General features: G+C 37.4%; 2 protein-coding genes, 3 long non-coding RNA genes, 1 other non-coding gene and 1 pseudogene across 26 annotated transcripts; 3 read left to right on the top strand and 4 right to left on the bottom strand.

Moving 5' to 3' along the window:
- Positions 1–38445: 38445 nt before the first annotated feature.
- LOC131827155 (uncharacterized) lies at positions 38446–54459 on the bottom strand. 2 transcript variants are annotated; one of them, XR_009351916.1, is made up of 3 exons: positions 54369–54454; positions 52695–52785; positions 38446–39250 (listed from the first exon to the last, which is right to left on the bottom strand). It is a non-coding gene; the product is annotated as an uncharacterized LOC131827155 (long non-coding RNA). The 2 variants fall into 2 exon arrangements; XR_009351917.1 differs by lacking the exon at positions 52695–52785 and having other exon boundaries at positions 54369–54459.
- LOC131827152 (complement component 1 Q subcomponent-binding protein, mitochondrial-like) lies at positions 41599–43212 on the bottom strand (annotated as a pseudogene).
- On the top strand, positions 53069–224473 carry COBLL1 (cordon-bleu WH2 repeat protein like 1). Of its 10 annotated transcripts, none has more exons than XM_059167151.1 (16): positions 53069–53163; positions 54184–54301; positions 161004–161192; positions 176522–176723; positions 178607–178835; positions 179683–179721; positions 184703–184800; positions 184912–185148; positions 201758–201911; positions 202375–202449; positions 204047–204184; positions 208798–209032; positions 210136–210230; positions 213372–214945; positions 216837–217013; positions 223176–224473. In XM_059167151.1, exons 2-16 carry the CDS (start codon positions 54234–54236, stop codon positions 223260–223262), a joined length of 3597 nt encoding a protein of 1198 aa, XP_059023134.1. In that variant the 5' UTR covers positions 53069–53163; positions 54184–54233; the 3' UTR covers positions 223263–224473. The 10 variants fall into 10 exon arrangements, with proteins under 10 accessions (XP_059023134.1, XP_059023136.1, XP_059023129.1 ...); XM_059167146.1 differs by lacking the exon at positions 53069–53163 and adding an exon at positions 53233–53475; XM_059167147.1 differs by lacking the exon at positions 53069–53163 and adding an exon at positions 53233–53475 and having other exon boundaries at positions 204065–204184.
- Positions 213709–279201, bottom strand: LOC131827154 (uncharacterized). Of its 6 annotated transcripts, XR_009351912.1 has the most exons (10): positions 278817–278959; positions 278032–278131; positions 252928–253726; positions 251986–252147; positions 228520–228681; positions 225562–225680; positions 222476–222675; positions 221735–221892; positions 215236–215327; positions 213709–214423 (listed from the first exon to the last, which is right to left on the bottom strand). It is a non-coding gene; the product is annotated as an uncharacterized LOC131827154 (long non-coding RNA). The 6 variants fall into 6 exon arrangements; XR_009351913.1 differs by lacking the exon at positions 252928–253726; XR_009351915.1 differs by lacking the exons at positions 251986–252147; positions 252928–253726; positions 278817–278959 and adding an exon at positions 279117–279201.
- Positions 279048–392994, top strand: GRB14 (growth factor receptor bound protein 14). 5 transcript variants are annotated; one of them, XM_059167156.1, is made up of 14 exons: positions 279048–279418; positions 280698–280830; positions 351856–352012; positions 367296–367417; positions 369160–369234; positions 372038–372175; positions 376870–376980; positions 377173–377268; positions 383418–383498; positions 388354–388470; positions 388561–388633; positions 388773–388860; positions 391228–391321; positions 392586–392994. In XM_059167156.1, the coding sequence occupies exons 1-14, from the start codon at positions 279228–279230 to the stop codon at positions 392730–392732; spliced, it is 1623 nt and encodes a 540-aa protein (XP_059023139.1). In that variant the 5' UTR covers positions 279048–279227; the 3' UTR covers positions 392733–392994. The 5 variants fall into 5 exon arrangements, with proteins under 5 accessions (XP_059023139.1, XP_059023142.1, XP_059023140.1 ...); XM_059167159.1 differs by lacking the exon at positions 391228–391321; XM_059167157.1 differs by lacking the exon at positions 383418–383498.
- A 48244-nt stretch (positions 392995–441238) lies between these two features.
- LOC131828439 (small nucleolar RNA SNORA25) lies at positions 441239–441367 on the bottom strand. Its single transcript, XR_009352445.1, has one exon. It is a non-coding gene; the product is annotated as a small nucleolar RNA SNORA25 (small nucleolar RNA).
- Positions 441368–459671: 18304 nt separating this feature from the next.
- On the top strand, positions 459672–515627 carry LOC131827157 (uncharacterized). 2 transcript variants are annotated; one of them, XR_009351919.1, is made up of 3 exons: positions 459672–459749; positions 510652–510689; positions 514523–515627. It is a non-coding gene; the product is annotated as an uncharacterized LOC131827157 (long non-coding RNA). The 2 variants fall into 2 exon arrangements; XR_009351918.1 differs by lacking the exon at positions 459672–459749 and adding an exon at positions 504708–504815.
- The last annotated feature ends 61089 nt before the right edge of the window (positions 515628–576716 follow it).

The following is a 576716-nucleotide window of genomic DNA, read 5'->3' on the forward strand; positions in this document are numbered from 1 at the left end:
ACACTGCTTAAAGCTGTTCCCCCTGGGAGCACCTGGGTGGCTCAGTGGGTTAAAGCCTCTGCTTTCAGCTCAGGTCATGATCCCAGGGTCCTGGGATAGAGCCCCGCATTGGGCTCTCTGCTCAGCAGGGAGCCTGCTTCCTCCTCTCTCTCTGTCTGCCTCTCTGCCTAGTTGTGATCTCTGTCTGTCAAATAAATAAATCTTTAAAAAAACAAAACAAAACAAAACAAAAGCTGTTCCCCCTGAAGGCCTCTACTTTGTGTCTTCAGCCATTGTAATTTTTCACTTCAACACCAGTACTATTCTCCAAACAACAGCTGTGTGTCTGCCCACTTCCTTTGCACTCTGGATAAAACCGGCCTCTCAGAATTCCATTAGAGCAGGCCTAGCAGTAGTGGGTGGATAATTCTCTGCTTAATAAGTAAGGAAAATCTGAAAAGTTTCTCTGCTCATTTTCTCAAGTATCTTCTATGGAATGATACCAAGGTATCTGACATATTGTTTATTGCCTTTCAGTACATAGAGCACAGACATCCCTTAACACTGGGACATAAATCAGAGGATCCAGATTAACAATTAGGAAGAGTAGCTCTAAATTCTAAGCTCAAGCAGTGGCTCATGAGAATGCTGCCCTCCCCGCTCCTCTCCACCTCCCTAAATTCCAGCAGAACTTCGAATTTTGCCCAAATTCCTCCTCCTCTGAAACGTCTTCCCAGCCTTCTCCAGCAGATCGTAGCTTTCCTTCTTCTGCAAGACTGGGTATAATCTGATGGTTAATAGAAGGAACAACCCAGTGTAAATAAAAACTGTCTAACAATTAGAGTTCCCTAATACTGGCATGGGCTACCCTGGGAATCAGTGAGCCTTCTGTGTCTGAAACAACTTAGAAGTCGGAAAGACGATTGTCCACAATGTGGCAGAAGCAGTTTATTGCTGAATAAAAACTGAACTTGATGATCTTCAAGGTCTCCCCTGATGCTGAGTTTCTAGTTGCTGCCTTGTGTCCTCTGATGAAATAAAATATAGCACTGTTCTGCAACTGCTTCATTATTTTTGCATGTCTTTTAATTTTTTTTCTAAATAAATATGAAACAGCTCAGAACCAGCAATCTCTTCATTCCCTTTCAGTGCTCTGACCACCTGGTACAAAAAAAATTTATGAAATGAATCACAAGAACTGGTTTTGAAGGGAGGTGAAGAAATGGAAGGGAGGACAGCCTGGAGACCGTACAGCAGATTTGGGGCAGCACCACAACATGACCATTCTAGGGATCAGGTCCTACTGAAGGATGCGAGCTCACAGGGCAATCCTTCAACAGCTTCAATTATTCTACTGCTAGGTCCATGCAGAAATTATTGCTGCCACTCCTAACCAGCATGCAAAAGCAGTTCTCATTCTCTTCCTCCTTGTCATCATTCCTGATTTTCTACATATGCAAAAGATGCTCGCAAGAAACACTAAACGAAGTGTTTAATAATTATGGCAAATATATCCATAAATTCTTTAATTGTCCCCATTTGATTGGAGGAAATTCCATAAAAGCAGACTAGAACCCAATCACAGACAAGATAAAGACAAGTGCATCAAGTCCTTAGTTGGGTTCACAGATGTGCAGCATCTACTGGTGATTAAAAGCTTGGAGGTGATTATACTGCCTTGTGCTGAAAAGAATGGTTTGTGGATCACCAGCATTGGCAGTGCCTGGGAGCTCTTTAGAATTGACAAAATTTCAGACTCGACTTCAAACGGACTGAACCAGAATCTGCACTGTAACAGCCCAAGGTGGTTCCTGTTCAAAATGGAAAAGCACTAGCGTACAGGGCCTTCCCTTTCGGTAGGGAACTTATCAGAATCAGCTAGGAAAATTGGTTAAAGAAAAAGCACCTCCTGGAGAGTCTAGTATGCCCACATTAGTGCTTCTGTTACTGATAAGAATTGTGATAACATATTTCTGAGGATTTGAGGGGGGAAATGATTGTAAATCATTGACCTGTGGCTATAACACTGAAGCCCATTTCTGTTTATTGTGTTTTTTTCCAGTATAATCATGCAATCGAAAATGAGGTATTTTTCCCAACATTGTCTAAAATTGAAACAAACCAGTCATACCTTTTCTTTAGATCAAAATGGCAATTTCTTTTTAACAATGCTACAAAGGAATAATTTTAAGACATCCTGTTGACTTCTAGTTTGTATGCAAAAAGCCCTACTGAATAAGTCAGAAAGTTTTTAGCATGGAAATATGCTTTGAATTTATGACCATATCTGGGGAGTGGAGAGTGGCGTGGATTACCACTGCATTAAATATTTAAAGCCTGAACATATCATTTATATTTGCTATAATGCATGGAGAAGATAACTTAATATGTAAATGTATGAAAGTCACCAAAAATATTCTTTATGTTGTTTCTAGATTAAGCAGTTGATTAAAGCAAATACTATCATAAGATATGTTCTCCAATTGAAGAACAGCTTAAAATACATTTTTTTAAATAAAGATGAACATGTAATCATTTTGTTAACATTAAAAGTTTAATGGAAAAAATGCTTTATTTTGAAGCAAAAAATAACTGAATAATATAATGTAATTTAAATTTAGTTAGGGTCTGGTATTCAGAAAATGGAGAACTTCCCTCATTCTAACTTCAAGAACTATTGACTATGAGGGGGAGCCACAAAAAATTCCTATCTAGATGATAGCCACTCAGATTTCCTCAGTCATCAGTGTGAGAGGTCATGAGGTCTGAGTCCAAAGTTAGAAGAGTGAATCTCAACTTTGTCCTTATTCATGTAAGCAAGTGATTTAACCTTTTTGATCTTTATTTCTTTCATCCATAAAATGAAGAAATTATTATATACTAGGTATCTATGAGAGTTTTTTCATGTTTATTGATAACATGAATTACTGTATATATATTACATTTATTTATTTTCTCTCATTGTGGTTTTTGCTTTTTTTGGATGAAATGATATCATGTCTTTATGAATAACACATAAAATAATTTTTTTAATTTAATATTTACCTTTAATTTTGTTAATCATCATTTTACCTAACAAGTTTCTAATTTTACATAGCCAAATGTATTATTTTTTTAAAAGATTTTATTTATTTATTTGACAGAGAGAGAGATCACAAGTAGACAGGCAGGCAGAGAAAGAGAGGGAAACAGGCTCCCGGCCAAGCAGAAAGCCCAATGTGGGGCTTGATCCCAGGACCCTGAGATCATGACCCAAGCCAAGGGCAGAGGCTTTACCCACTGAGCCACCCAGGCACCCCAGCCAAATAAATTATTTTTAAGATTTTTCAATTATATTCATAAAAGTCATCCTTCAGCTCAAGGGAAGATAATACTTTACACAAATAATCTAGATTTGAATTAATTATAATTTATTCATGTCTTTTAAAGTACTTTTATTATAAAATTATAAACTGCACATTGTAAATAAAATATTTTGGTTTTGCTAATATTTTGCCATATTATGGTTAATATTTTGATTTATTTCCTTTTAGTCATTTTTCTATGTAGATTTTGTCCAAAATTAGGATAATACTATTACGCGATAATGAGAAATACGTATTTGGTCTCTGTTTCCAATTTCTGACACAGAGTCCCTAAAACCCTCATAATATTTTTTTAAGTGATAGAGATGCTAAGAGCATCTTCTCTTCTAATATTTGGTCTTTGACCCAGATTCCTGACATAGGAGTGTTTAGACCCTTGGAATTTCTGGGGTCATAAGAGTGTCTTCTTGTATGCTAATAAGATGACTGGTGGCTAGGGGCTCCTAGATAGCTTCACGTTGGGGATTGTTCACCAAAAAGACATGAGTAGAAGGTTGAACTATCATCCTTACTTTCAACCTCTGGGGAGGGGAAACAGGGTGAACTTAATCACCAATGGCTAATGATTTAATCAATTATTCCTAAGTTATAGAACTTCCAGGAGCACCTTGGTGGCTCAGTGGGTTAAGGCCTCTGCCTTCGGCTCAGGTCATGATTCCAGGATCCTGGAATCGAGCCCCGCATCGGGCTCTCTGCTCCGTGGGGAGCCTGCTTCTGCCTCTCTCTTTCTGCCTGCCTCTCTGCCTACTTGTGATCTCTGTCTGTCAAATAAATAAAATTAAAAAAAAAAAAAAAAGAACTTCCATAAAACTCCAAACAACAGGATTCGAAGTGCTTCCTGGTTGGTTAACACTGAGAAGTTGGTATGCCTGGAGAGGGTATGAAAGCTCTATATCGTCCACCACCCCCAATACTTTGCCTATGCATCGCTTTCATTCAGCTGTTCCTAAGTTGTACCCTTCATTATAAGCCAGTCAGAACAAGCAAAATTTCTTGATATCTGTGAGTTGTTCTAGTAAGTTATATAATCTGAAGAGGGTATTATATATATTAAGTTGAGGTGTGTATATTAATATATGCTTCAGTTTGAAAGTATTTTATCTTAAAAGAATTAAAAACTTATTTCCTGGCTTTGTCCATGGCAAAGGCCTAGAAGTAAGTACCCATACTTAATAACATATTTAGCACAGCAATGTCTAACTGTGGTCTCCAAAAACCTTTCCCACTAAAACGAACAAGGCCTCCTTGGAAAAATGCCTCAATGCAGAAGTGGAACAGGAATGTGCAAGGTAAGAATAGAGCATCATTTGACAACAGAAAACAAGCAAGCAAAGCCATCAAAAGAACTTGGAAGTCAACTTGAAGGGCTTTTTCCATTGGTCAAAGATGAGACAGCATGAGTACCAACTAGGATAATAGCAGTGGGTTAAACTAAATCCTGTATGTGTTTATAAAAACAACAATTACAACAACAAATAACTCATTTATCATCTTTGGAGGACTGGAAAGAATGAGTGTATTATCTGAAACTAATAAGCAAGGAAGAAATCAAGTATTTGGGTAGTCTTTCCTTTACAAGCTATATCACTGGGTAACCAAAGAATCAGTGGGAGAAAATTTCTCTTTATTAAAGTATTCCTAATAATAAATGAAAAAGAGGATAATATAATTAAAATTTCACCATTTATGACCTCTAATGAATGAATAAATGTAATTTATTTTCCATAGTACCCATGGAATCAGTCTGAGGCTGCGAAATAACTTGAAATTTCTCTTTTGCTCATTTCCTTCCCCCTTTTCAGACCGGCTTCCTCTACTCCCTTACTTGGTTCTCCAGGGAGCACTTCCATAATAAATCCAACATTTATATATGAATTCTTATCTCAGGGTCACCTTTGGGAGAATTCAACCTAAGAGATCACTCAACCATGTCATAAAAACATTGTTTTAAAGATATATTTATTTTATTTGGGGAAGAGAAAGAGAATGCATGAGGAGAGGCAGGGGCCAAGGGAGAGGGAGAAGCAGACTCCCTGCTGAGCAGGGAACCTAATGCCAAACTTATCCGAGGACTTTGGAATCATGACCTGAGCTGTAGGCAGACACTTAATCAACAGAGCCACCCAGGTGTCCTTAAAATAAATTTTAAATATAATGCAGATAATATAATATAACATATAATATATTATATATATTATTTATATTATATATACATATGTAAATATTATATATTATATATAAATATGAAAGCTCACATAAGTTTTATTGATTTCCCAAAACATCTACTATAGCCTATAAAGAAAATTTTAGAGGATGGTTGTTTATATTGAAAATCACAAGCGATGCTTCCTCCACCTAGTAGATGGCCTGATACTGGAACACAGTTCATATTTGATAAATAAATGATGCCTTATGGTTAAAAGTAACTTTTATTCAACCTTGTGTTCATCAACTGATTAGGCAAGATATTTCACAATGAGTAACAACAGGCTTACATTATGTATTGAAATCCAAAATTCATATTCACATGTAAAAACCCCTAATTAAAAAAGGAACATCTACTCACATGAGCATATTGAACGTGAAACAGAAATACAGTATAAGAGTTTCATATTTGATCCCCTAAATGCAAACATTAATGTGGAAATAATTTGAGGTTTACATTTATTGTCATAATCTTGCTATCATTTCACATAGTCACTGCTTTTAATATCACAGTTCTAAAGAAAGCCTTTAGTTTAGAAAATGTTTTATTGACTATTGAGCACATTTGACCTCAGTTTCAGGATCCTCGTACTTCAAATGTGAACTTGCCTTAATCCACTGGAAACAACGTAGAGCCTTATGGAGCTAATTTAAGAAATTGAGTACTTTTACTGGAAAAGAGTTGTGTTCTCATATCAACACTAGATTAAAAAATGGGTTAGTGTTGATGTAAGAATCTCAGTCATTTTCAGGAGAGGTTTCACAATTATTCTTCCCTTACATTTTTTTCAAATAGATTAAATATGTGACATCTTTATATTAACATTCAAAAAGCACTAAAACATCTGTAATAGCAAAATATCACTGAAGCTCCCCTTGAATTTTCACTCAGTAATAGCATATTTTTGGTCCAGCTTGTCTGTCTTCCAAGAGTAAAACCAAAGCAAGAATGGGTTAATTCTTAGCAACAAAAATGAGGCATCACAGTAAAAGCAATTCTAAAAGGGAAGTCTATAGCAATACAGGCCTATCTCAAGAAGCAAGAAAAATCTCAAATAAGCAACCTAATCTTGCACTTAAAGGAATTAGAAAAGAACAACGACCACAACCTAAAACTAGCAGAAGGAAGGAAACAATAAAGATTAGAGCAGAAATAAATGATATAAAAACTAAAAAACCTTGGGGTGCCTGGGTGGATCAGTCAGTTAAGTGTCTGCCTTCAGCTCAGGTCATGATCCCAGGGTACTGGGATGGAGCCCTACACTGTGTTTCTTGCTCAGCAGAGAGCCTGCTTCTCCCTCTCTCTCTGCCTATCGCTCCCCCTGCTTATTGCTCTCTCTCTGTCAAATAAAGAAATAAAATCTTAAAAAAAAAATGGAAACTAAAAAAAATAAACAAAGAAAACAACAGAACAGATCAATGGAACCAGAAACGGGTTCTTTGAAAAAAATCAATAAAACTGATAAACTTCTAGCCAGATTTATCAAGAAAAAAAGAGAAAAGACTCAAAATAACAAATAAGAGGAGAAATGACAACCAACACCACAGAATACAAACAGTCGGAAGAGACTACTATGAAAAACTATAGGCCAACAAATTGGACAACCTAGAAGAAATGGGTAAATTCCTAGAAAGGTAAACTACCAAAACTGAAACAGGAAGAAATAGAAAATTTGAATAGACTGATAACCAGCAAAGAAATGGAGCCAGTAAATTCCAACCAACAAAAGTCCAGAACCAGAGGGATTCACAGGCAAATTCTACCAAACATTTAAAGAAGAGTTAATACTTATTCTTCTTAAACTACTCCAAAAAATAGAAAAGGAAGGAAAGCTTCCAAATTTATTCTATGAGGACAGCATTGCCCAGATACCAAAGCCAGATAAAGACACCCCAAAAAAGGAGAACTATAGGCCAATATCCCTGATAAACACAGATGCCAAAAAAAATCTCAACAACTAGGAAACCAAATTCAACAATACATTTTAAAAAATCATTCACCACAATCAAGTGGAATTTATTCTTGGGTTGCAAATGTGGTTTAATATTCACAAATCAATCAATATGATAACATCACATCAATAGGAGAAAGGATAAGAACCATATGATCCTTTCAATAGATGCAGAAAAAGCATTTCACAAAGTATACAACATCCATTAATAATAAAAACACCCAACAAAATAGATTAGAGGGAACGTACCTCAACATAATAAAGGCCATCTATGAAAAACCCACAGCTAACATCATGTTTAATGGGAAAAAACTGAGAGCTTTTCCCGTAAGGTCAGGAACAAGACAAGGATGTCCACTCTTACCACTTTTATTCAACATAGTACCAGAACTCCTAGCCACAGCAGTCAGATAACAAAAAGAAATAAAAGGAATCCAAATAGGTAAGAAAGAAGGAAATTTTCACTATTTGCAGGTGACATGGTACTGTATGTAGAAAACCCTAAAGACTCTGCCAAAAACAAAAAACAAATGAGCAAACAAAAAACCCTGCTAGAACTGATAAGCAAATTCAGTAAAGCCACAGGATACAAAATCAATGTATAGAAATCTGCTGCATTTGTATACACCAATAATGAAACAGCAGAAAGAAAAATTACAAAAACAATCCCATGTACAACTTCACCCCAAATAATAAGATATATAAGAACAAACCTAGCCAAAGTAGCAAAAGACCTATACTCTAAAAGCTATAGAACACTAATAAAAGAAATTCAAGATGACACAAAGAAACTGAGAGACATTCCATGCTCATGGATTGGAAGAACAAATATTGTTAAAATGTCTATACTACCTAAAGCAGTCTACATATTTAGTACAATCCCTATCATATACCAACATCATTTTTCACAGAACTAAAACAAACAATACTAAAATTTATATGGAACCACAAAGGACCCCAAATAGCCAAAGATACATTAAAAAAGAAAAGCAAAGCTGGAAGTATCACAATTCCAGACTTCAAATTTTATTACAAAGCTGTAATTATCAAAACAGTATGGTACTGGCACAAAAATAGACACAGAGATCGATGGAACAGAATAGAAAATTCAGAAATAAACTCAAAATTATATAGTCAATTAGTCTTCAACATAACAGGAAGGAACATCCAACAGAATACAAACAGTCGGAAGAGACTACTATGAAAAACTATAGGCCAACAAATTGGACAACCTAGAAGAAATGGGTAAATTCCTAGAAAGGTAAACTACCAAAACTGAAACAGGAAGAAATAGAAAATTTGAGTAGACTGATAACCAGCAAAGAAAAACTGTTGAAAAACTGGACAGCAACACGTACAAGAGTGAAACTGGACCACTTTCTTACATCATACATGAAAAAAAAAATTCAAACAGATTAAAGACATAAAGGTGAGACCAGAAACCATAATTATTCTAGAGGAGAACATAGGGAGTAACTTCTTTGACATCAGCCATAGCAACGTCTTTTAAGATATGTCTCTCAAGGCAAGGGAAACAAAAGCAAAAATAAACTATTGAGTCTATATCAAAATAAAAAAGCTTCTACACAGTGAATGAAACAGTCAACAAAACTAAAAGACAACCTATGGAATGGGAGAAGATGTTTGTGAATGACATATCTGATAAAGGGGTAGTATCCAAAATATATAAAGAACTTATCAAACCTAACATCCCAAAAAATTCCAATATTCCAATTAAGAAATGGGCAGAAGACTTGGACAGACGTTTCTCCAAAGAAGATGTCCAGAAGATCAACAGACACATGAAAAAAATGCTCACCGTCACTTAACATCACAGAAATGCAAGTCAAAACTACAATGAGCTCTCACCTCTCAGAATGGCTAAAATCAACAACACAAGAAACAACAGGTGTTGGTAAGGATGAAGAGAAAGGGAAACCCTCTTGCACTGTTAGTGGGAATGCAAACTGGTGCAGCCAATGTGGAAAATAGTATGGAGGGTCCTCAAAAAGTTACAAATAGAACTACCTTATGATCCAACAATCACACTACTGAGTATTACCCAAAGGATACAACACCACCAATTCAAAGGGATACCTGCACCCCAGTGTTTATAGAAGCATATTTACAATAGCTAAGATATGGAAGCAGTCCAACTCTCCGTCAACTGATGAATGGATACAGAATGTAGTGTGTGTGTGTGTGTGTGTGTGTGTGTGTATACTATTCAGTCATAAAAGAGAATGAAATCTTACCATTTGCAATGACATGGATACAGCTAGAGAGTATAATGCTAAGCAAAATAAGCCAGAGTAAGATAAACACTGTATGATTTCACTCATGTGTGGGATTTAAGAAACAAAACAAACACACACACACATACACACGAGAGAGAGAGAGAGAAAGAGAAAGACAAAGCAAGAAACAGATTCTTAATTATGGAAACAATCTGGTGGTTACCAGAGGGGACGGGTGGAAGGATGGGTTAAACAGGTGATAGGGATAGAGGAGCACTTGTCGTGATGACACTAAGTGATATATGGAACTGAAATTAATACATATACTAACATATTGTACACTTGAAAGTAATATAACACTGTAGGTTAATTAACTGGAATGAAAAACCAAAAAATTCAGCATTAAATAAAGTTTCCTAGAACAAAAAACAATGCAGAAGATGATTTAATATGATACAGGCTACCATAGCAAGAAGGTCTAGATATTCTGGCTCAGGGCATCTGAATAATAGAATGACTGTCACTATGTAGGGGACACATCTGGCTTCATGCAGAACTGTGTCATTTCTTGAAGACCTTTCCAATTGCATGAGCTTGTGATTATTCATGGAGGAAACTCTTTTGTATTACTTACAAAAAGTTTGACCTCTACAACTTTAGCTTTATGGAAAGAGTGAGACAGACTTATTTTCCAAGTGATGATTTAAAAGGGAAAAATATTTATGAGGTACTAGATTGTGATGTCTTGCAATGCAAGATGCAATAAAACAAATGAGGTTTTTCTTCACCCAAGGTACTTTTCTCTGATTCAGGTTTAAAAATATATAGTTATGGGGCACCTGGGTGGCTCAGCTGTGGAGCGTCTGCCTTTGGCTTATGTCACAATCCCAGGGTCCTGGAATCCCTGCTCCGAGGGAAGCCTGCTTCTCCCTCTGTCACTCCCTCTGCTTGTGTTCCCTCTCTCACTGTGTCTCTCTCTCTGTCAAATAAATAAAATCTTTAAAAATAAATAAATAAATATATAGTTAAGTACACATGTATGTATATTAATGAAGAATTTGAAGGGAGAGTTAACATTTTAATAGTACATGTGATTAATGATGTCTTGCATGAAGTCAGAGCAAGAAAAGTCAGTGCAAATGACCTCTGAATTGCAAAAAAATGCAGGCTGAAATGTCTTCAGTAATTATTTTGGCTGTGTAAAGTCTGAAACAATGAGTGAGGTTTCAAACTTCTTTTATAGAACCCATAGGATTTAACACATCAAGTTTTGGGAAGTACTCTGGCTACTTATTTAAATTAAAATATGACAACTAGTAATAACATTATTCTAGTTGTAGTCAACATGCACAGCCCGCCTTTGCCAGCTTCATGAAGCAATGAAAAACAAAAACAAAAACATTTTTTTGAGTTATTCTAGTAATTTTGAACAGCTGCAACTAGTTTACGAGAGCGTAATTTTTGCCAAAGATATTTTATCATGCTCTTTCTTTATCATCCAGTTAAATATTCCTTATATTTCAATACCAGTTAAATTTCTTTCTTATTTCTCAGAAATACGAATACAACTAGACAGGCCAAAGATGGTGTCAAGCTTTTCATACTGTCTCTTATTCATTAATCATACATATGAAACACCTAAGTTATTTTGCTAGTTAAGAGCAGCACTTGGGCTGAAATCCTGGCATGGTTCACTGCCAAAAGGATGAAATGTAGGGCACCCCAGGGACTAAGCATTTCTCCCACTGTGTGAAGGCCCGTTGTAGCATTCTTTTGGCTTTTGCTGTTTGTTCAAATATAAGCAAGTAAGTTGTGAATTTTAGCTCATCTGGGTCCTTAGCCAGTTTCCTTTACCCTACATCCCTCTCTTCTACTTAGAGATTCACCCCAGCTGCCTTTTCCAACTCTATTCTGAGGAGTGCCCTTTGTTGCCCTGGCTGGGCACCAAATTTATCCAGGAAAGGCCAAAACAAATAGCACCATTGAGAGACATTACAAAATGACTGTTACTTTGCCAGAAGCTGCAGCAGACTCACAAGCCCTCAGGGGGTCTCTAGGGATGAGTTGAGACTCACATTCAAGTCTCCAGACTTTCTGAAACTCTGCTGCCCAGGGATCAATTCTCTTTTCATAGGTAGAAGGTGAGGATAATTTCAGGATGACTTTACTGACTCATTTACAGAGCCTGTCTATGGCTTCTGAGTATAAAAAAAGGTAAAGACAATGTCCTTTCAAGTGGAGATGGGTAGGTAAATGTCTGTCTAGTCATGTCAGGAAAGCAACAGACTTCAGACTCACTGGGTTATGCCTGCCCAATAAAACCCATTGTATAGTATTTTTAAGCAATGTTACTAACAAAAAACAACGGACAGCCACTGGAGAGCTTTGAGAAGAGGAACCACATTTTTAAAAGGTTATTCTGGCTGCCCTGCTGAATATAGACTGAGGAGGACAAGAATGGGAGGGACAAGATGATTTCAGAATCCACTGTAGTGGCATGGGTAAGAGAGGATGGTGGCTTGGTTTAAGGTGTTGGTATGTGGGCAATGTCTACAAGGAAAAAAAACAACAGTGTTCCATTTCAGAATTAATCAGAGGATCTTTTTTTTGTGGAAGTAATCGCATAGCAAAGTTGATTACAAAGGCCACTTCTAGTACCCTAAAATAAAACTATGTCATTATATGTAGTAGTGTGCCCTTAGCTAACCTGTCTTTCAACTTCCTCTCCATAAAATGGGTTAATCTACTTACCTCATGAGATTGATTTGAAAATTAAGAGCATTAATATATGTAAATCTCTTAGAACAGAGTTTTGCACTAGAAAGTATAAATAAATACAGCTATTAGTAACTTTCTATTCTCTGTATTACGGAGTGGCAAGTGGAAGGGCATAAAAAAAGTCTTTCAAAATTTGCACAAAATCATTACATTTTACATTTTAATGTAAAAAAGGATAAAAAGACAACCTTGCTTTACCACATGGACAAATATTATCTGATCTCTCTTATGAACCAATCTTTCTATTTATTGACTCTGACCTTGCCAACTGTCACTATTGAACAAAATTCAGTTTAGCTAATGGCTAATTCCTGTCCTCAGTATCAATACCCAGAAGAAGTCTTTGAAAGACACAAGCAAGATTCTGTTATCCTAAGATTTTCTTGCAAGGAGAAGTGAGGGTATTTCTTCTCTTCTGGTGTCCAAAGGAATGACCGTATGTATGTCTCCTCAATGGCTCTAACTCTTGCTGGTAGCATCCCCAGCCCTTGTCACCAGCAATCACTGCTTATCATGGTCCTAGCTCTACTCTCAGTCCAGCTTCTGGTTTCTGTTGACCACATATTCATCTGTTGTCCTTTCAGACTAAGAGTGATTAGAGTGATCAATTCCGTGTATTAATTCCCTCCATTTGAAAGATTGAGGGTGGCTTCTCTTTTCCTGGCTACATGTTGAATGATAGAATATACATGCAGGTGATTAAGTAGAACACATTGGGAAAGATTAGATCCCACTATGCACAGAATCGCATAAACTTTTGGAGGCAGGAAATCTGGGTGGTGGGGGAAGCAGTATTTACATTTAACCAACAAAATTTCAGCTTACTACATCTGAGGTGGTATATAAGATAGCATAGATACCAATTTAACATCAATTCTATGATACTAAAACTTGAAAGAGGTAGGAAGGAGAGGAATGAGAATTTATTAATAAAGAATCATTTGACCCCCCTCTTCTACTAAAAGACTGGCAGGAGGCAGTGACAGTTACAACAGAGGAACAAGTAGGCTTCGTAATCAGAGGCTTTCTTCTAGCAAGGAACAAAAAAACATAGAAGGAGGCTTCCAACTTCATATTCCACCTTAATTGCTAAATAATTTCTCTTCAAAGACATACTCTTGAGCTTTCTTTTTTTATTCATGAACACTGTACATCACATACAATACCAGGAGGTTGCTCACATGACTTCAGATAATCTTACGAGTCAGTTATATTCTTCATGGTAATTGATATATTTCAAAGACCTCAAAAAATATAAATTAAATGTTCAAGAATCACTCAAGTTGAAAGAATTACCTCCAAAAAATAAAATATTCTAGAATTTGAGAGAATGTAATGAATTTATCACATTGATCATTTAGTCAACCAAGAAAGTCTATATGCTAACCAAAAATCATTATGAATTTATCTATAAAAATCATCATTAAAATGCATTCCTTAATTTCTCTTCATTACTTGCTTTCTTGTCAGTGGTTATTCTATCATGTTAGGATTTCAGCAAGAGATCAATAGCAAATGGCGGGGGGAGTCTTGTTCTCAAAGGGAAGAACTTCCTTAATTTTACAAAGGCTACAGACAGCCTGCCTTCTGTGCTGGAGGTTAGAGAAGAACGAAGCAAACTCATCTCTTGTTGGTAAGGCAGAGCTGAGTTGGCAACTCTCTCTTCCTGAATGAATTCCAAGGCCAAATAGCTCAACAACTTCTTGTTGCATTAGCCTCAGTCCCATGGAGCACCATTTGGAGTATTACATTTTTTTAAAGATTTAAAATAATAATATGTTTTGCAATTTTGTACTACAGTAGTTTAATATCAGTATATGTTATCAAAGTGAGGATGTGGAGAAAGGGGAATATTTTTACACTGTTGGTGGGAATGCAAGCTGGTATAGCTACTCTGGAAAAAAGTATGGAGGTTCCTCAAGAAATTAAAAATAGAGCTACCCTACAACCCAGCAATGGAACTACTGGGTATTTACCCCAAAGAAACAAATGTAGTGAAAAGAAGGGACACATGCTCCCCGATGTTCATAGCAGGAATGTCCACAATTGCTAAACTGTGGAAAGAGCTGAACTGTCCATCAACAGGAGAACGGAAAAGAAGATATGGTCCATATATACAACGGAGTATTACTCATCCATCAGGAAGGATGAATACTTACCATTTACATTGATATGGATGGAACTTGAGGGTATTATGCTGAGCAAAGCAAGTCAATCAGAAAAAGACAATTATCATGCAGTTTCAGCTTCACGTGGAACATAAGAAACAGGGCAGAGGACAATAAGGGAAGGGAGGGAAAACAAAATGGGAAGTCATCAGAGAGAGAAAAACAATGACACATTTAACTGTAGGAAACAAACTAAGGGTTGCTGGAGGGGAGCTAGAGGGGATGAGATATCTGGGTGATGGGCATTAAGGAGCGCTTGTGAAGTGATGAGCACTGGGTGTTATATGAAAATGATAAATTATTAAACACTATATCTGAAACTAATGATCTACTAAAGGTCGGCTAAGTGTATTTAAATTTTAAAGGAGGGGTATGTGGGTGGCTCAGTCAGTTAAGTGTCTGTCTTTGGGTCAGATCATGATCTCAGGGTCCTGGGATCTAGCCCCACATTGGGCTCCCTGCTCAGTGGAGAGCCTGCTTCTCCCTCTTCTTCTGCCTTCCTGCCCATCTGGTGCTCTCTCCCGCTCAAATAAGCAAATAAAATCTTTTTAAAAATTAAAATTTAAATTTAAAAATAAATAAAAGAATATGTTATCAAAGGTTATCTCAGCTTAATGTTGATAATAACTGATCAAAAAATATTACAAAATTATGAACGAACCAGCATAATAAATCATATTTTCTACTAGAAGTTCTTTCTCTTTTTATCTCTTGCTTCTTCTTTCCTTCTCTTTCTCCTCTTCTCCTTTCTCCCCTTCATTTCACTTGTCCTTCTTTCTGCCCTCCTCTTCCTTCCTATTTCTTTATTTTGCATAAACTTGGTCCCTAAAACTCCCTCAGGTTCCAACCCCTTTTCTGACACCCACTTATTTCCTTCTCCACAAAATGTCTCAAAATTTTATCTATACTTACTTCCTAGCTCTTTAAATCAAGACTTCAACCCCACATTTAAAAATTTAAAATGTTACTTGTGAAAGTCATTGACACTATCCCTTTGTCACCATCAATTGACAAAATCAACAATGACAATGTTAGAGTATCATTGAAAAAATTTGTCAGCTGTTGGAAACCAATTATGATGTGCCATACCCCAAATGTAATTTATACACTATACTTAGAATATAATCAGGCTTTGTATCACATAACAAAGTTTCTGCAGATATCAGAGTAACTCAAATCAAACCAGCTTTGAGTGATAGACTAGTCAGCATTACAGGCTTACTAGAGGTGAGACCTGAGGGTCCCTTAAAAGAAATTAATATTGCTGTTACCAGTCATGGCAAGTGAGGAAATGTAGCCTAGGGAAAGGATGCCTTACAATAAGGCGAGGAAACAAATATTTAGTCTTGCTCTAGGGCTGGTGGTCAATGTGGACTCTCAGCCATAGAGAGCTGTGGAAATTCTGGTTGTGGGGTGAACTGCCTGGGTCATGGGGCAGCCAAGAAAACAAAGCTGGAAGCCAGTGATCCTGGGCCTAGAATAGTTGTAAATATTCTCTGTGTTTTCCTTCCATTGCATCATTCCCTCCTCTTTTGCTGCCTTTTTTTTTTTTTTTTTTTTTTCTTTAAAGGCATACCCTGATCTTAGTTGTGCAAGGAGTAATTAGAAAAAGATCTGTGTCTCAGTCTGGACTGAAAAGGTATGAATGCAGTATTTCCTCCCCCAAGTCTGGAATGGGCAAAGTGGCGCTATAAGCAATATCAGAGGCAGCAGCTCAGGGGGAAATGAGGAAGCCCAGCAAAGCCATATGGAGGTGGCCTTGTTTCCACAGACCCCTGAGGCCATAAACAGAAACTGAGGAAGAGCTGAGGGTGCTGGTTCCTGACAGAATCAATGGGAGTCAAAACCATGCAGTGTAGACTGCATCTGTGTCTATATCAAATTTAAAGAGGATTAAAACTAATTCATAGGAAACTCAGACAACAGAAAACTGTACAGTGAGTTTTAAGGATTTCAGTCCAGCACAGTAAACATTCACTCGGTGCTTTCTACGTGTAAGGAAGTTATACAGACTGTGCTTTTGAGAAATTTACAATCTACAATAAAAATTCCAAATAAAAAGAGGAAATAATAAAGTCCTCAAAAGTAACTCAGAATTTAATAGGCATACAGAGGAAGAAAATTTTATTTCTGAGCTGGGGATTCAGGTAAGGTTTAATGTGTGTCATGACAGGGTCAGTGATAACATAACCCGAAGAAGAATCCAGGAGACACAATGTAGGCGTGAAACACATTTCCCTCATGCACCAGTTGGAAATTGTGCTCAGGTATAAACAACCAAAAACCTAATGTGTAAGCTAACTGAATTAATCATCTCTTTACCCAACAAGAATTTCTGGACACGTGTCAGTGCAGTGGCTCTCAGAGCCATCAACATCCCAGGCTCTTTCATCTTTCTGTTCTACGTTCCTTAGTGTTCCAACTCTCATCCTGGTAGTTTCAAGATGATTCTGGTTTCCCAGCCATCTCTTGCTAAAGGATAAGGAGAAAGAACGAGTCATGGAAGAGACAAGAAAATGTTGCCAATCCCCCCAGCAGACTACCAGTTAGGTCCCTTTGGCTAGAAGTATGTGGGAAGACTTCAGTCCTTGGAGCGCCTGGGTAGTTCATTCAGTTAAGCATCCAACTCTTGATTTCAGCTCAAGTCATGATTTCAGGGTCATGAGACTGAGCTCTACATTGGGCTCCGCACAGCGGGCAGAGCCTGCTTAAGACTGTCTCTCTCCTATGCCTCTGCCCCTTCCTACCCCGCTGTCACGTATCTGCTCTGTCTCTCTCTCTCTCACACACACACACTCTATCTCTCTAAAAAAAAAAAAAGAGAGAGAGAGAGAGAGAGAAAGGAAGAAGAAACAGAAAAAAAAAAGCTCTCTCCTTGTTATCAGGAAGATTGAAATATGTACTTTTTGTTTTCTTCTTGTTTTAGGTGATCACACTGTTAATACGCCTTCTGGAAAAATAAAAGTTAGGGTTCTGCTACAGAAACAAAGGAAGAAAGAATATTAAGTTGTTAACTACCCGGATGTGCCAAACCCCCACTCATTAACTATGCAGCCGAGGATAAAAATCACTAACATTTCTGTATGGCAGTTTCCTGTACCTGTGAAATGGTTATAATAATACTTTCCTAGCATGCGTTTGGGTGGGGATCAGGGACTATGTATTCAGGATATTCAATATAGTCTTGACAAGTTAGAGGAGTATGATAAAGTGTAGGTGCTGTTATTATTTGGTTAATTGGTTTGTTTGTTGGTTGATTAGGAATTGAAGGAGAAGTCAGTTTACAAAAGGTAGATACTGAAAGAATAAAATTTTAGATGAAGGAAACAAGAGTGCAAAAACATGCAACTAGAATACATTAAGAAAGTTTAAAGAGGGGCACCTGGGTGGCTCAGTGGGGTAAAGCTTCTGCCTTCAGCTCAGATCATGATCCCAGGGTCCTAGGATTGAGCCCCACATTGGGCTCTCTGCTCAGCAGGGAGCCTGCTTCCTCCTCTCTCTCTGCCTGCCTCTCTGCCTACTTGTGATCTCTTTCTGTGTCAAATAAATGAATAAAATATTTTAAAAAAAAAGAAAGTTTGAAGAGTGTTCAGGAAATTTTACATAGTTCAGGAAGGCGGTCACCAAGTGAAAGGGAAAAAGAGAATGGTAATGCTTGAAAGTTAGGCTGGAAGTGGGTCATAAGCGGAGTGTTGGCAGTGGGGTTGGGGAACAAGGGCATAAGAGCCAGGTCGAAGGGTTTGGACGCCTTGGCAGATAAAGTGGAAGCAGCGAAGGTTTCAATGCAGGATCAAGGGCACGCTGTGCTTCATGCTGGCCACTTTGACAGCAGTGCATAAGACATACTTGGGAGCTGGAGAGAAACCAAAGCAAGGAGAAGAGTAAGGAAATTAATTTATATCCAAGCCAAACATAATAAGAGCCTGAAGTGAGATAGCAACAACCGAATGGAAAAGAAGGACTGATGTGGGAGTCATTTTTAAAGCATTAATTACAGAATTTGGCATCCAACAGAATAGAAAAGGTCAGGGAAAAGATGGTGCCAAGGTAATGAGCTAAAATTTCAAGCTTAGTGGCGTCGTTACTCACGGTGGAGTGTAGAGAGGAGGCCAGGGAGAAAGAGGGCCGCATTAAAAAAAGGTGGAAGGAAAGAATGGAGAGGGAAGTTGAAGGGAGGGGACAGATGGAAAAATACTGAGAGTAGAGAGATTTAGTCATGTAAAATAAGTTGTATAAAAATGGTTATATTGCAAAGGGTTCTTTAATCCATAAAAGGAATTTTCTCAGGCAAATTAATGAATCTGTAACAGCTAGATGCCTAAGCCGAGTCATGTGCTAATCTGGCAGTGTGGGGAGGCACCTCCAACTGTACACTTTAGAACATTTACTTGCTGTTGCAATGGCATTAGCATAGAAATAGTCCAAAAGTACGCAGACAAGTTTCTGAAGGAAATTCTCACTACTTAGTCTTTCACTCTCATTAGGATGCAAAATTATTCCTCTGGAAGTATTTGGGCACAGTTTTCCCTTCCTAGAGGCAGAGGGATAAGTTAATTTACCTCTCTAGGATCCCTTGCAGTGTTCAGATCTTGTGATCAAGGGCTCTGGGCTCAGTTTCAGCACTTAATTTTCACAATGGAAACCCAAGGCGAAAGCAGACTGGGGAATCGCTGCTGGAATCAAAGCACTTTGTCACTTTGAGAAGAACAGAGTAAGGAACATAAGTGGCCTATTGACAGAATTGTTTGCTTATCATTTTTGGCACCTGTCATTTAAAACTGGGCAGGAAACACCTTTGAAAAATGATCATCCCAAACAGTTAAGCCTAAATACAGTACTTTCATCTCCGCTTCTGGGATTTGGGGTCATTTAGATTTTGACATTGTAGCCTTAAATCATCTAAATACATTCTTAAGTTTGCGGAAAGGGATAATTAGAGTCTAAGATCCTATTTTTGAAGAATTATTCTGAAAATGCTTTTAGTGAAAGCTTTTGTACAGACACAAATCTTTAGATTCAGTATTATTTTAAGTAAAATGAAGTTTGTTTCAAACTTCAGAACGGTCTTTGAAAAATGTTATGTGTTTTCTTACAGTATTTTGGTTTACTTTAGAGATAATCATTTCTCCCTAAATGAAGTTACTGGAATTTACTACAGCATTTAATTTCGTACCTGCTTGGTCTCAGGCACTTAATCAGCACAGATATAAAAAGGTACAATTTGATTATGCTAAATTATCTCACTTGTGATTGGGACTAGCTAGTTTTAGGAGCCAACGTGATTGTAAATAAATTCATATTAGAGGGCTGAATGATTGGAAGTCATGTTTTTCTTATTTTCTTGAATTTTATTACATATGAGGTTACAGATCCCATGAGTTTGTGGCACTTAATCTAAAAGCAGTAAAAGTGCTAAGCTGGGTATATAATGATATTCATAAATCAACTTATCATAGAAAAAGATTGTGTTTGTAGCACTTTTTCAAGTTGGCAGCTGTCTGCAGTGAAACTAAGGAGTCCTCTTTCCTCCTTCATATTTATGGAAGTACTCTGCTAGTTTGACTCTCACTGGAGGTTCCCAACTCCTAAGTAATAATGTCTTATATGTAAGACATTCCTTGTAGAGTTTTTTTGGCTAATAATGTCTTGTATGTAAGACCTTCCTTGTAGAGCTTTTTGGGCAAAACGCCAGTCAAGAAAATAGAAGATGTCTATAATAATCTCCTTTTCCATCCCCATAACCACATATTTTATAGACTTCAAAAGTAAAGATTAAGTCAAGGTCATCCAGTTAGAGATTAATTTTTTAACACAAAGTCTAGTGTTCCATTCATTACCTTATCTTTATTACCTTAAAAATCACATTCAGCATGTATTATGCTTAAGCTTTGTAAATCATAGGTTAGTATCTGAATCAGGGATCATGCCTTACAAGCAGCTTTCTTAATAAATCTATTTGCTCAGTGTATAATGCCAAGTTAAAAGAATTTAAAGAACTCAGATTAGGTTGCTTTTTAGTAATTCTAATTGTGACTTACTAAATTACATTACAAATTGAAATGCAGTTGAAATAACTCTGTAACTGGTGCTGTTATGGTTAATGAAAAGGTTTCCCCTATCTCTGGAACATTTATTTTCATGAAAGTGAGTTCTATTCAGCAAGTACTAATGAGACATTTGTCAGGCTAAAACCTTGTGTTTGAATCTTCTTAAGAAAATCACAGCAACAAGCTCAGAAAAGTATGAGGTATGGGTGGGATTTTAATTAGTGCTATTCCAATTAGCATTGATTTCAGTTAGAGCTATTGATCTTCCACTATATGCCAGACCCTTTGTTTGGCACCTTCATGAACATTACGACATTTAATTCTCTCTCAAACATGATGGGGGAGGCATGGTGATCTCTACTTCACAAATGAAAAAATTTCAGGATTCTGAGATTTAGTTTGATGTTCTGTCCATAAGCTTCACTAATGGCAAAATAAGCTGTCTGAACCTTGCAATGGAGCTCAAGATAGATTAGTATATAATATATATCATAATGATAATATTTATCATGAATTGGTTGATTCATTTATAAATTGGGCTGATATTATTAGCAAACATGAAGCTATACTTGAATAAAATGAAACCAGTAGGGCTGTGGCAGTGGAACATACTGTAGAACTTTATATATTTCTATATTGCTTAAATGTTTGTTAGAGTAAATACTAATTGTAACTTCAAACAAGCAAAATATAAGAAAATGAGAAATTTTGGTTAGATTTACTTTAAGTCTGGGAATGTCCACCTATTTTCATTTGATGCTGGATCTCCATATTATGTATGGTAGAAAACAGTAACAACAATGACAACAATAATAATTGTAAACATTCATGTTGTATATATTCAAACACATTACTGTATGACATATATGTTATATATTTATTTATTTATATTTTATTTATATTTATATTTTATTTATTTATTTATATTTTATTTTATTTATTTATATTATATTTATTTTAAGATCTACTATTTATTTTAGAAAGAAAGTGTGCAAGTGGGGGGAAGAGAAGAGAGTAGGGGAGAGAGAATCCTTAAGCAGACTCCCTGTGAAGCACAGATCCCAAAGTGGGGCTCAATTCCAGGACCCCAAGATCATGACCTGAACTGAAACTGAAATCAAGATTCAACTGCTAAACCAACTAAGCCACCCAGGCACCCCTCTTCTCTATATTAACTCATTTAATCTTCACAATCTTTTGAACTTGAGATAATTATTATCTGCATTTTAGAGATGAGGCAATTACAGCACAGAGAGGTTAAAGAATTTTTCAAATTTACATGTACCCCTAGCAATATGCCTCCTAAATACAGGTCCTTTAACACCCAGTCTCTTTTGCCATACCTACTTGAACTCTCCTATGGTCTAGTTCAATGACTATTAGGTAATATATCATTTTGATAGTTTTGTTTTGGCATTAAATCACAAATTCCTGGGATGCCTGGTGGCTCAGTCAGTTGGGTGTCTGCCTTTGGCTCAAGTCATGATCCTGGGGTCCTGGGATCGAGTCCTGTGTCTGGCTCCTTTCTCTGTGGGGAGCCTGCTTCTCCCTCCGCCTGCTGCTTGTGTTCTCTCTTTCTCTCTGATAAACGGATAAATAAAAATCTTTTTTAAAAAAATCACAAATTCCTAATCCTCACCTGAATTAGTATTTAGAAAACCAAATTACTTTCAATTCAGTTTGGTACATATCTGTTGAGAGCCTGTCAGATGCCAGATGATCTTCTGGATGCTTAGGATATATCAGCTACCTTTGGGGAGCTGAAGTGGTAGAAGGAAAAAATAAATTATGTGCCTGAATTCTCCATAAAGTAGAGCCTGTATCCAAGACTGATGTAAGTATAAGTAGCTAATTTAGAAGTATGATCTCAGTGGATAAAAGTTAGGGACAGGGGGAATAAAAGAAGGATGGTGGAAGAATCAATTATTGGACACAGTAAGTTGGCAGCCAGTGTCTTGTTTTATAATCTATGGGATACTTTGTAAAATGTATCCAGGAGTATCTGCCTGAGGGAATAAAATACCCACCTCCCTTGGCCGCGAATAGCCATGCAGGATCAAGTCCCCTCACCTTCGGGTTACAATTTTGTACCCAGCAATCTCTCAAAGGCAGTCTGCACTGCCAGAGAAGCTCTAAGACAGGAATTTAAGATGTGAGTCTGAAGTAAGGTACCGCGTGCCTGAGTCAGGCTGCAACCGCATGAAGCTGGTCGACCCTCAGGGAACCAGTGACCTCTGCCAAAGCCAGAATCATAAGTGAGGCCAGCAGGATTGAAAGCTAAATACAAGCTAAACAATGCAACAATGAACAAACACAAGTAAATCACATAATATTAAGAAAGTGACAAATGATATTGCCAAACAAAAACAAAAAAAAAAAAAAAAGAAAAGAAAAGAAAAACAAAATAAAGCAGTTTAAGGAGATTTGGAATAAGGATGGTAAAGGAATTAGGCTGAAATCTAAATACAGTGGTCAGCCTTGCCTCATTAAGAGGGAAATAATTGAGCAATGACTTGAAGAAACTGAAGGAACAAATCATGCAGGTAATTGAAACTTAAAAATAATTTGACTACTGTCAATTATTAAGAACTGTTGAATAAGTTCCTTCTCTTTTTATTTCAACATCTCTAGTTGGAGAAGGCTATTTAAAGTGTTTGTTAAAACCAACGATTAGGGGGCGCCTGGGTGGCTCAGTGGGTTGAAGCCTCTGCTTTCGGCTCAGGTCATGATCCCAGGGTCCTGGGATAGAGACCCTCATCGGGCTCTCTGCTCAGCAGGGAGCCTGCTTCCTCCTCTCTCTCTCTCTCTCTCTCTGCCTGCTCTCTCTCTCTCTCTCTCTCTCTCTCTCTCTCTGCCTGCTTGTGATCTCTATCTGTCAAATAAATAAATAAAATCTTAAGAAAAAAATCAATGATTAGTTAGAACTTTTGGTTTGGTTTTCAGGCATTCCATTAATTTCTTTCAATTTACTGCCTTTGTTTCTCTCCTCTCAAGTAAGGCAAGCTTTTATCACTTTTAGGTACAAAAGACTATATGGTAATGAAGGAAAGAATGTATGTATCCAAACCAACTTCTCCCTTGGATGCCTGACCTATAGATCTACCGCTGATGACTAACATCTTCACATGGAGTCCAATAGACATTTCAAATACATCAAGTCCAAAATTAAGCTCCGGATATCCCCTGCCTTACTTCAAAGGTGCTCATTTTACTTTTAGTTGACTACAAATTCCATTTTTCAAGTTTTCAGTGCCAAATAGTGCCATTCTTGATTCATTTCTTTCTCTTACTTTCTATATCTGGTTTGTAATCCAATTCTGATGTCTCTAATTTTGAAATATAGCCGGAATTTAGCCACTTCTTCACAGCCAGAGGCTTGGTTTAAAATACCGTCATCCCTCATCTGCATTACTGCAATAACTTCCGATGGTCTCCTCCTTTTCTTGCTTCCTCTCCTACAGACTGTTAAAAACTTGCTTTAGATCTTGTCATTCCTCACTTAAAAGCCTCCAATGGCTTCCTGACCCACCCTGAGTAGAAATCAAAGTCCAACTCTGACCGCAAGGCCTTGTATGTTCTAACTGCCCATTACCTCTCTGACCTCATCTCCTAACACTTTCTTGGTCCAAGCAGATACACGAGCTGCTCTTAAGCCTTTGAACTTGCTTTTTTCCCCCAGATATCAGATGACTAACTCCTTCAATTCCTTCAGATTTTTCTCAGGAATCACTTTCTCAATGAGACCACCACCCCCACACCCCTACTATGGAGAATAACACAACTTTCCCCCTCCTCCAATGCTTCTACTTGTCCTCTGCTTCATTCTTCTCCATAGCATTTATCACTTTCTAATACCTTCCTTCTCTCTCATTTATTCCTCACCTCTGCCACTAACATACAAGCACCCAAAACTGTGCTGAGCACATAACTTAGGCTTAATAACTTTTTTGCTGTATGAAAGAGTAAACAAACGATTTTGGAGGCATCCATCCACCTCCAGAATAGTTATGAGGATTATAGCAGGAACCCAAAAACAAGAAAACGTTCAGCTTTTGAAAACCAAAGTGTAGTTTTTCAGCTAGTCAATAGGCTGGAGTATCAGAATTTGTTAAGAAACAAAATATTTTCCAAATTTCTTTAGCTCCCATTAATATATTAAGAACAAGTTTGTGTAAACTTGTTGGCAAGATTTTATTATAGACCACAGGAAAGAGGAATCCTATGATCTGGCATCAACAAATTTCTTTCAGAAAGGAAGGAGCAGAAAAGCTTTCTCCATTCAGGAAAGGTAATATTGGGGAGGAAAAGAGAAAACAACTCCTTGGATGTGTGTTATCTGCCTACACTTCTCTGGGTTAACATCACAGGAGGTGGAATATTAATTAGATTGAAAGGAAAGCCAGAAGCAGGAGCTTTTGCCCATTTCCCACTGGGTACCCTGAGACCATATTCACACTGATACTGGGGCAGAGAGAGGAGAATTGTAACAGTGCTCAGACACTGGAGGGAAGTGGTTTAAAAAGTCATTACAATGAGGAAATCAAAGCACTCCTAGAATAAAAAACTTCAGTGCAGGCAGACCAGACCAACCAGAAAGCATGTGGGAGACTCTCACGTGGGTATGGGAGACACACCCAGAATAAACGGGGGATCTGTAGTGCCATCTAGGATCAAGACAGTACATAACTGAGGGGAAACAATCAGGTTCTTAGTCAAGATAAACCATAATTTCTTAGCCATAGATTTCAATGAGGAACACTAGCAAGACATTCATGGGCTGGACCCAATTGAGCACAGGTTAATGAATATCAGTACCAGCCATTGTAAATTCAAGAGTCAGACCAACACAAAAAACCATCATGAGGCATGCACCCCTCCAGTGAGGATCTAGATTCCCCCTTAAGAATCTAGATGAGGGAAAGTTAATTCCCCTCATCTAGATTCCCCCTTAAGAAATAGGCAGGCATAGGACAGTCCTGATAAAAAGTGTTTTTATCAGTCCTGATAAAAAGTGTTGTTTTTTTTTTTAAAGATTTTATTTTATTTATTTGACAGATAGAGATCACAAGTAGGCAGAGAGGCAGGCAGAGAATGAGGAAGGGAAGCAGGCTCCCCACTGAGCAGAGAGCCCGATGCGGGGCTCAATCCCAGGACCCTGGGATCATGACCTGAGCTGAAGGCAGAGGCTTTAATCCACTGAGCCACCCAGGTGCCTCAAAAGTGGTTTGTTTTTTTTTAATTGACTAAATGTTTACCACATCAAATTGTTTTTAACTAGAAATGAATTGTGTAAACTGAAAGAAAATGATATACACTGAATTGGCAAACTGACAATTTGATCTGTACCAGTTACTTCCGAGAGTGAACTGAGGGCTCAGGACAATTTTATCAGTTACGGATAAATAAAAAGCCCCACACATTTTTTTGCATGTCTATATGATAACGAATTTTTTTACCTTACAGCCACAGCAAATACATCATCCCTCACCTCCCTAACCAGTCCTAAATTAAAATACTATGGCCAATCTGAAAAAAAACCTAATCAATTTTTCACTTGTGACTTCACACTGACCATTATAGTACAGGATAGAATTTCAACCCTGTACAGGCTTTTTGAGAAAACTTATGTAGACATGAAAAATAAGCTTTTACAACAATGGAAATGTTGGCTCTCAACATAATTAGGAGTGCATCAAATACAAAAATATGTAAGTAGAAAAAAGATATCTATATAGTTTAGTCAACAATTTTCTCCCAGGATTCCAAGGAAATTCAGGACATACTTTCTTCCATATTCATCATACAGTCAACCAACATCCAAAGTAGGAACTGTTTCCAAATGGAATACCAACCAAATATATCATGTGACTTCATGTAAAAAGTTTAAATCAGGATATCCCTTAATAAATATAATACTTCTGAATGAAAATATTTTCTTTGAAATGATGTAAAATACCTTTTTTATTTATTGTAAATTTTTTATTTACTGTAAATGTTTATCTGGGAAATACTAGTTCAATATTATCTGTAATAGGGTCTCAGCTTTTGCATTGATCACGTGACAAAAGAATTTAACCTGTCATTTGCTGAATTTAATTGCTACTTTTGAAATAAAAAATAAGGAGTTATATCCTGTTGTTGTTTTTGTTTGTTAGTAACTAACTAAAGGAGTTTCTTGGCTAAGCAATTAAATTAATGCCATAGTCATTTCTTAAATTATAGATTGGTGTCTAAGACTTACTGGGGAAAATTGATGGTCACGAAGACTTAACTGACTAATCAAGACCAACTATTCTTTTTTTTTTTTTTTTTTTTTTTTTTTTTTTTTTTTTTTTTTTTTTTTTTAAAGATTTTATTTATTTATTTGACAGAGAGAGATCACAAGTAGACAGAGAGGCAGGCAGAGAGAGAGAGAGAGGAGGAAGCAGGCTCCCTGCTGAGCAAAGAGCCCGATGTGGGGCTCGATCCCAGGACCCTGAGATCACAACCTGAGCCGAAGGCAGCGGCTTAACCCACTGAGCCACCCAGGCGCCCCAAGACCAACTATTCTATTCATCTTATAAAATCTCTCTCCAGGATAAGACAGATAAGAACAATTGACATTATCATTTGAAAGAATACTATTTAACCTAGTTATACAAGTCATTTAAAATATCCTTACTGGTTTTAATGTGTACGTTAAAATGAAAGACATTCTGTAAGAAAATTAAAAATAAAGCAAGAAATAGACACATTTTTCCATGTGAAAATTACTAAAAATAGTGTGAAACATTAAAAGAAAAAATTTTAACGTTAATATCACTATCTAGTTCTTCTAATGATCACATTCTATACTCGACCACTGACATCTACTCCCTTTTCTCTAGTGCCAGCTCTTATTTACCCAACTACATTTGCTCTTAAATAGCAGTACATCAAGCTTCATAAAAGCATGATCTCTCAGGTTTCTTTAATGTAAAAATGACTATCAGTGAATGTAAGTATCAAAGTTATCAGTGAATTTACTGGTTAGAAAATACTATTGCAAACTTAAGACAAGCAAGGAATAAATTGCCAAGAATCTGATATGATGATTTTTAGGTTCAAATAGAGTGCTAATCTAAAATAACCAGTTTATTTAGAGAAATATAATCTTTTACTCTGATTTAACATCACAGAAATTTCCAGAATCGAGAGCAAGGTAATTATTAAGTTACAACAGTGGTTCCTTTAAGATTTTAAAAATTAATGGTTTAAAAAGAAAAGTTAAGCAATCTTTATGTCAAGGTGAAATTCCAAAGTCATAAATTATCAATCACAATAAAATTATGAAAAGTTAGGTATGAAACTTAAAGTGGATTTAATTTTATTTTTGATAGTGTGTCATTTTGAAAAGCTGAAAACATTACTCTAATATAAATGTAGAGTCAACATGTGCCAAAACTTTAGTTTATTAATTAGGGAAACAGGATGTTAAATCTGGTTCCAGTGGCAAGAATACCCAAAATTACTAGTACTGGTCAAAAAAAAGTGTTCTCTCCAGCAGACATAAAATATTTTCCAGTTGACTTGGACTCACAAATATACAAACAAATACCAAACAAATAATCCCCAAAGATTATTCTTGAAGACAAGAGAAGACTGGTCTCATTTTATCTTGATAGGTAGGTGTAGCAGGAGGTGTTAATTAACCACAAAAACCTCCTTGCTGAGGTGAGCTGAGGCAGAGCCATGTAGAATTGAAAAACTACCCACACCAGGAAATTAACTTCTGTGTAAATTTCATAAAGAATCTCTATTATTACAGATATAGTTTATGAATTGTTCATATTAGCTGTTTTATTCTGAGACCTAAATCTCAGAAACTAAATCTCAGAAATTCATCTCAACAAAGTTTACCAGTAGAATCCATAAATTTGAGTAGATTCTTCTCTCCTCAAGGTCCCAAAAATACAATGAGATTTCTGGGCTGCCATGGAGTGACGTTATTTACAGCCGGTAAGCTCTGGAACACATATCAGACCAATTTTCTGGGACTGTTTTATGGGCATTGGTTTCACCTATAAAGTACAACCTTTATTCCTTCATGGTGAGCTTGTCAGAACTGATGAAATGAGATTTAGTCTCCTACAGAATGATACTTCCAGGTATGGTCTTGGTTGCATAAGCAATTTATCTAATTCTGTCCTGGTAAATAGGAGGACAGATTCTGGTCTGAACTGGTACAGCTAATTATCATCACCATAAAAAAAGCTAAAGGCTCAGGAAAGTATTTGTTCCCAAATTCTGAAGCTTCAGGGAGAACAAATTGCCATTTAGAAAATGTTTTATTTCAAAAAAGATAAAAGAATGTTTTATTTCGATTTACAAAAGCAGAGTCTACTAAATTGAGGGCTAGGTAGAGATCAAGAAAAAAGAAAAAAAGTTTCCTTATCTACTTAATCAGAAAAAAAGAGCACTAAAAACATTATCAAAATTAGATTTTTCTCCTATTTGAGTATTAGAAATTAGTTCAGCAGTCCTGCTTTCTTGAGATGTCCTCTTCAGGACTAAAAAGAGTGTTGTTAATCCTGACTCAATTTTTAGTATCTGACAGTTGTCTAAGTAGTGACGTTTTAAAATTCATATCTTATATCCGTAAGTGTGTATATTGAAATATCAAGGGGCGCCTGGGTGGCTCAGTGGGTTAAAGCCTCTGCCTTCAGCTCAGGTCATGATCCCAGGGTCCTGGGATCGAGCCCCACATCGGGCTCTCTGCTCAGCAGGGAGCCTGCTTCCCCCTCTCTCTCTGCCTGCCTACTTGTAATCCCTGCCTGTCAAATAAATAAATAAAATCTTTAAAAAAAAAGAAAAAGAAAAAAAGAAATACCAATAGTTAAGGGGCACCTAGGTAGCTCAATGGCTTGAGCCTCTGCCTTTGGGTCAGGTAATGATCCCAGGGTCTTGGGATCAAGGCCCACATCGGGCTCTCTGTGAAGCAGGGAGCCTGCTTCTCCCTCTCTCTCTCTCTCTCTGCCTGTCTTTCTGCCTGTTTGTAATCTCTGTCTATCAAATAAATGAATAAAATCTTTAAAAAAAAGAAATCTTTTTCACAGTTAAGTGGGAACCAGGTCTTTGAGAATCTTCTCTTGAGACAGCCCTCTTTGGTTTCACAACTCTTCCATCTACCTTGTGTGGCCTTGCATTCATGGCTACCTCCGCCTTCACAGTGGCATAAGGAACAAACCCAAAGCCCTGGAGCACTTGGGTTTGGCTCTCTCATTACCACATAGTCTGTAAGCGTTCTCCCATTGTTCAAAATGGCTCCTCAGACTCTTATCAGTTGTTTTAAAGCTCAAACCTCTGCTGAAGAGCTTCCACAGCTGTTCAGGCTTTTTGGGAGACTCTAACTTATACATGGCAGTGTTGGGAGAGAAGACTTTAACGATGCTTACTTGGCAGAGTTCATGGGTGGAAAGGAGTAATCTAACGAACATTATCTCTGTCTGAGCTCTTCTTGTTGGCTGTCACCCAGTGCCCACTGTCTGCTCCTAGAGGATGCCTGTATTCCTTCTCACCTAGCCCCCTCCATCTTGAAACAGTAACCATGAATTGAATCCTTCTCATACTTTATCCCTGGCTTTCCCTTCCAGTACCAGCTAGAAAAAATTTTTTGCTTTTAAAGAGCACCTGTGATTCCATTAAGTCCAACTAGATAGTCTATTTTATAGGTTAACTGATTAGTAACCTTAATTACCTCTGCAAAATCCCATTTGTGGTGTAATATAACATAATCACATGGCTCATCACGTTCACAGTCCTGAGGATTAAGAGCAAAACCTCAAAAGTTAGGGATGTAGCAGCATTTTAGAATTCTGTCTGCCATGTAATCCTTTTTATAAGGCTCTTAGACTTTTGTTCTTTCTAGCCTATAGTTTAGAGCAGAGTCTGCAAAGAAGGAAGAGGAAAGGAGAGGGTGCATGTTGATGATATGACTGAATATTTAAAGTTAATTCATTATAATAACTAACAATATCAGAATAGAAAAGATCCTCTATTGGGGTGTCACTTATAACTATTTTATATGGATTTGACCAATGTTTCTCTTATGAAAAAGAACATATGGACAATGTGTGAATTGACAATTCCACACAGAAATATTCTGAGTGTTATAAATAAATTACTACTTCATGATTTCAGATGCAATATTTAGTATCTACAAATGACTTTTTCAGATTACTTGGAGTCATTAAAAAATGTTAATATGGGAGGGATGCCTGGGTGGCTCAGTGGTTAAGTGTCTGCCTTCAGCTCAGGTCATGATCCCAGAGTCCTGGGATCGAGTCCCACGTCGGGCTCTCTGTTCAGCGGGGAGCCTGCTTTTCCCTCTCCCTCTGCCTGCCTCTCTGTCTACTTGTGATCTCTTTCTGTCAAATAAAATCTTTTTTTAAAAATGCTAATATGGGAGATATTTACATGTTTCATATTATTCTTAAACTTCTCTCAAACATACAGAAGATGCTGGTTTGAACTCCAGCCTCTTCTGCAACCCCCACTAAAGATGTTAAAAGAGAAAAAGCAGTTAAAGGCTACACTTCGTTCTCTTTTTCTTTGAGTTCTTATTATTCTGTCACACCAAATCATTATTTCCTTTTGAAAAACCATCCAGGTAATAATAACATCTGTTCTGGAAGAGCTTCTTTGTTCAAAGAAAGAACTGATGCCCCTCAGAACTCCTATTTGGTAGTCCTTTGTTCTCTTCTTTTCCTTTTTGTGTCTCTCGTTTTAAATTCACAATTGTATTACCCCTCCACGTCATCCACAGAGCACAACATGCCCTACATTCGAATAGAACAAATACTGCTGTATTATTTTTTAGGCCTCTTAAAATGTTCAAAACGCCCATATTTATTGAGAGCCCACAAGATAAGAGGTTCCGCAAAAAAGGTGTCATCTTTGTTTTCAAACATGATGCTACTCATTCTTCTCAGTAGGACAGTCATTAGTAAATTATTACTCAAACAATGCTGAGAAAATTCTACAAATCCACCTCCAGATTTTTACCCCATATTTTTATGACTGTTCTCAAGAATTCACTGTGAAGTTAGAGATTAGAGATCATGAAGCAAAGTGGTCCATGTGATGTAGAATTTGTAGCCTAGTAAAAGCAAGCGTGGCATTGGATTTGATCACTGTGTCTCCCAGAAAAGTATATTCTAAACCATTGTACCTATGAGATTTTTTTCCAGATTTACACAATATAAACATTAAAAGAGAAAATTTGATATTTCATATTGATGTGATAATTCACTATATCAGGGATTGGCCAACTTTTCTGTAAAGGGACAGATATTGGACATTTTTTAGGCTTTCAAGTCATACAGTTTCTATCATAGCAGCTATTTGATTCTGTTGTCCCATGAACACAGCCACAGAAAATATGCAAACAAATGAGTGTCGCTGTGTTCCAAAAAAACATTTTTATCAACACTAAATTTTTAATTTTACATAATTTTCACATCTCATGTTACTTTTGCTAGTTTTCAATCTTGATAAAATGTACAAACCATTCTTAGCTTGCAATTGTTAAGCCCTGCATTAGGCAAACTCTAGCACTTCTCAAGCTAGTATCTAGGGGTCTGGGGGCAGCTGCTCTAATGGAACACTACAGCCACAAAACTCAACCTTTCCTTAGGGTTGATAAGAATAAACTGTAGAAAGTCTGTCATCTCCATTTCTTGGGTCCTTTTCTTATGAGACAAATTGGTATATGCTAGTAATTGATAGGATTATATTTGTCACTCGCTCCCAACTATTGTTAACACCTACTATGTAGAAATTACTCCGATAGGTGTGTTGGGTGCCTGATATTGAGGAGATATATATATATATATATATATATATATATATATATATATATATATAAAATTATATATCAAAAAAGAATAATGGAAGAACAAATAAAGACAAAATCAGACATAATAAACTAAGAGATCATGCAGCTAACAAGAAGGCAAGAGCTCATATATTTGGGGAGGGTGAGTGTATTTTTTAAGGAAGGCTATCAGATGGAGGTACAATTTTGATCTGGCTTATAGGAGGGGTATAATATCAATATTAAATATTGAAAAAGGACATTCTAATTGTAATTTAGCTAATGAAGTTACATTAAAAGCTCTGTGCACAAGTCCAATTCACCTCTTTCTTAAAAAGTGATACTTATCCACTAATAATCTATGAACTCAAATACTAGAAGTCACAAAGGAAAATACTTTAGACACCCTAAAAGCCCTGAAAGTTTTGTATATTTATAAAAATCACTGGTATTTACTAATTATTAAACCCAGAAAAATCTATCTACCTCTCCATTTAATTCAATATAGGGTCTAAACCAATGAATTTCCATTTTGTGTCTCTCTGTATAATAGTGCAAAATACAGTGTTTTGAGTTGTGCTGTGAACTTAGTGTGTAAAGAGTACTAGCTATATGAAGATGTATTTACCAAACAACAACAATAAGCTAGGTGCTGTGTAAATAGATAAGATTTTCTCTTTTGTGTGCTGTATGTTTGCTGTTGTTTTATGCGTTAGATGTTATTCTGTTAAATGCTCACAAAAAACAAACCATGGAGTATGATATCACATTTTTTTTAAACTGATTTACAGGAAAATTTCAGAGATACTTAAAAACTGAAGAGAATTGGGGCGCCTGGGTGGCTCAGTGGTTGGGCCGTTGCCTTTGGCTCATGTCATGATCTCAGGGTCCTGGGATTGAGCCCCACATCAGGCTCTCTGCTCAGCAGGGAGCCTGCTTCCTTCTCTCTCTCTGCCTGCCTCTCTGCCTGTTTGTGATCTCTCTCTGTCAAATAAATAAATAAAATCTTAAAAAAATAAAACTGAAGAGAATTTATCTTAAATTATTGTTACAACACATTTACTTTAAAATCCTAGCATTTACTTTAAAAATCCCTCCTTACACACATATTTTCAAGATTTACTTACATTTCTACCTGCATTTTCTCTAAATTAGAGAAGCCAGCTAACCTTTGAATCAAAACAAGTCACCCTCAGTTATCCAGCTGTTAGTAACAATGTTAATTTCCTGTGAGCACTGCATTAGCTGCAAATAATTTCTCATATGATGTACTTTCATTAACATAAAGGTCTGAAATATTTCCTAATTGCCCTTGTGATTCCTCTTTTCACCCATGAACTATTTAGAAATGTGTTAATTTTAAAGTATTTAAGATTTTCTCTAAATATCTTGTTACTAATTTCTAGTTTCATTCCATTTCAGTTGGAGAATATACCCTATATAATTTTAGTTCTCTCTCTCTCTTTTTTTTTTTTTTAAGATTTTATCCATTTATTTGACAGACAGAGATCACAGATAGGCAGAGAGGCAGGCAGAGAGGTGGGGGGGGGGGGGCAGGCTCCCTGCTAAGCAGAGAGCCTGATGTAGGGCTCAATCCCAGGACTCTGGGATCATGACCTAAGCCAAAGGCAGAGGCTTTAACCCACTGAGCCACCCAGGCACCCCTGATTTTAGTTCTCTTAAATATACTGAGTTTTTTTACATAGCTCTATGTATAGTCTATACTGGTGAACATATCATGCAGTTTTAGGATATATTTGGCTATAAATGTTAATTAGGTTTTAATGGTTTACTGTGTTGTACAGATCATCTATTTCTTTACTTATTTTTTTACCTAGTTAATTAGAATTATACATATATATTTTGTATATACAAATATATATATAATGCATCTCCCCCACCCCCACCCCCCTTTTTTTGGCTCCAGTCAAGTTCTTATAGGTACCATGTTAAAAATAAATAAATAAATAAATAAATGGAAGAAAGGCAATACAAGAGAACAATAACTAACTTTAGAACTAGTTTATTTCTTATTTTTTTTTTTTAAGAAGGAGTTTAGAATAAAAAGGAAAAAATGATTCATACACTTGATGAAAAGTGGCATTTTGGTTTTGTGGTTTGGTTTTTTGGTAAAGAGCAGGCAGCTGCTGGAGTGTTTCTTAGCTAAAAAAAACTTCTATGATCAAAGACATCAAAGATAACCATCTCTGTTCTCAGCTACAACACTCCCCATCCACAGTCAGCCAAACTGTCCAGTTGAAAGAGGACACTTAGAAAAAGAGGGTGAGGGTGGAAACAGTTGCGCAGAATCAGAGGATATGGTACCAGCTTCCTCACTCTCTTTTCCCTCTCAAGACTCAGTCAAGCCATGGTTGATCATCCCTCTCTCTGCTCTGTCAAAAATAAGCACGTTAACGTTTGATGCCTCTGTGTGCTTAATTGAAGTTTTGGCCGAATCATCCTTATCCTCATGAGCTACTCCTGTGAGTGATATGGTAGGGGGTTGACGAAGTAATCTTACTGCTCCCTGTATCACTTTTAAATGATTCAGTCTCCTTCATGTACATGTTCAGTTCTTCAGATTCCTATCTCTATAATGTGGCCTCTGGGCATACAGGGGACTTAATGTGAATTCATGGAGGAAAGGGATAGTGGCACCAGAGATCCACATGTGCTATCTTCTGGATCTTGCTGGGCCTGGAGGATCCCTGGACTTGTTACCACTATGATGCCACTGATGCTTACTACAGTTGAGTCATCCTCATACACTAATGCTTTTTGTCCTGACCCCGAGTCAGCCTATATTTGCTCCTAGCTTCCTTAACATCTTCTAAAAGCTTCTGGCTAAGGAATATGCATGAGGGCAGGAGCACTGTATTGAGCTCACTCATCTCTCCATGCTTTTCACCATTGTACCATGTTGGTATGTCACCAAGCTGGCTCTTACTAGAGGCCTCAGGATATAGGCCACATCTTTACTGTTCTCAGGTTATCTTGTACTTATCTGAGTGTTTCTAATACATTCTACTTCTGGAATATCCACCTTTGAAGTGGGAAGATGAGGACACACAGATCTGACCTTCGTCCTCGGCTGCTATTAGTTTTCCTTACTCACTCCCCTAGGCTAAAAAACTGGTTTCTACTTCCCTTTCCTCTGCTAGCACTTCAATTTAGTCATAGCCTTTTTCTTCAAGGAACACTTACCTGTTGATTTAGCATTAATGGCAGGTGCTGTGTTTTTCTACTCAGTGGAAGAAACTGTAAGATCTGGGCCTATCAGGCATGTGTTCAAAACACAAGCTCTGCATCACGAGGATCTGAGGATAACTAACTGTAAAAATGCATTGGTGCATTATGTCAAATGCAGTATCTTTATTACAGATGTCTAAAATTTTCCAGCATCTGGGAACTTACTTGTTTTTAGAGCAGTGTGAAAATATTTATGGGGAGACCATATAGTTGATTCTTTTTTTCCTCCTAAATCACGAATGAGGTTACAGATTATTATGAGAAGGAGAACTTTTTCGTATATAATCAAGTGTCAATACATTCAAAAAGACAAATCATATAGATATCTATCTATCTATACACTGTGTGTGTGTGTATATATCTTCCTTTGTATATATAAATCTTTTGTGTATATATACATGTCCCTCAAAGAATCAAATTGTACAGGAATACTTGTATCAGACCAAATAGACTTACTTTTTTAAAAAATATTTTATTTTATTTGTTTATCTGTCTGAGAGAGAGAAAGAGAGCACAAGCAGGGGGAGCGGCAGGCAGAGGAGAAGCAGGCTCCCTATTGAGCAAGGAGTCCAAGGACCCTGGGATCATGACTTGTGTTGAAGACAGACGCTTAACCAACTGAGCCATCCAGGCATCCCCAATACAGACTTTAAAGTAAAAACTGTAACAAGAGACAAAGAAGGATACAACATAATCATAAAGGGAATAAATCAATAAGAAGATACAACAATTATAAATATTTATGTACCCAACCTGGGAGCACCTAAATACATAAAGCAATTATCAACAAGCATAAAGGGAGAAATTGGCAGTAGTACAATAATAGTAGAGGACTTTAATACCCTGCTTACATCAATGGATAGATCATCCAGACAGAAGATCAAAGAGAAAACAGTGGCTTTGAATGACACATTGGACCAGATGGATCTAACAAATATATTCAGAATATCCCATTCAAAAAAAAGGAACATCTGTGTGGCTCAGTTGGTTAAGCAGCTGCCTTTGGCTCAGGTCATGATCCCAGGGTCCTGGAATCAAGTCCCACCCACATCAGGCTCCTTGCTCAGCAGGAAGCCTGCTTCTCCCTCTGCCTGTTGAGTCCCATGCTTGTACTTTCTCTATCTCTCTATCTCTGACAAATAAATAAAATCTTAAAAAAAAATAGCAAAATACATATTCTTTTTGAGGGCCCATGGAACATTCTCCCAAAGAGATCACATGTTAGGGCACAAATCAAGTGTCAATACATTCAAAAAGACAAATCATATCATACCTCTTTCTGATCACAATGGTATGAAATTAGAAATGAAGCATAAGAAAATATGGAAAGAACATAAATACATGGAGGTTAAATAACATGCTATTAAACAATAGATGGACCAACCAAGAAATAAGAAAGGAAATTAAAAAATACATGGAAACAAATGAAAATGAAAATAGAATGGTTCAAAATCCTTAGAATGCAGCAAAAGTAAGAGGGAAAATTATGGCAATATAGTCCTATCTCAAGAAGCAAAAAACAAAAACAAAAACAGACCCAAAACTGCAAACAATCTAACTTTACACCTAAAGGTACCAGAAAAAGAAAAACAAACAAAGCTGAAAGCCCGCAGAAAGAAGGAAATAAGAGATTAGAGCAGATAAATGAAATAAAGACAAAAACAAAACAAACAAACATAAAAACAAAACAATAATACAGCAATGAAACAAGAGCTGGTTCTTTGTAAAGATCAATAAAATTGACAAACCTATAACCAGACTCACAAAGAAAAAAGAGAGAGGACTCAAATAAATAAAATCAGAAATGAAGAAGGGGAAATAACAACCAACATTACAGAAACACAAATAATCATAAGAGAATATTATGAAAAAGTATATGTCAACAAGTTAGACAATCTAGAAGAATGGGTAAATTCGCAGAAGCATATAACCTCCTAAAACTGAATCAGGAAAAATAGAAAAATTGAACAGACTGATTTCTAGCAGTTAAATTGAATCAGTAATCAAGAAATTCACTGGGTGGCTTAGTGGGTTAAAGCCTCAGCCTTGGGCTCCGGTCATGATCCCAGGGTTCTGGGATCCAGCCCCACCTCAGGCTCTGCTCAGTGGGGAGCCTGCTTCCTTCTCTCTCTGCCTGCCTCTCTGCTTACTTGTGATCTATGTTAGTCAAATAAATAAATAAAATCTTTAAAAAAAAATTTTTTTCACAACAAACAGAAGCTGAGGACCAAATCGCTTCACAGGGGAATTCTATCAAACAATTAAAGAAGAGTTAAGGGCACCTGGGTGGCTCAGTGGTTTAAGCTTCTGCCTTTGGCTCAGGTCATGATCTCAGGGTCCTGTTATTGAACCCTAGGCATCAGGCTCTCTGCTCAGCAGGGAGCCTGCTTCCTGCTCTCTCTCTGCCTGCCTTTCTGCCTACTGTGATCTCTGTCAAATGAAACATAAAATCTTAAAAAAAAAAAAAGAAAGAAAGAAATTCAGTATTTGAGGTCGGCATCCTCATACCAAAACCAGGTAAGGATACTATGAAAAAAGAAAATTGTAGGCCAATATTGCTGATGAAGACAGATGCAAAAACCCTCAACAAAATATTAGCAAACTGAATCCAACAATACATTAAAAAAAATCATTCAACACAAGCAAGTGGAATTTATTACAAATCAATCAACGTGATATATTACTTTAACAAGAGAAAGGAAAAAATATGATAATCTCAATAGACACAGAAAAAGCAGTTGACAAAGTACAATATCCATTCATGGGATAAAATTCATTGATATAAAATTCTCAACAAAGTAGTTTTAGAGGGAATATACCTTAATATAATAAAAGCCGTATATGAAAAACGCATAGCTAATGCCATACTCAAAGGTAAAAAAAAACTGAGAGTTTTTCCTCTAAAACCAGGAACAAGACAAAAATGTCCACTCTCACCACCTTTACTCAACATAGTACTGGGAATCCCAGCCATAGTAATTAGACAAGAAAAGGAAATAAAAGGTATCTAAATTTTTAAGGAAGAAGTAAATTTTATACTATTTGCACTTGACACAATACTATATACAGAAAACCCTAAAATCATTATATACCATAGAAAATCACACTCATTCCCATTTATTCATTCATTTAACAAATACTCAAAACCTATGGTCTGCAAGAAAATTTACATTTAAAAATTTTTTTTACCTGGAAGGAAACCTATTACCATTATTAGTGGGTTACCCCTGTACCATCTCCTACTTAGTAGTTGGAGGAGAATACATGGGACTTAAGCAACGAAAGAAACTTAGAGGAGAGTCCAGCTTGGTTTGCTTCGAGCAATGGTGTTCTGTAGCTTCTTTCTGCTTGGGCTCTTTCTGCTATAGAAGACAGTGGTTCCTCAGTGTGAGCCAGGGGACAGGCCCACTGGTTCTCTCCAGGTACTGTTCAAAGTGCTGGAGAGAGAGCAGTGTAAAAAACAATTAGTGCCTTCGCCCCTATGGAGGTCTCCTATAAGCCAAGGAAATATATACTATTAAGCATATAGGGGTAAAAATGATACCTTCAGGACTTCATTACAATTGGAACCACGTAGAGATGATTTCCAAGGCAATACTACTATATTTCCTTAGAGGCAACACTGTGGGCCTTATAGTGGAGTTAAATTGCTATTAAAAAACTATTTGTTGATCTTTTATCTTTTATCTTAGTGAAGATGCTATAATGTCTTTCCTGACCACTGTAATGAAATAAAGTAATTTCCTGCTTCCAGGTGAAAAGGCTGGCACACGTTTTCCTCAGTGTTTTTATTAGTTTTTAAAAAAAGATTTTAGGGGCACCTGGGTGGCTCAGTGGGTTAAGCCACTGCCTTCGGCTCAGGTCATGATCTCAGGGTCCTGGGATCGAGCCCCGCATTGTGCTCTCTGCTCAGCAGGGAGCCTGCTTCCTTCTCTCTCTCTCTGCCTGCCTCTCTGCCTGCTTGTGATCTCTCTCTGTCAAATGAATAAATAAAATCTTTAATAAAAAAAAAAGATTTTATTTATTTATTTGAGAGAGATAGAGATAGAGCATGAGTGGGGTTGGAGTGGGAGAGGCAGGCTCCCTGTGAGCAGGGGGCCCGACATGGGGCTGGATCTCAGGACCCTGAGATCATGACCTGAGCCTAAGGCAGATGCTTAACCACTGAGCCACCCAGGCGCCCCTGAAATTACATTTTAAATATTGGGTCTGCCCTCCACTGTCCTTTGAGTCTTCTTTAGCAGAAAAAATCCTTTTTGGAACTTCCCTTATCTTTTTTACTTTTTCCCTTATCTTTTTACTTCCCCAGACCCCAAAGTATGTAATTGGTTGCTCCTCACCATCCTTGGATAAGAGCTCTTTCTGCCCATAGGTCCTGTCCCTGTGCTTTAATAGAATTCTTTCCCAGCATCAGTTCCAGACCTCACAAACATTCCAAACGCATCAATAATTACAACTTTTTTATTTTATAGATTGAACAAATAGGGTATTATCAACTTTATGTCGACAATTTTGAAAACTTATATAAAATAATTAAATTAGGAATTTGTATGAAAAGGATAAATTTTCTCAAGGAGAAATGAAGACGCTCAAGATCTTTGGGCCACAGGGACCTCACAAAACAAGGCCAACTCAAGACCCCCTGGCCTCAGTTTCGAGGAAGCCCCCTAAGTTATGTACCCTGTCTTTAACTGAATGTGTTAGTGCTGAAGTCTTGGATTTAAGTTACTGACAAAAATGAATAGAGGTAACCTGTGGTAATAAAAATATATTATAAAATAAGTTATAATCCAAAACACCGAGTTTAGGTCTGAATTGGGCCGTGAGATGATACTAAATCTAATTTTTACTTTTTCTTAGCTAAGATTCTACTTAAAAATGACTTGAGTTACTGACTAGAAGTATCCAGAAACATGTTAACCAGAGCTGAACAGGGGTGACCAATTGAGTTTCTTACGTTTTAGCAAAAATTTAAAAAGAAACTCTGATTTGTAAATGTAAGCCCTTTTTTTAAATTCTGAGAAAAAAAAACTCAGAGTTTGGTAACTAGAATCAATAGATCCAAAGCTTTCCTTTTTAAACAGTTACATTGTTTCCAGTTTCTTATGAAATTATGGTTATGAAATATAGTTATTTTCTTTTCTAAAACATGCTACTATAGGGGTGCCTGGGTGACTGTTAGTTAAGCATCTGTTTGGCAACTGTTGTGGTCCCTGAGGGACCAGGGATTGAGCCTAGCATGGAGCTCCTCGCTCAGCAGGAAGCCTACTTCTTCCTTTCCTTCTAGCACTCCCCTTGCTTGTGCTCTCTTGCTCTCTGTCAAAAAAAAAAAAAAAAAAAAAATTAAAAAATAAAATAATAAAATAAAATAAAATAAGCTACTACATAACAATCCTTTGTAGGAGTGTCTGTAACTCCTTAATTGTTCAGATTCTGTTCCTGCCTCAGCATTTAGTTAACTATATGTGTTTTGAAAAGAATTATGATACCTTTAGGGTAAGATTGCCAGATAAAATACAGGGTGCCAGTTCAAGTTGATTTTCAGATAAACAATAAATAACTATTTTGCATAATTAAATATTGCATGGGATATACTTAGGCCAAAAATTATTCACTGAAATAATTATTCACTGAAACTCAAATTTAACTTGGCATCCTGATTTTTGTTTGTTTGTTTGGTTGGTTGGTTTTTTTGAGGACATAAAACAAGTTTATTGTCCATCATTACGTTATACAAACATCTAGGAATAACAGATTTGTAGAGAAGAAATAAATGAAGCGTAAGTAAGAGGACAATGCAAATTGTTTAAGCTTGGATTATTTCCCAGGATGTTAGGCTGAAAACCATCTCAAAGCATGGTTGGGACTGGCTTCAGACGGTTCCCTGGGCAAGGTCTGCCTTGAATTTAAGATGTTCAGTGTCTTTGTCTGCTGTTCTGACTCTTGACAAAACTTTTGAGATCTATGAGAAAAGTAATGTATTCCTGGTGCTCCAGGGCTGTGCAGAGATCCACTAATTCAACTACAAAAGTGTTATCCGCTCCTCGATCTGCCAAGAAATCCACCAGGTGGTCATATAAGGCCCAGGTCATGGAATTGGTGTTCAATGTCCTTTCACAAAGACTTGCCAATGGACTGAAAGCTCATTTCGCCGAGGGAGAAAATGTCACTCTTGTCCTCCTCTTTTTGCCCAACCTCATCTTCTGGGCTCCTCCTCCCCATCAAATGTTGGCAGGATGCTATTATGAATGTTGAAAGTGGCAGTGATCTTTTCTCTAGCAACTTTCCTCAATCATTTGGCTTCTGTTCCATTCATTTCCAGCTACCAACCTCCAGACATCTTGGGAAGGGACTTAATGTTCTGTATCTTCTTTTCCTCTTTAATTTCATCATTCAGGGATTCAACCAAAGTTTTATCCTCCTGGGCTGTGCAGAGCATCGCAACTGCACCAGGCCCACGTGTACCTGGAGTGGTCCAGAGGTCTGCACGCATGGTTGGGGTGGCGGGATGCATCTGGCACCCAGTCCAGCCTCAGCCAAACCCAGCCTGCAGGACACAGGGCACCACAGAGGCAGCATCCCTGCAGGGGACAAGTGCAGGCATGGAGCACGACCCAGGCTGAAGATCCCGAACCCCTTCCCCGGGGGGAGTTCTGCCCCTGGACATCCTGTATTTTTGTTTACTAAATCTGACAACCCTATTTTTTAAAAGATTTTATTTATTTATTTGAGAGTGAGAGATAGAGAGAGAAAGCACGAATGGGTTGGGAAGGGTATAGGGAGAGGGAAAAGCAGGCTTCCCACTGAGCGGGGGGTGAATGTGGACTTGATCCCTGGGATCATCACCTGAGCCAAAGGCAGGTGGCTAATGACCTGGTCACCCAGGTCACCCACCCAGGTCACTCACCCAGGTGGCCACCCAGGCCCACTGACAATTGTATTTAGAAGTCTCTGTTTTCCAATAAATGTAAGAGATGGTTCTTTCTCAGATTTAACATTTTACAGTTCCCATCTGTGACAGACTTTTTTGTACGTATAATTGTTACTTATTCGTAATTCAAACCTTCCAACTCTATAGACTATCATATCAATTTATCACTGTCTTATTGATGAAGAAACTAAAAGTTATGAAATTATTTTCCAAATTTTCCTTTAGATATGGGGATTATGAATTCCCACTAATAAAACTGTAAGTGTAAAGTTGACGAGCCTCACTGGATTGCCTTGATGTTCAAGTTTAAAGACACACTAATGCTGAAATAACTAGGTATATTTATTGTTTTTTTTGTTAGACTTCTACAGCCAATGTCATTTGAAGCACAGAACTCATAAATGGAAGGATAGTATTCTGAAACTACCGTTAGTATGTTCTACCAACTCACTTTTTAAAATTCCTCAATTTCCTCTATCATCATAAAAAAAAGAAAAGGTGAGATCTTTCAGAAAGCATTGGAAGGAAGCTCTTGGGTGTTGAAATAGTGCTAGCAATACCTCAGCTTGTTGTATAGCATTGACAGGTAGGAAAATTTATAACATGCACAAGAATCGTGCCTGGGGCTATGAGGCAATTCTTAATCCAAACCAAAATATATAGAAAGTAGTCTCATATATGCCTGACGTAAAACTGTGTTTTAGTAACATTCCACACAAAGGTCACTGACTGTCATAAATAGTTCCCATGCAGCCAGGAAATACAGAGGTTAAAAATGGTTGTAATATCATTCCTTTCACATCCTCAGAAAGAACATCTTTATTCTTTTTTTTTTTAATTTTATTTTTAAAAGAGATCACAGTAGGCAGAGAGAGAGAGAGGCAAGCAGGTTCCCCGCTGAGCAGAGAACCCGACAAGGGCCTCGATCCCAGGACCCTGAGATCATGATCTGAGCTGAAGGCAGAGGCTTTCACCCACTGAGCCACCTAGGCGCCCCAGAAAGAACATCTTAATTCCATTTTTATTTTATTTATTTATTTTTTTAAGATTTATTTATTTATTTATTTGACAGAGAGAAATCACAAGTAGATGGAGAGGCAGGCAGCGAGAGAGAGAGAGGGAAGCAGGCTCCCTGCTGAGCAGAGAGCCCAATGCGGGACTCGATCCCAGGACCCTGAGATCATGACCTGAGCCGAAGGCAGCGGCTCAACCCACTGAGCCACCCAGGCGCCCCTCCATTTTTATTTTTTTATTCCAAAGATAATTATATATTTACTTAGTACATTCCCAGATCTCTGTATGAGAATATTTGTTCTTGTTGACCAAAGTTATCCACCTTATATATTACAATAGAAAACTGTAAAGAGCTAGAAAATATATACTAACTTAATTTATACAGTAGCTCCTATAAATAATCATACAAAAACCACCAAAGAAAATTACCTTATGCAAATAATCTTCTACCTAAGTATCTTGTGACGCCTGATAAATGTAATATACCCAGAAGAAAATACATTAGTCAACAGTGATCTGCATAGCAACTTCTCCTACCATTTCTTTTTTTGAGTATTTTTTTTTTTTTTTTTTTAATTCGACAGAATGAGATAGCAGGAGAGCAGAAGCACTGGGAGCAGCAGAAGCAGGTCCCCCTCCAAGCAGGAAGCCTGATAAGGGGCTCAGTCCCAGGACCCTGGAATCATAACCCAAGCCAAAAGCAGTGCCTTAACCAATTGAACTAGCCAGGCACCCCCTGAATAGATTTTTAATTCAGACTTAGACTTGTATGGTCAAAGCTGCTTGAGTACCTTCAATGTGCTGGACATTCTGTTCAGCCTGTTAATAAATAGGTATTATTAGGGCACCTGGGTGGCTCAGTGAGTTGAGCCTCTGCCTTCGGCTCAGGTCATGATCCCAGTGTCCTGGGATCAAGCCCCTCATCAGGCTCTCTGCTCGGTGGGGAGCCTGCTTCCCCCCTCTCTCTGCCTGCCTCTCTGCTACTTGTGATCTCTGTCAAATAAATAAAATCTTTAAAAGAAAAATGAATAGGTATTATTCTCCCCCATTTACATATGAAAAAGACTCAAGTTGATACACTCACATATATACAATTTATAATTCCACCCGTTTCTGCTTTCCTATCACATTTTCCCAGGTCTACCGTGTTCACCAGGGCAAAATAGTTTTAAATAGCCAGTAATTAAAGATTGAAATTAGAAAAAAAAAAACAAACTCTATACCTAATATGTGCTAGATACATTAACTTCTATTACTTTACCTGGACTTTTAGTACTGTACTCTTTCCATCATACTATCCATATTCCAAATATATAGTTTGTGAGTTATTTTTCTTGACTGGCTGCCTTTGATATTCTCAGGAGAATTTTTTTTTTTTTCTTGTTGGTAGAGAGAAATATACAGTGTAATTAATTTACGTCAAGGGTGGCTCACTCCAGAATGCATCTGAGTTTCTGATCATCTTTAAGTTTCTGTGTTTTGTTTTTCTGACCTTCATATTTCTTGGATGAAACTGGAAACATCCATAGTCTCAAAGTCTCCCCAAGCTAAAGTAGATCCTTTGGGACAAGCAGGTTTAGGCAGCCAGTATGTTTTTTTTCTTTTAAAGATTTTATTTATTTATTTGACAGAGTGAGTGAGAGAGCACACAAGCAGGGGGAGCAGTAGAAGGAGAGGGAGAAGCTACTCTCCTCCTTCTACTGCTCCCCCTGCTTGTGCTCTCTCTGCTTGGCAGGGAGCCAGATTCAGGGCTCTAGATCCCAAACCCTGGGGTCATGACCTGAGCCAAAGGCAGATGCTTGACCAACTGAGCCACGCAGGTGCCCCTAGCTGGTACTTTTGACTTAGAATTCAGAGATGGGAAATGGTATTCAGCATGATATTTATATAATAATATTAATTTTCTATGGACTAACCTCTTATCCTAGCAGCAAGGTAATTGTAATGTTACTTTAAAAAAAAATAAAAAAAATAACTTTTACTTCTCATTTTGCCATTTCCCTAGTTTTGAGTCCTCAGGCAAGTCATTTGTTTCAATTTATAGAACTGTAATATAGGGATATGAGTGTTTATCTCTGCAAACTCTTAAAGGACTCAAACTATACTCAGTGAATGAAAGTACTTTGCAAGGTGTTACAATGTGAAGTTTTGTTATTAATAGTCGTTATACATAAGTTCAATAGCTTTTAATGCAATGAGCTTGATTACTCAACACAGATGGAGGGAAAAAGAACTGAACTCATGGGGCGCCTGGGTGGCTCAGTGGGTTAAGCCTCTGCCTTTGTCTCAGGTCATGATTTCAGGGTCATGGGATTGAGCCCCACGTCGGACTCAGTGGGGAGCCTGCTTCCTCCCTCTCTCTCTGCCTACTTGTGATCTGTCATAAATAAATTTTAAAAAAGAACTGAAACTCATTATAGAGATAAGGAGATTGAAGATTCAATAGCTTAATGACTTGACCAAGGTAATCATAAGCACAGAAAGGCAGACTCTCCCAACATGAAGCAGAACATTCCGCTTTACAGACTAGGCCTGAACCAAGACATAGGTGGCTCCCATTCTTTAAGAAAAGGATTTCTGTCACCCTTATCGGATGCTTATATCGCCTTCACTGAATGCTTATTCTTTCCCAGGAGCAGTAACTCTCCTGACGTTACCGAGATAGTGAGTAGCCAAGACAGGGATGTGAACCCAAATCTGTCTGGCTCCAAAGTCTGAGCTCTTAACTGCTGTGGTACTTAGTTAACCACACACGTGCTCAACCTCCCAAGAGAAAAAGCAGTTGTTGGATGAGGAGCCCTGGCATAATGCAATATGCTGAGACTTGTTACATTTTATGTTTGGAATGCCAGAGTCAGTGACTGCCTCAGTCAAAGTTGCACATTTTGAGATATAAGGACACTGGCAAGTAGTTAAGGGCTTACAAATCTCCTTAAGGGAGAAAAGTAGCGCCCATCTACAGTTACAATTCAATAGGCATTAAGATATAATTTAAGGGGCGCCTGGGTGGCTCAGTGGGTTAATCCTCTGCCTTTGGCTCAGGTCATGATCTCAGGGTCCTGGGATCGAGCCCCATATTGGGCTGTCTGCTTGGCAGGGGGCCTACTTCCTCCTCTCTGCCTGTGTCTCTGCCTACTTGTGATCTCTTTCTGTCAAATAAATAAGTTAAAAAAAAAAAGATATAATTTAAGTTCACTTTTTGGTCATTAGCCTGTTTTTGTTTTTGTTTTTTAAGAAAAGAGAGAAAACACCCATATGAGAATGGTGTTTAAATTGTAAATCACAAGGTTAATTTTAACAGAGCTGATACTTTTTTGGAAGTTTTTCTTTTTCCATTTAAAAAATTTAAATTCAATTAATTAACATATAATGTATTATTGGTTTCTGAGGTAGGGGTCAGTGATTTATCATCAGTCTTATATGATATACCCAGTGCTCATTACCTTACGTGCCCCTTTAATGTCCACCACCCAGCTACCCAACCCCCTACCACCCTCCCCCACAGCAGTCCTCAGCCTGCTTTCTATGATTAAAAGTCTCAGGTCTTGTCTCCATCTCTGATTTCTTCTTGTTTTATTTTTTCCTCTTTTCCCCTATGATCCTGTTTTGTTTCTTAAATTCCACATATGAGTGAGATTATATGATAATTGTCTTTCAAACAGTGCTGATACTTCAATGACATAAAAGGGCTCACTGTTTTCCAATGACTTAGAAAATTACTTCTAACCAATAACAGATTTATAGAATCTAGGTACGGAAATTCATTGTGACAAAAAGACATCTTAAAGTGGGAGTAAGAAAATGGACTTTAGACAATTTGGTGTTGATATATCAGAATCTATAGCTTGGAATTTGGATGGGCACTGAAAACTCAGCCCTCCTGCATGCCTATAGTACTTAATATTTTAAACGTCTGCATGCCCATGCATGTTTCCAGAGGCCTCACCTCTATCCTGGAATGTATGCATGTTAATAATACATGCATTATACACAATATATACATTCTAATTGCTTAGAAATGTATGTGATAATATAGAAATACAGTGCCATTTATAAGAGCCATTGCATACTAAACTCAGACATTTCTTCTTTTGATAATTAGGGTTGAAAAAAATGTTTGATTTTATCAATTGGAAGAGAGGTAGGGATCCTTCAAACAACTAATGACCAATTTTCTTTAGATTTTCACTTGATTGAGTCTCACAAAAATATTATTGATAAACCCAGTGGTCTATCAGCCCCTCCAGGGCAGAGGCAGTATCTTTGCCATCTTTGTTTCTCAAATCCAGTGTTAGGTATTATAGATATTCAGTAAATGCTCCCTTTATTCAAAATTTAATTCATAAATATATAATCTACTTGGAGATTCTATGCAAAGAAAATAGACAGGGATTTTCTAAGTTTTGAAATATAAAAAATAAGTTAAAAGCTCCTTGAAATGGACAAGAAATCATATTTATTTTGGTACTTCAATTTCCTTTACATTTTTCTTGTTTTTTTATTTTGGTACTTTTAATCTCTAGAATGTTTACATAGAGTATGTAAACATACTCTAGAATGTTTAATCTCTAGAATGACATAGAATGTCATTTCTATGTAAACATTTTCCCAAAAGAGAAATGGAGGACGCCTGGGTGGCTTAGTGGGTTAAGCCTCTGCCTTCGGCTCAGGTCATGATCTCAGGGTGCTGGGATCGAGCCCCACATCGGGCTCTCTGCTCAGCAGGGAGCCTGCTTCCCCCGCCCCTCTCTCTGCCTGCTTCCTCTCTGCCTACTTGTGATTTCTCTTTCTGTCAAATAAATAAAATCTTTACAAAATTGTAAATGCTATAATGTGATAATAAAATTGTAATTCCAAACATAAGGTTATGAAAAGCACAATTTATATTTTATTCTATAAATAGTATTGTTCCTATTTTCTTCAAACTCTGATACAAATGTTAAACTTCATAGAAGAAAAGTGGATTTACTGATATTTTATAAATATTATAACCAAATATGACTTCTTCTAGTAGTATTTAAAAAACCATAAAAAATATAACATCCTCCACACTCAAGTACCCTCATACATGTGATCTATAAAAATTAAAGAAGAAATATTAAACACTTAAAAATATAATCATACTACCATTTTATTTGAGTATGTTACTTATTTCACATAGTATACATTTTATGAACATTGTTTACATAGAAAAATGGCTATAATTACCATGGTTATTAAAATACAATAAATACAATAAAATAATACAACCTTTAGTTGTTGCATTTGCTTTTCATTTTTTTCTAAGTAAGTCCTACACCCAGTGTGGGGTTTGAACTCATGGCCCACAGATGAAGAGTTGCATGCTCCAGAGATTGAGCCAGGCAGGGGTCCCTGTTTTGCTTTTAAATAAATGTAATTAACATTTGGTTTGGAAGTAATTTCAATGGACAAAACTAATCTGTAAGTTTTACCATAATTATATACATTAGACATTAGACAAACACACATTTAAAAATTTAATCATTTTTCACAAATTCCTTCAAATGTATTTCTGTCTTTGGTGTGAAGAGCATCCCTTCCCCACCTTACCCCATAATCTCTCTCTTTCAATTAAATAAACAAAATCTTAAAAAAAAAAAAAAAATATATATATATATATATATATAAAATTTATTTTCACCTATGAAACAATTACTGGGCAATTTGAAAGTGAAAGGCATTAAAATAAGATGAGAAATAAGAGAGGAAGGAAAAACAGTTATGTCAATGATAAAGATAGGGACAGTAGTGACTAAGTAGAAAACCTGTCTAAGAATCCTGGCTTCCAGAGGACAAAAAGGATTTGGGTACTTTAGGATAAAGGATAAAGCTCTTTCATGGAGTATTTATATTGAAGACAATGACTTCTAACAACACTTTCTATGTTTTAAATCATGTGGGAGTATTCTGTAAATTATAAGAATACCATAAGAAGACAAAATGATAATAAACTATTATGTATATATTCCAGACTTGGGAATAAAGCCATAAGCCTGACTTTTAGATTCCTGTTGTCATCAATAAACTCTAATAAAGATCTTAATAATAATAATAAAGACATATTTGATTGAGATTAAGGGGCTTCTATGAAATACAAGGTCTGAAGAGATTCATTAAAATTGAATACTACCTTGCAACATCTCTGATCTTGCTATATAAAACCTCTCACACACATACACATACACACTCTAGGAAGACATAAGCACTTTCTTTAGGCTATACTATGCTAAAGTGAAATACAGATGAAGATAGATCACCTCTTAAGTATGAATTTTTTTTTTAAGATTTTAAAAATTTATTTGAGAGTCAGTGAGGGAGAGCATGTGAGGGGAGAGGGTCAGAGGGAGAAGCAGACTCCCCATGGAGCTGGGAACCCTATGTGGGACTCAAGGCAGGACTTGATACCGGGTCTCTGGGATCATGACCTGAGTCAAAAAGGCAGTCGCTCAACCAACTGAGCCACCCAGGCACCCTGATTTTTTCTGTTTTAAATAAATCTATTCTGTGACATTTATACTCGAATAAAAACATAAATATTAAAAAGTTTTTCATTGTCCCAAATAATTTACAAAATATGTAGATAAACTCCAATTCTATTTCTCCAATAACTTTTGCATTGCGCACTTCATACAGTGTCTGCTTTTTATATAAGCACATACATATTTATTAAGTATGTAAACATTTTTCTCTTTTAATATTCTCCAAGCAGAAATCGAGATCGTAAACTATCATTTGAAGAGATATATAGCTAAATGGATCTTCTTTCTACCTGGTGATTTTGAAACTAACTCCATCAGGTAGATGTAGAATAAGTCTCTCCCAAAAGGAACAAATTCAGTATCTTCTCCATTTTAAATGGTCTACCAGTTTTTTTTTTTTTTAAAGGTTGTTTTTTATTTATTTGACAGAGAGGGAGGGAATCAAAAAGGGGGAGTGGAGGAGGGAGAAGCAGGCTTCATGCTGAGCAGTCATGAACTGAGCTGAAGACAGATGCTTAAGGACTGAGCCACCCAGGGACCCCTACCTGTTCTTTTAAATTGAAAAGGCCAGTCCTGAGGTAAATTCCCACTTGCCTCTAAAAATCCCCCCCCCCCCCCCCCCCCGAGGAATGGAGTCTTAAAGTGTTTCTTCTCTCCTTCATCCATTCCGCAGACATTTGCAAATAGCATTCAGTGTTCTGGGCAATTCTTTCAGGACACAAAGGATGAGACATGGATCCTTAAGTTCACTCCACCACACACCCCGTTACTATGTAACTGAAAACTGAAAATACCATGGGGCCCTGGACCCACTCAACAGAATTTGCTGGGGCTAAGAAAGGGAAGGGCTAATACTACCTATGTAGTCAGGAAGGTCTTTCAGAAGAGAAAATACCCAAGTACATGCATTAAAAATGGTTGGATGGACTGAAGGAAGGGAGATTTCCAAAGAGAAATTGACCAAAATCTTGTAAATTGGGTAATTTTGCAATAGTTCAGCATAACCAGAGGGAAGGATTGAGAGCAGGTACTTTATAGCAACTGTGATTACTATTTTGCTAATGAACTATGTATGTAACTAGCAGACTCTAGGAGATATAGGTTAGTACCATATGAGAAGATCTAGGCTATTAGTGATTTGGAAAGTTGTCAGTCATGATTATACCTAAGGAAGGCTAAGTAATAATTGGCCTACAGGATACTTCAGTCCTGTGCCCTCCCATTTTAATACTCACTTTACGACTGCAGCAGCTAGAAAAGAGAACATAGAGTCAAGCACTGGCCCTTCAGTGATTCCACCAGGAAATGAAACGTTTCATGTCTGTTCACGTTTACTTACTAAAACAACGCTATATCTATTTTCAATGAGGATGAGAGTATAATCCTCCCCTATACCTAAAACTAGGACAGGAAAAATTGGTGATCATTGAAAATGCTTTCAGCAGTTATGAAATGTTATGAAAATGTTTGATGTTTCAGTTTAGACTAATGTAGTCAATATTTATTAGCATGTCATAAATTAAGATTGAAACTAATTAAAATGTAATCTTGATTTTGTGATTGAAAGTCAATAGACTTTAGTTTCACCGTTACTCAATACTTGTATTACTGTCTGTGCAAGCAACTGTAAGTCATTTAGAGGCAAGATTAACTCATAAAATTGTTTAATCTTAGTTATTTAGAGACTAAAAGCCAGATACATTTAATTGATTTGATTAATATTTAAATCAGGTAAGATATTAAAACACAACTTTTCTGATATGGTTTCAATATCGAAATAAGGCACTTTTCCCCCTTTTCATATGTAAAGATACATTGAAAAGAATGTATCATGCACAGAAAGGAGTACATAGTGATGACTGCCCATAACAGACAGATGGCATATTGCTAGGTATTCAATATGTTAGTTTCATCTAACATTTAGTATGCTAGTTGATTGCTACAGTGCTTAAATATTAAGGAGCATTAAGTCAAGACTTGGTTTTATATATCAGTTTTACTACCTGTCAAACGTGATCTTCTCACTAGGGTGAAGTGGTTAACACAGATTGGTTACCTGATGCTAACATGACAGCAGAGGCCTCCTTTACCATGCTTTCACCTAGTCTCTGCAAACGTTTATTGAAATATTTTTATTCTTAAACTGTAGTTTAGGGTTAATTTATTAATTTCACGTTATTTTTCTGAAAGTGTTTTTATTTAAGAACATTATAAGATAAAATGATAGCAGACTATTATGTATGTATTCCAGGCTTCGGAATAAAGCCATAAGCCTGACTTTTTAAGCTCTCTGTTGTCATCAATAAACTCTAATAGACCATATAATAATAATAATAATAATAAAGACATGCTGGACTGAGACAAGCTTTTGGGCCTGTCAAAAATGGCTTGCACCTTTCAGCTGGCATTTATGATATACGAGATATGCAAATATACCTGTTTGTCAGGTGTAAAGAACCATCTACAGAGCATGTGCTTGGGAACCAAAATGGACGAACAAGCACCCAGCTGTGTGATTCTTTTGTTCCTGTAAAATTTCCAAGAGGTGAATAAAATCTACCATTTGTTCTTAGTTAATAGGTTATCACCAGACATGATCTTCCAGTCCTCATGTCACAGCTGTTATATGCTTAAAAAGAACGAAAGAAATATGCCTCTGAAGACAAGGCAAGCTTAAACCTGACACCGATTAGAAAAATCAGTGTCACAGGTGCGCTTTTAATCGAATAGCAGCCACCTTAGAGGTCAAGTTGGGGGGTGGGGGGGGTGTGGAAAAACAAAACAAACCGCCCAGTATGTGGAAGGTCGAAACACGTGGAGAGCAAGCTGCAGGCCCCGCTCGGCGAGTTTTCCCTCCGCACTTCCGCGGCAGCCCGGGTGCTCCCGGCTGGTTCTCGCAGGGCAGGTACCCTTCCCTTCCTCCCCACCTGTTGGGCTCCCGCGCGCCCGGCTTCCCGAAGCGACGCCCTAGCGATGGGAATGGGAACTCTCTGAGTGGGAGTTTCCTTTCCGTTCGGCTCCCCCAGCCGGACCCCAAAGACCCGAAATCGGGTGGGAGGGAAATTCCTACTCGGTCCTCGCCCACCCCCGCCCGTTTCTGTCTCTGGCTCACTGCCTCGCTCGCTCCGATGCCGCCGAGGCTCGTCGGCACTTCTGGGTGGCCGGCCGGAGAAGGTGGCGGCGAGCTCCGGGGCTCTGGGCTGGGAAATGGGGCAGGGTGAGTAAGCCGCCTTGGGAAAGGCCCTGCGGCGCCCCGAGAGGGCCAGCCACCCCGCCCGCAGGGCAGGGGGAGGCGCTGCGTGCGCCGGGCCCGCGCGGGGCTGAGCCTGGGAGCGGCTGCCGCGCTTTCCTCCTTCAAGTCCCGGCTTGAGAGACCAACTCGGAGCGCGCGGTCCGGGGGAGGGAAGAGTGGGAGAGGAAGCCGCGGGAAAGAACAGGGGAGCCACTGTCTCCTGAAAAGAAAGTGGGAGCCCTGGGTGGGAAAAGAGGAACTAGCCCTCCTAACTTTTCTTCGCGAAAAGTTTTCCCAGGGCGTTCTGTTTGTGCAAACTCGGCCGGGGGAGCCCGGAGACGCGCTGCCGGCGTGGCGGCGGTGCCTCGGATCCCAGCTTCTCGCCCCGCTCCTCCTCCTTCCAGCCTGGGGAGCTCCTCTCCCGCCCCGAGAGGCGCCAAATGGCTACCCAGTAAGCCCCACGGGGCGGAGGCTGCAGCGCCGCCTTCCGCCCCCGAAGCTGCCGGCGGCCGCTAGGACCTGAGGCGGCGGCGCCCGCGGGCTGGGAGCCTCGGCCCGCAGGTGGAAGCGCACCCGGAGGTGGACGGGCCCGGGGCTGGGGGGCTCGGGCGGGCTCCTGACGCGCGTCCCGCCCCGCTCAGGCCTTGGGTAGGCGCGCGGCCCGCCCTGACCAGCCGGCCTCTCCCACTCTAGTAGTGACACGCCGCCTCGGAGCTGGAGCCCGCGCCGCGCCCCGCAGGGCGATGGACAGCCGAACCCCGCGCGCGCCGAACGCCCTGGCGGCGCCCACGCTTCCCGCCGCCCCCACAGGGTAAGTCCGGAGCGCCGCGCCGAAGTTCTCGGGGAGGGCGAGGGCAGCAAGGCCCCAGCGCGTTTACCTGGCTGGCAGCTCGCTGCCTGACTCACTGGCTGCGGGAGAGGCGGCGGAGGAGCCTGCTTGCTCCCGGCCTCCTTGGAGGCCGCCCGGGCGCGGGGGCGGAGGGCTATGGTAGTTTTGATTGCTTTTCTACCGGGGCTGCTCGGAGTTGCTGAAGGGCAGCTGAATGCCAGGAATTGGGTGAGGAGTCCTGGAGCAGAAACTGTAACAAAGAGCCCCTTGTTTGGTGCCCTGGAAGCGCGGCGGACGATACCTGTAAGTGAGCTCTGGGGAAGGGGGAAGAAAGTTTCTTTGGCCGAGGGCTGAGGCCCGGGCAGGTGAGCAGTGTCAAAGTGACTGCGAGCGGTGGAGGGCCCCGGGAGGGTGTACCAGCTGTCAGCCCGCATGACAGTTCCGGGCCCCGGCAGGGTGAGCGCCTCCGACGGGGGGTGTGTGTGCCTGTGGCCAATTGCTGGTGCCAAAGCGTAGCGCAAAGTCAGACTGCAAACAACGATACTTTTCTTTGTGTCCTCACGTGTTTGAAGAGAGATTGGAGGGGAAGGGGCTGTCACATGGTGAGTTAATATTAAATGAAGCATGTCTTCCTGCCAGATATGCTAATCATCACCTTGCTAAGCGTTTGGGTAAACAGTAATGAGAACAGGTAGTTCTGCAAGAGATGGGGAGAACCTGAAAATAACCTTCGTCTTGGTAAACAGTGAAGGCTGAACATGGGCACTCTTTGAGATTCTGAAGTGGGAACCCCTTTGATGTAATATAACTTTTCCTACATATATTCCCCCAACTCAGTTTCTTTTGTGATAGTTAATCTGAAGTCTCTAATGCTCTAAAGAGCATTTTCTGGAATGATTTCCAGAAAAGAAACGTTAAGGAAAAATGGACTTTGTAACTAATGAATGAGTGTTGTGCAGTTTCCCTGATTTAAGAGTAGAGAAGTAATTTTTCCCTGGAACATGACAGGCGTTTCCTTAGAAGCAAGTCACAGCATGTTTATTCATCAGAGACCATGCGAACATTGGCAGTTGTCTAGAGGAAACATGGAAAAGTCTCAAAGCAACATGACTAATATAAAAGATATTTTGTATAACGCTTACGTAGAGGAAACATGTAGAGTATGAATTAATTCTTTCATTTGTTAGAATTGTCTTCTCCCCTCTGCAAATAGCCCAGTTACTGCTGACTTCCGTTCCTATTATTTTTCCAGTGTTTTCATTGTTCAGTAATATACATACTTCCATTTATTCTCACATCAGGATGTGTAAAGAAATACATTGGTTGAAAGATCTTAATCATAAAAGCATGAGCCTCTAAATGAAACTGCAGAGATACGTGAATTGAAGATGAAACAATTTTCCGGAATACGGAAATGTATTTGAGGGGCACAAAGTAAGATAGTATTAAACCGGTGGATTTGGGGCGTCTGGGTGGCTCAGTGGGTTAAGCTTCTGCCTTCAGCCCGCGTCCTGATCTCAGGGTCCTGGGATCCAGCCCTGCATTGGGCTCTCTGCTCAGCAGGGAGCCTGCTTCCCTGCCTAGTTGTGATCTCTCTCTTTCAAATAAATAAAATCTTTAAGAAAACAACAACAACGGTGGATTTGAAAATGGATTAAGTTAAGGAACAATTAAAAAAGACAGCATATGCTTGTACAGGAAATACACTTACTGGTGTTCAGAAATCAATACTTCTTTAGTAAAATAGGTGAGATGAGATGGCTTTGGAATTTAGTGGAAAGAGCTATCTAATGATAAACAGGACGACAGTTAAGATATTTCAGATTTCACTTTTGAGAATTTAAAGGTTAAACTGATACATTCTTGAAAATAATGTACAAAACTGCTTTATCTAATTCTTCAACTATGAAGAAAATACTTTTAAGGAATTTGACCCTCTCCAAATTTGAGGAGGGACATCTGCAAAAATGCTTCAACATCTTATCTAGACTGTATCATTTTATCTTGCATTCTATTTAGAGAAGTGATCAATATCTGCAAAGTATAAACATTAAAAAAAATTGTGTCATCTTTCACTTTTCTATCTTGTTCCTTCACATATCCCAAGTTCCTATTATGTTTGTTGAATATTCAGTGCAGTATTGCTTTTGTTTCTTTTATCAAAAACCCTCAAAACATTAAAAATGATTTAATTGTGGGGTAAAAAAAGTATCCTAGATAGGGGCTTATGGGAGGTGGCAGGGAGCAATCTCAATGTTACAATAAATTATTGGGTTTGGGAAGTAAATTCCTTACTACAAAACTAATTAAACCATGACTCATGACTCTAATAACCCATGAGGCCTAGTTTAGTTCTCCTTGGATATCCCTGCTCTAAAGAATCCCTCCAAGTTTTACATTGTTTTAACAGGTCATTTTAAAGAAATCTAGTGCAATTCTATGTTATGCAAATGCTGAAGTCCCAGAACAATTGAGTGGCAAAATCTGAAGGAAAACCCAGGACTTTGGTTGCCTGGTTCGTTGCCTTTATAAAAATTTTTTTAAAATCTATTCCTGACCACTGTAAGATACATTTAAATTTCACAGAGTCAGTTTGGGTACATTATCTTTAGAACTGCTACTGCTTGTGTTTGTAACTTCCCCTACGGATACCCCCCTTCCTTTTTTAATTCATTGAATTTTAATGTCAAAAGTGTAGTTAGCCTTACTTTGAGTGATGCTAATGTTTTGATTTCGGAACAGATTTTTAGGCATAGACCAGGGTAAAAAACCTGCTTTATAATTTTGCAGCTTTGGAGCTATGGAGTTCATTGAAGATGTAGAAAAAATTAATTGATTTAGTGGCGACTTTTTAAGGCTGTTATTTGGGTGCATTACAGGCTCTAAAATTTTACTGATTGTATAAACTGAATTCTTGTAAGCTAACATTTGTTGACTATTTAGAAGTTGAGTATCTTAGCTGAGGTTTCAACAAGAGAATTACCTAGGGATCTTTAACACCATGCTGTCACACCTGATACCTGTTCTGGTTTTATTTGGCCTATGCTGGGACAAGCTGTGGAGAGGTTTTAAATGCTGCTCCAGTGAATGTAAGGTGCTATCAGTTCTGAGAGCCAATGATTAAGTAGGTGTTAACATCTGAGATGGAGGTGATGGAATGAGCATTGCTATTAATCATTTTCAGGCAACTCCCGATCCTCACTTTCAGCTTTAGTTTGCTTCTGTAAAGATTCCATTTAGTTGCTTTATAGTAATATTTTTAAAAAAATTTGCTACTCCTTTCAGAGGAAGTATATTAACTCCACTTTGCAGTTGTGGAAACCCAGGCTCTAAGAGCTGAACTAACAAACTCAAAGGCACTCAACTTTAAGTGGTGAAAGAGTAACAGAAACAAGATCTGATCCCCATACCTGTGCTCTTCCTCAGGAGGCAAGTTGGCACCCGGAGTTTGCCCCTATTAATTACTCTGAATGGCCAGAGTATTTTTTATCTAGAGTGGCTTTGTAAGTGTCTTGCCTGGACTCTTCTAAAATCATTTTTATATTTTTAAAGACTCCTACAAATTCTAATGCATATGAAAAACCCCAATGCCTAGGATTTAAAAAGAACTTAAAAGTTTGGTTTATGTCTTCAAAATATTGAACATTTTCACGTGTTTGGGATGATTTAATTTATAGTTAACTGATAGCCTTCTTTTGTCATATGGCAAGCTGCTTATTTTTGCTATTAGATGGCTATTAAATTTATAGTGCACTTTTAAAAGTAGGAATATTCAATTACCAAATAAGACAAATGAAGTTAAGGTAATGTTAGACTTTTAGTCCAAAGTCTAATTTCCTCTCAGTGTGTTAGAGGATATTCAATAACGTTATGATCTTATTACAATATTGAAATGCCAGGTGTATTTATAAATGCCACGCTTATGTTATTAAGACAGCTGCTTTCATTTAATTAATTAGTGAAAACTTGCAAGCCCTTACTTTATGTAAAACACGTTTTTTAATCACTAGGAGATTGGTTCCTGATGTTAAGAGCTTTACCAAAGAAATTATGTAGGAAAAGAACATGATGTTAGCATAGAAATTGTACTTTCATGTTAGCTTTAAAACATTGTTTATGCTTCAAGCTTAATATACAGTAGTTTGTCTCTGATCAGCAAATTAAGGCCCAGCAAAGTAAGTCCAGAAGGCTGAAATGGGCCCTTCACCTACTTTTATTTGTGTTTTTTTTTTTGAGATTTTTAAGGCTCCCTACTAAGCAGGGAGCCTGATGTGGGGCTCGATCCCAGAACTCTGGGATCATGACCTGAGCTGAAGGCAGTCACTTAACCAACTGAGCCACCCAGGCACCCCACCTATTTGATTTTAACCCTAATTTTGTTGTCGTTGATGGTAAAATGCATATAACAAGATTTATTTTAAACATTATAAAATGTACAGTTCATTGGTTCATTCATATTGTTGTGCATCCAGCACCACCATCCGTTTCCAGAACTCTCTTCATCTTACAGAACTGAAACTTCATACCCATTGAACATCACTCCTCTCTGTCATGTCCTCTGGTGGCCACCATTCTCTGTGATTTTGACCGCTCTAAGTAGCTTGTATAAGTGGAAGCAAAAAGTATATATATTTTTGTGACTGGCCTATTTCACTTAGTATAATGATTTCAGAGTTCATCCATATTGTATCATATATCAAAATTTCCTTTTTTAGGGCTGAATAATAGCCTACATGTTGCTTAGCCATTTCTCTGTGGATGGACACTGGGTTGCTTCCTTATTTTAGCTATTGTGAATATTGCTGCTAGGAACATAGTATACAAATATCTATTTTAAAAAATTTTATTTATTTATTTTTTTCATAATTTTATTTTTTATAAACATATAATGTATTATTAGCCCCAGGGGTGCAGGTCTGTGTATCGCCAGGTTTACATACTTCACAGCACTCACCATAGTACAAATATCTTTTTAAGAGCCTGTTTTCAATTCTTTTGAAGTAGAATTGCTGGATCAAATGGTAATTCTATTTTTAATTTTTTGAGGGCGATCGTAGTCTTTCTCATATTGGTGATGCTATTCCCAACAACTGTGGGCAAGAGTCCTTGTTGGTTTCTGTTTCTTTTCTTTTCCTTTCTTTCTTTCTTTTTAATAGTAGCCATTCTAATGAGTGTGAGGTGGCATCTCATCGTAGTTTTGATTTGCATTTTCCTAATGACTACTGATGCTGAGTGTCATTTCATGTCCTTATTGTTTATTTGTATATCTTCTTTTGAGAAATGTCTATGTAAGTTCTTTGCCTATTTTTAGTTGGGTTTGCTTTTTTGGTTGTTGAATGTTGTTGAATGTTAGGTTGTTGAATGTTTTGTACATATTCTGGATATTAATCTCTTATCCTCTGTTTCTGTAGAGTTTTATTGGCACACAGCAATACCCACTCATTTACATATTATGTGACTGCTTTCCAGTCGTAGCAGAATGGTCCAGACAGAGATCATATGGCCTGCAAAGCTAAAAATATTTACCTTGTAGTCTTAGTAAAGTTTGCAGACCCTCTTGGCCTAACTTATGAAATTGATAAATGAAATAGTGATTATTCAAATTTATTTACTGGCAGGAGGACCTTTTTTTTTTTTTTAAGATTTTATTTATTTGACAGAGAGAGAGAGAGATAGACAGACAGCACAAGCAGGGGGAGAGGGTGAGGGAACAGCATGCTCCCTGCTGAGGAGAGAGCCCAATGTAGGACTCGACACAGGGTCACAACTCAGCCAGAGGCAGACACTTAACAACCGAGCCACTCACGTCCCCCTGGCAGGAGGACTTTAAGTATTAAACTTAAATTGGAAGAAAATGATTAATGTTCTGTTTGCATGTAACAAAATATATCTTACAGTAAGAAATTTTGCAGCATGGTGATTAGTGATTGATTTTTTTTAAAGTGAAGACAGGCATGGTCCTTTGGCAAGCACTATAGAATTTTAACATATGATATTGGAATATATTTTAAAGAGAAGTCCTAAACTTCTCTTTCATGTGCTGAAGACACTTTCATGAAAAATGACTGATACATAGTTAGATGTTTAGGAGCAAAGTTGAAGGAGTTGCTTTCTAGGTCTTTGAGTCTATACCTACATTATGAGTTAAGTCAAACTGCCTTTATAACTTCCAGCAAGTGTTTTTGTTGTTGTTAAAGATATTTCATATCTGTAAGTTTTCAGTGTTCTAACATTAGTATGATAGTTGTTGTAAGGCTCTTTTTTTTTTTTTTTTTTAAGACTGCTTTCCTAAATTTTTCCCCCATCTGTTACAGTAAAAATAAACTAAAAGTATGGGAGAAAGAAGTTTCCCAGGACTATTTATAAAGGGCCAAATGTCTTCAGTTTTGCATATAAACTTCATATCTGAGGAATGAATCCCTTGGAAAAGCTTCTCAAAGACTGACTAGTCTTTAGAGAAATGTTAGAGTGAGCTTGGGGTAATGTATTATTATTTTCATATAGCTTAGGTTCACAGTGTTCATAAATGTAAATAAGTTAAAACTATTTAAATGGGTTTAGACTTAAGAAAAAAGCTGAAGAGTGAAAATGTGGAGTAATTTGACAGAGTAAGTACTTTAATTGGGATGGTCATGTCAGTATTAAGACAGCAAAGAATGCCATGGCAGGAGAAAAAGTCTATTCAGCTCAGCTCCTAGACAGCTAAAAACTTGGTACTATCTGTAAGTTTTAATACATTTTACATCATGATAAATCCTTACTAAGGTCAGAATTTCCAGGTTTCATTGGCAATAAATTAAGGTATTTGGGTTTCGAATATGTGTTGTGCCCTGTGTTGGGCAATATCCTGATTACATTTGGGTTTTTCATGCTATATAGCTGAGGGAAATTGCTCAGAAACAAGCCTTCAGAAATTTGGTGGGAAGAGAACACATGTACTACCGAATCAGGTCGGTTTCTTAACTGCCTACTCTTCAGAGAAAAAACAGAGCCCCCTTAAGGCTTTCAGGGTTGTGGTTATGAGGCGGAGAGAATGGAGGTGCTAGAGAAATGGGGGGGGGGGGGAGAACTGCCTCAGAATCCCTCATTTTAATTCTCCCTAGTTACTCTCGTTCTCGCCCTATTAGAAACACTTTGCCCACTGAAATGAGAGCTTCAGAGATAATGCACACAATTAGAAAGTACCGTAATCTTCCTCCCCCACCCCTTTATGGGGGGTGGGGCATGTGCCATATGTGCCAGCCTGCAGTGGATGCCTGAAACTGGGGATAGTACTGAACCTTCTATACATACCATTTTCCCCCATGCATACACACCTGTGATAAAGTTTCATTTATAAGGTAGGCACAGTAAGAGATTAACCACATAACTGATCATAAAACAGAATAGCCATAACAATTTAAAGTTACATGTAGAGGTCACTTTGGGGCAACAGGTTGGAGCAATGGAATGTACAGAGGGTCCACAGAGACCGCTTGGATAAATACAGGCCCATCAGGTGACACCCCCTGCCCCCTAAATGTCCATAGGCCCTAACTAACCAGTGGGCTACTTATAAACTGGCATAGTTACCCAAAAGGGAAAGTTCCATACATCCCCAGACTTCCTCACTTTCCCTCTTTAAAAGTAGGCCCCACCCATTGCCTCCTTGCAGTCTCTCCTCTGCGGTCCTGGGGCCAACCCTATTCCATAAAACTTGCTCCCTCCTTTGTTCTGCTAAAGGTGAATTCTTCCACCACCCTCCTGCCACTGGCTTCGCTTGGTCCTCCCCTGACATTTGGGGATCCCCATCCGATGGAGAAAGACTCCAAATTATATGTAATAAAAGTTATGTGGATGTGGTTGGTCTCTCTCACCCCCGGGTGTGTTCACGCATGCACTCACTATTCCCCGCCCCACCCTCCCCCAGTACAGGACTGTACTCACCCTTCCTGTGATTATGAGACTGATGCGCTACCTACTGCGCTAACGAGGCACCTATCCCTTCCGGTGATGACGTGAAATGACAGAGTGCCCTCCTGAGGAGGTGAAGCGAGGTGCTTGATGCAGGCCGTGTGATGCTGGCTGTGTGGCTACACCTGGCCCTATGACGATCCCTCGGAAGGGGAATCGTCTGCTGACTGCGGGCAACCCAAAATGCCCAAAGCGAAACCGTGGGAAACGGGGACTACAGCTGTCTGGTTAATAGGAGAGAGGTTTATTTTTTATTTTTTTATTTTTTTGTAATTGCCTCAGACTTGCAGAAAATTACTTTGAACGGAATTAAGAGTGAAATGCCATGGGGGGGGTGGCTGACTTTTGAAAATAACCAAAGTGGTTCAGGGGCAACCCTTTGAAGTGGGGTTGAAAAAGCACCTGAATTATAACAGTTAGGGTCATGATGTGCCCATAATGATTCTGATTTTCTCTTTAGTGTGTAGGCTGACTTTAAACACGGTTGAACGCCAGTGACATCAGAATATATTTTTTAAATGGTAGTGTCATTGGGAAAAGTGCATTGTTTTTCAATGTGATTAATTTGGAGGATTAACATGAAAGCATGCATTCCACCGTACTTTTAAAAATTTAATATACCATTTCATTTTGTAGCCTAGGTTACAGTTTCAGCACCTATACCAAGATATACTTATAAGGAAGTAGAGTTAAGATGCTGAAACCTAAATGGGACCTTTATCACCAGGCCTTGAGGGTTTTCATCTCTCTTACATACGTGCACACATGCTATTATTTCTGGAGAAATGGAAGTGAGGAAGTATGAGATGACCCCAAGGGGAGTAGTGGTGATAGGAGCCAGAATTTTAACAGCTGCTACAGTTGTGTATCAGATCTGCTGGAAAAACAGGAAATTGAGTTGCTAAATTGGAACATGGCTACCACCCTACCATTCCCATGTTTAATGGACCTGCTGTAATTTCTAGGCCAAATTAAGTCAACAGTGGTCAAGATAATTATAAGAGCTGCTGAATTAATTATTTCCTTTGTGCTAAAGTGGAAGTGTCAGAGAGAGGAGCAACCCTTTGTTTCTTGTTCTTTTGTGCCTGCCAGTCAAGTATCATTGCTTTAATAGAATTAGGAAAGAGACATGGTGAATGTCTTAAAGGACCTCATGATCTTAGGCAGCCCCCATATTCTTGGATATCCATGACTGGATCTTTTGCTGACAGCAAAACTCCCGAGTTAAGTGCCTACTAGATTACGGGCATGGATTCTTCCAGTCTTTAACTTTTATTTAAGATATCCATTCCCAGAAAGCAGCTAAATGCTTTAATTTCAAATGAAAATCTTTTTGCTCTCCTTTAGGAGAGCAAAGCTGGAGGTAGCAGAAAAAAGAATTTTAGCATATGAAAATAAACTAATTTTTAAATTTTCTGTTATGATCCCATGCTACCAGCCTTCTGCAGTTTTCTCTTTCTCTGAAAGAGGGCAGGTTTTACCATGATAGTTTTATTATCTGTGAACATTTCCCCCTGCAGGAAAGTTAGATAGGACTTCTTTTGAAAGACAAACATGAATGGTCTGAAAGGAGAAATAGACTGATTTTCCTGTCATATATTTTTTAAAAGATTTTATTTATTTATTTGACAAAGAGAGACACTGGGAGAGAGGGTAAACAAGTGGGGGGGGCGTGGGAGGGGAGAGGAAGAAGCAGTCTTCCTGTTGAGCAAAGAACCCAATGCAGGGCTCCATCCCAGGACCTGGGATTGTGACCTGAGTGGAAGGCAAATGCTTAATGACTGAGCTACTCAGGCGCCCCTTCACCTCACATTTTAATTGGGACAAATTTTTATCTAGAACTTATTCCAACCTGTAATTTACTCCAGTTTACCATATATCATTTTTGAAATGCAACCTTGTCTGAAAGGAGCAATGTCTACCTTATGTCTAATTGTCTGTGATCCTGTGTGTATGTAGAAAGGAACATAGGAAATTCATTCTTAGATGATGCTAAGAAAATTTAGTTCTGAACTTTGTGTTGGTATGCTTGTGAAGCCTAGGAACATGTTTTCAATTAACTTGGTAGCTGTAAGTGGTATAGACTTGAATTTACTAATTGCGTTTTTAGGGTTTTTCTTTCTCTTTTCTCTTTCTTTCTTTCTTCTTTTGTTTTTATTTGTTTTTTTTAGATTTTGTTTTTTTATTTGACACAACAAAGCAGGGGGAGCCACAGCGGGAGAGGGAGAAGCAGGCTCCCTGCTGATCAGGGAGCCCAATGTCGGGCTCCATCCCAGGACCCTGGGACCTTGACCTAAGCCACAGGCAGCTGAGTTAGCCACTCAGGCATCCTTAGAGTTTTTCTAATCATATTCAGGATTTCATATATATGTTGGGGATGCACCACATTCAATTTTCATGTTTTTGTGAATCATAGGGATTTAGGACACTAAGCAGATTATATAAGTTCAAATTAATGGCAGTTCTAAAAGTTATCTGAAGGTGTTCAAGGGATATTTGCTATAATTTTTGGTAAACCAAATCCATTTTTTTTTTATTCTTCCAGATATTAAACACATCATGTTGGTGGTGATGAATATTTGAATATCATGGATTTGGATTAGAAAAATTTAAGAGACAAGGTGTCTGAACCCTACAGATAATTAGAGTGGTTTGAACACAAAAACACTGTTGGTATCAGCATTGGGAAACTAAGAAATGATTGTTTGTGCTAAAGGTATACACAGCCTGGGAGGCAGGGGAGCAGTACCGTGATGGCTATTTAATTCCATCTTTTACCGTCTGTTGATCTTCACAGGGAATTTCATATGATTTCCAGTCAAGAAGCAGTTTTTAAAAATTATGGCATTTGGCCATTTTGTTTTAATAGTTAAAAGCTATCCAGAATGCCTTGCTCTCTGAATCAAACTTAGTCAAAACCTCTACTTATTGTGCTGATGAGTCATTCTGGTGTGTGATATGTGTGACTGGTGAGGAACCTGTCTTTCTTGGGCTGAGTTGTGGATGCTCTTGCACACATTCTCTTAGGAGAATTTCCTCAAAATGAATGAAGCCCTATGTCAGACATACTTGAGGTGTGAGAAAAGAAGAGTTGTGCTTTGTAATTGAGAATGGTGTGACTTTCTCCCTTAAACTTAACACTGATAATTAAAACCAGTTTTCATTCAAAGAGTAAAAAAAAAAGACAAAAACAAAAACAAACAAACAAACAAAAACAACCCCCCAAAACGCAGTTTTCATTGATATATGCATTTTAAGCTCTAAAGTGAGCTCGGCAGGGTGGCTCAGTAGGTTAAGCATCATTGAACCCACATCAGGCTCCCAGCACAGTGGGGAGTCTGCTTCTCCCTTTGCCCCTCACCCTGCTCTTGTGTGCTCTCTCTCTCTCAAATAAATAAATAAAATCTTAAAAAATCAGCTATGTCAAAGCAGAAAAAATTTCTCAAGTATTGGGTTTTAAAATAAGATGGGGAAATTTGAAAGAACTAATACCCTGTATATATGCAATCTCATTTTTCATTTTATATTTAAATATATTAAGTGTAACTCAGTTGTATATAGTACTCATTTACTTGAGCCCTTTGTGATCTGCTTATGTTTTTACCTTACTGCTTCATGGAAAAAAATTAAAATTTTTGGGTTGTAAAGGGGACTATTTCCTAGTTTTTACCCCCTTCTTTGATTAGCCAAGTAGATACACTCAGTGCTAAATGGAAATGTAGAGATAATTAAGTTTTTATTTGGGGATATAGATGAAGAAGGGAACAAGAAAATGGATAATATGTTTGATGAGTGGAAAAATGAAGAATAGAACAGTCTCTGGTGGTGAAAGAAAAGGCAGTGGTTTTGTTAGTTTAAGCAGTTTGAGGCTTGAAGTCTTTAATCTCTTGGGCTCATTTGGTAACTCCGGTTCTGTTAGTTTGTGAAACAGTTCTGTGATCTTAGATTACCAAAGAGCATTTTCTGCCAAAGACCATGTATAACCTCTTCAAACCATATATGCTTTTGGGGGGAGAGATTCCATGCAAAATATCATTGATAATTATTCTGATGACAGTCATTCTTTACACTGGTGTTTGTAGGTCACAGCACTTACTTATTATTTTTTTAATAGGCAGTATATCCAAATGGCACAAAATTCAAGAGAAAAATGACCAAGCAGTGAGAGATCTCTGTCTAGTGACTTGGTTCCTGGCATCTAGGTTTCTAAGGCAATCCGTGTCCCTAGTTCTTTTGAATCCTGGTAGGATACTGTTTACCAGTGCTGTCCAATGGAAATATAATGGGAACCACAAATACAGTTTAAAATTTTTTAAACACTACATTAAAAAATTCAGTTTAAATGGTATATTACACGAGACAAAGTTAACATGATTCTGGTTCTATAAAACACACATGTTGTCTTTAACAAAATATTTTGCACTGAGTCAGTTTTGAAATTTAGTTATATAAAATTGAAATTTAAATTCTTAATCACACTAGCCACATATCCAGTGCTGAAAAGCCTTATATAATTATTGGCTACCATACGGGAGAGGGCATCTCCTTACACTCAGGAGCAAATGAATGCATGTGTGCATATTGTTTCTTATACACCATACTGCTCTGTACCTTGCTTTTTTTACTTAATCATATAACTTGGTAATTATTCCATTTAACTACATAAATAGCTCTATTTTTTCTCCCTGGTGTGTACTGTGTCTTTGTAGGGATGAAATATGACTTACATAACTAGTCCACTGTTGATGGATTTATTCCTCCTACCACTACTCTTTGCTAGTACTACGTGGTCATTTTAGCATTCTTTACACAGTTTACAGTTTACTCAGCTAATACACTTTCCTGGTATGTTTAATTAAGCTAACTAGATTGTGAAAACCTAGAAGGCAGAGCCATGTTCTTGGCTTCTTTTGTGTATACTGCTGGTTTTTAATTTAATTTCCTACATGTACCTAGACACCTAATGATGAATTATCGGATAGGTATTATTTAAATTTGTGTGAACCTGAGCAAGAGGTCAGTGTTGGGGATGAAGACCAGTGGATTACTTGTTCACTAGAGAGGTAAAAGCTTAATTACAGAAAGCGTCAAACTGAGTATTTAACGTTAGTTTTTGCAGCTGTTAGTCAAAATGAATTGTTAAACCACCATCAAATGCTACACAATTTAAAGAGCTTTTGTAAACCTCTTAGGATTCTATCACAAAATTCCATTGTTAGTCTGATAGTATCTTTTAGCATTATGCCCTGCAGTGGTGTTTATAAGAGAAATATACATTCCATTAGCAGTATAAGTGAAAATTCTGAGTAATGTTTCCATCTCAAACTTAGACAAAACCAAGTATTTTGCCATCATGGGGAAGATTGTTTAACAGGACATAAGTACTCAATGTTTATTTACAGCCTAAATATCCCTATTTAAATAATGATAGAGTAACATTTGATTTACAGAATATAGGTTTTGAGAATGAAGCAATTAGTCATTAATTACATGATTAATCAGTGCATAAGAATTCCACTAATTTGTGTCAAGATTCTAAAATCTTGACAATCGAAAGTCTAGAGTGTCAAGAGCCTTGTTATTTTGATTCACTTATTTTACTGGTGTAAGCAATCAGACTTTTGATGTGAACAATAGTAGCTAAAGAATAAGAACAAATAATAAAGGGTGTTTCCTGCCAGCTCAGGAAAGAAGGGCTTGAGCATTTAAACATATCATGAGTGGAAGAAATTAAATTGTTGAAAAATCAGTATGAGTGCTGTTTCTCCCCAGTGTTTTTGAAAGTTATATTTCAAGATGTGTACAAAACTGCAAATATTACAGTAGAAAACAAGTTTGCTCTTTTTATTTTTCTAAGAACGTTTTTGAAAGCAAGTCGACATTTTACATGGTCTTCAAATGAAGTTCTAAGCCAGAGCTCATCAGAAAAAAAACCAAACCAAAACCTTGAAAAAGTAAAAGTTTAATGTATGTCCAGATGTACGGCCTTGCATAAAGCATTTTAAGCGAGGCTTCTTCTCTCCATTTAACTCTGCAGTCTACTTTATAGTTGTCCACTGTGGTGAACCGGTGCGCCTGGCTCTCAGGAATTTACCAGCATTATTTTTGGTTTCAAATAAAACTGGTCCATCCAGAAGCCAGAATAACACTCTGAAGCCAGAATAACACTGTTGCAGAATGAACTTGGTGATGGAAGGTTTAGAGCCTGATCTCTGTTCTGCCACTTGTTGTCTGGGTACTTTCTTTCCCTCATTGGCTCTCCATTTCCTCTGTGGTGGAAGAAGATAATTACAGAGCATGAAAGTGTGGAATTAACACCAGCACAAATCAGGCTTTCAGTTTTTGCTTGTTAAATTATAAACATTACCTGTTTTTAGGAAACAGCTTCTTGTTGTGCTGACATTGTTACTGTACTAAATGGAAACCAAGGAGCGAGAGAACATGTCTGTTCTCATTTTTCTCTCCCAGGAAATGGAAGATGGGGTTGGTTTTCTTCATCAGTCCCCCATGAAAGTCTCTGTGCCAGGTGCAGGAAAGTTATTCTTGGAACACTGAATACAAAATGGGTACGAATCTTAATGAAAATCAAAATTTTTAGAGGAGAAAATTGTTCCCTCTGAGGTTAGGAATATGTTACCAAGGTGATTGCAATTCTGATTGTTTCTTCTCTTTGCCATTGTGGGAATTGCCTCATATTTTAGTATTTTACTTTTCTTTTCTGTAAGATGAGAGTAACTCAAACTGTATTTCTTTGATTTTGTTAGGAATGATATGTAGTGACTGAAATTTTTCTGTTGTAATGTTATATACAAGAACATCATTCAAAAGAGGGAATGGGAATTTGAGATGCTATTCTAAACATAGGCTCTCACATATTGAAGAATTTTTTTTCTTTTAACATAGTGACGACAATGACTGTATCATTTAGGGTGGTAGGCTAATGGGCAACATTTGTTCTAGATTGTATAAAGCTGTAACTCTTCAGGTTCTGGTGGCAGCATATTAGCATGTTATGCTAATATGTTAACCCTGCATGCTCTTGTCTAAAACCCTTTATTAGAACAAATACAATTAAGTAATCTTATTAATGTTTTTCTGGGTTTGCTTTTTTTTGGTAATACAAGAGTATTTTTCATATTCTTGCAGGTAAGTTTGGATGTCAAAAAAGACTATTCAGAATTTCTTTTTTTTTTTTTAAAGATTTTATTTGTTTATTAGACAGAGAGAGAGAGAGAGAGAGATCATAAGCAGGCAGAGCAGCAGTCAGAGAGGGGGAAGCAAGCTCCCCACTGAGAGAGAGCCCAATGCAGGGCTCAAGATCATGAGCTGAGCCCGAGGCAGAGGCTCAACCCACTGAGCCACCCAGGCACCCCAAGACTATTCAGAATTTCTTAACATAATTAAGATCTTTTCTTAGTAAGTATAATGAAAAATTTTAGGCAGAATGAATTATACTTATGTATAGATTCTGCACTTGGAAAGTTTCTTGAGCATTAAGGTATTCCCAGTAATTTTTCTTTTAAATAATGTGTTTTATAAGACAGTATGTAAAATAATATGGAACCTTAGTTACTTAAGGGTTTGAACAAATATTTTAAAAATCAGATTTTCACTAATTAAAAGGATCAGGATTATAGTAGTTTAGGAACAATGGGCAGTGGCTTATAGGACTGGTTATACAAGCATGAGCACTTACTGAATACTGACTGTTCACCAGGTACTATGTCAAGTGCATGACAGGTGCTAGTGCATTTAATAGTCATTAATCACTCTGTAAAGTAGATGTAGTTGTTGTCCAGATTGTGCAGAAAAGGAACTGAGGCTTCCAGTGTAATTTGTCCAGGGTCACACAGCCAGGCAGTGGCAGATCTGAGTGGAATCCAAATGTCATTTAAAATCCATTTGGTTAGACCACTTTGCATCTGTTCTCCTGTTCCCCACCCTTTCCCCCTAGAATGGCCAGTGGTGGCAAAGGCAATAAAATAAATAATAGTAGGAGTGACAGTAAATGGGGACTAAACACTTTTTTGCTGATTTTTTTTTCTGATTGCAAAATTGATATGCTTATTATAGAATATTTAACAGCAATAGGAATATGTAAAGAAAAATCATCATTATCGAGGCTACCTGGAGAGATAACAATTGTTAACATGATTTGAATTTTAGCATTTCCCAAGGTGTTGCCACTGTCACCGTCTTCTTTTCTTTTTCTTTCTTTCTTTTTTTTTTTTTTTAAAGAGAGGGAGGGCATGATTGCACACAGGGAGGGGCAGAGGGAGAGAGAGAATCTCAAGTAGGTTCCACTTCCATCATCTGGAGCCTGCTGGGAGGCTTGAGGTCATGACCTTAGTTGAAATTATGAATCCAAGGCTTAACCTACTGTGCCACCCGGGTGCCCTTCCAAGCTGCCTTCTGAATAAGATACAAGTCAACTTGTTTCCTGTAAGAACAGCTTCCATGGTCAAATAATTTTGTGATTGTATGAGTGAAACACAGTCTGTCTTCTTCTTTTAAAGTCTTTTCAGGGATTTTAATAGAATATACAGAATGGACTTCCAACATGAAAACATTGAAAGTAACATTTTCCAAATCTGTTTTTCAGAAGAACAGTGACTTACCTCTTAAAACCAGTGTTCTTTCAGATAAAGTTTAGGTAATGCTATGGATAGAATGCATCCTTCTAGACTTCTCAATGTTTAGATTTTTAACCGTGTGTATTAGTTTCATATTTTTCTTCAGGATTATAAGTTATTTCAGTTATTTGAAACACATTTAAAAATGCTTTTTTGTGGGGCACGTGGGTGGCTCAGTTGGTGAAGAATCTGACTCTTGGTTTTGTTGTCACTGGGCTTTGTCCTCAGCAGGGAGTCTGCTTGAGATTTCTCTCTCCTCTCCCTGCACCCTTCCCCCAACTCATGCTTGCTAATGTTCTCTCTCTAAAATAAATTCATCTTTCTAAAAATTGCTTTTTGAGGAGTGCCTGGGTACCTCAGAGGGTTAAGCCTCTGCCTTTGGCTCAGGTCATGATCTCAGGGCCCTGGGATCCAAGCCCTACATCAGGCTCTCTGCTCTGCGGGGAGCCTGCTCTCCTCTGTCCCCTACCCCAACCCTGCCTGCCCCTTTGCCTACTTGTGATCTCTTTGTCAAATCAATAAATAAAATCTTTTAAAAAATTGCTTTTTGAAATAGTTGTGCAACAAAACTTTTGTTTGCCTGTGTGTGTATTTACATTTTTTAAAATAAATTTTACCTGTTAGTGTTAGACATTTGGGTTATTTCCAGTGAAATCATTAACTGTGCATGAGAGGGTGTAAGTTTTAGATTTGGGTGAATATAATCCCAAAACGGAAAGACTATCAATTCTGCAGCAGTGAGGAAACCAGCTGTAGAGTTTTTTATAGTTAGAAACTGAAAGCTTTTCCAAGTTTCGGAGAAATCTGTGTGGAAGGTCCTGTGACTTGCCATCAGGGGAAGACATGCCAAAGAAAGGACATTCTTAGAGGGAGATAGAAATACAGATTTTTTTAGACTTAGGATGGGGTTATGTCCCAATAAACCCACCATAAATTGAAAATCTAGGACGTCAAAAATGCATTTAATACAGCTGAGTTATTGAATATCATAGCTTAGTCTAGCTTACCTCAAAGGTGCTCAGAACACTTATATTAGCCTACAGTTGGGCAAAATCATCTAATACAAAGCCAATTTTATAACAAAGCATTGAATATCTCATGTAACATATTTTTTAAAGGTTGTACTTATTTATTTGACAGAGGAGAGCAAGCACAGACAAGGGTCACAGCACAGGGAAAGGGAGAAGCAAGCCCCCCACTTAGCAGGGAGCCTGATGCCGGCTTGATCCCAGGACCCTGAGATCATGACCTGAGCTGAAGGCAGACGCTCAACCGAGGCCCCCTCTCATGTAACATATTGAATTATGTACTGAAAGTGAGCAACACGATGGTTGTTAAGTGTATCAGTTGTTTACAGTGGTGATCATGTGGCCACTGGGACCTGTGTCGTCCCTGCCTCACGTCTCTAGAGAGTATCTCTATACCTGCATACTGTTATCGCTTCTTGGGCTTTTGGCTAAGATCAAGTGTAGTCTATACTTGAACCTGTAGCCTGGGAGAAGATCCAAATTCAGAATTCAAAATATGGTTTCTAAGTGTATATTGCTTCTGTACCGTCATAAAATTGAAAAATTGTAAATCAAACCACTGTAAGTCAGGGACCATTTGTAGTCAGTTATTAGAGTAAGCTGGGAGGTTGGGTGTTTGTGTGTGTAATTACCTTTTTGGTTTGGAAGTACTGTACACGTTTTTTCAAATACCGTCTGTGTGGTCCCTGGGCTAGGCTTGGTCTTTTGCCAACAGTACTGGGGAAGTTTGGATACAAGGAGAGTTCTGGTTATTAATTTTTGCTGTGGTCAGGGAGGATGAGGCCTGGAAATCTTGGGCTCCACTGAAGGATGAAGAGGCTGAGCTTTAGGACGGATATGGATTTTGAGAGGGGGTGTTTGAATTAGTCATGGAGGATTGGGTTTGAAACTACTAAATATGTAACTAAGTATAACAAGAATAAAGCATCATCCAGAAAGTATCAACAGCTCATTAATTTTGTTTTGTTTTCATTCAGCAGATATTTATTGAAAGCTTACTATGTGTCAGGTGCCCACTAGGCTGGGCACTGGCAGCTAATTGTATTGAAAATATTACTATATGGTACATGGAAAATGTATTCATGGAATAAAATCACTTTGTCTGGATTGAAAACATGATTCAATCTTATTAAAAATACACATCTTTGAACAACTTCCAAGGCAGTGTAAACAATACTCTCTCTGTTTTAAAATAAGGAAAGTCCAAATCTCTGAAATGCCAATTACTATGCAGTTTCGAGGTTTTTTTTTTTTTTTCCTTTTTCTTTCCCCCCTTGGTTAACATCATGTTTGGTTTTTCAAATGCCTTAATGAACCTTTTCAGAATCTTTATGCAAATATAGAAGTTGTAAATATGATTGCGCCCTTTCTCCACCCCCTCAACACTTTCCCCTAAGATTAATTCTTCTCATTGGACTTTGGGAAGTTGTTAGCACTGACTTTACTTAGCCAGAACCAAGTGTCAAAACTGTCTTTCTCAGCCTGGGATGATTATTGTGAGACTGAAGAATGCTGCCCTCACTAGGGCAGTAGATTGCAAGGTCCAGTGAGATGCCAAAAGGAAAATTCCTAAAGGGAGTATCCAACAACCCAGGAGGCCTGAAGATCATTGCTATGGCAGCGAGAGGTAGTTCTGGCCTACTCCTTTCGTGGCTGGGGCTCCCAGGCCCCTGGCTCAGCAGGCATGGGACAGAGCTGCCAGTTTGATGTCAGGGGACCATGGAGCTTGCTCTTGTTCTGACCAGACTCCGGCAGTCACCTTTGTTGCCTTAAGTAGTAAGTTGTCTGTGTGAAGTAACAAATCAGAGGCATTCCGAGAGTGTTTTGGGGTTATAAGCTTGGCATTTCAGGGAGACCTGGTGTTCAATCCTGGCTCACCCACTGAATAGTTAGGAAAATTTGGACAAATTAACTTCTGTATATCTGCTTGCTTGCCCATCCATCCATCCATTCATTCATTCGTCTGAAAATGAGTATACCTATCATAGACTAGTGCCTGGGATTAATTGGATGTATTTATATGTAAAACCATGAAATACTAATACAACTCCTTACCTATGATATTAATTTCACAATTAAATGTCTATAGCTCAATTATTAATGTTTTTGAACATCAGCATATGAAAGTTTCTAAGTTTGGTTTAAGCTGCCCACTCTCAGTTTTTATTCAGTAAAGTAGTGGTTAATATTTGATTAAGGATCATTGCTTCCCAAATATACATAATGCTGTTTTGTAACTCATCAGTTCTTAGAATGTGATTCTTTCTAAGCAGACTTTCTGGCCCTTTACAGTCACTAGAAAAGGCTCTACCTGGTAGATGTGGAGATAATGAGCACACAGTGTATTTATTGTAAACCTTCATCATCCCTTTCTCCTCCAGGAAAAAAAAAAAAAAAAAGAAAAAATAACCAACTAAGTCTATCATGGGCAGTGGTTCCTAATGAAAAGACTTTATCTTTGAGCCTACAAGCCAGTCCCCTCATGTATAAGAAGACAAGGTTTTTATTTTGTAGTTTCCCTATCCACAGCTCAGACTCCATTCCTTTTTCAGGAAACTGAAGCAGCAGATCTGTATACTTCCCAGATCTGTAAACCATAATCAGCCCTTTATATTAAAAATGGTATCTAAGATGAGACCGGCTTATGCCTTGTCTGTTGATAATACATGTCTTAAAACAAAGTGAGTCCGTTTGAATACGTTAGCATTTCCTGTCTAAATTCTTGATGAGGTTAGTTCTTTTGACCGCACACATTCTCTTGGTTCTGGAGTGTGAAGCGACATCAGCATGAAGGTGTTCTTTCTCAGGGAGCTTGTTGGTGCCATATTCTTGTCATGCCAGATTCATTTCCACATGGATACGCATTCAATTAAAAATTGTTAATGCCATTTCCAAAGAAACACAGATTATTACTTTGGTCATAAAGAAGTAAACAGCTGCATTTTTCCTATTTAAGGTATTCTAATCAGGTTATCACTGGTCATAAACTATTGAAAATTGGTGAGAACTGTCAAGGTCATAGAGAAGGAATCTGTGATCAAAGAAGAGGGTAGCCCACTATAATCACATTTTGAACTGGTGTGCATTTTCCAATAAATACAAGCATTCTTACTGAGACTGGCTGCTATTTGAACAGTATGAAGACTTGTCACACATTACCATTTTGTGATTTCAGAGATGCAGACAATTTTAAAGATTTGTCAAGCATCGTTGAGTTCCCAGACATTACTTGTATATTTAATGAAAATAACAGTATCTTGTTCTTTGCACTAGACTGTTCCAAATAGGGAGAGAGTTCATAGTTAAAAAAAAAAAAAAAAAATCTAAGGGCAAAACTAGCAGTTCCTACCCACTCCCACCCCTCCATACCTACCTATCTCTGAAATAACTAAACAAAAACCTTTCTAAAAATTCCATTTTTGAAAGTGAAGGACACTTTAAATGAGAGTCAATAAAAACCTGTCCTCAGGATTATACACAATAGAAATATATCAAGTGTCTGAACAATTTGTTTCCTTCTCTACTTAAAATGCACTTTGTGTTTGACATTTTGGCACATTTCCTGACACTGCTGAGCATTCATTGCATTTTTCCAGTTTGATTAAAAAGAATTTCTATGTTGTCAACCTTGATGGTTTCCAGTCTGATATAGGAAAATGATTAGGATTATTTTAAATTTTTATTTTTCTAGATCATTACTGAGTTTGAGAAACTTTTCAAATGTTTACTTTTCATTTGCTTTTCTTTTAAAAATTCAATTCATGCTTTTGTGTTTCTATTTTCCTCTTACTTATTTTGTAAAAGCTCTTAATATGTATTTTACACTAAGTATGTAAAATCTTTTGTGTCTTGCATTCTAAATATTCCCCAGTTTTATCATTTGTCATGCAGCTTTGTTTATGGAAGCATTTTTAGCGTTCTAGTTTTATATTAGAGACAATTCTATGTGTTTTCCTTTGCTTTGTTTAGAAATGCATGTATGTTAAGTCTTTTAAATATTCTCTTACTTTAGGGGTGCCTGGGTGACTCAGTCAGTTAAGCATCTGCCTTCAGTTTAGGTCATGATCCCAGGGTTCTGGGATCAAGTCCCTCATTGGGTTTCCTGCTCAGCAAGAAGCCTGCTTCTCCCTCTCCTACTTCCCTGCTTTCATGCTCTCTCTCTGTCAAATAAATAAATAAAATCTTAAAAAAAAGTCTCATCTTAAATTTATGATAGATTAAATATTTGACAGAAACAAACTGAAGTTTATTCTTTTGTGATAAGAGGTAGAGTCTAAATTTTAAAAAATTTTTCCTCAACATAATCTATTGAACAGTTTGTCTTTTCCCCACTGATTTGAGATGGCATCCTTATGTATTAAACCTATTTTTATTCATGTGCTAGTGAGCATTGCATTCCATTCCATTGATTTTTCTGCTTTTCTATCAAAATGTTTTGCTTGTGGTGTTTCTTTTTTTTTTTTTTAAAGATTTTATTTATTTATTTGTCAGAGAGAGAGTGAGCGAGAGCGAGCACAGGCAGACAGAATGGCAGGCAGAGTCAGAGGGAGAAGCAGGCTCCGTGCAGAGGGCAAGGAGCCCGATGTGGGACTCGATCCCAGGACCCTGGGATCATGACCTGAGCCGAAGGCAGCTGCTTAACCAACTGAGCCACCCAGGCGTCCCGCTTGTGGTGTTTCTATAATATGTTTTAATGATCTGGTAGAGTAAGTCATAATGGCCAATGTTCTTTTTAGAAATTCTCCTGGCTGCTGTCTGACATTTGTTTCACGTTGAAGTTAGAATTGGAAATGAGAATTGACTACTTGCATTCAGCTTCCACATAAATTTCTAGGGAATTGCTATTGTAACTACCCTTTTTTGAATCTTCTCATTCAAGAACATGTCCCCAGTACTAATTTCTTCCCTTTCTGTCTCACCTCTCTCACAGAACACAAGATTTTACTGTTAGGAAGACATCTACTATTAGGAAGGAAGATTTTTCTATTTGAAGCCTATGAAGGCATATCCTTTGTCAAGAGCAAATCATCTTGAGGGCTACTGAATTATCCAGATGTCTTCAATAAAGTGATTTACATTGTTATGGTAATATAGTCAGTGGGTCCCTGATCAATATCAATTGAGAACGTGTTAGAAATGCAGATTTTCAGACCCCCCCCCTCCTGACCTGCTTAATATGAAAGTGGGAGGATGGAGCCCAGCAATCTGTTTTAATATGCCCTCTAAGTAATTCTGATGCATGGGAAAGATTGAGGACCACTGGAGTAGTCACAGAGAACAGCTTTGTAGTCGCATAGTCTGCAATCTCACTTTAGGTCTTTATGCAGGTGTAGTGTTTTTTTTTTTTAAAGATTTTATTTATTTATTTGTCAGAGACAGAGGGAGAGCGAGCGAGCGAGCACAGGCAGACAGGCAGAGGCAGAGGGAGAAGCAGGCTCCCTGCCCAGCAAGGAGCCTGATGTGGGTGGGACTCGATCCCAGGACCCTGGGATCATGACCTGAGCCGAAGGCAGCCGCTTAACCAACTGAGCCACCCAGGCATCCCAATCCAGGTATAGTTTTGAGTAAGTGACTTGTATATTTAAGTCTGGATATCCTCAGCTGTAATATGGACTATTGTGAGAATTATCTGTATCATAAACAGAAGGTATAGACCATGAGTAGCTATTGTTATCAGATTGCTTCCTATTGAGGGCTGCAGTAGTGTACAACATGAGTTTTAGGTAATAGGGCTAGTATGTAGGGGAAGAAGGGAAAGCCTGGAAAACAAGGGGTATTGCTGGTTTTGCCGGGTTCTAGATAATGGGTGGATGCCCAGGAGGGCATAAAAATGCCTGCTCTGGGGTGATGAGGATAAACACTCTGTCTTGTTCAAGACTGGCACTTTCTAAGTGGGCAGACACAGTAGGCCACTGTTAACTGAAATCCCTGAATTTCATTTTAGCGATATGTGTGGGATTAAATTATTATAGTCCTGCTGTTACATTGAATAAAATAAAATTCTGACCTATTTCTCTAGTTTTAAAATCTCTGTCATAGCAAGTTTCTAAGAAATTGGAGGAGGGATAACTAGAATACACAAGTGAAATAAGGATAAATATTTTCATTCAGATGGTAACGATTAATACACAAAAGTAAATACATAGACCCTTATCAGTCACTGGGAAATTGGAAGAATGTTAATTTACTCAACATCAGTAAATTACTTTATTCCAGAGCGTGGGCTAAGTAGAGGCCGTAAAATGCTGAATATAAGTTTTAGCTATGGCTCTTGAGCTGTATAAACCATTGGGTGGTAGAAATAGCCAAGTGATGTGATAGAGTTTATGGCAAGGCTAGGAATAAAGGCAGACATGGATGTCTGCAAGAGCCCCAAAGCTTCTTGGAAGAGGGAACTCTTGAGCTGATTTTGAAGATCTACCACAGAAGAGGTATGTAGAAAATGCTGTAAGAACTTACTTGGTGATGAGTTCTGCTTAAAGGCACTAAGGGTTCTTACGGTATAGGTGACTTGAAAGATGAATGGACATTACCAAGCCAGAAAAGGAAGATGGATATTGTATATGAAGACATAAACAGACCAGAGTACCCTGAGTGTTAGAGAATGTGGAATAGTCCCGTGTAAGTACAGCATAAGGCTGAGCAGAGATGGGTGAGGCTACAGGTGAATCTGGGCCTGATTGTTCAAGTTCTCCTAAGATTATGGTGGACTGAAAGACTTTTTGTTTAATATTTTGTCTTGTTTTTGGATAAGGTAAAAGTATTATATCTTAGTTGGTGCTAGGTCTTTTTTTTTTTTAAATAATGTTTGCTGTTACACTTACATTAGATAAGGGATTTAGATGAGTTTAGAAAACATTGTGATACAAATTTATGCTCATATAACACAATTTTACTTACTTATTTTAAAGTTTTATTTATTTGTCAGAGAGAGCTCACAAGCAGGGGGAGCGGCAGGCAGAGGGAGAGGGAGAAGCAGGCTCCCCACTGAGTGAGCAACCTGATATGGGACTCCATCCCAGGACCCTGGCATCATGACCTGAGCTGAAGGCTGATGCTTAACTCATTGAGCCATCCAGGCACCCCTATAACACAATTTTAGTTTAGGTCTTATTCAGCCTTTTCTCAGTATTGAAGACTTTCAAGCTATGGATTCAAAAATTGGTTGAATTAAACAAAGCCTCTTCTACCGGTGTCAGGGCCTGGAGTTATTCTTGTTACCTGAATCTCCACCGTTAAGTGTACTTTCAGCGTCCAGAGACCAGGTCTTCCTCACGGAGCACATAGAGGTTTTGGGTCACTGGAGCCCTGCCCTGAACTTGAGGCAATTTGGCTGGGTCCTGACTCCCTGGCGAGCTCATTTTTTCCTTATGGAGCCTGGATTTCTGTGGCCTCCGTAACCAGCTGTGAGCCTGCTATGAATAAGACCAGTGTTCCCCCTGCCCTGCCCCCCCAAACATTGACCGCATCCCCAGCCTAACTTCTACACATAGCACAAGTGCCTCGAGACCTTGGCTCTTGTGTTTCATTTACCAGGTGGTATCCCTTTATTATAATACGGATGCTCAAACCTGTATTTAGCAGATCTGGGGGAGTTCTCTTGACTTGAGGCCGCACATCCTAGTCAGCCCTTTTTATCCCTAAATCCTAACTCTGCATATGATTCACTTTTACCCTGAGTAGAAGAAACGTATTTGTATATTATAAGGATTATAGATTGCTTAATCCTGTGTGCTCTTACAATCTAGTGTTGTTTTTAATTTCCATTTCCTGATGTTCTAGTTTCGTCTTGGGCTATTTTGATAGTTCCTTCTTGCTCCTAATTTTTATTTTCTTAAGATTTAATATGCTACAGTATTTTCAAACTATGGGTCAGTTCCTATCAGGTGCCCCTCGTTTCTCCATAAAGTTCTTTTTGCCTGTGTAGTAAAGGCCAGACTCTGGAGTAGGCGTGGTTGCCTCATTCTAACTTTCTTTTCTGGCCTCATCTCCCACTGTCTCTCTCCACCTAACTCTTTTCAGACTTGGGAGGTGGACTGTGACTCTTCTGCATACTGGAGCGTTTCAGCCTCCTTGTTTCTGGTTAGAGTTTCTTCAGTGTGGAATTCTACTGGCCCAACTCACTGCCCAAAGGAATCCACACATTTTTCAAGGCCCAATTCCAAATTCCACCTTTTCCTTGAAGCTTTTACAGATCCTCAAGCCAGATTTATTTCCTCTTCCCTTTTGCTTTCATAGTACTTTACCTCTAAGTCTGTCAGAGCAAGTAGTACCTTTCTGTCTTCTATTTGTTTTGTTTATAAGCTTGTTTTCCTCACTAAGTTGTAAGATTCTGTTTTCTTTTTTTAAAGATTTTATTTATTTATTTGACAGAAAGAGAGAGAGATCACAAGTAGGCAGAGAGGCAGGCAGAGAGAGGGGGAAGCAGGCTTCCCGCTGAGCAGAGAGCCCAATGTGGGGCTTCATTCCAGGACCCTGAGATTATGACCTGAGCCAAAGGCAGAGGCTTAACCCACTGAGCCACCCAGACACCCCTAAGTTGTAAGATTCTTAGAGCAAGATACATTCATCTTTTTGTCCATGGTAGCATTTGCTACTTTATTGAGTTCTTTTATCATTTGTTCATGTTATTTTGTCCTGTGTAATGGGTTTTTCGTAATTGTTTTGTCCATATTAGGATTTTGGTGGTCTAAGAAACCTAGTTTAGGCATAGAGGGATTGCAGTGGAGAAAACCACCGTTTCTTTTTCCTCTTCTCCTTCAGGTATATATGTTAGATAGATGAATCTGGAAGAATGCTAGGGGCTGTGTGAAGAGGTATGATTTGGGAAAGAATACTCCCCATGGACATTTAACTAGGGTAATTGTAATGCTTTGTTTCAAAATTGTTTGAAAATCATAATCCTTATCACTAACTCAGCCTCTCTAACACCACCATGGGGTTCATGTTTTATCTCTTTATATAGGAGGAAACTCTGAGGCTCAGGCAGTTTTCTTAACTGAGATTAATCAGGGAATAGAGGTTTTCCTGGGAGGTCTGCCTGATTCCAAAGCCAACATTCTTCATCACTGTATTCTCCTGCTTTACAGGAGCATGGGAAAGTATGCATTTCTGACCCCACCTTCCTGTACAGAGGTCAAATCAAGGTTAGCTTCAAGATCAGCTCATAGTAGAAAAAGTCGTTTCAATGTGTACCTTTCTTCAAATTATCAGCCTGTAGATGCTTAAGATGTCAACAAAGTATATTAATTTATCAAGTTGAACTATAAATAAGAGAAGTTAAAAATGTAAATATTGACTATATATTATATAGTCAATATATTATATATATATATATTATATATATTGACTATATATTATATATATATATAATTATATATATATATATAGACTATATATTATATATATATATATATAGTCAATATATATAATATATATATATAAAATATATTGACTATATATATATTATATAGTCAGCAATGGACAAACACAAAGAATTAATTCATTTAGGTATTTCTTTCTTCACTGTATGACTGAATTGGTAATTAAGAGGCCTATTGAAGAGTGGTGGATTTCCGAGAACAGTGAGAATTTATCCGTTTTTCTAGAGTTGGGAGTGGATTTACTTTCAATTGGAGAAGTTGAGGTATATGAATTGAGGTATATTTTGTACGCAAGTCTGCCTAGTTTTCCTTTCTGTGATACGTGTAAGTTCTGGATTCCACTGCCTTTATTTCTTTCTGTTTAACCACGTAGGCCTTCCTGTGAAGGATCTTTTGTCTTCTGAAAACTTTTGATTCAAGGCATTGTTGTGGGAAAAAGAAAGATCAGCAAAAGGGATACTGTGTATCATTACTTAGACATTGAGATAAAAATGAATGGAAAATTGTTAGACGATTTATTTCAGTATTTGTTGAGCACTTACTATATTTCAGAGTCTCTTTTAGGACAGGGGATAAGACAGACCCAATAACTTCTTCAGAGAATGCTCAGTTGATGACCCAGCAGGCGCTAAAGACTCTTTAATTTTACATATGATAGCGAGAGTAATAATATAAATTTGACCAATATTTATTAAGTTCTTATTTAGATGCTGGGTTTTATGTTAAGTATGTTAGAGCATTTTGTCTTTATAAGAGCTCTGTGTAAGAAATAGTACTTTCTTTGTCCTTATCAGATATAAAAAACAAAAACCGAGAGTGAGAGATGAAACAACTTCTCCAAGATTATTCTTGGTATCTTGCTACTGTAATTCATCCATTCAAATACATATGATTTTAGCATGTTCCATGTGGAAGACTTTCTTTAGAGATTAGTTTTCCAGAAAATTTTAAAATATAACATTCTGCCTGTACTGACTTTGTCATATAGACTCGGGTCTGTATCAAAGATGTGCCATTTTCTTATTGGGTAACCTTTGGCAAGCTAGTTAACCTCTCAGAGCCTCGGTTCCTTTGCCAATAAAATGGGGATTAAAATACATTTTGGATGTGTTGAAAGACACATGGTAGTAGGGCTCTAAAATTTTAGTTTGCATTCATTTTCCTCCTTTTTCATAAAATCACTCAAAACAATCATGTGATCCTATAAAAAGTTTAGTGAGTTTTTTAGCTTGACCACAACAGTTTTCTTGTAAACAGCTTGAGGAGTTCCAGCAGACCAATAACGTCAGTTGTAATGTTGGAGAGTACACACTGGACTCGAAGCTGTGTTTAGTTTGCGACTTTATTGTCCATTTCTTATTTTAAGAGGGAGGGAAATGCTTTCATTCAATGAAAGCTCATGACTTGTTATTACGTGTTGGTGCTTGAAAAGACTACCAATCCTGTAGACAGAGAAATAATCAGTACCTTTCATGTGCTATTTGGGAGATGGAAGTCTGTTACAGAATGGGAATAATGCTGTTTCCATTTCTTTAGCTGAACTAGACAACTGTGATTCTAGATAAAAATATTTTCTCACTGATAAGCTTTTTTTTTTTTAAATTTTATTTATTTATTTGAGAGAGAGAGAGAGACAGAGTGAGAGAGCATGAGAGGAGAGGTCAGAGGGAGAAGCAGACTTCCCATTGAGCTGGGAGTCCGGTGTGGGACTTGATCCCAGGACTCCGGGATCATGACCTGAGCTGACCGCAGAGACTTAACCAACTGAGCCACCCAGGGGCCCTCTCACTGATAAGCTTCTTGAATGCCTAATTTGACTTTATAATTTTGTAACGTTTGGTTACCCCGGTGAGGTCTTTTGAAGGTACATGGTTGTTTATCCAGTGGTTGAAGTAAATGAATTACTATGAAATCTTTGTTGTTGATTAAACAAAAATATCATAGAACAGTGTGGATTTTCATTAGGGTATTGTTCTGTTTAGCTGTGCAGATAAACTATATTTAAAGTAGCAATTGACAACAGTGAAGATGTGTAATATTTAACATCTCCATGTACATCAATCCATTTGCTGATATACCCGTATAAATCATAATTAGAAGTAAAAGTCACTTTCTAAAATATAATTCTGGAAAAGTCATTTAAAAATCAGGGTTTTTAAAAGAATTTTTTTTTTTAAGATTTTATTTTTAAGTAATCTCTATACCCAACATAGGGCTTGAACTTAGAACCCTAAGATCAAGAGTCATATATTTTACAGACTGAGCCATCCAGGTGCCCCTAAACATAAATTTTTTAAAAATTTGGAAATCTGATGTTTGGTCTTATGTACTGAAAGATATTATTTAAAGGAACCAATTTTGAAATTGTTGAGGTGAATAGCCAAGCTCAAATTTACACAAATGATATAAAAATTTGCATTGAAAATACTTTCTATCTCAGGATACAATGGATTGTAACCACATAATAAACAGTAATTTTTTTAAAAATATTATATTTATTTGTCAGAGAAATAGAGAGAGTACAAGCAGGGGGAATGGCAGGCAGAGGGAGAAGCAGGCTCCCCACTGAGCAGGGAGCCCAGTGTGGGACTTGATCCCAGGATCCTGGGATCCTGACCTGAGCTGAAGGCAGATGCTTAACTGACTGAGCCGCCCGGGCATCCTAGTAATTTTCTTTTTGTAAGATACAGTCTGTGTTAAAGTAAATCTTGGCCCTACTTATTTTTTTTAAATTTTTTATTTATTTTTCTTTTTTATAAACATATAATGTATTTTTATCCCCAGGGGTACAGGTTGTGAATAGCCAGGTTTACACACTTCACAGTACTCACCACAGCACACACATTCCCCAATGTCCATAACTCCAACTCCTCTCCCTCAACCCTCCCCCCAGCAACCCTCAGTTTGTTTTGTGAGATTAAGAGTCTTTTATGGTTTGTCTCCCTCCCAATCCCATCTTGTTTCATTCATTTTTCTCCTACCCCCTTGTTGCGTCTCTACTTCCTCATATCAGGGAGATCATATGACAGTTGTCTTTCTCCGATTGACTTATTTTGCTAAGCATCCATGTCGTCATTGGCCTCTACTTTTTAACATGAAAATCAGCTAACAATGATCAAGTGTTTATTATAAGCCAGGCATTGTACCAAGAACTTAATATAAATTTTATTTTTGTGGCAATTTCGAGATGGGTGCTGAGGTGCTTCTTTTTACAACTCGAGAAATTCAGGTAAAGAAAGGTGAGCTCTTTCCAAAGTTAGAGATTTGGAAGGTGGTGGGAATAGCAGTGTGGACCCTTTTACATTCATTAACCACTAATCTCTTCTCTAGAACTACAAAAATGTTCACCTTTTTATGAAGTTTTTTTCCTGTGTAAATAAAATTTATCTTTATTGTAGAATATAAATAACAGATGTGAACTAAGTTGATTATAAAACTGGAGGAAGACCAGGATAATGTATACCTTACCAAATCCCTGTATAAATCATAAATGCCTAGCACACAGTAGGCTAGTTGATTCATTTATAAAAAAATGAATCAATTAAATATTTTTGTAGAAGAGTGATATGAAAAAAATCCTATATATAAAATTTAGAGTTTGTCTTTTGGTCACAGTTGAAAGGCTTTCAAGTGTTCTTTTTAAAAAAGATTTTATTGGGCGCCTGGGTGGCTCAGTGGGTTAAGCTGCTGCCTTCGGCTCAGGTCATGATCTCAGGGTCCTGGGATCGAGTCCCACATCGGGCTCTCTGCTCAGCAGGGAGCCTGCTTCCTTCTCTCTCTCTCTCTCTCTCTCTCTCTCTCTGCCTGCCTCTCAGTGTACTTGTAATTTCTCTCTGTCAAATAAATAAAATCTTTAAAAAAAAATAAAAAAGATTTTGTTTATTTATTTGAGAGTGAGAGTAAGAGAGTATGAGAGATGGGAGAAGGTCAGAGGGAGAAGCAGACTCCCCATGGAGTTGGGAGCCCAATGCAGGACTTGATACCAGAACTTCAGGATCATGACCTGAACCGAAGGCAGTTGCCCAACCAACTGAGCCACCCAGGTGCTGCATTCAAATATTCTTGACTGATGATCTAGTGATATGAGTATCAGAAATTAAGACGGCTTTGTCCTCTCTGGTACTGAGTATTGGTAAAAGGAAGTCTCAAAATATTTCCAGGTAATTGCAATGTCTTGTAAAAATACTACCAGAGAGAATTATACATTTAGATTATTAGTTGTGAGTAGAGTAATTTAGAATTTGACATGGAGAATATAAATGAAACATTTTTTTCCCCCTTGAACTTTTGTGGAACATTGGCCAGGTTCTTGATTTATTTATTGTTAACTTGGTGACAGAAACCTGGATGTACTTTTTGGGTGTGCCATTTTCTAAACTTCTCTTATTAATTCCATCTTTTAGATAGGGTTTTTCTTTTTTCTTTTTTTTAATGTAACTTAATTTTTTTTTTTTCTGGAAGTCAGAATACCTTTTAAAAATCAGTTGTGGGGGCTCCTGGGTGGCTCAGTTGGTTAAGTGTCGGACTCTTGGTTTTGGCTCAGGTCATGATCTCAGGGTCATGAGATCGAGTTCTGTGTCAGACTCCGTGCTCAGTGTGGAGCTGGCTTGTTCCTCTCCTCCCTCTCTGTTCCTCCTCTCACCAAAAATGAATCAGTAAATCTTTAAAAAAGTAATACAAATAAAGATCAGTTGTGTTAGAGCCAAGAAAATTGAGAAACTGGTGCGCATATTTGCATTTGAGTATGGAAGGTCTCACTCACTATAGAACACTGGTCATACGTGGATTTAACCCTCTACCAGAGTCAATGTTTAGACATCTTGTATTTCTCTGAATCTAAGATGCAAACAAATTTTCGACTTACCATTATTTTATATATTGCTAAAACAAGAAAACTGCCAATTAAATTTGTATGGTATTCTTAACAGTTTTTATTAAGTGATAATTTATGGTAATATTTACCTGGTTTCATGTGTAGTTCTGCAAGTTTTGACAAAGCTCTGTAGGTTGTGACATGTAGCCATAACACTCCCTCACAACCGCCAGCAAAATTGAGATATAGAACAATTCTATTATCACTTAGTTTTTAAATTACATTTAATGAAATTGAAAAGGATTTTAAAGTAATTTGACTCATTTTTATTGTATCATTCTTGCATAGTCATAAATAGGAACATATAAACAAAAGATTTTTTTTGTAAACTTCTTATTCAGCATCTGATTCTTCTTTTTAACTCAAGGTTGTCAGTGATTGACTTCATTCAGTCTTGTCCTCTGCAGTCAAAAGCATGGAAGGTGATATAGCACTTCTAGGAATATGTTCTACTGTTGCTTCTGGGATTTTCTTTCAAGTTGTTTATGTCCATTACACAAGTTTGGACTACCATTTTCTTATTTGGCTAATTCTAGTTTAAAAAAATTTTTTAAAGATATTATTTATTTATTTGACAGACAGAGATCACAGGCAGGCAGAGAGGCAGGCAGAGAGAGAGAGGAAGGGAAGCAGGCTCCCTGCTGAGCAGAGAGCCCGACACAGGGCTCGATTCCCAGGACCCTGAGACCATGACCCGAGCCGAAGGCAGAGACTTAACCCACTGAGCCACGCAGGCGCCCCTAAAAATTTTTTTTTTAAGATTTTATTTATTAGAGAGAGCATGCATAAGCAGGGGGAGCAACAGGCAGAGGGAGAAGCAGCTCCCTGCTGAGCAGGGAACCCCATGTGAGACTCAATCCCAGGAACCTCGATCAGGCATGAGCTGAAGGCAGTTGCTTAACTGACTGAGCCAGCCAGACATCCCTTTAGTTTTTCCTCAGTGGAGTAACGTGCCACTGGAAGTTAAGCAGCTTCTATTTAAAGTCAGTAGAAACTTTCCAACCAATTCACACTTGAGGGCTTAATGTTAGTTTTGCTGTAGGTAGTGTGGATTAGAATTGATAAAATAGGGTATTAGGTCCACCACTGCACCTATCTATATGTAAGGAGATTGGGGGTATCATTAGGGTCATAGAACTCTTTGGGAGCAAAGCTGGGGCTAGACACTGGCTTTGTCTGCTAGCTTTTTAAAAAAAGATTTTAAAATTCATTTATTTGACAGAGACACAGTGACAGAGGGAACATGAGAAGGGGAGTAGGAGAAGGAGAAGCAGGCTTCCCGCTGAGCAGGGAGCCTGATGTGGGGCTTGATCCCTGGAGCCTGGGATTATGACCTGGGCCAAAGGCAGACACCCAACTGACTGAGCACCCAGGCACCCATCTGTCTGCTAGCTTTAAGTTGTTTTCATAATACTCGTGGGAGAGATGTTCTGATCTCACTATTGGCTTGGTGGTCAGACAGACTAGTTGATTACATTCTGGTTTTTGCTTACAAACTTGTGGCTCTGGGAGTTATTTATGTTCTCTTATCTCATCTTGACTTTAGGGTGTTTCCTTTAACTTTCTAAATATTTTTTATTCATTTGTTAGGGGTGAAGGGAGGGCATAAGTAGGGGCAGCAGCAGAGACCGAGGGAGAAGCAGGCTTCCGATAGAGCAGGAAGTCCGATGTAAGACTTGATCCCAGCACCCTGGGATCCTGACCTGACCCAGAGGTAAATGCTTAACCAGCGGAGCCACCCTGGTGTCCCTCCTTGAACTACTTAAAAATTTTAACCCCTGAATTTTTATTTTAGTAGACAATTGTAAATATTTTTGTATTGCTGCAATCTTCATTAAATTTTTAATATCGATATTGTGTTCAATTGGATTGATGTGTCATTTATTTAATAATTATGGTACATACTTCATTATATAATTACTTTTATGTAGTAACTTCATTATATAGTTACATTTTATAGTAAACTTCATTACTTCATTATATAGTTACATTTTATAATAACTTGGATTTTCATTTATTTACGTTTTCTAATAACTTGGAATTTTATAAATGAAGCTTTTAAAAACCAGTTTCCCGATAAATATTTATTCTGAAAATATGGTATGTCAGGCATATATATATTTTTTAAAGATTTTATTTATTTATTTGACAGAGAGAAATCACAAGTAGATGGAGAGGCAGGCAGAGAGAGAGAGAGGGAAGCAGGCTCTCTGCTGAGCAGAGAGCCCGATGCGGAACTCGATCCCAGGACTCTGAGATCATGACCTGAGCTGAAGGCAGCGGCTTAACCCACTGAGCCACCCAGGCGCCCCAGGCATATTTTTTTTAAAGACATAATACCCCACCCCAAATCCATTTTTCAGATCTCTCAAGAAAAAAATTTTTGAATCTGTAAGATATAGCTCAAATACCAGAGAAAGAAACTATTCCATAGGCAAGCAGCCAAAGATAGGTTTATTTTCATTAGAAAATGTTAGGATTTTAGATGATATAGATTCAGGCTAAGATCTATAAAAAGTAAATCATATTTTCTTATTTTATCCTTATATTTTCTTTCTTTGAAAATATATCTAATGATATGAATTTGATAGTCTACTTTTTTCTGAGATGAATACAATTTTCTGAAAATTTGGCATTTATTTAAAAGACTCGACTTTTTGTTAAAATTGTTTACTGGAAAATATCAGTGAATATTAATTACTAGAATTCTGTGACTTTAAATACAAAAATTCCAGTTATACGATGTAAATGTCATGTAAATGTATTTATGACCCCAAATTTTGAGCTGGAGGATGTAAAGTTACTTATGTTTGAAAGATTATATGCCATGCTTGGAATAACCCAGTACTAGAAGATGGTAACTCTGAGCATTTCAAAAGTAATAAATTTGTAACCTATTTAATGAAAATAACTGAGGATGATAGTGTGTAAATGGATAATTTGTTTAGATATTTACAACATGGTATTTGCTTATAACATTGAAGTTCAATTAAAAAACAGTTCAAGAGTATGCTGTATCCTGTTATCAGTACATTTTAGTCTAGAATTGATAGGTGACCAATCTCTGAACATAAGAGTTACAGGTTTGTGTTGTCACCATTTATGTTCTTTAGAGAAAAAAAAAATTTACTGTGATAAAGTTAGTTACTTAGAGGATAAATTTTTGTATTCTCATTGTCGTCTGTGGATATCTTACTATTCAGACTTGTTAATCAGTTTTTGAAAGACCAGTTCTGTAATTTTGATCTATTTTATATTTACCTTATGCAACTAATCCTGTAGAATTTAAGACCATGAAATGATGTTTTTATTAATCTTCTAATCTTGTAGATGAAAAATTGAGACCCCCAGCATGACTTCTTTAAAAACAAGGATTTTGCTCTCTAGGGAAATATTATTATATAATGTAGAAGTAAATCCTCAGATTTGTTATCTAATAATGAATATTTAATTCCTTATAGTCAGTCATTTTACCAAAATGATTTCTATGAATGTTGTTCAACATACCGACCAGAATACTAAAATGTATAATAGCATATATCTTTCAGCATCATGGTTTCTACAGAAATGTGGCAATAGATTCTTGCTGAAGGCTAATTCTTTTCTTAAAATTCATCGAGTGTAGATTTTATTTATATCCAATTGAAATGGTATTATTTATCCTTTAAGTCAACAAAATACTGTTTTAGATTAGCCTGAACATATTCAAACTACTTAATGTATTGGTATTTTCTGTGTATAACATAGTCTGATGATTAAATAATTACAAGTGATGATATTGTAATTGGATGGTTGGCTCAGTTGGTTAATCCTTCGCCTTTGGCTCAGGTCATGATTCCAGGGTCCTGGGATCGAGCCCACATTGGGTTCCCTGCCCTCTCTCTCTGTCAAATAAATAAACAAAATCTTTAAAAAAAAATGACAAATATGGTCTAATGCTGTTGACTAAGTGCATTGAGACTATTTAGGAAACGTTGTAGAAGGTACCGCATTATTTAGCTATAAAAAGAAACATTGTTCTTACACTGTAACACAATGTGAGTAGAGCAACAAACTGGCTAAGTCTGGTTGAAACAATTTCATTTAGTCTCTTTCAAATGCAGTGATATAGAAAACACTATATTTTAAAATAGTGTGAACTTCTGTGCACTATACTTAAGACAACATTTTAAACTTAAAGAAATATGGTTTTATTTTTTCAAGTTACTAAAATACTTTACAAATCTTTTAAAATGGGGCTCCTGGGTGGCTCAGTCGATTAAGCATCTGCCTTTGGCTCAGGTCATGATCTCAGCATCCTGGGATCAAGCCCCATGTCACGTTCCTCACTCAGTGGGGAGCCTGCTTCTCCCTCTCTCTCCCCCTCCCTACCCCTACCCGCTCATGCGCTCTTCCTCTCAAATAAAATTAAAAAAAAAAATCTTTTAAAATACTTAAGTACTTAATTTTTTTAATATTAAATACGGAAGTTACACTCTACCTTGGAAAACTGAACTAAAAGCAAGGAAATAGATAAACTGGGTAAGAGTACCTAAAGCAGATGTCATAAAGTTCAGTCATTTTTCTCAAAGATCACTAACAGATTTCCTTACCCAAACCTTTTCAGAGTTTATTTAATGTTTAACCTGACAGATATGACTGATTTCAGAAAGCAACACTAATCTCTTGCAAATTTGATGAAAAAGAGAATGAAAATGTTATAATGGATTCCAAAAGTTTTTATAAGAATAATAATGATTTATGTTAATAGGTTAGAAATCCCATCCAGAAGGATCAACCATCTAGAAACTATATAAATTAAAATTTTGAGTCAAGTATTAGAGCTGTTTGATCAATAAATTGTAGAAAAAAATGAAAAGTTATCAGAGGGCTATCTTCTGGAAGGTTCTGGGGTTAGTTATGGAGGCAAGATTATTTGATTTTCTAAGGGATAGATAATACATTCTTTATGGATTTATAGAGCACAGGAAAATCTAGGAAGTTTATTTTATAAAATTAGCACACTGCTATTGCCATTTTATAAAGAAATTGCACAAAGTGAAAGAAGTTATCGTATGAGTATGGCTCTAAAACACAAAACTTAAAATGCAAAATAAAATTATGTTCATCAGTATATTACTCTGTCACTGAGTAGGATTAATGCAGGAATTTTTAAAAAATGGCTTAAGGGTAGGAAACTATTCATATATCACCTTAATTAGTCAAAGGAAAAAAATCCTGCTCAAAGTTACAGAGTTTTTAACTGGCAGAACTATGTGTCAGACTCAGTGTTATATTATACAAGTTAGCCAGTCATTACCCAGTCCTAGGAAGTCATTCTTCTTTCTCTTTACAAATTAAAATACTTATCCTAGACTTCTCTGAGGTCACAGACCCTATCTCCCAGCTTTAGCAAATGACCATCTCACCCATGCTGAAATAACTCCCAAGGCTAGGGGCTAACAACCTTCTCAGTAAATCTAGGTCCCTGACTTCATGGCTGTCCATTCGTTCTGAGAGTGTTTACGGAGTGCCTGCTCGGAACCAGCCACTGCGTCAGAGCGTGGGGAGACAAATGTCAGTAAGAGGTGGTTCCACCCTGGAAAAACCCCTGGTCTACCAGTACTTTTCAACATTGTAAGAAACCATTTTTTTTTTTTTAAAGATTTTATTTATTTATTTGTCAGAGAGAGAGGAGCGAGAGTGAGCACAAGCAGACAGAGTGGTAAGCAGAGGCAGAGGGAGAAGCAGGCTCCCGGCTGAGCAAGGCCCGATGCGGGACTTGATCCCAGGACGCTGGGATCATGACCTGAGCTGAAGGCAGCCGCTTAACCAGCTGAGCCACCCAGGCGTCCCTGTAAGAAACCATTTTTGAGAGGATATAATTTTTTGCTTTTAGTGATCATTTTTATTCTACCCCATCAGAAAACAATATAAATTCATGGACTTGATGTTACTGCTTAGAACAAAGGTTGATTAAAATGTATGTATAAAACATTAATAATACCCTAATATGACAATTTGGTGGGTGAGGGGAATATGAAATGACTCACTGGTCCAGAAAAGAAAATATTAGAACTTCTATTATATGTAATGTAAAAGAGGGAGAGGGAGAAGCAGACTCCCTGCTGAGTTGGGAGCCCATCTCAGGACTCAATACCATGACTCTGAGGTCAATGACCTGAGCCAAAGGCAGCCACTCAACCACTCAATCGACTGAGCCACCCAGGCTTCATCAGTATTTAACACAGTGTGGGCACTGAGGACATTCCTTATGTTGTGGGTCAAAGAGGCTACGTGTGATGTTGGAGAGACCTTGAGCATGCTGTGCTGGGCCACGTTGCTAGTTGCTGGTGGTGATTACCTTTTGGTATATTGCAGTTCACCCATGCCTGCCAAGTGTTCTACACCTCATATTATTTATAAAGTAATCTTCATGATGGTCAGGTATGCATGCCTGCTAAGAAATCACACAGTGTACTCTAAGGAAGTAGCAAACTTGACAGATAGGGTTTTAGTATAAGCTTTCTGTCAGACATAAGAAACACCAAATCTGATAATAAGTGTAGCCCATCAGCTTTTTCCTTTCATTGATGTTGGAGATTGCTGGTCTGGATTTTCTACCTGGTTTTGCAGCTTCTGGTCTAGCTTTCCTCTAGTCCATTCTCTGTTTCAGCCAGGCAATGCACCTACAATGCAACTCTGATGTAATGCTTTTGCTTAAAACACTTTTTTTTTTTTTTTTAATTGCTAAGGGCTAATTCCAGTTTTTGTTAGATACACTGGTAGGGGTCCTACCTTCTTCTCCAGCCTTACCTCCTCCTAACTCTGTTTCTAAAGGACTTTCTCTTACCTGTGCCTAAAGGACTTGCATCTTTCCCTTCACTGGGCTGTATCCTTCTCATCATTCGCATATGCTGAGCTATCACGTCTCCCAAAAGATCTTTTCTACCTCTAAGTCAGGTGAGGTGTGCCCTGATGCAGCCCATTGCCCAGTCAGCTTGGCGTAAGCTTGCTATATGGCTTATGTCCATTGTGACCAACTTTAGCAAATATCTCTAGGCCTTACCTCCACGATCACCCATATCATACATACCATACATACACACATACATACATACCAAATCATGCATGTTTATGATTAAATTGATTAAAACCATGTTTTGGAAGGAAAGTGAGATGGGAAAAGGAGCCTGTATAGTTTTACTTGATACAAGATATTATAAACTTTTTAATCCCAAAATATAATAGACGAAGGATTATAAACAATGGTAATTTTGTTTGGCAAGCTTTGTTTTTTTAACTTTTCTGACTGTTTTATCACTTTTTAAGAACATCATTGCATATTGTTACTAATAATATGTTTATCGAAAGGCAAGGAAGTATGCAGCTACTTAATGTAAGATAGTTAAAATAGAAATTAATTTCTTCAAAACCTTCAGAGGTTTTGTTTCTTTTTCTATGACCGGGCTTACGGTCTATGACAAGATCACTGTGGATTTAGATAAAGGGAATTTTTTTCTTATATTTAAAGAAATATTTATGTCATTTAAACTGAATTAAAATCCTGTACTGTAACCTCTAATCTTTTATTAAAGTGGCACTTCCTGTTCTTTAGAAAGAAGAGTACTTACCACTGCTCTGTTGCCTAATTATTGTTTGATTTTGGACACCTTCTAGTCATGTCTTCCCTTAATTATTTTCTCCTTTTGCCTCTCTCCTTCCCTCCTTTTCCTTCCTTCCTCCTTTTTTTGAGCTTGATTTTTAAGTGTTATTCCCAACTTCTTGGTAGAAGATGTAATTGGATGTTTCTCATATCACTGTATAAAATTTAAAAAATTGTTATCTGCCAGAATACTGGTATTTCAAAGAATAAAACCTCTTTGTATTAAAATAAACTATCTCAGAATTCTACTTTTTTGCAAAATTCCTTTAGTTTATGTCCCAGAACATAATTGTTTTGACGTCCTCACGTCATCCAGCGGACCTTTCTTGGAAAGTCAACACTGCCTGATGAATAGTGCAGTGGAGGTTGGGCATACAACCTTACTTTGACTTTGGTAACACCCAGCCCTTGCTTTTTCCTGCTGTACTAGGGCAAGTACACCTTGTTTTTCACACTTAGGTCATTCCCTATTTATTATATCTATTAGGTCTATTAAATCTAATTCCATAGAATTATCAGTAGATCTAATTATTATTATTAGATATATTCCATATTTATTACTGGCAGGTGCACAAATGTTTGCATGTGTGAGTTGTTAAACCTTTGGTATAGAGGTGAATGTTTGATCTATAAGCCTTATGGTGGATATTCCTGTTTGATGCTATTAGATGATACCATGTGGAATTATGATGAGTTCCTCCTGTATGCCAAGAATTCTGCTGTGAGCTTTACAAAAATACAGATCTTTTACACACACACACACACACTATATGTATATGTATATGTATATACATGTATATACATGTATTTCAGATTCTTTTCTTTTCGTTACTAGCATTCATTTGTGAATGTTAATCTGTTGTCTACATAATTGTGAGTTGACTGTAAATAACAAACATAAAAGATGTTAAATATTTTTTTTTCAAAGATTTTATTTATTTAACAGAGATCACAGGTAGGCAGAGAGGCAGGCAGAGAGAGAGGAGGAAGCAGGCTCCCTGTGGAGCAGAGAGCCTGATGTGGGGCTTGATCCCAGGACCCTGGGATCACGACCTGAGCCGAAGGCAGAGGCTTTAACCCACTGAGCCACCCAGGTACCCCAAAAGATGTTAAATATTTTATGTCTTTTTTTGGCATACGTTTTGATTTAGTTGCTAAACAGTATTTCTAGGTTCTAAGCTAAAATGAACTTCTGCATTTATGTCAAGTATAAGTACAAAGAATCAGAAAGGAGTTATGCTTATTTTTCCATTTGAATGCTCAAGAAATATGAGATTCAAATAACTAGCAGAGTTTGTAGGAATTTGCACTATTCCGTCTCCTTTCAGCCCATTATTCTGCTAGAAATATGCAGCATGTTCATAGATAATGGAAGTAAATATGTTATTTATTTGTGCAATTCCTTTCTCCTGTCATAGATATTTTCACTTTATTTTTTTTTTTTTTATTTTTATTTTTTTTTAAGATTTTATTTATTTATTTATTTGACAGAGAGAGAGATCACAAGTAGGCAGAGAGGCAAGCAGAGAGAGAGGAGGAAGCAGGCTCCCTGCTGAGCAGAGAGCCCGATGTGGGACTCGATCCCAGGATCCTGAGATCATGACCTGAGCCGAAGGCAGCGGCTTAACCCACTGAGCCACCCAGGCGCCCGATATTTTCACTTTAAAGTGAAGTGGTGGCTGAACAAAAAGAAAATTATGTGTCAAATCCCCCCCCGCCCTTTTTTTTTTTTTTTTAAGTAGGCTCCATACCCAGGCGTGAAGCCCAATGCAGGACTTGAACTCATTACCCTGAGATCAAGACCTGAGCTGAGATCAAGAGTTTGCTGTTTTAACTGATTGAGCCACCCAGGAGCTCCTTAAACATTTTTGATCAACATAGGTAAAACTGACTTTTATTGGATGTACAGTTCTAGGAATTTAGACCCATTTAGAGTTTCATGAAAACTCCACCACAGTCAGGGGCTTTTTGGCCATCTGTAAACCTTCTTTAGCCAACTAAGTCTTTTACTAATTTTAAATTGGACTGGTTGTTTTCTTTTTGAATATTTAGTTATTTATTTATTTTGGATATAAGTTCTTTGTCTAATGTGATTTGTAAATATTTCCTCCAGACTGTGACCTGTTGTTTCATTCTCTTGACAGCATATTTTATAGAGCAGAAGTTTTTAATTTTGATAAAGTCTAATTTATCAAATTTTCCTTTTATGAATTTGTGTGTCTTATCTAAGAATTTACTAGATAATACTAGATCATAAAATATTCTGATTTTTCTAGTTTATAGATTTTCATTTTTATATAGATCTGTTATTCATTTTGAGTTAAAAATTTTTAAGGTATAAAGTTTAGGACTAGGTTCCTAGTTTCCTTTTTTTGGTTAACATTCAGATGTCCAATTACTCCAAAATCATTTGTTGAAAAGACTCTCCTTTCTTTATTGAATTTGAACACCTTTGTCAAAAATAAGTTCTTCACATTTGCAAAGTTCTGTTTCTGGAATCTCTTGTGTTGCATTGATCAGTGTGTCGATATTATACTGTCTTGATTACTGTAGCTTAATAGTCTTGGAATCTAGTAGTGTGAGTTCTCCAGCTTGATCTTCTTTATCAAAATTGTTTTCTAATTCCTTTTCTTTACTGTATATTTTAGAATCAGCTTGTCTATATCTACAAAAGTCCTCCTAGGGTTTTGACTGGAATTGTGTTGAATGTATAGAACAATTTGGGAAGAATTGACCTCTTAATACTGTGTGGAGTCTTCTAATCTATGAACATTGTATGTCTCTCTATTCAGTCCTCTTTGATTTCTTTTATCAGTGTCATGTAGGTTTCAGAATACAGATCCTGTATTCATTTTGATGGAGTTTCACTCAAGTTGTTCATTTTTGTGGTATTTTAAAATTGTTCATTGCTGTTATACAGAAATACTTTTGGTTTTTGCAAAAGGAAATAAAAAAGGCACTTTTCATCTTTCTGTGTATTGAAACCCCTTCGCTGCTCCTTGACTCTGAACCACAGGGCTTTTCCTTGACTCTGTCTTTGCATTCATTGTCTGCTTCTGAATTTGGGCTGCCTTGAGTCCTGGCTAGGGTATAGTGGAGGGGAAAAAAAAAATTGTTAACTCACTGCCAATTCAGTTGTACTTTGAATTCTGATTTTTTTTAATCCACCTATCCCAATTTAATTTCAGGGACCTCAAATCATTTCTTCATGAATTCCGAGTTTCATAGCTGTATTGTCTTGGAGAGTCAAGGTAGTGTGTGCTTATCTTTCTGAAACAAGAACCAAGACCATGCTCTCTCTTGCAGAGACTTAAATTAAGTCTTTATAATCACATCTCAAATTTTGTTTACTTGTAGCAGGCAATCCATTTATCTGTTGAGATCTGATAACATTTCTTTCTTGTCTACTCCCTGTTAGGAAATTTATAGTATAACTCTTTTCCCAGTTCTGAATACTCAGCTTTTATTTATAGTCTTAAAATATTAAGGAAAAATAGAAAGATTTTGGCTTGACTAAGTTATAATTGAAGATGAAATGTCAGAGTAACATATTTGTGATGATTTTCCTTAAAGAGGAGAAGCCATGGTTATATCTGAGAAATTGTTTGAATTCAGACTGCTTCTGCTGGCAGCCTTGGCAAATTTTAAAAAGGATTGGAGGATTGATATTTTAAAAACAAATTTGTGTGTGTGAAACAAATTGTGTAAAATTTGATATTACACATTTTAAAAATTTTAAGTGATAAGGCATAGAGGCAGATATTTTAAAGAAGGTATACATTCCCCAAATTTGCATGAGCCTCAGGTTTTATTTCTTTTTTATTCACTGCTTTTAAAAAATGCTGATTTATTTAGCCAGAAATTCTGCAGTGAAAGTATTGACAATTTCCATATTAAAATTATGACAAATACAATTTCTTTTCAATTTGTTGGCCACTTTAACCTTAAGATTTGTTTTAGGTATGCCAGGCACAAGTCAGTAAAACCATGCATTTCTGACCTCATCTTCAGGAATAACTGATGCTTTCAATGTAAATTGTAATAATTCTGTATTCCAGCATAATTTAGTGTTAGAATTGCATAGCTTCAGTTTCAATCTTCTTGTGCCTGAAACTAAACATATTTAGTAACATTAGTAGCTCTTATGGCATGTTCTTGCATGAGGGAAAAGGAAGCAATCTAAAGGTCAATTCTGTGGTAGAGGAAGAAGAACTCACCTGCTTTTAGAAAGTGGGTTAAGAGTGCTCTATATTTCCTCTTGCTTTTCTTGGAAAAAAAAAAAAATGTAACCAAAGTCCAAAAAAATACTATCAAAGTCTGAAAAGACTAGCTGGAAATGTATTTCTGTTGTGCCTTCTCCTGAAGGACAGGAATCAGAGGGGACAAATGGGTATGTGGTCATGATGAAATGAAAGAGCGTAGACTTGGGGATATTTGGGTTTTAGGGGTCCCTGGGTGGCTCAGCTAAGCAGCCGACTCATGGTTTTGGTTCAGGTCATGATCTCAGGGTCCTGGGATTGAGCCCTGTGTTGGGCTCCATGCTCAGGGGGATCTGCTTGAGGATATTCTCTCTCTCTCTGCTATTCCCCCTGCTCTCTGTCTCTTGCACTCACTCTCTCTAAAATTAAATCTTAAAAAAAAAAAAAAAATCAGCGTTTTAATCTAAGTTTTGTTACTAAAATGGTGGATCTATTGCTTAATGCCTCTGAGTTTCTTCTCTTGATTACAGTTGCTTTATCTCCTTAATTTGTAGACCTGTTTGATGAATTCAACAGGAATAGTTGTATAGGGACCCCAAATGGTGCTTGGTGATAGTGGTATACTCATATAGTCATAAATAGAGTCTTGAGTGCCTCGGTGGCTCAGTTGGTTAAGTGTTTGCCTTTGGCTCAGCCCCGTGGAGTCCCATTTCAGGCTCCCTGCTCAGCAGGGAGTCTGCTTCTCCCTCTGCCCCTCCTCCCACTCATTCTCTCAATCTCTCTCTCTTTCTGTCTCTCTCTTTCTCTCAAAAAAAGAGCCTTTATTATACAATAGCTAGAGCAGACCAAGAAATAGCTTCATAGCTGAGAGCTTTCTGAAAGAGCATGTGCTAATGTTCAGCCTTGATGAATAGCATGGAAAATGATTAGCTTATTTAATAGGGTGCCTAGTTTTTGGCCTGAGTACCCAAGTTTGCTTATATTCCTTAAGACTGAGACATAAGATAGTAATGGGTTTCAAGTAAGGTTTGGGCAGGATGGTAGCCTTGCATCTGTGGGATAGCAGGCTCTTTTCTCTTTTTTCTTTTCATCTTCCTTTAACTTCTCTTTTGAGTACATAAACACATACGTTCTCGCAAGTACATCTCGTAAGCACAAATTTCTTAACCCGATCTCATCTATCTCACATGATAGTATAACTTGAGGCCTACAGAGGATTTGTGTAGACATTTCAGTCTTTAAGGTGAGCTTGTGATGATGTTAGACTGTTAAGAGAAGCTGTGACAGAGTAAAAAGTAATGGACTTACTGGCGATGATAGGAATTTCTCACTGCATGTGCCTGAGAAAACTGACCATGTTATTTGGCACCTGGAATCTATAGCCATGTGAGTCCAATAAGGAATTAGAAGCCACACGGTAGGACTGATGAAAAACTCAATATAAATATCACTATGAGAAAAGAGTACCTATAATATATAAAGAAACGCTATATAGTACCAGCTGAGGAAGAATAACCAAGGAAGGACAAACCCTTAGAGGGTACAAGACTTCTGTATAGAAATATGATTCAGCACCCCCAAAACAGAGAATTTTGCTAGTTCAGCCATAATGGAGCTGCTCGGGAATTATTAGGCAAATAGGCCACCCTTTGCAGTGCAGATGGGGAGCAGGTATGGACGTGCAGTGGAAGTCCGAGTGGTGGTGGGAGGTGGGGGAGCAGAAGTTTTTCCCATTGCATGAGTTGGTGGCATGGGTAGGGTTGGGATGGTGAAGGTTGGAGAGAGGTTGTAGAAGGAGCCACTCATCAGGGTTTGACCTTCTAGGCCATAAGTGACTATGTGCTGGCTGCGAGGGGCCCTGCCAACAGGCTCTGCAAAGGTAGGAGACATTTAGAACCTTCAGTCTGTGTAGGGGCTCTTGTTTCTTTGTTGAGAGGAGCTCAGGTTATTTCCAGGAGGCGAGGCTTCAAGATCACAGAGGGATGGTGTTCCATGCCCATGTCTTGGGAAGGCTTTACCAAATATCTCTTTCCACACACACATTCCCAAACTCCAGCCCAGGCAGGGAATTCCAGGAAGCCCATCTAGAGTGTCTCTCAGTGCTTTTTATACAAAAGCTTAACATCATCTACTTTAAAGGAGAAATGCTTAACGGAATTCCATTGCTTATCACAGAGCCTGCATTGAAGGGTCTGTTTTATTCAAGGGAATTGAGATGAAGTAAACTGATAACTCATACAGTATCTTTTATTTTGAAGAAGGGAGGGTTTATGCCAGTATATCGAATCAATAAACTATGTAAATATTAATTTGATACTTATTTTGCCTTGCATACTTCTTCCTGTCTTCTGAAAGATTGATTTTTTTTTTTTTAAATTTTAAAAGATTTTGTTTATTTGTTTGAGAGACAGAGAGTGAGTGACAGAGAGAGAGTACAAGCTGGAGGAGGTGCATAGGGAGGGCAAGAAGCAGGCTCCCTGCTGAGCAGGATCCCAGGACCCTGGGACCATGACCTCAGCTGAAGGTAGACATACTCACTGAGCCACCCAGGCATCCCTGAAGGACTGATTTATAAAACTAATGAGAACTAAAATCACACCAGTGGTACATGAAAGACTTGCTGAACTTTGATCATAACATTCCTTAAATCTGCTGGGAGATGTTAATGTTGGCAGCCACTGGTCTCAAGTTATTGATAGTCATTTGGTGGCAGATGGTGTTTGGGGTTATAGTTTAAGAGGAGAAACCACAGGCCTGATTTTCCATCTCTGCTGCCCCATCACCTCCTCCTATCTTGCTTGGCAAATGCCAGCCAGCAGGGACCCAATATTGCCTAGCTTGGCGATGCTCGTCCATGAAAGGATTTTCCATTACATTGATTATTTTACCTGTAACTGATGACATCAGCAGGATTCCTAGAAATAATGCCTCATTTTCTTTCTAGTCACATGAATAGCATTGGCTTTTAGAATCTTTACAGGCAATACTAGATGTGAAAGAATTTGTTAATTTTTTCCTTCAGGCAATTAAAAAAATTATTTACTTAACAGAGACACAGTGAGAGAGGGAGTACTAGGAAGGGGAGAGGAAGAGGGAGAAGCAGGCCCCCCACCGAGCAGGCAGCCCGCTGCGGGGCCAGATCCCAGGACCCTGGGACCAAGACGAAGGTAGACGCCCAACGACTGAGCCACCCAGGCGTCTCCCTTCTGACAACTTAATTAACTAGACTCCTTTCCCTTCTTTTTGGGAGGCCAGCAGCTCCCATCTATCATTATGCATATAAAATAAGGAATTGGTTGCCTGGAAAGAAACCCAGCCTCTTTTTGAGGCTTTTATTAATTACAACCAGTTTATGTTAATGTGGCTTTTCTACCCATTGTAGAAAGTTAAAGACATTGATAAGCAGAAGTAAGATAAAGTAACATTCCCTTGCCTAGAGATTATTCCTATTTACACTTCAATATGTAGAATTCAGGGCCTGTTTATTTCCCCATGTATCTCTTTTTACCCAAATGACATGCTGTTTTGGTCATGCTGGTGTATTAACAGCCTTTTTCTTTTAATGCTTGTCGCCTTTCCATGTTTATAATCTTACATAATAATTATGTAATAATCTTAGTGCATTGTTACAGTGGCTCAGTTGCCTCAAAAACATTTGCAGGTACTTGTTCTAATTAGGAGCTAACAGGGACTTTGCTTGGCCTCTGATTATGTCCTGCAAACTTCTTCAGGTGATGGCCCTGACTTTGAAGAGAACAGGCAGATTACTTTTTCTGAAAGAGTCTGATCTAAGCACATGGATTAAAATTAAATGGTGTTTGACTAGAACATATTGTAGATAATGCCCTATATTTCATACCATGTCACATCAGGACCACTGTTCCTGTGCCGTCCGTATTCTTCAGACCACCGTGTCTGTGCTGCTTCCTGGACCTAGCTTCTGGTTCTGTATTTGGTATTACTATAAATCGAAAATCCTAATTTTTCAGACTGATAAAAACCTTATACAGTTACTTTGAAAGTGTTTTAAAATGTCTGAGTGAAACTTTGAAATAATTTTTAAAGAAAATGTACACTTTAATGTTTTCAGGGGTTGCTTTTCAAAGCTTTCTCTAAGATGAAGCATATATTATTTCAGTGACTTTTTAATGTGGGATCCTTGGTCTCAAGAAAATAGGAAGGCGTCTTACATATCTTCGATGCATATTCTGTATGATTTTCTAAAAAGGCCTACCAAGGCAATGTATAAACGCTATAAGAGGCTGTGATGAAGATATTGAATACGGTCCTGCGGGGAGTGAATGTAATTGGGGGATAGCCATCAGCCAGCCTGTTTATTCTCGAAGCAAGGAAGGTTTAAGGAGATAATTGCAATGGTAACTTTAGTATCAGGAATAAATGGAAATGAATAGTAGTAATACCGTGAAAAATATTTTAAGTGGCAGTTAGTTTTTTAAACCTTGAGGAACTGCAAGTTTTTATCAAAAGTAAAAGGTACCATATTCCCATTACAAATTCTGTTTCTTTCCCTCTGTCTCTCTCTCTCTACACACACACACACACACACACACACGCATCATATTCCTGTTTAGTTTCTGTATCCTTTTAGTCTTGTTAGTGCTTCAAAATACTGCGTTGCTTTAAAAAAAATTTTTTTTTAAAAGCTTCTCCTTTTAGAAATGCTGTTATAAAGGAATAACTTTAAAAGAAACATCTAGGGTAGTTTCCCTTTCAAAATAAATATATTTGATTACTTGATATGTGGAAGCAACTTTTCCCCAGAGATGAAGATGAGAAGAGTCCTAGAAGGAAGTGGGCTTAGTGAAGACTGGTAACTGTGATAAGTATTTCTCACAATTCACTTTTGTTTTTATTGGCTCTTGCTGTTGGCATTGATTTAGAAGACTTAAAAATTCATATTCTCCACTTTTCTTAAGAATACTAGATCTTAAAGACTTGTACTTGTTGGGCAGGGAAAGGATTTGTGAGTTTAACAATGTCCTTTGATCTTATATGTAAATGGTGTTGACTTAAGAAAACACTAGAGCAACCCAGAGCAGGGAGGGTAGGGAATGGGGTATGGTGGAAAGGGGAGGTGTCTCTGTCTTTAAACCATTAAGCTTGGTGTTGGGGGATGAAATTTCTTTGCGATTCCTGCTGAGTTCATGTACTTGTGCTGAACAGGTACTAAGTCCCTGTTCTTTCTCTTCTTCTCTGCTATCATTGTCCGGGGGTGAGCACCTGACTGAACAGCGGAATTTACCAGGTGGAATAAAATTCGCTGGGCCATCACTGTGCCTAGTAAAGGGTCACTGAAATGTCAGAATCCTAAATATGACATTTATGAGCCTTTAGTGTGTGTCTGCATTTTCCCTCGCCTGATTTTTGTCTTTGTTAACTGCCCCGCCCCACCTCCTCTCACAAAACACCTGAAATGAACTTTTATTTGTATATTTTTGAAAGTTCTAATCAAGACGTCCCCCAGGTATAAGATCTGTCCCAAACTCAAGGACATTTAGGTAACATTTATTTTTATTATGATATGTTAGTCACCATACAGTACATCATTAGTTTCTGATGCAGTGTTCCATGATTCATCATTTGCGTATAACACCCAGTGTTCCATGCAATACATGCCCTCCTTAATACCCATCACTGGGCAAGCCCATTACCCCACGCCCTTCTCTCTAAAACCCTCAGTTTGTTTCTCGGAGTCCACTGTCTCTGATGGTTTATCCCCCCGTCTGCTTCCCCCTCACCCCTTCATTTTTCCCTTCTTTCTCCTCATGTTCTCCATGCTACTCCTTATGTTCCACAAATAAGTGAAACCATATAATTGACCTTCTCTTGTAAAGTAGCATTTAAACAAGTACAGTTTCCTTTTATCTTCTATCTGTGGAATGCTTCATGGTATGCATAAATTAAGCCTTATAATGCTGTGAGAACAGGGACTGCTATCACCAGGATACAGATGAGAAATCTCTGGCTCAGCCTCCACCCCTTCAGTTTTGAGTTTTGGATTTTTCAAAGAGATTAGCACATTAAAAAGGCAGACAGTTTTTTAGCTTAACACCGAGCTCTGCTGTTGATGTCCTCAAATTCATTCTTCCTCCTTTAAGTATAGAGGACCTGGTGCTTATAAAGCAAAGAAAGTCAAATGATTTGGGGTGGAAGAGTCCAAATTTTGTTTAAATAATTGACCTCTATAAAAATGAATTTTGTCTTCTGGCAAAACTTTTTATAATATGAATTTTAGGACACCTGCAGACAAAAAATTTTTATAATTGAAAAGTGCTTTTCTAATACCCTAGTGATTTTCAGACTTCAAAACAGTTTACAAAGGAAAATACTTCTGGTCTTATTAGTATTCCAGATATGCAAAATGATACTAACCTGAGCCTGCTATAAAATAGGTACTTATGTTTGGTTTTGAATTGTTGAATGGGTCTTCCTACAAATATCTGTCTTACTATATAACATACTAGGATATTTTTATTTATTTATTTTTTAAAAATTTTATTCTTTGCTATATGCAGGTCCATTAAAATTGGAAAGGAATTTCACATAGAACTTAACATGGAAGCTATAAAAATAAAAGTCTCTCAAAGTACAACATGCTTCCACGTCACTAGTGATTTCAGTTATAAGAATCTTTGCAAAAACATAGATAAATTATGGCAGAACATTTTAATAGTCTCCAATTTGTTTTCCTCTAGTGTTTTCCAGCAAAACAAATGTCAAAATTACATGTTAAAAATACTTGAAATTAAGTTTTGTTTGCTAAAGTATATAACATTTTTTTTTTAAAATTTATTTATCAGAGAGCGAGAGAGAGAGAGCGAGCACAGGCAGACAGAATGGCAGGCAGAGGCTGAGGGAGAAGCAGGCTCCCAGACCAGCAAGGAGCCCGATGTGGGACTCGATCCCAGGATGCTGGGATCATGACCTGAGGCGAAGGCAGCTGCTTAACCAACTGAGCCACCCAGGCGTCCCAAAGTATATAACATTTATAAAACGTTGATTTTTGGTAGGCTGGAAAACTAAGATGGTATGAAATCTCTTCTTTTTTATTTTTAAAGGAAAAGCTACAACCTTTCTTTAATGGGTTTATAAACCACTATCACATAGCGGAGGTTTCTTCCATCTGGAAAAGATGTCCCACTTATTTCTACAATTTAAGTGGTGTAGAAGTGACTGAAGAAGAAATAAAAGTATTTCAAAGATCTGAATCATTCTACTACGGGTTGGGTCTGGCCTGTAAGGGTAAATTTAAGAGTTTCTGCTCCTTGATGGGGGGACTGCTTTTTGGAAGTAAGAAGCAGAAGATGAACCTCGTAATTCTTTTTTTCTCCCAAGCTGAGTAGTCATCCCTGTTTGGAAATTTAGTAGAGTTTTGTGGTACGAATGTTTCTGGGTGGGAACTGTAGGGTGTATCTTCCAATGGAATGTTCACTTCAAGGAGAGATTTCAGGATATGGTCGGCCTTGGAAGAGAATTAATCTGGGTTTAGAGCAGCAGCAGGTCACTTAATCTTCCTAAATATTGGTTTTTAGGGCAGGAGTGTTTGAGAGGCAAGATCCTCACAGAGAAAGAGTATATGCTCAAAAGTGTTCTCTCTCTATACAAAGCATTAGTAAAAAATTGATATTTCAAACATTTAGGTATTAGAAGTCTCTGAGTTAAAAAATTTTTAAGCAATTTAAGGTAAAGAAACTTTTTTCCTCGTAATATCTAATATTTGTGTAGGTACTTTACATATGCAGTTTTAATACAAATGTTATAGTGATTGGTACTACTCAATTTGAAAGTTGAAATTGAGGCTTACAGAGGTTAAATAATTTGCTCAAGGTCACACAGTACATAATGGAGTTGGAATTTGGTCTTAGATTTTTTTGAACTTGGGTTATACGTTTCATGATCATGATCCTATGTGAAAAGTTGACCATTTCCAATTATGAGATAACTAAAGCACTAATTGTTCTTTTTGGAGCCATGGCAATTAGCTCAGGAAGTGTATCTACTTAAAATAGCATCTGTTCTGTGTTTATCAAAGGTTGAATTTGGGTTAAAAAAATCTGATCCTTTTTGATATCTTAATATAAATATATATTCTCAGTTTTTAGTTTTATAACAGGAAAACTAGCTGTTTGAAACAAACAAACAAACAAACAGAAGATACTTATAAAAATGTTGGCAGTTTGGACAGGTAATTCAAAATGGCAGTATAGGAAGATCATGATCTCACCTTTTCCCATGGGCACAACAGATGTACAACTACATATGGAAAAATTCCCTCTGAAAAGAACCTGAGAACTAGCAGAACAGTTTCACAACAAAGGATAAAAATTCCACACTGAGATAGGTAGTAGAGGCAGAGACATACTCATCAAAACCTCACCCCTGGAGAGGCAGCCTTCAGTAGGGTAGGGGGAAGGCATCTTAAGAAAAAAAGAAGCAACCAAACAAAATATAAAGGGAGCTTCTTCCTAAGCAGCAAGGGTTTATACCCCCATATTATGCATCTCACTTGGGTCCTGCACTGGAGAGACAAAACCCAAAATGTCTGGCTTTCAAAACCAACAGTGATTATGTTCAGAGGAAATCTGAATTTAAGTGGTGTGTATTTAAGGGCTATAGTCAGTGAAGATTCTGTTCTTAAAGGGCTTGTACACAGACCCAGTTGTCCCTGGACCCATTGCAAAACCCAGCAGTTTGAAAACAGCCTAGACTTTAGGTGAAGAAGATTCACTTGCTAAACTTAGTGTCTGCAAGAAGAGCAGAAGTCTGTGGGGACTCTGGGAACTAAATGCCAACAGATACCATTTTTATAGGCTCCCTCTACCTTGCTGGCCTTGGTGCTGGTGGTGGATTTTGTACTGTCACTCTAACCACTTAGCAGCAAGTAAATGGCCCCATCTCTACGAGCCACTGGAGCAGCATTGCCAGACACAGTCTTCTGAACTGCTTGTGCACCACCACTAGCTTTAGTAGGTAAGCAGCCCTGCCCACGACCTCTGTGCTATTTGCATAGCTCAGTCAGACAATGGGCAAGCAGTCCTGACCCTCTGTGCCACTGATGCATGCCCCCAGATCCAATAGGTCTGTGTAGGCCCCACAGGGGATGCCCCTTAAGAATCAACCTAAGGTCACGAGAGGGGATTGTGTTTCTGGACCCAAGGGGTCTGAAACAATCGAGAGAGAGCTCTGATAGATAACCAAGAACTAGGGTAAGGTTAAATGAAAGGGTTCATGTCCTACACAGAGGTGCTTTTTCAAAACAGGTAGATCAGGGTTTCATAATATACAGAAACAAACACAGAGTCAAGCAAAATGAGGAAACAGGAGTATGTTCAAGTGAAGGAAGAGGATAAAACCTTAGGGGAAAAAAGGCTTAGTGAAATGGATATAAGCAATTTATCTGATAAAGAGTTCAAAATAATGGTCATAAAGATGGTCATTGAACTCCGGAGAAGAATGGATGAATGCACCAAGAACTTCAACAAAGAGATAGAAAATATAAGAAAGTGCCAAACAGAACTAACAGAGCTTAAGAATAGAATAATTAAACTGAAAAATATATAGGGAATCAACAGCAGACTAGATGATACAGAAGATAGATCAGTGACTTGGAAGGCAGGGTAGGGAAAATCACCCAAACAACAGCAAAAAGAAAAAAAAATAATAAAATGTGGATAGCTAAAGGGATCTGTGGAATAGCCTCAAGTATACTCATATTTGCATTTATAGAGATCTCAGAAGGAAAAGAGAAAAAGGGCCAGAAAACTTCCCTAACATTGGGAAAGAAGTAGACATCCAGGTCCAGAAAGTACAGAGAAGTCTAAAGAAGATGAATGTGAAGAGATGTAAATGAGACACATTATAATTAAAATGTCAGAAGTTGATAAAAAGAAAACCTTAAAGGAAACAGGAGAAAAACAGCTAGTTCCATGCAAGGGAAACCCCATAAGACTCTAGGGGCACCTGGGTGGCTCTGTTAATTAATCATCTGCCTTTGGCTAGGTCATGATCTCACAGTCCTGGATCGAGTCCTGCGTCAGGCTCCCTGCTCAACAGAGAGTCTGTTTCTCCCTCTCCCTCCTGCTTGTGCTCTCTCTCTCAAATATAGAAATAAAGTCTTAAAAAGAAAGAAAGAAGGAAAGAAATCCCATAAGACTCTAAAGTTGATTGTTTCTTGGGCAGAAACTATAGGTTAGAAGGAAATGGCATGATGTATTCAAAGGATAAAACTTCCAAGAATACTTTACCCAGCAAAGTTGTCATTCAGAATTGAGTGAGAGAGTTTTTCAGAGAAGCAAAAGCTAAAGGAGTTCATCACTACTTAACTGGCCTTATAAGAATTGTTAAATGGACATGTTTATGCTAAAAAGAAAAGGCCTTGGGGCACCTGGCTGGCTCAGTGGGTTAAAGCTTCTGCCTTTGGCTCAGGTCACGATCCGAGGGTCCTGGGATCAAGCCCCGCATCAGGCTCTCGGCTCAGTAGGGAGTCTGCTTCCCTTCCTCTCTCTCTCTGCCTGCCTCTCTGCATACTTGAGATTCTGGCTGTCAAATACATAAATAAAACCTTAAAGAAAAAAAAAAGTCATAACTAGAAATAAGAAAACATATGGAAGAAAAAAATCTCACTGGTAAAGGCAAATATTATAGTAAAGGTAGTGGATCGACCACTTATAAAGTGAGTATAAAAGTTAAAATACAAAAGTAGTAAAATTAACATTCAGGAAGTAATACACAAAATATAAAGATGTAAAACATGTCAAAAACATTAAATGTCAAGGGAGAGTAAAAATACAGTATTTAAAAATATATGGCATTTTTGTTTTTTATATTTTTTAAAGATTTATTTATTCTAGAAAGAGCGTGAGCAGGGTGAGGGACAAAAGGAGAGAATTCAAAGCAAACTCCCTGATGAGCATGGAGCCAGATGTGGTACTCAGTCCCAGAACCCCAAGATCATGACCCGAGCAGAAATCAAGAGTCAGGTGCCCAACTGACTGAGCCACCCAGACATCCCAAAATGTAGTGTTTTTAGAATGCAGTCAAACTTGTGACTATCAACTTAAAATAGACTGCCGTATACATAGGTTATTATATATGAACTTTATAATAACCAAAAGCCTATAGTAGATACACACACACAGAAGAAAGAGAAATTAAGGAGTCAATCCCATTTACAACTGCACCCAAAACTATAAGATAGCTAGGAATAAACCTAACCAAAGAGGCTAAGGATATATACTCAGAGAACTATAAAGTACTCATGAAAGAAATTGAGGAAGACACAAAGAAATGGAAAAATTATCCATGCTCCTGGACTGGGAGAATAAATATTGTGAAAATGTCTATGCTACCTAAAGCAATCTACACATTTAATGCAATTCCTATCAAAATACCATCCATTTTTTTTAAAGAAATGGAACAAATAATCCTAAAATTTATATGGAACCAGAAATGACCTCGAATAGCCAAAGGAATATTGAAAAAGAAAGCCAAAGTTGGTGCCATCACAATTCCAGACTTCAAGCTATTACAAAGCTATCATCATTAAGACAGCATGGTAATGGTACTGGCACAAAAACAGACACATAGATCAATGGAACAGAATAGAGAACCCAGAAATAGACCCTCAACTCCATGGTCAACTAATCTTCGACAAAGCAGGAAAGAATGTCCAATGGAAAAAAGACAGCCTCTTCAATAAATGGTGTTGGGAAAATTGGACAGCCACATGCAAAAAAATGAAATTGGACCATTTCCTTACACCACACATGAAAATAGACTCAAAATAGATGAAGGACTTCAATGTGAGAAAGGAATCCATCAAAATCCTTGTGGCGAACACAGGCAGCAACCTCTTTGACCTCAGCCTCAGCAACATCTTCCTAGGAACATCGCCAAAGGCAAGGGAAGCAAGGACAAAAATGAACTATTGGGATTTCATCAAGATCAAAAGCTTTTGCACAGCAAAGGAAACAGTTAACAAAACCAAAAGACAACTGACAGAATGGGAGAAGATATTTGCAAACGGCATATCAGATAAAGGGCTAGTGTCCAAAATCTATAAAGAATTTAGCAAACTCAACAACCAAAGAACAAATAATCCAATCAAGAAATGGGCAGAGGACATGAACAGACATTTTTGCAAAGAAGACATCCAGATGGTCAAAGACACATGAAAAAGTGCTCCATATCACTCAGCATCAGGGAAATACAAATCAAAATCACAATGAGATACCACCTCACACCAGTCAGAATGGCTAAAATTAACAAGTCAGGAAATGACAGATGCTGGCGAGGATGCGGAGACAGGGGAACCCTCCTACACTGTTGGTGGGAATGCAAGCTGTGCAACCACTCTGGAAAACAGCATGGAGGTTCCTCAAAATGTTGAAAATAGAACTACCCTATGACCCAGCAATTGCACTACTGGGTATTTACCCTAAAGATACAAACGTAGTGATCCGAAGGGGCACGTGCACCCGAATGTTTATAACAGCAGTGTCCCCAATAGCCAAACTATGGAAAGAATCTAGGTGTCCATCAATAGATGAATGGATAAAGAAGATGTGGTATATATACACAATGGAATACTATGCAGCCATCAAAAGAAATGAAATCTTGCCATTTGCGACAACGTGGATGGAACTAGAGCGTATCATGCTTAGCGAAATAAGTCAAGCAGAGAAAGACAATTATCATATGATCTCCCTGATATGAGGAAGTGGAGATGCAACATGGGGGGTTAAGGGGGTAGGAGAAGAATAAATGAAACAAAATGGGAGTGGGAGGTAGACAAACCATAAGTGACTCTTAATCTCACAAAACAAACTGAGGGTTGCTGGGGGAAGGGGAGTTGGGGAGGTGGGGTTATGGACATTGGGGAGGGTATGTGCTATGGTGAGTGCTGTGAAGTGTGTAAACCTGGCAATTCACAGACCTGTACCCCTGGGGATAAAAATATCTTATATGTTCATAAAAATAAATAAATAAATAAATAAAAGTGCTGTAAAAAAACAAGCAAACAAACAAACAAAAAACCACACACACACACACACACAAATACTGAGAAATGAATCTGAACATACCACTAAAGAAAGCTGTCAAACCTCAAAGGAAGAGAACAAGAGATGAAGAAAGGAACCAACCAACCAAACAAAAAAAACAAAAACAGTTAACAAAATATCAGTAAGCACATACTATCAAAAAATGCTTTAAATGGACTAAATTTTCAAATAAAAAAATACAAGGTTAGTGAATGAATTAAAACAAACAAACACCAACAAAAAAACCCAAGATCCATCTATATGCTTCCTACAGGAGACTCACTTCAAATCTAAAAAGCACACACAGACTGAAAAGACAGGAATGACAGAAGAAATTCCATGCAAATGGAAAAGATAAGAAAGCTGGGGCAGCAAGACTTATATGAAGCAAAATAGACTTTAGATCAAAGACTGTAGCAAAAGACGAAGGGCATTACATAATGATAAAAAGATCAATCCAACAACAAAATGTAACATTTGTAAACATTTATGTACCCAACATAGAAGTAACTAAATATATGAAATAAATATTAACAGACATAAAGGGAGAGAAGTTGACAGCAATATAATAGTAGGAGACTTTAATACCCCCACTTACATCAATGGTTAAATCTGACAGAAAATAAACAAAAAATATTGGTTTTAAATGACATATTAAACCAGATGGATTTTGTAGATATCTACAGAATGTTGTATCCAAAAACAGCAGAGTACACATTCTTTTCAAGTACAAACAGAACATTCTCCAGGATAGATTACATGTTAGGCCACAAAACAAATCTCAATAAACTTAAGAAGATTAAAATCCTACCGAGCATCTTTTCCAACCATAGTGGTATGAAACTAGAAATGAGTTACAAGAAAAAAAAACTGGAAAAAAAAAATAAACACATGGAGCCTAAACAATGTGCTGCTGAATACCTAATAGGTTGATGAAAAAAAAAGTCAAAAGTGAAATAAAGCATCCCGAGACAAATGAATATAGAAACAGAATATTCCAAAATTTATGGGATGCAACAAAGGGAGTTCATATTGATACAGCCCTACTTCAAGAAATAAGAAAAATCTCAAATGAACAATCCAACTTTACATCTAAAGGAACTAGAAAAAGAAATCATGAAGCCCAAAAGTAGTAGAAGAAAGGAAATAATAAAGATCAGAGTTAAATAAATGGAATAGATGCAAAAAAAGAAAATGGAGATCAGTCATAATAAGAGCTGTTTCTTTGAAAAGATGATTGTAATTGGCAAACTTTTAGCCAGACACATCAAGAAAAAAGGAGAGGGCCTTGGGGCGCCTGGGTGGCTCAGTGGGTTAAGCCGCTGCCTTCGGCTCAGGTCATGATCTCAGGGTCCTGGGATCGAGTCCCACATTGGGCTCTCTGCTCAGCAGGGAGCCTGCTTCCCTCTCTCTCTCTCTGCCTGCCTCTCAGTGTACTTGTGATTTCTCTCTGTCAAATAAATAAAAATCTTTAAAAAAAAAAAAAAAAAAAAAAAAAGGAGAGGGCCTAAATAAATAAAATCAGAAATGAAAGAGAAGTCACAACTGGTATCACAGAAATACAAAGGATCATAAGAAAACTTCTGTTAATGATTATATACCAACAAATTGGACAATCAAGAAGAAATGGATTCATTCCTAGAAACACAGTTTTCTAAGACTGAATTGTGAAGAAAAAAATAATTTTTGAATAGATCAAGATTACTCAGGAGATTGAATCAGGAATCAAAACAAATTTAAACAGGCAAAAGTCCAGGACCAGATGACTTCACTGGTGAGTTCTATCAAACACTCAAAGACTTACTCCCAGTCTTTCTCAAACTATTCCAGAAAATTAAAGAGAAGGGAATGCTTCCAAACATTTTACGAGGCCAACTTTACCCTAATGCTAAAACTAGACAGATGTGCAATAAAAGAGAATTACAGGCCAATATCCATGACAAACAAAAATCCTTATCAAGATATTAGCAAACAAAATTCAACTATATTAAAAGGACCATACACCATGATTACATAGGGTTTATTCCAGGGATGCAAGGATAGTTCAAAATCTGCAAATCAATCAACATGATACACCAACCACATTGATCATCTCAGTAGATGCAGAAAAAGCATTTGACAAATTTTAACACATGATAAAAACTCTCAACAAAGTATACATAAAGGGAATGTTCCTCAATGTAATAAAGGTCATTTGTGACAAACTTACACCTGAGATACTCAGCATTGAAAAGCTGAAAGCTTTCCTCTAAGATCAGGAACAAGACAAGGATGTCCATTCTCACTGCCTTTTTTCAACATAGTTTTGGAAGTATTAGACAAGCAATTAGGCAAGAAAAAGAAATAAAGGCATCCAAATTAGAAAAGAAGAAGTAGAACTGCCACTATTTGCAGATTACTATCACATACAGATAACCTTAAAGATTCTACCAAAAATGGTTAGAATTAATAAACAGTAATTGCAGGATACAAAATTAATATATAGAAATCTGTTGAGTTTCTATATACTTATAATGAACTAGCTTAAAGAAAAATTAAGAAAACAATCCCATTTATAATTACATTAAAAAATAATAAAGTATCTAGTTATAAATTTAACCAAGGAGCTGAAAGACTTGTTTACTCAGAAAACTATAAGACATTGATGAAAATAATTGAAGACACAAATAAATGGAAAGATATATTGTGCTCATGGGTTAGAATAATTTTTTCTGTTAAAATACCCATACCATGGGTACCTGGGTGGCTCAGTGGGTTAAGCCTCTGCCTTCAGTTCAGGTCATGGTCTCAGGGTCCTGGGATCGAGGCCTGCATGGAGCTCTCTGCTCAGCAGGAAGCCTGCTTTCCCCTGTTTCTCTGCCTGCCCTTCTACCTGTTTGTGATCTTTCTCTCTCTCTCTCTCTGTCAAATAAATAAATAAAATATTAAAAAAAAAAAAGATTAAATGCCCATACCATGCAAAACAATCTACAGATTCAGTGGATTCCTCATAAAAATATCAACAGTGTTTTTCACAGAACTATAACAAGTAATCCTCAAATTTGTATAGGGCTGCAAAATGTCTCTAATAGCCAAAGTAATCTTGAGAAAGAAGAACAAAGCTGCAGTTATCATGCTCCCTGATTTCAAGTTGTTCTACAAAGCTATTGTAATTAAAAAGTATGGTCCTGGGAGAAAAAAAAAACATAGATCAATGGAGTAGAATTAGAGCACCCAGAAATAATTCACACATATATTATTAATTAATCTATGACAAAGGCAGGAATATACAATGGGGAAACAAAACAGCTATAAAAAAAAAAAAGAAAGAAAGAAAGAAACTGGATCACTATTTTATAACATATGCAAAAATTAATCCAAAATGGACTAAGAACTTGGATGTATGAAACTGAAACCATAAAATTCCTAAAAGAAAACACAGGCAGTAAGCTCCTTAACATTGACCTTAGTGATGGATGAGACCCTACTTTGTTTTACATGGCCACATTTCCTGACTTTCATTACCCCCAGCCCTCATTAAAATAGCACCTTTGGTTCTTTCTGGGGTGATGAAAATGTTCTAAAATTGATTATGTTGATAGTTGCACAACTCTGTGAATATACTAAAAAAAACTGTATACTTCAGATGGATAAATTTTACCATATGTGAATTATATCACAATAAAGCTGTTATATTTTTAACATCTTAGAAGAATATCACCTTTGGCCTTTCTGCTCATGTGTCCTGTGAAAGATTTTTTTTTTTTTTAATTTTGAGAAATTAGATACTATAGCAAGTGCAACGGGGGATGCTAGAAGTACTCTCTAGTTTTCAATTCCTAAATACCAGAAAATAGCAGCTATAACTCTGGGAGAGTGTTCTAAATCTATTATATTTTTGGAAGAATATTTCTCAGAGGACTGTTTCAGAGATAAGCTGCAGAGAATCAAGTGTTTACAATATAAACCTACATACATTTTTTTCTTGAATTGAAGTAATTTCGATATGCATTTTCCTGGGGATTTCTGAAGAGAGTTATCGTGTGGAGAGTACATTAGAAGGTAATAGTTCAAATTTTGCAGAGTGTGGAAAGAAAGTAATTTCTAGGCTAGTGTTCTGTCTTTTAGCATTTTTGCTTCAGATGCTTAAACCTGTCAAAAGTTTAACTGGTTTCTAGAGAGAAGTAGAGAGTTCTCCAAAGCACTTTCCCCTCATTGATGGAGGCTATATTATGTAGACCATTTTTTTTCTTGAGTTCCTTGTGTAGTCTCCATTTTTTTTTTTTTAAGATTTTATGTATTTATTTGACAGAGAGAAATCACAAGTAGATGGAGAGGCAGGCAGAGAGAGAGAGAGGGAAGCAGGCTCCCCGCTGAGCAGAGAGCCTGATGCGGGACTCGATCCCAGGACCCTGAGATCATGACCCAAGCCAAAGGCATCGGCCCAACCCACTGAACCACCCAGGCGCCCCTGTAGTCTCCATTTTTAAAAAAGTTTTTATATTTAGTAAGCAAATATAATACCAGTTATTGAAGGTTAAGGGAACAAATGGAAGGAGTCTCTTTGTTCATATTTAGTTACAAAGAATATTTTATTTGATATTTCTATCTTGCTATTTATATTTTTGTCTTCATCTGTTTCCTCTCAAAGCGTTTGAGTATAAGGAGGAAAAAAAAAACTGGTAAGCTTAAAAGAAAACACACACACACACACACACACACACACACACACACACTCTCTCCAGCAGGCTGTTTTGGAAGTGTTCATAGTTATGTAATCAGCCCAGTATGTGTAAAACATCCATCAACTTAAGAATAAGAAAGTAAGTAATAATCTTAGCAGAGAATTATCCATTTGTACTCAGTGATTACTCATTTTTGAAAGCATCCTATAAAAGGGATAATTGCAGAGAGAATATCTGCAATTACAATCTAGATTTTGATATGAGAGGTAGGCTTGCTGATTATAGGTTTTCAGGTAGATATTTAAGTAGTAATTAAATTAATCTTATATTTTCACCTGTTCTCAAATGTGAATAGAAATAATACAAGGCTAAAAATAGAGTTTAGAGAATTAGTGGGTTAGCCACCACCACTAATGGATCGGCCACAAGATACGTAGCTGTTATCTTCTGAGCCTGTGCTCTGTGACAGACACGGCCTCAACTTCCCATCTCCCATTACTTCGTCACATTATTCTTGTTCTTAATAAGATTGCATTTCCTTTGGAAGATAATTATTCTCCTGGCATAGAGATAATATTAATATTGGTTTTTCCTAATGCCCTCTTTTTTGCTTTGTATTATCCTGTATTCTTGGAAGCGAGGGCACAATCCATCAAGAATCTCACTGCCTTGGAGATTCATACCATCGGCCAAATACTCTCGACCACATTCATAGCTGCCCATCTCCTACAGTTTTTTCCTCTGTCCCCTCTAACCTGTCATCATGATCTTTTATTAAGATAGGGTATTTGACTCATCTGCCACCTGTCTTAATGTTTTTGTTTTTAATTAGAACTCCTGTACTCCTATAAACCATCTCTCTTGTTACTAACTGGAATGAGCATATCCCTGATACGACAAATTCAGAAACTCCACTCTACAAATTCTTATTCTCTTTTCTTTCCTATTCCACCTATTCTGCTTTTTATATTTCTTTAACATATTTTATTTTTCTGGTCATCTGGCTTCTCATGCATTCGTTTCTCTCTTCTGTCTAAATTCTAGCGTCAGTCATTTTAAATTTCTTCAATTAACTGGCTCAGTTTCAAGCTTTCTCTTTTCCCTAGATAGACTTCTGTTCAGCATGCCACCAACCATAAAACCAATCAGCCTAAATTGTAGTTGCTCCCGTTTCAGTTCTCCAGCTGATGGGTGCTACTGGAGGAAGAAAGTGGGCCCAGATAACCCGGTGGTAGAGTGTTTGCATATATCTTTGGCATTTTCATAACTTCCGTGAAAGCTATCATTATCACCTTTTTCTAGATTAAAAGAAGGGAGGAGAAGGGAGAGGAGGAAGAAGAGGAAAGTTGGGTGTGAACGCAGGCCTTCTGATGCACGACAGCACAAAGGATCAGCAGTTCTAGATGTCATATCGCACATCAGTCTTTCTTCATGAAGTCTCTTACTCTGATTGTCAGACTCCTGGGCTGCACTCTGGAGTGGCTTGAAGTCTGTCTCCATAGCTATGCCCATGGCTAGAGTAATGCCAGCCTCTATTTGATTTGGTCCTGAGTTATTGTCAATCTCAGTAGTAAGGTTGTGAGATTTTGCTATTTGTTTTAGGGTAATTAGGGCCCACTTATATGGCTAGTTAATGGGAATCAATCCCAGCTAGTCACCAGGACTGCCAGACTGTGCAAGAAGTATGAAATTGATGCTGGGGAAGCCACTGATAAGCGTTTATTATGGTGGCTGATACTTTTATCCGATATAAAAAACATTTTCAAATGCTGATAGTTTATTTCCAGTTTGCTTATGGAAATTTAGAAGACTAAATCATAAAAGAAAACAATCTGAAGTCAATGAAATAATTTTATAGGGTTTACTTTCTGGGGACAATTCGTATGGGAGTAGGAAAGGTATTATTATTTTAGTAATTCCAATTTGGGGTTTTATGAGCCATATAAGTTGGAGGATAAAGAATGCAAAATAATTGAGATTATAGTTGAAAGTGTAACTCAGGTGATTAACCAAGTAGTATATGGTGGATGGCAAGTAAGTGAAGCTAGGGTATTTACTTTTGAGGAGTAGATACAGGATTTGAAAGGTGTAAGAAGTTTTAATCAGAATAGGATATTAAAGTTTGACCTATATGATGTGGTAACATTTCAACTAATTACAAGGCCCTGTGGTGGTGGAGTGCAAGTGTGAAGAAGTCCGTGAACTTAGGGTGTTGATAGACCATCAATGTGAGCTCTGAAATTTTAAGTAAGAGCAAAAGGAAGGGTAAGTTTACTATGAGGCAGACGTCAAGTTCCTCAGTGTTTGTAGAAGGTGACCTGGCGTTAAGTGATTAGCATGGATAAAGTGGCAATATACCTAGATGGCCATACCTTTGGAGGAAGAAGAGTGTTGCTATTGAGCTAGAGTAACACATTCCTGTGGAAGGTGCAGAAGGGATTTAGGAAGATGCTGACTCCACTCTCTTTTCCTGATCTGCCATTTGAGGTCTGTGTTGGAGATGGCATAACTGAGGAAAAGGCAGTCTACGTAAGCTTCTTGGGAATCAGAAAGCAATTCTAGAATTCCTGTTGAAAGGGTTATGGGTGGGGATTGGTGAGAAAGAACCTGGAAAAGTGACATTAAGCCACTTGGTGACAGGTATTAGGGATCTGAGGCTGAGAGGTATGGATTTACAAAATAGACCATTGAGGCTCCTTGTGGAGTGATTTAAGACATTTTTTGTTGTCTGTTAGTGTTATCACCGGCTATTTGAGCCACTCCTGCTAGTCTACCCGTAAACTGAGCTACTTGCTCTTTTCTGAGTCCCATTTATGCCTGCGTCTGCTCACATAAGCAGTTTTCCAAATGTCCCTTCCACTCTGTCTCAACGTCTGTAATCAACCTCCTGTAAAACCATGTCCGCCCTCACCTCCTCTGAGATGTTTTCTTCATACTTCTACCCAGATATATATTCTATTTTTTTTTTTTTAAGATTTTATTTATTCATTTGACAGACAGAGATCACAAGTAGGCAGAGAGGCAGGCACAGAGAGAGGAAGGGAAGTGGGCTCCTGGCTGAGCAGAGATCCTGATGTGGGGCTCGATCCCAGGACCTTGAGATTGTAACCTGAGCCAAAGGCAGAGGCTTTAACCCATGAGCCACCCAGGTGCCCCATATATTCTGTTTTATTTGTCATGACTCTTGAGATGCTTTGTGTGTATTTATTGCAGGACTGCATATTTTAGTTCATTTCTTGTACTACCTAGCCTGAGTCTTTTCCCTTTGTGCATGTAAAATACCTTGCTGAACATGGCAGTCAAAAGGGACTCCCAAACGTAGAAGAAGCCCTCCAGGTTCCTAGAGTTTTAGTCCATGTGTTGGAATATTACCAATTCATTTCTCCATGTAGTATGGTCAACTTTGTTAACAAAAATTATTTGTATACTTAGAAAAACTCTCAATTGAACTTAAGACATATATTCATCTGAAAAGCTAGACTTATTTTTTTAATGTCACTGCTTCATTTCAGTCTCTATCTTCAGCTGCCTGTTATATACCTGTCTGGTGAAAAAAAAAAAAAAAAAAAAAAAAAAAAACCAAACCCTTTCTTGGGGGTGGGGTGGGGATTTTCTCTAGCTATTTATTAATCAAAGAAGACTTCAGCTGTAATTCATGTATCAGCTTCCTATTTTCTTCCTGGAGAATAAGCCACAGATTCCCCCTCCTCCCCATCTTGGGCTCAAAGAATGCTGAAAACCCCTAGCAAATAGAAAACATAGTTAAAGGATGACTGGAATATCTATACAAGGTTTATTTTTGCTACCATAGCAACTACCAGCAGTTACATTGTCTCTCACTTTTGGAGCTCCTAGCTCACATGAAAAATGTTAACTGGTGTGACTTTCGGTATTAACCCCTGCTGGAAGTTGAGGCTTTGTCCCCTGTTAATCATGAGGAGCTTTGTCTTTAAAAACAACAAAACAAACAAAAACCAAACCAAACAAACAAAAGCCCCAACTCTTTAAATCTTTGACTACTTCAGTTTTTCGTGGGATCCTCTAGAAATACTCTCATGTATATCTGACTACTTTTCCTTAGATATCAATTTAGTCTTTATATTCATTATTAAAAAAAATAACTTATTGACTCTTCTCGTACTGATAGAATAAAAAAATATAAGTAACTCATATTTTGCCTTAAATGATCTATAACATAGGATGGGAATTAGATGATGTGTAATAAGTGAGTGTCCTTTTCTAAGTGTTCAGTGAATATAGGACAGGGAACTAGGGTGTTCAATGGGAGGAAGGGGGAGAGAAATAAGGGTGTCTTCTCAGAGGAATTAACATCAGAACTGGCCTTTTTTGGAGAACCAGTGTTTTGGACAACAGATATGCACTTATCACTAAGGGTTTCACAGAAGGAGCTGTGCAAAATATGTGTATTGAGAACTGTGTATATGCTTTAGCAATGTGTAGGGAGCTTGTGGGACTGAAGAACTATCTGTGAATTCTTTAAAGAAAGGAACTAAAATTTAATTAGAGATTCAAAATACAGACACAAAAATAGATCAGTAAGACAATCTAGGGTTATATGCGTAGTGTTTGAGTAGCTTCCATGTGCGGTGCCTATGGTGATAGTGCCCCCTTCTTCAAGATCTTATTTGCGAATATAAAACATGCATAAATGAAAACTTGGCATTTTAGTCAGTCTATAAAATTAATATGAATGAAGTTAAGAGTTAAGTGCTGTGTATGCTGTGAAATGAGAGAGAACACCAGGAGCTGAGGAGAGAAAGGAAGCCATAGAAGGTTAGGGTGGCCCACTTGGACCTGCTGCTTCTCTTGCCTAGATCTTAGGCTTGCCCTGGATCTTAGTCTTGCTACTGCCATCCCCGCTTCCGGCTGCCTCAGCACCTGTGGAGTGTATGACAACATCCACTCCCATGATTGGTGTCCCCCTCCCTGCAACCATCCCCCCGGTTCTATTTATTTGAGAGAGAACGCACAAGGTGGGGGGAGGACAGGGGGGAAGGGAGGGGCAGAGGGAGAGGGAGAAGCAGGTCCTCACTGAGCAGGGAATCTGACATGGGGCTCGATCCCAGGACCCTGGGATCATGACACGAGCCAAAGACAGACGCTGAACCTACTGAGCCATCCAGGCACCCCTGGTATTTGACGGTTTTAACTTTGTATCTCTCGAATTAAAATGCTGATCTAAATCTTGGGTGTGTTTGAAATGTCTGGGAAGGAAGAAGAGATTTTAGTGTCTGGATTTTTAGTATCTGGATCTACCCAGGCAGCCAGAACACGTGCTCCTGACACTGCTGCTGAAGGCCACAGTCCACAACCCAAGAGGCGTTTGTCCTGTCTCTCTGGAAGACCTGTGGCATGTTGACACACGTTGGATTATTGCGTGGCAGTCCCCACACATGGTCATTGTAATCATGTGCTGAAGGCTTAATCTTCCCTTTGCATAATTTAGGAAAAAAATCTTGAAAAGCTAGACAATCTACTGAATTATTGATAACATTTAAACATAACCATACTAATACTGAGAAATTATTCATACTTTTGGGGTGCCTGGGTGTCTCAGTCAGTTGAGCATCTGCCTTTGGCTCAGGTCATGATTCCAGGGTTCTGGGATGGAGCCCCACATCAGGCTCCCTGCTCAGCTTCTCACTCTCCCTATGCTTCTCCCCCCACACATGTTCTCTCTCTCTCAAATAAATAAGTAAAATCTTAAAAAAAAAAAAAAAAGGAGTATTCCTACTTCTGTAATCTATGGAAATCTTAAATTATAAAACATAAAAGGCAATACAAAGTAACAAGGGAATTAGAAAGTATTGTTAAAATGAAAAATTATAAGGATAAAAATTCCTTTTTTTCTACTGGATAGTTTCTCTGAGGTTAAAGAGAAAACACTATTAAGAAAATAATGCATGGCTTTGTTCAGTTTAAAAAATATACACACTGATAATGTCAATTGTTTAGGAAATGATTTTTACATTTTTTCTGAAAAAGCAACAGTGGGATTTGAATACCTTCTTATGGTCTTGATGTCTGTTGAAAATAAGTCAGTTTTATTGTTTTTCTCTCTGGGCATGTAGTTACTTCATGCTTTTTTTTTTTTAATATTTTGAGTACAGAGCACCTATAGATAAGTCATTTCATAGTTCAAGCTTTTAAAATAAAATCAGGGTGGAAAATTTAATTTGGAACACATTTGAAATTAAATTAGACTCTAAGTTTAATGGATAGAGTATAGCTTCTAGATTCAAATACTGCCTCCTAGGTACCTCATTAACTCTAAATTGTTCCTATTCTTAAGTATCTCAGCAGAATGCCTGCTTGGCTTATTATGAGAAAGGATGAAGGAATTCTTGAGAAGCACTTTACAAAAACCTGGTCTGCAGAAAGTGCACAGTATGTGGGCTCATGATGATGCCAAAGCATTCTTTTATCTAAAAATTAAAATGTTAGGGGCTTCTAGTTGCTCAATAGGTTAAGTATCCAACTCTTGATTTCACCTCAGGTCATGATCTCAGGGTTATGAGATCAAGCCCATGTTCAGCTCATGGAGTCTGCTTAAGATTCTCTGTCTCTTGCTCTGCCCCTACCCACTCTGCAAAACTTTAGCTCAATACAGCTACAGTTTGTTGATAATAATTTTATTTTTAGTGACTTTTTACAGAACTGTTCCAGCCTTATCCATTAGTATTCATGTACTTTTTTGGGGGACATAGACCATTATTGTGCTTTTCTTTTCTTTTTTCCTGTGGATATAGGGCACCTAAAAAATAAAAGCCTTTATGATTAAAAAAAAAAAAAGTTTAATCACTGCAAAGAAGATAAATGTCTGTTTTTCTCTATGTGTTATTCATTATGATCTACATGTAAGGTGCTGAATCTTATTTTTGTGCTTTTGATTTTAAAGTAGTGAAAGTTACTTTCACAATTAAAATGCAGCATTATGAAATTCAGAATATTATGGAAGGAAACAGATTGCTCACTGCTGGTAGAATTCTGAAGGGGGCACGTATCTATTTAAAATTCTCCCAAGACGAAGGAAACGCCCAGAGGAAAATATGCACATCACAGGCAAGGTATTCTTAAAGGGTGTCTATTCTGGAGCTTGACTAAGTGGAAGAGCAAATTATTGACTGAGAATCATATTTACTTCTTTCCCAGAGACCTCACAAGGCGACAGCGTGTCTTCATGAAAACATAGCTTCTCCACTGTGTCTGTTGCTTACTCTGCCGTTTGGATTTCCACTTCACCCGGCAGAGACATGGGCAGGGCCGCCCAGGGCAAACATCATTTGGCTTCTAAATAAGGCACTAAGATGGAAATACACAGAAGTAGAGTGGTTCCTGAATGAATAGGAGAACTGCAGCTTCTGTCCGTACTAGGCAGTGGTCATAATACCTGTGTCTTTGTAGAGCTTGTAACCCAATATCCTAGGAACCAAGGAAAATAATCATATTTAGCTTTAGAATTAATGTTGAATTATTAATTATTTTCCAAGAGGAAGCCACGCTAAGAAAGTTGATCTAGAAAAAGCCCTCATAACTAATCTTAAAAATTTTCCATGTGATTCACCCAGAGGCCTTTAAAAAAAAAAAAGTATGCATCTGTGTTTATGTTTGTATCTTTAAGTGTAAATTGACTAATAAATTATAGATTTACATTTTTTAAACTGATATACTTTTTTTTTTAAAAAAGGGATAGCGTAGAATTAATTTCACTGTCAAAAATGTTTATTGCAAAGGCCTGCTTATGTTCTCTTTTGGGACATTAGAATACTCAGTAAGTTTTAGCTATTTCTATGCTGCAGACTGTTGTGCTGAGAACTTTCTTTATAGTAGTATATAAAACTCCTGAGTAGGTGTTATTACCCCATTTTACAGATGAGGATCTAAGATAGAGTGAGGATAAGTCACTTGCTCTATACTTGACCTAGGAATCAGCCCAGGTAGTCAGCACTATCTTGCTAGACTGCTTCCGCCTTTAAGCAAAAGTAGCACTTTGCTGGAATTATAGGATAGTGGGGTGATGTTGCAACTACTTATCTGAACTACAGAATAAGAATAATTGTATTTCTACCTTTTAATTAAAATATAAGAAGTGCATGAAGCAAACCGTTGTCAATAGGTCAAAGTGCAGCTTGAAGAACCTTCCCACAGATGGGGGCCTAACCCATATTTCCTTTTAACATTACTCTTCTTTTAATTTCACATCTTAGCTCTTCTTTCCTTCTAGACTGATTTATTGGAACGGGGGCTGGTGGAGGAATCCTAGTCCATGTGGTCTCTGCTGCAGGAGCTAAAGGGCGTTGTTGCTAGATTTGCTCCCAGGGACCCTCCTGTTCTGACAAGATAGTCCTGCCTGGGCCTGAGTGCCTGTAGGAAGCTGGGAGATATCCTGCCTCGGAAAGACTAGCGAGGTATCTTCTTCCCAGAATTTTGATTCTAGGGAGTGGAGGAGGGGTAGGGTGGAAGCCGGGTTTTGTGAGAACAGCCAGAAAAGATAAATAAAAGAAAAATAACAGTGATAAATGCTTTGAGGAGAATTAAAATAGGGTGATGTCATAGCAACTGGTTTGCTGCTTTAGACAATATCCATGAAAGTCTTTATGAGAAGTTAACATTTAAATTGATATGAGTGATGAGGAAAGAGGAAAGCACAGGGGGAAAAGAATTCTAGGTCTGGGGAACAGCAAAGGCAAAGCCCCTAAGGTTGGGAGGCTTATGAATAACAGACCTACAAGAAAGTCAGTGTTGCTAGCGTACAGAAGGCTTATGAAAGGAGTCTGAGACTGAGATAGGGCCAGTCTGGTTGGATTTTTTATGCACTGATGAAACTTTTGAGATTTACTCTTAAAACCGTAGGAAGCCTTTGGAGGATTTACAACAGAGAATGAGTTGATTGAGTTTATATTTAAAACTGATCACTGTAGGGGTGCCCGGGTGGCTTAATCGTTAAGCGTCTGCCTTCAGCTGGCTCAGGTCATGATCCCAGGGTTCTGAGATGGAACCCTGCATTAGACTCCCTGCTCCTCAGGAAGCCTGCCTCTCCTTTTCCCACTCCCCTTGCTTGTGTTCCTGCTCTTGCTATCTCTCTGTCAAGTAAATAAATAAAATCTTAAAAAAACATAAAAATAAAAACCATCCCTGTTGAAGTGTTTAACAGAGATTGGAGTGTTTAACAGAGATTGGATTGCAGCATGGTGGCAGAGAGGCAGGGAGACTGTACTGGTGGTGTATGTGGAAGGGATAGGTTGACCTGAAGTTGTAATGGAGATTGAGTATATGGATTCAGCATTGATTTTAGATTACATTTGAACAGTGAAGGAAAGAGAATCAAAGTTAACCCTCAGATTTTTGGCTTTCCTGTGGCTGTTTATTGAGAAGACTAAGGGAGGAGAAGTGAAGATTTTGTTTTTGGCATTCCCAAATTTGACATGCCTAATTAGCTAGCCAAGAGATATAAAGAAAATGGCTTGGGGCACTTGAGTGGCTCAGTTGGTTAAGCTTCTGTCTTTGGTTTAAGTCACGATCTTGGAGTCCTGGGATTGAGCTCCAAGTTAGGCTCCCAGCTCAGCAGGGAGACTTCTGCTCCCTCTCCCTCTGCTCTTTCCCACCAATCATGGTCCATCGTTCTCTCTCTCAAATAAATAAAATCTAAAAAGAGAAAAAAGAAGAAGAAAGAAAGAAAATGGGCATTAATATCCCAGTGGGGTGACCATGTGATTGATTATGCCACGTGGGACACCTTGGAGAAGGAAGCAGGGGTGTGGTGGGATTTGGGTTTTACTAAAACTCAACTACTATACTAAAGCAAGGACAACAGAGGTAAATTGTGGCTCCCTTGGCAAACCAGAAGGTATGATATGTAGGAATCTAGTTCCAGGAAAATATTTCAGGATTGGTAATATCAGATGTTTAGAGTAGTGCTAAGAAGTCAAGTGAGATAAGAACAGAGACAAGGTCTCTTCTTATCCAGAGCAACATAAAGGTATTTGGGGATATGAAACTGTAGGACAGTATCAGTAAGGTGAAGAGTGCCAGCCAAAGGGTGCTTGGGTGGCTCAGGGGGTTAAGCCTCTGCCTTCACCTCAGGTCATGATCTCAGGGTCCTGGGATCCAGTCCTGCATCAGGCTTTCTGCTCAGCACAGAGTCTGCCCTCCCCACCCCCCACCTGACTGCCTCTCTGCCTGCTTGTGATCTCTCTGTGTCAAATAAATAAAAAGAAAAAAAAGAGTGCCAGCCAAATGGGAGTGGACTGATGAGCCGATATGAGGTAAGGAAATAGACAAAAAAAGTATAGACATCCTTTTAAAGAGGTTTTGTAGTGGAGAGAGATGTAGGTGAAAAACAGAGCTCTTTTGGAGACTGTTGGTTCCCATCAACACTGGAAGGAAATCCCAGTGGAAGCTCTCGGTTTATTTGAGGCTATAGCTTGCATCAAAGGCAATATGCACAAGTAGAAAAAGAAATAATGCTTTTGTGAGTGAAAATAATGGGACACGTAATTTTGGACCGCAGTTTCTGTTGCTATTATTTGAATAATCTATATTTGATTTTGAGCATCCTTAAAAACTCTGAATTGTTACAAAGATAACCTTTGATTTATAAAAGAACTATAAAATCTAACCTTTCAGTTGCTACTCCATTCACTTCAGGGCCATAGTCTTCTGGTCTGGTAGGGGTAGAGCCATTTAACTCAACTATCAGCTTCCATTGGCTGTATTAGGGTTTTTATGACGGGAAATGGTGTTTGCCTTGAACAAATGGAAGTCTTAGGACTTCTGCAGGAAATGTGCCTGTTTCCTTTTCCTTTTTACAAAATCAGATACCTGAACTTTTCTCTGATTTTTTTTTAAATCTACCCAACTTTTTTCAATTATCATCCTACAGATAATTTTACGATTTTTCTTAAATATCCTACAGATGTATTTCTGATCACTAGCATCTATTGATTAATTAAATTGTCTAGTGAGGTGTTCCTTAAAACTTTAAAAGAATCATGTATGTAGAGAATCTGCAAGAGTTTATAATTTTATAAAAACAGATAAAAACAGTGAATCTCTGGTTTTTAAGCTGCTAAATAAGAAGCAACTTTTTAAAACTTCTATATGAAACACATTTCCTTCAGAAAAAGCTGTGAAAATGTTACATGATCATTCCTGGAATGATTTTGAAAGACCAGTAAATTCCTTCTTTTGCATATTTGCCAGAGGTAAGAAGTGCCTGGCACTGACAACACATGATAAACAGAAGAGTCAGTAACAGAACAGGACAGTTGGTGTAGCATTCTCTACGAGTAAATAGCCAAAGGAAAGGTACCATTTCATGGAGGTTTTATGAAAGAATTGTAAGTACCTATGATTTGTAAACTTATGATAACTTTAAAATTCCTCAGCCTCTGCTTTTAAAAATGGTCTAATGTTTTTCTTTGAGCTCTTATTACTTTTAATATATCTAAGGACTCTGTCAGAATTTTTATAGAAAAAGCTGAAGAACTTAATGGTTTTAGGAATTGACATTTTAATTTATATCATTTATTCTCCTTGACACATTAGATGTATATGCGATGATGTAATTTTTGCTTTTTGGCGAAGAAGAAAAATTTAAATATAATACTTAATCCATTAAATTTTGTGTGTTCATATAATACTGTTGTTTATTATGTTTTATTGTCTAAATTTTATTTTTTAAAATTTTGTTTTATTTAAAATTTTATTTATTACTATTGTTCATTATATATTATTATGTTTGATATACTTTTCAGGCTTTAAGCCATGGTGATTTTCCTTTCAAATTATCATGAACATTTCAATAAATACTATGATAATTATACTTATATAGAGCTTTAAATTTTACCAAGTACTAATCACTATCTCTTATAGTACAAGAACCCTATAAAGTGTACTTTGAATATTTTCTTCATTCAGTGTCAGTAAATAAATAAATAAGTAATAGCAAATAAGTAAGTTGAGATTCAGTTTACGTTACTTAACAAGAAATTCAAACTATAATTAGCATTTTGAACCCCAGATTGGTATTCTTTTTTTTAATACTGTACTGGCACTGGTTCTTTCTATATTAACACCTGTTTAGGGAGTAAAAATAGCATAGCATTCAAATTTGCCTAAATTAAACAAACACAAAGAACCAATCCTTAGTACATTACTCTTCGACCCTGAGTGTAATATTAATTCTTGCAGCATAATCCATGAATAAGAACGCTGTGAGTCGAAATTACGACTTGGCTGGTACTTGATTGTATGATTTTGCTTACTTAACTAACCAAAGAACACAACATGACTCAACACTTTGCTTATAAATAATACTGTATTTCCTTTGTAAAATGTGTGTGCCAAAACTTCATCCTCTTTTTAGAGACCCCACTAACCTCATCCTTTAAATAGATGCCTGGTGTTATGTAATCTTAGATGAATGTGAAGACAAGTCTTTTTGTGTATACTAAAATTTTGGGTTAGAATATCTGTGGTAATCAAAATGCTTCCTTTAAATGTATTCCAAATGGCTCCCACTGTCTGGGGAGTTAAAAGAAATAAGGTCAAGAAAGTGAACAAACATTGTCTTGTGGTACAAAGTATTTTTTCCCAGCTTTATTAAGATATAATTGGCATAAAACATTGTATAAGTTTAAGATGTACAGTGTGTTGTTTTGACACACTTATATTTATATTGTGAAATGATTACCACCAGAACTTCAGCTTAGCTCACATCCCATAATTACTTTTTAAAAAATTAATTTATTTGAGAGAGAGATTGAGAGACAGAATGGAGCAGAGGAGAGCGAGGGAGAATCCTGATTCTTCACTGAGTTTGGAGCCCGATTCTGGGCTCGATCCCATGACCCTGAGATCATGACCTGAGTTGAAACCAAGAGCTGGATGCTCAACTTCTCGTGCCACCCAGGTGCCCCCCCCTTTTATGGTTAAAATCTCTCTGAGCAACTTTCAAATATATAATACAGTATAAATAACTGTAATTATCTGCTGTACTTATAGCCCAGAAGTTATTTGTCTTATAATTGGAAGTTTATACCCTTTGTCTAGCAACTCCCCGTTTCCCCTACCCCTTGGCCTTAGAAACCCCCATTCTAGTCTGTTTCTGAGTTCAGCACTTTTAGATTCCATGTATCCATGTATACTGATATGATACAGTATTTGTCTTTCTCTGTGTGACTTATTTCACTTAGCATAAAACCCTGAAGGTTCATCCATGTTCTCATAAATAGCAGGATTTCTTTCCCTTTTAAATGGCTGAATAAGATTTCATTGCATTTATATGCCAAATTTGCTTCATTCATTCATCCATTGATGGGCAATTAAGTTGTTTCCATGTCCTGGCTATTATGAAATAGCGCTATAATGGACAGGGGAGTGAAATTATCTCTTTGAGATCCTCTTTTCATTTCATTTGGTCAGGTACTCAGACGTGGGATTTGTGGATGATATGGTGTTTCTATTTTTAATTTTTTGAGACAGCTCTATACTCTTTTCCATAGTGACTATACCAGTTTACCTTTGCACTAACAGTGTGCAAATGTATTTCTTATAGCTGCTCGGTATTTAAAGAAGCCTTCCCAAAGGTTATGAAATTACAAAAACCTTAGAGAATGGAGAAGTAACAATTGTTTGTACCTAGGCAAGATTCTAAGTGTTGAAATTATAAATGAACTTGCTATTATAAAAAGTATCTAAAACCTGGAAAATAGTAAGTTCACTAGAATCAGAGTGGTTAATTTTTTAAACAGGGGCTATGTTTCTGAATACTTTGTAGAAATCTGACTTGCATAATTCAAATTTAGTTTTCCTATAGAAATAAATACATGAGATTTATGTTTTTCAGGTTTTTTTTAATTTTTAATTTTTTATAAACTTATAAAAAGGGGTACAGGTCTGTGAATCGCCAGGTTTACACACTTCACAGCACTCACCAAAGCACATACCCTCCCCAATGTCCATAACCCCACCCCCTTTCTCCCAACCCCCCCTCCCCCCAATGTTTTTCAGTTTTAATCATGAAGAAACATTAAAGACTCACACACATAAAAATAACAGAAAATGCAATCTCACCATATTTTGCTTTAAAGATCAAAAAAATGGGTCGTTATTATCTGTCTGGTTAATTGCTGTTAATCACACAGTGAGGATTATAAACTAAACAAATCCATTTATCCATGTAGGCCATGAGGTCAGATAGTTGAGACTATAAACAGGCAGATTTAATGATGTCATTAATAAGAGGAGAATCTATCTCTGTGGTGTCTTATTTACTCCCACTAAGCATATGTTCTTTAGAAAGCAAATTACTGAACAGATGGAATAGGGAAAAAAAACTAAGGTGAGTAACAGAACTATTTAATACAAACTCATTATACATTCAACATTAAGTGTATAATTATATTGCATTTTCATGTTTGGAATGATTATGCATCACTCTTTAAGGTTAAATTTGTTTTCTACATAAACTTGAAGTTATATAGTCATAACTCCAAGTGGAGTGTTTAGATGCCTTCTTAGTGCTGTTTAACTTTGTCAAAGGAAAGGGGATATTTATTCATACAAAGAAAAAATGCTGTGGTTAGTCCAAAAGCTGTATATACGGAGATACACAACTAGAAACTCATTCTTTCTAAAACCCAACTGTTTTTAACCTTTCCACAATGCTGTGCTTAGTACTGACTCCCTTTCTTTTAAACTTTAGCCTATTGTCAGTTATGTCATAGAACTCTCAAGTCGTCTGAATAATCCACTGGTGATTCTGTTTGTGGGGTAACTTGTTTGTTAAAAGTTTTGACTTTTTGTAACAATGTAGCTAAGTCCCCCCCCCCCCAAAGAGAAATGCTAGAAAACAATGTAAAACTGTTGTTTATTTTTTATTTTTTAAAAAGACTTATTTATTTATTATTTGACAGAGAGAGAGAGAGAGAGATCATAAGTAGGCAGAGAGGCAGGCAGAGGGGGAGGGGGAAGTAGGCTTCCAGCGGAGCAGAGAGCCCTGTGGCTCTCAATACCAGGACCTTGAGATCATGACCTAAGCCAAAGGCAGAGGCTTAACCCACTGAGCCACCCAGGCAGCCCTAAAACTATTGATTAAATAATTAAAAAATAATTTGAAGATTAATTGATGAGTGATTATATTTGGCTGGGGGTTTTGTTTGTTTTTTTAATTACTCATGTGCAATCACAGAATGATGATTTTCATAGTTGGGAGAAAGGTTGGTCAAAGTTAGCTATCATTTCTTGAAGTGCAGACATAAAATATCTCATCAATTTCATGAAAATAAGCCACAGTCCACCAAAAAGAAATAAAAGATTAGTTTTGCTTTTGTGATAAAATGTAAGTAACATTCTTTATATTTTTTAATTTTTACTTTTTACTTTTGAACTTTTCCTTAAGGAGTAGAAAGAGATTAAGACACTAGAGTAAGAATAACATGTGAATGATGCTTATGAAATTTTCGGGATGAAGAATAGCATGTAATCTTTTTGTGAGAGCATTGCAATATATCTGATTGGTTTTTATTTTAAGATCAAAAAGTGAATGTCCATTATTATTTTAGCTCCTTTATCTTGGCATTCATAATACAGGACACACCTATTATACCAGAATTCTTGTGCTAAAGTTGTTTTAATGGCTTTGATATTCTGAGGACTATTTTTGAACAGAATCTTTGCTAAGATTTTGTGCTGTACTGACCGCCAGTACTTGGCATGTTATATATGCCTTTGTTTCTAGATCCGCCTGTTTCCTCAGGGAAAGTTTGTATAAATGAATGAGGTTACTGTATGTTTCTTTGTCATTTCCTTCTGTTGTTTCTTGGGAGGAAAAATTGCAATAGATTTTACAGTATTTCTACCCTAAATTAGCTACCTTTCTGTGAAGCTGAACTGTAGGGTAGTTAGGAGGGCTGGAAATAGTATTTCAGGTTGCTTAGATCAGGCAGATGACACGTAATTTACTTTTCAGAATGTGGGTTATTTCCTTTGCTTGAAGAGACCAGCTGTAGTTTTATAGATCGTGATGAGCATGAGTTAGTCTTTAGCATGCACGTCCATGGTTTTCTTCTGGTGAGCCAGGGCTTCTTTTAGATATTGTTCCATAGAAAATAATAATGAATTATCTTTATTGAATAGGTCATACAGTTTTTTTCCCCCTGTCATTCCAAATAGAATTTTAAGCCTCAGATTGTTGTTTTATCAGTCCCGGCCACACATAGTAGGAGATTCAGCAGCGGAATGGCAGGGAGAAAGGAAATGGGTGTGGAGATCAGCTACTCTGCAGTTGACTAACTGTGACTGAGGACAAATTAATTTTCCTCTTAGGAATTCATTCCTTATGCTAGAACATACAGAAAACAGCAACTCTGCAAGGTGGTTGTAAGAGTTCACTATAACACATACATAGTTTCCCACCTATTGTAGCTTCATGAGTTCACGACTGATGTTATTATGGGTGCTTCACCAGTGCTCATTGATTGATTAAACTGAAGACACCTAAAGAGAAAGGGAGAACAAGGTAACATTTGGGACTTCTCATGCATAATTGAGTAAAATAGTAAGCTATTAATTTTTTGAGTGCAGAAAATGCCATTTTTCCTTTTCTACCCAAAGTTGATGATGGTAGCTTATAAATGCTGTCATGTGGTAGTCTGTGTGGGGAAACTCATGTTGCTTTACCTCCTGGTTCAGAGTTCTTTCCTAAGTATCATTACCTGTTTTTTTTTTTTTTTTTTAAAGATTTTATTTATTTCTTTCAGACAGAGAGCAAGAGGAGAGAGAGAGAGAGAGAGAGAGCGAGCGTAGGCAGTAGGGAGGGGCAGAGAGAGAAGCAGAGAGCCTGCATGGGGCTCGATCCTAGCACCCCGGGATCATGACCTGAGCCAAAGGCAGATGCTTAACCAGTTGAGCCATTCAGAGGACCCCCCTAAGTATCATTACCTTTAACTTTATGTTTACTCTATCAAGTGAGCTCATTTTAATTAATCTATAATTTGACCTTTTTCACACAAAAGAACATAATATATATGGCTGATATTGAGGATATATATAAAATAATTTCTTTGGGGGAGTTGTCACACTAACAATGTGAGATGTTAGGAATCCTAGTGGTTGGTTGGTTCTCTGCATTGCTTAAAGACAACCGGATTTTTATATGATTGAGAATAATGTATTTTTGTGCAAGTTCTCCTTTCTTTCTGAGAATCAGGGTCTGATGGTGAAACTTTTTTTTTTTTTTTTTTTAATTTATTTTTTTTTTTTAAAGATTTTATTTATTTGTCAGAGAGAGGGAAAGAGAGCGAGCACAGGCAGACAGAATGGCAGGCAGAGGCAGAGGGAGAAGCAGGCTCCCTGCCGAGCAAGGAGCCCGATGTGGGACTCGATCCCAGGACGCTGGGATCATGACCTGAGCCGAAGGCAGCTGCTTAACCAACTGAGCCACCCAGGCGTCCCTGATGGTGAAACTTTAATTTCATACCAAAGATAGCAACTTGTCTTGTTTCAGCATGTTGTTAAGAAATCAGGATTTATTTATTTATTTATTTATTTATTTTTGACTGGGAAAATATTTGAGCACCTGACTTTGTATGTATCCGAAGACAACATTCATTTATTTAACAATATTTTAGGGGCGCTTGAGTGACTCAGTCCATTAAGTGGCCACCTTCAGCTCAGGTCATGATCCCAGGGCCATGGAATCTAGCCTTGAGTTGGGCTCCTTGCTCAGCAGGGAGTCTACTTCTCCCGCTCCCTCTGCCTGCTGTTCTGCCTGCTTATGCTCGCACGCTCTCTCTCTCTCTCTCTCAAATAAATAAAATATTTAAAAAACCCCCAAATTTTATTAACCATCTTCTTTGTGCCAAAAAATATTCTATCTCCTTCAGGATATAGCATTTATCTAGAGCATTTAAGTAGCTGGACTCAGCAAGCTTCCAGTCACTAATCAGGTTTCACTAATCTGAACTAATGCCTAGTCAGAATTGTGAACATTTACAGTAAGCCCTTTGAACATTGTTGCTGTGAGAAAAGCATATAATATGTAAACAGAGACTTCCTTGCTTAATGTGCCATTTTGTGCTTGCAATAAAGAGACACCAAAAAATGAGATAGGATGGCAAACTCTTTCTTAGAGACCTTTTCTTTGTTGGTTTTCAATTTCATTGTGATTTTTCAGTTCTGATAATGCTTATTGACATTTTGTTTCTAGTTTTTACTTTTTATTAAATTATTTACTTTGGATTTGAGAAAAGTTATGAAAGCAGTTAATAAAAATAGGGTAGTTCCAGATTATTCCTTCCCCATATTGAAGGGATTATATCTATAGAAGGATAAAAATGATGGTTTCTGGAGAGTTACATTTTATGTATTTATTTTTATTTTTTAATTTTTTTTTTACATGTTATATATTTGTATCTTAATACTGCTTGGAATACTATCCTATTGAAAGAATTATTAGTATAATTACTGACCTGTGATATGATCCAGTGTTCTCATTTTTACTACCTTTCTTACAAGAGGAAGAGGTAGCTGATGTGTTTTTTGCTTAGCCTGCAAGTGTTTAGATGAACTATAAAAATGAGTTTTGGGCCATGATTTCTTAAAGATTTCTCGGCGTATGGATCAAAGTTCTCTAGCAGTCCTGTATCTAGTAATACTGTAGAGACTCTTAAATTTCAGTGAGCTCTCTCACAGGGTCAAATAAGACTTCTACCTCCTTGGTAGAACATCCTGAAATGGCTGTGCTTGGCACAGAAGAACCCCTGGAGCCCTAGATTGTCTGCGTTACCTCTTACTATGTTTTACCAAAAATGTACTGTTAAATTTTATATGAGTGAGACCATGAAAAGAATAAAATAAAATGATAAAAATCCTTGAAAAAATAAAATAAAATGATTAAAAAACCCTGAAAAAATGTACTGTTGAATTTTATATGAATGAGACCATAAAAAGAATAAAATAAAAATGATAAAAATCCAAAAAAAAGATAAAAAATAAAATGATTAAAAAAATTACATTGCTTGCCCATGTCTTGAAATCTTTAGAGCTCACTTCAAAGACAACATGGAAAGTAAGTCATTGCATGCTACTTACACAAGACCAACAGAGTGAAAATCCAATCAGTGTGTGCATTTGCAAAGATAAGCTTTCACTCTACTTCAGAGATCAATGAATGAGTTACATCTGTGTATTTTAAGTCCAAATAAAATGTTTAAGATTTACTTGAACTTTTGATTTCATATTTTAAGTGGTGGTTTAAATGAATTTCTGATTAGATGGGTTTTTTTATATTTGTGTTCCTTCTTGATCATTTTCCAAAATCATTATTCCCAAAGTGTTTTCTTTGTCAATACCTGTATATGTATATTAAATATATATAATATTTATCAATACCTATTATATATATTAAACATAATATATATAATAACTATATATAATTAAAACTAGAGAAATCTTTTCCCCAAAAGAATTCATTAAATATGTAGGAAAAATATAAAAATATTTCTACAGTTCTATGTCTGAGTTTAAAAGTACAATTTTGAATTGCACATTATTGGGTAAGCAGCACTTATGGGGGGAGTCCTATCTTTTCTGGGTTTAGGTAGTGAAATCAGTATGGAAATGCAATTATGCTGTGTTTTCATTATGCCAGCTACCTCTTTTTTTGTTAGATGTGTTAGCCTATTCATGGATTGCTGCTTTGTGTCTTGCTTTAAAACAAATTAGTTTAATTATATTTATTTTATATATATATATAGTACATTTAGTTTTTTTTTTTAAATTTTAATTTTAATTTTTTTTATTTTTTATAAACATATATTTTTATCCCCAGGGGTACAGGTCTGTGAATCACCAGGTTTACACACTTCACAGCACTCACCAAAACACATACCCTCCCCAATGTCCATAATACCATCCCCTTCTCCCAAACCCCCTCCCCCCAACAACCCTCAGTTTGTTTTCTGAGATTAAGAGTCACTTATGGTTTGTCTCCCTCCCAATCCCATCTTCTTTCATTTATTCTTCTCGTACCCACTTAAGCCCCCATGTTGCATCACCACTTCCTCATATCAGGGAGATCATATGATAGTTGTTTTTCTCCGCTTGACTTATTTCGCTAAGCATGATACGCTCTAGTTCCATCCATGTTGTCGCAAATGGCAAGATTTCATTTCTTTTGATGGCTGCATAGTATTCCATTGTGTATATATACCACATCTTCTTGATCCATTCATCTGTTGATGGACATCTAGGTTCTTTCCATAGTTTGGCTATTGTGGACATTGCTGCTATAAACATTTGAGTACACGTGCCCCTTTGGATCACTACGTTTGTATCTTTAGGGTAAATGCCCAATAGTGCAATTGCTGGGTCATAGGGCAGTTCTATTTTCAACATTTTGAGAAACCTCCATGCTGTTTTCCAGAGAGGTTGCACCAGCTTGCATTCCCACCAACAGTGTAGGAGGGTTCCCCTTTCTCCACATCCTCGCCAGCATCTGTCATTTCCTGACTTGTTGATTTTAGCCATTCTGACTGGTGTGAGGTGATATCGCATTGTGGTTTTGATTTGTATTTCTCTGATGCCGAGTGATATGGAGCACTTTTTCATGTGTCTGTTGGCCATCTGGATGTCTTCTTTGCAGAAATGTCTGCTCATGTCCTCTGCCCATTTCTTGATTGGATTATTTGTTCTTTGGGAGTACATTTAGTTTTTATACTAACTCGTTGATCTGTAGTTGAAAGAAGACTGTCTTACTGGAAAAGCAGTTCTTGAACTATTTGAATCATAATAAAAGTGTTTCTTGGATAATCAATTTGTGTCTGAGGTGGTGTTTTGTATAATCTATGTGGCTTATAATTCTTTAATATCTGCCGGTCTTTAATGAATTTGTTATACTTTTAAATGCCAGGGATGTCAAGTAGTTGGGGAATCATGGCTTTAAATTATTTCCGTGTGCGTGGAGGGATCTGGGAGGAATTACATTGCGTACTAAGAACATGCTATATTAGTTTTGTTGTGAAGTCTTGACAAGAATAATATACCAAAAAGGGTTATATACAAAGACTTGCCTGCTGTTTATAGCAGCATAATTTACAGTAGCCAAAAAGCAGAAACAACTCAAATGCCCATCAATTCATGAACAGATAAATAAAATGTAGTATAGTCATATAATAGAATAATACTGGGTGATAAAAAGTAGTAAAATACAGTTACAAGCTACAACATGGATAAACTTCAAAATTCTTGTGGTCCAATGGAAGAAGCTGGAGAAAAGCCAAAAGAAAAAAAAGAGAAAATCATATTTTATGATTCCATTTATATGAACTATCCAAAAAGGCAAGTATATAGAGACAGGAAGTAGATTAGTGGCAGTCTAGGGCTAGGATACAGATATAAAAAGAAAATGATGATCTTCGCTTGTTTAAAGCACTTACTGAGAACATTAGAGTTGAAGAAACTTCACAAAGTTTTAAGCATAGCTCTTCATTTTGCATACAAAAAGAAGTGACCTTCATTTAGGAGATCAGTATATATTTGATCTATATATATTCTAAATATGCATTTTTGATTAGCCTTAGTAATTTCTTTTTTTCCCCTCAATTATTTCTAATTGTTTTGTTCATCTGTACCATCGGACATAAGATTTTGAGGGGAGGGATTCTATATTAGTAATTCACAAACACAAAAGCAGAGTATTTTTTTTTTTAAAGATTTTATTTATTTGACAGAGATCACATGTAGGCAGAGAGGCAGGCAGAGAGAGAGGAGGAAGCAGGCTCCCTGTGGAGCAGAGAGCCCGATGTGCGGCTCAATCCCAGGATCCTGGGATCATGACCTGAGCCGAAGGCAGAGGCTTTAACCCGCTGAGCCACCCAGGCGCCCCAAAAAGCGGAGTATTCATTACACATCACCCAGCTTCAGAAATCACTTTTGATCTTGCTTTAGCTATCTCCTTCCCTGCCTCTGTTTTCTTCGCCTTTTATCTTCTGAAGAAAATTCCACCCATAGCCATTTTACTCATGAGTATTGTATTATATATGTATGAGTGATAAGGGCTCTTGTTTTTAGACATACCTTCTGTGGTATTATTGTATATAGCAAAATTAAAATGTCATCTAATACCCCATTTTCATTCGGATTTCTCTAGCAGTCAGTTTGTCCATGCTAGATTAAATTTCCCACATTCCTTTGGTGGTTATGGCATTTAAAATCTCCCATTCTATGTCAGTTCTTGCCCAATCCCATTTCCCCACATTTCCTCTCCACATTGTCAATGTGTAGGAGAAACTGAGCTGTAGGCTATCCACATCTAGATTTTGCTTATTATTATATTTGCTAATTACTATTATATTGAACTATTTGAGTATAAGTCAGAAAATGGCTTAATTTTTTTTTCATCCCAAACAATTTTTCCCCAGAGTTGAGAGCAATTGAAGTGGCATTTAAGAATTGGTAGTAACTCTTAAAGATCGAGATCAGTAGGCTTTCAGAAATGGTATTCCAAGACTTGACTTATTCTGTTTCATTGCTGCAGTTTTGTTTTGTTTTGTTTTGTTTTTCCAAAACTAAATCATTGCTGCATTTCTTTTGGTAAAAAGATGAAAGGTGTGACATTGGGAAACTGAATCATTCCTGATTCAGTTGATCCCAGGACCCATTCCTCCCTAAGGTAAGCTGCTTAGGACAGAAACACCCAATGCAAATGCCGAAGTCATGGGTTTAGGGTATGAAATGTGCTGCTCTTACCAATCCCTGTGAATGGCGTTGAATGATGTCTTAACAGATTGGGTTTTAATTTTTATTATGTTGCGTATAGAATAATGTCTGGGTTGGTCTTTTCATTTCTTTTTTTTTTCCCTTACAAAAGCAGCTTTTAAATCAAATGTCTTGATGCTTATTACGTGTGTGTGTATGATTTGCCAACAATGTTTTTTTTTTGTTTGTTTTGTTTTGTTTTTACATAGAAGCACAGGTAATGGACATTTAAAAATGTGGCCCTTGTTTCTTATTGTGGTTATGTTTTCCCTACATCCCTTTGTTTTAATAGCATGTATTTTTTTTCTTTTAATAGCATTTTCACTTCTGTATGGATATATCAGATTTTTGTTATGAATAATAGTATTTGTGCTTTTAAAATAGTTCAAGAATTAATTTCATTTGCATGTCTTACTGTGTCTGTAAGTGAGGGCCTCTTAGTTCAGTTAAGTAGTCTAACGAATGAGGGTCTGTGCAAGTACAGCTAGTTTAGTAATTGGCTATTAAATAGAATAATACGTATTGATGGGGATAGTCATTTTTCCAATACCTTTGCCTTTATTTTAGTCCAGTGGTTCTCAAACTGTAATATGCTGGATTACCAGTATGTATCACTTGGGCCCGATATACAGATCCTATTAAATAGGTACAGTGTGGATCCACTCAAGCAAATCAAATTGAAGCAAGTTCCGTAGGTGATTCTAATGCCTTTCAAAAGTTTGAAAATCAGTCTTAGAAAAATCTAGTTTTATTGTAACTTTTTGTTTTTAAATAGTTTGATTTTCCAGAAGTTGCAGAAATAATGCAGTTTCCTTATGACTTCTTCTAAGCTTCTCCCAATAATAATATCATACATAATTATAATACATTATTAAACCTAGGGAAGTGACACTGGTGCAATACTATCAAGTCAGGTACAGACCTTGTTTGGATTTCACCAACTTTTACATGCATTTTTTTTTTAAGATCTTATTTATTTATTTGACAGGGATCACAAGTAGGCAGAGAGGCAGGCAGAGAGAGAGAGAGAGAGGAGGAAGCAGGCTCCCCGCTGAGCAGAAAGCCTGATGCAGGGCTTGATCCCAGGACCCAGGAATGATGACCTGAGGCAAAGGCAGAGGCTTAACAAGATGAGCCACCTAGGTGCCCTACATGCATTTTTATCATTATCATCTACTGTTTATTTGTTTTGATTTATAATTCTATGACATTTTACTACATGATGTAGATTTGTGTGACATTCCACAGTCACAATTCAGAACTGTTCGGTCACTGCACAGGAACCCCTTTGTATCAGCCCTTAACAGTCACACCCTGCCTCCAGCCCAGGCAGCTGGTGATCTGTATCGTATGACCTTAAGTTTGTCATGTTCGGACTCTTACATAAATAGAACCTTATAGTACATAACCCTGTGAGACTGTTGTTTTTTCCCACTCTACATGATGCCCTTGAGATCATCTGAGATGTTGAGTGTATCAAGGCTTTGTTGCTTTTTATTGTGGAGTTCATTATATGGGTGTCCACAGTTTGTTTTATTTATTCTCACACCAGAGCACATCTGGGTTGTTTCCAGTTTGGGGTTGTCACAAAGTCAGCTGCCATAAACACTGTTGTGCAGGTTTTAGACGAACCTAAGTTTTCATTCTCTCTGCAGATACTAAGAGTAGATTGCAGGGTCATATGATGTGTGTGTTTGGCCTCATATTATACTCCCAATCTTTCCCAAAGTGCCTGTACCATTCTGAGTTCTACAAGTCACATGTGAGAGATCCAGTTTCTGCCCACTCTTGACTGCACTTAATGTTGTCAGTAGTTTTCAATTTAGGTGTGTTGTGGTTTCTCATCATAGTGTCCATTTGCATTTCCCTGATGGAGAATAATGTTAAACATCTTTTCATGGGCCTATATGCCATTCATATCCTCTTCGGTAGTGTTCAGAACTTTTGCCCATTTTATAATTGGGTTGTTTTCTTTCTGTTGAGTTTAATTTTAGTTTAGTTTTTTTTTTTTTTTAAGATTTTAAAAATTTATTTGACAGAGAGATCACAAGCAGGCAGAGAGGCAAGCCAAGAGAGAGGAAGGGAATCAGGCTTCCTGCTGAGCAGAGAGACCGATGCGAGGCTTGATTCTAGCATTCCGGGATCATGACCCAAGGCAAAGGCAAAGGCTTTAACCCACTGAGTCACCCAGACACCCCTATTTTTTAGTTTTTTAATTTTAAAGATTTTATTTAATTATTTGTTAGGGAGTGTGCATGCACGAGAGTACACATGGGAAGCATCAGGCAGAGAGAGAGGGAGAAGGAGGCTTCCCACTGAACAAGGAGCCTGATGCAGGGATCGATCTCAGCATTCTGGGATCATGACCTGAGCTGAAGGCAGACCCTTAACCGGCTGAGCCACCCAGGCGCCCCTCTTCCTGTTGAGTTCTCTATATTTTCTGGATAGAAGTCACTTGGGCATATAACTTGCAGATGTTTCTCCCATTCTGCCTTTTCATCCTTCTAACAAAGTCTTCGACAGAGCAAAATTTAATTTTTAATAAAGTCCAGTTTATCAATATTTAAAAAAAAACTTTTATGGGTTGTGTCGTTGGTGTCACGTCTAAGAACCTTTTGTCTAAGTGTTGGTCCCAAGTATTTTCTCTGGTTTTTCTCTTGTATTTTATCTTGTCATTTTCTCTTGTATTTTAAACACTTTGTAAGTTTATATTTTATATTTAGATCAGCATTAGGCCAATTTTTTAATAAGGTGCTACTTTAGATTTTAGTATTTCCAAAGTCTTAGACACTATTTCCAAGTAGTTTTACCAGCCAGTATTTGATAAAACGTCTAGCTGGGAAAATTCCTTCCAAGGACTTTTCCTTGTCAAGTTAAGGTTTTGTTTGAATGTGGTTTACTCTAACACACCACTCCCCAACAAAGATTTAAAACTTCAACAGAGACTGACTGCTGTTTAATATTTACCAAAGTACATGCATACATACCTTGTTCTATTGTGCTTTGCTTTATTGTGCTTAACAGATACTGCTTTTTTTTTTTCTTTTTAAACAAATTGTAGGTTTGTAGCAACCTTGTATTGACCAAGTCATTGCCATCATTCTTCTAACAGCAATTGCTCATTTTGTGTCTGTGTCACATTTTGGTACTTCTGGCATTATTTCAGACTTTTAAATTATTATTTGTTACAGTGATTTGTAATAAGTAATTACAACTCACTGAAAGCTCAGATGATGGCTTAGCATTTTTTAGCAATATAGTATCTTTTTAAAACTTAATTTTCTTTAAATTCAATTAATTAACATACAGTATATTATTGGTGTCAGAGGTAGAGTTCAGTGACTTATCAGTCTTATATAATACGCAGTGCTCATTACATCATGTGCCTTCCTTCAAGCCCATCAACCAGTTATCCCATCTCCCCATTCCCCTCCCCTCCAGCAACTCAGTTTGTTTCCTATGGTTAAGAGTCTCTTACAGTTTATCTCCCTCTCTGATTTTGTCTTGTTTTATTTTTCCTTCCCTTCCCCTATGCTCTTCTGTTTTGTTGCTTAAATTCTACATATGAGTGAGATTATATGGTAATTGTCTTTCTTTGATTGACTTAATTCACTTAGCATAATACCTACCCTCTAGTTCTATCCATATGCAAATGGAAAGATTTCATTTTTTTGATGGTTGATAAATAGTCCATTGTACATATATATACCACATCTTTATCCATTCATCTGTCAATGGACATCTGGGCTCTTTCCATAGTTTGGCTTTTATAGACATTGCTGGTATAAACATTGGGGTATAGGTGCCCCTTCAGAACACTACATTTGTATCTGTGGGGTATGCTGAGGCTAGGAATTTTAGTACTATGTTGAACAGTTGTGAGACAGGACATCTCTGTCATGTTCCTGACCTTAAGGGAAAGCTCTCAGTTTTTCCCCATTGAGAATGATATTTGCTATGGGCTTTCATGTATAACTTTTATGATACTGAGTTATATTCCCTCTATCCTTACACTGTGGAGAGGTTTTTGTTTTTTTTTTTTTAATTTTTGTTTTTTTTTTTCAGTGTTCCAAGATTCACCCTTTATGCATCACATCCAGTGCTCCATGCAATACGTGCCCTCCTCTGTACCATCACCAGGCTCACCCAACCCCACACTCATCTCCTTTCCGAAACCCTCAGTTTGTTTCTCAGACTCCACAGTCTTCTCATGGTTTGTCTCCCCTTCTGATTTCCCCCAGTTCACTTCTCATCTCCATCTCTTAAAATCCTCCATGTTATTCCTTATGATCCACAAATAAGTGAAACCATATGATAATTGACTCTCTCTTTGACTTATTTCACAAATGTTGGAGAGGATGTGGAGAAAGGGGAACTCTCTTACACTCTTGGTGGGAGTGCAAGTTGGTGCAGCCACTTGGGAAAACAGTGTGGATATTCCTTATGAAATTAAAAATAGAGCTACCCTATGACCCTGCAATTGCACTACTGGGTATTTACCACAAAGATACAGATGTAGTGAAAAGAAGGGCCATCTCTACCCCAATGTTCATAGCAGCAGTGGCCACAAAATCGCCAAACTGTGGAAAGAGCCAAGATGCCCTTCAACAGATGAATAGATAAAGAAGATATGGTCCATATATACAATGGAGTATTATGCCTCCATCAGAAAGGATGAATACCCAACTTTTGTATCAACATGATTGGGACTGTGGGGAGTTTTAATCAAGAAGAGATGCCGTACTTTTTCAAATGCTTTTTCTGCATCTTTTGAGAGGATCATATGGTTCTTGTCCTTCCTTTTATTAACATGGTATATCACCTGGATTGATTTATGGATGTTGAACCACTCTTGCAGCTGAGGAATAAATCCTACTTGGTCGTGGTGAGTAATATTTTTAATGTACTGTTGGGTCTTATTGGCTAGTATCTTGATAAGAATTTTTGCATCCATGTTAATCAGGGATATTGGTACGTAATTCTCCTTTTTGGTGGGGTCTTTGGTTTTGAGATCAGGTAATGCTGGCCTCATAGAAAGAGTTTGGAACTTTTCCTTCCATTTCTACTTTTCAAAGCAGCTTTAGAAGAATAGGTGTTAATTCTGCTTTAAATGTTTGGTGGAATTCCTCTGGAAAGCCATCTGGCCCTGGACTCTGTTGGGAGATTTTTGATTACTGCTTCAATTTCCTTGTTGGTTATAGATCTGTTCAGGTTTTCTATTTCTCCCTGTTTAGTTTTGGCAGTTTATAGATCTCTAGAAATACATCCATTTCTTCTAGGTTGCCTAATTTGTTGGCATATAATGGCTTATAATATGTTCTTATAATTTTTTCAGTGTTGGTTGTGATCTCTCCTCTCTCATTCATGATTTTTTTTTGTGTTTTAAATTTGGATCCTTTCTGTTTTCTTTTTGTTTAGTTCAGCTAGGGGTTTATTCCTGGTTTTATTGATCTGCTCTACTATTCTTTTGGTTTCTATTTGCTTAATTTCTGCTCTAATTTTTATTATTTCTCTTCTTCTGCTAGGTTTAGGCTTTATTTACTGTTCTTTCTCCAACTCCTTTAGGTATAAGGTTAGATTATGTGTCTGAGACTTTTCTTGTTTCTTGAGAAAGGCTTGCAATATGGTATTTTTAAATTAAGTGCATACATTGTTTTTTAGACATAGTGCTATTTATTGCACACTTAGTTGATTACTGTATAGTTTAAGTATAACTTTATATGCCCTGATAAATAAAAAAATTGGTTTGCTTTATTGTGATATTTGCTTTATTGTGGTCTAGCGCCAAACCCACAATATCTCTGAGTTATGCCTGTATTTGGGAGATTATTGAAATTGTGACTTGAAAGTAACTTTGCTTTCATTTCATGATTGGTTAATTTATTATTATATGTGTATTAGGTACAAATATATGTATACATATGTATACGTATACATATATACATAGGTACACACATATACACAAATACATATATACATATATATACATACATATACATGTATCTTGGAATCTTGGAACACTGAAAAATTGTATATATGTATACATATATACCTGCAATTACAGGTATATATGTATTATGTGTATAATATGTATTAAAATACATATATGTATGTATTTTAATAATTATAATATCCACATTTAATGTTTCTTAGTTCTTTACTAGCATGCTTTTGAAAACCGGAAAATTATTCCATCCAAGAACTTTCTTTTAAAGACTTAATTTTTTTAAATAGCAGTTTTAGTTTCACAGCAAAATTGAGCAGAAGGTACATAGGGTTTCCATATGTACCCTGTCCCCACACATGCACAGCCTCTTCTACTATCACCATCCACCACCAGAGAGGTGCATATGTTACACCTGATGAACCTACACTGAGACCTCATAATCACCCTAAATCCACAGTTTATATTGGGAATCACTCTTGATTTTGTACATTCTATAGGTTTGGACAAATATATAATGACATGTATTCATCATTATAGCATCATATAGAGAATTTCCAGTGCTCTAAACATCTTCTGTGCTTCACCCCCAACTTCATCTCCCCCAACTTCACCCCATAACTCCTGACAACCACTAATCTTTTTATTATCTTCGTATTTGTGCCAGAATGTCGTATAGTTGGAAACATACAAGCTAGCCTTTTCAGACTGGTTTCTTGCACTTAGAATACCCATTTAAGGGTCTTCCAAAGTTTTTCATGCCTTGATCCTTCATTTCTTTTTAGTGACAAATAATATTTCAGATGTACCATATTTTGTCTGTTCATCTATTGAAGGACATCTTGGTTGCAACTATGAGCTTTTGAACTTCCTTTTAGGGATGAAAATTACTCTCTTATATTGTTTCAGAGACATAATAAGATGAAACAATCTGTCGGTAAGTTTTTACCTTAAATTTAATCAGTAACTCTTAGTTTGAGTTTTTGTAAGTATTTAACCTCTTTTGAGAAAGTGGAAATATATAGGGTTTTTTATACTTAATTTTTATGTGGCTAAGAAAAAGGAGGTCCAAGAGGTATTGCATAATTCTCTGTCCCCATGTGTTTGTTAATCATTTTTGAATTTTTAGATTGTAGCATCAGTATCATTTTTATTACCTTTTCAGACTAATTTTCATAAAGTGCATTGACTGTCTCTTGTACGTTGCCTTCAAGGGAATAATAATGAAGTTCAGAGGCAGCTTTCAGTAGATGATGCTGAGCTCCATTGCTCCTGACATTTATTACTTACTAGGCAGAGGGCTATCTATGCACAGAGTAAATGGAGCAGCAAGTGAGCACTGGGGCATGGTTTTAGAGTTTCAGTTTGTTTTTTTGAGGGAAATTATTTGCTAAATAAATTTAGTTCCTGGAGCTAGATGGGCATTCAGTTAATTTAGTTTTTCTTTTGTAGGATCCTTTTAGGTTATTTTTGGAATTGTTCAGTTGGACTCATTTTAAGTTACTGGTATCTGAGGACCTCCTGGTATTTCTTTATCCAGTTTCTTTCTGTAGCACTGAGCACACAGTGGGTGCCCAATTAATGTTGTTGACTCTCTTGTTACTCATTGTTTATATTGCTTTCAGGTCTGTTTTTCAACTTTGTTCATTTGTTTTGATGAATTTTTTATCTTCTCCTTTGATAATATGCATTTCTACCAGAGGCTTTCCTTATCCTACTACTTGTTGATGTTTGAGTTTCTTAACTTTGCATAAAACAAACATCCCCATTAGATATTTAGAAAAGCCCAGAGACAAACTGAAATTGCAGCAACTATTATGGAACAGATGAGAAATTAAATATTTAATATTTAATTTATAGATACATTTTTCTAATCTATGTCTTTGGTAGTTCCTCGATTGTGTTTATATGAATAAGAATGTATCCACTTATGGGCACCTGGGTGGCTCAGTGGATTAAGCCTCTGCCTTCAGTTTAGGTCATGATTCCGGGGTCCTGGGCTCAAGATTCCCACATTGGACTCTTTGCTCAGCAGAGAGCCTGCTTCCTCCTCTCTCTCTCTGCCTGCCTCTCTGCCTACTTGTGATCTCTGTCTGTCAAATAAATAAATAAAATCTTAAAAAAAAAAAAAAGAAATGTATTCACTTATATCTGTACATTTTTCTGTATTATATCTCAGTGAAAATATCCAGCAAGATTTAGGCTTCCTTTGATTCATAAGGAGTTTCCTTATTTGGTGAAAGGAAGCAAATGGAGATTTAGATTTGGAAAAGTTATTACAAAACTTTTAGACTGCTTTTTTTTTTTTAAGATTTTATTTATTTATTTGACAGATGAGATAACAAGCAGGCAGAGAGGCAGGCTGAGAGAGAGGAGGAAGCAGGCTCCATGCTGAGCAGAGAGCCTGATGCGGGGCTCAATCCAAGGACCCTGGGATCATGACCTGAGCTGAAGGCAGAGGCTTTAACCCACTGAGTCAGCCACACGCCCCTAGACTGCATTTAAGATTTGTTATATTCTGTGATTCTGAGACCTTCTTAAATTTATACACAGTGAATTGACCTAAGTAGCAATCTTCAGGCAGTGTTTTAGTATTTCCAAAGTTCTTATGAAGGTATATTGTTAACTCTAATTGAATACCTATTATATGCCAGGCATTATGCTAGACTAGTGGTTCTCAAATGTGGCTGCACTATAGAATCAGTTGGGGAGATTTTAAAAGTCCCCCAAGCCAATTAAGTCAATTTCTGGGAGGGAGACCTAGGCCTCAGTGTTTTCTAAAACTTCTTAGGTGGATTTATCATGTAGCCAAGTTTGAGAACCACTGGCTAGACAATACGCATTACCCATTTAACCCTCTCAGCCACTCTGTGAGATGGGATATATTGTCCAGTTTCGTGACTGAAGAAATTGTTTCAGAGAGATTAATGACCAACTAATAAGTGCAGCCCCACCCACAAACCAAGATCTCCAACATACTTCAAAATCTTGAACTCTATCATTAGTACCTCTGGATGATTCATATATTGGTTCTTTTTCCTTTATAATTGCAAATGAATACCTTTTTCTATCCCCTTGTGCTTTTCTACATGTCATATCTTCATGTTGTCACAGGAAGATTATACTGTATGTTGATCTAGTGAGCTATTTTTGTTTTCCCCCGCCACACCACTGATACCCACCTCTCCAACCAAAGAAGTTGAAAACCAATTTATGTACTTACGATCTCAAGCATTGCAAGTGTGTGTGTATGTGTGTGTGTGTGTTTGAATAAGAGTTTGGCTTAGAGGTGTGCTTGGGTGGCTCAGTTGTTAAGCGTCTACCTTCAGCTCAGGTCAGGATCACAGGGTCCTGGAATCGAGCCCTGCATTGGGCTCCCTGCACAGCGGGGAGCCTGCTTCTCCCTGTCCCACTTCCCCCAGCTTATGTTCCCTCTCTTGCTGTGTCTATCTGTCAAATAGACAAATTAAAAACAACAACAACAACAACAACAACTTAAAAACAAAAAGAATTTGGCTTAGAAACAGGAGTAAATTTTTGTCCTACTGACTTTGATAAAATGTGATATATTGTGTGGTTTTTAGCTATTTTATATACATAAACAAAATGCCGTCTAAAATCAGGCTTTTGGTATTGAGAATGTTATTGGATATTACTAAATGTTGAAGAAATTTCTCAAATCACCTGGTGATAACTAGACTGGGAGTGAGGAGTGTGAATTATGTTATTTAGCATTTCATTAGCTGGCTACTGTAGTGAATATTAAATGTTTCCTCACTAGAAATAACTTTTGGAAGTTGTATTTCTGCTCTTGGAATGGATATCTGATTAAAATAGGAGAAGGGGGGCACCTGGGTGGCTCAGTGGGTTAAGCCACTGCCTTCGGCTCAGGTCATGATCTCAGGGTCCTGGGATCGAGTCCCGCATCGGGCTCTCTGCTCAGCAGGGAGCCTGCTTCCCTCTCTCTCTCTCTGCCTGCCTCTCCGACTACTTGTGATTTCTCTCTGTCAAATAAATAAATAAAATCTTTAAAAAAAAAAATAAAAATAAAATAGGAGAAGGGAGCCCCTTCTGTCTCTCTGCGTATATGACAACTAAGCCACAAAAGCTTCATTTATTCATGCTGATTCAGTCTGAAAGAGCTGGTGTTACAAAGAGATTCTGTTATGTCCCTGTACCTCACTTGACACAATTGCTAATTTCCTAAAAGTAGTAAAAAAGGAAGACTTGAGAGGGATATAATAAAAAATGAATAAACCAAATGAAAACTATAGTTGAATTGTTCATTCTTTAAGAAATAATTGAGCATATTCTGATGAAGGGGATGTATTAATCAAAAATACAAAAAATTGTATTTTTTTAAAGTTGTTGTTGTTGTTGTTTTTTTAATTTGTCTATTTGACAGACAGACACAGCAAGAGAGGGAACATAAGCTGGGGGAAGTTGGAGAGGGAGAAGCAGGCTCCCCACTGTGCAGGGAGCCCAATGCAGGGCTCGATTCCAGGACCCTGTGATCCTGACCTGAGCTGAAGGTAGACGCTTAACAACTGAGCCACCCAAGCGCACCTCTGCTTCAAAAATTTTTTCTGGCAGATAAGGTGGGGTGCACAGCAAAGTGTGCTGTAAGACACAGGGCAGTCTGGGGTATTGTATTCCTCTACTGTAATTAGTTATTTGGCTTTCTCTTTATTCTTTCTACCATACTGTCAGTGCTAGAAGGGAAAGCTTATTTGGATATAATTGGATATAATCTTTTTTTTTTTTTTAAGATTTTGTTTATTTATTTAACAGAGAGAGAGAGAGATAGAAAGGCAGAAAGGCAGGCAGAGGGGGAGGGGGAAGCAGGCTCCCTGCTGAGCAGAGGTTCCCCATGCTAGGCTCCATCCCAGGACCCTGAGTTCATGACCTGAGCCCAAGGCAGAGGTTTAACCCACTGAGCCACCCAGGCGCCTTCTTTGGATATAATCTTAATCTACGTAGTGTGTTGGGTGTGATAGCGCATCATAGCTACTTATTGAACAAAAGGATCTATCTATCCAAATGTCCTATTATAAATATAAATAAGATACTAAAAGATTTTAAAGCAGAAAGACTTCCATATATAGAACAAGAAAGGTTCTTGGAAGACAAGGCATCCAGCGAGAGGATATTCACTGACTGATTGCAGAGAGAAAGTCCTCTTTGTGCCTGGCCTGAACAGTGGGTGCTTTTGAGCATAGCGGGTCTGCTAGGTCACCTGATGCTGGAACTGAGGTGGAGGGTTTATGTAGAATCTTACTTCTCTAGATTGTTGGTTAGGGAGGTGAGGCTGTAATCAGGATGTCAGCTGGGGCTCAAGTCTCAGCTGAGGTGGGATCCGCTTTCAAGCTCACAGTCTTGGCTGGTGGCAGGCTGCAAGTCCTCGTTAGCTGTCCGCCAGAGACAAAGGGAAGCTGAGAACATGGTAGCGGGCTTCCCTTAGAGCGAGTGAGAGTGTCTAGAACTGACACCACAGTCTTTGGTAACCTAATCTCAGAAGTGACATTCTTTGCAGCATTCTGTTCACTGAACATGAGTCACTAAATCTAACCCACTTTCAGTGAGAGGGGATTTCACAAGGAGCCAGGGTTACTGGGGGCCATCTTAGAGGCTCTCCATCACAATAATAGATTTCATTGAACAGTATGTAAAAAATTATTTAATATGTAATCGATATAAAAGTAATACTAATAGGTATTTAATATTTTGGTACTTAGCCTATAAAATGCAGTGTGTATTTTATACTTATAGTACATCTCCATTCAGATGGTGTATTTTCTTTTCTATTTTTTTTTAAAGATTTTATTGAGAGAGAGAGCACGTGTGCACGTGTGTGTGCATGTGAGCAGCGGGGAGGGGTAGAAGGAGAAGCAGGCTTCCCACTGAACAAGGACCATGAGACTCAACCCCAGGACCCTGAGATCATGACCTGAAGGTAGACGCCCAGACCCCCAACCACCCAGGTGCCCCAGATGGTATATTTTCATTCAAAGGACTTGATCTATATTTAGTTGTATAAAATTTATAGTAAAAAAATAGATCCACACATCTGAGCTGTTCCAAATATACTTAAATATTTTCCAACAACTGAATCAAGTATCGGTTTTAAAATAGAAATTAAATTGAACTAAAAGTGTAATCCCTCAATCACACTAGTCATGTTTCAAGAGCTCAATAGGCAGATGGCTACCATATTAGGTAGCAGAGTTCTGGAAGTTTGGCTGCAAAAGGAAGGCGGGAAATAAAATGATACTTGGAAGGAACAGGAAAGTGGAAATTAAGATAATAGAAATCGATGCCCTTTGTTTGTGTGTGTTCTGGGGAGAAGGAAAGAAATCTAGGTGATGGAAACCCAGAATACAGTTAACATATTGGGATTATTGATCAGATTTGAGTGGAGGTGCAGTGGGTACAAAAACCCTGAAGTGATGAAGGGCTTGTGGTAGGTACCTTGTATTCTGAGTGTTGAAATGTGAAACCATTGAGTGTGGGAGACTGAAACCAGAGGCTTTTCAGACTGTTTTTTGAGTTTGTCACTCTGTTCATCATTTTTTCCTAGTGTGTATGCCAAGACAGAGAAAAGCACTTGGAAATGGAACCATTTCCTGTGAGCTCAGAGAAGAGAGACCCTTTCCTGACCAGAACCAGAGTATTCTCAGGATAGGAAGAGCTCCCCGGGCATGGGGTTTCTGTCCATGCCACTCTTTCAATGAAATGTTGTTTGTAAATTATCACAGAAAATTTCCTTTCCTTCTCCATTTTGGTGACCAGTAATAGTACTGTGGTGTGCAGGGTAGATGGCACACCAAAATATTATTGTGCCCTGCCCTCAGGTGGAAAATATCTGAGACACTATTTTCGGCTTCTAAACATTATTATGCACAAATCTCTGCATGTTAGATGAGGAAAGGGACCTGAGATTTTCTAGTTCAATACCTTTATTTTGTAAATAAATGAATGGAGGACCAGAGAAATGATTAGCTTACGGTGAGGTAAGTAGCCATTTAGGACCTTCCCCTGCTTTTTGATTCCCGGTACTTGAGTCCACTACTCCAACTGGGGAAGTAGCAGTCTCTGTCGGCATGAGTGGGCACTTGCACATCTAGCATCTGCATTCCTATTTAAATACCAGGGATTTATTTAGATGGCCCTTGTTAAGGTTATCGCGAGGGTTTGGTACCATGCTCCATGAGCTTTGGAGCAAGTTTCTTAACCTCTGTAGACCCCAGTTAAATGGCAATGACAACTGCCTCATGAGATTAAATGTACCCAAAGGCTCCTGCCCAGTGTTTAGCAGTAGTTCTTCAGTAACGGCTCTTTTTTTTTTTTTTCCTCTACCACTTGGCTTTTGTCCATTCATCTTTGTTGTTGTTTTGTATGGAAGTTTCAGCTCCCAAAGGGATGATACAGTATAATAGTTAAGAGCACTGGCTTTAGCATCCAATAACTTGGGCTTAGACCTCCATCCCAGCCCTGATAGCTAAGTTCTTTAAACAAGTGGCCCATCAGTTTTCTCATCTGGAACATGATGCTGGGCTCACTTACCATATACAGGGTTGTGAGAATGAGTTAGTAGATGTAAGTCACTTTGGGCAGTTTCCACCAGCGAGTCATTGCTCAAGCATTTTCTGTTTTGATGACGTGGTCATAAAATAGGATGAAGTTATTTTATTTTTCTGTTGTGTCCATTGGGAGGCATTTTAGGGACATACAGGCAACTAGCATTTAGGAAGTGCTGACTTTGATGTGAAGAATATCTTTGCCTCTTTATCTGGTACATTATGCCAAATGTATCTGAGAAAAGCATTCCATTAAGTCATTCTTTCTTCCTATTAATCACAGTCCTCATTGGTCATGTTAAGCTATAGATGGAACATCTGAATTCCGACCCACAGCAACTTACTGAACATCTGGGCAAAATGGAGGTGGTTTATTTCCAAGATAGAATTTAGTCTGGTCCTATTTAATTTTAATCCTGTCCCCCACACCCCTCGACACGCCCTCCAATAGGCAGAAGATTTAAAATCTTCCTGAGGATTGAATACTTTTACCATTTTTGGTCTCTTTGAATTTCTTCTAGTTCTGACTGGTCAGAAATATTTGATTCTCAGCAACTCACCAAGCTCTTATCGTCCCGTGAACTCAGGGAACTGAGAGAACCCTCCCTCTTCTCTTTTCTTCCCTCAATTAAACCAGCAAACACTTACCGACCACGCTTGTGGCACCTGACGTTCTAGGTGCTAGTGGAGAATGAGAAAGGCCAAGTCCCGGCTGTTATGGAATTTTCATTTTAGAGGCTGACCTCAAATAATAAACAAGTGAATACAAGAATGAAGACGATGATAGCAGATAGTGGTAAATGTGATGAGTACAAAACAGGTACGTGCAGAATAGGGAGAGATGGGTGGAGTTCGGTATTGGCAACTCTTTTGTGCGGTCAGAGAATACCTCTATGGGGGAAACATTTGATCTGCAGTCTGGATGAGGTTGGAGGCAGGCAGTTGGAGGCAGGTTAAATGCACTTTGGCTAGAGGGAGCAGCTGTGTTAAGTCCTCAGGGATGAAGGATTTGGTCTATTTGAGGAAGGAAAAGGATGCCAGTGTGAATTACAGAGGAAGTTGAAACAGAGTAACCTGAGGGGAGCTCAGAGGTTTGCAGAGGCTAGGTCAGTGCATTTGGAAACTCCCAGGCTTCAGAATCACTTGGGAGTTGTGAAATGCAAGTCGCTAGGACTCCACCCACAGTGTTTCTGTTAGTATAGGTCTGCAGTAGAGCCTGACAACCTGCGTTTCTAACAGGTGCCCCTGCTGCTGCTCCTCCTCTGAAATCACACCTTGACAGCCACCAGGATGGCTCATCTAGGGCCTTGTACACCAAGGGTAGGAATTTGGGTTTTATTCTCAGTGCACTTGGAGGCCAATGAAGGATCATAGGGGCGAGGTGTCAGATTTACATATTTAGAAGAGCACTCCTGGGGCCCCTGGGTGGCTCAGTTGGTTAAGCCTCTGCGTTCCGCTCGGGTCCTGGTCTTGGGGTTCTGGAATCGAGCTCCACATCAGGCTCTCTGCTCAGCAGGGAGCCTGCTTCCCCCTCTCTCTTTGCCTGCCTTTCTGCCTACTTGTGATCTCTTTCTCTATGTCGAATAAATGAATAAAATCTTAAAAAAAAAAAAAAAAAAAAGAGAGAGCACTCCTGACTACTGCAAAGAATAGGTTTTAAGGCACAAGAGGAAAAACAGGAGAGACCAGTCAGGAGGCTACTGCAGCAGTCCTAACAAGAGACAATGCTTTAATTGCCAGGGTGGTAACAGAGAAGCTGGTGGCATTTACACAGATTCAGGATGTGTTTTGGATTGAAGAGCTCACAGGACTTGATAGTGGATTGGAAATAGAAGGTAGTGACAGAGAGGAATAAAAATATACCTAGGACTTTTATTTGAGTTAATGGGATGTTTAGTGTGGTGCCATTTACAGGCATGGGGAGTAGCGGGGGAAGAGTGGGTAAGAATGGGGATCAGGAGTAGAAAGGAGAATCCAGAGCATGGGTTATGAGATACGTATTGGACATCCAAAAGGAGATGACCATGAGATTATTGGGCATATAAATCAGAGTTCAATAAACAAGTCAGGGTTGGAGAAGTGAATTTGAGAGTCATCAACTTACAGATGATGGTTAAAGCCTTGGAGTTTGATTAAATCACCTGCAGGTGAGAGTTGTAGAAAGAGAAAAGGGCAGGGAAAGAGCCTGGGCAGGGAGATGAGGGCATTGTGATTGAGGAGTGGCAGTGAAGGAGGAAGAACATAAGAGATTGTGTTGTCACACAAAGAAACTGAGGGAAAAGAATTCTAAGCGCAGTTACTGCATAGCTATGAAATGTGTCCTTGCTGGAATTTAGGAACTTACTCAAGTGTAACTGAGATGACTTAGGTGATTGTCTATTAGATTTGGACACACATAGGCGATTGGTGACCTTGACAAGAGAAATGTCTGTTAAGAGTCATATAATATTTGGGACCTCCCTTTGTTGCCTTTCATCCACTGTTTATCTTCTAAAGCCACTTTGCTGTGTTCACTGTACTTCAAATAAGCTCATCAAGACAAGGGACCTTTTGTTGTTTTTAATTGTTTTCCCTCAAGCATGTAGCATAATGTTATGCCCACCATTGGAAAAGATTTTTATTGACTACAATTTTCTCTTATTTCATTAAACGCAGAGAAAGACACTAAGAAATTGCTTTGGGGAAATGGTCTGTAATTTATAGCTGAAATGCATGGCTTAGGGGCTACCAAACATGGCCAGTTATTTTGAAGGGCTGCCTAACCAACACTTACCAACATCATACATCATATATTTGGGTGCCCTCTATACCAAAGGTCTATATACTATTATAATACTATATAGTATAATACTATAATATTGGAAGGGTGGCTGTTCAATTTCTTTTTGGTCATTAGAATGTAAGATGTAAAAAACCTATTGTTTTAAGACTCGTTATTCCACTTTTATATTTTTGTCTTTAATATTGAAGCTGTATTTTGTAAAGTACTTCCCTGAGTGAATACATGAATACTATATAAATAGAGCAAACACATGAGATCCCGTTGGACTTGAGTAGCTGCTTACAGATGTACATATTATCTCATATATAATTTAAAGCTTTTTTTTCTTTCAAACTAAGAGGTATTTGAGTAGATTTCTGTTGTTTTGCCAAGCTTCTCATTTATTGCACCTTTTCACTTATTTTAAGGATTTAATATTGACAGAGATGGAATAATGTGTACAATGCACACATGAGGGATGCCTGGGTGACCCAGTTGGTTGAGCAGCTGACTCTCGATTTAGGCTCAGGTCATGATCTCAGGATCAGAGACTGATGCGGGGCTCCACACTGGGGCTGGAGCCTGCTTAAGATTCTCTTTCTCCCTCTCCCTTTGCAGCTCCCCCACTCATTGTGTGTGTGTCAAATAAATAAATCTTTAGGAAAATGGGCACATGATTTTGAAGTACTTTGGAAATAGAGTTATATAAAAAAAAAAACCCAATCAGTACAAATAGGATACTGATTGAATTCTGTGTTAAAATTATGTTTTGGTATTTTAAAAAATGTTATGGTATACTGTAAAATTATACCTTAATTTTCATTATGAAAATTGAATATAATATTGAGATAATTTTAATGAATAAATCAATATTTTTGAGGGGATGATATATAGGTTTATTACCTTGATTGTGGTGATGGGAACACGTGTGTATGCATATGTACAAGCTTATCAAATTGTATACGTTAATAATGTGCAGTATTTCTTTATACCAATTATACCTCTAGCTGACGGGGAAAAACAATTGTGTGCTTTAAACAGAAACATGCATTCATATGTAAATCAATTGTAAATAGGAGTATAGATGTAAATAATGCTACTCAATTCACCATATTCATTTGTGATATTATGTCTTCTTATTTTTAAGCCTTGATTAGTGCATTTTTGTCCAGACCTAGAGGAGTTTTCTGTATCTTTTCAGTATAACTTCCCCTCCATACCCTTGTGTGAAATTTGCTCTTGTTTTCTGTTAGGGGTAACACCTCTATAGAGTGAAAACTGATAGTCAAACTAGGTCACTGGTGAAGAGCTTATGTGAAAACCCCTGGGTAGGAAAACTGGCTCAAATATTCTATTTAAAAGGAAGGAGATGGGTGGCCCCATCTGTAAGCATCTGCCTTGGGCTCAGTCATGATTTCAGGCTCAGGGTCCATGGATTGAGCCCAGTGTCAATCCATTTCTTGCAGGAAGTCTGCTTCTTCTCCATGGGCACTGCCCCCCGCCCCTCCCTGCCCTGCTCCTGCTGTCTCTTAAGTAAATAATGTTTTTTAAAAATAAAGGGAATGGGGAGACTTCAATGCCATTTACTGTGATTTTAAACTATTAATGAAAACTAGTATTCTTAAGCAGTAAATTATAATTGTTATTGCATGTTGATGTGGTGTGGATTGTTTGTTTTTCTGTATTATCAGAATTTCCAACACCTGGATTATGCTATAAATTTTGATTATTTTCACTCTATCTTTGGCTTTGGGTGACATTTAACTTTGTTACTGCTTCAGAGCATCTCAATCAAAAAATTAAGAATGTTGGAAAAAATGTGAGGAGGTAAAAGGTATTTTAAGAATTTTGCTGGTAGGGGGCGCTTGGGTGGCTCAGTGGGTGTAAGCCTCTACCTTCAGCTCAGGTCATGCATGGTCTCAGGGACCTGGGATTCAGCCCCGCATTGGACTCTCTGCTCAGCGGAGAGCCTGCTTCCCCTTCTCTCTCTGCCTGCCTTTGCCAGCTTGTGATTTCTTTATGTCAAATAAATAAATAAAATCTTAAAAAAAATTTATTTTTCTGCTGGTGAGTAAAAAGCTGTTAACAAAATCTGAAAGCTTCTCAGGATTCAGACCAAATCCAGACCTCTACCCAGTAGTCTTCTGGATAGACTATATTGTGTGGTAAGCAAACTTTAATTTGCAGACACATTGCCAAATTTAATGCAAATGGATCACAATAGAGAACCAACACATAAGTGATCCTACAGGTTCTGCCTGCATAAAGTTTACTTTTCTTTCAAGAACTGAGTCAATATCATATCTCTTCTCTTTGAAGTATACCTTCCCACTCCCCCAAACTAGCTTTGAGATGCTCTCATTGCTCTGAATTTTTAAGTTACTCATCTGTTTTATGACACTTAATTTTTCCTTTGTATTCATTATTTAATTACTTAGACATTGTATCTATCCTGGTTAGATTTCTAGTTCACCATAGAAAGATCTTGGTCTGATGACCAATATGCTTTCCAATTATCACCACCAAAGGTGACAAATACTTTGTTATTTGAATAATAGGGAACATTAGGATGTTCTTAATAGAAGTTCCATGTAAAATAATATTTCAATTAGTGCTTTGTTCTGCTCTCCATTTTTCTTTTTAAGAAGCCTTATCTTTAGTAATTTGAGTTTTCATCACAGACTCCAAGTACTTTAAGAAATAAGAGTCACACATACATAGAACATTAAAACTGTTCATCGGAGTTTGCTGTGGTGTGCTGTGGTGTGCAGTGAAGAGGAAAGATGTCCCAAGGAATGGTGACTCAGTCTGGACCTTGAAGGATAAAGAATATGGTAAAGGTAGAGAGGATGGGGAGGGCTTTCAAATGGAGACCAGGATGGGCCACATTTGGAGATGACAGAGTGCCTGGCGTGATGAAAGCCGGGGCTGGGAGGAGAATGGCGGCAGCAGAAGGTGCCGGTCAGACCTCAGTCCTGCCACTCAGTTCCTGCTGCTTTCTCTCCCTGCCTGTGGCAATTGGGCTTCTCTTCATCCTTCCTGATGAAACTCTCGACACCTTAAGTTTCCCAATTATATCTTGCTAATGAATCCAGTGTATATTTTTCAGTACACATTATCTTTAAAATAAAATATAATCAGTGTCTCAAAGTCCAACAGGTAATTCTGATGTAAAAATTCATTCTCTTCCTTGGTGGGGTGAACTTTTTCTTCCCAGTTATATGTATAGGTACCTCTTGTTTTGTGGGAAATACTCACTGGTGTAAAAAATGAATTTTTTACTGAATGAATGCATTCAGTAAATATGAATGTCTCTTATGAGGCAGACATTGTTCCAGAAGTTTTATTCATTTGCAAATTTGTGTAACACAGGGCAGTCCCTACTGTCATGTAATTAATTACTCTTTAATGGAAGGAGACATGATAAACAAGTATGTTAGTTGCTGATAAGCCCTAAGGCAAAAAAAAAAAAAAGTAAAACAAATAAAGGTACTGTCTTAAAGTTAGGAACAGATCCTATGAGGATCTTCTGTCGGGAATGTTGTAGGAGTAGAAAAAAGGGGGAGGGTGGATTATTCTAGGTGTGTTCAAGGGAAAGGCAAGAGTCACAGTAGTGGAGGGTCATGAACGTAGGTAGAAAGGAAATTGGAGAGACCAGAGCTAAGAGGACAAAACTCTAGGTCTTACTCTCCATGAAGTCAGAAGTCAGCGGAGGCTATGAGAGGAAGTGTGGTGATCTGACTTAACAATTTCAGAGGCTCATTCCAGCCGCTGTGTTGAGAAGAGGATGTAAAGTGGCAATGCTGGGAGCTGGGAGACTGCTTAGCAGCTTGAACAGAGAGGTGTTCGGTGAACGGGGCTGTCGGTGGAAGCCAGGTCTATCATGTAGAGCTGGCAGAAGTTGTCGATGGATTGGATGGCAACTGTGTGTGTGAGGGGACTTTTTTGGCTTAAGCAACTGGAAGAATTGTGATTTACAGAGATGGGAAGACTTGGAGAGAAAGGGGTATGGTTTGGAGGAGCTGGGGAGAGGAATCGGAAGTTAAATTAAGCTGGAGATTGCAGTTAATCATCTGACTCCAGATGTCAAGCAGGCATTGGATTTACAAATCTGGATTTGAAGGGAGAGATCCCAGCTGACTATTTAGCGTTTAAAATTTTCTTCATACAGATCTTTCAATTTTTTTTTATACATATTAAAACAATTTTTAAGGTTCATTTTTGTTGCTATTGTAAAGTAAGTTTTTTTTTTTTTCCATTATACTTTCTGACTAATTTTGCTTTTGTTTATATAGGCCATTCACTTTAGTGTGTTTATATACCGAGCTGCTTTAATGAATTCTCTTATTTATCAATGTTTTTAAAAAACTGATTTACTGATTTCTTATCTCCTTTAAATTTTCTGTGCATTTTTACCAAATTGTTCAATTCTGTAAAGTAGCAGTTTCTTTCATGTCTCCATATGATGTCCTGTGCCTGAAATATCAATTATTTCTTGTTTTTTCCTGTTAGTTTCTATTTATTCCCTTAAACTCCACTCATATTTCTCATCTGTAATACGTTTCTGGGTTCCTAAGAAAGTTTCTCTTTCCATGAGCTTTAGCTGTATCAACTGTGTACCTACATTAGGGCAATCATCAAACTTTATCATCATTTTGTATGTATCTATCAGTTTGTTGGAGGTTCGAACTCTTTTGGGGTGGGAACTGGGTCTTACCATTTTTACGTCCCCAGTGTTTAGGTGAATCTGCCACATAATTGTCTGTTAGGTAATTGTATGTTGAATACATGAGTAGTTAATTTCTATATATTAAAAACGTTTTGAAACTGGATAAGATTTTCTTTGTATACATATTTTATAAGTGTATTAATAGTAACACTTTTAAAAATTCACTTTTGTCACTAGTGTAAAAGAAATATTTTCTCAAGTGCATTATATTTGTGCGATTATATCTTAAAAATGAAAGGCCTATTATTTTAGAAAATTAATGTACAGTGAAGGAAGCTTGTTTCTGCTTTCCGTGCCATCAGATGCATAGAGGTACTTGGATTTATGAAACCTTAAATTTTGCAAATGACAAATGGGTGGATGTTACATATTTACTTACAAAGAAGTTCTTTAATCTTGTTTGGTTTTTTACTTTGTGTAGGAAATGGGGAGAGGGAGAATTTAAAGTTTATATTTTTCTGGAAAGCAGTAGTAGTTGTTCTTCGAAAAGCAATTAGCTTTTCCTAAAGGCAACATTTTCCAAAGCTTAGGTATATGTCATTACTAGTAGTTACTTTATATTTATTTTTGTTTTACTTTTTCAACCCATCAAGTCAGTGAATTGGCCCATGTGAAATTTTTCAGGGTGTCTACTACCTATTTCTGTTATAAACAGGTTAAGAGTTTGCCCTTGTGACACTGAAACATTTATTAGAGTAATTATTTATAGATTTTTTTTCACTGAAGCAGAAATATATTCCATCAAATAACCAATCACAGTTCATTGTTCATTGCTGAGTGCAACGGGACATATGGCATGCTTCTCTTTTGTAGGGAGTTATAAATGTAGGCACAGAGATAAAACTGGCACCCAGGAAAAAAACTGTAGAAACGTTAAATTTATGGAATCTGTTGTATATGCTATATAGGGAGAGACTCTGAATGTTGAGGGGTTAGGGGAGGGTGGTTTCAGCAAGACCTCAAAGAGTAGGTAGGGGTTGTCTGGATAGAGAGGCAGAACACACTAGATTGGAAACAGAGTGAAAGGAACATAGGTAAGAGCTGTTATGAGGTGTGGAAATGAGATGCTGACCTCCATCCTGATGTAGTAAGGATTTTTATGCTTTATCTCATCAAAAAAAGTACTACACTTTTTCTTCACTATATTTAAAACACATTAGTTGAACTTCATGGAGGTGAGTATCAACGTTATTTGTTATCATGTTTTTATTACCAGATAATGTAGTCATATTGTTGAATGCAAAAGAAAATGCCAATTAAAGAGGGCAAAAACAAACAAGCAAACAAAAATCCCTTAATTCCAACATCTCTAATAAGCAGTAAACATTTTGGTGCATTTTTTAATTAGATGTGAAAAACACACACACATTGTATTTTTATTAAGTTAGATCATATTAGAAAGTTACTTTAAAAATAGAAATATTTTATTTTCTGTATTTTGTTTTATTTAAGGAGAAAACCAAAAGCCAAGGCACCACTTCCTCCAGCTGAGACCAGATATCTCGATGCCTCTCCAGTTGATGATACTGTAGAATCCTCTGCTTGCATCATGGAACAGAAAGAAAACACAATAGATAAAGACATTGAACTCTCAGTGGTGCTACCTGGGGATATTATCAAATCGACTACTGTTCACGGCAGGTACGACACAGCAAATGAAAGAGCAGGAGTTCCTTTTCTTCTTGGGTCATTGATACTCTCTGTTGCATATATACTTCTTGATTTTTTTCTTTGACAAAATACTTCATTCGTCACTCAGTTATCAATTAAATATGCCAAAGGTGATAAATTCTATCTAATAATATTTTAGTATCAATGCTATGAATTCCACAATCCCAGTCAACTGACTCTTGAAATTTAGAGTGATTTTTTTTCTGTTGCTACTTATTTAATAAGTTTTCTTAAAAAAAAAAAAAAAAAGCCTTTCCCAGAGGAACAGTTGTTGGTTATATTAATTTTGTTTAGTCCAACTTACAAAGCAAACCAGTGGTCTATAAGAAAATTCTTGCCCTTCCTCTTCAAATTATTCCTTCCTTTTTAAAGCTGCTTCTCTGAATTTGCTTTTGCAAAAGTTACTAAGTACTCTTAAAATGTCATACTCTCTTATGTATCTATAAAACTAGTAGGATTTTTTAGTTCTTTGAATAATTTCATTAATGTATTAAAAATGTGGATAAGTTTAATAGAAATGTAAAATTAAACTTTAACCTAGCAAGAAGTGAAAATGTGATTTAGGAGAGTGATATTTTTAATATCTGCATAAAAATTGGAAAAATGGAATAAAGCCAAGTGTAATTTTCCATTTCATTTTGAAGTGGAAAGTTACATGAGTTGTATGCTTGGTCTTGTTCTACCTTTCACCTTCAACTGCCCGTTCGTTATCAGGAGTCCTGTTTTAGAAATCTAAGCTGATTTGACCTTTGGGGGGAGAGAGAGAAAGAGAGTGTGTGTAGAACAAAAGAATAAGCAACGTATTGGGTAATGCATTCTTACAGGGTGGTTTTATCTAGAAGAAACTCATTCAAGATAACCTTAATCTTAAGACTTCCCATCAAGCATAGGTGTCACTTCACAAATTATTGAAAATATGTGAACATAGAAAGGTTTAGCATTAACAAACAATACATAATATTGGGTATTAAATTCTCATTAAATTTAAATAAGTTGCATTTTGCCATTGATTTTGTATGGGGAGTGGTTTTGGAGATCACATGTTGAGTTGTATTGAGGAGGTTGAGAAACGTGTGTCTGTCCTTGGTGGGCTTCCAGCTCAGATGCAGGTAATCACCTGGGTTGTGCTTCTGGTAGGTAAGGAAGGCATCTTGGGAGTTAGAAACTCTGGCTATCATCTTCAATCATTGAAATAATCCTATTACCCTGGTTTAAAAATAATAATGGCAATGGATGTGTTGAGGGGTAATGAAGGCAGTTCCTCTTATTCTCTCTGAAGTCGAAGTCATTTTTTTTTTTTAAAAAGTCAGTATTTTTCCTAGGTCTTTACTGATGCTGAGAGGTAACAATAGTTTCCTCACCAGTACTTCTCAGACTTTCTTCTTAGGTAGGGTTTTCCTTCCCTCCTCGCCTTTGAATATCGCAGGCTTTAGCCACGTGACTCTTTGGTTCTAGAGAGTCTACTTTTCCACTTCCACACCTTTTTGAAAGTTAGTAGCTCAAGTGACACTTTTATTTATAAAAGTTCTCTAATCTTCCTAGCATGAACTTTACCCCCAACTTCCAAACTCTCTGACATTTTATACCATTGAGTTACCATATATTATACTATGCTCTAATTAATGCATGTCTTGTCTTTTTGATTAAACCACAAGATCCATGCAGACTTCATTATTTTATTGTGCTAAGCACAGTTTCTTGGAATGTGGCAGGCATTTAATAGATACATTAAAATGAATATTGTCTCCCTAATCTCTTAGATGTAGATGGAGGTAACGACTTAAATGGTATGTTTTAGAGACGTTTGCTTGGATAGTCCCTGGTTCTTTTCCTAGGATCTTTTAAATAAAGACAGTTTCTCCACGTAGAGACCAGAGAAGTTATGTCCCAAATTCTGATTGCTTTTGTCGGTTTGTTTGTTTTGTTTGTTTATTTTTAATTAACATATATATTATTTGTTTCAGGGGTAGAGACCTATGAATCATGAGTCTTACACACCTCACAGCACTTACCATAGCACATACCCTCCCCAATATCCATCATCCAGCCACGCCATCCCTCCCTCCCACCCCCCAGCAATCCTGTTTATTTCCTGAGATGAAGAGTCTCTTATGGTTTGTCTCCCTTCCCAGTCCCATCTTGTTTCATTTTTTCCTTCCCTACGTGCCACAACCCCTCACCTTGCCTCTCAAATTCCTCGTATTGGAGAGATTATATGATAAAATTTGTTTAGGGCTGAAAAATTTTCCCGGGAGCAGAATTTGTTTCCTATCAGTGTTTTCACTAGGGGGTTTGGTTCAGGGACTTGTTCTTAATAGTTTTATCATTCAGGAATGATATATATGTATCATTTGTAGATGCACTGACTCATTTTTTAATATTAAGTGTTTATGATTAAAAGTGGTTGTTAGGAGTAGTTATAGATATTTTAGGCTGCAATTTGGGATATATTAAGAGTTTAATTTGGAGTGGAGGTCCTGGGTGGCTCAGTCAGTTAAGCATCTGCCTTTGGCTCGGATCATGATCCCAGTGTCCTGGGATTGACCCCTGTTTCCTACTCCCAGTGGGGAGACTGATTCTCCCTCTCCCTCTGCCCATCCTCCTGCTCATGCTCTCTCTCTCTTTCTCTCTTGCTCTCTCTGTCTCTCTCAAATAAGTAAGTAAAACCTTTAAAAAAAAAATAAGTATAATTTGGAGTATCTTGAATGTTGGAGCTACCATTGGCCCATGGTTAAAAAATGAAACACTGTTTAGCTGTAACAACAAACTACGCAAAATACAAATTTTAGCTACCTAAAGTGAAGACCCATGACATGGATAACTTAAACTTGTTACTATGAATGGAATAGGGAAAGTTTCAGCAAAGTAGTAGAAGAATTGGGTGGGAGATTAAGGAAGAGTAATTTTAAATAAGTTTCTATATAATGTTCTTTTAGATATTTCAGAGTTCCATATTGCCACTATGAATAGTCCTTAATAGAATTTTTTGGGGCCATCTTTTCTTAATTTGTCTAAATATTCCTTGTGTATGATATTTATTTTGATAGTATTATTTATATGCATTTCCTTTGAAAAATAATATTAGTATTAGACTAGAATATTAAGAAAACTTAAATGCTTCATTTAAGTTCAGATATGTATCTCTATATAAATATATATAAAATATATAAATATATATATATTCCCCCAAAAAATGTCTTTTTTTTTTTTAAAGATTATTCATTTATTTATTTGACAGAGAGAGAGAGAGAGGGAGAGATAGCACAAGTAGGCAGAGAGGCAGGCGGAGAGAAAGGGGGAGGCAGGCTCCCCGCTGAGCAGAGAGCCCGATGCAAGGCTTGATCCCAGGACCCTGAGATCATGACCTGAGCGGAAGGCAGAGGCTGAACCCACTGGGCCACCCAGGAGCGCCCCCCACCCAAATGTCTTCTTGGGGAATATTTTTCAAGTTTCTCTCTGTCTTCTTATACAACTTACGCAGAGATATGCTTAGAATGTTCCGTTTGCAGGAATGTGAACACATAGCATTATCTACAGAAGAATGCCCTTATTTGTACATTGATTTTCACCAAAGAGCTTATTCAGATTAGGGAACACAATAAGGTCAGAAGTGGTTATAGACTTTATGCTCAGGGGGCAAGTAAAAACTTCTGATTTAGGTCAATAACCTTACTCTTTTTACCAGTCTTTTGGTACTAGAGTTTAATGATAATGCATTTTTAAGGACCAGAAGTCCCTTTAGTCTGCCATCTTGCCTTTTTGTAATCCTGGCTTACTGTTGAGGGTAGCTACGGTGCCAGCCCGCAAACCCTTGGGCATTTCTGTATTCTTGTCATGGATGATTGGATTGAAGGGAGATGGAATTAAAATATTTACCATAGTGCGTGTCTGTGTGTCTGTATGTATGTAGTGTGTGTGTGTATAAATATGTATATTATGTGTGTATATGTATATATTTGTATGTGTACATATATGCATATATACACACATAAACATATATCTCTGTGTGTGTGTGCGTGGGCCAACCTTTTTCACCAGGCAGAGCTGCTCTGTGCCTTACTTAAAGTAAGCATTAAAGGACACTGCTGTTAGAGATAAGGTGCCAAGGGGCTGCCTTCCTCAGAAGGTGCTGCAGTATGCAACGGTGTAAGTAGTGGTGTCTCAAAGTACTTGGGAAAGTTAATTTTTAATGATAATGAGCTTATGAGCCGAACACTACAGAGAATAAGGAAGTATGTGGGTATGTTTGCCTATCACTCTAGATCCTTACCTTATCATGAGGTGTCTGCCCAGTATGTAATTATTCCTCATGAAATAAGTGTTCCTTTTTCCTCTGTTTTCTTTGGGATACTGTATGTATGTATGTATGTATGTATGTATGTATTTATTTATTTATTTTGAAAGGATTCTTTTTTTTTTTTAAGATTTATTTATTTGACAGAGAGAGAGACAGCTAGACAGAGAACACAAGCAGGGGGAGGGGGAGAGGGAGAGGAAGAAGCAAGCTTCCTGCCAAGCAGGGAACCTGATGCAGGGCTTGATCCTGGGACCCTGGGATCATGACCTGAGCCGAAGATAGATGCCCAATGACTGAGCCACCCAGGCACCTCTCTTTGGGATACTTTAAAAGTAGTTCTCATTTGGGAGATTTGGCAAAAGATTGACATTAATCCCCCTTTTTTTAGCCTGTGGAAAGAGCATTGTATGGCTATACTAGTATTCTCCCACAAAAGGGAGGAATGGAATCAACACCATTTATAAAAAACAAAGATAGATTTTTCTTTTATGCTCCTACCCTAAGTAGAAATTTGTTTTGATTTGAGCAAATCTGAGAATGAAATGAATGAAAATACAAATAAAGAAAGCATAGAACTTGAAGTTAGACATCCTGGGCCCTGTGGTTGATTCTGTAACTTGCTGTGTGACCTGAGGCAAGTCATCTCACCTTTCTGGCCTTTGCCTGTAAAATTACCCAGAGACTCATTACATATGATTTGTGACCTGGATTTACCTGTCTAACAGCACCGGTTTATAGCAGAATTGAGAGTAAGCCCAGTTTTGACTGGCACTGGGTGGGTCAGAGAACTAGCTCAGAAATGGTTTACATGGATTACAGTGCCACCTGTTGGAAAAAGTAGACTATGAAAAATGACAGTATTGGATCAGTGTGGGTCAGTTTCGTTTAAAAAAAAAATCTGTAATAGAACCGTATGGGTCCCAGAGGAGTTTCACAATTTCATAACATACTTACATTTATTGAAAAGTGTCAAATAATGACACATGTGTAGTAAGTACATTATATAATAGATGAATAGAGTTGAAGAACACACTGTTAAAAATCCATTCCATGGCACAAATCATGTTGAACTTCCTAAGAATTCTTAAATTTTGCTTTAGGTACTGAGTCAGTTGTAACTGCTCAAAATAACAGTTGGAATTGTAACTGCTAAAGTATTTCAGTATACCAGAGCTGCTTGAGTTTTTATTGGAGAGACTGAAGAATCCTGTTAACTGGGCTCCAGTACTGCCTTCCACACCCCTGAGCCAGGGAGCACATAAGCCTCTGCAGGCTGATTGCACTCCTTGTTGGTGGGAAAATGTGACAGAATACTCACAGATGTCCTCTGAGTGTCATTTTTAGGTGGACTACCCTTTTCTCCTTTCCTGGCCTCCCTGCCTTATAACAATGATCCTTGTTAATTTTCTTTTTAATTTTTTATAATTACAAATGCAACACTTGGACACTATGTAAGTAGGAAAATGCGGATAAGCTAAAAAATAATTAAAATACGATGTCATTTTTAAACAGGCAGATTACAACTATTAACTTTATGGTATATAATCTTTCATTCATACACACATGCGCAGACACACACAAATGTATGTGTACACATATACCTATATAGGCACTTTTCTTTTTAACCGCTATCATGTTGCACATGCCATCTTGTTAACCTGTCCCCTTTTCAGTTAATGATTTCTAACTTTAGTGTCAGTACAATTTATCTTATCCTTTGTCTATATTTGAATTGTCCCAATTGCTGCGAGATATATTTATAGTACTCTTTTTTTTAATAAGGGATGTGTATGTGTGTTTAATAGGTATGTTATTAAATCACAGTTCTTGCGAAGGTAATTATTTATGACTAGCTGTGAATGTAACATCCTAGATACATGACCAAGTAGATTTAGCCTAAAGTGGTGAACTTCAATTTTTTTTTTTTTTACTTTTAGAAATATGTATTTTGTCTGTTTAGTACGGATGTATATTATTGTCTTCAAATCTTAAAACTGTTACTTTCTTCAAAGTGTTTCCTATAGCATCATTCAGTAAGCATTCTCAATTTTGAGATTAGGTTTATTTGTTTTATTTACCTGATCCCCTTCATTTCATGCACATAAGAATAGTTAGAGAACATTAGTTCATTCGTGAACTCACTACTGAACTAGGTTGGTTAGCGTAGGATAAATGTCAGCCCTGCAGGCAGTGTTCTAAAACTTCCCACACTATCATTGGTAAGTCTGATTGGGTTGTTGGTATACATTTGGAAGGGGCAGTGAGAACTAATTCAACTCAACTCAGTTTTGAGGATCCAGTGAAAATGGTATAATGCTTTACTGGATACTAAGACAGATTTAAAGAGTCATAATAAGGAAGAATCTTATTCATAGAATTCAGCCCCTATCGGATACTTGAAATCTATCTATTCATAATAAGTCCTTATCATCATGCATCCTCATTTTCCTGTGACAGTCCTTGTTTATGCCTGTTTTCCCAGATTATTTACTGATAGTGCCCTTCTTTCACTCTCAGATGTCCCAGATTGGATGATAAATTACATAGCCACCCTATTGGTAAGTGGCTTTGTTTAAACACTTCCAAGGGTTGGAAATTCAATGAGACAGTTATTGGACTTCTTGTTGATCTGTGAGCTCTTTAGTGAACCATGACCTTCATTTTTGATACCGAGTTGGATCTTTAGAAATACAAAAATGGAGGTCTTATCTAGCAGGTAACACATCTAGGACAAGTTTACCCCTAATAGTTGTCATGAATGCAGAAAGAGTCACCCTAGGAGTTAGGGGGTTACTTAGTGATGTCATCATTCTTTGAAGGAAAACTGCAGATAGCAGTTAGCCTCTTACAAACCATGTATCCCATCCTGAATCCTGACTTAGGGTATTACTGGGCTAAAATGTAACTCTGTCAGGACTCAGGAAATTCTAATTGTGACTGCACCTTAATTGTGTATATGTTCTTCATTATCTGGTCATGTAACTTCTCTAAGCTCAGTTTTTTAAAATTCATGAAGTGGGAGTAGCTTTTGTGGTGGTTGTGAGCTCAAATGAGGTAATAGATACGAAATTCATATGAGGGATTGTCATTTACTTCCAAAGGGAGTAGGAAATTTCATAGGGATTTCTCCATTTCAAAGAAGAGAAAAGAGATTTTAGAGGGTCTTAAAAAAATATCTGCCCTCCAGGAAATTATTTCGCAAGAGAAATCTGAAAATAGTAATGCACAGTAGTCTCTTAAATAACTATAAACTATAGTTTATAGTTCAAAGTGAGGGGGTTATATGGAGGAGGAGAATATTATTTCTTATTTGATGAAGTGATGACCAAATTCAGCCAATCCTTTCCTACTTTTAATAATTTGGCTCAAGTTTTGGGTGGCCTGTTAGCATGTGCTTCCACTTTAGCAAGCAGGAACATAAGCATCCTTCCTGGGGTGATCCTGGGGTAGAACCTGTTAGCTAGTTGCTGTTTAGTACATCAAATTGGGATATTTCTTCTCACAACAGAATTGTTGTTTTTGCTGGAAGTAATTTGGCTTCCAGGGGGGAAAATTCTCAACTATATGCAAGAGAAGATTTTGTTTTCTGTTGTGCAGTTTGTGACTTGCAAATCCCCAAAGCAGCCCCATTGCATGCGGAGACTGCTTAAAGGTTATGTCCTACTTTTATAGTGCTAAGGCTCCTTCATGAGAGAGTTAAGACAGTAATTCCCACTCTCAAAATCAGCTAGGTCAGGATCCTCTCTTCTGTGCTTCTAGTGCCAAATTCTGAGGCTGCAATGAACTATTTGAAGTATTTGAACTGGTCTGAGGTTATTTTTGGAAAAGGTCTAACCCAACTTAATGCTTATATCTCACCTCTGTAAAGATGTCTTGACTTTAGATACAAGGCTACTAGTTCAGTTTGTAAATTAAGAAAAAACAGCTTTCATGCCTATGTGTGTTTTTTAAAGCATATGAATCTCTTTTCAGTGACTTTGCTTTTTCATACATCCAATACCATGCAGATAACTCCTATATATTGAGTTATGTGTGTGTGTGTGTGTGTGTGTGTGTGTGTGTGTGTGTATACATACATACACTGTTATATATTGTCTGCTGTGTGTTTGAGATACCAGATTAAGAGAGAAATAATCACTGGTTTCTATAATATCCTCATTCAGTGATACTGACCTCACTAGTACAGACATTGTATCAGGTCCTGGGAATAAACACTGCTAAGAGCTGGTCCTGCAAGAAGAGAGTTCATATCCAGGTATAAATGGAACTCAGGTAACATCTTGTGGCCACTCTGTTCCCTCAGGTCTAGATAAGATTGGCCTTAACCCCTGTTCTAGATCTTGTGGAAAGTTCTCTCCCCTTTATTAAATTATTATTGAAAATTCCTGAAGGTTAATGTTCTTAGAACCTCCTCTGGCTCTGACTTTTTGTTGTTGTGTTTTGTTTTGTTTTGTTTTTAAAGATTTTATTTATTTATTTGACAGCACAAGCAGGGGGAGCAGCAGGCAGAGAGAGAGGGACTCCCCTTGAGCAAAGAGCCCAATGAGGGGCTCTGTCCCAGGATCCTGGGATCATGACATGAACCGAAGGCAGGCATTTAACTGAGCCAAACTGAAGTCCGGGCTCTGACTTTATGTCTTATTTTTGGATTCTTACTTTTTAGACTCTTCCTTTTGAAATTTCCTTTTAAAAAAAAAAAAAAAAAAAAGACTATTTATTTATTTATTTGATAGAAACCACAAGCAGGCAGAGAGGCAGGCAGGAGGGGGGTGGGGGAGTGGAAGCAGGCGCCCCACTGAGCAGAGGGCCCGATGCGGGGCTCGATCCCAGGACCATGACCTGAGCTGAAAGCAGAGGCTTAACCCACTGAGCCACCCAGGAACCCCTGAAATTTCCTTTCTTTTCTTGATTTAACACCTCGCCCTGAAGCTAAGACCAGACCTTAGTGATGGTCTGTGGGTCACCAGGAAAAGGTAAGTAAGTGCATCACATAGCAAATCATTTAATTCAGCACTTTACGCCTCCTGTTGGGTCCATTCAACAGCCCTCCCACACTCTGGTGTAAAGCCATCCTGGCCTCTTCCTACTGCTTAGCTCCTCTTTCTGTTTCTAATGTCTTCTCACTCTTTTCTTCTGGCATTGGCTTTAATTGTATCAGCACTTAATGAAATAATCTGAAATCTGACTAAGTCCTTATCTCCCTCTAAATTTTTGCAATACCTTTGTAACTTTTCCCCCAAACTGTTCTGGATACAATAACAGCAACAAAAGAAAATTACCTTTTAAGACACACACACACACACACACACACACAAAATAAATGAATGAATGAATGAATAAATAACACAGTGGCTTTTAAAAAAATAAACATGTATTATTGGTTTCAGAGGTACAGGTCTGTGATTCCTCTCTTACATAACACGCACTGCTTACTACATTACATGCTCTCCTTAATGTCCATCACCAGTGACCCCATCCCTTTATTTCCTCCACTCCAGCAATCCTGTTTGTTTTCTGTGATTGAGAGTTCTTATGATTTGTCTCCCTCTCCAATTGCATCTTGTCTTATTTTTTCCTATCTTACCCTCTGATCCTCTGTTTTGTTTTTTAAATTCCACATATGAGTGAGATCATATGATAATTGTCTTTCTCTGATTGACTTTTTAGGCTTAGCCTAATACCCTCTAGTTCCATTTGTGTTGTTGCAAATGGCATGATTTTATTTTAGGAGGGCTGTGTATTATTCCCTTGTGTATATTTTTACCACATCTTTATCCATTCATCTGTTGATGGACGTCTGGGCTCTTTCCATAGTTTGGCTATTGTGGACATTGCTGCTATAAACATTCGGGTGCACATGCCCCTTCGGATCACTACATTTGTATCTTTAGGGTAAAAACCCAGTAGTGTGATTGCTGGGTCAAAGGGCAGCTCTATTTTCAACTTTTTGAGGAACCTTCACACTTTTTTCCACAGTGACTGCACCACCTTGCATTCCCACCAACAGTATCCAAGGCTTCCCCTTTCTCCGCATCCTCTGCATCCTTGCCAATATCTGTCATTTTCTGACTTGGTAATTCGAACTGGTGTGACGTGATATCTCACTGTGGTTGTGATTTATATTTCCCTGATGCCGAGTCATGTTGAGCATTTTTTCATGTAGGATAGTGGCTTCTTAAATCATGTATCACCCCTATTATTTACATTTGCTTTTTAGTTTTATTTTAAAAATAAAACATGACTTTTTTTTTTCAAGTCAAAGTAAAAAATGAAAACAATCAGCATATAATCCTTTTAGATATACAGTAGACCCCATCATTCCTCAGAACTCCACCGGTTTTCTCTCTCACTTGGTAAAATCCCAAGCCGTTTTGGTTTCAGTCTACCACTTTCCCCCAGCAGTCTGCTTTCCGTTTTTTTCTTGAACATGTAGAGCCCACGACTGCCTCAGGTCCTTTGTAACTTGTAAGTCCTTGTAACTGCCTCAGGTCCTTTGAAACTCATTCCATTCAGGTCTCTTGTTCTAGTGTCTAACCCCCCCCCCCCCCCCACCTTAGAACAGTTCCTAACCTCCCTTGTTATCTTATTTTTCATCACAACATTTATCATATCTGATGTACTATATATTTTACTTGTTTCTTTATCCTCTTTTGATCGCAGGTTGGAAAGCTGTAGCATGTGTGTAAGAATTGGCTGGAGTGCTGGTCAAAGCACATATTGCTGGGCCCCACTCCCAGAGTTTCTGAATCAGTGATCTGAACTGGGGCTTGAGAATTTGTATTTCAAGAAGGTCCTAGAGATTCCGATGTTGCTGTCCATGAGTCACACTTTAAGAACCAATGTACCAGGGCGCCTGGGTGGCTCAGTGGGTTAAGCCACTGCCTTCGGCTCAGGTCATGATCTCAGAGTCCTGGGATCGAGTCCCACATTGGGCTCTCTGCTCAGTGGAGAGCCTGCTTCCCTCTCTCTCTCTGCCTGCCTCTCCATCTACTTGTGATTTCTCTCTGTCAAATAAATAAATAAAATCTTTAAAAAAAAAAAAAAAAAAAAAAGAACCAATGTACCAGAATTCCTCTGGCCAATACAGTGTCCAATACTCACTACCTCTGGTTATTTAAATTGAGTTTACATGAAATGTTTAGTTTGTTAGTCCACTATGTTAGTATTTTTCAAGTGCCTAATAGCCACATGTGGTAAGTGGCCACTGTATCAAATATGGAAAATTTCCAGTTGGACAATACTGCTCTAGAACATAATAAACTACATAGAGATGGATTTCTATTCTGCTCCCCCCACCCCGAGTCATATCCCCATATTTATATATGTGGTCTACTTGGCATTTACTTTAGTGTAAGGCTTAAGATGGAGATATAAGTTTTATTTGTCAGATGCCGAGTCAGTCTTCCATACCATTTGCTGAAGACTCAGATCTTTCCCCAGAAATGTGGAATACCATTATCATATGCAGTATTAAATTCTCATCTGCATTTGTGTCTGTTATAGAACTTTCTGGTCTGTTGCATTTGTCTGTCTGGAAATAGGAATATTTTCTTTTTTTTTTTTTTTTAAAGATTTTTTTATTTTATTCATTTGACAGACAGAAATCACAAGTAGGCAGAGAGGCAGGCAGAGAGAGAGGAGGAAGCAGGCTCCCTGCCGAGCAGAGAGCCCGATGCGGGGGCGGATCCCAAGACCCTGGGATCATGACCTGAGCCACAGGCAGAGGCTTTAACCCACTGAGCCACCCAGGCGCCCCAATAGGAATATTTTCAAGACAAAATTGGCTTCTGGAATTATTGAACAAAGAATTAAGCAGAATTATAGAATGAAAGAATAAAGTCATAAGGAAGTTCTATGATTTTTATTTTTTAAAGATATTTATTTGTTTTGAGAGAGAGAAAGAGCACACATGAGCAGGAGGAGAGACAGGGGGAGAAGGAGAAGCAGACTTTATGCTGAGCAGGGAGTGCCATGTGGGGCTCGGTGCCAGGACCCCAGGATCATGACCTGAGCCTTAAGCAGACACTTAACTGACTGAGCCACCCAGGTGCCCCTTTAGTTGCCTTTTAAAGAGATGTTTTTATAAGAAAATATTTAGGCAGTGTTGAATTCAAAAGGCATGATATAGGTCCAGTCAGCCTGCAACCTTTTTGCCATGAAGTCTGATTCCTTGTGCAAAGATTATAGATGACCAAATTGACTGAGGGAATAGGCCATTATTGTAATATTTTTGGCCCATTATGCACTTTTATTAAATTAGAAAACAAGGGGTGCCTGGGTAGCTCAGTGTGTTAAAGCCTCTGCCTTTGGCTCAGGTCATGATCTCAGGGTCCTGGGATCAAGCCCCGCATCGGGCTCTCTGCTCAGTAGGGAGCCTGCTTCTTCTTCTCTCTCTGCCTGCTTCTCTGCCTACTTGTGATCTCTGTCAAATAAATAAATAAAATATTTTTTTAAAAAATTAGAAAACTAATGTCACAGATAAAAAACAATACTCATTAAGGCATATCAAAAAGGCTAAATAAGTGTGTATAGAGTGTTAAATGCTTACCTTTTAAAAATGGAAAATATCTTTTTCCTTAAATGTTTATATTTTTGTACATAGGGGGATAAAAATGGTAGCATTAGTAACTTTCTATTTTGTTAATTTTTGTGTATTTCTGACAGAGATTCTACAGAATGCACATTTAAGAGGTAAAATGTTTAAAGTATAAGCTTTAGTGTTTTTACATTTATTACTTGGCACATTTATATGTGGAGAGAGAAATCCAATCTGAACATAACACCGTTTATTCATAGACAGTAGTAGACAGCTCTCCATTTTGGTTGTCAGTGAAAGTTCTCTCCTCTTCCAGCTTTAGTGTATTTATAATTACATTGTATTTACCTAGACATTACCTAATCCCTTTACACTTTATTTACTATCAGAGGAAGGAGGTACCATGTTCAAGTCAAGAATTTTTATGTAGCATCAAATTGCTCTCATAGAGTATTATGTTACCAAAAAACTAACTTGAATAAGACCGTTATGCTAATCTTCCTGTGGATGAAATTTAATATCTACTACTCAGTGTCAACATTTGGGTGATCATAAACAAATTTATGTATAAGCGTACCAAGTGGCTCCAGAAGATATAAAACTCCTAAGTTATTATTTTGGGAACATCTAATAAAGGCATAGGAAACTTATTTTGAGGACTGAAACATATATATATATATATATATATATATTTTACTGAGGGGCTTAGGTTTTTATTATTTTTCTTGATATATGTATAATGGGGTGCTACTTGTAGGTGGGAGAGGAGAAGAGATGTGAAGGGATGGGCAATAGTCGCAGAAGGTGAGGGTGAGGTAGGTGGGTGAACACAGGGCATGGTGTGAGAATCCATATAAGTTGTTGTTTAATCCCAAGACCACACAATGTCAGACAGCTAACCCTCTTCCAGGAGGAGACTGCTTCTTTAGAAAAGCTGAACCAAACAGGCTACAGATGAGGGAACTCCCCTTAAGAGAGCCAGGATGAGGTGCATATGAAAACAAATGGACTAAATTAAAAATGTCAGATTCAGTGATGATTCCTAGCCTCATTTCCCTGTCAAGTTCCTGAAAGCCAGGAGCTAGGTTCATATTATGTAGTCAAGAAACTGGAGAATTTTTTTACCAACATTTATATTTCCCCATGGAAAAATACTTGATTGCCATCAAATGAAGCCCATCAACTTATACCTTCATTCATGAAAGTAGGACTTTTACAGAGTGTTTTAGTGCCTCACTCTTAAATATGAACTAACAGCTTAGGATCACCAGACATTTGAGGAAAGCACAGACTACAAAAGATTTTTTAGTGTTCTTTACTTAAGGGCTGACAATTAAGAAGGACTCGGAGACCATATTGTTCTTTTGTGGATGTGAATGAAATTTAACACTTAATCATGAGCTGAGATTATACATTTACTTGGTTACTTTTTAGTTGTTACAGCACAAGCGCCCATAATGTTTTACTGTCAAGAACCAGACAGTAAATAAGTTAGGCTTTGTGGACCATTCAGTTTCCATCACATCTACTCAAATCTGCCATTTTAACACAGAAGCAATCCTAGATATTATGGAAACAAATGAGCATGGTTGTATTCCAATAAAACTTTATTTATAAAAAATAGGCCATGGGCCCACTTTGACCTGCAAATTGTAGTTTGATGACACTTGGCCTAGTCCATCTACTTGTGTAGATCTATGAGGGCATATCACTTATATTGTGTCTCCTGGGCTGTAGAAAATATTAAATGTCATTCGAATGAATTAAGAAATCTATACTATACTTTTGTGGGCTTCCTCCTATAGATATTCACTGTACTTTCTAAAGCTCAAAGAATGGTGGTAGTTTGTTCATTCATTCGTTCCCCCTCCCCCCGACCCAAAGCAGTGCTTGATCTCATGACACAGATCAAGAGTCACATGCTCTACCAACTGAGGCAGCCAGGTGCCCCAAGGGGGTGCCGGTTGTTAATGCTTCATTTTTATGCGATCTTTGAAATATAACCAGTTTATAAGCCAAAGACTGCTGGTATTCAAAATATTATAAAGGAGAGCATTTGCTGAACTAATTGCTCTTCAGTAAGGGAAGGACTTCTCTTAAAATTTATAATAATAAGATGATAACTTGGCAGATAAAAAATATAATTATTAAACTAACATTAAGATCCAAGTTGTCTTGAGTACCAATCAGGACTTTTTATGTATTACAATTTGTCCACTTAAAAATCTTGTAGTTAGGGAGACACTTGTAGTCCAGGGCCCAGGCTACCATATATATCTCCTTTTGCAGTGGGGGGAAAAAAAAAATGATCTTGTAGCTAGATTTTTAAGTTGCTTTCACACATACTATTTTATAGTCTTGTTTTATCTGCTGAAAACAAAAAGGCCTTAAGAAAAATGCTAGGAACAGTAACTTTAACTCTTAATGAAATTGTTTTATGGACTTTATATTACTTTTGTTTTACAGCAAACCTATGATGGACTTGTTGATATTCCTCTGTGCACAGTATCACTTAAATCCATCCAGTTACACAATTGATCTGCAGTCAGCTGAAAATAACCCCATTAAATTTAAGCCAAACACACCAATAGGAATGTTGGAGGTGGAGAAAGTCATTTTAAAGCCAAAAATTTTGGATAAGAAAAAACCTACGCCTATAATACCAGAGGTATGAATGTCACTAGCATTTTGATTCTTCTGGCAAAAATACTGAATTGATTTTTCAGTTATAACCTGCAGCTCATATTTATTTCAAATGAAATAAAAATGGACTTTCCTGGTTAAATTTGTTGTGAACATGGCTGTCTTGTTTGCCTTGGTCGCATTGTTTAGGATTCATTTAGTTATTAATTTTTGGGTTAACTAGAATTTTGGGAATACTTTTGGTTTTAGACACTCCAAAGTGATCTATAGGACCATATCAGAATCTGACAATTATAATTTTTTTTTTAAACCAAGATTTATTTATTTATTAGGGAGAGATAGAGCATGAGTGCACAAGTTGGGGCAGGGGAAGAGGTAGAAGGAAAGAAGCAGACCTTCTACTAACACAGAGCCCTGTGTGGTGCTCGCTCGATCTTACCCTCCTGAGTTATGACCTAGCCAGAATCAAGAATCATACACTTAACCGACTGAGCCACTTAGGCACTTCAAAAAGTATTTTATATTTACAGGAAAGTTTTATAATCTTTCAATGAAAATTTATTTAAGAATTTATTAAAATATTTTTTGGCTTCTCTGTACTCAGTAAAGTGGTGGTTTTATTCCAAGTTGTTAATTCAAGCTATATAATGACTCAGTTTTCTGTAAATATATGAATTTTAAGCAAATATTTTTTTTCTCAAAAATTTTTAACCATTGTTGTTCTAATAGCAATTTTTTATTTATAAAATGGTTCTGTTTCTATAAGCTATAGAGGTAGAATTTTGTGGGTTTCAAGAAATATTTTTTCATTAGGAATGTCAACTTTTTTAACTTCAGGAAATATAGGAAGGCCAATAAATTAAATTAATCATTTATTTACATATGACTTGAGAATATATATATTCTCATATTTTCTTCATATTGTTATGTAACTTTTTATAAAAAAGTTAAGAATTTTTAATTTGTGTTCTACAAAATACTGATATTAAGAATTAATTAGGATATTGAGCTATTACCAATCTAGATACATATGTTATGTATCTAGGTGGAAATAGTATTTATTTTACAGCATGGAATTATACTTGGTGTTTTAATTTAATACATGTTAAACTTTAAAGATCTGCAAACTGTAGTTTTCACTTGGCTTGGTAACATGTTTCTAAGTTCCACTTTGTATATGAGTTAATTTAATTACATTAAATGATATGTTTAAAATTTTCTTAATAATTCTAATTAGTACTAGGTATCTGAATCAGGAATATCTTAATAGTCTTTACTAATATATTAAAATGAGCCAAAGAATTCTCTATTATCAAATATATGTCTCTATTGTCAAATAATAGAGACCATAGGTAATCACAATAGCTAATGTTTATTTGTTAATAGTTTACTATGTGCCAGATACTATGCTAAGTTTTTTATGTGGGATATATCATTTATCTTCCATTTAATAGAGAGAAGCACAAAAATTTTATATTTTAACCAAAATACTCCTTTTTTCATTGAGACAACAGACAAACCATTAGATAAATATTCCTCAACTAAAATATAAAATAGAACATGTATATCTCTGTATTATTATGGACACTGCTCATTTTATAATAATCTTTTGTAATAAATATTTTAAGGAACAAATAAAAATATTCATAGTATCAGATATGAGGCTTTTTTGTTTCCTTTTAGATTTCAGATCTAATGCTTTACAGGGATTATGGATTTAATCTAGATTACTTAAATTATTTCTAAGAATATGCTTTAGGAAAGAAAAATAATAATTTTATACCAAAATAGAAAAATACTGTTTATTGTATGACTGTATTTTGTAGATCATCTCTTACTGTAAATGTCATTGTAGAAGTTTTGGTAAATAAATTATGGTAATAACTATGGCTTTAATCTGTGTTTCAGAAAACTGTGAGAGTAGTGATCAATTTTAAGAAAACACAGAAGACAATAGTGAGAGTTAGCCCTCATGCACCACTGCAAGAACTTGTCCCCATTATTTGCAGCAAATGTGAGTTTGATCCACTGCATACGCTATTGTTGAAAGATTATCAATCTCAGGAGCCCCTTGATTTGACACAATCTCTTAATGACCTGGGACTAAGGGAATTATATGCCATGGATGTCAGCAGAGGTAAGTAAGACTTTTTGTTTTATTCATTTCACAGGATGTGCAAATAAGTGCATGTATCGTGTTTATGTATAGGGTTTCTGAAGTTCATAATGGCGAGTGAATGGATCCTATCAATAGAAGTTAATATGTATCATTGAGAATAAGAGAAAATGAAATTAATAAAATTCAACTTGATTTCAGTTTTTGAAATTAGAATAAAAACTTGTCTTTCTTAGTTGTCATTCATATTTTATACTTTTCCATCAATCTACGAATATTTTTGGGGGTAGGATTTAACTTAATTCTTTGTGGCTGTAAGATTTAAACAGAAAATAAAGACTTCCATTTAAATTCATTGTTGTTTTAATCAAATGTGAATTACTGTAGACTGACCATGGTTTTGTCTGAGTCTTAATTATCATTCAGAGTTATAAGTTTCTTGACACATATTTGTCTAGGTTCACCCAAAATCAACTAGCTTGTAAAATAAATCTGATTCCAAAATTTAAAAAAGAAAAAACAGCTTGCGGTATTAATCTATAGAATGACTAGAATGTATTTGAATTTGGAGATCTTAGATAGTGTTTGTTTCTATGCTAGTAGACAACTGCAAGCTTGTTTGTTCAGCTCGGCTTCTCTGTACTTGCTAAAGTGATGGGTTTTTTGGTTTGTTTGTTTTATTAGAAATAAAAGTTTAGTGAAGGATTAATTCTCCCTATATCCTCTGTGCACTGAGCACTTCAAACTTTATCCTGAAATTGTGGATTTATATAATCCATAGACTGCTATTTCAACTCAGTGATGTTTTATACTTGAACAAACATCATCTTTACAGTCAATTTACCTCTTTTACCCCCTCCTTCTGTAGCCACTTCTGTTACTGCCTTCAATAAATCATCTTTACAAGGTAAGACATGAATCAGTAGAAAAAATTATAACATGAAATCTCTACTTTATTGGATACATTGAAAATAAACTTCTAACTTTACCTGTTTCTTAATATTACTAATGTGTACATTCTGTAAGAAAACCATTGGCTTTTATTTCCTGAAAAATAATTTATAAGCCCTCCCCCTTGATTTCTGAAATTAATACAATAATAATATTTCAATAATTGTTTAAAAATTAATATCATCCTAAGAATGTGAAGAACATTTTTTTAAGGATTTATTTATTTGTGGAAGAGAGAGCAAGAGCAAAGGAAGAGCGCAGGGAGAGGGAGAAGCACGCTCCCTGCAGAACAGGGACCCTGGTGTGGGGCTTGATCCCAGACCCTGGGATCATGACTTGAACCAAGGTAGATGCTTAACCAACTGAGCCACTCAGGCATCCAAGAAACATATTTTTGATGCAGACAAGAGAAAATTATTTTTCTGGGTTCTTTAAGTATAGTTGCTGATAGTCTGGTGGTACCATAGAAAGATCTCAGGTTATGTACTATGAACAGTTATTCAGAGTAATCAGGGTATATTCATCAAGGAATTTTTTACAGCATTAAATTGTGAATATTTTATAATAACATGGAAAATGCTTAGACTAAAATTAGCTTTTAAACCACTTAAGTGTGCTTAATATAGTATGTAAAAAAATTTTTATGTAAAATTTCTGAAAGGAAGTACATAAAAAATTTTAATACTGGTTACCTTTGGGTGGGAGGGCTATGGATGATTTTTTTCATCCTGTTTTTCTTTACATCACAGAACTTTATAATAAGAATGCATTACTTTCATAGAAGAAAACTTTATTAAAAATTAGCCGATAATAATAAAGTCTGGAAGCCTTTTTTCTCCATTAAGAAAGGATAGGCTTATATAATACTAAATGCCACAATAGGCTTAGATAATACTAAATAATACTATAATAAATGCCACTCTACAAAAAAAAAAAAAAGAAAGAAACAAGAAACTATACGCATTATGTGTTACTAGAATCTTTCTTTACCACTTCCAGTTTTCTGAGGCACAGGAAACCTCTCAATTCCAAGGATTAAGACAACATAAGTAATAGTGTGATTATTATTAGTGTCTTGATTCATGACGACTAGATTAATCAAAGGAGCTGAAAATTGTTATGTTTGTAAAGTGTATACTGGCTAATAATCCGAAGAAGACGTTTTAATTCTGAAACTGCATTAGCTGTCAAAATCATTTAACAAGCTGATAGGGCAAATAGCTTTTTATCTGTCTGGATCTCACTTTCCACTTCTATAATAATAGATTGTGAAAAGTGGTCTCTGTGCTTTTTTTCTAGTAGTAACATCCGGGTACTTGTACTTGGCTTTTGTTCCTACCTTTGCCATTCATAACTCAAAGCAAATTCCCTAATCTTATTGGGCTCATTTTGAAGGTGTTGAATGTGTTGGTTTGTAATAATCCTTCCAGCTTAGAAAGTAGGTCTTTATTCAGAGTACTAATAGTTGTGACTAGACCCTCAAGAGATTGGAATAAGAAAATTAAGCAAGCTCCTTTTCCAGTGTCAGAGTCTACAAGATCAATCCAAATGCTATAAAAGCCTCTGCCTCCTTATTTTGTCTAATATTATCAGAAGTCTTGGAGCTTTTGTATGTAGCTACTTATAGCCTCTCTTCTGGAAACAGGAAACTATAAATTTGAGTTGTTTTTCTAAGTAAGCTCAAGCCCTGGTGTTTCTTAGTTTTAAGCTCTGACTTGTGGGGATCTCTGCCATAGATCTTTAAGTGAAGACTTAGGTTAACTAACTAGTGTGGAGCATGACAGAGTACCTGGAAATTGCTTTACCAAAATTAGCTATATGAAACACTTTGGTTATATTTATTGCCCCCTACCACCATATGAAATATCTGCATTCAGTTAGTGGAGGAGTCTATCTTAAAAGGAAATAACACTTCTAGAAAAAGAAAAAAAAGTCAAGGGTATTACACATTCTCAATGAGTAGGTATTATATTGAATTCTACCATTTAATGCCTGTGTGTCTTGGTGCAAGTTATTTAAACTCTGTGGTCACCAGAGCTTCAGATGTGTAATGAGACAATACTATCTGCTAACATTTCTTTACACTCCCTAACTTAGAAAAAGGACACAGAATGATAACTTGTGATAATTTCTGATAATCCTCTTTGGACTGTTCCAGGAAAGAAATTAGGCATGTGAAAAAATTCTGTAACCATAAAGTGCTATCCACATGTTCATTAGTTAGTATTTTCAGTAAACTCATTGCATAGGATGAGTACTGCTTATTCAAATATTTAAATTTAATAATAATAATTTAAATATTTAAAGCATCAGATTTATGAAGTTTTAATTTGTGCAATATAATTCTCCTTTAACTTGTTATTAGGCATTTTGCATTAATAAATTTATTGGCATTGACTATCTTTGCTTTCCTGGAGTAGTGCCTATTTTGTCATAATTCATTTTTTAAACTTTTTTAAACAAAAAGACTGTACATGTAGTCCTAAGAAAGGTGTATATACTTAAGCCTGAAATGTATTTAAGGCCATACCTTTACCTCTAAGTGCTGTACTTTGTTTCCAATATCACTGAAATTATATTGTGAGTTATCACAAAATATATATATGTGCTCTTTAGTAGAAATGTCTTCAAAGTTGACATATTCCCCACTCCTCGTCTCTCTTTCTCTGTCTCTTAAATTTTGCAATTCATTTGTTGAAGAAACTGGGTCCTTTGTTTTACTGAATTTCCCCCATTCGGAGTGTGGATTGCATCCTGTGGTGCCACTTAACATGTTTCTTAATTGTCTCTGTTTCCTATAAATTGATGGTTAAATCTAGAGACTTGATCAGATTTGGTGAGATATTTTCAGCAAGAATACTTCATAGGTAGTATGAATATAGCAGTCATGTATAGCATAGCATATGCTAGTATAGCAGTCATGTAATGATAAGTTACATTTATGTATGTATGTACATAATCCCTGTACCCAGTGTGGGGCTCAGATTTATGACTACAGGATCTAGAGGGGCATACCCTACCAACTGAGCCAGCCATGCGCCCCACAAGTTATCTTTTTTCATGTTAGCTGTCAATAATCATTGCTTAAATCTTTTTTTTTTTTTTTTTGAAGATTTTATTTATTTATTTGACAGAGAGAGAGAGATCAAAAGTAGGCAGAGAGGCAGGCAGAAAGAGAGGGGAAGTAGGCTCCCTGCTGAGCCAAGAGCCTGTTGCGGGGCTCAGTCCCAGGACCCTGAGATCTTGACCTGAGCCAAAGACAAAGGCTTAACCCACTGAGCCACCCAGGTGCCCCGTCATTGCTTAAATCTTGATTAGGAGTTTGAAAATAATGATAATCTGTAAATATTCCTTTAATTTTAATTGAGATATTTCTGAAACAGCAAATTTCCCCAGTCAGCTACTTGTCTACCTAGGTAGAATTCATTCAGAAGAGACAGGAAAAAGGTGTGATTCTTTTCCTTCATCAGTATTTATTTATTTATAATCTTTTTTTTTTTTTTTTAGATTTTATTTATGTATTTTGGAGTGAATATTGATGGGGTGAGGGAGGTATAGACAGGGGAGGGAGATCATATGAAGCGGACTCCCTGCTGAGTATGGAGCCTGATTTGGGGCTTGATCTCAGGACCCTGAGATCATGACCTGAGCCAAAACCACGAGTCAGATGCTTAACGGATTGAGCCTCCCAGGCGTCCCTTTTTGTCAGTTCTTAAAAGTACGTAGCAGTACGTAGAGGTAAACAGTAAGGATCAGCTATTGTTTCAGCATCACTACAAATCATGGAATTAAACATATGCAAAATGCTTCAATTTATTGAGTAGTTCCATGATACCCATATTATCCTGATTTTGGCCAGTAAAAACCGTATCAGATTGATTCCTGTGCCCTTTTAAAATGATCCAGTGAACTCTGATTCCTTTCTCTCTGCTCTAATTAGATATTCCAGACTCCTTGTAAAGACAGCCCTTGATATGACAGAGAATCAACCATTCTTACCTGATTGTGGTCCCTTTTTAGTGGTCAAAGGTATTGAGAGACCATCTGGGCCAGGGTTCTACTGGAAATGTCATTGTTTGTATAGGCCTTTTCAGTGGACACTAGGAAATACTTTTCGGAAAATGGAATGTTAATATATACTTGTGAGGTTTGACATTTGCCATTCTGATTAAAATGTGGTTTCTTAATTTTCACACAATTGACATTTGGACTTGGATGATCCCTTGTTGTTGGGGGGCTGTCTCGTACATTGCATTGTGTTTGGTATCATCACTGGTCTCTACCCAGTCAGTGCTGGTAGCACATTCTCCTGTCCAACCCTTAGTTGTGGTAACCAAAATTGTCCCCAGACATTATTCATAGTCCCCAGACATTGTTAATAGTTCTCCAGGATGGGGATGGGGCAAGATTGCCCCTTAGTTGCGAACCATCATATTAAAGAAATAATGTTTTGGAAACACTTAATAAGTAAGTGAATCATGTTTGGAGAATAAGATATTTCATAATTGTTTAGCTCTGAGAAAAAAATTCAAAATAATGGAACAAACTGTTGAGAGCTTCATTATCTCATTTAATTCAAAATGCCCATTTTACTTCTGAAATGTTGGTAATTATGGGTAGAACAGACTCTGAGTCACAAAGAATCGAGTTTATGTCCTGTCTCTGTCATTGTTTGATGGTTGGCCTCAAGTAGGTATCTTTGTTTCTTTAACCTTCAGATTGCTGTGCTGTGAAATAGGAAAAATAATACTAAATTTCTTTGTTGCTTTGAGAATTAAATAAGATATAAGATGCCTAGAAGAATGCATGGTTCATTGTAGACCATGATTAGTAGCTTTCGTCATTGTACATTTTTCAAGGGAAAGTAACTGAGGGAAAACTTGGAGGTAAATCTACAATCTCATGTACAAAACTAAAAGGCTTTTCTTCTATTTTAGAGTCCTGCCAAATATCACAAAACCTAGACATTATGAAGGAGAAAGAAAATAAAAGGTTTTTCAGCTTTTTTCAGCGCAGTAGGAAAAAGCGGGAACAGGTAAATATTTTCTTATGTAGTATTTTGTAAGATTCTTCTTGTCTCTTTTTAATTGCTTGTGCTTTTTATCTTGAAATGACCTACAGGTTTTGCCTTTTCATCCTTTACTAGACGGCAAGTGCCCCTGCAACTCCTCTAGTAAGTAAGCATCGCCCAACTTTTACAAGGTCCAATACCATATCCAAGCCGTATATTTCAAGCACACTGCCTTCGGATGCCCCCAAGAAGAGGCGGGCTCCGCTGCCTCCAATGTCAGGATCTCAGAGCGCCCCCCAGGACCTTGCTCACATCCAGGAGAGGCCAGCTTCTTGTGTAGTGAAGTCCTTGAGCATGGACGAAACAGAGAAGGTATGTGTATTGCATTTTGTGTTTTTAGGATGGGGCAGGAGACCATTCTATTTTTCCTCTTGTCCTTTTTCACATAGACTGCTAATAAGATTATTAATAGACTCTAATATGTGATAAGATGAATGACTTGTGGCTGATAACACTGGCACTGGGAAGAGATTGCATATGTGTAGTTCTGTGATGCAATAAAGAATCAATGTGTCAATTATAAGTAGCTTTTATCTTCAAGCAAATAAATCACCCATAAACCTTAAAGACTTGGCTTATTAAGGCCCAACCAGAGGTCTTGGTTAATGCACATATCGGGAATGCAAATACTCAATTTTAAACTTTTTTTTTCATAGCACCAAAGTTGTTATGTTGCATTCATGGGTTTCTAACTAGATGTATCTTCTTGATCTGACTCTGAGATGCTCACAGGGAAATCTGTGTGTCTTGTTGGTAGATAGACACTCCATAGTTTTAAAAAAAAAAAAGCCTTTTTATGTAGATTATATTGCAGTTACTTTTATCTACTCTTATGCCCAAAGCAGTGTTCTGGGTTCATCTTTCGCCCATACCGACTTACTATTGCTTCTTTGTACTCCCACCTTTTCCGGAGTGTGATGTTTTGTGGAAATTCATTTGCCAACTACTTTTTATGCCTATAGTGTGTACATTCTTTGCTTTATTCATGTGGACTATAAATAAAGTTTTAAGTAAATGCGATTAAACATGAGACACTATATTTTGTTGCTTATTATCAGACAAATGATTCAAGTAACTTTGAGAGCAAATTTTATTTTGAGATATTTGAGACACTGAGAAGTTTTCTTATATCTACTTAAGGGTTTTATTTACCCTTGGAAGTTTAGTAAACTAAATGTGTAAGTAAACTAACTCCTCCCAACCAACAGTAAACATTTCTGTGTTTTCTTAACTTCAAAAGTTTTTAATATAGTTTTTAGTTGTAATTTATAAACTATCATATATGCCTTTATTTTTATTTTTATTTTTTTTTCAAAGATTTATTTATTTATTTATCAGAGAGAGAGGGAGAGAGAGTGAGCATAGGCAGACAGAATGGCAGGCAGAGGCAGAGGGAGAAGCAGGCTCCCTGCTGAGCAAGGAGCCCGATGTGGGACTCGATCCCAGGACGCTGGGATCATGACCTGAGCCTAAGGCAGCCGCTTAACCAACTGAGCCACCCAGGCGTCCCTCATATATGCCTTTAAAAAGTAAATAGCAAGGCAGCTGGGTGGCTCAGCTCAGGTCATGATCCTGGAGTCTCAGGATTGAGCCCTGTGTCAGGCTCCCTGCTCAGCAGAGTCCACTCCCTCTGCCTGCTCCATACCCCTCCAGACCCCCATCCCCTGCATGCATTGCTGTCTCTCTCGTTTGAACACAACAACAACAAAAAAGCTTAAACTCAGTAGTTATTTGGAAAATAACTAATCATCTGCTAAGCTGTCTTCTTCTTTTTTTTAAGATTGTGTTTATTTTTTTTTGACAGACAGAGATCACAAGTAGGCAGAGAGGCAGGCAGAGAGAGAGGGAGGAAGCAGGCTCCCTGCTGAGCAGAGAGCCTGATGTGGGATTTGATCCCAGGACCCTGAGATCATGACCTGAGCCTAAGGCAGAGACTTAACCCACTGAGCCACCCAGGCACCCAGTCTTCTTATTTCTATTAAGATTTTCTTGTCTGACGTCCCTGGTATAAAATCTCATCTTAAAAATCAGGAGGATTTGTTATTTTTTCAAATGATAGAATCATTTGCTACAAAGTTTTTCAAAGTAACTGCTTGGTAGTTGGGTGAAGTGTTACAGAAGAGGTGATTCTTGGGTTCAGTATTAACATCTATGCGGAAGTACCTGAGGCAACAGGAAGCATCTTCAAAGAGGTGGGAATGTGAAGACTATGGCATGTCTGGGCATGAATGAGAAGGAGAGATTGAAATTGAGTGAGATAAGCAGAGGCCAAGTCAGGGTCCCCAAAGACTTCATTTTGTGGCTGTAACTCCTTTACATTTCGTCCTAGTAAGTCATTTAAAAGGCAGCACTTTCAGGGTTGTTTTAAGTTTTTAATTAGCAGGGCACCTGGGTGGCTCAGTCGTTAATCATCTGCCTTCAGCTCAGGTCATGATCCCAGGGTCCTGGGATCGAGTCTCCTGCATCAGGCTCCCTGCTCAGCGGGGAGCCTGCTTCCCCCTCTCCCTCTCACCCTGCTTATATTCCCTCTCTCTCTGTCTCTCTGTTAAAGAAATAAATAAAATCTTAACTTATTTTTTAATTACCAAAGTCTTTTTTTTTTTTTAAGATTTTTATTTATTTATTTGACAGATAGAGATCACTAGACAGAGAGGCAGGCAGAGAGGGGAGAAGCAGGCTTCCCGCTATGCGGAGAGCCTGATGTGGGGCTGGATCCCAGGACCCTGGGATCATGACCTGAGCTGAAGGCAGAGGCTTTAACCCACTGAGCCACCCAGGCCCCCCATGTCTTTTCTTTATGTAGAAATAAATCTTTGCTCCTGGTCACAAATCTTTATTCCAGATGACCTCATGCATTTAGTTTTGGTAAACTTCCTCTGTGTTTAGAACTGAAGAGGACGACATTGTCTGAGAAATAGTCTGCTTCTTAAAACTCTAGCCCGTGCTTCCAGTGGCCTCACCAAAAACCATTTCTTTTGATTCTCACCCTGTGCTCTATGACCAGTGGATGCTCCCATGTTAAGTAATCTTATTATTTTTTTATATGTTGCCTTTGGCAAACTGGACATCTTTATACAATTTTCTAATTATTTTTTCTTTTGATCTGGACATCTGGGTAGTTCTTTGATGTATTGTTAAGTAGGACCCAGAATAACTGGTTCCTCCCTAGAGAAGCTGAAAAACCATTTTTTAATTTATTCATTATAAAAATTCTTAACAATTAAGCCATGGTTTGGGGTGTGTGCATGCTCATGTGAACTCATGCCCCCCTAGGCATCCTTCAACACTTATTTCCTTAAGTTCCTCACTATATTTGATGTGCAAAATCACCCCCTCGGTCTTGATTTTTCTTGGTTTTTCTCTCTTTCTTGGTCCTGATTCTCTTTATATTTCAGCTCTCTCTCTCTCTCTCTCTCTCTTTTTTTCCCTTGCCTCCATTTCCTTTACTTGTCTCCTAAATCTGGAGGTACTGAATCCATGGTCCTAGCCTATAAGCACTCTACTCTTTCAGAGAAGACATGTTCTTTGTTGAGTTTTCAACTGTCGTGGTTTGAATAGTGTCCCTCCAGAAGGTATGTCCAAGTCAAGGATCTTGAGGTAAGATCACTGCAGACTTTAGGCTGGGCCCAGACCCAAAGACTGGTGTTCTTGTAAGTGGGGAGACACATGCACAACGACAGAAAGGAGAAGGTCATGTGATGATACAGGCAGAGATTGCAGTCATGCCTCCATAGCCAAGGGATTCGAGGAGCCACCAGATGCTGGAAGAGGCAAGGCAGGATTTTCCCCTCGTATTTTCAGAGAGCTATGGCCTTGCCAAAAGCTTGATTTCAGATTTCTGGCTTCCAGAACTGTGAAAGAATAAATTTCTGTTGTTTTGAGCCACTCGGTCATGCTAAGTTGTTACGACAGCCCTAGGAAACCGATGTCAGTTTTGTAATTCCAATCCCAGTGTTTTATTCCAGCCGCAGACTGAAGTCGGGGTTGCTTATTCCCTCATCACTACCTGGAAATTAGCATACTGAAAATCAGGCTCAGTTTTGTTCTCCCAGATTTCAAAGCTCGGGATCGCTTTGGTTGTGCTTTCTTTTTATTTTTGTATCCCGTTGGCGGGTCCTCCCTTCAGTCTCCCTTATCTTTCCTTGTCCGTTTCTTTCCTTCTGCTGAAGTCATGCCTTAGAGAAATCCAGGGTGCAGAGTAAGGATAAGACCAGTACTTAACTTGTCTTCCCAATGCAGAAACTTTGATAACTGGCAGGTATGTTTGATGCATTGAAGGCCCTCTACAAACCGATCAAAATGGGGGAGTGGTTATACCTTTGTTTCTTTCTTTGCAGCTTTGTCGTGGTATAATTGAAAGAAAACTGTAAAATATTTAAAGTGTACATTGTGGTGATTTGAAATATGTATATATTGTGAAAGAATTTCTGCCATCTGGTTAATTAACACATCCATCACCTCACATATTTATCTTTTTTTTTTTTTTTTGGAGAGAGAAAGAGAGCACACCCAAGCGTGTGCACGCAAGCCTGAAGGGGCCAGGGGACAGAGGGAGCGGGAGAGAGAGATCTTAAGCAGGCTCCACGCCCACCTTGGAGCCTGATGTGAGGCTGGATCTCATGATCTGGAGATCATGACCTGAGCTGAAGTCAAGTGTTGGTTGAATGAGCCACCCAAGAGCCCCTTTATTGCTTGTTTTATGTTTAAAATTTAAAAATGTCATTATTACTATAGACATTTTATGTTAAACAACTTAGTTTTGAATTTGACGCTTTAAAAAGGCTATGATTCTGATGATCGAAAGTAATAGCAGGCTGGGGGAAAAAGTATCTGGAAAAAAAATTATTTTCAAATCCCTGAGGAATTTTGGATAGATTATCCTGGAGATTTTTATTGTTCAGGAGTCAGAATAAACCACAAGGGTGCGCTGTTTAACAGACCTACAACAGTCTGATTTTCTACTTTTTTTTCCCCCTCCAAAGCATCCTTTAATGAAGCAGAAAGAAAATACTGGAAATAGTTACATTATATTAGAAATAGCAAATGCTTATCTCTTGTGTGTGAAGTTTCAGAAAATAGAGCTAGATAAATAACAGTAATGTACGACAAAGTGATACCTAATTTATGCAGTTTTTTTCATTTTGCACTGTCCCTTCATGTTAGTATTCTCTTAAATAGTCATTGATATTCTGTTTGCCTTACACAGGCTTATGGTCAGTCTACCGGTAGCTTTCAAAAATTTTGTTCTCCACACCTATTTTATGCTTTTTGGCTGTAAGTATTCAATGATTTGCCTCATTTCATAAGGCATTTCTCCATTCTGGTAAATTAAAGTATTGGATAGTGATTTTGAAGCTTAGCCTGAAACTCTTCACATAAAAGGCTGTTGGTTTTCTGAGCTAATTCTGGCAACTGATTGTGCAGTTTCTAAAGAGGAGTCCATAAAGATACCAGTCAGTAAACTGATTTATCCTAACCTGCTTTTTGGTACAGTTTTGCAACTGTGGATCAAAATTTTTTGATACATTTTGAAGAACATGTAGTTTACTGTCACTGCTACTGTATTGTTTTTTCATGTCTCTAACTTTCTACATTTTTCTACTCTTTTACATGTTAAGCCTTGTATTGTGCTCCTTATACTCCTTTACGTTTCAAGCCTTGTATCCTGTTCCTTATACGGGTGAATATGCTGTCCTCTATGGAAATCTTTATTTGCAGAAGACAGCTATCCAGTTAGAAATTTTCTGGCAGTTTTCCTCCCATCTTTTTGAGCTTTTTGTGAATATGATTCTGCCTAAAGATTTGAAATGCCATTTATGCAACAACATATGTAATGGCTGGCTCCTACTGTTGTTTACCTAAACCATATTCCCTGTATTACTGTATAAATGCATACAGTTATTTACAATAAGACTATGTGTATATAGTTATTTATGTAGATTATCATTTATATCACACATGACAAAAGTCAGAAATGCAATGACATTGGCTTACATCAAAAATCACTTAGCATTCGGAGATTGACACTAAGTTCAGAAATCCAGTATCTGTACCATGTTCACTGACCAAGTTTCCACGAAGAGCACATTTAATAAAATCTGTGGCCAAAGGATGTCCTAGGATTATTGACAAATGAACCTTTCTTTTTTAAAAAATTTTATTTATTTGTTACAGACAGAGATCATAAGTAGGCAGAGAGGCAGGCAGAGAGAGAAGAGGAAGCAGGCTCCCCGCTGAGCAGAGAGCTTGATGCAGGGCTTGATCTCCAGGACCCTGAAATCATAACCTGAGCTGAAGGCAGAGGCTTAACCCACTGAGCCACTGAGCCACCCAACATGAAGGCTGATTTTACATTTGAAGAAGAGGAGAAAGAGTTGGACACAAGTTGGGGATAATTTTGACCCACAGAATCTACAGAAGCTTTTGGAGAATTCTTTATTTTTGCACATTTGGTATGGTTTGGCTCTTGGAGTTATGTGTGTATGCAGCAGTAAAGCAGCTTTTCCTGGGCTACTAGAATGGAATCCCATTTTCTTTAGGATATTGGCTTCTGGCTGGAAACACAATAAGGAATTATCTTGAATATATATATATTTTTAAAGATTATTTATTTATTTATATGACAGACAGAGATTACAATTAGGCAGAGAGACAGGCAGAGAGAGAGGAAGGGAAGGAGGCTCCCTGTGGAGCAGAGAGCCCGATGCGAGGCTCAATCCCAGGATTCTGGGATCACGACCTGAGCCAAAGGCAGAGGCTTTAACCTACTGAGCCACCCAGGCCTGCCATATCTTGAACTTTTTATTTGGTCTCATTTTGCATCCTGGTGCAGACAAACACTCAGATGGCGAGAAATGGAAATACTTTGCCATCCAGTATTATGCAAATGAAATTTAATACTTAGAGTGTGTTCATTTTTAACAGCTGATTTAATTGTTCTTAAGAAATATTTGACATTATTCATTTTTTACTCAGTGTTACCTTTTAATATTTATCATGGTTTATAAGCAGGTAAGATGATAGATTGTCATATGTTTATAAAATGTGCAAGAATCTATTTGGTCTTTGTTTCACTTAATGAGTTTTAATCCTAGATGTTTTATGCAGAGTCATTAAGGTGGTTGTAAAAAGAGCATGTATTTGTAATCTTTAAGAAATCTCTCTTTTTGGTTTTTTCCTCCAGGTTATCACACAACATTTGATTTTCCCCGCCACTTACATTTATCATATAGAAAGAAAACCACACACATAATTCTACAATTGCCTAGGAACAGTAGTTGCCATGGCATTTTTTGTTTGATATACGGGATACAGCTGTCTGTATTTCCAAAAATATGACTTGTTTCATTCAGTAGGGAAATGCACCAGTGCAGCATAACAGAATATTATCTGCTTTCCCCTTTTAAGGCTTTCCCATATATATATAAATATATTTAGTGTTAGTAGTTTTAATCACATTTTCAAAGAGTCTTAATCACAAGAGCAAAATTAATGACCAATGTTTACGGAGCACTTACTAATATTTTGAGACCAGGGTACTAAGCACATTACTCATTTAGTGCTCTTGAAAATTCCTCTGAGCCATTACTTTTTAGGTTTCTGCCAGCTTCACCTCCGACCCAAACATAAGGAACTATGCTCATTATAAAGCTGTTAGACTTTAAAGAATAATACACTTCAAAGAATAATAGGCCATTAATGGAGTTAGTGTGGATTTTTCTCCCTTATCTACCAGTACACAAAAGTTGTGTCTTTCTGAAGTACATACTGAATTAATAAAATATTTAAGATAATCAGTTTTAGGAATCTTCCTCTACAAGTTCCTATAGAATGAAGCTTACTTAGGCTTTCTACCACTATGACATTTAGGACCTCATGGGCGAGAACATGCCTTTCTTTGGTAACCAGCATATACCAGAGACCAGGGCAGAGAAAAGCAGGCCTCTTTCCTGAAGCCATGGGGATAAAACTATGGGGTCACTTGGGTAACACCTGCCATACAGCCTTGGCCCCCTTTCCAAGATTAACTGAGTTGATCACTGTTTGTTCCCTTGGTTGCTGCTTTACTCTGGTGGGGGCCATAAGTCAGTTAATATATAGATGTTCCCTACTCTCCTACCCTACCCCTGGACATTTTTTTGTTCTGATCACTGACCATGGAGAACCTTAATTACCACCGTAGTCTGTCTTTTTAACTTGATCCTGACCTCTGATTTCTCCTGATTTATCTTCTCTTTTTTCATCTGAGATGTATTACTGAGTTAGGCCCTTATCTTTGGACATTTAAAAAATGTCATTAGTAAGGGATTATCACTAATAAGACTTGGTTTTATGATATCTCAAAGTATTATAGTGTTGATGAAATGAAAGCACAGGTTGCCTTAGGGAGAGAAATTTAAAAACCTTGCAAGAGTATATAACCCAGGTTGAACAATATGTGGGTTTTTTGTTTGTTTGCCTGTCTCTGACCTACATGAAGAAGGGCTGGAAAGGAAGTATACTATGGTAGAAGCAACCCTACTCTGGCTTGAGAGAGAGTCTTGAGTCTACCAATAGGTCTCTTATCATAATTCTTCTCATTGCCTTCTTTGTCTTCTACCTTGAAGAACAAGCCATTGAACTTCTTTGTGGCTTAGGTTTCCCTCTGTACAATAAGATTTTGTAACTAAATTTCCAAAGGTCTCTTCCAACTCTAGTGTGGCCAAATTATTTTATCTTTCGTTATCTTTTATAATTGGCCTTTAACAGATAAAAGTGCTTTGTTACGTGGATCTTTGGTTTGATCAGTATTAATCAGATATTGATGCCTAGTCCTAGTATTACTTCTCTGAGGATTTTTGAAACTCTAAAGTACAATAACGAAGTAAAACATGGATTAACTGGGGCGCCTGGGTGGCTCAGTGGGTTAAGCCTCTGCATTTGGCTCAGGTCATGATCTCAGGGTCCTGGGATCAAGCCCCGCATTAGGCTCTCTTCTCAGCAGGGAGCCTGCTGCCTCCTTTCTCTCTCTGCCTGCCTCTCTGCCTACTTGCTATCTCTGTCTGTCAAATAAATAAATAAAATCTTTAAAAAACAACAACAACATGGATTAACTGACATCTTTCTCCCTGAACCTCTGACTATAACACAAAAGTGAACCCTGGTGCTTTGGACATCAATAAAATGAGGTAGAGGATACAGAGTTTGAGGAAGATATGCTCAAGTTAATGAATTTGTTAATTGGAGGATGCAGGTGATATCATTGACTAATAAGGAATTTGAATCTAGACCATTTTGAGAAATCTAGTAACAAGCTTGGCCACCAAGAATCCTCTGAAGGGATTATAATTTTAGTAACCAAAAAAGATACAAGTGGTGGTGGTATTTAGACACCTCTAAGTGAACCCAGCTCTAATCTCATTGCTTGCTGTCATAGAATTTATTTCAGCAAGTTGATAGGAACACCCTTAAAACTGGCAGAATAGATGACTGCTTCCATAGTGTGGCTTTAAGAGCTCCAGGCCCTGATACTACTACCCTGTTTCTCTTTCCCTTATATACAGTAGTCTGGGACGGGACACATCACCTCTAGTTCCTGATAGGGGTTTTCTTCATCTACGTTGACCTAGACAGGCAAAGACTTTCAGTTCTGTCAATGAAGGATCTTTAAACAGGTTTATTGAAAGAACATGAAAGTAGGATAGAGAAGTTCTAGATTTTAGGAGCACGTGCCATTTAAGGGAGGGGATGGGTGTGGAAGGAGATTCAGGGCAGCAATACAAACATCCCTAGCCTCACCAAAATAGCATTTTATTTTAAAGGCTTCATGAAGAGAGAAACTGGCATATATGCCTTCATTCAAGTAAAAAAATGCATGTATGTGTATAACCAAGTATAGTGGATATGTATAAAAGGCTGGACACCAAAACTTCTGTGAGGTAACCTGTACTGGTTAGAGTTTACAAGGATTTTTTTCTTTTTTCCCCTCATCATTGTATGTATTGTTTGTATCTTATAGGAGATTTTTGCCAATTTTATGATCAAATCAATAGTAAAACTGAATTCATTGTGATTAAAAAAAACTTGCCGGTACAACTTTGCTTATTTTGCAAATTCATTATAATACTTCATACTTCTATATTACATTTACTTTATTATAATTATATGTTTTGAAGTTTAAGAAAACTGACCTGTTGTTCAACTTGTAAACTTATTTTAGAAAGAATTCTTCCATCAGGAATTAAGAATTCAGACCTGGGGTGTCTGGGTGGCTTAGTTGGTTAAGTGTCTGCCATTGGCACAAGTCATGGTCCCGGGGTCAAGCCCTGCTTCCGGTTCCCTGCTTCTCTCTCTCCCCCTCTGGTGCCCCCTGTGCTTGTGTTCTCTTGTGCTCTCTCTCTCTCAAATAAATAAATAAAATCTTAAAAAAAAAAAAAAAGAGAGTTAAGAGTTCAGACTTGACCTTTAGTTAGTTAGGTAACAGGTCATGCATAAGGATATGATTCATAGTAAATTAAATAGTATGTTGTAATATTTATAGAGAATATTCAGGTTGGAGAAGGATAATGTGATTCTGGCATTTAAGGAAAAAAGGTGAGTTTTAAGAGTTTCAAGGGGTGGCCTAGGTTTTCTTCTCTATCCCATTCCTCTCCACGTGTAGAAATCATAAATGGAAATAAAACCCCAAAGCTTCTAACAGAAACATTTAACAATGTCCTTGAAGCTGGGCTACCGTATTTCTGTCCTTTGATTCAAATTTTTTTCTTATTTTTCTATTTGTAGTTTTTCCTTTACTCTTTTCTACAGAATCTATTGATTTCAGTGACCCACTTCGTATAATTCAACAGTGATTAATAAGTGATCTAATAACTTGTACAGAGCTAGGACTCAGTAAATCTACTGAATGCCATTCAATTCCATTTTCTTCAGCTAAATTTAGTTCCATTTTGAACCAGTAAATCCTGATCTGGGTGTGAATTCTGAGGGATTAAGTATCTGGCATGGTTTTCAACTTGACCTTGCCACTTTCGCTAGTGTTCTCTTCTCTGTGCAGTATTTTCCTTTTCACAGACTGTAAAGCTCAGTGATGTGCATTTCTGTTAAGGGTGCAGTTTTTGCTAATGGCAGGCAGACTTAGTGACTCTAACTAAAGTAAATAATTGAACATCTCTAATCATTAACCAAAATGTTTTACCCTAGTAAGTAGAAACTTCCCTGTGTTCTTATTTTGTAAACGCTTTGGACTTAAATATAGTTTAATCTCAACTTCTTTTTAAAAATTTATTTTGGTGCTGGAAGCTAAAAACCACTCTAAATAGTTTTTCAACTTTAATTCTTTACATTAAATTTATGAAATATTCAAATTTACATATTATACAAAAATTCATATACCCATCCCCAAGATTTAGCAAATTAGTGTGAAGTATTGTGCTTTTATTAAATTCCCTTGGGGAGGATAGAGCTGCCTGAGGTAACCAAGGAGGAGTTTTTACACACAGTGAATTACACACAATGAATCTGGCTTCCGCAGTGGACTAAACACCAGTTCCTGAACACTGGGCGCTATGTTGGGGTCTTAAGGTTGATTATTATGGAGATGGACTCTAACAGGACTCTTAACCACCATCACTGAGGACAAAGTATAGTCTTCGAATAAGTACCTCCTTTTATCCATACTTTTCAATCTATGTAGGAACTATCATTTGCTTATTTTATTTACAGATCATGTTCACGTACTTAAAAGTAGATGAGCTGCATGTAACATCAGCTAATGTTTACGAAGCAGGTTCTATATACTAAGCACTGTGCTGAGTTTTCACACATGCCATTTCCCATAAGCATCCGGACCCTTCTGAGGTGTAGGTGCTCTTACTTTCCTCACCTTATAGATGAGGAGCTGAACGCTACAGAGACACTAGATGGCCATGCTCCCAAGTTCAAGCCCTGGCAAAGCCCAAACAAAGCTCATTTGTTTGGTAAGCATTACACTAGGCCGCCTTCCAACTTGCAAACCCTCTAGAAGCCTCTCTCCAGTTAGACACAAACTCACCTTCAAAAATACCCAGTAGCTCAAGCCTGACTAATGCAGGGGTAGGGCGGTTAGGAGACTATTAGGCGCACACTCCTGAAGGGCACAGCAAAACTAGGACTTAAGCATGCAGCTTGGTTAGACACTGATGGCCTTGCTCGCCTATTTTCTTTCTTTTATTAAAATTTTTTTTTAGCCTTTCATTTGTTTTTAATGTTTCAAGTTTTTATTTAAATTCTAATTCACATATAATGTAGTATTAGTTTCAGGAGCAGAATTTAGTGATTCACCACCTACATATAACACCCAGTGCTCAACACAGCAAATGCCTTCCTTAATCCCTATCCCCCATTTAGCCCATCCCCCACCCACCTCCCTCCAGCAACCCTCAGTTTGTTCTCTGTAGTCTCTCAGGGAGCCTGGCTGGCTCAGTCACTTAAGTGTCTGCCTTTGGCTCAGGTCATGATCCCAGGATTGGCTCAGGCATGATCTCGGGGTCTTGGGATCAAGCACTGTGTCAGGCTCTCTGTTTCTCCCTCTCCCTCTGCCCCTACCTACCCCACTCCCTGCTTGTGCTCTATCAAATAAATAACATCTTTTTTTAAAAAAGTCTTTTTTGCCTCCCTCTCTTTTTTCTTTCCCCTGTGTTCATCTATTCTTTTTCTTCACTTCTACATATGAGTGAGATCATATGGTATTTGTCTTTCTCTGACTGACTTATTTTGCTTAGCTGAATACCCTCTAGCTCCATCCACATCCACATCATTGCAAATGGCAAAATTCCATTCTTTTTTATGGCTGAGTAATTTAATTCCATTATACACACACACACACACATATACACACACACACACACGTGTGTGTGTATATATATACATATGTATGTGTATATATATACACACACACACATACATATGCGCACACACACACACACGGACACACACCACATCTTCTTTATCCATCTCTCAGTTGATGGACACTTGGGCTTTTAACATGATTTGGCTTTGTTGACAATGCTATTGACATCAGGGTGCATGTGCCCCTCTGAGTTGGTATTTTTGTATCCTTTGGGTATATATCTAGTAGTGCAATTCCTGGGTCGTAGGGTAGCTCTGTTTGTAACTTTTTGAGGACCATCCATACTGTTTCCCAGAGTGGCTGCACCAGCTTGCATTCCCACCAACAGCGTAAGAACATTCCCCTTCCTCTGCATCCTTGCCAACGTCAGTTTCCCGTGTTGTTGACTTTAGCCATTCTGACCCATCTCATTGTAGTTTTCGTTTGCATTTCCTTGTTGATGAGTGATGCTGAGCATCTTTTCATGTGTCTGTTGGCCATCTGTATGCCTTCTTTGGAAAAATGTCTATTCATATCTTCTTCCCATTTCTTTTTTCAAAGATTTTGTTTAATTATTTGTCAGAGAGATATATATATATATATAGAGAGAGAGAGAGAGAAAGCATGAGCAGGGAGAGGGGCAGAGGGAGAAGCAGGCTCCCCACTGAACATGGAGACTGTTGCAGGGCTCAATCCCAGAACCCTGGATTCATGACCCGAACCAAAGGCAGACACTTAACTGATCCACCCAGGCGTTCCTTTGCCCATTTCTTAACTGCATTATTTGTTTTTTTGGGTGTTGAGCTTGATAAGTTCTACATAGATTTTGGATACTAACCCTTTATCAGATATGTCATTTGTAAATATCTTCTCCCATTCTGTAGGTTACCTTTTGGTTTTGTTGTTTGTTTCCTTTGCTGTGCAGAAGGCTTTTATCTTGATGAAGTCCATATAGTTCATTTTTGCTTTTCTTTCCATAGCATTTTGTATGGGATCTCATGATGTGTTTACTTAAGCAGCTGTGGTGGTTTAGTGAATCTGCTTTCTAGAAGTTGTCCTTCTTGGGTTAGAAGTGCTCTATTCTTGTATGCTGGCTGCATATACTGCACCCACATTCCTCAGTATACACCACTTTTCTTGGTTACAGTCTATTTAGGAACACCTAGAACTTCTAACTCGAATGCTTCTTTTCCTCTTGGCTTTTACTCAAGAAAAGACTGTTTGCAGTAGATATGGAACATCCCTTTCTCTCTCCCTCCTTTTTTTTTTTTTTTTTAAAGATCTTATTTATTGGACACAGAGGAGGAGAGAGAAAGGAGAGGGAGCACAAAAAGTAGAGGGAGAAGCAAAGGGAGGGGGAGAAGCAGGCTCCTTACTGAGCAGGGAGCCCGATGAGGGGTTTGATTCCCAGGACCCTGGGATCATGACCTGAGCCGAAGGCCGAGGCTTAACCGACTGAGCCACCCAGGCGCCCTAGGACATCCCTTTCTCATGGTCCAGGGTCTCCTCTACTTTGGTCTTAATAGTGATGTTTTATTTTAATACAAAATAACTCCCAAGTCTGATTTATATTTACCTTACCTTTCCTTCTTAGCTGATTATCTAAACTGATCATTCGTATTCCCTGAAAACTTCTGCCCTTTGCCTATCCTACATAAGTTGTTAAATTTACATTTTTGTCATAAACGTAGTAAGTCTTAACCATTAATTATAGCATGGAGTCTAGTTATGACAGGTCACTTGCATCTTTCTGGTACCACTCAGTGACAGTCATGCTGTCTTAACATTTTCCTTCCTGGTCTCTGTGGTTCCATTGCAGCTCTATAGTGTATGTCCATTTGTTTTCATGTTATACCTGCACAACAGGGTCAAGGGAATTAAATTCTGTAGGATAAAGTTATAAAAGATGTCCTCCTTCAAAAAGTTCATGTCTTTGCTCTGCTTTTCCCTCAGCTGCCTTCATAAATGCTATTGAAAATGTTTTAGTAAAACTAAAGTCTGTATATTTTGACAAATTTTAAATTCCTTATCCATAGAAATATAAATATCCTGTACAAAAATAAAAGTTTGCTTATTTTAAGACCTCTGGGGACATAAGTGAAATATGTGAGTCTATTTTTATTTTGCCTTTGAGTTATGGATAGGTTCATATAAACTTTGGAGTCTGCCATATAAATTCTACCCTTTAGTTTCTATACAGTATGTTTTATTATGACCAAAATTTAAGAGCTCTAACTCGTAGAAAGATTCTGTCATTTGAAAAATTCATGACTAATTCAAGTCATGACTGCTTTTATCAGGTAATAGAAAAGGCCAATAAATGACGGTGATTGGGAATCTGGCACAAAGAGCAACACAGGTTTGCATCCTAAACCTCATGAAAGCAATCAGTCTAAGCACAGGAAACAAGTTTTCAGCGTGGACATAGGAGGAAAATCAAATGCTGCCCCAAATTTGTGCATTCAGCAGTTACTTATTGATCACTAACTATGTTCTTACCAGTAAAGTAGGTCTGTGAGAGAAAGGAGTTGTGCCTTGATAGGGCTTTATAGAGTAAATTCACCTGAGAAATAAAATGACATATTCTACAGCTTTTGATAGTTACATCATCATTTTGAAAAGTGAAGTGTTGCATTATTTAAGAAGAATTTTTCACCTTTTTCCTAATGACTTCTCAACTTGTTAATTTTATAAGATAGCAAATGAAAGTTTCCAAGCACAGGGATATATCATTAATCAATAAGAAGAAAACTTTATATTCTACTCAAAAGGATATTTAAATACTACTCATCCAGCTGTATGTTATAGTGCATTTCTTCTCAGCCCTTTATTGCCAAGAGTCCTTCTTCTGATTGTTTCAAAAGTCCAAATGGCAATTAAGGATCTGTGTCCACATCCACTCTGGAGGGGGACAGGGGTAGAGGGAGGGCCCTTAGGTTTAATCAGAATTGGCTGTAGGGACTGAATCAATCTGGGTTTGGGTGGCAGGTTTTAAGTCTTTCCTTGCTGGATTAGGTCTGGGTATATTAAGTGGAGATCAGATAAGGGTCCAGGATGGAGGCACAAGTTTGGAATTAATTGGCATATGAATAATACATAAATCCAAGGGAATAAAGGAGATTACCAACCGAGTGAACATAGACACTGAAGAGCGTGTTCCCAAGGACGGAGATGAGAAGGAGCCCTAAGAGAAAATGGAGCATTGAGATCTGTGCAGAGTAGGGATGTGGTAACCTGGAAGTAAGAAAAAGAATTGTGAGAGTGTGGCCTATTCTGTCGAGTGCTACAGACAGATCAAATAAATGAGTTCTAAAAATTAACCACTAGTTTCGTGGTGGTGGTGATCATTGATGACTTTGATAGGAATAATTTTACTGGATCAAAAGTTGGGAAATATCTGGTTGGAAGTGTTCATGTGGGGGATGAGAAGTTGGAGACAAAAAAAAACAAACAAACTATGAACAACTCTTGGAAGCAGGTCAGTCATAAAGAAAAAGAGTGAGACGACGTGGCAGTGCGCCAGGGGGCGGCAGGTGGCGCTGAGGCAGGCCTGTCTTCAGGTCCATGGACAGTCACATGCCAGGCGTGTGAGCGCTGGCTCTGGAGAGAGCCGGTGACCTCAAGTGACCTTGCCGTGGGTAGACATAAATTTTTGAGATGTTTGTCATTAATACATTAGTACTAAAAAGGAAAGATTAATCGAGCCAGCTGTTTTAACGTACAGACATTCTTCCCTTTCCGCCTCTTGCTCTACATCCATATTTTCTCCCTATTTTTCTCTGAAAGCTAGTTTTTCACTCTTATGCTTATGGGTCCTCCACATGATAATTGGTTATTCGTATGCCATTCTTCCATCCTGGCCTAAGATTTTTGAGAAGGACCCTATTTTATTTTGCTGTGTTTCCATCTCCTAGCTCAGCTCCTGGCACACGGCAGATGCACCCTAAATGTGTTTTGAAGGAATGACTCTTATGTTGCATCTCGGCATATGAAGTAGTCGATGTAAAGGTCAGGATCTTCCCGGAGTTCGCTATTCATTTCTAAACAGAGATCGTGTCTGGTCGTTTTGTTTCCCAGAGCCCGTGTGGAACAGGCATTGTGAGGACCGGCTCTCTGCAGCTCAGCAGCACATCTGCCGGCAGTTCATCTTTGAAGAGGACAAAGCGAAAAGCACCTTCCCCACCCTCCAAAGTACCCCTGCATCAAAGTGATGACAACAGTCCCAGCACTGGTAACGTGTCTTTTCCCATTAACATTACGTGTGCATTAGGTCTTATTTCAGACAGACAGTCAAGTGATAGAGGTTATAAATCAGGTCTTCTTACTAAAAGATGATACTTACACTAAGGCTTTTTAATTAATTTTAATAATATTTAGATAGCCCCTGATTATTCTCACTTAACTACCTTTTAAAAATCCGCAACATAAAAAAAAAAAAAAATTGCCTGGCTCCCTGACCCTCAGATTGAGTGTGTGGTCATCTGTGAATCTCTTCAGGACACTCTCGTTCCAGGATTGACTCCCTGTAGGAAGGGGGAGCTAAGTCGATTTTAGTTGCTTCAAAGCTGGATGGTGAAATGGCTTCTAACAAAGTTAGGGCTATCTCTTCCCAAATTACATACACATGAATTAAGCTACTAAGGGATTACTATATCTGTGACTTGTTTGTAAGGTGTACTGCTTCTGTCTCCCAGTCTTGCAGGCAGGATGCGCAGTTCCTTCGGACGGTGTTTTGGAAGCAAACTCTCCTGATCGGCTGCCCAGCCCAGGTAGGACACCTTTACTCCACATCACGTAGTTCCTGGAAAAAGACATTTCAAGGTCGTTGAGGAATGAATCTAGTTATAATTCTCTGTCTGTGAAAGAGACACAGATGCTTTGACTCTTCTTTCGCAAATTTTACATTCTGAAACGAAAAAATTTCCACCCTGGGTTGAGTATGAAACTGACAGGACTCAAAATTTTAGTTTTGTGATAGTACCGAAAGAACTTTCCTTATGCCAAGTCTGGTTACTAACGTGTCATTCCTCCAAGAGGAATGACACATGTTAGTTAGGAATGTACCTTAGTGTGTTCAGAAGAAACTTACACCAGTGTGTAAGGTACCATTGTTTACACAACTGTCGTAGGTATGAATCTGATGTACATAGTGTCCTAGTTAAGCGGTAAAAATTTGTTATCTTGAAGTATTTCCTATTATATGGTGTCATTTTGGATTCTTTAAATAAATGAAATGCCAGTAAAAATTAACTTAATACTGTTTCCCTATGTTTTAATAGTAGCTATTATAAGAATAAATATGGTAAAATTTCTTAATTCTTAGACTTAATGTTAGCTATAAATGAATATGAAAGACTAATGTCTAACTAAAAATAGAATATTACTCTGTCAGCACTTTAGCATGGGTATAATTTTATAGGTATGAAAATTGCTCAATAGAACCCTATCTAGTTTTTATAATTAATGTTCATAAGCACAGGAGAAACTCAGGAGCACCCAAATGCTCCTAAATCTTTTAATACTTAGGTGATTTTTAGGAATTTGAGATTTTGACCCATATTATATAAGAATTCTCCTGTCCTCTGTGATTAAGAACATTATTCTTATATAACTAGTCATGACTTTTCTTATTTCTTAAGTCTTACCCAGAATAATATCAATGATACCTCAGGTTTCTGGACCTCCAGCACCTTTGAAAATACTATTTCATGCTATAGTCTCTTCATTTGCTGTATTTGCAGAATTTATTTGCGAAAGATAATGGTCTTTAATATTTTGTCTGTCTGCCTTTTGTAATGCATTTTGCATGCCTTGACTTTCTGGAAAAGCTCAAAACATGTTTAAATTTGCTGTTTAGAAATCCTTTGTCAATTGAATTAATGTTAAACCAAGTACTATAAGATCTTTCAACTTTGAAATGTACATGTTAGCATAATACATCATGTCAGTTAACCATAATCCTGGTATATTTTTCATGTTCAAAATCTTAAAAGATCCCAACCATCTATATATATTTGCCAACCTCATTAAAAAACCTAAAGTAATATTTGTATTTATGTTCAAATGTTGAAGTTGTTCTCAAATAAAACTTCACAGTAAAAAAAAAAAAAATTCCTTTTTTTTCACAAAGGAATTTTATTTATATAATATCAAACCATATAAGTGAAATGAGAAGATTCAGAAGTATTAGAAAGGAGGTGTGAATGCTATTCAGACTTTGCTTGGTATCTATTCCCCCCCCCCCAGCCCCCGTTAGCTCTTCTCGTTTAACACATGGATAATTGTGAGCTAATAGATCTGATTTATTCGAAATGCTTCTTGTTCTCTGCTTGCCTTAACTCTGTTTACTAAGTGCCATTTCCACAGATTTTACTTCTTTGGCAGACTCCTCCCTTGGCCCCGGGCTCCCCAGTCACGAACACTGTACTGTGCCCAGACTGCTGGATGAACCCTCTCTCTCTGAATGCCCTGGAACGCCTGAGGCGGCCGTAACATCTCTGACATGTAGGTGGCTGGGCCTTTCCTGCCTGGTGCTTGGTTTAATGCAGATTAAGATTATCACCAGGTCAGCATTTCATTACTTGGCTACCCTTTGTGTAAAAAGGTCTCAAAGAAATACTAGTTTCCTCCTTTCACTCAAAAATTCTCTTATGGGTTTGGAGGTTATGATGTTTTCCCTAACCAGATGAATATGACAAGGCCTAAGATGAATAAAACAAGTGGTTCTGGAGGACTTCAGCTTTTCTTCTATTAGGCTTTCTGCTTTTTTTGGCAAAACTCTGAACTCTGTATTTTCAGTGTTCAATTTTATGAATATTAAAGAATATATATATTATATATATATAATTTTTTTCTTTCTTTTGTTATCTAGTCCTGGCTTACTTTCTGAAGTATTGCTTTTGATTGGGATTTTTCTATTAAATTATTGGAATTATTTTGTTACCAGATGGCAAAAATTTATAGTTAGGTAATACTTGCATTTCATTATAAATAATTTTATTCAATTTTTTATTAACTCAAAATGAGTCCTTATTTAAAATTATTTAAAATTAATGTCACATACTGTTTATAGTAATGCAAAATTGTGCAGCCAGTTTGGAAAATAGTTTGATAATTTTTTTTTTAAAGATTTTATTTATTTGACAGAGATGAACAATGAGAGGGGGAACACAAGCAGGGGGAATCAGGGAGGGAGAAGTAGGCGCCCTGTGGAAAAGGGAGCCCACTGTGGGGTTCGATCCCAGGACCCTGGGATCATCACTTGAGCCAAAGGCAGATGTTTAACAACTGAGCCACCCAGGCACCACGACAAATTTTTAAAAATAAAATTTAAGCATTCATTTTTCTGTATAGCCCAGCAGTCCCACTCCTAGGGATTTTCCAAGAAAAAATGAAAACCTCTGTGCACACAAAAACTTAACATGTAAATTATTTTAGGATTTTTATTCATAATTGCCCCAAGTAGGAAACAACCCAATGTCCCTAAACTGAGGAACGGATGAACTATGGTCAGTCTGTACATTGGAATGCTACCACCTACCCATCCAAAGGAATGAATACTACATGCGGTGACATGGCTGAATCTCCGAAGCCTTGAGTTAAATGGGGAAGCCAGTTGTAAATGGCTAGATGTTGAATGATTTCATTCATATGACATTCTTGCAAGGGTGAAACTATAGAGAAAAGAGTAAGCAGGGTCTAGACTTAGGGGGAAGGGAGGATCACCAGAGGACCTGGGGTTTTTGGAGATCGATGGACTTGTTCTATATCTTGATTTTGAGTGTAATAATTAAACTTTCAAAAGATGACTTCTGTGATTTTTTAAACATTTATACTTTCAAAGTTGTTAAATCTTAAAACTTTACAAAGATTTTGAACACTGTGACTTTGAAAGCGACTGTTCTTCCCTTAAAACTTATGAAGCTGGAATATGATCATTGTGCTGCCTTATTTGTGGAATTTGTTGTTTACAACCCTCACCGAGTCTTTTTTATTGTCCTAAAATGTGGCCATCATATAACATATACAAAACAAAGTTGATTTTTTATTTTTCAAAGCTTGGGGCAATTTATGCTAGTCAACTAACCAACTCTGAAAGTTTTTTTGGATTATTAGAATTTTAATTTTTTATTTTATTTTATTTTTTTAAATACTTTATTTATTTATTTGACAGAGAGAGATCACAAGTAGACAGACAGAGAGGGGGAAGCAGGCTCCCTGCTGAGCAGAGAGCCCAATGTGGGGCTCTATCCCAGGACCCTGAGATCATGACCTGAGCTGGAGGCAGAGGCTTAACCCACTGAGCCACCCAGGTGCCCCGGAATATTAGAATTTTTAAAAATAATCACAATCTTTCCTAAGACTTTTAAGAATAGGAATACTCTTCAAGCTAATAAAATATGTATATACACATATGTAATATGTATATATATATATATATTTTTTTTTAAGCAAGCCTATATGATGCTTATAACTACCAAGTTATAAAATTTCAGAAAAATAATTTGAAAACATTTTTGAAATACATAACTCATTCTTTAACTGAGACTGGTTTCTCAGTGAGGAGTCCTATACTCAAGTTGAAGTACTTTTCTTTTCTTTTTTTTTTTTTTTTTTTTAGGATTTATTAGAGTGAGAGAACATGGGCATGCCTGTGCCCACCAGTGAGGAATGGTGGGGGAGGGGCAGAGGGTGAAGGAGAGACTCTCAAGCAGACTCCCTGCTGATTGTGAATCCCAAGGCAGGGCTCATCCCAGGACCCAGAAATATGTGACCTGAGCTGAAATCAAGAGTCAGATGCTAAACTGAGCCACCCAGGACACCTATATGAAATAGCTTTGATGGGCAAGAGAGAAATAGGGATAACAATAACTTGCTAAGCGTTTCCTCAGTTAAACTAATTTGCAAGGAGCTTAAGATATGCTAAGGGGCCATTTATAAAACACATTTGCATCTAAACTGGAACAGACGTTAATTTTCTCAAACAGTTTTCAAATTATATAAATGTACTCTTACTGCACAAACATGATATACTATTGTAGGCACATAATATTATACATTGGTATCATAATGATGCTTTCACATGTCATAATAAAATAAGACTTGCCAAAATATATTTTTTAAAAATTCATTTAAATTCAAATTCTTTAATATTTTTCCTGTTGAGTAATCTCCTTTTTTTACTCACAATGAAACTGTCAATAAAAGTCTCCATATTTGTTTGTTAAATAGCATAAATAGCATACTTTTCTGCCTAGAGATAAAATTAAAGACATACATTACTTTAAATACTTAAGTACATTGAAGTTTTTATTAAATTTTGTGGATGTGCTGATCACTATAATCTAATGCTACACCATCCCCCTCCCCCATTGTGGTAAAATTAAATTTTGTTCAGCTGCTATTGTGTAAATGGCAGTGTTAGATTATACTTAAATAAGCAAAGATTCAGAGACTCATTCTTTGGTTTAAATTAAATTTCACAGCTACTGTGGATACCAATTAGGATGTCTCCTCTTTTAATCTGTTGGACATTTGTTGTTGGTACTAAAGGAACAATGACAAAACTCATTCTTATACAATGAAATATTAACTGCAGCTTTTGAAGAGAATCATTCTTTCACACACACACACACACACACACACACACACACTGATACGGGATGATTTTTTCAGCCATAGTTAAGTGGAGAAACAGAAGGTGAAAAATATCAGCTATAGTATGCTTCCATTTATATTAAATGGACCCATAAAAAAGAAGGAAGCATGAGTATGCGTATCTGCTTGTATGCTCATTATACTTTCTTTCTTTTTTTTTTTTTTTTTAAAGATTTTATTTATTTATTTGACAGAGAGAAATCACAAGTAGATGAAGAGGCAGAGAGAGAGAGAGAGAGGGAAGCAGGCTCCCTGCTGAGCAGAGAGCCCAATGCAGGGCTTGATCCCAGGACCCTGAGATCATGACTTGAGCCGAAGGCAGCGGCTTAACCCACTGAGCCACCCAGGCACCCCTACTTTCTGATAATATGTAGGAAAAACCTGTTAAAGGAAGTTGCCTCTGAGAAACTGAGTGGGAATAATTTTCATTGTATAATACTCATATTTTCAAAAAGTATATTAAGTGTCTAAATGGCTTTTAATTCTGGTTTTGTATTAGAAGCACCTTAGGAGCCTTAAAAATTCCTGGTGCCACCCTTCAGAGATTTTTTTTTTTTAAGATTTTATTATTTATTTGACAGACAGAGATCACAAGTAGGCAGAGAGGCTGGCAGAGAGAGAGGGGGAAGCAGGCTTCCTGCTGAGCAGAGAGCCTGATGTGGGGCTCAATCCCAGGACCCTGGGATCATGACCTGAGCTGAAGGCAGAGGCTTTAACCCACTGAGCCACCCAGGTGCCACCCCTTCAGAGATTCTGATTTAACAGGTGTGGAGAGGGTGTAAACACACTGGTATTCTTTTTATTTATTTATTTATTTTAAAGATTTTATTTATTTATTTGACAGGTCACACAAGTAGGCAGAGAGAGAGGAGGAAGCAGGCTCCCTGCTGAGCAGAGAGCCTGATGCGGGACTCGATCCCAGGACCCTGAGATCATGACCTGAGCCGAGGGCAGCGGCTTAACCCACTGAGCCACCCAGGCGCCCCAACACTGGTATTCTTAAAAGGGGCTCAGATAGTTCTCCGTTGTAGTTCTGATAACTTCTGAGTCAGATTTTATAAGTATACTTGTATAGATATAAAATTTTAAAATCTCATGTTCTTTTAATTAATATTTAGAGCTATTATATGAATGTAAAATCATTTAAATTCAAAGATACATAGCTATCTCTCAGACTGAGACATGTAACTTGAAGATTATGAGTTTAAATAACTTTTTTCTCTACCATGAATAAAACCTAGCATGATAGCATATTATTTTTAGAATTGTATATGTCCAAGATAATTTGGCTATATGTTAATGTGATTACTCATCATTAGAGGATTATTTTCTTATTAGTTTTGGGTGAGCATTTAAAAGAGTCCAGCTAATTATTATTTTTAAAATTCCTTTCTTGCTGGGATTGCATAGGATGAATGAGGCAAATTAATATTTAGGATTATATCTTCATTTCTTTGTAGCTGGAATAAGCTCTGATCATAGCCTTGAAGAGATAGATGAAAAGGAAGAACTGAGTGAAGTGCCCAAAGATGAGACTGAAAATATTTCTCTGAAGTCACAAGCCATTCCTTTTGGATCTACTGATATAATAAATACACTGAAAAATGATCCTGACTCAGCCCTTGGCAATGTTACTGGAGAGTCCTCACAGAACTCCAAAGAAGAAAAACAAGAAGCTAGAAACACAGATAGACAGTAAGTAGTCTATTTGCTGGAAGTGTCGGTGATGGTTTGTTTAATGAGTACTAGTCTCTGAATTATAGATCTGATATTATAAACACAAATATAGTAGTCTCTTTAGTTTAGACTCTGTTCACCATCATTATCAGAATGCTTATTAATAAAGTATCCATATGCATGTTTTGTTTTTAAATAAAATCAAAATCAACAGTTCTGGTATCCCTGTGTGAGACAAACCATAGCATGTAGTTAATTTGTGACTCAAATATAAAAGTATCTCTTTGAAAAATATATGTTTATAAAAAATAAAAAATTAATTTAAAAAAATGTAAAAAAAAAAAGTATCTCTTTGTATTGTATGGGTTTTGCGTATTTTCTGTTTGATCTAAATGAAACATTTAATTTTTAAGTTTCACCAAATGCTTCTCAAGAATTTTCACTGATGTATAAAACAATTCTGCATATTAAATTATGATGTTAAGTTACTAATTTAGTTTTTATAGTTAACTTTATAATGCTGAGAGAGCACTTTCCACTTGGCCCTAGGAATTGAAGTCAATACTACAGTATGCTTATATTGTGTTAGAAATGCCACCTCATGAGTAAAAATGAAATTAAGTAAGCAAAGTAAACCATATTCATCAAAGTTTTACTATAATTTTCATGGGAGTGTCACCAAATTAAACCCTTCTATCACTAAAAATAAGACAAAAAAACAGTTGAGGTCAGCCCACATCCTGATTTGCCAGAAGTTGGCTTTGTCAGATGAAAGACTTAAATATTTCATTCAGTCTCCTTTTTCTTTAAAAGACAAATAATAATAACAGAAAGACACTGTTTTTGGAAAAGTATCCATTTTACCAGGCTTCTTAGATCCTTCCTTATAATAGGACCACTCTTTGAAAGCTAATGGTTCATAGCAGCATTTCCTCTCAGGTTTTTTTTTGTATTTTTTCTTTGCTATTAAATTTCCAGTATTTGGCAGAAGAAAGATGATTATTTCAATCCATCTGTCTTTGGAAATTATTGCCTCTTTTCTCATCTGGCGCGTGCACGTGTATGTGTGTGTGAGTGTTTAAATAGTATCAGTATATAACATATAATATCCTGTTTTGCAGAGGGCCACACATAATGGTTTATGATGCAAGTAGTGGAGAGAGGGTAGTTGACAGTTTAAGAAACTTGAAGTCATTGGGCCCACACCAGGAGAATGGTGAGTTCCATAAACACTAATAGCCAATGTTTTCAGAGCACTTACTGTATGCCAAAGGGCCATTCTTAAAACTTTATATACAATAACTCATTTAATCTTGTCTATTAACTCATTTACAGGTCTTACTATTTTCAGTTCCACTTTATGGTTCATTGAACCACAGTGATGCTATGTAATTCACAAGGGTTCCCGTTAATTAGTAAGTAGCGGACCCTGGATTTGAACTCAGGCAATATTACTGTCACAAGTGCTATTAACTACTGTGTGTACTGTTTTTGTTGTTAAATCTTAGACGTTGTTTAACCTAGATCTTGGATCTTAAAGATGTATACTCTGTGCATCCATTTGTGATCTATTTCCCTTTTTTTTTCTTTTTACTAACTCCCAAGTCCAAAACTGTTTTACTTAGGTGAAACTTGTCTACATGATTTTTAATCTAATTGCATAATGTTGACATCTAATTATGTGATGTTATTTACCAGTATCTTCCACACCCCAACTCCCTAGTCAAGATGTTTCTTTGCTTTGTTATATTTCACTCCATTCTGTCTTTAAAACTATGCTCATTTTTTTTCTTTGCAAGACATATGATTTCACCCATTCATTCAACTATCCACCAAATCCTGTCACTTCACTAATTTTGTTACTTGCTTACTAGAAGCCATGTATTTCTCTAAAAGGTCTTGTCGGCTCAACCAGATTGGGCAGTCTTTTGGATCAGAGAAATTACATCCAATACTTTGAATTCCTCATAGCACCTAGTAGAATACTGACCTATTGTTAAACTATACAAGTCATCAACTTAAGATTTTTTTTTTTTTACTTTACAATGGTGTGCAAGTGATACACACTCCATAGAAACTGTACTTTGAATTCTAAATTTTGGCATTTTCCTGGGCTAGCAATGTGCTGTGTGATACCTTGGCACAATGCTGGGCATCAGCAGCTCTGGCTCCCAGTTGGCTTTCCAATGGTAAGAGCCCTCACATCTGCCACCATTCTGCTGTTCACTTTCAGTACAGTAGTTAATAAGTTACATTAGATACTCAGCCCTTTACTATAGAAGAGGCTCTGTGAGAGAATGATTTTGCCCAACTGTAGGCTAAAGTGTTTTGAACACATTTAAAGTAGTATAGTATTCTGTAATATTCTGTAGCTTAGATGTACTAAATGCATTTGACTTAACAATATGTTCAAGTTATGATGGAATAGGTTACAGTGTAACCCTATCATTAGTTGAGGAAGATCTGTACTTAAGGTTGAAGTTCAGAAAAATGACACTACAGAAATAGAAGATGCGAGGAATGCACGTATTATAAGAAGATATGAAGGAATTTGCTTATGAATTCTCATAGTCCAGTCTGTTATATTAATATACAAAACTAGGTGAAGATTCTTAGAAAACATAGGCATATACATATTCATATTTGGATAAAATGTTGATTATTCCAGTGTCACAAGTGGATAGACTGATGTAGATATATGTTGTTTTACCTATGTAGGATGTGTTGGTTATTTCAAATAGGTCTCTGGTTCATTTTCCCCATGATCAATACCATCCTGAGATAAAATACTTAGAAGTTCTAAAAGTATATAATTTCCCCATCCTTTTCCTCTTGATTCAGTTCTTCACAACATACATTCTGATGGCCAATAGAATTTTACTGAGAAATCATGCTGCTTCCTTTTTTTAAAAATGATGGATCATTTTTGCTAAGATTTTGGCATCAAAATCTTAGTGCTATGGTCACAGGTGTATTTCTATAAGAATATTTTTTTGGTTTACATTTGATTTGCAATGACCTCTGTTAACTCTAGGTGGGGTTTTTTTTCTGTTTTTTAAAATTAAAGTATTTAGGCAATTTTTAAAATAAATTATTTTTATTATCTTAAAAACAGTTTTATAGTTTTCTTCCTTTTTTATCTACATTATGTACTTGTTTCAATCATTCTTCTGACAGATGATTCATTTTGTAGCTGTTGTTGTCAGTTTTGAGTAGGGGAAGGAAAGGATAGTACAAAATTTACCTTTTCCTTCTACTGGCTATCATTGGAAAATGACCTAACCATTTGTTGACATTGGTTGGTGTCATTATCAGGTATGTATGGGGATGGATTAGCTACTAAATCCAGCAGTGATCCCAGGTTTCCAGTCCTGTCATTGGGAATAATTGTGAGATTTTGATGAGAAATTCAGAATTGGTGAATAGTGAAAAATAGACATTTGGAGTTCCAAAAGCAATTAGTTAGGGTTTATAGGGAAATGAATTTAAAATATGTTGATTTACTTTGTTTTGGAAAATATTTCTGTTGTGTAACATAGGTATATAGCTATGCCTATATTCACTGGAAAATGAGAAATAGGCAAGAAAGAAGGGAATACATTTACATTCATTTCCTGGTACCAGGGACCATTTTTTTTGTGCTTATAGAGGTATTGACAATAGTACTTTTCATATAGATATTAAAAATACTTACAAACCAAGTAAAAAACAGCATAGGAAGAAATGTGTCTTTTTCATGAAAATCAAATGTGTCACAAAAGTTAATAATTATGAGTCATTGAGAGGTCACTTGTATAGAAAACAAATATTCTGCAAATCAGTTGCATTTTTTAAGGAAGAATAAAAATTAAGTCCATTTGAAAATTAGATATTTAATTTAAGAACTTGCAACATAATAGAAAATTTAACCATGACCAAAAAAACCATGCAATTAGGTAGGGTGTACAAAGATGAAGGTATGTTCATATACAAATTTACCTGGCAACATAATTTTTTTCTCTTGCATGCATGTTTCTTTTTGTTCTGGGGAATATCCTACCTAATTAGCATGTTACATAAATGACATATGAAATATAATACATATTTTCACCTTTTTACATCTGAGGAAGCTGGGTTTGGCTCAGAGAGGTTAAGTAACATATAAGTCCAGCTGGGTTCTGGACTCAGGTTTCTATGATGCCAAAGCCCAAGCTGTTTTTCCTGATGCTCTTACCTGCTTTTATATCATTAGTGAGCTGAAAATTATCTGTAGAATTCAAACCAACCTATTTCAGTTTGGGGGAGGCAGGCATTGAAAACTTGAGGTTTTTCTACTTTGTTCATATTTGACTTAGCAATATTTTTTTTTTTCTCTCAGTGGATCAAAATGAAAGAATTGTCACTCCACCAAACACAGAAGATCATATGAAAAATGGAGTGAGGAGAACAATAATCAATGTAGGAGGCGTTGCCAAAAATAACAATGTGGACACGGAAGTTGACAGACTATCAGACTATCAAGCGCATAAAACTGATACCGCTGACAGTTACAAGGAGAATCACCTGGCTGCTTCATTAGTACAGGACCCAAAACTGAATCAATCCAGTGAAGAAAAGACCAAAATGCAGGATGCAGCCATTCAGACCATCCCTTCTACTGACAGCTCTCATGGGAACCACCGAGATCATGATTTGTCTGATTTCAAAGTTAATGAAAGTGTGCCAACTCCAAGTAACAATAAATCAACTCGGCCCTTCTCTTCAAGTCCCCAGGATGCTGTAGATGCCTCAGGAACATTCAGGAGTCAGGGCCTCCTAAATGTACATTCAGAAAATCAACTCCCCATTAAAGGTCCAGTTGGTTCACACAGTAATGAGGATCTTTTGCCTCCTATAGATGGGGTTGATAAGGATTCAGCTATTTCTCATGGGAAGAATTATCCATTGTATAGACAGGACTATGATCCCAAGCCAAAACCTTCAAATGAAATCACGAGAGACTACATACCCAAAATTGGAATGACTACTTATAAAATTGTGCCTCCCAAATCCTTGGAGATATTGAAAAATTGGGAATCAGAAACCACTGGGGATAAAGATGATCAGGAGATACATACTTTAGGAAGAAAGCACACTCATGAGAGTTTGAAAGAAACTGCAATCCAAACAGAAGATATTATTTCTGAAAGCCCGAAGGTGCCACAGGCAGACGTTCAGCTGAAGCTTCCCCCAAGAACAGGGCATCTAGTGCACAGCGTGGAGAGCTCATCCCACCTCGCCATGGGAAATCCTCTGAAGCCTCCTCCCAGGACGACGAAGGACACAGGTACAGCTCCATTTGTGCCGAATTTGGAAGATATAAACAATATTTTGGAGTCAAAACTTAAATCTCGGGTTTCACATTCCCAGACCAAACCAAGTTCTTTTTTCCTGCAAATGCAAAAAAGAGTTTCAGGTCAGTATGTCACGTCTGCAGCTGCCAGGAGTGTGCATGTGGCCCCTAACCCCACTCCACAAGAACTACTAAAGAAGGAGGGCGAAAGGGATGCGATACCACCTCTGGAGGAGCAAACTCTTTCTCCCTTAAGTAAGACAGCTCCATCCCTTCCACAGCCCCATACAAAAAACCCTCAGGATGGCAGCAGCAGCCAGAAGCCCACTGAAACCTCTCCTCCTCCCGGAGCTCCAAAACCTGCTCCTCTTCTGGCCAGTCAGTTAGCAGCACTAAATCTGAAGACTTTGAAAACTTTTGGGGCCCCGAGACCTTACGTGAGCTCTGCTCCGTCTCCCTTTGCCCTTGCCGTGGTGAAACGATCCCAGTCTCTCAGCAAAGTGCGCCCAGAGCGGAGCGACGAGGGTGCGGCTGCCCCCCCTCCACCTGACGCAGAAGAAGGGAAGTCTCCTTCTGAACATCAGGTTGTGGGCATCCCACAGCTGTGTGTGAGTGAGGAGGTAAGGTGACCGTTTTAAAAATAAGGGATTCCAATACAGCCTGGTTTCAATGAGGGTCGACAAGCATGTTGGTGTTTGTGTGTGACTTAATTCTGAATTCCTATTAATCTAATAGCAAGCTACCATAGGGGTAAAAAGAGAAGTAATACATAAAATCTGATTATTTACTCTCAGAGCTATTATTAATTTAACACGATTAGGTAGTACTATAAAGGTCATCATTCTATAATTGTATCATTAGCAAATACAGTAATTTAAAGTTTCTTTGCTCCTACATTTGCATAACTTACTGCTTTATAGTTCTGATTCTATTTTCCTCTTCTGCTTTTCTCAGTTTGTTAACAACTTTTCTGGATTTTCCGGTTTCTTTTCTTCTCCAATTCTACCCAATGGCAAAATAGATAGTTTTAATTATATAGAAACATAAGCAGTATTTAGAGACTAGATAAAATAACCAAACATTTCCCAGCTAGACATTTTCAATCACACACACTCAACCTCAGTTACCAAACATTGATACATTGAAATAACTTAAACTAAAACTAGAGTTTAAATATGTAATTTTCTTAATTTCCCATTTTTGTTAATTCAGTGTCAACTTTACCAGTTACTGGTATATTGACTAAAATATCATTTAACCACTGTCTAACTTTAATAATTGACATAAAAAGGGACATTTGTTGACTTTGTATTTGGTCAACTGAGTGTTATAATTTGGTAGATTCAAATAGTATAGTCAGAGGAAAGGATGACATTTACAGTATGAATTACAATAATCCCCTTGCAAGTTAAAAAATATTTTGTTTACCTTTACTCTGATAGTGTTTAAAGAATACGTTCAGATTTGTGTGACAGTTCCAGAAGTATTTTACAGTACTTTTCAAACATCCCTAGAGTAACAGAACATTAACCACACTGCCAAGTAAAGATTTTTTCCATAGTCTCAAAGCAATATTCATCTCGAAGGACATTTCTTTGTATATTTCACATTTATGTTTCTTCGCTTTGATATAATGTCAGGAAGAGATATATGGTATAGAGATTAATTCTTTACTTGGGAACAAAGCCTGGGTTTCTTCTTAGGATGGAATGCCATTCCTAAACAACAGAAGTTTGATTTAGATAATACAGTTCTTGAGTCATTGCCTGAACTCCATTTAGCTCATCTTTCGTAAAGATGTTTGGCAGTTTAAAAAAGACATTTTTAAGATTATTTGATAATAGTTCCAAGTTAAATCAGTTATTAAATATTCTTTCCTAAGAAGCTTAATTAAATTTCTGATTCTTAAATATGGAGATTCCTAATACTTATTTTTAGTTCATGGGAAAAATAAAACATGGTTATCATTTAGCCCCTGTGACTTCCAGAAACACAAAATAAGCTATTACATGTAGCACAGTCATTAATATTCTTTTATTATAAGGTATGTTAGATTCAGCCAATATAAAATTGTCAATTTGTCCATTTTGTTCTGTTAAAAGTGATAATTTCACAACGTACTATGTTGTAACTATAAAAGTGTGGGTTTTTTTTTTTAGTCTGTGGGATTTTTATTATTATTTATTTAGCTCTTCTAGCCAATTCTCACTGGCAAAATCAGCATCATTTGACTTAAGGATAGTAAAATTACCAATGTATTCTTATAGCAAAGAGATGTACCACTTTTCTTCCTTAGCCTCATGAGTTCAAGACAAGAGAAAGTAATACCCTCATCTTCTAGCTGAGCTCTGGCAGCAGAGATAATTCAGTGGGCAAGGAAACTAAGCTATGTCTGAAACACCAGTGTGGCAAATAGTGATTCTTAAAGAATATTGATGATGACATTTTTTTAAAAAAATGACTCCTTCTTCACTTGGTATTCATATAAATATTTTGCATTTACTTTTATAGGGAAATAAGTCTGCACATAATGAACAGAAATCCCAAATACCATCTCCACCTGACTGCCCATCATTCATTCTTAAGAGACAAAGTTCTTTAACATTCCAAAGCTCTGACCCAGAACAGATCCGACAGAGTTTGCTGACTGCAATCCGTTCCGGAGAGGCTGCTGCCAAACTGAAAAGGGTAAGTTTTCTTTATCAAATGAGTGACAGTGGGTATATTTTCAACATTGTCAAACTAATACTTAGGGTAAGTTGTTTTCTGGCTTTTGAATCTGAATAGGGAGGGTGCCAGAAGTTACTCTTTGATGGCAAGGGTCATTTTTGAAGTATAAGCTGAAAGAATCCAGAGTCTTACACATACTTAAAAATATGTCCGGTCTGTTTTCCACACCATGGGCCAGGTGCAGAACGTGGGTTTTACTCTTTATTATATGACTCTACATAGAAAGTACCCTGGACTCTTATTTTATAAATTATATCAGCACAGTAAGAAAAAATTCTTTCAGAAAAGAAAATCCCTCCTTAATCTAGAAAAACTGCACCAGCAATATAAGAGCCTGTAAGGTTTTAGTCCTAGCTACCACAGTGGTCAAAGTTCACTGCCCTATGCAGGAGATTGGGTGGGGGTGGGTGTTGTTTTATAGATTAGAAAAAAGTATAGGGAAAACCTAAGGAATTTAGATGACATCGAATATAGAAACTCTGGTCTAATAGTGGCCTGCCTGAGTGGCTCGCTCCTCTTTACTGAGGTGCAGGAGAACTTCAGGTCTCCGGATTTAACTCTCTTTGGAGCAAATGCCAAAAAAACGTTACAGTGAATTATTTGTAGGTGAGTTTCCTCCCTCTGTCACTTTCATCCACTCAGAGAGGACGCACGTGGTGAAGCTTGGAGCCTGGCATCATAACAGACTTCCCAGAGACTGTTGTCTCCCTAAATTATGTCTTTCTTGTTCTCCCCTTAGTTGTCTTGGTTGCAAGTTCCTCAACACCCAAGACAAGAAAAGTACTCATTATTCCCCTGACTCCCTAGGCATTTCGTTTTGTGAATTCCTTCTCTAATCATTTTAGAAGCTATTTAGAGAAGAGTAAGAGATTTGTTGAGCAAAACACTGAGCTCAACAGAAATGAAATCTGCGAAGGGACAGGAATGCTGCAGAGAGAGAAAGAAACGGGAGGGCATCTCGGGCACATCTCCACGGCTGGCCCTGCTTGCGCTAGCCACTTTTCTCCCTGTGTTTCAGCGGAGCCATGAGTGACCGCTGTTTTCACGTAGAGCTCGGCACTCCCAATTGGGCAAACAGGAAGATAGGGCAAAATACTGCCTGCTGTCAGGAGTGGAGGAAAACGTGAAGGGGTAATTCAGGGGACTAGGTTTGAATTTTGTCAGGTATTTGTAGAGTCTGAATTTAGATGCCAGGTGGCAAAAAAGCAAAAAATGAAAAGTGGTTTTGAATACTAAAACTGGTATTTCACAGGTCATAACAGTTATATTTTTATGGGGAAATAGGCCCATGCAAATAAATTGTACATTCTCACTTAGGGAAATATTTCTTTCTAATCTTTTAAATTAAGGTTGAGTTTCAAATCCATCACTTCTGATTTAAAGCTTTCTCAGTTCAGTACACTTGATAAGCACTTTTTTCGTAAAGATTTTATTTATTTATCTGACAGAGAGATCACAAGCAGGCAGAGAGGCAGGCGGGGGTGCGGCCGGGACACAGGCTCCCTGCCGAGTAGAGAGCCCAATGTTGGGCTTGATCCCAGGACCCTGAGATCATGACCCGAGCTAAAGGCAGAGGCTTAACCCACTGAGCCACCCAGGCATCCCTTGATAAGCATTTTTAAACACAAAAGTACTAAACAGTGAATTTTGGAACACTGAAAAAAAATTTTTTTAAAAATTACCCAAACTAAAACAAAACAAAACAAAAAAAACCCCACTGTACTAGATACTGGGGAGAGGAAGATGAATAAAATGAAGCCTCTGCCTTCTGGGTGTTGACAGCCTGAGACTGAATAGCAGTGGTGTATCAGGTCCAGGGGAGAACCAAGGAACTACACAGAAAATCGTTGCAGTACCTTTGTACTAAAGTCACTGGATACAGTAACCCATTTCAATGGCTACGTCGCAGAAAACAGTGCATGAAGCTGGGAATGTCTTTTCGGCCAACAGAACTGTACAGGCAAGCAGCTGTGTGCTTGGTGTTCTGGGCTCTGAATTGGCAGTCTCTTCACTTATAAAACTCTCATTGCTTCCAGAATGAGCTGGATGTGAATCAGCATAGAAAGCAGGCCCTAAATGATGATCCTATAATTGTACCCTGTTTCTAACTCACTACTTTAGGTTCTATCGAGGCTAAATTTTATCTCTTTCAGTAGGATATTATCGATAGCTCGGAGTCTTAGAGTGCCAGTTCCTAAATTTTGTTTAATGAAAATTCTTTACATAATCCATTTTATCCCAGTGAAAATGGACACAGGGTCAAGTAAAGTGAATAATATCCACACTCCATGATCAGTATTTCCGCTTCTAATTATATACCCTAACAAGGTGTGTGTTGTGTGCCGGGACTCATATAAGAATATTCATGAAATGTTGTTTGTAACAGCTCCAAATAAATATAACCTTAATATCCAAAAAGAGGATAAATAGTATATTCAAAGAATGGATTATCAAACAGCAATTAATTGGGCAAAATGCAGCTAAACACAACAGTATAAAGACCTATAAAAATATATATGTGTAAAGTTCAACAGCATGCGTAGGTGGCAATTATTTTTAAAAGTGAGGAAGTAATTATAGAAATCATGATAGGGTTACTTCCACATGGAAAGAAAAGGGGTTGCTGGAGGCTCGTGGGAGCAAGACAGGCACACAATTTAGAGGGAACCAAAAATATAAGTAATCAAGATAAATATTAATGCAGTATTTTTTAAATGTCTACATGATAGACATTTAGTGATAGAGAAAATGTCAACATTTTAAAGACAAGCTCAGTAGGGAGCTGGAGCTATTCTTTTCTTGGCCTAGGTGCTGGATTATATATATGTTTGTGTTTGTTTTCATTGGGTTGTTTGTTTACATTCAGGGCACTTTTCTGTACGTGTATTATATTTCAAAAAACATTATACTGCAAAAGGAAATAGAAATGGGCACAGGAAGGCTCTGATTCCTTGTGATCTTTGCTTAAGTCCCTTATTTCTGTCCTGTACTGAACATTTCTCCTGGTTTGTTTTAAATTCTAACATTTCTTTTATAGAACAACAGTGAGAGTGCCAAAAAAAATCTTCAGTGATTTTGACAGGAGGTTTGCATTGTTCATCAGAAAGTTGGCTCCAGGTTTGTCTATATTTTGGCTCCCAAATGTTCAGTTTAACTCCAGGTACCAACCTGCCTTATGGCTCTGGTTCATACCCGAGTAATTAACCTTCATTTTAATAATTGATTCATATTAGAACAATTATCTAGTTGACTGCTTTAGTATAAATGTAGTCATGAACATGCCACGTTTTTTCATATTTCTTCAGATTTTCTCCACACCTTACCCCTATTTGACCCTAGTGTAGTCACAGAGATCTGTCTCGTCTTCTTACAAAGTTTCGGTAAATCCGGTTCAGTATTTGACAATATGTGTTTGGTGTTAAGATTTATATGTGAATCAGCAAATTGTTTTCAGAGCATAAGAGATTAAGGAACCTATTATTGTTGACTTGTGTTGATAAAGGAGCTTCTCTGGCTGCTCTCGGTTCTTGATGATGCTTCAGTTAATAAAGCTCATTACAAGTAGAATATAGGTTTGTAAAAATAAAATCTTAAAATACACTGACAAATGGTATTTAGTGCTTGATATTAACCATTCCTTCAGGATACAAAATTTATCTTTGGCTACATGGAAATCTGGAAGGAAGAAAAAAACTGGATAAGACACTCAGAATCTTGCTGGCTTATTTTATTTGTTTAATTAGTCTGCTTTTTATTCTTATTTCCTTGATTGGAATTTGAACAATCTAAAGCTTCAGGTTGGCACTTCTTTCTCTATATTTTTAAATTAAAAATAAATGATAGTTTCATAGTTAATGCTTCTCACAAGAATAAGAAAGCTAGGTGAATATTCCTGAAAAGTCTTTAAAGGGTAGACAGTCAACTAGCAGATGCTCTTATCAGTAAATTTGTTAATGTTACTTTTAAAAATATCTTTATTGTATCATGTTCATTATTCAAAAAGCTCAAGCAGTACCTTTTTACTTTATAATGTTTATAAAAAGTTACCGTATTCCATTCAAGAAATATCCATTGATCCTACACTGTGCTAGGCACTAAAATAAACACACGTATAATGGGGCATTAAAATAGACAAGGTTTCTGAACTCACAAAACTTATGAACTAGTCTATAATGTCTTCTCATGCTTGAAAGTTTAGTATACAAAATTTTAAATATCAAACAAAATACCATCCCCCCAAAGTAACTGCTCATGATAGATTACTGTGAAACCTTCCAGAGCACTTTTGTAGTATGTAAATGCATTTACATACCTACAAAAATAGAATCCTGTAAAACATTCCTGAATACCTCTTTGAAGTTTTCCATCTTATTATACACACACACACACACACACACACAATTCTTTTAAGACTACATAGTATTTGACTCTATGAATGAACCATGGTTTAGTTGTTCCTTACATTTAACCAGATTCTGGTTTTTCCAGTCTATAAATGGTGATACAAAAACATCTCTTAACTTGTATTAGAGTCATCAGTGTGTTTTTTAAATGTTTAAAACAAAATTTCTTTTACTTTACAAAGAGTTATGAGAACTACAATTTTGGCAGTTATTACAAAAATAATTCCTACACACTGAAACTTTTCAGACCAAAGTTACATAATGAAAAGTCATTACCTGTTTGCTGTTCATTGAAAGGAATCCCACAGGATTACTACACAAAATGCAGATGAGCTTTCCTTCTTCTGGTGGCAACTTTTCCTTTGTGTGTGGTTTTTTTTGTTGTTTTGTTTTGTTTTTTTCCCAGGTGGATAGTGTCAACATTCTTCTACATTCTGGATTCATATACAGTCAAGAAAGCTGATTAGTTTAGATGTCAGTTTTTGTTTAATAAAAGGCAAAAATGAAGCACAAGGAAATCAAATCCAAACTAAATTTGTCCATTTTATTTTCCTTTTCACTAACATACTCTGTTGCTAAGCAGAATCTATGGCTTCTTGTACTTCAGTTTTCTTCTTGGGAGAAGATGATAATGTTCTTTTAAGAATCTAAACTAGCCAAATTGTAATATAGAGATTAACAATTTTTCTTAAAATATTGTCTTATTTTATGTATAATATTTCAAGATATTATACTTATTTACTGTCCAGAATGCATATGTCTTTTTAAAAATGTTCTAAATAATTCGGAATTTCAAGCTACTTAGGAGTTTATTGGGAGAAAAAAAACTACTTTTCATTCATTCTGCAATTGTTTTGGCATAACAGTCCTAGATTTGACTCTTTTAGCCCTTTATATGAAAGCATTTTTTTCATTTTTATTTTATTTCTTTTCAAGTGTTCCAAAATTCATTGTTTATGCACCACACCCAGTGCTCCACGCAGTAGTGCCCTCCATAATACCCACCACCAGGCTCACCTGACCTCCCTGCGAAAACCTTTTGTTTTTCAGAGTCCACAGTCTCTCATGGTTTGTCTCCCCCTCCGATTTTTTGAGAGTGAGAGAACACAAACAGAGGGAGGTAGAGGGAGAAGTGCAGAGCTCCGTCATCACAGGACCCTGGGATCATGACCTGAGCTGCAGGCAAACACTTACCCAACTTAGCCACCCAGGCATCCCTATATGAAAACATATTAAAAACAAAAGCTGCATTTTGTTATAAATAAGGGGTACCTGGGAGGGAAACTTCATGTTAATATAGATCACCAATACAATTTTAGAATTTGTAAAATTCTTTGCTTTGTGGAATTCACTTTATTTTTCTACATTCTCCAAAGCACTTTTGGGGAGCCAGAACTGATTTAGCAAAAAATGCTTTTCAACAGCTTGGCCTGCAGTCTGTTTGTGCTCTTGTCCTTTGAGTTGATTTGGTAATTTTGTAAAGACTAAGATGTGTTAATGGATTATTTAACTTGTTTGTTGTGGAAATAACAACTCTCTCATTTTTAATTTTATGGTAGAGTGAACATTTCTTCTTGATTATTTGTGATTTATTGAATACTAAATGCTAAATATTCTCATTTACAATTAAGCAGAAGTTAAAGTGTGGTAATTACTGAATATTAGATAGCTTTTCCATTTTAAATTGATGGGTGCAAAATGTGTTTCTTTCTCTTAGGTCACTGTTCCATCAAATACAATATCTGTGAATGGAAGGTCAAGACTCAGCCATTCCATGTCCCCTGATGCCCAGGATGGCCATTAAATGTTGCCTGTGATAATGCACTTCATCACCTCTATTTCAAGAACACCTTTATCCTAATGGAGAATGTTGGCAAATGTATATTCAGATGTACACTAATATATTGTCTATTAAAGTGTAAGAATTTGTGCTGTGGCTTTTAATGCCACAAGAAGAATTACAGAATTTATAAGTTATGATATTTTTGGCCCTTTTTTTTTAATGGCCTTAAAAGTTGAATATGCTGCTTTAGAACTTTAAGACAAGGTGTTAATGACTTTCATTTTCTTTCAAATGAGAAATGGTCACCTTTTGTTGATTTCACTTACACATTCTCTACTGTGGTGACTTAGACAAAAGGATAAATTGAGATTCATAGACTTATATTTGTGTGACACATAAAGAGGTAGGCAAATGTAGATATGACCTTTGCTGCCTCAATGTTACAGTTTAATTGGAAATGTTTATAAGTTATATTAAAGTCTGTTTTGGCTGAAAGTATACTATAGAGAACTAATACCAAATAAGTATATTCGGTTCAACAGTTAATTAAAATGATGAGTCATTTAGTGAGCAAGTCTTATGTGTGCTTCCTGTAATTACGAAATCAGTGTCAAATTTATGGGAAGCCCATAGTATTTTGATATTAATATGGACAGTTTGCTTTTTTAATCTTTAGGACTTAAGTTGCACAAGGAATATTTTAAATATTTTTTATATAATCATGACATTGTTGTCACACAGATATTTTTTACATTTATGTGCCAGAAGCCTTAGAAATCACCTCATGACAATGTTGATCTATTGTGACAATTATTTCACTTTTGATATGCAGCAAAGAATAGGTGGGGGTTAGTCCATGTCCATATTGGAAAACTTCCAAGGCTACTTGGTGGTTCCATAAATCCTGGTTTTAATTAAAGTAAAATGATAAAGTCTTTATGTAGTTCAGATGCTAATATTCTAAATAATAATATATATTTACATTAAAGCTAAAACTGTTAAGCAAAACAATGCCTAACTTGTTGGCTTATAACTGTACTGGGATCTAGGGCTTATTCATGTTCTAGTCCTACTTTAAGAATCTAATCACTCTTTTATTCTAAAAGCTTGGTCATACAAGTTGATATTACGTTGGTTTTCACTGAAGCTCTTGGGATATCTGCCTTTTCAGAAAATGTGTTGATTTCTACCCCCTTTCCCCCCCGTTTAATAAAAGCAAGTTATATATTTGGTTTGTGTGTGTCCACAGCATCTTTAGGAATTTCACCTGACGACCTATCTCTATCAGCCAGTAAACAAAAAAGTCACAGTAAGGTCTACCATCCATCAAGGCTCTCTAGGGTACATGTAGGCCCATTCAGACTCCAGAGTGCATGATATAATCATTTAAAATTCTTAGTATAGTTCCTGATACATGGCAGGGGCATATTAAATGTTAAATGTTATTTCTTTAAGTCAGACATGAAGAGACCCTTATATATGGAAACTTAAGTTCTATTATTGTAAACTGTAGCAAAAAGAGTGACTTTTTGTAGAATTATGATTGATTATCCACTTGGTAAAAAAATAAATCTGGATCTCTACTTCAAACCATAAACAAATATATTTGAGTTGGATTAAAAGCATTTATCATTTTTTTGGAAAGATTTATTTATTTGAGTGAGAGAGTAAGGGGGCGCGGGGTGCAGTCAAGCAGACTCTGTACTGAGAGCCTAACGTAGGGCTCAGTCTGATCACCCTGAGATCATGACTTGAGCTGAAACCAAGAGTTGGACACTTAACCAGCTATGCCACCCAAATGCCCCTAACAATGATTTTTTAAAAGTAACTTAGATGAGTATATTCAAATATATTCAACATTTTTCAGACCTCAACATGGAAAAAAAAAATAGGACACAAAGGGACATTCATAAAAGTGTACATTTATATTAAAATTTGAGACTTATATGTATATTAAGTACTATATAAGTGAGAAAAGCCATAAGAATGTTTTTAATATAATCTATAAAAAAATAAAAATTCCTGGAAGTCATGAAAGACTACCCAAAAGAAATATGCACACTGAAAAAACAAAAAAGATTTCTTACAAGAATAAATCTGAAAGGCCAATAAATAATGAAAGAATACTGTTCACTAATCAAGGAAATACTGGTTAGGACACAAGGAAGTACTACATCACACCCATCAAATTAGCAACAATTTAAGTTTCAAAATAGCAAGTGTTGTCAAGGACAACAAAGCAGTGGAACTCTTTCACTGTTGATGGGAAAACATACTGGCACAACGATCAAATTTTCAATATCTAATAAAGATGTATTACCATGTTTCCTTAAACAAGTACTTCTGCAGGTGCATAAGGAGACATTAACAATGGGGTCCTGGTGGCTCAGTGGGTGGGGCAGGCAAATCCCTCTTCAGCTTGTGAGTTTAAGCCCTGCACTGGGTATAGAGATTAAAACATTAAAAAAAAAAAAAAAAAAGGTCATGGCAGCATTGTGTACAACAGCAAAAGGAAGTCCTAATCAGCACTCAGCATTAGTACCTTCATATGATAGACATCTATACAACAGTCAAAATGATTAAACCAAGCTTATGCATGTCAACACAGATGCAGCACAAAAATGAGCAAAAAAAGCAAGTTGCGCAACAGTGCATGATTTATGACACCAGTTATATAAAATAGCAAAACAATACCGGATATTATGGCTGCATACATAGAAAAAAAAAAAAAAAACACAGGTTTGCTAGTGGGTACCAAGAAATGAAGACTGGATTGGGGAAGATGGACAGGTGTCATCAGTTGTGTTTGCAGTATTTTATTTTATAAACTGCAGTTTGAAAACAAACACACTCGACCCTTAATAAATAGGGATTTGGCATGCCAATCCCCTGTGCAAAGATCCACGTAGTAACTTTTGACTCCCTCAAATCTTAATAGGCTACTGTTGACTGGAAGCCTTGCTGAAAATGTAAACAGTTGATGAATACATATTTTATATGTTACATTATTATATACTGTGATTTTACAATAAAACCAAAGAAAAAACATTAAGAAAATCATAAGGAGGAGAGTACGCTTACACTCCTATACTGATAAAAATACGCATACAAGTGGACCCAAGCAGTTCAAACCCATTTGTTCAAGGATCAAGTGTACTTGTATTACTCCAGATTTTAACATACTTGAAGTAGTTTATACTTAAAATATTTTTCTAAGATTGTATAGTACTTAATGGTATGATATGTACATGAGCCATTAATAAATATATATTCTAAAAAGATTGCCTTATCCACACTGTTTCCAGAGAAAAACTTCCACTATCCTCTCTACTCGATTGGGAAAGAAATTTGAGACAAGCCACATCCTTAAGTAATAGCAGAATGAAGATACAGAAATGATTTAGAACTAATTTACCATTCTCATACTTAATATTTTGCATATAGACATTTTTCTTTTCCTTCCCCCCATCAGGTTTATTTCTTTATAATACACATTTTTTAAGTTATCCAGATTCTATATAAATTATAGAAATTATGGGGTATGAAATGAAATACTTTTTAGTCTCCAGCATCCCACTCCCCTCTCCAGAGATAACCACTATGAGTGTTTTTGTTGTTGTTTTTTTAAGATTTTATGTATTTATTAGAGAGTGAGCATGCAGGTGGGGGAGAAGCAGAGGGACCAAAGGAGACAGAGAACTTGCCGCAGACTCCACACTGAGAGCAGAGCCCAACTCGGAGCTTGATCCCACAGCTCTGGGATCATGACCGCTGAAACCATGAGTCAGATGCTTAACCTACTGAGCCACCAATGCACCCCAAGCACTGTTAATGTTTTGATATAAATCTCTATATAAATCTATTTATATCCAGGGGCGCCTGGGTGGCCCAGTGGGTTAAGCCACTGCCTTCGGCTCAGGTCATGATCTCGGTCCTGGGATCAAGTCCCGCATCGGGCTATCTGCTCGGCAGGGAGCCTGCTTCCCTCTCTCTCTCTGCCTGCCTCTCCGTCTACTTATGATTTCTCTCTGTCAAATAAATAAATAAAATCTTTTAAAAAAATCTATTTATATCCAATGCAGTATATTTGTACCCAATACATACAGGTGTATGTATATTGCATTTTTGCATTTTCTTAGTTTTTTCCCCCTGTCATTGTTATTACTGCTTTTAACATTAAAAATCTCTCTCTTTTTTTTTAAATTTTATTTATGTGACAGAGAGAAATCACAAGTAGGCAGAGAGGCAGGCAGAGAGAGAGGAGGAAGCAGGCTCCCAGCGGAGCAGAGAGCCCGACATGGGGCTCGATCCCAGGACCCTGGGATCACGACCTGAGCCAAAGGCAGAGGCTTTAACCCACTGAGCCACCCAGGCACCCCGTTCTACTTGTTTCTTGCTGTAGTACACAGTTATACCTAAAGGCAGAATACCTGGGCTTGAATCACAGGTCTGCCTCTTACAAGACTTGAGATCTTGAGCAAATTACCTTTTCTGTGCCTCATTTTTAACTTCTGAAAAACTGCATTAATAATACACCTGGGTTGGTTAAAGCAGCCAGCTCTTGATTTCAGTTCAGGTCATGATCTCAGGGTCCTGGGATTGAGCCCTGTGTCTGGCTCTGCACTCAGCCAGAAGTCCGCCTGAAGCTCTCACTCTCTCTCCCTCTCCTTCTGCCCCTCCCCCTGCTTGCATACATACATGTGCACTCTCTCTCTCTCTAAATAAATAAGTAAATCTTCAAAATATATAATATACTTTCCTCGTGAAATTGGTTGTAAGGATTAAATGAATTTTAAGAATTTGGCATACAATTCATTATTTAAAGCTATATATATATTTTTTAAATATTTATTTTAGAGAGAGAACATGTGAATGGGGGGAGGGGCAGAGAGGGAGAGAAGCAGACTCCCCACTGAGCACAGCGCTGACTTGGGGTTCCAGGTGGGGTTCAGTCTCTCAACCCATGAGATCATGACAGAGTGGAAACCAAAAGTCAGACACTCAGACTGAGCCACCCAGGTGCCCCTAAAGCTATCTATTTGTAAAAAAAAGATTTTATTTACTTATTTGACAGAGAGAGAGATCACAAGTAGGCAGAGAGGCAGGCAGAGAGAGGGGGAAGTAGGCTCCCCGCTGAGCAGAGAGCCCGATGTGGGGCTCGATCCCAGGACCCGAGACCATAACCTGAGCTGAAGGCAGAGGCTTAATCCACTGAGCCACCCAGGTGCCCAAAGCTATCTATTTTTACTACTGCTATTAGTGAACAGGTATTACTTACCTAATATATTCCCCGTCCTTCTGAAGAGTGCTACCCTTCCTCCCACTTTAAGGCCTGATCTGGGCTTGTCCGCCAGGCATTGGCAATAGAATCCATACTCTGCTGTCTGATCCAAGTCCTTGAATGAGACCAGTCTTTTATGGAGACCTGAAGCTGCCTGCACTTGAAACCAAAAGAGTCCCAAATTACACAATTATTTGTCTAGTGCCAGCTCATTTTGTACCCACTACAAGTAGACACAATAAATGTAAAAAGCTGAGAATCAGATTCATCATTTTTACTATCTATTGATTCTGATAAATGACTTAAAGAAAAGAGAGGTTGCAATTAGAGGTCACAAGGAAGATTTCCATGGGCAGAATGCTTTTTTCTTAGATTATTTCTGATGTAAAAATAGCTCATTTATTTGGAGTGTTAGAGTTTATGCATAATTTTCATATTATTTGAGCTACTTATGGAACACAAAAGTAGACAAAGGGATTGCTACTTTACAGAGGTCACACAAGCAAACAAGTGGCAGGTGAGGCCCCACATCTAATTTTCAGTATGCTCTTTCCAATTGCCGAACTTTGCCAATGATGAAGAAAAGGTGCTAGATTTCAAGGGACACAACACTGTGATCTACTTATTCTGGATCTTAGTTGGTCTTCCTTTTCAGTGTTACCACTTTCTTGCAAGCTTTCATTTTTAACACCTCAGACTCTTCATATGGATGGATAGATTTTGTTTATGGCAAGAAAAATGCCACCATGTGCTCCCTCAGAAGAACTTTCCTGACAGGTATTTCGAGAGGAATTGTGAAACATTCTGGTAATTTGTGTAGAGCTGTTGGCATTTCTGCTTCACAAACTGGAGAGATTCATTTGGAAGTCTTGCAAATTACTCATCTTGGAGAAAGAGAAGTGCTACATTCCAAACTTATAGTTTTCAAAACAAGTGACTTCTTTACTTGCTAACTGATTTTTATGTCCCTACCTACCCTTGTTCCTTGGGGCAGATCATTGTGGTGGCCCCAGTTCTTTATTTACCTGCATCCACACCTTTTGCTGTTTGCAATTTCCCTCAGTAAAGAGACAAAGCCCTTTCCCCACCTGTATAAGTAGGTTTTGTGAATAATAAAATAAGGTAAAAATTGTACCAATTGGGACAGTAGGCCTCAAAACTTTGCATGTGTTTGCATGCTCTCCCTGTGCCTGGAATGCTGCTGTGAGAAAGACATCTGAACGAGCTGGATGGTCCTCAGAAGAGAATGAGAGATGCAAGGAGCAGAGCTCTTAGCTGCGGCCAGCCTAGAGCTCTCAACAGTCAGAACTCCAGACCTAAGCAACTACAGGTAACATCAGAAGGGCCACATGGCCATGCCCTCACTGACGCCAATGCGTAAGCCATAAATGCTACCTGCTAGCTATCTCTGAGTTTGCAGAATTAATGTGGCAATAGATGCAATACATGTTCTTAAACCAATTCATACATGTATGACTTTAACCCTAATCATAAATCCAATCTGTTCAGATCCACATACCCTATTTTCCCTAGAGTCCCAAGGACTATTTTACTTACTAGATCCAACACAAAAATACCTCAGACACTCTAACTCCCAGCTAGCTCAGAACAATTCTAGCTTAATCATCCCCTTATTATTTGTGGTGCAGAAATATTTTCTCCCTTTATCTATCTTCCTCTCTCACTTTATCTTTAGACTTGTGAGTCTAAGGGCCCAAATATCAAAGAGATCCACAGCCCCCTTAAACTCTCTTTGAACTCATCTATGCAATAAAGTTGTCAGATAAAATACATATTTTCAAATGAAACTTGAATTTCAGATAAACAGTGTATTAATTTTCAGTATAAGTATGTCCCAGGCAATATTTGGATTAGACTTACCCTAAAAAAATATTAAAGTTAAATTCAAAAATTTTTAAAGATTTGTCTGTTTTAAGAGGAAAGGGCAGAGAAAGAGAAAGAGAATCTCAGACTCCCTGTTGAGCACAGAGCCTGATGTGGGGCTTAATCCTAGGACCCTGATATCATTACCTGAGCCAAAATCAATGGTTGGATGCTTTAACCAACTGAGCAGAAATTCAAATTTAACTGGATGTCCTATATGTTTCTGTACTAAATCTGGCAACCCCACTGTTTCATAAAGATTTGGAAGGAGTAAATGGAAGCAAGAAGGAGTATGTACTTGTGGGGAAAAGAGAAAGAGCAGGCCAAGGCCCAGCAAGTCAAGAAACCAGGAAGTGGCATTATGGAAAAGAGTAGCCCAAACTTTGTTCTCTTGGATAGTTCACCATCTGAAGAACCCTCCTGTGATGAATGGGGAAAGGTTCACTGAAGAGTTCACAGTGAAGAAACCCCTTGGGTAACTTTTACTGGTGGGTTTTAGATACCTTCAAATCATCAGTAAATAATATACATAAGAAATTCTTCTATATCAGATAAAGGTCTAATATCCAAAATCTACAAAGAACTTATCAAATTCAACACCCAAAGAACAAATAATCCAATCAAGAAATGGGCAGAGGACATGAATAGACATTTATGCAAAGAAGACATCCAGATGGCCAACAGACACATGAAAAAGTGCTCAACATCACTCGGCATCAGGGAAATACAAATCAAAACCACAATGAGATACCACCTCACACCAGTCAGAATGGCTAAAAAATGACAGATGCTGGCGAGGACGTGGAGAAAGGGGAACCCTCCTACACTGTTGGTGGGAATGCAAACTGATGCAGCCACTCTGGAAAACAGCATGGAGGTTCTCAAAAAGTTGAAAATAGAGCTACCCTATGACCCAGCAATTGCATTACTGGGTATTTACCCTAAAGATAAATATGTAGTGATCCGAAGGGCCACATGCACCTGAATGTTTATGGCAGCAGTGTCCACAATAGCCAAACTATGGAGAGAACCTAGATGTCCATCAACAGATGAATGGGTAAAGAAGATGTGGTATGTATATATATATATAATGGAATAATATGCAGTCATCAAAAGAAACAATATCTTTTCCTTTTTCAATGACATGGATGGAACTGGAAGGTATTATGCTGAGCGAAATAAGTCAATCAGAGAAAGACCATTATCATATGATCTCCCCGATATGAAGAATTGGAGAGGCAATGTGGGATATTTGGGGAGTAGGGAAGGAAAAAATGAAACAGGATGGGATTGGGAGGGAGACAAACAATGAGAGACTTTTAATCGCACAAAACAAACTGAGGGTTGCTGTTGGGGGGAGGAGTAGGGAGAGGGTGGTTGGAGTATGGACAATGGGGAGGGTATGTGCTATGGTGAGTGCTGTGAAGTGTGTCAACCTGGCGATTCACAGACCTGTACCCCTGGGGCTAATAATACATTGTATGTTAATAAAAAATTAAAAAAATTCTTCTAATGTCCTCATTAACCTCAGCATTATTATTATGATAATTATTAGGACAATTGTTAAATCTAGGTGGGAGGTAAATGCATTATAATTATAGATGATTTTGACTTTTCCTGTATTTTTGAAATTATTAATAATAAAGTTGGAAAATGCATTATTGAGATACTCCTATTAGAGCAACCAGCTGCACTATATAATGTGGGGAGGGAGAGATTTAATTTTTGGTCATTGGTTTCCCTTTCACTAATTAAGAATTTTAGCGAAGTCAGGGGAGATGATGTAATGCAACCATTCATTTGACAAGAACAACTTGCTGTTAGCAAAGTTTCTTGAAAGGTTTGATGGTTAAGTGTTAACTAAAAAAACATACACTCCAAGATCTGATTGAAGATAGCATTATTTGTAGGAGGGAGGAGAGAAGTAAGGAAAATAAAATGTGTTAAGTATCATCTATGCACCACTAATCTGCTGGGTGATCTTTGAGGTAAGCATTGTCATCCCATTTTACTCACAAGCTTAGAACAGCTAAGGCATGCCCTCGCCTAGGGTGGTGCTAAGGTTAAAGACAGATATCTGACTCCAAGGCCCTAATTTTTTTCCACTATGCTCTGCTGCCTGTCTCCAGTCACAAATTTGTGCTTGAACAATCAATCATCACCAAGTTTTTGTGTTGCTGTTGTTGTTTTTCCTTCCCAACAAGGTATTTCTTATGGAGTATATCCCTAGCCTTTGTAACCTGCTCTCTAATGCCTGAAACTGGGAAAACTCACAATGAAGTGACCAGTGTTTCCACCATTTTGATACATGAAGGATGGCTGTAAATTTCTACTTGATGTTGTGACATGTCTCCACTAAATATGAATTGAGTACCTCATAGAACTGTGAGGGGTACTTTAGAAGAGAGTGGCCCTTGTCCTCAAGGAGTTCAGAATTTCAGAGAAGTGGCCCAGAGATAGAAATATGAAGTAATAGAATTCAAGTGCAGGAGATGTCCCAAAAGAACATCTGGTAGACAGAAGAGGCAGTGAAGGCTTTATTATGTAAAGAGGGATGGTGATCTAGACTTCCAAAGATGGACAGAAGTTGGTAATGTAAATACAGGAACAAAAGTGTTCAAGCTGAAAATGTGAGCAGAGACCCTGAAAGTGGTTATGTATATGGTGAGTCTTACTAATGGAACTTACATTATTCCAGAGTGGCAAGTTTGCTCATTTATTCAATGAGCATTTGTTGAATGCTCATTTTCTATCAGGCACTAGCAGAGTGATGAGGAAACAAAGATAACTAAGACAAAATTACAGTGCTCTAAGAATTATAAACCAGCTAGAGTTCATGAAACATGGTCATAAAAGAAAAGGGTGCTAGAAAATTATGTTGCCTATTTTTCTACTGGATCATATGTCCTTTTTTGGGGGGGGGATTTCTTTACATATTCTTGACACTAGCCATTTTTCATGCTATGTATTGCAAGTATCTTTTTCACGTTTGTAGCTTATTATTTCCTATTTTTCTTCTTCTCCTTCTAGAGGAAGGAGAAGGGTGGAGAGGGGCAGAAGGAGAGGGAGAAAGGGAATCTTAAGCAGGCTCCACACCCAGCATGGAGCCTCACTCGGGGCTCAATTTCCTGACCCTGAGATCATGTCTTGCGACAAAATCAATTGTCAGCCCCTTAACTGACTGAGCCACCAAGGTAGCCCGTTTCCTATTCTTTAAGTTGTGTGTGTGTGTGTGTGTTTAAAGATTTTATTTATTTATTTGACACAGAGAGAGAGATCACAAGTAGGCAGAGAGAGAGAGGGAAGCAGGCTCCCCGCTGAGCAGAGAGCTCAATGCCAGGCTTGATCCCAGGACCCTGAGATTATGACCTGAGCCAAAGGCAGAGGCTTAACCGACTGAACCACCCAGGTGCCCCTAAGTTGTGTTTTTAATGAAAAAAAATCTTATTAAAGTAATTGAGTAAATTATTATCTTTTTTTTATGGTCAGGATTTTTTTTTTTTTTTTTTTTGTATCATAGTTAAGAAATCCTTCCCTACCTTAAGGTCAGAAAAGGGTATTCATTGGAATTTTTTCTGTAAACAGTAAAGTTATTAAAGTCTGCATGCATTTAAAGTTAATTTTTTTAATATGGTGTGAGACAACAATCTAGTTTCTCTTTTGTCTTCTACATAAAGAGTTCATATTTTCAACTCTACTTGCTAAATAATCATGCCCTTCTCTGGGGACCTGACACATCATCTTTGCCATTTTTGAAGTTCCTTTAATTAATGAGTCTCCTTTGGAGCTCCTTTTCTCTCCTCTGTGGGTCAAGATGTGTATTCTTGCACCAATTCCTGAATATGGCTCTCTTCACTACCATAGCTTTGTAACGAGTCTTCATATACTGAAAAGAAGTCCCTCCTTTTTCTTCTCCCTCAGAAATGTCTTGGCCATTCTTTTTTTTTTTTTTTTCCTTTAAAGATTTTATTTATTTATTTGACAGACAGAGATCACAAGTAGGCAGAGGCAGGGAGAGAGAGAGACAGAGAGAGAGAGGAGGAAGCAGGCTCCGTGCAGAGCAGAGAGACCAATGCGGGGCTCGATCCCTGGACCCTGGGATCATGACCTGAGCCAAAGGCAGAGGCTTAACCCACTTAGCCACCCAGGTACCCCGTCTTGGCCATTCCTGACTCTTTGCTTTTCTATTTAAATTTTAGAATACACTTGTCAATTTCCACAATACATGAATGGGAATTTTATAGAAGAATTGATGTGTCTGGCTAATAAACATGAAAAACAGCTCAGCTTCATCAGTAATAGAGGGAATATACCTCAAAACCACAAGGAGGTAGCATTTGAAGCTACCAACAAAAATTCAGAAGTTTAACCATACTAAGTTTTGAAAGGATATGATCAACAGAGTATCTTCTATACTGCCATTTGGGAGTGTACATTGGTACAAACACTTTGGAAAATATGATGGAATTATGTAAATGTTTAATATTTGCATATATCCTTTTACCTCTCTAGATCCAGTGTCCGGCCTTCTCCACCCTGCTCTGTATTCTTAGAAGCTGACCTTTGCAGACATCGTCAGTGGGCTCTCCTGCATTCTGACTTCTCATGAATTCTGACTTCTCATTGGTTCAGCCAATGAGAGATCATGGCTTCTCATGAATTCTGACTTCTCATGAATTCTGACTTCTCATTGGTTCAGCCAATGAGAGATCATGGCTTCTCATGAATTCTGACTTCTCATTGGTTCAGCCAATGAGAGATCATGGCTTCTCATGAATTCTGACTTCTCATTGGCTCAGCCAATGAGAGATCATGGCAAAACACTGGAGAAAAGGGTAGAGAGTGAGGTCAGGGTTTTTTGTGAGATCAACTCCCTCTCTGCCAAGCTGTTGTTTCCTTGAAAAAAATTAAAGACCTCTGTTGGATAATCTTCTCCTACAGCTGCAGCTGCCCCCTTTAGGCTCAAATAATCACCCCCTCCCCAGTGCCTCTCCAGAGATAGAGATGGTTATGGCTCCCTGCCCTTGCTCCTCCTAGTGTGCTTCATCATCCTGTAACAGGTCTTTTCTTAAACTTTCCTCAATTACACAATTTGATCTTGTTCCTGCCAGGATCCTTATTGGTACACCTAAAACTCAACAATTTCACTCTCAGGCATACACCCAAGAGAGACTGGAGCAGGAATGCTTTCCAGGAAACATGTTCAAGAATGTCTGCAATACACTTTGCACACTTTGGTAATCAAAAAAAAAAAAAAAAAGTAACAACCCTAAAGCCAATTGTGATATATTTGTCCTATAAAGTATCATACAAAAGTGAAAATTAATTAACTGTAATTACATGCAATAATACAAATGTGTCTTAGTAACCAAATGTTAAGGAAAAAAAAAAAAAACAGAAGGTAGCCATAGAAGGCTATATATAGCATGATAACCTTTTTATAAAATTAAAGTTTATTTATATGTTTGTTTGTTTGGGCATGGAGCCCATCATGGGGCTTGAACTCACAATTCTGAGATCAAGACCAAAGCCGAGATCAAGAGCTACATGCCGAATGGACTGAGCCACGCAGGAGCCCCAAAGATTTATTATTTATATGTACATATATGTGGTAAAACTTTTGAAAAGTAAGGCATGAAAAACACCAAAATTAGAACAATGGTTACCTCTGAGAGGGAAGGAGAAGGGGTCAGGGGAGCAAAGAGCACATGGTAAATTATTGGCAATATTTTATTATTCTATGCTATGAATTCGACGGTGGACCCTGGGTTAAAATTAATTAATAAAGTGGTTAAATAGAAACAAATGTATACTTACTTACTTTTTAAAAATGAGTAGCAGGTTTAGAAAATCTGGAATTCCAGGCTAAGATTTAAAGTTCATTCTCTGGGCAGAAAAATGACATAATTATACATTTAAGTTAACCTGCCAGAAGTGGACAAAAGCAGAAGTCCACAAGTTAAGGATCCTTTGCCAAAACTCAAGTGTGAACTGAGAGTTCTGGCCCTAGAGTTACGGCTCGGGCATGGGAAGAGAACAGGGAGGAAAAGAGAGGCAGGGCTAAGAACCGATAGTATGTTTGATGGAAACACAGAGGCAGAAACAGGAGAGGGCTAAAATATGGGCCAAGAGTGAATAACCCAGGATAGATTTTTTTTTTTAAGATTTTATTTATTTATCTGACAGAGATCACAAGTAGGCAGAGAGGCAGGCAGAGAGAGAGGAGGAAGCAGGCTCCCTGCTGAGCAGAGAGGGCCCGATCCCAGGACCCCGGGACCGTGACGGGAGCCAAAAGCAGAGGCTTTAACCCACTGAGCCATTCAGGCACCCCAGGATAGATTTTTTCTAAAACAGAATCTTTAAACTTTAAATATTGTCTTTTAAGGAGATATGAAGAATCTTAAACCATTTGATATTGCCTCTGTAGTAGCTAAATGAATACTGAACTCCTCCCTGTGTTCGGCTCTTCTCCATTCTATTTACTGGAAACTGAGCCCAAGAGCAAAGCTGTGGCACTCCAAATCGCTGCTCGGTTTGAGGTCCCTCTGCAAGACGAGTTACATCTATCCATCTGATAGAGAATATCCGAGTTTCTTTGTTTCCTTTTTTGTATAGTTGTTTCTAGAAAAGTGGGACAAGTATCATTAAATGACATAAAAAGATATCCTGGCTAAAAAGGTTAAAGAAACCCTATTCCAAATAATAGTGTAAGTTATCACCGTTTGAATGTCAGTCATTTTAAATTCAGAATACTTTGATAACCAACATTTCCCTTAAATATCTAAATGGCCCCTGATCTTTTGCATTCAATAAAAATAACAAATCTTATTAGTGAATTCGATCCTGTGGGTTGAGTTGTTAATCCCAGTACTCTATTTATACAATTATTTTTCAAGTTTATTTCCTATTTTTATCTTGTCCTTCAACTGCAGGACAGTTCAGGGTTACCTATTTTTAGTGCAGTCAAGCACCACACCGCGAAATCGCTTTAACACTTCACTCCATAACCCGGGCCGTCCTGGACTACACCTCCCGGCATTGTAGGCCGCCTGAACTTTTGTTATCTGTGTCTTCCACTTAAGAGGGTGAGTCCAAAGTTTCCTATTCACCTATCCTAAGGAATATCCATGTTGTTGCAAGAAGGAGAAAAAAAAAAAAAAAGGCAATAAAATATTTTGACCACCCCTGTATCTTGGAACAAACCATCCCTGTATCTTGTGTCAGAAATAAAACTGGTCATGAATACAAATGTTGAAGGTAACGTGAATAATTTTTAATAACTCTGGGGCTTTGGGGTTACTCCTTGCCCAGTCTTGATTTGGGGGAATCCTAATTAGTGAGAATCGTGTTGTTTTATTTTTTAAGAAAAGAAAATCAGAGAAATAAGCTTGACTTCTTGAAGATGCTTTGACAGCTTTCTTTTCTTTTTAAAATCCTTGTCTAGATGAGCTGTCTGAGGAACAAGCTGACATTCATTTAAATAGGAATTTAAAATCTGCCTCAAACATCTTTTGATATCTGAGTAGGGGCCAAAATGCCACGTGCGTTTAAGGGATATCTGGCTAATAGTTTTGGAGATCATCCAAGTCAGCTCACTTCTAGAAGGCTGAGCAGAGGGATGAGAAGAAGAAGAAGAAGAAAAGAATATGTAATTCTGTTATGGTGTCGTGGAGTGAGCGCGCAGTGGTTGGGTGAATGGGAATATATGTTTCCTCCTCCTCCATCAGGCTGTCAATGCCATCTGTTGCAGAATGTGAGGAACAACTAAGTTCCTCTTCAACAAACACTGGCAGTTGGTCTTTTCATTTCTTCCCAGAAGTACTTGTCTTGATCAGCATGAAGGTCTCTGGAGTATCACGAAGAGTTTTGCTTTAAGGAATGTTGCAACATGAAATTAGGAATGCTCTCTTAAAACTCTAAGTGGTCATAAAGAAATGAGAAGAATAATAGGAAAATACATTATTTCAAGGGTATCTGTTCAACACAATGTTCCTGATGTAAAATTCTGATGTAAAAAACTTGAAAGGGTATGATTTACCCTAGAAATATCAAAGATGTTGAGACTCAGTCACCAGGGTGTGGAATATCAAAGTGAAGTGTGGTTTTACTTGGTTGCAATAGAAGAAAATGAAACATGAATGCTTGTTTAGAGAAATGTTACATCTGTGTTCTATTATTCACACTATATTGTCCTTAGCACTTAATGTAAGTGTAAAGTTATAAAGTTGTTCAATTAGTTATTTAATGACTATTTCCCTCCTAACCTTTCTCTCCATGAGAACAGAGCTAATCTATTTATATAAATCCTTCCTCTGTAGTCTACAACGCAGAATATTACCAACAGCAGCTATCATTAGAGAGCCTTTCCCTATGCTCTTCTAAATGCTTTATCGATATTAGTCACTTAACCTATAACAAAATGTATTGCTTATTACATCCATCTTACAAATGAGGAAACTAAGGAACAAATTCTCCAAGATCACATATCTAATAAATAGAAAACCAGAACACGAACCTCGGTACTCTGAGTCCAGAATCCCCGTTCTTCCATACTGCCCATTGTATTAAGCATGAGATACAAATATTTATTGAAAGAATGAATGAGAAATTCAGTAAACTACTTTTTTTTTTTGGTTGCCTAAGTGAGAAATAAATCGTTTTATATTTTCTTGTACTCTCTCATTAGAAATATTGATCCATCTCCCTACAAGTGTTGTATGTAAACAGTGGTAGCCAATAGGATTGACAGCACTGTACCAAGACAATGGCCAGATTCAATCTTGATACAAACATTGCAGAATTTCCTCAAATTCAAAAGAGACATCAAGGAAATTTTGGTTAGTCAGATTAAATTTGCTCAAAGTTGTCCTGATTTCCATTTAAACATATTCTGCCATAAATACACATATGTACATTAAGAAATCACAGAATCTCTCAAAGCACTTGTAAAAATGGCTTACAAACTTAGAAGTTCCTTTAAGTGAATTCACTTATTAAATTTGAAAACATTCATTAAGTGCCCACTCTGTAAAGTGCAATTGCTTCTATCCATTTCCCCACCTCTCTCCAAGGCCTTTATTATTCCTTCTCTAGAGTAGAACAACTGAATGGCCACTTTCTCCAAATTTGTATTCCCTGTGTATTTTAAGCTTGGCTTGACTATTGCTTGTCTCCATTGTAATAGGTTTCCACAAAGGGATAAATTTCACTGTTTCACAAGTAATAGAATTCTTTAAGAATCATAAGGCATAACAGATATGTATATTAGTAAATGTATTTGTTTCAAAATTCTACTTCATGATAAGATTGCATAACATTTCAGGAGGAGAGATTTTATTGCTTTTGCTAAAATCGATTTCATTAGGGAGAGCAAAGGAACCTGAGTAAGGCAGTGAGGTCTGTGCTCTGGGCCAGAACACCAGAAAGCTGGGTCCCTGTCTCCGAAATGCCATCATTTCACTGGGAGAGCCTATCCACGCCACTTAACTTCTCAGAGCCTCTGTTTCTTCATTAGTAATACCGAGGTTTTATTGAGTGATCCTTGCCTCTTCTAGAAAACATATAATTTAATGAATTATCACACCAGTACTATGAATTTAACAGTAGTATGTTTCAAAGCAGCCATTTTTTTTTTGGTGGGGGGGGGGGCTGTCCTTTCTTGAAATCTAGGTTCTATCTAAGTGATATTGTTTCTGTATGAAGAAATAGAATGAGCTATGGTGAAGTGACTTGTGTAAATGATCTCATTCGGAAGGCACCGAGGGGATAGAGACTTGTCATTGCCAAGTAAGTCACATTTAAATTCCCTCAAGCCTTGAGAAATAATGTGAGGGAAAGAGCAAAAATAGCACAGTCATTCCTTTGGACCAAGTCGACTCCTAGGCCTCCTGAGAGCACCACAGCTGTGTATTCATCTATATGCAAAGAGAAATAATAAGAGTCATCTATATTTGGCACACGGCACTTTTCTCTATACCAGTGCACTCATCTATTAATACATTTTATGCTGAGCCTTTTGGTAAGGAAAGATACACCATGCACACCACCTCATGCACAGCTACAGACACATATTGAAGATGCTTTTTTCCCCTGAAATACAGAAAATTGCAAGAGCACACAGCCCCATGAAAACCAACCAGAATGAAACTGGAGGCAGCTGTATCTGATTGAAACTGTGGAGAGAATTGAGATTGACAGAGTTGCAGGGCTAGGAGGTTAATGAGTCCATAGTCCTGCCTCCAGGCAGAGCTGTCCTGAACCATTCCAGGCAAATGACAGCTCAGCCTCTTGGAAAAAAAAAAAAAAAATCTTCATAACATGCTTCAGTAACATATTCCATTGTTTAAACGTCCTTATCCTCATAAAGTTCTGAAAGCAATCTAAGTCCACACTCTTCTCTGTGTAATCTCCATGTTGACAGATATATTGAATAATAAATTGACAGAAACGTCAAAGATGATGAGAGCCTTAGAGAAATGGGTCACGGGATTGGTTATCCTCACCTTTCCAGAGACCTCAGAGGAGAAAATAATTAGCAAGTCTGTGGATTGTGGTTCTAGCTGCAGTAATATTATGGGCCCAACTATTTGTTTTTATAAATGAGACCTACTTATCATAAGTCATTAAATAAAAATTTGCCTTGTAGTTTATAGCAAAAACCATAGGTCTAGTAAACACTATCCTGAACTGAAACATGCAATCAAAGAATAGGTTCTTATGTAAAACAACAACAACAACAAAAATACGAAGGAAGTACAGAGCTACAGAGCTGATGCGCACACAGACCCATACTTCTTTTTTTTCTAATTCTTTTTTGTTACAATATTCTGATTTATGGGTACTTTCTTATATATAATAGTAATTAGCAGATTAATTGCCTTTAAAAAAAATAACAAAAACTTCTGGGCATTACGAATGATGAATGTGTTGGCAGCATTATATAGAGGGAAAGAGTAGGGTCAAGACCAGGTTTCAAATCCCTTGTCCACTACTTACCAACTGCATGGTTTCAAGTAAGCTGCTTGATCTCTGAGCTTTATTGCCCTCACGTGTAAGGTGGGACTGACCATACTTACTTCACTCCCATCTTGGGAAACAGAATGGGATAACATGGTGAAAGCACCTAGGATCTAGTAGGCACTAGGATAAATGTTAGCTGACCATGAATCTGGTCTGTCACACTCTGCTTTTCTTTCCTCTTCCCCATTCCGTTTAAGTTCTGGGAAGTGACTGAGGGACAAACCAGCCTCCTCTGAATGTCACTAGACCATTTCTGCTTCCATTAGGCCTCTCTTCTCTGTTGCTGATCCCCATGTGAACTCATGAGGGCACTTCCCTTAGAGACATACAGGGGAAGAGCAAGGAGACTTTCTGATGCCAAGTTAAAACGAACGCTGGATTTTAACTTGAATTTTTAAAGGATCTGTGCATGTTACATTTGTGCTAAGAACAAGTAGATGAAATTCAAATTCTAAAACACTCTATTCATTTTTAGAAATCTGTAATAGAACTGCTTTGTCCAAAGGATAAAAAGACTGATTCAAAGATAGACTACTTTTTAGTTCAAAGGAGCGAGCAATAAAGTAACTATTATTCATTTTGAAGTAGAAATGTTAATATCGACACAATTTGAAAGAGATTTAAATAACATTATCAAAGTAATATGTCCTTATTACATAAAACAGAGATAAATGTAGAGACATTTTATAACATCACTCCTAATTTTATGATCCAGAGAAAACCACTAGCAATATTTGGATCTTCTCTCCTTTTCTACACATATTCTGATGAGCAGGATTGCTTTCAAGTTCAAGTTCTGCCACTTATTAGTTGGACTTTGGTTAAGTTGTTTAGTTTCTCTAAGCATTTGTCACTGCATCTGAAAATCAGCATCAGCTTCAAAGAGTAACTGAGATGATTAGTGAGATAATATGTATGAAGCATGTGCACGGTACATAAGAATCCTTCAATTATGTCAGCTAGTGTTATTAGGATTTCTGCTATGCATTATATTTTAAATGGAAAAATGGTATTTCGAGGAGAGGAAATGAAGGTCACTAATAAGCTATTGTGATGTGGCTTCTGGAGTCTGTGTAGTACAGAAAATCCGGTTTCTCACATAATGACATAGCAGACAATTCATTGAATGCTTTACTATGTGGTTCCAGACACGATGACAGCATAGCTCATTTAATCCTCACAACAGTCCTATGAGACAGCTGGTGGTATTATTATTACTATTACTATCCCCATTTTACAGGTGGGCAAACTGAATCAGAGAACACGTGAAGTAACATGCAAAGTCTCACAGCTAAGTGGCAAAGTTAGCATTTGAGTGCAATCAATCTAGTTCCAGAGTTCACTCTTGTAAACAAATACAGAAGAGTTTAATATTGAGCAGGTATTTTTGTAAATATTACAGTTTACGTCAAACACTCTAAAAAGCACATTTTTTGCAATTGATCAGAAAAAGACCAGATAGAAAAATACCAAGAAAAGAATCAGATGTCCTATTCTTTTAGATAGTATTTTGCAATGTTCCCAACTGGCCCCTTATGTCCATCCAGCAGAATTACAGGACCTCACATTCGATCCATTTCTTCTGAACTTTGTAGGTAGCTAGAAATGGTTAGGCATCGAGCAATGTTCTTAGAAAAATAGATTTGTATTACCCTTGGAAACAGACTGTGTTGCAAGAAAGTCTTTGGCATAAAACAAGGCTGAGTGTACACAGTTGTCTCTCAGATGGTGTGGATTTGGAAACATAAGTGGACAAGCCAAACCCTCTAAGTCTTCCTTATCCTTTGAATTGAATTCCAGAATGTGTTTTTGATGTCACTATGTAGCACTTCTCTTTATCCTTATTTGTTCCTGAGTAATATTCCATTGAGTGGCTGTAACAATGTCTACTGGATGTAAACAGGTTCCCTCAGTCATTCCAACCTGAGTGAAAACTCCATGCCCTCCAAGTTCATCTACTCATCCCTTTCAGATAGTGGGGCAAAAAGAAAAGAAATAACACCCAAAGCACAAGTATGGTCAAATGATAAGCAAAGCTCCTGTCAACTTTTAGGTAAAACTGATACATTCAGACATTGCTGATGAAAGTGGAAACTAGTATATTCATTTAAAAAAACCAATTTGGCAACACTTATGGAGTGTACGGTAAAATGTTCATCCCATTTGGCACAGTTTCCCCTATTCCTGGGAATTTATCCGAAGGCAGTAATTAAAAAGAAAAAAAAAACCATAAAAGTAGAGAGAATTCAAATGCAGCGTTAATTATAAATAAAACCTAAGGAGCAAACTGATTGTTCAACAACAGACAAACAGATAAATGGAACATCCACTTGGAATATTTTGTTCCCTCAAATAATTATAAACATGGACTGTATAATAACACAGAAAAACAAAAAGCTGAAAAGCAGAACACTAAGTGATCTGTATAGTTTGATTATACCATAGGATGTAAATAAACACGAAGGTAGCAGTGAATAATGGAGGCAATGATGCAAAAATAGAAATAAGGACTGTGCGATTTTTCTTCTTGAATTTAAGTGTTGCTTGAGATTCGCAAAATAATTAACAAATAAGATTGCTGAGATGGATGAAGAGGTTTCTTTGTCATCAGAAGAGCAGGTCAATCAATCGTCTTCCCACAACCAGTGACTGAAACCAAATAATCAAACACATCAAAAACTAAACTTCCTGCCTTCAAAGAGAGCTATTGTGTTTAGAAATTATATATATGAAATGGCCTGTCTAGCAGAGAAAAGAGATTGAGAACTTCTGGAGTAGGGTCTTCAATTGGCAGTAAGATTTCACTTCAAAAAATTATATTCATCTTTCCTTCTTTCCTCTTTCTCCTTCCTTCCTCCTTTCCTCCCCCCCCGCCCCGCCCCTACACACACCTTAGCAAACTACAGCAAATATAGATACAGCTCCTTTCCTCCTTCCTTTTGCAAAGATGCTTCCCATAGGCACCAGGGTGGCTCAGTGGGTTAACTGTCTGCCTTTTGGCTCGGGTCATAATCCCAGGGTCCTAGGACCAAGCCCCATGTTGGCCAGGTTCCCTGCTCAGGGGGGAGCCTGCTTCTCCCCTTCCTTCTGCCACTCCCCCTGCTTGTGCTCTCTCTCACTCTCTCTCAAATAAATAAATTTAAAAATTAAAAATAAGATACAAATAAATACAAAAAATAAATACAAGAGTGCTCCCCATAATCATCAATGTGGCTTTAAGTCTCCCTTTTTAGTAACTTTTCATTTTTTTTTCTTTGCTTTCTATATTGATAAGACTTTTTTACCTTTCATTTCTCTTTGCTATGCATAGTTGATTCTCTAATATCCTTTTATTCACTCTCAATCTGTTTTATGTCTCTTTCAAAGGATACACTGACTGACTGGCTATATTTTCATTGTTGGTGGTGGACAGCTTTATTTAGGTCTTAAATAGCACGATATTTGGTTAAATAATTTGTCAGAAGAACTAAATGATAATGATCTGTCACTAAGAATATCCAATTATTCCTGTCTTATTTTCTTATTTCAATTCTCTGTTGCAAACAGAGGAAATGCTTTTGATTTCTTTACATTTATTCCATACAAATAGGTGCCTTATGAGGAAATTAAAGGCTCTTTTTCACCTGCTATTAAGATCGTTTCTGTCACTTAGGTTATATAGTTTGTTGTATGGCTGATTAGTATATCTATTTTTCATTCATGTTGGAGTAAACTAGCTAGACATCTACAGATTTAGTCTGTCTGCAGTAATTATGCCCTCATTTTGTGTTGCTAGTGATTTATTTTCTGAGTCATCCATACCGGAAACGTTTTTTTTTTTCCCAAGAGGATTATTGCCCTAAAGCACTTTTCAACTTCATAAATGTAAGTTTAAATGGGGCTTTTTATTTGTCATGAGTCTTGATTACAGGCAAGGACACTAATGTGACTCTACTTTTTGACTTAGATCTTTTAGCATGTGAAACCATCACGTATTTGTACAGAAAGTTATGCTTCTTAAATGGGAATCTAACACCATAGGGCGATTTCTCTGCTTTCATAGGTGACATGTCCATGCACTTCTGTTGCTTAACTGAAGCATCGTGGACGGTTCCTGGAGCTGTGCCATCATGGAAGACTAGCACTCAGCCTTTTTGGACAGGACTCACTGAGAACCTACTATGTGTTGGGCTCAGTGCGTAGTCCTGGGACACAATGGGACAAGAAACTTAACCCTCTCTCCATCCTGTGCTCTTCACCTGCTAAATTGGAAATATAACTTATCTATAAGGCCCCTTTTAAATATTAAGTCTCTGCTAAATCTAACTGTTTTCATTTCCAGAATCAGGAGACACATTTTAGTACAAACAAAACTTTTTTAAAAGATAAAGATATTTTGAGTGATGCCTGGTTCTGTATCTAGAGTTTGGTAGACAATAACAGAGTAGACACTAACTAGGGGCATCTCTGAATATGACTATAGATATGTGTATTTATATTTTCAAATACTTGTGTATTGAACACAAAAGTTTAAATGTGGAGGCTTCCCTGTGCCGTCAGAAACTTGAGCAAGGCAATGAAACATGACCAACACAACACAATATGACAAAACAAAAGTTAGAGGTTTTGTAATAATGGTAAAATCACAGAAAAATTCATCACATCTATTGAATATTTCTACTACCATGATAATGAGATAAAAAGACAGTCCTAGAATATCATACACTGGTTTCAGAAAATCCAATCTTGAACATTCCAAATGCATGAGAAGTAGGTGTTAATTTGTACCATGGTACACAAGGAATCATTTGCAGATTTTCTTTAAAAGGAACTCTTTAGGATCCTTCCACTATTACATTTGTAACATGATCCATGTGCAAAGTTTCCATTTTTGTCCAGCTTCTCAGTAACAAACCTATTTTGTAAAGCGCAGTCTACTTGCAATCTTCTTATACTATACTAAGCAAGACTGAGTAACCTCAAGGTCGTTCAGACTGGTTGTTGGCTTCTGGAGGAAGACAGCCCCAAGCTATTTAAGGAATATCTGGCTGCTGGAGACCTTGGAGCCAAATTTGTGGCTCATCACTAGCAAGTGTATGTTTTTTAGACATTAACCTCGCTCCTGGTTCCATTTAACTTTTCTATTCTTAATTTTCCCTTACCATGTTTAAAAACACTAATTTAGAAAATTTCTAAATCTTTTTCTTAATCCAAGTCTTTTTATTTATTTATTTTAATTTTTCTCTAAATCTTTCTATATGAAAAAAAAAAAAAAACAAAAACTCAGTAATCTTCCCCAAATTGTTTTTGGTGCGTATGTGGATGTAAATAAATAAATAAATAGGGATCAATAATTTTTGTGATTATTGGGAAACACAAAAGATCAGAATTATGAAACAGCCCATTGCCTTAATTTTGTTTATGCTGAAATAGAAAATAACCATTAAAAAGTGCCCCTTTTTAACAGAGAGTAATTTGTGTTGATAAACAGAAAGAGCTAGCATGGGAAAGTGACTTATTTAAATATATGACTTTATTTGAAGTAATCCTAATAGTACTTGTTCATAAATTAAGTTTAAACAACATGAATCTGCATAAATAGACTATGACATTTTGACAACTCTACCTCAGTTGGTACATCAAGGTTGATTTATAGCATGACCCTCATGAAAATGGCTATGGCATCTCCGTTAGCACACACTGAAAGGACAGTGATCAGTGAAACTTCTGTGATTTCCACATGAATCAACAGTGGTGCATTGCTCAATGTAACACTCAAATTACATCATGTTTAATTTATGTGGAAATGTTTGGATCTGCTTAAAATGTCTGTGGTAAATCACTTTGGGATCTTAATTGAATATTTTTCTGTGATAAATTATTCTTAAATACTGAAATAATATTCTGACAGAACTACCAATTTATTTTGAAAGGTTCCAACAACCCCAAATATTATATTATTCTCGTTGTATGATCGAAAGCTTGCATCCTTCAGGAATTTATTTTACTGTCCTGTAGCAAATAACTCTAACATTTGTAAGATGCTTATTTCCATCCCATTGTCGGTGATCATTTTTTAAAATCCAAAATAATTTTGATATTTTAATATATTAAATATCACAGTGAGTTTTAGTCTCTCCAATATGAAAAAATGCTTAGACTTAAAATCTGACACTCTTTCTCCCAATAATAAGGTACTTAATTTAATATACTAAAGTAATAATGCTCTATTTCTAGACTCGATTACTTTATTATCAAGAATATTTAGGAAAGCAGTTCAATTTCATGATAGAGACTAGTTGAAATGTCACTCTTATGATGAGCACAGGAAAAATTTTATGTGAAATCGAGAAATAAATATTTTTAGTCATAAAAATATTATCTAAAACCAATAACTTCCCAGGTACAATCTCCACAACTATAAAATCCAGAAACGAGAAACTCTTTGGGGCCTAAAAAACTACCTGATAAAACATTTAAGTCAAATAAACTCTATTTTGAAATTTTTATATCTATTTACTCAGAGCAATAATTCCTCTAAGTAATATAATTAAAATAGATACAAATTTATATTATTCCAATAGTTACAAACTTACATTAATCTATGGCCTTTTGTATCATTTTCCAGAAAATGAATCAACAACAAATTAGGAGACTGTGCCTAGTCAGAATTCTTGGTTGCAAGTAAGAGCAAAAACAAAGCAACATGATTCAGTAAAAAGGGATCGGGGGACTGAGTGGGTTTCTTCCGTGTTGTAGCTGAGAGGTTAACTGAATTTTATGACTGCCCTCCTCTGCTACACTTTCCTTTGCCTTCAGCTTGAAACTCAGTGGGTCATGATTCTTGACCCAGTATGGTGAGGGATATGAGCCCTTGGTGGCCTTGCTTAAATAAGGCAGCTGTAAGGGGCATTTTCTTCCTACCCACAAGAGTAGCAGTAACTCTACTTTCCCTCCAGGGGAATAAGCAAACAGTAACACAGTGACAACAGTAACCATCTTTTCTCTTTTGATTTTTGCTTTTACTACTTACGTAGGGCATGAAGAACCAAATTAATTAGGTTCAGCCTTAGCTTCTAGGTCAGTGGAACCCCTATTCTCATGGTGCTATTAGAATCCAAAATCAAAAGAACAGAAAGCAAACAAGTGGCAAAAGAGTAAGTATAATCCTAAAAGCCTCCATCACAGTTTTGAACCCTAGGATTCCAGACTTGTGTATTCTGGCCAAGGGGAAAAAGAAGTCCACGTGACAGTCATTTGTTCAGAACACAAACCACACCCCGTTCAGAACACAAACCACACCCCATAGAACATCAGACTCCTGAGGTGTTGACTCTTGGACAAAACACATCTAAATCTTCAAGGATTCATTCCTTCTGAGTAATGGGGCATGCAATAATACCAATGAATTCCTTGAACATTAACCCTTTGCCTTGTTTCTTTAACAAAATTGTTCCTTTAAACTGAAGCCATTTTGCTTGGGAAACCATGGCCTTGTATAAGGCAACCAATTAAGCTATGGCTCGTGTAATGACAAAGAAAAATGACCAGGTAAACAAAACAAACCCAAACTAAATAATCAACTGCAATAAGGAAAAACTTCTGTTCCCTACTCTGCATTGTCCAAAAGATAATAGGGTAGTATCTCACACAGACAAACTAACACTAAATACTCCTTTGGTCCACTAGGTATCATGCTTTTCAAGAGTTCATGATCAGTTACCGATAACAGAAAATGGAGTATTCAAGGCTGTAGCCAGATGGCCATTGCTATACATAATATTCATTCCCTCCACAATGAACACCTGGTTCATGAATCCACTGGGCTTGCTGAGAAAGGAAGTTGATACGTATATACTGAGTAGGTCATCTTATCTACACTACAGCCCTTTTGGTGAACGTATAACTTCCCGAAAAATATACTCACATTCTAGGCTCATTCTGAGAGATCAGATCCATTCAGTGTAACCTTTCGCCACACTCCCTCCACAACCCTCCAATCCTGCTTTTCCAACCACCTTGCCATCCAACTAGTCCATTAGTCATCGAAATGGCTGTAGATTCCTGTTCTGGTTATCTTTGTGACACAAAAAAAATTCACCCAACATAGCAGTTTGGAACAATTATTTCATTATGATCATGAATTCTGCAGATTAGTAATTCTGTGGGCCATTGGAGATGGCCCTTCCCTGCTCTGTAATGTCTGCTGCCTCAGCGAGGAGTCTTAAAGCCTGGTGATGATTTGGTGGCTATGGGCTAGAGTCCATACCTGGTGCCTAGAATGGACTGACTCAGGGACTAGGACTGGTGACTGGAGCACTTACTTGGGGGCTCTCTTGGTGAACACACAGCATGATACCACAGGGTAGCAGGCTTTCCCAGTGATCACAGCAAATAATTTAATTGGATGTTTCACTTCTGCATATTAGGATCAGGCAGATCAAAATTTCATTCCTAAAATGACTAGGATTTTAAATTCCTTCACCCTCAACCAGGCCAGATGAAAGCTGGGTTTTGCCAATTTCACTGAGGTTCTGTGCTGCCACTCACTACTGGTAACAACTTCTTTTAATCTGGGGTCCTAGTTGCACAACAAAAACTGACTCTGGGTCCACTAAGCAGAAAAGACCTCCAAGGGAAGAATACGGGGTGGCTTAGATAGTTCATGGGAGGGCTGAAGAACCAAGCTCAGAAAGTGGGTCTGAATTAGGCACTAGGAAGCACGGAATGTAGGGAAGCTCATATCTCATGATCAGCGTGGAGGGGACAGTGCCACAGCAGTGCTGCCATTGGATCTGTGCCATCCTGGTTGATAAGAATAGCCGCTATCACTGTGACTTAACTGCTCTGTTGCCTCCAGAACAGCCCTTACCTATCTCTGGTTCAGTTACTTCCTCCATATCTGAAATTCCTACACAGACCTTCCTGCCAGTGACACCTAAGTGACTCACCTGCATCTTACTCTTGGGGTAAGAAGAGGGGATGGATGCTCTTCCAGTTCCTTCAAGGGAAATGGGGGTTTGCCTCACCATGTTTACAAACAGAACTCCTAACCCAATAGGAAAGGGGTTTGGATTGTGGGCAGTCAAAAATAAAGCAAATACCCACTGAACATGATTATCTAATTACTTAATAATTAAAAAGGATGGGTGAAGTAATAGTAAAGTAAAATTAATTCAAGCAATTTCTTTTATAATAAGAGTCCCCAAGTCTAGCTTTGATAGTGGCACATAACTGGGTAAATAATTTAACTTCTCTAGTTCTCTTCCTCATACATAATATGAGGGTTTGACCTATGATTGCTAATTTTCATTATAACTAACTTCTTTTCAAAAAAACTATTGTCAGTATTATTTGCAGAGGCTCATCCACATGGTGGAGCCGTATGCCTAGGACTTGGCAGTACCCATTGCACTAGTTTTATACTATTAAAGAAACTCTTGGTGAAACAAACTGGCTAACTTTTAAAGTTACAATGGATTGTTTTCATGTGTGTGTATGAAAGATTATTGACTGAAGTTGGTTAAATTGAATGGTTATACATCTAATTTTCCATTGTGTATGCAGAAATGTGGGGGTTTTTTAGACACAGTGTTGTTTTGTGTTCTGAACTCCCAACACAGCTTGACTGTCTAGAGATAGCCTATAGCCTGGAGAATGGCAAACTCAGGAAACACCCTTCCCAAGAGAGCGTGGGTTCTTGGTACAGAAATCTTTTCATGAAAGATTTGGTTCCAAGGTTCTCTATGAGGAAATTTGGGGACTTTCCATTTAATTCACCTCGTTCTGAGTCATTCCTTCAGTGGCCTCAATGTCACCTCTGAGGATGATCCAACCTTTTCAAGACAATACAGAATCTTCTCTCTCCCCTTTGGGGTAAGATCACAAGATCTTTCCTTTTATTTATACATTATCTTTAAAATATGGCTATGGTACTCCCCTAATTTTGGCTGTTCCAATAAAAATTGAATCTAAAATGGGGATTAATGGCTGTTCATTACATTGGCTCTGAACACTGGCCCTAATGGAACTGGACAGAATTTGGAAGATCAGAACCAAAAGCACAAGCAGGACTATAAGTTGGGTGAAGACCTGAAATATGAATACAAAAAGATAGCTGCCATAAAGATAAGGAGGTGGAGATACAATATTGAACGAGAGTTCAAAGCTTGGCTCTACAGCCAAGGAAAAAAGGATAGGCACATCACCAAAACAAGTGACAAAAGTTCTAGAAGTTCAAACATGTCTTTTCAAAGATGAAGTAGACTACTGGACACAGCTAAAGAATACTAATTAGTTGGCAATTTATTACAGATTACGGGGAAGATTTGAAAGCAACACGGTTTTTAAAAGATGTTAGTTTTATCACAAAATTACCATTTTACAAAAAATTGCAAAAGAGAAGAGACCATTGAATATGAGTTAGTTAATGAGCTAATAGATAGGTTTGGCAGCTGGTAATAGGGATCCTGAGCCTGAGAGGCCAGGGTTCAAAGTATGCGAATGTAAGTCACTGCAGGGAGCAAAGCCCAAGTATACAAAGCAAGATTATCCGAAAAATGGATCAGAGAGGATACTCACACCTTGGAATCTGAGTTATCAAGAATGGACTGAAACTTGCAGCAAAATTACTTGAATTTTGAGTTTCTGTCAACATCGAGAGAACACAGTCATAGATGCGGTTCTTCAGCTGGGGAATCAGAATTGGCAGGAAAATAAAAGACGGAGAGACATAGAGCTGTCCTATAAGTAACAGAAGAATGAAGTGACATCATAGTTAGATGATAGAGTATTTTTTATAAAGTGAAGCCTATAAAGTGAAGTCTTTTGATTTCTTCATTTAAATTATGCCATGATTCAAATTAATTTATGTGTCACCAGAGATCAATTAATATTTATTTTAGTCATTTCAATTACAAATATGGTCATAGGAAATGCATATTTGATTGTATATGACCTAAAATCTGGAGAAGCCCATTTGGTCACATACTTGTTCTCACATCTTACTGACCTATCACTGAGTCCTACCATAGCCCCTGATCATCTCTCTACTTATCCATTTCTTTCCTTCCCAACGGACTCAGCTTAGCTCAGGTCTTCAGCTTAGTTTATGTGGGTTACTGAAATGTCTTCTCAATTTCCATCTTCATACTTGAGCCAGAATGATCTTCACAAAACAAATATTACATCATGCCCCATCCCACTGTCTTTATTAGCTCTATTACTGTCCACCTGTGCAACTTTTGTAAAGTACTTTTAGTCTTCGCGCCTCAGTTTCACTACCTATAAAGTCACGAGCTGTGAATACTAAGTGAGATAAGTTTAGAGCAATATGGCACCCATATAAGCATGAGGAAAGCATTACATATCACTCTTATTTAGAATGACATCCAAATTCCTTGCATGGTGTTCAGCATGCCCTTGCTTTCCTGTCTGACATTAGCCCTCATCATTCCACATTCCACAAACCATTCCCTGCCTTGCACCAGTTACACTCTGCTTTAGCCATACTGGACTACTTACAGCTATCTCCAACCTTTTTTTCATTCTTTCTCTTCAATCAGGGTCGTTGCATACACAGCTATCCTTCTGTCTGGAAAGTCCCAGCCCGCAGAATTTGCCTGATGAAATTCCATTCTTCTTTGGGACTTAGCTTCATGGTCATCTCCTTTGCAAAGGCTTTTCTGATTTCCTGAGCTTGGACCAAGTGCTCCTGCCTAGATGCCCTGCAGTTAACTGTGTTTTCACTTGCCTTCATAAACTCATTGCAACTGCTTGTTTCTTTGGCTAGCTCCCCTCCTTCGTCCACAAAATTTATGGAGGCAGAATTCTGAGGGCAGAGCCTGTGACAGTGCCTGGCACATACAGCACATGCAACAAATAATCTGTTGCCTTCCTTACTGAATCGGCCACTTATGGTATAATATGGTTGTTATTTCAAAAGCGAAACAAAGCAACGCAAAACATATTGGTGGCAATTACATAATCATCCTATTTGTTTCCTTCCCAAAATATTCAGACACACTGGAAACACATAAGTAAATGTGGCATTTGGAGTATAAATATGCCTCATTCAAAAAGGAAGCTTGAAACCATTATATGCATGTTAAAATGTACTGTAAAAATATGCTTCATGTTACAAGCTACAAATTATTGCTCCAGGTAGAGAAAAAAAAATCAAATTCTCAACTATTTATATCCACATTTATAATTATTTCTTACTTTTTTTTGTCTGTGTGTTTTTTAGTTCGGGCTTCTTTTCACTCTCAGATAAACATGATGTTCCCTGAACTTGACTTACTGGACTGTAACCCAGGACTGCCTGAATCGAAGCACACGGGAGAAATACAGATATATTTTTATTCATTATGGCAGATGCTCTTTGAAACTTGACTTGTGAGAACAGAAGTTCAATGAATGTGTTTCACATTTGTTCTTCTGACAGATAGAGGCCAAATGACACAGTGTAAAGATCCTCAACTAAGTGACAAGAGAAAAACTTGTGTCCCGGAGTCCTCTTTGCCACTTACAATAGCCTTGTGACTGTGAGCGTGTCCTCCCACATCTCCTAGGTTTAGAATAGAGAAGAAAGATGTTTTAAGTGGCACAGCATGGGCGGTAGAAAGGATCTGACACATAAGTGCCAGGGAGTCCTGGTTTTGCCCCTACTGCTTGGGTGACCACTAAACCCTCTGTTCCCATTTTCTCCTTCCCACCTTCATATACTGCAAGTGCTCAGCAGACAGTGTCACTTTGTTAGCGGATACAAAAACGAAATGTGTGGCTCTCATCTAGAGGAGCTAAGAATTCAATATAAAAGCCCGAACTCCAAGAACTCCAAACCTCGAATCAAACCAGTAGCCACACAGCTCAGACTTGTGTGTGCCTAAGAATCAGCTGGAGATGCCCTTAAAAGGTAGGTTGTGACTCAGCAGGTCTGGGGTGGAGCCCCAGATTTTGCATGTCTCAGAAGCTCCCAGGCGGTGGAGAAAGCTGACCCCTGGGTGCTGGCTGGAGAAGTACACCGAGGTAAACAGGCACAAGAAAAGCACAGAAGGACACGAACTCAACCAGGAAGACCCCCACAGAGCAAGTGAGCTGGAGTTGAGGGATGAGTACCAGAAGGTGAAAGGGAGGTAGTAAATGCATTTGAGTAGAGGGAATTTTTATATAGGACAGGGAAGTATCAATGGCCACAGGATGGGTGTGGAAAAAAGACGGCACATTGGGGGAGGCATGTGGTAGGGAGACCCATTTCCGGGAAGCACGATAGTCCATGTGGACAACGATGAGGCCCTATGTTACTTTAATGTAGTCACCTGATTATTCCTAGTTCAGTTTTGTAAAAGGTGTGTGGTAGAGAGGGCCTCATGAAGGTGAAGGCCAGTGAGGCCAGAGAAAAGGAGAGAGAGATTTCTCCCACTATCCTTATAAGGTAAAAAATGACAGGACCAGATCCCTGACTGAATGTGGTTGAGGGTAAAGGATGAGGCATGAAGGGATGTTTTTGGCTCAGAGGACCAGAAAGCAGGGTTGTTTTTAATTCAGGGATTCCACAAGGAGAAGCAGGTTTGGATTTGGTGGAAGAAGTGAAAAATAACAATGAAATGAGTCTTAAGCACAAAATGTAACGACCGAGAGACAGAGAGTCACGTCTACTTAGGTCTGAAGAGCTACTGTTACTCCCTTTAATTAAGTCCATTGTCCTCGAATACGGAGTATAGTTACTACTTTCTATTATGTAATAAATAAAACAACAATTTTGAGAAAGCATTAACATTTTACCCTCATTTCATGAGTCCCCTCAGGGATTTTTCTCTGTTCATTTATAAATTCTCTTTGTGTATTTCTTAAAAGTTGGCTGTTTGGAATCTAATTCGTATTAAAATCTTTTTTTCTGAACACATCTTTTTATCTTGCCTATGGGTGGGTCACATAATACAATTAATTTTCTATGTCTCTTCCTTTTAATTATTGCCAGCATCGTTTCAGAGACTTTTGTTGAAAAGTGATTAGTGACCTTATTTTCTCCTTTGACACCATCTTTTCATTTCTCCTGGGCTATACCTGATTATATTCCAAACTCCTTAAATAAGCCATTCAGAAACAATTTGTGATGAATAAATTATTTTTGGTATTAAATACTATTGTGAGTCTTAAAGAAAGACTATACAATGAAATGAATTTAGTAAACTTTTGTCCCTATCAGTAGAGCTGAATTTTTTTCATAACAGGAGTTAAAAAGTCATAAATCATTAGGGCCAGAGAGATAATGTAGTAGATAAAGAGGGCTGAGTATAAGAATTCTGGCATTCTGATGCTGTCATAATTCATGTTCAGTACTAAAGATGAAACTTGGCCATGGAGGCATTAGCAATCAGCGGGGAGTGTGGCAAACTAGAGAGCACAGGCCCCAGTGGAAGAGAAAGATAACTGCTAGTGACAGCACAGGCCCCAGAGGAAGAGAAAGATAACTGCTAGTGAATTGATCCATTGGGGAAGGCAGATGGTGTCTTTGAAGATCTGATTTTTCAAGAGAAATAGAAACCTAGATTTTTTTTTTTAAGATTTTTATTTATTTATCAGAGAGAGAAAGAGAGAGGGAGAGAGAGCGAGCACAGGCAGACAGAATGGCAGGCAGAGGCAGAGGGAGAAGCAGGCTCCCTGCCGAGCAAGGAGCCCGGTGTGGGACTCGATCCCAGAATGCTGGGATCATGACCTGCTTAACCAACTGAGCCACCCAGGCATCCCGAAACCTAGATTTTTAATTAAAAAATACAACTCATAGTTGTTATGGCTATGTGTCCCCTAAAAACATGTTGAAGTCCTAATCTCCAGTACTTTGGACATGACCTCATTTCAAAACAGGATCTTTTTTTTTTTTTTAAAGACTTTATATTTACTCATTTGTCACAGATAGAGAGAGAGAGCACAAGTAGGCAGAGTGGCTGGCAGAGGGAGAAGGAGAAGCAGGCTCCCTACTCAGCAGAGAGCCTGATGCGGGATCATGACCTGAGTTGAAGGCAGATGCTTAAATGACTGAGCCACCCAGGTGCCCCCCAAACAGGGTCTTTACAGATGTAATCAAGTTAAGATGAGATCATCCAGGTGGATGGACCCTGATATGGTATGACGAGTATCTTTACAAGAAGAGGGGAGAGAAGCATATAGGGAAAATGTCATGGGAAGGAGGTGGAGGTTGCAATGGTACCTCTATAAACCAAGGAATGGCAAGGATTGCCAGCTGTCACCGATGCCACGGAGAGAGGCATAGGACAGATTCTCCTCCATTTTTATTGAGTTCTTGCCTCCAGAACCTGAGACAGTATATTTCTGCTGTTGGAAACCACACAGTTTGTGGCAATTCATTACAGAAGCCCTAGGAAATTAATAAGATAGTAAATAAACATCCTATGAGTTATATATACAGTCTACTGCTGTGCAGTACTAAGTAATTTTATTTCAGATTAAAAAAAAAAAAAACCAAGGATTTGGAAAAAAAATACTTCTACTTGGCTATACTTTGTTGGAATATGGCAAGTTACTTTGTGTAATTAATAACATTGCCATTTTCATTGACATCCTAATGCAACAGACAACCAGAAGTATTTAAATTTAACCCCTCAATAAATATTAAGCAGTTACCAGGACATGGCTCAAGGAGTAAAACTAAAAATAAGAACAGCCCTTTCCCTGAAGAAAATGACCACTACAACAGTAGTTATAATACAGGAGCTGTGATGAGAGAGGAGTACAGATTGCCATAGGAAGAGAGCAATAGTTCAGGAAAACCATCTGATTGTGATGTGAACAATTTAACTGTGCAGATGGAGTGAAAAATTAGCTGATCTATCTTACAACCCAGCATATATATAACAGAGCTGAGGTTCCAACCCAGGACCTCTGACCCAAATAAAGCTCTTTTTACCTCACCACACTACTTTGGTTTTCTTCGTCTGCAAAAATGAGGCACTATTACTCCTTCAAGCTTTCCTGAAGAGTAAATAAGACATTTGAAACACATCGGTCCCCTCCCTGGTCATGGCAGAACTTACTAGTGCCCACCAGATTCTGGTTCTCCTACCTGTCCTGGATACTTGGAGGACTATACTTTCCAGACTCCTCACACCTGGGTGGAGCCATGTGACTAGTTCTGGCCAGTGGGGCACAGCACATAGGAGCCAGCATGCCATTTTCCATGCTCTCTTCCCCTGATGCTAGGAGCAGGGAGACCATGTGTTCCAGTTGGTGGAACTGCAAATGATGAAGTTTCTGTCAGCCCAGGTCTCTGAGCAACTATCAGAACAGTATCCCTGCCAACCCATGATAGAAATAAATCTTTGTTTTGTTAAACTACTGGGACTTGAAATTTTTTGCAGCAATTTATCTTAGTCCATCCTGACCAAAGCACTAGTTCATAATATATGTGCCACAAATTTTCTTTTCTTTTAATAATGATTTATGTCACAGGGTGATAGAAATAAGACTTATATTTAAAAATATATAAAAATTTAGGGCATGTATTATGTAGCTCAATTTAATATATTCATATTCCAGATCCTGAGATAAACCAAAAACAGCTTATGATAGTTAAGAAAGTGTGTCCTAAGACAGGCTGAAATGAGAAATCCATTTGCTGTCAGAAAAAAGTCACCTCTCATTAAAGATCATTTCTCTCATTCCTCCAAACCAAATTATTTAAGTTTAAAAATAGCAAAAGGACCTTATGAAAAAAACATATAAATGCTAAAAATCCCAGCTTGAGGTTTCAGCCACTATTCTTAACATACCTTCAGAGGGTTTTGACTGTCATTACTACAAATAGAAGACTTCCAGGAAGGAATCATTCAACAAAAAGAAGTCTTTTATTTTCTCTACAAATTTGGGACATGAAGAGAAAGATGAGAGTAAATATAATTCCAAGTTTTCTGCTCAAACAAATCTAAATGCTTCTGTCTAGCATTCAGCATCTTGATGATATGTTCTCATTTGCTACTAACCGCATTTCCCACTTTTTTCCCTCTAACATAGAGTCCATTTTAATCAGTCTCCTCAAAATCCACAAACAAGCCATAGTCATCCTTTCTTTATGCCTTTTACCCATTTGCCTGAAATGCCCTTCTCTCTTACTTGAAGAATGAGCTCTAGGTCTAGCTCTAGGTCCACTTCCTATGGTTGTACTTTGTCCTCTAAGATTCAGTGCTCTTTGTTGCTGTTGTTGCTTTTACTTTATTTTACCATACACACACACACACACTATAGTGTATATATATATACACACTATATATATAGAGAGAGAGAGAAAGGGAGATACATAATTGATATATAACATTATATTAGTTTTAGGTATACTACATAATGATTCAATATATGTATATATTGTGAAATGATCACCACAATAAGTCCAGCTTATATCCATCAATGCTTGCCTTCTTCTTTTTTTTTTTTTTTTTAAGATTTTATTTATTTATTTGACACAGAGAGAGAGTGATCACAAGTTGGCAGAGAGGGAGGCAGAGAAAGAGGGGAAAGTAGGCGATGCAGGGCTTGATCCCAGAACCCTGAGATCATGACCTGAGCTGAAGGCAGACGCCCACCCCACTGAGCCACTCAGGTGCCCCCATCAGTGCTTTCTTATGCCTAGTAATTTTCTCTCTTATCTGTACTTTGAGTTCTCTAAAAACAGCAATGATTTTTTTAATACTTCACCTCTATATCCACAAAGCTTTGACACAGTATTGAGCACATCATCAGCAATAAATAAATACTTCCTGGTTGATCGTTTGTGAGTTTGTGTGGGGATGGACGGGTAACACTCTCTGGTCAGGAAGAACAGCTTTTTAAACCTGGTTTTAAGGATTAACATAGATGAAAAAGATACTCCACAAAAATCTATATATTCCAATGGAATGAGTACATGAAGGGAAGCACTTAGGAAAGCTCAGATACTTGTTTTTCAGTTGCATACCAATTATACAAACATTTTTGTTGAAATTCAGCAACTTGGTATCTTCTTGAGTACCAAGCACTTGTTTTTGAAACCTAATCAGAAGTTGTTGCACTTAAAAAAAAAAAAAAAAAAAAGTTGTTGCAACTGTTACACTTTTAGCAATGTGTTAAAGATCCATTAAAATCATAAAGATTTTTAAATATTATAAAATATTTATAATATTTTATAAATATTAGCTATTTTAACTAATATTTATAAATATTATAAATATTATAAAATATTTAAAATATATTAATCTTTAATATATTTAAATATCAATACATTAATATTAATATATATTAATATATTAATTAATATATTACTATTAATATGTTAATATATAGCAATATATTAATATATCATATATCAATATAGTTAATATAGTGATATATTTAAATATATATTAATATTTAAATATATTAAAATATATTAAATATTTTAAAATTATAAAATATTAGTTATTTTTTTTAAATTAAGAAGCTATTATGAGGTACCTGGGTGGCTCAGTGGGTTAAAGCCTCTGCCTTTGGCTTGGGTCATGGTCCCAAGGTCCTGGGATCGAGCCCCACATCGGGCTCTCTGCTCAGCAGGGAGCCTGCTTCTCTCTCTCTCTCTGCCTGCCTCTCTGCTTACTTGTGAGCTCTGGTTGTCAAATAAGTAAATAAAATCTTTTAAAAAAAGAAGAAGTAAAAAAAGAAGATATTATGATAGCATTTATAGGAGACATACTTACATCTGCTGTTAAAATGCAGTAAAATCACATAAATCACATAACAATGGAAATATCTCTGAAGACTAATTTCTAAAATACTTTTGGAATATTAATAATGAGAAACAGTGAATCACTCATTATTAAAACATCAACTTAATCTTGATGGGATGAATTAAAATATTTCTGTTTTTTGAAAAAATATCTACAAGGTAGCGTTCTATTGAGGCCCACTTTCCACTACAGCAAAGTTCAGCATATTTGGAGCACTTATCTAACTTGTAAGAGAAAAATGTGTAAACCAACCATTTTAAGTACCTCAACAGGATAACCAGTGAACTTCTTTGTATGACAAAATAATCATGGTCATTGTCTTCCTTGTTATAAAATACTTAAAGGTTATAATACTTAGAATAATAAATTTTAAAATTCAAATAACAGAACAAGGAAATTGTAACATAATGCAAAATACTGAAAGGAAACCCAGGAGTGATGGAGGAATTCTTAAAGAGCTTTGGATGATAGAATATACCACTGGTATACCTTACGCATATCCTATGATAAATGCCTCCCTGATATGTAGAGGCAGTGAGGGTACCAGTGTAAATATTTATATTAAAGATTAGTACAGCTTAACTTATTTTCTATTTTTTTTAGACAAATAGTTACAAATAGGAGGCTTGACATTTTCACCTTGCAATAATGAATTATTAGACTATGGAAACCACTCTGTTAAATTGTTATTGGGTGTTTCTCATCTTTTTTTTTTTATTCTAGTTGTCTTCTCCTAACATATTTACTATGACATCGATTCCTTTTCATTTCTTTTTTGCCAATCAGAATGTTCTTTAAAAATGACAACAAATAAACACAGAGATTATAATTTCTAAATGGTTTATGCATTCATACAGATTCTTCTTGGTTTCTCATACCAGTTGAAATTAATAATAGAGATTAATTGAAGAAAAATTCTTTCTGCAATTAAAAAGCAATTTTCCAAAGCCTTTATTATTCTAAAAGAACTAGACTAAATTAGCAAAAAATATTCAGAAAGCTATGAAATATGCATACCCTTAAGACTGAGCAAACAAGTTTTGATCCTGAACAATAAAGATATTTTTTCACTTTTTGTTTGCTACTATAAAAGCACTGCATACTGAAACAGTAGAAATATGCTGTATGCTTATCAACCAAAAATATCAGAAGATAGAATAGTATTTCTGTGGCTTTAGCATTATGAAGGGATAAAGAGGCAAATGTTACTTACGTCCAATTGGAAATTTTAAAAAGTAAAATGGCATTATCTAACTTACTGAAGATAGGAAACCAGAGGTCAAAGAGGGATTAGCATTTCAGAGTCAAAATACTAGAAAGAGTATATTAATAGCTGAGATAAAGTCATTCAATTGACTACTTTCATTTCAAAGTCTGCTATAGCATCAATTGTTAGTAATTCAATTCACATTGGAATCAAAACTTGGGGTGGAAGAATATTCCTGAATGTTTTAAGAATTTACTAGGAATCCACTAACCATTAGTACTGCCTATTACTTTTATTCAAAATAGTGGGAGAAAGTTTAGGAAAAAAGGCAGTTTTGAAGTAGCATTGTAAAAAAAAAAAAAAATTTTTTTTTTTTTTTTTTTTAGTAAATAGCCACAAAAAAAAAAAATTCTATTCAGCTCATCAAATTTGCCTTGGCCTAATCCATATTTACCAACTTACTTCCTCCTAGCTATTTTCATCATTTTCTATCATTAAACTAAGACAGTAGTTCTCAGTCTTGAAACCAGCAGAAATAACCCCCTGAGGGAAGTAATAACTACCTACCTCTTAGACCGCACCTTCTCTGTCTACTTTGAGGCTTCTTCTTCTTCCTCCTTCTGCATCCAAAATGTTCCTGACCGGGGTTAGTTCAAGTCTTTACTCTTTACCTTTCATATGCTTGCCTCTGATAATCTCATTTACCCTGTGATTTCAATTATTGCCTCCCTGAAGAACTCAAATAGTTGACTCTAGCTGAGACTTTTCAAGCAACAGGCTCACATTCCAACTTTCTGCTCATCACCTACATCTGGATACACTACAAGCAATACAAACATAGTGTCGACAAAATCAAACACATGGTCTTCCTACATCATCTGCTTAACTCCTGTTTCTTTTAATGCTTGCTCAACTCCCCTACCTATGACTCAGCTCTGAATCCTCGGTCTCCCCTCTTACTGTCCCATCCTTACTAATATCACGTGCATTATTTTTGATAACATCTTAATTATTCTCCTTACTTCTAATTGAGAAACAGGTCAACTTGAATCATTATTCTGAAGCATGGCTTTAATCATGTTCCATGTCTTTAAAATGCTTTGTTTCTGATTACTTTTAGAAGGATGTTCAAATTCCTTAATCTGCTATTCCAGAATTTAATGAAGTGTCATACTTCTCTAGATTCATTTCCCATAATCTCATAGCTTTTAGCTTATACACTAAAGTTGAATTTTATTACTTTATGTTTCCCCAGTATAACGTTCAATACTTGCTCCTCTACCTTTGCTCATGTATCCTATCATGTATCCTATGTATTCATGTATCCTATCCCTGGGTTGAAGTGCTGAACAGTTTTTATTTATTTTTATTGTTTTAAAAGATTTTATTTATTTATTTGACAGAGAGAGGAGATCACAAGGAGGTAGAGAAGAAGGCTTTGGGGGGTGGGGGGAAGCAGGCTTCCTGCTGAGCAGAGAGCCCAGTGTGGGGCTTGATCCCAGGACCCTGAGATCATGACCTGAGCTGAAGGCAGCTTAAGCCACTGAGCCACCCAGATGCCCCTCTGAACTTTTAAATCCTAGTTCCAAATAAATCTTTTCCAAGAATCTTTACCTAATGGCTCCAGCTTAGCTGTGATCTCTGATTTATTTAGTTTGAGTTACTCCTATGGGCTCCATGATGTAACAGAAGGGCTATGGGCTTTGAACTTCTCTATATCAAGGTTCCAAAGTCATTCTTTAACTTTGTGACAATAGGAAGCTTATTTAACTACTTTAAAGCTTCGTTTTAACATCTATAAAATGAGAATACTACAGCTTACCAAGAAGTTCAAAAGAAATCCTGGGTGATATGATTGATGCCACCAAGAGAGAAGCCAGCTGAGTGGCCACTTCTCAGTAGCCTAAGAAGATACAATTTTCATTCATTCAGATATATTAAAAGCGAACTAAGGACCAGGCACTTTAATATAGAGAGTGATGAACAAGATAAATATAGTCCCTGCCTCCTTGGAGCTAACAGTCCTAGAATCTAAATTTACCACAGCTCCAAGTCTAGTCTTGTAGTCACATGGAATCAGAATGAGAAGGGGGAAAGACTCAAATATCTGATGGTCTTGGGTTCTAATAGCTAGATGGGGCAATCTCTCTAATAGGAAGATAGATTTTCTTTCTTCATACATGCATCTAGAGAGATGGCACCTGAGATATCAAGTACAATAGAGACCCCAGAACAACACCCTTCTCCCAGCTTCCTGAAGAATTGCAGACAAGGCTCCCAAATATTCCAGTGGATCTTAAAGGTAGGGATGGAATGCTTGCCACAGATCTCTGCCCAAGGTATGACTTATGGTGAAGCCAGGGGTAATGAGAGAAAAAGATAGAATTATGAACTAAATTTTGAGCAGGACTTGTGAATCCTCATGTGGCAAAGAGAAATCAGTAGATAAAAAAGAATGAACTCAATTGAGTATCTGCCATTAAGAAAAATAGCAGTTCAGGATCAAAGACTAGATTTCAGTATCAAGCCAGAAGGAATGTCATTTTTCCCGCACCTATTTCTAAGCTGTCAATTATACTCCTATAAAATCATGTGCTTGCTAATATATATATATATTTTTTAAAGATTTTATTTATTTATTTGACAGAGAGAGATCACAAGTAGGTAGAGAGGCAGGCAGAGAGAGAGAGAGAGAGGGAAGCAGGCTCCCTACTGAGCAAAGAGCCCGATGTGGGACTCGATCACAGGACCCTGAGATCATGACCTGAGCTGAAGGCAGCAGCTTAACCCACTGAGCCACCCAGGCACCCCCTGCTTGCTAATATATTAACCAAATTTCTTAATGCCTGAGACAAGGTCTGGTTTGGCTTACTATTCGAACACTATCCCTATTAGACAGTATATTCTGCATTAAGAAAGGAACAAATGACCCATCTTAAATTAACAAAGAGCACACCTATCTAGGCATCATCTTCACAATGGGTAAATTTTCTTATAAGAGAGACATCTGAGGGTTGGAAGAGGAAATGTGAAGCAGGCACATCAAGCAGGTACATTAAGATGATCCTTAGTGGGACTAGGTTGGAAGAGAAGTTGAAATCTTATCTCTAGTTTCCTCCTATTCCTTTGGTATTCAAGCATCCAATAAAAGAGAGATACCTAAGACACAGCAGCTAGACACAAGTAGAAGGGAAAAGACAGAATCAAAATAGCCTTAACAAAATGTTTGTCTGGCTTTGTCCATACCCACTTTGCAGGTCATTTAGCCTTTCACAAAACAGTAGACTATACGGTAATCATTATAAACTATTAACTACTATCATATTCATCTCTCCATCACGAAGTTCATTCCAAAAACATCTGAGGTGGCTTGCATACACACAGCAAGATAACATTAAAAACAACAGCAGCAACCAAAATATGCAAAAAGAAGTCAAAGCTACTGCTGAGTATAAGAAAAGAAACATAAACTAAGTCCAAATGTAGCATTTGTACACAAAGTGCAAAATATTGTAAATAGACTATAATAGTGACACTGAGCTTTCTTACACAAGCATTTGAACTTTGCAGGTATATTCTAATTTTCTTGGAAAATCCAAGTTCCTTAGAACCATGAGCAAAAAGAAAATCCTTAGGGAAATAATGTAAGATCAGCATTTCTCTAGGTATCCCAGTCATATTTCCTCAGGCCAAAATCCATGGAGCTTTGCTGGTTTAAAAACTGTTACCTGAGATTTCCGTTCCTGCAGAATGTTCCTTAAGTAAATTTTCACATACATTTTATCCTGCCACTATCTCCTTCCTTCCTGCCTGCCTGCCTTCCTCTTTCTCTTTTTCTCTCTTTCCCTCTCCCTCTCTCTTTCTTTCTTATTTAATCCAGATGTTCATTTAAGACATTCTTTCAAAGTCTAGTCTTTGGCTCTACTGGCACTGATGTATAAATAAGAGACACCTAATTTGTTTACATTGAAAAATAACAACAGTGAGAAAGGAAATATACCCAGCCACTGAAAGTAATGAAAGTTGAAATAGAAAATAGCTGCACTTTACACTTTCATTTAAAAAGTTGGTGGCAGAATCTCATGAGGCATTTGGAACTCAGGAGAGTAGGAAACTGCACATTTTTGATCTAATAAAGACAGGCATGCACAGGTGTGCTGATAGGGACTCACTAACGGTATTGCTTTCAGGGCTAGAGAATAAAACATGCTCCCTAGAGTAGTGTTGTGGTTTTCTTTTCCAATTTTTTAAAAAAATGATATTATACTGAATGTAGTAGCTCACAAAAGTGTCAGACTTTTGGAATTCCAAATTTCTTCTCACAAAGCAAGAGCAAGACAGGCAGGCATATCAGAAATTTGCTAAAATATTTCTAGTAATGGGACTTAATTGGGGCATTATAGGAATTTATAAGATGCCAAAATTTTTACATAAATCAGATTGAACATCTGAAGGCCATGGTAGGAGATGGGTGAATAAATTCATAAGAAGTGCAGGTAGCTTTGCATGTCAACTCCTTTTTCGCTCCTAGGAGCTTCATTTTTAATTAGGTGCAAAGATTATTTAAAATGGCCATTTGTGGCAGAAGGCTACTTACCAGAGGATAATGGGATCTCCAATAGACTGTGTTCCTATGAAGTAGGTCCAGCACTAGCAGGCCACAGCAGTACCCCCTATCTCAAAAGAACTTACACTCAGGGTAGTCTTTAATTTCTAAGAGCCACTGAAAAAACTGTATGGCTCTTAGTTCAGATAGATAATTAAGTCTTTTCCACAGTTTAAAAATTGCTTTGCTAGTACTATTAGCATTACATGGGGGGGGGGCATGGAGATTACAAAAGTCCTATTTTAATAGGTTAAGATTGGATGAAGATGCTTGATCAAATGAAGCATTTTGTCAATTCTAGAGGATAGTGGAAAGGCGGAGCAACTTTTTATGCTCTCTTGAGAGCTAAAATAACAAGGCATGGTAACAGCAGGGAAGAAGACTTGGGTAATACCCTTTGATGTGGGATGGTTCACCAAGAAGATGTACTCTAGCACTGATAGAGAATTAGAGTAGGTAAGTCTTTAAGGGACCAAAAGCTTAGCTTTGAGTCATCTCTAAATGAGGTAGCTCCAGAAGTTACTTCTATTTGCTCTTTGCAAATGACATGATATAAAATCTATTTGCAAATGATATGATATAAAATCCTAAGGAATCCATTAAAAACAATACTTAACTAGTTCCTTCAGGAACCAGGCAGAATCAAACATAATCTTTTCTAAAGGAATCTACTAAGGCGCCTGGGTGGCTCAGTTGGTTAAGCATCTGCCTTCAGCTCAGGTCATGATCCTGAGGTCCTGGGATGGAGCACTGCATCCAGCACCCTGCTCAGTGGGGACCCTGCTTCTCCCTCTCCCCCTCCTCCTCATGCTCTTTCTATTTCTCTCTTTCTCTCAAATAAATAAATAAAATCTTAAAAAAATATTAAAAAAAAATAAATGAAGCTATTAGCATTGTGGAGACCGAGAAAAATCAAGGCCATCCCACCTCAGGTTTAGCCTTAGCATAGGTACAGCCATCTTAGCTCTGGCAGCCTTCTCAGACCCCTGTACCCAAGGGCTGAACTTTCCCCTACTTTACTTTAGTTCCAGGAAGTCCCACCCTACTTTAGTTCCAGAGACCCCCACCCTGCTTTAGTTCCAGGAAGCCCCACCCTGCTTTAGTAACAGGAACCCATAAATAGCCCTGCCTTAACTAAGCTCGGGATCCAAGTCTCTACTCCGTTGTGTCGGGTATACTTGGGCCCAAACTTAAGCATGTCACCTCGGGGTCCAAGTCCCTACTCCACTGTGTTGGGTATACTTGGGCCCAAGTTTAAGCTTCTCAAATAAACCCTCATGTGATTGCATCAGTGTGGCTCCTTGGTGGTCTCTCGGACGCGAAAACTTGGGTACAACAGCATCATCCTAGGCCTATAATTATTTCTAAAGTTCTTTTGCAAATAAGTATCAGTTAAGCAATAAAAGCAAATAACCAGGTACACAAAAAGATAGTAAGGCATGAATAAAATATAATAGAATTACACTATAGAGAAACAGGGGCTTCATATACAGGCATTTTCAAAAGCATATTTCAAATAACGCCTATTATTTTCAAGGTATAAGAGACAAGATTGAGAATTGTAGCAGATACTCAGAAATTTAAAATAGGATATCCAAAATTATGTATGAATGGATGAGTTGATTAATATCTTAGACTCAGCTATCAGGGAAAAAATACCTACAATAAAGCATGGGGAAATAAAAAAGTTGGTAATACATAAAAAAGGTTAAAAGACAAGGAGGGCACCATGATAAGGTTTAATATATGTATAATTAGAATCCCAAAAAGGGAGAAAAGAGAAAAAGGGGAAAGTACTATTTACACAGAAAATGTCTGGAAACATTTCCAAATTGATAAAAAAATATTGTAACAAATTCAAGTCCACTTACAAACTGTAAGAGAAATAAAAGGAAATCCTTGCCTAAGTACATCACAGTGAAATGGCTAAAAAACCAGAATAAAAGAAAACCTTGAGAGTAAGGGGAAGGGTGGATAGAAGTCAAATTACTTTTAAAGTAAATGATAATTTGAGTCAGTTTCTCAATATAAATAATAAAGCTGGAGCAATGGAAGCATACATTCAAAGTGTTGTAAGAAAGTAGTGCCAACCAAGAATTCTATAGCCAATATGACACCCTTTAAATAGGAAATTGAGCAGAAAAGAGCCATAAACAAAATCCTATGCTTCTTCATAATAAAAGCACTCAAAAAGTAGGAATGGAAGTTAACTTTTTCAGTTGATAAAAGACACTATTCCAACCAACAGCTAACATAGTACTTAAGGCTAAAAGACTGAATAATTCCCCCTATAAATAATAAAGAAGACATGGATATTTGTTCTCACTACTTCTATTCAACATTATACCAAAGGTTCTAGTCAGGGCAATTAGGTAAAAGAAAAAACAAAAGAAGGAAAAGAAGAGAGGAGGAGGAGGAGGAAGAGAAGGGAGGGGGAGAAGGAAGAAGAGAAGGGGGGTAAGGAGCAAAGGAGAGGAAGGAGGAGGAGAGAAGAAGAGGAAGAGGAGGAAGAAGAAAAGAAAAGAAAAGAAAAGAAAAAGAAAGACAAAATAAAAGATATCCAGATTGGAAATGAAAGTTAAGTTGTCTCTATTTACAAATAACATGATATAAAATCCTAAGGAATCCACTAAAACAACAATAAAAACCCCCAAAACTATTAGAATAAATGAGTTTCATAGGGTTGCAGGATATAAGATCAATATACAAAAATTAATTTATATAAACTAGGAATGAACAATCAAAAAATGAAATTAAGAAAACAATCCCATTTACATTAGCAACAAAAAGACAAAGTACTTAGTAATAAATTCAAGAAAAGTAGTATAACATTTATAATCTGGAAACTATAAAACATGTTTGAAAGAAACCAAAGACCTAAATGAATGGAAAGATATCCCATGTTCGTGGATTGGAAGACCTGATATTTTTAAGAGGAAAATACTCCCCAAATTGAAGCACAGATTCAGTGTAATCCTTATGAAAACCTCAGCTGGTTCCTTTGCAGAAATTGACAAGTTGTTTTTAAAATTCAAAAAGAAATTCAAGGGACCCAGAACAGCTTAAAAAATCCTTAAAAAGAATAAGCCTGGAGGACTCACAATTCTTAATTTCAAAACTTACTACGAACCTATCATAATGAAAATAGTGTACTAGTGGCATAAGAAAAACATGTAGACCAACAGAATAAAACTGAAAGTCCAGAAATAAACTCTCATATTCATGGTCAATTAATTTTTGACAAGGATCTCAAGACAGTGCAATGAAAAAAAATTAGTCTTTTCAATAAATGATGTTGGAAACAACTGGATATACAAATGTAAAAGAAAAAGTTGGACTCCTTTCTTATATCATATATAAAAATGTATCATAGACTTAAATATAAAGGCAAGAACACTATAACTCTTAAAAGAAGTATAACAGTATATCTTTGTCACCTTAGTCCTCTTAGATATGACACCAAAAGCACATGTATCAAATTAAAAACTTTGTGATCCAAAGATATCATCAAAAAAAGTAAAAAAAAAAACCCACAAAATGGAAGAAAATATTTGCACATCATAAGTATAACAAACTTGTATGTAAAGAATTTTTTAAAGTCAGTAATAAAAAGACAAGTAATTCAATTCAAGAGTGGGAAAGGATCTGACATATCTCCAAAGAAAATATACATATGGTCAATAAGCACACGAAAGGTTAACATCATTAGCCCTCTGGGAAATGCAAATTCAAAACCATAATGAGATATTACATGGCATCCACTGGAATGGGTATACTGAAAAGACAGATAATAACAAATGTTAATCAGAATGGGGAGAAACTGGAACCCTTATACATTGCTGGTATGAAAGTAAAATGGTACAGGCACTTTGGGAAATATTCTGGCAGTTCTTTCAGTGATTAAACATGGAGTTATCATATGGCTCTGCAGTTACAAAGAGAAATGAAAAATTTGTATGCAAACGTTCATTGTGGCACTATTCACAATATCCAAAAAGTGAAAAAAAAATCCAAATATCAATCAACTGATTGATGAATAAACAAAATGTACATACATATGATAGAACATTGTTCCTCAATTAAAAAGGAACAGAATACTGATACATGCCATACATATGAACTTTGAAAACTTGTGCTAAGTGAATGCAACCGGTCATGAAAGACCACATTTTATATGATTTCTTTTATATGAAATGTTCCGAATAAGAAGGTCTATAGAGACAGAAAGTAAATTAGTGATTACCTGGGTTGCATGGGTAAAATGCAGAGTGACTAAAGGGTATGGTCTTTTTCTGGGATCATAAAAGCATACTAAAGTTGATTGTAATGTTGATTGCAAAAATCTGTGTATACCTTAAAAGCCACTAAATTGTACTTTCAAGTGGTGAATTGTATGGTATGTGAACTATATCCCAATATAGTTGTTATATGTTGAAAAGTAAAGGTAATCAAAACTTTTTTCAGACAAACAAAACAGATAATCAATTACCAGGAGACTCATCAGTTGAAGAAATTATAGATTAAAGTTCAGTGACTTCAGAAAGAATGAAGACCAACAATAAGGTAAATCTATGGCAAAACAAATGAGTATCAACTGTCAAATGATGCTAATGATACGTTATGAAGACACAATACACACGAACATAGGCAGAGATTTACATACAAAACAGTGGCATAAAAGTTGACAGGAGGTTAAACAGAGATAAGTATTTTAAGATCCTTGCATTGCCTGGAAAGTTGGTGAAATTAAATAAATATACTTTGGTTAATCAAGGATATGTGTTGTCATCTCTGATATAATCACTGAAAGAATAGTAAAAATGTACATTACTTCCAACTTAATAAAGCAGGAAAGAGATGGTATACTCTAGCTGGGTAATTTGAAGACCATTTAATAAAGGAGCTCTTTATAAAGGTGTTATAAAGTTTAAACAAAACAAAATACAAACAAAATAAGATAGTGCAGAACTCTACTGTGTTAAGAACCGTGAAGGGTCTAAGATTTTACTTGACTAAATTACAAATTGAACAATTATTCTAACGCAGTTTCAAGGACCCTGACAAAGGATGCAAGATTCTGGGTCAGAGACAAGGGCTTTTTGTCACTCACTGCAATAGCAGTAGCCAGAGTATCAGCATTTGTTGGTTCTCCCAGCTTGAAATTTCCATATAGTCCTATGAAGAGGGTTAGGTAATACCTATACAAGCAATTGGCACACAGGAGAGCAACTGTGCAAATTGGCAGATAGGGGAAAAAGAGAATAAGTATCCCAACTTCATATTCTTCCCACTGTTCAATGTCCTGCTGGTGCCTTCCCAGTGAACGAGACCAACTAAAATTCAGACAGCAAGGAAGCTTACGTCATACATAAAACTGACCTTCCTGCAGCCCAAAGCTGGTGGAAAAGGATGGAAAGTGGATCTGGTGGGACAAATGGATAAACAGAGGGGAAAAGATGAATTAATATGAAATAGTCCAAAAGAAGGTAAGTAAAAAGGGTTAAAGGAATACCGAAATAGATAGATAGCGCTCAATGGGACAGAGATGTAACCCAAAATGTTTAAATGTCTCAGTTAAGAGCAGTGATCATGTGATTGAATAAAAACCATGAGCAAACAGCCCTAATCCTTTGTTATTTACAAAAGACACTTCTAAAGTATGGAGGTTAAAAAAAAACTGACACAAATTAAGGAAAAAATAGGTACCATAAAACATCAACCGAACTGTATTAACATCAGACAGAGACTTGAAGGCAGAAAAGTTACTAGAGGTGAAGAAGTCCATCTCAAAATATTAATTACTTTGATTTATCATGAAGACCTAATCATTCTAAATTTGTAAAATATCATACTAAAAGTAACCTCTAAAAATACAGCCTTAAAACATAGCAACAATGGAACATACAGAGTAAAAATAAATTTAAAAACTCACAGAGTGGGAGACTGTAGTATAACATCTTTCAGAAAATGACAGAACAAACAAAAAATGAGTACAAAACTGAGAATTTAAACAACATGGTTGACAAGTTTGAGCTAACTGACATATATATAATAGTTAATCCAAGGACTGCAAAAAATACCTTCTTTTCAAGCATGTACATAATAATATTAATATTGACCATAGCTGGGCCATAAAGCAAGTTTCAACAAATTTCAAAGGACTGAATTCATATAGAGTATATTCTGTGACAAGATTATTAAGCTATATATTAGAAAAAGAACAAAATAAAAAGATAGCTAGAAAAATCTCTACCACAATAGAAATACAGACACTTTGAAAAGAATAATAATGAAAATACAACTGATTAAATCTTCAGGGATATAGCTATGGTCATACCTAGGAGGAAATATATGTCTGGAAAAGAGAATATTAAAAAATATGAAAAGCTAAATATCAATGAGCTATACACATCAATGTCAAAAATTTATATAATCTTTGAGGAAAGAAAAATAAAAACCACTCCCTATCTCTGAGGTGATCATTACTCTACACCAATACCTCATAAGAATATTATGTATGAGAGAGGGGTGCCTGGGTGGCCCAGATGGTTAAACATCTGCCATCAGTTCAGGTCATGACCTCGGGGTCTGGGATCAAGCCCTAAGTTGGCACCACACTAAGTGGGGAGTCTGCTTGTCCCTCTCCCTCTGCCCTTCCCCCTGCTTCAGCTCTCTCTTTCTCTCAAATAAATAAACTCTTAAAAAATTTTTTTGAGAAAAGACAACTACAGACCAATCTGACTCATGGGCATAGTTGTAAAAACTGTAAACAAGGGACGCCTGGGTTGCTCAGTTGGTTAAGCAGCTGCCTTCGGCTCAGGTCATGATCCCAGCGTCCTGGGATTGAGTCCCACATCAGGCTCCTTGCTTGGCAAGGAGCCTGTTTCTCCCTCTGCCTCTAGTCTGCCACTCTGTCTGCCTGTGCTTGCGCTCTGTCTCTCTCTCTCTCTCTAACAAATAAATATTTTTTAAAAAAACCTGTAAACAAAATATCAGCAAACATCAAAAATATATAAGCAAGAATGAGTAAGGTTTATACTGTGAATATTAGTTTACCATTTAAAAAACATAATTCATTAGTTTAATAGAACCAAGGAGGAAAATTATCAACTCAGTAGATACAGAAAAGTTGTTTAATAATATTTAATATCCACTCTTGATAAAAAATTTTTAGCAAGAAGTGCCTTGCTCAGTCAGTTAAGGGTCTGCCTCTTGATTTCCATTCAGGTCATGATCTTAGGGCTGTGAGATCAAGCCCGGAGTAGGGCTCCACACTCAGAAGTCTGCTTGAGATTCTCTTTCTCCCTCTCCCCTCCTCCTCTCTCTTGCCCTTCCCCAACTCCCCCCATTTTTTTTTTTTTTTAGCAAAAAGCGGTATAAGGGAACCCTCCTCCCTTATCTGATTATCTGATAAAGTATATCTATGACAAAGGTATGACATTATTTTATTTAATATCTACTCCTTTAAGATGAAGTAAAACTCTAATCTGCACTATCCTCACTCATATTCAACATTGTACTCAAATTCCTAAGTAGGATGGCAAGTCTAGAAAAATACATAAAAGATAAGAAAATTAGAAACATAAAATTGTCATTATGCATGAATAATATATGGCCATCTATATTGAGAACATAAAATGTTTCAGTTAAATTTTTAAAATTAATGCATGACAGTAGTTATGTGGATAAAAGATCAATACACAGAAATCAGCTGTTTTCTCATCACAACAAATCACGGAAAATCAAACATTTTTTTTAAAAGATTTTATTTATTTATAACAGAGAGAGCAAGAGAGAGAACACAAGCACGAGACAGCTAGAGAGGGCGGAGCAGGCTCCCCGTCAAGCAGGGAGCCCAGTATGGGCCTGGATATCAGCACGCTGGGGTCATGACCCAAGTGAAGGTGGATGCTTAACGACTGAGTCACCAGGCACCCCAAAAATCAAATTTTAAAAAGGTATCTAAAGTAGTAAAAATATTACCTAAGTAAGTGTCTAACAATATGCACAAAATATCTATGTGCAAAATCATAAAACATCACTGCAACAAATTAAAGATATAACTAAATAGAAAGATACAGCAATTTTATGGATTGGGAACTTATTTGTTTTAAATACTATTTCTTTCTAAACTGATGTATAGATTTATTGCAATCTAATCAAAATCCCAGTGGCTCTTTTAAAACATGTGAAGCTAATTCTAAAATTAATAAATTGAAGAGCAAAATGAAATGCCTTGTTTTACTGAATATTAAGAATTTTTTATAAATCATAATAATCAAGGCAATGTGATTTTGGTATAAATACTGATAAATAAACCAAAAGAATAGAAGAGAGGGCCCAGAAAAAGTCCATAGACAGGTGTATAATTAATTTTAACAAAAGAGGCACTGAAAAATTGTGAGGAAAGGAAAATCCTTTTAATGAATGAAGCTGTAAAATTACCTGTTTATAATGGAAAAAAATAATCTTTACACTCTTATGCCTTCACATTTTCATACCCTAGGATAAAAATATTCATCATGTTGGATCACAGATTTAATTGTAGAAGGCAAAACAATAAATCTCTGGAATATATATATAAAAATTTTCTAACAAGCTATAAACAATCATAAAAAATAAATTTGGTTATTTAATACTTAAGAACTTCTACTATTTATCAAAAGATACCATTAAGATTTATAAGATGTAAGACACAGAATGGAGGAGTACATTTTCAAAGCATAACTAACAAAGAGCTGCTAACAACAATATACAAAGAACACTTATAAAAGAATAAGATGACATAAAAATGGGCAGATACTTGAATTGGTACTTATCAAAAGAGGACATTCAAATGGCAAACAATCACCTAAAAAAGTTCTCCCAACCTCATTATTCATCAAGAAAGGTCAAGTTCCACCCCGAGATATGGCTATATACTCAACCAGAATGTCTATTGTAAAAATTTGAATACTATTCCAATCCTCAAGGATGTGAAGAACTGAGGAAACTTATGCTGCTGGTTGTGAATTGGTATAAATCTGAGAAATCGGCAGAATCTACTCAAGCTGAATATACACATAGCATGACCTCACAATGCCCCTCATATATATCATCCAGAAATGTATACACATGTGCATCAAGAGACATGTACAAAATATTCATTGCAGCAACATTAACAATAGTCAGAAGCTGGAAGTCATCCAGATGCTTATCAGTCGTAGAATGAATAAATAAACTGTGCTATTTACATACAATAGAAGAATGAGCTACAGCTACTTGAAAAAGAATTTTGTAAATAATACCTTAAGGGAACCAAGTCTAGCACAAATGGGTCATATTGTATGATTCCATTTATATAAATGTCAAAACCAGACAACCTACTTAATTGTGTTTTGGGGTGGATACTTATGGTTAAACTATGAGTTGATTACCATGAAAATCCAGATTGGAGGGAGAAGCTTTTAGAGGACTGACTGCAATTCACGACCTGACATTGGTGTCTGCCTTGTAATAAGTCGTCATACAATTTTGTCTGTGAACTTCTTTTCTGTATGTATGTTATCTTTCCCAACATAAAGGGTTAAGAAATTTGATTTGATGAATAAGGGAAGTGAGAGAGTAAAGCAGGGAGAACACCTCTTCCTTGAAGGGTAGAAAGGCTAGGATACCTGGCAAGAGACAGGAAAGGGAGGTGCAAAGGGGCAGACAATGCTCAAATTGGGGGAGGGGCCAAGAGACAAACTGCTTCCTTTGCAGTTTCACAGATTTAAGTCAAAAAGGACAACAGCCACTATAGGGGAGGATCCAGTCTTTGGTACCAAGATACCTGTCTTGGTGTTTCAGACCAACATATCTGCCTCATTGTTTCAGAAATCTTAGACAGTTATGGGAAGGAGAAATCTCCCTTTATAACTTCCTTTTTGGTGAAAAACTGTCACTATATTCTTTTAGACTGTACTAGGTCTGATAGTATTCTGCTTTTATATTGTATAGTTCTTTATTTAGAATCATTTTTTGTAAACCTTTTAGATAGAAAAACTGGTTCTTTTGTTGGCTTGCTTCGAAAATGAGAATGAGCTAATTCTAATAATTCTTGGTATAGAGCCTCAAGGTATCTAGATGTAAATTCAATATTTAACTCCCGTCTGCAAGACACAACTAATAAAACTAGGTCCCATTCCTCAGAGACTTGTTCTTTTTGCTTTTGCCCCTGATGACTATGGGTATTATAATTTTTGCCATGGGGTTTAGAAAAGGAGCATAAAGGCTGCAAATGGATACTCCCTGGATAGTCACTAAAAGAAAATGTCTGGAGAGGGGAGACAAGATTGAGATCTCATTCCAACAAATGAATACTCAGTCTTGAGGTTAAACATTCATACTGGGAAGTGGAGCAGGACACACTATTGGGAAATAGTACTTCCAGTGATTCTGAAGATATAAACACTTTTCACCTATCCTTTTCTCTGACAAAAAAGCCTGTTCTCTGTGTGTGTGTGTGTGTGTGAGAGAGAGAGAGAGAGAGAGAGAGAGAGTTGCTGGGAGCAGAGTGGGAATAAACTTTAACGACTGATTCATCCTCTTGTTAGATGCTCAGAGTATCATTCCATTTTATTTATTTATTTTTAGTTTTTCACATTTTTAGAAAAGATTTTATTTATTTATTTAAGAGAGAGAGAGAGAGAGCAAGAGTGAGAGCAAGAAACAGGAGCAGGGACAGGGAGAGAAGGGGAGCAGAATCCCCCGCTGAGCAGGGAGTCCAATGTGGGGCTCGATCCCAGGATCCTGGGATCCCAGGATCCTGGGATCATGACCTGAGCCGAAGGCAGACACTTAACTGATGGAGCCACCCACGTCCCCCGAGAGTGTACCATGCTAGAGGAGAAATGGGTGCCTCTAAGACTTTTGGAAGAATTAGGGATAAAGAAGAAAGAAAAAAGAGGAAGAAGAAAAAGAAAAAGAGGAGGAGGAGGAAGAAGGAAGAGGAGGGAAGGAAGAGGAGTTGTTTCTTTATGTTTAGTTCAAGTTATCTGTAAATACATAACCTCTTTTTTATTTTGCTGGAATGGCCTCACTATATCTATATGCTTTTACATGAAACTCTCTTAAAACCTGCATGTAGAATTTAGACCATATTTAGGGATCTGGAGGTGAGTGAGGGCTTTGCCTCGCACACAGCATCAAAACACGTTAACTTTCACCATGATGAGTATACCATTATTTTATCCGGCCCGAGAACTACCATTTTGTCCTTCCATGGCTAGTGCACTGTAGAAAGTCTCCTGGAGACCACACCCACCATGTGACCTGCACTGATTCTGCTCTTTATTGGGTCTCAATTTTGACATCAGTAAAATGAAGAACTTGGATTCTATAAGTTATTTGACCCAAAGATTTTCCTACTGTGGTCTACTCCCAGTTTCCTTAGAAGCTGGGAGTTAGTGACTCCTGGTTGTTAGAAGGCTGGTGCTGTGGTGTTCTGTGTGTGTGTATGGAATAAAGGGTTTTGCCTACTTCCTCAGGTAGAAGTGTTTGCCTCGCCCTGGGCCGGAATTGTGGAGGTTAAGAAAACCTGGTGAAACAGATGCCAGGGACACGACACGTGTTACCTAATTTGGTCAAAGAACAAAGAGTGTGTTAAGCATTTGGAAATCCTCCTCAGTGCACCGGGATGAGGGAACTTATGGGAAGAGCAGACAGAATTTCAGAGTAGTTGCACCTCAGAGCGTAGGCATAATGTAATTACGGTAATCCACCCTTAACTGCAGAAATATGTTTCAAGACCCCCCAGTGGATACCTGAAACCATTATCTATTGCCAGACTGAACCACCTATACTGATTATGTATCTATCTTATAAACTATACTATATATACCATGTTTTATGCTCTACATGGCTATCTGATACATTTTAATTTATAAATTAGGCACAGTAAGAGATTAACAATCATAACTAATTAATAGAACGATTTTAACAATATACTGCACTAAAGGTTATATAAATGTGGCTTCTCTCAAAATATCGTATCTAACTGTACTCACCCTTCTTGTGATGATGTGAGATGACAAAATGCCTACCTGAGGAGAATGAGGTGTGCCTTGAGAAGAAGCTACTGACTTTCTGCCTGTATCTCAAAAGGAAGGTCATCTATTCCAGAAGGAGGTTGACCACAGGTAACTGAAATGGAGGAAAGCAAAATCACAGAAGGGGGCTACTACTTCAAACAGTCTGGGTTTTTAAGAAAGGATCTTCTGAATTGGATGCGTAACTGCACTGATTTCTAGGGCTCTGCCAGGCAGGCTATTGAACCCCATTTTCCTTATCTGTAAAATGGGGTAAACATTGAGATTTGTGAGGCTGTTGTGAGGGTGGAATAGGACAAGGCAGACCGGGGATTCGTTACATGAGGGCTGCTCTTACTAAAAGAAAATATTTTTCTCGAACTCCCAAAACACCTTCAGGATTATTCACGCCTTACTAAGAATTCTGAAACATCTCAGTAGTTTCCTATCTGCATGGATTGCACTCCCTGCTCCCTTACCCCCACCCCCCACCCCCCCAAGGCCTCGTCTAAGGCTGCAGGAGTGGAAGGAAGAGGCACGTGGGGGAAGACTGGGGCAAACCTAGCCCCATGGCCCCTGGCCTCCGGGCACGGTGGGGCCTGTCATGGCGGCCCAGCCACAGCTTAGGTGATCTCAGAGCTAGGAAAGAAGGGTCTGGGGGGTCAGGGCCTCCCAGACCCCAGCCCCGCCTGCGCTCCGCTAGGCAAACCCCTCGGGAACGCCGGCTCACATGGGTCCCCGCCTCCAGCGGTGCGGGCCCGCCCTGACCCTGGGCTCAGCCCTCGCGCTCGGGTGCCCACCTGGGTAGGTGGCGGCCCGAGCCTCGCGTGCCGGCCACCGAGGGCCGAACCCCGGCCACACCGGACCTCTGGCAGCGCCCCGGCGCGTCCCGGGCGGGGTGCGAGGCCCGCCCGGCGCTCGGCGCCCTCCCCGCCCCCTCCGCGCCTCGCCCCGCCGCCCGCGGCCCCCACCCACCGGCCGCTCCTCCCCTCTCCCCACCCTCCTCTTCCGCCCCCTCCCCTCCCCCGCCGCCTCGCCGACTGCTCGGCCGCGCGTCTGAGCCGCCCGGGCCCGGAGCGCAGGCGGCGAGGCCACCGCACCTGCAGCGCGCTCGGGCTGCCGAGCAGACGTTTCGCCTCCCGCCACCCGGCCTCCCTCTCCCCGCCGCGCCGGGTCTCCTGTGACACCCGAGACCCCCCCGGCCAACGACAATGACCACTTCCCTGCAAGATGGGCAGAGCGCCGCGGATAGGGCGGCTGCCCAGGACTCGCCGCTGGCTGCCCAGGTGTGCGGCGCTGCCCAGGGGAGGGGCGACGCCCGCGACCTGGCGCCTGCCCCCTGGTTGCACACGCGGGCACTCCTGCCCCCTCCGGACGGGACCCGCGGCTGTGCTGCAGACAGGTAGGCAGCCCTCGGAGGGCGCGGGGGAGTGTCCTGGGTTGGCAGCCGGCGAGGGGCTGAGGAGGCGGTCCTAGGGGGTGAGCCATGTGCCCAGAGCTGGGCCAAGTTTGTGAAAGTCTCTGAAGACAATTCCCTTTGAGCTGGCTCCTACCGGCTCAGCAGGACATTGCGATCTCCCAGCGCCTTATAAATAGCATCACCGTTTCATTGAGAGCTCCTGGTCGCTCTCACCTCTGCCCATCCGTGCGAACTAGGAGGCCAGGCGGACCAGCCCCTTCCTCTCTTCGTGGCCCTGCACTATAAAAAAAAAACCCCAAACCACACCAAAACAGAAAAACCCTAATCCTTTTTATTTTATATATTTTTAAAAAATCATAGCATAAATGAGTTCACCTCCCACATAGAGTCTTACAGCGACCCTGGAGAGGCAAAGCAAGGATTGACGTTTGAGCAGTCTTGCTGTTCAGCAGGAAAGAATAGAGGCTTTAAAAGGTTTCTCAATCTCCATAGCATTCAGCGCTAAGTGCCTTTAGAGTTCACAATTTTGCACATACTTTAGGAAAGAAAAAGACTGCAACAATACAAAAATCTGTAGTCCTTTATATTCATACATTGAAATGGTACTTTTTTTCTCCAGATTTTCAAAGTGCTTCAACTTCACTGAAGTTAAAATTACTCTGCAGTGGACTAGAGTACATTTTATACTAGCAAGTTCTGTTCACTTACCTCTTCAAAAACACTGCCTTGCGGTTTAGTATCTATAAGCACTTGAAAAATCAACAGACTGTGTGTGGGCAACATTGTGAATGAAATTTGAAGTGAGATGAACCACAGCTATAATTAATAAACCATACTTCCAAAAGTGATTAGTAAAATAGCATAGGGATGAATTCACTAAATGTAGACTTTGTCAATTTAATGGATCCATAAAAATATCTAACTTCTCAGGATGGTTTTTGGGTCAATAATTATATAGTCTGTACTTCAGCTTAGGAAAATTATTAAAAAATGCTGGAAATGGAGTTTCTATACCTAGTGGTTTTTTTAAAGGTCCCCCCCCTGAAGAAAGATTGAAATACTATGGAAAGTTGGTTTATATCAATTACCAAATTTTATTTTGACCCACAGAAAGTACATCACAGACCTTTGCTGTGTACTTTATATAATATTAGTGTTGTCACACAGTGGTACATGTTGGCCCTTAACTTCTTAATCTTGTCAGCAATTATATTTTACATTCCGCTTTATGTAAATTACCTCCTATGTTCTCTTGGTGTAGGAGAAAAAAGAAAGATCTTGATGTTCTGGAAATGCCATCTATTCCAAACCCTTTTCCTGAGCTATGCTGTTCTCCATTTACATCTGTGTTGTCAGCAGGCCTGTTTCCCAAAGCAAATTCAAGGAAAAAGCAGGTATGCATTTTAAAATTTTCTAATTTTAGGAGTTCTAAATCTACACAGTTTTTAAAGATACTCCGTACTTTATAATGTTAACAAAGGAGTGGTATGGCCTATTTTAAATAACTATTGGCCGACAGTTTTTGGCATCATTTCCCTTTGAGCCCCCAGTTATCATAGCTGTAAAATGGGAATGTAAAAACTTACCAGGCTTTTGGGATGGGTTAAATGGGAGACTATATATAAAGCACAGAGTCTGGGAGCCATTATTATTTACAGGGTAGGTGGGAAAGTTAGATGTGATAATAGATTATCGATGTTAGTCAGAAATTGGAGGAGGGTATTGGGGGTGAGAAAGGATTTAGCTGATTTCTTTAATACCTTCTTTAATCTTCCACGTTTTTAACCCACGTCAACCTCACTTACTAAAGGAAATGGTATAGTGATTCTGTGGCAAAAGGTAATTGGAGTTGAGAATGCAACATGGCTTCTTCACCAGTAAATTCCTCAGTTTGGAGGCTTCTGGCAACAAAAGGCAGATGACTCCTCAGTGATGATTAGAACAAGAACTTTACTTTCATGATTTTGCATTCTTTCTCCATTTCTAGTTTAAGACTGATGGAGGCAAATTAGATTTCAGGGACCCAGCAACTATGGAGAGATCCATCATGATTATACATTTTGAAAAAAAAAATAGTGTATCCTAGAATAATCCCATCCCTTAATATATTCCCTCCCAATTTTGAATCAGCAAAACAAGGAGCGGTTTCACTAGGCAAAATGTACCTTGTTCTTGCAAGGATGGAGGCAAGGATTTTAAACAGTCAGATACTTGCAGTGAGGAGAGGAGTAATAAGTGGATAGAAGACCATAGATCATTTCCCCACACCTATTGTTCTCTTTCCTTTTTTCTGCCTTTGATGAGTTCTGCCTATGATGAGTTCAATAATATATGTTTTAGGAATGAAGGAAATACCCTAGGGAATAGATGGGTTCTTGATAACATAGAGCAATAATAAAGACAGAAGGGAAGCATTCCATATCCTGTTGGGTTTTGATAGAAGTCTGGTATAACAAGGCATATATATATATATATACATATATATATATATATACATACATATATATATATATATATAATTTGAGGGGGACGGTTTGAAGTTTAATTGGTGCATGTGCTTTTTGGAAAAGGACTGGAGAAAGTGGGAGTAAATATTCCCGGAGCAGAGGTATGTTCTCAATTAGAGACTTTGATGGGGGAGGCAAGTCCTTAAGTGGGCGGGACTGTGACTTTGGATGAGGAGATGAACAAGGAGGAGATTCTTGAGAGCTTTATTATCAGGATGAGTTTTAAAGTCAGAGCCCAAGCAAAAAGCAGCCCTGCTGAAATGTCTGGGCCTTTTAAGAGCTTGGCTTTTGGGTAAGGATATAAGATGGAAATGTGGGTGATGGATTTGATTGTGTATCATGATGGCGGAAAAATTGATGATTGCCCGTGGGATCCGGCATGGGAAAAGGAAAGGTCTGATGATGGCATAATAGTTAGCTGGGGGAATGTAATAGATTATTTCCCTGTTTATGGAGGGCCTGCTGTATTCCTTGCACCATCCTAGGTTCTGGGGCACTGAGCTAAGCAAAAATGCCATACCTTGATGGGGCTTTGATTTAGAGTTGGTATGAGTTAGGAGGTGAACAGAGGAAGGGGAGTGGAAGAGAAGAGGTCTGGCCTTACTTTCACTTTAATTTCTAGGTTGAACACTGGGAAAATGCCTGTGTCCAAGAGATGTCAGTGGGGCAAGGTTTGTTTTGAATAGAGAGAAAATATGTTAGTAGAGGGAGAGAAAAAGAGAGGATGGGTGTGGGTCAGGGTCAAGTCAGGGTGTGCCCTAAGGGTATGTAGTCATCATGCTAGAGTAAGACATCATGTATTGGGGAGTGAGCATTTCTTCGCAGGTTTAGCAAATTGGCAAAATGGGAAAAGGGTGCTGTGTTACTCTTGACTCCAGCTGGTTTCCTGCTCTGGCCTTGTGTCCTATTTCCACAGTGACCTTCTCAGAGAGCACTATGCCCACACAGACAGCAGTGCTGTTTCCTGAGCTGAGAGTTCTGGCCAGCCTCCTGGAGACCAGTCCCAGAGGGCCCTTCCCACCCAGGAAGGGCCCTTCACGCTATATCTTCCTTTGCCCAAGGGTTGGGATTTCTGTGAAGAGAAGAATGTCCCAAAGTTGGGGAAGAGGAAGGTTCCTTTTTACATTCTTTTATGTTTCCACCTACACTTTGCATTTAGAACAGCTCCTTTGTTTTTATTCCTTTATATATGCTCAGTTCTTTGGACTGAGTGATGCTTTGGGAACAGCTGACTCTGTCAGTGATTTCCCAAGCACAGTATCTTTGTGACACAGATGACCCTTTTACAAGATGGTATTTCTGGCCCGATTATCTCTGACCTTCACTTGAGATGATGTAAATGACTGGATGTGATAGGTTTCTATTGACCATTATTTATGGTTGACACATTACAGGAGCTAATGTCTCTTTTCTTTATAGTCTCTCTTTCATTTGTTTTGTTTAACCATTCCAGTCATTTTAGCAATTCTTTTCTCCTTGTAGAAAAAGTGAAGAATTGCACTTGTTATTTACAAATAATTGACCAGAAAGTTTGAAAGAATCCAGACTAGACATGTTAAATTTCATGTGGCCTTTCAAAGCCACAGTCAAAAATCATTTCATAGGCCATACATTTCTTTTTTTTTTTAACAATTTGAGACACCTACAAAATGCACGAGTGGTAAAGTGCACTGAAGCCACAAATAGGATATACTTTATCTCTGAAAATAAAGTGTCTAAAAGTATATAATATTTACTATAGGCTTCCAGTGTTTTTATTTTAAAAAAGAGCTGAGTGATATAGAATATAGATTCTTTATTCTCTCTCCTTGTTATAGTACTGGCCAGATATATTTCCTAGACATACTTCCCTATGCTTACCAGTAAAGTAGATTTAAAGCAGATTCCTTTATATGCATGGTCCAGAAAAATTACTTGCAATTTAGACTTTATATTGAAAGTGACATAGGAATTTAGATCTCTCTCCCTTTTTTTCTATTTCTGATTGAAATTTATCAGGAAATCACCCTTAGTACCTACTATTTGAAGAAAGAGAAAGAATAAAAGATCCTTAGCCCTTGCAAAAGAATCAGTTCTTGTCTTGTGTTTGTCTACCCTCAGGTAATTTTTGTACTGGGACTCAGCTTGTGCTGTAGGTCTGGTTAATTGCTTCCCAGTACTTGGTAGTGAAACATACAAAATAAAGTATCTGAAGATTTTAAAGATAAAAAGATACCCATGAAAAACTGTGTTGTGGAATATTTGAGCTGGAAGAGAACTTTGAATTCATCTACTGAATGCTGCTTTACAGATGAGTAAACTGAGGCTAAAAAATGCTATGTGGCTGATGATGGCACAGGGAGGACCTGGAATCTGCATTTCTTGAGGCTTTAAATAGAGTCTTTTTAAGGAAGGTCCAATTCCTACAGAAGTTGAAAACTAAGAGCAGCACAAGGAATAAACATGCCAGTATTGTTAGTTACAACTGCTCATAATAGTAGAACATGGGTGATGGTACCATTAGTTAATACTCATTTAAGGACCTAGATTCTTCTTTTTTATTTTTCTTCTTCTTCTTCAACTGTAGCTATCTCTTTGTGTTTTTTATCTTCTAGCTTTCTTCTCCATCCTCTCCCTAAAACTGATATGCAAAATTTATCAAATAATTGACTTATCACCAAGTAGGATTTAGTAGTATTTCTAATAATCAGCTTTTGTGTGCAGTTTATAGTCCACAGTTAGAAGAATGCCAAGAAGAGGTCTCTGATCCACATTTTGTAATTTTTTGGTAAAGGGCAAAAGCCAGAAATGATTTGGTCATACTCTTACAATTTAAATAAAGGGAGATCAAAAAGAGTATCATGTCTGAATGTGCTTTGCCCCTTACCACACTATTTCTTTTTTTTTTTTTTCTGATGTATTCTGTATTGAATTAAGCCTTTTTGTACATCTCAGAAAAACAAAAATATCTTTCAAATAATTAAGAAATCACTTTTCCATGTGCTCTGCCTTTGATTTCTTTTTTCTCTCACATATCAGGAACTATCAAAAGACAAGTTCATCTCTTCCCAAATTAACGGGCCTCTGATGTCATTCCTTTGTGATGCTAGTAATTAACCCAATTCGCATAGTCCTGTAGGAATCTTACATGGCTGCTACATTAACTAATCTCTCCTATACTCATTTCTCCAATATTCACAGAAGTATAAAGCAATAAATTATAGTCTCATATTTCCATTTTCCAGATTCAGTAATTAGTAAGATTTTGCTTCATTTACTTCATGTATTCTTTTCTGAAATTTTTGTCTTTGTTAAAATATTTTAAAATAAATCCTGAACATCCTCTCATTGTATCCCCACCTAGTTTTGTATGCATCTCTGAAAAATATATTTTCTTCTATGAACAAAATGCCAGTATTGTCTAACAAAAATAATAATGATTTCTTGGTATCATAACCAAATTGTTTCAGTTGGAATGATACACGAAATCCTCAAATTATGAACTGGTTATATTTCAAAAGTCCTTAAATTAGCTCTTTAGAAATTTAAATTCATTTTCAGATGGAAACAGCATCATAAGTTGCATTTAGGCTTCCCCAGGCCATTTTACAAAATCCCATTTAATGTGGAATGAAATGCAAATATCTTATATATGCAGAAAAAAATAAATAGAAACAATACTTGCTCCTATTAGGGTTTCAAACAAATATGTCTTTCCAGCTGCAATTTGCTACTTCTGAATGTTGGCACTTGATGAATATCATTTTTCTTGGGAAGAATTTGAAAGTACACAGATCTTTGTAGCAATATTGAAGCAGGCTTTAGAGGAGTACTTTTTAAAGTGTAAACACTGGACCATCTTTGTAAGAATCAGTAGAGCTGCTTGTTAAAAATGTTGATACTCAGGCCTCTTGCAAAACTCCCTCAACAACAGTGTCCTGATGAAGGGCATAAGAATTAGACTTATTATTTTTTTTTTCTCTTTGACTTCTTTGGAAAATCAGGGGTATTCATATTCCCAGTTGCTTTTAGACTTCTGGGGCAATCTGACCTTTCAAAATTGTGGACAATATCATTTAGTTGAGAAAAGGTAGAAATATTACAAATATTTTGTAATATTTGATATTTTATCCAGGTATTGATTGTTTGGAGGAAACAGAGCCTCACATGAACTAGCCTGAAAGGTTGTATTATAGTATCTGAAGGCCAAGAGTTCACTGATCTCATGAGAGATTGGAATCGGGGAAAGTCAGCCAAGATCAAGGCAGCCACTTTCTCCATTCTTCACCAGCACAGCACATAATCTCTGTTTCTCCTTCCTTTCTTCTTCTTCTTTTTTTTTTAAAGATTTATTTATTTATTTGACCAACAGAGATCACAAGTAGGCATAGAGGCAGGCAGAGAGAGAGAGAGGAGGAAGCAGGCTCCCCGCTGAGCAGAGAGACCGATGCGAGGCTCGATCCCAGGACCCTGGGATCATGACCTGAGCCGAAGGCAGAGGCTTTAACCCACTTAGCCACCCAGGTACCCCTCTGCTTCTCCTTCTATGTCCATTTCATTCTCATATTTGTCGTCAGTCTTGCTTGTCTTGAATGCCTCTCCATGTACCTGGTCCCTGATGACCACCCCGTTGGAATAAATCATTCCTCCTACTGGTGGTTCAGCACTTGATAAGTGACTCGAGTCTGCATCTGGAGAGAGCTTGTAGCTCGGCGTGTCCAGCTCTTATTCAGTCAGCTATAGCCAAAGGGGCCACAGGGCCTGGACCGCTGCTCAGCCAAGTTTGTGAGAACAAATTCTGTGAGCAGGAAGTCCAGCTTCAATAGGTATGGCGTATGAGGGTAGGAAGAAACAATGGATGATTAGTGCCCTAGGAGAGAAAGATCTCAAACAAACAACAGTGGACACAAAATCAAAGCCTTATTGCATACCTGTGATATATGGTGATCTACCAGTTAGTTTGACTGAGTGGCCTAGCCAGTTCACAGTGTCTGCTTCCTTTGCTTTGATTCACTTAATTCAAATGAAGCATATTTACTTGACAGTGGTTTCAGTGAATGCCACCCTTCAACGATGGGTATCTTTCTTGGCCATTGTCTTGAGTTTGCAACTTAGTGATGTCCCTTAGCCTCTGATGACAGGAGCTACCAGCTCAGGATTCTCTCTACTTCATGCTAGTTACTTCCATTTGAAACAGAAGACAGCTGTCTCTTCCTATTTTAAAACTTAAATCTCCCAGCAGATCTGCTTGTCAAGGTTTTATTTCCAGTTTGAAGGTTGCCTCTAATTCTTGGTTAATTTGCAGGGTACATTTGCAATCCAACCTTTATCTGCAATATGGGTTTTATTTTTCACTTGTCTTGAAAGCTCAGCTTCTGGCTTGTTTTTCCCTAGGGGCATATATTATGTTCTTTCAACAGAAGGAAAATTGAAGCCGTTCATGGTTCAATATAAATGTGGATCTTAATTAATATAAAAAAGCTTTCTGTAGTCTTGTAGATGTTGCATTTGAACACGTCAACTCATATAGGATAGTAAGAAATTCCATTCTGTAAGAATACACTGATATGTTTTTAAGCAGGGATAGGCAGACTGGGACATTGTCCTTTTGGCACTCTAGATAAGCGATAAGCTCAATGAAGAACCTCGGAAAAGGCCACAAGTCTTTGCCAAGGCAAGGGAGCTGAAGAGAGCCTTTCAGAATCAATTTAGGAGAGAAATGGGAAACCCAATATGGGGAGAGCATCCTTTACTTCTTGTCCTTCCCTTTGATTCCACTCATTTAGCCTTTTTCAAAGCCACAAAGAAAATAAACACAAATGAGAGCATTAATATTCTTTTTTTCAAGGTTTTATTTTTAAGTAATCTCTACACCTAACGTGGGGCTCGAACTCACAACCTCAAGATCAAGAGTCTCATGCTGTACCAACTGAGCCAGCCAGGTTCTCCAGGAGGATTAATATTCCTAACTACTTCACCAATTCCAAAAGATCATTTAGAAGTAGACTCTTTATTCACATACCTTGTCCATAGATGTAATTTCACATGTGGTGGTTAGGTTGTTAGGGAGTCGGTAAAAGTTTTCTAATCTGTAATAGTCCCAAAGAATGGTACATTTACAACATCCTGGACACCATGTTTAATATTGTTTCTATGGAGAGATAAGAGTCAGTGTGATGGGATTAAAAATATTGGACTGGGAATCTGCAAGCCTGGTTTTTAATACAATCCTGCTGCTGCTGAGTGGTGTGATAGGAGCCTTTCGCTCACACTTTCTACGCCCTGAGAGTGCTATCATTTCACTCTATTCTTAGAGTGAGCGATTCTGGTGGCTTTTGGAGTACTAATGAGCCCATATAGCAGCCACAGGACTTTAGGAGACTTGTTTGGTACCACTGGCCCCAGAAGCTTCCTCCTTACCCTTGATTCCAATCCTCCCACATGGTCACCACAGCTCCTGTGATAAAGGCACATTTGGGTGTCATGGGACAAGGAACACAGGAGCCACCTTCATGGAGATGATAGGGGCAGTAGGGGCTAGTTAAACTAGAAATTGCGCATCAAAGTCAAGGTCCAAATAGTAGAGAGTCGGAAAAGGTGTCATATGGAGAGGTTAGGTAGTCATGTGCCAGGTTAGGTAGAAAAATTCTGTTTAAGCTTAGAAATACGGATGCGGTATTTGGTGTGAGATATTTGAGGCTGGTGTGGATCCAATGCACTTGGGTCTGCTTGGCTTAAGGTTTGAGGTGGTTATAACCTTAAGTCCTTCTCCGAATTCCTCTTGCTCCACCCTCGAATAATCCATTTGGTTGCTGAAGCCAAAATCTAAGAAGACCTCTTTCTGGTCTTTTGTCAAGTACTACCACACCTTTCCTGGCAATATTCTGGAATCCATAAATGTCTTTCCATCTTCCCTGCTAGCACTGCCTACTCCCATACAAGAGGCATAAAAGGCTTTCTTTTGTGTTAGCCTATTTTGATCCATTCTCTATACACTTGTTAGAAGGGAACTCTTGGAAAGTAAGATCATATCATGTCACTGCCTGATTGAAAACTTTTTGATAGATTAGCATGAAGTTCAACTTCGTACTTTGGCCTACAGGATTCTGCATGATTTGGCTTTCTGCCTACCTTAGAAACTTCTTCTGTATTCTACTTTTTGTTGATTATATTCCAGCCACAGTGGAGGGACAGTCCTACCCATTTGTGAACTTGGCATCTTTTATTCCACCTGAGAGCCTTTGGCTTGACTTTTTTCTCTGCTTGGAACCTCTTTTCCTTGCTCTTTACATAACTGACTCCTCTGTATTCTTTAGGTAGGTCTCAGTGTAAGATGACTTATCGAGGAGGCTTTTTGACTAGACTGCCTAAAGTATATTGCACTCCTCCACACCTGTTTGTCTTATTTCCCCCACTCCAACTTTTCCATGCATTTCCTTGGCTGTACTTCACATAATATGAATTGTTGGCATTTATCTACTTGGTCTAATCATTTATTGTTTTTCCCTCCAAATAGAGTATCTTGTGTTCCTTGTTCTTAGGTACTTTCATGAAAAGAATGATTGAGTAAATGGATTATTGATAATAAATAGTACAAAGAAATTTTAACAAATTGCATTTTGACATTCTAATCATTATCAATCATCTTGATCAAATTAAAAAATATTTTCAAATCCATTAACAGTTTTTTTTTTTTTTAAGATTTTCTTTATTTATTAGAGAGATAGAGAACCCAAATAGGCAGAGCAACAGGCAGAGGGAGCAAGGAGCCCGATGCAGGGCTTGATTCCAGGACCCCGGGCAAACGCTTAACCGACTGAGCCACCCAGGCTCCCCAACAGTTTTTATTAACAAAAATAAAATTACACGCTAGGATCCTAGACCAATAGGATTTTTAACAGTATATATCTTTTGCTTTTATTACACACATAGGACATTTTGGTCATGGGTAACAAAATTAATGGATATTTTTGATTCTGTACATTATTCTTTTTTTTTTAATTCTTTTTTTTTTTTTAAAGATTTTATTTATTTATTTGACAGAGATCACAAGCAGGCAGAGAGGCAGGCAGAGAGAGAGGGGGAAGCAGGCTCCCCACTGAGCAGAGAGCCTGATGCAGGGCTCGATCCCAGGACCCTGGGATCATGACCTGAGCCAAAGGCAGCGGCTTAACCCACTGAGCCACCCAGGCGCCCACTGTGTTCTTCACTTTTGAGCAGTTCTCTCTGCACATTATTCTTATTTAATGAGATTATAAGTAAAAAGTATTTAGTGGGCTGCTATAGTTCCTTCCAGCTTACTATGTGTATTTTAAAAATCCCATGTTAGAAAAAATTAAGTGGAAATATCAACTGGGCTCATAATAACAAGTCTCTCAGAGCAAGGGGTAGTAGGTGTTAGCAGATGTTTTAATTATTAGCTATTAATATCATTGGGGAATAACTTGGGCCAGTGCTCATGGTGTAGAAATGAAGAGACATAGACCCCTCGAATATATAAAACTTTCCAAGGGATGTGCAGTCTCACAGGTTTAAGAGAATTGGTTTTCAGATCCTCATGTTCCACATGTACTTTTTCCTAAGACTTACCTTTCTGAGAACCCACCTGTGTTGGTAACAACGTTCTCACCTGGTGCATTCCCCTGGGGCGTGTAAACCTCCAGGGTGTCACACACAAGAGAGCTTGCTTTAATGATTAATCAAAGTACCACAGATCGGAAGGGGTTTCTGTTAAGGAGAGACACGATGAGGAAGGAGAATTTTGGATAATATTGAAATGTTCTGAATTCAGATATATGATTGTGTGATGGGATTGGTAAAAATTTTCACTTTCTGCTTTTTTCAGTTTTTAATTATTGACTTTAATTTCTCTCTCTCCTGACTCTTGGCAGAGAATACCTAACCTTTGAGAAAAAGTTTCCTAAGAACAAAGTAATTAGCTCATTAGTGTGAAATACTGAAATATAATTTGTCACATATTTAAGTGTATTTTCTGCTATTTTTCAATACTTGGGATGAACCAATAGCTGAAAGAAAATGTGCCTGTGAATACCTGGTGTGCTGTAGGTTCATGCTGCAGGTGAGATTCCCTGGGAAACAGAATGGGAGCACAAGTTTGCCTGCAAGGAGTGTCCTGGAGAGAGTTCTTGAAAACTGCCCCTTGGGGGCATCTGTGTGGCTCAGTCGGTTGAGCATCTGCCTTTGGCTCAGGTCGAGATCCAGGGGTTCCTGGGATTGAGTCCCCTTGCCCCCATCAGGCTCCCTGTTCAGCAGACAGCCTGCTACTCTCTCCCCCTCTGCCTCTGTCCCTGCTCTCTGCTTATGCATGCTCTCTCTCTCTCTCTCAAATAAATAAATAAAATCTAAAAGAAAGAAAGAAAGAAAGGAGAAAAGAAAACTGCTCATGGGAATGGACTGAGGGAGAAGCTGGGCTCCAAAGCAGCCACAGCAGAGGTCTCAGTCAATCCCATAGGTGCTCTAGAGCTGGGTGGGCCTTACAGAATTCTTCAAAATTGGAACGGAGGAGCAGGACTCCCCAGGAAAGGCCTGACCATGCAGCTCTCTTCAGCTGAGCGTAATGGCAGGAAGGGAGGACTTAGCTCGGTGGCTGCTGTTAGTTGGGGGAAGGATGAGGGCTTTCGCCTCGAAGTGGCAGGTCTGGGCAGGGTCCATAGCAGCTACAATAGTTAATAATTCTGAGCCTTCTAAATGTGACAGAAATCCTTTCTGAGGCTACAAGATTTTTGAAGATGAATTAGAGAAACTCAAGGATATCTTGTACATGATTTCCTTGTAGATTTTGTGTTATTTGTGTGTGTTTAAAACCTATTTTGTAAAATCACACCAAATCATATGAAGTATATTCTAATAGACCAATCAATTCCCATCCCATTTTATCATAAAATACTTCAGTATTTTCTACTTTCTGTTAATAACAAATAAACGATTAGATTAATTTTTTTAGTATATATACATCATATGCTTTCATTAAAAACAAGAAATTTTTATCTTGATGAATACTGCAATTAATGGAGCTTCTTTTAATTTTATACTTGGTTTTTATTTAATTACATCCAAAGGCTGAAAATCAAGGCAGGAATTACGCTTACACAATTACCAAAGGAATTCCATGTCCTTCCTACCACTTCATCATCATCCTCCTCAGAGCTCTTAGTTCCTTTTTTTTTTTTTTAAAGATTTTATTTATTTATTTGACAGATGGAAATCACAAGTAGGCAGAGAGGCAGACGGGGTGGGGGCGTGGGGGCGCGGGGCAGGGAGCAGGCTCCCCACCTAGCCGAGAGTCCAATGTGGGGCTCAATCCCAGGACCCTGGGATCATGACCTGAGCTTAAGGCAGAGGCTTAACCCATGAGCCACCCAGGTGTCCCTCAGAGCTCTTAGTTCTATATTATTTTAAATTTGACTGTTTTCAGTTATTTGTGTTATAAGATATAATCTGTAACTAATTTTCAGTGTTTTTTAATATGTTTTTTTCTCAGAATGCGTACCTTTAATTGAACTGAAAAGTAAAGTTGGACTTGATCTGATAGAATATAAGTCTAATTTGGCTGACTGATTTGAGAGTGAGGACTAACTTTTCTAATTATATGGTTGACATTTTCCTTAGATTGAATAAACTAAATTTATAGCTCTAAACTTTTGATGAAAATGTATTTAAAGCACATTATAAGACAATGGCATTTTATTTAAAAAATTGGGAAAAAGTCATGCGAAAGCCTCACTTTTATGTTGGTTTGGCCAAGATGTGATAAAATTAACACTTTACCCCCCAGTTTTTCTGAGTGTATTAGTTTGAACAAATTGTATTTAAGTGAGAGAATCACATGTCGTTAATAGCAAAGCCTCATTGATAAACTATCCAGAAACTGAGGAAGGGAATGACTCTTGATTGGTAACAAATCTTTTTCAACTCAGATGGTTTGTCTTATATACTACTCAATCTCCAGCAGATCGAGCAATGCCTGGCACTTAATAGACCCTCAGTAAATTTTGCTGAATCAAAAAATAAATTAATGGCAATGCCTGGGTGGCTCAGTAGGTTGAACGTCTGCCTTTGGCTCAGGTCATGATCCCAAGGTCCTGGGATTGAATCCCACATCGGGTTCCTTGCTCAGTGGGGAGCCTGCTTCTTCCTCTGCCTGCTGCTCCTTCTGCTTCTCTCTCTCTCTCTGACAAATAAATAAATAAAATTATTTTGAAAAATAAATAACTTCATTAATGAATGGATTAATGAGCAGGGGAGGAGCAGAGGAAGTAGTTAATATTAAGTGAAAGAGTGAGGGAATATTTGGGAATGTACTGATAATTTAATATAAAAGATAAAGAGTTTGCATGAAAACTTAGAAAAGTGAACTTTGGTTTAGTCACTGGGAGGGATCTGATATTGTTAGACGTTGAAAAGATCCGAGTCAGGATAAATGTTTGAGTATTGATTTACCACTATTAGCACATTCTAAATTTGGATTACCCTTACTCGGAATAAGTTCTGTTCTTTGTCTCTTCGGTCCCCTTGTGGGCGTTTTCAGTCTTACCAGCCTGTGTGTGCCAGTTAAAAACCACGTATACTTTATGGGGCTGAGTCCAATAAAAGCTTTTCAATAAGCCCACATTCATAGTGGAAGATTACTTTCATTCTTGGGAAGGGTGACATATACGTGTGAAGCCCAGGATTCAGATGAAAGGAGTACTTTGGTATTATTTAACTGTGTATTGGCAAGACTTGAGCCAGTATCTGGTTTCTCTTTAGAGACATTTTGCATTATATTACAGTACTCTTACTGTGCTGTGCCAGGGAAATTAAGATCAGCTGGAACACTCTGTAGGTCATTGGCTTGGAATCTCAGGGCACTGAGAACTTGATGTTTTGTTTTAATGACCTCATTTAGGCTGAACCTGCCTTTGTCCCAAAGGCATAAGAGCCTCTTTACAAAACCATGTCTGCACCTTGGGAAATATATGGGAAAGTTTTAGAGAAAAGTGACTAAATATTTGGAGGCATTGGGTCAACCTCCATTTACAGAGTACTTACTAAATGATGGCTTGTTAGTTAAGAAAGATGAAGAGGGTGTATAATTCAGGTCCCTTGAACATCGTTGTAGTCATCAGATTCCATGATGTCTGAAATGTACTTTGAAGGTTGAAGGGAACACTTTTAAGAAGAATGAAAGGAAAAGTGTTTACAGGTCATGTAGCAGTTCATGGGACTTGGGTTCTGGCAGATGCTTTCTACAGAGATTGCCAGAGGATGTCCCTCTTGTAGAATGAAGGACCTCCTCCATATTTCTCAAAGTGGGAGTAAATGATGCGTGTATGCATACGGGGTATGTGAGGATGGTGGGAGGGCCATATGGAAGTCACACAGTAAACATGGAACACCTTTCTGGAACAATCATTTTATTTATTTTATTTTTTTAATTTTTTATTTTTTATAAACATATTTTTATCCCCAGGGGTACTGGTCTGTGTGGAACAATCATTTTAATTGAAAATAGGGCACATGTTTTTATATTAAAACAAATGCTCCTGTTTTTATGACCAGAATGCACTATCTACATCGATTTTTAAGAACAAATTTAATATCTTAACATCATTGTCAACCCGGAGATGACAGTAGCTATGTAAGTTACTTTCTTTTGCATTTTCATTCGTTCTGGTGGAAAAATTCAAGAAACACTAGTGTTGTTTTCAATGTTATGAGACGTGGCTTTTTGTAATCCTTGGAGGATTGGTTATCAATCCTCTTTTCCTTCCCCACTTTTCTCTAACCAAAATTCTTTCTCTCTAAAGCTTTTCTGATTTTGTTGATACCTATATCATTTAATATTGAGGTTATTGTGTTGTTAACCATTTGCGGTGTTTTTTCCACTCTGCTTTCCTGCAGCTTAGCAGGAAGTGGCTCTCACCAAAGTCTCTGAAGACCATCTTATTCAGAAGACTTTCTGTGATTATTTTGATATCAAACCTAAGCAGTTTGGGTCATTCTTAACTATTCTTCCCTTCTTAAAACACTTTCTTAACTTCTGTCTCTTACAGGTCTCTGTTGTTGGATCTCAGTGTTTGTTTCCTTAGGGTTTTATCCTAGAACTTTTTGTTTTCATATTAGTCTCCTTTTATTGCTTGGGTGATCTCATCTACTCCCATGGCCTCAGCAGTAATATACATAGAAGTCTCGACTAGTTATCCTGGGTTGCCTGCTAGATATCTTCATTTACACTATTCATTGACACCTCAAACTCTACATATTCCAAACTCAATTAATAATTTTCCTTTTCAGCTTGTTCCTTCTATGTCTCCTGTCATTGGGAGTGATATACTCTACCCATACTAGAAATCAGAAGTCTTAGTTCTTCTTAGTCTCCTTCCTATTCCCCTCTCTCTTCATCTGATTGGTTACACAGTCCTCTTGGAAAAATATCTCTTGACTTCTTCCATTCTGCATTAGGTGTCCTGCTTTGAGATAATCTACCAGGTCAGTTCTGTTGTGTTATCAGTCTGTTTATTTATCAGTGTTCTGCTCTCCAGGAAGCTCTCTAGAGGTAGCAACGAGCCAAGTCTGCCTTGGGCATCAATGCATTTCCAGACATTAGCGTTGTGCCTGGCACATTGTAGGTCCTCTGTAAATACACGTCCTAGGTCATCTGTAAATACTTGCTGCATGAACAGATGGTTCAGATAGTGGCACTTTTACCCAAAGTAGGATTCATTTCTAAAATATCTGATAGATGACCATCCAGATAGTCTCCTTGAACATTTTCAATGATAAGGAGTTTTTTTTTTTTGCTTGTGATCTATAAAATCCCTATATAGATGCCTTCTTATGAACTGCATGAAAACCAAGATTATGTATACTTTCTTAGAATAAAATTTAATTGCTTGTTTTTTTTTTGTAGGATTTTACCTTTCCCTATTTAAATCTTGATTCTGATCCACTATCTCAGCATGTCAGGATATTATTGAATTGTATTCTTTTATTACAGTAATTGTACCTCTCAACTTTGTTTCATATGCACATAGGAATAGATGACATTAATGTCTTCATTCAAAAAAGGAAGACAAAACTTGCCCTGTTAGCCTGCCCTCACGGATGAATCTAGTGGATTAGTCAACACTAAGTTTTCTCAACATGTTGCTAATCCATTCAACCAATATTTATTGAGTATGTTCTTTGTACTAGACGTTGTGTTCACATTTGTCCCTTGAACAACCTGGGTTTGAACTATGTGGGTCCATTTATCCAAGGATTTCTTTCAATAATACAGTAAGCATATTTTCTCTGACTTAATGATTTTCTTAATAATATTTTCTTTTCTCTAGCTTACTTTATCATGATAATACAGTACATAATACATGTAACATCTAAAATAAGTGTTCATTGACTATTAATGTTACTATCAATGTTCATTGATTATTAATGTTAATGTTAATCCTCTGGTTAACAGTAGGCTACTAGTAATTAAGTTTTTGAGGAGTCTAAATGAAACAAGATGGGATTGGGAGGGAGACAAACCATAAGTAACTCTTAATCTCACAAAACAAACTGAGGGTTGCTGGGGGGAGGGGGATTGGGAGAAGGGGTTGGGATTATGGACATTGGGGAGGGCATGTGATTTGGTGAGTGCTGTGAAGTGTGTAAACCTGGCGATTCACAGACCTGTACCCCTGGGGATAAAAATATATGTTTATATAAAAAATTAAAAATTAAAAAAAAAGTCATATATGGATTTTAAACTGTTTGGGGTATTGGTATCCCTAACACTGCATTATTCAAGGGTCTGCTGTGTAATTACATTATCATACTGGTCTTGCTCCATCTTGCCTATCAGCAGCATTATGAGGCATTTCTGGTTATTCTTTAGATATCAAGATATCTCAGTTCTAGATACTCCGCTGACCTGTTGGTGTAGAGGCTTATGTAAATAGTAATACCTTAGTGACTATTACTATTATCAGTAATGGTTATTCAGTTCTTACAATGCACCAGGTACTGTGCTAAGAAGATAATTTTATAAGATCCCCTTTTCCCAAAACACCAATGAGGTAGACACTACCATCACATCCATCTTAAAGTGGAGGACATTTAGGTTTGAGAAATATTGTATTTTGGGGGGTGCCTAGGTGGCTTGGTGGGTTGGACCTCCGCCTTAGGCTCGGGTCATGGTCTTGGGGTCCTGGGATTGAGCCCTGCGTCGGTCTCTGCTCGGCGTGGGACTTGCTTCCCTGTCTCTCTCTGCCTGCTTTTCTGCCTACTTGTGATCGCCTCTCTCTGTCAAATAAATAAATAAAATCTAAAAAAAATAAAAAAAGAAATATTGTATTTTTTTTTTAATCAAAATTACATAGCAGGGAAGTGACAGAGGCAGGATCTAAACAGAGACTGCCCTGTATTGGTAAGATTTATAGACTCTTATTTACCCGTTCTTTCTTCCTTCCTCCCTTCTTTCCTTTTTTTTTTTTGACTTTCAAAAACAGTTTGAATACAAAAAGAGAAAGTTTTTAATAGATTAGGCCCATACTATGAGTACTATTAAAGGGCATGGTTCTAGAGGTGGACCTTACTGAGACATCACTCTTTTTTTTTTTTTAAGATTTTATTTATTTATTTGTCAGAGAGAGAGAGAGAGTGAGCATAAGCAGTAGGGCGGAAGGCAGAGGGACAAGCAGACTCCCTGCTGAACAGGGAGCCCAACGTGGGACATGAAGACCTGAGCCAAAGGCAGAAGCTTAGGCACCCAGGCTTCCCGCTGAGATATTTTTCTTATGTGGCATAACCAATGTGCCTTGTGGAACAGAACCAATTTTAGATTATTCCAAAGGTTCATTTCAGTCAACACCAGCTTGGCGTTGATTAGCTTATTTCTAGATTTTATATAAAATTATAGTAATCACATACAATTTAAATATAAAAATGGTTTTTTCCTTCTTAGAGAAAAGCACTTCATCAAACTAGGCAGACTGTCTTGTGGATTGTGGAGGTCTGCACTGGTAGAGCAGTCTGATTTCTTTTCTCTTACACTGGTTTCTAAGGGTGCATATATCCTTCCTTTATATGAGTAAGGATATAATCTGCAAGGTGCTTTCAAACATGTTATAATCTTTATCCTTTTAATGTATGGCTGTTGTCAGTATATGAGTTAGTTTTATTCAGTTTTATAGATGGAAAGAGGTAGGGTCAAAGATAAGAGTTAAATCATACTGTACTGCATGGCAGAGCTGGGGCTTGATCCCAGATTTTCAGATTTCAGTTCTAGCTCTTGAGTACCTAACACAAAATTGATGGGTACATTCTGTTTTCAATGATGAGAGATTCTGTGCAGTGAAACATGGTCTGTGAGAATAGTAAAGAGTTGTCTTTTCAACTGTTTGAGAAACCCAACTTTAATATATTCTGGTCTTCCTTTACCTCTACTGTTTTTCTTGTGGTATTGGTATATTGCTTTAAGGAAATATCAGAAATCCCTTTTATTATTGTTTCAGGAAATGTCAGAAATCCTTATTATTATTTTTTAATTTGTAGGATTTTGAATGATTTTTTTTGAAACTACCAGGGAAACTGGATCATTCTCAATTCAGGATGTATTCTGACCGAAAGAGTTCAGCTGTACTCTGGGGTGTTAAATTAATTTTCATTGACAGACACTTGCCTGGGATTTAATTGAGATTTAAGTTAGTAAAAACCCTGCCTGTGGCCTAGAGAACAATTGGACAAAGTAGATGAAGTAGAGAGGAAAGTATTTTCTCAAATCTTCTTACCCCCTTGGACAGAACCCAGGTCACCTGCAGAGATAGGGAAGCAGACCTGTACTGCCACTACACACTCACCCTACCAAGTCAGACACACATCATTGGAGTCAATGCAAGGCTATAAATATCAGTGCAGAGATTACTGGTTTATAAAGTATGGGATTTAAAAAATGACTCAAGTATTTAGAGATTGAATTAAATTCCATTTAATAAAAAGAAGTTAGTAATCCTTTACGTAGCAATATGATTACCCTTTAACCTTAGAAAAAAAATTTTTTTTATATATATATAAAATGCTTTAGGGTGGTAATTCTCAGACTTCAGTGGGCACGACACATACCTAGAAATCTTTGATTTAAGTGCAGGTTCCTGAGCCTCATCCCTGGGAAGTCTGTTTCTGTAGGTCTGGATTGGGTCTGGATTTAGCTTTTGTTTGAATTTTAATTTGAGTTAATTTTAAAAATAGAATATTTCTAATTCAAAAAGATATAAGCCCTCTATGTTTATTGTAACATTATTTATGATAGCTGAGATATGGAAGTAACCTGAATGTTGATCAGTAGATGAATAGAAAAAGAAAACGTTATAGCATGTAATTTATAAATAAATTACATGGCTATAAAAGAGGGTGAAATCTTACTATTAGTGACACATGGATAGAGCTAGAGGGTATTGTGCTGAGTGAAATAAGTCAGACTGCAAAAGACAATTACCATGAGATTTTACTCATATGTAGGATCTAAAAAACAAAACAAATGAATAAACAAAAAGCAGAATCAGAACTATCAACACAGGGGTGCCTGGGTGGCTCAGTGGGTTAAAGCCTCTGCCTTCGGCTCAGGTCATGATCCCAGGGTCCTGGGATCGAGCCCTGTATTGAGCCCCGCATCGGGCTCTCTGCTCAGCAGGGATCCTGTTTCCTCCTCTCTCTCTGCCTGCCTCTCTGCCTACTTGTGATCTGCCAAATAAATAATAAATCTTAAAAAAAAAATAAAAAGAACTATCAACACAGAACAAATGGTTGCCAGAGGAAAAGAGGGTGCCATGCACAGCATTTATGTATAAAGATGTCAAGTCACTATGTTATCACCTGAGAACGAATGCAACATTGTATGTCAACTATACTAAGAAAAAAATTTTTTAAAAAAGGTTTATTTGTTATTTAATAAAGAACGTTCATGGCAATGGGAATTGTCAGGGCTATGAGTGCAAAAGTGGTTGTTGAAGTAAACCACAGTCGGAGGTGCTCATGTTTTTGTCTGTGGCTAGTTCCAAATACAGACAGCAGAGGGGGCATGCTTTAGATGACCCAAAGAACCTGTGACCTGATTGTTTTAGTATACAGTATTCTAGATTGCATTGTTAACTTATTTACATTTGGACTATTAGAGAAGTATCATTTGTTGAAACAAGCGATCTGTTTTAGAAGGGACCATATGATTGGAAGGTTTTATAAGTTAATTATTTGTAGAAAAATATTTTAATTATGTATTTAAATAATTCTGGTTTCTTTTCACACTTTCATATTATGATATGAACAGTGGCTCTAGATAGTTTCTCTTATAGGTTGGGTTTTTATTTTTAGTTGTAAGAAATAAGAGTCTGATATGCTAAAGAGTTAGTTGATGGTAAAACTAGAATTGACAGATGTCTCCTGCAGATTGTTTTTTGAATAAAGTTCGGTAATATTTTGCCTGAGAATTGAAGATATATGTCATTCAGTCCATATTATATCATTAAAAATTGGAAATGAGTCCCATATCCTAGAACTTTTTTGTTTGTTTGTTTGTTTTTCTTTCCAGACTTTGTACACATATACATGCTTTTGTTTATAATTTGGTGTTCTTTTTTATATGGCATTTTTCCATACTTGCTTTTACCAATTAATGCTCTATGAGTAACAAAAGAATAAATCAACTTGAATTAGGTTAAGCAGAAATGGAATGCCTCCTCTGCCTTTACTTGTGTCAAATTGTGACCTGTTTTTTGAAGGCAGAGACTGTTCTTTTTTATCTCTGTAGTTTCTACTGTGAAACATTGGACAAAATAAGGAGTGTCACCACTGGTATCAATTCCTAGATAGAGGCTATGGTGGATTAAAGATGGGTGTAGATTCTTTGCTATGCCTCACATTCCTCTCTTGTCCTTCAGAATCTTGGAGGGATAAAATCTTTGACTTATAATATAATGGAGGTGAAACTGTGACAGTTCCTGGTCCAAGGCTTTAATGGACTGGAAGCTTCCATTTCCTGTTTCCTGGAATGCTGTCTTGGGAAACTGAGCTTTCTTATGTGAGCCTTGTATGACTTTTTGAGACCACCAGAGAGGCCATGTGGAGTCTCTGACCAGTAGTTTCAGTTAAGCCCATTTATTTAGCCGTCCCTGCCAAGATGCTGGACACAAGAGTGAGGCAATCTTGGATCCTCCAGATTCATCCGTCCACCAGCTGAATACCTTGACACCATCTAGAACTGAAGAATTACTTAGCTAATCTGCCCTCCTGATCCACAAGAGCATGAGAAACAATAAAAGCATTGCAGTTTTAAATCACTGTGTTTTGGGGCAATTTGTGATGCAGCAATAGGATAACCAGAACAAAGTCAGAGCTCCTGTGAGAATAGATGGTGGCAACTGGAAGGAACCTTGGAGAATATCTTATTACAATATCCATTGTAGGGAAAGACTGCGTTCTAGAGAGAGGAAGTGACATTTTCACTTCAGGGTCATCCAGACAGACAGTTATGGTTACAGCCAGTATTCTAATCTTTGTTGCTCTTGCCTCTGGAGGGCTAAGACCATTAATTTCGTACTTCAGAACTGATAAGTAAAGACCTATAGCTACAGCCTTGAGGTCATCTAAAGAACTACTACCAAGACAGAAAGAATTTTTGCAAACTCAAAAAGAACCTGACCCCAAAACAGTATTTGTTCCAGAAATACTCAGCCCAACTATTTTTTATTACTTAGCTGCTATAATAAAAAGATACATTCCAGTATAAGTGTATGTTTTACTTAAAAATCAAATACATTAAATAACACTAGAAAAATAAACATGCACACAAATGATGAATGCTCACTTCCTATACAGGCAATTTCAACATTCATGCAATTTGTAATTCAAAAATTCATTGGTAACCTCAGAAACTTCTAATGCATTTTTCCATAGGATCAATGATTTTAAAAATTTATTTTAATATATAATGTGCCTAATGTTTAAATAATCACCTTATTTATCAGTTTTCTATGGGAAAATGCTTTCCAAATACCAGCTTGGTATCTATGAACCCATCAGTCCAACCACCCCCTTTATTTGTTTTTGGCAGAAGAACTGGGTTCTGCTCTTTCTATGAGCTGTGGGAATGAGCAATTACCTTGCTCTTAGCACACACTGGTGGCACAGATCTCCTTATGACTATGATGAAGGAGAGAAGGTTCTGGGGCCTCCATGCAGTTCGAGATTGTGCTCTGCTTGGTGATGAGAAGAGAGTGTGGTTCAGGACTTATTGTTGGTTAAATGTCTTAGTTGAGGTCAGCTCCTTGTAGTTTTCCCTCCCCTCTTTCTTCCAAGTATCCTAGAGATTGGTATGTACTTGATTTCATTTTCATCCTTCCCAATAGCTTCCTCCTTTCAAGGTATTAATTCTTAAACTCACTAGACAGCAAAATGAAATCTTTCTATTTTTCTATAGATCCCTATTTCTAAAGATGAAAGTGATTTTTCTCTATTTTTCTTTCTTCCTTTTTCTTTTTATTTATTTTTTTTAGAGAGAGAGAGCACACATGCACATGAGGTGGGGTGGGGAATGTGGGGTAGAGAAGGAGAGGGAGAGTGAGAGTCCCAAACAGGCTGCATGACCAGTGCAGAGTCAGACGTGGTGCTGGATCCCACGACCCTGAGACGTGACCCAAGCCAAAACCAAGAGTCAGATGCTCAACGGACTGAGCTACCCAGGTGCCCCTATTTAATTTTCTTTTATTTCATTTTCTTTTCTTTTCCTTTCTCTTCTCTTGTCATCTCTTTCCTACTCTTCCCTCCCTCCCTTCCTTCCTTCTTCCCTCCTTTTGTCCTTTCTTCTATCTATCTACACCCACCCTTCTATCCTTCCTCTCTACCCATTGTCTTATTTCTCTTAAAATCAACCTATGTTCTTCTATGCCTTGACAATTGTTAGTATAGTTAATTAAATCCTTAAGTTTATTTTTATATTCAGGGGAAATGAGTGGCACCTTTATTGATTATGTAGCTAAAACAAGGTATGGGTACTTCCAGATTGTAAACCCTTGGTAGGAGGCAATATAGGCAGTTTTTCTCTATAATCCCTTTTCATTAGTATCTTGAAATACTTAGCAATATTTGTTGTGTAAATGAATAAAAAATTGAATATCAGTTATGACCTCCTTCTGTGATTATGTATCAGTGCCATAAAGGAGGGTGAAATGCATTGATGGAGATTATTTTAAAAACCCGTGAATGTGTGCATGCTGTCTGCATTTCTAACCTGTGTGTTTAATACGAGTATGTGATATTTTAGCGTCAAATTTTGCTTTTGGCTTTTTCTTGTACCTGTATTTTTTACTTTCACTGATGTGTTCTGGCAATAGTGTTTGGCTTTCTTGTTATGACATCATCAAATAGTGCAGCTGTGTAAAGCCATAGATGTGGTGTAGTTAACTCATTAATAATAAGGGAAATACCTGACATTACTTCTGTTCCTTAGTAAGATTAAGTAAATGAAGGTTTGGAGTGTATTTCAAGGATTAAAGACTAGATCTAGGAAACATTTTTTTTTTCAGCAATGTTTTTGAATGGTGAGTGAACTCTAGTTCTTTACTTAAGCAGAATAATTTGCACTGTGACAGTTCCAGCTTTCCTCAGGATAAGACATGAATTGTGCTGGAAAGTTCAAGGTAATTTTTATGTTTTATGTTTCCTTGAGCCTGATTTGAAAGTGTAAAAATAAGATGCCAAAAAGTCCCAACTTGAAGAACATATTATTCCACCAAATGTTATCTTTGTGTATTTATCAGTTTTTTGCTCTAACCATTCTAAACTATTTGCTATTTTTATCTTCTTAGACCAAATGTACTTTAAATAATTCCTTAAGTAATCCAGAAGGAAAATATGCAATGAGAGAATTCCAAACAGTAATTTTAAGAGAAACTTAGAATCATGTGCAAGGCAACTTTTTATTAAGGATCTTGGTTAATTCTCAGTCCCTCTTTTCCTTTCTATACCCATCTTAAAGAAAGCTGGTGTTTATTCATTTGAGAGATATTAATTACCGTCTTTATATTTGGGTTTAGGATTCTTCAGACTTTTGTTGGGGCACAAATTCATGAGAAATTCAGTGTTTCGAAGATGAAACAATGCTATTTGCTTTACTAAAACTTATTAATGTTACAGAATTTATTGTAAGTGTTATTGTTTCCTTCTATTACAGTTTAGCCACTCATGTTTGGAAAAATTTATTTGTCATTGTGGATGGAGTGGAGCGCCTACAGTACACTGCCAGTTGGAGGTTTATATGTGGGTATCGAATATGGAATATAGCTTTTGTTTAAATTTTCTACTCAGCTTATTCTTCTTAGACTCATGGTCTTATTCTGTACTATTGTCGTCATCTCTAAATGCCATCAGCTGATCTCCCAGGTCATAGCCTTCTTTTCTTGTTGTGTTAGTGCTAGAGCACTCTTTCTAAAAGCCTAAATCCAAGCATGACATTCTTCTATGTTAATTCTTGGATGACTGTCCTCTACTCACAAAATAGAGTGTACACTCTTTATTGTTGCTTCGAGGCCTTCAGTGATCTGTCTTCTGACAGCATTGCCCTTGCCTACTGTCTCCTCTCCATATCTGAGAGGGAGGACTTGGGATTGAAAGGCCGTTTATACAGACTTACAGGCCATGACCTTTTTTTGTTTGTTTGTTTAAGTATCTAATAACACCTCCTCTGTACATGGCTTATATTTCTAATTTCCGAGTATTTCAGGATTTGCTGTACATATTGGATTGCTTATCATTGTTTTTGCCCTCAGGTTTGACCTCCCTGCATTCTCCTAAGTCATCTACCCCTCTTCCAACCATTTTATGTTTTCATACATTAAAGTTCATGGTTAAATTTGCTTCCTGGTCTCTTTGTAGATGGCCTTAGTGTTTGTATTTGTTATTCTTGTTTGGGGGGTTTTGAAAAGGAAAAAAGAATGTGTTATCTATAGTCTTGAAACTTTAAATACATTGGAAATGCATTTATTAGTCCATTTATTCATTTAATTATAATATTTAAAAAAACGTTTTATTAATTTATTTGTTGAGAGAGAGAGAGCACAAGCAAGGGGGTAGGAGGCAGAGGGGGAAGCAGGCTCTCTGCTGAGCAAGAAGCCCAATGCAGGACTTGATCTCAGGGTCCTGGGATCATGACCTGAACCGAAGGCAGATGCATAACCAACTGAGCCACCCAGGTGCCCCTTAATTTGTAATCTTATTCTCTTGAGTAGAAATTACTTGTAGTTCACAATATAAAAATACATTAAAATTGCTCATTGAGAAGTCTTGCTCCCATTCTTGAATCCATTGGCTCATGATGTCTCCCCCAATCCCTATAGGGATCCACTTTTATCAATGTCTTTTATATATTGCCCTGTATTCATTTATGTAAATATTAATAACTATATATAGTTGGATATGTAGTTATACATAGTTGTGTGTATGTATGTGTACACACATATGTCCTATTTACTTTGCTTCTTGGCTTAATTGTTTCTCTTGGCTTAAATGTTTAAAGTACATAAAAGTACTTTAAAGGAACAGACTACTATATAACAAAAAGTGATTTGTATCAATTTATGATTTAGGATTGGTTCTTGCAGAGTTGTAATGACACTTCTATGAAACTGAAGACATATCACCAGGAAATGCAAATAACTGGAAAATAACAGATCAAGGAGGAATGTGGAGGTAGAGCTGAGATGCTATGAGAGAAGCAGCATGATGCTGAAAGTGAAAAAGAAAAAGAGAAGTTGGAATTTAGGACAACTTTCATATACTAAGGACGGTTTCCACAGATGGAAAAAAGAGAGGTCATAGAGCACAGTGCTGAACCACATACAAAGCCCTTACAAAGTAAGCAGAGAAGAGAGTTAGTCTGACCATATGTCTTCCCAAAGATCTATAGTAACTAGCAAAGTTTGTTTCAGAAAGTTCTGTCACTTCCGAAAGAGTATACATCTCTGTACACATCTGGAAAAGTTTTGATAGACTTGAGACTATTAAAAGGTTTCTGTGACTTTTGCCTTATCTATGTACATTCAGCAATGAATATGTATTCAGGGATTCAGAATGAGGATGATGCCTTCAAGGGCCCAATTTTCCAAGCATCTATAATTACATACTATGAAAACAATTAAACAAAGACTTTGCTGGTTGGACTTGAGTTATTGATGTTGAATAAATTGGGGCACCTGGGTGGCTCAGGGGTTTGAGCCTCTGCCTTCGGCTCAGGTCATGGTCCCAGGGTCCTGGGATTGAGCCCCGTGTCGCGCTCTTTGATTGGTGGGGAGCCTGCTTCTCCCTTTCTCTGCCTGCCTCTCTGCCTGTCAAATAAGTAAATAAAATCTTAAAAAAAAAAAATGATGTTGAATAAATAGTTCCATCAGGCTTTTTGTATATGTAAATAAGAAAGCTCAACTAAAACATAATACAAAAAAGTTCAGTGATTTAGAAGAGTGCTACCTGAGTGATCTTATATTTTTAATTGGAAAATAATACAATTTTATTTTATATTTTAAATTTCGAATAAATACTTACATTTAAATAATGTGTTTAAATGAACTATTAAATATTATGGAAAACTGTGGGGTGTCTGGGTGTCTCAGTCGGTTAAGCCCTCAGGAGCCCACTGGCCCTGCCTAGCAAGGAGTCCTCTTCTCCCTCTCCCTCTGCCCCTCCCACTGCTCTGGCTCCCTCTCTCTAGCATAAATAAATAAAATCTTAAAAAATATTCTTTAAAAAAATAAATATTATGGAAAACTAGAAATTATGTACAAATAAAAGATAGAGCTAAAACCACTGAACAAAAACTAAAAGCACAATCCCATTGCTTAGGAATAGCTCTTGCTAATATCTTGGGTACCTCATCTTTTTCTTACTTTTTAATGCATCTGAACATAATCTTAAATTTTAGATCAAACACTATACATTGATCTAAAATTATAAACTTTTAGCAGTAAGGGTTCCTATTAATTATTTGTTTTCTTGCTTTACAAATGCAGAGACCGAGACCCAAGGGAATTAAATTACTTGCCAGCACGGGGCCATAATTCTTTATCAAGTGGAAGAGAGGCGAGAATAGAACTCCTGTTTTCTAATCTTTCTACAATGTCACTGCATGCAGGTCCCCTCTTTAATTTCTCAGATTGTTAGCAGGTTGCTATGTACACGAATGCCAGACTATGAAGACGAAAGGTTCAATGAACACAGTGTGCCTAGCAGCTGCTGCCAGCCACCTGCTTGGATCCCAGTTTGGCGGTGCCCAAGAAGCAGGACCTCCAAGTGAGAGCTGGCTTGTTCAGCATTGGGTCCCAAAGGCCTCACTGAGATCAGTAGCCTCTGAAACAGAGGCTCTGGGCCAAGCTTATGAAGCATGTAGCCCAGTGGCCCAGAATAATAGATACTGCTTTGGAGAAAGCAGTGGGATCAAGAAGTAGTTTCTGAGGATTAGTGAGGAATGATAGGGAATTAAAGTGCCCTGAGGCCTTTGAAGACCTCTGCTCTTCAGACCAATAATAGGGAAGATCAGAGGGTACTAGACTTTCATATATATCCAGATTCTCTGAAAATTAACAAAATCACTGGATAGGTGTCACTGGATAGGATCCAGTTGGACCTGGGTAGAATAGCCTTTTCTCTTAACTTCTTTTATTGAAGAATTTTATTGAAGAAGTACTATTAAGATACCCTGGGCCCAGAGCTCTGCTTGTGGTTATTATTGATGTTGGGCATGGGGGGAGCAATAATTATTCTATTCTATTTATTTATGTATGTATTTATTATTTTGGTGGGTGGGGAAGGGGTAGAGGTAGGGCAAGAGAGAGAATCTTAAGCAGGCTCCATGCCCAGCATGGAGCAGATCTCATAACCCCGAGATCATGATCTGCACTGAAATCAACAGACACTTAACCGACTGGGCTACCCAGGTGCCCCATTCATATATATATGAATATGAAATTTGTTTTTTTTAGTCCTGAAGCTTTCCAAGTCTGTCACTCGATAGATACTCTCAGCAATATTCAGTCAAAACCCTTTACTTCCTGAGGTGGAAGGCACCTCATTTTGAGATGCGAGTGCCAGAATGATCTCCCTGTGCACTCTTTCTCCATCCCTAGTCATAGAAAGCCTACATTCTACACAGAAGACTAGTGGGAAGAGTATTTTTAAGTGCCAATTTATCTCGTTAACCACTGGGTTTGAGAGGAATTCTCAATTAAATACGCAGAAATGTCTGTGTATTATCTCTGATCAGCTTAATATTAGAACTGAAAGCAGTTCCTTAGGGCTGATAGAAATTCATTAGGCCAAATAATTTCACTAGGTTGAAAAACTGTATAATTGGTAATAGGAATACAGCCAAGTATCGCTATGTTATTACATACACGATGGAGCTGTTCACCTAATAAATCAAGGGGCAGTTTTGCAAATGTGCATTAGAAAAGAACCAGGGCAGCTGTGAATTTAGAGCACTTTTAATAGCAAATAATGAAGTTAATATTTTCTTTTCATGTAGTGATGAAGGTGATAATGTCTTGTTTGTGAAATTTTTAAAAAGTGAAACCACTTCTATAATGCAGAAAGTAGTTTCAGCCATATGTTCAGATGAAACTGCTGTAAAAGACATGTGTTTAGTCTTCATTCCATGCTATGCAGGACTTCAACGAGGTGCTATGTGCTGTGTATAGAGCGTAAGTTAAATATCATTTGCACCAGTTTATGATCTCAATAATAGTTTCCTTGCCCCCCCCCCCCCAAAACTATTGGATTTAGCTTCCTTTGAGTGTGGTTTAAGGTCATGCAATTTATTTATTTTAAGATTTTTTTTTTTAAATTTATTTATTTGACAGACAGAGATCACAAGTAGGCAGAGAGGCAGGCAGAGAGAGAGGAGGAAGCAGGCTCCCTGCTGAGCAGAGAGCCCGATGTGGGGCTCGATCCTAGGATCCTGGGATCACGACCTGAGCCGAAAGCAGAGGCTTTAAAACCCACTGAGCCACCCAGGCGCCCCAACAATTTATTTATTTTATTACAGAACTTATAGATCTGAAAAAGTGCAGTCACATTCAGTTCACTGGGAGGTAACATTGTTTCTAGTGATGGTATTACCGCTCAATAGTTTTGGAACAACTGACTTGTTCTTGGGACATTGATAACTATCTTTTACACATTCCCATTGGTGACTGATCTTAATTCCTTGTGACTATCTGATTTTAAGAAAGAGTGAAAAGTTGTTTCAAGCCAGTTCTAGAGAATGACATGCACACTAGGAAATCTCTGAAGTTAATGAGTCTCTGAGCTTTTTGCTGGACTTGAGCACGCTGGTGTTCCCTAGGAAGAATATAAAATCAGTTGTGGACAGGAACGTTGTTAAAATAAGGATATAGGATGTCTGAAAACTTTGTGTGACATTTTCTGTGAAACTGCAAAGTAGAATATTTTAACTGGGATAGTATTTTTTCCAAGGGCACAGTATTATTATAGTTGTAATTTGAACTAAATACATCCTAGTAGGATAGTTTCGCAAAAGCAAAAACAGCAATAATCACAAATCATTATAAATAGCACTTGAGTACGATCTTGTATTCCATCTCCTGTAAAATGTCTGTAAATGTACACATTGGGTCCAGGAAAGGCTCCTATGTACTTTGAAGTGTTCATTCAACAAACTGAGTGTACTTTTACCCCATCAGTTTTGTCATGCAACTGATAGGTACCTTTAAATGAACGCTACCCAGAAGAAATTTTTGGAGTGATTTCTCTGAATCGTGAATTTTGATAAAGGTGTCTGAGAGGTTTAAACAGAAACCATCTTTTTCTCAAAATCACTTTCCTGCAGTGCGCTGAATATTCAAAACTCCTGGTTTGACTTTAGAACCATGTTACCTAAAATAGCTTGCAACTCCTCCCATTTATGCCAGAAAACAGTGGTCTCTCCTTTGTTAGCAAACTGTCAAATGGATAAATGTGGCTGAAAATAAAAACACAGATTGGTGGTAAACAGTTGGGACTAAAGCTCCACAGGATGAGATTTACCTGAATAACTTCTGAGACAGTCACTTTAGAAGGCTCTCCACCATTTGCTGCATCTGTATCTTCTGGTGTCTTTGTTAAACCTGTGTCATTATCACATAGTCCCTCCTCATCAATATTTGAACATGTGGTCAGAAAATGCATATTCTCCCACAATCACAGTGAAGAATCCTGTTCTCTCTCCACCTACATAAAGCTCTGTAATGATATCCACATTTGCTTTCTCAAAGTTTCTGCTGTGACCACTGGCAGAAACAGCATAGCAGACCAGATGGTCTGTTGATTTGAGTAGAAAAATTCTTTGGCCTTTATTTAATTCAGTAGTCATACTCAATCTGCTCAGGAGAGTCTAATGAGAGAACATAAGGATGCTGCTGTTAAGATGAGGTAGGTTGGCAACATTTCTGCATTTCTTGCCTGCCCTTGGCTGGGCATTGTCAGTCGTTTTTTTGTCTTTATAAAACCAGTAAATGGATCATTTAAATAATAAAAGCATTTTTCCACGTGGCATAATTTTTTTTTTTTTAAAGTGGCTCGAGGTTTAACTCGTCTTACTGGTAGAGAATTTATGAAGTTTGGAAGCAGATTTATCTTCTTAATTGACGAGAAGCTGACCATCTCATTTGGCTGAAGAAATATTTTGGTGACCACTGCGGTTCTAAGGTGGGAGCATCAGAAAGAGGAGGAGGGAAGCCCCACACAAATGCTGAGACTGTCTTTGGAACTGGATGTTTCCATCAGAAGTAGCTGTGACAAACACTGTGTTCAGGAAGGAGTGCTCACCTCCTTCTGATGCTATCTACAGTGGTTCCACGTCACTCGCTGCTGATGGCATGCTTTCACTTGTGTGAGAAAATTTTTATGTCAGGGTCAGTTTTCTTTATAATGGTTCAGATATCTCAAATGAAAATTTACTTTGGAAGATCATTCCAAATGTCAGTTTCTGGTCGGTAATGTTAGCAGACTTTGAATTAAGGAAAATAAAAATGAGTCAGGATTTTTGCCTCTAAGTATTTATTAGATTTTCAACTCATTGACTGTCCAACAGACTCCCTCCCTCGTTCATTCCTTTCTTTTATTGTCAGCAAAGTTTTCTGTTCGTCTGTGGCGCGAGAGTTGGTAATATAAACAGCATTACATTATTGTGTCAATTCCAGTATTAAAAATAGCTCATCTGTAAAAATATTGGAGTTAGCATGTTTGGGGAATACAGTGTTCCAGTAAATGGATTTTTTTTTTTAACACTAAAATACAACTTTTTTTTTTTTAATGGAGAAAACTGCCTTTAACCGAGTAGTGTACCTGAGAGAACAAATACCCAGCATCATGCCTGAAACAGAAAAGATGGTCACCTATAATTAACTAGAGAAGGAGGCTCCATTTTTAGGGATGTCTTCTCTTAACCCTCAGTCTTTTTTAATAATTTGGCCAGATATAGCACTCTAGGTTCAAAATAATTTTGCTCTCAGAGCTTGAAAGATATTAATCCACTGTCACTCAGCATTTAGTTTTGAAGATAAAAAGCTTATTGCTGAACTGATTCCTGTTTATTTGTTAAGTAAGACTTTTTGTTTTGATTTGTTTATTATTGTTATTTTTTAATCTTCTCTCTGGAAACTTTGCAGTTTTTCTTTTACTGTTGGGATTATGATATTTCACTAAAATATGTTAAAAATTCTCATAAAAAATACACTGTTTGGCTTTGTGCTTGATAGGCTCATTTAATCTCAAGCCTACAGTCTTTTATTCAGCTAAGAGAACATTATGTGTTTCATTATTTTCTCTCTTCTGTTTTCCCCTTCTGGGTCCAAATTTTGCCAAGCATTATGTCAGCCTTGTGGTTTTGAGCGAGTTAACCTCTAACATCTTTGATCATCAATTGCATTATTATAAAGTGGAAATTATAATCCCCAGGAGGCCCGTACCCAATATGGTAATTATTCTTTCTCCTTCAGATAGCTTGCTCCCCTAAGCTTATCGTTTTGATCAAGGCACTTGAATCTAAATTTAGACTTCTGGCTCTAAAAGTGATGTCTGGGCTGTTTTTAGCATGAAGGTTATTGAACATGACTCTGGTCTTCCTCAAGGTAGCACTAGCTCATTTCTGAAGGTTTCTTTGAATACTGTAGCACGTGTTATATGGCCAAGACAGAGGTCAGCACAAAGAGAAGAGTCAAAGTATATATGAGAATGGGAGCTAGAATGTTAAATACAAAGCGACACTTAGAGTCTGTTAGAAGGTAGAAGTGGTAGAAGTCTGTAGAAGCAAAACGGGGGACCTGCAGTGTTTCCGTATGAGTTCATCTGATGAATGGCCGCCAGATTAAGTCTTCCCAAAAGAACAGCTCTGGTCATGTCACGCTCCTTAAAAACCTTCGCTGGATTCTATTGCCTATAAAATTAACGTCAGACTCTAACACTTAATATTCAAGTTGTCCAGAAGAGTGGTTCCAGGGAAGCTTTCCAATCGTATATCCTGCTATTCTCTATGTCTTCAGTCTAATCAAAATTTATTTCTCTGTTTCCCAGATCTAGCCCATGCTGTTATGCTGTTCTGTTGAGTGGGGTTCTCCCTGCCACCTATTTATTCCAGCAAAGTCCTTCTCTTTAAGGTCCACCTCCACAGCCTCTTCCTTTACGAGCTTCCTCCAACCTCCGTAACTCTGTTTCTCTGTGTGGCCCAGTGCATGGGATTTGTGCATTCCCGACACACTGCACTGATTTGGGGGGAGTTGGGGGGGTGTCATACTCACCTGTGATTTGCGAAGCTCTAACAGTGCTTCATTCGTAGTTTGACTCCATAAGTTTGGTTGGATGAATGAGCTAATGGGAAGGTGTTGCTGTCCTGGTGCCCCATTGCATACCGCATGCAGCAAAGGAAATGTGGAGGGCTTTGTTTATCTTCGTGGAGCTGACGAATGACCACATTGTGCTTGGTTGACTGTCTGGATTAGAAGTTTTTATATTATCACTATGACAACTTTTTGATGTTTATCAACAGCTGGAAGCACTTTGCTAATGGAACGGGAATACCGTCAGGTATTTCAGACATACTTAGCTTTTAGTCCTGTATTTAAAGAGTTTCTATGAAGAAAAATGAAAGTCAAATACAATACAGCTGTCACTGAAAATATTGTGCATTTTAATGACATTTCTTATACCACCGAACTTCTTTTGCCTATGGGAATGGTTTGAGAAGAAACTGACTTGCTACTTGGGATCAAGGGTAATAAATCTGCGGAGAGTTAAGGTCTCTTTCAAAATGCCTCTCTCTTCTGCTTCTTTCCCACTGATGAAATTGAAGATAGTGGAATATCCTGTTCTTTAAGTTGTAGTTTTCCCTATAAACTGTAAGGAAATGTGTAACTTTTATAAAGGTATTAGCAGTTTCTTGATAAATATGAGGAAGAGGAACAGGCAAGACATTATATGGCAGTTTGTTAGGTGTGATTTATATTTGGGAGGAGAGCAGCTTTAATTTTGTGTCTTCAGTCATCAGGGTGACATTGATTTGTGGCAAGACAATGTATTCCTTTGTATTTTTGCAGTAATGATAAGAGAAAAATACTTAAGTCTCCTGAAAAGAACTTTTAAATTGTAGGGATTTAATCCTTGTCATCTCTCTTTGTCTAAAAAGGCAAATCTTTTTGTTTCTTTCAGGAAGTGAGTGTTTTCAAGTTTGTTTTAATTTTTTCCCCCTTATAAATGGAAAAATACTTGAAGTCCATTTTTAAAAATGCATTTTGCAGATAAGGATAGATGCTCTGAGTTGGTAGAAGACAAGGGATGAAAACTCAAGTCTTCTAACATAATACCAATAATATTAACAACATATAAATGATACTAGCAGCTAATATGTATAATTCATATTATTTCCATGTATTATCACTATAAGGAGACTGAGCATGGTAAGTTAAGTGCCTTACTTCAGTTCACACCATCATTAAGAGGGTTCAGATACAGGTTATCTCAATATAACCCAAAGATGTAGTCATCTGTGGTTTCACCTTTCATTGTTGATTAATTGATTGAAGATCTAAATGGCTTTATTAAACAATTCATGAATCAGGCAGCATCACATCTAGTAAGTAGAGATGGTTTCACTCTTTCTTTCTTTCTTTCTTTTTTTTTTTTTTTAAAGATTTTATTTGTTTATTTGACAGAGATCACAAGTAGGCAGAGAGGCAGGCAGAGAGAGATGGGGAAGCAGGCTCCCTGCTGAGCAGAGAGCCCGATGCGGGGCTCCATCCCAGGACCCTGAGACCATGACTTGAACCGAAGGCAGAGGCTTAACCCACTGAACCACTCAAGCAGCCCTGGTTTCACTCTTTCAACAAAGCTTTTGAGTAGATAAAAATTCTCTAAGAAAATAAGGATTAATTTTAAACCTGACATCACAACATTAGTATTAGTGTTGGTCTCCTAAATGTTATTTCATTTCATTGCAGAGCATATCTGTGTCACAATCACAAAGATAGAATAAAACTCCTTATTGGGCCAAATAAAAATTTCCTATTTAAAATAAAAAGATGATGGAAATTGAATTTGGGTTAAACCTTTTGTAGTTTATAAATTGAGTTAAATATAATCCATTCTAAACTCTGGATGTTAACACAGAATTTGATTTAATGCCGAAGTGCAAATGAGGTCAACTAATTTTGTTAGATTTGCAGGAAGACAAAACAAGTATGATTTTCAGCACCAGTAAAGGAGATACCCTAAAATAAGAAAAACTGCTTCATTAAGCTTACCTAGAATGTTTTTATGATTAGAAAATCCATGAAGAAATTATTTCAACTTTAATGTAAAAATGAGTACAATGTTTTACAACTGCAAATCGTTTATTGTATACCTTTCACTCTTTTCCCACCTATTTTATGTTACTTATTTTTCCTTTTCTTCCTTCTTTTGGACTAATCAAGTATTTTTAAATCATTTAGCTATTTCACTCTATCATCTTATAGTTTTGTACTATTTTACTATTCCTTGGTACTGTCCTTGACTTTATAACATGGTTTTTTGACTTCACCCAAGGGATCCTGTCACCATAACTCAGATCACTTAGTTCTATTATTGTCCTTTCATCCTTTGTGTGAATGTCATCTTATATTTTAATCATACACATATTTTAAATTTCATAAGATGTTGATAACGTTAATGGATATGTTCATTCAAAATTCATTTTGAGTTACCAATATATTTACTTTTTCCATTCCTCTTTCTTATATACTGCAATTAAAAAAAATTTGGAATCAATTTCTTTTTGCCTGAAAAATTCCCTTTAATATTTATTTTAATGGTATTCTGCCAGTCACAAATTATCTCTGATTTTCTTTGCCCAGAAATGTCTTTATTTTGAAAGGTATTTTTATTGCATATTAACTTCTGCCATTATTTTCTATTAATATTTCATAGATGTCTTTTCATTGTCTTCTGACTCTTATCATTTTTGTTAAGAAATTAACTGCTAGTCTTGTCATTGGATTTTCAAAGATTCTGTCCCCCCCACCCCCCGCCCCAGGCTGCTTTTAAGATTTTCCTTTATCTTTTCTTGAGCATAATTATTGTTTTCAGATATTTATCTGCTTAACATGCATAGTGCTTCTTAATTCTTTGACTTGATGGCTTTCCTCAGTTTTGGAGTGTCTTGAATAAGTGAAGAAAGTTCTTTAAATATTATTTTTCTGGTTCTTTCTCAGCTGCCATTATGACTTTTGTTTTTCTTGCCTTGTGCATATCTTACATATACATATGTTCTTTTTTCCTCTTCTACTCTGCTCTTCTTATGTCAGTCTGAATGTTTTTACTGAGATATTCCAGTTCACTAATCTTTTTGGCTATACCCTGCCTGCTATTAAGGCCATTTTGAGTTTTTAATTCCATTTTTGTCCTTTCAATAATATTTAAAAAACATCCATGCTTCAAAATAATGTTTAAAATGTTATAAAATATCTATTTCATTCATTTTTATAGATTTGAGCTCTTTTATGAATTCTGCATTTGTCTTCTATGTTCTTGAACACAGTAATTGCAATTATTTTGAAGTCCATATCTGCTCACCTCAATATCTAGATCTTTTTCCATGGTCTCTTTCCCTCCTGCCCTACACTACTTCTGTTACTTCAGATGCCAGTGGATTTCTTATCAAATGTTGGACATTGTGTATGGATAATTGGAGCAATTCTAGATGAAGCTGCATTCTCCCCGAGGATAGTCACTCACTCTGTTCTCTGATCTGATGGATAATCTTAAGGCATTCATGACAGTAGCTCAGATGACCAGAGATAGCTGCTATGAGGAGGAATAGTGGGTGGTATAGTTTAATGATAAAAGATTCAATGGTAGGCAAATTTAGAAAAGAAGAAGGGAGATCTGTCTAAAAAAGAGCAATGAGGAACAAGGAGACTTCTGCCCACCTGTGGGTCTAGGGTCATTAAGTATGAAACAGTGATCTTCATTGATAATCAGGGTTCAGTTAAAAGGAAGGAGAAGTTGAGAGAAGTGGTTGAATTTTGTGGGATTTTGTTCATGATTGACTGGGAGATCCAGAGGCATAGTAAAGGATTTCAGTAGTTGGGGAAGTGTGGGTGATGAGGTGAGAGGAGGTGATGTACATATCCTAAGCAGAGAATGTGGGACTCAAGAATGGATGATCTAGGGGTTCTGGGCCTGGAGTGACTGACATGAACAGGGGAAAAACCTAAAGAGATTATTTTTGAGGGATTCAGATAGATAATCATGGTGAAACTGTAAGGAGGGAAAATCTTTGTATAAGCATTAAAATTTCTGTATTCTCCTATCAACTATTCCAGTGACCATGGGGAAGGAGAGGTGAGTGGTCATGGAGATCAGAAGCTTCCACGTCATTCCTAGAGTGTGTTATAAGAGATAAAAATAAATAGATTGATTTTGAAGATATTTAGAAAATAAAATTAGTAGGACTTAGTGAAAAATTGGATATAGGATCTGAAAAGTGGGGCATGTCAGAATTACTATGAAATTTCTGGCTTATGCACCTGGATGGATGGTGATGCCATTCACTGAGCCAAAGAAAACACTGGAAGAGCACCAGGTTTGGGTGGTAGACAGTGACATCATGAGTTTGATTAGGATTTTTTTGAGTTCAAGGTGCATTTGAGTCACTCAAATGGGGATGTCACACAGCCAATGAAATATAGGGGTGTCTTGCTTCACAGAGCCATCTGAGCAGGAGATGGAAGTTAGTGAGTATCTACCTAGAGTTGTGGTGATTGAAATCTTAGGTTTGAATAAGCTGGCCAAAGTAGAGTCAACAGGGAGAGGTGAGCCAAAACTGTCCACATGATACTGAAGTGTAAATGGAATGTTCCTTAGCATCAAGGGGATCATTGGGTGGATTAAGACCTTCAGAGGAGAGCCCTTAGATTAGATCTGGAGACGTTTGTTGGTAAAAGAAAAGGTAGATGTTTTAGGTGGAGAGAAACTTCAGCATTCTTTGTTTTCAGATCCAGGGGCTTCAATATGCTTAAAAGCCAATTTGAGGAATTTGGTTGAGAAAAGCTTAAATACTGGAAGAGAAAGGAGAATATAAAGTAAGGCTCCTAAGAATGTGGGAGGGAAAGAGGGATATATTACTTTCCTGTTGTTGCTGTGACAAATTACAACAAATTTAGTAGTTTAAAACACATATTGGGGTGCCTGTGTGGCTCAGTGGGTTAAAGCCTCTGCCTTTGGCTCGGGTCATGATCTTGGGGTCCTGGGATCGAGCCCTGCTTTGGGCTCTGTGCTCAGTGGGGAGCCTGCTTCCCTTCCTTGCTCTGCCTGCCTCTCTGCCTACTTGTGATCCCTGTCTGTCAAATAAATAATAAATAAAGTCTTTAAAAACCAAACCAAAACAAAAAACCCCACATATTTATTCTCTTACAACTTCAGAAATCTAAGCCTAGGTGTCAGCAGGGCCTTATTCTTTCTGAGGGCTCCATTTCCTTGCCTTTTCTAGTGTCTAGAGGCCACCTGCTTTCCTTGGCTCTTGGTTCTGCCTCATTCTGACCCCTGCTTCTGCATTTTTATCTCTCACTTTCTGCTTCCACAGGTATATAGCCTTCCCTGACTCTGACCCTCCTGCCCCCCTCTTATAAGTACCCTTATGAATACTTTGGGGCCACCTGGATAACTTAGGATAAGCATCCCTTAATCAAAATCTTTAACTTAATCATATCTGCCAAACTTTTACTGTGTGAGATAACGTATGCACAGCTTCCAGAGATGAGACATGGACTTTTTTGGTGATGGTAAAGAACATTACTCAGCACACTACAGGAGACAAAATGATGGTCTTTAGAAGACAGAGGGGAACAGTTTCTAATTTAATTAGAAAGATAGAAGGTAGAACATGCTCCAGATAGAGGTGGTATGTATGTCTGGTAGTGAAAATATATTTTATATCTGCTATTCATGATTCCCTCTTTAAAATCACACTCGATTCTTTTACTTGAGGGCAGGAGATCTTTACCACAAGAAAGTACCCCCTAAAAACTAGAGCACTCCTTCATTTAGCTAATAGTTAATAACCCAGTGGGCGCAGAGATACCAACACACAGTGGTTATTATTTTTCTGTAGTTGGAGGTTTCCAATGTGTGCTGAATGATCATCTGGCCAGAGGAGTTAGTTTAGAAGGAATTCCTGGGTACTAAGTTATACAAGATGGCCTCATAGACAGTTCTAATATTTGCTGATTGTGTAAGTGATGTGTACTCCTTAAAACAATATATTCTACAGAAATGGGTAATATATCATAAAATGGATTAAATGTCAATATCAGAGAGAACTGCTCAAAAGTGAAGAACACAGTGGGCGCCTGGGTGGCTCAGTGGGTTAAGCCGCTGCCTTCGGCTCAGGTCATGATCTCAGGGTCCTGGGATCGAGTCCCGCATCGGGCTCTCTGCTCGGCAGGGAGCCTGCTTCCTCCTCTCTCTCTCTGCCTGCCTCTCTGCCTACTTGTAATCTCTCTCTGTCAAATAAATAAATAAAACCTTTAAAAAAAAAAAAGTGAGAACACAGTAAAGGTTCTTAAGGAGACATTGTCAATATTTGAACAGTCAGAGCTCATAGCACACTATTTTTATTAAGTACTTGCCCTTTAGTGAGTAGTCTTACAGCTTTTTATATTTTAATTTTACAGAATAATAACTAATATAAAATTATAAAAATAAATACATTGAAAATAACCAGTTCATGATTATCTCTCTCCTCAATTTCACTTTCCTCTCAAGATTAGATTGTTAAAAATTTGGTATGAATTTTTCTAGGTCTTTTTCAATGCACTTACCTACACTTAATGTGCATATATAAAAGTACAAGCATTTTCTTTGTTTTTACATAAATGGGGTGATACTAAGTTCTGTTCTGTAATTTAAAAATTTCAACAGTATCGTTTTGCGGTCTTTTTTGTTAATCCATACCTTAGTGCTATCAACTGCTACCTAGTATTCCATAGTTTGAATGTGATATATTTTAATATGCAACCATTTCCAGTCAATTCTAATTTTTTTTCTGGTAAACAATAATGCAGTGAACATTTCTCCAGATGTCTTCATATTTATGCTACTTTTTTGGTAGAGAACAAGGAAAGGAGTATTTACTTCAAAGGGTGTAGCTTCTTAAGAACTTTTTTTTTTTTTTTGAGATTTTATTTATTTATTTGAGAGAGAGAGAGAGAGAGAGCATGAACAGGAGGAAGGGTAGAGGGAGCAGGAGAAGCAGACTCCCTGCTGAGCAGGGAGCCCAGTTCAGGGCTTAGTGAGGGGCTTGGTGCGGGGCTCGGTGTGGGGCTTGATCCCAGAACTCTGGGATCATGATCGGAACCTGAGGCAGATGCCTAACTGGCTGAGCCACCCAGGCACCCCTGGCTTTTTAAGGTTTTTATAGATGCTGCTAAATTTCCTTCCTTAAAGTTTGTTGCCTTTTGTTCTACTTTTATCAGTGCTTGAGAGTATTACTCTTTTTCTAACACTGGTGCCAGCACTTGACATTATCCATCTTAAATTTTTGTCCAATTCTGAAAAAAATGCCTTTTTTAAATGCATGTCTCACTTATTACTAGGAATATCTTTCCAAGTTTTTATATTCCATGGTATAATATGTTTATGTGTTTATGAATTGTATGCTCATTTCTGCCCTTTGTTCATTTTGAGGAGAGGGTATTTTTTTTTTCTATTGACTTTTATTTTATTTTATTTTTTTTAAAAGATTTTATTTATATATCAGAGAGAGAGGTGGGGAGAGAGTGAGCACAGGCACACAGAATGTCAGGCAGAGGCAGAGGGAGAAACAGGCTCCCCGCCGAGCAAGGAGCCCGATGTGGGACTCGATCCCAGGACACTGGGATCATGACCTGAGCCGAAGGCAGCAGCTGCTTAACCAGACTTTTAGAAACTCTTTATATATTCTGGATATTCATCCTCTCTTACTGTCAATCTGGGCCTTACACTTGAGTTTTAGGTAGGAGTCTTTTATACTATAGACATTACAAATATTTATGAGTTAAATGTGTTGATTTTATTTATGGCTTGTAGGGCTTACTTAGTAAGGCTTTTCCCCCCACAAGACTGTTAAACCATTTTTTTGGGGGGGTTATTTCTTCCAACCTGTTTATAAATTAGGTAATTTTTAGAAATTTCTCTTTAATGTTCAAATTTTAGAGTCCATTTAAGTATATGATGTTAGGTAAAGAATCTGTATCCTTAGTTTACTTAGATGGCTACAGTCAGTGTATTTTGATTATCTCCATCCTTTCTCCATTGCTTTTTAGTGTCAACTTTTGCATACACACATGGATGTTTCAGTACTTTTTTAAAAAAAGTGGGTGACTATAGATTTATATAAAGTATATCAGGTATGGAAAGACACTCCTCACTGATCTTGTTCTTCTAACTTTCTTGGCTATGATTTCACATTTTCTTTACTCTGCAACAATTAATAGCACAGAAATGATCTGTTCATGAAAGGTTACACAGAATTTACCTGTGAAACGAACTATCTGGAACTGGCCCACCTTTTTGGGTGGTAGCTCCCTGACAATTTTCTTCTCTGGTAATTGATGTCTTCAAATTTTCTGGGTTTTTTGTTTTGTTTTGTTTTGATTCGCTATATATAATTATATTGTCCTAAAGAATAAACCATTTCACCCATGTTTTATTTGCATAAAATTGGAGGAAGTAGTTTCTTAATATTCTTTTAATTGTTTCTTCATTTCTTTGGTATTATTTTTTCTTTTGTGTATTGGTACTTTATTATCCCCTAGATTTGTTTCCCCAACTATCTATTTTATTTTTGTCTCCAGAAAACAGATATTTATCAGTTCTACCATTTTGCTTTTTTCCAAGTTTTAATTTCTACTTCTGCCTATGTTAGTTTATTTCTTTTGCTTTCTTCAGGTTTAGTTTCATGATATTTTCTAATTTTTGGATGCTAATGAATTTGTTTCCATTCTTATTTATTAATAGATTAATAGATTAGTTGCTTAAGGAGGTGAATTATAATATGAGAACTGTTTAAGCAGTATAAGATGTGATTTATAATGTTTTCCTATTTATATTCATTATTACTATTACATAGTCTGCAATTTCAACTCCTGTTTTTTCTTTGTTGGAAGAGTTATGTGAAGAGTCTTAAAATTTTTAGATGCTTCCTAACCCCAGAGTTAGTAGCAATTTTCATTTTGTTGTATTATGATCACACACTGTTGTTTCTACTCTTTCCAGTATTAGAATTTGGGGCAGTTTTATCTGTGACCTAGAATGTGACCAGATTTTTATTGTTAAATCACTTACTTAAATAGAAGTTATAATCTCTGATATAACCTGAGAATTCAATATATAACAGTTAAATATTTTATTAATCATATTAGCCTATTTATATTTTTAATACTTATAGGTATTTTTTAGTCTGCTTCTTCTTTGGGGTTCCTGGCTGGTTCAGTTGGCTGAGCCTGCGATTCTTGTCTCAGGGTCATGAGTTCAAACCCCATGCTGGGTGTGGAGCCTACTTAAAAAAACAAAACAAAACAAAAACTTCTTGTTCTGCATGGTTTGAGAGAGTTGGTTAATAATGTTTCTATCTGATTTTTCCTATATCTCCTATAATATATGCATCACACGTGTGTATTATATGACACCTAGATATTCATAGTCAACACATTTTTATTGTGATTTATATCACTCAGCATTATAAAGTGTCCTTCATTGCTTGTTTATTGCTCTTCTGCCCTGAGTTCAGTCTTACCCTCATTTGAGCAGTGCATCTTCCTTCCTTCCCTCCCTGTCTGCTTCTCTGTCCTTGCTCCACCCCTCCTTCCCTCCTTTTTACCCCCTTCTCCCCACCCATCCTTTTGTTTTCAGACTTTCTCACTCATAGTGATCTCTTTCCCACAGAATAAACTGGCATTTGCTTTATAATTCAAATGTGGAGTTTTTTTTTTTTTTTTTTTCCTTTCAGTAAGTAAGTTTGGTTCTCTTAAATACTGAGAGAACATGGAAGTTTGGTATGAATACTGTTCTTTTATTTTATTTTATATTTTTTATAGGTTTTGGAAATAATTCACAGTGTGTTCTGCCTTTTTAGCATTGTGTTCTCTTAATTAGAAAGTTTCATGTTTTGTCATCATGACTGCAATGATACAAAAAACTTTAATCATTTTGTTTATTTAAAGATTATTTATTAATCTCCTCTAAGGAGCAGTAATAAAATTAATATTTTCCTCTTGATTCTCTCTTCTCTACTAGCTGATTTTAGCATTATAAAATAATTTACTTAAATTCTTTTGTGATTTATCAGTTTTGAATAATATCTTTTGATCTGAGTAACGTTCCATGTTTTTCCTCCTCAACTTTCATCTTTTTTTGGTATGTTTTATCACTTATGCACTGTTAAAGCTTATACTACTTATATTTTATTATAGCAACACAATGATGTAGTGTGTTAGTCCCATAAGTAGTGTTGGTATTCATTATAGTCCTTTTACTCTGATTTTTCTCAGCCATCTATTGGATGACTATAGTTTATCTTCTAGTAAATGCCTCAAAAGGATCCCATGGGAACAAGATTTTATGTGTTTGCATATGTTCAAAACTTTTGAACTTTGGCTGTTGCTTTTATAATTGAGTTTGGCTACATTTTAAAATCTCAAAATATTTGTTTCCTCAGGAATTTCATGGGCATTACTCTACCCACTGTTGTAACCAGCGGCAGTGAGGTCCTCCTAAGCATGTGGTTGGGTGGTATTGTAGGGAAATACTGCAGCTGGTGGATTCACTTCTTAAAGCTGCTGGAGCTTTTTTGTCTCGACACTCAAGAATTCTTTTCTTTTCTTTTTTTTTTTTTAATTTTTTTGAGAGAGAGTGTGAATGGGAGGAGGGTCAGTAGAGGAAGCAGACTCCCTGCTAAGCAGGGAGCCTGATGCGGGACTCCATGGGACTCCAGGATCATGACCTGAGCCAAAGACAGTGGCTCAACCAACTGAGCCACCCAGGGGCGCAGTGCCTAAGAAACCTTTAAATTTGAAGACCAGTAACTTAACTGAGGTAATCTGGTATTGACTCCTGAAATGAATTTCTCTGATAAAGTGTGCCTCTTTCTTTCTTTCTTTCTTTCTTTCTTTCTTTCTTTCTTTCTTTCTTTCTTTCTTTCTTTCTTTCTTAGAATTTATTTATTTGACAGGGAGTGAGAGAAGGAGAGCACAAGCAGGGGGAGCAGCAGAGGGAGAGGGAAGCAGGCTCCCTGCTCAGCAGGGAACCCAATGCGGGCCTTGATTGCAGGACCCTGAGATTATGACCTGAGCCAAAGGCAGAGGCTTAACCCACTGAGCTACCCAGGTGCCCTGAAAGCATGCCTTTTCAATAGGTATTTTATTGCATAATTTTTTCTTTTCTTTTTTTTTTTTTTAAGATTTTATTTTTTTGTGAGAGAGAGAGAGAGAGTGAGCGCACAAGCTGAGTTGGGGGAGAGAGGCAGAGGGAGAAGCAGACTCCCCACTGAGAGGGATCCCAACATAGGGCTAGATCCCAGGATTCTGGGATCGTGACCTGAGCTGAAAGCCACCCAGGTGCCTCTCAGAATTTTTCTTATATTTTTATCTTAATACATGTATTCTTTTCCATTATTTTGATTTCTATCTATGGAGATTTCAGTTACAGGTGTAGAGATCTCCTTAACTTTGTCTCTATTTTTAATGCTTAAATTTAAAACAGTTTTTCTTCTCTCTTTGGCTGCTTTTCTTGTATCTGTCATTTGTTTACCTTAACTCTGATTTCAAGTGATTTCAATACAGCAGTTAAATCTCTTGAACTCTGCCCGCTAATGTTTCATCTCTTACTGTCTTGTTGTTTCTTCCATATTGCTTTTAAATTTTCTGGGTAAACATACATGATTTTGCTTCATTAATTCTCTTTTTTATTATTAATGTGTGGTCTTATATTTTATCCAATCTTGGCAGAACTTTTCTTCCAAGTAGTTATCTCCTGCCATTTGTTTCTCCTGTTACTTTATTCCTTTTTGTCCATTGTTAGTATGTTTGTATGGATTCATTGATGGTTCCATTTTATTATTCATCTTCAAGGGGGGGATGTTTCTTCGAATGTATTTATGAGAGTTTCATGAGGAAGAAAGCCAAGGTCCAAGTACTAAATTAAGAAGCCTTTTCATTTTTGTGTTTGAATTTTTTTTTCAGTCTTTGATTCTTCTGTGTTAATGGAAATGGGAAAGTGTGAAGTTTTCTTCATATAATGGCTTCCTACTGCTACAGGGGTATCCTGTTCCCTGCAAAGACGAATTTCTGACTTCCTTGGGTTTTTATTTTTTCTCTGCCTTTTAATTTAATTTAATTTTTTATTTTTTAAGGATTTTATTTGTTTATTTGAGAGGGAGAGAGCAGAAGAGGGGGAAGGGTCTGAGGGAGAAGCAGACTCCCCATTGAGCAGGGAGCCTGATGTGGGGCTCGATCTCAGGACCCTGTGATCTTGACTTGAGCTAAAGGCGGATGTATAATTGACTGAGCCACCAGACAACCCTTCTCTGCCTTTAAAAAAAAATTATTTGTTTTTTAAGTGATCTCTACACCCAACATGGAGCTCAAACTCACGACCCCTAGTCAAGAGTTGCACCCTACCAGCTGAACCTGTCAGGTGCCCTTGGGTTTTATTCTTTTTTTGAGTATATTTGTGCTTACATTCTTGGAGGATATTAATGAGAAATGGGATTATATTTTGTTACCAGTCTGATTCTGAAGTGTTAGGAATTTTATCCTTTCTCTTTGAAGTTGTCCCATTTGCCACTATTTGTCTAGCATGATTCCTTTTTCATTCAAATTACTTAGCCATCTGTGGGTCTTTTTAGTTCAATGGTTTGTAACCTACATTGGCTCAGGGATCTTTTCTTCTGCCTTTTCTTATTTCTTTTACTTTATTTTTTTACTCTTTCCGTGACTCATATTTTATGTGTTGATCTTTCTGGATTGTTCCTCCATGTTGTTTTGTGTTTTTTTTCCCTTTCTTTTTTCTTCATTTCCTTGACCTTTACATTATGGGAGACCTTCTCTCATCTTTATCTTCCATGCCACTTATTAGCTTTTAGTTTTATTATAATAATAATTATATTTCCAAACATTTATAATATCAAAGAATGGTCTGTGGTTCTTTGATCACTCCTGTTACACAGCGTTCTATTTTATCAAGGCTGTAGCCCTTGAATCTTCACCTGATCTCAGGAGTCCGATTAGACATTTTAATATTCTGTCTTCTGAATTATCTCTGATATATTGGGAGGGTTTTTTCTTTTTGTTGTTCATATTTATATCTTTTGTCCTGTTGTTTGTTTTCTTCAAATGTTTAGTAATCCTTGGTTGTTTGTTTATTTATGTGGAAGTACTTATTTAGATTTGTTTCCCCTTTTTTGGTCTTTTTGGGGAAATTTTGTGTTGCCTCAGCTTTGACATTCCTTTACTCTTAAGAAACGGTATTTATAATGAGCTTCTATATTTTTTTAAAAAATATACTCTAGGGGCACCTGGGTGGCTCAATCATTAAGTGTCTGCCTTCAGCTCAGGTCATGATCCCAGAGTTCTGAGATCGAGCCCCATATCAGATTCCCTGCTCCCTGGGGAAGCCTGCTTCTCCCTCTCCCACTCCTCCTGCTTGTGTTCCTGCTCTTGCTGTCTCTCTCTCTGTCAAATAAATAAATAAAATCTTAAAATATATATATATATATATGTATATATATATGTATTCTAATCTTACTTTCTTTTAATCTACTTACATCATTTCTCTTAACATAAATTCCTGCTATAATTGCATGTATTCTTATCAGTCTAATCCCAATGACATTCTAGCTTCTAGAAATTATTTTAGTGCATGGTCAACTGAAGTACATTCCTTATATCCCAGCACAATTAGAAAAAGAGAAAGGATTTCTTCTTTCTTACCAAGGAAATTACTCCCCCCACCCCCTGCTCCTCTTCTTGTTGTCAGTTTAAGGTTATGGGAGCATGAAGAAAGGTAGGTGCTTGTTTTCTGTCTGTTCTCCTCGTCTTATCTCTCCAAAATTTCAGAGACGATTTTTCCTAAGAAAACCTTAAAGTATATGAAATATGAAGAGTGTAGGCAAGATGTTTATCTTTTTACAGCCTATACTTCTAGAACTTGTGTTGTAAGCTCATATTTAGGAAACAATTAATGACATCTGTATGTGTTTGGCTACTTGACCCTGCTGTTTCTATTTCCTTGTTATCTTTTGAAATCTTGACTTCTTTCTAATCTGGTTATTTCCATTTCTTTCTCGGACTCATTTAGGTCCTTCCGACTGTTTTTCTTCTTTTAGTTACCATTCTCAGAAATGACACACTTCATCTTCCACACTGAGATAAAATTCACTTCTTATCAAATATGGTTCCCTTTAAGGATGAGAGTCAAACTGCTCAGTGTGACATAGAATGACCATTCTTGTCTGGCTCTTCCCTCCATGATTTCCCCGATTCATCTTTATGTTTTCTTTACCTGGAAATACCTGTATTCTTTTTTTTTTTTTGATTAATTAATTTATTTTAGGGAAAGAGTGAGTGAGAGAGAGAGAGAGAGCATGTACGCAATGGGGGAGAGGGGGCAGAGGGAGAGAATCTCAAGCTGAGTCCCTGCTGAGTGGAGAGCCTGATACGGGGCTCGATCTCACCATCACAAGCTTCTAAGTTGAAACCAAGAATAAGATGCAGGAACACCTGGGTGGCTCAGTTGGTTAAGCAACTGCTTTTGGCTCAGGTTGTGATTCTGCACTCCCAGGATGGAGTCCCACATCAGGCTCCCTGCTTGGCAGGGAGTCTGCTTCTCCCTCTGACCTCTCTCCTCTCATGCTCTCTCTCTCTTCCAAATAAATAAATAAAATATTAAAAAAAAAAAGAGAGAGATGAATAACCAACTGATCCACCCAGGGGCCCCAGAATTATCTTCATTCTGATCTTTTTTTTTTTTTAACTAGGGAACTTGTTCGCTCTCTCATGGTGAAGTTAGCTCTTCTTCTTTTACCATTCCAGTACTTGATTTGTGCTGATTTACAGAACTGAACACTTTGTTGTGATTATTTTTAAGTGTCCATCGGCACTCTTTAGATAGTAGTTCCTTGGTAGGCAGGTGTAATGCTTCTAGAAAACTATGTCAGGTGTGGCATACATAGTCAATTCAAAATACTTGAATGAACTGTGGATTGGTCATATTTATCATCACTAGGGTGTATAAGTCAGTCATTCAGTCATTTCTTTGAAAGAGAAAATTTTCTTTTAGACTTTGAATCCCTGAAAATAAACATAGCCATTCCTGACAGAAGGAAGTAGCCGTCAGGGTGGAGGCCAAAACAGGAGAGAGGGAGATCAGTCCCGGCTCACCAAGGGAGAAGCCTGGTGCCGTGGCACATACATAGGGAAGCAAAGCACTTTAGTGTGAGCTGGTAGAACTAGAGGTACTGAGTTTATGTCTGAAGATCTGGCCTGTTATTTTGCTATGATAAAATATTTTAAGTTTTCTGTGAAATCAGTGTTCTTAGGACAACAGTTAAATTTAGTGTTTACATTACTGCTACTAGTAGAACTATGTCAGGTAGCAGAAGAATGTCCAAATGCTCTTGTGAAGAAGACTGTGGTTTTTGTTCAGAATAAATCATAAGGCAAGCAATTGTTAAAACAAGAAAGGAGGCTTGTCTGCTATGTAACCGGAGCGACTAGTCTTTCCACAATGATTGTGAGTGAGCATAATGCCTACTGTGTACAGAAAGTGCTCTGCTAGGTATTCTGGGAGCAGGAGAGGAAATAAGAGACTGGGTCCCACCCTTAAGGACTGTACTTTCATTAGGCAGAAAACTAGGGCCTATGGAAAGATTTATTAGTTGCCAAAACAGTGTATTAGTATGTACAGAGCAAGACACGAGCAATAGAAAAGTTTAAATTTTAAAAATGTGCAAAATAAAGAATGGTATAATCTAGGTGGAGGAATGACTGCCTTCTTCTCCACCTGTCAGTTCTAAGGTAGACTCGTACCCCTCACCCACTGCCAAGAAAAGGAGAGATGTTTGAAGGAAGCGTGATCAATGTCACTGTTGGAAGAGCTGTGCCTTGTCTTGGGCCTCAAAAGTTTGGTGGCATTTGGTGAGTGAACATTAGAAACAAAGAGGTGGACATATGGAATGTGCCTTTGGGATCTGTAAGAAGCTTCTGTTGGCCTTGAGTAGGGGAAGAGATTTGAAGGTCTGGCTTGGAATCTAGAGGTTGGTTGGTGCCTATGTAACATTGTCTTTTGCCCAGATCCTACCTGGGATACTATTTTGACTAATTGTTTACATGTCTTCATGGGTCAGCTCCTTTGGCAAACAGGAATCAGGAACTATCAACTTTGAATTCCCTATAGCAAATAGCATAGGACTTGACACATAGTAGGGCCCTCAACACCTACTTACTGAATTAGGAGAACTAACACATGTTTAGGTACCTCAGAAATAGCCCCGTATGATGACATTTTATTCTAACATTATATCAAATTATATAGTATAATGTGGGAGAGAATATTGTAGGGTAGAATAGTGGGGTGTCATGGAAAGGGGCGAATCTGGTTTTCATCAGGACTCATTGACTTATGCACTTCATGAACCTGGGCAAGTTCTTTTGCAATATGTATTTGTATCTGAGACCATTTCTTAGCTACCGTTCTTCTGGCCTTTGTTCCCTCCTCTACTGAGGAGCGAGTGCCTCCCTCACAGTGTTGTTGTAAGGATTCAGTGAAAGCTAGCTCTGTGCCTGGCTCAGAGTGGGTGTTCACATAACTACCGTTAATAATCCCAATACTGGGGGCGCCTGGGTGGCTCACTGGGTTAAAGCCTCTGCCTTCGGCTCAGGTCAGGATCCCAGGGTCCTGGGATTGAGCCCTGCATCCGGCTCTCTGCTCTGCAAGGAGCCTGCTTCCTCCCCTCTCTCTCTGCCTGCCTCTCTGCCTACTTGTGATCTCTGTCTGTCAAATAAATAAATAAAATCTTTTTAAAAAGATCATAATAGTGGTTATTTTTTGTTATTCTTAATTCACACTGAAACCTTGGTATGCATGTTTTGAGTGGCAAAATGCACTCCTTCAGTCAGATTATTGAGCAAGGACCAAAATAACATACAACCGTGTTCTACCAAATATTGGTTTTGGAAATAATGACCTGTGACATGGTTCTAAGGAGAATGCATCGTAGGCCCCATTCTTCTCAGCAGTAGGGTTTTCAGCCCCTGCCTTGGTCCCTTCCAGACCCTATGCAAACTTGATTTCCTTGACCCTCATAGCAGTTCAAAAATTGTTGGCTATGGCTTTTTATCCTCATTTTGCAGAAGCTGAAGAAATTAAGGATCAGGTGACAAGGTTAGTGAGTGTGAAAGTCATTTATAATAATGGTAAGAAAAAGCATAGGCTAAAGTTAAATTTTAAATCAGTGTCTACAATAAGTGGGAGGTAAGATAAAGCACAGTCAATATGAACACTTGGAAAGATCACTGAAAAATGAGACTCTGTCGTAAGCGTGAATGTCATCTCATTAGTCTTTCAGCCTATTGACTAGGAAAAGTGTATGCAAGTCTCATTTTTCAAAGACAATGACCTTTTTGGCAACACAGAGTCACAAAATGCCACATTTTGCTCTTCATGGTTTTCACTGAAAATTTATAAACTTCAATTTTCAAGTGTTCTGAAGAGATGACCTATCACACTGGTTGTCTGTCAAGTGTTTTTCAAAGCCCTTATAGGGCAGGTATATTGCACTGTAATAAATATAGAGCCTGGACATCATTTTGACTTGAAGGATTCGTTTTTAGTTATAAAAAGCTCTGTAGTGTGAAGTAAAACAGCGTCTTTGACTTCCCACTTGCCTAGACCTCAAAATGTGGAATCAGCTTTGGGAACCTCATTTTATCTCCTCATCAGGCATCAAGTTCTGCATAGTCTTTTCCTCTAATCACTTGTCAAAAAAAATGTCATTTCCTCCTTGAAGTGGTGTAGTTTCTTCTACTTTGGTGCATCTCTAGTATTTTTAAGTTTAATCACTGTTAGACTCACTTAGCCCACTCCTGAGTATGATTTTTTTTTAATTTAAATATGAATTCCCTCTATTCTACTTTGAGCCAGTGACCATATCTTAGTCAATAGTATGTTCCTACCACCAAACACACCGCCTCATGCATAGTGGGTACTTTGCCTCGTTATTTAGTGACATGAATTGCGTTGATTATGGTCAAACCCCATTTTGGAGACCAGAGATAGCACTTCTTTGTAATGTCCGAAGACTAAATTGAGAAAAGAAGAAAGAAAAAGCCAAATACTGCAGATAATAATCTTGAAATGACGTAGTTACTGTGGGCTTTGTTATTGTTGGTCTGCCAAAAAAGTGACTTAAGTTTAAACCAGAATCTTCCACTTTACAAATGGTAACTCCCATCTCAGTACTAGTAAGTTTTTTTTAAATTTTCTCTTTCTTTTAATTTTCTTTTTTTTTAATTAATTTTTTATTTTTTATTCCAGTACTAGTAAGTTTTTATTGATACTGTTATTTTAAAAGAGCACGAAAACCTAATTGGATAAGGATCAAATGAATGCCCCCAAACTAGATCCATCTGTGACTTTTTATATTAAGTGAACTCCCCCACTCCGCTACCTTTCTGGGGAATCTATGCAGGTTTTGAAATTCCAAGTAGGGAATTCTGTAGAGTTTGTAATATCTCTTTTCCTTTTGAGGAATATGAGATCATTATGCATATAAAACCTACCCCAAAAGCGTCAAGTGTAAAGCAGTTAAGTGAACCCTGCTTAGTACCAGTCTAGATAATGAAATGGAAAGTTTGTGTCTGAGTTGCCTAGAATCTTCCATTTTGCCTTGTTACTACAACAACCGCCTTGTAAGCTAGAAATTACAAGACGGTTTCTCCTACTGACTGCAGTGGTTCACTCCCTGTGCTGTGGCTGAAGAGCAGAGTAGATGCTTGTGAAGTCATCAGTGCAGCAGGGATCTTACCATCCTAATACCTTAGATTAGTTTTAATATTATGATACTTTTTGTCATGTTGAGTGTTTCTTTTTTTCTTTATTTAGAAGCACTGAATTTCTGAAAATTTTCTTGTTAGCAACCAATGATTTTAGTTGTGACTCTCCTCCAAACCCCCCACATTTTTAAAATACAGTTTTCAGTTAGTGTAAGAATAAAGGCAAAATGGTTGTTAAATGGTTGTTAAAATTTTGTGTTTGCATTGAGCAGTGATTATTGTCTAAATGCTTTTAATTGAGTGAAAGATGCTGAGTTAAAGAATTCTGTGCTTTTTTAAAAGTGATAAACATTTGAAATTCACATATTGTGGTTTAATGCGCCCTTTATATTTAACATTATTATTTTTAGGTTGACTGTTAAGGAAATAATTAACAGAAATACTTAAGCGTATAACCTTAAGGATAGCTGAAAAGTCCATAATACAAAAATTTTAGCTAGTTAAGAAATGAAATGCATCAGTGAATATTAAAAACCTTTTATTGTAACACATAAATTAATACTTTGAGACCAATTCTAACCTCAGGATTATTTTTTGCACCTTACATAATATGTTCTAATCGACCCATTTATCGAATTTATGAGTTGCATAAGTAAATTTAGCTCATCTGCATATTTATGTACTTTAAATAGATCCATATAAACAGTTTCTTATCTGCCATATGTTGAAATGTTTTAGTAAACTAAAGACATAGCTGCTTAGTCAACAAAGATGGCATTAAATTGCACTGTTTTGGAAAAAAAAAGTTAAGTGAACTAGATGCCTGTTAATCTGGTTCTTTAAATATCATAAACAAAAGTATCAGAATGTGTTTCCAAGGACAAAGGCGGAGTTTTCCCGGCTTTGATTGGTCACTGCCTTGTCCTGTCCCACAGCCATCCTTAATTGGCTTTGGGTAGATTGGAATCACATAAGCAGAGTGACATTTATTACTTTCCTAGTTTCTTTGCACTGAGCCCTGAGATTTCCAAGGAGTCACTGTAAAAGATTTCTTTCATTTCACCCATGATCTATGAGAGGGGTTCCTTCTACGAAGAGCAGGCATGAGTCTGAGTGCGAGAAGAGTCACTCTGCCTACAATAACGCCAATAGTCCTACAGAAAAGGGTATGTGACTTCTTTTGCCTTGTTCTTTCCTTTTCCTTGCTGTTTTTCTTTCTTCCTGTTACTGTGTGTTTATTAATACACTGGAAACTTTAGTTACATGTCCTGAGAGAGGCTGTCATTCATTGAGGCTAGAGGCAATTAAAGGGGATATTAGGTGAAATTAGACAAAGGGGGGAAATGCCGCGCTAGAATACCTCTGGTAAAAATTCTCCATGTAAAAGCAGCTCGGTCTCGATTTCAGGGCATTGTGATTTAGAGAGTATACTGAATCTTTTGCTTTTTTTTTTTTTTTTTTTCTTTCTGTAACTTTAGGCCTCTTTGCCTTCAGTTCAATAGGAAATCTGCTAGCTATTATGTTTTATATTTGTTTACTGAGAAGCAGTTCCTTTGTTTCACTATAATTCATAATACATCCATCTTCATTGTTGAATGGACTGTATTAATTGTTTTTTCTGTTTAAACATATGGCACCAGTTTATTCTCTGGTTTCTACCGATTTCTATTGAGCTGCTGCCTATTTGCTTAAGAAAAACTTTCCATTATATTCCCTTGTGAAAGAGCTTTCTGTTAATTATTAATGCAGTCAATCCTGTGTATGAAAATACTGTATCTATTTGTTTTTTGTAAAGTTTATTTCCATGTCTAACTTGCAGCATCATATTTTATAAGGTAATAAATACACCATGCAATGTAGCATTTAAGTAAAACTGAATATACTAAACTTTTCTTATAACTACTCCAAATAAGAACAATGTCTTGAAATCCTTAAAGAATCAGCTCTCTAGTATAGAAAAGAAAGGCACCAAAACACATCTTTGGCAATATGCTTTCTGAATGGTTTTGGTGACACTAGAGACTGGAATGTTTATTTCCATACCTGACTTTTAATAGTTAACTGTTAGTTAACTATTAGTGTATTCCGTAAGTCAAAGGTCATGGTGTAATTTGGTTGAAAATGACAAATGTAACAATACAGGAGTTTTTTTTTTTTTTTTAATTAGTATCTTTTTTTATTGTGTTTAATTTTTAGGTTTTCAGTTCATTTCCTTATACATTTGACCATTTATTCACTGGGGACATTTTTACTTGGCATTGGAATTGTATATGGTAATTTTGCCAATATTTGTTCTTTATCTTTCTCGATGCCTTTTTCTCATGTTAGGCAAATTTAATTGCAGATATTTTGCTTTGAGCTTGAATCTTCATTTTGATTTAGACTAAGCATTAATAATGACCGTAGAGATTCCCTGACTCACTGGAACGTGAAAAGGTATACTAATCTATATCAAATGTGTGTTCTTAGGACTGAGTTTCTTTATGCAATTAATATTGCAGTTTAGAATAACCAGGAAGCTTTCATCATGTCCTTTGATATGACATGTCAGTTTGGTAGGAAGCATAGCACTCGACTGTTTGCTAGCTGTGTGACCTTGGGCAAGTCACTTAAACTCGCAGTCATTACTTCCTTACCTGTAATATAAGAGCTGACAGATTTTCATTAAATGCTTTCTGCAGTATTATTATTGTCTACAATTCTGTGATTCAACTAATATATTTTGTATTTTCATAGTTAAGATATCTAGACCATTTCTTATTAGAGTATAAAACATTAGAAAGAGATGCTGTCGTTTTCAAGGATTTGGAGCACTGGGGTAGGGGCAGCTGGCATGAGTGAAACTCAGCTAGAAAATCCAGCATTGACTGGTAAGTAGCAGAATGAGAATACTCTGGAAAGCTGTGATTATAATTGATGTTAAGTCTGAGCTGCTGATGTTCACATCATTGTGATTTCTCTTGGTCTTTTATAATAAGCCATTTGTCAGGTTTTTATTATAATAGTTAATAAGTCAAAATTCCCTGCACCCAGGTCCATGCTATTGCCTTCCAGTGAGTACACATATTAAATTTCCATATAATTTAGGGCATCACCATTTGCTGAAAGTACTTACATGGTTTCTTTCTCTGGCATTTTAACCTCCAAAGGACACCTTATCTAGGAGACTTTTCTGAAAAATCTTAATATCTCTTATTTTAGGAATTGGGCATGTTTCTGACTAAAAGACTTCCATCTGCTCTGGTCACACCATGGCTCTTTTTTTCCAAGATAGAAAATTATTCCATACTTGTAATTAACTTGTCATTTTCTATATGCACCATAATTTAAGATGATCTGACAAATTAGTACAAGCATTTCTTGGGAGTATTTTGGGGGCAGCTTCTCATTTTCCCAAGAAGGCAGCAGGTGCTTTTCCTTAAGCTTGGCATAAAGTTTGCTCATCTTGAATGAGTGGCTCTTGAAAAATAATTTGCCAGCTGGAATCCTAATCATTTGAAAGGCTGAGGGCATTTCTAAAAATGCTTAATAGCACTAGGGAGTAATTTTCTTATCAACTTGTATATCTGATCTAAATGACCATGAGATTCTCCTGAGAGTGACTAGGAACTTTAACTTTAAACATGGCCCCTTAACACAGTATGGGTCTTTTTTGTAGAAGATCAAATACACTTTGATCTTTGAGGAATAGAGACTTTTGGTAGATTCTCTATCGAGTAAAGTTTTAGAAAAAAATTTTTGGTTTCCTCCAATTTTATTAGAGTCAGATTTCCTTGATTCTGGTTAATCATGGTTCCAGCAAAGATTTCGTCTGTCTCAGACACGGTACTTCCTCACCAAATGCTCTGAATGAATCTTTTACCTCATAGCATTTTTCTCGGATAACTACTAGATTAGATCTTTTTTTTTTCTTTTAAATGAGAGAAGTCTGAGTCTCTTGGGTGTTGAGTGACTTATGCAAGGTCACCCAGAAGGTCATTGGCAAAGCTAGAAATAGAATCTAGGTCTTGTGACTTCCAGTGTGTTTCTCCTAGATATGTGTTACCTCCTGAAATTAATATGTTAATGAAATTGCCTTATGGGGTGTATAATTGCCATTCAACTTCTAGTCTGGAATTAGCTTAGGCAAATCCTTTCATCTCCCTCTGCACCTCCACCAACTCCCATATGTTCTAGTGTAGAAAACATTTTATTCAGAAAGCAATTGTAAGCAGCAAAGTGTGTGTGTGTGTGTGTGTGTGTGTGTGTGTGTGTGGAGAGAGACAGAGAGAGAGAGAGAGAGATAGAATTTATACCCAGTGGTCTAGATTGGTACATTACATCAAGAAACTATTTTAAGGTCCCAGAGAATTAACAAAAGATTCAAAGATTGTAAAGTATACATTACATGTAATATAAAATTCATATTCTTTTTATAGAAAGCCTTCAAGATCAGAAGGCCAGATGTCCATATTCTGACTCTATGAGTAGGTATGTTTCATGCCTCTATCACATTTACATTGTTTTGCAAATTATGTTTACAAGCATTTCTGCATTTTTTAATCCAAACTACAATTATGAGAGATATTCATGAACACACACGATCCTGAAGCATCTTCTGAAATCTCAGAGAGGAAAAAGGATAATTTCTTGAATACATTTTCCTTAAGATTCAAATCCTTTTGAAAATCTGAAATTCATGAGTGTAATATGGAGCAATGCCATTTATCAGAAGAGTCAATGCTCTGTCTATACAAGAGAATAGTTTATGTTATATTCATTTCCTTCCTCATACAGTTAGAATCATTGCTGTGATTTTCTAAAAATAATTTTGTAAAGAATGAAAGAATACAGATTATCATATCACTGTTTTGCCCAGAAACTTTTAAATTTATACAAAATCTATCCAAATGGATGTATTGCCTCTGCTTCAAGGCCTGTGCACCCCGTGGCTTCCCCAGCCCCGCGTGGAGCCTCTGCCCAGTCCGTGGCTTTCTTCCTGGCGCTCGAAACACTGTTTGATGTTTGTCCCTCTGTACTTCGGCCCCCGGTTCTATGCTCCAGGGCCTGTAGACAGCTCCAGGACTCGGTCTGCTTTTCCTGGAGGCTGTCTATTGTCTGTGCCGCTGCTCAAGCTGTGGTTCCATTCTGAAGCTTTTCAAGACTTTTGCAGCACATCTTTCTTAGTGGTATCTTGATTCCGTGTCCGTGGATGTGCCTTTGTTCCCGATTTCCCAATTCAGTAGGTACTGCCTTGTGACAACAGTTCTTTGATTACCTTTTCTGATACTGAAGGCTTCCCTAGTCTTCTATAGTTGTGGATCATAATTATGCTTTCTGACGACTCAGATTTGCCTTTTATGCTTTTCTGTGTGTCTGGTTTTGTTTTGTTTTTGTTTTTTTTTTTAATAAATCTTGTACTATTTCGTTTTCAAAAACCTGTCTTTTTTTGTCTTACATCCAGAATTTAGATATTGAAGAGACTCCTTAACTAAAGTGTTTTGTCAGTTACGAGCTGAATTTTATTTCATGTACCCAGAAAACTGAAATGACAGCACATTAAATAGGAAGATTTATTTTTCTTTCACTTTACAAGACTCCATCCAAAGCTAATATAGCAGCCTGACAATGTCCTGAGGCAACCAAGTTCCTTCTTGCTTTCTGTTGTATCTTCCTTAGTGTGGGTCTCTTTTCCTTTTATGGAAAGATAAATGCAAATCTCCAGTCATCCTGTTCACATTCCTGGCATACAGAATGGGAAGCACCAAGGGCGTGCTGGCTTGCTCTGTCAGATGTTAGCATGGCACCCTGAAGTAACCAGGAACTTTTGCTTACATTTTACTGGCTGGGATTCTGTCATGTGGTCAACCCTAGTGACCAGGGAAGCCAGGAAATGTAGGCCTTGAGCACCACACTCTGCCCTTCTCATCAGAGTCTGGACTCATCAGGAAGGGGGGAGGGGAACAGGGGCTCTTGGTGGGTAGCTTGCCGTCCAATTACAAGTGCCTCCAACATATTAGACATTCAGTAAATATTGGTCCCTTGGATTTGTGTTATCCTGTTTCCAGGTACACGTTATGATTATGCTTTATGGACAAATGTATTCTCTTCACTTGTATGGGGATAGTAGAAGGCATAGTAAGGGGGGAAAGAATAGATATCCTGTGGAGGCGAGAGGGTAATGGAGACCCACAGAGGGCTGGCTGGCTTGGTTGTGATGTGGTAATGAGTGTGATTATTGTTGTTTACTTGGAGTTCTCATTCTTGCTAAACCTTGATCTTTCTTCTGTCCTTTTCTTTGTTTACAGGGTTACTTTGCTACATATCCATCTAGGAAAGGTACCACACAGACCAATGAATTTTGTGTTTTCACAAAATGTGTCTTTTCCTGAGAAGTGAGTTTTTAGGAAGTGTGATGCTTTAGAAATTGTGTGTTTTAGAGCCAGGAAGCCCTGAGTTTGAGCTCAGATTTGTCACTGAGCAGTGGTGTGACTTTGGTTGCCTTCTTTTAAGTTTTTCTGAAAATCAGTTTCTCTGGCCTGGGAATAATGATGCTTCCTCACAGAACACTTGTGAGGATTAAATAAGATGAGTATTTAGAAGTACTTGACTGATATAGTAGGAGTTCAACAAACACCAGTTCCTTTTCTCCCCCCTTGTCTATGAAATGGCATGTTTTACTAGATTCATAAACAGTTTGCAACTCCCTACTACTACGAATTTAAATATTTTTGTGCCCTATCCTATTAAGGTATTATATAAAAATTCCCTTGTAACAAATGAATCAAACAAAAAGTAGGTATCCTTGATATAATGCAGCCAAGGAGAGAAAGTATGCTTTTGAAATGCCAATAGAGTATTACCCCCACCTTAAAAGACCACCAGAGACGTGAGTCAAAGCCAATCACTTTTCGCATGCTGGTAACTCTAGGGGGGGGCTCTAATTGAATTTAAAAACATTAATACAACTATTAAATGCTGGTGAATTTTTTTAAAAAACCTGGGAACATAGATTTAACTAAAATAAGATAGGTGAGCTAATTTCTCTTTTCACTGTCCTGGGAAGAATCAGGCACAGTTATGTATTTAAAAGAGGTAAAACTGTGCCTAATGTAAAGGTATTGTTTCAGTAGCCAAAGGTGACATTACCGGAGTGTTAACTAATGATGGCAGGGGCTGTGTCACTTGAGCATCGCTGGACTCAAGTGCCCAACATAGGGAAGTTTCAGAGTTGGTATGTAATTGCTGTTAGTTGATACATTTGTCTCCCTGTCGCATTCACTTCATTCTCCCCTGGTCTCACACTTGTGGTGAAAAGCCTTGCACTCAGGTTCCACCTCAGCTACCCACCTTCCCTCTTCATGACCTTTATCCAGCTCCAGCTTGCCACTGGGAATGACTTGGTGTACTCACTGTCCTGGACACACACCTATAAAATCAAAGCAGCTCTAATGTGTTCAGCACTGATGACACATTCCCTTTAGTGCTCATAAGAACCCAAACCCCACTTGGGATGAGGAATGTGAAGCTCGGCGGGGCGGGGGAGGGAGGAGGACGACGGGGTAGGTTAAGTGTCCTGCCCAAAGCACATGTTTGGTCGGTGACCAGGCGGGACGGACGGAGCTCCGGGTCAGCGCCAGCGTGCCTGCGGGAGGCCACCTCTCCCAGACGCATGGGTGTGTCTGAGGCAGAGCCTTCTGCCTTCCCCACTCAGCAAACCCTGCCGGCTCCTTAGTCCTCTCGTGGGACTGGTCCCACCTTCCTCCATCTCTTTATCCCTCTTGTCATTTTTCCTTGCTGCGCACTCAGTCGTGCCTCAAAGATGTAGTGACTAAACCATATGTCAGAGTTCCTTAGAGCTCAGTGGGGCTCTAGGAGTCTCGTGAGACTTACTAAATGCCTTATTCACTTTCAAAAATTTGTAGTAAAGATCACTTAGAGTAATCGGGTCCTACGAGTTTGTCCGTTCTATAGAATGAGGAATCTAGGACTCATCGCTGGGGACCTGGTGGTTTAGGATCTGATCACAGAGCGGACTTCAAAGTCCACCATCACCATGAGCACCTGGGCTGAACCTCCGTGGGAATGGGGGCTGTAACTCTTGTTCTTGTGTTGTTGTTTTGGTTCCTTTAAAGATTTTATTTATTTATTACTTATTTGTCAGAGAAAGAGAGAAGCAGGTGGAGGGAGATGCAGGCTCCCTGCTGAGCAAGGAACCAGATTCCAGACTCCATCTCCATCAACCCCAGGACCATGAGATCACCACCTGAGCCAAAGGCAAACAAACGCTTAACTGGCTGAGCCGCCCAGGCGCCCCAGCTCATGTTGTTTTGTAAACCACAATGCCTGGTCTGCATTTGGCAATGAAGGCAGATTAAAAATCCTCAGGCTGATCAACAGTCTCTGACTCTTGCTTGAGGGCAGTGTCAGGGCTGGCTCTCCTGGCCATGCGCCAGCGCCCAAGTCAAATCTGGAAAATAATAATTTCTTTTTGGCAGGAGAAAGAGACAAGACTTTTGGTAATTTCAGATATTAAACCCTCTGCAAGGGTAAAAATTTTCTACCCCTGGAGGTATTAAAAATACTTGTTCTTTAGACAGTTCCTGAAAAAGAATTCGAAAATCATTTTTGGCACACATGCCATTGTGGGAAAGTGAGCATAAATGCTTCTTAATCGGCTGTGTGTGTTTGGACATATACATTCAGTTGTGTTTGTAAAAATATCAGGAATTTTATTTTGTAGTTTCAGAAGTCAGATTCGTTTGGGTAGTTCTATCAAGATTCAAAGAAATATTTTGACTTCACCTTTCAAAAATGCTAGGGGAAACCTCCATCTTGAGTTCTAGGAAAGATTGTTACTGAGGTGACTTTATATGCAGTATGTGTGTATATATATATTTCTCCCAAAAAATCCTTATTGAAGTTAAGATGTACACATGGTTAGATAAACCATGTGTATGTTTCAGATAGAAACATTCAAATTGTTAAGAATATTTTTAAATGGCTTTAAATTTTTTGTTAAAGCTTGTAATTATAATAGGGCCTCCATAGGGTTAACAATGTTAAAGTTGTAGTTTTCAGAACATCCTAGTTTCTCTATTTGTGCTCACTGAGAAGTGAAGACTCCCTCTGCTGGCCGTTTCAGATCATGCACTTTTTCAGGCAAGTTAATGCTGCAAAAAGTGAAACCAAAGAACAGCCTGTCTTGACATCCAAAAAGCTAGATGTTTGGAGACATATGTGCATTTTTATGTTGTGGTTTTTAGTTATCTAATACTTTTACCTGAGATGCCATATAGAAGCAGCAGCTTACAGAAGCGTGAAAGTTGGAGGAGCAGAGTGTCCAGAACAGGGTCAGATAGGAGAGACCAGAGAGATTCCCCAGCTGGCTCCGCCACGGAATAGGTGGGCATCCTCCGCTAGTTGGACCCTCCTCAGAAGCGGCTTCTTTGTTTGTAAAATGAGAGGATTTTGGTGGATGTTCTCCAAGAGTCCTTTTGACCTTTACTATTGTGTTTTGAACAGTATTGACTACATTTCTTTTTCATGAATGTGTACTATACATGTTTTGCACTGTAAAATAAATATTTTAAGAAAGGAACGAAAGGTAAAATGACAAAAATGGTTATAAATCACTTGCTTCTACTGCTGTCACAGCGTGGGGATGATAGGTCTAGAAAGTGATATTTTGTATGCAATTATAACTTTATACTATATATATACTATTATAATACCTCCGATGTCCCAGAAAGACGGAACAAAGCATATTTCATTGATCCTATGGCACCTTGAATTATAAGAAGTGTCATTATTTTATATGTTTCCAATTATATTTGACATACCACTGATGACATGTTGCATCCAAGTTTCAGAGACGTTAAATGTGAGGAAATGTGCCTTTAAAAATTACTAAAATAAGGTAGTTCCTAAAAGTGCTTCAGTTGATGCCAGCAGCCCAAGAATTGCACTGAAAAGTCTGATGTGTCCCAGGCAGTAATAAGTGATTCTCTTTCCTTTCTTCCCGTTCACCCCTCTCTTACCCCTTTCTCTTCTTAACCCTTCCTCCACCCCTCCCCAACTTGTCCTTCCCACTGTGTCACACCGTTTTTAACTTTTTTACTTAGACATGTCTTATGGGTATTCTGGGAAGAAACGATTGCTTAAAACCTGAAATGAGATACTGGAATAACATTGTGTCCAACATAAGCATGACCGGTGGGTTTTCTGCTTTAAATATGAATAAACATTAGCACTTGTGAAGTTTTGTTTTGTTTTTTTTTTAACTTCAAAGATGAATTAGTCAGCACTGGCATCTTCACAGGAATTACATGAGTTTTAAAAACACTGAGGCTTCAGAGAGTACTCCTTTGATGAAGTCATTGGAAACATGAGTGTGGGGTTTGGGATTTGACCCTCTTTATTCATGTTGGATTTAGGTCCTAAAATAACATGTCTGTATGCATACGTAGATGTGTGTGTGCATGGCTTAGGTTTAGACTTCCATTTTTTAATGTTTGCCTTCTTTTATAATGAAGTTGGAGCTGTTTCTTTTGCCCTTTCCCCCCCTACTATGTAACAGAGCGTACTGAAAGGGCTTCCAGTTTCTTCTTTGCAAAACTGAACCCCCACTTAAGTCTTTCTTGCTACCCTGGAGGAAGAAAGACAACCCAAGGTAGGAACAGCCTGTGGGGGATCTTGGCCTGAGAAGGAGAGCAGAAAGGCTCAGTAATGAAGTTGGAGGCTCAAGTGAAGGAGAAGGACATCAAAGAGACTTCCTGCATCCCCCTTGGCCTGCAGACTGGCTTTCTTCTCTTGGGTGGAAGCCTGGCCAGACCACGACTTGGCATTGTCACTCTTCCAAGCAGTCAGGTGTGACAGTTCCCAGTCCCTTGCCATGCCAGCCGTGGGGCTTTTCCACCCTGGGGCCCTTTGGCTCGATGCTGGATGGGAAACAAATTAATACATCTTAAATCTCCATCCTTACATTTTGAATTTATATCCAGAACCCCTGGAAGGTTCTACATGGGCCTCCAGTAACACAGGTCCTTCAACTCTGGATTCGTTTATCTGTGTATCCAGGCATGCCCTATAGTTTTCCTATTGAGGTAAAATGACATACAAATGTAGATGCGGTCAGAGTTTTTACAGAGATGCTGAGGGGAGGGAGCCAGCTTGTGACCTTGAGGACTGCAGACTAATGGAAAGAGCCTGGCTCAGTCATTGGTGGTGTGATGGGCCTGCCTCAGCGAACTCAGAGCTGTCTGCCTCTAATTTTGAATGTGAGAGAAAAATTAGCCTCCATTTGGTCAAGAGTCCATGGTAGGGTATGCTTTCTGTTCCTTACAGAACCTGCTCCTCAGTGGTTAGGTCGTCATGTGGTTATTTGTCATTATTTTCCTACCACTTTGTAATCATATTTTTATAGAATTATCATTTAAAACTTAATTCTCTTTCCAACCGTTGAAGAAAGGTATCCTGCCATTTGCATATCTAAATAAAGATCCCGTCTGTGGTGGCCTCCTCATTGGTTTGTGTTGATGGAAACCAGGGTCCAGCAGTGCTGGGTGAGGACCCTCCTTCTGCAGGCCTCCTGAACCCTGTGCTTCCTCACCTGCTCCTCAGAGCTGAGTCCCTCTGACCTTGGCAAAGCGGTCTGTCTATTGTTGCATGCACGTGTTTTCCTTCTTCAGTCCTCTCTGTCTTGTCCTGCCCAGATGTCCTCCGACTATTCCCTCTCCTTCCTTCCTTCCTTTCTTTCTTTCTTTTCTCACAGAATACCAGAATTGAAATGGACCAAAGAAATCACCTTATCCACCTTTGTTCAGTTCACAGATTTCCTAAAATCTTGCCCTATGTTTTCTCTTTGGTCTCAATGTATTTTTTCCTCCCCTGGGGGTTTTCAAACCCTGTGAGGTTTCCAACATTAGGAATCCCTAATGTTGTCTTCTGCAGACCTGAGACTGATGGGTTCATTCATCACTAAAAAAATAGTTCTGGTTATCAGCTGTGTGCCAGGCACTGTAGCAACTGCTGGGGCCCCAGTGGAAAGCAAACTTTGACATCGTTTCTGCTGTCATGCAGCATTCTGAGCATTGGAGGCTGATGGATAGTAATCATAGAGTTGTGGACACACACCCAGGGCAAAGAGGGCCTGGAACTACACAGGGAGGGTCACTGAAATTTCCCCACAGAAATAATGGTTCATATGACGGATGGAAAGTAGAAGGTGGGAAGACAGTATACAGAGCAGTCGTAGCAGCGTATGCAAAGGCTCTGTATCGGGAGGGAGCATGACTATTTCAAGAAACTGAGGAAAAATAGTTTGTTTGGAGTTAGAGAATAAGGAAAAGATTACAGGCCATAAATTTGAAAAGAGCCACAAGGTATGGAATAGACCTGTTTGTGCTGGTTAATTTCTATAGTTCTGAAATTGCTGGCAATATCTATTTTGAGTTAATATCTTATAACTAATTGAACATGTATGCTTTATGTGCAAGTAAACTGTGTTTTTGAAATATTTTTTAATGGGGAGAATTTAAGACACCCTACAACTGGCTATCTCTAAACTATGTATTTTGTTAGAGATTTGGAATAAGGAATAATGAATGTATTATTTTCCGTTTCCTTCAAGGGAACACAGAGAGTCGCCTAATTCAAAATATCTAAGAATGTTTTCTTTTATCTTAGGACACTGCATTCTTCATTTAGAAGAATGTAAAAATCCAGGGCTACTCTGACCTTGATATAAAAATATTTCTCATGATTTAGGTACATTGTTTATCTGTTGAAAATAGTAGGGGGAAAAAGGACCCGGAAACATTTAAAGATTGCTTTATAATCCTACTGCACTCGGATGGCAAACTTTTAAAGAGCTGTAGAAATAAGCTTTACTTTGGGACTTGGCTGACATCACACCCCTGTGGGCCTTATTTCTTACTTCCTATTAACCATATGTAAACAACATATAATTAATAGATGCAACAAGTAAATTAATGTTTCTTTTTAGAAGTTATACTTTTCATCATGGGAAGGTCTTAGTATTTCACAGTGCTGCTTAAATTATTTTAAATTAAATCGTAATGAATAAAAATGTTTAATTAAATATTAAGTATAGTATTTAAATGTAGTTAATTTAAAAATTAAATTTAAATTTTCCCAAAGTAGAAACCTTGACACAGGAGATAACCATGTCCCAGTGCTCCTTTTCCTTCTGGTTTCCTCTTCCTTTCTTTCACTCCTCTTCCTCCTTCTTCTTTTCTTTTAACTTTTCTCACTTAGTTCTGTGGATTCTTGGTCCTCGATGCTTAATCCATGCTCATTTTTTACCGGCTGAATGAGGATTCCTCTTCCCTCCTCCCATCTCTGAAAAAACAAAGGGTAAGTTGGGGGAGAAGCTACCCTATAGTTGATTACTTGCCAAGGAGTCCACTGCCCGCTTCTGCTCTAGGACATTGACCCGTAACCAGACGACAACTCTGAGTTTGTTTCGCATATTCCAGAATGAACCCGTGCTGGGAAGGAACTTGCTCTCCCTGGCTGGTCACATTCCTGAGGGCTGCAGGGAGAAGGAAGGCTGGCAGTTTGGCCCTTGCCCAGTGGTTTTCGAAGGCTTTCTGAATAATCTGTTCTGAGAATCAGAGTTTCTGGTGATTGTAGCAGATGAATATGATGTGCACTTTGGGGAGCAAGGGGATATGTATTGAACTGACTTTCAAATTTAATCTCTTTATTTTGCTTTTGCTGTTGTCTAATGTTTTAAATACTTTCTCTCTTTTAGTCTCAAGGCTTTCAGGACCTCAGGCTTTCTTCTAAAAAGTTGACCATTTCTGGCTACCTCTCTCTATATGAACGATGTTGTGTCTACTGCTTTGAAAATGGGTTTTTAATCTCTTGCCTCCACGTTTATGGAGGGCAGTCGAGGGGAATTGAAGTCCAAAGTGTATAACCTACCTTGATAAGGGTGTCAGCCAAAACAGAGATCTTTTCCACCCGCTTGCATGCACATCCCCTGCAGGGGGACTGTGTCTGTGCAGCACATTTGCACTGCTCGATGCCATATCCTCCCCGCGCAGTTCGCACAGCTGTAAACCACTCCAAAGGCCAAGGTTGCCCTGACTGTCAGGATTACAGTGACATGGAACGGTTGCCTAAACACAGCTTGTGTGTACACGTCTAGCTGTCCTTGGGCACGCTCTCTGTTTATGCTGCGGGGATGTTATGGACAGACCGTTATCAGTGCATGTCTCTCTTGCTGGTCAAGTATCTAGTCATTGATGAAACAAAGAAAGTTCCTATTCTTCTTTAGTGTCAGGCAGGATATCTTCCTACTGACATAATTTCAAATGATCAATGGGTAGGAATAATATTTACATCCCCCTTGTTTTCACTTTATAAAACAAGCTGGGAATTGGGACCACCGAATTAGAAATTATAATATCCCCTTATTAAGTATCATAATTATATGATTTTTAAAAAATTTATTTATTTATTTGACAGAGAGGGGGTGGGGGAACATAAGCAGGGAGACTGGTAGAGGGAGAAGCAGGCATCCTGCTGAGCGGGGAGCTGGATGCAGGACTTGATCCCGGGACCCTTGGATCATGACCTGAGCCGAAGGCAGACGCTTAATGACTGAGCTACCCAGTCACCCCCATAATTATATGATTTTAAAACTCTTTTTTTACCACTCAGTACGTAGAGGAGACAGGATACCACTGTTTTGCTCTAACGATTAAGAATAGCTCTGTTTTTTTGTTTTTGTTTTTGTTTTGCCTAATCACAAATGTTTTTAACTTAGTTTTAATCCATACTAGTGATGGAGGTTTTTCAGGTGACTTGACTTCTTTTTTTTTTTTAAGACTTTATTAATATATTCGACAGAGAGAGATAACAAGTAGGCAGAGAGGCAGGCAGAGAGAGAGGAGGAAGCAGGCTCCCTGCTGAGCAGAGAGCCTGATGCGGGGCTCGATCCCAGGACCCTGAGATCATGACCTGAGACGAAGGCAGAGGCTTAACCACTGAGCCACCCAGGCGCCCCTTGACTTCTTTTCTTAAATAAGACAGTTTGTATAATACTTTTGGCAAGAGGCATATTCAGCTCTACTGGAGGGTTAAGTCTTAGATGATCTTTCCCCTTTTCATAGATTTTTAAGGAAAAAAATAGTAATAAATGAGATTTTTAACCAGGAACCCCTTTGTAGAATAAGGAATTTTTCACAATTATTGAGTAGATTTGAGAGATGACAGGGATTTACTGCTGTGTATTTGGGATAAATGTCAGAATTAAGTAAGAATTTGAGAATACGAGTTTGAAATGAAGCTCAAAAGAAAATATCAAGCTTTCCTTCAAGCACGTGTTATTTAATTTAAAATGAATACATGCACCTAGTACAAACATTTGAGTTGGCCTACCCCTTCTTAATGTATGTGTTTTGATTCTTGGCAACTTGTGGTCTTTTAAATTTGCAGCAACATAGTCTGAAGAAAATAACAGCATTTTCTAATCAGTTAGATACCTTGTTCATTTTCCCCAAATTTACCTCTTGTTCAGTTCTTGTCCACTTCTTGAATTTGGCTTAGGCTTCAGAATGTCTCCAGTCTTGTTTTGTTTTTTAAATTTCTCAGTTCCTCTGATGTAAATGATAGAGCATGAAAAGTAAGAGACATACTTCTGTTCGCCCAGGTGGTCAAAGTTTACTGGAAGAAAACATAGGTAGTTGGGAGTTCCTGGGAACCTTCCCAGAGGCCCCCATGGCATTCCCATTTACCTTCCATCTCCTGGCACGGGATTTGCCAGGTGGCCTCTGAGGGATGTGAAACAGTGGTTCATCATTGCGACTCCTGAAGGGACAGCCACAGGCTCGGATCCTCTTTTCCTCTCAGGAGTGGTCATCTTCTCATTGCTTTGGTTAGGAGCCTACACCGGAGCCTGATATAGTCAGTGTTAGCCACAGCAGATGGATAGACAGAGGACAGCATCCCTTAGAAGCCCACCAGTTGTCTACCACAGATACACATCCTCAAGACAAATGCTTACAGTTGGACCTGATTTGGGCTGTGTATTTTCATGACCTTTTTCATGTGACTTCATATAGCAACCTCAGTGACTTCACAACTCTGAACTGCCCACAAGCAGCAATATTGAGTCAATCCTTACCTAGAACTATATTTGTAAGAAAACTTGTGCATTTGTTGATCGTTGAAAAGAATTTTAATTTACTAAGCATTACAATTTAATTACACACTTTGTGACAAAATATTTTTCAATTAAAGTTTACAAATATATATTGAGTCCTTCTTATGTCAAAAACACTTTGATTGGCACTGCAGGGGTACGAAGATCATTTGTTCCAAAGATCCTTACACTGCCTTGGGCTAGGTAGCTAAAGCACGATCTTGAATGATAAATAAATTTTTCCTTGAAGGAATTTATTATTAGTACAGTTGAGGAGAAAGACATGCAAATAGAAAGTTACAAAATAAGAGCATGGAAAAAGGGCACTGTAAATGACAAAGCCTTGGGCAGTCAGGGAAGACTCTTTGAAGGCGGGGCCATGGAAACTGGGGCCAAATGATAACTAGGAATTTGCCAAATAAAGCCTGTTATTATTGGAGCTTGAAGCATTGATTCCAAGTTGAGGATAACTCACATGCAATGAAGAAAGAGCAGGTTGCAAGTACCTGTCATATTTGGCTAGGATCACAGAATGTCCTGTTCGGCAGACTGGTTTCCTGGAGTGTTTATGCCCTGTGCACGCTAGTGTTTGGGCTTTATTCCATGGGTCCCCATTTTCCTGGTTCCCTTTTTACCTCACTTGATCTTTCAGACATTATTGCCTCTAAGTCACCATTAAATATTGGTATTTCTCAAGGTTCCATCCTAGATTCTCTTTTCCCTTTTTTTCCCTCACCAGATAGATCAATGTCTATGTATTTGTTATGACTTAAAAGCTTGATGGTTCTTAAATCAGTTCTGAGCTTAGGACCGTACATCCCTCTTACTCCCATCCTGCCCACCACTTCAGTTTCCTTAGGACCCGACTCCCTGTTTGCTGCAACTGCCATCCCTGACTCCTCCCAGTCTTAGAACCTGCCAGATTTCTTCTTTACTAGTGCACCCAAGGACTTCTCTTCCTTAGCCTAAAGTGCTTTCACATTCTTTTTGCCTAGCTATTGCCCACTCCTACTTCAGGTCTTGGCTTAGATACCACTTTTTTTTTTTTTAAGGATTTTATTTATTTATTTGACAGAGAGAGAGGGATCACAGGTAGGCAGAGAGGCAGGCAGAGAGAGTGAGAGAGAGAGAGAGAGGAAGAGGCTCCCCGCTGAGCAGAGAGCCTGATGCAAGGCTCGATCCCAGGACCCTGAGATCATGTCTCAAGCTGAAGGCAGAGACTTAACCCACTGAGCCACCCAGCTGCCCTTAGATATTGCTTTTTCACAGATATCTTCCAGGTCTCTCTTAACCCATTTTATGATTAGTAATATGCTGCATTTTTATGTCCTAGGTTATAATTATTTTTGAAATATTGTTTTCCCCACTAGACTTTAAGCTCTCGGAAGGAAACAGCAGTCTCTGTGACAGCCTTGTCTTAAAACACTTAGCAAAGTATATGCACCTTGTAAGCAGTCTTAGTAGACATGACGAGCTGTGTGAGTTAGGACAACAAGGAAATGTTGAGGAACTTCAGGAGCAGAATGACCTGATTGGATTGGCAGTTAGCAAGTTTATTCTGCCTGCAGTATGGAGACTAAATTGGAGAGGGAGTCCACCGCTAGAGGCCACGAGATTAGTAGGTGGGTGTTACCACTAGACACTTAGAGCCTCAGAGCTCATCTATGATAAAAACACAAATCAAATTCAGTTGGGGGAGGGGAGGAAAAAATGAAGCAAGATGGGATTGGGAGGGAGTCAAACCATAAGATATTCTTTTTTTTTTTTTTTTTAAAGATTTTATTTGTTTATTTGACAGAGAGATCACAAGTAGGCAGAGAGGCAGGCAGAGAGAGAGGGGGAAGCAGGCTCCCCTCTGAGCAGAGAGCCCGATCGGGGCTCGATCCCAGGACCCTGAGATCATGACCTGAGCCCAAGGCAGAGGCTTAACCCATTGAGCCACCCAGGCACCCCAAGATATTCTTAATCTCAGGAAACAAACTGAGGGTTGCTGGAAGGGGAGGGAGTTAGAGGGATAGGGTGACTGGGTTATGGACACTGGGGAGGGTATGTGCTATGGTGAGTGCTGTGAAATGTGTAAGCCTGATGATTCACAGACCTGTACCCCTGGGGCAAATAATACATTATATGTTAATAAATAAAAAAAGAGTCTCAGGACTCTTACTGGCTTATTCCACGTGGATCTCTTTTTCCCACAGTCTTTCTCTCTGTGAACAGTAACAGCTCATCCTCCATCTGCCTAGTAGGAAAGGGTCCACTTTATGATTATGTGACAGATATCCAGATTGACTCCGACTGGCCCTGATTAGGTCATGTGCCCTTCCGTGAAGTAACTGTTGTCACCAGAGGGGTCCCTGGAGCTGGTTGATCAATCTGGATAATAACTGGGTTTGAGGCAGTGGTGCCCTGGCAAACTGGCCCTAAAAATAATGTTTCTTTTTTTAAAAAGACCTCTTTGTAGCAATTACCAATTTCTTTGGTTTACATGGTCCTACTGCGACTGATTTCAAAATGGATCCCTGGCTTGTGATTCCTGAATGTTTAACAGCCGCCTCTTGCAAGCAGGTCCCCCCAGCTCAGGCACACCAGCTCAGCAGTGTGCTCCAAAAGGCAATCATAATGTTGTTAGAAGAAGACAGGTAGGTGCCTGGTAGCCAGTCCCACAAGGAAACTTGTCCTGGACCATGCGAAATATAGTTTGATGTTATGATTTTATTTGACCTAAAAATTTTTGAAAGTTCCTATGTCATTTCCTTGAATAACATTTCTAAGCACTGTATAATATTCCATTCTAGGAAAATACTGCCTTTTACCATTCTTTCATTGTTGAATATTTAGATTGATTGAATTACATGTAATGCTTTGCTGGATAGGTGTATGCCTGAAGCCATTTTCCATATTTAGGACAGAGTTACTGAGATAGTTGACCCAAGTGCTATTACTGAGTCAAAGGAATGGACCTTTAATGTTTTTGAATATTCTCCAGTAGGTGTACAAAATAGTTTTACCCATTTATATCACTTTTATCACTGTAAGAGAGCAAATATTTCATTGTCTTGTTATTAAGTATAATTAAAAAATAGGTAGGACAGAATTAATATGTCATTTTAATTTACATTTGTTTGAATTATTAAAAATGTTGAAATGTCTATTTTTTTTAACAAGTGTATTTTTTATAGTGAATTTCCTTACCATTTTCCACTTGTGTTATGTGTATATGTTGCTCTTAATATACTATTATCATAAGTATTTATCCTCTTATAATCAATTAATATAACTAAATAGTGGAATAATTATATGACTAATAGTGAAAATTCTAGCACATACAACTTGGTAAATATTGAGGGGAGTGCTACGTATGAAATTCTCCCTAATTCTGTGTAATTTAGGGTAACATCAGCTACATTAGCTGAGGTAATAGATAAATACAAATTCACAGTAAGTGAAAACAATAAAAGTTTATTTTTTGCTCATGTCAGAGTTCCACATGGGTGTTCTTAGTTGGGCAGCTTTCATGTGGTCCTGAAGGGATGAAGGCTCCTTCTGTCCCAAGGCTTTTCTCCCCTCTGGGTCCTTGTCATTTTCATTTAGTGAGAGGGTGGCATTAGAGAATGGGAAACAATATGTGGGCGGTTTTTATGGATTAGGCCTGAAAGTGCTTACATTGAATGTGCTTACATTCTACTGAATAAAACTCAGTTCCATGGACACAACTAATTACAAAGGAAAAAAAGAAAAAGAATCTGTTATACATCTAACTAATCTTTGCCAAAATTTCCATAACCTGAAATAGAGAATCTTTTCATAAAGGCAGATTCTACTTACTGTTTTCATTACGTGTATATATCTGGGAATAAATTGACCATAATTTACAGGATATAAATATGGAATGGAACACCTTAAATATTGTTAAGAGATATGTAGCTTTTTACTAGACCAGAGTGGTAGAGCAATGATGTTGAGTGGTCACTGAACGTCCTCTTGTTTAGACACTGAAGAGAAGAGAGTGGCAGCCATCGGACAAAGCGATTTTGACAGGTGATAAACAAGTCTTGGATGGGCAACATTTATTCAGTGTTTTAGAAAATCAAATGTATAAGAATCCATATAAGGACTTCATAATCAGCTCATCCGATAAGTATGACTTATTAGAATGATATTTCTCGTAGGATATGTTAGCTCATTTTCTTATTTCTACCTACACAGGTAATTAAAGTATACAGTGAAGATGAAACCAGCAGGGCTTTAGAGGTACCCAGTGACATAACTGCCCGAGATGTTTGCCAGCTGTTGATCCTGAAGAATCATTACATTGATGACCACAGCTGGACCCTTTTTGAGCATCTGCCTCACATAGGTCTAGGTAAGGATACAGAACTATAGTCCACATCATTGCTTTTCTGTTTGTTATAGTTTCAATCATATGGCAAAGATTTTCTTCAGACATAGAAAAATAGAAGAGAATTATGAGTAGTCCTTTTCTTTATTTTTGGTGTTGGTGTTTGGGAGACCAAGAATGTAACACAAAATGAAAGTAAGGGTACAAATATTACACTTTCCCCACACTTCCTTGTTTAACTAATGCTCTATGAGAATTTCGGAGCCAAAACATAGAGTCCAAATGGATAGATAAGTTTCATAATAATCTTTGGTAGCTTAGTGTTTGAGAAATTAATACAATAAGTTGTTATTTGTACTGATTTTTGAATTGGTTGTCATGTAGACATGGAAAATATCCACATTGGTTCTCTTTATTTTATTTTTATTTTATAAAAATATATAAATTTATAAAATATATATTATATATTTTATATATAATATCACATATAAATATATAATTCATATATTATATAATATATAAATATATATCATATATTCATATATGATATTCTGTATTATACAATATATAAATATATATGATATATAATATATATAAAATTTATAAAATTTTCTTAAAGAATTAAATAACTCCTCTACATTTTAAAGTCATAACCATAAAGAGTAATCTTTAAAAATACATATGTTTTTAAATTGGAAATGCATCTCTGTGTTGTAAAATTAGAGGGCTTTTTCCTGCAAATTTTTAAAATAAGGTATAAGTGATTTTCGTTCTTCTAGTAGAGTAAGAGAATTTGGCACCAATTTTATTTTACCTTTCCTTATTTTTACAGATGCTAGTGTTAAAAAACATGTTACCATAATAAGTAGTGAAAACAAAAGAAGTTTGTTATGGTAATGCCATTTGATCCTTTGAATACTTTATGAGTTTCCTGTGGCGGCTGTAACAAATGACCACACACCTGGGGGCTTACAACAGCCAGAATTGATTCTCTTACTGTTCTGGAGGTCAGAAGTCTGAAATCAGTATCACTCGGTTGAAATCAAGGTATCAGGGACGTACTTCCTCCGGAGGCTCGAGGAAAGAACCTGTTCCTTGTCTGTTCCAGCTTCTGGTGGCCGCTGGCCTCCTTTGGCTGTGGCTGCTTCACTTCAGTCTCTACCTCTATGGTCACCTCGTATTTCCTTCTTCTGTCTGTGTCAAGTCACCCTCTGTCTCTCTCATAAAAATGATACCGGTTAGAGCTTACCTGGGTAATCTAGGATCATCTCTTCATTTCAAGATCCCTTAATCATATCTGCAAAAATCCTCCCCCCCCCCTTCTTCATATCAAGTAACATTCACAGAAAACCTGAATTCTGAAGGTATGCCAGGCCGGCCAGTGTGACATGCTGTCTCGCCTTCCTAGGGCAGAAAAAGTTCAACATTTATTTTCTGCATTGCTGTTGGTTACCAATCTGACTTCTGTTTGTGACCATTCTTCTCCTAAATGTAAAGTGTTAACTCCTCAATAGATAAACGCCGTCTTCTAAACTAGTTTTACATATGCTTGTGAAAATACAGTTCTTTTTTTTTTTTTAAGATTTTATTTATTTGAGGGAGAATGAGTGAGAGAGAGCATGAGGAGAAGGTCAGAGGGAGAAGCAGACTCCCCAAGGAGCTGGGAGCCCGATGCGGGACTCGATCCTGGAAGTCCGGGATCATGACCTGAGCCGAAGGCAGTTGCTCAACCAACTGAGCCATCCAGGTGCCTGAAAATACAGTTCTTAATTAACACAATATGTAATTACAGTATTTTATACCCTTAATTTTTTCTTTTAGAGCAACTTTACTTTTTTTTTCTTTTCCTTTTTTTTTTTTTTTACAGTCACTAAGTTTATCTCTAACAAATAGCTTAAAGTTTAATCATAAAAATCTACTCTGTAAATCAAGCACCAGTTTTCACTGAGACCACAGCAAATTATATTAAGGAATAAAATGCACAGATTCTTTTAATGTGGAGGCTTAAAATGGAACATTGAGAATTAATTTGAGTTACATACTAAATTTAAACTTTTAAGCATCAAATAGAAATATATTTCTCCATTACTCTATTTTCTGGAAATGCAGAAATAAAACCAAAGATGTGAGACTATTGTCTCCTGGTTTTATCAGCCATGCATTAGACCAAAGATTATGAGAAAGAAATTGAGATCCACAACTTTCTTGTGTTCTTTTTCTTTCCCTTTGTTTTCACTCAGATTATATGTATTTTTAAGAGAGTTTATTTACTTATTTATTTGAGAGAGAGCATGAGCCTGTGCACACTTGGGGCCAGGGGGTGGGGGGGTGGGGGGGTGGGAAGGGGAGGGATAAGCAGGCTGCACTGAGAGTGAAGCCCAATGTGGCGTTCAGTCCCAGGGCCACTGAGCTAACTGAGCTACCCAGGTGCCCCTCAGATGCTATCTTTAAATAGGAAGATTGCTGACATAATGCTACCCATATACTAAAGCACATTAGATGATGATAACTAATAAATACCTCTGTTCTTTTCATTTATTTTTTATTTAATTTCTGTGTTTTAACATAATCTGTTTTTATTTTTATAGACTATCTTTCTGTGGGTGTGGGTGTGTGCACCTAAAAACACATCTTGGTTTTTTATTTATTTATTTATTCATTTTTAAAGAGTTTATTTATTTATTTGACAGAGAGAGATCACAGTAGGAGAGAGGAAGGGAAGAGATCACAGAGAGAGAGGAAGGGAAGCAGGCCCCCCGCCGAGCAGAGAGCCCGATGTGGGACCCGATCCCAGGACCCTGAGATCATGACCTGAGCCGAAGGCAGTGGCTTAACCCACTGAGCCACCCAGGCGCCCTGGTTTTTTCTTTTTTCTTTTTTTTTTTTTTAAGATTTTTATTTATTTATTTTACAGAGAGAGACACAACGAGAGAGAGAACATAAGCCGGGGGAATGGGAGAGGGAGAAGCAGGCTCCCACTGAACAGGGAGTCCTATGCAAGGCTCGATCCCAGGACTGGGATCGTGACCTGAGCCAAAGGCAGCCACTTAATGACTGAGCCACCAAGGCACCCCATTTTTTTTCTTTTCACTTCACAGATCCCACAAACTCTAGGAACTCTCCCTGCCTATTCCTGTTCCCTGACTTCCTCACACGGTTTAACAGATATTTATTGACTATTTTATACCACACCTATTTTGTGTGTGGGTCTTGGGGGTAAAGTATGAACATAATAGACAAGAAACACTGCCCTTGCGAGTTTGCATTCTTCTGGGAAGTGGAAAGATAAGAGACACATGACTAAAACTTGTAATCCTTTAGGTGACAATAAGCACGAGTTTCTCCTGCTATCTGAAAGTAGAACACTATGAAAACTTTTGAAAGCTCAAATGGTATAAGCCAAAGAAGCATTTACCATTAATTTATATTGGAAAATATTTGAGCATTCCCAGATGCCAGAAATAACCTCTCTCAGCATCTTCTGGTATCTTAGGACATATCTTAGCAACAGATGCACAAAATAAATCATGATAAAGTATAGAGGCTCACAGACAAAGTTCAAAGCTCTGGTGGCTTGATGTTGAGATGCTGAACGTGGCTCCCTGGAAGGAGCTTGGTGGGACTACTCTCGTTGTGGCTCTGTGGTGCCCATGGCCTTTATAAGGGCTCACTGCAAAGCAAATGCTTAATGGCATTTCCATGTTTCACCTTTTTTGTAAAAGCAAAAATCCTCTTTGGATTTCTGTTGGTTGGCAAAAACAGGTACGAATGTGGATCTTTTGTAAAAGCAAAGAATTTTATTGTGTAAGGTGAACATTCGAAAAGCCGGAGTTGCCTGAACTGGGGAGAAAGGAAGACAGGGCAAAAGGGAAGAACATGCTGGGGGTGAGAGGGAGATGCCCTTTACTAGAGGGATCAGGGAAGGTGTCCCTGAATCATGAAGTTCAGGAGAACCTTGGTGGCAGCGTGCTGGTGTTCAGGGCTCAGCTGAGGCCAGCGCTCCCTGAGCAAGCTGGGGAGTGATGGAGCGGACTTCAGCAGGGCTTCTGCAGAGCCAGCTCGTGTAGGGTCTCATGGGTCATGGAAGGGCTTGACTCTTACCCCTGAGTGAGAGAAAAAGTGAACGGAGGTCTTTGAGTCAGAGAGCAATATAATCCTGATTTAGTTTTGAAAGTACAGTTCACCCTTGAATAACATGGGTTTGAACTACTTCCATGTGGGTTTTTTCTTTTTCTGATAAATTCAGTCCAGTACTGTAAATTTATTTTCTTTTCATTACGATTTTCCTAATAACATTTCTTTTCTCTAGTGTACTTTTCTAAGAATACAGTCTCTAGCACTTAAAATGTCACAATATGTATCAGTCGGCTGTGTATGTCATCAGTAAGCCTTCCAGCTGACAGTAGTTAAGTTTTGGGGGCGTCAAACATTTCATCCAGATTTTTGGCGGCAAGGGGAAGTCTGTACCCCTGTGCTGCCCATCATTCAAGAGCCAACTGTATACTGCTTAGAAGGCCAGAATCCAACCTTTTAGAGGCCGAACGACTTTGTTTTGCTTCTACATCCCACTACTCATGGCTTCCTGGATCAATCCTGGCCTCTCTGTCATTTCTCCTAGTAGCACATGCCCTGTGGGACTAACTTCACAGGATAGTCTACACTGGTATGAGGTGTGGTATTTGTGAGACCCTGAAGCCTTACAGGTGAGAATGTTGTGACTTATGTGATAAACGACAGTTAAGGGTTTTCTGCACTTGAGGTCACTTTAATGACCAAGATAACCTTAGGAAAGTGTCAGAGACATTTTATGTTGTTAATAAATGTGCTATCATTGTTGCTTTTGATCCCTTAAAACACGTCACAAATTTACTAAAGTCAGATGGAGAAGCACTTGACTTTCAAAATATGATAGGTTTATGGAATTGAAAGTCTGTTTTCAGAGTGTCATTTTCTGTGACAAAGGAAACTTCAGTCTTAGTAGTAGTTTCAACATGAATGCATACGTGTGATAGCGACTATTACCATGCATCTGACATGTGCAAGGCACGGAGTGAGAGGTTTAACATTAATCTTGATAGACGCACTCATCACTTAGCCTCATAGCAATCCCGCAAGATGTGTTTCCTAATCTCCCTTTGACATACAGGAACATATACTCAGTGACGAAATTCCTTGCCTAGAGTCAAACATTGCTGAAATGTTGGTCTTTTCAGAGTCTGAAATTCAAAGTCTGCATTTTCCACGAAAGTGAGTTTGTTTCTCCTCAAGTTCCCAGGATCCCGTGGTTGGTTTGTCTCTTTCTTATTCTCTGTCTTTAGCTCTAATCCATGTTGTGAGAACAAGTTAAAAGTTTGAACCCTCAAAGACATTTTCAGATAACTTTTTTTTTTTTTAATGAGTAAAACAATAGAAGTTTGTTAAGGAAAGATACAGAAAAAAGCTCTCAAGAGTGAGAGGAGTCCTGACAGGGTTGCCAACGAGGGCCTTCAGGGTTGGTCTTCTATAGAAAACTAACCACGGAACTTAAATCCTCTTAACATCAGATAAATTTTTCTTACCAAAGTAGTATTGAAATTACTGGGGTCCAACGGATGGAACCCAGTTCACTTTATAACAGAACCAGCTGTTTCTTTTGGCTGAGCAAGGGGATCATGTTAGAAGTAACTTATCCTTGGGGCACCTGGGTGGCTCAGTGGGTTAAGCCTCAGCTTTTGGCTCGGGTCATGATCTCAGGATCCTGGGATCCAGCTCTGCATCAGGATCTCTGCTCAGCGGGGAGCCTGCTTTCCCCTCTCTCTGTGCCTGCCTCTCTGCCTACTTGTGATCTTTCTCTGTCAAATAAATAAATAAAATCTAAAAAAAAAAAAAAAAAAAAAAGACTTACCCTTGAATTTGTATACAACATAAATGGTATATGATATTTGGAACTCTGGATACAATATCAGTATTTCATCTCCTCTTGCAAATAATTATCAGTAATATGATGCTGGGAATTTTAATAGGCAGAGTACATCATCAAAGACAATCCCAAACATCCTGATTTTGTTATAAATCTCTGATTTTCCCGATTTGAGATCATGTTATGATGAGGTTCTAGTTGTACACAGCTTTATGGACACTGAATTTAAAATATCAGTATGGCCACAAATACCTGCCCTTCTCTCATATAATCGTGTTTTATAACTGGCATGTTCTAGTTCATGGCCACTGGATGTCACTGTCGTTCCCCAGATGGAGCCCTCTGCATTTATAATCAGTGTGAGGACTGAGGGGGGGAGTGGAGTGGGGGCAGAAACTTCAGTTTTAAGTCCTCTGGAACTTAATGGGATCCATGTTTGTCTTGCTCCCATTTTGATTCCTAATTGAAGCCATGGTATGAAGCAGTGGCAATTAACACAATACCTCAAGCGCATACCTATAGACTCCTCGGGAAGAGGAATTAATTGTATTTTAGTGTCATTGCTGGGGACAGCTGAGAGTTCCATTGTGAATATCATTGTGGAGTGGCTTTAATAAGCAAAATGAATGACTGGAGGCTTTTAATGAAACCATTTTTATGTGTGCAGCTATACCCACGTGATCTCTTTAAGACAGAAGCCACGCACGGCTGTGGCCAGGAAAGGCTTCTTTGCAGCTTTGAAGCTGCTTCCCTTCACTGTTTCTGTCCAACCGCCCCTCCCCTCCCCCCCGCAAAGACTCACAAGTCTTTCTCCTGTTGTCTGGAGCTGATAGGTAGTTGTGCTTTCAGTGCTGTGTGTAACCTGTCAGCATCAGAGTTGCCACCGCCCTTATCAACAGCACAAATAATTGTGAAGCCTGTAGGATCTGTGGCCTTGGGCTTCCTTTGCTACTTAAACTGATCTGAGCTTTGAGGAGGCAGGATGTCCTGGTGGCACACTAAGGTGGAGTCAGAAAATAGGAGCATGTAAGGAGGGCTTAGAACTAAAACTGCCTCCTGGTGCCGCTCGTTTTTCCTTCGCAGTATCTCATAGCCTGAGTTCAGGTCTTACCATTTCTCTCCTCGGGGATTATTTTAGCCTTGTAACTGGTCCTCTTGCCTCTGGTTGTACCAAGGTTATCCATGAGAATGCAGACCTGATTCTTTATGCATTAGGGTCCAAGATTCCTTGGAGGGCTTGAGGTACCTGTGACCTGCCTACTCCTCCTATCGCCAGCCTAGTGTCTCCCCTCTCCTTCCTCTTAGTTTATACATTGAAGACGTGCCTGTAGTTGCCCACATATGCTGTAGTGTCTATGCCTTGGTTTCCTTGCTCCTCCCATTAGGATTCTCAGCGAGTTCTTTCTCATCATCTTTACCTGGCTGTGCGTTTTCCAAAGCTTACTTGGAATTTGAGTCAAAAATGATAGCAAGGTATAACTGCTCACCATGTCCTAAAAATATTATGGAAACAAAGTAAGATGAAAACTCTTAACTGTTGAAGCTGACAGCCAGCTAACCTAGTGCCACAGTCTAAGAGGAGAGAGAGAGAAAAGCAACTGGAGGCACCCCACACTCAGCCTTACGAGGAAGAGTCACCCCCTATGTCAGAGAGCAGGTAGGGAGACAGATCGGCCTCTTCTGTGTTCCACGCAGCTGCTCCTCACGACAACTAGGATCCTTGTTGGCACCACCATTTCTCATACATCCTTTAGGAAATTGCAAATCCTGAAAATAACAGAACACTGGGAGTGAGTGATGAGTTGTGTCCGGGGAGGGGATGTTTCCGCAAGTATATGCTAGACCGGGGTGTGGAAAATAAACAGATTTGGCCAAGAAATAGATACAACGCTCTTCAAGCAGGAGTATTTATAATATTAATCAGAAAAACCCCAATGATATAATAATAGGAGGATGTAATCAATTACAGTACATTCATAGGATTTAAGTTAGGTAGCTTTTGGTTATGTTTTTGGAGTTCTTCCCTTGTAGAATGATGTGGACAGATATAAAATTATAAAGACGATTGATTGATTGAATGTATATTTATAAACCTATATTCAGTGTAAATTTTGTGAAAAATATATACAAATATATTCATATAGGCCCAGAGAAAAATATAAGAAGGGAATATACTGAAATGTTAAGTGCTAATTCCCAATTGATAGATTTAAAGATGAATTGTGATTGTCTACTGTCCATGGTTTTCGAATTTCCAATAATGGAAACATACTATTTTAGAAATCAGAAGAAAGGAAACAAACACAATTTCGAAAACTTAAGAGATTTTTAAAGATTGAGACATCTTCCTGAAGCTCCAAGTTGCACCAAGTACCCATCTTCTGAGCTGCCGTTAACATTTTCTTTAACTATCTTAATTTTAATCATGTTATTAAAAGTAGACAGTAATTCCATGAGAGCTGGAACTCTGTGTATACTTCTTTGTAACCCAGGGTCTAGGACAAATAAATAGTCTGTGAACTGAGCTATACTAAATTGTAAGGTACTTATATCAAGCAGTTCAAAGGATGGATAACAATATGCAAGGAAGGAAGAGACAGGGAAAAGAAGCCAGAGACCTGCTGTGCCGTGCCCAGATGGAAATTTGCTCTCAGTCTCTCTCTCTCTTTTTTTTTTTTTTTTAATTTTATTTATTTATTTGACAGAGATCACAGGTAGGCAGAGAGGCAGGCAGAGGGGGAGGGGGAAGCAGGCTCCCTGCTGAGCAGAGATTTCCCCTATGCAGGGCTCCATCCCAGGACCCTGGGATCCTGACCTGAGCTGAAGGCAGAGGTTTAACCCACTAAGCCACCCAGGTGCCCTGCTCTCAGTCTTTAAAGGATGCATCAGGTAACTTAGAATTTATGGAAGTGGTTTCTAAACTCTTCAGGTGTTTATCTGTCAGCTTGAGGTGATGTGTATGCAAATACTTTGCCGAAGACTAAGGATTTCTAGGAATACAAGTTGTGATTAGTGAGTGTGAGTTAATATGAAGATTACTTAATTTGTTGAAGAATGATCTGCAAGGCCTTTATATCCATCAAGTTTAAGTGTCAAGATTTTCCTATTAATTGCACTTGGGGAGCTGAATATGGTGCTAGCAATTTTTCCAGGTGAGCTCGTTTTCTTAGGTTAAGGAACCTTTTTCAGAATTGAGCCCTATTTTTATTCTTTGCTTCTCCAGTTTTTGTTTTGCCTGGTCAGAGGCTGTTCATTTTTATCTGAAAATAAGATTGACAAAATGTATGTAGTTTCTGCCTCGCCCAGAGAAGTACAAGGACCATTTGTCTCCAGGAGTTTCCTGTAACAAAGGTGTACAAAGAATTGTTTTCTGGGCGAATTAGAGGTAAAAGCCACTTTTGTTTCTTCTCTTATCAAGTGATGAGAAGAGTAGGGACTCAGGTTTCTATTTGAGCCCCACGCTGTACTTTCAGTAGATTCAGCGAAGAAATCCAGGCAGAAGGTCACAGGTGAACACTTTCCATTCTGGGAGGATTGAGGGTTTTTAAAAGACTTTGAAGTGAAATCAACAGTTTCAGAAGAAACTTCTTTCCTTTCTTCTTCTTCTTCTTTCTCTCTCTCTCTCTTTTTTTTTTTTTTTAAAGAAAAACTTCTGGAAATTAAATAGAAAACAGAATTACATGTAGTTATTATTTGATAATATTACATTGCATTGCTATGACACCTTACCCTGGTCTGTCAGATACAAAGATAAAACTTAAATTGACATGAAGCTTTTGTTGTGGTTTTAAGAAAGCTTTTCTTTACTCCTTCAGAGAATTTTCCCCCCTTTTTCTCCTTTTTGGACACTGTTTTGAAGTGATTTAGGAGGGCTTCTCTACTCTTTTTCTACCTACATAAAATGGTGTTCAGTCATGGCCATTCACTTTCCAATGCCTGACAAATACTGCAGAACATCTTCTAAGTAGACCTGTATCTATAAAGTTTTGATAGTATATTTCAATGTAGTATTTTAGGTGGATTTGTGAAGTTTTAAAATTAGTCTTTCAAAGAATCAGGATGAATTTATGAGAAGGTTACTTAGGGTCATTTAGCATATGGTATTCCAAAAAGTGCCTCAGTTCATTCTGGCTGACAGTTCTTAGCATCATTGTTTTTGAGGTTCGCAGTAGAGAGCTCCTGGTTACAGAATTAATTTTCTCTTTTTGGTATTTAAAACATGTATTATAAGTTACTGTAGGATCATTCAGTTGGCTAAAGTCCACTTGGTTTTAGAATGACGTTAGAGAGGAAGAGTCACTAGAAAGTTAATTAGAAGCCATTTGACCAGTATTTGTTTTGTCCCCCCGACCCCGCCCCCCTCCGTTCTCAGGTCTCCGTGATGTCCCAGGGCCTAGGCTAAGTAAAACAGAGCTGGTCTTCAACAACTTTTCATCTCCCTTTACGCATTCTTTTCCTCTCCAAATTATTTGTCTAGGCATCTTGTATCTTCATGTTGAACTCCTCCATATAAGGGTCTGTGTTTTGTTAGGTATCTGCCTTTAGAAATCATGAAGTTTCTTAAGACGTGATGAACGGATAATCAATCATGCCTTTTAGGATTATTTGGATTATTGTGACATTGATCTTTTAATATAATGAGACTTGATTGGGGGATGATATATGACAGTGCATACAAATTGGGATAGGACTGTGAACAGTTACAAAGATTATTAATATAATGTAATTTTGAAAAGCCAGTTTCTGTGATCAGTAAGTTTTAGCTCCATTGCCAGAGGAGTATATGAGGTGAAAACTTGTAGCCACATCTGATCCTTTGGAGTTATTTGCTTTCTTTTACATTATCTGAATTTTCAATAGACTATCCAGAGATCATCTTTGAAGGAATGAAAAATATGTCTTCTGCTTTCTCACATACTCTAGTCTAGATTTCTTTGAAGAAAATTTTCTCCTTAAGATTAGCAGAATATTTTCCCTATGCTAGTTATGTGTTATTTAGACATTGGGTATTATAGTTCAGTGAAATTGTCTGTGAACATCGTATGTTATCTTTCCTTTGTAGATTGGTATGCTGGGCTTTGTTTGCATGTCGGTTGCTGCTTGGTTGGGGATCACGGATATTGCCCAAAGTGCTTTTCGTTACACATTTGTCATAACTGTTCAAATGCAGTTTGGTTTTTCTGCCCTTTTTATTTTATTTCCTTTTTTGGTACAGTCAAAATTCAAATGACTTATGTTACTTTCATTTGAGATTAAGATTGATATCATTTGAAATACTGCCCATTATTTTCATTCCCCTTATACTCAAAATGTGGTGGTTTATTTTCACTTAATTTGCAAATATTTATTGAACACAATTCAAAATGAAAGAATTTGAGGCCGTTGAGACATGAGAACTGTCGGCACACAAGAGAGGGTTTTAGTGGATATGGAAAGAATGAACAGGCTATAAATAGGCTCGGCAGAGGCAGCAGGGGATGTCCCCCCAGCAGGGGCTGTAGGTGGAGGCAGAGACAATGCTCGCTGGGGAAGATCCTCGGCTTGGGATCCGGCATGCGGCTGCCGTTCAAATCCTGAGATGGTTGCTATTCTGAACTTCAGGTTCCTTTTCTGTAGGATGGAACTATAACTTACTTGCTCAGTAGACAATGTTATTGTTTAACCACAGACCTGGTGGCTTCAAACAACAGAAATGTAGTCTGTAGCAGTTCTGGAGATGAGAAGTTCTAGAGATGAGAGAGAGAGAGAAGGAAGCAGGCTCCCTGCTGAGCAGAGAGCTCGATGCGGGCCTCCATCCCAGGACCCTGAGATCATGACCTGAGCCAAAGGCAGCGGCTTAACCCACTGAGCCACCTAGGTGCCCAAGATTTTATTTATTTATTTGAGAGAGAGAGAGAAGGAGAGATAACATGAATAGGGGGAGGAGGGCAAAGGGAGAAAGAGAAGCAGACTACCTGTTGAGCAGGGAGCCCCATTCGGGGCTTGATTCCAGGACCCTGAGATCAAGACTCGAGCTAAGGGCAGTTGCTCAACTGACGGAGCCACCCAGGTGCCCTCCACCCTTATACCCTTTAAAATCAGTTCTCCTCCACAGCCAGTGCGATCCAGTGAAAATATAAGTCAGTTCATGTTATTTCTCTGTTCAAAATGTTTCCTCATCTGACTCCAGGGAAAAGCCAGAACCTCACTCTGAACTGCAGGCCTTTCTCCAGTCGTCCCGGCTCATCACCACGGCTTCTCTAGCCTCTTCTAGGACTTGCCCCTTTGCTCACTCAGCTTCGGCCACATTAACCTCCTCCTGGTACTTCAAACATAGACCCTTGCTCTTGCCTCAGAGGCTTTGTTCTTTTTCTTCCTGTTGGTGTCTGCTTGGCTCATGCCCCCTTCTCCTTCGGGTTCATTCAAACACTACCTTCCCAGCGAGACTTCTCCTGGCAAGCTGTTGAAAATGAATTGTTTCCCTTATGCCTCCTCTCTCCCTATGTCCTGCTCTATTTTTCGCTGTAGTCTGTATCACTGCCTATTAAGATTTACATTTTATTTGTAGTCTGTTTCTTCCCATTAGAATGAAAGCTCCATGAGGCAGTGATTTCTGACTGTTTTATGCACTACAAAATCCCAGGCCCCCAGATGAATGTCTGACATGTGGTAGGCCTTCAGGAAATATTTGTCAAATGGATGAATGAATAGTAAAACTGCCAGACTCCATGGACGTATCTCACAGCAAGTAGGGAGTAGACACGCTTTTTGAGCAAGGGTCGCATTGACACACATGTTCTGTGAGGTTTGCTGTGGTATCAATGTCCAGGCTGGACTGGAAGAAGGAGAAAATAGAAGTTTGGAGATTCATTAAGAAAAAGCAAAGGTCCAAATTGGGATTGTGACAATGGGAATGAGTGAGGGGTTGTTTAGAGACATTTGGTGGGAAAATCTCTGGTATTTGGAGATAGCAGAAACGGAACCTATAGGAGTGGATATAAAGATGCAGTGGAGATAGAATATAGGAAAAAGCAGTTTGAGAGAGAAAAAGGAAGATTACTTTGTTATGAAGTTTATTTTTTATTTTGATAAAAGGTACATAACATAAAATTTACCAGTTTTAAGGGTATAATTCATTGGCATTATGTACATTCATACTGTTGTACAACTATTACCACCATCCATCTCCAGAATATCTTTAACTTCTTATTAAAATGGGAATTGTGCACAGAGTTTCTCAGTGAAACTCTGAGCCCATTAAACAATAATTCCTTGCTCCCCAGTCCCGGCAACCACAATTCAACTTTCCATCTGCACAAGTTTGTCTATTCCAGGTATCGCCTGTAAATGGAGTCATACAGTTCTTACGTCTTCTTACTTTACATATAATATCTTTAAGGTCCATCCATGTTGTAGCACGTGTCAGAATTTCATTCCTTTTTAAGGCTGAATATTCCATTGTACCTGTGTCCTGTATATTGTTTGTCCATTCATCTGTTCATGAACATTAGGGTGTTTCTACATGTAGTGAATGATGCTACTATGAACATTGGTGTACAAACATCTGTTCTAATCTCTGCTGTCCTGTCTTTTGATTAGATGCTCAGGATTGGCATTGCTGGAATGTTTTAGTATTTGGGGGGAACCACCATACTGATTTGGGATTTAGACACACTGTGTTTGAGGTGGTGGAAAGTCTCACAGTTGGGACTAGAGCATGAGTAAAAGCAACAGTAGCAAGAGATTTCATCTCAAGGAACTCAACAGATGGGATGGCTGAAGAAGGGAGAGTGAATTAGCTTAAGAAAGCGAAAGAAAAGATTTTAGCCAAGGATTGCATTTTAGGAGGGAGGAGGAGCTATGGGAGCTCATCAATGAGACAGAAAAAGAGTAATTGGAGTTAAGAACAGAACCCAAGTGTTGATGCACATTTAGCTCAAACTCATCCATATGCATCGAGAACTCTTACAAGAACTTCCTTTCAGATGAAGAAACTTCTATTTAAGTATGACATTACTTTCCAGGGTTTGGGTGTTGTAGATCACAGATTACTACTGAGTGTTGAATGTTTGAGACACAGATACTTTCCAAAAAGGTCCTAGAAGCACCTAAAAAGCAGAGGGTTTCTGTATGCTTTAGTTGGCTGTTCTTCACTTCCTGTTTTGCATTAGTAATTTCACACTTTTCTTTAACCTCTTATTGAAATATGATGCACCTTAAGAAAAGTGAATAAGCCATATGTAGACAACTCACTGAACTTCAGATGTCGCATCAACTTGGATATCCAACACCCAGAACAAAACAGTATCTCCCACACCCAGTGGGAGGAGGTTCCCCTCATGCCCCTGCTCCATCTCCTACTCTCCCCATTATCTTGGTTTCTAACGCTATATATTTATTTTACCTGTATTGAACTTTATGTAAGTGTAATCATGTAGTGCCTAGTCTTTGTGCCTGACTTCTTTCATTTAATACTGTGTTTGTGAAATTCCCCCATACAGTTGTAGTATATGTATTCCACTATTTATTACATTGTTTACACTATTCAGTCATTCTCATGTTGATTGGCATTTCGGTGGTTTCCAGTTTGGGGCTATTATGAATAACACTACTATGGAAATCAAGTTTCTTATTAAAATGGGAATTGTGCATGGTTTGTTCCCCTCTGTAAAGTTGTTTTTGCTTATTTCATTTAAGTACCTTTCCTCCCAAGTGCCTTCCCACCGTACCTGAAATATATTTAGGTATATTAATATATTCCTATATATAGGTATTTATATATAAATATATAAGTATATTTAGGTATATATGTTAATGTTTGAACACTAGCTTTGAAATAGTAAAGTCTCACAAGAAATTAGGTGTTTTAAAAATTGTATGTTCTTGCATTAAAATTTTTTCTTTTAAAGCTTTTACTTTAATTTTTCTCAACTATCCAGACTATGTATCTTAAATGTATTTTGAACCTGTCAAAATTTTTCTCTCCTAATGGGGTGAATTGTTCAACCTTGAGGCAAATATTTTAATTTTGACATCATGACGAATTGGAGAAAAAAGAATAGCTTCTGCATTATTAATGCAGATTTATTATCAAACTTAATTATAATTTACATAGCAATAAAAGGAATTGAGAATTAACAAAGAGTGCATTGTGATATCTTGTCATTTTTCTCCTCAGGTTACAGTCTGCTTTGGTATAAAAAATCAATATTGCTAATTCAAAATTGCTAAAATAGTATCAATCTGGCTATTCTAGAATTGAGCTGAAATTTCCTATATTTGATAAAGATACATACATAATATAATCGGTAAATTTATACAGTTACATGTGTCCATATATATTTCTTTCTACCTACATGTTTGTCTATTCATTTGTCCGTCCATCCATCCATCTGTCTGTTGACATACTCACTGAAACATTCCTTACAGAAAGAACAATGGAAGACCATGAGCTGGTGATTGAAGTGCTGTCTAACTGGGGAATGGAAGAAGAGAATAAACTATACTTTAGAAAAAATTATGCCAAATATGAATTCTTTAAAAACCCAATGGTAAGTGAAATCCTTATGAATAGTTATGGGGAATAATGAATTTGTTAAATGTTATTTTATTTTATGTGAAGAAAAGAGTCATCATAAATCAAATGCAATTCCCCATTGGGTAAATTGTAAGTAAAAACTTTGTTCTGTGAACATCACAGTTAACGTTTCTTTGCACTCTAACAATGATTAGTCAACATTATCACAGAAGTTCCAATGAACTGTTTTGGGAGCTATTTCTTTTTTTTTCTTTCTAAGAAAACTATTATACATTTAATTTGGGGAATCAATAATTAGATATCCATAAGCAGCTCCAAAGTATTATAGCTGAACACTTTTCACAGAATTTTGGAAATTAAAGTAAGAAAATTTCTAACCTAAAAACAGATAGATGATTGTTGGGAATGCTATAGCTTAGCTAAAAATTTCAAATTGACATGCATCTTGCTGTTCCAAAATATTTTTTCAGTGCAGTAATAACTGAGCTAAATAGAAATGAGGTAAAAGACCAGAGCATTATCTAATAAATACTACTTTTATGGTAGTTCTCTTTAAATGAAAAAAAAAAAAATGTGTGTCACATTCTAGTGAAGACTAGGGATCTGGAGAAGTCAGAATAGCCTCTGGGCTCATTATTTTAAATTGTTTTTGTCTCTGCAGTTGTAACATATTTCTACACGAAGTTTTGGATAATTGGATTGAAATGATCCTTTATGAAAAATATATGATACACACTATAACAGAATATTTTCAAACCCTGGAAGACCTCTTATGTTCTCTTTTATTTGAACTTATTAATAAAAACATAATGGGATGATCTTTGACAAAGAAAATAAAAGCATCCTAATAAAAATTAAATAGAATTAGAATTTGAAGGGAAACTATTTTCTTTTTGTGAATCTTTATTAAATGCAGGAATTTAAAAGTATAGTTAAAGGCATATGGTTATAGTGCTTGCTTTTGCTTATAGTTTATTATTATTACTATTATTTGAACAAGGCTCTATACTCCTTTTGTAGACCTAGAGCAGTAGTTATCAGCTGGGGGCGATTTCACAATGTCTGGAGTCATTTTTGCTTGTCATTTCGGGGGTGGAGGGACAGGGCTGCTAGTGGGTGGAGATCAGAAATGGTGTAACTAATACTGACCACAGAGTTAGATCAGATAGTAATAGAATAGTTGTAAAACCCTGTCCTTGGAGGAAGTATAGTAGTCTATATTTTCAAAATGTGTCTGATCATAAAATTACCCAGGGGGAGAAGAGAGTACCCAGACCTACTGAATCAGACACTCCAGGAACAAGGCCTGGGAATTCCTATTTTAAACAACTGCCTGGATGAATTTTATGATTGAACAAGGTTGGAAAGGACCTGACTTACAGCTCCCTGGCCCTACGACAAGTCCTGGTTCTTTTAGTTCCCTGGCTCTAAGACAAGTCCTGTGACTGTGACCTTAGATATACCCTTTAATTCTATGAGTCTTGACTTTGTGACAAAGAATTGATGGTCCTTTAGTATCTGCTGGAGTGGCCACAGGACTCAGAGAAGAGATACGGGAGCAGAGACACTGTCATCCTGAAGGCATTGTTTTGAACTTGATGAAGGTGGTTCTCTCTTTATCTGCATTATCTGAGGGTGCCTGCTAATCTTTGGGCCGTACTCCTACCTTTTCATGAAGATACCTGAATATAGAGTCATAATTAAATCTTTTCTAGCATGGCTTTTGAGATAATATAACCTATATCTTTTCATCAGTATTTTTTTCCAGAGCATATGGTGTCCTTTGCAACTGAAACCAATGGTGAAATATCCCCCACACAGATTTTGCAGGTAAGATATATTTCCATTAAAGTCTGTAAGAAACAGTGTAATAAAGAGAAACTTTAAGGTCCATATTTTTACATGCCCAGATTGAAATGTTATACCTTGATGGATGAATTTTTGCTGGAGGTGAACCTGAAAAGAAAAGAAACAATAGGAAAGAAAAGAACAAAACCTGAAAAAAGAAGTCCCTGACTCAGGAAAGGCTCCTAACACCATTATTCTTTCTAGTTTTGGCCAATTGTCAAAGGATTTTCAGTGTTTAAAAAAATGTGTTCAAAAAATGTGTATCATGAAAGGAAACTTGGCAGAATTTTGTTCTGTGATGTGTTTAAAGACTATGTTAGTCTTTAAATCAAAACCCCCAGTAAATTGTAGACATTTTGCTAACAGATATTTAGTATTAACTTTTATAGCAAATGCTCCCAATCCTATTTGTCTCAAAATATTTAGCAACTACATGAAAGGAGAAAAAAAGATGTAAAAACATATATTTTGTATACTGACGTGTCATAGCTATGTTGCATTCTTGAGCAGAGTTCTAAAATGTCTTAGCTGAATTAAGAATACTAGTTACTTAATTAAAAATCTCCTTAATTTTGCATCTTTGGGGCTCATTTCTTCCAAACTGGCTGTGGCTTTATGTGATCATTTTTTAAAAGGTATTTTCATTTCAATCAAACAATGATTTTCATTATTTTATTTTTCATAGATCAGTAGATTTCACATCAGAAGCTCTGCAGTTTTTAACAGGTTAATGTTCAGTAATGTCTTTATAATGGTTACTGTTTGATCTAAGCCCACAGGCATCGTGAAACCCACTCAGTATTCTCTGATCTTTAAAGAAGACAGCTTTTAATATTTCCGATAGAGATAGTACTTGAAATATATTGGTAGTTAAGTATATCGGTAAATATATTGGGTGTTATAGATCTGTATTTCTATGGGCTTTTTAATAGTTTATATTTCATTTTTGTTCTTCATAATATTTTAGACATATGTTGAGTCTCAAGAGATTTTCCTAAAAGCTTCTTCTACGCTACCAGGTTTCACAGACACCCCATCAGAATACTAGGCTGAATGGCAGGGGTGTCGACAGCTGTGCCCGAGGGGAGGGCCCAGCTCCCAGGCCCTCTCTGTGCTTCACCACTGGATTGTGACAGGGTGGTGCGTTGGAGCTTTTATTCCAACTCCTTTTCCCAATTCTCCTCTAATATAGTTATATGACTTTAATGTGAAATTACAAAAACAAGAAAAATCATAGCTTTGGAATCAGATAGTCCTGCATGTGCCTCTGACCTTTTCTCTCCACTGAGGCAACGTTTCCACTTTTTAAAATGTTTCTTCTCTTTCTAGTATGACCTCTCTGACTCCCTTTTTAAAATTTAATTGGTTTGGTTTAATAACTTGGAAAGCACTCAAACTAAAAAACCTACTCGCCTGTTTTGCATGTCAATTAATTAATAACTGTGGCTCATTAAATTAAAAAAATTTTTAATAATTTACTTAAAAACATACATATCTGTTCTCAGCGTTTCCCTGAGTAACCTTTTAAAATATGTCACATCGTTTTAGAGAGTAATTTCTCTTACTTTACATTTTTCCATTTTGCATTTGTTTATTCATAGGGATTTCTGTTTTCTTCTTTTAATGAGATGCTAATGCATTTCCATCGTCTTATTAAGGATGCTGAGTACAACCACTCACACAGAGCTATTCATTTTCATTCTCATTTCCCTGACCAGCACATGCCTACTGTCTCAGTTCATTATTACATTGTAACAAACTATTCCAGACCTTAATGGCTTAAGTACCCACTCACATTTTGCCAACAACTTTGTAGGTGAGGAATTCGGAGAGGGTTTAACTGGGTGGGTCATCTTTGAGGTATGTTGACTCCCTGGGGGTTGAGGTTCCCCTTCTTAAGATGGCTTTTCATGATGTGTCCCCTCTACCCGCTGGCCTCTCTTCTCTCCACATGGGGTCTCCATCCTCAAGGGCTTTACTAGCACATAGGGCTTCTCACAGCAGAGCTGTCTCAGTGTAGTCATATTTCTTATGTGACTGCTAGCTTCTGGGATTTAACTAGTGGAGGCCGTCAGGCCAGCTAAGGTCTAGAACTAGAAGTAGAACTAGCTGACTGTCACTTCTGCTGTATTCCATTGGTCAAAGCAGTCATAAGAGCCTTGCCCAGATTCAGGGGGTAGAGACACAGACTCCAGCCCTGCACGGTTAGGTGGCAAGATCCCTTTGTAGAAGAGCATGTGGGACAGGAGATAGTGTTGCAGTTCTCTTTGGAAAACACAATGTACTCTAGCCACTCACTACTGAACCCCATAGAGGACAGAGAAAAGATTGTTTGCTTTACTTCATCAGGGAGGAGAACATGGCTCAACTTTCTAAACAATTCAGTAATTGAAGTCAAGATTGTGGTCTTTTACTTGCACTGTAATGAAGCTGATAGGTTCTCAGGGAAAATCATAGAAAAGGATTAAATGTATCAGGACTTAACTCTTAGATGAAATCTAGCTTTTCAAATAGACATTGAAAAAACTTATGATTCTAGTGTTTGACTAAGTCCTGACCACTTAGAGTATATATTTTGTGAACAGATTTTCATTTGGAATTTGCCTCAGGTTATCAAAAGACTGATTTATTTTCTATTGTATTTATATTGCCATGCCTATAATGATACGTTTAAGTGATATTGACACAGTTAGAGTTTGCATGTTTATATTTGAAATCTTGGGTTACTAGAAGGTTACAGTAACTGATTCGGAAACAACATGAGGATGTCTAACTTTTCTTGCAGATGTTTCTGAGTTCAAGCACATACCCTGAAATCCATGGCTTCTTACATGCAAAAGAGCAGGGAAAGAAGTCCTGGAAAAAGATTTACTTCCTTCTAAGAAGATCTGGTTTATATTTTTCTACTAAAGGGACATCAAAGGTAATTGAAATGTCCATGTTGTATTATGAACTGTAAGTGAAAGTGGGTTTTCCTTTGTTTTTATTAGTTTATTACTGGATATCAAGAGTTGGTACATTGATTTTAGATCCCAAACATTTGCCATAATCAGTTTAAAAACGGACTATTCAGTTCCCCACTAGTTTCAACATATATCCTGTGATGGAATCTAGATGCTCTTATTTTGTGACCACATACCGTGCTCATTTCTCTCACCAAATTCACCCCCTTCCTCTTTACCCTTGGCTACAGACTATGAGGTCCGGCACAGTCCATGTCTCCTCTTTCCACCCAGGTTGTCCTCCTGATCTTGCCTCCTCCTGAACTTCTGTTTTTGTTGATGCAATTAGTAACGCTCCGCTGAATTGTAATTGTTTTTATTTCCTTTGCGTGTGTGACAGTTTTGTCTCCTTAGCCACATTATAGATTTAAAGGGGGTTGTGTGATGACTGGCGGTGGAGGCACGTGTTCGTGTGTGTGCTGGAGTGCGTACAGCTGTACATGCAGTCGCACAAGCACACGTGCAGATGCTCCCACACCACCACTCGCCCATGTCAGTCCCACCATGCTCAGCACCATGTTGTCCCTATGTCTGTGTGGTCTAGTCAGTGAACTACGCCGTGTTTTATAAGTGCTGATGTTGTATGCAACGCATTGATCCTTTTCAAATAAAACTTTTTAAAAACTTTATTTATTTATTTGTGAGAGAACGAACAATGCACAGGCAGGGGGAGCAGCAGGCAGAGGGAGAAGCAGGCTCCCTGCTGGAGCCCAATGTAGGACTTGATCCCAGGACCCTGGGATCATGACCTGAGCCAAAGGCAGAGGCTTAACAGACTGAGCCACCAGGCATTCCAAGTAAAACTAATTTTGAGAGTTTTCATGGTGGGTATTTTAATTCTGTTTTCATACATCTGTTGTTGTCAGACAACATTGTTAATTCCTTGTGGGTAATCTGTCATTTTTCTCTGGCTGTTTTTCAAATATCATGATACTCATTGGTGTTCAGTAATTTCCCTGACTATATTTCTAGGTGCACTCAAATGTATTCTGATAAATCTTACTCGATTCTCAACATATGCATTCAATCTGCAAATTTCTGTTTATATTTATGCTGGAAATGTTCATCCATTATTTATTGGTCGCTATCATTATGTGATCCTTTAAATTTCTGTAGGCTTTTCTGTCTTGGGTAGTCTTGGCTCCAGGCACCCATTTGCTTGTGGCAGCCTCCCTCCAGCCTCCCTGTCTTTATGTGGCCTTTTCTGTCTCTTATAAGGACATTTGTCATTGGGTTTAGGACCCACATAGATTATCTGAAAAATGGTCTCATCTTGAGATCCTTAGCTTCATTACTTCTGCAAAGAGCCTTTTTCCAAATGAGGTGGTATTCACAGTTTCTTGGGATGGGGCATGGATATATCTTTTGGGAGCAGGGATAATCACTCAACTCACTATAGAAAGCCAGTGAAAAATTTTGAGCAAGAGAGTGAGATGATCAAGTTGTAAGATTACTATGGCCATAAGGAGCTTAAAAAATTGGTAGATAGAGTGAGAAAGGGGGGAAAAAAAAAAAGAACAAGGGGGAGGGATCAAAGGTTGCAGGGAGCTGGGGGACAGAGAGAGAGAGAGATTTACTAGCGGCACAGATGCTGAATAGATGGTCATTCGGTAATCCAGAGTAGAGGTGACAGGATCTAACCTACGATGAGCAGTGGAGGGGGAAGAAAGGGATGGATTCAAGATTAAGAAGTAGCTGGCCAGGTTTTGTTGACTGATTGGTGCAAAAAGAGAGGAAGCATTTGAGATGTTCTTAGAGAAAGAAGTAAAGAAATAGGCGGTGATTTAATAGCGTAGACAGGAAAAAGAGGTTTACTATCACATTATCTTAGAAGTAGGATAATGATCTTAGTTCTAGATCTGTTGTGTTAAGGGTGAAGCATCCGAGTGGAAACGCCCAGAAAACAATTAATGACAGTGACCAGATTTTCGGGTGATAGGGAGGCACAAGGAGTGATAGTTGACTCCTCCAGACTTCCCTCAGCTTTCCCTCATACACAGTTTTCCTTCTTTGCTGTTCACATGTGTGCACGTCACATGTGTGTCTCCTTGAAGTATAAGTGCTGGCACAGGGCTCTACTAATTTAGTATCACATTCCCTCACAGAAATGTTTTGTTTTTAAGTATATGTCATTGGACTACTAGTATTCAACCAGTTTTTCCTGAACATTTAAACTAGTTTTCAAATTTTTCTATCAGGAATAATGTTAGGATAAATAATTACCTATTTCTGTAATTAAGGTTTTAGAGTCTCCCTAGTCTAAATTTTAATGAGGTTATTCGTTTCCCTGTTTCCTGAGTATGAAATTACATATTTGTTTTTTAAACAAATACATGCATATCTTTATACTTTTAATGTCAGAGAAAAGTGGCTTCTAAATCAGTAATCATATTGATTGCACTCTTTCCAGTAAAACTTCACTGGAAGATATGATAATGTTTCTTTCACTCCTAAATTCTTATTTCTTCAAATGGTTTCTCATTAAAATCAACTGCCCATTATATTTTCACTTCAGCCTTCACCTCCTTTCCCTGCCCACCCATGACACAAAGGGCAGCTCCTTCTTCCGTCTACTGGATCCATGCTTTGAACCTTACATTGGTCTTCTCCCTGGCCAGGCAGAATTACAGGCATCAAACCTCTATTCTCAGTCCATATTTTGCTCTTTTCAACTTGGTGTCTGACTTTGCTGTACTTTCAGTACATAATATTCTTCTCTCTAGCCTGTGTCTAATGAGGTCATGTTCCACAATCTATACATAAAAATGATTTTAAGTTTCCCCTCAGAAAAAAAAAAAAAAAGAAATACAAGGTATTAGGTAACCTCAAGGATTATGACCTTGACATAAATTATGCATGTTATCTAATGTTTAATATGACATTTCTGCCTGGGAAAGAGACCATTTCCTGTCCTTTTTCTGTGAGAAGGTCTTGATTTATTATACTTTCTGAAGATGTGGGCTGCATGGGAGTTAGTTAACCACTGCTACAAGCCTTGGAGATGTGCCTGTGACTTTTATTTACAGAGAAACATCTAAGTACCACACCTCTCTCCCAATTCTCGCCATATATACACATGTGCGTGCGTGGACTTTGCTCACCATGCCAGCTCAGGCTTCTGATCGTACAGTATCATAAGTCTTGATATATCTGCACTAATAGAGCAAAAATCAGTCAAGACATGAACCTCATCCTGCCTCTGCAGCCTTCTAGATTTTCTCAAGCTGCCTTTCTCTTATATCCAGAAGACTCAGCTTCACAGACTTCTACAGTATCAGTAGACAGGGCTGGTTTTATCTTTTCTTCATAGGAATCAGACATTTTTACTAGCAAATCAGTTTCTATCAAAAAATAGTTTTAAAGGCCATGACAGTAAGAGTACCTTTCTCCTTCCTCTTCCCTTGTTCCAAGGGCCCTAGGCTGGATCTCTTTTAACAGTTTTCTTTTCTGCCTTATTCTCCTATGGAGATGGGAACTGTAGCCATTCATTAGATCAAAATGCCTAAGAACAGTGACACACAGAGGACAGTGACATACACAGAAACTGTCGCTCTACTAGTCATCTGGGATGGAATAGCCTGCTGGTAAATGACTAAAATTTTTTGGATATGGATTTGAATGGGTTGCTCCAATTGCTTAATGTTCTGGGTTTTCTGTCTTTTTGGTTTTGTTTTAGAGCACTGCTTCTTAGTTTTCAGTGCCTATGGATCACCCAGGATCTTGTTAAAATGCAGAATTAGATTCAGTAGGTCTATGGTGGGGCCACAGAGTTTTGCATTTCTAATAAGCTCCCAGGTGATGCCTGTGGTCTTGGTCTGGGACCATACTACTAGTAGCAAGGTTTTAAAGAACAAATGCATTTTTGGTCAGTTTTGATCATACATCCAACCCCAGAATTAAGCACTTCTCCAAGTTATTAACCTGTCACAGCATAATATGACCCAGTGATTTCCCTTGACCAGCTTTAAATCTCATGGATTTCCCAGAGAAGAAATAGCTGTACATGATTCCACTTTACCTTGAAAATCAGAAACATTCAACTGCCAGGTAATTTCCCGGACCTCATCTGTATCAGCTACCTTCTTTTCATACAGAAGGTAGTTATGCCCCCTGCCTCGTTGCTTGCCGTGGGGTGCTAGGTAGTACCCAGAGGGGAGGGGGATCTTTTCTAAATGAAGCAGGAATCTTTGTCTCTTTCTCCTTTTTTTCCTCTAACTGCTGTGGAGGCTCAAACCACCCTTCTTGCCTTTGTCGAACTATCACTATTTGAAACCTGGACAAGGAAAACATTTTTAAAAGACATTTTTGCTGCTGTCTCTCCCTGAGATTCGTGAAATGGTGGTTAAAGAGAACATTTTAAAATAGGGAGATGAAGATTTTTGCATATATTGGCCGTTAAATGATAAACGAATCACCACTTCTCAAATAATACTGTATTAAGTTCCTGGTTCTTGAAGGATACAGTAACTTCATTTTTCTTCCCTTTGTATTTCTGTGCCATTATTTAGAATAATTGTTTTGCCAAGGTGTAAATTATGTAATATAATAGAAATGCAAAAGAGAGCATGCGAAAGTATGGATTCATTTCAACTCTCACATTTGTATCTTTTTAAAGGAACCACGGCATTTGCAGTTTTTCAGCGAATTTGGCAATAGTGATATATATGTGTCCCTGGCAGGCAAAAAAAAACACGGAGCACCGACTAACTATGGATTCTGCTTTAAGGTACAGGCTTAATATTTTGATAGATGAATAAAGCAAGCCTCAGCCTTTTAGGTAAGCTTGGGTTTCTTTTAATTTCTTTTGAAAAAGAGACAGCTTTCTCTTATATATAGGAGAATTTTAGTGGCTTTTATTTCAACAGGTGTTACCTTCAAGATATGCATTAACGATAAACAATGTGCTGTGGCCTTCTAGCCTAACAAAGCGGGAGGGCCCCGAGACCTGAAAATGCTCTGTGCAGAAGAAGAGCAGAGTAGGACGTGCTGGGTGACTGCGATTAGATTGCTTAAGGTAATCTCACTGCAGGCGTGAATTTCTATTAATGCTGTGAGTGCCATCAAAGTTTGAAAATAGCTGTATTTCAAAATGCTAAGACTCACTGTAAGTCTGTATACCCAAATGTTTGTATTTTTTTTTTTTATCTAAAAGATAAACATTAGTAGAGTGGAATAGCCTAATGCATTTATCTTGTACGTGTAGAGTAAGTATTCCATTTTTAGAAATGCTCTGATTTTTTTTTTTTCTCAAGGGTATTACATATACGGCTAGTATAACTGATGAGAGAGAAGTGAGTTGTGGGAAATTGGAGGGGGAGACAAACCATGAGAGACTGTGGACTCTGAGAAACAGACTGAGGGCTTTGAAGGGGCGGGGGTGGGAGGTTGGGCGAGCCTGGTGGTGGGTACTAAGGAGGGCACGTATTGCATGGAGCACTGGAGGTGCTGCATAAACAATGAATTTTGGAACACTGAAAAAAAATTAAATTAAATTAAAATTTTAAAAAACCTTCTATAAATGATTCAGTCTGTATTTTTAAAATACTGTCATCAATCCACCATGACGTGTATTATAAAACGTGCCCACCTAGGTATGTCTAGTGCAATTGTTTTACACTTCATTGAACTGTTGTATAAGTTGCTTTCCAGTTTACTTCAAATTATAATGTAAATTTTAGTATAATATACTATTAAAATATCACCTTTGTGTTAAGTAGAAGTTACAACTTAAATAAGCATAGTTTACTGGGAAGCATTTTGAGAGGAATAAGAGTTTTAAAAGTTATTTGGGGAAGAAAGACATAGAATGATTTCTTCCAGAATGTACAGAAAGCACATATTTAATTTCAAAGCTTCTATTCTAATAAATTTAACACAACTTCATAATTTTAAAAATTAATCAACCATTTCCTTTTGAAGAAGGGCAGAATAATCAGAATCAGAATTATTAGTCCTCATACCATGTTGGGAAGATAGTTTTATTTTTTTCTTTTAATTTATTTAATTGAGGTGAAATTCACATATCATAAAATTAACTGAATTAACTATTTTAATCAACTGGGCTAATCTGATGAACATATTAACTGTGTTCATTTTAACTATGTGAACAATACAGTGCCATTTAGTTCATTCAGAATGTTGTGCACCGCCCCCATCTCTCTAGCTTTGAGCTCCAAAACATTTTTATCACCTCGAATGGAAACTCCCAGCTCCTGGCAATCAACCATATCTGTGTCTGTCTCTCTAGGATTTCCCTATTTTGACATTTCATAGAAATGGAATCATACAATATCTGATTTTCTGTGTCTTACTTCTTTTATTTGGCATACTGTTTTGTGGTCCATCTACCTTATAGTGTATATTAGTACTTGGTTCCTTTTTTATGGCTGAATAATATTTGTGTGTGTGTGTGTGTTTGTTTATTCATTTATCCATTAATGGACATTTGGGTTGTTGACATCTTTTGACTCTTCTGAATAGCATTTCTATGAACATATGTGTTTATGTATTTATTTGGATATCTGTTTTCAATTTGGAGGGTAGATACCTAGGAATAGAATTCCTGGTCATATGGTAATTGTGTTTAACCTTTTGAAGAACTGCCAGAATTTTTCCACATAGCTAAACTGTTTAATGTGTGAGAATTCCAATTTCTCCATATCCTCACTAATGCTTGTTATTTTCCTTTTTTTAAAAAATAATTTTCCTAGTGCATGTGAAGTGGTATTGGCAGAAAGTTTTTTAAATGGCTTAAAGGAAGCTTTTGGATTAACTCTGAAATTTGCTTCCTTTTGCTGTCATGGCAGATAGTCACTATAGTTACCTTTTTACAAGAGGTTTGTTTTTCAAATAGTCTACTGTTAAATGACTGTCATGATTTCGGTTTCAACAAAGCTTAGAAGTCTTGATTCTTTGAAACCCTCATGGTAAGTAATTGCTTCTATGTTGCCCTCATTGTCATAAAATGTAAAAATATAAAAAGAAAAAAAGAACTTTAGAGAGTGTTGGGAACCAACTGATCAGGGAAGTAATAGTTAGTTGACTCGGGATGTGCACTGGAGTCACTTGAGGCATGTTCTGAAGTTCTGTGTGTCCGGCCCCATCACTGGGGATCCTGATTTAGTGAGTGAACTCCAGATTAAGAACCAGTGACCTCATCCAGTCCTCTCTTTTTACAGATGAAGAGGCTGTCACTCCTTGGAATACTTTAACCTATCACAATTATAGTAGAGACAATACCTTGAGGTCTCTGGTTCTCTCTTTCCTTCCATCAGAACTCTGGAAATCAGGAGAGGCTGGTAAAGGAGATGCTTTCCAACCTGGTTAGTCAAGGCTTCCTCCCAACTCTGAAATAGGTGGTGAGCACACTTCCTTTAGTGCCAAGGATACACCATTACTTTTTGTATAAGTAGAAAGAAAAGAATTATGTCAATAAAACTATGATATGATGCTTTCGTATCCCCTATGATTTTTATTTTTATCTAGTTATTTTAGATTTATTTAAGCCTGTAGATGTAGATTTTCATCATTTATCAGCTTTGTGTACATACATACACACACACACACACACACACACACACACACACGAAATAAATTATGTGAGGCATCTCTAAAACTTCATATTCTAAGACTAGCTTTCCGAAATCATTTTTATCTCAGAGCCATCGATACCCATATTTCATACAGACTATTTTACTCTGTGCTGTCAAGAGCTTCAAGGAGGCAGAACTTCTCAGACAGGTGCTTTGCCATGGTCTCTGGAGTTGTCTTTCTAGCCAGTGGCCTCCCTTCTGCAAAGTTTGATGGGAATGATTTTTTGATCTCACTAAACATTTCAGGCAGTGACAAGTCACTTGGTCAACAGTGAATATAATGCTATAGTTAAGGCAAATTTATGAATGTTAAAATTTGAAAAGAAGCATGTGTCCAAGAATTGATGAAATATAGTAAAAGCTTTCTTTCTTTCTTTTTTTTTTTTTTTTTTCTTTTGATCCTTCCATATCCAGAATGCTTCCTGGAAGATGGTCCCCTTCTCACTTTTTTTTTTTTCCCATTTGATCTTTTTGAAGCCTTTTCCAAGGCACAAATGTCCACTTCAAAGATGCTCTGTTTCATTTCTATGGCTTCTGTAACAAATTATACCACTTTAGTGACCTAAGACAATGCAAATTTATTATCCTACACTGTTGTCTTTCAGGAAGTCTGAAATGAGTCTTATTGCCGTAAATGCAAGGTGTCCAAGGACCCAGTTCTCTTCTAGAGACTCTGGGGAAAGAATCCATTTTCTCATGCCCTTTCCAGACTTTAGAGGCTGCCCAGATTCCTTGGCTCATGGTCTCTTTCTCTACCCTCAAAACCAGCACTGAGGAGCTGAGACCTTTTCATGCTGTGACTTGGTTCTCTTCTCTGTCTCCCCCCTTCTGCTTATTAAGGGCCCTTGTGATTATATTGGATCTATACATATTCCCAGGCTTCAGGAATTAGGATGTGGACATCTCTGGGGTCCATTATTCTGCCTACTCTGTCCATGTTCCCTGTGTTGTTTTTCTCCCCCTTTATTAATTGTGGTAAAGCTTTTCCAGATGAGGCATAGAGGGAGAACATTTACCCTGAAGGCAGTGATAAACCACCGAACAGTTTCAAATGGGAAAGTGATATGACCTGCTTTACCCTTTAAAATACCTAGATATGGGAAGCCAGGGCTTGCCAGCATGACGTATTTGAAGGACTCTAATAGGGGAGGCAGGTGGTTCCCCTGCAGCTTGTCATCAGCTGGGCACTGGCTTCATCCCCCTGGCTAGTGCACCTGGACTCAGGTGGTGTTAGATGTATCTTTTGATTTTCAACTCTGGATGTCTGTTGTATTTCCAGCTTATCACTGAGCTTAGTGGGAGGTGCAGGGACAGCAGAGGCTGTTATGTTGATTAGACTGAAAGAGCATGGGATTTTCTTCACACGCTTCTTACTAGATCCTGCCTTGAGAATTTGGCGTCTTGTTTAATTTTTATTTCCTTTTTTTTTTTTTTTTTCATACACACATGTGAACTGTTCATGTAGTAGCAGAGGAAGAGTCTCTGGTTCTCTTTGGAGGCATTCCAGTTATATTGAGATACATAGAAAATCTGAGAATTGTTTATGTACAGTGCCTTGGTTCCCTGTTGTCTTCTCCCCATCCCTTCAACTAGAACTCTGCTAGCTTCTTATATAGTTTGGTCCCTTACCTGCCCCTTTGTAGGACAGGGACGTGTTAAGGTGACTCATGTCCTACCTGTCCTCCAGAGTTAAGTACTTACTAACAACCACCAACAGCACAGAAGCAGCTACCCAACACTGCAGGTACCAGGCGCAATAGACCTTTGAAGGAACAGTCTTGATAGCAGGTAGCTGGCTTTCCACTGCAGATAAATAAAAGGCGACCAAACAGCATGCGTGCACCTTGTGAAAGTATTGGTTAGAGGTTAGTGTGTATTCTCCAAAATGAACTTGACTGGGAATTAAACTCCTCTGTCTTCTTTTTATAGTTGTGGTAGGTTTAGAGTTGTTTTAAAGTAAATTTCATTAGGTCCCATTAATGTCAATCAAACTGTAAATTAAAAAATGCAATTTTTATAACAGGAAATAATTGGATAAAGAAGTCAACATAAAGAATTTTAAATGAATGTGGGTTTGTATTCGTGTTAAAAGCCAAATCTTGGAAGAAGAGACTCTCCATGCCGCCCTCTGATTTTTCTACCTAATTACCAGATAGATCCAGTTTGCTGGAATTGCTTTTAGGGAAATAGTCTTCAGTAAAGAAACAGCTCTGTTGGAATGTTTAAATGGAATTCATCCTACCAGTGAGATTGGATTCCGTGATGTCTCCCCAGTCTCTTTTATATAGGACCTACTTCTGGGTTCATTGTGGCTCTGTGAAATAGAATTGTTGAGGATAGCCAGAAAAAAGAAAGAAAAGAAATGTAAAGGCCTCTCTGTCCCATTATGGTTTTGTTTTTGTTTTTCTTTCTTTCTTTCTTTCTTTCTTTCTTTCTTCCTTTCTTTCTTTCTTTCTTTCTTTCTTTCTTTCTTTCTTTCTTTCTTTCAATAAAGTGGATCAAATCTAAGGGGAGTACCTTATAGCTCCATACGGTGAGCCCTCCAAAATAAGTTTGGTCATGGCAGTTAGCATTCTTAGTTTTCTCAACTCCAGTAATCCACTCACAGTCCAGACCCACTTTCTAATCATAGCCTGGCAGCTGAGTCTTGCGATGCTACTTCCTGAAAATAAAGATGCTGCATTTTTTCCCTACTGCAGTTTACATTGTATTTTGTGACCCTTTGTGTGAGATCCATACCATTTTGATTCCCTGAATTTAAAGCTAAAAATTAAACAATGCAGTAAGAGTATTGTTAGTAGAACATGCTGCAGTGTCAAGAATCTTTACCATAGGACCAGGTTGATGGATTTGCTGAAGAGACACTATAATTCGTCAATCAGTCATTGAGGAGTTACAGTGAATTTTACCCTGTTTCACTTAAGATGCCTGTAAGGTTTTCAGAATCTTTGTTCCAAAAAGTCTGACATCCTTCCCAAGTAAGCTCTCTTTTTATTAGGTGATATACCATTCCAAGTGGTTTTGGTGCTAAGAATAATGAGTAGGAATGTCAGTTACAGATCTTTATACTGGTGAGCTAGACTTAAGTGTGGGTTCAATTAAAAAACACTTCTTTCTTTTTTTCTTTCTCTCTCCCTCCTTCCTTTCCTTTAATTATTTATTTATTTAAGATTTTAAGATTTGTTTATTTATCAGAGAGAGAGAGAGAGAAAGAACACAGGCAAGGAAAGTGGTAGCCAGAGGGGGAAGCAGATTCCCCTCTGAGCAGGGAGCCCGACACGGGGCTCATTCTCAGGACCCTGGAATCATAACCTGAGCCAAAGGCAGCCACTTAATTGATTGAGCCACCCAGGTGTCCAAAAAAAACACTGTCTTTTTAAATGTATTGTTGTAGGGCAGTAAAAGTTTACCTTTCAAAATTATGATTGCCTTACTAATTTGATTTAAGAAAGGCTTATCATTTTTATTTTTTATGTTATGATATATAACTAATTAAAGTATTGATTTTTTTCCCCAATTTACCTGTGTAGTAAAAGTGGTGGGAATGTGTTTTTATTTATTTGTTCCACAGTATGGCATGCAGCTGTACCAGAATTACATGCATCCATATCAAGGTAGAAGTGGCTGTGGTTCTCAGAGTGTCTCACCCATGGTAAGGACCTTCTTTATTAACCTATGTATTTTATATTTACATTATATCAATTTGCAGTAATATTGCATTATAAACGTTCATTACGGTACATCTATGTTCTTTCCTTCAAAGTAACTCTTGAGACACCATCCTAACATAACGTTACTGAATTATTTATTCTAGGATTTCACATGATTGCAGCCTATGTGATATTACATTAGAATAGATAATGTTCTATGCAAAAGAAAATTTGTAAATATTTGAAAGAGTTATGTGAATCATTCTATTACAACATTTGAGGATTTCATTTTAATACAATTTCTAGAGTATTTTTTTTGGGATTGTGGATGTTTCCTTAACCACTGATTTTTGTTGTGGTTTATTTGTTTAATATTGATTTTGGGATTGTAATAGCCTAATATAAAGATGCCAGTGGCTTGGAATTTTAAGAGCTGCACTAAACACAGGTAAGCTCTTGCATTTTGGGCTTCTAACAATAAAATGTTTTAAGGTCTAAGTCCTTGAAAAGCAGACTGCTCTTCAGGAAACCCAAAAACTGCAAGCCAGAATAGAGCTTGTGCATTACATTAAGTCTAACACCACTTCTCAGATTTATACTACCTGCAACTTGAATATTTATTTGCAGACACACACAGAACATCTTTTCCCTTCTTTAGAATCTAATTTTAATTTATTGTGCATTAACACAAGAGATTTGTTTCTGAACTTTAAGCTTATTTTTGGCCATTTTTGTCCTTGCTTCTTAATATTGAGTATATTAGGAATGTGGGTATATGCGCCTGTGTTAGAAATCAGCTAACATGCTGCATTTCCACTTAGGTTAAAAATATGCCCCTCATGGCTGTGACCAAGGAAGGCGCATTTCCCCGCATGTAATGTGGCAGATGAAATGCTCAATTCTAGGAATGAGGCATGAAATAATGTTGATTACAAAGTCTGATAGACTAATAGGGAAAAAAGAACTCCAGTTCTGTAGTTACGTTGCTTTAAGTTATGGAGGAGTAACTTCTCATCTTTGTATCATATTACTTTTAAGCCCTAAAATAAGAAACTAAAGACTGGAATGAATTTTTATAAAAGCAGTGGCCTTAGTTGAGTATTTGTATAATTTGTCAGTACCTTTATCTTTCAATCCACATGTATATAAAGAATAATGGATTTTATCTTAATCCTTTTCTAAATCCTTCTAAATTTCCTTTAGAGTCTAAAGGTATTAGGATGAACATGTTAATAACAGCGGTACATTTAGAGGCTGTTGCCTAGTGTCCTCTTAATCACAGGAGAAAATTGTCATCAACAAAGTACTGTCTAGTCTCATCACTGTCATTAGCTCATAAGCATGGTATTATTCTTGCCACTTCCCCAGAAAGTGGTCCTACTGTTGATCACTGTATACATGGCAGTTTGGATAGTGTGACTTTGCCTGTTCAACATCAGATATAGGAAAGGACACGTCTTGAGTGAATCTAGTAGGCGATAGGGATTCTGTAGGGGCCTGTGGAGGAGGACCTGGCTGTCCTGTATGGCCGTTGTCAAGATCAAACAGAATAGTACTTGAGAATTCTATCTCCACTCTTCTTAACTTACGTGAAGGAAACTGAGATGTTTTGGGAGGTATTTATATGTACTTTGATGTCTATCTAGAATCCCACCTTTCTAGCTTACCACAGAAGAATCAGTGACCTGTATAATGGGTGCCAGTGCTCCTAACCTGCCACTGCTGGTTTTCTTCCAGACACTGTCTTCAGTGAGACTCATAGAAAACTGAGGATACAGTTATATATTTTTAAAGGAACAATATTCTTAACTTCTCCAGGGATACATTTTGAGAAGGAAAATAAGAAAAAAAAAAGTCTTATATTATAATACAACATCCTAGCTATCTACAGCACATCATGGCCACCTCATCTGCCTTTGAAATGAGAATCATCAGCAGATATTTCAGGAAGCCAAATATTTGGCCCTTTTCAGCACAAAGGAGCATCTGTTAGTGGGGTGCTGACTGGACAGCGGGGATGGGAAAAACTGGTCGACTCAAGGCCTTATATTCCTCATTCTTGACCCTGAGCTAGATGTTGAAAACTGCACTCCCTGTACCTCCCCCTCTGTGGTCCATAAAAGACACTGGAAAGAGTCTGTATCTGCCACTGCTTTTACCGTAAGCTGCCTGTGCAACCCTGGTTTAGTCACTGGTAGCCTGCAGTGTATAATAAGGGGGACAGGTGTTTAAGTTTGGGAATTGATAACATCTCTGATGTCTTCTGGCTCTGTCTGAAACAGAGAGAACGATGTCAGGAACTTCTGTGCCCTCTTGCTGAGGACTGTGCTGAAGGTGTATCTCCGTCTTTCAAGCGGGGTGGCAGAGTGTGCCACCGACCTAGACTGCCTGAAAAACATTTCATGTCCAAAGCACACTAGGAGTGGCTGGATCTGAGCTCAGGCTGTGGCTGGGATAATCCAGGGTTTACCCAGGTCTTTTCTTTCTCGAAAAAAGAGAGATGTCCTTAAAATCATGGACCCTTTTCCAGGGTTTGCCCTGTTTATTCCACCAGAAGAAAGAGCTAGAAAAAGGGACCGATGTTTGAGAAATACACTGATTTGGAATGTTATCAACATTGCTTTCTTATGTGAAAGAAATTGAGCTGAAAATGACCTTTTGAGTTCAAGTCAGATTCTGCTTCACGTCTATTTCTTTGTCCACCAAAGGTAAACTATTAATTTTTCATCCGCCACCTGCTATTCAGTAGGAAACATTTGCTATATTCCTGTGTGTTCCCTAGTGTCATTAATGTAGCAAATGAAAATATTTATTTGTGTTGTAGACTCCCTCTAATGTCAAGTAATTATGGAACATGGGACCTTGTTTTATATTCTATCCTATTGTATTGTAGGCAAACAAAAGCAAAAACAACTGGTTATGTTTGTTTTTCTTTTCTAACAGTGTTTATATGTTATCAGGACCTTGTGATTATGGCTCCCATCTTGGCATGTGAAGTAGAGATATTCTAAGGTTAAAGCTATCATTATGATTGAAATTAGTTACTCTGTGGTTTGAGCAAGTGAAGGCTTTTCATTAATGTCAGCAAAACAGAAGGGTATCTGACTGGTCTACAGCCCCACACAGAAGATCATGGGTGGGGTGTGGGAAAGAAGGGCGAGCTAAGGTGTGACAGCAGATAGAGATTGCAGAGACAGCGTCTGTCTGCAAAGAGCAGCTGTCAGTTACAAAGGCTCCTGTAACAAATGGAAGATTGCATGACAGATCTCTAGAAATACAGATGAACCGTAATAAGATTGTGGGCCACTACAGCAGGGTTTAAAGAGGAGCTGGCAAATGCTAATGGTGTAGGATGTATGACGCAGTGATAAGTGAGCCCCTCTTTTTTTTTTTTTTTCCTGTTTTTTTGCTTGGACAGGGTGTTCTTTCAAGCATACATTTAACTACAGTCTCTTAGACTAAGCTAGGAAGGACTGAATCCATGTGGAGAGATATAAAATAGTCTTGAGCAGTGAGTCTCCGTAGGCACACTGCTCTCCCTTTACCAATAGAACTCCCATTCATTGTTTCACTCCTCTAGTAACGAGTAGGGAGTAAGTGTTAAACATTGTCCATGCTGTTTTTGAATATTTTTTTCCCCCTTTGGGAGAATGTTTCTTCTTACAAACTGAGGCTCTTGTCTGGAAATGTGATAAGTATCTTTTTTTTTTAGGATGCATGATGGGAGTGGCACTCTTTGTAAAAAGATGTTTGCAAAGTAGAGCCCTAAACAAAAAGTAAAAATGAAGTCCAGGTTTCGATATTTTCACCTTCAGAGAATATGAAAAGTAACACCAAAGGAAGACTATTATTTGTTTAAATTATGTTTGTTTGGAGATGTCTTCCTTCTCTATCGGTTCTTTTTTTTTGTCAGTCAAATTTATCTTCGCAGCTCTCAGTTTTCCATGGGCATCCTCACCAGATGAAAAAAATATTCACATAGTAAATCATAAAAATTTTAATGCCATGGAATTAGCGGAGTCATTATTTCACTAAATTGTCTTATCTTCCTTTGAAGATGTATGTATTTGAGAGAAAGGGAGAGAGAGGATGCACGCATGGGCACGTGTGCATGAGCTGGGGGAGGGGGAGAGAATCCTCAGGCAGACTCCCCACTGAGTGTGGAGCTCATCATGGGCCTCGATCCCAAGACCCTGAGATCATGACCTGAGCTGAAATCAAGAGTCATTTCTCAACAGACTGAGCCACCTAGACATCACTAAATTTTATTTTCTAAATACAGTTTTAAAATACGTAGTATAGTTTGTTCCGTTGTAAAATAGGAGTACTATTTCTTTCTCAGGAAGTGCTGTAAGTCAATCTAAGTTACAGCTTTTGTCTATTCTAAATTTATAAAACAGCTGCTTTGTCGGTAGAGAGGGTTGACATTTAAATGATAAAGGATGAATCTCAAATCATAATAGAGATTAGTTCAGAAGTGGTGCATCTTTTAGCCACAGAAAGAGTTGCTCCTTTCTAAATTGGTATTTTCCTATTTTACCAGACAGTATGAAGAGATAGGGTTCTTTTAAGAGAAAGACAAGCTAACTCTGAAAGCCTTTAATCTCTTTTCTCAACCACTTAATTCAGTGACCTTAACAAAAACTATGTAACTTATTTAACCAAAATATTTCATAGCACTATTTTTATCTTAAATATTCACTTTTGACTTTTTAAATTTCCTGCCAGCCACCTTTACAATCACATCCTAGAGGGGAAATATATTGTCAGCAAAACACTGAGAGATAACATTCAAAGTTATTTTTGTGGTAAAAAACGTGCGTTTTGTTTTGTTTTGTTTTGTTTTTTTTATTCCAGAGAAGTATATCAGAAAATTCTCTCGTAGCAATGGACTTCTCAGGACAGAAAAGCAGAGTTATAGAAAATCCCACAGAAGCCCTTTCAGTCGCTGTTGAAGAAGGACTTGCTTGGAGGGTACAAATAGCTTCACATTCTTGAAAATATTTATGGTTTGAGTTTGTCTGACCCTAAAAGTTGAAATTTGTTTCCCCTTTCATTGTGCAGAAAAAAGGTTGTTTACGCCTGGCCACCCACGGCAGCCCAACTGCCTCTTCCCAGAGCTCTGCCACAAACATGGGTATGTCTGTGCCTGTTCGCGGGGACTGTTTGGATGGATGGGCACATGGGGGAGGTGACTGGGTAGCTCTGGTGGGAAGAATATGTAATTAAACTGGGAGGATTTCAAAGCTCTGTATTCTTCCATTTTATTTCTTCAGCCATTCACCGGTCCCAGCCATGGTTTCACCACAAAATTTCTAGGGATGAAGCTCAGCGGTTAATTATTCAGCAGGGACTTGTGGATGGGTAAGTTGGGTTTTGAATGGTCGTGATTTTGATTTCTCTTAGAATCGGTAATTACTTAGTTAATACACATAGTTTTGACTTCAAGTTATCATAAAACAGAAGTGACTTTGTTCTGGAGGTTACCATCATATCCTAGTAGTATCTAGATAATACCTGTTGTATTGCGTGTGCTTAGTACTTGTGCGTAAATGAACAGATGACGGAATAGGATCCTCCGCTGTTAACTAGTAACTACTCCTACTACTGTGCCAATATTAGTATCTCAGTTAAAAGTGAACTTGTTGGGGCACCTGGGTGGCTCAGTGGGTTAAGCCTCGCCTTCGGCTTAGGTCATGATCTCAAGGTTCTGGGATCGAGCCCCGCATCCAGCTCTCTGCTCAGCAGGGAGCCTGCTTCCCCCTCTTTCTCTGCCTGCCTCTCTGCCTACTTGTGATCTCTGTCAAATAAATAAATAAAATCTTTAAAAAAAAAAAAAACTGAACTTGTTTTGAGGTGTCAACAACATATAATATGATTCCAAAGTATGGTTTGTGTCATGACATAATCTTACATGTTCTATATAGGTTTAAGTTTGGTGCAGACTGTATTTAGTTAAAAAACTCTGTTTTATATATTTTGACTGCTTGTTTTATTTTTTTCCTCTCTGTTTATATTCCCATTTTCTCTAAATTTTCACAGCTTTAAGTAGTATAAAGCTTTGAAAAGAGTACTTCTTGAGTGTTTCTCATGTCATCTTCTAGTGGGGTACCATGGGAGATAGAAGAGAAATGTAAATTGTATTATGAAATATTTACCATCTGAAGAGTTTTCTTTTTCTCAAATGACTTGGTGTTTCAACTACTTCCTGTAATGCTGGCTAAATTCCCTTTTCAAATGCAGTGCAAATCAAGGAGGCTGTATTGAGGTTTGGATGAGAAACCAGCGTCAATTTAAACAAGTGGTGATGGGGTCTTTTATCTTCAAGGGTTGGCTTAAGATGATGACAAGATTTCAAGGTGATTTAATACTGACATTTGGATAAAGATGCATCTTCACATGGAAGATTATTAACAGCAAGTCAGCATTTCACTAGACTGTATATAAGAGAAGATTTTAATATACTTCTCTATGTGGAGCAGTCTTTTTAGATATAAATTTGAACAATCAGCAGAATTACAATCTGATGAGACCAAGAAGAGAAATAAATCATAAGGAATTGTTAAAATGTTTTGGAGGATTAGAATTTCCCTACTTTCAAGCCTAGTTTTTATAAGTTGAATGAAATAACTACATAAAGAATGGTAATATCTTTATTTTTTATTATTTTTTAAATTTTTAATAAAAAATGGAGGAAGGGGGGCAGAATCCTTTGGAAAGATGTGATGATGCCAGGCAGTCCACTAGATGGTAGTGGTGATCCACTCGGGGATGGGAAGGAATCACAGCGTGCTTTATGAGTGAACCTCCCTTTTGTCCCATCTCCCAGTGATGTAATGTAGGAATCTCACACGGGACAAATGAAATGCATAATCTCATCCGACATCTGTGATCGCTCAAATTCCGTGCCCAGGCACAGTGAGATTAACATTGGAGTCACCAGCGGGGATTGTTTGCACAATCTGTTTGCCAACAATTAACACAAAGCTGGTTTTTGCCCCGTATTGCCAGTAAATAAGAATCCACGCCTGGCAGCGTTTTTCCTCTTAGGTCATTAGGTCATGTGTTATATTTTGCTAGCCTGACGTTATAGAGGCTTTTCTGCTGCATTCTTCTAGATTAAAATATATGTTGCTTGGGTGTTTCTTTTCCTTAAGACATTGTACTCAAACATTGAATAGATGATTTCAGGGTTGATATTTTTAGAATATATTCATTTCTCACTTTCTGTTGTATATGTAACATAGGAACCAGAGTCAAAAGAAAAAGGGGGATCAGTGTTGAAGAGGGGTTTAAAATGATTTCATTCTAAGCAATTTTCTCTTTTCAGGGACTAACGTAATGCAGTAGTTCAAGTAATAATACGCTAATGCCCCATTCTCTGCACAAACTTGTTACATGTAAATACCCAATTCTCCAATGGAAGAAGAACATAGCACTAATTATTGATGTCAGCATAGCATTATGTTGCTTATTATGAGTGAACAATCTGACGAATGGGCTGTATATTTATCCTATTAAAATGAAATTAGCACTGATGACAGTTTTATAGAATAAGATTATGTTATACCATATTGCTTACCATGTTGGATACTCTCATCTTTGAATACACAGAAAAGGAGAACTCTGGCTACATTTATAAATATATTTCCTGGGTTTGTTACATGCTATATATTTATGAAATATGTGAGTAAATATAGAAACATATTAAAATTCCTTCTCTCTCTTTAGAGTTTTCTTGGTACGGGATAGTCAGAGTAACCCCAAAACTTTCGTACTGTCAATGAGTCATGGACAAAAAATAAAGCATTTTCAAATTATACCAGTAAGTAATTTGTGACTTCACATTCGTATATTAGAGATGATCTTAATGCATCAGCTTTTGGAAACTTTGGTTTCCTTTGGATCTTTTATTAAATATAACTGGGGAGCTTGTGTTTTGACTAGACTTAAGTTTGGCAGAAATGATTTTATGAGCCTGAATTCATATAAGATATACAGGAATTATAAAAATTAAATTTCCCTTTTTCCATGAAATATGATTTACCAATATTGTATAGACCCCATGCCGCCTATTGTTAAAAGGCCACCAAAGATTCTTTCTGAATTCTACTAGCGGTTCTCTAAAAACCATTATTTTCAAACCCTTGCTCCTTTCTTATCTCAAACAGGTTTTTTTGTTTTCCTAGTTTTGTTTTTAATCATGATGGATAGATACACAGGTGCTGCAGAACCGGAGAACATTTAAACCATTCTGAGCACATTTCAAAAATATCTATAATTCTGTTTCTCAGTGGCACAACTTGGCTTTGGGATATTTGCTGCTCTCCTGCTGATATTCTCCGTGTGTGTGTGCATGTGTGTATGCACATGATCTGTGTGTCGGAACCTGGTGATGTGGAATAGAGATCCCATCTATTTTCAGGGAAGTTTTACATATGATTGCTACCTTGCTAGCGTTTCCTTTTGAATGGCCTCTTTTTGGAATTATCCAAAGTCTGTATGAAGTATCTTCCCAACTTCACTGTGTATGCACATAATGCCCCTGGGTGAGTATGAGTTGTTGAATGTCACCAGGCCTCACTGCCAGGAAAAAAAGCAGCAGCAGAAGAAGCAGCTGTCATCCTCTTAACATAATGTTTGGTTGCTTCAGAATCAATTTACGGATAGAAATTATATGACTATTTCTTTCTAATACACTAAGTGAGGCTGTTAGACAACATTCAGATACGGAGATTAATGTCTGTGGGAGCATTAACATCTTCTGTTTACTTTTATACTGAATAGTGCAGATTTCTCACCGTTTCTTGATTTATAGTAGTCACACTATTCTAACTACAGAATGTTGGAAGAATTTGAGGTAGAGAAAGTAGAGCCACCCGGTGCATCCTAGGGTCAGATGATATTTCATCTGTGTACAAGTAAAGTTACAGAAAAAAAGTGGACCCATCATAAGGGTTTTTTCCCCACTATCTTTAGTTTTGTCCACCTGTTCATTTTAGTGTCTGAAGACACAGTATGCAATAGAGTATGGCTGTCCTTGTGGGTTTTCACCCTTCTTACCAGTTTGCTGTTTTTCCCTCCACTAGGTGGAGGATGATGGGGACCTGTTCCACACTCTGGACGATGGCCACACGAGATTTACGGATCTAATCCAGCTGGTGGAGTTCTATCAACTCAATAAGGGTGTTCTTCCTTGCAAGTTGAAACATTATTGTGCTAGGATTGCTCTTTAACCAAACCAGAAGTGACTTGTTAAACTGTTGAAGAAAAAGGACTCACAACGGGAAAAAAAAAAAAAAAAAGAAAAGAAAGAAAAAAGAAAAGAAAAAGAAAGACTGTAACCAAGGGAGAAAAATGTTGCCGTGGTGAAAAGAATCTATTTCACCTACAAGTTACAAAAAATAGCTTGTGCATTGCAGATAAGCAAAGATTTGGATTGACATTACATTCATCATCTAAAATTCATTAGTTAAAATTAAATCTTGGAAAAAATGATTTGGTGTGTTCTTGTGTGATTTTACATAACTATAGTATTTTCATCAAATATGCATATAAAACATCTCTCTGTCCTCATTTACTAGAGTAACGTTTGAATTCTCAAACACAAAATATGAAGAAAACTTGAAGGTTCTGGATGAATTATTTGCAGACTGGATTTCAATTACAGTGCTTGTTTGTAACTTAGGAAGAATGATAAAATCTCAAGCTATCAATTGAAAAAGTTACCCACAACTTGTTAATAAAACTAAAAAGTATTTTTGAATATTATATATTTTCTGAGTTTATTATAATCTTAAAATTGAATCGTATTTTCAAGTATCAGTTTAAAATTATTTTTGAAATATATTGGGTTTTTTTTCAGGGTAACTTTTATTAGGTTCTTAAATTATTACTATACTATAATATTTACACTGTACCTATTAGTGGTACATTATTGATTGCATTTTATTTCACTCTTTAAAGACTAACCAGAACTATCTTAACCGGAACTATCTTTTCAAAGAAAATGATCAAGATCTAGAAGGGCCTTACATAATTTGCACATGACTTCTTGTGGCCTATAATCTGGGACAGTGGTCACCTGATATTTCACATTTGCCCCTGCTGTAACTTTCAGAAAGCTCTTGATATCCTTTCACTACTTGATCATGAACCTGATCAAAATTGGTGAGATCAAAGATTCAGTTTATGATGTCTCTAATAGGCAAATTTGTGCTATTCTTTTAAAAACTCAAAACACTCACCTCCCTTATCACCTCTCTGAGACCATGTGGGAAGTTTTTGTTGGGATTCTGTGACTCTTTTTCCTTTTTGTGGGACAATTCAGTGTTCAAAAAAAAGAAAAGAAAAACATCAAATTAAAATCATTCAAAATATGCTCATCTCCTCTAATTGATCCTGTAACAACATTGTGGGAAAGTTAGGATGATTTTTTGAAAACATCTCAAAAATACGTTCTGTGGTTTTACATAAAGGTTTTACATTTTTGACAACAAAGCATCTGAAAACCTTCACGAAGTGCTACTAAATCAGTTATTACTGAAAAAATATTGGTGAATGTAAAAAAAAATATTCAGTTTACTTTCAGCCCAGGCAAACCCAATTCTTAAAACACTGAAACTTAGAACATGACTCTGATGTTATAAAATATCCATCTGGTGTCCACAAGGGCTCGGAAGACACACAGAACCTCCATCCACATGGAAGGGTGAGAGGTCAACAACATTGGCCCTTTCAACCTTTCAGAATAGCCTGAGTATTTCTGACTTATTTCCAATTTATAAAAGTAGTTTGTGTTTTGAACTGAAATGAATTTTCTCATTTTGCACCCAGTTTAAATTGACAATATCAGAGGATGTCATATTTTAAATACTAGACTTGTAAATTGACCAACCTGTGCTTGTCTTTGTTATTTGTGTCTCTGGCTTCATTCACAATCTAAATTTATTATTGTGCAGCCTGGATGTTGTATGTAGCTGCTTACTTTGATCTTAAAGCATGAGTCAAGCAAAATTGCTGAGGAAAGGTAGACCTTATTCTTCATGATTCCTTCTGATAAATAGGGTTTTGAATGTGTGTTTGCGTGTACATGTGTGTAAATCTGATATAAAATTAAATCTGAAAATATCAGACATATTCAGCATTAGTTCAGCATTAAAGTGGATTTCCAAGAAAAATGTGAATTATCTTTGGGTTACTTTTTCATTTGATACAGTCAAGTTCTACTATCTTGTACCATTTCAGATAAGAATTAGGATATCTGAGTTCTTTACTTCTTTTTTCTTTTTTTTTAAAATTAACATATAATGTATTATTAGCTTCAGGGGTACAGGTCTATTAATCACCAGTCTTACACACTTCACAGCATTCACCATACCACATGCCTTCCCCAGTGTCCATAACCTAGCCACCCTGTCTCTCCCCTGCTCTCCAGCAAACCTCAGTTTGTTTCCTGAGATTAAGAGTCTCTTATGGTTTGTCTCGCTCCCTGGTCCCATCTTGTTTTTTTCCCTCCCTTCCCCCCATGACCCCCCACTCTGCCTCTCAAATTCTTCATATCAGAGAGATCATATGATAATTGTCTTTCTCTGACTGACTTATTTCACTTAGCGTAATGCCCTCTAATTCCATCCATGTTGTTGCAATTGGCAAGATTTTGTGTTCTTTTGATGGCTGCATAGGAGTCCGTTGTATATATATATATCACATCTTCTTTATCCATTCATCTGTTGATGGGCATGTAGGTTCTTTCCATAGTTTGGCTATTGTGGACATTGCTGCTATAAACATTTGGGTGCACTGCCACTTCAGATCCCTACATTTGAATCTTTAGGGTAAATACCCAGTAGTGCCATTGCTGGATCTTCTTTATCTATTCATCAGTCAATGGACACTCAGGTTTTTTGCATGATTTGGCTACTGTTGATAATGCTGCTATAGACATCGGGGTGCATGTGCCCCTTTGAACTGGTATTTTTGTATCCTTTGAGTGTATATCTAGTAGTGCAATTGCTGGGTTGTAGGGTAACAATTTTCAGCTTTTTGAGGAATCTCCATGCTGTTTTCCAGAGTGGTTGCACCAGCTTGCATTCCCACCAACAGCGTAGGAGGGCTCCCCTTTCTCCGAATCCTCACCAACATCTGTTGTTTCCTGACTTGTTGATTTTAGCCATTCTGACTGGTATGAGGTGGTATCTCATTGTGGTTTTGATTTGTATTTCCCTGATCCAGAGTGATGTTGAGCACTTTTTCGTGTGTCTGTTGTTCATTAGGATGTCTTGTTTACAAAAACATCTGTTCATGTCGTCTGCCCATTTCTTGGTTGGATTATTTGTTCTTTGGGAGTTGAGTTTGATAAGTTCTTTATAGATTTTGGATACTAGCCCTTTATCTGACATGTCATTTTGCAAATATCTACTCACATTCTGTCAGCTGTCTTGGTTTTGTTGACTGTTTCCTTTGCTGTGCAAAAGCTTTTTATATTGATGTAGTCCCAGTAGTTCACTTTTGCCCTTGCTTCCCTTGTCTTTGGTGATATTTCTAGGAAGAAGTTGCTGCATCTGATATCCAAGAGTTTTCTGCGTGTGTTCTCCTCAAGGATTTTGATGGATTCCTGTCTCACATTGAGGTCTTTCATCCATTTTGAGTCTATTTTTGTATGTGGTGTAAGGAAATGGTCCAGTTTCATTCTTGTGCATGTGGCTGTCCAATTTTCCCAACACCATCTGTTGAAAAGACGGTCTTTTTTCCATTGAACATTCTTTCGTGCTTTGTCAAAGATTAGTTGGCCGTAGAGTTGATGGTCGATTTTTGGGCTCTCTATTCTGTTTCCTTGATCTATATGTCTGTTTTTGTGCCAGTACCATACTGTCTTAATGATTACAGCTTTGTAATAGAGTTTGAAGTCTGGAATTGTGTTGCCACCAACTTTGGTTTTCTTTTTCAACATTCCTCTGGCTATTCAGGGTCTTTTCTGGTTTCATATAACTTTTAGGATTATTCCATTTCTTTGGAAAAAAAGTTGATGGTATTTTGATGAGAATTGCATTAAATTTGTAGATTGCTCTAGGTAGCATAGACATTTTCACAGTATTTGTTCTTCCAATCCATGAGCAAGGAACATTTTTCCATTTCTTTGTGTCTTCCTCAATTTCTTTCCTGAGAGCTTTATAGTTTTCTGAGGGCAGATTCTTTGCTGCTTTAGTTAGGTTTGTTCCTAGGTATCTTATGTTTTTGGGTGGAATTGTAAATGGGATCAACTCCTTAATTTCTCTTTCTTCTTTCTTGCTGTTGGTATATAGAAATACAACTGATTTCTGTGCATTGATTTTATATCCTGATGCTTTACTGAATTCCTGTATGAGTTCTAGCAGTTTTGGAGTGGAGTCTTTTGGGTTTTACACATAAAGCATCACATCATCTCAAAGAGTGAGTGTTGAACTTCTTTGCTGATTTGGGTGCCTTTTATTTCTTTTTGTTGTCTGATTGCAGAGGCTAGGACTTTTAGTAGTATGTTGAATAGCAGTGGTGATAGTGGACAGCCCTGCTGTGTTCCTCACCTTAAAGGAAAAGCTCTCAGTTTTTCCCCCATTGAGAATAATATTTGCTGTGGGTTTTTCATAGATGGCTTTTATGATATTGAGGTATGTATCCTCTATCCCTACATTGTGAAGAATTTTGATCACGCAAGGATGCTGTACTTTGTCAAATGCTTTTTCAACATCTATTGAGAGTATCATATGGTTCTTGTTCTTTCTTTTATTAATGTATTGTATCACATTGATTGATTTGTGGATGTTGAACCAACCTTGCAGCCCTGGAGTAGATCCCATTTGGTCATGGTGAATAATCCTTTTAATGTACTGTTGGATCCTATTGGCTAGTATTTTGGTGAGAATTTTTGCATCTGTGTTCATCAAGGATATTGGTCTGTAATTCTCCTTTTTGGTGGGGTCTTTGTCTGGTTTTGGGATCAAGGTGATGCTGGCCTCATAAAATGAATTTGGAAGTTTTCCTTCCATTTCTATTTTTTGGAACAGTTTCAAGAGAATAGGTATTAATTCCTCTTTAGATGTTTGGTAGAATTCCCCTGCAAAGCTGTCTGGCCGTGGGTTTTTGTTTGTTGGGAGATTTTTGATAACTGCTTCAATCTCCTTACTGGTTAGGGGTCTCTTCAGGTTTTCTATTTCTTCCTGGATCAGTTTTGGTAGTTTATATGTCTCTAGGAAGGCATTCATTTCTCCCAGATTGTCAAATCTGCTGGTGCATAGCTGCTCATAATATGTTCTTATAATTTTTTGTATTTCTTTGGTGTTGGCTGTGATCTCTCCTCTTTCATTCATGATTTTATTAATTTGGGTCCTTTCTCTTTTCTTTTTGATAAGTCTGGCCAGGAGTTTATCAATCTTATTAATTCTTTCAAAGAACCAGCTCCTAGTTTTGTTGATTTGTTCTACTGGTCTTTTGGTTTCTGTTTCATTGAGTTCTGCTCTGATCTTTATTTCTCTTCTCCTGCTGGGTTTAGGATTTCCTTGCTGTTCTATTTCCAGCTTCTTTAGGTGTAGGATTAGGTTAGGTACTTGAAGGCTTTCTTGTGTCTTGAGAAAGGCTTGTATGGCTATTTACTTTTCTTTCAGGACCGCCTTTGCTGTGTCCCAAAGATTTTGAACAATTGTGTTTTCATTTTCATTTGTTTCCATGGATTTTTTGAATTCTTTAATTTACTGGTTGACCCATTCATTCTTTAGTAGGATGCTCTTTAGCCTCTATGTATCTGAGTTCTTTCCAACTTTCCACTTGTGGTTGAGTCTAGTTTCAAAGCATCATGGTCTGAAAATATGCAGGTAATAATCCCAATATTTTCGTACTGGTTTCGTACTAGTGACCCAGGATGTGACCTATTCTAGAGAATGTTCCATGTGTATTAGAGAAGAGTGTGTATTCTGTTGCTTTGGGATGGAATGTTCTGAATATATCTGTGATGTCCATCTGTTCCAGTGTGTCATTTAAAGCCTTTATTTCCTTGTTGCTCTTTTGCTTAGATTATCAGTCCTTTCCAGTGAGGGGGGGTGTTAAAGTCCCCTACTATTATTGTATTATTGTCAATGTGTTTCTTTGATTTTGTTATTAATTGGTTTATATAATTGGCTGCTTCCATGTTAGGAGCATAGATATTTAAAATTGTTAGTTCTTCTTTTTGGACAGACCCTTTAAGTGTGATATAGTGTCCTTTTCCTCTCTTACTATAGTCGTTGGCTTAAAATCTAATTTATCTGATATAAGGATTGACACCCAGCTTTCTTTTGATGTCCGTTACATGGCAAATTATTTTTCACCCCCTCACTTAAATCTGGAGGTGTCTTTGGGTCTAAAATGAGTGTCTTACAGACAACATATCGATGGTTCTTATTTTTTTAATCCATTCTGATACCCTGTAACTATTGATTGGGGCATTTAGCCCATTTACATTTTAGCTAACTTGAAAAATATTAAATTAGTGCCCTTGTATTGCCTACAAGATGACTGTTCCTGTAGATTGTCTCTGTTCCTCTCTGGTCTGTTACTTTTATGTCTCTCTTTGCTTAGATGACTCCTTTCAATATTTCCTGTAGGCCTGTTTGGTGTTTGCAATTTCTTTAATTTTTGTTTGTCCTGGAAGCTTTTTGTCTTTCCTTCTATTTTCAATGACAGCCTAGCTGGATATAGTATTCTTGGCTGCATATTCTTCTCATTTAGTGTTCTGAATATATCATGCCTGTCCTTTGTGGCCTACCACATCTCTGCAGATAGGTCTGCTGCCAATCTAATATTTCTACCATTGTAGTTTATAGACCTCTTGTCCCAAGCTGCTTTCAGGATTTTCCTCTGTCACTGAGACTTGTAAGTTTTACTGTTAGATGACAGAGTGTTGACCTATTTTTATTGATTTTGATGGGGGTTCTCTGTGCCTCCTGGATTTTGCTGCTTGTTCCTTTGCCAAATTAAGGGAAATTCCTTGCTATAACTTGCTCCAATACACCTTCTGCCCTTCTCACTCCTTCTTCTTCTGGGATCCCAATTATTCTAATATTGCTTCATCTTATGATATCACTTATCTCTCAAATTCTCCCCTCTGGTCCAGTAGTTGTATATATATATATATATATATATATTTTTTTTTTTTTTTTTTTTTTTTTTTTTTACCCCTCAGCTTTTTTATTCTCCATCATTTGGTCTTCTATATCACTAATTCTCTCTTCTGCCTCATTTATCCTAGTAGTAAGAGCCTCCATTTTTAAAAAAAGATTTTATTTATTTATTTGACAGACAGAGATCACAAGTAGGCAGAGAGGTAGGCAGAGAAATAAGGGGAAGCAGGCTCTCCACTGAGCAGAGAGCCCAATGCGGGGCTTGATCCCAGAACCCTGGGATCATGACCTGAGCTGAAGGCAGAGGCTTTAACCCACTGAGCCACCCAGGTGCCCCTCCATTTTTGATTGCCCCTCATTAATAGCTTTTTTTATTTCAACTTGGTTAGAATTTAGTTCTTTAATTTCTCCAGAAAGGGATTTTACTTCTCCAGAAAGGAATTCTCTAGTATCTTCCATGCTTTTTTGGAGCCCAGCTAGCACCTTGATAATCATCATTCTGAACTCTAGTTCTGACATCTTACTAGTGTCCATATTGATTAGGTCCCTAGCCATTGGTGCTGCCTCTTGTTTTTTTGTTTTTTTGTTTTTTGAGGTGAGTTTTTCTGCCTTGTCGTTTTATCCAGATAAGAAAAAAAAAAAAGAAAAAGAAAAGAAGGGAAAAGAAAATGAAAAGAATAAATGAATGAGAGAACAAAATACTAAAAGGGTAGCAACTACCTCAGAAAAATATACACTAACTAAATCAGAAGAGACCCAAAACTGGTGGGAGAAGAAAGGAGAAAGAGAGAGTGAAAGAAAGAAAGAAGAAAAAAAATATATATATATATTTTTTCCTGGCATAGACAGTATATATATATATATATATATATATATATATATATATATATATATGTGTGTGTGTGTGTGTGTATAGAAGAAACTGCCTCCCAAAATTTTAAAGAAAGAAAAACTTATATATATACAAAATAAGGGTGAACACCATGAAGGGATGGAATATGGCTATAATGATGAAAATTCAAAAAGATCCTGAAAAAGGAACTGTGAAGATAAAAATTTGGTTGAATAAAGAAAAAAAAAAAAGGAAATAATGTGATCAGGCTGGAGACTAGAACAAAGCCGTTTACTAGATTAGGGTATATTTTGATCTGTTAGAAGAAACTGTATCCCAAAATTTTAAAGAAAGAAAAACCTATACGTATACCAAAAATAAGGTTAAATGCTTTGAAGGGATAGAATATGACTATAACAATGAAAATTTAAAAAGATTTTTAGGAAGGCATTGATAAGATAAAATAGTTTAAAAAAGGTTAAAATAGGGGAGACTGGGTGGCTCAGTCATTAAGCATCTGCCTTCAGCTCAGGTCATGATCCCAAAGTACTGGGATCAAGCCCTGCATTGAGCTCTCTGTTTGGCAGGAAGCCTGCTCCTCCCTCTCCCACTCCCCCTTCTTGTGTTCGCCTCTCTCACTGTGCCTCTTTTTGTCAAATAAATAAAATCTTTTAAAAAAAAGATTAAAATAGGAAATATGAAAAATTAAAAATAATTAGAACAAAAAAACAAAATTAAAAAAATTTAACTTTGAAAGACTAAAGAATTGTGGGGAAAAAGCCATGAATTCTATGTGTTTTGAATTCTATGAATTCTATGTGATTTCCCCTAGCTCTGGAGTTCCACAGTTCTCATTGATTATGAATTTGGTTTTGGGTGGATGTTCTTGCTGATCTTCTGGGGGAGGGTCCTGCTGCCATGACTCTTAAATGTCTTTGCCCGAGGTGGAATTGCACTGCCCTTGCCAGGGGCCAGGCTAAGTCATTTGCTAGGATTCACTCTTGGGAGCTTTTTCCCCTGAATGCTTTCTGTAGAGCTCTAGAGGATGGGAATGAAAATGGCGCCTCCCAGTCTCTGGCCCGAGGAGCTGAGAGCTCAGGGCCCCACTTCTCAGTGCGCCCTAAGAGAAAAGCTGTCAATCTCTCCTCTCTTCCTGGTCTATGGCTGCACTTCAAGGTCACGCCAGCCTGTGACTGAACATTTCTATCTCTGGTGCATGGCTCCATTTGGAGTTTCCAAACCCAGCTGAGTCCTACTGTGTTCTCCTGTGCCACTCCTTCCAAAGGAGGAAGGAGAGGGTCTCCTTCGATCTGCCACTTATGGTGTCCCTGCTTGAAGAATAGTGGCCCGACTGTGCCTCAGATCATGGTTTAAGGCAACCTCAAGCTACAAGCCCCTCGTTGGCTCCATCTTTGCTGCCAGTTTCCCCCTCCAATACCTGGGAGCTCTGCCTCACTCAGGCACCCCTGGTCTTTCTGTGACCTAAAGGGTCCTGAGATCACACTGTCCCAGGGAGGATTCCACGCCCTGCTTAGCCACTGGAGTGACATCCCTCTGTGGAGTAGGCTTCTAAAAGCTCCTCTGCTTTCTCACTTGCTGGTAAGTGGCTGACAGAGACTCCCTTCCTCCCACAGTCTCTCTTCCCATATATTGCTTTGGATTCTCTTCTCCACCTGTCCTACCGTCCAGACAGTGGTTGCTTTTCTGTTTCTAGAATTGCTGCTCTTCTTCTCTTTGATCTCCTGTTGAGTTTGTAGATGTTCAGGATCATTTGATAACTAGCTGAATTTCTGGGACCAGATGAAATTTAAGTCTCCTACTACTCCCATCTTTCTCCCTCTTTTTTCTTTTCATATATTGGAATTAGTCTGTTGTACTCTCCTAGGAAGAAACTGCAGACTGTCTGGTCTATGTTGTTTTTTCCTTATGTGGAAGAATTAAGTCATTATTTTGAAAACCTTCAGGAACCCCAGTCAAACCAGATAAAATTTTGAGGAGTCTTTCAATTCAGAGTAATTATTTGTTTCACGTGTATAATGGTGTAATCTCTGACTGATCTGAGCACATGAGACAGAGATTTTTGTGTTAACTTTGTTTTAGGGTGGTCAGCATCAGTTAATCAGTGTCCCACATGGTCTCTAGCTTCTCATTACCAGCAACGCCAGTTCTTCATGGGAGTTGTATTATGTTAATGGCGTTAGACTATTCCGTGGGTTATGACTTCTCTGAAAAGGAATTTTTGTCTCAGTGGTGGTTATAAGTTGGGGCTTCGGGCTGACTCCTCTGTTTAGAAAGCTATCCTTTCTGTAGCCAGACATAGTTAAGTTTCCTGTGCCTTGGATCTGTCTCTCAGCCTGATGAAATTTCTGGACCCCCTTCCCAGAATTCCTTTTAATGCATAGAATAAAATAAGTAGAATTTCAAAGCAAACTAATGACAGAAATATAATGATAATGTTACCTGTACCCCAGTTGGAAATGCAGCTGTGCTATGACCTCTCGTGTCTCCTGGCTCTGGTGACAGTTTCTCATGGAAGGACTCCAGTTTTCTGTTTTGTATCCTCCAGAGAACACACTGGGTGATTCTCAGCCTGTGTTACCTGCACAAGTGGGGTACAGGATAGTTTTCTTGAGATGCATGGTTCTTGTAACACCTGAACATTTAGCCAAATGGTCACACCTGCCTCTTGTGGGATGGACCACCTCCTACCTGCCCTGGCTGCCACATTGCCACATTTTTTTCTGTCTGGGATGATGCTTGTAACCCAGGCACTCTCTGTGTTGTCTCTAATTGCATACAATACAGGCCACCAATTATAGATGTGAACCACAGAAAACCCAGACTTTTGGCTGAGCATGTAACTATCCTCAGCCAGTTCATTACATTGTTGGGGCATCTTGAGAAAATATCCAGCTGAATTTCTAACTAGTCTTTTTCTGGGGTTGGAAGGCCAGGAGGCAAATCCTTTGCTGTGTCAATTTCCTCTGTAATTATAAAAAATTCACCACTTCCTAGTTCAATCCCACATAATACAAAAGATTATTAGAAACTAGAGTTAAGTTCATCGCCATGAAATCCTACTTTTTGGATTTGAATTCCAGCCTACTACATAGTAGCTCTGTAGCCTTGGTCAAATCTGTTTCTTCATTTCTATAGAAAGGATCATCATTGTCATCATCATCACTTCTTAAGTTATATCATTCGTGTAGGTGCATCGCTGTCTGATTCTGTCTAGAATCTTAACTGATATATTTCTTATCACATTAATGATTATAATTTTAGGTACTCTGCCTCCCTGGAATATTGTCCTTTCCACTACTGAGTGCCTTGCTCTGCCACCACTTGTTTGTCCCTCTTGTCAAGAATAATACAATGCAGGGTGCCTGGGTGGCTCAGTGGGTTAAAGCCTCTGCCTTTGGCTCGGGTCATGATCCCAGGGTCATGGGATCGAGCCCCACATCGGGCTCTCTGCTCAGCATGGAACCTGCTTCCCCCTCTCTCTCTGTCTGCCTCTCCACCTACTTGTGATCTCTGTCTGTTAAATAAATAAAATCTTAAAAAAAAAAGAAGAAGAAGAAGAAGAAGAAAACAATGCACAGTATATGCCTACCCTGACTTTAGTCCTCATGAGACTGCACTAATGGAAGCAGCTATGGTTATGGTACAGCGGTGGGGGGAGGGGACCAGCCCATTCATAGGCACTCTGTGGACAACTGTCCCCACCTGCACCAGAACTTACTGACTCCCATGCTTTCTGCAACTTGGCTGATTAAAAATAGAAAGTGAGGGGCGCCTGGGTAGCTCTATGGGTTAAAGCCTCTGCCTTTGGCTCATTTTATGATTCCAGGGTCCTGGGATCGAGCCCCGCATCAGGCTCTCTGCTCAGCGGGGAGCCTGCCTCCCCTCTCTCTCTGCCTGCCTCTCTGCCTACTTGTGATCTCTGTCTGTCAAATAAATAAATAAAATCTTTAAAAAAATATATAAAGTGAGATTTGGGGTTCTTGAACTTTTCATCTCTTTCCTCCCAAATAACAGGAATTGGGAAATAGAAAAGATTGAAAACCCTCTTTCGAGGGTTGTCCTGCCTGGACAACCCAGGAAATGGGCTAATGCAGAGCTGAGTACAGGAAGATGAAAAGACTCCTGGGTGACTGGTGCATCCCTGAGGAATTAATAGAGTATACCCGAGGTTTCTGCTGTCCTCGGAAGCTCTTGTCATGTTAGCCATCTGATTAGGAGCTGAAAACAGTGTTCTTACCTTGTGTGCTCTTCAAGTTCACTTCAGCATGTATTGAGTGCCTATTATAAGAAAGACACTTTTGAGATGCAAAATTGAATAGAGTATAGATATACAAGTATCTGTTTTAGAAGCCGGGCTGGGTAAGTGTTATACTGTTAGTACAATGGAAGAGAGACACTAGTTAAATTTGCTGGAAGGTGGGAGGGGTGCAGTGGGGCCTGAGGCGTGTAGGAATTAACATTTTCAAAACCTGTGATCAAGAACTGTGTGGAACCAGCAAAGGGGGAATGGCAACACCAGGCAGCTTGACAAGGGCACAGACTGAATTTAAGAGTTGTTGGTTTGTTTTGTTTTAAGATGTTAAGTAATCTCTACACCTAAGGTGGGGCTTGAACTCACAGCCTGAGATTAAGAGTTACCTGCTCTACCAGCTGAGTCAGCTGGGTACTCCTGAATGTAAAAGATCAAGTCATGATCCCAGGGTCCTGATGTTGAGTCCTTTGGCTCAGGTCATGATCCCAGGGTCCTGGGATCGAGCCCCGCATCAGGCTCTCTGCTCAGCTCTCTCCTCTCTAGCCCTTTTCCCCGTTCGTACACACATACACGCACACACACACACACGCACACACACACACGCACACACACACTCTCTCTCTCTCTCTCTCCCCCTCTCTCTCGTAAATAAACATTTAAAAATCTTTTTTAAAAAAGTTACAATATGAACAGACGGCATCGGAATTCTTAGAGAAAGATTTGTCTTTATTTAGAACATTTTTTTTATAGGATGGTGAGGCCTGAAGATTTCATTCTGAAAGAAATAGGTAAGTACTAAGCACTCCGTTTGATGTAGCAGTTAAGAATTTAGGCATGAAAGCCAAGAGAGGAGGTGAGGAGAGCATCAATGAAGAGACCCAACAAGACAGTGGGAAGTCTGGAAGTTGAGGAGAAAAACAGCCATCAAGAATGTCCAGAGACCAGGTGGCAAAAAGACACTCAAGAACATGGATACCGAGCACATAGTTTTTAGGATTTTTCTCTGTGTTTCTACAGTTTAACCACTTTCAGCTTCCCAAACCTGACGTAAAGTTTCTGTACATACACATACTTTGGAAGAGTGCTCTAGGAAGTCCAGAGGAAGGACCGTGCTCCACATCAGGGTTCAGGTGGCAGGTGAAGGCGGACCACCACTAAAATCTTAGTGGAAACAGGAGAGTCCAACGGTAGGGTCACATGACAGAAACTTTGAGATGGGCATTGGCCTTTTGAGTGCATGTAGTTTGTTTTACAAAAACGGAGAGGCAGGCTGCCCTCAGTTAACAATTTGTACATTCTATTACATTTTCTTAAATCACCCTTTGGTTGCTTTATCATGAACTCATTCACTGACCTCACCTTCGTGTACATCACCATCTCTTGGCTTGCTGGTACTCAAAAGCACTAACCTCCCTCCACCTCACGGAAACAGGAAGGCCCCTTGAAAGGGAATATTTCAGGCCTTTCGCACTTGCTCTTTCACTGCCATTGGTGCTGTTAACCACTCTCTCCTCTAGGCACTCCCCTTCTTTTTGGTTTCCACATCAACAGAATCCTTATATTCTTCCTATCCATCTGAGTACCTTTTTGGTCTTCCTTACAACTCACTTCCCTTTTTTTCATCCCTTAAATGTTGCTATGCTTAGCTAGGTCCTAGGTTTAATTCCCGTGCTTTCTTACTCTACCCCATCCCTATAGACTCTTTCCTTTAATGTCATGGCTTTGTCTAGATGGCTTTAAAAACTGTGCCTCCTGGGGCACCTGGGTGACTCAGTGGGTTAAGCTCTGCCTTCTGCTCAGGTCATGATCTCAGGGTCCTGTGATTGAGCTCCACATCTGGCTCTCTGCTCAGCAGGGAGCCTGCTTCCCCTTCTCTCTCTGCCTGCTTCTCTGCCTACTTGTGATTTCTCTATCAAATAAATAAATAAATAAAATTTAAAAAAAAAAAACTGTGCCTCCTTTCTGAACTTTAGATCATGTATTCAGTTACCCATTCAACATCTCCATTTATACATCTTACAGTTACATCAAATTCCACATTTCCATGGGTTTCTTTACCTTCCCCTGAGACCTGGTCCCTACTAGAACTTCACGGTTCAGTAAACATGGCATCACCATTCAGTTTTCCAAAACAGTAACCTGGAAAGGTATTGGAAGACTGACACTTTCCAGATCCAAAGAACACCAGCTGTTGTAAATGTCACTTGGATCCATGGGCCTCTTTCCATTCCCATTGCCATTACACAAATCAAGACCACTTTCTTTCCTAGACTACCACAGCAGGCTCTTGAATTGCCTTTCTTCCCCTGATCTTTCTCCACACTCACTCTCCTTCCCCAAGTTCACTCTACACCCTGCAGTCAGAGTGCTCTCTCAGAATTACTGGTCATAACACTCTACTACTTAAAAGTTTCATTGGCCTCCTATTGCCCTTGGATAAAACACCCAAACATGGTGATGAGGCTTTTTTGCCTTTGTATTTCTAGCACAATCTTCAACCACTCTGCCTTGCATCCTGTTTTCCAACCAGGCTATCCCCTGGAATAAACTCTATTCTGAAATATTCTCTTTAACTTGGGATTTTGTAAATGGTTTCCCCTTTGTCTTCAACAAGTTCTTGTACCTGTCTCTCCATTTCAGATAATGATTTTCACTTTTTAGAGGTCAGGTAACAATGCTACTTTTTAGGACAATTTTCTTGACTATAGATTAGGTTAGCTTACCCAACAGTATATTCCTTCAACCTATCTGTTATAATACTCATCAGTCTCTATTGAATTATTATTATTTTTTTTCCTATTTGGTGTAATTTCCTGGCAAGGAAGGACTCTCTTGCTTCTGGTTGTAGCCTTGGAATTTAGCCAAGTGTCTAAGGCTAATATTAAGTGCTCAGCAGAGATTTGTTGAATGAATCAGTACCATGATAAGAAATTGAATATGATGTCAGTTTTGGAACTTTTAAATCCAGAGTTGCTATGACACACTGTGAGAAAAGGATTCTGGGCCTTTGGATATAAAATATGTATAGATATATAATCTAAATTTGTCTGGAAGTATAAACATATAAGAATAGTAAGAACACTTAGAAAATGGTGAGCTGTTTTTTTTTATTACAACAGATATTAAAACATAAAGTGTTTAAAATAATTTTTCAAATAGATGGATGTGATCATTGTGTAATTGAGTTAATTCAACTTGCTTTTGTTGTTGAAAAGAAGGATAAAGCTGTTACTTTTCCTCTTATTAGTTCAGGAAGCAGAGATCAGCATTGTGAGTGTATACATTTGAGCCTACAATTACACACTCTATCCTACACTTCTGGGGGAAAAAAAGGTGCTAACATTTTGACTATTGAAGGATAATAAAGCTAGATTATCCAAAGAGGAGAAAAGGAATTTCTATATTGCAAGAAGTAGAAATGCTCTAACAAAAGAGGAGAGAGAGAGAGAGGTTAACCTAAACTGAGAAGTAGATGAATGGGGTTTTCCCAAGGAGCAGAAATGTGTGTTCCTCTACAGCTCTACAAAAGGGTGGTTGGTTCCTCTACAGCTCTACAGAAGGGTGGGTGAATGGAGGATGCCTGGGACACTAGACTCTTAATGATTTTATCTCTGAAAGTAGAGATGAGGGCTTCTGTGGCAGATCATGTATTTGGAAATAGACTTTCAGGAGCCCAAAAGGCCTTCCGAAGGCAGAAGATCCATTCGACTGTAAGATTCTTTTTTTTTTTTTTTTTTTTTAAGATTTTATTTACTTATTTGACAGACAGAGATCACAAGTAGGCAGAGAGGCAAGCAGAGAGTTGGGGGGAGGGGAGCAGGTTCCCCGCCGAGGAGAGAACCAGGACCCTGAGATCATGACCCGAGCCAAAGGCAGAGGTTTAACCCACTGAGCCACCCAGGTGCCCCTGACAGCAACATTTTTAACTAAAGTTTCAAATGGCACTAATCACTAAAGAAAGATCAAGATATGGCCCTCATTGCTTGGAACCATGCCATGGGTTTCTATAAAGGTGAAGTTTGTTGCACTCAAATATGATTGAGCAGATCTATATTTCTTTAAAATGAAAAAAGGAGAGAAAAGCCAGAAAAAGAATCAAGAATATGCATGGAATTAGAAATCAATGAGGGAACAGTTGATTTTTTTTAGGTTTAATGGGACAGCTAGCATTTCATAGCTCTCTACTTCACTCTTTATGCCATAATAAATTTCAGATACTTCAAAAACCTAAATATAAAACATGAAATCATAAAGAACAAGAAATTATGGAGGAATATTTTTGTAAAATTATGGTTGTATTTAATCATGATATTAAAGCCAGAAATAAAAGAAGCACTGACATGTACAAAATTAAAATCTACATAAAAGGATACCACCATAAATAAGGCTTAGTAACAAAAAAAAATTGGGTAAAATATTGATAACATTGTTAAGAAGAAATAAGATTATTTCTAATATACAAAATGTCTTTATATACCAATAAGCAAAATATGCCTTCCAGTGGGGAAAAAAAAGGAAAGAAATAAACTGATAATTTTTTAAAAAGCCAGGAAACATAAAAAGACATCCAGGCTCATTAGCATTCAGCAACTAAAATTTAAGTTTTGATCAATTATTTCTTTTCCTAATTGATATCAAGTATTGTTAAGGATGTGAGGAGGAAAATTAAACATCCCTATCATGTTACTGGTGGGAATTTCAAGTGCTCCATACTTTTGGTAGAAGAGTTAGGCCATATATATATATCTGCGGTTAAATAATTGAGATATAACTGACATAGAACATTGTATTAGTTTTAGGTGTTAGCATCTAACAGCATCATGATTTGTTATATGTATATTTTGTGAAATAATTCACATGATAAACTTAGTTAACATTCATCACCATATTTTACACTTGCTTTTTTCTTACAATAAGAACTTTTAAAATCTACTCTTTGTATTAACTCCAGGCATCATTCTGTACATTACACTATCAGTACTTATATATATTATATATATTTTATAACTGAAAGTTTGTACCTTTTTGGTCACCTTTACCCATATCACCCATCCCTCACTCCCAACCTGTGGCAACCACCAATTTGTTCTCTGCATCTATGAGTTCATTTTTCTGTTTTTGCTTTTTTTTTTTAGATTCTACATATAAGTGAGGGATCATACATATTTGTCTTTCTCTGTCTGACTTATTTTGTTTAGCATAATGCTCTCAAGGTTCACACATGCTATGACAAATGTCAGGAATTCTTTCTTCTTTATGGATAAATAATACTTGGCAATATTTATATAAAATAAAAATGTGAATTCCCCTTTAGCTAGAAACTGTATTTCTTTTTTTTTTCTTCCCCATAGCACACACCCTCCCCAATGTCCATCACCCAGCTACCCCAAACATCGCACCTCCTTCCCCTCCAGCAACCCTCAGTTTATAGAAACTCTATTTCTAGAAACATTCTGAGGAGAAAATTCATCATGTAATTCATCAACATGTACTTCGATTCATCTGTACCTCTGTTCACTTACTCGTTCACGCCACAGATATTTTGTTAGTGCCCACTATATGCTTGATTATGAACTGGTATACACGAAAGAAGCGGTCACTGATCTCGAGGTGCTTAGGTTCAAATCCAAGAAAGCCAATTTAAAAAAGAGTTTCACGTTACTTGTAAGGAACTATTCACAAGAACAAGAGAATGTACATTAGATAAGATGGCAGAGAAGACCTCCTTAGGGAAGTGTCATTTAAAGAGAGACAAACAATTAAACAGTAGCCATGTGAGGATCTTGAGGATGAAGGCTTTCCAAGCAGTGAAAAGAGAATGGGCGAAAGTCTGAGGCAAAACATAACAAGATGTGTTCAAGGAACACGAAGGTTGAACATGATGGGTAAGGGGGGAGAAGTGCAGAAAGCAGAGAGACAGGTACCATTTATTTATTTATTTTAAAGATTTTTATTTGTTTATTTGACAGAGAGAGAGAGAGATCACAAGCAGGCAGAGAGAGGGGGGAAGCAGGCTCCCTGCTGAGCAGGGAGCTGACATAGGGCTCTATTCCAGGACTCTGAGATCATGACCTAAGCTGAAGGAAGAGGCTTAACCCACTGAGCCACCCAGGTGCCCTGAGACAGGTACCATTTAGACTACATAGGCCCTTCTAAGCCAAGGAAATGAATTTGGATTTTATTCTAAGGGTGTGTGGAGAATGGATTGGAAGTGGGAAAGAGTAACTGTTTACTGCAGTATCATTTATATTGTGAAAAATTGTAAAGAAGAAATACTTAGCAGATTGGTCATAATCATCATAATGAATGATCATGTATCTGTATTCATTGATACCGGAAAAAAAAACAAACAAACCTCCACAGTTTTTGAGAAACAGCACACGTGCTTGTGTGTGTTTATGCATGCGTGTGTGTGTGTGTGTGTGTGTGTGTGCACATGTGCACAAGTCGGAAGGATGTTCACAAAATGATAGTATAAGTAGTTGACCCTGTTCTGCCTAGAATGTGAAATAAGTGAGATTTTTAGGTGGCTTTATGTTTGTCTTTTTTTTTTCTTTATGGCTTTTATTGAGTGGGTGTACTTTTCATAATAACAAAACTGAATCTCTTTGTGCTTTAGAGAAAAAAAATTTTCTCTACATGAGGGAAGTCATTTAAAACATTTTATACCCTCTACTTTTTTAAGTTCACCTACTTCAATAGTTTGTCACCACTTAATGTAAACTGGCATTCTTGTCTAGTAGGACACACGTGTGGATAATGTCTGTCTTATCTAGGGTTTCCATCTGAGCATGTTCGTTGTCTGCCAAACATGTGGGTTTATTATTTCCCATTAATTCTCAATGACAACAAACATACATCTTGGCAGATGCCTGCCATTCCCTTAAGGAAAGAAGAGAAATCTACATGTAGGCTCTCTCACCAGGCTGTGCTCTTTGTAACTCAAAGGTACTACAGAATTTTCATTGAAAGGGACCTGTTTTTATCTTCCAAGTCTAGGCTAGCTTTCAGCTTTTATCCTGAAGGACAAGGGAAGATCACAAGTTGGCTTCAGCATCAAACAGCCTAGTCCTCTTCCAGCAGCAACCCCACCCTGGTCCTTGGGAGCCTGCAGGTGGTTTGAGCAGGTTTTTGGAAAGGACATTACTTTTTCTTTTTTATCGTGTTACATCTAACATTGTGACATTTTACTACAGTAAAGAGAAGTAACTTACTTGGAATTGCAAGCTCCCTGGTTAATTTTCAGTCTTTTCCCTAAATGGAAAATAATAGTTTCCCCCCCCTTTAAGTTCTAGATGCTGTCTCTCCTGCTCTTACCACTTTATAACCCCATCTCTATAATACCTTTTCCTTGGTTTCCATAGATAATAGCTTAGTCTTAGCCTTTCTTGCGCTTACATCTCTCACCTTCTTGGGTCTTCTCAAAACTGTTCTTTACTCAAGGTGACAATTATTAACGTAAGGTTATTAAATCATAGCTGCCAAGGAAATACCCAAACTCTTCCTGCACTAACTCAGTTCTTAACATCATCCACAAAGCTTCTGTTGATTGAAGGCTTAGTTGTGAGATTTAGGGGGATGATGATGAAAATAATTATGATGATTGATTAAATATCGTGGGACTGCGGAAAGCACACCTGACTCCTGATTTCCCCAGAAACGATAGTGCATGTGTGCCTAAATGTAAAAGAAATCACATAAATAACATGTCTTTCTTGAAGAAAAATTAGAAAAAAGTAGGAGAGGATAAAAAGAACAATTGTCTATAATATTGCTAGTACTAATACAACAGTGCTGACACATCGGCATGGAGAGGATAAATTACATGTTGTCTTTGAGTGTTTCATACTAGTTATCTTCCACCCACTTAAACTCATTTTTTCTGGGCATCTGACTTTTATTTATATGTAATCATAAATTATTTCTGTTTTATATGCACTGCCTGAAGATTTGAAGAAATTAAGAAAAGAATTTTTTGATGATTTGATGACTGCATTTGGAAAGTAACATAATGCAAAACAATTATTTAAAGGATTTGTTCCACTGATAAAGTTGAGCCTCTTCGCCATGTTGCCCCCAATAGGATGTCCAAAGTAGTTCATGTTCTGCATTCTGTATGGAATTACATTAATTCCATGGAGCATTGAGATAAGAGATTCTATCTCTTAGTGCAGGGTTCCTCCAAGTGTGGCTTGTGAACAAGCTGCACTAAAGACTTCTCCAAGATTCTAAGTTACCTCTGCAATGGAGCCCAGAAATCTGCATCTGGAATAAGCCATCCAGGTGATTCTGATGCTTATTAAACACGAGAGCCACTGACTTATGGTCAGGGACCATAAGTCACTGATGCACATGACCATTCCTGCCCAGTGCTAGTCTTTGTCACATGTTCCACTATTTTCAAAATTACAGCAGCAAGGCAATTTACCACATTCTCTTTAGTATAAAATATTTGCTGATCATATGAGAAGCGGGATATTTTCTCCTCTCACTATGCTTCAGTTTGTCTTCTTTCAAACTCGGTGGGAAGAAGCTTCATCAGTCACTCTCAACTCAGAATATACAGCATGATTCTCATGGATTATTGAATTTCAAGCTTTTGAAAAATCAGAAACATAATGCAGTAAATGTAATGGATGCGTGGATTTGCCCAAATAACAGTGTAACATTTAACGTTAACATTAAAGAAAGACATAACTACGTAAAACCTGCTGATTTTTTTTTTCCAGTCTTAGACTAAAAATCCAAAGAATCTCTGGACAATGTCAGAGGATAGCCAGTGGATGTCACCAGTGCGCCATGGATTTGTAGAATCAAGTCTGGTTTTTGCTGTTACCTCTCAGAAATAACTGCGGCTGGTGGTCTTATACCTTCGTAACATCTGATATTTTTTTCCTTTCCTTATAAATTATTGACTGATTCTGTACCAATTAGTTCTACCAGTTGGTAGGTTTGTTATCAAGTTAAGCTTCAAGACAAGAACCTGGACTCAAATGATTAAAAATTTAGAGGCAGTTGATTAAATATGCAGATAGTCTGTGAAGCTACTTCTTGAAACCATTATATTGTCTTTTAATACTAATGATTTGTATAATTAATAAAAAAACAAGCTTGAAAGCATCCAAGAAAGAAGAGAGACATTAAAGGGAATCGGGTTAAATGCCAAGAAGTAAGAATAAAATTTGATCAGGATACATTTACCCTCTAAGTTAGTTGTAGTTCTTTGGTTTTTCTAATAAGGTTCCTTTTCTAGCAAAGACTATGTATAGAATTGTACAAGTGTTTTGGAAATTATCTGTTGGATGCATAAGTGGTCTGAGGGCTAATTAAATACATTTTGCAAATTGTATACTTTTTCTTCCAATTAAAAATCTTAATTACCTCAGTGAATTTTCCGATTTGAAGGTTTGTTGTGAAGTGTACGCAGTGAAGCGTAGATGTCCAGATCAAATCAGGACTGCTGTTGAGATCCCCTGGCTTATAATAAAGCTATTTTTAGTTAATTATAAAATTATGAAATTGCCCTAGCGACTCCGACCCCTAAATTCATGTTTTTTAAAAAATGCATTTTTCTCCAGATCATGGATTCTTCTCAGCTCTGAGCACAAATTTGGAGTCAGTCTGGGTCTTTCCATTGTGTGATAGCAGAAAAGACGTTTAAACTGCATACTTACTGTTTTTTTCTTTCTTTAGCTACGTCATAGGGCAAATCAAACCATATCAGGAATAACTATAATTTGGGGGGGCTCTGCTAAGTGTCAGGCACCATCACAGGCTCTTTGCATAGTTTGCCTCATTTAATTTTTGAAAAAAACTAATATGGGACGTTATGCTTCTCTGATGTCATAGAAGAGAAAGCAGAAAAGTAAAGTAGGAGCTGGCTTTCAAACCGTAGAGTGTCCAACTCAGAAACCTAAGAGCTTTTGCTATAGGGCCATTTTCTGCAGATGCTGCTGCCACCATGCTTTCTAAGGCCAGGGGTTGCTCAGGCATTGCACTAAATATGTTGACTTAAATGTGAGGACCACCAATGCAGAAGTCCAGCGTTCCTGGGCAGAAAGTATCTGCCAAGACTCTTTCGGTACCCTTTGAAGTGCCCCATAAGATCGAATCTAGTTGCTTATCTTTTGGAGATGCTGGAGTCAGAGCCATGTAGAACATTTGTGTTTACTGTTTAACTTTGGTGCATTATCATGAAAGACCAGAAACTGAAGAAGGGATTTTCAGTCTTAAGTTAAAGATGGCAAAATTATATGAATACAAACAGTAGCCTCAAGACCATTTCAAGAGTCTGCACTTAACCCTGGGATTGATCAGTTCTTCTTCTGGTAGCCCTGGACACTGCCCGCATGAGACTGATTACCAGTCCTCCCTCTGCTGGGGATCGTTTTCTGACGATGACTTGTGTCACTCTAGTTTCCCCTGGGTTATGTGCTTGCACATCATTCCAAACTCAGCGGGACAGAATTATATCCATGGGTAAACAATGGAGGTGAATGAAATAGCAACAGTACAATGATTCAAAGTAGGTTAAATGGTTCAGAAACTGAGGTTCTGGATTTGTAGACTTATGTATGGTGGTATGGATGGGTAAGTATGTTTGTGATATAATTTGTGTTCTGTTTCTTCATACTTCAGGGTTCCTTTGTTTGTTCGTTACATGCAGGATTTTGATACAACTATTTCATTCTGCAGTTGCCTTTGTGGCTTGCTTTTCACTTGCTATTTAATGGCTGTATCTATGGATCTCTATCGCTATCTCTCTGTCTCTCCCTTTTTTATACAAGACTAGAATTCCTTTGTGGACAGCATCCCTGTCCCTGGATGTCCCAGTTGGGAGAGACCTTTGGGAAGCAGTACATACACGGGGGGCCTGGGATGGAGAATGAAAAGACGGTATGTTTCTGGCACAGAAAGACGGAAGTTTCAAATCCACTTAACGGCTCTCTGGCTTTGGAACAAATAACATCTCTGTACTTCACTTTCCTTCTACAAAAGGAATTAACAAAATGATTGAGATAAATATGTAAATCATAGGACCTGGCACAAAACAGCTCAATGAATACCATTTTTTTTTAAATTTTTTTTTTTTTTTTGGTGCGAGAGAGAGAAAATGGGGGAGGGGCAGGAGAGAGGGAGAGAGAATCGTAAGGAAGCTCGACACCCAGTGTGGAGCTGGACAGTGGGCTGGATCTCATAACCCTGAGGTCCTGACCTGAGCCGAAATCAAGAGTCAGATGCTTAACCAATTGAGCTACCCAGGCGCCCCTCAATGAATATTTAAAAAAAAAAAACTATTTCTAAAATTCTTGTTTTCCCTTTTCCTCTATGTGGACATAATAATCATTCAATAAGACTTGGTTAAAAGGGTAAATGGTTGCTACTCTTTGAATCACCTTGAAGCCCATTTCTTGATTATTATTTCATTCCTTATCATAATGTCCTAATGCCCTCCCGTCCCAATTGTTTTAAATGTGGACCTGTTGTCGTCGAAACCTCTCTGGGTTCTACTTTGGCTGATCATGGTCTGTTTGGGGCAGGCTCTCATGACCTCCTTTTCATATCTACTCCCCTAGAAGCAGACTTTTCTTTTCACCCAAGGCCTCCTTCGCTTACCCACAATCTTGCTGTACTTCAAAGCACAACTTGAAGTACGCCATTTCCATGAACCCTTCCAAGAGAAAAACATTAGATTCTCACAGCACGCAGTTCTCTCAAAATTTTACATTTCTGAGGATACGCTGAAGTGGGCTTTGTAAAATTAGCATGCATTTGAAACAAACTATACGGTCCTCATGAGTAAGGAATGTGTTTCATATATTACTGCCTATCATCCTGACACTACCTAGTAAGGTAGGTATTCGAATATTAGCTGATTTGAATAAGAGATACATTTCCAACCAAACCATAGCAGAAAGAAAGAATATAAAATAATCTTTCAGGATTTTGGAAAAAGAAAATCTATCTTTTTTGTCTTTACCAGTACCCCCTTTTTTAGGAATATGAAAATAATTTTACATCTATTTGTACATAAGGAAATTTCTAGAGGTTTTTGTTTTGGCCGTAATTGTTTTTTCTACCTTTGACTCATCTACTTAACATTAACGGATCACCTCCCATGTTTTAGATACTTTTCTAGATGCTCAGGAAATGAAACATAAAAAAAAGACAAGGTCCTTGACCTCAAAGAACACATGAAAAGTGAGAAGGACAAATCAGTAACAAATAAGTATAAAGGTATGGTTGGTGCAGAGACAGAACTCAGAGGTATTGTGGGAGCACCCCAGGGCAAATTCAACCTGCTTTTGGCTGTCAGTCTTTTCAAAATAGAATATTCTTATCCCACAGCTTGCCCATGAAGATTTTTAATGGGTCCACACTCTTTCTGTTATTGTCATACCCCTCTTTCTTGTTGCACTGAATACTTTCATTTCCCGTGTTGGAAATTATACATATTGCATAAGTTTGTGTGGGCATGTATGTGTATACACATATATTTCATTTGTGGGCCTTCTTCATCCCATGCATAAAATTAGGTTTCCTTTTATGGCAATATTGATAATATATAATATATTCCTATCGCATTTGATTAATACCTTTCAAAATCATCAAGAATTTGGGCAAGATCTATTCTGACTGTTGACATCTGTAAAGATAATATCATACTATATTTCTGTATCATTTGACACTTTTCTTTTTTTTTAAGATTTCATTTATTTATTTGACAGAGAGAATGAGATCACAAGTAGGCAGAGAGGCAGGCAGAGAGAGGGGCGGGGAAGCAGGATCCCCACTGAGCAGAGAGCCCGATGCGGGGCTTAATCCCAGGACCCTGGGATCATGACCTGAGCCGAAGGCAGAGGCTTTAACCCACTGAGCCACCCAGGTGCTCCTATTTTTCAAAGCATTTTTTCTATGGACATGTGAGCCTTGGGAGGAATGTGCTTCATGAAAAATGTGCCATGTTCACAGCAGAGTACAATGGACAGAATATTTGGCAAATGTCACATGTGACAATTCTTTCCATTCAAAGGCAGTCCAAACTGTTTAAGTAATTCTTGTCATGTCAGAGAGTGCAAATGTTCTTCAGGTATGGTTGGTTGATTTTATAAATGAGTTTTTCCACTTTCCAAATTTACGTCAACAGACGTTTCATTAAATTATATTTAAAGATTTGACAAGACAGGTCCTGTGGAAAACACGTTAGCTCTCGTCACACTATGATTGCTCTAAGTGTGGTAGAGCCTGAAAGGGTGGGCTTAATCAGCATGAACATTTGCAGAAAGTAATGAAATTTAATAATAAATAATTCCAAGAGGCCTCGTTAAGCTGGAACATTGTTATCAAACTGAATATACATGTTGACAGCTATGCCAATAAATTTGAGAGCTGTGAACATTTACTACGTGAAATAATGAAGGTCCTTTAAAAGGCTCTGCTGCTCTGGTTCTAGGAAAAGGATTGCTTGCCGACTTTGTTTTCTCTCTTTGTCAAAAATGGAAAACTGAAGGGAAAAACACTCTGGGTTTGCTGTCAGAGACATGCCTGCAAAGAAATGCGGTAGGTCTAAGGGAACCGTAAGAAAGAAAAAATTCCTGCAGAAGTTTATCATATTATCTCTACATCAAAATTAAAACTACAGATCTAGCTGACCATAGCAATTTCCTTGAGGTTTTACATCTTATCAAATTGAGATAGTGCTTTTGGATTTGGGTTATGAATAGGAATATAAGAAGATTACTTAATCCCTAGATCTTGATTCTGAATGCAGAATTGAACACAAACTCATTATAGTTGCTGCATTGAACTTAATAATATTATGAGCCAATAATTAAATACTATGCTTGAGGAAGATTATGTTATTTTTGCAACTACCGATAGTTTTTACAAAAGATAAAGGAAATAGACAAGGTCTGTTAGATTTGTTTAGAATTTCTTGTTACAGAACATGGATACATTTTGGCATTAAATTGCCTTGGACATAAAAATATCTAGTATGCAACTTCACATAGAGAACTTTCAGCATAGATGATTACAATTCAGTCCTGGCGAGAAGACAATCAATCATATTATGGAGGCTATAGTATAATAAATAAATTTGGTAAAGAGACTCATCTTCATGAGATTAATTTTAGGTGTAATTGCACAAACCTCTAGCATCACTGAAGATAATAAAATCCCCTTAAAATGTTTTTAAAACTCTGCACAGAGTGTTTCTGGAACGTCAACAAATGTTCATATTCTTGTACTGGATCTCATCAACAGAAGTAAAAGAATGAGAATGAATTCCTTTTCTTTGATTATTGTGTTTTCTCGCAAAAACATTAAATAATAGAAGACCTTGGGGGTGCCTGGGTGGTTCAGTTGGTTGGACGACTGCCTTCAGCTCAGGTCATGATCCTGGAGTCCCGGGATCGAGTCCCGCATCAGGCTCCCAGCTCCACGGGGAGTCTGCTTCTCCCTCTGACCTTCTCCTCGCTCATGCTCTCTCTCTCAAATAAATAAATAAAATCTTTTAAAAAAAATCATAGAAGACCTAGCATCTATGTGTCAACTGTAGTCATCAGCAAAATAAAAGATATCTGGCTTGAATTGTCTTGAAAAGCAAAAAAAGCCCTGAATGTGCGTGTCCTGTGTTTCTGACTCAGGGCATCTGGCACATATGACACCGAAGTCTACACTAAGAGCACTTGGCTAAATCCTCTCCCCACCCCAATTTCTCTATGTCAACCAAATATTTGAATTTATTAAGAGATACTTTTAGGTAGGGATTGGGAAGTCTGCTTCTCTTTCCAACCTTGCATTGACTGCTCTTCTTGCATGTCCTCTCTACCTCCCAGCCCTAACCATGAATTACACCTTGGTACCTATTCCTAGTGGTCACCAATATTCAATTTCCTCCCAATCCGGGCACATGAACGACGAATGCCTGGAGTTCCTGGACCCTGTAGCCTTTTCTGACCGAAAGGAGGGCTAATGATGAAAAGTTTATGTGCCTTTGTCATTTGCCATTGAACCTCTAATGGTACCGAAAAGGTTACATCTTCCAGATAGTTCAGCTAAGAAATGGTGACGTCTCTATCGCCAGTCTTCCTGGCTGAAAAAGAACCCTCGGCCAATCTGCTTTGCGTGTGTAACATGAGAAAGAAGCACTTGCATGTTAAACCAATTACAATTTTGAAATTGTTTTGCAGCTGTTCTCTACTAAGCCAAACGTAGTACAAACTAATTAATAAATGCTTGGACACAGGGTATTGTATTTCTTATTCCCATTCTTCTTATCAAAACTTTCTGCATCTCAGCTGGTTGTCCTGTTAGGTTAGAAAGGTGTTAAAAAATACCATGTGTATGAAAATATTAATAGCTACAACTACCCCTTGATGGTAGGGAAGAAGGCAATGAGAGGACAAGGGCAAGGGTGATCAGAAGTAACAACGCTCTTACCCAAGGAAATAACTTGGTAGAATATCAGAGCTCAGTGTCTGTCCGAGAGGGAAGGATAATTCAGAGCCCCTCCTGATTTCTGCCTGCAGTTCTAATAAAACCTGTCATGCTTCCAGGTCACTAAATCTTCTACCAGTTTATGTCTGCATAAGATCAAGAGTCAGTTGCTTCTTAAATGTAGACATTTTAAGTTGTTTAAAGTAAAATATATTCCAATATCAATGTGAAAAATAACCATAACTTGAGATCAAGTAGTAGGTAAACTTGTGGGAAACGAGATATGACATCAACTCTGTGAGTGTGTAAGAAGCAGAAATAGTACCTAGCCCCTCCTCACAGTTTTATTTTTCCATGGCAGACAACACCCACATCACAAATTAATAATATTTTGTCATATTGACCTCATACTATTTTTCAAAGAAATAAAACATTATAGTTCCTCCCCAAAGGTAGTTACATTCACAAATTTTATGTGTATTTCTTATACTTTTGCTACATATGTAACCATAAATAAGATATGCTATTTTCTGCTTATGTGTTTGAAAAAATTACATAATGCTATCAACCTATGCATATTGTTCCATAACTTGCTTTTTAAAAAAACCCAAACATTCATTTTGAGGTCTATCCATGTTGATTGATCTATCGAGCTATCATTTTATACATCATTCTGTTTAGCTGTGTGTGTGTATATTTCATTCTTGCTGCTTTTTAAGTTTATACCTAAATTCATCCATACTTCTATATGTTATTTTTTGGGTTGTTTCAAAATTTGCACTATTACAGTTAATGCTGTAAAAGTACTTGAAATTGTATTTCCTTATGAAAGCTTTGCTTATGCTGTCTCCACTGTTGTTAGGTATATACTAAAGAACTGAATTGTAGGATTTTAAATTTTGTATATTTTCTTTATTCCAAGGTATGCCAAAATGCTTTCGTAATTGATCCTAATGATTTATATGCCTACCAACAATTAATGAGTTACCTAAATCCTCACCAACACTTAGTGTTACAGACTTAATTTTTGTTTTAGCCACTCTGGTGTGAATTAGTATTTTAATAACATTAATATGTATAAATATCTTCCCACAAGATTGTGTTAATTGGCAATTCAAGTTTTCTCTTTTAGTATTTCTTTACATATTTAGCGCATCTTACTATTTGGTTGTGTTTTTATCACATGTGAAAGTTACTTCATTATTATTATTTTTTTAGTTTTCTTGATTCTAATGCCTTATATGTCTAGTCTTCTCCCAGTGTGTGGTTTGTTTATATCCTTTGTTTATGGTGTCATTAGTGCACAAATATATCAATTTTGATCTGGCAAAATTAATTCATCTATTCTTTCATAACTCCTGACTGTTTAACATCTTAAGGCCACAAATATTCCTACTTTTTATATGTAAGTTTTTATTCTCTTGGAATTTATATCTGTGTATATTGTCCAGTTAAGAGCTTGGCTTTATTTTTATTATTATTGTTTAATAAGTGAAGCTAATGTCCAGATGTCATTTCAAGAATAGTCTGTTCTTTGATGATGTGTTTTCAGTGCCTATTTTACAATTTAACAAGTTCACCTATAGGCACACTTCTGTTTCTGGAATTCTTATTCAGTTCTATTGATCTATCTGCCCTTTTCTATTCCATAACCACATTGTATGAATTACCATGGCTTTATATAAAAATCTTTATTTCTAGTGGAACAGGACCTGTTTGTTCTTCACTTTTTCTCCCCATCAGGCATGTTTGGCTAGTTTTAGAGCTTTATTCCCTCATATGGATTTAAAAATCAGTTTATCAAAGTGTATAAAAAATCCTACTGTGCTTTTGAGTGGAATGGCATTGAATTTATAGATGCCTGTGGCATTTTGACTATGTCTACATAATGCTAATATATGAAAATAGCGACTTGGTACCCACCCTAGCCTTTAACGCTGAGCCACAAAATAGCATGTATACATCACTTCCAAATCTAATGGGTCTCTCAAGAGATGTGAACCTGCTTTGGAGGTACTTTAGAAAGAAGAGCAGGTGGTGTTTAAAAATGGAAAAGAATTCGGAGAGGATTCAATTTTAAAAACAGAAATAGGGAATGAGCAAAAAAAAAAAGTAACCATGGCAGAGAATGAAATGACATCTTATCAGCTCTGTGGCCGAGGCGAAGGGGATACTGGGAGGAAATCACATGAGAATGCTAGTTGCAGTGTTTGACTCCTCAATGTCCTGAAATTGGAAACTTTTCGAGTATGTTTCAAAGTGGTAACCCTTTCCCGCAAATAACAAATAAATTAGTTTCAAAAACCACTGCCAAGTTCAAGCTCCAGAATATGCCAGTTTAAATGGTCTGTGCCAATGCATTCTTATACACCCCACTTTCCTCTGCCAGCTTCTCTGCTGATTGGATACTGATGGATGGCAAGGCTCTATTCCACTGCAGCACTTTATAAATAACATAATGCTGTGATCTACAGCACAATGGCAATTCCTATTTTTACAGCTATTGGACTGGCTGGAAACAAATGATTTCCCTAATAGCAGGCCTTTGGATGGATACTGGGCTCTGGATCCACCTCTAAAAAAACGTGTCAAGAAGGTATTAAGACAAGATGTATATGTTTTCATGAATGTGAACATTGTAGGCACAAAGCATATTTACTATTTAAATACGCTTCTGCTACCACACGTGAAAAAAATAAATAAAATAAATTGATACCAGGGGAAATGTCAAGCACACTGCATATATTTGTTAGACAAATATTACTGTGTGGCATTAACTAATGTTAGTATTTTATGTCCCTAGTGCTTCTCTTTATTATTATTTCTGTAGAGTAATTATATATGTTTTTACAGACTTGTTTAAAAAAAGAGATTCCATGACAGGATTGATAATATCTAGGTGAGAAGTTTAATTTAATCCAAAATTTGACCAAAATACACAAATTACAAAAATTTCAAAGTTGCCTGTCTATAGGGATATGGGCGCCACTAAACTTGATGACATTAACTATAAGTTAGGCATTTACATCAGCGGATAAGGAATCCATTGTAATAATGTCAGGTGGCTAACTAGATTAAAAAGGCCCAAGAATAAATTCCACAAGAAATTTAAAATGGATACTATAAGAATTGTAGACTTTGCTAATTATTACAGCATTTTGTCATCCATTTTATTGATGAGAATCAAGTACATTTCTTCTCTAATTCAAATACTACACATGAGATCATTTTGATGTCTTGCTGTGTGCTTTAAATAACATTATATTGGATTGAGAGTTTGGACCTGGAATTTCACAGAGCTGGCTTTGAATCCCAGGTCTGTCACTTACTCAAAATGTGAACTTGGCAAATTATTTACCTGTCAGAACTCAGTTTTTCTCATCTGTAAAATGGGGATAATAGAAGTTGCTTCATCATAATGATACATTAGAAGGATAAAGTACATTAAGCACATAGTTGCTCAATATAGATTAGCTATTACAACAATTCTTTTTTAAAAATTTAATTTATTTTCAGTGTAACAGAATTCCTTGTTTATGCACCACACCCAGTGCTCCATGCAATATGTGCCCTCCATAATACCCACCACCTGGCTGTTATAATAATTCTTATCTGTATGTTCTAAGTTTGTTATCCTCATAGTGGTAGAATGCATATTTGGTGCACAAATAGGACTAAGAGAGCCCAGATGAAACTGGTTGTATTCTGAGTTTACCAACTAGTGACACACTTGTTTCATCAACTCTGGAGCTTAACCTTCAATATAGAGAAGCATCCCTTCTTTAGCTATGATGTCTTCTGTTTAGGGTCCACTCTGGTAATGCCTTTATCATCTTCCCTTCATTGACCTATCAATTCAGGCTACCCAGGATATTATGTAGGGCACAGAGAAGGGATATGTTTTTTTAATGCACTGGTGTTTTCTGAGCTGGAGGAAGGACAGACATTGAGAGAATTGAGTCCTTTAAATAGGTCCCTGAAGCAGAAGGAAGGAGCTATTGTGGAGTGGGGATCTGAGCCACTGAGTTGCTGCATGACCTTCAAGGTATTATTCTACTCTTGCCCTAGAAAAAAGGAAAACAAAACTACAAAACTCTTGGTTCCCTTCATCCATCACCCCTAGTGTGTCTGTGTGTGTGCCTGTGTGTGCAGAATATGGCCCACGCATCATCTTTGTCAATAAGGTTTGGGAGAACTATCTTAGCACTACAGTGGGAGGTAGGAGGCATGGTTCTGAAGTTTCTGCCTTTAAAAATATGACCTTTCGTTACAAAACTGGAACCTATATAAACAAACAAACATCAAGCAAGAGAAAAAGGAATGACCTCCTCTCAAGAGAATGAAGTTGTTCACAAGAAACCTATTCCAGATCCACTGTCAAAACACAAGGACCCCCTAGTATTCCCAGTATCAGTGTCCCCGTGTACTTCGAAGTTATGATGGTATGATGGTGAGGTCAGATACCTGGATAAATGAGGCACTCCTTGTGGAAATTTCTGAGAGGGCTGGGTGAAGTCCCGTTAGTTATGGAAAGATTTAGTCACCTAATGTTAGCAGTGAAGGAGAGACACTTAGAAACGTACACGAGTGATCTCTTTTCTGTGTATCAGTCAGAATAATCTTTTAAAATGAGAATACAGCTGATCATGCCGCTCTTTGAACCCCTCCCACAGCTTTCCATTGTCCGTTGCATTGTGGAAGTTATTGCTATGACCCACAAGGTCCTCCATGATCCAGACTCTGCTTCTCTTTGCAATGTCTTCCACTCCTCTTTTAAGTGTGTTCCCAGACCCAGGGGCCTCTTTCAGTTGCTCAGCAGTCGCAGTTTTCCCACATCAGGGCTGACACGTGTGCTGTTGTCTCTGCCCAGAATGCTCTTCCTCCAGATGTATGCAGGAATACTTTCTTTGCATCTTGGAGTCATCTTTTCAAATGGCTTCTCAGAGAGGACTTCCCCACCATCTTCTCTGAGAAAAAAACTCCAAGAGGGACCTTAATCTACCTCATGCATCACTATAGAGCTAGCACATTCTGGCTGTCTAGAACACATTGTCTGGTAGGTCTTCAGCAGCACTTGTTGAGTGAAGAATGAGGGACTGAATGAGTCAACAGCTCTGCTCTAGCCTCTTAGGGATCTATTAGGTCACTCTGTCACCAAGTGGAGCCCCAGGCCAAGAACTTCATATGTTTATCAGGGTCTTTCAACCTCAGACTCACTTTTTTCTCCTTGCTAAGGCAGAATAGTGAGTGTTGGAAGCCAACTCAGAGAAGGGCTCCAAGTGACAATGTCTCTGAATTCTGGTGAAGGGTGGGGAGTAATTGAATGTTTAATGTGTATTTGTTTATCTGGGGGATATAGATGTGAGCCAGATATGATCTCTTTCCTGTCACATTTTACAGTTCAGGGTATGGGAGTGTCCTTTAATAGGTACCTCTAGTGTAAATGTGGCAGTCACATTGGCACGGTGGGCAATTGTACTGCTGTGTGCTGAGTGCTACGTGGAAATGTAGATAATACTTCGCCTTTTACGACAGCGCTTTGAAGGCAGTGATGCTATTGTCTTTCTAATTTAACCTGTTCTGTATAAACAGTGGGCTTTATGTAACTTTGGGTCTACATGCCATTACAAAAGTCTAGAGTAGGGCTGGTAAATCCACCAGTCTGCTCTTCACTTAGTGATTAAGTCAGGAAGTGTTCTTTGATCTGCTACAAAGAACCAGGCACTGTGCTTAGTGTGCTGGCCCAGGGATATTGCTTTGAATAAGAAAGACAAACTCCCTTCTCTCACAAAGCCCTTACATTCATGTGAGAAAGACATTAAATAAGAACTACTATGTCAGATTTTGAAAAGCATAATGATGGAAGGACGGTGATGAGCCGTAGGACCACTGGGGGCTGGGGCTGGGTAGCTTCAGGTCTGCTGATGAAGAGAGGCTTCCCTAAGCATGTGACATTTGACCTGAGGCTGGAGGAATGACCGGGAGCTGCCCCGGAAAGAGCTAGGGGGAGAGCCTTCCATTCAGAGAGGGGCAAGAGTAGGGCTCCAGGTAGGACAGAGTTGTGTGTGTGAGACTGAGGAAAGCCAGTGTGGCTGGGCCCAGGGAGGGTGAGAGAGAGGGAAGGCGACGAAGACAGATCATGTAGGGTCTTATGGGCTGTGCATAAGAGTTTGAATTTTATTCTAAGAAAGAGCAAGGGGAGTCATTGAAGTGTTGTTAAATGCAGGATTGACAGGATCTGATTTATATTTTTAAAGGGTTATTGCTGTAAAAAGAAGAGGTTGTAAGGGGAGCATGAGTAAAATATAGGACTTAATGGTCTTTGAGACCACTAGTAGACATATATTTCCATTTATGATAACACAACTTAACCCAGCAAAAGTATGTTGCATAACCTCCATGTGCCAAGCACTGTGCAGAAATAAAAAGTTAGTGTTGCTGGATTCTTTCAACAATATTACTAGGTTTTTCTATAGGGACACAACTGCCATATTTTTCAAAATTGATTTCTTCATTCATTTTCAATTTCCTTTTCCTGATTAGCTAAATCGAAAGCAAATGTTTGGGGTCCTTTTAACCTGCTCACCTCAAACCCTCGTGCTCTTTTTGAACAGATCTGTAATTTCCCAAAGTAGAGCGTGGCTGTGGCTTATAGTACTTATCCCAAAGAAGCAGGTTCTGCTGGGGGTTCATGCTTGAGTCCATTTTTCTTATCTTTCTTAAATGGCCAAAGTTAACTGATTTGAAAGGGCCTCATTTTAAATTACATTCATTCAGTGAAAACAGAAATTAACACTTAGAGACATCTATATGCTAATGATTGTAGCTCAGGGAATTCACTTCTAACCTTTTCAAAAAGCGCTGGTAAAGAGCCATTTCACTTGAAAGCAACTTAGTAAAACTGGTAGATTAATTAAATACCATAAAATTTCTTTAAAAATCTTTATTTCATTTATCATTTATGCCATTATTTTTTCTTTTTTATGTGGGCCACCTTGGCTCATATCGTGCCTTCTAGGATATACTATTTAGCAGATTACTTGACATGAATAATGCAAAATCCAGAGCAGTAATGTAATGCCAAGAATTTGGAAGGGAGTAAAAGAACAAAAGACAAACAAAGGGAATCTCTTTATCAAGGCCACCCCTAACTCATGTTGCAGCTTTGTGCAATTTTTTTTTTTTTTAAGTTCATTTTGCTTTGTCAGTTAAGCCCTGAGTGAGGACACAAGCCCAGGCTCAGTGAATGAAGTCAAAGTGCAAATCCCCACTTACCTCTTTAGTCGCATGCTCTTGCACAGTGAACAAATTGCACAGCTGTACATGAAATCCTTTAGTGGTGCTAGGTCTCCTGTTTCTATCTTACTTATCTATATTTGCTTATCTCTACTTATCCTCATGCACGATTTAACCTATCTTTAAATTCTGTTATCAGGAAGAAGCAAGCTCTTCCCTAGTCTACCTCTGCCCTGAAGTGTCAACGTCGCTAAAGATTTGGTAGTAGGATGTATTTTGTTGAACTCTATGAAGAAGAACTCATGAACTTGAGCAGGGCAGCCCCTTCAAGGGGATAGGTTAATTAAGTCAAAGTAACTATTTTATGCTATTTATGCTATGTGAAAATGCTATTTTCACACCAGACATATTCGTCTATCTTCTGAACAAGTAGCAAATTTTAGGGCACAGGGTTTTACCGTCAGATCTGCTTCTGAATCCTGGTTCCACCTACCATTTGTTTTTTGTATGACTGAGCATGTTACTTGACTATTCAGACCCCGGTTTCCTCCTCTGTGAAAAGGGTACAGTAACACTTGCTGGGAGGATTAAATGAGAAAATGCATGTACAGTACCTGGTAGGATGCAACTAAAGGGTAGTACTTAAAGTGGTGAGGCAAAATTGAAGAAAGAGACAATTAGAAATATTGCTGAAACAATCATTTCAATACATTTGTCCATGATATGTTTATTTTTATTGCCCCTCCATTTTCTAACAACTGTAAAAATAGATGTAGTCCGACATTTATTTATACTTAGAACCTTCACCACCATCAAAATGATAAGTATATCAATCACTCCCAAGTTTCCTGGTGCACTTCTGTAGTTCCTCTCATTACCCTCCCATCATCTACCCTCACCAAACTTGCTTCCCATCCTCAAACAGCCACTGATCTGCTATTTGTCACTATAGATTAATTTGTATTTTCCAGAATTTTATATAAACAGAATCAAATAATATGTACTCTTTCTTTTTTGGTGTTGTTTTGATCCGGTTTCTTCCACTCAACCTAATTATTTTAAGTCTTGTTTTCAAGGTAAGCATTTTGACCCCAACAAAGTCATTTTTTTCCTCCCTGAATAATATCCATACCATTGTACATATCAATAATTTATTCTTTTTTCTTGCTGAGTAAATATTCTTTTTTATAGATATAACACAACTTTTTTATCCATTCACCTGTTGATGAACACTTGGATTATTTCCAGTTTGCACTATTACAAAGACATTTGTTATGAACATGAAAGTATAAGTCTTTGAATGAACAAATGCTTTCATTTCTCTTGGGGAAATAGCTAGGAGTGAAATGGTTAGATCCTATGGTAAGTGTATGTTCAACTTTTAAAGTAATTGCCAAGTAGTTTTCTTAAATGGTTGTACCATTTTATATGATTTTTTTTTTTTTTTTATCAGTATAGGAGAGTTTCAGTTGCTCTATTTTCACCAGCACTGGATATGGTCAATCTTTTTTGATTTCAGTCCTTTAAAGAGTGATATCATGGTATCTCATTCTGATTTCAAATTCTCTATTGACTATCATGTACATCTTATAATCTTTTTGGTGAAGTGGTTACTTAAATATTTCACTTCCCTTTTTATATCAAATTATTTTCTTCTTATTGAATCTTGAGAGTTACTTACATATTTTGGAAACAAACCTTGTATCAAAGATGTGATTTGCAAATGTTTCCTCCCTGTCTTTGGCTGTCTTTTCATTCTCTTTATGCTGTCTTAAAGGAAAGTTCTGAATTTTAATGAAGTCCAATTTATCAATTTTATCTTTTATCGATCTTTGCCTAACTCAAGTTTGCAAATTTTTCCCTATGCTTCCTTCTAGAAATTTTATAGGTTTAGGTTCTACACTTAGATCTATGATCCTTTTGAGTAAAAAAATTTATGTGGTGAGAGATTCAGATCAATGTTCATCTTTCTGGATGTGAATATTCAGTTGGCCCAGCACCATTTGTTGAAAACACTATTGTTTTCTGCACTGAACTGCCTTTGTGACTTTGTCAAAAATCAATTGATCATATGTGTATGGATCTATTTCTGGACTCTCCATTCTGCTCCATTGATCTGTTCATGTATTTTTAAAGCCATGGTATATTTTGTAGCTTTTTACTCTCTAAGCACTCTGCTGCACACCATTCCATCAGTCTCCCCTTCTTCCAGGTAGTTCAACTGGACAACTCAGTTTAATTTTCTTTTAGTGAAATTTAGTCAAAATGAATTTAGCCTGTGATCTAAAATGGGTCTAAAGCTTCTCTCGACCCTTTGTTAATTTTGTTTTCTAGTTTTCATTTTTATTTGGTTTGTGGTTTTCAGAGGGGATGTGTGATGAAAATATCTTGACAGACTGTTTTCTATTGCATACAAACCTATAGAAATTAGCATTAATCATCAAACTGCTCATGGTAGGGTGGGGAGTAACAATGGGAAAATGAAACAAAGAATCCAAAACAAACACCGAACCCTCTCTAAAGGATTCCTGCTAATGACTGTGTCCATTTCTAAATTATATCTAATTTTTCTCTGTGCTCTGTTGTATACACAGAGGGAAATGTTCCCTTTTTTTTTTCTCCCTGCTTTAGACCTGACATTAGGGGTTCTTGAAAGCAGAGGCAGGCCAGAAATCCCAGGGCCAGATCCAGTTGAGCCTGCTTGAGAACAGGGCTTTCTCAGGTAGGATTCCACTTGTAAATCTCAGCTGTCAAACTGTGATGAACAGAGCCTCAGAAGAGGGAAGAGCCAAGCCTCAGGGAGGAGTGAGGAGAGCATGTGTGTTGCACACTGTGAGGCAGGGAAGGTGGTTATCAGCCCTTTCAGAGGTCCAAGCTGATTGGCGAGCTCCTTGTTGATGCTAATGAAGCTATTTTTACCCTGATGGCTATATTATTCCCAGCAATTGTCATGGTTACACGGACAAAAGGAGAAGGCGAATGGTAAACTTTCTGAATAAAGGAGACAACATGAAACTGGAATCATTTAATCATTTATTCTAACAACAAAAACAGGTCCTTTCTAGGATAAGTTAATGAACTCTGTTTTACCCCTGAGGCTATAATCCTCCACTAACATCAGTCTCCTCATCTGTTAAAATGAGGGGGTGGGACTGGGTGATCTCTGAGGTCCCTGCCGGCACTGGAAATTCTATGATTCTATGATTATTTCATCTATTTGTTTCTCAGTGACTGGAGGTTTTGCATTCACTATGTGTAGAAACAAAGGGGACTTTTCAATTGGGAAGTTTGAAATTTTATTTGTATCACAAGCTGGATTTCAAAAGACAGAGTTTTAATGAAAGGAGTTGATCTCTAATTTATTTTGGACCACATACAGTCACCTGCCCACTTGATGACACATGGTGGGGGGTTGGCAGGAAAGTCCTAAAAAAAAACCAAAAAAACCTCGCTGGCCCTGTGCAATTTCAAATTCATGAAAAGTTTGTTCTCCTCTCAAGGAGAATAACCTGATATTTGTACTAACTCCGATCCTCTTTCAAAATGATTCTCGAACACAATTTGGCAGAATGCATCAAGCTAAATGTAGTAGATGTGTCCTCACTTACCACTTGTCAAAGCTGGGCCTGATCGAGCCAGGATGCTCATCTCTGGCCTCGAGCAGACCCTATGGAGACATTAAAAGAATGCATTAGGATTCTTTCAGACAGGAATCCATAGGCAGATTGCTCAAGTTGTTATATATCTGGGCCAAAAACAGTTAGGACTTTATTGAACTCTATAGCCTTTTCATAGCATAGAATTTATAGAGAATGATCATAATGCTAGAATCAACTACCTGAAAGTGTTAGCTCATTAATCCCCAATCTTCATTCAGAAAATCATCTAAATTTCTTCTAGTCCACATACCAGTAGGAAAAAGGCCCAAACTTTACAGTTTATGTATACAATGTTAGTCTCAGCATGGAGAAACTTCAGTAGCTTGGTTCTCAAGGAATTTACAATCTACTCAGAGAGAGAAGGGAAGATCTAGTTAGTGAGTGACAGCCAGTACCCTTGGTGGAGGGCATGGGGATAGGATATAGGAAATGTTCATGTTTCAGGTGCTTACTGTGTACCAGGTACTGCACAGCATTCTCACTGTGAGATCCTATTATTTATGTTCTATGGATTAAAACATTGAGTCTCAGGGGATTAAAGAAAGATACTGTGGTTGCATATCTGGTAAACTTCGATCAGAAGTTTGAATCCTGGTTCATCTGACACAAAGCCTGCCTTATTTTCTCAGCACCACGGACAGCAAACAGCTTTCCTTTCACCTGCTAATGCTTAGTAATTGATGGAGTTAATTAAAGTGTTGACTTAGAAAGTTTCTGAAAGGACATCTGCCATCAGAGGGAAGAAGAGTCGTGGCTTATTTGTGGTGCAGAATGGATTCTCGAAATTTCTCATATTTGCCCTTGCATCTGCTAGGACGCACCTCAATTAATGGAGGAATGAAAAGAAAACTCCACTGAGTGTGCATGTTCAGGGAAAATTTCTTAGAAATCTGGGAGACCAGCCGGCCTTGACAGTTGGGAGGAATTTGGACAAGTGGACAGAGAGCAAACCAGTACTCCAAAAAGAGTTTGAGATGTGAAGCAACAAGAGAGCAGCTCTTTAAAGCAACGCAGGGGTAATTTTTACGAGCCTGAGACATTTGCCTTCACGCCTGTGTTAACCAAGGGGGCGAAGGAACACAAGCAGATCATTTAAACTGGTTCAAAGCCTTTTCGCATTTACCCTGCTTGAACAATCTCTCCGTGTTTCATTAGTTGCCAATAAGTTGCCTCTTTGTTTCTGTGTTTGGTTTTATGGATTCTATTGTTGGGCTGATGAGAGCACAGGGAAGCCATGTAATGACAAGGGGAAGCACTGGCTGGGGGAAAGAAAAAACACTTTGAAGTGGTGGGGCTTCCAGGCTGCGTCTGGGCACAATGCCAGCTTTTCTGCAGCTGAAGAACTTGCCTTGGAAACAGCTGGCAATGGCCACAATTCACCTGTAATAAAGACAAGCAAGACGACCACTCAGCACCCTAATCAATGATTTAATAATTGTGTCAATGAAACAGATTATTTGATGGACTCTGGGGGATTCAAGTTCCCTCTGCAGTTACATGCTGCCTTTGAGCATGGTCTGGTCTTCCTCAACAGACTTCCCCATTTCCCTCGTGTATTTTATTTTACTTTGCTTATTTTATTTTATTTTATTTTTCCGGTTACAACTTTTATAACAAAATATATTGTAACATCATATACTCCTTCGACTCATTGTTTATTGACGTTTGTGGAAGTGTCAGGAAATTCCAGCGAGCCAATAGAGCCTTTCCCTACTCCTTCTATCTAGGTTTGTAGAATCTGTCCCTGGTGGCAATATTGTCCCCTTGGGGGTCATAGAACCTCTTCTTTTCAAACAAGCTTCTGCTTCTCAGGATATGTCACACTTTGGTCTGACAGAGGGGGTTCTGCCAGAAAGAGGATAATGTTAGGTTCCATTGCATTTTGGATTTTCTCTATCTTTTTCTCTAGGATACTATGAGTTGCTTCAAACTCAGATGAGGTGCTATCCAATCATAAGCTCCTACAGAGGTTCTGGATGACCTTTTCCACTCTACTTAACAGTACTCAAATGAATAGACGCCATAAAAATGTCAGGACACTGATTTTCAGCTTGTCCTGGAACACACAGTGGGCTGACATGTGGGGGGCAGCGCAGGATGGCTGGTGGTCATGGCCTCTTGCATGAGCATGTTGCTGCTAGCTCCCCTTCATGGGGTTTTCATAATGGTTTTCCACTGTATCTTCTTCATCTCACTCAAAATGATTAAATTGACTATCCTCTAAGCTCTCACATGTCAGTTAGACCTAGTAGGTTTTAGGGAACTGAGCATTAATGATACTGAGTCAGTTAGAATTAGGTCTTCCCTGGTGGTGAACCTATCATGACATTGACTTTCATGAGGAAAAAAAGGGTGGGCTATGTCATTGTGTAAGCAGCTCTTAAAGCTTGTTGGTCGGTAGGCAATATCTCAGAGAGGGCCTCAGAGAGGTTTAAACAAAATTAGGACTTTCCCCCCACCAGCAAGGTAAACAGCTTAACATTTTATAAAGAATCTGCTCTGGGTCCCCGTCTAAAAGCCAGGTCCCAGTTATTTGTTAAGCATATGCCAAACTCCTGCCGTGCTGGGATCAGACTGCCTGGCCCCGATTGTTGGTGATTCCCTTTATAATTTGAGCTTTTTTTTTTTTTTTTTGGTGTCTGTTATTTTGAACTGTGGACCCCACTGCCCATTTGGAGGCAAACAGAAAAGCCCCACTCAACATTCTGATATGTATAATGGCCCCAGGCAAGTTTTCCGTATGTGAAAATACACTTGTGTTGTATCATTTTAAAAAACACCTCTCCGCTGTCACTCTCCTTATCCCTGGTTTATCCTGAGCTCCATTAATTAAGGACCTAATCTGTGAGAATATTGTGGCCCTTTTAAGAGTATATGCATTTTAATGGATTTGCTTAAGGCCCGAAAAAGATTCAAGACACAAAAGACTGAGTCGATAATGGTGGGATTTCAGGCAGCATGACAAGCATTGAGGGATAGACTTTTGGCCAGAGGCCCTGCCTGACTCCATTCAAATTTCACAAAACAGACAGTTGTCTCTCCATAAGCAAATGAACAATATTCTTTTCTTCCTTTTTTCCTTTCATAATTTTGACATAAACTATGCAGGGGAAAAGCGGGTACTGGCTGGTAGTATCCATTATGTATGGGGGCCAATTTTATTAAGGATCTAGGAAATCCCTCCCTTGGTGGCATATTTAGAAAGTACTATTGGCATCCCGTCCCTCTGTGTTACCAGTGAATGACATGTCAATGTCTTGATGCCTGATCTTAATTATTCACTCTCTGCCATTTCCAGAGCCCTGAGATGACTTTCGTCTGTGCTGACACATGGAATACAGCAAAGAGCATTAGTGGATTCCAAATATGACTATGAGAACAGAGAAGAGAAATTGTATGAGTATGTATATGTAGATCTATAATATACACACACATATATATACACACATACATATCAGTATATGGATATATACATATATGCATATATGTGTATCTGTAGATAGATATAGATGTATCAATAGCTATATATAGACATAAAGGTTGATGCACAAAATCAGTTTAGTGGCATGCAGCACGTATGATGAAAGCACTGTCTCATTCATACATGTAAGAAACCACAGTGACTTTTTTTCCCTGATCATTCCCTGAAGAGCACACTGGAGTATTCAAATGTTACCTATTAATATTTATGCAATGTTTCCTATTATATAATTTGTAGAGTATTCCTTTGAGGATAAAATAAAACAATAGATATGAAAATAGATATGATCTTGAAGATCATAAATTGTAAACTGAAAAATATATTTCATCATAATTATGACAATGTTTCAGCATAAATATGACTATATTTTCATGTTAACAATTTGGTTTCAAGTTCTGGATTATGACTTCCTAGGTGGCACAGCTGACGTTCATGGATTTTCACAGTGAGTGCCAGACATGGCACAATCATCAAAAAGGTACAAACACAGTGACGCAGAAGGAACAATGAATGCCAAGGAGATTGAGTTTTATTCCCAGCTTGCTGGGAACAAATCTTAGGCCTTGGGCAAATCATTTAACCTCACCAAGTCTTTGCATCCTTATCTTTAAAATGAAGGGGTAGCTCAGCCAATATCCCATCCAGATTCAATTTTCAGGATCCTTGGTTAATCTTAAAAAAAAAAAAAAAAAGAAAAAGATAAAAAACAACGCAGGAAACATCTCAACAGGGAAAGTTACAAAGTCTTTCCTCCTACCACAATAATTAGCTTTGGTCCAAGTCCCACAACAGGTTAGGTTGTAAGAATTTGGCAAAACTGAAATATTTTCCAGAAATTATTTTCATGCCAAGAGACTATAATCAGCTGTATTGCTGCCAGGACATTATAATGTGTGAGCTGAACCAGTTTTCTTAAAAAAAAGATAAGAACATAAACAAATACAAAAGCGTGGGTGAAATCTTTTGCTGATTTGAATTTTTAGTGTCTATCTGATTTGTCTGACTACAAAGAAGTAGTCAAGGAAAATTGTTTTCTTTTACTTTATTCCTACCTTTCCTTCCTTCCTTCTAGAGCCCTGCTCCATACAGAAAAAACAGGTCAATAGAATCAATGTTTGTAGCTAATTTGGATGGTATGGGCCGTTTCAATGGGTTGTCAATAAACTTTTGGGAACCTTTCTTAGGCATTCTCATCTTTTGAAGAAGATAAAGGGAGGAGATAGAAAGAAATTACAGCAGGAAACCCATCTTCAGTGATCTCCTGGCAGAAAGCCACAGCATTCCTCCATTAAGTGCCCATATTCTGCACCCAAACTCTGCCAATGTTTGATTTTCCTCTGATATGGTGACATTCTGTAAACAGTTTGCAGCCTTTGTAATTTCTCCATTTTAATTTTAACTGCATTGATAAATTAACTGGATTAAACTAGTTATGGAAAAACAGATGCAAACATCTCTGAAGGTCTTAATATTACGGTGATATTTCATCAACAATCTGAAGCCAGTGAAAGAACAAGGTCCCCTTCACATCTATGTTGGTGAAAAGCAATCCAGGCTGAGGGAGGAGTAAGTGCAAAGGCCTTGGGGCATTTCTTGAGGCCAGAGAGTGCCTGGCTGGAGAAAGAGCAAGAATACCAAAATGCCTCGTCACAGCGAGGGAGTAGAGGGTAGTGGATGACGTGAAGGGTGAAGACAGTAGGACTTGGTAGGCCATTGTCCTGAAATCGGGACTCATTGGAGGATGTGGGCAGAGAAATGACTTGAACCAAGTGATGTCGATCAGTGCATCTCTGGCAGTCAACAGTGCTCTTAGGAGGCAATTACAATAATCTAGGTGATGGGTGAGGGTATCTTGGAACAGGTGGTAGTGGAGGAGATGGTGAACAGTAGTCTGGATTAATTCTGACAGGAGAGCTGACATATTCTGTTGATGGATAAAATCAGGGATAAGAGCGAAAGGGAGAAGTCCCAGATGACTCAGAGGTGATGGCCTGAGAAACAAACTATGGAATGGCTGTCAACGGAGATGAAAGGATCAGGAATTTGTGGACCAAAGTTTTTGACACCCACGCGAGAAAGAAATTTCTGTTAGCCCTTAATCAGTACACTTGTACTGGGTAGCTATTTTCTTTTTTTTTTTTTTTTTTTTTTTTTTTTTTTTTAAAGATTTTATTTATTTATTTGACAGACAGAGATTACAAGTAGGCAGAGAGGCAGGCAGAGAGAGAGGAGGAAGCAGGCTCTCCGCCGAGCAGAGAGCCCGATGTGGGGCTCGATCCCAGGACCCTGGGATCATGACCTGAGCCGAAGGCAGAGGCTTTAACCCACTGAGCCACCCAGGCGCCCCAGGGTAGCTATTTTCATTCATATTTAAATTCAAGAGAGAAGTTTAGGAGATCGAAAAAAAATCTAGGTTTAGCCCATTCTCTTGGTTTTATTTGTTCAATTTATTTAGATAGCTAGTCGATATGTACTCTAATCTCTTACACATTAGAAGCTAGGTACTAAGTGCTGTGAGAGACAGGAAAATGTTTACATGAGAACTATACTATCAGCATTCATATAACCTAATCGAAGATGGAAGTATGTGTCATTGGCACAAGTAAGGTGTCATGGTGTTTGCATACACCAAAGTGATTTTGAGGTGTTCACACGTGAGATAGCTTTAAAAAGAGGTTGGCCTTTACATTCCAGAAGGGAAGGTCTTTATATCATCGACTCCAGAAAGACTATTGAAGGGGAAAGGAATTTTCTTATTTGACTTTTGCAAATTTACTGCAGGTAATCTGGGAGAATAATCTTGACCAGTCTTCGGCTTGACCAGTCTTTCTTAAGAGGTTTTGGGAATTAAGCTCTAAGGCTCGTTGTATGTAATTAATTTACTTATCTCACATGCATCTAGAATGCAACTAACTAACTACCACCGGTGGGAGAATTGAGAAAATTTGTTCTGTGGTTGAAAAAAGTCTGATCTAGTCTATACGGGTCCTAAATTCAAAGTTATATTTAACGAGTATAGTATATCTCATCTTCTGGTCAAACTTTCATATCTAACCCAGAAAGCAAATAAGATGAGTGGTACACACCTGATGTCTGCTGAGCTCAACATCAGGTAAGAGGCTGTAGAGATAAGTGAAAATGGCAATAGAAAGAAAAGAAATTGCTCTTACCCTTGAGGCTCACATAATCTAATTGGGAAGACAAACACAAGGACAAGTACATGAGAACAGCTTTATAGCACAGTCTAAATATTGACCGGTGATATCATAGTCTGAGAGTGGACAAAAGGTAGGGTGGTAATTTGTGTCGAGGAATAATCGAGGTTGGCCGGGTTGAAGCAGAGAGGACATCCTTGAGGGTCTGACTCTTAAGAAAATATTGGCAAGTCATTGATTAGTCAATTAAAAAAACCTGGCATTTGAGCATGGATTTTATGAGCTAAGCAACTGAGCCTTTATAGGAATGCTGATATTCAGATGGCTTTCCATGATTTTCAGAATAAATCTTCATGTACGAAAATCCTTGCTTTACTCATATATGTGCTTTGCAAGCCTGTTGCATTTTCCTCTTCCAAAGACTGACATCTATCTAATACTTAAGTTGTGAAAAAATCCCCTTTGATAGAGTCTTCTGTTGACAGCTACAAAATTTCCTTGTGGCGATCACTGGGGACTGCCTTCTCAAAATGAGCACTCCAATAGGAAGAAAACGTGGAAGGCAATGCAGGCTCCCACTAAAAGGCAAATTCCTCACCCCAGTGTGTGGATAACTGTGTGATAAAGCTTTTTTGGCTTTTAGGATGTAGGACCTGGACTCAGCAGGGCGTAGGATCGTCAGAGAGCTCCATGCCAGTCTAGAAATCTCTGAACACACCGAAGACAGCAGGAAATCACAGTGTACTTTCCCAGGACCCCTCGGTGCAGTGTGTTGCCGAAACCAGCATTTTGCAATGGCAACATTTTGGGGTTAGGTGTGAGAGGGCAGGTACTGCCGCAGGTGGAGGAGGCAAGGTCTTTAGGCTTTCTGAAGGCATGTCGAGGGAGGCAGCAAGAAGGAGACAGCGCCCCGTGCTACCTGCGCACAGCACACTGAAATATCACATAAGCGATGCAGAGCATTTAATGAGTCGGGACTGAAAACTTTAATTAGCTTGTAGGGCTTTTTATTATTTTATTTTTTGTTCATTATATTTTCTGCTCAGTCTCTGTGGATGTTCTGCATTTTCATCATCAAATGACTGGCTGGCTATTTTTGTCAAACAAGAAGCCTGAAACCATCAAGTCTGAGTGCGGAGACGGTCTGCCCGCTCTGTCAACAGGATGAAAGTGAGTCTCGGGCTTTTTTAATTACAAGGATAACATGTTCGCTCATCTAATAATGAAGATGGTTAGCAATTTTAAATTTTAATAATCAATTACTGAAAGTAATTCTCCATTAAACCACAAGAGAGCCATTAAATCTCAAAAGATGGAACATGCTGTATGTAACAGTAGCAAATTTTCTATTTTTAAATATCATTAGGGAATATCTGATTGTTTCATTTCTCTGCATTTCTTTTACCTTTTTCCTCATGCAGACCATCTCATTTTCCGCAGGAAGACAGCACATGATCTTATAAATAATAAAAGAAAACCCTTGCAAGACTTGATCCAGGGGTGTGAAATATGTGCTAAGAATGTAATTTATTTCAGTCTGGGATATTTTGACTGAATAATAAGGAAGGTGACTAATTAATATTATACTATGCTGTGGGCAAGGCAGCACAGTGGGCTAATCCCTGCTCTCTTCACCTCTGGAGACCCGCATTCAAGTCTTAGAAGAGTCACCATCGCAGAGCCCGGCATGGGGGATGGGAGGGAATGGTGTCAGCTGTCTTTTCCTGGCTGTGGAGACCCCTGTCCATATTCTAAAACCACCCTGAACATCAGCCTCTGCTCTTAGGAGACAAGGGAAAAGACAAATGATTGCTACTTGGCTGTGACAATTTGACCAACTTATATGTCAGGGGGAGAGAGCTCCGTGACAGCCTCAGCTGTCCTGGCTCTAGCCTGCTTTAAGCCAGCGTGCTTGAATCCCCACTTAAACACTCGGAAATAGATGGAGTCAAAAGAAAGGGGTGTGTGTGTGTGTGTGTGTGTGTTCAGGTAAGGTATTAGCTAGGGGTGGGGGCACAGGAATGAGATGGCCACAAAATAATGATTAGTTAGAATCAAATTAGCCTAGGTCTCCATTAGAAGCAGCTGATTCCCTTTCGGCAGGATCTGAAGCTCAAAGAGTGGAAAGGTACTGTGCTTTATTTCTAAGGCATTCGACGAACTTTTCAGACAATGGGAAGGCCACTTAGAGTCTAACCAGTAGGCACTACATTCTGCACTGGCCCCCACCAAACTCCATGTGGTCTGTGGGAGGCAAGGGAGTGGGCTGCCCTGAGCACCAGCAGCCACATGGCCGGAGATGAGCTTCTTAACTGCCTAGATGGTGTTTCTGATGGGAGCTGTGCCTGTGCTTCAGAACTGCGCTGGCTTTCCAGGGTGCTGGCAGTCCTGGGCTCCCCTGGAAAGGGATAAAACAGAAACTCTGCCAAGCCAGGCAGTTTGGGGGTGGCAGAGGGGGATTTCATGGCATGGGTAATTAAGAGGCAGCTCCTGTGTACTTGTTCACTGGACATTTTCTGGATATTGGGGATGGTGGATAGTGTCTGGATATTGGGGGGTTCCTGTTGCTCTCTCTCTCTGCTATTTGGACTTTAATTGTCATTAGAACCATGAGCAGGGAGAAGCTGGTTTGGTGGGGAGAGTGGAACGCTGGTTCTCAACCTCAGGAATTCCCCATGGGTGACATTCAGAACTGGCCCCTGCATGCGGAAAGCAAGGAAAGAAGGAGGAAGGGGACAGGCCACTCCAGGTGGAAGAGGGCAGTCTTTGTAAGTAAGGGCGCTTCCATACGAGGAAGCTGTGCAAAAATGAGATTTCTGTACCCACCTTGAAGAATCGTAGTTTATAGGACTTAATGGGGTTCAGCCATGTACCCAGTCCAGACAGTCTCAGCAACACGTTACTCTCAGCGCTGTGTCCTTGTAGTGGCTCCTAGTGTGGGAATGGTGGGTGGGGGGTAAGGAGCCTCTGCTCTGATTGCCTGGACACAGTCCAAATGTCAGTGGGTGGGGGGGCTCAAGTTCTCTCAGTGATCTCCTCCAGCAGGAAAATGTAATCCACATTGGAGAATTACATCTGAGAAGTGACTTAGAGGGAAGAATAAAAAATCTGTTAAATGTTTTGGTTCTAATGTGAATCCCAATTATCTAGCTCTGATGAAAAATCCATCCATAGTCTACCTATGTACTATTGGTACATGTAACAGGGTGTGAGTGAGAATATAATATTTTAAGATTTCATTTATTTACTTGAGAGACAGAGAGAGTGTGTGAGCACAAGTGCGGGGAAGGGCAGAGGGAAAGGGAGAAGCAAACTCCATGCTGAGCAGGGAGCCCAACGCAGGGCTTGAGCCCAGGACCCTGAGATCATGCCCAGAGCTGAAGACAGACACTTAAATGATTGAGCCACCCAGGTGCCCCAATAGTGATAATATTTTATTGAACTTTGAAATGTGTTTTTGCTTTCCCAGATCACCAATCATGGGTTATTATGAGTGGACTTTTATGAACTATTGTGATTATTAGGAGTGGCCACATCTTATATTTCCTCAGAAAAGCCTAGCACTGTTGCGTGACTGTGGCATCCTATGGAGAACTTCAATCTTCGGTTATAGATCTAAGAGCTCCTGGCTTCACAGCCCCAGAAGCTCTCTTTGAAATGATCCATATATGTTTAAACTGGAGCAGAGAGTCCCTTCACCTCTGCATGACATAGGCAGATTTTGAGAACCAGAACTCCTTTTGGCAGTCACATCTGTAACCGCTGTGGAATAAAATCCACTTCAGTGGGTAGTTCTGCTTGATATCTTAGTGCGTTCTTACGTATTCTTCCAGATCTCATTTTCTGCAGAAACAAATCTAGTCCTTTAAAAAGGCACAGAATAGACTACTGGGTATTTACCCTAAAGAAGCAAATGTAGTGATCCAAAGGGGCACATGCACCCAAATGTTTATAGCAGCAATGTCCACAATAAGCCAAACTATGGAAAGAACCTAGATGTCCATCAATAGAATGGATAAAGAAGACGTGGTGTATATCTACAACGGAATACTATGCAGCCATCAAAAGAAACAAAATCTTGCCATTTGCAACGACATGGATGAAACTAGAGGGTATCATGTTAAGTGAAATAAGTTAATCAGAGAAAGACAATTATCATATGATCTCTCTGATATGAGGAATTTGAGAGGCAGGGCTAGGGTTCGTGGGTTAGGTAGGGAAAAGATGAAATAAGATGGGATTGGGAGGGAGACAAACCACAAGAGATTCTTAATCTGACAAAACAAACTGAGGGTTGCTGGGGGTTGGGGGGAGTTAGGATAGGATGGCTGGGTTAAGGACATTGGGGAGGGTATGTGTTATGGTGAGTGCTGTGAAGTGTGTAAGCCTGACGATTCACAGACCTGTACCTCTGGGGCAAATAATACATTATATGTCAATTAAATTTTGTTTAAATTAAAAAAAAAATAAAAGGGCACAGAATAGGAAGCATTTTTTAAAAAATTCAAATCTATATTTAGAGACAAATTATAGCTCCTAATACTGTAGTTTGGTAAAGCTGCTGTCTGGGGGGCATGTGTGTTACTTCTGTGATGGGTATAAAAATACAATGACCCAAGGTGTGGAGAATCTAGCTGCCTGCTGTCTGCTAGCTTTGTGTGGGCTGCTTTAGACTGGTCCCCAGGGTGTTTGCAGGTAAGCGAGGAAAATACATTGGGTCTTCAGCAGTTTGGTTTGGAGGTCGGGCTGCAGATTCTCTCCCCTAGGAATCTTTACTACTTCACAGTGGGAGAGAGTCAACTCTTAGTGGCTTCCCTAAGGAATCTCTGATACTCCACAGACAGTTGGCAGGAAAGGAAGATGCCGAATCCTGCTTCCCTTCCCAGTGGTGTTTGGGTCGTTCCGTGGAAGGAGGAAAAAGTCATCCATGGCATCAGTGAAGGCAAGATTCTCTCCACAGAGAAGACGGCAAAGTCAGCAGAGGGTCACTCCGGGAAATTCTGCTTGCAGAGAAGCAGAGAACAGAACAAGGGCAGAGCCTAATGGAGGCGAATCTAGCACCCAGTGGAGAGGTAGGCAATCAGCTCACCTTGCTGGAAGGCTCAAGGCTAGATTCATAGAAAGTTAGGGGAAACATTTAGGACTACTCTAGATGTGGGCTCCCAGAGGACAGATAAGAATCGGAATGACTGGTGAAAATCATAGAGGTCGAGAGCAGCCCTACTTACACCAAAACTGAGGACCTTGGATTCAAAGCCCTCGTTTGCTGCACTGTGAGGTTATGTCTAATGAGGTAGATGTTCTTCAAATGGGCGACAGTGCAGCGAGAGTGTGATGTGGTGGTGATGGTGTGGATTTTGGTGTCAAACAGTGCTGGGTTTGAGTTCCACCTTGGCCACTTACTGGCTGTGTGACTTTTGGCAATTTATTTAACCTCTTTAAGACTCCTTTTCTTTATCTGTCAAAGGGAGGTAAAAGTAGGACAGTGTTTCTCAACTTTGGCCCTATTGACATGCGGGACTGGATAATTCTTTGTTGTGTGGGCTGTCCTGCACTGAAGGCTGTTGAACAGTATTCCTGGCCTCTACCCACTAGATGCTAATATCAAAATCCCTCCCCTTCAAGTGCTGGCAACCCAAACTGACTCCAGACATTGCAAAATGTCCCATGGGGTCAAAATAGTTCTAGCTGAGAACCATGGCAATAGAGTGATAATGGGAATAATGAAATTCTAGTAAAGCCCTTGGCATTGGCATCTGGCATGTAAAAATTGCTCAATAGATATTAGGTATTAATTTTACCCATTGATGAAAATGTGAGCAGGTTTTTTTTTTTTTTATTAGATACTAAATAACACCATTATTAGGGGATACTATTTACTCTCTCAGACCATGTGTGACTATTCTGGAACTATCCAGTTCCAGAGTTTGAACTGGCCTTGCTGTTGTTGCTTTGAATGAGGGAAAGCAGGGTTAAGGAAAGGCATTTTTTTTCCCTACGTTCACATTCTCAGTTCATGTACGCTGTGCAGATACACTCACAGCTCACCTGGTAGAGGCTTTGCAAAACTGTAGCTGCATGATTAATTGATTAAACATTGCAGTGTTCATAGCATATTCTGAGGGAACAATTACAAGTTCTCCAATGTAATACACATCTCGATGTTGAGTAGCTGACCACAATATTCTTATTTGGAAAGACATTCGTGACAGTTATATGCAGGTTTCTATTAAAAATGTGTTTATATTGTTTCTGAACCATGGAATATTCACTTGTTTTGTTGACATAATCTGAAGAAGAAGGATGATATTAATTTCATCCCATCTTGTTTGGCTATTATTTGATAGCATGTACAACAATATAATCAGTCAAAATGAAATTCTAGCTTCTTCTTGAATTCAGTGATTAAAAACAAACCATATAGAATAAGCCAATGAGTCTTGGTTTCACATCAAACTCCCACAATTTTCTCGGCAAAAGCAAACTTCAGTGGGCTCGTAAGAATAGACATGAGTAACTAAGGCAATTTCTTCTTGCATTAATCTTAAACTCTTCGAAAGTCATCAAGGTTTTATTTCTTTGGCTCCAGATTGAATTGTTGAATTTTGAAGAAGGCATTACAAGTTACACAAGGGAGATTACATTGAAACGAAGGACACAGTTGCCATTAAGACATTAAAGAGGGTGGAGGAAAAGCTAAAGAATATATATGCATATATGAATTTATTAAAGAAAACTTGGGGCTAGGAATGACCACCTTTCAACTTGCATTGGAAATATTTGAGTTTGATTTTCTCATTTAATTTGTTTAGAGTGAAATTCATGGAGTAACTTATGGAATAGTGATTTGACAGATACTTTGGGCAAACACTTTGGACAAAGAGTATCTTAGAATTAGATTTTTGTAAACTATAGGAAACGAACTGAGCGTTGCTGGAGGGGAGGTAGGTGCAGGGATGGGGTAATTGGGTGATAAGCATTATGGAGGGCACGTGTTGCGATGGGCACTGGGTGTTATATAACTGATAAATTATTGAACACTACATCTGAAAGCAATGAGGTACTATATGTTAGCTAATTGGATTTAAATAAAAAAAAAGTAAGCACATACACACACGTAAGAATTAGATATTATTTTCCAATGTGTGAAAGTAATGTGAAGAACCAAATCAAAACAAATTGTTTTTTATTTTAATTTAAATCTGTGTTGCATGATCTGAGTCCATCTGTCAAACACCCTCCCTCAACTTTCTGGCTCTTGTTTCTACTGTAACTTTATCAGCCTCAAATATACATTCTCCTGCTCTCTTATGATTTCTCTTTGGACATCCATCTTCATTACTTCTTTGGTGTTTTGGGTCAAAGCCCGTCCTTTCAATTGTCTTTTCTAGTTACACCTGGGTACACTGATACATGCCTTTATTCCACATCTCCTCATTACTTACGTGGATGATTTTTACTATATTATTTTGCACTGGTTTTTATATCGCTTAGCAATTTTGTGCTGGTTACCTATGTTTCTTATCTTTCCAAGTAGATTGTTATATCATGGAAAACATAGACCGTCTGTGACTTTTATTTTTCTCAAACTACCATCAAGGTGTTTTGAAAATATCATAAGTATGTGTTGGATGAATTAATGAATGCTGTACTGAACTATTTAAAAACGAGTTTTATGGAGGGCCTCTTATTTAAATGCTTAACATTATATGATGAATCTATTTAATAACCAATAACAACATCATAAATACCACTTAATCAGAATGATGTACTAGTTTAATCTAGTCTAATCTTCATTTTACAGATAGAGATACTGAAAGCACAAATGACTCAATTGGTATAAACTCAGTGATCCTACCAGAAAGATATTCCCACCCACAGCCCCCAGTTTTCACCTCTAAGTGCCATTAGTTAAATATTGCCAGTGGAAAGGCACATTGATCTAAAACAAATATGGCGGGGGGGCGCTCCTGAGAGACTGAGTCGGTTAAGTGTCCAACTCTTGATTTCAACTCAGGTCGTGATCTCACGTTCCGGAGATGGAGCCCCATGTTGAGCTTGGCACTCGGAGGGAATTCTGCTTTAGAATTTCTTTCCCTCCCTTCAGCGGACGAATGGATAAGGAAGATGTGGTCCATATACACTATGGAGTATTATGCCTCCATCAGAAAGGACGAATACCCAACTTTTGTAGCAACATGGACGGGACTGGAAGAGATTATGCTGAGAGAAATAAGTCAAGCAGAGAGAGTCAATTATCATATGGTTTCACTTATTTGTGGAGCATAACAAATAGCATGGAGGACATGGGGAGATAGAGAGGAGAAGGGAGTTGGGGGAAATTGGAAGGGGAGGTGAACCATGAGAGACTATGGACTCTGAAAAACAATCTGAGCGTTTTGAAGGGGCGGGGGGTGGGAGGTCGGGGTACCAGGTGGTGGGCATTATAGAGAGCACGGATTGCATGGAGCACTGGGTGTGGTGCAAAAATAATGAATACTGTTATGCTGAAAATAAATTAAAAAAAAAAAAGAGGCCACTTCTCACTCCATCTCCTACTCAGGATGGCATATCTAAACAGAGTAAATGAGTGACATTTGTGTAGGGACAATCTGGAATGTTGTCTGGTGGTTGCTTATGGTTTAGAAGACAGACCGCCCCAGTCTTGCAGAGCTCTAAAAACTGAGCAGAATGACTGGGTCCTAGGATGGGCTGGGACAGAGGAGAAGACAATACAGAGCATGGGAATGTTCAGAAAATAGTTATTGGCTATAGTGCAGGAGCTACATGCCTAGCCCAGAGGCAGTCTTTTGAGTTAGAAACATTGACTTAAGGGCACCTGGGTGGCTCAGTCAGTAAAGCCTCTGCCTTTGGCTTGGTCATGATAGGGTCATGATTGCAGGGTCTTGGGATCGAGCCCTGTGTTGGGCTCTCTGCTCAGCGGGGAGCCTGCTTCCCTTTCTCTCTCTGCCTGCCTCACTGCCTACTTGTGATCTCTGTCAAATAAATAAATAAATAAATAACAATCGTTTAAAAAAAAAAAAAGAATTTCTTTCCCTCTCTCTATGTGCTCCTCCCGCCTCTTGTACATGTGGTCTCTGTCTCTCTCCCTCTCAAATAAATAAATAAATCTTAAAAAAAAAATATATATATATATATATATATATGTATATATAATGGTGTCAGGTTACCTTGCCCTTTGCTAATAGGCAACATAGAGCATGCTGCAGTTAAGCTCATGCTTCAGACAAGCATACAGGTTGTAGATCAAGGACTGGCTCTGCCACTCCTTAGCCCAAAGAACTCAGTTGAGAAACTTAAACTTCCAAGCTTGATTATTCATCTGTAAAATGGGACTAATAGTTTTATGAATTTCAAAGTACCAAACACATCTGATATAGTTTGCATGGCATATAAAAAGCTATTAGTGATTGTTCCTACAATTGTTGATACTTTTGGGCTATATAATTTAAAAGGAATTTCCAATTATATTTATTTAATGTGCTTTATAGATTTACATATGGATATCAATCCATATATTTTATAGTACACTTTTAGAAATGTGTATCTTTCTATGCTACTTTGTTAGTATCTCTGGGAAAATTTTTCCTAATTATAGTTTTCTCTAAATTTCCTTGAGAAAGAAATTCTTCTGAGTTTTCAGTTTAGGTAATTTTGCCACTATAGGTACTTTTGTTTTCATTTTTAGGAGAACTCTCATGATCTTCATTTTAAAAATAGCTGTCAACATTTTAAAATTACTTAATAGTTTTAGTCTATATCTCCTTGCAGAACTAGCTTTTTCTTTCAAAAAGTGAAATGATGTAAAATACTACTGAGATAAATTGCTTGTTTTAGTTTTATATGGCACAATATTTTATAGCTTCTTCTTTTAAAACCATAGGTTGAATATAAAATTCACATGAGGACAAAACTGTACATTTCTTATTTTAATTTCATATCTTACCTGTTTTAATTTCAACCCACACCCCTTTTCTCAAATGATTGGAAAAAAATAACTTTCTGGAAAATGTGTTACATACTATTAATTTTTTAAAGCATTTGCTATTATCTAAAATCAAACTAGCACAAATGTCTTTTCTTGGTCACAAGCAGATTTGAAATATGGCTGTACCAGGGCAAACTCCAAGTACCTACTCTACATAAATTGATCTCCCAAAGGAAAATGCATTATGCTTATAATTGAAGTTATCATTTCTAATACCACCATTAATGCTGATTGAATCTTGAATTTGTGTTGGGATCATTTATTTGAAGACACTATATCTCTTAAAAATTCATGTCAAGTACACCCTATAAAGGTTAATCTACAGTCTTGGAGCTATTTCTTAGGCTTTGGCAACCTGGAGAAGGTCAGATTATGAATCTATGCAAAAATAAGAGCCTATGTTTTTAATGGGTTGAGAGCGATATCTATTTTACAGAACGATAGGGATTGGTAAGTTAGATTAAGGTTTTAGTTTTTTAAATATAAAGATTGGAGATTCGTTCACAATATCATTCTTTTTAAAATTCATTTTATTTTGTTAGAATTAGAATTTTTATTTTATTTTATTTATTTATTTATCTTTTTTAAAGATTTATTTATTTATTTATTTGACAGAGAGAAATCACAAGCAGGCAGAGAGGCAGGCAGAGAGAGAGAGAGGAGGAAGCAGGCTCCCTGCTCAGCAGAGAGCCCGATGCGGGACTCGATCCCAGGACCCTGAGATCATGACCTGAGCCGAAGGCAGCAGCTTAACCACTGAGCCACCCAGGCGCCCTAGAATTTTTATTTTAAAGGCATCTCTCCTACTCTATGTATGGTGAGTTTGGGAATAAGTAAACTCCTCCAACCAGTCCATTTCTTTTTCTCTCTCTTCCTGTTTTGTTTACCCCTTTTCCTAGGTAGGTCAGTGTGCCATCACTATCTACCCACTTCCTATATTTAGAAACTCTGGGGGAGAGTCGCTCACAATGACTTTTTTCCTCCCCTTTTGCCATATCCAGTCAATCTCTGAATGCTGTATATATCCTCTCAAAAACAGCTACAGAAGGTAAGGAAAGCATTGAAATCATTTTATTCTCCCTCTTATTGTTTTAGTACAAGTAACAGCTGCCTAACCATTAGGCTGAACCATATGAAATTGATATTTTTGTCAGACCAAAAAACCCATATATATTCATAATTTGTGTATTTCAACCTAAATAATTCCCCCCAACAACTCCTTGGTTTCCACTGCAGTAGAGAACTCTTTCAGAAACACAGATCTGATTATATATCATACTTGTTAATCTCCTTGAATGGGTTTCCATTGTTCCCACGATACTTCCCAAATTCCTTTCCATGACCTACAATGTCCTTCATGAGCCAGTCTCTACTGATTTCTCTTACATCATTTTTTGCAGCTTTCCTCCCCTTGCAATTTTGCTCATCTTGTCTCTGGTCTTGTGTACATATTGGTTCCTTTATGTGGTCTGTCTTCACTGCCTCTTTAGTTGTCTGAATCCAGTTCATCATTTCAATTTCAAATTATCCACCAGTTTTTTTAAACCCTGGATCTGCATTAGAAGATTTCTGAAGTGTCTTGGTAGCACTCCCCACACTGTATTTAATTTTGTATTTGTTTCTTCTTCTTTTCACAACAGCTCTATGAAGGAGAGGGCCATATTTTTTGGTTTATACCTGGGCTTCTAGTGCTAATGCAGTATAAGCATTCAGTATATTCTTGGGGGATGCCTGGGTAACTCAGTTGGTTAAGCGTCTGCCTTCAGCTCCAGTCAGATCTGAGAGTCCTGGAACCCAGTCCATCCTTGCTCAGTGGGGAGTCTCCTTCTCCCTCTGCCTGCTGCTCCCCTTGTTTGTTCTCTTTCTTTCTCTCCGATAAATAAGTAAGTAAGTAAGTAAGTAAATAAATAAATAAATAAAATACTTTCTTGGGCAATTACTCATTCTTTCAAGTTAGCCTCAGTTTGCATGTAGCAAAGATGAGGCTAACTTCATAGGAGGGGGTGGTGAGACTGCATGACGATAGTTGTGTAAGAGGACTTATGGGCAGGCTATTGTTTTTTTGTATTTCCCTTCTCCATTTACTTCCTTAGTATTTGTTTCTTTTCATTTGAGAGCTTTATTTTCTCGCCGGTAAAGGAGAGATTTGCTGCGGAATGTACAGAGGATAGAAGAAGATGGGAAACGAGATGGAGTCAAATTTCCAGTCCTTCTGCTGACTCACCCACCTGGGACTGGGTTTAGGCAACAATATAGAAAGAAGCAGAAATGGTGGGACTCCTCTGTATTCTTTTTAGGTAACAAAATGGGCACACAGTTTGGAAGGAGGCCCTTTTGCTCTCTTGCATGGGACCCAGTGCTTTGTGACTCTCAGAGGATTGGGACCTTGAGTTTGCCAGGCTGAGGTTATAGGGATTTATTGTGAGATGACACCTGGCAGTAAGGAAGGCAGCGTTTATCTCTGGGGAGTAGAGAACAGTAAATGGAACAGTAAACGTAAATGTAACATGCCAGCCTTTGCGGAGACTAGAACTAGATTCAGGAATCTCTAAGAACCTTGTCTTATGCGTCTTCACTTTTGTGTTCTTCTATTAATGGCACTCCCAAGCCATTCCCAAGGTTGTTTTTGTTTTTGTTTTCTCTTCTCCCGTCTCCCCTTGCTGCTAGCTGTTTTACTTACTACTCTGTGTGTCCTTTTGTCATAGCTTTTATCTATTCAAAACATCTATTCATAGCTGAAATTGTTTTTATTATACTTGGATGATAAGACTGCATAAGAAACCAGCTCATTATTTGACTTCAAACTTAATTTCTGATCCAGTGTCTTTGTAAGCATTACTTGTGTTTCCTCCTTTATTCATTCAGTTAATTTGTTCAACAGATATTCAATGAGCATCTCCTGTATGTTAGGCACTCTTTTTACTCTTGAAAATGCCTCGATACTATAGACATATAGTCCCTGGCCTCGAGATACTTATATTCTAGCAACAGTCAAACGATCACAATTTAATATGAGAGTTGGAGAAGAGACTGAGGTTGGGGCAGATTCCCAGGAGTTACCAGGGAGACAATAGGTTCCAAGTGATCAGTGAAGTAAGGGATGAGGACATGGAAGTCTGGTTTTCAGGGCTCCGTAAGGCAACTACATGCTTTCCTTCTGTCCATTCAGTGCCAAGAGCCTTCTCTTTTGTCTAACCTCTAAGAACACAATACATACCTTGTACTTCTTCTCCCGTCAGACTGTGCCCTCATGTGTCCCACTGTCATGTAGAACCCTGCATTCCCTAGGCCACCAGAAGTTTACAAAGTGAATGTAAGGGCTATAGAAAGCTCATGAGTTAATGGGTACTCTGTCCAGATATTGTGTTGGAATTTCACAGGAAGTTTCTATCATCTTTACCCCCCTAAAAACCACCTCAAGATAATTCCAAACATATCCGCCCCCACCGCCAGGCAAATGGGAAAGCAACCGGCTGACAGGCAAAACTTTAATTGCATCCCACATCTCACTATCTACGTGGCCCGTTGGTAAATCATCTCTTAAAACCTTTCCCTTGGGGGGCAAAGGGAAACAAGTCAGAGTCTTTTCTGTTTTTAATGCCAACTGTTGCACTTGTCCTTCCTTCTTTGAGAAAAGAAAACATTGTGAACCTAAAATATGATGGGATTATTTCCACATCATGCTCATTAAGAACTTCTAGAGGTCTTTCTTGTGTTTGACATTATGAAGAGGGAATCTCAGGTAAGATCTTGAAATGGGGTGGGATCAGTGAACAGCTGTGTAAGCACAGAGATGCAACCCAGGGGTAGTGCTACGATATTTACCATCAGGCTAGTACCGTCATTCCTCTCGGCGTTGTTTTGCCAAAAATATCAGTGCACATATTGCCTTGGAGCCGAAGACTCACTGCACTGAGTGTTACTGGCTGCTTTAAGAGCAGAGTCGCTTTCCGAAGCCATAGCAGCCTGAGATCTGAGTGTTTCCCGGCTGTCATTCTCCTGTCATACCCTTTCTAAAAGGGTTTGGGGTTCTCCTTTCATTACATATGCATAGCTTCCATTAGTGTTAATCACATGCTCCATTTTAGAACTGTTTTGGCCCCTCCGGTTAAATGGGCGTTTAAGCAGTTTTTAATGCATTATATGTACTTATTTTTTAAACGAGTATTATATGCCCAATTGACTGGAATGAATACAAAGTCCATCAGGTGAATGCAGATTTATAATTGTTTTTAAAGCATGTATTATTTACTCGACCAACCATGACAGCCCTTTTGGGGTCATTCCAGCTGAGAAGGGAAATACATGTATCTGTCAATACCAAATAAATCTTCACGAAATCTTTCCGTACGGTTCCCTCACTTGAGCTTAAATTTTCTCTGGCTAGTCCTTTTCCTCTCAGTTTCTCTCTCTCTTCACAAATGCTCAACATATTGTTCACTGGTTTTGGCTTGTATCGCCATCATCTATGAACTAGAGGAAAGCTCCATAAAGCCCCTTCAATTCAAATAAAGTCAACATATTCAACAAGATACGTAGTGTCTGCATAACATTACGTCTTTATACTAAATAAGACAGGATATGCTCAGTTCTCAAGTCACATATAACTGACCTACATAAATAGTAGTATTTAATAAATTATTTCATTTTATAAATTATCCAAGCCATCTAGAAGTTCCTATACCTAGCAAATTGAAAAGAAATTAAATATATTCCTCATCCTCTTCTCAGACATACAGTTAAACATGACTCTGCTCTTCTGTCATAGCATTCAGCAAGTTTCATGTCTTTTCTTCCTTGCCTGGGTTACTAAGATTATTCCAAAATTGTTTTCCAAAACTTTAACGTATTTTTTATTTTTGTAGTGTCTTCACTTTTTATTATAATAGTCAATTGGTTGTATAATAGGACACCGGAACTTATTGTTATCAGCTCTTAAAACTTAAAACAGATATGTCATATAATTTTAGGCAATGTTTTCAGACCCCATGCAGAATGAATGATGGCTGTTCTAGACCATAATGTAAACCACGTACTATGGTGGGTAGAAATGGAACCCATGTTAACTCTGGGAAGAGAATGTATTGCTTATTACCAGAAAAGGGCGGCACATAGAATTTTCTGGAAGGGAAATATAAGAGTTTTAAAATTTCAAAAGTACTTAGGAAGAACCTGCCATTCTTTGTAGTTCAAAAATGTATGCCCGAGGAAGACTTCACTCGCTGAACGAACAGACGCATAATCTTTTCTGTAGTGTCTATCCATGAAGACTGTTCTTGGAGAGAGTGCTGTAGTCTCTGTTTGCAGAAACTGGCCATGTTTGCAGTCCTCCCCCAGACTTGAGGCTGGTCTGAGATTTGCTAGCTGAATCATCCCAGGTAGCAGGACTCAGCTCAGGTGTGTGTGCCTAGCCGCTGCAGCTGTCCAGTGGCTTCTAAGGAGGCCATTTGTTGATAGTTCATTAGCACACCTTTGGGTATTCTTGGGTGGTTATCACAGAGGACAACTTAGTTATGACAGTGTGATTCAGAAACAAGACAGCCATGGGTGGAATGTGGTCTCTTTATTTGAGACAAAAACATAAACTCACCTTCATAAAATGTGTCCTTGGAGAATTATAAGGAAGTGAGGTGAGTTTACATACGAAAAAAATCCTTGTTGAAATTCCCAATAATGGATTGTCAGCCCAGCAACCCTATTTATTTATCTGTATTACTTAATTGTAAGATTGATGCTGTTCCATATCTGGTAACAGAGGCTGTTTAACTTATTGCATATTTTATACCATTCATTTTCTTTTGTGTTTTCCTCCTCTTTAGCTTTCTTATTCAAGCCTGTCCATCCTTCTTTTATTTTCCTTTTCTATATTTTATTTTGTTTTTCCCTATTCTCCAATTCCACAAAAACTCATTGCAAATTTGCTACATGAATTTGGCTTTGAATGAAATAGAGTTCAAATCTTCTAAGATGATATTCATTGGGATTCACTCACTGGTGACATGGATTTTTTTTATTTGTTTGATATGGATATTTCTACACTGGTCAACCATTAGCAGTAGCAAGAGTCTCTCTTAAATTGAAGAAAGCCACTTCCCTGCAAAAATCAAAATGATTCTATTAAGAATTATTTTTTAAAAAGTTCCCCAACATCCCTTTGCATATTTTGGTTAGAAATATGCATTTTCAAGAATATAAAATATGTAGTGGATAAATTCCATACAATAAAAGTATTATAGATAAAAGTAACAGCTTCGCCTCAAGTTGGTAGTATTATCATTGTTATTGCAATATTTTATTAAACAAAATTATAATTTACAAGAGAATAAAATAAAACTTCACATGATATTGTAAAAAGATTGTAAGAAAAATCTGCTTTGCATTTCCTCTCCACTTAAAAAAAAAAAAACCTTTTAAAATTGTTCATAACTTAAGGGAAATAACTCTAGGAGAGAGGAATCTTTGTTTTTTTCCCCATCATTGGCATATTTTCTTTACTATTTTATAAGCAACCGGCTTTCATTTCTATGTCCTTGTTCCAAAGTGCAAAGTTCTTTGTGAATGGGCCACATTCCCCTTACACTACAGGTCCATGCAGCATGATCACACGGATTAAATGACCTGGATTGTTAATTATTACATTGAAGAACTCTATCTACTTGAGCAGAGAAGTCAGTAGTAATGTGACATTGACCACAGAAACTGGCATTTTCTTTTTTTGTTGTTTGTTTGCTTGCATTTTAAAATTGTTTTTATCCCCTGGTTATTTCCCACTTGAAAGCAATATTATTGAAATATTTTATTAAAATAGGTGACTTCCACATTTAGTAATCTCTCAAAATGCCCAGGCATTTCCTTACTTGGAACAAACTCTAGGTTTTACTCAATTCTTATTTGTAAGGCAATAAAGTGACAGCCCAAGTGGAATATTTAAGTAAGAAAGCACCAACAACATCAAGGCTCCGCTGCTATTGTATTTCAGAAGAAGAATGAGATGAAATTGTGATTTTTTTGTTTATTGATATTAATACTTTGAGCTTCTCTTCCCTCTGTTATGCAGATGGTGGCTTCAATGAGAGCTTTGCTGGCAACAGAACAAAACAAATAAAACCTAACCAACCAAAAGTATATTTTACAAAAGAACAAAACAAAACTTTGCACAATATATGACTGTAAAAAAAATATTTCCACTGCATTTTCTCACTACTTTTGTTTTAAAGCCAGGTGTTAAAGTATGCCGATTTCTCTGTTGTTTTTTGAAAGCATCTATCCTCTATTCTGAAACATTTCTAAATGTTTGTTAAAATATTAAAAGCCTACAGAGCTAATTCCAACAAAAAGAAATTAGTTTGGTGTGGCAGATATATCCTCAAAAAGTCATTTCTCTGAGAAATAGGAAAACACATTCAGGTTTTCAGAGAAGAGAAATAGCACATGAATTTTAAGGAGTTGAGGTATTCTTTCTCTCTGTCTCTTTCAAAGCCCCTGAAATCGACTCTGCGGCTGAGCTGATTTCATGTTAGAAAGCTGTCCTAAATACACACTGACAGAGGGACCGTGTGAATGGACACAGAGCTGTCTGCTCCCACTCACAAGCCACCCCACACACTCGCAAGTTCTGAATTGTGCAGAGTCCTGAAACTTATTTTGAAAATGCAGTCTAGCTAAGATGAATATAGACTCATGTGCTTATCTACATGTATGTCTTGAGGCTGTTACCTGATATTTAGGTGAACATGTATTAGAAAATTATATCATCACTGTTAGCATCTTTATGGGTTAAATAAACAGCCTGGTGCATATTGTGATTGATCCAGGAGAAAAAATAGTAAAAAGAGAGAGTAGATGCGCTTTAACTCGGTCCGGTTGGTTGGGAAGGCGCTTTCTCAGTTTCCTTGCATGGTACAACAAAGGCCTAAGAAGAATCCACAGTGATATAAAGAAATAGAATTCCAATATGTCCTTATCGAATGTGACACAATATAATCAAAGAATGCACATAATTAAGTACTCAAGCTCAAAGCATCTTTGAAGCAGGAATTCTGCTGATTTTTTATTTTATGTGATTGCTTACAGATTAGTTCTCTATTTGCTCCTAAAGAATATACTTAAACACTCAATCAATGAATAACCTACAGCAGTTTGTTGTAGATTCAATAATGGGGAATGGTGCATTGTACCAGGATAGTCAGATATACCCATAGGGAGTGTCAGTGGTCAAAATGCTTCCATTGCCAGAAGGTAGTCTGAAAATGGTCTGGAAATTCAATACAGCATTGACCCTACATTGTATACATGATCCACAGTCAGTTTCTCAAGCATACTTGAAGTTTTAAAAAGAACCATTAAAAAAAAAAGCTGGAAGTAAAAAAACTATTTTAAATGAGTTTTTTGTAGTTGATCTTAAATGTATTAGTTCAAATGAGCTCAGTAGGAAATCTAATCATTTTCATTTTCGGCTAAACATGTCTAAAATTATTTTATTTAAAAATAATTTAATAAAATACTTTAAATATTTTATAAATTAAAAATATTTAAAAAATTTAAAAATAACTTAAAAATTTAAAGTTACATACTAGGATGCCTATTTGCACGAGTCCTGTTAAGTGGTCTTTCTATTTCATTCTTCTAAAATTTCCTGATTGTCAAACGACAAACAGCCATATGTGAATACACACCTTATGATGTCTGTCTGATTGCCTTATGAAATCATTTTTCCTTTATCAGTGGATTCAGAACAAGTGGCAAGATTTCTAAGTAAACAGACCAGAGTCTTTTACCAAATATAATGATATATTTGCTTTTTCCTATACCCTGAGAATTGCCATTATACGTTCATTAAAACACATATCAACTTCACTTTCTCTAATTATTAGGGGCTTTCACTTGTGTAGTTCTCCTAGATTGCTTTGAGTTGTCACCTTCGTCATTCTGAAATCAGAATGAGATTAGGAATTAGGATTCCTACCTCTCCTAATTCCTAATCCTAATCCTAAGTGTTTTGGCATACACTTACTTTAGAATATAGAAATTGCTTGTATTTCTTGCTGAGTTCCTTCTCAGAGTGTGAATAAATTGAGAATGTGCATTCTTGTGTTAACACACATCCTAGCACCCATTTTGTAAGTTTTAGACTTCTCATTTTCAAAATTAGAATAGCTATATTTTTATTTTAAGAACTGCCAACTTGTATATATTACATATATGTAAATAATGTCTGTGTACATATAAACATATGCATAAACACATACTTTCAGTATTTCACTGGGGGTTAGTAAATGTACAAAGAAGACATCAATTCCATGTGCTGTAGAAGCTGGTACTAAAATCTTAGTTTGACATTATGGCTATTTGGTCAAATGGCATGAACAATCGGAGACTCATCCTGCAATGTGGCTGAGAATAAAATGTTTTGACGAACTTTAAACAGCATCTAACTGATTTTTGTCATGCAGATTCTGTAGGTTAGATTTCAATTGTGCTTTGATGGTGGGAACAATAATTCAAATATTCATTTTTCCCCACATCGACAGGTATTACTTCTTCCAGTCTGTAAGCTACTTTCTAAGGAACTTGCTTTAAATCATATGGCTCATCAATTAGTACAAATTCTGTTTAAGAAAATTGTTATTTCTCTAATTATTGATGATGAAATTGTGTTATAATACAATCTGATTATTGCACATACTGAACTAAGAGTTAACTTTAATGATTCCTTGGTTTTTCTATTTAATTTCCTTCTGTTTCAAGAAAAAGACTTACCTGATCTTAGCCTGTTTAGGAATGATGTGAATGTTGGTGGCAAAAATAGGCAAAGTTCCCAGAATTGGGCTGGGTGCACAGTTCGATGTGTTACAAATGCTAACTTTCTGTATTCTGTTCTGTATTCTGTATTCATCACAAGAATTCTAATGTTTTGTGCCTTTTTGTGAAAGAAGACTATATTTTCTAATTTGGGCAAATCAGCTGGGAAATTATAGTGTACCTTGAAAATAACACAGGCTATAGAACAAAATTTGCATAAGGACTGAGCTCAAGAGGGTTAAGAACTGAAAGTACCAGAAGAACTTCACTCTCACACTGACTCACAATCATAACCTAATAGTAATGATCCCGAAGCTGGTTTTCTAGTTGAAAACCATAGGCTGCAAGAGGACAGGGCTCTGCACTGGTCCCTTCGATGGTGTTTGTTCAGCTCTAGGCATACAGTAGGTGCTCAGTAAATATTGTTTACACAGATGAGCAAGAAGCTACAATTTTTCTTTATTTCCATCTTTATAAGTGCATGTAAATTAATTAAAATTGATTTAATGACCTTGCGATGTTTAAAAAAATAATCAGAACATTCTGTTTCAACACTGGCTCATTCTTCCAATTACTATTTGTCCTAAGATTGAAGCTAGAGCAGTTCCATCCAGATCATAATTCAGCCTTTTTATACTGAGGGATTTCTAATTTTCATTTCTGATTTTCTACCCACCCTGCTAAATGGTATTATACCTAGCACAATAATCCGGCCTCAGCTGAGAAATTTATAAGAGCTTAATGATCTTATTTATAGATCATCATGTTTTAAACAACTTCTTTTGTTATCTCAGACCTTTACCATTATGTTTGTGGGTGGGGCCATCAAAAAGGTTTTTCTCATACCTAGAAATTAATGCCTGCTGTACTTTCACTGATGCAAATATTTCCTGAGGAGAGAGAGGAAGAAAACAGCAGTCTTCCACCCCTGTTTTTCCCCTGTTCTGAAACCTAAAAGCATTTTGTTTTCCAGAGCTCTATAAAAGTTCAGCCCATAAAAGGTTAGGAGCCTGACTTTTTTCTGTCGTGTATATCTTTGAAAAATTGGTTTATGAAGAGTCATACATCATGTAGCCAGACATATGGGAATAGTTAAAGATTAAGGTAAATAGACAAATTGAACTGCTTTAAATCATTTTCCTGGTTTCGGTTTTATGAAGGAGCTTATGAACAAAAGCTGACGTTAAGCAATCACAATAGGCTCTTCTATATGTTTTAGACAGTGGTAAAGACTTTAGTGTCAGAAAGGGTTGCATCACCGATAGTTATATCAATTTGATTGGTGTCCGGATTTCAAAAATGTTACCTTGTCAAACCATAACCTTTTCCAAGTTTTTCATTTGTCATTGTTTTGTAGATTATATCATTTATTTTACATTACCTGTATCAGAAAGCATGGATCATAGATTATAAGATCTTTTTTATTTTATATTGGTTGTTTTTGTTTTTTAAATAAAATTAATACCACAGGCATTTGTGTTCGAAAGGGACTAATCAAATATTTTGGAAGGAAGTTTGATTTCATGTAACAAACATTACTGTAACTCTGCCTAAGGAGACCTTTGATTCCTTTTTACTAAAAAAAAAAAGCGGAAAAAAGATATTTTCAGAACCATTAGGATAACATTTCTAATAAAATTGAATAAATATACTGAACTTTTCCAGGGTAATACACTAATACCCTGTGGAGAGAACCTGGCTGTTGGACTTTAAGGTAGGTCCCAGGAATTTGCCCAGTGACATGGTGACAAGCCCCTACTCTTATGAAAAGTGTTATGGGATCTTTAATGTCCACACAGGAGAGTAAGGATTTAAGATTTTGTGGTCTCATTTGAAAGACCCCTACATAGTAAACTGCATGGAACTCAATTTATCTACCTCAGAAAGGAGAGAAGGCTTTGTAGCCCCTGTACCTACAAGTCTAAGAAATGCTGTGAATATATGCCTTCATATTCATGCAGCACCAATCCCCTTCTTAAAAAATAATAAAAATAACAAGGTCTATGATCATCAGATTGATACAGATAAAAATCTATTAACTTTTCATCATTATCACAGCTCTCGTATCAAAGTGCAGACATTCGTGGGGCTGCCTCACCTCCCCTGGTAGCTGTGCAAAGAGATAGATGAAGATCTTTTACATACTTTGTTGGTTTGCCTTTTATAGCGTATGTGCTCGATTTAGGAACTGCTGATGGCAAAATGTAATTTAAGAAGACTACAAATATTTGCACAGGTATGTGAGCCCAGTTTATAAGACACCCTGCTAACAAGGTTTCTCGTATTTCTGAGTAATATGAATGATAGGAAAAAAGAGTAACTTTTAGAAAATGTTGACCAAGTTTATTTGCTGAGCCTGATGTGACCCTATGTGATAACACATCTGTTTGTGCCCAGCCTGGAGACTGATGTATATTAGGTATCAAATAAAGAGTAGTTGTTTTTTTTCTTCTGAAATGTTGTAATTGTTATTAGAAATATGTATAAGAAATAATCTTGTCGAGTTTGCTGAAGTACCACAGGATGGAAATGTATGAACTGTTTCTTAATAAAAAATTTGGATATAAAGGAGAAAACATCTTCATGTATATTCTGATAAAATTCTAGTATGTTTGTGTTTGGTACTCTTTCCAGGATTGAGTGCTTCTAGCAATTTTGTCTTCAATCTCTCCTTATCATATCTCCAAGCGCGTGCGCGCACACACGCACACACCCAGAGTTTTGATTCATTTAGGAAATGAGATATTCGTGTGTTGGTTTTTTCAGGTCGGGTTAGCTAAGTGACTTGTTTATAAGAATACAGTTTATGCCTGCATAAAATATTTAGTATAAATTCATGAATTCTAATTCCTTCTCTATATATTTAACTTATCAACCCAGAAAGATACATTCATTATTTAAAATTGAATACACACATTTTCCCTGTATCTGCTCTTCACAATCATGAAATTCTGTTTCAAAATAGAAACCATTGTTTTGCAGATATCTTTTCATCTTTCCAGCCGTCCAATGTTCTCATAACTGTAATGGAATTTATTTGCAAAATGAAGGGAGTTACAACTAAGAGGAAACAAAATGATTATTTAATCATTAATGAGATCTTTATTGCTCACCTTTAAAATTAGTTATTTTTAAAAACAAGCCAGATTCATTTAAAAATTTGGATTCAAAGAAATTGAAAGTTTTTTTTTCTTCCCACTGTTACTGGAAACAATGTAAGTTCCATATTTCATTGAACATTTCTGGCATTGAGTGTGAAACAACCCTTCTCTTTAAGGTGTTGTCATTAGTTAAGCGAGTTATCCCAGCAATTTAAACAATTAAAACATATCCCGAAATATCCATAAAACTTGACAATGTATCACTGAAGCAATACTCTAATAAAGTTAATGCACTATTATAACTTAAAAAAATCTTAGATCATTTTAAATTTCTCCGGTATGCTTGATCACAGGATTATGTTAAAACATTTTTAAGTTTAAGAGCACATTTAGGTCACTTGTGATGATGGATATACTTTTTAAAGTTTCTTAATAATGGCTATAAAGCAAGTGTCAATGAGCTTGAACTACATGGTTTTTCTGCTTTCCACGAGGTGCTTCAAAGCTATGGGCACTAGAGGGAGCTGTTGTAACTGATACTAACATGAAGATGCCTGAACCTCCTCTTTGAATCAGTCCTATCAGGATTCCAAAATGTTTTCTAATGAAATACTCTATCGTTATTAGTTTTTAACATTGGGCTCTGTGAATGTCATCAGCCCAACTTGCAAAGCAAATCACAAAAGCATAATTAAAGCAAAAAGCTCCCTAACTTGACAATTACCTGTTGTTGTTGAAAGGAAATCAAGATTCTCCTCTCCCACACTTTGTAATACTCTCCCAGTCTTTCTTCAGGATGTATAGGTTGGTGATACATTGTTATAAATGGCAAGGAAAACGGGTCTGTCAGGCAATTAACATTTTCTTTGGACTTTAAATGCACATAGCCACAAAAGGCTGTTTCTTAAAACAAATGTGTCAAGAGCCTGCAAGTCCAAGTTTTGTCCTGGTATTTGCAGGAAACTGTGGCCCTACGAGAATGCTTGTACATGAGGCTACACCGTCTTTATGTCAGAAAACCTTGCTTTATATGAAAATTGAAGACTCACCTCCCCTTCCTCACCCCCTCCCTGGAGTGATTTACAAAGGCGTCATTGGTAGCTGCCTTTCTAGACCTTTCCTGCAGGCATGATCAGACTCAAGCAGGCAGCTATTTCTCTTTAATTTTCCCCAGCAAGCCAGTAATGCTTATGATTATTGTGAAGTCAGGAAAAGTTTAGTTTCATCAAGTGACATGTAGTGATACAATTAGTTACTTAAGCACTTCTCATAAAATGTTTCACCATGGAACCCAGTTTGTCAGATGCAGCTACGTATTAGCATCTCATATTAAACAGGAGAGTAAAGCTGCCTCGTGGAAAGCACAGCTGACAGCTCTCAACATGAGCTGAATGATCACTCTCAATTGTAATCGATTCTGTAAGTACTGAACACAAACCCCCAGGCAATTGAAGAAAATAGGATGATGAAGGACTGCAAACTAATATGTTACACATCTTCATTGATTAGACATTGATTAACCATTATTTTCCTGAATGACAAACAGCTAGTGGTAAAGTAACTGAGGCTTGTGATTTATTTACATCTTAGACAGAGATGACTTCTTTATTCAGCTGATTGTGAGCTAATGCTAAACCAGGAGACAGCGAGAGTTTAAGAATCCAGGCTGCTGTTTTCTTTCTTTCTTTCTTTTTTTTTTTTTTTTAAACCCTCTCGGGCAGCCTTAGATTTCTGGCACATTTCTATTAGAAATAAATTTAACTAGACTTAAAAACGGTCGGCTGATTTCCAAAATACAGATCATGTAGCCGTGGTATAACTACATTTAAAGGGAAGATCATTTTATAGACTTGGTATTTACAAGCATATTGATCAGTGTTTATTGAACTTTTAATTTAATTCTGTCTTTTCTTCAGTGCCTTATTGGCAATTATACACAATTTTAGAATGAGCCAACTAAGAGTGTGTAAGGGTGTGTGGCTTATTTTTCTTCTGTGAAGCATATTGCTTTTGCACCTATGCGGATCTATTGAGATAATGATATATAATACATGCAGGGAGGCAAATATTTCACAGTTTAAAATAATTTTTGGTTCCCATAAAACTGGGATGTTATAGATAACCTTGGATTTATGTAACAAAATCTTGTGGCAGTGCAGTCAAATTTCTTAAATCTATTTCAATAGATCTCAAACAATTTGCCCAATGGAAAAAAATTTGCTCTTGAACTTTCAATCTCTTTTTCCATTATGATGAAGAAAGAAAGGAGGACAAGATATACATTGGAATGAATTGCATTAGCACTAAGTTAAAACCAAATTATAATGAGACTAGTTTTTTTTTATTCCCTTGCTTTCTAGAGCACTCCTGTGCATTTTGAAGATTTGTGGAAAACATTATTTATAAGCAGAAATAATTAAGATGTTCTGGCATTCTTCATCATAATGGTCGTGATAAAGACTTTTGATGTTCACGAAAGCATAATTTGCTTCTCCATTGGAATTTGATTGTAAATTAACACTAATTAATGTTCACTTAAGTGTTACAGATGTGTGATATATCTAGTTAGTCACCAAAGGGGTAACAGTAGAAAATTTGTTCCGTGGAAGTATATGAATTTAGAGTAATGATTAGAATGTCATTTTTAAAACGGAGAGAAATTCATTACCATTTCCAGTGTTGCAAGTCAATTTTTAGCCTGTATGTACCTTAGGAAAAAAGAAATTAGTAAACCGTACACTTCAGTTAATTAATATAGAGATGCATTCAACACCACCCTTATTAGTTATTAAATTATTAGACATGTAATTGTGAAATTTTATTGTCTTTTGCCCTTTAATGCAATTCTAACTTTAGGGTAATAATTCAAATCTGTTCTTTGTGGATATAGCTGTCTTTATCATAATAAATATATGAATTTGCTTTTCCCCAAGCAACTTTTGGTAGCCTCATCTAAGACACTGGGCCTTTGTGTGTAGTTGTATCAACACAAGTTTTCTAGTTAAAGATTTGTTGCACGGTGTTAGGACTTTAGTATTGGGGCAGAGAGAAAAATCTTGAATTTATTTCTTTGTTTTTAATTTTAACAGTTGGAAATCTAGTCAATTTGTTAAAGAAATCCAGCTGTACCCTAGGGAAACAGACTCGTTAAATATTAATACAGGAAGACTATCTGGTTGGATGAATGACATGTGGTGTTCAAACTTTTACAAAGGAAACCAAAGATGAGCTTTGACTCCCCAGTTTGCCCTCAGTTTAAAGTACACCAGCGGACCCATGCTAATTATATATTACCTCCTTAGTAGTATTTTTGAGGGTTAGGTTTGCCTTTGGCTTTATACAGTGCTCAGAACATGAGGCAGGGAAGGTGTTGATTGGCTTGTGGAGCATGAAGACAGAACAAATGGAAACCCTCCAGCAGCCATATCCCAGAGGGAGCTCAGAACCCCAGAAAGAAGTCTAATAGTGTGTTGTTTCCTGGTCCATGTGCGGGCAGGGGAGAGCACCACAGCAGGGGTCTGCATGGGAAGACAAGAATCAGAAACCAGGAATTCTGCAGAAGCAAGAATGATGTGATATTGGCACAGCAACCCTTGTTTGGGGAAATCAAAGGTGCCTCCTTCGGTGTTGCTGTCTTCTCTTTTGTGTGCGTGGTGTGCGCGTCTGTGTGTGCACGCATGTGCGCACACACGCATACACACCCACACGCAGGGGCTTGTGTGGAGCTGAGTATGCATCAGTTTCTTCAAGCATATTTAATATCTTTAAAATTTTAAATGAAAATGTAGCTGTCAATTTTAAACTAATTTGGATGGACAGCAATAAAATGCAAACCTCACTTCAAATTAGAATTTTCAGTGAGGATTTCTAATGGAAAGTAATTGCTGACAATAGGAAATGACAAATTACTAATTACTTAGTTCAATTAGACTTTTGTGCCTTTGGTCCTAAGTGGCAAGCATACAGCAAATCTTGCACTTTTATAACAATTAATGACACTAAAACTATTTAAACTGCCAACAAATGTGAGTAAGAAGACATGAATTGAAACTTACTTAATTTACATACTATCCCTATTTTATATCAAGTAAATGGTGTTTAATTTTTATGCTACAATTAAATATTACTAGTACAGTGCAATTTTTACAGACCTTCATAGGGAGAAATATCACTGCTCAAAAGCTGGTCAGTGTTAATGCTTCCTTTTCTCTTATCACAGCAGTATTTCTCTTTAAAAGATTCTTAGAGTATGAATTTCTATCTACACTGTATTTGTGGCTATACATCAATGTTAATTAAATAGCAGCGTCCCTGCTTTTTGCTTTTCTTCTCTTTATTTTTTTTCTCTTCTGTTCATCTTTAATTTCCTAATGATCTGTTTGGAATCTGTGTAATTTTGCTCTTCTTTCCCCCAAGACTAATTCAGGTGTGGTTTTGTGAGAGGGTTTAGTGTAGAAGTTCAGTTCCGTCACCTGTCTCTGTCCTGTTGACTTCTGGCTGTAGTTTACAGGGAACTTAATTTGGTGTTTCTAGTACTATCATTTTTGATAATTTTAATTTTGCAAATATAGGATTTTCTTAATGTTTCCAGTTATAATCAGAATTTTTTTTTCTCTTTAGGTCAGTGGCTCAGTAAACCTATTTTAGATGCATGTGGAGTAAGAGAGGCAGAAAAGCGATCCAATTATATTTATAATGATCAATTTCCCTACAAAACTTTACATATATTTATTCTGTTCTCAATGCATACAAAACCGTATTTATTTGTGAACTGAAAACAAACATGCTGATCAGTACGGGGGTAAATTCACCTGGCATCTTGTGCCTATAGGGTCAGGGCAGGGATTTTAGGCAACTCAACTCGCCATGAAAATAAACATAAAAGGCTATTAGAGAAAAAGAAAATATATTACAGCACTGGTGAAATTAAGGACTTCAGCCTCATCACATAACTAAGGGAAGGAGTGATTCAAACGTAGAATCCCAAACTGGCCACTCTAGTCCAGAGTTCTTTGGGGATTGCTTTAGCTCATGAGACTCTCTGCATGTGGCTAAGAGCTCAGGCATCTGGGTCTTGATTGCTTTCCTCAGTGTTCTGGATAAGACTGCAAACCTCTCATTCCAATTAAATATATATTCTTTAGCTTACCACTTACAGGTTATGATGGCTTCTATTCTGTGTCATGTAGTAGTACTGAGAGATCATTGCAGTTGGGTGAAGAGAAGATTTTTGGTCCAATTCGCCCATACACAGGGGGAAAATGTAGCTATAACTTGTTTCATCTTATGCAGGGGCAGGGCAAGTTTGAGGGCCCTAAGACTTGAGAACAAACAGATGACAAATGCTTTTTCCAAGGCTTTGGCTTGATTTTTGTAGGTTTCTTTCTTTCTTTCTTTCTTTCTTCCCTTCTTTCTTTCTCTTCTCTCCGATATTCCTGTAATTAAGCTGTTGTCTGGAAGCAACGTTATAAACTGGATTCAAATAACCAAGGGTAGTGTTTGGACAAACCTCTGTTGTTTCACCACAGCTGTAGTTTTCTTTTCTCACGAGCCCTGTGAACTTTAAGGGCTAGAAATATAACAGAGAGTATAGTAGATAATAAAGGAAAAAGGAAAAGCTTAGGCAGGGGGTAGGAGGCCTGGGCAGGGACAGAGGAAAGAAAGACTTTCACAAATCACAAGGAAAATGGCACTGGCATTGTGCCTAAAAAAAGATAACGTGGAAAAGAGGCGATTGCAGCCATGGACTTAGCAAGTATATTTAGAGCAAGAAGGAGAGGAAGAAAAGAGGTGGCCTAATTAGAAGAGAGGGGGAGAGGGAGAGGGAGCAAGAGTGCAAAGCAAGTGTCTGAAAGAAACAGAAAGTAATGAATCTAGAGAAATTAGTAAACATGGTCAGAGCTAAGGATCAATCTCTCCTCGCTCACGCTACAGTGCACCATGAGAATGGAATGTTTCGGGTGATTTAAACATCCAAATGCATCATTTCTTGCCTAGTGTCCATCATCATTCTTGAGACACAAACAACATATAAACGTCACTTTGGTAATCTAGATTTCTTCTATGTAGTTACCTGAGGAATTGAAAGCTATGTGCTATCGACGTATTATGTAGTATCAGTTACGTGAAATGGCCATACGTCTATTTCTATATACTTTATAACTGGGGATGATGCATCGTGTACATGGTTTATGCATATTCTATGTTCAGAGAACATTTTGAGAATTCTTTTAAGCTCCAAGATTTTTGAACTTAATAACTTTTTTAAAGATTTTACTTATTTATTTAACAGAGAGATCACAAGTAGGCAGAGAGGCAGGCAGAGAGAGAGGAGGAAGCAGGCTCCCTGCCAAGCAGAGAGCCCGATGTGGGACTTGATCCCAGGACCCTGGGATCATTACCTGAGCCGAAGGCAGAGGCTTAACCCACTGAGCCACGCAGGCGCTCCGAACTCAATAATTTTTTAAATGGGAAAGGAAGATGAATTTTTAAAAAGATTTTGAGAGAACTGTCTATTTTTTCTAAACTTGATATTATAATAAGTTTATATAAATAAGCTTACAAGCCGCATTTCCCATGTGAAGACCTTACTTAGATGATTATGCTTTCTAGTTTGTTGTCAATTGCATTTCAGTTTAGATGAATGCGTGAGCTGGATTCTGCTCAGTTGTATAATCTTTCTAGACAGACAGATGGAAGTATGAGATTTTTGCCAGTCATTTCCTTCTTCTCATGCATCCTTCCCTTTTCTATGGATATAAAAGGCCTGTTTGGATGGATTTCCCATTGGATGGATTGGATATTATTCTAAATGCGAATTATAATATGAATATGAATTGTAACTTCATGGGCTAGAGGGATAAGGATATGATTTCCTTGAAATAATCTTTGGTGGTGCTCTAGAATGCTTAGTAATTTGTATCATTAAAGCAGATCTAGCCACGTAGTATAGATATCTGTCCCCTTCTGTTCAGTATCAGAAGTCTTTGAATCATTTATATAATGTCTTGACAATTTCTGTAATATGCTCCAACTTCACTGGTCTTGAAGGGTTGATTCCCCTTGGGAAGCTGGCTGAAGGCTTAAAACTATTGACTATGTTAGTAGAACGTTACTCAGTAGATAGAGGCCTCTTTTCAATGTACCTCCATCTCTCTCTGTATTTCTCTCTCAGAGGCTGAAGGCTAACATGGCAAGGATTAAGATTCCTACCAAATGGTTAGGTATCTTACCATCTACCATTTTTGTTCCCTTGGAAACTATTCTCTCCTTTCCGGAGAGTTTCCCTTTTCTCAGGTATTCTGTGCACCTGAAGTGAGGAAAAAGCTGAGGGAGATCATGTGACTGTCCTAGACAGTGCACAACATTTATCGATAGGGAGATTTTATCTATTTATCTATCTATCTAAATATATTGATAGGGAGAATTTATATATATATATATATATATATATATATATATACTGATAGGGAGAAATTTTTCCCTATCAGTATATCAGTATCTATCTATCTATGTGTACATATATATATTTATATATCAGTATATCAGTATATATATAAATCTATAGATATAGATATATATATAAAATCCATTGCTATATGGTCCTTGCAAAATTACTGAGGCTAATTCACATTTTTCTATATCCTTGCAAAATTACTGAGGCTAATTCACATTTTTCTATATTACTTTCCCAAATAATTATTCGTATACCCTGGGAGATTTTAATTTACTGAATGATAATATATACAGATTTTAGGTTTTTGCTTTTATTGTCACTGTCTTTATTTCTACTGTGAGATTAACAAAGAAAATCTATTATTAGTGTGATGCACATACGGGTAGGAAAAAGTATGGACTTATCATAAGCATAGCAAAAGGAATTTGAAATCATAAGATGTACTTTGAAGAAATATTTTCTCGGTTTCTGCAGGTTTCTAGACTTCAAAAGTCATCCCTCAGAGAAGACTTATTGTGCTAGCAACTTATAGTCATGGCACATTTTTGTGACTTTCTTGCTAATACTGACAGATGTACAGAGAGTAACTGGACTTATTTTATAGTAAAAGAAATAAGATATCAAACTTTTATATAATAAGGAGCAGAGAAAATCTTAGCCAAAAACCCAAATGTGCTTTTTGGAATTTGAATGATTTTAAATTATGTCAGATTCCTTTAAAATCAAGAGCAGAAGAGGTCTCCTGCCGGATGGGAATTCATACGTGATGACATGATTCTGGATATGAGGGCCAGGGGAAGGCAGATTTGAAGGAAAAAATATTAGTGGGGTAACTGCAATTCAAGTATTAAATACTGTATTCTAAGAATCGATTCTGGTTTTTTAGATATATAGTAAATTATGAATAAATAATAAATTTAAGAAATATGAAGCATATTTTCTTTGCTTAACAAAGCAAGAGCAAATGGACCTTTTCTGCTTTGAAGAAATTAAAAGATAATTAAAAATTATCTAGCCACCAAACAGACTCTGAAATTTAGACATGTCCTCTTGAAATATACTGAACTGTAGGTTAAAATCAGGAGAAAATTCTACTTCTGAATTTGCCATGACTTGCCATGTGATCATGAACAAGTCTTTTAAAATTTTCTGGGCTAGAACACTTGTTATGGAGTGAAGATAACATCTATCTCTTTGAGGTTGGGTTTTGTTTTTAGGATAAAGTGAAAAAATACAACTACTTTGTGAAATATGATGTATGATAAAAGTATCAGTAGAGGGATGATTTTTGTGTGTTTGGTAGTCACTGAGGTATTTTGAGATACAGTTGTTACTCATGAAACATTAACACTGTAAGGATTAAATAAATACACCTTTAAAAAATAAAATTCAGTATAAATGCAGATGCTTCTAAATTCCAAATACCTTAAAATCATTAAAAATTTGCACAGAAATACAACTAATTAAACTTAAAATTTTAAAAAAAGTGAAGGGGAGAGAAGAGGAAACAAGGATTAAGCAGTGAAGGAAAAATATCACTAGTAATAACATTTTAGAATGGCAAACTATTTTTATGTTATTTAAAAGCTAAGCTTATTAATAGAAAAAGTATATGAAAATAGATAAAGGCCTTTAAATTGAAAATATATTTTGACTATAAAATGCTTCAGATTACTTGAACACATGTGTTCACTACAGATTTATATTTGACTTTGAATTTAATCTTTAAATTATATCCAAGCTGTACTAAATTAGACAGGACAACACAGTATGCTAAAACCTCAAAGACTGCTACAAATTACACAAAAATGCAGAAAAACCAGCAAATGACTTTCTCGGATTAGAGAACAATTTTTCTCAGGTTCTAAGGTCTTTTCTAGTCTGACTTCTGGTATGACTGGGCAATCTCCTACGCAAGGGTCCTTGAGCATGAACCATCTAAGCTTTGCCCAGACATACTGAGTGATGGGAGGCTCACTGTCTCATGTGGCCATGTTTTTGTCACAATATTTGAGATCCACTTTTCATAATCTGGATAGTGGCTATCTACTAAGGACAAGTTTGCTTTATACTCAAGCTTTTGGAAAATTAGAACATCCTAGACTTTTTGGGAAACATGTTCAGTTACATTTGAAAATCAGTTGTATCACATGGACTTGGGGATGTCAAATAAAACAAATCACGGACATGGATCTGAATGCCTAGTAGCTCAGAGGTTATAAAGAGCAAGACTCAAAGAGTTATGACATGGTGTAACAAGAACAACAACAGAAGTATGAACATACTACAGAGGAGGTACAGAAGGAGATTTAATAGGTTAGGAGGAGGTATTTTATAATGGGAGAGGCTTCACTGAGCAATGGATAACTGAAATGAATAGTGAGGAGGAAAGAAATGTAAAGTTGAAGAAAAACCGCATGCCTAATTACTGAGGTCCAAATAACATAATATGGGGGAAATTGTAAGACATGGGCCATATTAAATGTTCCTGTCCCCTTTTTTTTTTTATGATTGACTTTCTTAACAGCTTTATTAAGACATATTTGATATACAGAAAAACTCTATATATATTCAATGTTTATAATTTAATAAGTTCAGGCATATGCATACATCTAATAAAATATCACCACAATCAAGATAATAAACAGCATCACCTGCAAAATTCTCTCATGTCCCTTGTTTTTTTCACTTTTGTTTTTGTAGTAAGAACTCTTAACATGAGACCTACTCTTGAATTTTTACGTGCATATCATAGTATTGTTAAGATAGGCATTTTATTGTCCAGGAGGTTTCTAGAACTTTCTCATCTTGTATAACTGAGATTTTCACCATTCTATTGCCTACTTATATGGGTTTGACTATATTAGATACCTCACATCAGTGGAAACATGCAGTATTTGTCCATTTGTGACTGGCTTGTTTCACTTAGCATAGTGTGTTCCAGCTTCACTTATGCTTTTGCATTTGAACCTAACTCATCTCTGGTTGTTGAATTCTATCTCTTGGAATGACTTTTTAATCCATTCTTCAAATAGCTATTGGGTGTCATCCATGTTATAAACACCTTTGTAAGTGCTAAGCAGAGAGGAATGAAGAAAACTGGCACAAATCTCTGCTCTTATGAGACTGACATTCTAGTGGGGGGTGGTATACAATGAATGGGACAAATATATGAGATATACAGAATGTTAATAATTCAATGTTAAGGAAACCATGTAAAGGAAAGGGAGACAGGAAATCTGGGGGAAGAGGAAAGGTGTTATAAAATTAGATAGGGTGATCAAATAAATCTCACCAAGAAGAAACAGATGCTGAATGATTTGGGCCATTGGGAGAAGAGCTGGGAGGTATGAGAGATTTCTGGAGGCAAAGTAGGCCTGGTGTATTTAAGGAGCAAGAAAAAGACAGTGTGGCTGAATGGAATTATCAAGGAGGAGATTAGGATGAGACCAGAGAAAAAATGGTAGCTTTCTGTATCACTGTAACATGCTTGAGCTCTTACTTTGAAAAGCTCCTGGAGGATTTTGAGAAGAGGAATGATATGAATGACTTATTACAGGGTCATTTTGGTTGCTGTATTGAGACTAGACCAAAGCTGGCCATGGACAAGAGGAAAGAGGCCAGGTGTTTTTGTTTTTGTTTTTGTTTTTTTTAAATTGTTGTTGTTTTGTTTTGTTTTGAAGGAGGGAGGGTTGCTATTGCAGATATTGGTGGCTTGTACTGGGATGGCAGCAAAGGAAGTGGTGAAAGTCACTTCCCTTCTGGATAATTTTGAAAGTAGAACAGGCAAGATTAGCTGAAGGTTTAAATGCAGACTAGGAGAGAAAATCACAGGTAACTTTAGGACTTTGGGCCTGAGCAACTGAAAAAATGGTTGCCATTTACTTAAATGGGGAAGAGGGACAAGTTAAGGAGAAAATATTAGGAGTAAAAATTTTAGAAACTTAGTGAATATTCAAGAAAAAACGTTACCCAGGCAGTTGGACATATAAGTCTGGAGTTCTGGGAGAAGATATGGGCCAGAAATATAACTTCCAGAGTCAATAGTATATAGGAAATACTATTTAAAACCAATGAACCAGATGAATTATCAAGAGAATGAATGTAGTAGAATATAGAAGAGATCCAAGGATTGAGTCCATTTCGAGTTTGGAGAGGTGTTGTTCAACCAGCAAAGGAGAGTGAGGAGTGGTCAAAGAATGGTGAAAAAGTGGTGTGAGTAGTTTCCTGGAAACTTAGTGGAGACTGTGTTCAGAAAGGAAGAGGGGACACAATTCTTTCAAATGCTGCTCATGGTACAAGATGAGAACTGATAACCAACCATTAAACTGAACAATATGAAAGTCATTATTGCTCTTGACAAGAGGAGGGTTAGTGTAGTGGTGGGAGGGAGAGTTAAATTAGAATGGGCTTGGATGCCATTTGTATGTCTCCTTTGGAGAAGTATCTGTTCATGTCTTCTGCCCATTTTTTGACTTGATTATTTGTTTTTTGGAGATTATGCTGAATGAAATAAGTCAAGCAGAGAAAGTCAATTATATTGTTTCACTTCCTCATGGAACATAAGGGGTAGCATGGAGGACATTAGGAGAAGGAAGGGGAAATGAAGGGAGGTATTTGGGGGGAGACAAACCATGAGAGACTGTGGACTCTGAGAAAACAAACTGAGAGTTTTAAAGGAGGGGGATGGTTGGCTCGGTGATGGATATTAAGGAGGGCACGTATTGTGTGGAGCTCTGGGTGTTATATGCAAACAATGAATCTTGGAACACTGCATCAAAAACCAACGATGTACTGTGTGGTGACTAACATAACATTAAAAAAAAAAAAAGAATGAGTTTGGGAGACAATAGAAGATCACTTGGGGGCAGTGAATCTAAACAGTTATTACCCCCCCATGAGATCTGCTAGATAAGAAAGGAGAGAAATGGGGATGGTAAATGAATTGAAAATGAGTCAATTTTTTTTGAAGATGGAAAAAAACTTATGTAAAGGGGAATGAGCTGATAGAAAAAGAAAAAAAAAAAAAAGTTCCCTAGGAGAGAAATGTGGAAATTGCCAGAACAACATTTTTAAGTAGGCACAAGGGGATAGACTCAAATGGATAAGGAAGTAGAGGGGGTGGTCATGTTAGGAGACAATTTTCATGTGTCTCCCACATGTCTGTGCATCTTGTTAGCAAAGGCACTTCCTACCTCTTTGTTCTGAACTATCTTTTCAAGTATGTTTGTTTGGCCAATAACCTTGGAAATTAGAGATAAAATCTATCTCCCTCTAGAGAGAAAATGGGTTTGCTTCTGTCTAGTACAATGGACATAATGTCTCATCCCATTATAAAATATTTGGGTTTCCTAAGCTCAGATTTCATTTTCTGTAATGCAACCCACTGCGTGGGCAGATATCACTTGGTCCTCATAACATTGCTTGTGGGAATTGAGGAACAGTATTAGTTTGAGTTTTCCAGGAAACAGAACCAAAGAGATTTTGTGTATAGAATGTAAAGATTTACTATAATAAATCAGCTCATGTGGTTGATGGAGGTTGAGAAGTTCAAGATCAGCAGTTAGCAAGCTGGAGACATAGGAGAATTACATATAGTTCTAGCCTGAGTCTGAAGACCTGAAGACCAGAAGAACTGATGGTGTAAGTTCCAGTGTAAGCCTGAGTCTGAAGGTAGAAGGCCAATGTCTACTCTCAAAGTTAGGCAGAGAGAGAAAATTCTTTATTACTCAACCCTTTTATTCTATTCAGGTCTTCAATGGATTGAATGAAGCCCACTCACTTTGGGGAGGGCATTCTTCCCTTGGGGTGGAGGAAGAGCATTCTGCCTTGGTCAATTTATGAATTTGAATGTTAATCTCATAAAGGAATGCTCTCACAGACTAACCCAGAAATAATACATAACCAAATACCTGGTGCCAGTTCAGGCTGCTATAACAGAATACCACAGACTATCTGGCTTAAATAGCAGCCATTAATTTCTGACAGTTCTTGAGGCTGGAAATCTAAGATTAGTGTGCAAGGATAATCAAATTCTTTGAGGGCCCTCTTCTTGGTTTTGTCTGCACATGGCTTTCCTTGATAGGTACCTAGAGAGGGGTGTGTGTGTGTTTGTGTGTGTGTTGGTGGTGGGGAGATCCTGTATCTCCTTGCCTTTTTATGAGTGCATTAATTCTATCATGAGGACCTCCCCACTAATGATCTAATCTAACACTGATTACCTCCCAAAGGTCTCACATATAAATACCATTACATTGGGACTTAGGATTTCTACATATGCATTTTGGGGGTACACAAGCATACATCCATAGCACCTGGACAACCCATGGCTCATCCAGGTTGATGCATAAAATCACGTCACAGGAAACATTACAGAAAAAGGACCATACTCTTACTACTGTGATTTCGATGAGCAATAAATAATCCTTTGTGTCCAACCCAGGACTCATATCTTTTGGTATCACCCATGAAGCTGTGGCATACTAACTTCTTAGGTTGCAGGTAGAGTATAATCTCACACCTTTTGTAAATCTTGATAGGCTACAGTTAGAACTTGGGCCATTCTCCACGTTAACAGCAGGGTAGATAGAACTGATGGGCTTGGACACATGTAGGTGGCTGGGAAGCCTCAATGAAATTGAAAGCAGAGTCCTAGTGAGGATGGAAGAGAAAACATTGATTTATGAAAAGAGAAAACACTGTAAAATAGTTGTTGAGGAGAGTTGAGAATAGGAAATGACAAGGGAAATATAATCCTGGGTGGTATTAAGGACTACCTGCTCATGAATTTAAAGTGAGACTAGAATAGCATGGCCGAGACTAGTTTAGCTGCTGTCACATTTCAATTCAGGCATAGGTTTATGTGTAGAGGGTGGAAGTGTAGTCAAGAAAGCCAGGGAGAGGCAAGAGAGCAAAGTTTATGCCAAAGAATGGTTGTAATGACTGTCATGGAATTTAAACTAGCTGAGGAAAGAAGTGAGGGCACCAGGGGAGGAAGGGGCAGGGGAAGGTGGTCGGATCGATGGATTATAGATCTCATTCTCAGAGCAATGAAAAGACTCTGGATTTGTGATACTAGAAAAAGTGAGCTGAAAGATTATTCTGGTTATCATATTAGCTTTCCTCCTAGCCTGCGTCATCTAATTCTAGTGTTTTATTCACATCTTGATTTTTTTCTAAGTACTTTGCTCAAGTCAAGATAGTTTTTACTCCATACTCTTAATGTCAGAGTGGCATTATTAAAAAGACAAATCAAGTCAGTTGTGCTAGTTATTTTTACAGAAGTCATTCTTGGTTCCTAATGATCACTACATGCTTTTCATTATATTTACATTTCTTTTCAAATGTTGACAAAATATCTCTTTTAGAATGTTCCTGATTATTGACATTAGCCTTACAGATCTATTATTTATAGAATTTATATCCTTCAGATTGATGGCTTCCAAATGTTTTTGATAGTACAACCCTTGCAGTAAAATATTTTTATGACTCTGAATCCAAATAAATGTTTAATTGTGCATAAATTATGTTCTTATGTTAAAATATAAATATAATCAAATGCAAATATAACTATGTTACAAAACTTGGCCAATTATAGGGATTGAAAAAGAATGAAGTAAGGGCCCCTGCTTGGCTCAATGGGTTAAAGCCTCTGCCTTTGGCTCGGGTCATGGTCCTGGGGTCTTGGGATTGAACCCCGCATCAGGCTCTCTGCTCAGCAGGGAGCCTGCCTCCCCCTCTCTCTCTGCCTGCCGTTCTCCCTACTTGTGATCTCTTTCTACCAAATAAATAAATAAATAAAATCTTTTAAAAAAGAAAGAAAAATAATGAAATTGAATACAATTTTTATTTATTTATTATTTCCTTTTTTTTCAGTGTGAAAATTTTTTCTCATTTAGCTTTAATAATTATATTATAGCCAACTTTAATACTGTTAATTATAATAGTTTAGTGATAGTTTAGTAACCTGATTGTGTTAGATCTGATGGGATTATCATTGACTTTTAACACATAAATGGCTGATAAGAAATATGCCCAAGGGGGAGAAGAAAACTTAGTATTGCCATTTTTTAATTGTTTAGTTGTGTTAGTAGAACTGCCTTCGATCTGTGGCTCCTTTGCAAGAGTCTTTCTGAATTTCTTGTTCATTTTGTGAGGGTGAAGTTTCACTTCATTTTGTGAGGGTGAATTTCATTAAAACTGATCAATCTGTAATCTGTAAATCTGCTTAACTATTGCAATTAAACTGCAATAGTTCAACTCTGAGCAAAGGCCACCTGTCTTATTGACCTCCCACTGTTTCATCAGGATATCTTGATAAACCATACGGTGCATATGATCGTCTCACATTTGAGCTTAGTGAGGATGGTCTTACCGATCTGTATGTTAAACAATAGTACAGCTTCATAGCTATCTTATTTCTAGGTTAAAGAAATAAAGAAAACTCCAATATTTTATTTTCACTTAAATGAATTGTCTTAATTTTTCTCTTTTGAACAGTCTACTGTCTTAGTCTGTCAGATCCATGAGAGAATAGACTATTTCTTTTCTACTGTTCCATTTGCCCCAGCTATCATAAAAACTAGTACGTATTATAGGGATTCACAAATGAATAAATCTATAAACTTCCCTGGTTACAAAATTAGGAACCTCCTTATTTCTAATATTCTGACACATCTTTGTATTTTATGATATTTTAAAATATATTTCTCACAGTAGTTTTAAAGTCACATTTGCTTGTCATCTTTCTGAGATAGATTATGGTTAATCTCAACCTAGATAGCACTCACTTTGAAAATTAATGTTCAAACTTATATTTAAATGATCTCCTCTTATGTGTGATGGCTGACCACCCTTGTGCTGTTTTTTTTCCTTTTCCCATATGATTCTAACATTTTTTTCAATGTTTTTAAAGCTATATAAAATATGTACATATTTATATATAGCATATATATGTGAAATAATTTAACATAGTGTGTGCTAAAAATCAAGTTCCATAGCTTTAAGTCCGTGTCAGTTTGCTCATATTGACTTTCAGAAACAAGGTTAGGTATGTGGTTTTGTTTTTGTTTTTGTTTTTACTGATTTCCCTAATTATGACCCAACCCTGAAACTCTAGAACTATCTGAAATGTGAACAGCCATGAACTGACATCCTCCTGGCACTACTTTTACACATAAGAAAGAACTTAGTTGACATAAAGAACATATGATGAATACTCATTCAGTAAATGGCATATGGGTATTGTTATATAATGTCTCTGTGTTCCCTGTTGATGACAACTAGAGGCTTGTCTGTCAACATATATAAGCAAATGTTCCAGTATCTTTCCATAATACTTTTACTATGTTTAAAGAAAAAATAAATTTCCCATTAGTTTGTCAGAAGCTCTTTTATTCTGACAAAAGTACAACTTAGATTTCATAGGAATTTATAATTCAACACCTCGAGTCATCTCACATTTCTTCTTTCATACAGCTGTTCAGTGATGGTGGGAGAACTTGGAGACTGGCTTTTTGGTTGGATCTATTTGAGAATTCCTGCAGTTTATGCTCACATGTGGTCATTCAAATCTCTGAAGGTCCTTTAGTTTCAAATGTTTTTAAACTATTTCTCTACTCCCAACCAAGTATACTTGTTTAACAAATTATACATCTTTTCACTGAAATTACAAAAAAGGGGGGGGGATGAGGATGAAGTTTTAAAAACTTGTGTTTTCATTTTAATTTATTGAGGTGTTAGGATTACCAAATCTAAATCCAAAAGGAATTAATTTGTTTAAGTAACAAGAGGTTAGTTTGGACTATTACTTTTAAAATATAAAATTCAGTGTTTAATTTCTGATTACAGTAGTAATGCATGATGGCTGTATTTGGGAAATATAGAAAAGAAGAGGAAGATTTCCACTTATCACTATTGAGGAAGATGGCCGCCCTTGCTATTTCAAGGCATGTGGAACAGTCCTAGAGTATAATGCAGTGTTTTCCATTTTTCAGTTTTAGTTTCTGATAGAATTTTTCTATGTTTTTAAAAAGTTTATATAATATGAGAAAGTTGAGTCTAATTTTTCACGTCTTTTCTCATTTTTTAAAAAAGATTTTCTTTATTTATTTGAGAGAGAGAGAGAGGGGAGATGGTGGGGGGAGGACAGATGCAGAGGGGAAGAGGCAGAGGGAGAAGCAGACTCTCTGCTGAGCAGGGAGATAGGACGCAGAGCTCAGTCCCAGGACCCCAGGATCTTGGGATCATGACCTGAGCTGAAGGCAGAAACTTAATCAACTGAGCCACCCAGGTGCCCAACACCTTTTCTCATTTCTTTAGAGGTTACAGATTTGTTTAGGTTTGTGTTCTTAGGTAGATTTTAGTAGTTTTTTAAATCTTCTTAGGAACTCATCCTTCTTATTGAAAATGTCATATTTTTATTTGTTGTTATAACTGTAGCTAATTTATTTTGATTTGTATTTGGAATATTTTTCTTTTATTTGCATATTCATTTGTGTATGCAAGGTATTCAATGTCAAGTTTTTTTTTTCAAATGTATTAGTTTCTGCTTTATTATATGACCTTCTTTTGTTTATTGTTAACTTAAGTTTATTTTGTTCCTCAACCTCCCACCCCAAATTATTGAATTAAATGGTAAGCTCATTGAGATTTATTCTTTCTTATTAAATGATAAGAACATTTTAGAGTCATTTATTCTAACCACAGATTTGACTGCTTCCTCTAAGTTTTGTAATGTAGTATTTCTCATGATGTTATTTTGTGTATAGTCTGTAATAGCAGTGGTGTTTTATTCTCTCTGGATGTCAGAGAGAAGGATGTCAGACCAGACTTCTATAAGGATACTGGTGTGGGAAGTGCTTCCTAATCACCAAGGTGCTAATCTCTTAGAAGCCATCATACCACTGACTGAAGTAATCAGAACTACACCACCATTTCCCTGTAAGGGCGGCCATCTTCCTCAATGACTGTGATTCCCATAATTCTTCACAGCATAGGGAACACAGACAATAATAATATAAAGATACAGCTCAATAGGGTAAACAGTTGAGGCTGCTTCTAGTTGTAATGTCTAATTTAGGAGCTTTGGAGCACAGGTCCTGCTCAGCTGCCCTCAGAGCAGCTAAGAGAGTAGGGTTCCTGGTATATCTGAAGCCTATTCTTGGTACATCAGTTGGGAATTTCTACTCTGAGAGATTGTCAAAGCCACTTTCATCATGCTTTCTGCAATTGTTTACCTCAGATAATGTCAGAAGTCCAAGCCTCCACACCTGTTACCAACTAATGTTTTAAGGTTATTGAACTATAATTTACATACAGTAAAATTCTTCCATTTTAGTGTACAGTTTCATGAGATTTGACAAACACCTACAGTAGCTACAGTCATGTAGCTACCAATGCAATCAAGATTTGGGGCAATTTTATCACTCCAAAGAATTCCCTTGGACCCTTTGTCATCTGTCCTCCCTTAGTCCAGACCCTAAGCAACTACTGGTCTGTTTTCTGTATCCTGTAATTTTGCCTTTCCAGAATATCAGATACATGGAATCAGACATTGTGAATCCTTTGCATCTGGCTTCTTCCACTTAGCATAATGTGCTTGAGATACATCCACATTGTGACATGTATCAATCAGTACTTTGTTCCCTTCTCCTTATGGTTAGGTAGTATTCCATTATATGGATATATCATTATATGGATATATCTCACACAATGGCTAGCTAAAGGACCATGAGTTGTATCTGAGTTTCAGTAATTAGGAATAAGGCTGCTGTAAAGATTTGTGTACAACTTTTCGTGTGAACACAGCTTTCATTTCTCTTTGATAAATGCACAGAAAAGAGTGGTGCTACCTAATTAACAATGATTCATATATAGCCATGAATATTGTATGAACACAAATTCATTATTAAATGGACTTCCACTATACATGGAAACCTTACTATGATGTTCTAGAAGCTTACTTTCCAAATCTTTAAGCCTCACAATTTCCCTGGAATAAATTTCCAAAGAAGACCTTACTTCATTTCTCATTGAAAAATAAATAGAAACCCACAGATGCAAAATCCATCATGTTCTCACCACAGTCTAAAGCACCGAGTCCATTTCCTCTTATTTTTCTCCTGTTAAAAAAGGAAGCAGTTCCCTCTATCTATCTTATAAAAGAGTTTATTACAAGGCTGTTTTTATTTCTCTAACAGATATTTACAGCCTCCTCCTCCTGCCTTAAATTTGGTTTTCCCTCCTGCTACCCAATTGAAACTACTTTTGGCAAAGCCACCAATGTCCTTCATGTTGCTAAATTCAATGAATTATTATTCTGTCCTCATCTGACTCTAGTCTCTTGTGTATTTGTCATTGATTGCCACTTTCTCTTGTTTTACTTTAAAGTCATTTGTTGCTAAAGCTGAAATATTTAATAGGGTCAAATTTAATTATTTCCAAGGCATGTGGAACAGTCCTAGAGTATAATACAGTGTTTTCCATTTTTCAGTTTCAGTTTCTGTTATTGTCTTCTCCCCCAAACTTTAATTTTTAAAACTTTCAAACCTATAGGAAAGTTTCAAGAAGAGTGAAAAGAAGACCCACATACCCTTCACTCTGATTATTTAGTTGATAACAATTTGCCAAATTTGATTTTTCCCTCTCTAATTGTGTCTCTATAGAGGTCAATATCATTCTATATTTCTATACAGGCTTAAGCCATATATTTTCTCTACATTATATCTTAGAATATTAATAATTTAAGCTTGTATGTTTAGGGCTAGGATCAATTTCAAGTTAACTTTGTGTGAGCTGTGAGGTAAGGGTTGAGTTTCTTGTTTTTTTCTAAGATTTTTTTAACAGACTTTTTTTCTTTTTAAAGGGCAGATTTAGGTTCACAGCAAAATGGAGAGGAAGGTATGAGATTTCCCATATATACCATGCCCTCATATATGCATAGCCTGCCCTATTACTAATATCTTCCACCAGAGTGGTATAATAAATCTATACTGATACATCATTATCACCCAAAGACCATAATTTCCATTAGAGTTTACTCTTGGTATTTTTATTTTATGGATTTGGGCAAATGTGTAATGAAATATATCAACCTTTATGATATCATACAGAGGGTTTCACTGCCCTAAAAATCCTCTGTGATCTGCCTATTAATCCTTCCCTCCCCCTAACCCCTGACAATCACTAATTTTTTTACTGTCTTAGCTTTTTCCAGAATGTCATATATTTGGAATCATATAAGATGTGGCCTTGTCAGATTGGCTTCTTTCATTTAGTAATGTATATTTAAGTTTCCTCTATGTCTGTTTATAGCTAGCTTGATAGCTCATTTCTTTTTAACACTGAATAATATTCCATTGTCTAAATATACCAGAATTTATTTATTCAGTCACTTGCTGAAAGACATCTTGGTTGCTTCCAAGATTTGGCAATTATGAATAAAGCTGTTATAAACATCCATGTGCAGATTTCTGTGTGGATATACATTTTATATTCCTTTGGGTAAATACTAAGGAGTGCGATTGCTGGTTCGTATGGTAAGAGTATGTTTAGTTTTGAAAGAAACTACCAAATTGTCTTCCAAAGTAGCTATATGTTTTTGCATTCCAGTCAGTAATGAATGAGAATTCTTGTTGCTTCACATGCTTAATCGCATTTGGTGATGTCAATGTTCTGGATTTTGGCCATTCTAATAGGTGAATAGTGTTTGTTTTAGTTTGCATTTCATTATTGGTAACACATGAAGTGGAGCATTTTTTCATATGCTCATTTGCCATCTGTATATGTTCTTTGGTGAAGTACCTGTTAAGGTTCTTTTGTCCATTTTTAAATTTGGTCACTTGTTTTATTTTTGTTGAATTTTAAGAGTTCTTGATACACTTTGGATAATAGTCCTTTATCAGACTTGTCTTTCGCATATATTTTCTTCTAGTTTATGGATTGTCTTTTCAAGGTCTCTTGATACTGTCTCTTGTATAGCAGAAAATTTTAATTTAATAAAATCCAGCTTATCGAGTTTTTCTTTCATGAACTGTGCCTTTGATATCCTATCTAAAAGTGATTGCCAAACCCAAGGTCACCTATATTTTCTCCTATGTTTTTTTCCTAAGAATTTTACAGTTTATTGTTTTACATTTAGATATGTGATCCATTTTGAATTAATATTTGTGAGGGGTGTAAAACCTATGTCTATATTCATTTTTTTTTGCATGTGGCTATTCTTTTGTTCCAGCATCATTTGTTGAAAAGGCTACCTTTTCTTTATTATGCTGCCTATAGTCAAAGATCAATTGGCTACATGTATGTGTATGTATTTATGGGCTCTTCATTCTGTCCCATCGATCTGTTTGTTTATTCTCTCACCAGTACCTTATTGTTTTGATTATGATAGCTTCATATTACATTTGACATTGGGTGGTGTCAGTGTCTAAATTTGTTCTTCTCCTTTAATATAGTCTTGGCTATTCTGTATAAATTGCCTCTCCATATAAACTTTAAAATCAATGTGTTGATATCCAAAAAATAACTTGCTGGGTTTTAGGTTGGGATTTCATTGAATACGTAGATCAATTGGAAAGAGCTAACATCTTGACAATATTGTCTTCCTATCTGTGAATATATAATATCTCTTCATTTATTAGTTTTTCTATGATTTCATTCATCAGAGTTTTGCATTTGGACCTTGGTTGTACTTGTATAGGAAAGCGACTGATTTTTATATATTATTTTGTGTTCTGCACCCTTGCTATAATCACATATTAGTCCCAGAATTTTTCCTTTTTTGATTCCTTTGGATTTTCTACATAGATAATCACATTATCTGTGAACAAAGAATTTTATTTTTTATTTCCTAACTAGTATACCTTTTATTTCCTTATCTTATCTTATTGCATTATGTAGGACTTTCAGAACAATGTTGTAAAGCAGGGCTGAGAGGGGACACCTTTGCCTTGTTCTGAAACTTAGTAGGAAAGTTTTAAATTTTCTCACCATTAAATATGATGTTAGCTATAGGAGACATGGCTACTAATGTAATGTGATGCCCTGGGCTAGATCCTATAATATAAAAAAAGTTATTAAGAGAAACTGAGAAATTTATTCTTAGTTTCTCCCTAAAATAGAAACATTATTTAATAATAAAGTTTCAATATCATTTTATTAATTACAACAAATATATCATGTTAATGTCTGATGTTAATAATGGAGGAAACTGAGTATGAAATATGAAGGATGTCTCTATACTATGTTCTCAATAATTTTGTAAATCTAAAACCACATTAAAATAAAAAGCTTATTTCAAAAAAGAGCAAGATTTGAGAATTTAGAGCATGTGAACTGACGTTAATGTGAACTATAAATCTATATTAACCAACACAGTCTTAATTGGCATTAAGATAGGCACATAAAGCAAATAAACAAAATAGAGTATCGAGAAATATACTCAGACCAATATGGTCAAATTATTTTCAACAGTGGTGGTAAGGAAGAAAAAAATAATTTTTTAACTAACAGTGATGGAAAATTGAATATCCAAATGTACAGAAATGAACTTTGAAAACATGGATCAGAGGAGAAATATCAAGACAAATTTAAAAAATATTTTGAATAAATGAAAATGGAAACATACTTGTCAGAATTTTGGGGATACAACGAGAACAGTGCCTATAGGGAAATATATGGCAGGGAAAGCTTTCATTACAACAGAAGAAAAATCTAAAATCAATCATTTAAACTTCCACCTTAGAAAATCAGTGTTGGGCACAGCAAAGATGGCGCTGGCCTGCCTTCTCTTCCGGCTAGAAAAGGCGCCAACGTGGCAGTTTTGGTTCCGCATATCTCTGATATTTCCTCCTCTCGCCCAACACACCCTACCCAGTTACTGACTACGTAACCAAACCCCATAGGCTCTCTCCCCGCTGACCTCATTTCCCATCCCCTACCCAATATAAGCTGCAACCCCGCTCAATAAAGTGAGATCCTGCTTCGACAGATCCCCCGAGTCTGGTGTGGTTCGTTAATGCGCCTGGACTCGCGACACTCGCCATCCCGCTCAGCCCCAAGGGGAGCTACTGGCTGGCCCAGACGCTCTCCTCGTGCCTGTCGGCCTGCAAAACCTACCGGAGTCCGACAAATCAGAAAGAGAAGAGCAGAGTAAAGCTAAATAAACAGAAGATATAATAAAAATTAGAGCAGATTAATGAGATTGAAAACAAAAAAATCAATAGAGAAAAATCAATGAGGTTAAAGCTGGTTCTTTATTAATGAAATTTATAAACCGCTAGCTAGGATAACTAAGAAAAAAAGAAAGAGGACAAAAATTACTAACATCACAAATGAAAGGTGGGACATCATTACAGATACCATGAACCTTAAAAAGATAATAGAAGAATACTATGAGCAACTCTATGCCCACAAATTTAATAGTTTAAATGAAATGTACCAATTCCTTGAAACCCACATTCTGCCAAAACTCACACAAGAAGAAATACACAATCTGAATAGGCCTATATCAATTAAGTAAACTGAATCAATGATTGATAATCTCCCAAACAAAAAGCACCAGGCCCAGAAGGGTTTACTGATGAGTTCTATGAAACATTTAAGGAAGAAGTTTTACTACTTATCTTCAATCTCTTTTAGAATATAGAAGCAGAAAGAATACTCCTAAATCACTCTATGAGGTTCACATTACATTAATACCAAAATCAGACAAGGACATTACAAGAAAATAAATGTACAGACCAATATCTCTTATGAACGTGGATGCAAGAATCCTCAACAAAATATTAGCAAATCAAATCAAAAAATGCATAAAACAAATTATACATCACAGGCAAGTGGGATTTATCCCAGGTATGTCCCAGTATTCCTGTGAAAAAGGCCAACTTACTTAGCCTAGAGCAACAGCCTAAGGGAGAGACTTCAGGTTTCCCACACATCAGAGACTAAGGAATTGTTCCCAGGGAACACGAACAGGGAGAGACCATCTTTACATAACCTTTTGTCCTCATTGAAGCTTGATGGAACTTCTCAGAAAGGAGCTTATATACTGACCTGGAGCCCCAATTTTTGCAACTATGAGCCTGAAAGTATTTTCAGATCTCCTGGTCTGGAGGCCAGCAGGGATTATAATTATGGCCCCATAGGACTGTATATACTGATATACTGATGTATTTTAAAAGCTGTTGCCTAAGGGTTTGGCTTCCAGTCACCATGAAACTAGGTGCTAAATGAGATTCCTCCCTTCAGAACACTGACAGGTCTTAGCATGCCCTAAAACAATGGGGGCATAACAAGAATAAATCAAGCAGTTTAGACAATCACAAAGGTTTGAATGACAAAGAAAATCTATGGCAGGGTTGAATAGAAAGGATATGACCGTGATTCACAGACCTGTACCCCTGGGGCTAATAATACATTATATGTTTATTAAAAAAATTATTAAAAAAAAAAGAATATGACCTACACAAGGCCACTTCTTCAAGCCAGAGAAAGGTAACTGTTGTATCTGGTACACAGAAACAAAAAGAATGTTAAGCAAAATGAGGAACCAGAAAAAAAAAAAAAAAAGAATAAGACAAAAGCTCAGGAACAGATATTAATGATATGGAGATAATAATCTACCTGATAAAGAACTCAAAGTAATGGTCATAAAGATGTTCACCAAACTCAGTAGAAAAATGGGTGAACACAGCAAGAACTTCAACACAGATATAGAAAACATAAGAAAATACCCAATGGAAGTACTGGAAGAGATTATTCTGAGTGAAATAAGTCAAGCAGAGAGAGTCAATTATCATATGGTTTCACTTATTTGTGGAGCATAACAAATAGCATGGAGGACATGGGGAGATAGAGAGGAGAAGGGAGTTGGGGGAAATTGGAAGGGGAGGTGAACCATGAGAGACTATGGACTCTGAAAAACAATCTGAGCATTTTGAAGGGGCGGGGGGTGGGAGGTCGGGGTACCAGGTGGTGGGTATTATAGAGGGCACGGATTGCATGGAGCACTGGGTGTGGTGCAAAAAATAATGGATACTGTTATGCTGAAAATAAAAAATAAATTAAAAAAATACTAGAGGCTGAACGGTTTCCACCCGAGATTATACATTCCAAAAAAACATCACGACACCTGATAGTCAAATTGAGGAATTATAATTGTAGGTATAATCTCTTGAAAGCCGCCAGGGCAAAGATGCTCCTTATTTACAGAGGGAAGCCCATCAGAATAACGTCAGACCTGTCCACAGAGACCTGGCAAGCCAGAAGAGGCTGGCAAGATATATTCAGGGCACTAAATGAGAAGAACATGTAGCCAAGAATACTTTATCCAGCAAGACTGACATTCAAAATGGATGGAGAGATAAAGAGTTTCCAAGACCGGCAAGACTTAAAAGACTATGCAACCACCAAGCCGAAACTGCAGGAAATATTAAGGGGGGGGTTCTATAAAAGAGGAAAAATCCCAAGAATAGCATTGAACAGAAATATAGAGAGAGTCTCCAGAAAGAAAGACTTCAAAGGTAACTCGATGTCAATAAAAACGTATCTATCAATAATCACTCTCAATGTGAATGGCCTAAATGCACTCATAAAATGACACAGGGTTGCAGATTGGATAAAACGACAGGACCCATCCATATGTTGCCTACAAGAGACCCATTTTGAACCTAAAGACACACCCAGACTGAAAGTGAAGGGATGGAGAAGCATCTTTCATGCCAATGGGCCTCAAAAGAAGGCTGGTGTAGCGATTCTCATATCAGATAAATTAGACTTCAAACTAAAGACTGTAGTCAGAGATACAGAAGGACACTACATAATCCTTAAAGGGACTATCCACCAAGATGATCTAACAATTGTAAATATCTATGCTCTCAATATGGGAGCAGCCAATTACTTAAAAAAACTGTTAATCAAGATAAAGAGTCATATTGATATGAATACACTAATCATAGGAGATCTTAACACACCTCTCTCAGAAATAGATCATCGAAGCAGAAAATCAATAAAGAAACAAGAGCATTGAATGACACATTGGACCAGATGGACCTCATAGATATATACAGAACATTCCACCTTAAAACAACAGAATACTCATTCTTCTCAAGTGCACATGGAACCTTCTCCAGAATAGACCACATACTGGTTCACAAATCAGGACTCAACCGATACCAAAAGACTGAGATTATTCCCTGCATATTCTCAGATCACAATGCTTTGAAACTGGAGCTCAATCACAAGGAAAAGTTCAGAAGGAACTCAAACACCTGGAAGCTAAAGACCACCTTGCTTAAGAATGCTTGGATCAACCAGGAGATCAAAGAAGAACTGAAACAATTTATGGAAACCAATGAGAATGAAGACACTTCGGTCCAAAACTTATGGGATACAGCAAAGGCAGTCCCAAGGGGGAAATACATAGCCATCCAAGCCTCCCTCAAAAATAAATAAATAAATGCAAAAAAAAAAAAAAAGAAGTCACAAAGCTAAAGATTACAATAACTGAACTATAAAATATACTATAGGGTCTAACAGCACAATGAATGCAGTGGAAGAATGAATTAGTAAGCTGGGACAGAGACAGAGCAATGGAATTCACCCAGACAGTACATCAAAAAGAATAAAAGAAAAAAAGGTAAGAGACTTCTAAAACAACATAAAATGGAATAATTTTTACATAATAGGTGTCCCAGAAGGAGAAAAGAGAGACAAAGGGGAAGAACAATTATGAAGAAATAATGGCTGAGAATTTCTCTGACCTGGGAATAGAAACAGACATATAGGTCATAAGTGTTCCAAATAAAATGAACATGAAAGAGCCACACCAAGGCACAAAACTTGAAAAGACAGGATCTTAAAAGCAGCAAGAGAAAAACAACTAGTTATGTACAAGGGAAACCCCAGAAGGCTATCAACAGATTTCTCAGCCGAAACTTTGCAAACTAGAAGAAAGTGGCATGATACATACAAAGTACTTAAAGAAAAAAAAAAAAAACAAACCTTTTAAACAAGAACACCCTACTTGGCAAGGTTGTCATTCATATTTGATGGAGAGGTAAAGAGTTTTAAATATAAGAAAAGCTAAAGGAGTTTGTCATTACTAAACTGACCTTATAAAAAAAATATTAAGGGACTATTTTATCCTCAAACTCTTCCAAAAAGTTGGAAGGAGTGACGGCTTTAAAACTCATCTATGAGTCCAGCATTACCCTGATACAAAAACCAGACAAGAACACCACACACACATATTACAGGTTAATATCCCTGGTGAACATAGATGCAAAAATCCTCAGCAAAATATTAGCAAATTAAGTTCCATGATACACAAGTATGATTATCCACATGATCAAGTACGATTTATTCCAGGGATGAGAGGATTGTTCAACATCAACAAATCAGTTGTGACACCACTTTATCAAAATGAAAGATAAAATTCATATGATTATCTGAATAGATGTAGGAAAAGTACTTGACAACATTCAACTTTTAATAAGATAAAAACTCACAACAAACTGGATATAGAAGGAATGGAACCCAACATAATAAAGGGTATATATAAGAGACCCACAACTAATATTATACTCAATGGTGAAAAGCTGAAAGCTTTTCCTCTAAGATCAAGAACAAGATAAGTATATCCACTATCCCAGCTTTTATTGAATATCACATTGGAAGACCTAGTCATAGCAATTAGCCAAGAAAAAGAAATAAAAGACATACAAATTGGAAAGAAAAAATCAAACCTTACTATTTGTGGATGACATGATAATATATACAAAAATCCCTAAAGCTTCACCAAAATACTACTAGAACTAATAAATAAATTCAGTAAAGTTGCAGGATACAAAGTTAATATATAAAATATCTTGTGTTTCTATACAGTAATAACAAGCTATCAGAAAGAGAAATCAAGAAAATAATATCATTTACACATATCAAAAGAATAAAATAACTAGAAATAAATTTAACTAAAGAGATGAAATTTGTTTTTTTGTGAAAAAAACTAAAAAAGTCACAAACAAATGGAAAGATATTCCATTCTCATGGATTAGAAGAATTAATATTGTTAAAATGTTTATGAAGTATCATATATATATACAATATATAAGGAACTCATACAACTCAATAACAATTTAAAATAGTGCATTTAAAAAATGGGTGGAGGATCTGAATAGACATTTTTTTGAAGAAGACATGCAGATAACCAATAGGCATATGAAAAGACGTTAATCATTAGTCAGAAGGGAAATCAACACCACAATGAGATATTGCCTTACACCTGTCAGAAGGTATATTATAAACAAAAACAGGAAATAACAAGGGTTGGTGAAGATATGGAAAAGGGAAATTTTTGGCACTGTTGTGGGAATGTAAATTGGTATAGCTACTATGGACAACAGTATGGAGTTTCATTAAAAATCATAAATAGAGCTACCATACGATCCAGCAATTACATTACTGGGTATCTATCAAAAAGAAAATTATATACATGTACACACACACACTACTAGTCAGCCATAAAAAGTATGAAATTTTGCCATTTGTGACAACATAAATGGGTATTTGTGGGTATTATGTTAAGTGAGTTCAGAGAGAGAAAGACAAATGCTATATGATTTCATTTATATGTGGAATCTAAAAAATAAAACAAACAAAACAAAACTCAGACTCATAGGTACAGAGAACAGAACAGTGGTTTCCAGAGTTGGGGGGTTTTGAGGAGGTAGAAATGGGTGAATGGCATTAAGAAGTATAAGCTTTCAATTATAAAATAAATAAGTCATGATGATGTATGTACAGCATGGAGAATATAGTCAATAACATTGTATTAACTTTGTAAGGTGGCCAGAATTATTGTGGTGACCATTTCGCAAAGTATACAAATGTCAGATTGCTATGTTATATACCAAAAACTAATATAATATTGAATGTCAGTACTTCAATAAAAAAGAGAAAAGAATATCTGCAAAAACCTTATAGCTTCTAATACATAAGTATGGAGCATCATTCAATTTTTTAAAGATATTTTATTCCTTTGATTGGTGTGTTATGGTTTTCCACATACCAACCCTGCATGTCATTTATCATTTGTCCTTGTTTCATTTTTTGATACTATTATAAATATTGTTTTTTAACTTCTAATTCCAATTGCTCATTGTTGGTTATATGAAAGTAATTGCTCCGTATATTGACCTTGTATCCTATGAACTTTGTGTACTTGCTTATTAGAGTCAAGAACTCATTTATTTATTTATTTATTTTGCAGGTTTTGGGGGTTTTCTACAAAGAAATTGTGTCATCAGTTTATTTCTTTCCAACCTATACACCTTTCATTTCTTTTTCTTGTTTGATTGCAATAGTTAGAATTTTTAGTTTAATGTTGAATAGGAGTGGTAAGAGAGGACATTATTGTTTTGTTCCCCATCTTGGGAGAAAAATGTCTAGTCTTTCACCATTATGTATGTGGCTAGTTGTAGGCTTTTTGTAAATGTTAGATATTGAATTGGAGAGGTTTACTGAATTGAAATGGCAGAGGGTCACCTCTGCTGAATTCTAATCAGTCAAAGCAATAGTAGACTCACTTAATTCAAAGAGAAGAATGATGGGCCAGTTTTCAGTGAGAAGCATTTCAAAGAATATGCAGCCAATTTTAGTCCAACCACAATCTACTCTGAACCACAAATTCTATTTCTTCCCCATGGAAAATAAACTCACTTTCTCCAAATCCCACACACTCTTATTCTATTTCAGTATTATCTCAAAGTCCAAGATCTCATCTCTCTAAATCAAATCCAGGTGTACATTAGGCTCCTTGTGTGTAGTATTTCATGTATGGTTTCTCTTGATCTTAATCTGGAGACAAAAGTGATTTTATATGTGTTCCCCATACCCAATTTACAACAGTGAGGTAGGGATAGGATACCGGCAACAGATCCTGTCAAAAGGGGAGAAAACATGAGGTTATGGCAATCTCCAGTCCATAGGAATTCTGAAATTCAATCAGGCATATGTTGCCATTTTTTAAAAAAATTAGAGCCCAGTACTGTTCCATAGAAATGATTCCCTATGCCTGTGGGCTTTGTCCTCTCAGCTTTTTGTCCAATGTTGGATTCACCCTTCCTTCTATAAGAAATAGCCCATGTTTGTAGCTAAGTAGTTTTCTCATACTTCTTTTTGTCTGTAGGAAATTGGGGATCCTGATGCCTGTTTTCATTCTGTAAAATCACTCTCTTTTTCAGTTTAGGTGATATAATCCTTTTATGTTTTGTAGACTTCATATATTTCAGTCTACAATCCATTCCAACAGACAACACCGCATCTTTAAATATCTCCAAAATAGGCTCTTCTCTACCTGAGCTCTCAAGACTCTCAGAACCCCAATATTGAAAAGGAGAATGTCTACAGGTCTTGCCAAAGAAGGATTTTTGTCCTTAGAAGTCATTTTGTCTAGCTGCAAGATGGTCTATGCAACACCATCTTAAGTCTCTCTGGGGTGTGAAAAAAAAAAAAGATTTTACAATTTCACCTTTGGCCTTACTTCATTAAATAGGAACCTGAATTGGATCCTGCCTCTGAGGTTATTTCCTACGTTAGCAGTTTTTGTAGATTTTTTGGTTTGGAAATACTGCCCTGAGTTCTTTAGTATTTCTTTCATATTATGCTAGAAAACTCAAGAAAATTTTCCTAAGTTTGTCTCTCATTTTTCATTTTGTTGTGGGTAGCTAGAAGAATCTGTGCCTGCAAATCTCTGTAGCAAGATTTCTGAGATCATTAGGTTGCTATTCTATTTTCCATATTGCTGGAGGCAACAGTTTGCTAACTGTTCTGTCTGTATATAACTCAGCTGCCCTTTTCACTGGCCTTCAATAACATTTCCCTCATTGTCCTTGAAGCCCTAATAGTCTCCCTAAGGCCAGTCTTGGTTGTTTCACCAAGAGTTCCTTCCAGCTCCTGCCCACCACCCAGTTCCAGCCAATCTTACAATTTTGTATGTTTTGTTCATATGTTATCATAACATCTCACTTTCAGGTACCAAATTCTGTCCCAGTTATCCATTACTTAGAACAAATTACCCCAAAACTTGGAGGCTTAAAACAAGAAATGATTTATTATATCTCATGATTTTGTGAGTCAGTAATTTGGATAGGGCTCAGTTGGTTCATGCTTCTGCTTTATACAATATTCAGTGATGCCACTTGGTAGTATTCAGCTGCTGGATGGGATGGTCTGGAGAGTCAGGTTGGCTTTGCACACATTTCTGATGCCTAAACAGGGATGGGTGGATGACTGAGTTCATCTTGGATTTTTGAACACATTACCTATATCTGGCCACTTTAGCATGGACGTCTCAAGGTAGATGGATTGTTTTACATAGCAGCAGCCCAAGGCTCACAGAGAGAGAATGTTCCAAGAGACAAGTTCAAGATGGTGTATTTTAAGACCCTGATTAGAAACTGACTCAAGTATATTTCAACTGTATTCTAGTAGTCAAAGCAGCTACAGAACTCTCTCTGGTTATAGATACATTCAGAGTCATTTCTCTATGGGAATAGTTTCAAGGAAGTTTTAGTCATCTTAAATTTGCTACACCTCCTATTTCTATTTTCAGTGAACTATAATAAATCAAGACTCTTGAGGTATGGGAAAACTTTTCTTTCAACATATATTTGGAAAACTTGAAGTCTTGAAACTTGTTATCAGTTAGCCATTATTCTATTAGGAAAAAAACTCCTTTTTAAAGAATTAAAGTATACACTAAAAATGATCTAGTCCTGTTTAGACCATGCCTTTAACATTAAAGAAGAAGAAGCTTCCCATTAAATCTCAGTTCTACCCCTTATTAGTTTTATTATCCCAGCTGAGTGTCTTGATTTTCTAAATTGCAAAATAGGGTATAGGGAGCTATATCTATGGTATACATACAATTTTGTCTAAACTAGTGGCACTTTGGGCAGTACTAAAAATGAAGAGGCCATGTCTTCTTGGCAAAAAGCTCAAATCTGAGGCTATCTTGGGTAAATGAGAACCCATTTGCCTTTCTATTTCTCAAGGTTCTTATGATGATCAAAGGAAACTGTATATTAGCAAGCATTCAAATTATAAAATGTGAAATGGAAGTAAGATAGTGGTATTACTTCAAGTGCTTTGGGGGTTATTAGTGAAATCTTCTATTTAGACTTGTAAAATTGTTTCTAAATCTGTTTGAATCACCTCCAGTATTTAACAACACTGAATGTATGCGGCTTTGCCCTAATTGCAGAACCGGCATGATATATTTTAAAAGAACTTCTTTTTATTTAATTCCCAGGGAATTCTGAAGAGAGTTGATCACTACCCAGCTTTGAACAGGAACCTTCCCCACCTATTACAGCTACTTCTGTATCCTTTTAGTTGGACATTTTTCAGACTAAGTAATACAAGGTCCTTTATGTCCTATGTTTCATCTTGTTAACATAGTTTGATATTCATGATAGTTGCTTCTTCATGGTTTTGAATTATAAATCTTAGGATAGTTTTCAAGCTGATCACCTATTAAATAAAGTTATCTTTTTACTTAAATATAATGAAAATCTTTTGGTATAGCACATACACATTGAAATCACTCTAAAATACACTAGTTTAGAATGGTTTGTCTTAGACAATTTCAATATTCACCCTGAGCTTCCAGGCCCACATAAACACTTTGGGTTTATGTCTTATGAATTCTTACCTAACACTAGGTATAGTTACAGGTTGAGGGTCTTGTTATACTTGGTAATCCAGGGTAATAGGAATCTGGAAGATAAACTCTGAGTAACGTCCAAAATAGAATTTTCTCCAAAATAAAACTGGTCTTCAAAGACAGGGAATTTTTTTCCCTGTGAAAGCTGAGGTAACAGATAGAAGCATAATCACTGGCTAGAACTCAGTTATAGGAGAACTAAGGAACAAGATTAGATCATTCTTAGCAGCAGCTTTGACTCAATCAGCCATTCAGGGAGTTAACCCATGAATCTTTATATTCTCATCCCATAAGTCCAAGATCAGACTTTGGTTTGGATTTGTAAAGAGCCTTATCACATGAAAAAAGAGTTGCAATCTCTTCATTCAAAAACAATGAAATAGGGGTGCCTGGGTGGCTCAGTTGTTAAGCATCTGCTTTTGGCTCAGATCATGATCCCAGGGTCCAAGGATCAAGCCCTGCATGGGACTCCCTGCTCTACAGGAAGACTACTTCCCCATCCCCCACATCCCCTGCTTGTATTACCTCTCTCGCTGTCTCTCTCTCTCTCTCTGTCAAATTAATAAATAAAATCTTAAGAAAAAACAAACAAAACAAAAACACAATGAAATACAATTTGAAGTGTGGTCAAACTTGCCAGTTGTGCAGTAGAAAGAAATGATTACTTACAAAATTAAATAAGAACAGCGATGAGAAAGGGTGAGTTAGCCTGTTGGAGTTATGTCCACGTCCAGAGCAGGTAACATGTCTATCAGAGTGTTTAGTTAGTGTTGTGTACATGGAAATAGTTTCAAGGAAGTTTTAGTCATCTTAAATTTGCTACACCTCCTACTTCTATTTTCAGTGAACTATAATAAATCAAGACTCTTGAGGTATGGGAAAACTTTTCTTTCAACATATATTTGGAAAACTTGAAGTCTTGAAACATGGATGGAAGGGTCCCAGTGAATTAGCAGATTAATGAAGTTCAGGAAATGCTATCATATTTAAGCCTGAAATATATACATAGGTGATACTAGAAAACTGCTTCAAGATGATATTTTAAAATCATAACATAAACCCTATTTTTTCAGGGTTTGATACATCCATGTCATTTTAAATTTAATGCCATATTAGTTGAACATTCTCTGGATTAGAAATGCTTAGAGATGTTATTTAATTTATTGCATATTTCCTCTACTTCTATAGTAGGCTTTTATCTTGCTGTATATCTCAAATATTTTCTTGCACATTATGACAAAGCACCAGTGGTGCTTGATTAAGTGACATCAATCTAAATGGAAGAAGTGCCAACCTTGCACATAGTGTCAACAATAGACTTAATAATGCTATGAAATGCGAGTTCCACTATTGTGTTAAGAAAGAGAATTATGAGCACTCTCTTTTCCTCTTTTTTAAAGTATGTCATTACATTTTTTAAAAAGAAACAATAATTAAAGAAACACTCGACAGCGCATGGTTTCATGGCTATATTCAGTAAAGAGTCACTTGTTTTGATAAATTCTTTACCAGTAACTCTGATTATGAGAATCACTTATTTAAAAGTGATTGTAATAGTCATAAGACAGAGTTCATTGTTTTCATTTTGTAGAGGTTGCATTATAGGAAATAAAATAGACTTTCTCTTTCTGCATTTCCTTGTCATTAGATTATTTTATGTCTGCAGTAAATTTGTATATCGCTACTTTTTTTTATTATGTAGACTATTCAAAGATGATAAAATGAAAATTCAAAGTCTTCAAAAGTTTTTAAAATAATACTTTAAAAATTCTAGCTGGTAATCTTTGGCATTAAGAACATGATTCAAAACAATAGTATTTGTTGAGTTGAATTAAATATATTTTCTTCTTTAAATATAATGTCATTTAACATTTAGTTTGGAGATAATACAGTCAATGTTATTGCAGCAACAATGTTCCCTTCATTAAAATTATACATTATACTTGAGTTAGTGCCAATTATAAAAGGCTTTTTGCTTATTGCACATTAAGGACAATAACTATTATTTTTATTTTTTTAAATTTTATTTTATTTTTTCAGTGTTCCAAAGTTCATTGTGCACCACACCTAGTGCTCCATGCAATATGTGCCCTCCTTAATACCCACCACCAGGCTTATCCATTCTCCCACCCACCTCCCTTCCAAAACCCTCAGTTTGCTTCTCAGAGTCCATGGTCTCTGATGGTTCATCCCCCCACTCTGATTTGCTCCAATTCACTTTTCCATCCCTTCTTCTAATGTCTTCCATGTTATTCCTTATGCTCCACAAGTAAATGAAGCCATATGATAATTGGCTCTCTCTGCTGGACGTATTTCACTCAGCATAATCTCTTCCAGTCTTGTCCATGTTGATACAAAAGTTGGGTATTCATCCTTTCTGATGGCTGCGTAATTTTCCATCATATCTATGGACCATATCCTTCTTACCATTTGTCTGTTGAAGGGTATCTTGGCTCTTTCCACAGTTTGGCTATTGTGTACATTGCTGCTATGAACATGGGGGTAGAGATGGCCCTTCTTTTCACTGCATCTGTATCTTTGGGGTAAATACCCCATAGTGCAATTGCAGGGTCATGGGATAGTTCTATTTTTAATTTCTTAAGGAATCTCCACACTGTTTTCCAAAGTGGCTGCACCAACTTGTATTCCCACCAACAGTGTAAGAGGGATCCCCTTTCTCCACATCACCTCCAACTTGTTTACTTGTTGCTTACTGTCTTGTTAATTTTGGCCATTCTAACTGGTGTAAGGTGGTATCTCAATATTGTTTTGATTTGAATCTCCCTGATTGCTAATGATGATGAACATTTTTTTCATGTGCCTGTTAGACATTTGTATGTCTTCCTTGGAAAAGTGTCTGTTCATGTCTTCTGCCCTTTTTTTGATGTGATTATCTGTTTTGTGTGTGTTGAGTTTGAGGAGTTCTTTATAGATCTTGGATATCAGCCCTTTGTCTGTAGTGTCAGACTACAGACCCCACTAATGGGTTGCCTCATTATTTTGTTGACTGTTTCCTTTGCTGTGCAGAAGCTTTTTATCTTGATGAACAGACACATAGACCAGTGGAACAGAGTAGAGAGTCTACATGTGGACCCGTAACTCTATGGTCAAATAATCTTCGACAAAGCAGGAAAAAAAAAAGACAGTCTTTTCAATAAATGGTGCTGGGAAAATTGGACAGCTATATGTAGAAGAATGAAACTCAACCATTCTCTTACACCGTACACAAATATAAACTCAAAATGGATAAAAGACCTCAATGTGAGGCAGGAATCTATCAAAATCCTAGAGGAGGACAGAGGCAGTAACCTCTTTGACATTGGCCATGGCAACTTATTTCAAGACCTGTCTCCAAAGGTAAAGGAAACAAAAGTGAAAATGAACTTTTGAGATTTCATCAAGATAAAACTATTGTTTTAAAGCTATATTTGGATTGACTATACTATAAGCTGACCGAGTAGTCTTCTAACGATCTTCCAACACTCTTATCTTTCCTTGAAAACTATCTTACTATGCCTCAAGATAAAAAAGTCCTAAATTTTTAGTTTTTTAGATATTTATATCATGAGTTAAAATGCTTTACATTTGAAGTATTGAGTTACTAACTACATCAATTTTAACTAAAGTTGTTAGTTATCATACACTTCAGTATGCTTTAGATCAAATTCTTGTTTTCTTGACCACACTGTTGAATTTTATCCACCCTTTGCTTTTCTCTTAATGGACTGCATAGTCCATATTCATCCATAATATTTGTACTTTTTATTTAACCAGTTTTTATTTTAAAATTGTCTCCATTATTATGAACATTATTATTTCTCCATTAATGTATGTCTAGATAAAATGGCTTTTATTTGACCAATTTTAATTTTACCCATTATATCAGTTACAATGCAGAGTTAATGCTACTATTTTACAAATTTGTTAAAATACTCCTCTGTAAAACTAAGATGTCCATTGGGATAGAGTAGTCAGAGCATAGGATAGTAAAAGGACACAAGAGTAAAAGGACCATTTTCCTTCTCTACTACTAATATTATCTGTGGGACTTTGGGCATTTTATTTAATATGTCTGAGGTTTAGTGGATATATTTTTAGAATGAGGAAACTAATATTTATCTGCTTGAAAGAAAAAAATTCTCTTGAGGTACATTCTCCCCCCACTTCCACCCACTCAAGCCATATTCTTATTCCAAGATCTCAGATTCCATGATTATTGATTTCCTTCTTGGTTTGGAGCATTTGGATTCTTAGTGCTTATTGGTAGACTCAAGATTATGCCTATAAGCCTTTTGGTAGCTAATCTTTATCTCGAAAAGTTTGGTCATTGGTCTCTATTGTTTCTAGTGCTGTTTGTGTTTATGGCATGTTTATATTACACTTGAGGTAAAATTGTTGGGATGTGGTCAGGAATCATTGCAAAAAAAGAAGAGAAAACAAGGAAACCATGTATGAGCAGAGGGTCAAAACAATACAAAGAGAAGAACCTATGAGGCACATATTAAATGAGGAGGTTTGAAAGTATGTTAGATCTATGACACTATCAGAAAAAAATTTCTTTAAATTGGAATCAACTCTCTCAACCCTTAGCCTGCTTCCTTGAATTATTTGGTGGGAAAGAGGGGGAGGTGCAGAAGGTAATAATACCTGCTCTAAGGAATGGATATGAATCTTGTCCAGAATATTAAAGATTATCTTTTATTCCATTGTACAGATAATATTTTAAAATAATTGATAAATTAATGATTAGTGCTGACCACTGTAGAACATGGTGCCCTAAACTGTTGGTTCACAGGGAACCACTGATGGTGTCTCTGTGACTTCCTATCAACTATACTTTATACATGTGAAATTCTTAAGAGTTTCATTGATATCCATGTAATCCTCACTTTTTTAAAAAAATTAGGTCTTTTGTGTTTGTGTGTACTCAATGTTACTTAAGGAAAGGGTATTGGGTATTATAAATAGATCTTAGCACTTAATATTTTGCATGAATACATCAATTGAAATTTGTGTTATGTTTACATGTAACATTTTGCCTAAATAGTACTTTTCAGCAAAGTGTATATTGTTGAGTAGAACTACATTCAATAGCATTTTACCATACTTTAAGTAGTCTCAAGAGTCTTGTAGAGACACAGAACCCTAGAATGCCTGGGGACAAGACAGGGAACATATAATATTAAAAAAAAAATGTTGTGAATGAGTGAGTCCTTACCAGGAAAATAATGAAATGATATTCCAAGGAAGGAAGAATTATTTGAGCAAAGGCTGGGAAATGAGGGCAGAGTGCGGTCATGGTATGTGATACTAAAAAGTTGGAGAATGGGAGAGAGACAGATCATGGGGCTGGAAATTGAGTGTCAAGTATTTAGCAACATTAACTAGGAAATGTCAATAATCCATCAGTGGCAAATGTCTTAGGAAAGATATAAAAAAAAACAGTGTAACTTTCCTCAATATAATCTTACACTCAGATATCACATATTTTACATTTAGATACCTTATCTAAAATATAACTCATACTCAAAAAATAAAATAGGATATATACTCAATGGATTAATAGCACATTTAATAATAATTACATTTTCTATGCTGGACTTTTTTTTAAAAATGTGAATCTGCTGTTTATACAACCAAGACTTGAAAGAATTTGTGGTTTTTGTTTATATATAAGTCAAAGGTATTTTTTTACATAATATGGGAATTTTTAATATCTCTTTAGTATCTTATTCTCAGAGCAAACTCATTAATAGAAACTATGGATAATCCATTAAATGAGAGCAAAACTATATACTATTTTAATATATTCATTTTAATGCAATTAAAATATCATTACTTCCACCTTTCACAATTTTTTTACATATGAATTTGTCCGGTGCCTAATGGAAAAAGTAATCATGTTAAGCTAATTTGGTGCTCAAAATTTTTTCAATGTACTTCAAAACAGTAGGTAATGTACTTTGTCTTAAATAATCCAACTGTAAATAATTAATATTCAACAATTTCTCTCAATAAAAAATTTTTAAGTGACATATTTTAGTTCAGTATTCATATTATATTACTTGATATGTCATAATTCTTGTAAGTTAATGGCTGCATTCAGAAATGATATCTCTCCAAACAGCTTCCAAAACCACACAGATAAACAAAAATAACATTACCTGTAGCCTATGCCTAATAATAACTAGTAGACAACGATTCCACAAACTACAATTCACACTGAATGAGGAAATAAATGTTTAAAAAAAGCAGAAGTTGGGGCGTCTGTGTGGCTCAGTGGGTTAAAAAAAGCAGAAGCAGACTCTTGACGTTTCAAGAAAATAAGAAATTAATAACGATGGAAGAGAAGAAAGACGAGTGAGAAGTGATCTTCGAGGGGACAATATTTTGATCACATCAAGTAGGGTCTAACCTTTGTAGAAGAGAGGGAAATGTGAAGAAGTCTGGTTACTGGTAGATTAAATTAAAGGGAGGCACTGGGAAAGCATATGCCAGAGGAAACAGCAATCTTAGGAAGATACTACATTCAAGAGTAAGGGCAGCAGTATAGATGTGGGAAGTATCCATTTGAGGCTTGGTTGTAAAAGAAGAAAAAGCATTTGAAGAAAAAGAGCCAAGGAAACAAGGAAATGTTCTAGTATGAATTAGAATAATTGCAAATATAAAAGGCAATGAAATTCGAAATAGAAACATCAGAATCTTAAGAGTGCTGACTGAACTAAAAAAAATTGAAGAAAAAGACAGTCATCTAAGTAGTAAGGTGGTAAATTAAATTGCCCATGGGAAATTATACATATTGTTAATAATAAAAGATATAGAAAGTAACCATAAAAAAAGCCATAAGAATAAAACAATAAATACAGGATAAGATTAGAGGAAAAAGTATTAATATAATTGGAGTCCAAGAAAAACAAAAACAAGACAACAGAACAGAACTGATATCTAAAATGACAATCTAAGAAAACTTTCCTGAAATAAAGGAAGACTTGATTTTATATAGAGAAAAAGTTCTCCATCTACTGGCAACAATTTACTTTGAAATATATTCTAGTAAAAATACTGGACTTTAATGATAAAAAAAAAAAAATCCTCCAGGCTTTAAGATTGAAAAAAAGAAGAAGCAAGCTACTTAAAAAGGAAAGGAAACTAACTTGGCATTGGAATTCTTGATGGCAACGTATAAATCAAGAATAGTGGAGAAATGTTTTTAAGAAACTCAAGGATAGAATGACAAGGACTTTAAATCCAGTCAAGCTGTTCTTCTAAAAATTAGGCTACAGCAAAAACAGTTTAACACTGTAAGAACTCAAAACCTCTATACCTTCAAGCTCTCCTCCAAAAAACTACTGTGGAGCAAATATTATCTCATCTCTTGGTGCTAGGGGAATTTTTGACAGATAGACTGATAATGAAAATTGAAAACATTTAGGTAGATTTAAGTATGGAATAAGAGCATGTGATTTTTATATGTTTGTGACAAAGCTGAAACAATGCAACTAAAAAGGAAAGAAGGGAGAAAGTGTCATAAAGGAAAAGCCAATGAAATGTCATGTAATTATCATTTTGGACTAAAAAAATATGACTTTAAGCTGAGAAAATGAATCAGAGACACTTAAGTAAGGAAAAGGAGGGCTAAGGAGAATATACAAAAGTATTAGTATAAAAGTAATCATTAGGAAAATTATATATCTTCCTATCAAAACAGTGGAAAAATGAGCAAGGAAAATAGAAAACATGGTGAAAAACACCATAATTATAATGTAATTAATTATGCATATGTCTGTATATCAATCTATCTGACAGAGCTGAGACCAAATATATCAGTCATATCAACATATCTAAACAAGATTAATTGCTTACTTAAAAAGAAGCCTTTTTAAAACTGGCTTGCAAAGAAAAACCCAACTAACGCTATGTGCAAGTTAATACATGAAACAGGTGACTCCGAAAGACTAAAAATAAATAGTGTTGGTGAAGCTATACCATGTGTATTCCACACTTCTGTGCACTGTTCTAATTTTTAAGTTCTCTTCTGACTTCAGACATTGCTGTGGCTACTGGTTCCAAGTAGACTTTGCAATTGTATGAACTTGACAGTGCCTCAACTTGAACCTATGCCATCTACCTCACTTTTAGCAGGAGGGCTGATATGATGTGATGCCATGGCAGTGATGACTCAAGGAAACCTGCTCAGCAGTCATGGACAACCAAGAAATGTAAAAAAAAAAAAAAAAAAAAAAAAAAATAGTACCCATGGAGCTACCCTTGAATAAAGAAGAGTGGGTGTCTGTGGCTAAATGATTCTGCCTTTCATCCCTTGGATCAGTGAATGGTTATGAGATGCATTTCATAGGGCTGCACAGATAGTGCTGCAGGGTTCGGACTCAGGTGTTTGTGACTACAGCCAGTCTGGTAAGCCCCAGTAATTTGATTTTATTGGCTTTATTTCCCTCCTTCGTTATTTCACCCACCCCTGGCTTCAGCTCTTTGGGAGTGGTCCCCATAGGATAAGGTTGTGGTCTAAGCTACCCGTCAAATACAAACAAAAACAGAGCAAAGCAGGGATTCCAGTTTTTGTATCTGACAAGCTTGAGCTCAAGATTCAAAGTAATAAACGAGGCATGACAGGCTTTTTATAGAACTAGAAGCTACATAATACATATAGAGGACATAGGAGCTTTCATAATACATAGGTAACCATTATAGATATATGTGTGCCAAATGAGACAGGCTCTTACAGAATGTGCAGAGAGACACTGTACCAATATCCGTTTTTATAGGTGCCACTCGTAGCCCATTTAAGTGTAAAAAAATACATAAACCTACAGAAGACTTAAAGTATGAAATTAGTACGGCAATGAACTTTTAAAATTAATTTAATTTTAAGAATATATGTTAAAGTTGGGAACCTGGAGATTGAGAAAACACCATCTTTTCAAGTGCACAAGAATCTCGACTATATACCAACTCCGACTACATACCAAAGAAAGAAAAACCATTCACTAAATGTCACAAAGAAAAAGAATATGTGGTCAAATGCAGTAAATATAGGCATTTAATGACAAAAGTTTTTAAAAGGCTCATCTTATCCAGAAATTTATAAACTCCCTATTAAACAAGTCTTGGGTCAAAGGGGTGAGCATAAACACCCCAAAACCATAATAACAGAAATACTACATAACAGATTCCCAGATTCTCTGGGATATCAGTAAAGGAATGATCAGAGGAATTAAATAATTAGGTCAATAAAAATGAAAGCCAAGGGCTCGTGGTTTCCCATTGACATAGGAGTTTTGAAAGTTGCTTCTCTGTCCTCACAAGTAAAAAGCTGCACAGTTTGAAAAATCACCATCTCTTGTATCAGTAAGAGAGGAGAGGTTGCAGGAAACACTGCTGCCCCCTCCTCCCCACCAGTTGGAAAGATAGGTAGGTGAACCCACCCTACCGGGCCACTGCTTCCACTCAAGAGTAGAAAGACCTGTAGAGACTAGGGCCCGGCCAGGAAAACCTGGCGGGTAATGGGTGAACTGCTGAGGGCTCAGCATGAATTCTGAGGCTTACAAACTCCAGGAAGATCTAGTCATGGGGTGGAAGAGGAGAGGCACATTATTGTGAGATTTACCTCTGGGAGCTGATCAAGTTTGCCTGGTAAATATGAGAGACAAATCCCCTCAGGCTGCCCTCAGGGGGAAGGAAAAGGAGCCATTTTGAAATGCACCAGAGCACTCCCTCCTTCTGAACAAAGCCTGCCCTCAGGGGAATCTAGTTAACCAAAGCCTGACCTGCTAGGGTATCCTCAGAGCCTATCTGACCTGCTAGAAGGGAAATAACCATCTCCAGCCTGTCCTGGCCACCCCGTAACATCAAAAAGTAGGCGACCGCGTGCGGGGAGGAACTGAGAAGCACTTGGAAGGAAACTGAGGCATGAGGCCCGCTGGGGCAAAACGTGGCTATTTGTGTAAAGAAGCCTGAGCGGCACAGACGGTAGCAAGAGGTCGTGCATAGGCAGGAGGACGTTTTAAAGAAGGAAGTGCCTGTGGAAGGAATAGTTCCCTCCATCCCAGTTTGTCACACTGTTCAGAAGTCTGCAGAGGTTTGTAATTGAAAGTGTATAATAAGAGTAATAATAATAATAATGATTGAGTTAACCTTTATTAAGCCCTACTGTATACTGAACATTTTGAGAAGTAAGAAATGCTAAGCTCAGCACCTCTAGCGCGATTCTCTGTGGCACAGTCCCTTCTCTCAAAATTCATCTGGGCTCTGCTGTAACAGAAGCCCAAGCAGAGAGCCCTCGGGGGGCTGTGATCTCCCTCCTGGTCAGTGATAAGTGGGGGGCACCCTGCGGCCCACCTCCCATCTGTGTCCGAAGTCCGAAGAGGAGCGGAGAGCTCAGGAGGTATATTGTACATGCCCTTTTCATTAGCATTCAGTTTTGGTCTGTTGCTTATGATGAGATAGGACAAGCATTTTCAGGGTGCTCCATTAAATTTCTTCCTAACGCCTGAATCTCTTTATGATAGTGGGAAGATAAGATGCCCTTGTCCTCCATGTCCTTTTATTATTCACTCTAACCTGGTTCTCGAGTGTCTCCATTCACCCATTCTGAAGCCTTCTTTTCCTAATCTTTGTAGATTATTTCTCCATTTTTTGAAGACCGGGCAGTTGGCTCTTAAATGTTTCCTGCGGTCCTTTCATTTCACTGAATTTTAAATATTTCAGCCAATTTGAAGAGTTCATAATGATGAATAAGATTAAGCTTGGAGCTTAACCTTTTGAAACTGGGTGACGCGTTAACTCGGCTGGAACGCTGGTTAATTTAACAGCAGGAGTTGAATTAACTTGTCACAGCTCTGCCATTGTTAAATTTCCTGCTCCTGATCCTTGTCCCCATCTCACAGAGCTTGGTTGTCCTGGGACCAGGGGATGAGCTGGGGTGAAGAATAAAGATGGGAGCGGAAAAAGAAAGGTGGCATGCGTTGTGGGGACGGTAGCAGGGTGACCAGAAATGTCCAGGTGAGGAATTCATTTCTGTTGGGGAAGACCAGAAGAAAACAGCACAGAGGGGAGCTTAAGAAAATACAGGGCAGGGGAAGGGAGGCATGGGAGGGTGCTCAGGGAGGAACGGAGGGAGCATGAGAAGGATGTTAAGAGGATGCAATGCGTGATGAGGTTTGACTCTCTTGGAAATGCCTTGTGCCTGGCGCATCAGAATAGTGGCAGTCCGGCAACAAGAATGAAATGACCTGCTTAAAGGTACCCCTCGCGTGAGGCAGGAATGAAAATGTTGAACCACAGGAATAATTACAGAGATGATCTCAGCGCCCAGAGAGAAATTCTCCTAAATTTGGTTCAGCAAAATCTTGATTTGGCATATTTGTAGATCACTGTCAAACATTTTGGCTGAAATGAAAACAGCACAGCTGCGGTTCCTTCAAACACCCAGGCATTGCTGGGCTGGAAGGCTCTGTGCATGTACAGCGTGCTTACCCCGTGATTAACCCTCAGATATGCATTATCTCAGGTTTGCCATTTTGACTCGGACAGGAAGCTTTGTGCGGTAGAGTAAACGCTCAGCCTTCTGGGCAGAGGCCTAATGACACCTGAAACACAGGCAAAATAACCAGTCTGCTTCTAAGCACCAGCCACTTTGAGGCCCATCAATAGGGATCACCAGGAGCCGGTCTTCCTTCCAATTGTTTCAGGAGTGCCTTAACGTAACACCGAAAGGGCATTTTCTTTTCTATTTGTATGATTTTTGTTTCGGGGCTGACGTTATTCTATGGGTGCTCTAACAGGTTTTCAATTTCCAAGGTAGTTGCCTGAAAAGGCTGTTGGCCGTTCAGGAGCCTAACCAGCGCTCAGTAGCCGGATTACTAAGGATTCCAAGGCCTTTTGCTTCTGTCCAAAATTACTTTAAAGTCTAGCTAACAGATGGCGGGGCTGTGTCTGATGGATCAAGAGAGTGAGGCAAGTGGAGAAAGGTGAAAGGGATAAGTAGGAGATAGAGGACAAAAGGAAGGTAAAAAAAAAAAAAAAGGTGTGATAAGAGAGGAAAAGAATGAAGAATTTCTTGTTTAGTTTCAGTAGAGAAACCACACTCTGCAGGCATTTTAAATTCACCAATTGCTGTTAAAAGACGCAGAGAAAGTTTTAAATCCAGGTGGCTGGAAAGCAATGCACTAAAAAGTAAACATAATCAGAGATTTGGTCTATCAGTGGGTGAGGTGAAACTTTGCTCCTACCGCGAGCAGTTCGCTGAATACATGCTTTTTGCTTCAGAGGGTCTGAGCAGAGGTACCATTGCTGGTGAAGGCTGGACACAATTTGGGGATATACATTTTGGTAATAGCTTGTCCTGTTATAGTGGTAGCTGCATGTTTCCTTTCTCTATGGAAGTCAAATAAAAAAAAATTTTTTTCCAGCATCCAGTATGTTTCACAATAAAATAAAGTCTAATATGAAGTGGGTTTGTCTTGGTTTCTCCAGCATAAGAATTTAGTTCTAAGGGATCCTCGAGTTATTTGGTGTCTAGATAATGAACTCCAGGGGCAGTGCTTTGTAGAAACAATAATGCCATTCTTGAACACCATGCTTCTTAACATTACTTGGCATACCTGAGTTGGATTGGACGAGCATTTCTGTTAGAAAATGACAATAAAGTAAAAAAAATTCAAATAAAAATGAATGGCATGAAAATTTCCACTGTCTTCAATGAATAAAATAATGATTTCCAAACTGCGTTTCATGGAATATTGGGTGGAATGAAACTCCATGAAAAAGGTATTTCATGACCTTGTTACTCTATGTCTCCAGGTGGGAGAGTCTCCCAAGGGAGTTCCCCAAATGTATTGACCTTGGAATCATTTTTTTCTCAGAATACCAATCATTACATTTTAGAACAGAACTCTTCTGGCTGAGAGTATTATAGTCATTCCTTCCCTGGGTTTTCATGGACACGTTCAGAAACAGCCTACCTGTAGCTCTATTCAGAGACAGCTGAGAATTTGGCATTCCCAGTGATGATTTAATGTTATTGGTTTGACCTAAGAAATACTGAGCTATCTATAGCATGCTAGCTTGGGTAGTGCTTTTAGTTTGTTGTGACTTCTGTTTGCAGTAGATGGTGCCCCAGGAACTTGGGGTATACAAATAAAAGAGGTGCCAAGAAGTCAACACCAGGGAAACCAACTCTCCAAGTTTTAAGGTTTCCCCATGCCGAGATTGTATATTTTGTAGCCTCAGAGGGGGGGGGGACGCGGGCTGCTCTGCTGTGTCCTAACGGGATATCTGTACTCCTAGTCAGATGGCCATCCAGGCACCTCAGTGCTTCCTTATGGGCCTGTAATTTCTATTATGGCTTTCGACTCTCATCTTTCAGCATATTTTCATTTATTGTTTTTAGCTACAATCAGGCCAGTAATAGGAGAGCAATTCTGGGAGTGAATGCGCAGATAAAATATGTAGACCCTGGCCATAGTGAGTTCTACTTAGCCACACCTCATATTTCAGTTCACAGAAATGTGTGTGGGGGTTGACATAAGTACTCCCTGTTGTGTTATTGCTTATGGCTCAGTAGCCCTTTGAGAAGACTGGAGAAAAAAGGACTGCGGTGAGCGGGTGTTGTAGAAATGGCAAACTAGAGAGGGTGCCTACAAGCACCCGAGAGAGTTTTATGTTTCTTAACAAATGTTTTCTTGATGTTACCCTCAAATCCCACCTGTGTTTCCTTCTCTCGCCATCCACATCAGTCGCCTCTTTGCTTTTCAGACTTCCTTTTGAGGCATCAATGAACCTAAAGGAAACCAGCATGGTGGGAATTTCACGACAACTTGCAGCATATCGCTTTCTTGGCAGCAAGGCGACTAAATGGCATTCAGACTCTCACTGCAGGGCCACAGCTGATCAATAATTTCCAGGAGCCCCTTCTGACTGTGTCAGAAGCAAAACCAAGGAATGGGACTAGGCCAGTTAGAAATAGCACCCTGACAGGAAAATTTCAGAGCAGTCAAAAGATAAATTGTAACATTTGGTTATATTACTATGTGTTAAGGCTCTTTCTTGACAGGAGACATTTGGTTCCCATTTTAAGGCTGCAGAGGGCTTTAACTAAGCATAGAGATATGAGTGTTACAAAAGAGTGTTTCAAACAGCTACGTTAAGAAATTGAGGTTGTCAAACCTCCCCTTGTGATTTTAAGATGAGAAATGATCATCCAGGTATATACTAAAAGGTTCCATTAGAAGACTATTTTAAATGCCGTTACCCTGGTAAAGCCTCCCCTAATGAAATGGAAATAATGTTATGATTTTGAAGCTATTTTTTCTTACTTTCTGTCAGGAAACTCTCTCATCTGGCAATATAGGACATATATTTTTCTCAGCTTATTATTTTTCCTTTGTGGTAGTAGTATGTATAGCTACGTAGATAGCTGCTGTATGATAAACTAGGAATTCCAACTTTTAAAAATATTAAATATACAATGCCTGCTCAGAATAGTGCTAAATATTAGATTATTTGATAGGTGTTCTTCAGTGATGAAGAAAACAAAAAATTCACTCTTTTCTTTTGTATTGTGCATGTAGAGAGTAGAAGACCCAGGCTATTATGAACGTCATTGCCATCACCGCTTTTTATTGATGGTGGCATGTAGAATACAAAGTGCCTGGGGATAAGAAAAAGGCAACTCAATTCTTGGACTCCTTAACCACTTTTATAAATTAGTCAACTGAAGGTCAGACTCGTTGAGTAGTCCTGTAGGTCATTAATGGTCAATGTGGTATTTGGAAGATCTCCCAGACTCTAAGGCTTTTCCTCATTATTTAATACAGGACTGCATCCTGGTCAGTGACAAAAGATTGGTGTTCATGGGTATTTATGCAGCTTTCAGCTTCAATTATTCCATCTGTAAAATGGCAATAATGTTACATTTATTGCATACATTTCAAAACTCTTGTAAAGAAAAGAGATCATTGATATACAGAAATTAATATAGGCTCTTAGTTAATGCATTAAAGATAGTTAATGGTATTCAGCATCGTCATCATCATCACCATCATCTTCATCATCCAATTGCAAAGTGACTTGTAGAGTTAGGGAGGGTAATCACCTTTCTTAGGGGGCTGAGGTTAATATCGATCAGCATTTTGAAAGGGCCACACCTGGAAGAGTAGGGAAAAAACTGTTCAAGTTTGGATGCAATATTTTTGCCATAACTTGGAGGCAGTAATATTTTAATTCAGTTTTGTGGAAGATCTCCTTTTTTCTTTCCTTAAGTCCAGTCAGTTAACATACAATGTAATATTAGTTTCAGATGTGACATTTAGTGATTCATCACTCCCATAAAACATCGAGCGAGTAGGACTGAAATGGACAGAGTCGAGAAGGGGAGTGGGGTATGCGTGGCAGGGCAATGGTGGTGATGGCAATAAGAGAGTATTCAGTTATTCAAGAAAACATTAATGACTGTTGTTTTATGTCAATCAAAATACCATATACTAGACTTATAAGCTATATAAACAATGATGTCTGAATTCAAGGAGCTTGTACTTTAATGAGGCATCAAAAAATGAACCACTACTCACATTCATTTCAAAAAATGAACATGGCAAGTGTTGTAAAAAAGAGATGTGTACAAGGTATAGTGATGGCAATGAGCAAGAAAAAGCTAACTTTCGTGAGAAGACCGAGAAAGTCTTTTCTAAAGGATGCTGCTTAAAATTATGCTTTCTTTTGGGACTATAGTTTGAATTTCAGCAGGTGTATGGCTTCAAGAGCTGACCAGAGTAGTGAAAGGGCTCAATCAAAATCCTTGACAAAAAAACATTCCTTTACCTATAGGATGGAGCAGAGAGTGTGAGGAGGCAGAAATATCTGAAAAAATGCTGTTTTATATTACATACGTAAAGGATAGAATCTGACCATGGATGGATTTGGAAGAATTAATGGATCATGGACTCAGTGTCAGAGGCAAAAGAAGAGACTGGAAAACACGAGATTATATTTACAAGCTTGAACGTTGTCAGAGATAATCGTGCCTTTGATATACACACAGAAAGATGAAGAGCCATACAAAATGTCAGCTTGAGTGGGAGTTAATTATCTAGCATGGAGAAAATTTCAAGAAGGTGTCAACCAATGGAGCTACTGGGAAAATTGAATAGCATATAAGCATTTTCTGAATGAGGTCTATTTCATTTTGTACAGTGGCCACAAACCACAAAGATACAATGGATACATCTCCTTTTTGAGCTTGTCAAGAGCAGAGAAATAAAAATAAAAAGAATTTCATAACAACATCCTGATATATTTTATATTTTATATATATATATATATATACATATATATATATATATGTGTGTGTGTGTGTTAAATAGCTTAACAATAACCCACAACCCTTGGACCAACTAAAAATAAATAATATATATATGTATACACACACACACTTATTTCAGAGCTCAGAGTGATTTTGGGATTATGCTCTGCTTCATTCTCCTTGATTGATTAGCATCAGTAAGTGAACTCATTCTTTTTGTCAGTAAATCTTCAAAATAACACTTTTTTTTTGTTTCTTTCAGTAAGAATGTTTGAAAACAGGAAAGTAGTTTTAATTGTATGGAAAATAATGTATCTTCACCACAGTCATGGTGATTGTTACTCTCGTCCTGACAGTATAGATTTCATAGCTGTGGTCTGATATGTGCTTCTCTGCTGTGTTCCATTCTGACTTTTGAATAAAGAAAAGCATGTCACATTTGCTTTTCTGTGTTGTGCAAATTTTCTGGTTTTCCTAGGTGTTACATATGATAATTATTAATATATCATTTTTTTTTTATCCCCTGTTACTTGGAAGGAAAAATCTTCCTGAAATAACACGAAGTGAAAACCCAGGTGAGTAAACAAAGATCTGAGAAATCTTTGTTTTAAAATCTACATTTTTTTTTCAGTGAAGGGGGATGGTATGCACTATAGATTTTACCTTTCATGTAACTAGCGTCAGTCTTTACCAGACTTGCCTTAATGACAGAGATCCAAATTTTAAATTGTTGAGATGAATTTTTATAGGAAATTTGGAAGACATAGGCCAAGTGGACATTACTTGAGGGCAGAGATGCGTAACGAAATTGAGGGTCAGCGTCGTGAAAGAGAATCCTGGGAAATTCGCGTTTGTTACTTGCACATTGAGATGACTCCAAATTCCAAGAGGATAGGTAGGAATAGTTTAGTTTACTGATTAAGAACATGGACTTACCATCAAACAGAACTGAATTCAAATCCTGTCTCCCAACAAGTTTTGGAATTGTGTACAGTTATTCATCTTCACTGAGTTTCGGTTCCATCCTCTAGGGCGGGAATGAGGACGAAGTGAAGATGAACACATTATGTCGCAAAGTGCTCAGCATGGTGCCTGACGTAGTCATTGACCAAGAATGATGCTGGCATTAGAACTGTACATTTCTTTCTCCAGAGATGACTTTGAGAGTTCAAGGCCAAAGCAACATGTTAGGTATTCGTGGGCGAAGAATTGATTGCTCCTCAGTTCTCCTCTTTTATACGACTAGAGAAGTACATAGGCCTGGACATTGCCTTTGGCCAACTCATAGCAGTGTTCTGCCCACTCCCTTCTAGTCTCCAGATGATTGTCTCCCTACAAGCTGGTCCTGACTACTCAGACACCCAGGACTTCTCCTTGAGGGCAGGACTTCCTGTCCTGGGCATTTTTTGGGTACTTATTGAGCAGTCTGGCCTGAGACTCTGTCCCGGTAGCTCTTTCATGTGTGGCTTTGTCTGCCCCATTAGCCTTCAGTTTTGTTTTGTTTTGTTTTTCCTCTCTTCTATCTTAGCTCCTTGAGAAATGGAGAGCAAGAGTCAGCTTAGAACTGATACGGGGCACGTGACTATGCCTCCCCCTGAGTGGACTGAAGAGTTTACTTAACTGAGCAGAAGTTCCAAATAGTGCCTGCCAATTTTTTATTTTTATTTCTTTTAAATCTCCAGGGCACTCATTTTGGGGGTTGGAGTAGATTCCTCTTAGACTTAGGGCAATTGTTAAACAAACAGATTTCTTGTCCCACTTTAGAATTCCAGCCATGCAGGAGGAGAATTCTTTTTCTCTTAGCATAGGCCTTAGGTGCCACCATTACCTGAGGCCATTACTTGAGGTCATGACCTAATGCCAATAAGCAACCCGTGTTGGAGCAATTGACGTTAGTGACTGCCCCCTCAACGCTCCTGAGAGCATTGCATCTGGTGACTTCGACTCTCTCCATTTGAACTAGACAGGGATCAGATATGTTGGTGTAATACAGGGTCACCTTAGAACCCTTTCCATTTAGAGTACTCTAAACATGGAACGTATTTCTTATAAAGAGACTCCAAAGAAGTACCAGGTTGCCAAGACCTGATTTGAAAAGAACTAAATTTTCAGAAACTTGGAACAAGCTTCTAGAACTGGTTTTTCAGGGATATTCAGGGTCAATTCAGAGTCTTCAAGTGATTTACACCGAAGAGCAGAAAATAGCAGTCTCTTCTATTTGGAATTTGTCATTTTGTCACTTGTATTAGTTAGAGTACTAAAGGGAATCAAACTCAAAAAATGTTATCATCATGACAAAATGAATTAATGTTTGTTTTAGAGCTAGTGAGCCACTTAACGCCTTTTCAGATTTGGCTCGTTAAGAAAGAAAAAACACAGCTTGTTTTGTAATAACTTTCTAGATTTTACATTTCTTTTCTCCTTTGAGGAATAGAGAATGTAATACTGATATGGCAGTCATTTGAAATTAATTTCAAAAGCCTACTCACTTTACTACATAAGATCAAAGTCTACATTTTTCTGACATTCTTTTAATACTAATTACCACTGTAGCTTAATTGACTTCCATCTGGGAAAGGATATATATATATATATATATATATGTATATACACACACACATGTGTATATATCATATGTGTGTGCTTGATATACACACACATATGACATATATACCTATATACACACCTGCACATGCACACATAAGCATGCAATGCTGTTTTGTACACACATGTATATATTTGTGTGTGTGTACATATATACACACATACATACACATGTATATCCATAATAGGCTAAAATAAAGGCAATGAAATAAATGGGTTTTAAAATTCTTAATTGACTTATTAGGATATATTAAAGGTGTATTACAAAATAAAACAGTAAAAAAATAAATAAAATAAAAAATACAACACTATAGAAACCAAGCAGGAAGGCAAGTTAAAGATTTTGTGGAACAAATGTTATTCAAGACACCTGGCAACTCTGTAAGACCATTCTGAAATGTAGAAGCAGAAACAAGCCATTTTCCCAGCTTTCTTGCTCTCTCTTTTTCTTCACGTTTTATAAAACTGCAGTTTTATTGCTAGATAATATGGTAAAAAAGATTCATTGTAAGGGTTACCTAACAACGTTGGTGGTGTTGATGAATAGTTGCAATTAATACATTCCCTTAATTAGTCTGATACCCAGAAGATGCACCTGGCAGGTCATTTTAATACTACAATTGATTTATAGCTGCTAGAAATGATTTTACCAGCTATCTTCAGAGAGTACAATTAGAGTGGATTTCATTTTTTTATGCATTTTCACTGAGGAATAAACATAAAAGGTCTATGTAATTCAGAACAAAGCAGCCATAATGTACTAATGGTTTATGGATTTTATTAATATTCAGCTAACATTAGAGGCAATTTTAGGGGAGAGCAACCTATTTTCTTTATGAAGTATTCAGTTTTTTAGTGTCTGAGTGCTTTGTTTAAAAAATAAACCTTGATATTTTCTGATGAGTTGCTTTTATTTCTTATAGGAAAAATGTATGTTATACCATGGAAAAAGAAAATAAAAATTTTAAGTGCTATTCATTAATTGCATGCAGATGCATTTCTATACTGTATATTTACTTTTTAAATACATGTAAATTTAAAAATAAGTCATTAGGCATTCATGTGATTTAAATAGTGCTTCCATTAATATAATTGTTGAGCTAATGGATGAACTCTATTAGTAATGAAGGGAGTTGCACTTCGTGGTTGAACAGGTAACAGAATATTTTAAGAACCTGATTACATATCTGGCTTTTAATTCTCTCTTTATCTGGGATATTAATTTTGCTAATCGGAAATCTTTGTCTTTCCCTCTCATCATCCATAACAGAGGACCACTTTCCTTGTTTAGTTTAAGACAGCAGGACAATGAGAAATCAGTTCCACAGATAAAGTCAATAGTCCTATGAAAAGTATTAATATTTAAATACACTGTTCCTACGTCTAAAAGGAGCTCTACCTTAAAAAAAAATGCTTTTATCAAAGGGTCAGGGAACCTTTGTTAGCTCTAGGAAAATTTATGTTTAAAAATCCATATTTATTTAAAATTTGTCCTATGACTCTTTCGTGAGGGCCTACTACGGGCAAGACACGAAGCTTAGGAGAGCTGTGGATTCAAGAGGAAGAAAACAAAATGTTTCTGCCTGGGCGCCTGGGTGGCTCAGTGGGTTAAGCCGCTGCCTTCGGCTCAGGTCATGATCTCGGGGTCCTGGGATCGAGTCCCGCATTGGGCTCTTTGCTCAGCAGGGAGCCTGCTTCTCTCTCTCTTTCTCTGCCTGCCTCTCTGTCTACTTGTGATTTCTCTCTGTCAAATAAATAAATAAAATCTTAAAAAAAAAATGTTTCTGCCAACATGTTATTGCAGTCCAGTGGAGAAGAGCAGGAAGATGCATCAACCAACCGTTGCACGACTGCAAAGTCTACCGTATTGTAAGCCATTGAATCCCACGAAGGAGGACTGTGGAGCCTGCATGAGGATATTCTGGTGAGGCCTGGCAGCTGCTGCATTTCTGTGTTACAGATTCTAAACCTGACGTTGACAGACTGGTCCAAACCATAGAGGAATGCATCCCAGAACCCAGAATGCCCCCTAATAACATCTCTCCTCCATCAACAGTGGGACCTCCATCTTCTGTCTTCTGAACTCCCATCAGTAGCTGGATTTGACTTTTTTGTTTGGTGTTGTTTTTAGTAGTTGGTAATAGATTGTAAAGTCATCCAGTCTCTGGTCCAGGTTTCCCTTCCACTAACGCCACACATGACAAAGACAGCCCGCTAGGCTTAGCAGCAGAGTTTAGGGGCAGATATTCTAATTCTTTGGAAGCTGATCATCCACACAGAGTATAACTTATCAAATCTAATACATGTATTTTTAAAATAAAACTTTCCCAGTCACACCATTCTGGGTCACTGAGGATTACTCCAAATTAGTATTAATTAACTAGTCTAGAATCATTAAGGCAGCATGGTCTCTCAAGACACTCTAAGGCCTTTGATTCTGTACCTTTCTCTGTGAAACTACAAGTTTTTTTTTTTTTTTTTAAATCTATGCTTATTTACCAAACAGCACAGCTACCCATAAAGGTCCTGGGACTCCCTGGAGAATGTTCCAACGCCAGTAGGAAATGACATGATGGCTTCCTCTGGGATTAGAGGGCCACAGGATCTGGAAGTTTCCAGGTATTGGCAGCAGAGACATTTTCTCTGTGAAGATTCTGGCATGGCCGACAGAGGGTTAAATTATGAAGCCTGTTGGCTCCTGGTGCCTGCTAAGCCCTTTACCACTACTTCTGTGGCTATACTGAAGGAGTCAGTTAGCATTCCTAAATTATAGGATTGGGACTTCAAGAGGTCATTTTGCCCATCCCCCTGCTTCTGGGCAGGACAGTACTTAATTATCTTGGCTCACAGAGCTCTCTCTGAAACCAATTGATGCATAGATGCAATCATTTGCCTCAGGGGAACATGATGCTATGCAGATAGGTTGTTTTTGTTTATTTCTGTTTTTGGCGAATGAACATTTAAAAGGGAAATTCTCTCCCACTTGATTTTGTTCGCAATGTGGTCTAAATTATATTCTGCTCTGGTTCTCATGCTGCAGGAGGTTTTTAATGCCGAACAGGATCACTGACAGCCATCTGTGCCTGGCCCCAGGCATGGGCTCTCCTAGGATATGTCTACACTCACCTGTCGGCACCACCGGTTTAGGCTGCTAATATCATTTGAACACTTTGCATTGAAAGAAATAGGAATAAAAAGGTAGTTTTGTGTCCTGTGGGAGAGTCATTATTCTTACAATTTGCTAGGCAGCTCCTCCTTGCCAACTTCTTCACTGCTGACTGTTGAAGCAACTCATGTGACATTACAGTCTTTCTTTCCTTTAAAAAATTCTTTTTAATGTAATCTGAAACTAACTTCTGATTTCAGTGCTTAGAATTAGTTGTCCCTGATGCGTTTTCTCCTAATTTCCCCACTAATATGCCTATGAAGACACAAGAAGTAATGAGAATCCAGATGTCTGTAAAGTCAATCCTGTAAATAGTTTGAAAATAAGCAGACCCGTCTCAATGACCTGAAAGGAGGCATGTGGATTCTTCTTTCAAAGTGCTCCCTGACTTCGTCAGAAGCCCAGGGTCGGCATCCACAGAAGACTGGGGGCGTCTCACCTCTGCGTCCTTCCGTAGGTTGTGGGACCTGGAGAGAGACCAGCAGCATCTCTGTCCTCTGGGAGCTTGTGGGAAATGAAGGATATCAGGTCCTGTCCAGACCTACTTGAACAAGATCTACAGGTGATTTGTGTATTCGTGAGAGTTTGGGAAGCAATGCTTAAACCTTTGAGACCATCTTCTGACAGGTAGCATTAAGAAGTAAACATTATAGAGATAGGTGTTGAGGATGAGAATTTTCATTAAACTTAATGGTATTCCGTTTGAGTTCATGCTAACAACTTTGAAGTTAAAAGACCTAGGGAAAGGTGTCTTTTTTCCTCCTTATCCACAGCAGAGTTGCAAATAACAATAAAATGACCTTTTTTGCTATTTTCAATTTCCAGAGTGCTTGAGTAATTAATTTCTGCATATTGAAACTGGTATTAAATGACCTGAGATAGGACATTTGCTTTACTGTGACAGGACTCTCCAGTGTCAGGGATCATTCACACCCCATCTTAACTTCCTTTCCAGCTAAGATCTCCACCCAAATGGCTGTGTTAAGTACACTAAAAATTGGAACATACAAAATAATTTCAACTATTTAAAAAATGCACAGGAGATGTTATAGTAAGAAAATATGCCAATTGCTAATGACGATTTTCACCTAGAATTCTAGATGAGTTCTTTTCCTCACTTTAATTTTCTGTGTATCCCAATATTGCTATAATAGGCATGTCCTAGTTTTAGAGTCATAAAATAATGTTACTTAAAACTTAATTTATACAAGTTTGTTCATGGAATAAGAAGAAGCTATGGAAAAACAGCAGAAAGTCTGGAAGTACATCAAAATATTTTTTATATTTTTTGGTATTTTTAGCTTCCATATCAAAATATCTTCCTTCTTTGAGGATGCCACATGAGTTTCAATAATGTCTCATCAAGTATTTTTTGAATGAATGAATGCATGGGTGTAGAATTTGTAGAATTGACTCCTCCCCAACTAGTGTTAACTGTGAGGTATTTGTGTTATAAATTTTCAGATAGTATCATCCATTAAAATGGAATTATATTGGTTAATTTGTATGTACACAGTCAAGTCAGATTAGTGATAGAAAAGTACATATTCAGTGCCCCTTTCCTATTTCTTTTCATGACTTTTTAAACATTTAATGTATTATTAGCCCCAGGGGTACAGGTCTGTCAATCGCCAGGTTTACACACTTCACATCACTCACCATAGCACATACCCTCCCCAATGTCCATAACCCAACCACCCTCTCCCTACCCTCCTCCCCACCCCGGCAACCCTCAGTTTGTTTTGTGACATTAGGAGTCTCTTATGGTTTGTCTCCCTCCTGATCCCATCTTGTTTCATTTATTCTTTTCCTACCCCCCAAACCCCCTACGTTGCATCTCCACTTCCTCACATCAGGGAGATCATATAATAGTTGTCTTTCTCTGATTGACTTATTTCACTAAGCATAATACCCTCTATTATGAACTACTGGGACTTCATCAGTAGTTGTTGTTTTGTGTTGTTGCAAATGGCAAGATTTCATTTCTTTTGAAGGCTGCATAGTATTCCATTGTATATATATACCACATCTTCTTTATCCATTCATCTGTTGATGGACATCTAGATTCTTTCCATAGTTTGGCTATTGTAGACATTGCTGCTATAATCATTCAGGTGTACGTGCCCCTTTGGATCACTACATTTGTATCTTTAGGGTAAATACCCAATAGTGCAATTGCTGGATTATAGGGTACCTCTATTTTCAACTTTTTGAGGAACCTCCATGCTATTTTCCAGAGTGGTTGCACCAGCTTGCATTCCCACCAACAGTGTAGGAGGGTTCCCCTTTCTCCACATCCTTGCCAGCATCTGTCATTTCTTGACTTGTTAATTTTAGCTATTCTGACTAGTGTAAGGTGGTAACTCCTTGTGGTTTTGATTTGTATTTCCCTGGTGCCGAGTGATGTGGAACACTTTTTCATGTCTGTTGGCCATCAGGATATCTTCTTTGCAGAAATGTCTGTTCATGTTCTCTGCCCATTTCTTCATTGGGTTGTTTGTTCTTTGGGTGTTGAGTTTGATGAGTTCTTTATAGATTTTGGATACTAGCTCTTTATCTGATATGTTGTTTGCAAATATCTTCTCCCATTCTGTCAGTTGTCTTTTGGTTTTGTTGACTGTTTCCTTTGCTGTGCAAAAGCTTTTGATCTTGATGAAGTCCCAGTAGTTCATTTTTGCCCTTGTCTCCCTTGCCTTTGGCAATGTTCCTAGGAAGATGTTGCTGCGGCTGAGGTCGAAGAGAAGCTGTTGAGGTTGAAGAGGTTGCTGTGTTCTCCTCAAGGATATTGATAGATTCCTTTCTCACATTGAGGTCCTTTATTCTTTTTGAGTCTATTTTCATGTGTGGTGTAAGGAAATGGCCCAATTTAATTTTTTTGCATGTGGCTGTCAAATTTTCCCAACACCATTTGTTGCAGAGGCTGTCTTTTTTCCATTGGACATTCTTTCCTGTTTTGTCGAAGATTAGTTGACCATAGAGTTGAGGGTCTATTTCGGGGCTCTATTCTGTTCCATTGAGCTATGTGTCTGTTTTTGTGCCAGTACCATACTGTCTTGATGATGACAGTTTTGTAATAGAGCTTGAAGTCTGGAATTGTGATGTCACCAACTTTGGCTTTATTTTTTAATATTGCTTTGGCTATTTGAGGTCTTTTCTGGTTCCATATAACTTTTAGGATTATTTGTTCCATTTCTTTGAAAAAATGGATGGGGTTTTGATAGGAATTGCATTAAATGTGTAGATTGCTTTAAGTAGCATAGACATTTTCACAATATTTTGTTCTTCCAGTCCATGAGCATGGAACATTTTTCCATTTCTTTGTGTCTTTCTCAATTTCTTTCATGGGTACTTTATAGTTTTCTGACTATAGATTCTTTGCCTCTTTAATTAGGTGGCTTTTTATTTTTTAATGGTTTAACTAAACTTTCCCGAAACTTAGAAACATACTGTTTGGTATATAGTTCCTTAAAAAGGAATTTACTTTTAAATTAATTAGCATTTCCAAATCCCTTTACCATTTGTTATAAGTGGTAATGTTAATGGGATAGTTTAATTTTAGCTGGAAGGTACAGACCACTGAATTCAGATATTTTAAATATTTTAGTTCTAGAATCCTTCCCCCCCCCCCCCCATTGTATTCCTAGTGGGAGCATGAAAATTAAGCAGAAACAAGAAGTTCTCTGGGTTTTTTTTGTTTTTTTTTTGAGGGTGGAGGGAGGTCAGGTTCTTGTTTGACTCTTAATGAGGGTTCCTAGAAGCCTGGATTTAGGAAATGCAGTCTAAAACCATAGACTCAAAAAGCATTTGGATCCCTGGGGTAAGGTAGAATTTTTTCTCCCAGGGTACAAAATGGCCACTAAAATATCATGCTTATTCAGCATATGTATATTAATCATCTTTTGTGATCTCTGTAGCGATGAAAGTCAGTTTCTCATATTGCTAGTGAAGAAGAGAGTTAGAGACATCAATGTCTCTAACATGATGTCCATGCTGACATCACCACTTAGAGTCAAAGCCAGGCTTTCAGCCCAAGTTAAAAGAATGCAAACCTCAACATTTTCAATGCAAGACCCTGGCATACACATTAACATAAGCAGTTGACAAATCAGTACTTATGTTTAGCTAGAGAGGCAGTACAATGTGGCACCTAAGAGTTCAAGCTCTTAAGTCAGACTGCCTGGGTTCAGATCTCCTCTACTGTTCACTAGGTCTCCGACTTCATGCAAGTTTCTGAATGTCTTTGTTCTCTTGTTTCCTTATTTATAAACCATGTTTGTTATGATTCCACCTTATAGAGAAGGGTGGAGTTTAAATGATTAATATGAGAAAAATACTTAAAACAAGGCCTGGAAATAGTACATGTTCAATGAATGTTAGCTATTTAGGGTACTTAGAGCAAGCCAAGAGCAACACTAAGCATTTTTTTAAATACTATTTATATTAAATTCATGCCACAAAGCAATTTTGGGGGGGCAGAGGGATAGGGAGAGAGAGAATCTTTTTCCCCTCCCAGTGGCAGCTTTAATGCAAGCTGCTTTATTTAATTAATTAAATTTATTTTTTTTCCCGTGTTCCAAGATTCATTGTTTATGCACCACACCCAGTGCTCCATGCAATACAGGCCCTCCTTAATATCCACTACCAGCCTCTGCCTTTGGCTCAGGCCATGATCCCAGGGTCCTGGGATTGAGCCCCGCATTGGGCTCTCTGCTCAGTGGGGATCCTGCTTCCTCCTCTCCCTCTGCCAGCCTCCCTGCCTACTTGTAATCCCTGTTTGTCAAATAAATAAATAAAATCTTTAAAATAAAATAAAATAAAATAAAATAAAATAAAATAAAATAAAAGTACTCTATAAGAATAAGTCATGAATCTGGAATTTTAACTCAAGTCTCTAACTCCAAATCCAATGCTCCTAATTACTATTTTTTTTTTTAATCATGAAAACATGTTTTTAAACACAAGAAAGTTTCATTGAATTATTTTGTGATGTTAGTGGTGAACAACTAATTTTAAAATTTATTTACTCTTATTTTTCTGATGATTTTAAAGCATATACTTTCATTTGTTTTTATAATAGCCCCGTAAAATATACAGTAGGTAAATACTGGGGTTTCCTATAACACAAAAGTTATTAACAACATGTGTATATAGAAAATATAAGTAGTAATACCCATATTAATGCCGACCAAAATATGCGAACTCCAAAGTGGAATATGTTCTGTCTCCCTGGCCATCAGTTCTATTCTGTATTTAATACCCCTGAATTTTCATATTTCAGTCACTTCTTTCTTTCCTGGTGTATTACATAAAATATTTAGAATAACCATCTCCTATATTGGTATTTCACAGCATATCATTGAAATTGATCATTATTTCCTTTTGATGACAAAGGTATCAGAATACCCCTTACAGAGTTCACTTCTGCAAAGTGTTAATTTCCCATCAATTTTTATTTAAACAAGGATGGAAGAAATAGAGTTCAGAAGGTAGTATGTATTCTTATGACCAGCAATTAGGAAATTGAAATAAAATTTTAAAAGTTTAATGGGGTTGGAAATGGCAAACTGCGCCCTGCTAAATTATCAATTTGTCAACTTTGAAATAATTCAGTTGAATCTCCCATGAGTGACTGTTAGATGATCTATCAGTAAATAAGTCAATGAACTGAGTTTAGTTTCAATTGACTAATCACAGACTTAAAAAACAAAACAAAACACAAAAACAACAAACCTTGGATATTATTTCCATCCCCTCTCGAAACTTGCTACCACTTAGCAAAGTGGACCAAAATTTAATGGAAAAAACAACTGGTCTACTCTTTCACCAAAGAAGTTGTCCTTTTCATTTGGGATTGAGGCATGTTTCCTTTATTGCAAAGGGCAGTTCATATTGAGGCTGTCATTTATATTGATGTTCTTTTTTCAAAATGACACCTCCACGTAATTTTTTTCTGCAGAAAAATTGGACTTCAGTGTTCAGGGTCATTGGTAAGAGATCTTTCACTGATTCAAAATTCATTTAAAATTTTTAGGAAGAAGAGGAAAAAACAGAACAAAAACTCCCCAAGAGAGTTAATATGTACCTTACTTGGAAAAGCTAGTGCATTCTAAATGGACTCACCAGATAGAAGACAAGTTTCTTTCCTTTGCCAATTTAATAACAACACATGAGAATTTTTTTCCTCTAGAATTTTGTGAAAACTTACAATTACCATAGGACTGAGTGCAGTTTGTTTGCTCCCCACAAAAGCAGAGATGATTTTTATTGACCAGTCTTTGATCCGAGAGATTAAAGAAAGTACTGCATGAGCAGTGAGAAGGATAACACTATGGGGGTCAATAGGCTTTACTGCTATTGGAAATGAAAGTGAATCATCCCATTGGGAGATGGGGTAATTTAGCATTCTTACTGGGAACTCAAGACTTTCTTTTTTCTCCTTTTTGGAAAAAAAAATTTCAACTTATGAATAGGTTTCTCCATGACTTAATACCATGGCCACACATGAGGTCATTTGGAGGGCACTAGATTCACCAACATAATTCTGTACAACGCTTTTTAGCTCAAATGGCCTGGCTGCCACATTCTAGCACCCTTGATTGATATGTCCCTAGCAGACTTTTGGAATGCAGTCTGAAGGCTTAGTGACTCAATATTTTCACAGTGAATACATTTCCAATCTCATAGAAAGTTGCCACTAACTATTGCTGATGTTATACCTCTTTCAGTTTTCCTCTGAAATACTGTGAATAGAGAAAAATTCAAGTTTATCTGAGTTTCAAGAAAACAAGATATCATAAATTCACACTGCTATTATTTGCCATTATAATTACGGTTCTGCTCAAGTCAGAACTATCCAGCCTACCATCTTTGAATTGATAGTCAATAAAATACCTACCTTTTATTCCTATTGTCATATTTAGAAGGATAATGTTTTCCTTTTCTTTTTCCTATAAACCAGAGAGTAAGGGTTGAAAATATAACATCTAGTTTGATTGTGATTGGGGATAATACTGAAATAGCATTGTTTATAGAACAGTCACTGTGACTCCTGAGGCCTGACAAAATGTTCATGTTATGATTTTTCATTTCTTTTTTGCCAAAGAAACTTCATTGAATTGTCCACTTGTAGCTCTCTTCCAGTTTGGTGAAGACATATTTAAAGATTAGAGCAATTTATTTTAAACTTTGGACTGATTATTTTTTTTTTTTTTTAAAGATTTTATTTATTTATTTGTAAGAGAGAGAGAGAGTGAGAGCAAGCACAGGCAGACAGAGTGGAAGGCAGAGTCAGAGGGAGAAGCAGGCTCCCTGCGGAGCAAGGAGCCCGATGTGGGACTCGATCCCAAGACGCTGGGATCATGACCTGAGCCGAAGGCAGCTGCTTAACCAACTGAGCCACCCAGGCGTCCCTGGACTGATTATTTTTAACAGAGTTTTTATTTGAAAATTTAAAATGTCCTTGTTCTTCCCTTTATAAAAGTCTTCAGATATAAGACAGGTCTCTTTTAGTAGTGATTCTCAATAACACTGCACCTAGAGCTATCCAGTTCTGGTCCCATTAGTTTCTAAATCTGATTTAGTATTGGAATTTACATAGAAAACTTAGAAGTTTTGATCAAAACTATTGTTCCCTCTTATCTCAGGGAAACTTTCCATGTTGGTTTCCCTAGCAAGAGTATACAACTAGATTCTACACATTATGCCTAGCCTTTGTTGGCATATTCCATTCCAATTTAAAATTGTGATTAATCCGGAGCCCAACCCTCTTCTCCTTGGGGGTATATTTGTTAATATTTATTTAATAAATTTAGCAATGTATTAAGTATATTAAATACATTAATACAGTTTTACATTTATTTACCTAGATTTCCCTGATACTATTCAGTAAATTGCTCTTGGCCATCACAAATGGTGTCCAAGTGGCTAGAAATAGCACATTATTCTTTTCAGAAGGTTCACCTTGATTTTTAGTAAGAATCTATACAGTGACAAAGTCTGGTTCACTAAGTGTATTAATTTATTAAATTTTGACCAATGCCACAATTACAATTAATAGAAAATAAAAAATGATTCAGGATGCTGAAGCTCTTTTCTGAATAAGCATTGACTTATCTTTTTGACCTGAGGCAAATCAGTTAATTTAAACCAGGTAAATATCACTTAGGAAGAATGTTTTATTTTGAAGAGACACCTGAGTCTCTGATATTTTACCGAAAGTCACACAAGATTTCTCATTATTAGACTGGACAACTTCTGGTTACTGTGCACCATTGAGGTAGAAGAATTGATCATAAGCTTTATCTGAATGCCAAAGGGAAGCATGAAGTTAATCTTAGTGCTATAGATCCTGTCAAATTCCTGTTATGCTAACATACAGTACATATAATAATTAAAAATACAGCAGTGATAATAACTAATATTTATTGAGTCCTTACTGTATATCAGAGATTGTCCCTTACCCACATCATGTCATTTGATCCTTAAGATAAACATCGGAGATAGTTATTTTTATAGGCAGGATGTGTGTGTCCCCCAAATTCATATTTTGAAATATAATACCTAATGTGATAGTATTTGGAGGTGGGGATCTTGGGGGATATTAGGTCATGAGGGTAGAGACCTCATGAATGGCTTTAGCCCCATTCTATGAAGAGGCCAAACAGCTGACTTACCCACTTACAACCATGTGAGGATAAAAGGAAGAATCATCAGCCTGCAACCCAGAAGGCCCTTACCAGAACCTGGTTATGCTGGTACTCTGATGTGGGCTGCCAGCCTCCAAAATGGTGAGAAATAAATATTTGTTGTATAAGCCATCCAGTTTGTTAGAGAGCCCAAATGGACTAAGATGGGGATTAATATGACCCCTATGTTGTGGTTGAGGAAACCATACAATCCAAAGCACGCCTAGAAGTAGCATTCAAATTCTGGTCTATTTGTAACTATATTCTGCTTTAAAAACCTTTCTGCCATATTGCCCCCCTGGAATTTTATATATTTACAATCTGCAATTGTGTATGATCCACATCAACTTCTCAAAGTAACCAAATTCCTTCATGGTGTTGTTTGCCAGTGAATTGTTCTTTTTTGGAGCTTTGCCACTCTGGGCGAATGTTTGAGCACCTGATGACAATTTTATTGAATTTTGCTTATTAATATATTAAAGTGAGTGTAGAGAAGAAAATGAATATGCTTATGCTAGGTAGATACATGACATGTAGACTATTAGAAAACAATTGTGAGAAAGATAGAAATAATTAAGCACTTCAGAGAGTGAATCTTCAGTCTCATTTGGAAGCTCAGTAGATTTAAGCTGGCTGACCATGAGTTTAATTGTTAAGAAAACATATATAATTATAGAATACGTGTGAAATGTTGGAAAGAGTATGAAAATCTGCTTCTGAAAATGTGTGTATTTGTAGTTTGTAAATTTTTAAATTTTGTTATATTTAAGTGATTTGATGTTCATACACTGTATATTTCACATTTTTTTCAGGTACTCACTGTGTATAAAAGAAAGAAACTGGGTGTATTTTAAATTAACTTTACTTAAGAATATGTTATAGTCCAAAAAAGCCAAATGTACTGACGTTAAAGACTCCAAAACAACACCTGATTGTTTAATCACACTTAGTCGGGTCCAGAAGCTTAACGGAATACCTTCTAGAAACAGATTGCTGAAGGTCTATTTTCCACTATTTTCCCCTTGCAGGGCCATTCTTTTCAGCATCCCTTAGTAGACAAGATTTGAGGCTTTAGAACACACAGATGTAGGTTCAAATCTTTGTTCTACTACCAACTAGCTATTAAGCCATCAACGCCAAGCAATTTTGTGCAAGCTACAATCTCTTTCTTCAATTACTTTGGTTCGAAATAGAATTAATACTACTTGCCAGATAGAGTTACTATTAAGTGAAATTATATGTATATATGACATATATATGTCATATATATGCACACATATGTCATATATATATATGCACAAATATGTGCTTACCATACAGTTTTGACACTTAATAAATATCAATTGTTTTAATTGTTATTGTTATGAAATCTGGAGATAAGATGAAGTCTTTGGCATAGTAATGAGATTATGGAGTCAGTGGGCATAGTTTGCACTTCTAAAGACTCACAGAAGTTGTTAAGTGAAAGAAGCAATAACTCTTCCCTGGCCACTGAAACTGGTAGGGGAGAAGTTCTGCTTTGGTACCGTTTTTATAATAGAGAGCCAGCCTGTACCTTGCTGGTAATTAGAAGGTGCTCTCTGTTTCAGAAGACACTGACTGGCTCAATTCCAATTGTTTGCTTTCTTCACATCCCATAGATAAATGCTATAATAGTTTATAGAGGACCTAGGATGTTTTGAAAATTTGCTCATTCTCTACCTATTTTTACTCTATTAAAAATAAATACTCCACATCATTAAATGAGAAGTAGTGATTATATTACTTGATCCATTTCCCTTAGGGGTTCTTCTAAGGATCAAAAACTTCAGCTTTGATCTTAGTATGCATATCTACCATCTCTGCCGTGTTATAGTTTAATTCCACAATTAGGTTTTGAGCTAGATATTTCTCAACTTTGGTATTTCACAAAGCAAAAGTAAAAATAAATTGAGGTTTTTTTTTTTTTTTTTTTTTTTTTTTCCTGAAAGGTTCCATTGTGGCATTTTCAAGAAAAGCAGGAACTTTTTGATATGAACATGAAAACTTTCTCTCTTCAGAAGATTCAGGCCAATTCCTGAATTTTACCATATCAAGGAAATATTTATAGTTACTTCCCTGAAATAAGCAACATGAAAAATACAAAACAGTTTCATGGTCAATTGATGTCTTTTTAAAGCTTCTCTTCTTTTCTTCTTCTCTCTACTTCAAACTATTTGATCTTACAATTATTGTTTGAGTACAGAAGATATGGAAATCAATCTTAAATTTTTGTATTACAATATAAAAAAAAGCAACAAGAGTATATTGCATATAGTTTCCAATTCCCTTCAATCTTGTCTACACTTCAGCACAAGTAGGAGTCATGTAGGTGATATTATTCCTCAACTTCTACAACTATTGAGAAGAAATTACTTTTCAGGCCAAATTTCTGCTTCTATAGAGCCTCTGTAGAGTAGGACTTCTATAGCTGAATTTCATTTGGAAAAGCCCAGAAGTGTATTCTACTTATCTGCTTCTGAATAATGAAAGACGAAGTTAAATCTGCTCATGGTTAAACTCCAGTTAATGGATATAATACTATCCTGTTAGTGATGGAACTCTGTGTGGTGCTAAGTTTTGATTGATTAACATCTGGAAAATGGGAGTATTATTAAATAAAATTCTCACAGGTATATGTTGTAAGAAAACTTGCTCTAAGCTCACGGACAATCAAGATTTTCCGTATTGAATGCAATGCACTTCTCTCACCAACTACCTGGGGTTAGTGCAGACTTCCCCTCGCTTCAGACACCAGCCGCAAGCTCTGGGGCGTCCAGGTTACCTGACAAATTTCTACTGCCTCTCAGGTTCAGTTACTCAGTAGAATGCCTCAAAGAACTCAGGAAGGTGCTGTACTTCTGGTTACATTTTTATTATAAAGGATACAGATCAGGAGCAGCCCAATGAAGAGACATATTGGGTGATGTCTAGAAGGGTCTCAAGTATGAAGCCTCTGTGTTCTCAAGACCCATCACCCTCCCAGTAGATCTATGTGTATCACTAGCTAGAATGATCATCCAAGCTTCAATGTGTAGAGGATTTGTTTGTTTGTTTGTTTTTTAACATGATTTTATTTATTTACTTTAGAGAGAAACAGAAAATGGGGAGGAGCAAAAGGAGGAGAGAGAGAGAGAGAATCTCCAGCAGACCCCCCACTGAACAAGAAGCCCAATGCAGAGCTTGATCCCACAACCAATGAGATCATGACCTGAACTGAAACCAAGAGTCAGAGGCTTACCCAAGTGAGCCACCCAGTTGCTCCTAGCATATAGAGTTTTATTGGAATTTTATTATGTAGGCATAACTGATTGAGTCTTTGGCCATGTGGCTGAACTTGATCTCCTGCCCCTCTCCCCTCTCTGAAGTTGAACTGATATCCTGTGACTCAAAAGCTGAACCCCCTAATCACTTGGTTGGTCTTTTTTGTAAGGCCAGCCCCCATCTTGAAACAATCTAGGTACCCTCTGTAAGTCACCTCATTAGCATACAGTCCAGTGTGGTCTGAGAGGCCCATCATGAATAACAGCGACTATTTTATCACATAGGATATTCCAAATTTAGACTCTCTCTCAGGTACAAGGGGACAAAGAGGAGACAAATTGTTTAATATGCAACATTTAAGTTTTAGAGATTGTGGGGATTTTTTGTGTACATATTATGCAATATATAAAATAAAAATAAACATAGAGTGTCCTACTCATGGGAACAGTGTAAGCCATCTTACTGGAGCACATCAAGTGTGCCTACTTAATTCCAGTTCATGCTCTCCCTGCATGGGAATATCCTCTACCATGCCTTCATGAAGCTGGATCCCATCACTTCCTCAATAACCTCACAGTACACTTCTTCCAAGGAAACTTTCTGTTTTGTGCACTTTGGGCCAGTGGTTTTCTTTTTTAACAATCCCAACTTTATGAAGATATATACCAATGTATGCATATTATTATCATTTAACTGCTTGAATTTTTCCTATGGACATTTGGGTTTCTGACAGCTCAGACTGGACAAGAAATTGGGATGCAAAGAATTAAAGTGGATTGGGATAGGGATGCCCAGGTGACCCAAGTCAGTCGAGTGTTCATCTCTTAATTTAAGCTCAGGTCATGATCTTGGGAGTCACAGGATAGAGCCTGAGTTGGGCTCTGTGCTCCGAGGAGTCTGCCTCTCTCCCTCTCTCTCTTTCCTTCTGCCCCTCCCCCTGCTTATGCTCTCTTTCTCTCTTCTTTCTCCAATAAATAAATAAATCTTTCATTTTATTTTTATTTTTTACTTTTTATTTTTAAAGATTTTATTTATTCACTTGAGAGAGGGAGAGACGGACACAGAACACAAGCAGGGGGAGCAGCAGAGGGAAAGGGAGAAGCAGACTTCCCACTGACCAGAGAGCCCGAGGTGGGGCTCCGCCCTAGGACCTAGAGATCATGACCTCAGCTGAAGACAGCTGCTTAACTATTTGAGCCAACCAGGTGCCCCTAAATAAATCTTTTAAAGTGGGGTGGGGTGAAGGAAAATTCTAGCTACAGGGTGATTTTGATACATCGGGAGTACCAAATAATCAGTTTTTATCCAAATTCTAGAACAGTGAGGTTCTGTTTCATGTCTGGCACTGATCTTGGATACAGTGATATTCAAGATAAGTGAACTCCCAGAGCCGATGCATTTCAGAGTGAGGAGAGAGCATGGCCATGTGGTTGAACTTGATCTCCTGCCCCATGCACAAGATAATTTTAGATGGTGCTGAGTGATGTAAAGACAAGGTGAGGACAAATGTGTGGGCTAGGGCGGTGGCTTCAGTTGGAGGTCTTCTCTGAGGATGTGATACATGGAACAGAGTGGTATGAAAGAGCTGGTCACACAATGATCTGGGGGAAGGCAGAGCACTCCAGGCAGAGGGAACAGGGGCTGCAAAGGCTCCAAGAGCAAACTGTGTTTGGTTTGTTCGACAAAACACAAAAAGCAGAGTATCTTGTGATCAGAGAGTGAGGGATAGAGAAGTATGAAATGAAGTCACAGGAGGCAGAAACCAGGGCCATGATAAGGAACAGATTTTATTCTGGGTATCCTAAAGTATATAAAATACAGAAACATAAGAAAAAATTAACCAAGAGTCCAATAGTGAACACTAACTATAAGCAAAAATATCAACTCATTTTACTTCAGTACTTTTTACTGCCTGTAAAGAATTCCATATAAAAAATAAGATTGGGAGTGTAGATGTAGTTTTGTGACTTGCCTTTTTTTGTTTTTACACCATGAGCGTTTTTCCATGTCAATACATATTGTTTTATGACACGATGTTAATGGAAGCAAAATATTCCTTTATATGTGTGCCCATATTTATTCACACTGTGTTTAAATATGCATTTTAAAAATATTTTTTGTCTCAATAATTATTCTTGTGTTTAAAACATTGTACACATTTCAGTGACTCTTTCTGATTAAATTCTTAAAATGGAATTACTAGGTAAAATAATATAAACACTTGTAGGGCTTTCGATGCATAAATTTCCTTGCAGAAATACATCAATTTGCCTCCCCAGACAGTGATTAAAGTTTCTGATTCACTACACCCTCGTTTCACAAAGCACTGCAACTTTAACAGGTAAAAATCATATCTTATTGCTTTTTACTTTCTATGTTTAATGCCATCAGTATATTTTCCACAAACTTATTGGCCTTTGTATTTTGGGGTGAATTGAATGAGTATTTTTTCATGAGGCTTTTCTTGATTCACTAGGTAAAAATTTCACATCCTCTTCTGAACGTCCAGAGCTTTTTGTCTTTGCTTTATGAAGTTATTTTCTCCCTGGTATTGTAGCATCGCACGGAAACGTCCTACTTCCCCTCATAGATGTAAGGTTCAGATCTTTGTCTCTGTTCTTGGGTTTGAGCACAGTTTAACACATAAAGCGTGTGCTTCGCATGTATTTGTTGCAGCAATAACTGATCCTCACATTTATTTCAGCAGATGCCAGTGTAAAGAAACTAATCTTTGTATTTGGGTGTGATTTTTATTCATGTCCTTAAGGAAATTTTTCAAATCAACTCTCAATTTTTGAAGCGGTCCTGTTTTGATCAGTGCAATTTGACAAAATCCAGTTTATGGCATCACGAATTACTACTTCCTTATTATATGTCTTCCTCATTTCCCGTTATCATTGTGCACATCCTTGATTCTTCTCCTGTTACAGACTTTTTGTCAAATCCAATGGTACTTGAGCAGTTTAGTTTATTCAAACAGTTCAGACTTTACACTGTATCAAAATCACTGGGAGGTCTAGTTAAAACAGATTAATGGTGTCTACCCTCAGAGTTTCTGATTCTGTAGGCCTGAGGTGGGGTCCAAAAATTTGCATTTCTAACACGTTCCCAGGTGCTGCTGGTGCTGGTCTACACTTTGCATTTTGAGAACCACTGGTCTAAATGATATTCAGCATGCTTAGTATTCCCTCAGAAAGAAACAGCCGCACCTTCTTTGCATAATTTTCTTTATGAAGTATGTGCTGATAAGCTCGAGAAGAGAATTTTGTCTAGCGCTTTGGTAAGCGCGCTGCCGCAATGCCTCGCGTTTCCTCTTGCTGGGAAATTCTCCTGTTGAGAGGGCCACCACAGTTAGCATTTTAGAACTTGTTCTACTTTAAAGCACCAGGTGAGTTCAGAAGAGAGAAGAGAGAACAATGAGGCAGGACACCTGTGATGGACACGGGAGGGGGGTGCAGGTGTGATCAAATGAGTTCCATCAAATCACCAACTCTCCCAACCCCCAGATCCAGAAGTTGGCATATTGGCTCTACCTAAGGCTGTCTCAGAAGGGAAATGTCATGAAAGTATAAACTGCTGCTTAGGGCAGCACAAGTCCCATGGGGGCGTCAACTTAAACAAAAAAAAAAAAAAAAAAAAAAAAAAAAGTGCCAGCTTCAAGTTGGCAATTTCGAGTTCACTTCACTCTAGTCAATGACGCACCTTCACACAGTAAGCGCAATAGAGACAAAGAGGTGCCTTGAGCTGCCAGAGAGAGAAAAGAGTCCTCTGAGATGAAATGTTAACATAAGAAGTGGAAATGGTTTGTCATAGTTGCAAGCTGGCTCTTTGGGGTTCACTTTCCTATAGTGAGTGAACTGTAGTGTGGTACCCTAGCAAAAGAGTCTCAATAAAATTAGAACGATCATTTAAAAAGGGCAGAGGGAGAGAGAGGTGTAGAGAGAGAAGGAGAGAGGGTTCTTTCTTTTGTGTGTGTGTGATAAGAAGCTTAACAAAAGTGGAAAAACGCTTTATATGGATGTGAGTTTTCATGGCAGTCTCAAGCCGGCACTCGGTTGCCTTTATTACAGACTAAGCTACTTTAGCAAGCAAAGGATAATGGAGAGACAGAGAATGCTGGAGACAACAGTCAGGTGGGGAGGGGGGAGAGACCTTTTGACAGGGAATGTTCTGTCACTAAAGCAACAATATACATTTTCTTTGTGTTTTTCACACACTCCAGTCCTTAGAAGAAAAGAAGAGTATGTTTCTGCTTGCACTGAAGTTTTGAAGTTCTTTTGAAATGCGATTTAATAAAAATACTAATTTCTACTTGTAAAAGAAAAATGTTGTATTTTATGTTTAGGGCCAGGAAAAGCCTGCTACATAGGAGAAAAATCACAGCTGGAGAATGTGGAAATATGAATCACTTTAAAAAGTTTGTTTCCAACATATGGCAGTGGGAAAATAAGGGAAGCTTGTTTATTGGCAAATAAAACACTCAGCTAGGCTCCTTGTCTTTTTCTTTCTGAAATATACATAGGGCTCAAGCTAGTCCAGAATTGGTGGGAGAAATTGAGGGATAAATAACTTGCCACCTTAATTCCATTGTCAGCTTGAATTTTACTCAAACTTGTAGGTTTGTTTTTTGTTTTTGTTTTCTATTTACACGAGACTCGATGGAATCATGGAAAGTGAGATTCAGAAGAGACATTACATATGACCTTTTGATGGGTGTTTGAATTTACTGGACAGTCTTTCCAACATGCTGCACTCCAGCCTCTTCTTCTTCTTCTTTTTATTTTTTTTTTTTTTAAGATTTTATTTATTTATCTGAGAGAGAGAGCAGAGCAAGGGGAGGGAGAAGAAGAAGCCAACTCCCCGCTTAGCAGGGAATTCCATACGGGGCTCGATTCCAGCACCCCAGGATCAGGACCCGAGCTGAAGGCAGAGGCGTAACCGACTGAGCCACTCAAGCACCCCACTCCAGACACTTCTTGAATGATGGTGCCCTTGTCAAGACAGTCACTTCCATAATTAAATGTCAAAAGCTGAGGCGGCCAAAAGCAAAGCATCTTGCACCATTTTAGATGCCATTAAGAGCATTTGTGATTTACGGGAAGAGGTAAAAATATCAACATTAGCAGGAGTTTGAAAGAAGGTGATTCCAACCTTCATAGATGACTCTGAGGGTTCCAGACAGTGGAGGAAATAATTGCAGATGTAGAAATAGCAAGGATCTAGAGTTAGATGTAGAGCCTGAAGATGGGACTGAATTGTTATGGTCTCATGATAAAACTTGAACAGATGAGGGGTTACTTCTTATGGAGGAGTAAAGAAAGTGGTTTCTTTGGATGGAATCTACTGGTAAAGATGCTGTAAAGATTGTTGAAATGACAACAAAGGATTTAGAATTTTATATGAACCTTGTTGGTAAAGCAGCGGCACATTTTGGGAGGATTGACTCCAATTTAAAAAGAAGTTCTATTGTGGGTAAAATGCTAGAAGACAGCCTTTCCTGCTACAGAGAAATTGCTCATGAAAGGAAGAGTTGATTGATGTGGTAAACTTCATGGTTGTCTTGTTTTAAGAAGTTATCCACAGCTACCCCAAACTTCAGCAACCACCATCCTGATCAGTGTGTAGCCATCAACATTGAGACAAGGTTCTTCTCCAAAAAGATCACAACTTGCTGAAAGTTCCGATGATGCCTAGCATTGTTTAGCAATAAAGTAGTAGGATTTTTTGTTTTGTTTTGTTTATTTGTTTGTCTTTTGAGAGAGAACACGAGCTGGTGGGTGGGTAGGGGCAGAGGTGGAGGGAGAGAGAGAATCTCAAGCAGGATCCATGCCCAGCATGGAGCCCAATGTGGGGTTCCATCTCATGACTCTGAGATCATGCCCTGAGCTGAAATCAAGTATCAGACACTTAACTGATTAGGCCACATGGGAGCCCCTCAAGTAGTTTCTAATTAAGGTATGTACCTTGTCTTTTTAGACACAATATTATTGTGCACTTAATAGACTACTCCTGTACAGTGTAAACATGACTTTTATATGCATGGGGAAACAAAAAATTTCATTTGACTTGCATTATTATGATACTTGCTTTATTGTAGTTGTCTGAAACAAGCCCTCAATGTCTCCAAAGTATGCCTGTAATTGAGACAAAAATGATGAGCCTTATTTCCAAAATACTCAGAAGCATGAATTGGAGAAACATTCTATTTTCTATCCTTAGGCTGCTTCTCAACAAGCTAGCTTGGAAATGGATGGTAATCGTGATAATGGAGACTCATTATCAGTATGTATAGCTCAGGGCAAACTGAAGTTTATTAAGTAATATCAACTTTATTTAGAAATGAAAACCCATTACTTTTTTTGTTGTTAATGATAATAGATCACAGATTGAAAATAGACTGTAGAGATGGAAAGGATCTGGTCCACCTCACTAATTTTATAGATGAAGAAACTAAAGCCCATAGTGACTGAATCATTTGTAATTCATTATTGTCTATGACTAGAAGCCACAGTTCCTGACTCCAGTTCTGTCTCCCTAATCATGCCGCCTTCCTATTATTAAGCTCTGTATAAAATTATGTAAAGTTTCCATTTCACACATTTAGCTTGTTCTTTAATATAATGTTATGAAACTATTGAATTTACATTGGATATGATGTCAATGAATATAACATATTGACTTTTTTTTTTTTTTTGCTTTATTTGTTACATTTAAAATAATTCAATGGGAACTTTGATGGTAGTCTCAGAACACCATAAAGTGGAGAAAGTGTAGTTTATTTCTCCCTATCCAGGCAAAACCATTTGGAAGAAAATTCCCTTTACCCAGCTACAGGATATAAAGGATTGGCTAAGATATATGATATTTTTCAAGTCCTTTGTCAAGATGCCTTATGTCACATAATTTGTTTTTATTCCTCATACTGTCTTATGTACTTCTCTAATAAGAAACCAATGCCCTATCTATTGAAATTGAAATTTCTTACTTTTGATTCTGGGAAGTCATTCCTACTTGATATTATCTCTATTCCTAATATCTATCCATTTACAACAGCTAATCATTCTTTATAGTAGAGCTCATATTTGAGCTGAGATTTAAAGAAGGAATGAATAAATAAATGACTGAGTAGTGATCTCCACTACCTTTATTAGAGTGAAGGACACCTCTATTTCATGGTATGTTTTCATGGTTTCTGGGGAATAGAGACTCTTACTATTAAAACAAATCCAGTTTTCTGCCCGCAAAGGTTAAACATTCATTTCTCGCCAAGCTATTAAACTGGCAATTATGTTTTTAAAGTGTTTCTGCATCATGTTATGTTCCTTCCTTCGTATGATGTCCAACCTGAATTAACATGACTGGAACAGATGCTAAATGACTGTACCCAAGTCACTTGTGTCCTATTTGACACTTCACTTCATGAACTGTGCTAGACCAGGAGAACATTCCCTCTCCAGCTCCAAGTTACTCCATATGTCTTCAAATTCATGGGATATAGGCTTTTGGTCAATTTACTACCCATCTGATCTCACTGTTACTTTCTTAAAATTTAAGTGGAAGGGAACTTACATAGCAATAAAAGTTCAAGTTACAAGAATATGTGTTTTTATATTTAAGTTTTTAATAGAGTTAATTTTTTATTAGTGTAGGCCAGGGAATAAGTGGTCATTTTTACTGGCTGAAGTATAAAAGTGTGGAATATTGGTCACTTGATTTTGTTTAATGGCCTGAAGTTAAAGTGTTTCTATATAGAGAGTTGATGAAATTCAGACTGGGTTAAAGTTTTTTTTTTTTTAAATAAAAGTATTAATAAGTCTTTATTAGGTGTTTAATAAAGGTGTTATTTTGAAATGAAAACATGCCAGACTACTGGGGTTACAGCAGGAACTCTATTAAAATTGAAAGTAGTGGATGCCAACCACTCTGTGAGGGGTGATGGGTAAGGAGGCAGTTTTCCAAGGTTGAGTCTTTCTACAAAGAAGTAGTCAATAAATCTTGCAGTTACTTCAGTTTGCAGTGGTCTTCTGAAGGCATTTCTATTTGCCTTCCTAAATGGGACTTCCTTTGGAAAAGTGCAGCATCTCTGATGACACAAGTCAAGCAGGGGTGGATCCTATTTACACATAACGCAAACTGAGACTTAGAAACAAAGCTGCAAGTTCAACTTCAGAATATGTCCCTGGTTCTAGAACACTCCATTTAACCTCCTTTGAGCATCCTGAAGTCTAAGACAAAGAAAAACGTTTGAGCTGTGCTTTTGCATAAAAAAAGATATGCATAAAAACAGAGAGTGCTTTTCCTGAAGACTATTTTGAATGAAATATTCTACCTATAATAACGAGGAAATAGTCATCATGCTTCAGAAAAAAAGAAAACAAAGAAAAAGACAAATCCATAGCAATGATCACAAAATCATCAGAAACTTTTTTTTTTTTTCCATTTGCAGAGTATTAAGGAGGGTGAGGCTCATTTCTTCCTCACTATGAAGAAAGGATTGGGATCCCAACCTAGTCATTGAGCTTGCAAATATTTTCTGTGATCCCAAACCAGCACTATACTAGTCATTGGGGATAATGAGCAGAGGTTTTTTTCTGGTAATGACAGTCTCCCCTTGGTCGTCTTGCTCCATGCTCAAGAAGTACTGGCAGGAGCCCTCAAACTGGATAGATTATAAAAGAAACTCCAGGTTAAGTAAATGCAGGAAGGAGGTGTAGAAGGAGGTGTGATTTGGTGGTGATGGGATGATCAAACAGTTCCAAGAGAAGCCTGGGAGACTGTGGGGAGCAACGGTATAGCCTCATAAAACAGTCCTTTTCCCTCAGCTCTTTTCCAAGGGGGGTGGTGATGAAAAAGGATAAAACAACACAAATGTTCAGCTCATCGCCCACATTTGCAGGAGTTTAGAATTTGCTCCAGATAAGAGAGGACATCGGTTGGAACTCCTAGACATGACATTCTATCTTCAAATATTTCAAATTGTTAATTTGCGTATTTATTTTCCAATTAATCCAAAAATCCCTTTCCCTATAACATTTTTCTATTAGTGACCAAATATTAACATTCAATTTTTTTAAAAAAGGGAAAGAAGCCAACACTATTTATTTATTTATTTATTTATTTATTTATTTATTTATTATGTGGGTGGTTTACCCCACCGAACACACATATTATTTGACTAGTTTGCTTTGAAATATTCTAGGAAAAGTTACGCCAACTATTGTACAGAATTTGCCTTGCTTTCTCTTGTACTCTGCCAGAATTTTCTTTTTTATTTAATTGCCTTATTTTTAATTTTCCCTTCTTGCTCTAGGCTTTATATAGACTTTCACTGCTCAATGTTTACACCCATTAGGTATTTGTAGACAATTCTCATGTTTCCCTTAGTTAGCCAACTGCATGTATATTATTTATTCTTTTAATATTTCCTCTAGAGTAAATACCTCTGGTTCCTTAATTATTCCTGTTGATTTCTTCTGAACTTTCTGCAGTCTGTCTCTCTTTTTCTTATAATGAGATCCCCAAACTGAATGCATATTCCTGCTTCAGTCTCTCCTGAATCACAAAGAGGGGACTCTTCCTCTGTTCCATAACAATTTTCTTCTTTTGCATATGCAGTCCAGAATAACAATGACCTTCTTCTCTTAACAAGTTTCAGTATGAACCTGCTCATAATTACCTTCCGATCCTATTTAAAATATTTCAGAAATACCAACTCAATTCCCGTCTTGTGACTGCATTCATTTGGTAGATTTGGGAAATCGTGATCCCCAGTTTTTTGAGGCGGGGGCTTTCAAATTACTCTGTCATTCTGTTTCACGATGATCCTGCATCCCATAATCAGGTACAGCTGTAAGTCCACTTACAGTTTTTCCAGGCTTCCATTGCTTCATAATTGATGAAGTGCCGGGGAAGGAAGAGGACTGGCAAAATGAATTCTTTCGGAAGAGGGATGGGGATTTCTCAAATGTGAAAGAAAAGTGTCCATTCTTTGGTTTATTCTCTAAAGAGGTTTAATGTAAGTTATTTCCATGACTCCTTCCTTTAGTCATTTACAACGCTGCCTTAATTAATTTTCCTGAAGTAGCGTTTTAGAATGTCACTCTTAAACACTTCTATGGCTTCCCATTGTTTATGTGACAAAATCCACTCTTTAGCTTAGCATATAAAGATCTCTCTAAATGAGTTCAGCCTTGCACCCACTTTCCCCCTTTAAAAAAATCTGATTGTGTGTACATGTGTGTCTATGCTTGTATAAGTCACGACTTTCATGTTTTAATGCATAAATTTCTGCTCAGTGTACAACTTTTTTTGTACAGCTTAAACATCCTCTAGACCTCCATTATTTCTTGTCCTTAGCAATATTCATTCGACCACATCACTTACTACTGTCTTAGATTATTAGACATCTCTTTGTATATCTTCAGTGTATCTCCCTTCCAAAATTGCAAGCTGTTTCAACAAATAGCAAGTATTAGTAAGTGTTAAGCACTCAGCTGTGAACCCATACATATACCTCACAACATGACCTTACTTGGGAATAGGGTCATTGCCGATGTGATTAGCTTACTGGAGTAGGTTGGGCCGCTAAACCAGTATGACCGATGTCTTTACACAGAGGGAAATTTTGGATGGAGAAACACAGATGCTAAGACAGAGGCTGAAACAGATCCCTTGCCTAGCACCTTTGGAGGGAACATGGTCCTGAGACACCTTGATCTTGGACCTCAAGTCTCCAGAACTGTGAGATAATCAATTTCTGCTGTTTATGCTACTCAGTTTGTGGTACTTTGTTACCCAGTAACTAATACAAAAAGAAACTAATAATACTCTAGGGAAACAGTGATGCCTAATCAGTAGGGCTACCATACATAGTCATATATATTTCTTTCTTAAAAAATTCATTTATATTGACTGAGAGACAACTGTGTTAAGTTAAAGACTAGTCTTTAACATGGCTTTGGATACGGAGTGTTGTGACTTCTATTCTGAAAGACAAGCCCTCTCATTATGCCCACAATAGACAATTTCCTAAGTATATCTTCTGCTTTCATGGCCTTGACTTGTACATTCTTTCCCCTCTGAGATTTCCCACTCATGTTGACAGAGATTTGCTGTGTGTGATGAAGTGACAAAATCAATGGAAAAGACATGTGACTCTTCTGCTATAAAAGGACTTTATTTTTTGTTGTTTATTGTGTAGTGTAAGCCCACCAAACTGTGTTTATGAAGAAGTGGTTATTTCTTTGATCCATTATATTCCGTCTGCAGCTTAGAGACTTTTCTTGGAAATACCATATGGTACATTTCCAAAAATTTTAGTTTCATAAAAATAAACTTACGTGGCTCTAAAATGACAAACTTCCTGCCTTAATGACTCTAACCAATACGGTGCTTAAGTCAGAAATTCAATTTGAGGGGTGGTGTCGTCACTTAAGCATCTGCCTTTGGCTCAGGTCATGATCCCAGGGTCCTGGGATCCAGCCCCAGGTGGGGTCTCCCTGCTCAGTGGGGAGTCTGCTTCTCCCTCTCCCTCTGCCCTGCTTACATTCCTCTGTCTCTGTCACTCTTTCAAATAAACAAATAAAATCTTAAAAAAAAAAATAATAATGTGTAGCTGTTTGGGTGGTAAGGAGGAGGTAAAAGTGGTCAAATTGATATTAATTGGTTTTCATTTAACTTGGAAGTTGAGAAAAAAAGAGAACTGGTTGATTATCCCAAATTCATTTTTAGTAGTTTAAATTGTAAAGCTTTTAGCAGAAAAATCTAGTAAGAACTATGGAAGGTATTGTTGCTATTGGTTTCATTATTATTTACCAATCCAGGGATGGATAAAAAGAAAAGTTACCTTTTCATTATCAAGTGAATTTAAATAAATAGAATAAAAGAAGCTCAATATGAGTAGATTTCCTAAAATTTTATTATTATTGGCTATGTAATTTGAGAGAAAAATTTATCCAAATATAGCCATACATAAAAGTACAGGGAAAAGAATATTTTCAGTACAAAGAAATCAAAACATTAACAATTAGTTAATTTATAGTAAGGTAGAATGAAGATTGCTGGTACATTAGGAGAAACAATTTACACTGTTAATACATTGCTAATACTCCTGTGAGTTGATTGCACTTTGAGAGGTCTTGTCTTAAATATTTTAAGAGTTCTTGAACTACACTTCATTGCTGAATCTCAAAATTAAAAATCTGGCTTTAGTCAACTATGTCTTATAGTTGACATGATGCCTATAACATTGCATGTCAACTATACTCAAAAAGTTTTTTTAAAGAATACAAAATATAATAACTTATTTATTTATTTTGTTTGTTTTGATTTAAAATTAATATTTACTTTATTAGTTATAATTTTAAAATTTTTTAAAAAGACTTTTGTTATTTATTTTACAGACAGAGATCACAAGTAGGCAGAGAGGTAGGCAGAGAGAGAGAGTGGGGAGAGGCTCCCAGCTAAGCAGAAAGCCTGACGTGGGGCTCGATCCCAGGACCCCAGGATCATTACCGGAGCTGAAGACAGAGGCTTCAACCCACTGAGCCACCCAGGCACTCCTAGTTATAATTTTTAAAACATAGTTTTTCTTGTGCTTTTATGTTCTATCTATATGTCTTATTCTATTTATTCTATTTATAGATGTAGTAAAATTTAAAAAATCACCTGTTAAAGTCAAGGTTTTGAAATAATGTTATGTTCCATTTACAAATGAGGTTAACTATATAATTTTCAACTTTTAAAATTGCATTTATGCAGTAAAATATTTGGTTTTCTTTTTGAGTATTTTATTTTATTTTTTCGTATGTAATGTTTGGAGACAAGCCATAAGAAACTCCTAATGATAGAGAACAAGCTGAGAGTTGATGGAAGGAGGTGGGTGGGGGACAGGTTAGATGGGTGATAAGGATTAAGGAGGGGACTTGTTATAATGAGTACCAGGTATCGTATATAAGTGAAGAATTACTGAATTTTACTTCAGAAACCAATATTGCACTGTATGTTAACTACCTAAAATTTAAACAAGAACTTATTTAAAGAATGAAAGTAACACATGGAAATCATAAATTTAAAATGATTTAAAATGGCAGTTTATACAAGTGAGTATAGGAAGAAAACAGAATGAATATTTCTTAAATTCTGTACCAGACATACTATGTAATGAATTTGCTAGATAAAACATGCAAATGAATTAGGTACCATTATACCTACTTCAAAGATAGAGAACAGAGGTTTGGAGAAGTTAGCCTGTTTACCCAAGTTTACACAGCTAATAAAAAATACCACTGCCAGTGAATTCTATTCTTTTTCTTTTATAGCCTATGTATTTTTTTTCAAAATACAGCATGACACATTTTTACAAACACACAAATACATAGAACTGCATTAACTGCATAAAATTCTTTACTTTCTTTTGTCCTTCTGCAAAAAAAATCCCACTGAAGTTTAGAAATGAGTTTTTGCTTCACTGGAGTTGATTTGTATACTTGTAAATCAGCATCTTTCTAAGATTGAGCTTGAGAGATAGAAACAGCTCAAGATCTACTCAGCACGTTTTATTTTAACTTTGTCAAAGTTGAAAAGAATACTATGTTCGAATCCATGTCTGTATGTGCATATTATATATACCTATACACACATAATTAGAAAAGATAATATAATAGTTTGTAGGAGTTTTTTTTTATACTCCTAATACTAATTCTTTATCTGGTGTGTGTTAGAGAATTTTACCCAGTCTTTGACTTGTCTTTCAACTCTGTTTACGGCGCCTGTGCAGAGGTATAAAAATAATCTACATTCTAGTGTGTAATAGAATCTTCATTTTCTTCTAATGATTTCTAAATTTGTTTTTTAAAATTAATTAATTAATTATTTTTATATCTTTTCAGCATAACAGTATTCATTGTTTTTGCACCACACCCAGTTCTCCATGCAATCTGTGCCCTCTATAATACCCACCACCTGGCATCCCCAACCTCCCACCCCCCACTGCTTCAAAATCCTCAGGTTGTTTTTCAGAGTCCATAGTCTCTCATGGTTCACCTCCCCTTCCAATTTCCCTCAACTCCCTTCTCCTCTCCCATCTCCCCATGTCCTCCATGCTATTTGTTATGCTCCACAAATAAGTGAAACCATATGATAATTGACTCTCTCTGCTTGACTTATTTCACTCAGCATAATCTCTTCCAGTCCCGTTGAGGTCTTTTATCCATTTTGAGTTTATCTTTGTGTTTGGTGTTAGAGAATGGTCGGATTTCATTCTTCTACATATAGGTGTCCAATTTTCCCAGCACCATTTATTGAAGAGACTATCTTTTTTCCACTGTATATTTTTTCCTGCTTTGTCAAAGATGATTTGAACATAGAGTTGAGGGTCCATATCTGGACTCTCTACTCTGTTCCACTGGTCTATGTGTCTGTTTTTATGCCAGTACCATGCTGTTTTGGGGATCACAGTTTTGTAGTAAAGTTTTTTTAAAAATATTTGTTTCTAATTCATCTTGTATTCTTTTTCTGAATGAGTAAAGTAGGTATTTACTTGTTTTTAATACAGTTTGAAAACATGGCCTTATGTCGAATGCCATCTTTTGCAATGAAAAATGCCTCACCGTAATGGCATAATGATTTTGGCCAAATAAGACAATAAATAAATCAAAGTTTATTTGTCTCATATAGTAGAACATCTGTGGGCAAGAAGCTGCTCATTGTGGGTTTAGTGGTGTCACAATGTCAGGAGGAATGTGAAAATTTTCTCATCCTTTTCTTCATTTTTGCTGCTCTGTGATTACAAGGAGGTCACTACAGCTCCAGCTACCATTTCTCTGGTCCAGCCAAAAGAAGGAAGAAGAGGAAGGGGCAATTGCACATTCTAGCTACACTGTCCTTTATTTTAAAATCAGGATAAGAAAAATTTTCCTGGAAGCTTCCCTCAACAGATTTGTGCTTATATCATTGTTCAGAACTGGCTATATGGCTTTTATAGACAACTGATGACCAAATGGATGAAGTGTGACATAACCATTTTAGACTAAGCTCAATACCTGGATTAGAACCCTGTCCTCCCTGGGGCACCTGGGTGGCTCAGTGGGTTAAAGCCTCTGTCTTCCACTTGGGTTTTGATCCCAGGGTCCTGAGATCGAGCCCCACATCAGACTCTCTGCTCAGCAGGGAGTTTGCTTCCCCCCTCTGTCTCTCTGCCTGACTCTCTGCCTACTTGTGATCTCTGTATGTCAAATAAATAAATAAAATCTTAAAAAAAAAAAAAGGACCCTGTCCTTCCTTAGATAAAGGGATCTCTCTTGCCTAAACAAAGTCATATAAGGAAAAGAATGGTGTTTGCTACAGTTTACATTTAAACTTCTATTACTTGATTTATCATTTTTTAAAGTAATCTCAATATTTATTTATTTATTTATGTTTCAGGTTTTTATTTAAATTCAAGTTAGTTAACATATAGTATAATATTAGGTGCACGAGTAGAATTAAGTGATTCATCACTTACATACAGTACCCACTGCTCATCAGAAGTGAGCTCCTCAATCCCCATCACCCTTTTAACCCATATCCCCACTGACCTCCCTCTAGCAACGCCTTTGTTCTCTGTTAAGAGTCTGTTTATGGTTTGCCTCTCTCTCTTTTTATTTTCCTCAATGTTCTTCTCTTTCATTTCTAAGATTCTGCACATGAGTGAAATTATATGGTGTTTTTCTTTCTCTGACTAAGTTGTTTCAGTTAATATAATACACTCTAACTCCATCCCCATCACTCCAATTTGCAAGATTTCATTCTTTATGATGGCTGAGTGATATTCCATTGTATATATATATATCAACTTCTTTTTTAAAAATTATTTTTATTAACACATAATGTTTTATTTGCACCATGGGTACAGGTCTGTGAATCATCAGGCTTACATACTTCACAGCACTCACCGTATCACATACCCTCACCAGTGTCCATAAACCAACTACCCTCTCCATACCCCAACTTCCCCCAGCAACCCTCAGTCTGTTTTGTAAGATTAAGAGTCTCTTATGGTTTGCTCATTCCCCATCCCATTTTGTTTCATTTTTTCCTTCCCCACCCCCCAAACCTCCTACTCTGCCTCTCAAATTCCTCATATCAGGGAGATCATATGATAATTGTCTTTCTCTGATTGACTTATTTCACTAAGCATAATACCCTCTAGTTCCATCCACATCATTGCAAATAGCAAGATTTCATTTCTTTTGTTGACTGCATAGTATCCCATTGTATATATATACCACATCTTCTTTATCCATTCATCTGTTGATGGACATCTAGATTCTTTCAATTGTTTCAATGTCCACAATTCTTGTGGATATTGCTGCTCTAAACATTTGGGTGCACATGCCCCTTCAGATCACCACATTTGTATCTTTAGGGTAAATACCTGGTAGTGCAATTTCTGGGTCATAGGGTAGCTCTATTTTCAACTTTTTGAGAAACCTCCATACTGTTTTCCAGAGTGATAATGCCAGCTTGCATTCCCACCAACAGTGTAGGAGGGTTCCCCTTTCTCCACATCCTCACCAGCGTCTGTCATTTCCTAACTTGTTAATTTTAGCCATTCTGACCAGTGTGAGGTGGTTTCTCATTGTGGTTTTGATTTGTATTTCCCTGATGTTGAGTGATGTGGAGCAGCTTTTCATGTGTCTATTGGCCATCTGGATGTCTTCTTTGCAGAAATGTCTGTTCATGTTTTCTGCCCATATCTTCATTGGGTTGTTTGTTCTTTGTGTGTTGAGTTTGATAAGTTCTTTATAGATTTTGGATACTAGCCTTTTATCTGATATGTCATTTGTAAATATCTTCTCCCATTCTGTTGATTGTCTTTTGGTTTTGTTGACTGTTTCCTTTGCTGTGTAAAAGCTTTTGATCTTGATGAAGTCCCAGTAGTTCATTTTTGCCCTTGCCTCCCTTGCCTTCGGCAATGTTTCTAGAAGAAGTTATTGTGGCTGAGGTCGAAGAGTTTGCTGCCTGTGTTCTCCTCAAGGATTTTGATCGATTCCTATCTCACATTGAGGACTTTCAACCATTTTGAGCCTATTTTCGTATGTGGTTTAAGGACGTTTCATTCTTCTGCATGTGGCTGTCCAATTTTCCCAACACTATTTGTTGAAGAGGCTGTCTTTTTTCCATTGGACATTCTTTCCTATTTTGTCGAAGGTTAGTTGACCGTAGAGTTGAGGGTTTCTGTCTGGGCTCTCTATTCTGTTCCATTGATCTATGTGTCTGTTTTTGTGCCAGTACCATACTATCTTTGTAATAGAGCTTGAAGTCTGGAATTGTGATGTCACCAACTTTGGCTTTCTTTTTCAACATTCCTCTGGCTAAGACCTTTGGGTCTTTTCTGGTTCTGTATAAATTTTAGGATTATTTGTTCCATTTCTTTGAAAAAAAAAGTTGACAGTATTTTAATAGGGATTGTGTTAAATGTGTAGATTGCTTTAGGTAGCATAGACAGTTTTGCAATATTTTTCTTCCAATCCATGAGCATGGAATGCTATCCATTTCTTTGTATCTTCCTCAATTTCTTTCATGAGTACTTTATAGTTTTCTGAGTGCAGATTCTTTGCCTCTTTGGGTAGGTTTATTCCTAGGTATCTTATGGTTTTGGGTGCAATTGTAAATAGGATCGATTCCTTAATTTCTCTGTCTTCTGTCTTGCTGTTGGTGTATAGAAATGCAACTGATTTCTGTGCATTGGTTTTATATCCTGATGCTTTACTGAATTCCTGTATGAGTTCTAGCAGTTTTGGAGTGGAGCCTTTTGGGTTTTCCACATAAACTATCATATCATCTTCAAAGAGTGAGAGTTTGACTTCTTCTTTGGCAATTCAGATGCCTTTTATTTCTTTTTCTTGTCTGATTGCTGAGGCTAAGACTTCTAGTACTTTGTTGAATAGCAGGGATGATAGTGGACATTGCTGCCGTGTTCCTGATCTTAGTGGAAAAGCTCTCGGATTTTCCCCATTGAGAATGATATTTGCTGTGGGTTTTTCATAGGTGGCTTTGATGATATTGAGGTATGTATCCTCTATCCCTGTACTTTGAAGAGTTTTGACCACGAAAGGATGCTATACTTTGTCAAATGCTTTTCAGCATCTATTGAGAGTATCATATGTCTCTTGTTCTTTCTTTTATTAATATATTGTATCACATTGATTGACTTGCAGATGTTAAACCAAACTTGCAGCCCAGGAATAAATCCCACCTGGTAGTGGTGAATAATCCTTTTAAATTACTGTTGGACCCTATTGGCTAGTATTTTGGTGAGAATTTTTGCATCCATGTTCATCAAGGATATTGGTCTTTAATTCTCCTTTTTGGTGGGGTCTTTGTCTGGTTTTTGGATCAAGGTGATGCTGGCCTCATAAAATGAGTTTGGAAGTTTTCCTTCCATTTCTGTTTTTTGGAACAATTTCAAGAGAATAGGTATTAATTCTTCTTTAAATATTTGGTAGAATTCCCCTGGGAAGTTGTCTGGCCCTGGGCTCTTGTTTGTTGAGAGATTCTTGATGACTTCCTTAATCTCTTTACTGGTTATGGGTCTGTTCAGGTTTTCTATTTCTTCTAGTCCAGTTTTAGTAGTTTACACATTTTTAGGAATCCATCCATTCCTTCCAGATTGTCAAATTTTCTGGCAGATAGTTGCTCACTATATGTTCTTATAATTGTATTTCTTTGGTGTTGGTTGTGATCTCTCCTCTTTCAATACATGATTTTATTAATTTGGGTCCTTTCTCTTTTCTTTGTGATAAGCCTGGCCAGGGTTTTATCAATCTTATTAATTCTTTCAAAGAACCATCTCCTAGTTTTGTTGATCCGTTCTACTGTTCTTTTGGTTTCTATTTCATTGATTTCTGCTCTGATCTTTATTATTTCTCTTCTCCTGCTGGGTTTAGGCTTTCTTTGCTGTTCTAACTCCAGCTCCCTTAGGTGTAGTGTTAGATCGTGTACTTGAAACCTTTCTTGTGTCTTGAGAAAGGCTTGTACTGCTATATACTTTCCTCTCAGGACTGCCTTTGTTGTGTCCCAAAGATTTTGAACAGTTTTGTTTTCATTTTCATTTGTTTCCATGAATTTTTTCAATTCTTCTTTAATTTTCTGGTTGACCCATTCTTCAGTAGGATGTTTTTTGTCCTCCAAGTATTTGAGTTCTTTCCAACTTTCCTCTTATGATTGAGTTCTAGATTCAAGCATTGTGGTCTGAAAATACACAGGGAATGATCCCAATCTTTAGGTATCAGTTGAGACTTGATTTGTTACCCAGGATGTGATCTATTCTGGAGAATGTTCTATGTGCACAAAAGAAGAATGTGTATTCTGTTGCTTTGGGATGGAATGTTCTGAATATATCTGTGATGTCCATCTAGTCCAGTTTGTCATTTAAAGCCTTTATTTCCTTGTTGATCTTTCTCTTGGACGATCATCCATTTCAGTGAGGGGCGTGTTAAAGTCCCCTATTATTATTGCATTATTGTCAATGTGTTTATTTGATTTTATTATTAATTGGTTTATATAATTAGCCGCTTCCATGTTAGGGGCATAGATATTTAAAATTATTAGATCTTCTTGTTGGACAAACTCTTAAAGTACGATATAGTGTCTTTCCTCATCTCTTATTATAGTCTTTGACTTAAAATCTAATTTATCTCATATAGGGATTGCAACCCCAGTTTTCTTTTGATGTCCATTAGCATGGTAAATTGTTTTCCACCCCCTCACTTTAAATCTGGAGGTGTCTTCAGGTCTAAAATGAGTTTCTTGTAGGCAACATATACATGGGTTTTGTTTTTTTATCCATTCTGATACCCTGTGTTTTTTTTATTAGGGCATTTAGCCCATTTACATTCAGGGTAACTATTGAGAGATATGAATTTAGTGCCATTATATTGCCTGTAAGGTGACTGTTACTGTATATTGTCTCTGTTCCTTTTTGCTCTACTACTTTTAGGCCCTCTCTTTACTTAAAAGAACACTTTCAATATTTCCTGTAAAGGTGGTTTAGTGTTTGCAAGTTATTTTAATTTTTGCTTGTCCTAGAAGCTTTTTATCTCTCCTTCTATTTTCAGTGATAATGTAGCTGGATATAGTATTCTTGGCTGCATATTTTTCTCATTTAGTGCTCTGAATTTATCATGCCAGTTCTTTCTGGCCTGCAAGGTCTCTGTGGATAAGTCTGCTACCAATCTAACATTTTTATCATAGTATATTACATACTTCTTGTCCCAAGCTGCTTTTAGGATTTTCTCTTTGTCATTAAGACTTGCAACTTTTACTATTGAATAATGGGGTATGGACCTATTTTTATTGATTTTGAGGGAAGTTCTCTGTGCCTCCTGGATTTTGATGTTTGATCCCTTTTCCATATTAGGGAAAGTCTCTACTATAATTCACTCCAATATGCCTTCTGCCCCTCTCTCCATCTCTTGTTCTTCTGGAATCCCAATTATTCTAATATTATTTCATCTTATGGTATCATTTATCTCTTGAATTCTTCCTCCATGGTCCAATACTTGTTTGTCCCTTTTTTGCTCAGCTTCTTTATTCTCCATCATTTGGTCTTCTATATTACTAATTCTCTCTTCTGCCTCACTTATCCTAGCAGTAAGAGCCTCTTTTATTGATTGCACCTTATTAATAGCTTTTTAAATTTCAATTTGGTTAGATTCAGTTCTTTTATTTCTCCAGAAAAGGATTTTATTATCCACAAAGTGTTTCTCTAATATTGTCCATGACTTTTTTGAGTCCAGCTAGCACCTTGAGAATTGTTCTTCTGAACTATAGTTCTGACATATTACCAACATCCATATTGATTATGTCCCTAGCTGTCAGTACTGCCCCTTCTTCTTTATTTCATGATGAGTTTTTCTGCCTTGTCATTTTATCCAGATAATGATATATGAACAAAAGAATAAAATACTAAAAAGGGTTGCAAAGGCCCCAGAAAAATGTACACCAACCAAATCAGAAGAGATCTAAAACTGGGGGAGAAGAAAGGGGGAAAGGGGGAAAAAATAAAAAAAATATATAAGTAAATTAACTAGACTGGTGAATAAAACAGCCATCCACTTGATTTTGGGTATATTTTGGTCTCTTAGAAGAAATTACCTCCCCAAATTTTAAAGAATGAATAGCTTATATATTTACAAAAATAAGGGTAAACGTGATGAAGGGATGGAATATGACTCTAAAGATGAAAATTTTTAAAAAAAAGTGTAAAAAAAGAAATGATAAGATAAGTTGGTTGGAAATGAGAAAAAAAAAAAAAGGAAAAAAAGAGGAGGGAATGTGCTCAGGATGAAGACTAGAACAAAGCCATGTGCTAGATTAGGGTATATTTTGATCTATTAGAAGAAATTGCATCCCAAAATTTTTTAGAAAAAAAGAAAAACCTATAGGCATACAAAAAATAAGATTAAATACATTGAAGGGATAAAATATGACTATAACAATGAAGGTTTAAAAATATTTCTTTTTTTAAAGAAAGGTATTGTTAAGATAAACTAAAAACGTTAGAAGATGAAAGAGGAAAAATTAAAAACATAGAATAAGAAAAAAAAATTAACTTTGCAAGACCAAAGGATCATGGGGGAAAAGCCCTGAATTCTATGCATTGCTTTCCCCTAGCTCTGGTGTTCAGCTGTTCTTGATCAGTGAGCTTGATCTTGGCTGGATGTTCTTGCTGATCTTCTGTGGGAGGGGCCTGTTGCCCTGATTCTCAATTGTCTTTGCCAGATGTGGAAGTGCACTGCCCTTGCCAGGGACCGGGCTAAATAATCTGCTTAGGTTCGCTCTGGGATCATTTGTTCCCTGAACATTTTCTGTAGAGGTTTGGAGGACAGAAATGAAAATGGAGGCCTCCCAATCTCTGGCCTGGAGGAGCCAAGATCTTGGGGCCCCACTCGTCATTGTGCCCTCAGAGAAAAGCAGTCAATCCTTCCCATCCCCCTGGTCTCCAGCCATGCTCCAAGCTCACCCGGCCTGTGACTGAGCATTTCTATCTCTGGCACTCGGCCCCATTTGGAGTCTCCAAACTCAGCAGATTCCTGCTGCACTCGCTCCTCCTGGTGCAGAAAGGCGAGTCTCCCCGGATCTGCCATTTGTGGGGTCCCTGCTCAATGAGCAGTGGTCCGACTGTGCCTTGGATCATGGTTTAAGTAACCCTGATCTGAAAGCTCACTCTTTGGCTTCATCTCTGCAGCTGGCTTCCCTGCTCTGATACCTGACAGCTCTGCCTCTCTCAGACACCTCTGAACTTTCTGTGACCCCGTGGTACCTGAGGCCACACTGTCCCTGTGAGGTCCCCACTCCTGCTTAGCTTCTGGAGTGATGTCCCTCAGTGGAGCAGACTTCTAAAAGTTCTTATTTTGTGCTCTGCTGCTCTGCCACTTGCAGAAGCCATCCCCTCCTGCCGTGGTCTATCTTTCCGTTGCTTCAGATCATTTCTCTGAACATCCTACCTTTCAGAAAGTGGTCGATTTTCTGTTCCTAGAATTGCCGCTCTTCTTCTTTTCTATGTCCTGTTGAATTTGTAAGTGTTCAGAATGGTTGATACCTACCTAGCTGAACTCTGATGTTGTTTCAGTCTGTTACCCCTCCACCATCTTGCCTCTCTAATACCCCAACTTCTTTATCATTCAACAAACAAGCCAGTTAAGAAATGGGCAGAAGCCATGCATAAACATTTTTTTTCAAAGAAGAAATCCAGATAGCTAACAGAAAAGATGTTCAACGTCATTCATTATTGGGGAAATACAAATCAAAACTACAATGAGCTACCACCTCACACCTGTCAGAATGGCTAAAATTAACAACACAGGAAACAACAGATGTTAGTGAGGATGTAGATAAAGGGGAAACCCTCTTACACTGTTGGTGGGAATTCAAACTGGTGCAGCCACTGTGAAAAACAGTATGGAGCTTCCTTAGAAAGTTAGAAAGAATTACCCTGAAAGTCAGAAATTGAACTGCAAGTTATTTATCCAAAGGATTAAAAAACACTGATTCAAATGGACACATGCACCCCAATGTTTATAGCAGCATTATCAACAATAACCAAATTATGGAAAGAGCCCAAATGTCCTTCGACTAATCTAAGCTTTTAAAGAGATTGAAGAGATAAAGAGATTGGCATACTTACCTACCATTTATAGTCTTTTCCTCGGTGATATTTGTTTATATTTCAGACTGTTCTGAAGGAAGGAGCCCTATTTTTAAGTCTTAATCTTACATTTAAATGTATTTGATGCTTGCCCCCACTCCTTTTTCCTATAATTGTATTGACCTAAATGATTTTATATTCATTTATATATGAAAAGCCCAAGAAAACTATAATACCATAATTTTTGCACATTTAAAACTTGTCATTTTTCACCTTTATACTTGTACCACACCTTGGCTAGCCATAGCATTTATGTGATCACCCCTTTTCTTGAGAGTTTTGTAATGTTCACTCATTTCTAGCACTATTTCTATGAGAAAATCTGAAGCCAGTTTGCTTTCCCCTCTATCATTTTTTAACTTATTTTTAACCTTGATTTCTAAGTAACTCTCCCTCTCTCTATATATATTCAACATTCAATAACTTGAACAAGATATATCTTGGCATTGATTTCCCTTCACATTTGTCTTAGAATAATGATGAGTGATTTCAATCAGTAGGTTCAATCTTTTCTTATATTTGAAAAGTGTTCTTTCTTTCTTTTTCTTTCCTTTTTTAAGATTTATTTATTTTATTTGAGAGAGAGGGCACATGAGTGGGGGAGGGGAGAGGGAGAGAGAGAGAATCCTCAAGCAGACTCCCCTCTGAGCACAGAGCCTGATGTGGCTCTTGATCCCAGGACCCTGAAATCATGACCTGAGCCAAAACCAAGAGTCAGCCACTTAACTGACTGAGTCACCCAGGCATCCCTGAAAAGTATTCTTAATTTATATATTTTTAAAATCAAATAGTTTTGATTGTCCTCTTCAGGGATACCAATTAAATATGCTTAGGATATCCATTGTCTGCTCTCCATAGCTATCATTTTCTTTCCTTTCTTTCCTTTTTTTTTTTTTTAAAGATCTAGTAATGTATTTTAGGAAAGAGTGAGAGAGAGAGAGAGAGCACAGGCAGGGAGGGTCAGAGGGAGAGAGAGTCTCAAGCAGACTCCCCGCTGAGTGCTGAGCCCAACATGGGGCTCAATCTCATGACCCTGAGATCATGACCTGAACTGAAATCAAGAGCCCAACACTTAACTGACTGAGCCACCCTGGCACCCCCATAGCTATCATTTTCACTTTCACTCTTTTACAGCAAGAAAATCTTCTAAATTGATCTCAGATTGATGGAAAGAACAGACATAGACATCATTTGGATAAATCAAGCATGATTTGATTTTTAAAGGATATGGAATAATTAAGTGAATAATGATATCTTACAGATAATTCAGCAACAATATGAACAGGAAGCGATGTATCCTTTTGATTTTCATCCATCCACCTAAGAGTACAACTTATCATCAGTTGGCACTTAGTATCAAGGTCATTTTCAGTGAGTGAGGTTGAGTAATATTAGTCCTTAAATTAGTTCATCTGGCCCCTTCAAACCCTGACTTATAGACACAATGCTATGTATAAAATAGTTTGGCTATATACTAGCAACTATCTCATCTAAACCAGGCACACCTTACTAATTTTAGGATTATAGGATATATGATAAGATGAGAGTGTGACAGAGCATACTTAGGCATGAATTCAATTATCACCTATCTCTCTTCACTCCTCAGGCATCAAGTCCTGGTGAAATGAAATTCTGAACTTGCAGCTTTATATCTAGAACAAATGGCAATGACCCAGACATCTAGGAATTATGTTAAAAGGGCCCTTAGTTAAACAGCCAATTACAAAAACTCTTTTCATACCCATTTTATTTTTCTTGGCCTTAACTTTCATGAACCTTACTGCTTTCTCAGGTATGTTTATTTCTTTTATTGTACTTCTATGTGACTTTCTATTTATGTCACTTTAATTTGTTTCCTGAGCTATGCATATATATTTTTTTACCTCTTCCATTGTTTAACTGTATTTTCCTGTCATTTTTGTACTGCTTCTAGGATTTTTCTGTTTTATTAAAAGGTGATCTTTCATTAAGTGTCAAATATTCATAATGTCTTTTTGATAGGTGAGAATAATAGAAAAACAGTATTTGAAAGATGGTTTCAGATAATTTTCTAAAACTGAAGAAGAATATTTTGTCTTCAGAGCCAAGCCCAGAACAAAGAACCAAGAATGAGGAGTAAAATTAAACAAAACTCACTTTTAGATTCTCTAAAATAATAGGTACAAATAAAAATATTAATGAAAGTTCTAGTAACTAAAAAAAAAAAGCACCAAAAAATGCATAATCCAAATAGCTTGCCAACATAAAATGTGAAAAAACAAGAGACTGAACTTTGAGAACAATTAATTATCACATTCTTCATGTAACTTCAAGAATAATACTCTTGACAGCAAATCCACCCTCACACGGCTGTTTTTGGTAATGACCCTAGTGGAATCTAAGAGCATTTGAATTCCACATTGGGACTTTTTGTTTCAGTGGAACTAGAAGTAGCATATTGCATTATACAAATGGGTTCTGGAGACAGAACAGCCAGGTTAGATGCCTTGACCCACCAGTTACTAGCTTTGCAACCTAAGAACATTGGTCCTTTCTAAGTCTCCTCTGCAAAACAGAGCCAATAGTGATATCATACAATCCATGTAGATGATACAGCATAGCTTTTAATTCAGAAATAAGCAATCAGTAAATATTATAATTTATTGTTATTATCATTGTTGTTAGAACAGAAAAGGGAAATATATGGTTGGGCTACAGGAATAAAAATCTTGTCTATTTCCTCCATGACTTAGAAGGATTTGCTTGACTTTATGTTTATTGATCAGATAGAAAGTGGCAGTCCTAGCAAGGAGGTTGCAATTTATACAAGAGAGAGAAGAAGAGGAGGAGGAGGAAGGGAGAATATGCACTATGCACGGGTATTTTCGTGTACACATATATACTTATGTGGGGCACTCATTGGAAATGTTCTATTTTCAGTGAAAGAAGACCCTCTGTAGGGTCAGATGTGTGCCATCACAGACCTTGACACAATGTTTGACACACAGGCATTAAATCAGTGTCTTTGAGTGGAGCTGAAGTAGTAAGCAATATTCAAATTGTTAATTTTGTATCAAAGATAGAATGTATAGGTAAACTAACAAGAAGCAAACCTGAAAAAAAAATAGACATAATTTTCAGAAACTAGTAACCCAGAGCCATAAAATAGCAGATAGATGAAATTTCTCCTTTTCAAGAAAGTGAGCTAGAGACGTGAGCTAGGCTATTTTTAACGCTTTATAAAAATTTTATTTTATGTTTTCCTCCCTCATTTCCCCCTTTTCACATGTCTTTATATGCATATATTTAGGGTTCTTATTTTTGTAGAAGCAGAGAAAAAAAATACCCTACAATTGATCAGAATGTTCATTTCAACCTTTATAAGATTTGTTGTCTTTAATTAGTTGAAAATAGTGAGAGGGCCTTTATATGACATTAGTGGGAGTGTCTGAGGGCAAGATTTGGCCCTAAGATTTCTTCAACAAGTATTGCTGTATTTTAAAAATGTCATATATTCTATATCTGTTGGCTGGGTTTTAATTTAATGTTCTTTTGAATTTTAAGAGTAAAGATAGAATTATTTAAAGGAGCAAGTCTTGGTTGAGTCTGCAGGTGTTGGCAAGTGGTAGGTATGAAGTCAGCCATCTGTGTTAATGAAGAGTTCCCTGTCTGCCACCTGTCAGGCATCCCTAGCTAGGTAAGAGGCAGGATTTGGGGCCATTATGACATAATCTGATATTATAAGAAGTGTCAGCTAATACAGAGCTAAAGAAAGAGAAAGAGAGTGAATTTTCTGGAATCTTCATTTTCAAAACTTGCTACTACCAAAATGTAATCACAAAACATTATTTTAAAAAAGAAAAGACTGAGTATTTATCAGTTTTTATTTATAAAGATGATAAGGTGACCTTGCTCTCGGAGCTTCTTAAACTTTAGTTGGCATTAGAATACTCTTGGGATAACTGGTGAACAGATTCTTATATACCAGGTTCAGCATTTAGGCACAAGAATAGGGCTTGGAAATCTATATTTTAACATATAGATCATTCTAGAAAAACTCAGTGTGTTAGTTTGCTAGAGAAACAATAACAATACCATATGCTGGGAGGCTTAAATGACAGAAGAGTGTTTGTTCACAATTCTGGAGGCTTTAAGTTTGAGATGGAGGTGCGAGCAGGGCTGATTTCTTCCGAGGCCTCTCTTCTTGGCTTTCAGATGGCTATCTTATTGCTGTGTCCTCATATTTTCTTCCTTCTGTGTTTGTGCATCCTTGGTGTCTTTCTGTGTACCCAAATTTCCTCTTCTTATAAGGACACCAGTCCAATTGGAATAAGACCTACTCTAAGGGCCTCACTGTAACTTAATTACCTCTTTAAAAGCCCTGTTTCCAAATACAGCCACATTCTGAGGTACTGGGGGTTAGAGCTTCAACACAGGAATTTTGGGGATGCAATTCATCCTACAGCAGTTGGTGTATGTAAAAATGCTCTAGGAAACCATCTCTTGATAACAATCTGTTTTGACATCTGAGATAACTCAAGGAATATATTGAGAATTCATCCCCTCCCAAAATGTTTTCTGAAAAAGTAGCTGACCCTGATTAACTCTTTTGCAAACTTGCAAGAGAAATAGAAATTGGGCTCTCCCATTAGTGCTTAAAATTTAAGATTTCAGTCTCATATCTAAGTCATGTACTATTCTCTAGCCTTCTTCTAAAAGGACTCCTTAAAAGCTACCATCGAAGAGCCTGGATATATGGGTGAAACAAAAATGCTCCTATAAACCCTGGGAAGCCAGGTGAAAAGTAGAGCCCTGACCCAGACGATTAAAATGTGGGTGAAAGCTTTCCGTACTTCCCTGTACAAATAACACAGGAAGGGGAAACCCAATATACTTTGGACAAGAGGTGTGTTTCTAGAAGATTTTATGTAAAGAAAACTTTGAAAAGTGCTTAGACCACTGACATTATCATGGTCATAACTTATTTGGACCCTATAAACTACATTTATGGGTTCGACCACAACTTTCACGTGACGATCTATCTTGTGCTGTCATGTCAATATGGAGTATGAGAATAGACTTTACAATTATGTAACAGAAAATAATTTCTGCCTGTCGTTGAAATAGGGTAGCTGTAAGTTCTTGCCATACCCTGTTAGAAAAGCCTTCCAGAACAGATCTTATCACTAACAGGGGACCAACAGAGAGACATACACACTAAAGGAGTCTCTTACATGGGCAGCATAAAGGACTTCACAGAGCAAACATTTCTTGTCATGTGAAAAAGTCATAGAGGTTTGTAATTTCTGAAATTCTTATATTTCAGAGTAAATTGTGATTTACGTGGTAATAACCATTACATATATAAGTTCATAATTGAAACTAATTTGCTCAACAAAAAGGTATAGGCACCAATGACATCTATATTAATACACTGTTCATTGAAGCATTTCCTCTGACATTGTATCAAGCTTCTATACTTGGCTTAACTGTCAAATGCTTCCGTGAGCACCATATTAACAAAATGAAGAGTAAAGTCACGTCTAAATAATTCAGAACATGAAATGAACAAATAATTAAGCAGAATTCGTGTTTCCCTCATCCACTATGAGCATCACTATATATATATATATATATATATATATATATATATATATATATATAAATTGTAAAGCAAATGTATATTTTGTATAAAGGACTCTGACAGCTTTTTTTTTTTAAAGATTTTATTTATTTATTTGAACAGACAGAGATCACAAGTAGGCAAAGAGGCAGGCAGAGAGAGAAGAGGAAGCAGGCTCCCCGCTAAGCAGAGAGCCCGAAGTGGGGCTCGATCCCAGGACGCTGAGATCATGACCTGAGCCGAAGGCAGAAGCTTTAACCCACTGAGCCACCCAGGCACCCCTCTGACAGCTTTTGAAAAGCATCCATTCACAAGGATCATTATTACCATTTTTGTATATGTTTGTCAGTACTTTCTTGTGGATGAGTTTCCCTCCCCTCCCCTCCCCTCCCCTCCCTTCTTCCCTATATTTCTTTTATTTTTTAATAAACTCACTATAAAATCACCTTCATAACATACTTGATATTGCATGTATAAAGACCGGTTTACTTCTAGTTCAGGACCTCCCTTAAGGAGCATTGCTTAAAGGGAAAGGTCAATGTTGTAGATATTATAGGCTCTTAAATGTCAGAAAATTGTCTTGTACATCTTGGTACATAGTTGATAATTGAGAATGACAATAATTGAAATCAGACAAGAGTGTTTTATTCTACACCAGGAAAAAAAAAGAATAGAATTATTTGATTTGACGATGATTAAAATGATCTAGATCCATGGATATCTAGTCACCCCTTCCCTCTCCCATGCTTTCCGCCTTTTTTTTTTTTTTTGTAGTGACTGCTTTCCTTCTACTTTTTTCTCTATTACTCTCTTCTCTCTTCAGTTTTCTGCTTTTGTACTTAAAAAACAAAACAACAAAACAAAACAAAACAAAACAAAACAAAACAATAAAACTGCTTTCTCATTCCTCTGGTACTCCCAAGACGTGGGTTTTGTGACTGTGTCTGTGGATGCTCATAGTGGATGTGCATCAGTTATTTTGTTTCCCTTAACTATCTTCTCTAGCTAAAGAAGTAGCATCATAGTATTTTATCTGGCACCTAGATTACAATAGGAATTTAGATGCACGTATACAGTACTAGATCTGGGTGAAAATCTGAGAATCACTAAGACCAGGAATAAAAAATAGGTTTCTTTCCTAGAGGACTCTATGATGGATTTTTGGGGGCCTTGTTTACTACTTTGTATTTTCTACTTACTCTATGTTCTGTAGCCCTGGAAATACATCAACCTCACTATTTTAAAAGCCAGCAATTTCAACTGTCTCTTCTATTTTGCTAGTTTCTTGGTATCTTAACACTAATGTTTAAACTGATGTGTTGATCCCAATCTCCATCACTAATTACCTACCTCCATATACATTGCCTCACGTTCTTTATTTCAGAAAATACCATCACAGTTCACCTTGCTGCTGAAGGTGGAAATCTGGGAGTAACCCTTAACACCTTTCTCTCTCCTAATCCTTCACAACCAAGCTGTCAGAAAGTCCTTTGTTTTTATGAAAGACTATTTTTTAGAGCAGTTTTAGGTTTACAGAAAAATTAAGAAGAAACTATGAAAATTTCTTATATGCCCTCACAATTGTATAGCATTACCATTATCAACATCCTCCATCAGAATGTACAATTGTTAAAATGATGACCTACAGTGACCCACTATGATCATCCAAAGTATTGTACATTTTTTGGGTTTGGCAAATGTACCATGACATATATATACAAATTACAGTATCACAGAGAGAGATTTCACTGCCTTAAAATCCTCTGTGTTCCACTCAGGGACTTGTCCCTCCCTATCTCCCAAGCCCTGGCAAAAATGGATCTTTTTATTCTTTCTATAATTTTACCTCTTCCAAAATGTTGTATATTTGGAATCATGAATTAGTAATCTTTCAGACTGGTTTCTTTCACTTGATAATATGCATTTAAGGTTTCTCCATGTCTTTCCATAGCTTGCTAGTTTTTTTTTTTTTTTTTTAAGTACTGAATAATATTCCATTGTCTGGATGTACCACAATTCCACAATTTATTTATTCATTCTCCTACTGAAAGACATTTTGGTTGCTCCCAAGGTTTGGCAATTAGTGTAACTGCTACAGACATCCATGTGCAGTTTATTTGTTGTTGTTTTTCTTTTTGTTTTGTTTTGCTTTTTTTTTTTTGTGAACATACATTTTCAACTCTTTTGGGTAAATACCTAGAAATATGGTTGCTGGATCATTTGGGAAGAGTGTGTTTACCTTTCTAAGAAACCACTGAACTGTCTTCCAAATGGCTGTACCATTTTGTTTTCCTACTAATAATGAATGAGGGTACCTGATGCTTCACAGCCTCATCAGGATTTTGTATTGTCAGTGTTTTGGATTTTCCATTCTAATAGGTGTATAGTAGACATCTTGTTTTAATTTGCATTTCTCCGATGACATATGGTGTGGAGCATCTTTTCATATGCTTATTTGCCATCTGTATATCTTCTTGGTGGGGTGTCTGTTAATGTCTTTGGCCCATTTTTTAATCATTTGTTTTCTTATTGTTGAATTTTAAGAGTCCTTTGTATATTTTAGATAATAGTCTTTTATCAGATGTATCTTTTGCCCATACTTTTTTCTAGTCCATGGCTCGTCTTTTTATTCCCTTGTAAGTGTCTTTCACAGAGCAGAAATTCTTAATTTTAATGTAGTCCAACTTATTATCTTTTTTCACAGATCCTGCCTTTGGTGTTATAGCTAAAAAGTCATTACCATATTTGGTCCATTCATATTTTTCTTATCTTCAAGAGGTTTTATAGCTATGTGTTTATATTTACATCTATGACTCATTTGAGTCAATTTTTGTGAAGGATGTAAAGATTATGTCCAGATTTAGTCCTTTGCATGTGGAATCTGTTTGTGTCAGTACCATTTGCTGAAAGGAAAATCTTTTCTCCACTGTAATATCTTCATTCCTTTCTCAAAGATCAGTTGACTGTATTTATGAGGGTCTATTTCTGGACTCTAATATCTGCTTTATTGATCAATGGGTTTATTTTTTCACTAATATCACACTGTCTTGATTAATTTAGCTTTATAGTATATCCTGAAGTTGAGTAGTGTCAGTCCTCCAACTTTGTTCTTCTTTCAATATCACATTGGCTATTCTGGGTCTTTTGTCGCACCATACACACTTAAGAATCATGCTTTTGATATTCATAAAATAACTTGCAGGTATTTTTATTGGAATTTGATTGAATCTATAGATCAAGTTGGGAAGAAATGACAGCTTGATAATATTGAATCTCTTATTTATGAACATGGAATATCTATCCATTTATTTAGTTCTTTGATTTTGTTCACCAGGGTTTTATAGTTTTCTTTATATAGGTCTTGTATATTTTTTTAGATTTATACTTAAATATTTCATTTCTTTGGGTGCTAATGTAAATGGTACAGTGTTTTCAATGTCAGAGTCCACTTATTCATTGCTGGTATAGAGGAAAGTTTTTATTTTTGTATGTTAACCTTGTATCCTGCAACCTTGCTATAATTGCTTATTAATTCTGCAAGTTTTTTGTTGATTCTTTCAGATTTTTTACCTAGATGATTATGTCATCTCCTGCAACATGGCTATAATTACATATTAGTCCTGGGAGTTTCTTTGTGGATTCGTTCAGATTTTCTACATTGGCAGTCATGTTGTCTGTGAACAAAGATTCATTTTTCTTTCCAGTCTATATACCTTTAATTTCCTTTTCTTGTTTTTTTAAGATAAGCTAAAATTTCTCATATGATGTTGAAAAGGAGTGGTGAGAGGGGATATCTCTTTGTTTCTGATCTTAGTGGAATTCTTTGAGTTTCTTACTTTTAAGTATGGTGCTAGCTGCTTTTTTTTTTTTTTTTTTTCCGATAGGTGATTTTTATCAAGTTGAGAAATTTCTTCTTTACTTCAAATTTACAAACAGTTCTCATCATGAATGGGTATTGGGTTTTGTCAAATACTTTTTCTGCATCTACTGATATGATCATGTGATTTTTCCTTTTTCAGTCTGTTGATTTGGTGGATTATATTAATTGATTTTTGAATTCAGAACCAGTGTTACATATTGGGGATAAATCCCACTTGGTTGTGGGGTATAATTCTTTTTTATACATTGTTGGATTCAATTTGTTAATATTTTGTTGTAAATTTTTTCCTCTATGTTCATGAGAGATGTTGGTCTGTAGTTTTGTTTTTGATAATGTCTTCATCTGGTTCATGTATAAGGGCAATGTCTTCTTCATAAAATGAGGTAGGTTGCTTTTGTCCTCTGTAAGTGATTATAGAGAATAATTATAATTTCATCCTTAGATGTGTGGTAGAATCCATCAGTGAACCCATCTAGGCCTGCTTATTAACTATGGATTCAATTTCTTTATTAGATATAGGACCAGTCAGATGTGCATTTCTTCCTGTGTGAATTTTGGCATATTGTGTCTTTCAAGGATTTGATTATTTTTTATCTAACTTATCAAATTTGTAGGCATAGAGCTGTTCATATCCTTTTATTGTCTTTTAGTGTCTATGGTATATATAGAGGTGTTCTCTCTTTCCCTTGTGGTCTTAGTAATTTGTGTTCCCTCTCTTTTTTTCCTTAGATATTCTGATAGAGCCATGTCAATTTTATTGATCTTTTCAAAGAGCAAATTTTTGGTTTTCATTGATTTTCTCAATTGATTTCCTATTTTCAATTTCATTGATTTCTGTTCTACTTCTTATCATCTTTTCTCCATACTTTAAATTTAATTTCTTCTTCTCTTTCTGATTTCCTAAGGTGAAACTTAAAGGATTGACTTTTGATTATTCTTCTTTCCTAATGTATACAGAAAATGCTATAAATTTCCCCCTAAGCACTGCTTTCACTGCATGCCAAAAATTTTGGTTAGTTGGTTTTTAAAATTCTCATTTAGTTTATAGTATTTTAAAATTTCTCTTGAGGTTTATTCTTTGGCCCATGTTATTTAGAAGCATGTTTTCTAGTCTCCACATATTTTGGGATTTTTCCAGTTATCTATCTGTTATTGATTTCAAGTTTAATGTGATCTGTGGGCAGACATTGTAGGATTTCTATTTTTAAAATTCCTTAAGGTGTGTTTTATAGCCTATAATGTGTTCTGTCTTGGTGAATGTTCTATGTGGTTGAGAAGAATGAATATTCTGCTTTTGAATGAAGTAATCTATAGATTTCAACTTCATCCAGTTGATTGTTGATGCTGTTAAGTTCAACTATTTCTTTACTGATTTTCCTCCTGCTGGATCTGCCCATGTCTGATAAAGGAGTGTTGTAGGTTTTAATTGTGATAGTGAATTTATCTATTTTTCTTAGCAGTTCTATCAGTGTTTTCCTCATATTGCTTGATGCTCTGTTGTTAGGTGCATATATGTTAAAAAGTATTATGTTTTCTTGGAGAATTGACCACTTTATCATTATGTAATATCTTTCTTTATCCATGATAATTTTCCTTGCGTTGAGGTCTTTTCTGTCTGAAATTAATACAGTAACTCTTGTTGTCTTTTGATAAGTGTTCCATCTATTTACTCTTAATTTCCAGACTTAAAATTTTGGAAAAAAAAATTTTACTATATATTTCTTGTAGACAACATATACTTGAGTGCTGTGTTTTTTTTTTTTTTTGTTTTTTTTTGTTTTTTATCATCCTTGGCTATGCGTTTTAATTGATGAATTTAGATGATCGATGTTCACAGTGCTTTTGGTATTATTGGATTATTATCTACCATATTCATTACTGTTTTCTACTTATTGCCCTTGTCTTTGTTCTTCTCTTTGTCTTCTATTCTTTTTCTTCCTTTTATGGTTTTAATTGAACATTTTATATGATTGTTTTTTCTCCTTTCTTAGAATATGTTATGCTTCTTAAAAAGTGCTTTTCCTAGAGTTTATAATATACATTCACCACTAATGTAAGTCTACTTTCAAATAACACTATACCACTTAATGGGTATTTTGAATACATTATAATAACAGTTCCTTCCTCCCATCCCTTGTGTATCATTGCTGTCATTCATTTTCTTGGATATAACCATCCTAAACATTATATGTGTGTGTGTGTATACACACACATATATATTCAAATATGTTGTTGCTATTATTATTTTGAGTTCTTTCAGGATTTTTCTTTATCTTTGATTTTTAGTAGTTTTAAAACGATATACCTGGATATAGTTTTTTGGGCATTTATCTTGACTGATATTCTCTGAGTTTCCTGGATCTGTGGTATGGTGTCTGAAATGAATTTGGGGGATTTCCCAGTTGTTACTATGTCAAATATTTCTTCTGTCTCTTTCTCTTTCTTATTCTTCTGGCATTCCTACTATGCATATGTTACACTTTTTGTAGTTTTCTCACAGTCCTTGGATGTTCTATTCTGTTTTCTCTGTCTTTGTTCTCTTTACTTTTCAGTTTCCAGGGTTTCTATTTATATATCCTCAAGTGCAGAGATTCTTTCCTCACTCATGTCCAGTGTACTAGTAAGCCCATCAAAGGCATTCCTCATTTCTGTTACAGTGTTTTTGATCTATAGCATTTCTTTTTGGTTCTTTATTAGGACTTACATTTCTCTGCTTGCATTGCCCATCTGTTCTTTCATGCTGTCTACTTTATTTATTAGAGCACTTAGCATATTAATCATAATCATTTTAAATTCTTAATCTGATAATTCCTGCCTCCTCTGATTCTGATGCTTACTCTTCTCTTCACACTGTATTTTTTTGCCTTTTGGTAGACCTTGAATTTTTTTCACAAGCTAAACATAATGTACCAGGTAAAAGGAAATACTTTATAGTCCTTTAGTAATATGTTGGTAAGGTGTTGGAAGAGGGGACACATTTTGTAGTTTTATGGTTGAGTCCCAGCCTTTTAGTGAGTCTATGCCTTTGAACTGTAAAATTCACAAATATTTCTCAGTCCCTCTCCTCCCACCCCCCGGCCTGGGTGACATGAAATGGCTAGAGTGGGCTGGAGTTGGGTATTTCCCTTTTCTCAGGTCAGTTAGGCTCTAATAATCCCTCAGAAAGTTAGGCTATGGTTAATTGGTTTCTCTCGAGTGCTGGCCTTGTAAGGAGAGAGTGCTCTGGTGTAAATCAAAATGGCTCCTTTCCCTTTCCCCTATAGGCAACCTGGAGGGATGTTTCTCCAATATTTACTGTGTGAACTTAAAGTCTAGCTCCTAGAAGTACATCCCACAATAATGTAGAGACTCTGTCAATGGGTTCCCCTGAAGATTTTAACTCTCAGAATTGTCCACTCTCACAGTCCTTGGATGTTCTATTCTGTTTTCTGCTTATCAATTGTAGTTCAGGTTTTCCTGTCCCTGCACTAGTTTCTGCAGAGGTTTCCACTCATGAGTCTCTGCTCCAGTAAGCCATGACTTCCTCTGTTTTCCTGTCTCCATCTTGAATCTTAAGAGCAGAGGCTTTCACTATGCTCTCTTCTCCCTTACAGATACAGGAAGAGTTGATGATTTTTCAGTCTGTTCAGCTTTTTATTTATTGGTAGGAAGGAGTTGTGATTTCCAATCTTCTAACATGTGGAAGTAAAAACAGGCCCTTGATAATCTGTTTAAAAGGCAATTACCAGTCTCATTGTTTTATATCCAAAAAATGCATCCAGAAGCAGTTCACTTATTTTTCCTTCTCTACTGTTGTGAATTTGGGTGAAGCCACCAGCATCCACTTCCTGAACTAATACTGTGGCTTCTTAATTAGTACCTCCATTTCTGTTGTCCTCACTTTAATCAGTTTTTCACACTGTAGCAAGAATAAATCTAACATGAGGACATCATTTCACTACAAATACTTAACGCTTTTTGATCTCTCTTTTAGGCACATGGCACACAGAGTAACACTGTTTAACATGCACGGCCTAATAGACCTGCTCAGACTGCTGCCCACTATTCTAAACCCATTCGGAACTACTGCTGCTCTTGCTCTAGTCACAAATTAGACAAATAATTGAGTCCAGCTTTTTTCTATCTCTGAACCTTCTTACACACTATTCCCTCACACTCTAAATCTTGTTAATTCTTTTTAAAAAAGATTTTATTAATTTATTTGAGAGAGAGAAAGTAAAAGAGAGCACGAGAGGGTGGTAGAGAGGTGAGGTCTGAGGAGAGGGAGAAGCAGGCTTCCTGCTGAATAGGGAGACTAATGTGGGGCTTGATCCCAGGACCCCGGGACCATGACCTTAGTGACACTTTACCAACTGAGTCACTAAGGTGCCCCAGTCTTCTTAATTCTTCAGGTCTTAGTTTTTTAATTTCTGCCCCCCAAAAGCTTTCCCTGCACACCAATCTAAATTATCCTTTGTTATTCTTCTTCGTAGTACTCTATTCCTTACTTTTATAGCACTTGTCACCATTTTAAATTAACACATTAATGTGTGTACCTTTTAAGATCTATGTTCTTTTGTTAGGTTAATCATGAGTTTAGAGGTCATATTTATTTATGGTTAACTGAATAATATCCATGGACTTCTAACTTCAGTTCCAATATGAAAAGAGTTTGGAAAGCATTGCTCCCATCCTTACCAGGGAAAAAAAAAGCTGAAAAAACTGAAAACCATTTATTTTCTTGGATCCACTAAAGAACTAAGTTTGCAGGTCAAATTACCACCTCAAAATCTGAAGGGACAAGGGAATCTGTAGAGTCACAGCTAAGGTCTGTTTACCTGAAGGAGAATATACTGGAGCCATTACTGTTAGAAACACTTAAATGGTATGAATAAATGACAAGTTGCTGGAAGATGAGTATGAATAAGCATGAGAGTGAGCAACCCCTTGGGGCTACAGTCTTGGGGCAGGGGAGCACAGTTTCAAGAGTTATTACCTCTAAAAACTCCTCCTGGTTCTAAGGATAAAGAGCTGAGAAATGTTCCTTTGAGTCTATGGTAGGGGCAAGGGAATTTTAATCATTGTGAAATGCAACCAAAACAAAGTCCCACTTTCATGGGAAAAAGACTTTATAAGAAGCTTATTCCAGCTAGGAAAGGGCATTTCTCCAGTTCCTTTAGCCTTCCTGTCTCACCTATATGGAAAGGAAAAACAAAAACAAAAACAAAACAGTATCTCTGGAGAAGCACTTGTGAAGTCCCATTAAAACACAGTCCCATTAAAACACAGAAATTTAATCGTAAGATTATAGAAGGTTTCACTTCCCTATACCTTATCACCTCATCAATAAGACTATAGTATAATAATAATGGTTTATAGCTGAAAGAACTGAAAAGACTGGAAGAGTAATCATTGCGAAATATATCCTGAGGGTCCTCCATGCCAAAGGCCAAATCTCCAAGGAAAGAAAATTTCACTGGATTATTATTACAGGTGGGGGAAAAGCATTTCTCACACTTGACTCCATTATTATCTTCCTTTTCTTGACTAAGGGAGAAAGCAAAACAAAATAAAAAAACATAGCCAATAGATGCCAGGACTATAAGGAAATAGACTGGGAATGAATGATACAGTCAGGAAAAAGAAGTCCTGGGGAAACACTTGTGAAGGTCACAGTCCTAATGCACAGGTCTCTAAAAAACTGAGTTTTAACCAGAGCATTATGGTATATCCCTCCTTTCCTCATATCTTACCACAATGCTAACAAGTTTCCAGTGTAATAACAGTGTATTACAGTTAAAAGTGTTGTACAGAACAGATGTTCTCTGAAGAGTACTTAGAGAAGCCCAAAGTCAAGAAAAGAGACAGAAAGCAAAGATAGGAGAGGAATTTAGAGTCACTGGCACCTAGAACTACACCAACATTTTCATCAGACAAGATATTTAAAATAATTATTATCACATTAAGGTGGTTAATGGAAAAACAAACATACAAGAACAGTGGAGTAATGAAAGCAGAGATGAAAGTGAGATAGAATCTCTAAAAAAGATTTAAAAAATGCTAAAAACAAAAACTCTTAAAAATGAAGAATGCTTTTCTCTGATGGACTTATCAGTAGACTAGACACAATGAAGCAAAGAAAGGCTACTTAAAGATAGGTCAATAGAAACTTTTCAAATCTGAAATGCAGAAGGAAAATAGAATGGCAGAAGAAAAAGAACAGAACTTCCAAGAATTGTAGAATAATATTAAAAAGTATAACATACATGTAATTTAAATACACAAGAAAACAAGAGCAAAAAATAAATATTTAAAGGAATAATGACCAAGACTTTTCAAAAATTAATAATAAACATGAAATTATAGATCCTGGAAGCTCAGAGGACAGGTTAAAGGACAACAAACCAAAACAAAACAAATAAACAGCTACAACAACACATCTGGACATATTATTTTCAAACTGCAGAAAACCAAAACCAGAAAATATTGAAAGAAGTCAGAGCAAAACAAAGAAGTAGAAGAACAAATATAATAATTATAGGGGATTTCTTAACCACAAAAATAGTAAACTGAAATATTTAAAGTGTTGAAAAAAAAAGCCCACTAACCTAGAACTTCATATTCAATAAAATTAAACTTCAAAAGTAAAATTGATATGAGGCTTTTTGAGATGACAAAAACAGATAGAATTCATTACCAGCAGACCATCTCTGCAAGAAATGTTGTAAGAAATTCTTTATGCAGAAAGAAATTTATGTAAGTCAGAAATTCAGATTTATACAAAGAGAGGAATGTCTCAGAGAAGGAATAAAAAAAGTAGTAAAAAAATTTAGTTTTCTTAGTCTAATATGTAATTACTTACTTATTAATATAATAGTTTTAATATATTGGGTTATATAGCATAGAGAAAATTGAAATAATTGACAGGAATGTTATACTGAATGAGAGGCAGAATGAGAAACGCTGTGTTATAAGGGACCTGTATTACATATATTGTGCGACAAGGTACCCATACTACACATGAATTGTACAGTTTTATCTGAAGATAGATTTAAATTATTTAAAAATGTGTATTGGAATTTGAGGGCAATCACTAAAAGAATTAAGGAAATATAATTGATATTTTGAGAAAATATCCACAGTTTCAGGCATCCACTTGTGGTCTTGAACATATTCCCTGTGGGTTAGGGTGACATATTGTAGACATAATTTACCAATATCATAAATGACAGTGATGTAATCACTATGAATCCCATGAACATTAAAGAATAATAAAGGAATAATATGAATAATTCTATGCTCACCAAATTGATTAATTTGATGAAATGGAACAATGCTTAAGGAATAAACTACCAAATATCAAATAAGAAAAAAATAGATGATCTAAATATGACTATTCAATATTTAATTATATTTTTCCAAAAGAGATAGCACCAGGCCAGGATCACTTTACTGGGATATCTAGCAAATATTTAAGCAAGAAATTATATCAATTCATTATAATCTTCCAGGAAAATAGAAGCAGAGGGAGTATATCCTAATTTATTCCAGTAGACTAACATTATACCAGAACTAGAGAAAGTAAAAGTACAGAACAATATATATCATGACCACAGATACAAAAATTATCAGCAAGATAAGAGCAAATCAAATCCAATGTTGTATAATGAAGATACTCATTATCAGGAAACTATAACCAAGCAGAATTTAATCCTGATATTCAAGGCTAGTTCAACATTTGACTCAATCAATCTGTGTAATTGACAGTTTCAATAAGCTAAGGGAAAAAATAATATTATCATATCAATTGATGAAGAAAAGGAAGTTGACAAAATTCATCACCCATTCACAATTAAAAAAAAGTCTCAGCAAATGAAGTGAAGGGAATTTCCTCAATGTGATAAAGAAAAACCCACTGCTAACATCACGCTTAATGGTAAAAACAAGTAGCTTCCTCCTAAGAGTTGTAATAAGGAAAGGATGTCTTCTTTAATATTCCTACTTAACATCATACTAGAAATCCTACTAGTGCAGTAAGACAAGAAAAGGAAATAAATTTTATATGAATCTCTAAGGAATTAATCAAACTGTCTTAATTTGCAGATGATATTATTGTCTATATAGAGCATCCCAAAAAACCTCCAGGAATGAATATGCCAGTATATTGGGGCCACAGGATTAATATATAAAAGTTAATATATAAAAGTCAATTACTTTCAAATATTCCATAAATGAAGTATTAAAATTTGAAATTTTAAAACGATCATTAACAATAGCACCAATGCTTCCATGAATGTTTAAAAATAAACCTAACAAAATATACACAAACCTATATGTCAAGCAACAGAACTTTAAAATAAAGAAATCAAAAGAACTAAGAAAAGGAAAGATAGTGTGTGATCATGGATCATAAGACTCAATATTATTAAGATGCAATTCTTCCCTACTGATTTACAGACCACACAATTTTAATCAAAATCTCAGCAAGCTGTTTTCCATATATTGAGAAAAATGATCCTAAAATTTACATGGAAGAGCAAATGATCTAGAATATCCAGCACAATACCAAAGACAAAGGAGAACAAAGTTGGAGGATTCACAGGACCAAAATTCAAAACTTACTCTAAAGGTACAGGAATCAACACAGCATGGTATTAGCAAAAGAACAGACATGTGGATCCAAGAAACAGAATAGACAGCTCAGAAGAAGATCCACACAATTCTACTCACCTGATATTTGAACAAGAACAAAGGCAATTCAATGGAAAAATCATAATCTTTCTCAATAAATGATGCTAGAAGAGTTTGATGTCTATATACCGATAAAATTAGATGCATACTTTAGATGTTTCACATAAATCAACACAAAATGTGTATGAAATTAAAAATAAAATACAAAACTATAAAAGTACTTGAAAAATATTAGATCTTCATGAATTTGAATTTCTTTTAAAAGGTTTTATTTATTTATGTGACAGAGAGAGAAAGATCACAAGTAGGCAGAGAGGCAGGCACAGAGAGAGGGGAAAGCAGGCTCCCCGCTGAGCAGAGAGCCCGATTCGGGGCTGGATCCCAGGACCCTGGGATCATGACCCGAGCCGAAGGCAGAAGCTTAACCCATGGAGCCACCCAGGTGTCCCCATGAATCTGAATTTTTAATACAATGCTAAAAGCATGATCCTGAATAAAAAACAAACTTCATGAATTGTACTTTATTAAAAAGAAAATTTTCTGGTTTTGAAAAGTAAAGTCTTAATCTGGGTAAAAGTATTTGCAAACACACATCTGATAGAGGATTATTATCCAAAATATACAAAGAATTCTTCAAACCAAAAGAAAACAGTGCAATTAAAAAATGACCAAGAGGGGCGCCTGCGTGGCTCAGTGGGTTAAAGCCTCTGCCTTTGGCTCAGGTCATGATCTCTGGGTCCTGGGATCAAGCTCCACATAGGGCTCTCTGCTCAGCAGGGAGCCTGCTTCCTCCTCTCTCTCTGCCTGCCTCTCTGCCTACTTGTGATCTCTCTGTCAAATAAAGAAATAAAATCTTAAAAAAAAAAAAAGACTAAGAGATCTAAAAGAAATCTCACCAAAAAGTTAGGATTTGTATTCATCAATTGTGACAAATGTACCACTCTGGTGTCAATGTTGATAATGAGAGAATCTCGGCATGTGTGCGGACAGGGAGTATATAGGTTGTCTCTGTACCTTCTGTTCAACTTCGCTATGAACCTAAAGTTGCTCTAAAAAATAAAGTTTATTTAAAAATAAAGTGAAATGAACAAATGTACCTGAATAATTTCCTTTCTTTAGTTACATAGACAGGGACTCAGAAAAAAAAAAAAACAAAACAAAACAAAACCACAAACGTTGAAGTGGGGAAATAGAAAACAGAGAAAAAGTAGAAGATACGCAGATAGAAAATAATCAAATGAAAGATGCTTACCATTATTTATCAATAGGAATTTGAAGATCGCAAAGAGATACCATTATACCCCTATTAGAATAGTTGAAGTCTAAAAGCTTGCAACCAAATTCTGAAGACCCATGGAGAAATAATAATTCTTGCTCACTGATGATGAGAATGCAAATGAGTACAGCCGCTTTGAAACACAGTTTGGCAGTTCTTTGCAAAGATAAATATAGTTTTATCTGATAATCCAGAAATTATGCTTCTAGGTGTTTGTTTGCCTAACTGATTTGAAAATGTATGTTTACCTGGAAACCTGAATAATATTTATAGTATTCATATTTATCCCAAACTGGAAGAACCAAGGTGCCCTTCAAGAGACGAATGGATAATACTGTAGTGTATACATCCATATAATGATTTCTTCCTTGCTGATTTGGAAGTCTTTTTTGTTGTTGTTGTTGTTTGTACATCTATACAACAGAAGTTATAAAAAAAGAATGAGTCATTAAGCCACAGAATGACATGGCTGAATTGTAGATACATATTGTTGAGTGAAAGAAAACTGTCTTAAGAGACTATGTGCTCTATGATACCACGTATGTGATATTTGGCAAAGATCAAACTATAGAGATGATTAAAATATCAGTATTCGCCAGGATGCAGGGGGCACAGGGTTTGAACTTGTGAAGCACAGGGGATTTTTTGAAACTTTCATGGTGGCTACATGATGCTACACATTTGTCAAAACCCATAGAACTTTATACCATTTGAATGAATATTAATATATGCAATTAAAAAAATAATTTAGGAGGCCAGGAGATCCCAGGATAGAATGCAGAAAGTGCCAAAAACTGTTCAAGAGTTTTACAGATGTACAAATAATTCTCACTGAAATATATGTGGAGAAAAGATAGTGAAAAAAGCAGCTTTGGAAATAAATGGAGTCTAAGATGAAGGCAAAAGCAGGTGTACATAAGTACTGTACTCTAGTTGACAAACCTGTTTCATACAAGGGTAAGGTCAATAATCCCGAAACTGCTATAGTATATACTAGAATTGAATAATTAGATAAATGGATGGCACATGATGGCAGCTAGGTTTCTATTGTTTTAATGAGACATTACAGATAATCAATGAGAAAATTTTAGAATGATCCATGTGGTAATGATTTAGAGTTAGAGAATCATATGAATTCATGTTTGCCTTACTATCGATATGGATAGTTAGAAAAGAAATATTTATAGATATTTGTATATACATGGGTTACTATGCACAAATATCTATTCCCTTGCTCCGTTAACTCAGAGGAACTAGAGGCAACAACACTTCAATATCAATATGCACCTAGCACCCACTTCTTGCTTTCTAATGCGTATCACCAATATAAGGACCTGGGGATTTTTGAGAAATAGCTGAGTCTAGGACTAGGACAGAAAATATAAATATCGAGCCTTGATTATATTGTAGTAAAAGAAAGTAAGGAACTACTCTAAAACAATACCAGAAACAATAGCAAAGGACCCATTTGATGAGTGTATGTTCAAGGGTATACCCTGTAGGAAACAGCTGAAAGAGTCTCCAAAGGTAAATTTGGTGCCATTTCAGCAACAAAGTTAAGTAGGAATGAATTATAACCTGCAAAATAAATTAAATATCCATGAGTCTATATGACACAAATGATTGAGTTAATAAATGGAGGAGAATAACCAAAATTCCTAAGCAGAAGAATTTCAAATAATTTATGTACTTACTCTGTCCTCAAAGAAGTAGAACCTAATTGCCCACTTTTAAATGTGTCCTGTGCAAAGTGACTTCTTTTCAAAGTATAGACTATATGAAGGGAAAAGAGGAAGAATTTTACAGTGGAGAAACCTGACAAACACTACCTCAGCTAGGTAATCAAGATAAATATCAACAGCAATAAATCATGCTGATAGTATGTACTCTTGATATGACATTATGAAAATGGCATTTTACCTCTGTGTTCTTTCTCCCTCAAACACAAAATTCCTGTGTAATCATGAGGAAAAGATCAGACAAATCCTAACTTAGGGGTTGTTCTACAAAATAACTGGCCAGTAGTTCAAAATGTCAAGGTCATCATAAACAAGTAAGGTCTGAGGAAGCTAAGAAGACCTATCTTCTAAGTGTAATTTAGTATCCTGGAAGTGTTCCTGGATGTTAGGTAAAATATAAGGAATTAAGCTTTGGTTAATACTGTATCAATTTTGGTTCATTAATTGTAACAAGTGTGTCATACTAATGTACTATGCTAATAATAGGGAAAATAGGATGTGGGTTGTATGGGAACTCTGTGTACTGTCTTTGCAATTTTTCTGTAAATCTTAAACAGTTCTAAAATAAAACATTTATATATCATAAAAGAATCCCAGAGATTTTCACTTAGTAAATCTTTATTGAGATAATGATTAGAGGCAGCCTAGTGGACTGAGCTGACAGGTATTGTGAGATCCAGCTGAAGATCAGCAAAGTGTCTCTAGAGATTAAAACTTAATATTTTTGGTGGGATGTGAGGTGTAAAGAGAAAGAATTAGTGGGGAATGCCATGCATTTACATTTGATAATAAATTCCCCTTAATTCATATATGAAGTAGTTGAGACCCATAGAAGCCATAGGCACCAAAATAAAGAGAATTCCTAATATTGGCCAGATGTATCACAGTTGTAGATTTTGTCCTAGGTTGTACCCTCACTCCAGTTTACTAGTTGAGTGATCTTGCACAAGGTCTCTACAAGTGTTGGCCCTTGCTATACAGTAATAATGTAGTAGGCACTGATTCCGGGCCCTGTTCTAAATACTCATTATGTATTGACTCATTTTATGCATACACACAGATGCACCTGCACACACACACACACACACACACACACACGGAAAATTTATGTGGCCAGTTCTACTATTTCCCCTATTTTACAAAAAGGATAAGTAACTTGCCTTAGATCACTGAGTGAGCAAATGTCAGAGCCGAGAGTCAAGCCTTAGTTGTCTTTATCCTTTACCCATATTTTTTGTCTTTATCCTATGTGAAGACAAAACAGCATAATCATTAGTCCCTGGCTGTTTGAATAGAACTGAAACCCTTCTTTTTTTCTTCCAGTTCTATTGAGATATAATCAACATAATAGTGTTTAAGTTTAAGGTGTACAATGCAACACATTTGATTTGATACACATTTATTGCACTGATTACCACTGTAGTGTTAGCTAACATCTCTATCATGTCACATGATTATCACTTTTTTTTGAGGGTGAGAAAAATTTAATATTTACTCTCTTAGCAACTTTCAAGTAAACAGTTCAGTATTATTATCTATAATCAGAATGCTCTACACTAGACGCTCAGAACTTATCCATCTTCTAACTGGAAGTTTGTATTCTTTGACCAAAATCTTTCCATTTCTTGTACCCCTCAGCCCCTGGTATCCACCATTGTACTCTCTATGAGTTTAAGTATTTCAGATTTCACATATAGATGAGTTCATATGGTAGATATCTTTCTCTGTTTGACTTATTTCACTTAGCATAATGTCTTCGAGGTCCACTGCCTCACACCGGTCAGAATGGTTATTACCAAAAATACAATAAAAAGTGTTGGCAAGGATGTGGAGAAAAGGGAATTCCTATATACTGTTGGCAGAAATGTAAACTGGTGCAGCCACTATGGAAAAAGGTAGGGAAGTTCTTCAAAAAATTAAAAATTAGAACTACCATATGACCCAGCAATTTCACGTCTGGGTGTTTATCCAAAGGAAATGAAAACAAAACACCAAAACGATATCTGTACTTTTATGTTTACTACAGCATTATTCACAGTAGCCAAGGTATGAAAACACCCAAGTGTCCGTCAGTGTAGGACTGGAAAATGAAGATGTGAGATAGATATATATTTATTAGCATTGGACCCCTATGCTCTATACTTATCCCCAAGTCTTTTTTTTTTTTTTTTAAAGATTTTATTTATTTATTTGACAGAGAGAAATTACAAGTACACTGAGAGGCAGGCAGAGAGAAAGAGAAGGAAGCAGGCTCCCTGCTGAGCAGAGAGCTCGATGTGGGACTCGATCCCAGGACCCTGAGATCATGACCTGAGCCGAAGGCAGCAGCCTAACCCACTGAGCCACACAGGCGCCCCATCCCCAAGTCTTAATAAAGGTGTCAGCCTGAAACCTTTTACTCTATAGTAAAAGAATGGGCCCAAATTCACACTGCTAATATGTCAGACAGCAACAGCTTAAACCAATGTCTGCTTAATCATATGGGCCAGGGTCTTAACTACTATTCTATAGGAAGGTGACATTTCCCCAGTATTCAACCCTTATAAATAACCCATGGGGTTTTGTTTATTAAAGACATGATAGAGATGCAATTTTTTGCATAAAACACAATTTCTGGACTTGAGTCTTTTAGGTTCTCAGCAGTTACTTCAAAGAAAACTTGTTACTCTGCCATCATTTTCTTATTCGGGAATTCGTTTCTCTGGATAGTGTTAAAAATTGCTCCCGTAAAAATAGTTTGGATTTGCTATTCATAGTGTGTTCAAGTATTAACTTATCTACACAAATATCTACTGTTTACAAAACATATGGATGCCAACATTTTTTATATTATCACAGAAAACAAACAAAGGTACTTGAGCAGTCTTTATTTTATGTTGGGGTTAGCCATTCAGTGCTCAACAATACTGTTTGCTTCTTTTAAAATGATTTACTTATCAATGTATTATAAAACAGAAGCCTTTACCATTGTCTCTAGTTGCAATATTATTGAATACTCGTGTTTACTTTCTGAAGCATTTTTCTTAGAATAGAAATACAAAACATCAGTGCAGGCTTTGTTAAATTTGCCACTTCTCTGATACATGAAAAGTACTTGAGTTGAGCACAGCATTTCAATGGTACTGAAAAACCTCAGAGGCTCTTCAAGCAAATAAAGACTTTTTGTCACTCTCATCTGTATTAGACTAGCAAATTGAATCAAATCTCTTTGACAGTGCTAAATTTTCAGGTTTCTCCCCAAGACTATCTTTGCCTTCCCAGCTAAGGCAACTTGAATGTAAGGGTCAAATTTATGTTTTTTTTTTTAATATAAAAGGCATGTATTTGCATTTATATACATGTAATTGTAGGCACATACACCTTTACTCTGTAGTATACATACTATGTGCAGCTTTATATTCTGATGAGGAAAAACACGCCAGCGAACAAAGGTGAAGGAGACAACAAAATCATTATGCCCCAGTAACCAAATCAATTAGCCATACGTGTCTGAACAAAAAAGAAAATCCTGTTTGAGAGGGGGCTCGCTGAAACTTGCTTGAGAAATGTTTAACTTTTTTTTACATTTTATAAATTTGTGTTTGATTTTGAATTTTTTTTTTCTTCACATATAAAAACCTCCTTCATTGTGCCCCTTCAGTTAAAACATGCCGTAATAATAGTCCAGGCTTATCATTTTTCCTCTTCTACTTTCCATTATTGCTAGCAGCACGACAGCTCTCCTATCACCCAGGGTTACAACCTTGAGTCCATCTTTGATTATCTCTCTTTCTACCTTGTGTCTAGGACCTTTCTGTGTCCTGCCATTTCTTTCTTTTATAATGTTTGAAAAGCTAGTTTCTTCTTTTTTGGTTTCCACCACCAAGACCCCAATCTACTTTCTTTTATTTTCTTTTATTTCTGCTCCAACTATTGCAATCTTCCACATTCTTGCCTCCATATCTTTCTTCTTCCATCTCAACTACTAGGTTGCTGTAAAGTCCATGTATCTATTGGCGCGTCTAAACCAGAGGAAAGAAAATGGCTTAACTTCAAAATGAATGTATTGAAAAGCAGAAGCCACTGTTTGTTAAAGGTACAAACGATCATCAACATTTCAAAAAGTGCATCCCATAGAACTTTTAAACTTTCAAGATCTTACACACACATACACACACACATACGCATGTGTGCACACACACACCTGTGCTCAAATAATCTTGGGAAATGCTGCATATGGGGTCTTCTCTTAAGGACTCAAATTCACACCACCTTACTCAAAGTTATGGGAAGTCCTGTGGGAACATGAATCTTTTTAACATTTTTAAGACAGTATTTCTTAAACTTTTTTTGACCATATAATCACTCCTACCCTTTTAAATTTTTAAAATTTCTTTTATAACATGAAGGGCACGTTTCGGGAAGTGATTCTATGTTATCACCCTCCTCTATTTACATTTTCTCTTAAAAAGAAGAGCGAAGTCTGGGTGGGATTGCCTTAATTCAAAAAAGGTAGAGGTTCCAGCAGA

The sequence above is a fragment of the Mustela lutreola genome, chromosome 3 (assembly GCF_030435805.1).
Source record: "Mustela lutreola isolate mMusLut2 chromosome 3, mMusLut2.pri, whole genome shotgun sequence".
NCBI classification, from domain to species: Eukaryota; Metazoa; Chordata; class Mammalia; order Carnivora; family Mustelidae; genus Mustela; species Mustela lutreola.

What these genes read in the sequence shown, in the direction of transcription:
- COBLL1 (XM_059167146.1), top strand. An exon ending in GTAGGAAAAAGCGGGAACAG is followed by an intron (nt 184,801 to 184,911) that starts GTAAATATTTTC and finishes ATCCTTTACTAG; the next exon opens with ACGGCAAGTGCCCCTGCAAC. An exon ending in TGACAACAGTCCCAGCACTG is followed by an intron (nt 201,912 to 202,374) that starts GTAACGTGTCTT and finishes TCTGTCTCCCAG; the next exon opens with TCTTGCAGGCAGGATGCGCA.
- GRB14 (XM_059167156.1), top strand. Translation starts at nt 279,228, where the DNA reads ATGACCACTTCCCTGCAAGATGGGCAGAGCGCCGCGGATAGGGCGGCT. An exon ending in AATTCTTTAAAAACCCAATG is followed by an intron (nt 367,418 to 369,159) that starts GTAAGTGAAATC and finishes TCTTTTCATCAG; the next exon opens with TATTTTTTTCCAGAGCATAT. An exon ending in AAGAAGGACTTGCTTGGAGG is followed by an intron (nt 388,471 to 388,560) that starts GTACAAATAGCT and finishes TTCATTGTGCAG; the next exon opens with AAAAAAGGTTGTTTACGCCT.